The sequence below is a fragment of the Myotis daubentonii genome, chromosome 1 (genome assembly GCF_963259705.1).
Source record: "Myotis daubentonii chromosome 1, mMyoDau2.1, whole genome shotgun sequence".
In the NCBI taxonomy this organism is placed as follows: domain Eukaryota; kingdom Metazoa; phylum Chordata; class Mammalia; order Chiroptera; family Vespertilionidae; genus Myotis; species Myotis daubentonii.
Genome location: NC_081840.1, coordinates 10493302 through 11070017, shown reverse-complemented (window position 1 = coordinate 11070017; position 576716 = coordinate 10493302). Strand labels below are relative to the sequence as shown.

Genomic DNA, 576716 nt, shown 5'->3' with positions numbered 1-576716 from the left:
ATTTGAAAACCTGTACTTGGTCAATACAATGCCCCCCACAAGAATCTAAATGCCCTCTCAGAGTGAGCTTGAAAGAGAAACACTTGATAAAGAAAAGCAAGGAAGTGAAAGGCCACCTGAAAGAGAGAATATATTCTCAGGTAGGAAGAACATGAGCTACACTGATTAACTGTAAGAATATTATTGAAGAATGCTATCACCCAAGCTAGGTTTGGGCAGCCATGAGGGCCTTAAAAAACAAGAGCAAAGGGGCCAATGTTGTCCATGGGGTTCAGTCTCTGTCTAGGAGAGAAGCCTCTTAGCCACATGATTTTCAATCTCTACCACAAAACTACCACATGTGTGTGGTAACAGGTGGTCTTGATGCCATTAAATGTTTAGGGCAGTGGTTCTCAACCTTCTGGCCCTTTAAATACAGTTCCTCATGTTGTGACCCAACCATAAAATTATTTTCGTTGCTACTTCATCACTGTCATGTTGCTACTGTTATGAATCATAATGTAAATATCTGATATGTAGGATGGTCTTAGGCGACCCCTGTGAAAGGGTCGTTCGACCACCAAAGGGGTCGTGACCCACAGGTTGAGAACCGCTGGTTTAGGGTATCAATTAACATCTCCTAATTCCTTGTCTTCAAAGCAACCTTTGCATTTCCATGTAGATCTACCTATGAAATAAAGGGAACTGGTTGTTGGGGTTTTGAGTAATTCTCACCCAGGGGACAGAGATTTTTCATGACAGATCCCAAGTATGGCTTCCCCAGTCCCACCTTCAGTCGAGGGACAGAATGCACACGTGGTGCCAGCGAAGGCACTCTCGGTCCTTGTACCAATGATTTTCCTTGCTGTCGGACCTTGCCTCCACCTCCCATGCATCGCAGTTAGGCTGAGTCCGTCTCCCAGGTCCTGCCTGGCATTATTGAGGCTCAGCCTATAAAACAAAGGCCTGACATGGAGGACACCACTCTGGCATTTCTGGTTTATCCCTTCTACTGAGTCCCACAGAATCACTGGTCACACTCCTGGCAAAACTTATCAAGAACATTCAATTATGCCTGTCACTGTTTCCAGTACCCGTGGTGATCATGTTTTCCAGCACAGAAATTGGACATGCATGGGTGAGTCTGTGTACAGAGAACAATGGGATGGAATATTTAATAACGAGTGTCATTTAAAAATTCAGGACATGCGGCTCTTATACTTACATACGGTGCCAGTGAGAGAAACATAATAGAAGACAATTCTGGAATACGTTTTGCCTCTACTGAGGAATTGATAGATTACTTTTTTAGTAAAAATAATTATTTCCTTTTTGTCCTGGGTATTAAAAACTCAATGTTAAAGCTGTTCTTTAGTCATAGTAACTACATAATTTTTTCTTTTTTTACTTTTCTTGCTCCTAATTTTCTAGTTCTCCCCTTAAATTATACCACAGTTTTAGCTGCTCCAGAAGGATGGTTAATTAGTCTAGTATTCATGACAGGGACTGGTTCGTTCCACCCCATATCCACTTCCCAGTTTTTCCATATTAACGAAAGCTCCCTTCCATGTGGCCATGAGCTGTCAGTATAAATTCAGTGTGGGATTTCCAGAAAGGCTGCTTACAGGGTGCTGTCCACCCACTGGAGGGGGACTCTTTTGTCTTTCCTCTCTCCATCCTGTCTGTTGACTGGGTGGTTTCTCTGGCACACCAGGAGCCACCCTGGACCATGAGGTACCCCAAGGGATGGAAGCCGCACTAGGACAATGGAACAAAAAGATGGGTCCTGGGCCCAGCCGTTGTGGCTCAGTGGTTGAGTGTCAACTTATGAACTAGGAGGTCATGGTTCGATTCCTGGTCAGGGCATATGCCCAGGTTGCGGGCTCCATCCCCAGAATGGGGCATGCAGGAGGCAGCTGGTCAATGTTACTCTCTCATCATTGATGTTTCTATCTCTCTCTCCCTCTCCCGTCCTCCCTAAAATCAATAAAAATTTATATATACGGGTCCTGGGTCCCTGACCCCTAGAAAGTCCCCTTAGCAACATGGCCTGCCTGGCTATAGGTTTTTCTTAGGTGAGTCAGAAATAAACTTTCATTTTGTTGAAGTCACTCTTATTTTGGTTTTTCTAATAAAATTGTTACACTATCTTTCTTTGCAGCACTTCCCAGAATGCTTCAAAAATGAATCTCAAACTCTTTTTTAAGACAGACCATGCCAAAAATATCCTCCAAATTTAGTGAAAATCTGTCTCAACATTTTTGTCTGATGTGGTCATTAGACAAACATTTCCTCTCACCTGTATAATTATGCCATTTGTTGTAGGCAGGATAAAAATCTTCTGGGCAGGAGGTAGAGTTATAAATAAATAAGCAACAGCAATAAGCCAAAGTATGAAAGTATTGTCGAGTGGTAGCCTTCACCCATCTTCTTTAATGACAATGTTTTTAAAAACTGAAATTAGCATAGTACTTGTACTAGTATATAAAAGAAAGCATCTAATGAATATTCTATCAAGGATATAGAACATCCCCATAAGACTTATTGATATCATTTACCTGCAGAGAAAAATCACTTTTTCATAGATTAAACCAAGATAAATATCAGCCCACTCTCTGTCCAAAGTGTCATAAATTTTGTATTAGTGAACTAATGAGCTTTAATAAAATCCAAATTAAGCCTTATAGTACTTTGGGAAGAATCTTTCTTTCCTCTCAACCCTAGGTCTTTCCACTCATCTTCAAAGGAAGCATTAATGAGAAGCAATAAATCTCAGCATGGCTATGATTAAATTTCATGAATTAAACAGAGGCACTTTTGCAAAATGGTTAAGTTTAATCAGTAGAACAGATATTTTTCTTTCTCAGCCAAACTAAGGGCCAAATTAATATTCAAATCTTAGTATAAGTGATGACATTTTTATTCGTTCTATAAGTGAGTATGTTTTTAAATACCTTCAAGAGTACATTACAAAATTATAATTAGTGCCTTTAAAAATAGGGCCTCCCACTATCTTTCCTTCCCTCCTTTCCCCCCCCCCCCCACCTTCATTTCCAACCCCCAACATACCCATAAAGGTGGCGGCTACTTAGGCAACATGGAATGATAATCATGGTTCTGGGTATAGAATGCAGCGTTAATAGTCTGGATTCTCTGTTTTAAGTGAAAAGCAGCAGCTTGGAAGTAATTTCTACCAGTCACTCTAGGTTTTCCAGTGTCTTGGCAACAAACAGCAGTTTGCTGACAGCATTTTAAATGACCTACATTTGTGTGGAAAGCCATGTGGTCCAGCCCAGCAGGCTTAGAGAGGGGGGAAGATGCTCTGGCACCAATTGCTTATCAGGACAAGCCAACTCCAGGTTCTTCCTCCTTGGTTTCTCCCATCGTGCCATCTGCTGATTCATTAGGCAAGTGTCTCCTGCTGCTGGAAGGGACATTTGTTCCCTATAATTTGCCACTTTTCCAAATGGTTGAGGGAAATTGGACTCCCTGCTGGATACCAGAGGCGGGCAAGGCTGGGAATGACGTGGGTGAACTTATGCCAGCCCTTCTCCATATAAATGCTGTTTGTGAGGGTCAAGACTCAAATGGCGAATGTTTTCCCAGCTAACTTGGAGTGGACACCTGGAGCAACCAGCAACCATCTTGTTGTCCTCATATTTTGCCGGGGTCCAACCCCAGCGGGTCCAGGGGTCCCCAAAGGTGTGGACGGAGTCGGCGAAGAAGGAATGACATGGTGACAGCATTCAGTTGATCAGCAGCCTAGCCAGGATCTCTAGCCAGGATCTCCAGCCAAGTTCTGGTCTCGATCTCCAGAGAGGTTCTGCTTCAGATCTCCAGCGAGGTTCTGTAGCCATGTTCCCTTGCTAGGTTCTCCAGCCAGGTTCTGTCCAGGTTCTCCAGCCAGGTTCAGTCACCAGGTTCTAGTCAGGTTCTCTTGCCAATTTCTGTAGTCAGGTTCAGTCCAGGATCTTTTGCCATGTTCTCTCCAGCGAAGTTCTTCTGTCTGTAGGTTCTGTGTAGGTTCTGTCTTCTTGGCTCTCTTCTTAAGTTCTGTGTTCTAAATTCTGTGTCTTGCTGTCTAGTTACATCTGTATTTATACCAGTTGATTCAATCCTATCAATCTCTATTACAAAGGTTAGGGCGTTTCTTATCTCCATTCCAGGGAGTAAAGATTATGTAGCTTAAGCATGATTGTTCGTAGTTAAAGTGATTAATTACCCGCCTGGCACTTAGTTGAGGGGTTTTATTCCCTCCCTAACTTCAGGGGAAAATCCCTACTTGGGGATTCAACCTTTCTCGGAGAGGTGACCTTGGTTAAAACACAGCGCCAAGAAGGTGAGCAAACATATTAAGAACGGTATGCCATCTATGCCAGGTCCCTTGAAACAGCAAGGATGGACCGGCTCCCGGCAATATTTGTCAGACTGTGTATTTGAATTTGGGTTTGGAGAATATTGTCGCTGTATTCAAGGCTTAAATAGGTTGCTCAGAGCATGTCCAAATAGCTCTAACTCCAAAGCCAGGAGGTTCAAAGAGACAATCCCCATGCCTTTCTAAGGTGAATGCAGGACCAAGACAACCTTATATTAGATCCCTTTTGCCTTCAATGTTGGGCAGAGCTCTCCTCTCTGCTAATAGTTTATTTCTGTCCAATTTCTGGTCCTATATCCCCTCCCAATGCCCAGACACAGGGCATGACTCAAGATGAGCTCCAATCATAGTACCTCAAACTCTTGGACATACGAGTAATCATTGGACTTAGGATGGGAAAATGGAGACAGAGTCCTTGTCTATTTTATGAAAAAACCATTCATTTTTTCACAAACTTTTTTTTTTTTTTTTACAAACTCTCCACTTAGAGAGAGGCACTTTTCTGGGTGGTGCTGGGAAAGTAGCAATGAACAACACAGATGTACTAGTAATTCTTCTCTACGGAGTTTACATCATGGGGATGGGGGTGAGCAGTAGGGAGGCAAATGATAAACAAATAAATGAACAAGATGATTTATGTTAGTGATAGTGAATGGGGCCAACACCCCGTGAGAAGTGGAACTTGGAGGGAAAGGAGACCCTAGGGGAACTTGAGTTGCTGGTTGTGGCTGTCCCAGAAGACCAGTCCCAGCCTTGCTTTCCCTGCGTTTTTATATCATGAGCCAATAGGCTCCACTTTGTGGCCAAAGCCAGCTCCAAGTCTCCACTCCTACAATCCTTGGGTTTCAAGATGAGCAGGTTATGCTCATTCTCCTGGGGAGCTTTTCACTAGAGCTGGGGAGTTGGCACAGATGCATATAAACAATACCTAACAGTGTGTTGGCCACAGTATTGACTGGCCCAGCTGCTAAGAGACTGGCGTGGTCACATAGAATGGCTCTTTGGAGAAGATGCTGGAGCTGAAATTGCATTCAATTTAATCCTCATCAAATCTCCATTGCTGAATAAGAAAACACTGGAACACAGAGAAATGCAGATAAGATCTCAGATTTGAAACCATTCATTCAAAAATGTGTTCGGTTTATTGACTAATTAATTGATTGATTAAGGGTAATTATGGGGGAAGAGTGGCAGGAGATAGAGACTGGGCTAAAAATCTAAAGGAAATGGAAGAAAGCCACTTTTGTTGTTGTCATTGTTAATCTTCATCCAAGGATATTTTTCCATTGATTTTTTTTTGAGAGAGAGAGACAGAAGGAGAGGGAGAGACAGAGAGAAACAACAATATGAGAGAGACACATTGATTGAATGCCTCCTGCATGCCTGCCGACCAGGGCCGGGGAACCTGCAACCGAGGTATGTGCCCTTGACCAGAATCAAACCCGGGACCCTTCAGTCCAAAGGCCGACGCCCTATCCACTGAGCCAGAAAGGCTAGGGCCACTTTATTTTTTCTTAAATCTCTCCCTATGCTATTCCTCACTGGTTTATCCATCGAAGAGCTTTAATTACAACTTGTATGGTAATAATTCCCAAACTTATACGAGAGCTAGTTGTCTATTAAAGTCACTCTTCTTTCATGACAATAAAATCTTGTATTCAGTATATAGAAATCTGGAAGGGATGGGAACGCATCCAACTCATGCTCAAAAAAAGTCTGGTCACTGAGCGAGCTCCAGTCAAAGACAAGACTAAAGTTCATTATCAAAATAAGGCAGGACGTTTGCCATCAACTCAGCAATATGGGGTGACAACCTTGACGAGGACGCCACCCTTGCTTTTGGTGTCCTCCCAAGAAAAGGAAGGTAATAGATTAGTAAAGAGAGGTCTCTCCCTGCAGAGAGAGTTTTCCTAATTGAATTGGATATTGACCATAAGGTCGGTGAATTCAGAAACACAATTTGCGTTACCCGGATCGGCATTGGGAACAACAGGCTTGTCACCGGGGATTAGTCCTTGATGAGCAGGATGACAGGCACTAAGAACCAAGGGCTGGGAGGCACAGATGTGCGTCTCTTCCTTTGTACACCTGTTCCTTCTGTGCTCTTGTTTCCTGTGTGTGATGAATGGTGCTGCCAGCAAAGGTGCAAGGTCAAGGCCAAGATGACTGAGGTTTGGAAGACTCGTGAGTGTGTGGCTTATGAGGCAAATGAGATGTTTTGGGTTCACTTTTTACTTTCTTGATCAAGCAACTTGACATTTTAGCTTGCCATTAAATACTCTCATAGTGATACCGCACCTTTATTATCGAAAATCCTGCAGGAGAACTAACTCTGTTTTGCAAGCCTCAAACACCCTGACCTCAACCTCCTTTATTTCTCACTGATTCCATTGGTTTGGTAAATCAATTTTGAAAAAGTAAATTTTCTTAGGAACCCAGTGATCTTTTTGTAGTAGGCCAGGCTGCATAAAAATACAATGCAGGAACTGCTACAGCAGAAGAATGCATGAAAGAGATGGGAACCCTTCTGCCTTGGGGGTGTGGGAGGGGAGAGGGAGGCTATGGAAAGGAGGTGACATTTGTGTTAGAGACTTAAGAATAAGTACTAATTTCCCAAGTGGATGGAATGAGAAAGGCTGTTCCTGGCGAAGAGAATGGCCCGAATGTGCAAAGCATGGCGAGGAGTAAACAAACACATGTCAAATGCAAAAGATAGTGGCTGGTTAGCATTGGCTGGACAAACGTAAGGGATTGCATAGCAGGTGCAGTACCAGGCCATGGCCACTGGCTGCAAAGAACAGCGATGGCCTGGAAAGGCAGGCGGGAGCCAGGAGAAAGCTGGAAGACCTCGTGCATCGTTGCTTTAGAGTTTGCATTTATTTCTGAGTTTGCTGTGGTTTTTAAGCAGAGAAATGGTGTGATGAGAACCAAGTATAGAGGGAAAAGGCAAACAGAATGAAACGGGATGGATTAAAGAGAGGAGTGACGGGGAAGATACGTAGTCGTTCAGATGGATTGATGGCCGGCAGGAGTGATGTGTGGTTTCAGGGAGCACCGTGGACATAGCTGTCCCTATTTCCTGGCCCCCACAGGATGCATTTCCCCAGCTTCCCAAGTCTTTTCCTTAGCACCTGCTCTAATTTGCAAGGAATTAAAAAAAAACAAAACAAAACCATCCTCAACCTAGAAAGCTAAATTGGACTCTGTCTCACTCAGAGCTAAAATTACTTTAGCAAAGATAATGGCTTCTTTCAGTTTGCAGGGTCTCATCGTCTCTCCTACAGGTTAAAAATAGAAAACAGATTAAAATCCTGAGTACGTACCCTAAAAAGGATGTCTGCTCCCTCCCTGTGGGGTGATAGATTTAAAGGGCCAGGGGATCTAGAGACTGCCTGCGAGACACGCTTCTGCTGCCAGCGGTCTTTTTTTAGTTGAGCCAACAATCTGAGACATAGCCACGTGCTCTTCACAGAACCCGTCCTTGGTGTGAAGCAGGTTCATTCTGTTTTGCATAGCAGACCTGCTGCCAATCGCTTCTGTTAGGATTTCAGGTTAGGTGGGGGGTGGGGGAGGTGGAGATAGTGAGAAAGGAGGAAGGGGAAGCCTATTTTAGCCTTTGCTTCAAAAATTAACTTGGTTCCCAATGAAGATGTCTGTTCTATTAGCGTCCCTCCCTCGGGGCGTGCCCAGAACAGAGGCATCTCCTTTCGCTCCCTCAAATGTCCCTCTGCCCTGCAATCGCAGCCCACTTGGTGCGGCCGCCCACTCCGCAGGACCCCACTGATCACCACTAGGGAGCCCCTGGCTGGGAGCTGTAAGTGGGCCTTTAGGCTCTCATTGGGCGAGCCGACTAATCTGGCCTGGAAATAATGAAACGCATCCAAAAATCTCTCCTAAGCCTTCTTAGCCCTGGACCCAGGGATATTAACTGCGGAGTGAGGGCGGCGGAGAGGGGCATCCGAGGCTCTGGACTGTGTAGCCTCAGTGGTTATGTAAATCAGAAAGCCAATCCAGCGCACACCAATGTGGGGCGGGGGGAAGCGGGCTGGGGGGCAGAGGGTGGGTGGATGGCAGCCCTGGTTCCTCTGCCTCCTCATGAGAACTATTTCCTTCCGCTAGAGATGACAAGGCTCATGTCAGCCTGTTAAAGTCTCCCTCTTCACCCTTTCTGAGACAGCTGATAAAATCACAAGTTGTCATTCATTGCCTGTTATCTCGGAAAGGTGTAATTTTAAAAATAAGTTACCATGGACTTCACTTTCCAAAACTCTTCTGAGGTTATTATTATTATTTAAGCCCAGAGGCAATTTTTAAAAATGATGCCCTCAGGCCCAAAGATGTTTAGAGTCAGATATTTGGGGGTTTATATCAAAGCTGAATGGACTAAGACAAGGATTAAAGGTGGCCACACATTTCTTGATTTTCCTCCCAGTAAGAGGATGGTCTGTGTCCTTTTCCCTTGACCAATAGGATGAGCAGAATATGTGATGCTGTGCTGGTTTCGAGGCCTGAAGTGTTGGCATCTGTGCTTTTGGAGCCCTGAGCACTGATGTAAGATGTCTGACTATTTTGCTGGAGAGACTGTGTGGGAGGCCCAGAGATCACATGGGAAGAGAGGGTGATCCAGCTGTGTCCCCCAAGGTCCCAGACACATGAGCGAAGGCTTCTTGGACCCTGTAGGCCACCATACACCAGCTCAATACTACATTGAGCAGGAGATCCACAAAAATTCCTGCATCCATCATAAACATAATAAAATGATTGTTTTTTAAGTTTTGTATCAGAGCAATTGATAACTGGAACAGAACATCACCAGGCAACTAGGCTTTTACTGAGAAAGGAGCAGAGAGGGGCCCTCTGAGGAGTGTCTTATTTGAGAGTAGGACGTCAACACCATTCTCCTCCTCCCTGAAATAAGTCACAGAACCAAAAGGCTGCAAGGAAGGTGTAATTAGAGGCCCCTCCACTTCCCACCCTCCCACTGAGCAACGCAGAGTAATTGGGAGGAAGCCTGAGAGCAGGTGTCCCGGACGTGAGTGTGTCAGCACGTGGGCCGTGTGAACTTCTCTTGTCACTTTGAAAAGGCCTGCTCCCCAACCTGAGGCTTCTGTCCTCCTGTGAGCTCAGCTGCAGCCTCTGAAAAATAGGATGCCTCCCCTTCAACCCCCTCCCGCCTCCCACAACCTGCAGCAGGAATGCTTAGGGGTTGGCGAGAGAAGGCCTTGGGTGGGGCAGGCCTCTTCTTAGCATTCACAAGAAGAACGATCCTCTTCCCAGAGAGGAGGTGGATTTTGACATAGAGAGAGCTTTGGCATCTTGGGCAAAGATGAGAAAGCAATATGCTTCCTACAGGGCTGTCAAAATGCATAATTATTCATTCATTCCTTCCACAAGGATGTACTGGCTCAGTACAGGGGTTTATCAGCTCCCAGGCGATTATGGGAAGCAGACATGAGGGCAACGCAATGCTGGCTGAGATGGAAGAGGGTAATGAGCCGAGGTGGTGTGCTCACTGCGGAGTGCCCAGAGCGCAGCCCTTGCTCCATCAGGGAGGCCAGGGGCCGGCTGTGGCCACGCTCCCTGATGCGCCAGGTGAGCCCAAGACCCCAGTTCTGGCCATTGCGCTTTCACCCTGTCTCTCCGCGTTTGGGCTCATGTTCCTAACCCCTCCCAGACTGAAGTTGTGTCTGTCTCTCCTCTCCTCTAACCCCTGGGCTCTGCAAGGACACATCCTGCCCAACACCAAATTCATTCCCTCCTCCGGGCCTGTGAAATTACTGTTACTTCTGCCAGGTACAACTTTCCCTTAATATTTTCAAATAGTTTGCTCCTCCACTCAATTAAGTTCCTTAGAAAGGTCTTTTCTGACTGCTCTAGTAGCTTCTCAAACCCACCATAACTCTATCCCCTAATCTTGCTCTATTTTCTCCATAGCATTGATCACTCACTCCTGAGAGCTTAGTAAATCTTATATTAGTATAATAATATATAACAATAAAATATAAATACAATCAATCTATTGTAATGTATTATGGATAATAGCAATATCTTATGATATGATTATCATACTATATATCATATGATATATAATTATGTTATATATAAAACTATCTCAATAATATAGTAATTTCATCTTGTACTAATATTGTTATCAGCAGAAGTGGGGTATCCCCTTCCCCACTGGGTGCTAGAGGTGGAGTCCTTACAATATTTTGAGAAAAAGAATTGTCTGAGACTCCTCTGGGAGGATGAGTGGGTTTATTTCCGTGGAATTACATCCCTGGGTTTCCAAAGTCCCATTTCCCTTAATCCAGTCCTGGAAGCAGTGCAGCTGGGGACTCAGTGAGCTAAAAGCAACGCCAGTGTCCCGAGTTTCTGTTCCTTGTTGGAATTGCGTCCAACACTGGGTTCAGCATCAGGCTAGTTGCAGTCCATTAGTCCATTGTGAGGGGAGCCAAGAGAGTGAGAACCAATTGAGCCAGGAGCCAAGAGAGACAAGTACTTTATCTAGGGAATTAAATAGCTCAAATCTTCCTGTATTTGCAGTGGCCACACCTACTCTGACCAATGACCTGCTCCCAGGTGTGACAGGCAGACAAACACCCTCCCTATTTCACCCAGACTTGACTGGGCATGTGTCTGATCTCCCCATGTCCAGGCCCTTTCCCCAGCGATCTGCTCTGCAGGGAATGGACCGCTGGCTTCCCTGGGGAGTGTTACACTGCAGCTTCCTGGCAGAGCTGCCCAAATGGCATGCCTATACCACTGGGCCTTCCTTTTGCTCCTTTCCTGTTAATAACTAGATGAATTAGAATGGTATCATTATAAATCAATGTCTTATGTCTCTCACTAGTGGATGAGCCCCATGAGTGCAAGGACCTTGTGGCTCTTGTTCTCTGCTGTGCTGACTGATAACTGAGAGGAAAGATTGACATCTTAGACATGGAGCTCTCTAAGACTCCTTTCAAGAGTCTTTTCTTCCTTCTTCTCCTAGTTGTTGTTGTTCTTCTTCTGTTTTTTTTTGTTGTTGTTTTGGTTGTTTTTTTTGTTTTGTTTTGTTTTTTTTTCAGGATTCCCCCAGTGCCTTGTACCTGGGAATTCTTCATATATTTGTAAGGTTGACTGAAAGCTAAATTCTGGGTGCTAAATTTTTAAATAAAATTTATAAGTTTGCTTTGGCCCCCTGCATGGCTGTTGCCATTTCTTTTCCAAACTAGAGGCCTGGTGCACAAAAATTTGTGCACTGGGGGCGGGGGGGTGGCGTCCCTCAGCCCGGCCTGTGCCCTCTCACAGTCTGGGACCCCTTGAGAGATAATGCCCTGCTGGCTTAGGCCTGCTCCCGGGTGGCAGAGGGCAGGCCCAATCCCTAGGTGCAGCCCCTGGTTGGGCTCAGAGCAGGGCCGATTGGGGAGTTGGGGCATCGCCCCCTGTCATGCACAGAGCAGGGCCAATCAGGGAGTTGGGGAGCTTTCCCCTGTCACAAACAGAGCAGGGCCCATGGGGGGGGGGTTGGGGCTCTGTACCGTGTCACGCACAGAGCAGGGCCAATCTGGGGGGTTGGGGCTCCTTACCCTGTCACGCACAGAGCAGGGCCCATCATGGGGTTGGGGAGCTTTCCCCTGTCACAAACAGAGCAGGGCCCATCGGGGGGGTTGGGGCTCTGTACCCTGTCACGCACAGAGCAGAGCCGATCAGGGGGTTGAGGAGCTCCCCCCTGTCACTCACAGAGTAGGGCCGATAGGGGAGTTGGGGCACCGCCCCCTGTCACACACAGAGCAGGGCGGATCAGGGGGTTGGGGCGCCGCCCTCTATTACCCACAGAGCAGGGACGATCAGGGGGTTGGGGCGCCACCACTGTCACACTCAGGGCAGGGCCAATGGGGAGGTTATGGCTCTACCCCATCACACACAGAGCAGGGCCCGTGGGGTGGGGGTGGGGGCTCAGCCCTCTATCACCCACAGAGCAGGGCCGATCAGGGAGTTGGGGCGCCTTCCCCTGTCATGAACAGAGCAGGGCGGATAGGGAGATTGTGGCCCCACCCCCTGTCACACACAGAGCCGCAGGGCAATCAGGGGGTTTGGGTGCTGCCCCCTGTCACACTGATCCCGGTGCTGGGAGGCCTTGCGGCTCTGCTGATCCTGGTGCTGGGAGGCACATTACCCTTTTAGTATATAGGATAGAGGCCTGGTGCACGGGTGGGGCCGGCTGGTTTGCCCTGAAGGGTGTCCTGGATCAGGGAGGGGGTCCCCACTGGGGTGCCTGGCCAGTCTGGGTGAGGGGATGATGGCTGTTTGCAGCTGGTCACACACCCTTCAGGGTGGGGGTCCCCACTGGGGTGCCTGGCCAGTCTGGGTGAGGGGCTGAGGGCTGTTTTCAGGCTGGCGGGTGACTGAAGCTCCCAACCGCTCCTTGTTTTCTTTTTTTTTTTTTATTCTGGGCCAGCTTTAGCTTTGAGGCTTGGCTCCAGCTCTTAGGCCTCCGCTGCTTAAAGCAGGTTTCTGGCCTTTGTTTACCTTCTGTATTTGAAACAATGTTGCGATCCTGCCGGCTGAAGCCTGGCCGACTAAAGCAGGTTTCTGGGGTTTTGTTTAGCTTCTATATTTGTAACATAGTTGCTTAGAGTTGCAGCTCAGAGGCCGGCAGCGGCAGGCGGGGAATGTTGGAATCCTCCGTCACTGAAGCAAGCAAGCCTCATGTTTGTTTAAGCTGCCTGGCTGTCGGCTGTCATCTTGGCTGGCAGTTAATTTGCATATTGCCCTGATTAGCCAATGGGAAGGGTAGCGGTCGTACAATAATTATCATGTTTCTCTTTTATTAGATAGGATAGCACCTTTCTGCTTGACTCTGCATGAAGTGCCTTAAGAATTTATCAGAGAGAGCTCAGTTGAGCTTCCTTGCCTTTCCTGCCTGTGTGACCCATGGGAGCCACCACAGGGTGAGGAAAGGAATGGGGGTTGATGGTTGTCTTCCAGGGGGAGCAAAGCCCATGTCTCAAACAGCTGGAGTCTGGTGTCTGTCAACATAGCTACTGGTCCTTCTCAGAGTCTCATTACCATTTTCATTATCTTCCCTGTTTTACGTAAGCACTTGACCTTTTCTGCCCTATCTCGATCTGTAAATCCACCCTGGGTGCTTTAGACTGGTTCATCACTCCAGCTGATTCCAGATTTGGTCAATCTTTAGCAAGGGCTGGGCAGCAATTCCTTGCACAATTTCTCTATTAAACAGATCTTGTTTGGAGTATAGGCACTGAAAGATCATGATGTGAACTTTGGAATCAACCAGACTTGAGTGACTGGACTACTTTCTAACTGTGTGACTTTGGGCAAATACATTATTCTCTCTCATTTCAGTTCTTGTCAAAATGGAATTTTAAAAAATATGATTCGCATGCAAGTATACTGTGAACATATGTGAAAGATATTTAAACTCATTTTATAGTTAATTTTATGTGCCTGGTTGACTGGATCATGGGACATCCAGCTATCTGGCTAAGCATTTTTCTGGGTGTGTCTGTGAGGATGTCCCCAGGAGAGATTAGCATTTGAGTTGATGAGCTGAGTAAAGCAAATTTGCCCTCTCTTTTATGGGTGGGCATCATCCCATCCATTGAGGGCTGGAATGGAGCCAAGCCCTGGAGGAAGAGAGGACTCATTTTCTCCCTGGCTGCCTGACTGGTTGAATTGGGACATTGATCTTCTGCCCTTGGAGCCCCTGGTTCACAAGTGTTCCTACTCAGACTGGAATCCAACCATTGGCTTTCCAGCTCTCAGGCCTTCAGACCATACCACTGGCTGTCTTGGGTCTCCAGCTTGCAGATGACAGGCCATGTGACTTCTAAGCCTCCATAGTCACTCAAGCCAGTTCCTTATAATACACTTAGTTCTTCCATATATATATTCTACTAGAGGCCTGGTGCAAGAAAATTCATGCACTGGAGGGGAGTGTCCCTCAGCCTGGCCTGCCCCCTCTCACAGTCCAGGAGCCCTCGGGGGCAGAAGGCGACCCAGCGATCAGGAAAAGGCGATGCCCCATCACACCTCTGCGGTTGCCACTGCCAGCAGCACAAGCCTTGACCGGCCTTGGTTACTTGAGCTTCTGGTGGCCCTGGGTGGCTGGGCAGCTGAGATCTGAGGCTTGCCTGCACCTCAGGCTGGCCGTGGGCGGCTAGGGGGATGAGGGGACTGGGCGCCGCCATCTTGTGGCTGTGGGTGCTGCCATCTTTGAGGATGGGGCAGTCAATTAGCATATTCCCTCCTTATTGGCTGTGGGCGCCACCATCTTTGAGGATGGGGCTGTCAATTAGCATATTCCCTCCCTATTGGCTGTGGGTGCTGCCATTTTGCAACGGCGTGAGGGTCAATTAGCATATTCCCTCTTTATTAGATAGGATTGATTTTGTTTCCTTGGAGAACTCTAACACACTTATTAAGGAAGGAACCTACAGGAGGCTAATGCTGGGTCAAAGAGCATCCACAAACAGATATTTCTTCAAGATATTTAGGAACATATATGCAGCCTGTCAGGAAAGGAATGTTGAAATAAAACTGCTAAGTTATTGGCTGTGGGTGCTGCCATCTTTGAGTGTTTATTGAATGTTCTATAGGGCAATAAAGCTGTAATATTTGGGGCTATCTTTTATACCAAACAGAGACCATTTCCATCTCTACTGAACAAAATTATTTGCAACTTATCAATCTTTCTCAAGCTAACATTGAACTTTGCACTGGCTAGACCCTAATAAATAGTAAATAGCAAATAAAACAAAGGTGCATTTTCCTAGAGAATTAGGTAATCCTTGGGAGTATCTATTAGATATTGTCCCCAATATGACATAAAAGGGCATACGGCATTCTTTGCTTTTTTTCCAAGTTTTGAATAATTTTTCTTATGTAGCATTGAGTACTACAAGATACATTGCATAGTATAGAGGAGATAGTGTTTCAAGTCATATAAAGGCTCTGCTTTCTTGGTCAACTAAACTGATAATTTGCCAAGTTATTTCCAGTTATTAATTTTTATTATGTATCAATAGCATCATGTAGCATAGGGGTGTCCCTCTTCCAATCTTCCAGGCTCTGAAGGGCCCAACGTCTCTCCTTTGTTGCTTCAGCTCTTGGGGTTGGTAGCTGCTTCCTGCTATTACTATCTCTGTGTTACCTCAGTATTCCCTTTTATTTTTTTATTTTTATTTTTTATAAATATATTTTATTGATTTTTTACAGAGAGGAAGGGAGAGAGATAGAGAGTTAGAAACATCACTGAGAGAGAAGCATTGATCAGCTGCCTCTTGCACACCCCCTACTGGGGATATGCCCACAACCAAGGTACATGCCCTTGACCAGAATCGAACCTGGGACCCTTCAGTCCGCAGGCCAACACTCTACCCATTGAGCCAAACTGGTCAGGGCTCAGTATTCCCTTTTAGCTCTGTCCTTCCTTCAACATCTGTTCAATAAATTTATATTATCTTCTCTGTTAAAAGAATGAGTATGGTTTCTGTTTTCCTGACTCAGTACTGACTGTTACAGCTAGAGAAGGAGCATATACTTCTCCACTTCTGGGTGACAAGGAAATGTCCTATTGAAAACATGACATGACTTCTACAATTGCATTCATTATTACATTCAGAACGATTGCTTTGATTACTTCTGTAAAACATTTGTTGAATTTTTCCTACAAGCAACACATTCTCAAAACACTTTGGATACATTATCACATTTAATCCTCAAAGCAAACCTATTGGCTATTTGTTATTTTTAGAGACTGTAGTTCAGAAAAAGCTGACTAGCTCCCTCAAGCTCTCACTAGCAAATAGTGGGTGTGACATTCAAATCCAGACACCCAAATCCACTTTTCTTCATAAATTGCATCTCATAGTCATGGATCCTGTTTGTATTGTGACAAAGTAAAGAGGAAAATATGGTGGTTGTGTGGTGAATGGAGGGGGCAGGTGGAAGAGGGTATAGGAGGGATAAATGGTGATGGAATAAAATAAAATAAAATGGGAAAAGAAAAGATTGTTATTAAAAAGTTTTTAAAAAGGGGACAAATTTTTCATCAAGATGAAAAATAAATCCCAACCAGGTAGTTCAGTTGGTTAGAGCATCATCCCGATACACTAAGGTTGTGGGTTCAATCCCTGGTCAGGACACATATGAGAATCAACCAATGAACGCATAAATAAATGGAATGACAAACTGATGTTTCTTTCCCTACTTCCATCCTCCTTCCCTTCCTCTCTCTTAATAAACAAACAAACAAACAAACAAACAAACAAAAACAAACAAACAGACAAACAAATAAAATAAAATCTGGAAAACCTACAAGCAGTGGGAGCATTCTACAAGAATCATTGGGGCCCAGAGATAGAATGTCCTCTTAAGCAGTGCTTGTTCAGAACCATGGACAGCAGCTACAGTGCTCCTTAGAGTGCCACCACCTTCTGTCCCCATGGCAATGCAAAGTACATTTCAGACTGTGCAACTGCCCTGTATTGTCCTATGGGTTGTGTCTTGCATAGGGGTGCTTGGCTAAAGGGGTGAGAGCGAGCTGTAATGTTAAGCTTTGCAACCCAGAGCAGGACTGCGACTCCCCTGGGGAAGGAGCACCTTTTAAAAGTTCTCTCACAGAAACTCTATGGATGTCAGTGGCCCTGTTACTGTGCGTCATGGTCAAAAAGTCAGAAAATGATTCTAAAGTTGAGTAGCTGTGTGCCAACATAGCAGGAGTAAAACCCAGTCAGGCTGGGTTTGAGTGAGGAGAGGAGGGAGACCTACTACTGGGGAATTTGGGAGGCAGATTTGAGAGAGAGCCTTGGAAAGCATGAGGATGTTAGGTATTTGAAGAGAAAGGAAGTTTACAAAGGGAGCAGGCTGCTTAGTAGAAGCAAATTTCTCAAACCTGATGATTTTGCCTAAGAGTGAGTCCCAACCTTAGATCTGAGGCAGCAAAGAGAGATAAGGAGTTGCTATCAGAATATCTGAGTTTAGTTCCTAGCTCCACATTGGTTAGACCTTGAACTTAAAAGCAGAAGTTACATTTAATTCACCTTGGTATCCTTAACTCTGAGTACAATATGCAAGGTGATTGTGTATTCAACAAAACTACTTACAGATTCTGTGCAGTCCTGAGCCAGTCCTTCCAGACATGTCTGGGATGTTTCCTCACTCACATGCAAAACAGGGTCCTGTTTTCTTCAGAGGATTATTGTGAGAATCAAATGAGATCACTGAGTTGTTTGTTGTATAATAATGATGCAAACTGTCTAGTCTCTGCTTTTGTTTTTTTATGTGGAGCAGAATATACCGTGGAGCCCATAGAAATGTGTTTGGGGACATAGAAGCAGATTTAATAGGCTGCTACTACAAATGTTGTTAGAAGAACCGGGATTCTATGTTGAAAGAGAAGGATTCATGAGGTATATTTAAAATTAAATATTTTATCATTAAATGGTGTAAAGCATGCATAATTAAAATGGTATAAACAAGTGCCACTTCAACTGATTAAAAGCAACCGCTACACCTTCAGAAGGAAGGTTGTCGGCCCCTATCTTTTTTATCTGTTTGAAAAGCCACCAGTTGACACTTCTTTGAAATCCAGCATTCAGAACAAACCCACCAGGCAAACTCCACCAGGAGACGCAACAGTTTGATCTCCAAATCCAGGCCAAGATATTAACAAGATGCAGAAATCATTTCAAAGCTATGTAGAAATGGTGAGACCGTGGCAGGTGATTAGGAAATGAGAAGGGAGAAAGAGAAGGCCATGGAGACAAGACATCAAGAGAGTCTCCAACCCAAGTCGATTTAGAAGCTTTTCCATATCTGGACACCTGCTGCTTAAGACTAAAATATCCACTTTGAGGCTTTAAATAGGTGAGTGCCAAAGTGACACCGATGATGTCACTCTGGAAAACATTGATCCAGTGGGGTGATGTTTCATAAAATTCTTCTCAAAAATGTAAACGCTATTTGTTCCAAATGAGGAAAGGAAGGCCAGGCTAAGTCACGCTTCCCTGGCCATTCTTTTTACAGCATAAATGAATGATCTCACCGTTTGCACTGACAGACACTCAGAGGTGTTTAATCAGCTGTCTCTGACAAAACACAGCATTTTTTTTTAGGCTGGCACATTTACAAATAAAGAAAAACCAGCCTGTAATCCCTCCTAAAACGGAGCCATGGTTCAGCTCCATTTGACGAGATGACATTATCGCGTGCACCTCCGCATGAATGCATAAACAGAGCACAGCTTGGGACGTTCAGGGACGTGCAGAACATAAATATTGCATGGGATACATTAGCCAGGGCCAGCAAGGAAGGGGATCTCAACCTTCCTACCCCAGGTAAAAGGAGACAGGGGGAAGATGCTGTAGCCGAGGCAAGAGATTACCTGTTGGCTGCTGATGACAGTGGGTCATGCAGAGAGAAAGCCTTTGGCCCAGCAGAGGAGGCCAGGGTGGGAGAATGGAGGTAGTGGGGATAGACATTTCCTTGAGCAGGGGGACATCTGGGCATGCAAGACACAGAGAATTATTATCTTCCCTGATTCTCGCCTCCTTGGAAGCAAAAAGATGAAAATGCTAAAATGCATAAAGTCTGCTTGAGTTGGGCCTGGACATAATTGGCAGTCTATGCACAAGTGCAACAATGACTGAATGCCCACTGTGTGCTGGGACTGTGGATACAAAGGTAATGAAGATAGTCCTGACACTGAGAAGCTCACAGTATCGCTGGGGAGAACATAGTCAGGGCTCGTGGTGACAACAGAGCCGGATCTGGCCAAGTTAAGCAGGACCAGCATTGATGAAAAGGATATTAGAAGGCTTGCCAAGTGGGGACACAAAAGAGGACAAGAGCTTGAAGTCAGGTCCCAGCTTGCACCCCTGGTAGCACCGACACAGGACCCCAGACATGGCCACCGGAACAGCGGCCAGGATTGCAGGCACCCACTCTGTGCCACAACTTTCTGGGTCAAGCCTGGGGACGGGTATCTGACTGAAGGAGACCCGTCAGGAGCCCTCGCTTTAAGGAAAGGAGGACTAGGAGAAGGAGCAACTGGAATTTTGTTTCTGGAGTGGGAAGAAGGCATATAAGAAAGAGGGGGTGATCCACGCACAGGAAGGAGGTTCAGATGTTCGGTGGCCAAAAAGAAAGACATGTCCACTACTGGTGAATAAAATGGGCATTTCAGAATATGTAAGAAATGCCCAGCAGGGGCATGCAAGGGAGTTTGGGGAGCACTAAGTAGAGGAGGGGAGCTTGTCTGACGGGAGGAAGCTTTCCTGGAGGGAAAGATGCAGAGTCTGAATGAGGAGTAAGAGTGAGCCCAATGGGTACAGGAGGGCGGGCACTGTAGACAGTAGAGTGCACGGGGAGTTCAGTGTCCAGAGTAGAGAGGGTGGGGTGGGGGCTGATGAGCTGGAGTCTTGCCAACAACATGGACAGGAATCTCCCAAGTCCTGCAGCATCTTCTTCAGGGCAGGGGATCCTACGAGTCAGCATGGGACCTTGGTGGGTATGCAAATCCCTGCAAAGGGTGTCAGTTGCAAAGGACCATTTTGGCAGCAGCAGGGAGGGGGTTGAGGAAGACAAACTTGAAGCCCGGGAGACCAGCAGGAAGCTGCTGCACTTGCTAAATGTGAGATAAGAGCCTGAGATAGAGGGGGGGAGAACTGGATGGGTTCGGGAAATATTTGTGAAGCCACAGGAGCAAGAATATGTAGAGATGTCTACTAGGCAGTTGGCTCTTCTGGAGTTTAGGAGGCAGGTAATCTTGTGGTCTTCTGGTAAACCTGCTCTCTAAAGGAAAACACCCTGCTTTGTAGCATCTGCCAATTTCCATGGTGTAAATACGGCTGCGGTGGCTGATTTCAAGTTACCAATGGCTTAAGAGGCAGCTTGTAAATTTCCTAAATATTATTAATCCACCTTTGTGAGTACATCCAAGCCAGCTCCAGCACATCACTAGAGGTCAAGATTAGAGATAGAGATTCTGGAGGCAAAGACGGCAGACAAACCCGGAAGGTGTTTAAAACAGACAGTGCATGGCATAAAAGGGGAAGAGGGTCCAAGGCCCAATTCCTTAGCATCCAGCACCTCCCTTCACCTCCTTCCTCTGGCAAAGAACAGCCTCCACAACAAAAGGATGAGAATAATTGCATGCGGCTCTGTGTCCAGTACGCAGAGCTCTAGAGTCAGGAGCCCATAGAACTCAGGTTCCGAGGGAATAAAAAGTGAACTTGTGAGAATGAAAGTCCTAAAAGCCAACCTCAAACAGACGACCACAGCCACCTGCGGAAGACTCCACATCTCAAGGTGCAGTCTGCGAATGTACTGCCAGGAGGTCTGGAAGCAACCTGTCCACATGGGGTGGCCTGGGAGTATTCTGAGGACTGGATGTCATTGAAGCAGGCTGCCACTCATCAGCGAGGTGGCGGTGGGACAGACTGAAGGAAGGATGCTCCTGTGAAAGGGCAGGGTCTCCACAGGGTCCAGGATAAAACACAGTGAGAAAAGGGCCCTTGTCCGTCTGTCCAGCACTGGCTGCTCACACCCATGTCTTTCTCCCTGCAATGGAGATGTGGCTTTGGGCTATGAAATGGCTTGTTATTATCCCCTATAAAAAACAGCTGACATCCTTTGCAGGGATTTGCATACCCACCAAGCTCCCGTGCAGACATGTAGGATTTCCTGCCGTGGAAAAGATGCTGCAGGACTTGGGTATCCTAGACTATCTGGCAGATATATTTCTTATCTTCGGCACTACAGTTTGTCAGGTGGTCAGCATCTCGTGGGTTAAATGGAATCAGTTCTGCTTGAGTTTAGTAAACCCTAAACTCTCACTGCCATTGAGTTTGTCTGTCACGGGTAGAGTGCCAGGCGCGGGGCCAAGTGCTTGGCATACATGATCTCAATTTTTCCTCACGACAACCTTACCAGGTAGGGATTGCTGACTCCACCAGCAGATTAGAAAAGTAGGGCTCAGAGAGTGTAAGAGATTTAAACTGAGGATCATCAGACACCACCGGAGGCCTGGCCAGAGCAGGGGCAAAGCTAAGCTCCTGCCCCTTCACACCACTTCTTAATGCAGCAGATGCCCTTGCCCTGGGCCTGGGCAGATGGCTTCACTGCCTCCCTCAGGGAGAACACGCATGGGAGGCAGATGAGGGAGGAGCTATGGAACAAAGAGCCAGCGATGAGATTCTAACAAATAAGACAGACTCTTGATTACAAGGGTTGCTCTGTGACTCGGAGGAGCTGTCCGCTGTCTTTATTTAACTATGAGCAGTATAGGTTGTCTCCTCCAGGGGCTCTGTTTCCCAGATCACCTGAGCCTTGTTATTGCATCAGGCATCACGTGGGCATCCTGGCCATTCTGAAGGCACCTGGCTCTCTTTGGGGCTAAGATACACTGGCAGGAGGAGGGCGGGAGGGTAACAGGACCAGCCAAGACATCCAAACCTTCATGGCAGTAGGGAGGTAGGCCCGGTCCTAGAAAGTTTGATATTGATTAGTAATGGTAACAGGGGTAGTAATAGCAACAGTGATAAGAAGGAGAAGAGAAGATACAATGTGTGTAGAACACACTAAGCACCAGGTTCTGTGCAGGAGGCTCTGTGGACATTCACTGAGCTGGCAGCTTATCCAGGAGGTCGCCTAGCATGTCCCAAATGGGGCAGGAAAAATACTGCATTCAGGGGTTCTTGTTCCTTATGAGTTGGGAGCTCCTTTAACTGACGATCCTAGGAATTTTCCTCTGAAGCTGGAGAAGTGCCCAGGAAGAGAGCTGCGGACATCCAGGGCAGGTGCAGAGGGGTCACCTGGAGGGCATTGCAGCCAGTGAGTCAGAGCGGGGGTGGGTGGCTGGGCACCAGTTCGCTGCCCTAATTGCATTAGCACTTTGGCCAAGTTCATGCCCAGCCTCCGCAGTGGGGCAGGAATGCAAAGGCCTTATTTAATTTCAATCAAGATGGTGTCCTCCACCTCCTCGTGACAAGATCAGCAGCCAGCCCGAGCGCCAGTCTCCCCTCCTCCCATCTGAAGGTCATTGTTCTCAAGGATGCCCCACGCTGGCCCAGGAACACGCAGGAGTGCAGCGCACACACACACACACACACACACACACACACACACACACACACACACAGACTTGCTTTTCAACCTTGTAGGGCTTCTTGACCCCCGGCCAACAGTGACCTTGGCTTTGGGAAGTCCATTCCACTTACCCTGTGCCTTTCAGGGGCCCTCCCTTCCTACGACTCCAGCCAGTATGCTGTGAAATCTTCTACTTAGAATGGTTTTGTAGGAAGAAGGGGATTCTTACTCAGAGGCTAAGTAATTTGACTCCTTTTTCTTGGGTCCTTGAGGTCTCTACCCATCCCGAGAGTCACTCTTTCTCTGCTATATTTAGGGGGAGATGTTTGTCTCACGTCCATTCTGGGTCAAGCCATGTCTCCAACACTTCTCTCCAACACTGGCATCCCACTTCGGGCCTCTGCTCACTTGGCTGGAGCTCCCCTCTATCATTTCCCAGTGGCACAGGGACTCTAGGCTTGGTGAGCAGGAGCAAATGAGGGGCTTATGCAGACATGGCTGATACCTGAAAAATGATCCATTACAGCATGGCCTAAAACGGCCTCTCCTTTCTCAGCCAGTCCCTGCCATCTTCTTCAGTGCCATTTCCCCCTCAACTCATTCATCCTGAATTCTCTTCCCAAACCCTCAGTTTGTATTTTTTTAATTATGAAAAAGAATGTTAGTTCTCTTTATGTTATGACTTCGAGGTTATGTGCTGAAGACTATCTTTTTACCACCAAATGGCTCACAGAGAATTCTGCTAAATAAATTCCCTTCTAGTCTGGAGGGAAATCATGCCATTCCCTTAAGGAAGCAGATGTGGCTGCAGGCAATTGTGGTTGGAGTCTTCTCTACTAAATCACTCTCTCCTGATAGGTAGCAAAATGGGTACATGGAGACATGCCCATAAATACTCAGTCTTGCAAACCTCTTTGCTGTCATTGTTCAGTAGATCTATCTGGCTGAGTTACTAGGGTGGAGGTACCTGGGTTATTTGTTCATCTTAGTCAAGCCTCTCTGTAACACACAACTCCTCATATCTTAGTTACTCAGCACAGTAAGTTTATTTCTCCCTGACATACTCCAGTGTGGACCAGGTAGGGGGTGCTCTACTCCATGCAGCCATTTAGGGAACCAGGCTACTTCCATCTTGTGGCTCCATCCACCTGTAGGATCTCAGAGTCTTCTCCCTTCAGCAGGCAGATGGGGAAAGGGAGCAAGGATTTCTTGGGGGAGGGTTATATGGATTATGCCTAAAAGTGGTGGTCATCATTTTGGCTCACATACTATTATTGGCCAGAATTTGGTCACATGGCCACACCTAACGTCAAGGGTGGGATGCTGTCCACAAAATAGTTTAGAACATGGATGTTGGTGAGCTCTACCAGTCTCTGCCACATTCTTTTAGGGGTAGTTTCCCTCTACTCCAAGGTAGAGCTCCTTTTAGTGGTCCATTCAAGTTTAAAAAGAAACCCTGTCACCTTAATATGAGAATGGCCAGACAACTGAAGCCTCCTGAATCCTTTTTTGGATAACTTCGTTGGAGTCAGAGAGCACATCTTTTACTGTTAGGAGGAGGATCACTGAGTCAACAAAAACAAAAATTTAAAGAAAAAGACACCTTTGGGAAATCATAGCAACTTAGTGGGAGGAGAATGAAATGTTCTCAGCTATCTCTTGCTACTGAAGATGTGACGGGAATATAAATAAACAGAATGAAGCACAAAAATTATAGGGTTTCAATCTACAGAAAAAAACAGTGAAGTTTTTTGACACTAGTTAGTACATTATGTGCAGTGGGCTTCTGATTCTCCCAGAAATGAAACTCCCTGGACAGAAGGCTTGGTATCCAGAGAGAGAAGCGAGAGGAAAGGTAGCCATTCATTCTGGTGTGCCCAAGACAGCCATAGATTATGCCAGTTCTCCCCGTGGAATCACATGGCCCCTTTGATTTCAAAAGTGTCCCAGCGAGATGATTAATTATATGGTCATAGAGGGGCATTGAATGCAGAGCAGATGTGCTTACATCTAACCCTGCTATGCCAAAACCATGCTTAGAAACAATATCAGGAAAATGGCTTATCTCTAAGGAGAAAGCTGTCAAATTCATGATTATGTGCAACATTTGAAAACTCTGCACCTATAGTACTACCATTGCCTCCTAACTGGGTTCCTTGCCTCCAGTCTTGCCCCTGCGAGTGTGTTCAGAGCCACTATATAGACCTCACTCAACTTGATGAGGCGCTGTTGCCATAGAACAGAGTGGAAAGGTGCCTACACCTGAGTTGCATACTACCTAACCCGCCCATCTGTACAGAGCCATCCTAATGTGTTCCGCGCACTGCAGCCTCATCCTTATCTATAACAATAAAAGTGAAATATACTAATTAGACTGGACAGCTGAACAGCCTTCCGGATGTCCTTCTGGATGACCTTCCGGACGAAGCCGGGGCTGCGAGGGCCGAGCCCCTAGCACGAATTTCGTGCATCAGGCCTCTAGTTCTTTAAATGAACGCTCTGAACATAATACTTCTTGATTAAAACCATTCAGTGCCTCCCCTTTGATGTCAGAATCAAGTACAAATGCCTTATTTTGGCTAATTGGGAAGCTCACAATGACCTCCATCCCTTGCCATACTCCCTATCCTCTTCTCTTACTTTGCCACATCTTGGAGTCTGTGATGGTTAATGTTATTTGTCAAGTTTACTGAGCCCGGGGATGCCCATGCAGGTGGGCAAACATTATTCTGGGTGCATCCATAAGGGCGTTTTCGAATGAGGTTAACATTTAAATTGGACTGAGTGAAGCAGGTTGCCCTCCCTAACGTGGGTGGGTCTCATCCAATCAGTTGAAGGCTTGAATTAAACGAAAGACTGGTCCTCCCCAGAGTCAGAGAGAATTCTGCCCGACAACTTTCAAACGGGGACATCGGCTATGCAAATTTTGGGCTTACCAGCTTCTATAATCGTGTGAGCCAATTCCTTACAATACATCTCTTCCTTTCCTCCTTGCTTCCAGACTTACTGACATCATTTCACCTTAACTACCCCTTAAAGACCCTTTCACTACATATAGTCAGATTGGGGATTAGGCTTCAACATTCGAATTAGGAGCAGGGCGGAAGGACACAATGAAGCCCGTGAGTCCAAGCCCCCACCATCTGAACTACTCTCATAACATGTCTCCAAACACTATGTACTTCATCAACCCGGGCCTTACCCAAGCTGTGAAAACACTCTTCCCTCTGCAGGGCCTACTGCTCCCAGTTTCTCTTAACTAAGCTTCCTCCTCAGCAACCTTGGATCTCAGAGTACAGAGGACTTCCTCCAGGAAGCCTTCCTTGAGCACCACCTACAAGTCTGGTTTGAGGGTTTCTCTAGGGCAACGGTTCTCAACCTGTGGGTCACGACCCTTTCACAGGGGTCGCCTAAGACCATCCTGCCTATCAGATATTTACATTACAATTCATAACAGTAGCAACATTACAGTTATGAAGTAGCAACGAAAATAATTTTATGGTTGGGTCACAACATGAGGAACTGTATTTAAAGGGCCAGAAGGTTGAGAACCACTGCTCTAGGGTTCCCATAACTCCTGACATACACTTCATTTACTTATCAGATTGCATAGTCTTCGTTGCCTGTCATTGCCTCGCTTGTACTCCACTGAACACTTACCATCTAACCCTGAGCTTGGTGCCATAAGATACTCAGTGAATACTTCTTCAATTTAAGTTGAAAAAGTAGAATAAAAATAACATGCACACTATGATTATAACTATGTAAGAACACTTGTGCGAAAGAAACACATTGAGAAGGAATCGCACCAACATGGCAATAGTGGTTGTGCTTGTGTTGTTTGTGTGGTGAAATTATTGGTGGTTTTATGTATCTTTTCTCTATTTCCCAAAGTTTCTGTAATGTGACTCTATCATGTTGTAACTTTAACAAGTGTGGTTTGAAAGTCCACCCAGCATGACGTTTTAATTCTCAGCCTGCAGCTGGCTGGTTTCAGACTGTATTCTAAAAGGAAATGGTTTCCTTGTTAACAAAAGATTTTGACAGGTGCCCTGGAGTTGCCCTAATGGAACTTGACATAGATGTTGTTAATTTGGGGCCGTGACCTACCTGGGGAATGGTTCATTACTGCTCTGTGGGGTTTCCATTGTGAGCACAACAGTGACCTTGGCAGGTTGGAATTCTCCAGATGGCCAGCCTGCCCTGGGGAATGTGCATTATAAAAATGTACTGCAGCTCAGTGCTGGGGGAGCAGCCAGGTCTGGGACATTTTTTATTGATGTGAAGGTACTAGCATTATTCCCTAATTCTTAGTCTCACCCAAGGGGAGAGAGGAAGCCAAACACCTGCAGGTATTCACAGCCCAGTGTAAGGGCCCCGCCCCCTGGGTCTAAAGAAGACACCTTCCCCCAGAGCGTGGGGGGTGAGTATCTGCTCAGCCACGCTGTATCTTTAGTCTCGGGAGAGGAGCCGGTCCCTGGATGGAAGTTAGGACTACTGAAGGTACAGGGATGATGTGGGGGGTTGGTAATGGTGGGATGAGAGGATAAAAGGCAAAAGCCACTAACATGTGCTGAGCTCTGTGTGTGGCAAACCCATGATAGGGTCCCTTCATAGACCTCTCTGTGGCCTCCCCCAGAGCCCTGACCCAACCCGCCCCCCCTCCCTGCTTTTTGGCTGCACGGCTGCCTGCTATTGTAAAGGCTGAAAGTGCAAGAAACCTGCCTCCTGAGGCTCTCCTGCAGCTAGAACAGGTGATCCCCATGTTAGCCAATGAGACCCAAGGAGCAGACTGCTGGAGGCTTCTAGGGTTTTCCTCCCCCGTAAAATGTGAAGAAAGGAGAAAAAGTGTTTCTTTTGCCAGACATTGCCGTATCTACACGCCATGCCTGGAACTGTGGCCGCCCCCTGGCGAGCCCGAGGAAGCAAGCCTAAAGGCAAAGGCAGAAGACCCTGAGGATGTCTGAAAGAGCCTGAGCTATCGGTGATCTTGTGGAAGTGATGAATGCAGCTCACTTCCTTCTCTCCTGACCTGAATCCACCTTCTGGCCTGGCCTTGGCCTGACCGGCAGCCCTGGGAGGCCCGGTCAGCACCCTCCCTCTGCACATCTAATGACTCTGGGCTTCGGCCACCACATCTCAGCATTCTCGTCTCAAGACAGAACCAGGCTGCTGCCCTTTGCCCTGATGCTCCAAAGATATCACCCGTGACAAACACAATCTGTTCCGTGATTCATAGACGCTCCTGCTTGCCTGACCCCTGCTTGGCAAGACCTTAAAGGCTTTAAACCTCATTCATCCTCATTCCAGCCCTGGAGACGGGAGCTTATTTATAACCTTATATAGGCTCAAACTTACAGGCATGTGAGTCCCACCGGTGTCTTACTGGTTGGATGGGCAAGTCGCTTGTGTGAGAACCAGCCTCCAGGTCTGTGAACAGTTGGCTCCCACTTCCTCTGTCATCTCCCCTCCTGTCACCTCTGCCTGGCTCGGTCCTCCAGCCACACTGACCTTGTTTACAACTCTTGGAACCTACGGATTTCCCTCAGCCTGGAAAGCTCTTACTCTAGGCATCCTTCTGACTGGGTCCTTCTTGTCCTTTAGGTCTCAGCATAAGTACCACTGCCCCCACCCCATCAACCACTTACCCCAGTGCCAGAACCTAATACTATTAGATATGATCCGATTTATGTACTTGGGTTGAGTCATTTTTGTACTTGAAGGTTCATGGGACAAGGGTCCTTATCTGGTCAAATTCATCCCTTTGTCTCACACCTAAAACCACATCATAGTTATCAACAAATAGCTGTCGAATGAATGAATTATCTGGGGATTCAGTCCTATGTCAGGTTAAACTGTATTCTCCAAATTTCATACAGTAAAATTCTGGTGGAACCTATACTGTCAACAATGAGGACGATAACAATATATTTGGCAGAGACTCACTAAACATTCTACCTGCCCATGCCATTTCCAGGCTCCTAGGAACTCAGTAGACTGATTCTGAATAGTGAGACATGTTATAAATCATGTGTGTCTCTTCTGGGTGGGTTTCTACTGTCTGTCTTCTCCTACTTGGTGTAGTTATGGAGTGGTGGGTCCCTTAGTGGCTACGTACGACAAAGCTCTTTTCTCTCCCTTCCCGCCATGACCCATGGTGGGGACATAGCTTGAGTGAGCGATGATCTTCATTGAGTAAAGCCACTGGGATTCGGGGACTCGTGTGTTACTGCATCATACCTAGCCTACCCTGACTAATTCCACAGCTAAGACTGCATGCCAGGACCTTTGCATATATTATCTCACTTACTGTTTACAGTACCTTATAAGGTAGATATGATTATTATTATTGTCATTTTACAAATGAGGAAACCGAGAGACAGAGAAGGTGAACAACTTACCCGAAGTCACATAGTTAGAAATGATTTGGATCCAGGCCATCTGGTCCCAGTGCCCAGGCTTTTCATCACTGCAGTATATTTTTAAGAACCGTTCCATTTTACGGGTTAAATGCTTTCACTGGCAAAGATAAACTATAAACTCCTTTGCCATTAAGAAGTCTCTGCCTAATGGTCATCATCAGAACCTCTTTGAGATGAAACCAATTTAAGGCGATGCCGCTCCTGACATGCTTCTCTCTGTCTTCTAACGAGCACTTAATCGAATGATGCTACCAGCGGGCCTGCTTTATGGAGCCAGTCGGCTATTACGCCAACTAATTTTAAAATGTATGGATCTTGCTGCTTCAGACCTGAGGCCATATTGATTTTGGAATACGCACTAATTGCTGAGAGCCCAATGCTAAGAAGAAAAGAAAAGGGGAAAAAAAGCCCTCATGTCAATATTTGTTACTAACCTTGACAAATAAACATTTTAAGTGATGGTGACTTTTTCCTCTTTTAAAGCTTTAATTACTGGCTTGCACAAGCTGCAATCATGTTGTTCTTGTTTGTGTTTGGTAGTCTGTAATCCATTTTAATTATATTCTTTGCTTATCAAGATCAGACTCCTGAACAAGGATAGAACAGAATTTAACTCTCTCTCTCCCCCTCCCCCTTTTCCTTATCCAATGCCTGACAGTGTTCTGGGATTTAAAAAAAACATCTTAAAGGTAAAACTTGCTCTTTAAGCTGAAAGTCAACAAACAAAATCATTAAAAGGCAGTTTCTCTCTACCTTTGACTAAAGGGGTTGGACAAACCTGCTTCCTCTTTTAAACTTCGAATGTGAACCTTATCAAGAATGTTGAGAGGGGTTGTGTGGTGGGGGAGGCAGGGGACAGCTAAGAGGAGAGCATGTTTCTTCTTGGCCTGGATGGTGAGCACAGGGGTGTTTTGCTCTGTAATAATTCATTGATCTTGCGCACTTATGTTTGGTGCACCTTTCCATTTATGTGTCCCATTTCTATGAAAACATTATTTAAAACATTTGTTATTGGCAATCGCTCAGCTGCTGTAGACGGAATGTTTGTGTCCCCCCAACATTCATATGTTGAAACCTAATCTCCAGGTGGCGGTATTTGGAGGTGGGGCCTTTGGGAAGTGATTAGGTCATGGAGGTGGAGCCCTCCTGAGTGGGATTAGTGCCCTTATAAAAGGGGCTCCAAAGAGCGCCCTTCTCCCCTGGCGTATGGGAGGACCTCAGCGGGAGGTCTTCCACACAGTGATTCAGGGATCAAGCCTCAGACTGCAAAGCAGATCTGACAAAGTCACAGCCAGCTTGACAGGGAGATCCGGAACAAAGACTGCCCACTAGAGGAGTCCTACATGGGGCATGGCCAGCTCTAGTACCCCTCCCCCAGCTCATTGGCTGGGAGATGCCCTGGAGGAGCATCACTTTAGCTCCAGAACTAATTGCACTCCCTGTAGCTAACTGGCCATTTTTATTTAAAGATATGAGTAATACACCTCATGACCATCACAAACACTCTACAATGGAAAGGGAAAGATATATATATATATATATTTATATATTTGTGTGACCAGTAAGCCTCTCTGCACAGTAGTAGAGGCCAAATTGAATTTGACTCCAAGACCATGTTGGCCTGAGTCCCCTCATGTGTTGAGCTGCCTTCCGCCCCTGAAAGGTCCCATTGCCTCTGTCTCTGGGCTATTTATTTCATTGCCCAGCACTCATTCCTTTCTTTCAGATAAAAGTCCCCAGTTTTGGGGTGGAGATCCAAACCTCCCTAACTCTAAGTCCATGTAGTTTGGTTGGTCTCCCCACCTTTATGGTTGGGCTCATGATGCAGGCCTGAGCTGGTCAATCGGTCCTACCCCAGCCACAGGGATGGTTTCAGACTTGGGCACACAACTCAACCACAGACTTCTGCGTGGCATGCTGGGCTAGGGGAGGGTGACTCTGAGAGCATGAGGGGCTGGAGGTCATTTTCTTCTTTCCGATAAAAGAAGGCTTCAGAGCTGGTCAGCCATCTTGCCACTGGGAGGGAAGAGCTTGGAGAAGTTAGAACCATCTTGGGGAACATGAGGGTAAAGCCAACGTGCTAGATGGAGAAAAACCAAGTCTCCGTGAATGTGCCTGAACATGAAATCTACCTGGGTCTGCATCTAGAGCTGGACTGCTCAGTTACAACTCCCAATAAACTCCCTTTTTAGTCAAACCAATTGAGTGGTTTTCAGTCTCTTCAAAAGTATCTAACTAAAGAGCAATCATCACACTTAAAAGATACTCAATTTGAAAATATTTGTTTTCATTTCCTGTACCAAAGTCCCCAGAGTCAACTGTCAAATCAATCCCAGCTGGTTAATTAACATCAGCCAAGTGCTTTCAAAATAAAAGGCAGAACTTTTGTTTGAAATAAATCCATGCAGTCAGATTCCTTCTTCCTATGCCCTTCTCCCTTAGTGTTCCAGAACTTCCACCTGCATGTTAGCTGAGGTCTCCCTGAGAAGAAACACTGAGCAGTGACTGAACTCTGACTCCTTGAGGGCAGGGACTTAGAGCACCTCATAGTCCCAGAGCCGAGCGCAGGGCCTGACATGAAGTGGTGGTTCAATCAGTAAGACCGAACAATGCCAGCTGGCATCCCCAGTGCCAGCCTGAGGCGGGAAGGCAGACACTCTCCCACGCTCTGTCTGGCTGTGTGTCTGACTCATCAGTTCCCTGCAGAGAAAGGGTCATTCAGGACATCCCTGGAAGTGATTCAGCAAGACAACTGGGCAATCGGAGGCCAGCTGGTGTGGACCATCAGCCTCCTCAGCCATATGCCCCTCTCCTCTATTACCTGCCCCCTCTTCCTCTCTTTCTAGCTCCTTTCTCCTCCTCCATTTCTTCTCTTTCTCCTTTCCAAGACCCCCATCCACTCCATGCTTCTGCCGCAAACATGGGAGTGCTCCCACAGGCCTCATGTACCCTGTCATGGTCCTCAGGACTCTGCTAGAACTAGTCTTGCCTCACAAGTCAAGCCACGTGACACCAGAATTCCAGGGTGGGGTACTAACCTGTATGAAGACAGATTTCACAAGTGAGGACTCTTCCATCTGGAAAACAAAGGCTAAAACGGGACTAGGATGAAAATGTGATGGGTTAGTAGTTATGTGTTGCTGTGAAACTAATTACTGCAAAAATTAATGGTTTAAGACAACAACGTGTATTATCTCGCATTTGGGTGGAGTGGGGTGAGGTCAAGAATTCCAGCAGGGCACAATGGAACAGTTTGTCCCTAATCCACGATGTCTGAGGTCTCAGCTGGATGGTGGCTGGAATCATCTGAGTGTTTGTCTACTCACATGGCCAGAGGTTGGTGCTGGCTGTTGGCAGAGACCCCAGTATGAATGATTGGCTGGAACACCTAGACATGGCTTCTTCAAGTGGCCTGCACTTCCTCACAACATGGTGGCTGGGTTGCCAGGGCAACTATTGAGAAAGACAGAGACAGAGAGACAGACAAGACAAAAGTTGTATCCTTCTTATGACCTAGCTCAGAAGACATCCGCCATCATTTCTGCCATACTCCATTAGTCAGAACAAGTCCCTGCCCAGATTCAAAGAAAGGGACATAGACTCTATCACTCAGTGGGTAGAGTGGCATGATCTGAAAAGCATGGGCCCAGAAATACTGTGATGACCATTTTTCGAAAATACAACTTGCCACAGGTACTGGCAAATAGGTCTTGCAAAAATTTCTTCCAAATATATGAAACACTAATAAACGCTAACTTTAACTGAGCACTTACTATGTGTCAAGAACAGTCTTAAAGCACTTTACTGGTAGTAACTCATTTAATCCTCCCAACAATCCACTGGGCTAGGTGCTTTTGTGTGTCAAATTTACAGATGAGAAAATGTAAGTTACAGATGGGAAAATGGAAGCGCAGAGAAATTAAGTGATTTTCCCAAGGTCATGGAGCTGGTTAGCAGCAGAGCCGGCATTTGAATGCAGGCTGGGGGGTTGGGGGGGAAGGGGGGAGCACTGTCATATAGGTCAGAGTACCAGGGACAAGTTGAAGTAACTAAAGAGCCCCTGACTATCTTTCCATGAGGGTGTGTCAGACACCCTCTAGGCTCTCTGCCTCAGATCCTCCTGCTTACTGGTCTCATTCCAACACCACTAGGTGACTAGCTCTTCACAGACTCCAGCCAGCTCTGTACAGGGGCCACCTCACAACCTGTCACTCAAGCCTGTGCCTCCTACTTCCTGCCCTGTGGCTTTCCTGTTGGCCTTGGGTCCTTGCAAGCACAGCCTGGAAGCATAGGAGAGTTAAAGCCCACAGCCCAGCATTTGACCCATCGTGGGGGAGGCAAATGGACATAGGCATCCTCTTTCTCCTTCCAGCTAATCTCAGAGATGCATTTCCTGTGACTTCTCAGGCAGTCCGGTGGGATGGGGCAGCCAGTCACCTTTAACGCATCCTAGCTTTGCTTCTTCCTCCTCCCTGTTTTTCATCCTCCCATTCTTCACTTCTGCTCCCCGGACTCTCACTGCCTCAAAACACTCCTCACACAAATCTACTTTTGGGGGAACTCAAAAGGCAGTGACTTTAGGGAGCACCAATTTCCAAGAGTTGCTACAGACCAAAGTTTGATTCAGAATTATAGACGATTGGAAATGAACACCACGTTGGAGCTCATCTAAACCAGATGGGAAATGGCCAAGAAGCAATGATGTGCTGGAGCTGAAGAAAGCCGATCATGCCCATCTCTTCCCAAGGGTGTGCTCAGTGACTTCACCATGGAGGGCTGAAATCGGCCACAGGGGGAGTATTTACACCATAGAAATGGGCAAACGTGACACACATGGCTTTTTTCCACAGAGAGCCAGTTGTTACCAGCACACCATGTTGTTAATTCACATGCGGCTCTACACTGATCAATAATAGCTGCCTGGCACAGCGCGTCAAGGAGAAGTCCAAGGCTATTAAATGTCTACTGGCCATCTCTACTCCAAACCAAGGCTCTCATTTTTTATAATTGGGGTAATGGAGGTCCAGAAATTGGCTTAAGATTACCCAATATTGTCAGAATCAGCCTAGAAACCAGGGTTTTCCCACTCCATCACGCAAAGTATATTTGTAAACAATAGGTCTGTTACCTGGCCTCACACCTTGGGATTAAGAGCTTTAAACTCACCTCTCACCCTGAGTCAGAGGCATTGCTACACTGCGGGCCTTATTCTTGTCCGAGGCAGTATTTCTCCACCTTCTCTACCATCAGATGAAGAGGGGAACACTGGCTTAGGCCACGGTGGCCAGGTCACATGCAAAAAAAGAGAAAGGAAAGAAAAATGGAGGGCGGACGGGGAGGCTGTTATCTATAATAATAAAAGTGTAATATGCTCATTAGACCGGACAGCTGGACAACCTTCTGGACGAAGCCTGGCTGCGAGGGCTGAGCCCCTTGCACGTATTTCGTGCATCGGGCCTCTAGTCTTCTTTTAAAAGCATTAGCAGTAGCCACAGTCTGTCTCAGTTTTTGAACACTGAGCCTGAAATCGGTCCCCTGCCTCAGGGAGATTAGGAACATGAATCATGTACCTTTGCAAAGTACTGACATACACACACACACACACACACACACAATCACACAATCACAGCCACCAATGAGCTCCCACATTTTGTTAAATATTTTAGATGGCACCACAAACATCTATTCTGTGTTCAATGAAGTCAGCCATACCTGCTTTCCCTTCCTCAGTGTCCTGCAGCTGCCGAAAGCCCATGACTGTGACCGTAGCCTCCTGTCTGCTTGTGGCGGTTGACAAGGTGCTGCTCTCCTCTCATTCTCTGTTTTAAAAGGTAGGTTGTGCTTGTTGTGGAGGAGGGTGGTGGGGCTGGGGTTTGTTTCTTCTTCCTGGAGGAGCCCAGTAGCAGTGTCACTACAGTGAGGCAAGTGAGAGGTCAAGGGTGCAAAGTGTGAGGACCGTGCACTTGCACAATCCTGAACATGAGCAAGCACCTCCTTTAACTATGTGTCGTGGGCACCTCACCTGCCTCAGCCCCGTCCCAGCCCTGCAGCCCAGCCAGAAGGTGGACAGAACTCCCGGGCCCTCTGAGAAACAGAGCTTCTGAAGCCAGATCCAGTGGGAGAAGGGGGGACAATGAGGACCCTTGAGGGTGTCACAGAGGCTCTCAGAGCCATAAAACCCGGACTGGAATCACGGTTCTCTTTGTCAACTTCATGACTTGGGAAAGTTTGTTTCATTTTTCTGAACCCCAGTTTCCTCATCTGTAAAACCGGGGTGATAATTATCCTTTTCCTGTTGTGAGCATTAAAGGAGTTATGGATATAGAAGCACTTTGGAAATGACAAGGCACTATAAATGTTGGCTATTGTTATTCATTTTACATTAATAATATAAATAATGAATTGCACGATATATAAGTGGCAGGAAAAATTATTCAAGTGTGATCGTTCCCAGATCTCTTCTCCTCTACTGACGTATTAATCCCAGAATTTGCTCACTGCCTCCCTAGAACGGAAGTACTTTCCTTGTTGAAAGAGAGGCCAGATGAATTCCGTAATGAGATGCAAAGAGATGCTGGGGAGAGAGTGACAGAAAAGCCACATGGGAATATTGGGAGTAGGGAGAGAGCATACGAAGTATTGTGATAGATTATAATTGAGTTCAATCTTTGGTGCTCTGTTAAGAGATGCCAATAGAAGATTTTAGTTACATTTTAATTACTTTTGTTTTTTTTGGACAATGAATATACACTGTTGTTAGCCCTTGGACACCGCATGGATGTCCAAATATATTGGGAAATCATCATCATAATAGCAAGAGTGGTTGCTAAATTCTGCCTCCCAGCTCAGGATGCTCAAGGTCAAATCTACAAGATGAGATGAATTAGCCAGACTTAAGTGACAGTCCCTGTGAGTTTGGCAGGGTGAAATGATGCAGCCAATTACCATGGAGGGGCTGAGGAGGTATCTCCAGGCTCCACGTCCATCTGGGACCTTCCAATGTTCAGGAGAACTCTCAAGGTGATGTTTAAACAAAAACAGTTTGCACTTTTTTGCATAATCAATTGTATGGCAATGATGGAAAATTTTGAAAGGAAAGAAACCTCAAAATCTTGCTTCCCTGTTTACATTTTTGATCCACAATTCAGCTCAAGATGATGTTTTTAACCTGCCACTAGGAACAAGAATCAGAAAGGTTTTCTCACAGCCCGACTGAGGATCAAAGTCTGAATGTCTTCAGACCAAAGGAGGATGTTTGGGAGGAAAACAAATGTTTCCCCAGCCTCTGCTGAGATGCACTCGTAACCCTGCAGGGCTCGTCACTGTCCTCCACGTATCAAGCAAGGACACCGCCCAGCCTCACGTGGCCATAAAGAGTGAGGGACAAAAGCTCAGGCTGCAGAAGGGAAGGGAGTTACTCCCCGAGACTGAATTTTAATTGCGCTGCTTGAGCTGTCAGACATTAGATCATACTCTAAGAGGCAACAGTGTGGTTGATAAAGCATCTTTATCATTTTGGTAAATTCTTTAGTTCTTTGTCATCCCTTTTATTAGCAGATCTCAAATTCCCCATAGCTGGGAGGTGCTCAGACCAACACTGGACACCCCAAAATTACATTCCTCCTCCTGAATTTGCCCTTCTTTCTTGAGTCTCCCTTCTAGTCAACGGTACCCGGCAAAACTCCCCGTCAGTACCTACTCTTCTCTCTGTCTGATTTGCTGCTGAGCCTGGTGATTCTACCTGGGCAACAGTTCCTGAATCCATCCTTATCTTCCCGTTCTCACAGCTCCAGTTCAGGCCTTTGACCATCTTACTGAGACTCTCAGAAGAGCCTCCTCAATGGCCTCCAGGTTGCCAAGGCCATGTTCCTCCAGACCACAAGCACTGCTGTGGAGAAGATTATGTCCTTCCCCTACTCAGAGACTAACGCTGGCTTCCCACTTCCCATCTAACGCCAACTCCTGTGCATGCCTACTGTGGTCTAGCTTCCTCCTCTTGCCCTTGTACTTCCTCTGACTGTACCTCACATAGAGTCTCAAACATGCATGCAAATTCCCACCTTATTACCTTTGACCTCACTTCTCCTTCACTCGGAATACTTTCCATGCTCCCCCGGCTTTATTTCCCTCCTTAATAAATGCCAATCAATATTTCAGTGCTCAGCTTTAAAAACTACCTGATCCATAAACTCCTCTATCATTTCAGCTAAAATGAATCTCCCTTGTTCTATGATTCCAAAGGCCCTTTGTTGGCATTCTTTATTCACAATTAGTAACTTCTGTATAACTAGAACTTTGGAGCTTATGAGATACTTCCACATAACTCATCTCATTTGATTGTAACACAGTGAGGCACATGTTTTACAAAAGAGGAAACTGAACAGTGTTGAGGACTAGGAGTAGAGTGGTGGTGATATATATATATCTCAGAGATTGCTATTCATGCATTTCTCCCTTCTATAATGATAGAATGCCTTATGTGGGACCCAGCTAAAAACCAATTTACCAGACTCCTTTGCACTCAAGTGTGTCCATATGACTAAGTTATACCCAATGGAATATGAATAGGGGTGATGAGTGTAACTTCTGAGTCCAGCCCTTGAAGGAAGGGTCTGGCCCTCTTCTTCCTCATTCCTCCTCTTTGCTGTCTGAAATGTAGACATTAGAGGAAGCAGAGCACTTTTTGGGGGCCACAAGTTGGAAGCCCCGTTTAAAGATGGCAGAGCAACAAGATGGAAGGAGCCTGGGTCCCTCATGATTATGGAGCTATCACACCAGCCCCAGACCACCTTGGACTTCTAAGTAAGAATAACAAATGATTGTATTGTTTAAGTTGTTACTATTGTAGCCTTTTGTAGAACAGCTAAACTGATAATGTTACTTAATACAAATAACTTGCCCAAAGTTATAGGGTAGTGAATCAGTCTAGAGAACCTGCACATCTTTATCACTGTGAGTTTTGATGCACACCTTTTCTTTCTCTTCATTCCTTCCTCCTTGCCTCACCCTAAGCACCTTGCTTATTTATTAAAAGAATATATACTCAGTGCCTACAATGTACTAGGCACTGTTTTAGGAGCTGTGGATACAACATAAGACATTCTTGTGGACTGTATATTTTAGTGGGGTTATACTTTATCCTGCAGGTAAGAAACCACTGGAATACCAGGATGAAAGGAACGCCTGGGAAAGATTAATCTGTGTGCACCCTATTCTGAGTGGTGAGATTAAGGCAAGCTAAATTTGCCCAGTGGGAGGAGAGAGAACAAATAGAGTAATGAGCCTAGACATTAAGTGTTCCAGCCACATAGATTAAGTCACAAACTGTCCTCAAATTGACTGTCAGAGAATCCTCAAAGAAGCCATTAAGCGCAAGACGCATTTATTTACACAAATATAGAGAGAAGGGGGTGTTTTCATTAGACACAATGATCCTTCCCTTCAGCCCATCACCATCACTGCGTCATGGGAGAGGAGCAGCTTACAGTCTGCATCCTAAAATGGACTCATCATGCCACAGGTTTCTGGCTGGCTCCTTGCAGGTCTTGGGAGAAATTGATGCTGCCATCAGAAACTGGCCAGTGTGGACTCATTATCTAAAAGCAAAGTTGGATTTTTCTGTTACCACTTTTTCCCCCCAAGGGGTTCAAAACCCATCTTGTATTAGCTGATCCGTTTCTTATAACTTTTCTGGAATGTGAAAGGACAGGAAAGATATCTTCCTTTCTCAGATGGTGAAACCAAGGTGTGGTACTTTAGCATGGCCCAGATTAAAATCCAGGCCTCCTGAGCCTCCATGATCTTTGTATGACAATGACTTCTTCCTAGGCCAGTGATGGCGAACCTATGACACTCATTTTTTTGGGTTGATTTTTCTTTGTTAAATGGCATTTAAAGATATAGAATAAATATCAAAAATATAAGTCTTTATTTTACTATGGTTGCAAAGATCAAAAAATTTCTATATGTGACACGGCACCAGAGTTAAGTTAGGGTTTTTCAAAATGCTGACACACCGAGCTCAGAAGGTTCGCCATCACTGTCCTAGGCCCTTGCAATTCAGCTTCGCCCAAGCAGTAGAGTCCCGGGTGCCAGGAGGGCTCCAGCTGGGTTTTGCCTCCTTATCCCCTTGCCTCCCCTCTGCTCGTAAATAAAGTTTGTCCTCCTCCTCAAGGCCTGCTGGAGATTTAAAAAACCATCGTGAACGATAATAGGTTACTCAGCATATTGAATTGATGTCATTTATTTTGTTTTTAAAACATTGGGGAACACCTGAGATTATAATATGAGCTCTGGCATCAGGCCAGTCTGACAAGCCTGGCCTCAGTTTCCTGTGCCTCAGTTTCCTCACTTACAAAAGGGGCACAATAATGCTGCCTATGCCACAGGCTGTCTCAAGGGTGGACAGTGAGCAGCATATGCATATCAAGCAGTTAGCACAGCACTAGACAAAGTAAGTGTTCAATAAATATGAGCTAAGAGAGAGGAAAGGGAACCTCAAAGCAGTCTTCCAATGTTTAAATGGCTGTGGAAGAAGGTGAGACAAATCTGTTTGTCAGACTTCGGCAAGACGAGCCGAGGTGTCCTCCAAATAAAGAAGAAAGAGCATTGTAACTACCGGAGATGTTCAGCGACAGAACCAGCAGACCGAAGCATGAGCTCCCCATCCTGGAAGGGATTTAAGCTGAAATTTCAATGGCCTCTTGATGATCTGGCAGGGACTTCAGTCTGAAGTGGGGGAAATGGACCAGACAACTTCTAACAGTCTTTCTACCAGAAACCGTAAAACACAGATAAGAAGCTTTCAATGACCAAGGACTCGATGTTCTTTAAAGTCTATATCTGCAGCAGGCAGCGATAAATAAAGGCCAATTTCCCGTGAAAACAAGCTTCCAAAGGTTTTGTTCCTCCCTCCTCTAGTTTAGAGAGCCCATTAAATCCCCGGGCAGGGATAGGGGAGGAAACCCAGCGAGGAAAGGTTCTCTTTGGAACTCAGGAAAGGCCGATAGGAGAAAACCACCAGGATACCAGAGCCTTGGATTAGACATTCTCGCCGCGGCTGGGCCAGTGCAGCCAAATTGCCAAGGACCACAGGGCATGGGGGAGGCAGGCCTGGAAGCAGTGGCAGGTCAGTGAGGGGCCGGCCGGTGGGGCCGCTGCTCCCTCCTTGTGTTTATCAGCTCCTTTCCCAGGAGCCCCAGCCACTGCCATCCTCCCGTGAGGCAAGACTCTCTTCTGGCCCCTTTTGCCAGCACCAAACCCTGAAAATGCAGAGGCTGAACTAGCTTTCCACACTGGCTGCCATTACAGGCGAGGCTGTCAGAGGGAAGAGTGGAGACAGGGGACCTACCAGGACAACTCGATTTGAAATAGTTTCCATTCTAACGTCTGTGGAGGATTTTTGTTTGCTTGCTCTGGCCCAGACACCTCTGTCCATGGGAAAGCCAGTCCCCTATTTCATATGGTTCTGATGGGACTTCCAATCACAGGCCTGCCTCCTCCTGGTCACATGACCAGTTCCTGGCCAATTATAGAATGCCATTCTCCTGCTTCCAGTGATTGATCCAAGGCAAGGGGCATGACCCAGGCAGGACCAATCAGAGCCTTCCCTGAATGCTATGCTAATATGATCCTGAGAGAAAGGTGTGCTCTTCTCTGGGAGAGTGGACCATTAGGGTCTGGGAAGGCCGGCACTGGCAGGGCCATCCTTCCCACCCCATGAAGAGAAGAACCTCCCAGAAGGAAGGCAGAACTGACAGTTGGAAATAGAATGACAAAGTCCTGTCCAAATCCAGCCATGACTTCAATTAACTCAACTCCTTGGACTTCTGAATTACACAAACAACGAAATAACAATTAGATTTCTGTCCCTTGCAACCAAAGCATGAATCCTGAGAGGACACAGTCAGACCATCGCAGTCTTTTTCATAATGCTATTGCAAGGGGGTGTCAGGTCACCCCAGGGCTGAGGACACATTCGGTGACAGGGAAATAAACACAGGAAGTTGCTTGGTTTTCGCTCCCTGTCATTCTTGCTAGTTACCTGGAATCAGATTGACTGCAAATATCAGATTCTAGCCCATGTTGGGTGCAAACTAGGTCTCTGGCTTCAGATAACTGAGCTACTTTTGAAAGCATAGGCTCTCCTCAATTCTTAAAATAAAAGCCCCCCACACTCTGTCAATCACGCAGCCAATTAAAGGCCTGGAAGTGACAAACCACCAGATTGTCAAGGTGGATTAAAGGCACAGAGAAGGTTTCTGACGGTTGCGATAATTACACTGTCATCCGGGCCTGATCCACTTCCCTGTGAGGGGAAGCGGAGGAGCTCGGGGTTACCCTAACAGGTGGCGGCGGCAGCAAACTCCCCGAGTAACTCTCACCTGAGTGGCCTGGAGCAGGAATTGGTAAGTCAGGACCAAGAGACTGAGTAGGTGAAGGGGGGAATAGGGGAGGGAAATTCTTGACATCTAAAATGGCCAAGATAGCCCTAGCTGTTTGGCTCAGTGGATAGAGCATCAGCGTGTGGACTTGGGGTCACAGGTTCAATTCCGGTCAAGGGTACATGCCTGGATTGCGAGCTCGATCCCCAGTGAGGGGGGAGGGGATCGTACAGGAGGCAGCCAATCAATGACTCTCTCATCATTGATGTTTCTATGTCTCTTTCCCTGTCCCTTCCCCTCTGAAATCAATAAAAATATATGAAAAAAAATAAAATGGCCAAGATTAAAAATAAAGAAAAAGAAAAATGGCCAAGGTGGACTTTAATTGAGCAAACCATAGGCACCTTCCACAACTCATCTGCTCCAAAGGGCTTTGTTTGAGATGGAGTTTATTTGCTCAGCAATTTACTTCTTTCCCTTTCCTCAGGGAGCCCCCGCAGCCAGATCTGAGCCTTATGATAATATAGAGCCTCAAAGGAAATATAATTGACACCCTCGGGGAATGATTTAACTTGGCTAGATGAATTCATCTATGACATTTCGCTAAAAATTTTTTGTAAATAAAGTTTCACAAACCTAGCTCAAGAATGAATTGCACAGCCTGGCTGGCGTGGCTCATGGTTGAGCATTGACCTATGAACCAGGTTATGGTTTGATTCCCAGTCAGGGCACATGCCCAGGTTGCAGACTCGATCCCCAGTGTGGGACATGCAGAAGGCAGCCAATCAATGATTCTCTCTCATCATTGATATTTCTATCTCTCTCCCCCTCTCCCTTGCTCTCTGAAATCAATAAAACTATCTATGCTAATAAAAGGGTAAGATGCTAATTAGACCAGGTTGACCGGCCATCTTTCGGATGTCCGACTTCCTTCCGGACAAAGCCATGGTGGTGGGGCCGAGGCAGAGGCAGTTAGGGGTGATCAGGCTGGCAGGGGAGAGCAGTTAGGGGTGAGATCAGGCTGGCAGGGTGTTAGGGGGGTGATCAGGCTGGCAGGGGAGGGTAGTTGGGGACATTAGGAGGCAGGCAGCTGAATGGTTAGTAGCCAGTGGTCCTGGATTGCAAGAGGGTTGTCTCACTGCCGGACATCCGCCGAGGGGTCCTGGATTGGAGAGGGTGCAGGCCGGGCTGAGGGACAATCCCCCTCCCCATGCACGAATTTTGTGCACCGAGCCTCTAATATTTTAAAAAAGAGTTGCATTTCATGATAATCACATCAGAGTCTTCCTTTATTCTATAAAAGGGAACATGGAGTTAAAATGAGAAATTGCTTTTTTCTTTCATTTTGACCAAACCTTAATTTTTACTCATGGGCTTTTGAACATGGGCATAATACATACTCTGAACTCAACTGTTCTGTAAGTTTTGCATAGGTTTCTATTTTGCTTGTGCAGTACCCTCTTTGAGGGTGGAGACCAAGCCTTGAATTTTCCTTGAACGTTTCACAGAACCAGGTAAAATGGTAGTCATGGAGCACAGACTTGCTCAACACAGTTTACTAGTTAACCTCTGCCATCTAGCAACACTGTCCGGTGTGAACGTCAGCCTGTCTCCCATCACACTCCCTGGTGTGTGAGGATGCTGAGCAACTGAAAAGAGGGTGACACCACACTCAGATCTGAGGAGAGGCGGAGGCCCAGAGCCCCAGGGTCACTGAGCCACTGGTCTCAGCTGTTCTGTGGCTCTCCAGCTTCCTGTGCACATCACCACAGGAGGGCTTACGTGAAGGAAGTGAATGTGGTGTCGAAAGAGAAGACACAGTGCCATGCCAACATTCTTTCAAAACTTCCTGAGAAAAGCGAGGTCGATAACAGAGACTTTGTTGTTATCTAATGTCACAACGCAGATGATTCCACACAGGATTGCCTGTCACTCCCTGATGCAGTTTGAAAAGAGATATTGACAAGCATGGCATGATGGCATCACTAAATGGCACTGCCACACATGCCCCCGGGAGATGACAAATGCCACCTGAGCTGACAAATGCCACCCACGGCTCAGAGCAGCCGCCTGGCTGGGCATCTTCTCACCGGAGAAGATAATAAGGCACAGTTTTGAGTGAAGACATCCTCTCTTCTCCCTCAAACGTTCCCCTGCGAATTCCGATTTGGGCCGTCACTAACATAGAAAACAGAACACACCGCTTACAGAACAAGGAAAAGCCACAGTTCATTTTATTTCCAAAAGTTAGATCTGTGTCTGTGACCTAGCACAGAACCGGGGACATGCTAACTGTCCACTCTTGCTCTATTCTTCTTCTTGGGGAGTGTTCAGGGATCTATCTGTGAATTTCAGTTCCCCGGTTGGGCAGTCCTTTGGGCTGGGCTTCAGATGGGCAGGGATTTCTTTTTGTTTGTTTGTTTGTTTTAGAGAAATAACTAGGATGGCAGTGAGCTATTTTGCACAAACTGTGCCCTGTGCACACAGGTGAGATGAGATGCTCAGCAGAGTTAATGGGCATATGTGTAGCTCAGGGAAAGGGCAAGGCAGGTGCTAATCAATATTCATTTCTGGAAAGATGAGGTGCCCATAACGCATCAGGTGCCGCCCTAGGTGCTGAGAATACAGATGTGCATAGGCCAGCCTCTGCATTTGAGGAGCTCACCGACGAGCAGCAAGGAGAGGGCTGGATGGAAACAGCCTTCCAGGATGGACTGGGGTGGACGGCTCTAGGGAGGGACCAGCCAGAGGAGAGCTTCCCAACGGGTGATACTCCAGGGCATCCAGAGGCTGAATAATTCATCAGGCAGGCAGGGAGAGAAACACTCCCAGAACCTGTTTATCTGAGAATAAAAACAGCACCCTCACCGGAGGCCGGACTCTAATGGCCACGGTGTGAACTCTGAGCAGGTCGGGCCTTGGAATAACAACAATGGTAACGAAGGCTTAAAGGAAATTCTATTGTCTTCAAAAAAAGATAACAATAACCAAAGCTACTTTAAAAAGAAGACCCATGTAAAGCATTTGACACCATGCTTAGCATATAACGCCCCCAGGAATGGCACTGTTATTGCCTTCACAAAAGCTGGTGAGGGTTGAATGGGACATGAGGTGTTAGGATGATTCCTGAAACTACATCTCTGGGATTATTGTTCCAGGCATAGAGACTACCTAGGGTAAAGGCAGGGAAGCTAAAGGGGTGCTGGCTGTTTCTTAAAGTGAGAGCCCTGGATCATGGTCAGGATAAAGGGTGTGTGGTGGGAAGGGTGTGGTATCTCAATTGAATAATAAGCAAATCAAGGCCAAAGGTCTTGCTTTAATCAGTTTTGTGATCAAACATCCTATCTAATAAAAGAGTGATATGCAAATTGACCATCACTCCGTCACTCTGTCACAAAGATGGTGATGGTCATGGAGCTGGAGCCAGCAGGAAGCTTGGGTTGCACCCAGCGATGGAGGAAGCCAAGCTTTCTGTCTTCCCTGGCCGGAACTGGGCTCCACTCAAGGCTACAAAGTTTCAATTATAGAAGATAAATAAATCCCAGATACCTGCCTCCAGCCAGCAGTGGCCTCCGCTCAAGGAGGAACTGGGAACTGGGTTGCCAGGGGGCGTGGCCACACCCCCATGGGGTGAGGGTCCCTGCTGAGGGGCTTGGCCAGCCTGCAAACAGCCATCAGCCCCTCACCCAGGCTGGCCAGGCACCCCAGCGGGGACCCCCCTCCCTGAAGGGGGTGTGGCCATCCTGAAAACGGCCCTCAGCCCCTCACCCAGGCTGGCCAGGCACCCCAGCAGGACCCCCACCCTGATCTGGGACACCCTTCAGGGCAAACCAGCCGGCCCCCACCCATGCACCAGGCCTCTATCCTATATAATAAAAGGGTAATATGCAAACTGACCCTAACAGCAGAACAACTGGGAATGACTGGTCACTATGACACACACTGACCACCAGGGGGCAGATGCTCAATGCAAGAGCTGCCCCCTGGTGGTCAGTGCGCTCCCACCAGGGGAGCTCTGCTCAGCACAGGCCAGGTTGACGATTGCCAGTACAGCGGTGGTGGTGGGAGCCTCTCCCGCCTGCTCAGCAGCGCTAAGGATGTCCGACTGCAGCTTAGGCCTGCTCCCCGTGCTGCCAGAGGGATGTCTGACTGCCATCTTAGGCCTAATCCCCCAGGGAGCAGCCCTAATCCAGCAGGTTGTCATCCCCCGAGGGGTCCCAGACTGCGAGAGGGCACAGGCCTGGCTGAGAGACCTCCCCCCCCCCCCCCCCGAGTGCACAGATTTTTGGGACATGTTAGAATCATTCTAACACCTCATGTCCCATTCAACCCTCACCAGCTTTTGTGAAGGCAATAACAGTGTCATTCCTGGGGGCGTTATATGCTAAGCATGGTGTCAAATGCTTTACATGGGTCTTCTTTTTAAAGTAGCTTTGGTTATTGTTATCTCTTTTTGAAAAAAGATAATCATAAAAACAGAAAATCATAAGGGACAAAATCACTGTGATCATAATTTTATCTTGAACTGAGATTTTTTTTTACACATTTCAATTAATGAAAGAGTCACACAATTATAAATACCATAACATCAATACATAGCATATATAAGAAATGTAAAGGAAAATTTACAATAACAATTGTATATTGTTAGCCCCACATCCAGACTTAATAGATGTCAACATTGTAGCATTTGCTTCAGACCTTCAGCTGTTTTTTTAAGAAATAAAACATAGTACTAAAGCTCATTTATATGTATCACTCTCATATGTTTTCAAGTTTAGTACACATATAGTTTCACAAACAAAATATAGCATTGTTCTGTGTCCTTAGACATTTACATAAATGAAACCATCCGTATCATTTCACAACGTGCATGTTTCACTGGACATTGTTTTCAAGATGGCCGCAAGCTTAGACGTAGATACAGTTGGTTCATTTCACTGCTCCACAGTATTCGCTTTGAGGTGTATACTTTGGCCCAGGCATGCTGCTTCTAGATGTCTCCCTAGGGAAACCTTCTGGTATAGGTATAAGGTGATGGGCCTAAAGCAAGTATGTCAAACTCGCCGCCCACCAGCTGCATGTGGCCCACAAAGAATATCTTTGTGGCCCAGACAATGTAAGAAACGTTTTGATAAAAATTTTGTAACTTAATTTTTTAAAAATATATTTTTAATGATTTCAGAGAGGAAGGGAGAGGGAGAGAGAGAGAGAAACATCAATGATGAGAGAGAATCATTGATTGGCTGCCTCCTGCATGCCCCATGAGCCCGCAACCCAGGCATGTGCCCTTGGCCAGAATTGAACCCGGGAACCTTCAGTCTGCAGGCCGACACTCTACTCAATGAGCCTAACCGGCTAGGGCTCGTAACTTAATTTTTACAATATTCTGTTATACATAATTATTAATAACAAACTACAACATTTGCTAATAACTGATTACTATAATCGTGTTGCATTCATTTCTCTTATGTGCCTTACACGCAGGCGCACCATTTCTCTCCACTAATACCAGCAGCGAATATTTTAGCAGCCGAGTGCCACGTCATTAGTCTTGGACTGACTTGTTCAGTGTGCACAACAGGAAATATTTCACTTTGGAGAACAAGAAAAATAGGTTTATTGGTGTTCTGCTTATTAATTTGTGCAGTTATTCAGTGTCTGGTAAGTTAATGTTCAAGAAAAAAATATTAATTTTTGTTAAAATGCTCTATTATTTTATGTTAATGGTAACTCATTGTATTCAGCATGTCTCATTCGAAATAAACCTATGTTTCAATGAAAATTGAAGCTTTTGTTTATTTGCGGCCACATAAACTTAAACCTTGTTTATTTGGCCCGTGCTAGCCTTTGAGTTTGACATGCTTGGCCTAAAGCAGTGGTCAGCAAACTCATTTGTCAACAGAGCCAAATATCAACAGTACAACGATTGAAATTTCTTTTGAGAGCCAAATTTTTAAAACTTAAACTATATAGGTAGGTACATTGTTATTAACTTAATTAGGGTACTCCTAAGGCTTAGGAAGAGCCACACTCAAGGGGCCAAAGAGCCGCATGTGACTCGCGAGCCACAGTTTGCCGACCACTAAAGGATTTCTCTGCAGAACAGGTCACAGTAGGGAAGAGGTGTGGTCCTGTTATCTCTTGCTGTGTAACAAACCTCCCAAATTTAGTGGCTTAAAACAACAATGATCTCTTATTCTGTTCATGAATCTTCGATTTGGGCACAGCTTGGCAAGGTCAGTACATGTGGTATCAGCTGGGGTTGCTGGAAAGCTGGGAGCGAGACTCATCTGGAGACTCACTCGCTCACTCACACATCTGGGGCTCTCAGCTGGAGCTGTCAGCAGGGGCACTACATGTGGCCTCTCGCAGCATGGTGGCCAACTTCCAGGAGCAGGTGTCCCAAGAGAGCATAGCAATGTTATCATCCAGCCTGGGAAAACACAGACCATCACTTCTGCCACGAAGAGTCCACCCCAGTTCAAGGAGAGGGGACACAGAGGTCAGCTCAGGTCTGCCCAGGTTCAAGAGGAGTGTCACAGTTATATATTAAGAGCATATGGGATGGGATGTACTGGGGTGGCCACTTTTGGAAATTATAATCTGCCACCCACCCTAAATGTCCCTGGTATAGTGCGCATAAATACACAAACATTTAGTTTATTTGCTGTTGGTTTAATAGCTGTAAAAGAGTGGGAATTTTTTTTCTCAAGTCCCCAATATAACTCATGCAGAATAAAAAGAATGAAGTGGCCCTAGCTGGTTTGGCTCAGTGGATAGAGCGTGGGCCTGCAGACTGAAGGGTCCTGAGTTCAATTCTGGCCAAGGGTACATGCCTGGGTTGCAGGCTCGATCCCTAGTAGGGGGCATGCAGGAGGCAGCCGATCAATGATTCTTTCTCATCATTGATGTTTCTCTCTTTTTCTCTCCCTTTCCCTTCCTCTCTGAAATCAATAAAAAATAGAAAATTTTCCCTAGCCGGTTTGGCTCACTGGACGGAGCGTCTGCCTGTGGACTGAAGGGTCCCGGTTCAATTCCGGTCAGGGGCATGTGCCTTGGTTGCGGGCATATCCCCAAATGGGGGGTGTGCAGGAGGCAGCTGGTCAATGCTTCTCTCTCATCGATGTTTCTGACTCTCCCTCTCCCTTCCTCTCTGTAAAAAATCAATAAAATATATTTTTTTAAAAATAGAAAATTAAAAATAATTAAAGATGAAATGTTTGGGAGGTGTAGTAGGGATTTTGCTGTGGTCCCTGTGTAGGATAAGCACATATCACTTCAGGCACAAAGAGCTGTTGTCCTCCCATAGAGAATTCTCAGCAAAAGGCACAAGGGAGAACTCATTTTTAAGGCTCTTTTTCTCTTGAATGATGTGAACAAACTCTCCTGGTTGTTCACACGGAGGCCTTGGAGAGAACGCTGCACAGACTGCTTTCCTCGAAGGCAGGGCTTTGTTCTCCAGCGACAGAAAGCCCTGGAGAGGCTCTGGGGGCTGCTGCAGCCGAGAAGGTTGGGTTTGAATCCTGACTCTGTGACTCGCTCTCTTTGTGACTCCAGGCAAAATATTTAACTCCTCTGTGCCTCCATTTCTTTGTATGGACAGCGAAGCTGCTGATCCCACTTACAACTGAATGAACACTAATTGTTAATTCAGACTCAGCTTAGACCTGACAGGCGCTGTCAGGGAGATCGCTGTTCTTAGCCACGCGCACCAAGTCCGGGTTTAACCACGATCACTATCCCCAAGAGTGGCCCCCAGACCCCCCAACAGGCCAGATGATTAACCTCAGCTCTCAATGGACACCCGCCCCCCCCCCCCTTTGCCTTCGCGTGTGAGAGTTGAAAGAGTCCAGATGGGAAGCCGTGGGAAGGAAGGAGGTGTGGCAGGGCAGGTGGCGGCGCCCTCTGGGTGCCCATTTCACAGAGAAGGGAGCTGCCAGGGGGCTCCTCTGGGGGCCTGGGGCTCAGGGAGCCGAGGGGAGACCCATCCTCCTAACAGATGTGAGTTCTCTTCCCAAATCCCAGGTTTCCCTGGCCTGGCTCCATAACAGGCTCCTTGCCTCCCCCACCGACACTACACCCCCAAGGCTGGGGGTGGAAGAGCAAAAGGGGTCCCCTTCTCAGGGTGGTGGGCTTGGGAGACTGGCAGACCCACCTGAACCTTCCCCGCTGTTGTTTATTAACGGGGTGACCCTGGGCAAATTACTAGTATTTAGTCTTTCCTTGGCCTCATACTCCTTCCTTTCTTCGGGGAAGTTAGCACAATGACCAACCCAGGGGAGCCCCAGTAAATAAGAGCTTACAGTGGGGCTGGGGGGGGGGAGCGTTCCCATGGTGATGAGAGGTGCTACGGGCCGTGGAATCCTCCTCCTCTGGCACCATTCCTGAGCTCACAGGCAGAGCGCGGGAAACTCCCTGGTCGGGGTGCTGGGCTGGGGCGGAGCCCCCTGGATGATGCTCGGAATCACAGGCTGGGACTAGGTGCCACCTGGGACCCGGGAGGCTGCTGCTGCCTGTCTGCCCTTCCCCTCTAACCACGCCCACGGGCACCCTCCTTCCCTGCGGGATCCGAGAGTAAACCTAGAACCTGGACCGGGAGAGGGCGCTGTGCTCGCCAGGGACGGAGGAGAGCAAGTGTGGGCGGGCCCAGCGAGACTGGAACCCGCGAACCCGCTCTACGGGACCAGTGCGCTCCAACCCTGAGATACGGAGCGGGGCGCTGGCCCGCGATGCCGGGACCCCGTCCTTCTCCAGGTGCCCTCCGTCGGGCTCAGGGGTGAGGGGACCATGCCTGCCCGAGGTGCCCTCTGCACCAGCGCCCGCCCGCCCGCCCTACAAGCGCAGGGAGGGGGCACCGCCCCTGCTCCGTCCACTCTGTACCTGAGGGTGCAAACAGCTCCGCGAGGGAGGATGTGCAAGGGAGCTGGGGTGGGGGTGCTAAACGAGGTGCCCTCCTCCTCGCCCTCCCTCCCAGCCGGGCTCTGGCGGGGCTCGGCTGTGATGGACCCAGGAGCCCTCGAGTGGCGGCGCTTTGATGTCGCGCGGCCACACGGTGGCGCTGCCGCACCGCCCGCTGGCAGAGGTGCGAGATGAGGGGCGCCCGCCCGGGGCGCGGGGAGCCTGTCCTGGCAATGGGCACTACCCCTGACCTTGCCTGGTCCAAGACCTGAGTCTGCAGGGTCCGAGGCAAACTGAGGGCCACTTCACATCTCCTCGCCTCCTCCACCCCCCAGCCCCTCGTGCACGTGCCTTCTGGACACGGACCCCAAGGCTGAGCCCCTTACAGGCCTTCTAGGCAAACGTGCCTTCCTCATAGCGGGAAACTGAGGCCCAGGAATGAGGAATGCTGGCTTTTGTCTCAACTGTGAAGCCTCAGGCAAGCCACTTTCCTGCCCTAAAGGGCGAAGGGATACTGGTAAGAGGAGGAAATGACCCACAGGGATTTACTCCCTTCCCTGTCCTGGTGACGGTGCAATAACCCCATAGGTTGAAGTTAGCCCGTTTTGCATGTGAGAAAAGAGGCTCAGTATTGGCCAAAGCCACACCACTCAGAGGAGGTGTTCAGACCCAGGATGGGTTGCTGCCTGGCCTGCGAACTTCCTGCCACAGACTCCGCCTCCTACATCCTCGGGGCTCACACCTGTTTTGTTTTCTGACTGTGAACTATACCCACACACACATCTATAGCTGAAAACAACACTCACCCTTAGTGTGAGTCACTCTCTTTCTGTTTTTATCCGATACTATGTCTTTTCTCCTCTGCCTTTCTTTCTTTGCATGCTGGGCACGACCTGCTGAAAGGATGCCACTTCTCACTAGTGGGCCAATGGTCCCAATTTGAAAAACACTGTCGTTGTGCTGGCTGGGCTCTTCCAGTGATAAAATCAATGGAGAGCTGTCTGTCTGTGCACCAGGACAAAGTCAAGACCGAGCAGAGGTGCAGGAGGACGGTGCTTCTCCGTGAATCACCTGGAGAGGTTGTTACAGGGCAGGTCTGAGATGGGGCCCTGGTCCTGTGGGGTTGTCGCTGTCTACCCCTCCCTTGCCGGAAACAGGTCTCCTCCACGGCCTCACCATCAAGCAAGTTATAAGGAAAGCAAGCCTGAGACCAAATTCTGCCATTCACACACACACTTATTAATAAACTAGAGGCCCGATGCATGAAATTCGTGCCAGGGGCTCAGCCCTCGCAGCCTCAGCTGCCTCGCAGCCCTGCGGCCCCGCCCACGGGTCGTTCCAGAAGGTCGTTCCAGGAGGTCGTTCCGCCATCCAGTCTAATTACCATATTAGGTCTTTATTATATAGGATGGGCACACGAACTAGACTCAGCCTGTTCTCATGAGGGTCCAACTCTGTCTTTTTGAGCCCTTCACAAGAGTCTTCCGGAAGGGTTCAGGGGCCCAGTGGCCAAAATCCACCCTCGCTTTTTTCATGGTAACAGAATTGAAGGTGGGTGATGCTGTTGAGCCAGGGACCTCACTTCTTGTTCCTCCTCTTCTCCCACCAGCGTGCATCTGTGCGGAGGTCTGAGCCAATGGGGTGTGCACCTCCTGGGAGATGGCCCAACTTACCCAGCTTACAAGGCAACTTGAAACTCGTACTCCAGTTAAGAGTCAATGTATGCACCTGAGCTTCCTTCTTTTCCCTTCCGACAAGTAGGGAAATGGGAATCCCATAACTCAGCTCTGACCCTGCAAGGCAATACCTAAGGGAAACAGCACCGAGATGGAAAGAACCTGGATCCCTGATCATAGCATGGAGCAGAGCTGCCCGCCAACCCAGGTCTCTCACATAGAGATGGTTATTTGAGAGAGTGGTCAACTTCTTCAAGCCACTGCATTTGGGGCAAGGGCTCTTTGTTACAGAGTGTACCCTAATTAACCTTGAGGTTCCTCTGAGGAAAACGCAATAATGTTCGTAAGGCAGAACCAACTCACTTCTTCATCTGATTAGGTGACAGAATCCTCTAGTTATGGGGAGGAGGTGGCTGGGGAAGGATAAGACCAAAGTTCTAAACCAAAACTATTATATTCTAATGTTATTTTCTTGCAAACATGGACATATGCCTGTGTATATCTTTCTAGCCATCCATATACCATTGACACTGCTCATTTAGCCAACAAAAAATATATTTTAAATTTTTATTTATTATTGAGAGAGAGAAAGACAGAGACAAAGACAGAGGCAGAGAGAAACACTGCGTTTGTTGTTCCACTTATGTATGCGTTCATTGATCGATTCTTGCATGTGCCCTGATCGAGGTTCAAAACTGCAACCTTGGTGTATTGGGACCACGCTTTCCAAGCAAATCGGGGTGAAGGGGTGCTCTCCTGAACTACAGAAGGAATGGTCTGGTGCTTAAGATAGAACACAAGTCAAATCTATTAGCGTTGTCCACAGTCAGCAATGGTGATCTTCTTGCTGGTCTTGCCATTCCTGGACCTAAAGCGCTCCATGGCTGTCACAATATCCATGCCGTCTTTCACCTGACCGAAGGCCACATGCCTGCCCCCCAACCTCTCCGTCTTGACAGCGCAGATGAGAAACTGGGAACTGTTTGTGTTCGGTCCAGCGTTTGCCATGGACAAGATGCCAGGACCTGTATGTTTCAGGACGAAGTTCTCATCCTCAAATTTCTCCCCGTAGATGGACTTGCCGCCTGTGCCATGATGGCGTGTGAAGTGACCACCCTGGCACATAAATCCCGGAATAATTCTGTGAAAGCAGGAACCTTTGTAACCAAATCCTTTCTCCCCAGTGCTCAGAGCACGGACGTTTTCTGCCGTCTTTGGAACTTCGTCTGCAAACAGCTTGAAGGAGACACGGTCCCAGGGCTCGCCGTCGACGGTGAGGTTGAAGTACACGGTGGGGTTCCCCATGGCTGGTCACAGGCGGCTTCGGGGCGGCGGCGTCTGCAAAGCCTAGAAAGACAATTTTAAACTTGGGGTCCTTCACATATTTAGTAATTACTCCCCTCCAGCTTGGTCATCGTGTAAAGTTAACTGACATACACATATATCTCCTGTACTATACTGCGGGAACACAGACAATATCTTCTCTTTATATTCTTCTTCAGAGCAGTGTTAGAGCCTCCGTGGCTATGCAGCTCCCCCTGCATCATTTCCTTGACTGCATTTAAGAAATGTGGCTCCAGCCTTGTTTCCTGTCTGATGCAAATCCACCTCCCCCTGCCCAGTATCCCCAGTGATCCTCTGTGGGGGACCTGCTTTTATCCCTACCGCCTCACACCCCCATTTCTCCCTTCTCTCGACTGCTCCGATCCTCTTTAGACCTCATGCCCCATAGTTGTCTCCGCTCTGACCCACTTTTGGTCAGGATTGGCAAGTCACTTCTGGTGAGGATTGGCGAGTAATGGGGTTGGGGGACTCACCTTGAAGTGTGGTGCTGCTCATTATTTAAAATTTAATATTGGATATCGTATTTGCCGAAGCCCTTCGGCCATTCTCACTCCAGGATATTCCTAGCCACCATCTCTCTCCTCCTAGCCCCTTCTCTCACCTCCTAGCCCTTTCTCTCACCTCTTAGCCACCTTCTCTCTCCTCCTCGCTGCCTTCTCTGAGCTCGGCCTCCTCATATCCTGTGGTATCTCTCTCTTCACCATTCCACTCCTCCCATTCATTGCTCCATGGTCCCTCATCCAGAATAAAAACCAAGTGCCCCAAATCGTTAAAAAAAATTTCTATTATCCCACTGCCCTACTCCCTCCTTCTGTCCCCTGTCCCAGGGCCTGCCTTCATATCACCTGGGCTAGGGGGCAGTTTTGCTTAACACAAATAACCACAACACCACACAAATTAAACCCTCAAAAAAGGTCTCTTCCTGTCTGGCCAGCTCACAAAATCACTTCTTTGTCCTCCCAACCACCTACAAATCCGATCAAGGTCTTCCTTTGCTTGAATCTCTGCAGCGTCTCTTTGCTCGCCCGTGCTCATCCCCATCGCCATGGTTACCGGGCCCTTGGTGACTGGGTCCTGCCCTCTCCATGTCAGTCTGATAGCTCTCTGCTTGCCCACAGCCCCCCGTGCTGTTCCTGCCCAGCCACTTCGCCTTCCCGGGATGGGCCTGCTCCGCTCGCTCGCCTTCACTCCTCTGCTCCTCGTGCCTCAGCCTGGACTGCCTCTCCCTTAACGCTGCCTGGTGGCTGCTGTCTCACCACCCCTGGGAAGGCCTCCCTGACTTCTCAGGCTGAGGACAAGGCTCCTTCCCTGTGGTAATCACCTCTGGACTGTCCATCTTAGCTCTTAAAACCTCACAACTTTGAGCCTTACTTGTCTCTCTCCCCCACTGGATGGGACTCATAAGGGCAGACGTGCAGCCAGCGTGGGTTTAGATCCTTAAGATTCACACAGAGGAGCCCCCAGTAGCTGTTTGTTAGGTGACTGACGGAACGTGCGAGACCCACTGCTCACCCAGGGAGTGACATCTGACTGAAGGACAGTCTGCAAGGACAGCTTGGGAGGCAGGGCTGCGAGGAAGGGGTGCTCCGGGCAGCAGGTCCAGCGTCAACCAAGACACTCATTCACTCTGAGCCTGTAGTTTTCCTCCACACCAGGGGGCCAGACCCCGTCCTCTTCCCCTTTCTCCTTCTCCAGGGCCTACCATGGTGTCTCCCCCACCTCCACCGCTTCCACTGGCCGTGCCTGTCTTTATGGAGGGCGTGGACCATGGCGAGAACTGGAGGTGGGTGTGTCCTGCCTCTGAGGAGGCGCCTACATCTTAGGTGGCCATGGAGGGGGTTCCCCTCACAGAGGAGGCAGGGCATCCCAGGGGTTCTCCTGGCCCCTCTTTCAAACCCGCCCACCCCAAGAAGCCTGTGTCCCCTCTCCGTGGAGGGGCTGTGTCACTCGGAGAGGCTAGGCCACTCATGGCAACAGCATCTGTGGAATGGGACTTAAAGCCACGCGATGCACCTCTGTCTCCCGTGACGTGCTCGCTGTAAGTCGGCAGAAAGGCTCCAACGATGACAGGTACCCACGGGGCAGCCACCGTCTCAAGCCAGGTCTTCAGAGAGAGCCTGGAGCGTGGCCTGGGAGTGACCCACTGCCTCCACTCCCAGCTCCCAGCCAGGCTGGACACAGGGTCCCACCCGACCACAGGGGCCAGCGCCCCCCGACAGGGCACTAATGAGTAGTAAGGGCGGAGGGGGAAGTCAAAAAGGGGCAGAAGGGAAACGAAGGCTTTAGAGAAGGAGGCAGAGCTGATGGCCCCTGAATCACAGCAGCTCCACTTTTTGGTGGCAAGGCACCTGCGAGCTAGAATCTGGGCTACATGAGGGCGAAGAGGGGCAGGGGTTTGGGGGGTGGGGGGCGGGGAGGGTGTGCTCACGGGGCTGCACCATGCCTTCCCTCCCCCAGTGCCTTTCCTCTGGGCCTGCTGGAACCCAGCCGGAACCCAGCCAGCCCCGGGACCTTGCCAGTCCCTAAAATCATCCCGGGTAAATACAGCCAGCGGTGACCTCTCCTCCCAGCCACCTTGCACTCTGCCATTTGATCCGATTTAACCTGACACAAACCTCTACCCTGTTTGGTGGTGCTCACCCATCATTTTGTCCTGATACAGTCTCTTCTTCCCGATGGCAAATTCCTTGAGTTCAGATCCATTTCCATCCTTTTTTTGTACACTTCCCCCATCACACGTGGCTAGGCATTCGCTCAACATTGCCGGCTCCTCACAATGCGCTCTGCCCAGATGAATGGACACAAAAATGAGTGTGAAGGGGAGGTTTAAGGACGAGAGAGATGCGACCCTACTGCAGCCTAGCGAGGGGCCCAAGAACGGCTTCAACGGAAGCAGCTCATCCTTCGACACACAAAACAACATTGTCTCTTTTTTTATGACAGTGTCATCCCTTCTATACAGTGATGGCTTCACAGAGGTGAGTCTGTCGTGTCCCTACCTCTTTGCTGGTCAACACAGAGGCCTCGAGTCACGAGTAGCTACTGGGCATTTGATCTGTGGCTGGTGAGACTGAGAAGTGGAATTGAGATATGCTGTAAGTGTAAAAAAATACGTCAGATTTCGAAGACCGTATGAAGAGAAAATATAAGATATCCTATTAACATTTTGTCTATTGCTTATATTTTGAAATAATAGTATTGCAGATCGAGTGCATTAAGTATCATTTATTGTTAAAAATAACTTCATTGCCCTAGCGGGTTCGGCTCAGTGGATAGAGCATCGGCCTGCAGACTGGAGGGTCCCAGGTTCGATTCTGGTTGAGGGCATGTGACCGGATTGTGGGCTTGATCCCCAGTAGAGGGCGTGCAGGGGGCAGCCAATCAATGACTCTCTCTCACCACTGATGTTTCTATCTCTCCCCCTCTCCTTTCCTCTCTGAATTCAATAAAAATATATATATTTTAAAACTTCACTGCCTCTTACTTTTTAAAACTGTGGCTATTAGAACATTGAAGGTTACATATGTGGCTTCGGTGTATTTCTGCCGGGCAGTTGGGCCTTGGAAAGCCTGGGGCAAGATTTGGGTGCAAGGACCCGCTTTCAAGTTGCCAGTCCCCAAGCTGCAAATGGTGACGTGTGATCCAACCCCACTTTGGAAAAGTTCTCACAAGATTGGCGTGTGAGGTTTGGAGCATGTCATTTTTGTCTCTCTTTACTCACCTTGCTGTTTTTTCTCCCAAACCTATGGCTAAAAACCAAACTAAAAGCATCGTATTTATTCCACAAACTGATCTCCAAATCCTAACTAAATAGCAACTGTGCACACGCGCACACACACACACACACACACACACACACACGGAGGCGCGCGCACACACCCCTACAGGGACCAACATTTCCCATGTGTAAAGTGACATGCCTGATCACTGGATTAAGCAACGGAAATTAATTATTACAGCAATTACTCGGCCACTAATTATTGGAACGCCAGACCTGACATCGCCGTCCTGGGAGCCACCTTCTGCTTTCTGGATGCATCAGTATGGACAGGGCAGCGCAGGCTGACGCATTTTTAAAACGCTTTCTTCGGCTGCATGTTGCCGGGGTGAGCAAGGTGCATTAGCTTGCGGCGATCGATAGGGGGCGGTACACCTTCTGCCACAGAAAATAAAAATGCAGGTGGATTCTGGCACCCATCTCTGCAGGCCAGGCAAACATCAAGTGCCTGGAAATGAGAATGGCTGGTCTTCAGGTGGCCATTCAGTGCAGCGTGGAAACACCAGCTGGGCAGTGGTAGACACCACCGTGTCGCTGCTGGGACGGGATCACACCCAAGCCACCGTCCCTGCCCCCAGAGGAAGGGATCTGTCACCTGAGAATCCTAACCCTGTGTCTGTGGGTGGTCCCTTTGAATTCCTTCTCAACCACCTTGTTTGTTTTCTCTCTCCATTGCATCCCTGGCTGCCCAGGTGGCATCACTGGCTCTGCTTCCAGCGGCCGAGTCTGTGCAGAAAAGATTCCCTCGAGTCAACATATCCAGATCAAGACTGAAGATTTCAAAAGCAGCGCCACACAATGGGCCTTCTCTTGCACGCGCACAAGAGGTCCCTTCTGCCGGTCACTGGTCTCTCCATTTCTCTCTGCCCTGAGGCTCCGCTGTCATTCAGGAGGCATGTGAGGGTAGACGCAGCTGAAGCTGGGCCAGATGATGTTCAAAGGATGAAAAACATTCCAGTCCCTTGTTCTTTTTGCACTTCGGGGGACGGTTTGAGCTCAGTGGCACGGGGGTGTCAGCGCAACATTTTGCATTTTTTACCCCCCGTACGTCATCTAGTTAAAGCACCATTTTAGGACCTCTGGGGCCACCACGTAATTCTCCCTGACACAATCCTATTGTTCCTGCTTTAAAACTGGCCGTTGAACTCAGAAAATTATTAAGCCATGTGTCAGGGAGTGTTAGAGGCAGTGGCTTCACTAAAAGCCAGACGAGAAAGTCCAGTGTGCCCGGATACCTGTGAGGCTGGCCCAACTCATCCAGAATCTTCATTCTGGAGGTCAAGGCCAGACCTATTTTAATCTCCTCCAAAATCGCAAGTCCTCCAAGTACATACACAAGCCCCAAAGTGACAAGGTTACCCCAGATGATTTCTGTTTCTTTTAGAAAGTGTCACTGTCTATTAGTAAAAAGAAATTAATAATGATAATAGCAGCTGTCCACAGCACTTTATTTTTAGGCACTGTGTTAAACACTTTAGAATATTATTTTATTTAATCCTTGTAATATACTAGAGGCCCGGTGCATGAAATTCATGTACTGGAGGGGGGGGATCCCTCAACCTGGCCTGCCCCCTCTCACAGTCCGGGAGCCCTCAGGGGCAGGAGGCGACCCGGCAATCAGGGGAAGGCGACGCCCATCACACCTCTGCTGCTGCCACTGCCAGCAGCGCAAGCATCGGCCAGCCCTGGTTACCTGAGCCTTGAGCGGCCCTAAGCAGCTGGGCAACCTCCATCTGAGGCTTGCCTGAGCCTCAGGCTGGCGCTGGGAGGCTGGGGGACTCTGGAGGCAGGCGCGCGGAGTGGCCGGGCCTGCCTGCCGCCCTGGCAGGGCTGAGGGGACTGGGCACCGCCATCTTGTGGGTGCTGCCATCTTTGAGGGTGGGGCAGTCAATTAGCATATTCCCTTCTTATTGGCTGTGGGCACCACCATCTTTGTGACAGTGTGAGGGTCAATTAGCATATTCCCTCTTTATTAGATAGGATGTTCACTCAAAATATATTCATCAAATGACTGTGGTCTTGAAGAGTCCCTTCATCAGAAGGCCCCCGTTCCATAACCATGGGAATATTGGAGGCGGGCACACAACAGTGCCCTGTACCACACCCCCTCCGCCTTCTCTGACTGCAGCTGTGGTGGATGGACAGCTCCCCACCTCCAGTGGCCTCTGATCTGGGGAAGGAGGAAGGGAGGGCCCTCATCCCACGAGCAGGTGCAGCCTGGAAGAGCAGGGGAGTTTGCCTCAGAGGATGAGATGTGAGACAGTAGAGATGTCAGGCCTTTCATCCTTCAGAGAAATACTTTCCACAGAATTCCTCCAAGACTCCTCACTAGGAGTGAGCCCCCCTTCCTGGCGAGGCTTTTTCCTCCTTCTCTGTCCCCCTCTCCCTGCTGCTTCTCTCCTGCCTCCTGGACCCCCCACACACGTACACGACCTGCCTTTACATCCTAGTCTCAGGCTCTTCTTCAAAGAAACCGAAACTGATACCCCATCTTACAGATGCAGACATTGGGGCAGATCGTCTTGAAGTCTCACAACCATAAGTAGCAGAACCAGGACTCACGCTAGCTTTGTCTGACCCCGGAGCTCATGGACCCAACACCTATGTGCCACTGTCTCCCACCACCCACTCTAACCAGAATGTATACTGAGGAAATGCTGGCCTGGCTAGTCCTTTTCAAGGCAGCCCATTCCATCACTGGGCAGTTCTAATGATCAGGAAGTTCTGATTGATATTCCTCCCATATCTACATCCATGAAGCATCATTCTTGTATTTATTCCTCATCAGCAAACATAGACTCATTAGTATCCAGAGGCCAGTCACTGGGCATGGTCAAAGGAGGCAGACCTGTTCCCTTTGCCTGTAGAACTTCCTGCCTATGAATGATGAACACCGTGCAAGGAAAGGGGCCTTCAGGGGACTCGGGGAGCACAGAGTGACATCATTCACCCAAGCTGCCCTCTGCAGCTTCCTAGAAAAGTATGCTGTCCACGCAACAGTCCTGCAGGGACTGGCTGCAGAGATCACATCCCCCGAGACCTCTGTTGTTCCTGCCCATCAGCCCACCTTTGGATGAGCCACGATGGCAGAATGAAGCCCACACCAGATATAGACCAGTGAAACCCAATGCAACGTGCCCTGCCGCATCAGGAGGAGAGACCCAGTCCTGGGCAGGGAGGGCGGAAACCGTGGCTGAATCCTTGCACTTGTCCCCGAGTTTAGTGTCTAGCAGACCACTTGGGGTTTTTCCTGCTGCTGAGTCATTCAAACCCCGCTCCCTAACTCTCCTTCCACTAAAAACGTTAGCTGCACAGACCTAAGATGCCCAATTAGATCCTAGAGAGCCCCAAACAGTATTATACTCCGTTTCCCCTTGTGCTTCAACTGATAGGTGAGGTAGTAATAAGCAACATGGCCAATCTGTGGGTAGAAGTCTTTGGAATCTGCCTTCTAAGAAACACAAGTCCTGAAGCTGCTAGACCGGTTTGCTTTCTTAGATTTCAGAAGGCCCCAGGGCAAAGCAGCATCGCGTTTGGCAGTTAGGTTGCGGCGGAAGGCTGGGATGGCTCAAGAGCCACCACAGAAGTGACTTGTTTTCACCTGGCTCCCCTGCAACATAAATCAGTGCTCAAAGTTTGATCTCCTCCCCTCTGATCTACCAAGTTCTCCCGTGGATTCTTCCTTTATAAGTGCCATTTTGATCCATGGAATTCTAGACACTCCTCCCCTGGAAGTCTTGGAAAGGTAAAGCTCAGATTTCTGGGACATGAAGCTGCAATCTAGAAGCAGCCATCCATCCACCCACGCAGCCCATCCTCCTTCCCACCCTCTGCCTTTCCTGATGGTGCTACAGGCTTGATCTCCTCCACTGCGATTGCCAAGGGATAGCAATCAACTTCAACCTCAGGAAGTCCCATCCATCTGTCCATCTCGCTTGCGATTTATTAATGTAGTCAATAATTATCAAGCATGTACCACATGCCAGGAGCTATGTCAGTGGCTGTGTAAGCCCTTGAGACCTCTTCTCATGGGGCTTGAAGTCTAGCCAGGAATAGACATTATGCACACACTTTTACAAATAACTGGTTACCACTGCAATCGACATCCCTAAGGAGAGGATAAGGTGCTATGTGAGCCTATAACAGGAAGGACCTAATCTACCCGGTTCCCCCAGCAGATGACATTTAAGCCGAGAGGCGGAGGAGTAGGAAGTGGCTATTAGCAAAGTAAAAAAGGAAAGGAGAGAAAGGGCAAGCCATTTAGGCCAGAGGGGCCTACCTATGGGCAGAGGTATTGGTTCAAGGAGTCACATAAAGGCCGTGGCTAAAGGATAAGAGCAAAGGGCAGAGGGATGAAGGGAATGTGGGTTGGAGAAGAAGGCTGTGGCTCCATAGTGTAGTATTTAGGAAAAAAGAGGAAGCCCCAAGGGAGAGTTAAGCATGTGACGATAGAGTCAGACTGTGTTAGAATGTCACTCACTGTCGTTTGGAGGGTGGGCTGAGGGGAGGGGAGAGAAGCAGAGAGAGCTGTTAGGAGGCCAGTACATTGTCCAGGGAGGTGTGGCCAAGGCCAGGATGGGACTGGGAGCAGCAGGGGTGAAGAGAAGTGGAAAGTTCAAGACACATTTTGAAAGGAGCACACCAGGACTCCTCGGTGCCCTGTGGCAGCCTGTGGGGGCCTCTGGACACGGTGCACAGCTTCAGAGCTGAGCCAGGCCCTCAGCAGCTCTCCTTCTGATCCACGGCTGCATGAGGGTCTCTGGGGTTAGAGGGATGACTGGCCACCTTGCTTTCTGTCCACCCCTTCCTCTTCTGTTTCTTCTGAGATTGCAGTGTGCAGGCAACAAACTGGTCTCTAATTGCTTCTTGTGGATCAAGTGTATTTACATTCAGGAGAGTGTAAATTTAGGATTTCATGCCTCCTTTTTTTTCTTCTGGCCTAGTTGGCACATATACCACCTCTCTTTGTCCTGTGTTCATGGCAGACATCACTAATCAATCATGATGCTTTTGCTCAAACTGAACCTTCAGGAATACTCTCAATATAGTATTTCAGGCTCTTCAGTTGATGAAAGTTGGTATGTAATATTAGACCTATTTGCCATCCTTGTTCTTAAATTTTCAGTCAAAATAATCAAGAACCATGGGCATCTTTTAAAGAAGAATTGACGACCACCTACCAAGGATCACTAGGAGGCTTACCAACCCAAAAGCTTGGGACCTCCACCAAATGGTTAGCTTTTGGGTTGGTAAGCCTCCTAGTGATCCTTGGTCGGTGGTCGTCAATTCTTCTTTGAAAGATGCCCATGGTTCTTGATGCCCCACCTCATACTCTGGTACCCACCCTGCATTGGCTCACCCTGACAACAGTTTCCTTTTCATATTTATCTAAACTCTCTCCTGCCTTCTTTTCAGAGAAAGCTCTCCATGGAGTTCGAGGATACAAGGAACTTGCTGTTCTGATCTTCTCACCCTTCCCCAGCTTGTCAGTTGTTTGGAACTCATTGCCCGTGTGTGTCTCTGTACCCAACGGAAGTGAGCGCACATTTTAAGAAGAGCAAGAAAAATGATGTTGGACTTTCAGAGTTTTTCTGTTCAGAATGATTCGGCTTCTGCACCTATCAACCATACGACAGGGCTATTCTATAGTTCTCCATGACGTTAAAGTATTTGGATACTTGAGCCTCACTTCCCCTTTGTTGTAACAGGCCACAGGCAGCCTCCTGCATCATAGCCAGGGAGTCCGAAGAAAGCCTGGGAGAAAACACTCGAGAACAGTTTCCTGGGCCGTGAACTGAATCAGGAGTGTAAGCATGGTTCCCTCTTACGGCCCCTTGGAATCAGACCTTCCCGCCCCGATCACCATAATAAATATCTGCAATCCCGCTTGCCCTCCTGGCTTCACCCAGACACAACGATGAATGGTGCGGGGCTCCCTGTACACTAGGGGGTGCAAGCAGGCTTGTTATCTAGCTCGGCCCTAATAAATAAAATAAAATAAAATAAAATCTCACCAGCCCAGGAGAGAGAAGACGATGACCAGGTCTGGAAAGTGCTGAGAGTGGAAGGCTGTTTTGGAAGCGGGTCTAGGAAGGAAAACAACATCCTCAGTAATTGCTTTAAGCTGTTCTCTGGTGTGTGTTTTCAGAGCAGACCTAGCTCCCAAGAACCGGGGCTGAAGGGAAGGTTGTGCCAGGCGCCCGGCCTGCCCCTCAGCTGGGCCTGGCAGCCTTTCAGCCGCCTGCCCGGTGAGTCAACACCTGGGAAACGCCATCCAAGGGCGGCTCTTTCAAGCTGGCTGCACTTCCTGCTGTTACACTGAGGCCGCTGTTTGACCGTTCCCAGGCCAGGGAGGCGGGAGCTGATCCCGTCCCTGGGTAGTGCCTCCCTCTGGCCCTCAGTCCCTGTATAGAGGCTCCGAAGGCTCTTCTCCAACTTGGGCGCTGGCCTGCAGAGGGAGAGGGGCAGGGAGCACTCCCCTCCCCGGCTGGGCTCGCATAATAGACTTCTGCTCCACTGGCCTACTTTCAGCAAGGAATGGAAGGAGGCCAGCTCGGAGACGGCTGAGCCTCCCCTTGGCCCTGCTGTCCACCCGGCTCTTCCAGAACCTTCCACAGAGCCCTTGTTCTCCAGGGCGAGAGCCCTGCGGATGGTGACCCTGGCTTCCCCGCCCGTCGAGGGGAAATGAGTTGAGGAAATCAGCCCAGGGTTTTTATTGCCAAATAGTTCTTTCCCTGAGAGGACAACGCTTTCAAACCGCCGAGTGGAGACTGGAGTGGGTCCAGCCATAAACCAACTTAATGAACCTAATAGACAACCGCAATTACTGTTGACTTCAAAATGCAAACAAGAACTTTAGACACAGATCCCTATTGGCCCGACGGGCAGGGTGCAGATGCTGCGCGCTGTGTTCGCGTTGCTTAGCGATGGAAAAGGAACTGTCCCTGTCTCTTATTGCTGGAGGTAGAGGCAACGCAAGGAGCTTGATTGGACGGAATAGGGATGAAATTAGTTCATTCTCTCTCACGTGGAGGAGGCAATTGGCGGCCAAGAGGGTTCCTCGGGTGACAGGCGGGTTAGAGGTTCAGAGGTGACCTTCCGCCCCTGTTATCGCAGCAAATCCTAACCTTCGTGTGTTTCTTCGACAGATAAGACTTGAACTTTTGCTGGGAGTGTCCAGAACTACCTTAGAGAAAATGGCTACAAATACAGACCCACAGACCAGAGTGGGAACTAAGGTGAGGAGAGTGGAATCTCGGAAAAAAGTTAAGGGGGAGCCCCAAAATATCAGATTTTTCAGAATCTAAATGAATGCAACAAAGATTGATGGCAAATAAGATATCAAAAATGCAAGCAGCCCGGCCAGCGTGGCTCAGTGGTTGAGCATCGACCTATGAACCAGGAGGTCAGGGTTCGATCCCCAGTGTGGGGCGTGCAGGAGGCAGCCGATCAATGATTCTCTCTCATCATTGATGTTTCTGTCCCTCTCTCTGAAACACTGATGCAAGGTTTCTCTCCTTCCTCCCTGAAATAAATTTTAAGATATTTTTAAAAAATGTAAACAAAAATGGGGTTGGTACCGCTACTTCTTTCCCGTGGCCTCGCGTGCCACAGACTCTGTTCCTGCCTCACAAACTTACAACATGGAAGTCGTTTGCAGCTGCTTTGTCCTCAAAAGAACGCTTATGCTGTGGGGTAGAGGGACCAAGGGATCCCCTACTCTGTGGGCAGCAGGCCTCCTCCAAAATCACGAGGAGGCAGTGGCTTTGGGGAAGGAGACCTACTGTGCTTCTGGGGCAGTGGCCCAGGGAGGACTAAAGATCCGGGCTCCGCTGCAAGTTGCCCAGCTACTCCTGAGACAGCAGGGACAGGCCTGGAGCCGCTATTCAGGGTAAAATAATCCCCCCTTTTGTTTTTAGTCTTTACAGTAACTCCTATTTATTGAGAATCTTTAGGTTGAATTTCATAGAATTGCCAATATTCAGCCATTGTTAAAAATTAACAATGCCAAGATTGGTAAGCTGAATAATGGACCCCAAAGATGTGCTGATCCCCATCCCCAGAACCTGCGAGCATTACTGTATATGGCAAAGGGGTCTTTGCAGGTGTCATTCCATTAAGGATTTTGAGATGGGAGATTACCCGGGATTGTCAGGGTGGCCCAGACATTGACAAGGAGGATCCGTCTATAGAAGAAAGACAATGAAAGCAGAGAGAGATTTGAAGATGCTATGCCACTGGCTTGGAAGATGGAGGAAGGGGCCACAAGCCAAGGATGGCTGGCAGCCTCTGAAAACTGGAGAGGTAAGAAGCAGATTCTCCATGGAGCCTCCAGAAAGAACGCAGCCCTGCTGACACCATGACTTTAGGCAAGCGAAAGAGATTTCAGATTCTGAGCTCTAAGAGAATAAATGTGTGTTGTTTTATTATTGATTTTAGAGAGGGAAGCAGGGAGAGAAAGAGAAACACTGATGCAAGAGAGAAACATCTATCAGTTGCCTCCCCAATGCACCCCACCCAAGGGTAGAACTCACAACTCAGTCATGTGTCCTGATCCAGAAATCAAACCCACAACCTTCTAGTACATGGGACAACAACCCCAACCAACTGAGCCACACTGGCCGGGGCAAATGTGTGTTGTTTTAAGTCACCAATTTTGTGGTAATTTGTTGCAGCTGTAATAGGAAGCTAATAGACCAGACATTATATTAAGAACTTTATATACATAAAAATACATATATATGTATATATATAAATCCACCATCAGCCTTTCAAGAACTTCACTGTTCAGGATATCTCCTCTAAGTTTGCATCCTAAATTTGTTTCTCCTTAGTGGGCCTTTTCCATTGAATACACATGCATTCTGGTATCTGTTGCCTTAAAAAAAATAAAACCAGCCCTAGCTGGTTTGACCCAGTGGATAGAGTGTCAGCCCACAGACTGAAGGGTCCAAGGTTCAATTCCAGTCAAGGGCATGTACCTTGGTTGCAGGCTCAATCCCTGACCTCAGTTGGGGCCCATGTGGGAGGCATCCAATCGATGTGTCTCTCTCACATCAATGTTTCCCTCTCTCTGTCTCTCCCATCCCTTCCACTCTCTCTAAAAATCAAATATCCTCCAGTGAGGATTAACAAAAAATAAAACCAAACAAAACATCTACTTATGCTTTTAAAATAAAATTGAAGAATTATTTAAGAAAAAAGAGAAATTTCTCTAACTAAAGAACATCTACCAAAAGCCCATAGTAAACATCGCTCTTAAAGGTTAAAGTTAAGAAAAATCATTGCTTTTATTCAATACTGTACTGAAGATACTAGCAAATTTAATTTTAAAAAAAGAAAAAGAAATAAAATATATGAGGTTTGGAATCAAAGAAACAAAACAGACATTAATTGAAGGTGATATGATTATTTTCATAGAAAACTCAAAATACTATAAATTATTAAATTTAATAAGCAGGTTTAATACGGTGGGCTTAAAAGAGCAATATTCAAGAGCAATTGATTTTCAATGCCTCAGCAACAGAGAAAATGTAATTAAAAAACAACATTTTCAAAACGGTAACACCAGCACACAGAGAGAACGATTTAACAAAAGACGACCAAGTCTTTCATGGGAAAAATATTAAATGTTATTTAAAGGTCTGAATAAATGTTCTGTAGACTCAATGAAGATCTAATCAACATCCCAGTAATGGAATTTGTCAAGTTGTTTCTAAAATTTACATAGAAAAGTGAAGGACTGAGAGAAGCCAACACACACGTGGGGAAACTTGCCTCACTAATTTCAAACTTAGTTCAGGGTGATAGCAATTATGACAATGTAGTGTTTACATAGATCAATAACTAGATCAGTTGGACAGAACCAAGGACCTAGAAAAGATGGACCCATTATAAGGAAACTTGATTTAAGCCAGCATTGGCATTGTAGAACAAAGGGAAGGATAATCAATCAGTTAATTATATAATCACTAAATTAATAGATTAATCAATGAAAAAGGAAAAATTATGTACAATATTTATAAAATTCTAATTGATAAAAAAAACATGAAAGATAAAACTAATATTTTTAGAAAATACTGTACAGGGGTTCTTACCCAGGTCCAACAGACCCTCAGTGGGTTGGTGGGTAGAATCTAGCCGGTTCATGAACATGGATGGGAAAAAATTTGATGTTTATTTTCCCTAACCTCTAACTAAAATTTAGAGATTCAATTTTGAACATAAACAACAGATCATAGTAGTCTTGTAGTACATTTGACTCTGTCACTAATAAGAATATTATTTTAATATTATATTATAATTGTTGCAGGTATCTCAAAATATTATTTAGGCTCATCAGTACTTGGAAATTTAGAGCAGCTATTAGATTTTCTGCTAACTCTTCTTACTTAATGCATTAGAAAGAAGCACATTTATTATAAACTGGAGGCCCAATGCACAAAATTTGTGCAAGGGGCTCGGTCCTCGCAGCCCCGGCTTCATTCGGCTGTCTGGTCTAATTAGCATATTACACTTTTATTATTATAGATCATAATTTTAACTATTTTTATACCTGTATTTAAGCATACTTGTGGGGTTTTTTTTGTAATCTTCTAAGTTTTATTTGATACATTTGAAACAATGCAAAGGGCCGATGGTATAAAAATTGTTAAAAATCCATACTATGTACAGATATCTACATATCTGCATGACCTCAGTGTAGAGTAGGATTTCTTAAATAAGACAAAAGTAAACACCATAAAGGAAAGAATGATAAATTTGACTAGATTAGAATGATAAACTTTTCCAATAAAATATACTATAAAGAAACTAAAGGATATTCCACAAACTGGGGGAAGATATCTGCCACATCTATTTAACAAAGTATTAATATCCAGAGTATCTAAAATCTCCTACAAATCCTATCTAATAAAAGAGTAATATGCAAATTAACCATCACTCCATCACAAAGATGACGGCGCCCATAGCCACAAGATGGCGGCACCCAGTCCCCTCAGCCCCTCCGCTGGAGTGTTTGGGCCTATCGGCCTGGCCAGGGGTCACAGGGACCAAGCGGAGAGGCAGGATCCGCCCACTCTGGTAGTGGATCAAGCCTCACTGCTCTGCCGCCTCTGGAGTGTCTGCGGCCAGCAGGGCCTGCTTGGCCATTGCCGTGGCAACCCGTGAGCAGGCAAGTGTGCCCGCAGTCAGCACCCAGCTGGGCCAGCTTGGCCGTCGCCATGGTGTGGAGCAGGCAGGCCCCGCAGACAGCAGCGAACCATGGGGAGCGGGCCCAAGCCGTCAGTAGGACATCCCCTGAGGGCTCCTGGATTGGAGAGGGTGCAGGTTGGGCTGAGGGACCCCCCCCCGCCCCCCCGTGCATGAATTTTTGTGCACTGGGCCTCTAGTCAATATATAAAAGGCAAACAATTCAATTTTTTCATGGTCAAGAAAATAAAAGACATTTCACAGAAGACAATACAATGGTTCAAAAAACAACAACATGTGAAAAGAAGGTCAACCTCAGTAAATGGGAAAATGCTAAAACAAGGAGCTACCATGTAATGCCCACACTGACCCAAGTGAATAGAAAAATAACTGACAATACCAAGAGTGGGCAAAGATGTGAACCCCAGGGCACTTCCTGTGCCTCTAGTGAAAATATCAATTGTTTCAATGACTTTGGGAAAACGGTTTGGCAATATCTTTATAGTGGAAGATGCACAGACCTTACCATCCAGTCATTCTAGATAAATGTCCTGGGAAAACTCCCACACTCGTGCACCAAGAGTTAAATGCAACCCAAACTGCCACCAGTGGGAGAATAGGTATGTCAATTGCAGAATTGTCACTCAGGATAATACTAGTCACTGGGAGAATGAACTGCAGCCGCCTCCACAGCATGGATGCATCTCCTCAACTTGATGTTGAATGAAGGAAGCAAATTTCTAAAGAAAGCATGCGACGTGATTCCATTTATAGGAAGTTCAAAAATAAGCCAAAGTAGACAATCTATTACTCAGGTGTACATAGACACATGCAAACTTATAAATGAAGACAAAGGTATCATAAATACAGTTTTCAGGGAGTGAACCTCCCCAGCCCTCCCCGAAACAGGAGGGAAGAGGGGCCTGCAAGGGGTATCCATGGGTGGTACATGCTTATTTATCTTCAATGAATTAGTTCATCACTAAAAACAAAAATTAAAAAACGATAAACAAACAAAACTCGGAAAACAGAACTGTCCCTTAACATGAAAGAAGTCTGAATTAATAATAATAATAATAATAAAACTTGTCCTATTCTTGGCTAGAAAAAAACTAATTATTATAAAGATGTCAACTGTCTCTCCATTAACTTGCATATTTAATGGATTCCCATTAAAAGTGTCAAAAGTTGGCTCTTTCTCATCATTCAGTTCAGGACCCACAGGTGGGTAGTGACAAATATCCTCACACCCCCCATGGCAGCCTCCACCCCACTCAGACTCACCCAGCACATTCTCAGGTTCAAGCGGACATGGATTTAGGGAGGACACTACTCACCCCAATACAGACACTTAGGTCATGGAGTGACAGAGGGACTGGGATTCCAGCCCAGGTCTGCCCTGCTCTGAGCCAACCTCTCAATTACCACCCTCCCTGCCTCTCCGTTGTCTCCATTTGTGGAATTGAATCAGAGTCTTATTGCCTTCAAATTGCTGGGCACAAGCTTCCTAACAGCATTTCAGGGACCGGGCCCTGGAAATCTCATTTCTACGCGGCCAGCCCTCCAGGGATGAGTGTTTTACCGCACTCTCCTCCGGATCCTGAGCACTGGCCTTCCTGGGATCGCTGGCTCGGATGGAGTCTTTCCTGGTCACACTCCGCACTTCCCCAGTTAAACTTTCAGCGCCTGTGTCTGTCTTAAACCCCTAAATAGGAGTCATTCCTAACAATCAAATAGGGAAGCTGGGAACACGGTCCTGAGGCTCAGTTACAAAATACTGAAAGCAAACAAAATAAAAATCCAACAGAACATTAAACCAATCCCATCCCACTTCTGTTTTTTTCTTTATTTTATTTTTTCCTTATAACCATTTAGCCGAGTGGTTCTCAACCTTCCTAATGCCGCGACCCTTTAATACAATTCCTCATGTTGTGGTGACCCCCAACCATAAAATTATTTTCGTTGCTACTTCATAACTGTAATTTTGCTACTGTTATGAATAGTAATGTAAATATCTGATATGCAGGATGTATTTTCATTGTTACAAATTGAACATAATTAAAGCATAGTGATTAATCACAAAAACAATATGTAATTATATATGTGTTTTCTGATGGTCTTAGGCGACCCCTGTGAAAGGATCGTTCGACCCCCAAAGGGGTCGCAACCCATAGGTTGAGAACTGCTGATTTATCCCTTCCCATTCCCTCTTCCATCCCAGGACCTTCCTATCCCCGCAATCATCACACTGCTGTGTCCATGAGTTCTTTCTCTCTTTTTTCTTTCTTTTTTGCTCCACCCCACTTCTTTCATTGGGCCAATTTATTATTCCTTCACATTTGCCTAAAAACCAAGTCCCATTTGGTCTTCCGGATTGTTCATTGGTTTAGTTAGCACAGCCTATCAACGTTTGAGCATTTCTTCCTTCTTCAGAAAGAATTCTCAATAGCCCACAGAGCTCTCCTGTCTTCTGTTGGGGGCAAGTCACCCTTTACTGAGGTTGAGTCACTCAGAAAAAATCCTTCCTTTGAATGTTTTCCCTCTGTTTACTGCTAGACCGTTTACCAGCTAAACTTTCCAATGTAGTTTACTCAGTTTGCCTACTGGTTGTTCACCAAGCCAGCCGAACTCATGTCTCTCCAGGCCTTTGCACTGGCCTTTCCCTCTCCCAGAACTCCCTTCCCTGTAGATTTTTAAAAATATATATTTTATTCCCTGTGAGGTTGAGACGGCTCCTGTGAGGCTAAGATGGCCCCGGTGAGGCTGGGATGGCCCCAGTGAGGTCGAGGCAGCCCCGGTGAGGTCGTAACGGCCCCGGTGAGGTTGAAACAGCCCCAGTGAGGTTGAATCGGACCTGGTGAGGCTGAAACGGCCCCGGTGAGGTTGAATCAGCCCTGGTGAGGCTGAGACGGCCCCAGTGAGGTTGAGATGGCCCCGGTGAGCTTGCAACGGCCCCGGTGAGCTTGCAACGACCCCAGTGAAGTTGAAACAGCCCCGGTGAGGTTGAAACGGCCCCTGTGCAGCTGGGACGGCCCCTGTGAGGCTGAGACAGCCCCTGTGAGACTGAGACGGCCCCTGGGAAGCTGAGAAAAATACCACATGAACTCACTCATTTATGGATAATAAGGACTGCCGGGGTCCAACCCCAGCAGGTCCAGGGGTCCCCAAAGGTGTGGACGGAGTCGGCGAAGAAGGAATGACACGGAGACAGCGTTCAGTTGATCAGCAGCCTTGCCAGGATCTCTAGCCACAATCTCCAGCCAAGTTCTGTGTCCATGTTCTCTTGCTAGGTTCTCCAGCCAGGTTCTCCAGGTTCTCCAGCCAGGTTCTGTAGCCATGTTCCCTCGCTAGGTTCTCCAGCCAGGTTCTGTCTGAGATCTCCAGCCAGGTTCGGTGTACATGTTCCCTCGCTAGGTTCTCCAGCCAGGTTCTGTCCAGGTTCTCCAGCCAGGTTCAGTCACCAGGTTCTAGTCAGGTTCTCTTGCCAATTTCTGTAGTCAGGTTCAGTCCAGGATCTTTTGCCATGTTCTCTCCAGCGAAGTTCTTCTGTCTGTAGGTTCTGTGTAGGTTCTGTCTTCTTGGTTCTCTTCTAAGTTCTGTCTCTTGCTGTCTTGTTACATCTGTATTTATACCAGTTGATTCAATCCTATCAATCTCTATTACAAAGCTTAGGGCGTTTCTTATCTCCATTCCAGGGAGTAAAGATTATGTAGCTTAAGCATGATTGTTCATAGTTAAAGTGATTAATTACCCACCCGCCTGGCACTTAGTTGAGAGGTTTTATTCCCTCCCTAACTTCAGGGGAAAATCCCTACCTGGGGATTCAACCTTTCTCGGAGAGGTGACCTTGGTTAAAACACAGCGCCAAGAAGGTGAGCAAACATATTAAGAACCATATGCCATATATGCCAGGTCCCTTGAAACAGCAAGGATGGACCGGCTCCCGGCAAAGGACCATTATAGACTGATGAACAAAAATGGATACAGAGGCAGAGCAGCATTGAGCAGAATGTCAAACTACAGTGGGAACCCTGGGGAGGGTTGGGGGGTGGGTAGGAGATCAACCAAAGGACTTATATGCATGCATATGAGAATAACCAATGGACACAAGACACTGGGGGGTGGGGGAAGCCGGGGGAACGTCAAGGGGGGGATAAAAGGAGACATGTGTAATACTCTTTGTAATACTTTAAGAAGAAAAAAAAAAATATATATATATATATATATATATATATATATATATATATATATTATTGACTTTTCAGAGACAGAGGAAGGGAGAGGGATAGAGAGATAGAAACATTGATGAGAGAGAAACACCAACGACCAGCTGCCTCCTGCACACCCACAACAAGGGATCGAGCTCATAACCCAGGCATGTGCCCTGACCGGGAATTGAACCTGTGGCCTCTTGGTTCCTGGCTCAAAGCTCAACCACTGAGCTACACAGGCCAGGCCCCATAGATTTCTATGGCTCATCCCCTCACCTCCTTTAGGTCTCTGCTTCCATGTCACTATCACAGAATACCTCCCTGACTATCTCTAAATGCAGCCTGCCCCAACGCCCAACACCAGCCTCTATCCCTCAGCCTCCACTCACTGTCACCTGAGGCATTATATGCGGAGTGGATTTTCCTGTCTGTTCCCCTCAACCAGAATGCCAGCTCCATGAGACCAGGGCTGATTTGGTCTGATTTGCACCCCCACTGTATCCCCAGGGGCTTAGAAGAGCAGCTGGCACATAGCAGGCGCTCTGTAAATATTTGCACAAATAAATAATCTCTAAATGTTAATGGGAACAGTAAGATTCTATATTTCAATTCCAACTTTTTTCTCTATTCTTCCAAGGGAGGCAAAGAAGGCACCTTTGGTTTGTTTGTTTGTTTCTGGTTCTCAGGTTGGGGTTGTCAGGGGAGTCACTCAGCCAAGGAAGGAACATTGGCCATCAACCTTGACATCAAAGGTTTTTTACTTTGGGGGGAGCATGAACCCCCTTTCAGAGCCTAACACAACGGATAAAATGTCTCTTTTTTAAAAGGGCACCCATTTGGAGCATTCTGCATGATTGAGGGGGTGGGATGGAAACAGAAGCATCCCCCAGCCCTCTCCTGCCTGCCTCCTGGTCCATATGTGCCTGCACCACAGTAAATATTTGTTGAATGTGTGAATAATGAATATTTTTAGTTCTCAGCTATTCGTTTCCTAAGACTGTAACAAATTGCCTCAAATTTGGCGGCTCAAAACACAGAAATGTGTTCTCTTACAATTCTGCGGGGCGGAATCACTGGGCTGAAATCAAGGTATCGGATGTGGTCCCTCCTGGGGTCCCCGGAGAGCATCCACTCCTTGCCTCTTCCAGCTTCCGGGGGCTCCCAGCATTCCTTGGCTTGTGGCCGCATTGCTCCCATCTCTGCCTTCATGGTTACATGTCCTTCTCTTCTGTGGTTGCCAAATCTCCCTTGGCCTCCTCCTTCTTACAAGAATACAAGTTACTGCATTTAAGGTTCACCCTGAAAACGTGGGGTGGTAATCTCCCAACCTCAAGATCCTTAACTTAATCGCTTCTGCAAAGCTCTTTCTTATTTTTAACCGTACAAGGTAACATGGACAGGTTCCAGGGATTGCTACCTGATAGCCATTGTTATTAGCCATTAGGGTCTACTATTCAGTCTACTACACCAAATAGAGAGGAATAATGGCAAAAGTGAACACACGCACACACACACACACACACACAGACACACACACGAGTTATTTGGGGATTTTCCCTGTGTTTTGAATAGGGGTGTGACTAAGTTTCCAGCATTCACAGTATTTAAAATAAGGAAGCCAGACTCCATCCAAGCAGGTACCCAGCCCATGCTTCCTCCCCCTGTCCCCCGCCAGGGCCTGGTTTAAAAGTCCCAGGAGGATTTCAGGTTGCCTGGGGACCCAACATAAATAAGAGGCAGCATTCAGAGTGTTTCCATGGCTCTGTCACTGAGAGTGTCCACCACTGTCCATAGGAGGGTGAGAGCCTGTTGGCTTTAATGCACCGATGCCCATTCCATTGTGAGTTAACAGTACGCAGAGTGTCCCCACCTTCCCGGTGCCCCGAAGGCAGCACTGAAAATGACCCACCTGCAGTGAAGTGTGCGGTTAAGAGGAGAAATAGGATTTAAAGCCGTAGCTCTGAGGCAGTACCAGCAGCCCAGCAGCCTGATCAGGACCGTGTCCACAGCGTTTCTGCCAAGGGAGGCTAGCACACCATCGGTTCTCTCCCACACTGGCCTGCTAAGTAAATAACGACAGGGTCACCCACCCACAGGGTCACACGCCCCTTTCCATCTTGGCAAGTGTCTAAAGTCCACCTACTCATATTGTGTTTTTTTAAAAATATATTTTATTGATTTTTTACAGAGAGGAAGGGAGAGAGATAGAGAGTCAGAACCATCGATGAGAGAAAAACATTGATTCAGCTGCCTCCTGCACATTCCCTACTGGGGATGTGCCCACAACTAAGGTACATGCCCTTGACCAGAATCGAACCTGGGACCTTCAGTCCACAGACCCTTCTATCCACTGAGCCAAATCGGTCAGGGCCACCTACTCATTTTCGTTTCTTAATTAATCCTCACCCAAAGATATGCTTTCCATTGATTTTTAAAGAGAGAGAGAGAGAGAGAGAGAGAGAGAGAGAGAGAGAGAGAGAGAGAAATATCAATGTGAGAGAGACATAAATCAAACCAGCAACCCTTTGGTCCCATGCTCTAACCACTGCTTAGGGCTCCACCTACTCTTAAAAAATCACATTACACCATCTGTCCAGCAGAGTTTTGACGACTGTCATACACCCTTAACTCCTCTAAGCCATAAAGCAAATAACTCCCCGCCGCCCCCGCCCCAATTCTGTCGAATACACAACAAACTTTTCCAGAAGGCTCACTGGCTCCTGGCTCCTGTCTCTCTGGCTGTAGGTACTGTGCCTGGCACCAAGATTTGATGATAAAGGAGAAACAGGCCTGCCCTTGGGGGTCTCACAGCCTGGAGCAGGAGGGGACGATCACACAGCTGTTACTCATGTTGTGGCCCCACCCCATAACAAAGAGAATTTCCGGAGGGTGAGGCCCAGAAATCAGGATTTTAAAAAGATTCCCAGGTGATTCTAATGTGCAGCCAAGGCTGAGAACCACTGGGTTAGAAGGAGGAGGTGTAGCAGAATAATGCTCCCCCAGGATGTCCACGTCCTACCCCCCAGAACCCGTGCATAGGTGACCTGATCGGCAGACGTGATTCGGGTAAAAGACATTATTCTGGGTCATCCAGATGGGCCCAGTCTAATCACACACGGCCTGACCATCGGAGAACGTGGCCGGAGAGGGAGATGCGACTGTGGAAGAATGGCCGGAGAGACACTGGCCTCGGAGATACCAAGGGCTGGTGACCACAGCCAGGGAACGGTGTGGCCTCTAGCAGCTGGGAAAGGCCAGGAGATGGATTCTCCCCGGAGTCTCCAGAAAGGGAAGCGGCCCGGCCGACACCTTGACGTTAGCCCAGTGAGGCCCGTGTCAGACTCCACCCTTCAGAGCTGTACGGGGATAAGTCTGGGCCGGGAGGGGGCTCCGTGGAACTGGACGTGAGATTGAAGTGTTGATCTATACTGGACTGGCCTTTTCACTACCACCCCCTCCCCAAATAAAACTGTTCTCACTGCACGTGATGGAAAAGCTATGGATCGGCACGAGATGTAATTAAGGGCCAGGGAAGGGAGAAACCACAGAGCGTGTCGGAGGCAGTGAGGGGAGAAAGGAAAGCTGTTTCCTCTTGTACCCCATTGAGCTAAGCCTGCCGCTAGCCCGTTTTGCTGCAACCTAACACACTGAGCATCCTAACGGGCGGATCTTGACTTCTCCAGGTGAGAAAGGGCTTTCGGAGACACGGGGTCGGCCCTGCAAAGACGGGAGGTTGAAAGAGCCCGGCATGTGTGAGAGCAGTTGGCACATGGGCGGGGCTGTATGGAGCAGCAGGAGGTGAGAGTGAAGCGAGGAAGAACTAAATGACCCTGACTGTAAAGGGCCTGGACCGTAGCGCTCGGGACTTGGGCTTGATCCTGGGACCACAGGAAGCCAAGGGCGGCTTGGAAGCGGGGCAGACACAGCATCAGGTAGATCAGTGTTGGAAGGTAACCCTGAGACAGGGTTGGAGGGTGATGGAGGACAGGTGAAGCCGCCCCGGGAGAACGGTGGCAGCCTGGGGAGGAGCAGCCAGACAGGAAAGAGACATCTGAGGTGCAATCAGACTCTGCGTAGGGACAAAGAAGGGTCAAGTGCAACCATGAGCTTCCCTTTCGGAGCCTGAGAAACACCACTGACCAAGACCTAGACTGAAAATCAAGATGGGGTAGGCAATGACTTTGACTGTGAGTGTCTGAGATGTTTATATTCAGTGTGAGTTACCTGCGGGGAGATCCTTCGAGGCCCCCTGTGCTCTGGTTCCTCCTGTGCCTGGAAATTCCACAGCGCCAGGAGCTGGTGGGAGGTCAGTTGTTTCTTTTCCAGTTGGTCCTGGTGAAGGTCAGTTGGAGATGGAGAGGCAGGAGGAAAGAGAAAAAAGCTGGGGCTGCTTTTCTCCCAAAGCATCTAGAATAAATTTTTATTTTCAAAGGCCATTCAGTTGAATCTGTAAGAGAAAAACATTGTTCTGGGATATCATGCATAGCATGGCAACAAAAGTTAACAATACTCTATCACCCACTTGAAAGTTGCTAAGAGAGTAGATCAAAAAAGCTGTGACCACAAGAAAAATATTGGTGCCCTAGCACCAATGGATAAAGTGTCGGCCTGCAGACTGAAGGGTCCCGGGTTCGATTCCAGTCAAGGGCACATGCCCAGGTTGTGGGCTCGATCCCCAGTGTGAGGCGTGCAGGAGGCAGCCGATCAATGAGTCTCTCTCATCATTGATGTTTCTATCTCTCTCCTCCTCTCCCTTCTTCTCTGAAATCAATGGCAAATATTTTTTTAAAAAGAAAAAATATTTGTAACTATGTGAGGTGATGGATGTTCACTAAACTTACTGTGGTAGTGATGTATAATGATGCACAACTAAAACTAACTCAATGTTCTATGTCAATTATATCTCCAAGAAAAAGAAAAACACTGTGCATGCATATTTATTGTGCATGTATGTACGTATATATTTCTTCTGAAATGATTAAATTCTTAGTTCTCTACAAATAACAGTGATAAGCTTGGCACCAGGCTCAAGCCACCACAGTGGGTCAGGGGAAGAGGGTGGACAGGGAGGAGGAGATACTCAGTCCATCGTAATACCTGTGTGTTAGACCTGAGATAGTGGGACAATAACATGCTACGGATGATTATGATGGTAGAACTTCAGGCTTAACTTTCTCCATAATATTTCACATACAATTAGGATTTTTCAAATGAACACATTTTTCTTTAAAATAAAAGGAGGGGGTTGGGAAGGCAGCGAGGCCAGAGCAGCAAGCTCACTCCTCCTACAGTAGGCATCATAGTGGGCAGCTTAGCAGTACCAGAAGCTATGAGATAAAACACCCGTTGGAACCAACGATTTTAGTTCCAAGAATGCATCCTAAGGAAATCCTTTCCATCCAACACCATCACATTCCTGAGTCTGCAAATACTGCTTTATCACAGAACTTGTTTCAATGGTTTAAAAGAAAAAGGAGGTGGGTGGGTACTAAATTCACATTCACAGTAAAAAGTTGGTTTCCCCTGTAGGAATTTTGGTAATAACGTATGTTTTAACTCTACAGCGTGTGCATTTATATTATTGTAAAATGAAGCGGTTGATCTGAATTGACAAAAAAAAAAATCTGACATCACGGAGAAAATCTGAACAGAACACAGGTCATCAAAATAACCCCCTTTCAAGACCACATTGGAGTCAGCAAGGAGCCCTGCCCCAGAGGTTCTGATTTAGCGGATCTGGAGCCGGCCCGGACAGCAGTATTTTGAAAACACATCCCCAGACGATTCTAATGTGCAGCCAGAGTTCAAAATCACCAGACCATTGAAATAAATGGCCACACGGCAGATGATTTATAACTGTCTTTAAAAAATGCAATGCCAACAGAGCGGCAGTACTCAGAGTTAGTGTTCCTCTGCGGCCAGCTCATCAGGTTCTCCCTCTTTTCATCTTTATTGAAAAATACTATTAATGCAGAAAAATGCATGTATCTTAAGTGCATAGCTCAATGCATTTTCACCAACCAGCCAAAGCCAGGTCACCAGCACCAACATCAAGCACTCCCCAAATTCCCTTGTTCATTTTAGCGTCTTCCATGTTTCCTCTCCATGTTGGTGCTACTTCCCACAAGGTGTTTGAATTGTCCCCAACAGAGATCCCTATGATGCAAATATTTTTCCGGAATCCATCTACCACGTTCTATCAATTTTAAATTATGAAAACTTGCATAGGAGGAAATAATTATGATCATGTATTTAGCCACAAGAAATTGATCACTCAGACTGTTTGTAATAGAAAGAACTAGGGGGGAAGGGACAGCTACATATGTCATCACAGGATTCAATTAAACAAATTAGCTAACACCCATATGAGACTGTCTGGTTTGTCTGCTATGGCATAAATAGGATCGGATAAAAAGAGGCCTCCCTCAAAAAAGAGATTGTTTTCCCCAGCAGAAAACAGTAGCAGTGTTATGAGCTGAACTTCTCCCCACCCCCCACCCCCAACCACTACCAACTTCATAAGAAGACCTAACCCCCAGCTCCTCACAATGTGATGTTATTTGGGGATTGGGCCTTTAAAGAGGTGATAAGTTAAAATGGGGTTTTTAGGATGGTGTTCAAACACCCCACGACCAGCTGAGGCACCGCGGGGTGAGCAAACTTCCACATCACACAGGAAAGAAGGGAGACTTAGACCCAAACTTGAACCCAGGCCTACCTAGATCCAAAGTCACGATCTTAATGCTACCCTGCATGGCTTATAGCTTTTCTAAAGTCCTGGTTTCCGTGTTCTTTCTGATATGGAAGAGGAGGCAGTGGTAGGTGGGATGGGGACACCCCTGTTTTCATACCCATTGTCCTCTGCCCTAGACCAGATGGATGCATTCCATGGAGAAGAACAAACTTCTGATAAAGCCATGACTCATAAAGCTGAAATTTCCCACATTCACAGCCTTATTATTTCCACGTACCTTTTTTATCCTTTCACCTACGATTTAATTTTTCTGTCTAGCGACTCTACAGCAAGCTCCCATTAGCACTGAGAGCCATCTACCCACTCAGTTGAGCTTGACTCATGCACCATATGTGCCCCAGTTTACCCACGTGGCTCCAGGCGCTCACACTTTCTCAGGGTCTCCTCCGCAGGCCCCCAGGGCGAGGCAATGGCTTCCTGAACCTGCACCCCCATCAGCAGCGCCACCACCCCCTTCCCGGCTCACAGCACTCTGGATGCTATAATTAAACAAACAGGGTTATTTGTGACATCCTGGTTTACACATCAACAAGTTATTTTCTCTGATTTTGCTATGGATGCATTTGCTCTGCTTACATTAAACAAAAACGTCTCACCCAAAAACGCAGAATAAGCAAGGCGGAGGCAACGTGGCCCAGCAGCTGCCTCCATCCCCACGAGGCAGGACCGACTCCCTTTCCCAGACTCCCCGCCTCAAAGAGGCCAAGCCAGGCGGCTGGGGAGCAAGTGGCCATCGGGGGTCAGACTTCCGAATGGAGAGAGAGGGCTCCAGAGACATGGCAAGGTCAGGTGGGAGTTTATTTTGGAGGGCTCCAGGCTAAATGGCTTAGGAGATAAACAAATGTGGGATCCCCTAAGCAAATGCGTTTTGGGGGGGACCCTTTGGTCTTGGTTTCCAGCAAATGAATTGCCTTGTAGGCTGCTTTGTGGGGTCTGTGTCAGTGGCAGGATTGGAGGTGGGGCTCAGGTCCACCACCTCCTCCCTGGTCAAACACAATCCTGCTTGTCCACCAGCCTCCAGATGAGCCTCTTTTCATCCACCCTCATGGCAGCCAGGGGTGGGGGGGATAGGGGGGCTCCTCACAGGTGAAGCAGTTGACACCGCTTGTCTATTTAGTTGGAGCCTTTTCGTCCTCAAGAAATGTCCCAGCTCTTTACAATGGCTCACTCGGCCCTTCAGATCCAGCCCCAAAGTGACTACACTAAAACTTAAAGAATTGAATCTACTCTCCAATGGGAACTTGCTGTTTGGGGGGCATTGCTTTTGTTGTCCTGAAACCGTGACACATTTGTGACCGCCCCCCCCCCCCCCCCCAAAGCCCAGCCTCACCATGAAGACAGAGGATGTGACGGCTGCGTGGCAGGTGATCATTTTGCAGGCACCGCTCAGGACTGTCGGCAGGGTACAGTGTGAATATCTGCACCCTCTTTTCTCCCCCCTCTCCCCCTCTTGTTGGCCTCGATTAGCAGGCTGTGTAATTCAAGTCATTAATTTTTTCCATTCAGTGCACTGCCAATTTCTTCTCATTTTGTTCCTGGAAATCTCTTGTGTGCGTCTTCTAAATTTAAAATAAACACATTGTACATGATTGGACAACCAGACAACACTGAGCAGTCATACGTCCTCATTGATTCTGCGAACATGAGTGGGGAAAGGTCTCTGCATGTTCCGGATGAAATGCTAACTGGGACACGTTGCCCTCGTGTTCTCCCTATAAGTATCGGCCTTTAGAATGTTTCCCTTTAAGATCTCACTTGAACAATGAGAGGCTCTTGCACCAAAAATAGACATCCCAATTGTTCTAGTTACAACCATTTTCTGCTCGCAGGGTTGAGTGGAAAGAGCTTAAGTATAGGTCTCAAGAGACGAGAGATCTGGCCGCAAACCCACCTTTAAGAGGGTGTGTAATAGCAAAGAAATGCTCACATGGTGGGCTGCAGTTATGCAATTCAGAGGTTGGCCTAGATCTTTTTTTTTCCTCCAAATTATGGGATGCATCCTTGAGATATACTTGAGATGATTTTTTAAGGACAGAAATATGACATTAAATAACATCAGGTCTTGTGGAACGGACAGAAACACACCCTAAAGAATCTACTTGTTTGCTTACATTTCCTGGTTCTCTTGTTATTAGGTGGGGCCATGTGACTAGCCCTGGCCAATGACATGTGAGCAGAAATGACGTGTGTCACTTCCAATCTGAGACGTGGCAAGCCCGTTCACAAGTCTCCTTCCCACACATGATGACAGGGGGCGCCAGGTGATGCAGCTCCCAGGCAGGGGTGCCTTCATTAGCCTAGAGCCCTGAGTGGCTGGGTGGAGGAGAGCCTGGTCAACCCGTGTGGGACACAGCACGAGTGAGAAATGTGTTTTAAAACACGAGTGAGAAATGTGTTTTAAAACAGAGGTTACTTTTAATATAGCACATTTCAGCCTGACTGATAGAAATCACATAGTGAAAAAGTCATTTCCTTTTCTATTCGACTTAGTACTTCTGATTTTGTCAAGGAGAATGACTGTAGACGATAGTAGGTTTTTAACACTTCTCTTACTCTTATAATCCCAGAGTTCAACTACATGAGAGCAGACTTTGAGCTCAGTACCTTTAGCGGGCAATAATTCCCAGTGTATTAGTCTGCTAGCACTGCCATAACAAAATACCACAGACTAGGGGGTTTGAATATAGAAATTTATTTTCTCATAGTTCTGGAGTCTAGAAGTCCAAGATCAAAGTGTTGGTTGGCTTGGTTTCTTCTGAGCCCTCTCTCCTTGGCTTGTCTTCTTTCTATGGGTTCAATTGGCCATCTCTCTATGTGTGCATATTTCTGGTCTCTCTCTCTCTCTCTCTCCCTCTCTCTCTCTCTCTGCCTCCTAATATCTTCTTCAGATAAGGACATTAGTCATATCGGTTTAGGGTTCACCCTAAGAACCCGAATTTAACTTAATTACCTCTAAGGGCCTGTCTTAACATATAGTCACATTTTAAGGTCTGAAGGTTAAGACTTCAACATAGGAATTTGGGGAGTAGATCACAATTCAGCCAATAATACCGAGCTAGATTTTAAGGACATTATCTAGCTTTAAGGACATATGTGAGCTTTCACTAGTTGTTGGGGATTGCTTTCTACTTGTGGCAAGCTATGCCAGCTTTCCATCTATGATTATGATGCAAAATTTTCTTAGTATTTAGGTAGTAGAAAATGAACTTAGGTAGTAGAAAAATTGATTTGAAGAAATAAGTGAAAATGAATAGCATGCCAAAAATTGTGATGGGAGACGCAAATGACTGAATTTTGGGAAACACTGCCCAGGTGATTTCTAAAGCCTGCCCCAGGTCTTCGTTGTTGTTTTTTTCTTATATATTTTAATTTTATTCATTTATGCATCTATTTAATTGAGTGCCTATTAAGTATTTCCCTGGTGTTGGACACTAGGGTGATTATAGAGTCAAATGAATAGTGTTATGAGAGCAGAAAAACTTCAGTTCTACCTGGGAGATTCAGAAAAGGCTTCCCAGAGATGGGAACCCAAACCCACCGATTGCAAACACCAATTCTTCAGCCTTGACCCACTATTTTCTGACTTTTGAATGTGCGCACAGCCCTGTGATAGGCACTACCGAGAGGATGCTGCAACTTTAAGCAGAGGGACGAGGCTAATTAGTAGCGGAGAAGACCATGCATAAAATTCACGACTTGCATTTAGGGTTATACTTCCTCCAGAGAGAATTTTAAACATGCTTGGGTTTTCCCCCCGCTGATTAGAACCCTTATATTTTTCCTAGAGCCTAGTTGTCTGATATGAAATACAGATTGGAAAACTTTAGTCATAATTGGGAAGATATATTTCTTAACCACAGGGGTGGGGGGACCTTTCATTGAATAAGCTCCTCTGAGGACAGGGTTTATCTGAGGGGGTAACTTATGGGGTGTTTTCATTGTCGGTCCCTGGCTTGGGGATTCCGTGAAGAACAAATGTTTATTGAGCTCCTCGTACATGTGTGGGCTGTTCTAGATACTGTGTGGAAACAGGCTGGCCAGGGGCTTACATTCTAGCAGTAGAGACTGTCATCAAACAAACAAGGAGGTAAATGAGAGGACAGCAAGTAGAAATACAGGCTTGGGGAGAATTGGCATAAGGAGGCCTGATGTGGGTAGTGGCAGGGGGAGGTGGCTGCATTAGCTTGGGTAAGTTGGAAAGACTCTCCGAGGTGCTGTTTATGGTGAACTGTAGCAGCAATAAGAAGCCAGTGGGAAGAGTACTGCAGACATAGTGGAGAGCTGGGTGAGGACCCCGAGGTGCGGATGAGTTATGTGTTTGGGGAACAGAGAGCGGACCTGTTCCCGCCCCCCAGTGGGCAGGGGAGAGTGGTGAGAGCTGAGGTCAGGGAGGAGGGCAGAGCCAGGACTCAACCCTGGCAGTCGGACTTTCACTCCAGCAAAGCACACATAGAAGAAACTCTCCAATGCTTCAAAAAACAAAAACCAAACCAAAAACATGGTTCCGACATTCTCTTTCCTCTCATGCTAGTCTCTCTGAGCCTTTGGCTTATTTTGTTTTTCCAGAATAAAAACGTGTTTAAGGAATATGTCCCTCCAGCTAAGATGTGCAATCCTCTAATCTCTAGAGGGTAGTCAGCTACTAGAAATGATTTTGGAAAATAGTTCATTTGCCTCATTTCTAATTAGTGAAGCAATTACTCCTTTTTTTTCCCCTCTTACGAACATTCTTTTAAAGAAAACAATACCATCCCTTTAATAATCCTGTATGTGTTCTTATTTTTATAGGGAAGACGGTGCTGGTGGGGCCATAGAAGTCAACTGGTATAGGGGACGTTCGGCGTTTGGTAAGAGCAGCTGATGAGCTGGGGACAATTGCTCTTTCATTTTTGCAGCCTCCCCTAGTCACCTGCTTCTCTCCATCCCCACGGGCTCCATGCCAGACCAGGCCTCTTTAGGTCACAACTGGATTGTTGCAACAGTTGGCCCCTGGGCCTCTGAGCTATTTCCCTCTCATTTCTTCTGTGTGCTTCTCTCATATCCTTCTTCCCCCAAACACCTCTTCAGTCATAACATTCCCTGCGGGAGAACTTGCCACGGCTCCCCATTGCCTCCCAAGTCAGGCTGCTGGGTCTGGCATCCACTCCCGGAAATGCAGCCTTTTAGGTTCACGCGAGTAAAGACGGCATTTCTTCCAAGGCAGTGTGTTTCAGGCCCCAGCAGAGCCCCTCTGGTTTGTGGAAAACATTCTTCATGCTGAAAATGTCAGCACTGCCCGTAAGAATTCACGGAAGTGGAGAAGCAAATCCGATTAAGAGTCTCTAAAAGCAAGCAGCTCCACCAAACTCGCCAATCAGTTGTGACACGCAGGACCTACACAGCAAAGGTCCTACCAGCTGGAGGGGGGGGGGGGGGGCGAAAATTGAGCCGAAAGTTCATGTCTCACAAAACAAATATTCCACCCAGTTAAAAGGTTGGCTGTATGCGTGGGTGAATCAGGAAAACACAGAATCCGTTTCTAAAATATATGTTCTATTAATCAGTGTAACACAGCTGCTGTAACAAATAGCACCCCCCCACCCTGATTTCAGCAGCTTGACATATAGTTTATTTCTTGCTCACGTAACAGTGAGTGAGTGTTCCAAGGCCAGTGTTTCTGGTTGGAGGGCAGAAATGATCACTTCTTCTAAGTGATCATTCACACTGTTGTCCGCTTCATCCCCTGGGGGAAGGAAAAAGGGCCGATGTGGAGAAGGTACACTTGCTCCCTAACAGTCGTGGCCCAGAAATGAGGCCCATCACTGGGGCTCAATCCCACTGGCAAGAACAACGGCACCTGAACGCAAAGGGGAGTCTGGGGAGTGAGTCTCTGGCGGAGCAGTCACTTCCCAATAACAACCCTATACTACGGGAGGGGGATTGTGGGTTTTGATGGAGCTGGGTGCCTGCCCGTGCTACATACAGAGGCTATTAATAGTGAGATCAATGGTAATTTGGTCCTCAGGCGAAATATTACCTGTTAATATTATGGCAGCCAGGCAGAACCTGAATAAATAAAACTGAGTTATTTTCCTAAAAGCTATTTTTTTTAAATCACACCGCTTCATCTGGTTAATTCCTGGTCGTTCTTTACATCTCAGCTCAGTGGTCACATCCTCAGTGAAGCCCTTGCTAGTATTTCTGCCTAAGTCAATTTCTGTTCTCTACCTGCCTCCAGCCCCACACACACTTCCCATCTGGGGCACCTATCATGGTTGCCGTTGTACAACTCTGTGTGTGGTGATTAGACAAGCGCCTGGCTCCCCATGAGAATCCAAGTTCCATGAGGGCAGGTATATCAACTGTTTTTTTCACCACTTTATTCTCAATGTCTGGCGCAGGGGCAGGCATACCATTGGTGCTCCATATATAACTATTGACTGAATATATTAGATAACATTTGTAAACTGTAGAGAAATTAAAAATAGATTTAAAAATGAAATCAATTTTTAAAATCATCAGAGAACTCTGCCAATAGGCAAAATGGCTGAGTTAATGCTGTGTAACAAACAACCCCCAAAATCTTTCTAGTGAACTTCGAACAGCAAATATTTATTGCTCACTCAACGGTTTGTGAGTTGGCTGTCATGGCTTGACTTCAGGCTTCAGGTCAAATCCAAGTCTATGTCTCATATAACTTTTTCCAGGACCTAGACTACAAGATCAGCTGCTACCTGAGACATGTTCTTTTCAAAGAACTATGAAAAAAATAGGGCAGTCTACCATATCCATATCTGGACTTTTTCTAAATTTTGTCCAAAAATGTTATTCTGATTATTATTATCTCTAAGGATTGCAATGTGAGATGACTGTAATGAGGAATGAGTTCCAGATGACAAGGAAGTTACCTCATTCAGTCACCTGGCCAGGTATTCCAGGGCAGAAAGCATCCCCAAGGTCCTGGATTCTGGCCCCCTCTCTGCCTGAGGTCACCATCATGCCAGGGAGCACCCCACCTGCCCTGATCCTAGGTGAGGCTCTACTTACAATGTCCTCAGGGGCCACTGGGCCTCATCCCACCCTTGGTTACGATCCCTGACAGCATGAGCCTCAGAAATGGGGGCCTGTCCTGGGTGGGGGACACTTTCTCATCCTCATCAGGCCTCCCAAGGACAATCAGGAGCAGTCAGTAAATACATACATTTCATACCAACCATATTGGCTCCTAACGATAGATTATTTAAAGTTAGAGAGATCCTGAGCCGAGGGGCATTCTGATATATGGACTCCATTGAATATAAAATATTGTATTAATTGCCATAGTAATTTTTCCCTCCAAAATTGCAAATTAATTTTTCAATCTAAACAGTGCTGGGAGCACGCCCTGGCTTTATTTATAGCTTCTTCTAAAAATAAATGAATTGTGACTTATTAATAAGTGCAGCAGGAATAACAAAGCTGCAAGTGACTTCCTGCTTCAAACGTCGCCTTTCCCAAACCATTCTGGAAAACCTGTCATCACCCCTCGAGCTGGTTCTGGAGCTGAACAGTTCTCAGTGATGAGAAGTCCTTTCATCTCTCAGTAGCTCAGGTCTTTGTCAGTAGACACAGAAAACAACAGGTCATCCCTACTATGAACTCTTCCCTCGAATCACCTTTATGTATCTCGTGAGTGACAGGAGCCGATTACTTGTATAGATCAATAGCAACCAAGCACTTAAAAGTCACCCTCTCTCTCTGCAAGCTTTGGGTGTATTTAAATATCACTGATGCCTTAAATCCGACTTATTAAATGAGGAAGAAATGGTTTACGTTTAAACTGCCCAGATGTCAGGGTGAAATGTGAATCAGAAAATCAAGGGGAGAGGACATTTTAAAGGTCTCCCGGTGCATTTATATTTGAAGAGGGAAATGTACTGCTCAAACATTTATGTCGCTACCTTTCCACTTCGATCAAAGTAACAAATACTACAAGTGAATGTTTCTACTGTTTCCCCTGTATTACTTTTGCCATATTCTTTTGATCCCCGAATTAAAAAGGGACTAACTTAAAATAAACATAACATGAGACTCAAGGCTCCAGTTGATAACTATAAGTAGATATGAAGGCTTTTAGGAAACCTGGAGCCAGCCGGGGTGACCCAGTCCCTGGAGCATGGAGGAGACAGCGTATGGTAAAGTACCTGGCCCCAGCTTGGCATACAAGTCCCTGCCCCAAATGTTAGTCCAAACCATCCTCCTTTCCCTCCAAAGAGGAGCTGCGATTCTGCTCACATAATTCTGTTTGGAGACAGTCTAACAACCATCTGTCTTCCCAAACGCTCCGGGCCTGTTTGATCAGAATCTGCTCCTTCGTCTCCCCTGCCTGACAAAGACCCCCTCTCGCTTTTTTTTTTTTTATCAGGACTCATGTGTTTTGCCTACCTGCCCGCCACTGCATTTGACGGCCACCCATGCCGATGGCCTGCGGGCCGCCCTTCAGATGAACAGATGTGCCACCCGCTAATCTGAAGAGACGGCAATTTTGAAAAAGAGGCCTCTCCTCCTGGGCCCGACACCTGTCTCACTGCGGCTAATTCCATTAACTGAGAAGAGGGAGTGCCTAGAAAACCAAGGACAGGCGCGGCCGACATCAGAGCAGCAGTGGCTGGACCGTGGCTGGAAACCATCCCTTAGCACTGGGACCCTCTGCGTCGGCTTGGGCAGTGATGCGATGATCTCTTTCTACGTAATGAACCACGCCCATCATTAGCAGCTTAGAACAATAACCATCATTTTTTCTCTCTCAGTTCTGTGGGTTGACCAGGTGGCCCTTCTGCTGGTTGTGTGTGGTATGTGCATGTGTTTACAATCTGGGTCTGGAGTCATCGGGATGCTTAGCGGTGGAACCCTGGGCATCTCTCCCTCTCCGTGGAGTCTCAGAGCCTTTCCTTCCCATCTGGCCTCTCCAGCAAGGTGGTCAGACTTCTTACCTGGAAGTTCAAGGCTCCCAAAAAGCACAAAGGGGAATCTTCTGGACCAGCTGAGGACTCAGGCACAGAACAGAGATTCACTTGACTAAAGCAGCCCCAGGGCCAGCCAGCAGAGGGGAAATAAACTTCACCTCTCAATGGGAGGGTAGGAGGGAGACAGGGAATTCCTGGCTATCTTTTATCCCCTCCAGGTAGATTCAGACCGACTCACTTTTCAATCCATGTATGCACAGATTTCACCTGATCCTGGTCCTTTTGGCTTGGGCACAGTTCTCTTGGATTGCTATATATATATATATATATATATATATATATATATATATATATATATATACTAGGGGCCCAGTGCACGAAATTCGTGCACTGGGTGTGTGTGGGGAGGGGAGAGTCCCTCAGCCCAGCCTGCCCCCTCTCACATACTGGGAGCCCTCAGGCGTTGACCCCCATCACCCTCCAATCGCAGGATCGGCCCCTTGCTCAGGCCTGATGCCTCGGCCAGAGGCGTAGACCCCAATCACCCTCCGATCGCCTGATCGGCCCCTTGCCCAGGCCTGACGCCTCCGCCAGAGGTGTCAGGCTTGGACAGGGGACCCCCATCTCCCCCCGATCACTGGCTCTGGCCCCAGCCCAGGCCTGAGGCCTCTGGCCCAGGAATCATGCCTGGACAGGGGACCCCCATCTCCCTCTGATCGCTTGCTCCACCCCCCGCCCAAGCCTGACGCCTCTGACCCAGGCTTCAGGCCTGGGCAAGGGGACCATCATATCCCCCCAGTCCCCGGCTCCGACCCCGCCCAGGCCTGATGCCTCAGCCAGAGGAGTTGACCCTCATCACCCTCCGATCACCAATCACCGGATCGGCCCTTTGACCGGGCCTGAGGCCTCTGGCAGAGGTGTCAGGCCTGGGCAGGGGACCCCCAGCTCCCCGCGGTTGCAGGCTCCGCCCCTGCCCAGGCCTAACGCCTCTGGCTGAGGCGTCCAGCTCGGGCAGCGGGGACCCACAGCTGCAGCGGCCCCGCGATCGTGGGCTCCGCTTTAGGCCCAGGCAAGGGACCCCTAGCTCCCGGGACTGCCAGCTTCGACCGTGCCCAGCTTCCATCGCTGGCTCCACCCCTACTTCCTGCTATCACTGGCCAGGGCGGCACAGGCACCTGATTCTGCGATCATGGCTGGGGGGCAGGGCAAAGGCGGCCCCAGGGCCGCCTTTGCCCTGCCCCCCAGCTCTTAGCTGCCCCTGGGTTTCCGATCACTGTCAGTGGCAGGGGGCTTCTTCCTGCTTTCCCTTTCGCCTCCCTGCATTGTGCCTACATATGCAAATTAACCTCCATCTTGTTGGCAGTTAACTGCCAATCTTAGTTGGCAGTTAACTGCCAATCATAGTTGGCAGTTAACTGCCAATCATAGTTGGCAGTTAACTGCCAATCATAGTTGGCAGTTAATTTGCATATAGCCCTGATTAGCCAATGAAAAGGGTATTGTCGTACGCCAATTACCATTTTTCTCTTTTATTAGATAGGATATTAGAGGCCCAGTGCATGAAATTCATGCACTGGAGGCGGGGGGAGGGACCAAGGAAGCCAAGCCTCCCACCTGCTCCAGCCAGCTCCATGGCTCCGGCTGGCACCACCATCTTTGTGGCTATGGGCACCGTCATCTTTGTCGTGGAGTGATGGTTAATTTGCATATTATCTTTTTATGAATATGGATTTCAGAGAGGAAAGGAGAGGGAGAGATAGAAACATCAATGATGAGAGAGAATCATTGATTGTCTGCCTCCTGCATGCCCCACGATGGGGATCAAGCCCATAACTCAGGCATGTGCCCTGACTGGGAATCGAACCATGACCTCCTGGTTCATAGTTCAGCACGCAATCACTGAGCCATACTAACCGGGCTTGGGTTGCATTCTTATTCCAGGCTTGGTCTTCTTTAGCATGTGGACATCTTGAGCACTTGACCTTGCTAACTGTCTTTCCCGCCTCCATGCATTCAGGGTCATTAGCTGACATTTCTTTCCTTTGAAAATGGCAAATCATATTCGTGTGTGTGTGTGTGTGTGTGTGCACAAGTGTGTGCATAGTCCCAGGAAACAAAACAAATGATAAATAAATCAGGAAAGGAAAGGAGTTAGGTGACCTCTAGCCCTATTGATGCTGCAAATTCTGGGACTTCAAGCTGTTTTCAGAGGAAATTTTTGTTAGATCTATAAGAAAAGAAAAGAAAAAAAAGACAGCTTGAGAGATATTGGGGCATTCTAGTCAATAATTAACTTAGCCCAGTGGTTTCAGGGACTGTTCTGAGTGGAGAACATATTGCAAGAGGAAATTCCCATCTCGCCACCCTTTTCATCAAGCCTATTAAGCTAATGATTTTATTTTAACAATGGCTTTCCCACAGCCAGCCTGCCTTGGGTACAGACTGCCAGACATGGTTACTAAACACCCAGAGACTCAAGCAATTATAGAAGATGCTATTTTTAAGTTCTCTAGTATAGTCTCCTGGGCAATGAGCCTGCTCACATCAGGCCCACAGGTTCTGGAAGCTTCTGCTCTGGCCAGTGTGCGCCCTACTTGTTGCCCTCAAACTGCCCCCCTCACTCACCCCCCACTTTAGTACGAGGTTGCATGTCCCCCCGATGCTGCCTGATGCGTTTCATCACAGTCCCCACCACTCCCTGAGACTCAGCTCACGCGTCTGCTTCTCTGCTGCCCATCCTCCCCCTCAGCAGGCATTTGAATTTGCAACCGGAGTTCAAGGCAATAGCCAACCCTCCTGGCACCCTCTACACGGGCAATGGGTTGGTTAAAGACGACCAGGGGCAGACTTATAGGGTGAAAATTCAAATGGAGACAGTCAGGGTGGGAGGAGAGAATGGGCCCCCTCCTTCCCTCCTTCCCTAGCCCAGACTTGCCCCACCTGCCTCCCACCCCAGAAACAGAAACAGTGACTATAATTCCAACAGGAGATAATGATCCCAATCGGCTCCATTTTAGCAAATTGTGATGGGGAAATTCCCTGAGGGAGGAAGCTGGATCTGTCTTTAAAAAAAAAAAAAATTACGACCTAGCTGGTTTGGCTCAGTGGATAGAGTGTCGGCCTGTAGACTCAAGGGTCCCAGGTTCGATTCTGGTCAAGGGCATGTACCTTGGTTGCGGGCACATCCCCAGTAGGGGGCATGCAGGAGGCAGCTGATTAATGTTTCTCTCTCATCGATGTTTCTAACTCTCTATCCCTCTCCCTTCCTGTCTGTAAAAAAATCAATAAAATATATTTAAAAATACGTAAAATAAAATAAAAAAATATATATATATATTTGTATTGATTTCAGAGATGAAGGGAGAGGGAGAGAAATATAGAAACATCAATAATGAGAAAGAATCATTGATTGGCTGCCTCCTCCATGCCCCCCCACTGGGGTTCAAGCCTGCAACCTGGGCATGTGCCCTGACCGGGAATCCAACTATGACCTTCTGGTATATAGGTTGACACTCAACCATTGAGCCACATTGGCCGGGCTGGATGCGTCTTTTCTCCGCCCCCTGGGCCTACACGCAAGCTTTATTTAGCAAGTCACGTGCTCCTCAGATAACCAGGAAGAAGTATACGGGCATGCCCTAAAACCTCTTCTTACAGAATTCCAATTCTCCACACCAGCTCGCTGCCACTTACAGATAGGGTGTCTATCGGGGCAGCTGGTAGTCCAAAGGGCATTGTGGAGACAGGACCCCTGTTTAGGGCAGACTCAGCCCACACTCAGGAGCCTGATGGGATTGAGGACCCTTCATCCCTCGGGGGTCCCTCCTACAGAGGTTATTCTCCCAACGGAGATCGCACAGCGCGGGGCTGCTTGTCATGTGGCTTCAACACCAGTTAATCATTTTTGTCTGCATTTTATCTTGTTCCACAGAGGACTGGAGGCTATTTACAAAAATATACAAAATTAAATTGAAAAATTACACGGAAATAAAAATCAGATCCAGGGAAAACGTAAGTAAAGGAGAGCAACTTTTGTTTTCACAAGGGAAAGTCAGAATTCAGACACACAGACTGGAGTAGTGTCCTTAACCCCAGCCGCACATTCAGTTCACTCAGGGACCTTTACAGAGATTCTGATCAGGATTTATGAAAGCTACCCAAGTGATTCTAACCTGTAGCCGAGAGGTTGAGAACGACTGTTCCCAGGTGGAGCCTACCATTATTAAAATGAGAATACACATTTAAATCGGAGCTTCCCGGCAGCTGAAGCAAAAAGGGAAAGCTGATGAGTTTTGTGATACGCATTGTCTCAGAGATAAGAAAGCTTTTTCTGCCTCTGAAGTCTGAAGGAAAGTTGCTCACGTGTGTCTTCTTCCAACAATTCCTGTACAGTGGAGTGTGTGCCCATCTTCCTGTGTGGTTGACATGCATTTGTATATACCTTCCTTTTATGCCAATGGAACACACTTTATTTGCTGTGCTGCAACTTGCTTTTTACTAGCATGCCAGCAAACACAGATTTTAAGGCAACTTTTGGCAGACTTGACCTCAGAGGAACCCAGATGAGCATAGATGGCATCTATTCTCCCTTTGGGTGATTTTGAAGAATCATCAGGCCACTGTGTCTCTCTTTGTAGATGATAAACTGCATTGTCTGTGCCCTGCTGTCTTTTCTTGGCATTTCTGCCCCCCTCGGTAGCATTAGCAATCTTCAGAGCAGAGGGTTCCCAGAAAGCCAGGGCGGATGAGTGGATGGTGGCTCTGCAAAGTGCCTGTGGATCCGCTTTTATGGACAAGGGATGTCACCAGTGACCACGGTACAGCTCTTACTTTCCATGAGCCAAATGACTCCCAATCTGTGGCCATTGCTTCAAAGCAAGGAGCCCTGTGACTCTGTATCCAGTAGAGGAAGCCATCTCCTCTATGTGGCAAATGACATCAGAAGTGGTGGTTGACCCAGCTAGCGTAGCTCAGTGGTTGAGCATTGGCCTATGAACCAGGAGGTCACGGTTCGATTCCTGGTTCGGGACACATGCCTGGGTTGCGGGCTTGATCCCCGGTGGGGCGCGTGCAAGAGGCAGCCGATCAATGATCCTCTCTCCTCATTGATGTTTCCATCTCTCTCTCCCCATCTCTCTTCCTCTCTGAAATCATTAAAATCTTTAAAAAAAAAAAAAAAGAAGTGGTGGTTGAATGTCACCCTAGCCCATCATCTGGGTCCTAAGAGAGACAACAAGAGAAAACAGAACATGTCTTTCTTTTGAAGCAGTTGTCCTGTGTACGTAGATATGTGGGTCACTCCTCCCACTCACCTCTGTGGGGTGCAGACGGGCCTGGGGAGAGCTGTCTCGGGCCCCTCCAGCAGAAACAGCGAGGACACGCTTCACGGTCATTCAATCATGCCTGGAACAGAGACCAAAGCGTTCTGCTGAGCAACCCCTGGGCCCTGGTGGCCTGAAACTTCTGGGTCAGCATTTTAGAGAGCCAACATAGGCCCAGCACGGAAGATGGAATTGCCCACACTCCTTGGCAAGATTCTAAAACAACATCCTTACAACAAGCATGGGAAAGACAAGCTGACCGCAAGCAAGCAAACTCCATATGGGAGCAACTGTGTGTTTTCAGCGGGCACAGGCAGCAGGCAGGACTAGGGCAATGGGTAAGATCATGAAATGCGTCCAAAGCAGTGAACAGCCACTGTCCTGAGGCCCAATGTGCCCCAGCTCCTCTCACTGTCTCGTCTTCCCCAGGCTTCCCTGGCCTCCCCACGACCCGGCACCTTAAGGGTCAGTGCCGGGGCCCCGGGCTCCCCGTACCTGCTCTAGCCCCTGACTCACTTCTGTCCTAGTCGGTCATCACTGGGGCTGTGACAACTGCAGCTGCAGCATCTGGGGCCACCCCTGGAACCTGGTAGACCCTCCGTAAGTATTTGTTGAGTCAATGAATGAAAGCACAACCATCCCTTTTGGTAAATGGACTCCAGGTCGGAGCACAGGCCCTGACCAGGAGCCAGCTGCTGTGCGGAGTGAAGGCGCTGAGCAGAGAAGACTAATGAAGACTTGAGACAACATCTGTCTGGACCAGAGCTTACCGCTGAGCAGCCCAGGGATGCGCCATCCCAAAGAGAGCGGGGCTCTGCCTGGACTTCATCTCCCACATCTCCAGGCATCACCCACATCTCCATGCATCTCCCACATCTCCATGCATCTCCCGCATCTCCATGCATCTCCCGCATCTCCATGCATCTCCCGCATCTCCATGCATCGCCCACTTCTCCCGCATCTCCATGCATCTCCCGCATCTCCATGCATCTCCCACTTCTCCCGCATCTCCATGCATCTCCCGCATCTCCATGCATCTCCCACATCTCCATGCATCTCCCACTTCTCCCGCATCTCCATGCATCTCCCGCATCTCCATGCATCACCCACATCTCCCGCATCTCCATGCATCTCCCGCATCTCCATGCATCTCCATGCATCTCCCGCATCTCCCACTTCTCCCGCATCTCCATGCATTGCCCACATCTCCATGCATCTCCCACATCTCCATGCATCTCCCACTTCTCCCGCATCTCCATGCATCTCCCGCATCTCCATGCATCTCCCACATCACCCACATCTCCATGCATCTCCCACATCTCCATGCATCTCCCACTTCTCCCGCATCTCCATGCATCTCCCGCACCTCCATGCATCTCCCACTTCTCCCGCATCTCCATGCATCTCCCACATCTCCATGCATCTCCCACATCACCCACATCTCCATGCATCACCCACATCTCCATGCATCTCCCGCATCTCCATGCATCTCCCACTTCTCCCGCATCTCCATGCATCTCCCGCATCTCCAGGCATCTCCCGCATCTCCATGCATCTCCCGCGTCTCCAGGCATCACCCACATCTCCAGGCTGAACTGAGGATGAAAGGTTGACAATGAGCTAATAACCACAAACATGCTGATAGTAAAGCCCCACCCCATTAAAGTTCACTCTGTGAACACTGACATTGGCCAGCAAGAAGGAAGGACTCCTGTCCACTCCCCGCCCCCCAAACACACACTCTCTTTCCTCTCCTTTGTCTTTTTTAAAACGCACTCTGAAGTGTTTAATGGCTGTTGAAGGCAATGACTGCTGTGGCAATCACCGCTCTCTGTGTGAAACACCTTCAACAGTCCCAGCCTCCTCGTGCGGGTGGGGGTGACATCAGGATATTAAAATGCCACTGAGCTGCATCTGCCGACGAGCAGCCACTAATCACCTCCGAAGGCAGCGGGGGACGGACCCCAGGCCCTCAACCCACCAATCCCTCCCGTAGGCGGGCTGCGGCCAGATGGTGGCTTGCTAGGCAAGGACAGCAGCGAAGGAGGAATTAGGGGGTGGCAGAGGGTCTGGCAGGAGGCCAGCGGGAAAGAACCGCTTGCTCATCTTCTCTGCTCCAGGTGAGGCCAGACCTGCACGCTGGCGTCGCGAGGCCCACTTTTCGGTTAAGTGGCGCCTCGGAAGGAGCACGTGGCCTTCTCATTTGCAGTTTCATCCAGAAACTATCAATTCTGTTTTTTTTAAATGTGCTCCTGTAGTCGGGCAGTTTCCATCTGCAGTGTCAAGGAGGGGTGGCGGGGCATAGTCTTTGGACCCAGCTTCTCCTTGCTCCAATGAGCCTGGGGCAGTGGGGGACTTGCATTGAGGGCCCCCTTTGCCTGTGCTTTCCAGGGCAGTAGGCCAGTGGGAGGCAGAGGCAGGAGTTAGGAGTGCGGGAAGAGAAGACGGTCAGGGTGTCTATTTCCCGGCTCGTGCCCCCTAGAGACTCCACCACGCTGGGGCTGGTGGCCTGGGTCTTAGCAGGCCACCTTTCCTGGTGGATGGTGCTCTCTACCATGTCACCGGGTGTAGCATGGCTTCCGGCCTCTGCTCCTGCTCCCCCCTCTCCCTTTCAGGGCTACAGCTTGGCTAACCAGGTACTCACTCTCCCCATCCCTGCCACACGCCTGTAAATGGCCTCTTCTGACACTCTCTCCAGTCACCCAGCGGCACTGAGCCATCTGTCTCCTGCCGGGCCCTGGCTGGCTCACAGGTGCACTCGGAGTTTTAGGGACCGTCTCTCAGACTGCCCCACCCATCCTGCAATGGCATGAGAGCCATCCTTCCCCGACAGGATGCGCAGCCGGAACGCAAGGCTCTGGGCATCCCAAGCATCTGGGTCTCACCTCCCAGCCCAGGCCCTGCTCACCGTCCCGTAGGGCCTCTCTGACCTCCGGTGGCTCCCAAATCCTCACCTGGATCTTCTCGCATCTCCAGCTGCTTTATGAACTGAAAGTTGCCTCTCATCCTGTTTTCAAAGCACCTTCAACACCAGTGGTTTCATTCGAGCCTCAGCACACGATGCACTTGGGTCCCAGTTACTCCGCGGTGTAGCGAGGCCTTACGGGTTATACGGCATCTGGTACAGGGGCTGCCGGTGGAGACCCGTGACCCTTGCACCATCCTTCAGTCTATGGACACTGTGGGTGCTCAGGAGTGTCCTGGGGAGCGGGGCGCTGTCCCAACAAGTGGAGCCCACACAGCGACAGCACGGGCCGTCGCGGGGCCATCTTACCCGGTTTGGAAGCCCGCTCTTCCTCTTAGACTTAGTATGTGGCGTGACCTGTCTTTTTAGGGGGAGGCACGCCTCCCTGAGAAAGCAATCAGAAGATGCAGCGGCTGACGAGTATGGATCTTTTAATTGCCTCTCTGCTCCATGCCACCAGGAACCCCGTATCTTCCCTCTCGCCTCTGCATCCCAGGGCTGTGCTACTTTAAGTGTGGACCGCAGGCAGGCCCAGCCCATGACCCAAGCGGAAACAGTATTAGGAGCTGAGTCCTGACATTGAGAGTAAACTTGCAGAAGCTTTCACTGCAGTTTGGCGTTTCCATGACATCCCAGTGTATGAGCAGTGGACTCATCTCATAGAAGAGGCTGTAGAACAAAAGTTGGGTTGGTGATGGATTGGAGGGGTGGGGGCTAGAAATCCAGTCCTTCCGCACAGGCAGTTTAAGAAGGCAGTGGCCTCGTAGCCCATGGCTCTGTCTGGTCAGTTCTGTCGCCGGCAAAGAAAGAGGAAAGGGGCATGGAAGAGGCACACCCTTTGTCTTGTGGCGCCAGCCTGGAAGGAGATCACTTTCTTCTACTCACATGACCTTGGGGAGAACTTTTCTACATGGCGCCACCCCTGACCGCAGGGCAAGATGGGGAATGTAGTTCCTAACTGGGCAGTTGTGTCCGGCTACACTGATCACAGGGCAGAGGAAGAGGACGGATTCTGGTGGGCAACGAGCTGTTTTAATCATATCTCCCTTCCTTAACATCCATTCCTGAATAAAATCTACTCCATCCCAAATCAGTGCCTCCTTTCCCACAAACTTGCCTAACAGTCTGTCCTGCACTCTCAGCTCACAGGTAGGACGTACTGGGACCACTACCCAGCCAGCATCCAAAGACCTGCGTTCAGTTCTTGCCTCTGCCAAAAATGGCCCCGTGACATGGAGAAGGTCACTTCTGTGCTCCAATTTCCTCCCCTGTCTATGAGGGACAGTGATATTTATCAAGGAACATAATTGGCCATTTCCAAACACATCACCATACATTATGTCATAACAATAGCTAGCACTTATTGCTTGCTGTGTACCAGGCACTGTTCTAAATATATTGCATGGATTTATCCACTTAACCTTCTAAGTCCGTAAGCGAGGTACTAATACTATCTTGATTTTACAGCTGAAAAAGAAAGTGAGGTACAGAGCAAGTAAGTATCTTACAAGGGGTTCACGATTAACCTCACAATCACTGCTGTCCTGCTCCTTTAATAGACAGGTCAAGAGGCTTTTTGAGTATTTTATCCCGTTTTCCTTGAATTTTACCTTTAACGTGTGCCATCTGGCCTATCTCCCTGTGAGATGAAGAATTCCTATTGTGAGGGGAATTCTCATCCACCACAGCCTTCCCAGCCTGGCGCTTTCACATAGGAAACACTCCATGAATGTGTGTGGATGGATCTAGGGAGAGCTAACATGCAACTTTTATTGAATTCATGATGCTGTGGTGGAAATGGCATCAATCTGCCATGGTCACACCTGGATTCAAACCCCCTGTCTCCTGGGTAGTAGGCTGTGCAAGAATGAGCAAGTCACTTATCCACCTAACTTCACAGAGCACCCACTTTTTCATCGTTAAAATGGGTGTCATAAAGAGAATTCGTTCCTGAGGCTGGCTGCGGTAGCTTCTTCTGCCCTTTGCAGGTGATAGACTCATTCATAACTAACATTGGCAAATGGGTCGCTAATCCACACCTTCCCAGTGGGGATCACGGCCCCCCTCCAATGCCAGAATTGGGGTCCAGGAGAAGCAGTCCTCTGACTAAATTGGTGGGAAGGGGCATCACCTGGCAGGAGGGTGACGGGCAGCTTGGCCCCCAGAACAGTAGATGTCCAGTTTCCCTGCAACACACACACACACACACACACACACACACACACACACACACACACACATACACACCTTTGGCTTCCACTCAGAATCACAGTTGGAGCACCTGTTGCTGTAGTGCCTCTGCCCCTCCCCAACCCCATCCCCAACACTAGCCCTGGGGGACCGGGGCGGAGCCAGCAGGAGACAGTGATGCTTCAGTCTCACTCAATCAAACCCAATCCCTTTGTTCCCTCCTCCCCTGCACCCCACTCCCCTTTGTGTCTTTTCATATGACAATCAATAGAGGCCGGGCTGTGGGGACATTATCAGAGCCCCGATTGCAACCTCTAACATTCTAATCCACGGGGTTGCGGGGAGCATTAGTACATCCCGGAGAAATTAATTCGGTGTAAGTAAGCGCTTTGAAGCCGGGCACATCGCTGGCTTTGGAAGCTTAAGCCCTGTTTAGATGACTTGATTAAAGTGGGTCCAAAGCTTCGGCGATCAATATATTTTGCTTAAGAGCAGCGTTGCTACAGGAGCAGATTTAATTGCATCCGTGGTGCCCTGCCTCGCGGACGGCTCTTTAGAATATAATGAGATATCACAGAGCCAAAAACCAGGGCCAGAGGGAGCGGGAGGGACAGTCATTCACATCGCCTCCCTGGGAAGGCAGGGGACACGCATTTGCAGGATATGGGCATAAATAATCCCTGAAAATGAGAAGTTGGAGAAAATGAAGATGACAATCACTGCTGATAAAACCCTGGTGAACAAGACGGGAAATCTCAGTCACCTGGCTGTTCCGAGGGCGGTTTCCTGGATTGGGACTGGGAATTCTATTAGGTCCCAACAATGTGACATGTTTAGGGTGACAGGCTGGCACTTAGGCAAAGGTCCTGTGGCTAATGAGGGGGCTGGGCCGCCTGCCCCCACAAGGCAAGAGACTGGCAGCGTCTCTAATATCAGGGACAGTGATGCCGAGGCAGCAGCAGGAGCACTGGACAAAGAGTCCAGACGGGAGGGGAAGAGAGGAAGGAACGTGTGTTGCATGCCTACTGTGTGCTAGCCACTGCTCCAGTTTAACTGGTAAAGCAATGCTAAGCAATGTGACTGCCCCTTTCCCAGAGGTGGGGCTGGTTGGGAAGGAGGCAAAGGCAGGATCTGAACCCGGGATTGTTTGGTTCTCCAAGCCATACCCTGTGCCAGTTCTGCTCTCCATTCAGCCACTACCTGTGCGATCATTTGCCAAGTCATTTAATCAACCTGGGCCATAATTTTCTTGATTATAAAATGAGGGGGATCCCAACACTGCTTTCTACTCAAAATCTTCCACCTAGAATAACCCTGGTGTGGGAGTCAGGCCACCTGGGTTCTCGCCTTTGTGCTGCCAAAAACCAAAGAACCAGCCATGTGACAGGGGGCGTCATTTTGTTGTATCGCAAATCAGCGAGCTGGACAAGACGCCTAATGAGCCAATTCGTTAGGAGCCATCTTTATTGCGTGCAGGTTCAGAGCAGATTACCTCTGACAAATTCTGAACAAACACAGGAAGGAGTATTTCATTTTTTATATCCTTCTAGTTCTTTGTGTAAGTTATTTTTGCAGACAGCTTGTAACCTTGAATACATATCGTATCTAACAAACACCTGTCATATCTATACAGGCAACTTGTAACTTTGAGTACATATCATATCTATAGAGACACCTGTAACCTTGGATGAGCAAACACTGGGCAGAATATATGAATTAATATCAGTGTCAGTGTATCAGCCCCTTTAGATGGCTAACCTGCAAGGTCAGACAGTTAAGTTTATCTTTTCCTATTATTCAAGCTAAAAACAAAGTTATTTTTTATAGAATAAGAGACTATCTAAAAATAACAGTAGTTCAAACAGCAGTTTTCCAAAGGAGGGCCCAGCATGCTTCAATTTTCCCGCTCTGTCACTTTACCCATTCACAATGAGGACGATCACTTTGTGACAGCAGCAAATGGGATGCCAGGCGAGGGGGCCTCTGACGTGTCATAAATCCTCACAAAGGAATCTATTTAAAATGTGTAAATCAGATGGGCCAAAAGCTCGTGTCCTTTAAAGGCCCAGGAAACTCGCTAAGCTGTCACAGTTTGTCAGTCCTGGGCATGGGCCACGGCAGAGTCAAAAGACTGGCTGATGCGCCAGAAGAACCCTCGATCCTTGAACAGCGTGGCTTTCTCCATGCTAGGCCCTCTCTCCTCCCAGATTCCTAGCAAATACACGCCTCAGCCCCAGGGAGCCTCAGCCTTTTCCTTTAGAAGCCACGCCCAGTTGCCTTGGGGTCTGGGATGGGGAAGAGGAGAGCAAAGAGGCAAAAGACCTACACAAGCTTCCCACCAGGCGGTCTGGACACCAAACACCCTTCCCTTCACAGCTTGAGGCTGCTGGTAGGGTTTGGGGCTCCAGAGCTGCCATCCCTTAAGTTTCTATGTAAAATATTTTTATTTATGTTACAACAATGTGACTCAGCACCATATGCCCATGAATCAGACCCAGCAGAGAGGCTGCCATGCAGAGGCTGCAATTCGCCTGACAATTACAGGCTTCAGCAAACTCAGGGGAGGACACATGTCCCAACTCCCGGGAAGCAGGGAAAGGAACCAAAGGCATGAGAGTTTGGGGGCCAGACCAACATTTCTTGAGACCCCATTTGCTCTCATTCAGAGTTTCAAGAACACTGGTTTAGGCCATCAGATATCCAAATCTCCTTTTGAAGTCTGGGATGCTCACCACCTTTATGAGTATTGGTGGGTGGTACCGATGCATCTCACCCTAACAGCTAAAATGGCCAGACACTTGCTTTCCAGCCTCCCTTGCAGCTAGGTTCATGGGCACATGATATAGGCTCCACCCATCACATGTACCGTACTAGACTTTGAATCCCAGGTTAGCAAAATAAGAAAGCGAGAAGAGTAGAATATGCAGAAAGATGGCATTATAGGGAGGAGAGGGGCAAAGGGGTGACATGGGCCAGAGGCTAGGGGTGGTGTCCAGTGCTGGTAGTTTTGGTGCTACCAACTGCTATGTCTGATGCAGGGCAGTGGTGGAGGGGGTGTCCTGCTGGGCATTGCTCCTGCAGGCATGACACCAGCCTGGTTCTCCAATTTCTCCAGCCAAATTCTGTAAGCTCTTCCTCAATGTACTCCTTTGGTTTGCATTCTGTGGTTTCTTCTTAGAAGCTCTGCAGATGCAGAAGTGAGAAAGCTGGGGCTAAGTTCTGGCTCTACTGAGCCTCGATAAGATGGGGCACTGGGACCCTACATTCTCTGAGTCCCATCCAGCACTAACATGCATGTCAGGCAAGGAGACCCTCAAGAAGAGGTGTAACAGTCCCAGGTGTGACACATGCTGGATCCGCAGTCAGACCTGAGTCTTAGTCTTACGCCTCCACAACCTACTGTTGTGTTCCTTGGCAGACTTACTTGCAGGCATAAAGCCTCAGTTTCCCCATCTTTCAAACGGAACTAATAATCGCAGTGCCTACCACACAGAGTTGGGTGAGGATTAAATAAGCTAATCCACGTAAAGTACTCCATAAGTACTAGGTCAAAATCAGCGCAGAAATAGACTTACATACAGAGGTGTCCTGAACATACTTCCTAAAATGAATTCCGCAAAGGAAATTAGGCTTTCACGCTTACTTAAACCAACAATATACATGCCACCCATCTTGCATTTAAGTTACATCTTAAGACTGCTTTCAATCACTCCATGCAAAGCAAATATTGTTATCCCCTTTTTAGAGAGTCCAGGACTTAGGGGGAAAAAAAATGACTCACCCAAGGTCAAGTACCTTGGAAGGGGCAGGGTGGGATGAGAAATCCAGATGCTTTTGATACTGAAACTTCACCTCTTTTCACCCCTGCAGAAGTGTGGGCTCCAAACAAGTTCTTTTTCTTCTTCTTTTTTTGCTCCAATGGTTTGTGCTCTCATGGCTTCCTAGAGCTCTTGGAATCTAGTCATGGCTGAAACCAACTCTGGAGCAGACCTCCTGGTTACGTGAGATGGAAACTCTTTGTGTTTGCGTAAGCTAGTTTGAGTTGGTTTCAGTCATTTGCCACCAAGAATTCCAACTGGTAGGGAAATATCACCGCTAATGTTTTTTTTTTTCTTTTATCTACTCCATTTGAGAGCTAGTCACTGAATTTTTGTGATGGGACAGGGATCATATTGGGCTCTGGGGATGCAATGAATAGGGTACAAAATGCCACCACCCCATGAGCTAAGGTTTGTCAGATGCCCCTGCTTTTGTTTTCTAGAATGGGAAACCTGGACTCAGAGAGATTGAAGGGCTTTGCTCAGGGTCATAGCTGCTTAGAGGCAGAGCCAAGGAAAGACAATTCCTGCAGAACACATCACTTCGAGATGGCAGTTCACAGCTGATGGATGGGGCCAGGACTCAACCACAAGTCTCAGGGCTTGCCTCCATCATTTGGAATCCAATAAAGGCTGAAAGAATAAAGTTCCAGAAGGGCCTAGAGGAGCGCCCAGGAATGATAGAGCCGGAATGAGTTATTAAGGGGCAAGTCAAAAAGACTCACAGCCCTAACCTTTAGAAACTGACTTTACCGAAGGTGACCGCGGTGTCTCTTCCATAAAGCATCTCTTGCTACTACTGTCAGAGTCAGAGCCAAGGGACACACCAACTTCATTCTGTTCTTACTCAGTGGGTTTTGAGTTTAGATTCTTGTTCTCTGCCTCCCTCGAGAAGTAGGACCTAAGCACCTCAGAACTCCTAAGGAGTCTGAGCCAGTGGCTTGGAGGCTGGAAGCCGTGGCAGGAGAGGGAGAGATTTGCTCCTGGGGTGAGTGAAAAAGGCACAGAAATTCCACACTCAGGCCCCTTTTTGCAACCCCAGAGGCAGTACCTATAGCTGGGATGAGAGCAAAGAAAGGTGGTCACAGCATGAAGCCACACATTACACCACCTAGCCATCGCCTAGCCATCGCCATGGCGACAGAAAGTTCCCCAGATGCTGGGAAGAGAGAGCTGGGCCCACTGCCATTTTCTGCCTCACCCCTTGAGTGGCAGCCTCTAGGTCAGAGGGAAAACTGGGGACACAGATTCCCAAGCACCCAGGCTCACTTCAGTCCTGAGGGCCCCTTATTTCCTTAAGTGTCACCCGACCTCCTCTGTTCCTTCTCCAAACCCTCTGAACATTATTCCCTCAATAGATGTCTTCTTTCTCCTCCCTCCTAGCAGCCAGTCAGCGACCTACTTTTCAAACTTATGATCTCCCAGAATAAAGGTATCTGAACTGGATGGAGCCTCAGGGTCATCTACTTCAGACCCTCTCTCGTTTTTCAGAGGAGGACACGATATCCCAAGGTTCTACTGTCTTGGCCCCGGAGAGCATGACCAGAACACACTTCTGGCCTCTGCCACCCTGGGTTGGGGTGTGTAACCCACAGGCCTCTCATTTTTCTTATTCCTATTATATCCCTGTCTGCAGCGTTTACCTTTCCCTCCTTTTTTCCCCAGTAGGTCTCCCTAATGATCCTTGCCTTAGGGAAGTGGTTCTCAACCTTCTGGCCCTTTAAATACAGTTCCTCATGTTGTGACCCAACCATAAAATTATTTTCGTGGCTACTTCAAAACTGTAATGTTGCTACTGCAGGATGATCTTAGGCGACCCCTGTGAAAGGGTCGTTCAACCGCCAAAGGGGTCGCGACCCACAGGTTGAGAATCACTGCCTTAGGGGGAACTCCTTAGCCATCACTCAGCCATCACTGAGTCTCCTTTAAAATCCAAGAAAAACGTAGGTGAAATGGAGTTCTGGACTCCCTTCTCCATCATCCCCCAAAATGGGGTTCCCCCAGAACAGGGACCAAATCCTACTTACCTTTATATTTCCTAGAACAAAGATTTATTGAACCAAATTAAATTTCTGATTTTCTTTGAAAAGTGAGGAACTTAGAAAGTAATATGAAAAAAGGCAAGATGAGTGAGGAAGCAAAGAAAGTAGAATTTAAAACTGGGGAGGGATATTAGAGACACCTGGTCCACGCATGTCAACTGTGTTGTCCTAGATGGGAGGATTTCTGTTCTCATTTCCATGACAGACATCAGTAGTCAATCACAGCATTTCTTCCCATGGCAGACATTATTAGTCTATCACAGAAGTCTTTCCAACTTTCCAGATTCAGTTTTGAATTAAACTTCCAAAATTTTCTCAACACAAGTCCCACTCCAACAGAGTTGATACTCAAGTTGAAACCTAATGTTTCCTAATTTCTTCAAAAGATGAAGACATTGGTGAAAGGGCGAGGGCTACGCCCTCCATCTTACCCTAGCAGCCATATGCTCAGCAGCGCTTCTTCCCCGGAAGCCCAGGCCTCTGCTAGCCACGCCCAAGATTTCTTTGAACTAGCCAGTGATGGTCAAGGGAGGTGAGCGCCATGGATATGACCACATCCTGTGTGGCGGGACCTGACTTGCGCCTGGCCAATCAGCAGGGCCCACGGTCACCTCTCCTCCCCTTACTCCACCCCCCTATAAAACTCCTTCCCACCAGGCTAGCCCCCTCTCTGCCACTTGGTTTACCGTTGGGTCGGTGAGTGTGGTCAGGGAGCCGAACTAGTTCGAATAAAGACTCTCTGCTTTTGCATCGGACTCGGCTGGCTCCCTGGTGTGGTCTTTTGGGGATCCTGAAATCTGGGCATAACAATTGGGGCCCAGAGATTTGCTTCAGATGGTTAGTTGCAGGCTGGTCCTAGTACCAGGATCTTCTGATAACTGAGCTCCCAACTCCCAATGCTGGTTTCCAAACCTGAAGGCCAGGTGGGGTGGGAGGAAGGGATAAACAATAGCAGGGGAAAAGCTGTTGCCTAGAGCCCCAGGAAGAATTTTGTTTGCTTAGAAAAAAAATCACATTTATTGTTTGGGTCTATGTGTTTTCAAAAGTAATGGATGGTCGTTGTAATGGATGGTTGTTGTAGAAAATTTGAAAGCATTGGTAAGTAAAAGGAAGAAATAAAAACCATCTGTAATCCACCTCTTGAAGAAACTGCTGCTAACATTTTCATTTATAATTTTTGTCATGAGGAGTGTATGTTTTTGAGTATATATATATATATATATATATATATATATATATATACATATTTTAACAAAATTTGGATATGTTTATGTGTGTGTGTGTGTGTGTGTGTGTGTGTGTGGTGTGTGTGTGTGTGTACACAAACATGTCTAAATCTTTGTTATGTAAACACATTTGCGGTTTGCCCAGCATCCCTGCTGCTCGTCCAGTGGTCCAGTGAGACATAGGGTGGAGACCCAGCTTTAAGCATCAGGGAGTGAGACAGATGCACGCTCCTGCTTTGTACATGGATGGTGTTCTAATGTTGCGTTCTAGACTGTTGAAACAGAGTCATGTCTTAAGGTATCCATGCGAGCTTTAGCCCATTAACCAAATATATTTAAGAATACTGGCATAGCCAGTATTGATGGCGGTTCTGGGTGTGTCGGAGGGGATCCAATGGTCTCACGTTTGGCTTGAAGAAGTGGGCATTAGGACAACTTGCCCTGAGGGGTGTTTTTTTATATAAAATTTTAAAACTCTTTAAAATACACATTTCCTTTGCTTTATTTATAGGAAATAGTCAAGGAGCATACCACAAAAATGTACACTAAAGCAGTGATGATAGCAAAGAATTAGAAATAATTCAAATATCCAACAATGCAGCTGTTAAAAAGATGTTAACTAAGAGCCCTGGCCAGTGTGGCTCAGTTTTTTAGAGCATCATCTGGTATACCGAAGGGTCATGGGTTCAATTCCCAGTCAGGGTATGTGCCTAGGTTGTGGGTTCAATTCCTGGTGGGCACGAGTACGGGAGGCAACCTATCAATGTTTCTCTCTCACATCAATGTTTCTCTCTCTCCCTCTCCATTCCTCTCTCTCTCTCTCTTGAATCAATGAAAAAAAAAAAATATCCTCAGGTGAGGATTAAAAAAATGTTAACTAAGAATATCTAAAGATATGTTTATAACATACTGCTAAGGTACAACAAGCAGATTACAAAGTAGTGTGCTTAGGACAATCCTGTTATTGTATATATGTGTGCTTACATGTAGGTATGCCTGTATGTGTGTGTGTGTGTATGTGTGTGTGTGTGTGTTTGTATATATGTGTATGAGGTGGGAAGAAAATGCCACAAAATGAGCAGCTTTTTCATGAGCAGCACTGTGAGATTATGGGTGATTGTTTTTCTTTGAGGTCTTTATATTTATTATTTACTAGAGGCCCAGTGCAAGAAATTCGTGCACTGGGGCGGGGGGCGAGGTCCCTCAGCCCAGCCTGCACCCTCTTGCAGTCTGGGATCCCTCAGGGGATGTCTGACTGCCAGTTTAGGCCTGATCCGCTTCTGGCTGAGCGACACTCCCCCTGTGGGAGCGTACTGACCACCAGGGGGCAGCTCCTGCATCTAGCGTCTGCCCCCTGGTGGTCAGTGCACATTGTAGCAACCAGTCATTCAGCTGGTCATTTTGCCATTTGGTCGATTTGCATATTAGGGTTTCATTATATAGGATATATTTTCATCAATGAATATGTATAACTTTGGTAATTTGAAATAAAAAGGTGTTTTGAAAAGCACCAGCCCATTTGCCACCTGACAGATGGAAAACTGCTCAAGCACAGCGAAAAACAATTGCTTTAAAATTAATATATATATATATATATATATTTTAAAAATCAGATTTGAGTCCAAAAAGTGAGCTACTGACAAGATAATCAAGGTGCCCCTGTGGTTTTTAAGGCTCATTGTGTCATTTTAAGTAAAAATCACTAATTTCAACTCCCTCTCTGCTGAAATGAATGTTTTTAAAACAAACTCTTCCGATTCTGAATCACACTGATTTCAATGAACACCTTCATATTGGGCCTGCTCTTCCCCTGGGGCTCCTCTCTGTGGTCACACAGGCCCGTCTGCCCTAATGCATGAGGCCAGTGCACGGACCGTTGTCTCTCAAACTTGTCAAATACCTAATAAAATCTGAGTAGCTGAAAATGGTCATTCATCAGACAGGTGGGGCTTTGTTTTTTAGGAAAAAGAATCAAGGGAAGAGAAAATAAAGTAACAGAAACCTAAAAAACATAGCTTTGCCTGTGGGCTTTTGGCTCATCTTAAAATTCAAACAAAAAGAAATCCCCAAAACAAAAAGAAAATTAATATTACCCACCATCTTCTCACTTTGACTTACTAGTAGCCACCATTTGTGATTTAACAGCTACACAGAATACATGCGTGCACATTCACACCACACACATGCACACACATGCGCACACACCTGGTAGCTGGGTGACTGCTGGGGTTGCTCCCTTCCTCATGGACGTCTGTGACCTGAGTAAGAACATTTGAAATGTGTTGACAATTCTTTTGTTTCTGGGGGTGGAGACCTTATTTCTCCTTTGGAGCAAATTTCTAAAGTTTCTTAGAAAAAGTCCCAGTCTGGGCTCTTCAGTTACACACATGTGAACGGCTTCCCTGGGATATTGAACATGGCAGAGTCGCCATAAATATGACCGCGCTGTGCGGTGTGTCCTGGTTACTAAGGGAAACGAGGTGCTTCTCCAGCCTGACTCTGCCCTTGATGAGTTGGAGAAATGATGATCTAAATGAAAATTCGGGTTGGCTTGCCGGTGCTCCTTGTGCTGTGTCATTTACAGTTACATAACTGACTTTGGGAATGGCGCTGACAATTGTTTTTGCTTTTTCTAAGTCACAGAGGTCTGACAAACCCTGTGTGCCTGTAAGCACGCGGGGTGATGTGTCTGTGGGTGGGGTGTTTCCCCTGGAGATCCTGGGCGGGCGGGAGAGCCCGCTCTGGCACCAGGGAGGGGCCGCCTTAGCTCATTAGGGATGGAGGAGGGCTGGGTTGGTGGCTGCCCTCTGGGGGCCTCCCAGGCTCTAAGCCTCCCAGGCTCCCTGAGGGTGGCTTTGGGCCTGTGAGTCCCGAAGGGATGTAAAGTACTAGCTGCCAAGGCATTAGATCAGTGGTTCTCAACCTTCCTAATGCCGTGACCTTTCATACAGTTCCTCATGTTGTGGTGACCCCCAACCATAAAATTATTTTCGTTGCCACTTCATCACTGTAATTTTGCTACTGTTATGAATCGTCATGTAAATATCTGATATGCAGGATGTATTTTCATTGTTACAAATGGAACATAATTAAAGCATAGTGATTCATCACAAAAACAATATGTAATTATATATGTGTTTTCCGATGGTCTTAGGCGACCCCTGTGAAAGGGTCGTTCAACCCCCAAAGGGGTCGAGACCCACAGGTTGAGAACTGCTGTATTAGATGCTTTTGACTCTGGGTTATTCCCCCAGGCCTTTAGCAAAGACATGCTAAACACCTGAACTTGGACTTGGGCAGTTGGGGCAGCTAAGGAAGGGGCCCTGCTAGGAGCCAGCAGCCTGGGAAAGAGAGCTACTCCCCAAAACAGCTGCCGGAGGGACCTGCGAGCCTCTGAGCTGCAGGTGGGATTTGTGAAGCCAGCAAGCATTCCCCAGCCCTTCCCAGAATGACCTTGGACAGGAATGGGTTTCCTGTGATCTTCGGGGTGGGGAGTCAGAAAGCATTATAATTTGGATATAAAAGAAAATATAAACTTATTTTGTGCTCCAGCTGGGAAGTGGGATGCATGTACTAATAATATGCATATTGTTACATAAAAAAAAAAAGAGGGAAGTATCATACATTGTGCTTTATAAACTGATTGTTTCACTTAAGAATATGTTATGGAAAATTTCCCGTAACATTAAATCTTTTCAGGCAACAATTTTAAAATGGCTGCCACATATTCAAATGCATAGATGTGCTGTGATTTATTCAACCAATTTATTTCCAGTGTCATGATTATACCCAGGACTGCGATGAATACTTCTACTGCTAAATCTTTAAATACGCCAGTGATCTATTTAGACTAAAACCCTTGAAGCACAATTTCTAGGTCAAAGGACATTTTGCCATATTTTCCTGCCTCAAAATTGTGTTTCCACTGGCAGCCCTGAACCCTTGCTAATACTATTATTATAATTATTTTTTAAAATATATTTTATTGATTTTTTACAGAGAGGAAGGGAGAGGGATAGAGAGTTAGAAACATCAATGAGAGAGAAACATTGATCAGCTGCCTCCTGCACACCCCCTACCGGGGATGTGCCTGTGACCAAGGTACATGCCCTTGACCGGAATCGAACCCAGGACTCTTCAGTCCCCAGGCCGACGCTCTATCCAGTGAGCCAAACTGGCAAGGGCAATTACAATTATTTTTTAAAGTTTGTACCTGTTGATGGCAAAATAGGAATGGCCTCTCCCGGCAGCACGGCACACCTGCTCAGGTGTGACAGCCAGGAGGCACTCTGCAGAGAATTTAAACATCATCAGATGTACTCAGGCCGGGCTGCTTTTGGTCAGCACCATGTGTCAACAGTCCTAAGCATTACGGGTGATAAATACTCCTGAAAGACTGTCCTTTTTTGGTCTAATTTCTAAACAATTGCAGTTAATGTTGAGTTTCATAAACTATATGTGACCTTACCATTGGTGCATTTTTTTTAACTCACCCTTTAATAGAAATTGTATTCTGCATGGGAGTTAGTTAGAGAACTCTCAGTCGTGCAGGTGACCCCAGTTGGGAACACAGGTGGGGCAGCTCCTCAGATTCATTTCATGATTAAATTCATGATGGCTTGCCTGGCTGGCGTGGCTCAGTGGTTGAGCATCAACTTATGAACCAGGAGGTCACAGTTCGATTCCCGGTCAGGGCACAGGCCCGCGTTGTGGGTTTGATCCCCAGTGTGGGGCGTGCAGGAGGCAGCCAATCAATGATTCTCTCTCATCATTGATGTTTCTCTCTCTCTCTCCCTCTCCCTTTCTCTCTGAAACCAATAAAAATATATTTAAAACATTTAATCCAATGTCTACATTTCTCTTCTGGCCATTGTTCATTTCCTGTCATGCTTATTACTGAAAAGAATTTTGTCCTACAGAGAAAGAGGGCTTCAGCAATGATCTGCTCCAGGCAGGACTGACGATATAATTTCATGGGTCCCTTGTTCAAAAACGATTAAGAATTTCAAGGTGGTGGCAGTGGAGCATTAAGCCAAGGTTGGCTGGAGCCCTTCTGAATGGGGACCCTGTGTGACTGCACAGGTCACTTACCCATGAAGCTGGACTTGGTCTTGGGGTCCAGTGTGCTGGGAACGCCACTGTCTCCAGGGTGCTTCCCCTCCTTAACTGCAGGCGTGGTGGCCATATTTGCTGTCCCTTCAGCCTGACCGTCGGAGGAGAGATGCCCTCAGAGTGAGGCTCCCACACCCTCACGTTTCCCATCAGCTCCACAGGTGTCAGCAGCTCACCCTGCACCGCCAGCTGCAACCGATGTGCGGAGGGAAATGGGACCTCGTTTCGTCAGAGAAGTTGAGTTCCCAGAACTGCCCGCTCCTAGACCTGTTTGAAAAAATCATTATTTTACCAAATGAATAGCCCTCACTCCACTGGATCTATTGAGCTTGAGTTTTATGCCAGATCTGTACAGGGAAAGAAGAGGTAAAATTTGGCTAACTTACCTCCCTGCACACCATTGAGGAAAAATGCTAACAATGGTTTGGATGCCACAAAACTGACTGTTTAAAGATGAGGCGATGGTGATGAAGGTTGCAAGTTTTTATTTCTGAGCGTATTTGGTTCCAGGTCCTAGACAGGAGGGAAACAAAGACAGGTAAGCAATCTGGTCCTCAGGGGCCGAGGGGGCTCCTCACAGTGTGAGGGGCAGCCGCCTCAGGAGCGAGCCGAGGCTCATGGGACAACTTCTGGGGGAAGGTGCGTGGCCTCCGAAGTGGAGGCTGTGAAGGAAGAGGCTGTGAGAGCATGAACGTCCCGTGGCCTTGACGCTCCCATCGGTAAAAAACTCATCTATAAAATGCTCCAAGCATCATACGTTGCTAGTGAGAAATAACTAATAAAAACTGGCTTGTGATTCTTAAAGTGCATTTGACACAAATTGAAACCATACACAGGAATGCGCTTCCAGGGTTTTCTTGAGAAAGGCCGGGAGTAAATGACTCACAGCCTTTGCAAAGAGGCCACCAGAGTATTCCTGAGACGAGAGCCTTGTTTTCATTCACGTACATAAAGGAACGACCTCCTGGCAGACAAGAATCCCTGATGTGCCGGATCAATGGCTGCTGGCGCGCCCATTTGGAGCTGGTAAGACGTTAACTGGGGATTTCAGGAGATTTGTAATTGTGATTTAAGATAAGCCACTGATGTAAATGAAGCTGACATTGGACTCCAAGTGGCCGACTATGCACTGTGGTCTCGGGGTCCCACCAACGCCACACACACAGACTCCCAGTCCACCCCTGCCGTGCACAGCACCTCAAGGATGGACCCCTCAGTGGGTCTGTCCTGGCTCAGAGGTGACAGAGACTCTGTCTCTGAGGTATGGGTCTGGCCCCGAGCCCGTGGTCCTCTGGTATGTGGGTGAATCGGCTCCTGCAGTCATGGATTGGAGCTGATTTCTAAATGTCTGGCTCCAGGCCAAGAAATAGCCTTCCAACCGAAGTCCTTACAGACAGGTGAGAGCCATGTGATTTGGGGTCCTGTCTCAATGAAGCTCATCGCCTGGCTCTGAGACTTAATCCTGACCGTCACACCAATTACCCCGAGACCCTGGGCAACTTACATTCTAAACGTCACATTTCTTGTCTTTATAATGGTGTGATCATAATATCTACTTCAGCACCTAGCACTTAGGGTTTAATCATTATTAGGAGAAAAATAAAGCATTTTTTCCCACTTAAAACTAAGTTAGAGGGAATTTACTCAATGCCACTGAATTGAACACTTAAAAATGACAAAAATGGGAACTATTATGTATATGTTACCACAATAAACACATTTTAACTGACATTTTGTGGGAACGTATGCTTTCAGTTATGATAGACTAACAGGGATTGAATTTACCCTCCTGCCTTAAACAACTATAAAACGAGGTAAAACATAGCAAACAACATCTTTCCAAATGTTAAACAATAGTCAGTGCAGAAGGGGATCCCTGAGAAAAGAGAAGCAAATAAGGCGAAAGAATTTCCAGGCCACAGCACAGGGAGGGAAACCAGAGTCTAATGTTCTGAGTTGAGAAGACAGAGATGAGAATCAAGAAGGCACCTAGAATTCTCAGTGCAACATAAGCAAGCTAAGAGAGCTGCATGGAAAGGGGAGTGCCACAAAGAGGGATAGTGCTTACGATCTACAGGGGATTCTTGATTGACTATTGATCAGTGCATGCATGCCAGCAAACTACCTAAGGCTGGCAAAAGAACAAATAAAAAGAGTAGGCTGAGCAATCCAGGGGCTCACCCAGGGCTTGGAGCATGTTCCCACCAGCTAGAATGAAAAAAAATAAAAAATAAATAAAAGGCCATAACACAAAGGGCATAGACAGAGTCTTCAGAAGGGTATTGTTTCAGTAGTGGGTAAAAATTAGCCCTAAAGCCTGCTCTGGTACAAACCAACAAAGCTTAAAAGCAAGTCTCAAAAGGATTAAAACAGGCCCAGCTGGTGTGGCTCAGGGGTTGAGCATCAACCTATGAACCAGGAGGTCATGATTCAATTCCCAGTCAGAGCACATGCCCAGGTTGCAGGCTCAATCCCCAGTGGGAGGCAGGAGGCAGCCAATCAATGATTCTCTCTCATCATTGATGTTTCTATCTCTCTCTCCTTCCTTACTCTCTTAAATCAATAAAAATAATTTTTAAAAAGGTTAAAACAGTTTAACTACATCCCGGGACACAATTCAAGTGTATTTAAATGGATACAAAAATATCCAGCACCCAACAACAGAGCATCCAATAAGAAAAACTACTAGATATACAAAGATGAAGGAAAAAACAAACCCAAAGAAGGTGAAAAACCAGTCACTAGAAACAGACCAAGGCATGACACAAATGATATACTTAGTAAACAAGGATGATAAAACAGTCATTTAAACTGTATTCCATATTTTCAAGATGGTAGAGGAAAGCATGAACATGCTAAGAAGAGACATAGAAGATATACAAGCAGAGCCAAAGTGAACTACTAGAGATGAAAAATACAATGTCTGCAATAAAAAATACACGGGATGAGATTAACAGCAGATTAAACGTGCAGAGTAAAATATTAATCAACTTGAAGACATAGTAGTCCAAACCATCCAAAATGAAACAGAGAAATATGACTGGGGAAATAAGGGAGCAGAGCATCAGTGAGTTGTGGAACAACATCAAGCAGCCTAATTTAGGTATAATTAGAGTCCCTGAAGAGGCTAGGGAAGAACAGAAAAAAATATTAAAGAAATATTTCCAAATTAGAAGAAAACTATCAACTCACTGATCCAAGAAGCTCTATGAATCCCAAGCACAAGAAACATGAAAAACTACATCAAAACAAATGAAAATTGAATTATATAAAACCAGCGATAAAGAGAAAACCTCAAAAACAGCCAGAGAAAAACATACACATTATGCACAGATAAGCAAAAAGATGACAGCACATTTCTCATTAGAAATCATGTAAGTCAGGAGACAGTGGAGATGCATCTTTAAAAATAGTGAAAAAAACCCATCAATCTAGAAGTCTATACCCAGCTGAAAGATATTTTAATAAACAATAGCTGACATAATGAATCTGAAAGAATTCATCTGCAGAAGACCTGAACTATAAGAAATGTGAAAGGAAAACCTTTAGGCAGAATAAAAGTGATACTAGATGGAAAGATGTATTTATACAAAAGGAATGAAGAACACGGGAAATGGTATCTGTGTGAGTGACTATAAAGGACTTTTCTCCTTGCTTTTAAAATACCTCTAAAAATGAAAGCAGAAGCTCTCCTTCTGCCACTTAAATTGTCTATTTTCTGGAGTGGAGAAGTCACAGGCTGGGGCCCAAAATATAGGACTCCTCTGTTCCAGCCTCTAGCAAGTGACTGAAGTCAACCATTTGCCTTTCTGGACCTCAGTTTCCTGCACCTATCAAATAGGGGATATGATGTCCCAGGCTGTTTCACGGGCTGTGTTACAGGATAAGATAAGCTTATAAATAACGAACCTGTTGTAAAATGAAAGCAGCCTACCAACAAGACTGGTCTGGTTTAAATTTTGTAGCCCCGCCAAGAACACAGCTTCTCATGGGGAGTCTGAGGCCTGCCCAGCTGATGGTAAGGTTGAAGTCTCTTTCTGGGGCAGCCAGTCTGTGTCTGCCCTCGCTCCCAGTGGAAAATCTTCCTCTATGCTTTAGGGTGGGAGAAATCCATTGAGAGCACACCTTCATGTGCAATACAATCCCTCATTCTGGTCCACCCGATAGTTCTGCCCAGCCCCTCACAAAGAACAACAGTGCCCCAGGGTTCTTGCTGGCCTCGCCCAGTGAAGTGTTTGGGCTCATGGAATAGTACTGATTCCTGGCTGGGCATGAAATAAGGAGATGAGTCTCATTCAGAGTGGCAAAAGGCCAGTCGCCTTTCTGCCTGTTGACTCTTCCTGTTTGCTCAGACCTAGGTGGCCCTGGGGTGACCCCTGCAGGGGGTTATGCCATTGGGCCAGACTCAAGTTTGAGGTGTAATAGTGATGAGTCATGCTGGGGTCATGTCCGGGGCAGGGAGAGATGCCACAGCCCCAGCAGATTGTTCCAAACACTGTCCCTTCTGAATTGCTTCAACAAATATTTGCTGAGGTTCCTTGCCAGGTACTGTCTACAGATTAATTTCTTCTTTACGACAGCCATGTAGGACTGGTATTTACATTCCCATTTCACAGATAAGAAAACTAAGGTTCGGTGTCCTTAGTTGGTGGCAAAGCTGAATCCAAGCCCTTTTCTTTCACTTCAAATCCGGAGTCCATTCTGAAGCTTTATGGCACCATTCCTGCATGACCTAGGTGTCTGGAGACTCACAGGGCACAGGACTGAAGGGTATTCATAAGAAACAGAAGAGTAATAACAGCTAACATTTATGATAGGGCTGCTCTGTGCCAGCCACTGTGCAAACCTTCACAGAGTGAAGAGTTTCAGTCAACCTGGCAGCTCCATTTAATCCTCAAAGAAATTCTAAGAACTAAACTCTAGTTTTCTACCCATTTCAATGGCCCAGAATTGCATGGTGTGGATGGGTGGGCTGGACTTGCAGCAGATGCAAATCAAGTCACATTCTGAATCACTGGGGGTTAGGACTTTGGTGCATGAATTTTGGGGGAACGCCATTCAACCCACAACTGTGACCAAGGACATGGGTGAACCCTGAAATCAGGCTGTACTCTGAGGAGGAAAAACTGACATATCACTGAGCTGAAACCCATCAAATGTCTGTGTCCAGGACAGAGGGAACCCTTATCATCAGAACAGCAAGATGCCCCCTGGAGCCCGGAGAAGGAGGAAGCCAAAGAACAAGAATTTGTCATGTTTCTACAGCTGGCAAACCTGGGGACCCAGGCATTCTGGCCTCCGTATAGTTCCACTCCGCTTTTCCATCGCTTTGATGAACTCTCCCTGGAGACCTTCTTGGTCCTAATATCGAACTCACCAAACTGACTCATCCACTGTCTCAGGGTCCCTACTCCTACCAACCTCCAAGTTGCACATTTCACCTCATAATAGACTGTGTAAATGCTGTCCCCTTGTGTTGTTCAATACACACCCCACGTGTCCTACAATACGGACCCAGGGTCAGGATTCCCCGGCTGCAGAGGGAGCATAGAGTCCCTGAAAAGGACCGTCTCGATTATGAATGAGCCTGGTAACAATCTGGTTTATACATCAGTCTTTTGTGACCTGGGCTAATGGGAGTCTGTCTGCTGGCCCCACTGAAGTCTCTTTGGGACCAGCTGCCACATCCAGAGACAAGTTCCTTGGAGATGCTAATTGAGAGAACAGATAGGAGGAGACAAGGCCTGAGAGGGGGAGAGGGGAAGAATATAGAGAGCGTGGTGGTGGAGCTGGTGAAGCGGTGGACCGAGGAGAGGTCCTGCGGGCGGATGGGGAGACCGTTTGTCTGCACTTGGCTGTGGGGTGTGGAAGTGACACATTGAAGGCTTGAGAATAGCACACGGAGGAGAGAAAATTAGGAGAGGAAAGGCAATAGGAGAAGCATTAATGAGATTCATGTATGTTGTTTGTGTGTTTATTAAAGAGATACGCATTAAAAATTAGAATTCCTGGGGGTTTGTTTGTTGCTTGCTTTCTGTTGTTGTTACTGTTGACTTTTGTCTAGTTGATAGGAATTCTTCGGAAGCAACTCATATAAAACAGTGCTGTGCAAGAGAAAGAGAAATTGAGCCACGTATGTAATTGAGAATTTTCTAGGCGTAGGCACTTAAAAAAAAGTAAAAAGAAGCCGGTGCTATTAATTTTAATAATATATTTTGTTTAACCCAATATGTCTAGTATTATTATAACACTAGAGGCCCGATGCACAAAATTCGCAGCCCCGGCTTCATCGGGAAGGTCGTCTGGAAGGACGTCCGGAAGGTAGTTTGGCTGTCCGGTCTAATTAGCATATTATGCTTTTATTGTTATAGATGTGATCAATATTTTAAAGAATTTTTTAAAAAGGTATTAATGAGATACTTTACGCTTTCTTTTTCAAATTAAATCCTTGAAGTCCAGGTTACTTAGAGCACATCTTCATCTGGATTCTACATTTCAACTGCTCTACAGCGGCCACATATGGCGAGCGGCTCCTGGATTGGTCAGTGTCAGCACAGGTGGACGGACAGTCTGGACTATGCAGTTCTGGGACTCTGAAGGATGAAAGAATAACAATAGCAATAATGGTAATTTACTGAGTTTCTTAGATGTGCCACATGTTACATTAACCCCCTTTCTCATGCATCATCTCATTTATTCCTCTTACCAATCCTGCGGGTCAGTGCTACTATTGGCCCAGTTGATAAATGCCGAAACAGAGCCTCCGAGAGGGTGAGTGGTTTGCCCGAGGTCACACAGCTGGTAAGCAGCAGGGCGGGGACTGGAAATCTAGTCTGTCTGACACCAGCCCCTCTGCCTCATTTACTCAGGGCCAGCCCTCACCCCGGCCTTCCCCAGCCCGCCCCTTCGAGCCCGCGCCCGTGGGTGGACTCGCTTTTCTGATTAATGGAGCTGCCAGGTTGACTGGAAAAACAGACCGGAAAGAACATTAATTGTACAGCTGAGCACACGGCGTGACTGACCGGGAGCAGCAGTACCAAGATGCTCTGACTCTCATCAGCTGGAGGAAGCGGCAAATGCAAGGCTGGCCACCAGGTCCACAAAACGCGATTGTTCTCAGTGACACTTCCTTAGCAAAGAGCCGGAGAGAATTGATTGTCATTAGAAGCCGGACAAGAGCATCGATTGTCCCCAGCGATGATGTGAGGCTCTGACTGAGCCTTGCCGAGTGCGCCGAGGGCGACGGTGAGGAGTCGTCCTGATGTGATTTCTCACGTGGAAATGGGCTCTGGTGGGCTGCCAGCGCAGAGGAAGCCAGGAGCCCAGGCCTGGCCAAAGGGCGGGGCAGCGCGGGCTGTGCCCCCACTCCTCCTCTCTGTGCCCACCCCCCAGGCCGCAGGCGAGGAGGCTGAAGGTGGGAGAGGCCCTGGGGTCCGTGAGGGGGCGGCGGGGGCGTCTCCTCCCCACGGGTTCTGTTTGGCCAGATGCTCTAGGAGGCCTTGGAGCTGTGACATTTTGGTGTCTGGGGCTCTGTGGGGGGAGGGTGGTCCCTCGCCCGGCTGCAGCATCATCTGAAGATGGAGAGCCTGGCCATGGGTGTGGCCTGGACAAGCCAAGCCGAACACCCCCCACTCACCCTGCCACCCACACAGGGGGAGTGAGGCCTAGCCTGGGCCACCCTAGGTGGGAGGTGGCACTGTTCCCAAGGGCTCCTGGGTGCATCTGCAGCTCCGCCTTCATCCTGCTTCTGCCAGGCTGGATGGGAGTGTACAGGCCCTCCCGCAGGCATCCGGGCTGGGACCCAGGCAACAACTGTGCGCCTCCAGCGGTCCATCCATCTGTCCACCCATCCATCCATCCATCCATCCATCCATCCATCCATCCATCCATCCAAGAAACGCTACCCAAGTGACCAGGGCCCCAGGGAGAGGGAAGCGTACAGCACGAAGGCCTGCCCTTTAGGGGAACATGACACGGACAGCCGGGGAAATCAATAGCTACAAGAAAACACGGAAAGTGATGGAATACAGGAATTTTAACACGTTACCTTGGTGGCAGAGAGTCGGAAGTTGAGTACAGAGGGGAGACACCGGGACTGAGCTTTGCGGGATGAGAGGACATTCCAGAAAGGTGGTGAGGATGGTCTGCGCAGAGGGATAGGGGCCACAGGGGACGTCCCAGCTGCGGCTCACCACGCAGCTGGAGCTCAGGGTGGGCACGGGAGGGGGCAGGAGTTCAGGGAGAGGCTGGCAGGGGGAGGGACAGGTGAAGGCCTCATGTGTCATGGTGAGGATCCGGGACCTTAGCCAGAGCTCACGGAGCGTGGGAGGTTCTAGGCAGGGGGAAGTGTCAGGTGGATGATTGAAATGGTCACCCGTAGCGGAGGGAGGGGACAGACAAGAGAAGGGCAGGACCAGGGTGCTGGCCCAGGGCCTGCCGCTCTCGGCTCAGCTGGGCATTGCAGTAGGGATGGCCCCGGAGACTGTGTGCCCGGCTCTCATGCAGCGGGCTTCCCCTGGGTTTGTCCAGTGGGAAGCGAGGTGGATTGGAAGGTGGGAGGAGGAAAGGGCGCTTCTCTCCCACCTAGCCCGCCCCAGGCCGTGTCTGTCCATCTGCCAGTCCCTGCTGGGGAGGCCTGTGTGCTGCACTTTCTAACAACCCTGTCGCCTGTCGCCCCAGGGCTGGTGGGGCCTTCTGCCCTCGCTCCGCTCTGGGTGCCTCCTGTCCCTGTGCTTGGCTTCTCAGCTCCTCCACCCCCTGTGGAGCCAGGTCCCTGAGTGTCTCCTCTCCTTGGTTGAACTTGACTGTGACTCAAGTGGAGAAAGGGGAAGCAACTGGACAAGTTCTCTAACTGCCTGAACCTGAGGGGCAGGGGTAATGGTCTGAGCAGAGGTTGCTACTCCAGCAGGAATGGAAACTCAGACATCTAAGAGGGGATGAGGGACCAAAGAAATTGTGGCCCTAGCCAGTGTGGCTCAATGGATAGAGCCTAGACCCGTGGACTAAAGGGTCCCAGGTTCGATTCCAGTCAAGGTTAAGGATCCCCGATTCAATTCTGGTCAAGGGCACGTACCCCAGTTCAGACTCCATCCCTGGCCCTGGTGGGGGCTCATGGGGAAGGCAACTAATTGCTTTGCCTCTCACACATGGATTTTTTTTTTTTTTTGTCTCTCCCCATCCCTTCCAGTCTCTTTAATAATCAATAGAAAATATCCTTGGGTGAGGATTAACGAAAGAAAGAAAGAAAGAAAGAAAGAAAGAAAGAAAGAAAGAAAGAAAGGGAGAAAGAAAGGGAGAAAGAAAGGAACTGTGGTTGACTTTAGGGCAGGGGTGGGGCACTTCTTTTTTTCTGCAAAAGGCCATTTGGATATTTATAACCTCACTCTCGGACCATACAAAATTATCAACTTAAAAATTAGCCTGCTGTATGTGGTCAAATATTTCATTAACTCGCCCCTAATGCCTTGGCAGGGCCAGACGTTCCCCACCTCGGGTTTAGGGTAACGCGGGGGTCAGCAAACCTTTTCTGTGAAAGGCCGGATAGTAAACATTTTAGACTTTGTGAGTCATAGGGTCTCCGTCGCAAATACTCAACTCTGCTGCTATGGTTCCAAAGTAGGCCTAGACAACCTTATAAAGGAATGAGCATGGCTATGTCCCCAAAACATCAGTTACCAAAACGGAGGCTGGCATTGACCCGTGGGCTGACCCCTGAGAGCCTAGAAGGAATGTAGTGATGTGAACAAAATAGGAAATCCAGAAGGAAGTGGTTTGGGTTTAGCCTGGGTTGGGAGAAAGCAGGGAGGGGACGACGGGGCAGGGTGGGGGGAATAAAGGCTTGCTTATAAGTTGAGACCCTCAAACGTTACGCAGAAGAGAAAGAAACGAGGATTCATTCAGTAAGGAATCATTCACCTCTGGGAGGGAGGGCCGTGTCTGCAGGCGGCACGCGGGTTCTAGCTATCTTCTCACCAGCAGACAGAGGGGAGGGGAGGAGAGGAGAGGAGGGGGAGGGAGATCTTTGCCACCAGTGTTTCTATGACCGGGAAGGATTATTCACTGCTGCCATTCATACCAATTACCCATGAATCACCACAGCTGGATGTCAGAGGTGATCCAGATCTCTCATCTGCGTCCCCAGCACTTACCAGGTTTGGCGTGTGGCCGATGCTCAAAAACAAGTGCGGGTTGACCAGGAGTATGAAGGAGAGACTCTATTTGTAAACTTGTGAAATCCATTTCTTCTTTCATTTCTCCTCAATCCTTTCATGATTTGGGATAGCCTTTCACACTATGGAAGTTCTTGAAAATATATATGCCCTGTTGGGTAAGGTGTCAAATATTTCGAAGTACGTAACCAGACTCGACTTCTGAGGTGTTGGGTATTTTGTTTTGTTTTCAGGAATCCCATTATTTGACTATGTTTAGAGACTAACTTCGTACTGGATCTGGAGTTAGGCACGCACACAGAGTGAAGAAGTACCCCTAAGCATTATGCTGCATCTTCCTGGTTGCAAACAGAATGCTGTCTGCAAACTAGATCCAGCCCCAGGGCCGCCGTGGGTGAAGTTCCCGCCTGGATTGTTACAAGAATGGTTTGTGCCGAAACCAGTTTGGCTCAGTGGATAGAGCGTTGGCCTGCGGACTGAAAGGTCCCAGGTTCGATTCCGGTCAAGGGCATGTACCTGGGTTGCGGGCACATCCCCAGTAGGAGATGTGCAAGAGGCAGCTAATCGATGTTTCTCTCTCATCGATGTTTCTAACTATCTCTCTCCCTTCCTCTCTGTAAAAAATCAATAAAATATATTTTTTTTAAAAAAAGAATGGTTTGTAAGCTCCTGGCAAGGAAGCCAGAGTGGGCACACGAAGATATACTGAGTCAATGCACCTGAAACCTATACAATTTCATTAACCAAGGTTACCCCAATAATTCAATAAAGAAACAAAAGATACAGTAAATGAATGAAAGAATGGAATAGTTGAATAAATTGTGGTTGCTTTTGTACAGGAGGGATATGTTTCTTAAGACCTCCTTTCATTTAAAATATGCATAAGTCAAGATTAATTTCCCCACAGGAATAAAGTAGGATTTACATTATTTTACGTTTTGTACATTGAGTGAAACTTTATTCTTTTCCATTGCCTTATTTCAAATTTGCATAATTCATATTAGCTTCAAACATGTCTCTATTTCTTTCTTTCTTTTTTTATAAAGGAAGGCTATGGACTTACACTTGGAGATCACAGATGTATTTGATAAGCTTTGATTGGATGGAGAAATGCAGGCTCCATCTTCATAAAGCCAGGTGCACGTGCAACGAGTGGAGTGATTCCCCTCACAGGGTGAGGGGCCTACAAGAGGGTCTCCAGGCCATGCTGCCTGGCTCCAGCTTTGTCTTAATCAACGTACAAAAGACATTTTCAAATTGGTGATCCCACGATACCTGGAGGGAAAGAAAGTGTTTCGGGTGACAAAATCAGGGCCCTCATACCCTCACCCCTCTGCTAATCTCAGCTGGCCTTGAACAGTGGGCCACATCTAAGGAGGTGACTTCAATAGCGATAAGTACAATGTCCTGCGTTTTGATCCAAAATGAATATCTGGAGAAGTACACCAACAGCTGCGGCTTAGTCATTTTGGTTAGTAGCAAGTTCAATGTGAATCAGTGGTGCGATGAGACTTCTGGAAAAATGAATTTGGTCTTTGGTTGCGTGGGTAGAAGTAGAGGATCTAGAAAGGAGGACGTGATAGCTGCCCACTGTCAGACTGTACCTGTTTCCAGTTCCCAGCTCTGAGCACAAACTGGAACACGCCCAGACAAGGAACATGGCCGTAGACAGAGCTTGGGGATACGTGTTCTAGAAAAGACTTAGGGTGGACGTTATTCTTGGTTTTGAACATATCAATGGTTGCCACATGCAAGAGGCTTTAGTTTTGCGCGTTTGTGGCTTTCTGTGGATCTGCAGGTAAAAGCTTCAGGAACTGGGATTTTGTCTCCATATAAGGACAATTAGAGGGTCTGAAGAAGAAAGGACCGCCTGAGGCCAGGCGATGTGTTGGCTCATCCTGGCACCATTTAGCGGCTCCTCTGAACCTCAGAACCTCTTAGAGAGGAGAAGACAAATCTCATTTCCTTCTCTTTTGAACTCTTGGAGAGCGAGTTGCAGCTGATTCAGGAAAGCGAAAAGTAAATGGCCAGTGAATACATGGGAAAAATGTAACGTTGCTAGTCGTTAAATAAAAATTCAAACAGCAATACAGCACTAGTTTTTGCCTGTTAGCAAAAATTAAAGAGAAAAATGAGTTCCCACACTGGTAAGGGTGCCATGAGATGGGTGACTCCTTGCATCGCTGTTGGCACGGATGCCGTTTGGAAAGCCTGAGTGTGAAGAGCTGTAACATTGATAACACTCTCGATCCAACAGTCAAATAGGCTATTGAACCAGAGGAGGAGTTGAAAATATGCAAATGTCCACATGATTGATGCTCAGTGTGGAATTACTTATAACAGAGAGAGGCTGGAAACAATTTAAACAACGGAAGGGTAACTGCTGGAGAGGACGGGCCACCACTCAATGGAATGTTATGTGTCATCTTAAAAGATAGTCACTTTCACTGTAGCCATATAGACAATGCGCAGGACATGAGGCTACGTGTGTGTAAGTGAGGGATTGCCAACCACAAAAGTCTATAGCTGTGATGACTATAATCACATTCAGTAGAAGGAAATTTCCTCTTTTTACGTCCAGACCTGGGTCATGTTGGGAAGATCACTTTGACTTTGGGATTCAATGGTCCCTACTGTCCCTTCCAGTTTTAGGATGTGAATAGAATGGCCCATTTAATAAACTGTATCCCAGAGGGATTAGGAATCAGCCACTGTCTTATTTTCAGACTAGAGGCCCAGTGCATGAAATTCATGCACAGGAAGGGGGTGTTTCTCAGCCCGGCCTGCACCCTCTCCAATCTGGAACCTCTTGGGGGATGTCCAACTGCCAATTTAGGCCCAATGAACGGGCATAAGCCGGCAGTTGGACATCCCTCTCACAATTTGGGACTGCTGGCTGCTAACTGCTCGCCTGCCTGCCTGCCTGATTGCCCCTAACCGCTTCTGCTGCCAGCCTGATTGCCCCCTAACCGCTTCCCTTCCGGCCTGATTGACACCTAACTGCTCCCCTGCAGGCTCGATCGCCCCCAACTGCCCTCCCTTGTGGCCTGATCACCCCCAACTGCCCTGCCAGCCTGGTCGCCTCCAACTGCCCTCCCCTGCCGGCCTGGTTGCCCCCAACTGCCCTCCACTGCCAGCCATCTTGTGGCGGCCATCTTGTGACAATGTCGCACGAGGGCGTTGTGCGACGCCACCTAGGCTTTTATTATACAGGATTCCCTCATCACACTGTACTTCTTCTACATTATAGATGTTTAGAAACCAGTTTTGAAATGAGTAACAAATAAAAAGAAATAGAATTCCTCGATCCCTCTCAATACACGGCTGTATGTTGCAGCGGGTTTAGCCATATGCTCCTTAAGCACTTTGTTATGGAGTGACATAAAACAGTTCCCGAGTCATCCCCAAATGTCCAGGAATGACCTCAAATCAAGATACTCTTGCTAGTAGCATTATTGAAAGGCACTGTTCTGAGAAGGCTCATTCATTCACACAAAACAAAGGGAAGAGATGAATATTTAATAAATGGATTTATTCACTTAGATTTGAGTTAAAAACAACAACTTGTCTGTACCCCTGGTTTAGGATCCAATGGGAAGAAAGTGGTCAGAACACTTACGTTTGTGTATATGCAGGACCACTAATTCCCAGGGCATCTGAGAAGCAGGGTGAGACCTGAGCTTTCAGCTCATAAACAAAAGCCTCTAGTCATGCCAGACTACCTCTGAAATTGCGATCATTTGTTCAGAACTTTCCAGAAGAATGTCCTTTCATCAGGCAGAGCAGTCAAGAGGAGAAATTGGTCAGGGGTAGCGGCACCTTCAACTCCATCCATCCCACCAGCACAGCATCAACACGCACCTGAGGTACCTGGTGGGGGGCGGGGCTCACCGTCCTGAGAATTCATGCAACTTTTGAAGACAGGGTTGTCTGCTCCTTTCAGAAAGCAACCCATTCAGATCATCCAGGAAAAAAATTAAAAATACAGGGATAGCATACAGCTAGATTACCTAAACCTTAAAGAGCATGAAGATGATTTAAATATGCAAATGAGGCATCTCTCCAGCATATAATTACATCTTCAAGGCAGAATCCAGAGCGTGAGTTTGGCTGGAAGGAAACACAGAACTTCAGACACACAGTTCCCCACCTAATGCATCACACAGGATCCCACGTGCGGGAATTAAAACCATGGCAGCTGATGAGCACGAGCTTATTGGTACCGTTGATTTTTTCTTTCTTTCTTTGCATTTATACCTGTTTTTAATAAAATGAAGACACTGGTCATTGCTTTGTTTTCTTCTTTTCAGGGAAAGAATTGGAGTGTGAAGTGAGGGGAGAGGCAGCGGTTGGGGTGCCTTTGGATGAGGGCAGAGGACCTAGTAGGGGAGGTACGTGGATACAGTGATTGAACATACACAGAAACAGCTAGGGACACACCGAGTGCTGTCCTTTCCAGTCAGCCAGCTGGCCATACCCGGAACTTATTTCCACAAGATTGCCATTGCCAAGCCCCCAGGAAGCTCTGCTCCCGAAAGCCTGTCCCCACCCCTCTGGGCTGCCAGTTAGACACCTCAACACATGTCTCCCAGGGCAACTCCAGGCTCCTCTCCCATTAGCTTTCCAGGCCCTTGAGGACTGGTCCACGTGTCCCCGTCACCCAGCAGTCACTGGGAGGGCGTTGCTGCTAAATGAATGCTTCTTGAATTAAACAAGTGAACTGCCTTCAGATATCGGAATCATTCATGGAAATCGTGTGCAACAGCTAACACAATGAACTTGACTTTGGTGGTGGTGTTTTCTATGGTCAGGCAGTGTTATTTCAATCCTACCTCTTTCACTTGTCTCCTTCCCCACTTAAGCTGTATGCCCCTCCCTCAGGGCCTTCACTGCAGGTAACAAGCCAGGGCCAGATTTTTGCTCCGTTCGGTGGGATGGTCAATGTACCCAAGTGGTCAGATCAGAATTTTGGAGGTGTTTTATTTTGACTGAGTTCCCTTAGATGTATCTGAGGGTACTCTAACTGGTGTCTCCTGTCTGGCCACTTCGAGATTTTACAGGGGTGGGGAACGTCTGGCCCGCAGGCCACAGAAGGCCCACGAAATCATTGGGTCTGGCCTGCCAAAGCATTAGGGATGAGTTAATCAAATGTTTGACCAAATATAGCAGGCTCAATTTTAAGCTGATAATTTTATATGGCCTTCGAGTGATAGTATAAATACCCAAATGGCTCTTGGCAGGAAAAGGTTCCCCACCCCTGATCTAGGAGGACACACCACAGTTTTGAAGGTGATTCCAACAGTGGAAATGGAAATGGAATTGGCAGGATTGCTGGCAGACACGGGGTCCCCAGGTGACCATTGACCTCACGGTCACATCCCCACCACAGGAGCTCAGCCTGGCATCCTGGACACCAGTGAATGGGGCTGAGCAGATGGGCCGTGGCTGAGCCTGGCTCCCCTGGAGTTCCTGCAGATCTACCGAGCACTCGAGCACACCGAACTAGCACACCTGGAACCAGCGAAGCTCTGAGACATGTCTCCGTACTGCTCTAGCTGGGGACGGCGCCCTGTGACCTAGTACTTGTCCCAGCCACTCCCCTTCCCCTTCGGCTCCTTGCTGGCTCTTGGTGTGTGCATGGTGGGCGGGGAGGGCATTTCAGTGGTGCTGGGGAGGTCCTGGAAGGTGAGACTCTAGGGCTTAGAAAAGTCATCACAAGAAACCCTCAGCCCTGGGAAAGGCCGGCAGGCTCCAGTCCTAAAGTCTAGGTTATCATATGAAAGCTTCCAAATGGAGACTCGATCTGGCCCCGGTGGCTTGGTTAGTTGGAGGGTCATACTGTGCCGTAGGAGACTGTGGGTTTGATTTTGGTCAGGGCATGTACAGGAGCAGCGGATGTCTGTCTGTCTGCCTGTCTGTCTCTCAGTCTCAGGGGATGATTGAAGGGGGAAAAAAAAACACAGAGGTATGATCTGTCTTACCCACAAGCTCCCAGGCTCTCGATGGAAGGCTAGCGCTGGGATTCCCGGGACCCACAGGGGAGCCCAGTTTTGGGCTGCCCACTCGTCTATTTGCAGAAAGGTGTGTGATTTCCCACCAAAAGGAAAGCATGCGTGAAGATGGGCACAACTCGTGCAGCGGAGACCGGAACACCGGGCTCAGAAAACACAGCGCCCCACCCTCCCGGTGCAGGTAAGAAGCAGACATGCCCTCGCTACTCAGCACTTGCACGTGGAGATGCAGCGCACACAACACCACGAGGCCATTTCTCGCCAATTGATGCAACTCAGTAATTTTTATTGCAACTGGAAGACAATACATCACAGAAACTTTATGGTAGGTCTGGGGGAAAGTGTTATTTACAATAAATGATGAAATAGTTTGTCTTTGGCAATATGATTACATATGAAGAATGCGAAACGCAAGGATGGATACCTCCAAAGCAACACCATCAGGTCCCTCAAGTTCGGCCCATCGTGCCTGCCTCCTCCCTGCTGCGGACCGCGAACGCGACGGAACGCCACCTTCCTTCTCCTCTACGGTTCTCCCTTCCTAGTCATGATATTGGCAGTTTCATACAGAAAATACAGAAAAGAAAATTGGCTTCTGAACAAGTATGACTCTAATACATTAATTTGGCCATGTAGGTCGATTGGCCAGCCAAGGTCAGAAGGTCGACCCTAAGCCTTGAGAGTAAAACCTCTGGGTCTTCTGATTGCTTTATCACTGTTATTTTTCTGCAAAACAAAAACACACCTCAGAAGTGTCACAGAATCAAGAGTATATATTTTTTAAAAAAATGGTACAAGTGTAGGATGCGTCCCAGACACACACGGATACTGTTTCCTCCACATTGTCACCATGGCAGTGTAAGGAGTGAGTGTGAACGACACGGCGCGGAACTGGCTACTGAATCGGCTGAGCTTGGATGGCCTCCACGGACATTTGCAGGAGAAGCTGAATGTTTACAGAACTGAAATGGTGCTAAGTTTCATCTTAACATAAAAGGCGGGTGGGGGATGTCGGGGAACTCAGGCCACAGTCATGAAAGGATGGAATACAATTTCTAGGTTTGACAGGTTCGCCATATCGAAGTCGTCGAGAATCCAATATGGAATATTAATTATTTGCAAAAGCAGGGAAGGGTGTTCTCCGCCTTTGCAAATGAAACACAGTGGAAAACACTGTTGTATAGATCCCCAATAAATACTCTTGATTTCAACGGGAACGAGACGAACAGGACGGGGGCTTGAGAGCACAGCACAGGTAAGTCAGAAGTGATCTTTCGCCTAGGTCTGGTTTCAAAAGTACGACAGACAGCAGGATACAGCACCATAGACACATCGGTTTCGGCTGTTAAAAGATGTTGTTGTTTTTTTAAAAATCGGATTTTCCCTCCTTAATTTTTTTGGTCGGTGAAGCTAGCACTTGTTTGTAGAACTGTGGAAGAATGGCAACGTCACACGCATGTTCTCATGATAAAGCAACCGAGCTGATGAGTCTGTGCTTGATTCAAGGATGGCCAGTAGGAGAGAGGAAACAAGGAGGGAACCCCCCGGGCGGTGGGTGCTCTCTCGAAGGGAGCGGGGCTGACAGGTGAATTTCACAAAGGTGGGCGGGTCTATACAGAACACTGAATGCTGTGTGTAAATCCTCGTGAAACTCCAGAAACAGCAACACCACACAATGTATACACTTTGATTTACACATTCCGTTACAAAGGGGAAAAAGAGGACACCATTACGACGTCGTAACTGCGTTAACTGCAATAGAAACCAAAGTCCCGAGTTTGGCAGGTAACTAAGAGAGGGTTATCCACTTAGGTTATATAGCAAAAGTGTGGATGTATATTATATATAGTAGTATAAATAATAAAAAAGTATTATTTAAATTAGATCACAGTGCTGCATTATGTGCATAACAGTGTTTGATATAGTATTGGAGGGCCGGGACCTATGACACTAAGGATTTAACTGTCAACACTGGTTAAGTCACAATCGGGGGGGCGGGGGTGGGGTGGAGGGGGGACAACGACACAGAGTTCATATGTGTTCTTTTGGTGGCAAAAAAAACATCCTGAAGATGAAAGAAAAAACACTTCTCTACAGAAACACGAAAATAAATTGCAACATCTGGGCAGCTGTGATCCACCAGAAAGAAAGGACTCCCAACCTGAATCAAGTTTAAAGGGAAAGAGAAGTCACATTGAACCCATCCAGTCCCATAGGGAAGACCCTCCCGTTAGGTCACTCGTAGGCATGACTCCTTCTCCAAGATCCCTTCCGCCAGGGCCCGGGGCCTGCACGCGGTGTGGGCGCAGCACTTGGCGCTGAGCAGGCCTGGGCTGTGCCAGGGAGGAGCTGGCACAGGAGCCATCCAGGCGGTACTCACTCTGCAGAGCCCACAGCCAGACGCTGTCCCTCAGGCAGGAACAGCGCTCAGAGACATGGCCTCTTGCAGGCTGCCCCCTGGCAGTACCTGCTTCTCCAAGGAAAACCGGTTCTTGGGAAAGGCCGCCGACACTAGCCTTCGCACACACTCAGCCCCGCCCAGGACGGAAACTCGCCACCGGCAGTCTTGGCCAGGGCTGTCTCCAACCACCCTCTCCATGTGGGTTTGGGCCATTTCCAGGTAAGACAACTTGACCAAAGGACTCTCAAAAGTATACCGACTTGAGGAGGGAGGGGACATAGGAGCTATGGTAGATTATAAGGCTGGGAATGAAATCTATGATGCAGACAAACCCTTTCGACAGAGTACTAGTAGATAAAGATAGAAGACCACGGTAGTAGCATAAAAATAACTGTCTACGTGTAAGTCATTTAAGAAAAAAGAGCTATGGCCTCTTTCTCTTAAATGTGCCCAAGGGCCAACAGCAAGTAACGGCAGATGTCACGGTGCTCAAGTGTTCACGGCTGCTTTCCAACGCATCTGGAAATATTGCTATAGTTCCCCGACCCCCCCCCCCCCCCACGAGTAGGTGAGATACTGGAATGAATGACACGTGAAACGCCACTGCTCCCGCGGGAGACACAAAAGCCAAACCGCCGCACCCCGCGAATGGAGCCCGGGCGACCTGTCAGACTAATGAGTACACAGGCTGGTGTGGAAGCTACAGAACACCTGACGTTCAGGAAGGAATTCCAGGACTAAAGTGAATGACACGCGAGCAAAAAGACTCTCTCACAGATAGGCTTGTGCTTAAATTCTCTGCTGCTCCCGGAGGGGCTGGGGAGGGGGTGCGCCTGCCCCTGGCGTGGTGAGAGCGTGGACAGCCTCCTTCGGCAATGAACTCACTACAAACGGCCACATACACATCCCCCCCACCCCCACCCAAACAATCGAAATACAAAGTTTAAACACAATTGAGCCATTGTTTTGGTTATGCATAATGTGTATGCCCCCCAAAACAGAAGAAAAATAGAAAAAAGTACCCTCACTAAAGTTTTCCCTGGAAGTCCCCCCCCGCAGCCCCTGCGAAGGGGCCGAGGGAACTCAAGGAAAATAACACTTAGAAAGCTGCCCAATGAGGTATTTATGCAAAAAGAGTGGTTCTGGAGTTAAGAACACACTTTTATAAGATAGTTATCTATTTCTCAAGAGAGATCAGAAAAGTAAATCACACACATTGCATTTTATTATTTTCTAAAAGAGGCCTTTGCTCCTTTAGAAAAATGAAATGAGGGGAGACAGCCTACCGTGGGGGGTTTAAATTGGAAGAACCGCCCCCCCTCCCTTGCCAGAAACAGTCCTGAACCTGTATCTGCCTTTCTGGGGGGAAGTCTACATTTTACCTGGGGGGTGGGGCGGTGTTTCCTGGGCTTGATCAGGTGACAACACAAACCAGTGTCCCTCGGGTTTCAGAGCTGTGCATGGCTTTTGGGGTGTCGAATGTTGGGTGAGATGGAGGGAACGGAGTACTTCAAAACTATATCCTTACTCCCTTCTCCCCACTGACTGAATATGCGGGAAGAGTTCAGGTTCAGGTTCAGATAACGAAGTCGACCTGGTGTGCAGGTGACTTCTTCAGGGTCTCTCATCAGCAACCACAGGAAGCTGGGCACGAGGCACGCAGCAGTTTCCCTGCCCGTTTTTAAAGATCAACACGACCCACTTCTGTCCCTCTCCGTCGCATCCTGAGCCACAGTGGCGGGTTTTTGTTGGTGTCTTACAATTCCCCTCCACTTGGGCGGAAGATCACACTTTGGCTTCTCTTTGGGTCTCCCCCAATCACCTTTAGGGAAAGAGGACAGGAGTTTCTGGGCTGCGGGACATCGTCCTGTGGTCTGAGTTTTGCTCTCACAATCTAGATGGGCTTAAATCCAGGCTGGTTCGTGTGCGGAGGTGGTAGAGATGGCCGGCCCCGCCTTCCCACCGTGACAGGGAGTCACAGGAAAACTGTGGGCCGGTCCTTCCCACACCTGTGTCGCTTCCCCCTTCCCATGACCCCTAACTCACACCCTCATCTAATAAGGCCCATTAGCGTTGTTTCCCTTCTCCTGACTAATTTGCATAATCATCCACTGCCTTTTTCCTAGGACCAAATTGCGGTGATGGTTTCCCCAGTCAGCGTCCCCTAATTCTCTCGATTCTAACATACACACTCGCTACGAAGTTTGCCCTCACATTATTGCATCGTGAGAAACATGTCCAGACACTAGAGAAGGGACACACTTTCCACAGAGAATCGGAAGGGGGTTGGGGCTGAAGTGCAGACAAGGCAGGCCCTACCGGAACATGAAATAGTTTTATATTGCAGGGTTAGTTCCCCAACAGTCAGAATTTGTCCCTGAAGAAGGTTAAACCTTAAACACCTGCTTCAAAAAACCAAAACAAAATAATTGGGGGGAAAAAAAAACCAAAACAAAAGGAAAAACAAAACAAAAAAGAAAACCCAAAGAACCTCTAAGCCTAAGGGCTTAAACATTAGAGGCATAGCCTTTTCTCTATGTTCTATATTTATATGAAAATAATTCATGCTTCATGCTAAATACATTATTTACCTTACAAGAACTTTATTTTTTGAATAAAAAAAAGTTTGTGTTTTTATGATTTTTTTTTCCTTTTTCTCTTTAGAAGGAATCCATGCATTGTGGATCGGAAATTTCTGCTGGCTACAACGGGCTGACTGTGGAAATCACTGATTTTTGCAAAGATGAATCCTGACTGACATGATCTGCAAACTCCATTTTGAGGGCAGTATAGGAGTTTTCTTTTGCCTTTTTGCCACATTTTGTGTGTGTGTGTGTGTCCATCAATGTGCCTTTCATCTTTAAAAAATAGACCACAGTACTAATGGCAGGTTCCATAGCTTTTTGCTTGTTTCCCCCCCCCCCCCCCCCCCCCGCTTGGATCAAATAGTTTTGACAAAAAAAGGTTTGTACCATTTTTTCCTTCCTTGACAACTATTGTAATTTCTTGGACTTGATTTTCACTTGGGCAGTTAAGAAAACAGCCTGTCTGTGGCTTTTCTCTCACTCTCGTGTGTGTGTGTGTGTGTGTGTGTGTGTGTGTGTGTGTGTGTGCAGGGCCAACCCTTCAGGCTTATGGCTTGTGGAACATTCTCTTAATTTCAGATAGAACAGAATTCAATGATTAGGAACATCACTAAAAACTGACCCCATTTCCTTTCCTTAGTCATCGACACCAGTGTCCGTGAATGGTCCAGTGTCCACCGCCAGACATCAGGAGGCTTCAGGGCTAAGCAGCACTGAGGCCCGGGGACCCCGCCCCCACCCCGCACGCCGAGCGGCAGCGCCCAGGGTTTCCTGGCACGAGACGCTGCCTGGTGCCACAAGCCTGGGCCTGCTCCTGGGGGGCGAGGGGCTCTTCCTTCTCCCCAGTTGCCTCACGCACATTCACTCAGCGAACCCCACTGGGTGGACATCCTGACCTTGTACACCTAACGGTTAGGCCTGACCGATGATGACCTTGCCTTGCAGGTGCCAAACACGGGCGTTCCGCGGCATCCGCGACACCCCTGCGGGGCCAGCCACGGCCACGGGCCAGCGGGAGGAAGCAATGATCAATTTTGGCTTTTTCGGTTTTGTCTTCAGATAATGAGAAGCGTTTGTAAAACAGCTGAATGTCAATGAGTCTATGGCTTCAATCTCCTTTAAACGTAAAATTCTCAAGGGTCCAAAACAAAGGAGGGGGGGGGGCAAATTAGAGAAGAAAAGAAAACAAAAAAGGAAAGAAAACCAAACCCAAAACAAAGAAAAGAAAAAAAAAAAAGAAATTGCTGATATTGCCACAAATCATTAGAAATCTCCTGACATGCTGAAACCAAATGGCCGTTCAGTTCAAAACAAATCAGTGACTTGTTTTTTTCTTAATTTTTCGTGGTTTCCTTTTGCTCTTTCTGCCCCTTTGCCGTCCGATTGGTGATGTTGTTCAAACAGGACCGAATGCCTGCCAAGTGCAGGAGCGACCCCGCCGCCTCCTTCATCTCCTCGTCGTCGCTCTCGGGTGGCTTCTCCGTGCGTCTCTTTTTGAGGGGCAGCGAGTCGCTGGGGACCCGCCTGGCCTTGGCGAGGTGCTGGCGCTTCTTGTGCGGGGCCGCGCAGCCGCCGTCGCCCGGGGCCTCCCGCGGGCCGTGCTTGCGCTCGTCCTCCTCCGCCTCGCTGTGGCTCTCGCGGCTCGGCACGCTGCCCTCGCTGCCCTCCTGGCTCCCCTTGGTGGCAAACTCGTCGTGGTCCTCGGCCGAGGAGGAGGAGACCGAGTCGCTGGCGGGCGAGGCGCTCCTGGCGGCGGCGGCCTTGGCACTGCTGTAGTTGTGATCCTCCTTGGGGTCCCCGCTGACCACCGGGGAGCCGCACGACGGCTCGCTCTCTGTCCGTGTCCTGCCGCTGCCCAGGCCGTTCCTGCGGGCGGGGACGGAGGGGAGACAGAGGGGACACGGATGAGACCCTGTGATGAGGCCCCCACCGCCCCCCTGATGCGCTCACACGTCCAGCCCTTGGAGGCGCAAGCTGGCCACGTGCCAAGGCGGCCCGAAAGTCGGCGTCCTGCACCCCGTCCTCCCATCACTGGCCTTTTCACTCAGTGTGTGCGGCTGAGCCGCCAAAACACGCTTCAGAGGCCACAGCGGTGGCAACAGGGTCTCCATGGAAACCCTAAGGGTCGAGCGGTGCTGGGCTTCGCAGACCGTCCGCACGGAGGGACAGACACCGCGGAGGCGGCCGGGTACGGACTTCCGAGGAAAAACCCGCGTCCCGCTCACGCTGCTGCGGTAGGAAGACTGAACCGCGCCTGCAGCGAAGAGGTACCTGCCGGTGGGGACGGCTATCCACTCAGGCTTCCCTCCTTCCCCCATTCGTCCTACAGGTATTCACTGAACGCCCCCATGAACGCATGGCCTGGGGAGGGTCCCAGGTGGGACCAGGTACAGGCACCGCCACACAGACGCCGACAGGCCAGCAGGTCACGGTTAGACCCCAGGAGGGGGAGCACCCGCCAGGCGCCTGCGAACCTGCATAGATGACAGCGTTGAACTCCGGAGCGGCCATGAGCATCCTAACTGTACAGGTGCCAGGAGGAGGATCTGGAGAAGTTTAGGAATTTACTTAGAGCCGCCACAGCTCCTAAGCAGCAGAGCCACGATCGAGCTCTTAGCTACCCCATCAGATCCGCTCCACTCCTTTCTGATTTGCCCACAGCTCAGTTCCCCGCCTTCCGTTCCATTCCCATCAGAGCCCGACAGCACTCTCCATGCCTCTAGTCATTTTGTTGCTTCACGTCTAACAATGACCAGACCTCCTCTATGCTTCCTCAGGAGCCAAGTGGGAACAGAGGCTGCACCCGCTGCACAGGGTCATGGGCCCAGGACGTGAGGGAACGCCGGCAGGAGTCGGGACCAGCGCCTGCTGTCAGCGGGAGGGCTGTGGCGCCAAGTCCCGGTGAGGCTGCACGCTCCCTGGGGTGGGCACCGATCCCGTTTACATGGCCACTGTGATACGATGGTGTCTGGCACAGCAGGTATTCAGGAGGCTGGGTGAGCAGAGAGGTGAATCCTCGAGGGAGGGAAGGGCTACTTAGAGTGGAGGGGGCAGAGGAGGCCGCAAGCAAAAGGTCTGTGGCACAGATGGCTTCTGAAGCCGAAGGTGAGGGCTGAAGGCTTAGGGCAGGGAGGAGATCCTGTATGGCACTACCTGTGTTTCTTGTAAGCTCATCCACCTGATACGTTTCTGGGTGACATGAGCACACTTTCCTTCCTGCAGAGCCCCAAATCTAGGTCCTCCACAGAGAGGAGTCCCCATGTCATCACATGGTGACCTGTTCCAGGTCTGTGATTCCCATTACAGCGTCAGCTCCCTAAGGCAGGGCCCAGTCACTGGTACCTCTCCAGGGCCTAGCGCTGTGTCGGGTGCAGAGTGGGCACACAGCAGAGAGAAGGGCGGGAGCAGACGGAGGTGTGTGGCAGAGAGTGGGAAGTCTGGGAAGATGACTGCGGACCTCCACCAACACACCTTATCGGATACTCCCTAAGGATATGGCCCTGGAAAGGCGATGGGGTCAGGCCCACTGATGAGCTGCAGCTGTGAGCCCGCCCCTTCTTCTCCTGCCAACCCTGGGGCCTATGGGCTCAGCAAGACTCTGGTTGCTGCCGGGACAGCAGCTGAAAGGGAGGCGAGTCCCTGTGATAAATGGTGAAGCAGGGAGTGAGGTCAAGGGTCTTCCTCTCTTCGGTGCCCTACTACATTTAAGCTGGTGGGAACGTGCACCAGGCGGTGGCACGCACCAGCACAGTAATGCGCACCAGCAAAACGCTTGAGGGCCGGTGTTAGAACTCAACCTCTGCTAGATGTCTCAAGACCTCCACGATCAACCCCACAATCACAATGTGTGCATTTGCACAATGACGTCCTAGCAGGTCCAGAAGGGCCCCAGGTTGTCCCGTTCTCTAGGATCCCAGATCCATGCCACCCCTCCCCTCCAAGTCCTTATAGAAAGAACCTGGCTTGTAAGACAGACAGACATCCAGCAAGTTTATTTGTGACCTTCAGCGCACCTCTCTGCCTCCCAGGGCAGTGTGACCAAATGAAAAGTCCCACCACAGAGGGCAGCTCTCAGTGGGCACGGGCGAGTTCTGACTTGGTCTCCTCTCCTGTCAGATTGCTCGCTGCTGCACCGTGCTTACCCTGAGTGGTGCCATTTCTTTCTATTCTAGCTCAGGAGCCGCATGGGAATGCAGCATAAAGTAGGAGCAGAGAGGCCTGAGGGAAGAAATGCTTCAGGGGCTTGCTTGCCTGTCAACATGGCCCTGAGCTGTGTATCTATGTTCTGCAGACTTCCTGTTTCTTGGCTGCCTTGGGGAACATAAAAGTGGCCAGGAGAGGATGCCTGTGAGGTGCTACCAAATAGGAAACTTTGTTCATGTAATTAATTGCACAGGTAGCTATTAATAGTCATGACGGCAAATGAAAATGAAATCTCATAGAATGGCTCTCTCGATCTTTGTTGTTTCAGGTAACTACTGTTGAATCTAAAAATTAATTCAGTAATGAGTCCGCCAAACTAGCAAAAAACAGTTTCAAAGTGAACTCAACTACACTTGGGTGAGTAAACGCGCTTTTTTTCTAGGCTTTTAGAAAAGTCAATTCAATTCTGAATCCTTACTTTTTAATAACATGGGGCTTATGACTCACTTTATTACCTCAGTTAAGCAGACTACGATACCCCCCCTGAACATATGTGGAGAGGGAGGGAATTGTGAGTGCAAAAGAGTAGGAAATAAGGCAAGTGCTGCAAAAATCTAATTCTCAGAGAATCTAGGTGAGAGGCATATGGTGTTTATCATGCTTTTTCCCTCCTCTTTGCACAGGTTTAAAAAATAGGTTTTTTCAATGTTTTTATTGATTTTAGAGAGAGTGGAAGGGAGAAGGAAAGAGAAATATTGATGTGAGAAACATCAATCACCTGGCTCCTGCACGCCTCCTACTGGGGATCAAGCTCACAACCTGTGCATATGCCCTGACGGGGAATCGGACTGTGACCTCCTGGTTCATAGGTCGCTGCTCAACCACTGAGCCACAGCGGCCAGGCCCAGCCGAAGGTTTAAAAGCAAATCCTCTTTTGGAGAAAGGAACCTAAATTTAGGTCATGAAGCTTTCCACAGATTAAGTTCAAGCAGATATTGGAAAAGCAGCTCATAACCTAAAATCACCAAACATGTCAGCTAACAGGCCACCAGGAACATATAAATGTAAAAATACCTGTAACCAGCCAGGGCACGGGAATGACGACACCCTCGATGGGTTCGCGGGGAGAAGTAACTGCCTGCACAGGCAGCCAGTGCAGATAAAGTCAGCCCCAGCCCCAGCTCCAGATGGGGCCAGAGACAAGAAGAGCCTCCTCTGAGAATTTTAATCACAAGCCTGAAGTCTTGTGGGTATGAAGCCAGAATTCTACTGTGGGGACCAGAGACCACAAGCTAAATTTAGTTTAAAGTGCCCAACGGTGCCTACTGTTGAAAAAAACACACAAACCCTTTCTGGAAGAACCTAACTTAAAACCCAGGCCACAAAGAATTCCCACACAGAAGATTTTAAGAAACATAGGTTCATAACCCAAAACCCATTAAACATAAAAGAAGCCACAGTAAGCAAGAGACAACAGAAACACACACACAAAACTGTGAATCTGCAAATATTGAAATAACTAGGTACAGAATGTAAAGCATGCAAATGAAATAAAAAAGAAGGAACTGAAATACATTAGAAAGGAAGAATAGATAATTAAAGCCAGGCAGGCAGATTTTGGAAGGCATCAGGTAGAATTTCTAAAGCTGAAAAAATAGAATCCCTGAAATGAAAGAACTCAGTGGGAGCCAGAAGAGACAAATTAGTGAATCAGAAGATGGATCTGAAGATAATATATATAAAATGCAGCACAGAGAGACAAAGGGATAAAAAATATGAAAGAGAGATTGGGCAACATGGACTATAATAACCAGCTATCCCTCTAAGCTGGAGTTCCAGAGTGGAAAGGAAAAAATGGAGAGGATCCAATATCCAAATAAAAAATGGCTGAGCATTTTCTAGTTTTGATGAGGGTACCAATCCTCAGATTCAGAAAGCCAGCAAGTCCCGAGGAGAATAAATAAAAAGAAATCCATGTCTAGACACATCACAAACTGTACAGCATTAAAGTCACAGAAACAAAACATACACTAATGAGGTGTACAGTAAGATGAAGCAGTGAAACAGGTAAAAGTAGAACATTAATTCCAAAGTGCGAGACAGAAAAAAATAACCGTCAATCCAGAATGTATATCCGGTAACGCTATCTTCTAAGCATTAGGGCAAAATAAATACATTTTCAGGGTTTTAACTGAGTGTAGATACTCACTAGGGGGAAGTTTTAAAAAATATATTTCAGGAAAAAGGAAAATGATCCAAAAAAGGAGGTTTGAGATGCAGCAAGAGAAGATAAGCAAAGACAATGTAATTAAGTACTGACTGAACACCACAATAAACAAAAAGAAACTGAAACAGAACCAAAGTATTGGGCAAATGTAGCATTTCACCTGGGAGGTAGAGAACAGAAGTAAAAACATTCCAAGGGCCCTGTATTGATCAGGAGGTTAAAGATACTGATTAACTTTAAACATTTAAAAATATTCATGTTAAAAGGATCATCACGGAAAGAAGAGAAACAAAATGTACAACTTCCAAACCACTAGAAAGGGAAAGAAAAAGACAAAGGGAACGAGGAGTGAGAGAATTTTAATCAATTTCAAGTAATGCTAGAAAGGAAAAAGAATCTGGAAAAAGTGGGACAAACAGAAATGCAGAATAAATGGGAGAAATAAATCCAAATATGCCATTAAAAATTGGCTAAAAATATTTTTTTTTGAATTGGCAAGCTAGTCTTATTTTTAAACATTATTTATTTATTTATTTATTTAATTAATTTTGTTTTATTGCTTAAAATCTTTTTTAAAGGTAACGATCATTAACACAAATCCAAAAAACTCCCCCCAAAAAGCCATATGCTGTTTACAAGAGACAAACCTAACCCATACAAAGAAAGGTCAATGTAAAATAATGGAGAACACTGCATCATGCCATGTTCCTATAGCTATATTAACATAGCACAGGATTTTAAAGTAAAAAAAAATCTGTACTACATATAAACAGAGTCATTAAACATTCATAAAGGTTCGATTTACCAGGGCGATAAAGCAGTTCTAAACATGAATACCTCCAATAAGGCAGCTTGAAAATGTAAGCATCCCAAATTGAAAGAGTTACAAGGAGAAACAGTCAAATCCACAGCAGATTTTAATACATTATTCTCTCTTTCCAATTGATAAGCCCCCTCCACTCACACACACAATTAGTACTAGTATATAGAAGATTTGCTCTAATGAACGTACATAGAGCATGTGCTAATAATGGAGACGGCATATTAATTTTGAAGCACCCAGACCTTATCAAAACTGACCATAACTCCAAAAAATTTCAAAGCAGCAGTATCTTATAGATCAATTCTCTGACCACAGTGCACTGTAGTTAGTGATCAATGTTAAAGAGGTAACTAAAAACCAAAAATGACCACCTCTTTCTAGGTCTGAGAACTTAAAAACACACTTCTGATGGAAAGAGACTTGACTTGGGGCGGGACATGCACAATACAGTATAACAGATGATGTGTTGTGGAATTGTGCACCTGAAACCTGTATAATTTTGTTAACAAGTGTCACCTCAATAAATAGGAACAAACCCACACTTCTAAAAATACCTTTGGGTCAAAGAAATGAAAATATTTTGAGCTGTTAATAATAATAACATGAAAGGTATCCAAACTTATAGGATACCACTGAGCAGTAGTAGTTTGAAGTAAATTATAACTTCAAACTTTTATAGAAAAAAGAAAGGTTTAAAATAAAAGTTCAATCCAGACAAAGAAAAAAAAAAATCCAAAGAAAGAAAGGAAATTATAAAGAAAATAGCAGAGATGAGTGAAGCAGAGAACAGATACAAAATACAGGTAATTAGTAAAACACAAAAGTTGATTCTTTGAGAAAAAACTATGGCAAGATTAAGCAAAAAGAGAGATGATAAAATAAAAAGGCGTAACTAAAGGATATCTTTTAAGAGATGACAGCATTACGCATAACTTTATGGAAATATATTTGAAAACTTAGGTGAAATGGAAATTCTGTAGTGACCAAAAGGAATTAAAAAATAAGCCATACTATAATCATTAAATCAATAGTTACCAATCATCCCACAAAGAAAACATCAGCTCAGGCCATTTTGCAAGCAAGTTCCATCAAACATGTAAAGATAACTCCTATCTTACTCTTTCAAAGAATCTAAGAGTGAATACTCCCTCAACTCATTTCATGAAAATAATGTTATTTTGACACTAAAACTAGAAAAAGATAGCACCGGAGAAACATGAGGCATAAAGAAAAAAAAAGCAAAATTCATACATAAAATATTACCTGCTCTAGTAATATGTAAAAAATATAATGTATCATAAGCAGGCATATTAAAAAATGCAGGCTTATTCAAAATTGGAAAATTTATAATGTAATTCACCATAGTAAAACAACAAAAACAACAACTTTATAGTTATCTTAAGTGAGATAAATTTTTAAAAAATGAAATTCAACAATCATTCATAATAAAATGTCAGCTGCCTCAGTGCAGTAGGTAGCGCGTCAGTCTCATAATAAAATGTCATAGCAAACTATGAATAGAATTGTTATGATAAAGTATATTTCCTAAAAGACCTATAACACTGTATTAATTGTGAATGAATAACATAGCTCCCTTTACAATAAGAAACAATGTAAAGATATCTAAAATCATTACTTTACTCAGAAACCCTGAACTGTGCAATAGGACAGGAAAAGTAAAAGTAAGAATTAGAAAGAAAAAACCCACCATTTTTTACAGCAGAGAAATCATTAGAATTACTAAGGCAGTTTATTTTGCAAGGATGCTGGGAAAAAAATAAACAATTAACTATTGCCAGGTAAATTATAGACTTAAATGTGAAAGGAAAACCTTTTAAAATCTTTTTAAAAAGAACTATAGAAAACTAAATAATCTCAGAGAAGGGATATTTTTAAGACACCAAATTTCATAAAAAAATAAAGATTAATAAGCATGAAAATGAAGAATTTCTGTTCATCAAAAGATACTATTTTGGTGAAATGACCATCAACAAACTTAGAAAAGTTATTTGTTAACATATACAGTCAAATAAGGATTAATATTCAGAGTATACAAAGAACTAGAAAGATAAGAAAAAGAGAACCCAATAGAAAAATGAGCAAAATGATCAACAGGCAAGCCATCAAGAGCACATTCAAAAAGCCAACTAAATATATGGAAAACTGCAACATCTTTAGTAACAATGGAAAAGGAAACTGTAAAACGCAAGGAGATGCCATTACATATTCACTAAATTGGCTGCGATTAAAAAGTGCGACGGTTCCGAAAGTCTGTGAAGATGCAGAGGATGGGAGCCATCACACTCTGCGAGTAGGCGTAAAACTGAATGCTAACACTTTAGGAAACAATTTGGTGTCGTCTTGTGAAGTTGAGCATGCACAGACCCTACCAACCAACAATCCTGCACCTGGATGTGCGTCTTAAATGAAACTGAAGACAGGCGAAAGAATCTCCATAGCAGCATTGTTTGTAATTGCAAAGGGCTGTGAATGATTCAGATATCTAAGTGGGGTATTGTTGAAGAAGGGAATATTATACAGCTACGAAAATGATTCCATTACAACTACATACAGAACAAACTCAATAGTGAGTAAAAAAACAGCAAGTTAGAAAGGAAGTATGTTGTTCCAGTTATAAAACTCAAAAGCAAGCAAAACTAAACAATATACAGTCTATGAATATCATAAATGCTTTGAAACACATGGACACAGTATACAGAGTGGGGCAAATGCAGGTTTACTTCATGTTCCATGTTCTTATGGAAAATAATACAGTAATTAATAATAATACAAGAATAAACTCTTGTGTTTCACATACTAACATGTGTATACCTATGTTTGGCCCACCCTGTACAAAATTTGGAATTGTGGTTACCTTTCAGGGAAGACAAAGGTATCAGTACTGCTTTCATTTTTTCAGTTGGGTGGTGGGTTTATGAATGTCTTATAATTCCACGAATAATGTAATTAGAGCAGGTCCAGGGGCTATGATGCTGGTTAGCACTTCCAGAAGAAACACAAGTTCCACAATCCCAGTTCTACCTCAGTGGTCATCTCCAGATTGGGGTTCGGGGCACAGTTTTCTCCCATGAGCTGTGTATTGTCCCCCTAAACCACTGAGATAATTGTGACTCCCTCTCTGCATTAGATCACAGAACACAAAGAAAAATTACTCTAAAACTCCCCTCCATCCATTGTTTTGCATGTGGCACCACCCAGAATCACCAGGGGCTCTGAGCATTTTCAGATACAACAGAAAAAGCCAGCAGGACGCTTTAACCAATGCCATTGATTTAAAATACGAAAAGCAACGCTAGAATGATCAAATTTCACATGTTTAGATTTCTGGCCCAGAGGAGCCGAAAGCAGAGACAAGAAGCAGAGACAGGGGGTTCAGTGAGAACTCCCCTGCTCTGTCCTCCTGGTATTTCTTTTCCCGTTGCCTTTAATCTCGATCCCTTTAGTATTTCCTCCTCTCCCTCCCAGCACAGACTCAGCATAATCTAATACTGAGGCTCAGACTTGGCTTGAAAGACCATGATTTCAGAAGACAAAAGCTGACAGATGCTTGATCTGTAAAAATACAACACAGCACAGAAAAAGGACCAGTCCGCAAGCTGTGTCGTCAGACCACAGCCAATCTTATACCGAAGGTGGCAGGCTTTCTAAACCTGTGACAAATATCTTCTCAAGGGGAAAGACCAAGACAGTTGCCTGGGGGCAGATCTAAGGCTGACAGACGGGTTTTCCTGATGACTGTTTGGACAGGACCTTAAACATTAGTATTTTGTATTATAATAGGACCATTAATTCCTGACTTGCTTCATGTTCCATGGAAATTGAAGTTTCACCTGAGGTCCTAAGCAACTTAAACAGAATTAAGCACTTTAGATGGTGATTACACGGAACTTCCTTCTAATTTTATAACATGCTATGGTTTAGACTTGTAGTCCTGACTACTGCCATCATTCCTTAAAACCAATGGTTTCACCCTAAATGTGTGGTTCTGAAGGTAGCACATGCTTATCTGAGCCTTCTCCTGCAGTTTGGGGTACTCAGAAAAGTGACCTGGGAGGGACTATGGAGGGCAGGCTAGATAAATCCATGAACCTCTCCACATTAATTTTACTCCCCCGCCCCCAGCCAAACTTTAATACATTCATAATACTATGTTACCATCACCACCATCCATCTCTAGAACTTTCCATCTTGTAAGTTTCTAACTCTATACCCATTAAAACAATAACTCCCTATTTCTCTCTCCTCCCAGTCCCTGGAGCAACCACCATTCTACTTTCTATAATTTTGGCTACTCACTATTTGCCTTGTTGTGACTGGCTTCACTCACTATAATATCCTCAACGTACATCCATGCTGTAGCATATGTTACAATTTCCTTCCTAAAGGGTTGAATAATATTCTGTGTGTGTATATACCACATTTTACTTATTCATTCATCTGTTGATGGACGCGTGGGTCGCATGTACACTTTAGCTATTCTGAATGCTGCTGCTATGAACATGGAATTACAAGTATCTCCTTAAGACCCTGCTTTCAATTCTTTTGGGTATGTACCCAGAAGTGGAATTGCTGGATCGTGTGGCCATTCTGTTTGAAGGAACTTAAATGCTATGGGTCCACACCATTTTCCACAGTGGCTGCACCATTTTACCTCCCCACCACATCCCTGGCAACACTTGTTATTTTCTGTGTGTTTTTTGATAGTAACCACTTTAATGGGTGTGAAATGGTATCTCACTGGCGCTTTGATTTGCATTTCCCTAGTGAACAGAGATGTTGAGCATCTTTTCATGTGCATACTTACTGGCCCTTTGTGTATCTTCTTTGGAGAAATGTCTATTCAAGTTCTTTGCCCATTTCTGAATCGGGCTGTTTTCCACCTTATTTATCAAGCACCTGCATAATGCATACTCTGTGCCAGGCACATCAGTGTTAATCCCGAGGCAGGTGCTGATTCTTCCAGGTACACTCGCCCCAGGTCACAAAGCTACAGGGTACGAACCCAGGAAACTGGTTTCCCAAGCCCGCGTGTGCAATCTCTGGGCTTTGTTGTCCTATGAAGAACCCCACTCCCGTCAGTTGTCTCCGATTCCTCTGGAAAGCCCTGGACATTCAAGTCCTCTCTGCCACCTGAGTGGTTACTTGGGGCCAAAAAGAACCCTAATAGTTGAAAGCAAGGTGGCCCAGACCCAGGGCCCCTACCTGGAGGCAGCCCATAATGCTATTAATGGAAGAAATCTGGGGTTCCCGTCCCTCAAGGGGGCCAGAAACAGTGCTTCTAGGGCGGTAGCTGTTTCTGGCATTCAATGTATTCTCTGGAAGAAACCCCACTGGGAAAGCACCAGAAGACACAGGCATAAAACTTTAAGACGTGTGAGCAGTTATTTTGAGGATCATGTGTCTTGAGGACTCTCCGCCCAGGCAGATTTAAAAATAAGTAGGATTCCAACGTGTATGGATGGGCCAATCTCTGAGGTTATTGAGTAAAAAGTCAACACTGTAAAGTCAATTACACTATTGACAGATACTCTTACAAGGAGATTTCACATCATAATTATATGCAAGGGAACCCAGCAAATACAAGCTGTGTAATGATCAGCTAATAAAAGTAACACTTCATCTAAGTCAATAATGGTTTCAGAGTTAAGACAAACAAACATGGCCTTTGCCACTCAGTGGAGGAAAAAAAAATCCCTGAAAGACAAATATTTTCACTTAAGGAGAAGTCGCTTAGACTCACACAGAAGACCTGTCACACGAAGCAGAGGAGGAAATTGGTCTTTAGTGGGTGCTAATGACTCCCCGGCCCTCCCTCCAGCCGCAGCTGGACTGACAGGGACAGCGGCCCACAACCCCCACAAACATGTGCGCCCCCCGGGCACCCTTGGTCACCGCCACGTGGTGTGGCAGAGGACGTCTGCTGCTGTTTTACTCCCTCTTAGCTGTTTCCCTTTTAACCTCAGCCGCGTCTGGTTCTATGGAGACATGGCCAAACTAAAAAGAAATTGAAATTATAACGAAGGTGAAAGAACAAAACAAGATCTTCTCCCTCACACTTTTTCTTTTCTTCTTCTTTTTTTAAAGAATAGTTTACTGAGTTTTTGTAGAGAGAGAAGGGAGAGGGAGAGACACACATTGATGTGAGAAGGCATGGCTGCCTCCTGCACCCTCCTACTGGGGATCAAGCCCACAACACGGGCATCTTCCCTGACAGGAACTGAACCAGCAACTCCTGGTGGCACCAGGAGAGGACGATGCTGCCACCAGCTGAGCCACATGGGCCAGGACTCTCCCAAACACTTCTTACTGAGTTTTACCCGGACACTGATTCTGCAAATATCGATGTATATTTATGTGTGTGTTTTTCCCCCAAAAAGCAACTCAGTGTCTATTTGCCAGGCATTGGGGACATAAAGAGGGCACAGGTATAATTAGCAAGGGTCCTTGACCTTACAGAGCTTGCAACACATCTCTGCCCTATTTCTCTTAAAACTGGGGTGGGAGGTGCGGCATTGGATGGTGCGCTGGAAATGCATAATGGTTTTCTTTAACTGCTTATCTCCATGGCAATGGTAACTTGTCCAGTTTCTGCAAATTGTGGTTGGATACCGAAACAATTCTCCAAACTCCTATGAGTTCAGGAAGGGCACTCTTCGACAACGGTGCTTTGGTTGTGGGCAGGCTTTGAGCAAGCTGTGCCATTAGGAAGCTATTGTTACTCAGCCCAAAGCCACCCTTCCAGTGTTTCCTGCCAAAGGGCTAGGGCTGGGCTGTGCCAGCCACATTTCTGCTGTACCTCCTGGTCCATATGAGGCTTGGACAAGAGGGGGCACCACGGAGAGACTGGGGAGGGGTGGAGGAAGAAGGGACATGCCCTCCCTGTGCGTTTCCTGTTCCTCCATCACCCTAACGCCTCTTCATCTCTGCAGCGGCAATTCATTCCTATAGCGGATGCCGTGTTCAGAAAAGGTCTGTGAGGGGATCATGTTCGTGACGGGTCCTGAAGGACGTGCTGCCGTGTGTGTGGAGGCTGAGGGAAACCTACGGGGAGGACACGGCTTGAATAAGACGGGCAAATCCTGGACATATCTGGGGAACAAATATGGCTCCAGGAGACGGGGGGACGGGGATGGGTGCTGGGTGATGTGGTGGGAGACCTGGAAGGTTCTGCAGATGGCTGGTGGTGGCTGGGTGGGCGGAAGTGGGCAGGGAGGCAGCAGAGCCAGTCGGAGCAGACATCCACGCTGGCGCAGGACCCTACTTCTTCTGATTTGGCAAGTGACCTGATTCTTAGAAGCAGGGAAACGATGCCCCGTTATTTATAGACCAGGTACCTCGGCACTTCTCATGCACGCTTCGGCATTTGATTTGAGGAGCTTCATGGAGGAGGGAACTGGGGCCCAGAGAGGTCAGACATCCACCCAAAGGCAGGGCACTGGTAAGTGACAGGCCTGCGTCTACAGCCAGGATCTTGAACAAATTGCTCACCATCCCCTCTACCCACCTTACCCTGTTTTCTAACCCACTTAATTTGATCTGTCTTCATCTCACCTGCACGGAGACCAGGATCATCTGACAGGCTGAGAAGGAGAAGCTGGTGTTTGGACTGGGGTCGCTGGGAGTGACTTTGTAAACACCCAAACCGGGTTTATTGTCTTCACTCCTTAGAGGCCGTTTCCCTCCATCCCACCAAGTGGCCCCCGCAGGACCCACGATGCCTTTCCCACTCCCCAGGCAGGCTCTGCCCAGCCAGCGCCCCCCTTACCTCATGGCGGCCGTCATTCCGATGGGAGTGATTGGCAATGGCCGGACTCCGGGGAACAGGCCTCGGCTCAGCACCCGCGCTCCGTTCTGGATCACTCCCGGCGGAACTGCAAGGGCGACAAGAGGACACCACAGGTGAGTTCAACTGTGAAGATTTCATTCGGAGTCAGAAGTTTGGATGGAGAGAGAGAGGGAGAGAGAAAAAAAAAGCTGTTAGTTAAAAAGAATAGAGAGCAAGCAGAGGCCAAGAAAAAAAGCACAGAGTCAGACTCACGAAGATGCCAAGAGAGTGCGCGGCAGAAAGACAGAAAGACAGCGCGCCCCAAGAAAAGAGACTCGGTCAGCCAGGCGAGACCAACAGCTTACGACCAAATGACTGACGCCTTGTTAAGAAAGCCGAGTTGGGGAGGGTGGGCGTCAGACATTATTTGCTTGCATTTACTAAATCTAAGCTCTCACCTCTAGCCAGGCCCTTGCAAGGTCTCAGGAACGCTGGCCACGGAACGCAGGTGCCCAACAAGAGCAGCTCCACCCATCCTGTCAGAGGCTGAGCACACCTTCCTATCCTCAGCCCAACAAGCGAATAGACAGAAATAACAGCAAAGCAGATTCTACAAGGTCCTTGGCACCCAGGCCCTCACCACACAGTTCACGCCCGCTGCCCGGCGCTGTCATTGGAACGCAGGGTGGAGGGCCAGGCTCTGGCTTCTGCCTCAGTCGCCCGGAGCCCACTCTGAGGGCCCTGCCTGGTCCTTCCCGAGGCTTTCCCCAACCAAACCTCCTGGGTCCTCTTAACAGCCCACCTTCTCTGACCAACCCAGCCAACCCTAAGCCAACCTTCTCGCCCACAGCCATCGGATCCTGTCCATTTTCCATACACATTCACAGTGGCTTCCCACCGCCTGATTTTGTCTGAGGGCTTACCTAACAGGGTAACCACAGGAAATCCCTGACGCCTGACATTTTTCTGACCCCCAACAGCAGATTCACCTGGTCCAAGCTCATGTTCTCACTGCATCTGCCAGCACCCTTCCATGCGTCTACGGTGCCAGGTGTGCTTCACGAGGCGAGGACACTGGCATGCCTGGGATTTAATGTCAGCTCTTCCTGTGCACGTGGCCTTGTGCACGTCCCAGTATCCCTTTCCCTCTCTGAACAGTGCTCACTAGGACCCCCTTCTGCTGTCAGCGTCCGTGGAGTCCCTGGAGCCCCTGGTGCAATCTCACGCCGAGGCAAGGTGAGTGAATTGTGTTTTCTCAAAGACCACCCCCCCAAAAAAACCCCTGAAAAATTATACATTCCAAAATGGAAACCACTCTGGATATTAAGTTGTTAAAGCCGATGTCATTTGTGTAGAACAAACCCTTTTTACAAAACACGTACATACTTTTCACTTATTTAAGTTTTAGGTCTCTAAGAACATGCTTACATGAATATTCTAAACCTTTAACCATGTAGGATGAATTCCACTCTTGAATATGGGGTAACATTATAGACTGATTCCTTGGGCATTCCGGAGCTTGTGCTAGTAGTTCTGTCATTTGTCTCACAGGTGTGCATAAGGCTCTTTTTCTAAAATTTGCCTTTTTTTTTTTAATTTTTAGAGGGAGAGGAAGAGAGAGAGAAAAACATTGATGTGAGAGTAAAACATCGATCTGCTGCCTCCTGCATGCTCCCCATCGGGGATTGAGCCTGCAACCTGGGCATGTGCCCCAACCAGGAATCAAACTGGCGACCTGTTGGTGCACGGAATGACGCCCAACCAGCTGAGCCACACCTGCCTGCGTGCATAAGGCTCTGGCTACTAGGTTTTCCAAAAGGTGGGGCGGGAGATAAAATTAAAAGCAGTGCTGTCTCTTACCATATTTAATTGTGACATTAGGCTTAACCAGATCAAGAACTCCTACCTGCCCCTTTCTATCAGCCAGATTTCAGATAACAGATCAACTAAAACAGGAGATGCACCAAGTATTTTCAAAGCATGAAACCGGTTATAATGTGATGCTATAGCTAATTACTATAAATAGCTTAGTTGATAAGTTCTCTATAAGAAAGAGGGCTAAAATTGATATTACTTGATTTATATGATCTGATTTCAAGACTTCCTATAAAGCTACAAGGCAGTGTGGTATTGGCCTATGATGTATAGACATTGAGAACAATGCAACAAACTAGAATCCAGAACTAGACCCACATACATGTGGTGAACTGGTGTTGTTTTTTAAATATGATTTTATTGATTTCAGAGAGGAAGGGAGAGGAAGAGATAGATGGAAACATCAATGATGAGAGATAATCATCGACTGGCTGCCGCCTGCACACCCCACACTGGGGATTGAGCCCACAACCTGGGCATATGCCCTGACCGGGAATCGAACCATGACCTCCTGGTTCATAGGTTGACACTTAACCTCTGAGCCAGGCTGGTCAACTAGTTTTGGACGAAAGCATCAAGACAACACCATGGGGGAAAGGAGAATTAGAACAATTGAAGAGCCTTTTGGGGAAAAAGTTAACCTTGATCTTAAACTCTTACCCATACATGAAAGTTAATTAGAAACGGACCATAAACCTAAATGTAAGAACTACATCCTACAACTTCGAGAAGAAAATATAGGGGGAAATACTGAGAGTTCTCAAGGAAAGACATGCAAAACCAGCACAACTCTGGGATTTGCAGACAGAGGGAAAGGATTTCGTAATTATTTTGCTGTATGGTTCGGATATCCACCGACGCAGTCTAATTCTGATAACACTGCCTAATACCTCCGTCCCTAACCTCATCAAGAGCAGGAGTCTGATAGAACAGATCCCCCGATAAATATTTAAAGCCTGCACAGTTAGCATTCTTGACAGTAAAAATTATCCCAGTCCCATATACAGATCATAGCAATGAATACATTCCATCTTTTACAAGTACCTGAGTATGTATTAGGTGAAGGGGACAGAGCAGCACCACAGTTTAAGTGGGACGGAAAGAGAATTAGAGGCAATGAAAATACACTAAGACATGAAAGAAGGAGACACCTAGCCCAAAGTAAGGGGTATCTGGGAAGACTTCCTGTAGGCAGAGAAACAACACATACAAGGCTTGGAAGTGATAAAAAGCACACTGTGCGCAGGAATTAAAACGTCATTTTGCTAAAGCAGCCAGTTCTAGCAGGAATGTGATGCGTTTGGATTGTATCCCCCAGGTCCTGTGAAAACCATTACAGCGTCCTGAGGAGGAGGAGGTGGTCTTATACACCATGGCCACGAGGCAGATTCTGGTGTCGGACGACCTGGGTATGCACTCCATCTGTTGCCTGTGTCCCTGAAAAAGCTACTTAAGATGGGGCCAAAATTTGGTATTTATCTCACAGAGTATTTGGAGATTTGACTGAGTTAATGAAGGCACCGTTACTTAGAAAATCACACATTAGATGTCAGTATCGTCATCACCAACACAATCAACACCCACAGAGCAACCCTGAAGTGACCCGTGAGCCGAAAGCCCGTTAAGAACAAAACGAGCCCTGGACGATGGCTCAGTTGGTTGGAGCATCGCCCCGTACACCAAAAGGCTGTGGGTTCAATTCCTGGTCAGTGCACCTACCTGGGTTGCGGGTCCCATCTTTGGCTGGGGCATGTATGGAAGGCAATTAATCAATGTTTCTCTCTCACATGGATGTCCCTCCCTCTCAAATCAACAAAAACGGATCTTCGGAGGGGGATAAAAATACCCATCCACAACAACAACAAAAAACAAACCCTAAAATGAAAGAGCAACAACTGCTCTTATGTGGCTTCTGTTCCCCTGTCCATATCCTGTCACCGTGGGACAAGGCCTGGGGAGCTTGGAACCAAGAGAGACCAGATGGGATTCATGGAGCGCGTGCTCTCCAGGACTCGGGCGTAACCACTGAATCACCTGCCAGTCGAAGGAGAGAAAAGCAGCGCCGAGAACGGTGCCCGTGCCCAGAATCCCCTGCCTGAGTGCCCAGACCTTTAGGCATGGCCAACAGGGAGGGAAGCTGAGGAAGCGGGTCCTCCGTTCCTCATCTCATTGCTGCCTTCATGGATGAAGGATCCCGCATCGACAGGCGGACACTCGGGGCAGCAGGGCCGCCAACTGAAGTCTTGCCCCACCATGAGCTCTGTGGCCTTGGGCAAGTGCCTCAACCTTTCTGAGCCTCAGTTTCCTCACCTGTAAACTCGCACAAACAAGCCTCACGGGACTGTTTTGAGGATTAAATAAGACAAGTTACATAAATGGCTTAGCTGGGAGGCTGGCCCATCCTATAAGCGCACCGTCCCGCCATCCCACCTCACCTCTGTCGCATCCTCTTATCCATGATCTGTAAGGCACAGGGTCTGACCAGGTCAAGACAGGGGACATCTGTTTGGCTGCTCATGCTGTTTGTAGTCACCCCTACCTCTGCATTCACCCATTAAAACACCCTCCTGTTTAATGAACCTCATTCACTTCAAAGAGAATCTTAGGACACAGCTACCTCCCAGCATCAAAAGGCTTCCCCTCAGCTACTTCCTGAACCTCCCAAGACTCCAGGCTCCTCAGAATCCTGAGCTCGTTCTCAAATGAGCTGCAATGGATCGCTGCCTCTGCCAACCCGGCATCGCTCAGTCCTCATCCCTGGCAGGCTCCTGGCGGCGGGATGGCGCATGTGTTCCCATTTGCTCTCTGACTGCCAGCGACCAGCTGTGACTCGGAACTGTTCCCCATCTCTTCTCCTTTCTGTCCCCATCCCAGGTGTCAGGAACACGGCTTCGGAAGACGGATCACAAGCAGGTTAAGGTCAAGGTGTGAGAAAGGCGTCCTGAGGTCTGTTTTGATTCTGGGATCCTAAAGGAGCATGAGGCCCAATCCTCGGCCCTTTCTGGAGGAGCCCGTCTGGCTGGCTGCTCCTTTTACTCTGTGTTTCCCTCAAACTCTATCAAAACACATAAAGCACGTTACAGCCAGTGCACCCCGCCCAGTGAGCTGGGCGACACCGAGGCTGCAGCTAGAGAAGATGAAACAAGAAACTGGACATTTAAAATCAACGGGAATGGCTAGCTCGGGTCTGTGGTTCTTGCAGGAAAAGACAGGCTCCAGCACCATCCCTTTCGCTACATCGTGTGGCGTTTGCAGGTGAGAAGACACACACACCTGAGACTCTCAACCTGCTGGAACCAGGTGCCAAGGACATCAGCACCTGGGCTGATGCACCCCTTTCTCTTACAGTAACAGACTGACCCTAAACTTTCTTATTTCTAACCAGCAAGAAAGCAACAGTCACACCCAAAGAGAGGACATCAAGCAGCAGCATCGGCATGCGATCATCTTGATAAAAAAAAGTCTGTGGCACAAGACAAATTCCCCCCAAGCTGCCCCCCCCCCACTTCCTCATCCCCCTGATGCTTCCCTTCCTTGGTTTTCACAGCTTCTAAAATTAACCTGAGCTCCTGCTGCTGCCCTTGGAGGGCAGCCCTGGCAAACGCTGCCTGCGGCCACAAGCCGAGCAGCCAGGTGATCAACAGTCCTCCCTTTTCCTGAAGTTGGTGCCACCACCTGCTCACTTGGAAGGAAGGATGCTGGGAGGCGCCTGCAAGGGGAGCCGACTTCCTGGTTGTCTCTCTTCCCCGATGCCCGGTGGGTCTGGTATGTTCCCGGTTCCAGGCAGGGAGCGGGATGCACCAGCTTCGCTGTTGTGTTTATTCTCTGGACTTCCTCTCTGGGAACATTCCCACCAGGGATTAGATAAGTCTTTGAAGATGAGTAATGGTGATCTGACTCCTGGCTTCAAACAGTTCCCCGAGTGGGGTTCCAGATGACTCACAGGGCTTGTCAAGGGGACAGCCACGCTGGGGCTTAGCAGACTCTAGAACAGGGGTGGGCAATGGGTTCTTAAACTGGACCGGGGGGCCGGAACAAAAGCATGGATGGAGTGTTTGTGTGAACTAATATAAAGTCAAAGTAAACATCATTACATAAAAGGGTACGGTCATTTTTTTCAATAGTTTTATTCATTTCAAACGGGCCGGATCTGGCCCGCGGGCCATAGTTTGCCCACGGCTGCTCTAGAAGCTGGAATTAGTCCACAGGGCCATTTTGGGGTGGGGGTGGGGGTGGGGGTGGGGTTGGATGGGTTTGACTAGAAGCATAACTCAGAGTGGAGGAGATTATGCTGCAGCAATGTTCTGCCCTGATGTTTGGGGAAGGCGGGTCCTATTGAGTGTCCTACCCAGCATGGGTGGCATCCTTACAGAATGTTCCCCAGGCTGCAAACTGGCAACGTTTGAAAGAGACAATGTCCCTGCTGGTGCTGCTGGTGGGAATGGCCCACTACGCAATGTTGGAGCCTGAGGTTTTAACGAGAGGCATGGCTGTCTCTTTGTAAGTGAAGCACCCGCTGCACTGAGAGGCCGAGGGACCCACAGGGAGTCCAGCACACATGATGCCCGGTGCGCGGAGCTCCCCGGGGGCAGCGAGGGAATCCCCAAAGATCAAGGGTCTTGCTGACTGGGGCTCTCACCAGCTTCTTGAGTCATTTTCTTTCTCTGACCTACTCGGCTCAGATGCTGGACCGTGGCCAGTCTGCCAGCCCCGAGCTGGCTTTGCAGATGCCGAGCAAGGGCAGGATGAGAGGAAACGCTCTAAGTGGCTGCTGTCTGGTGACCCGAGGGCAGAGGCTACGGAGGGCAATGAGAAAGGGAAAGCCTTTCAGGCCGCCCAGGCCAGCCTCGTACGGCTGGAGGTGACAGCGGCGGACAGACCAGGTTGGTGGCCCCGTTCGCACAGGAGCATCGGACAGCTAGGAGGTGAAAACAAGAGGCTATAAATAGTGGCACATGAGGAGGCTCCATAAACAGAGCCGGGCCCAGCTGAGCCCGGGGAGACTACAGGCAGGCGTGCACTCCCTCACGTGGGCAGTGGCAGGACCCAAGGCTGGATGATGCACACATACATTCACATGGCAAAACACACACACATCCACACGGCGACACGCACACACACCATGAGGCGGGCTGCCCGCACTCCAGCAGGCTGGCCCGTTCTGCCTAGGAATCCCTTCTCGCTTTTTCTAGGCCTTGGGCACAGCTGGCTGGGCAGGGGATGGAGGCGTCATCATGTTGTGTCTCTAACGCTTCTCCCTCTGGGAGGCAGGGTACCGTCTCACGTCCCAGGTAAGAAACATTATGCGATGTAACATGAACATAAAGGGAGGCAAAGGAAGAGTGAGGTGGAGAAGAGCTACCTGAGCAGATGTGGAGACACGGACACCTGTGACTGTGGGTACAGGAGGCGCAGGAGCGGCCAGCCTGGCTCCCCAGTGCACGGAGCTGACACTCAAGGCTCCAATCTCTGGAGCTTCACAGCCCACTCACACTGCTCTACCCTGACCTCCAGGGGACGCTACAGGGCTTGGGGCCAGAGGGGAAGGTGAGCACACAGCTGGTGGCCCCACCCTCTGCCTTTATATTATTCCTCTGCTGCTCTTTCTTCGGCTCCTGTGGGCATCGTGGCTCCTCCTTCCGGGACATGGAGCCGCCGCGTGGTGTGAGGCCTTCATGACGGTGTGCTGGGCGTCTCACAGTGCTAACGGGCAGGAAAACCTTCTGAAAATGAGCTGACAGCCTCAACACATGGATGCCGAGCTTTGAAAACTCAAATTCAGCATTTCAAGGTAAACGAGGCTATGGATACCTTGAAAAAAAAAACAAAACTATTTACAGTTTGAGTGTTGTAGTGAAAGAGAGGGGACAAGTTCACTTAGTCATGAAAACATTAAAAGCCATTCACTTGTCAACTAATAAAAAAAGGAACCGTTTTCCTGCTCTTCCTGTGGTCAGGAACCCGGCGATGGTACCTGAGGGAAGACCCGCCAATGGCCAATCCGCGCCTTTTCCCTCTTAACTTCATTCCTCAAGTTCGTCAAACGTATTTACTTAAAACCAATGACCGGTGGCCGGATGCAAAGGAAGATGCCGGAATCTCACAGCTCCGAGGAAGTCAGTATGTGTCCCCCATGATGAGTTATGTGACTTGATTTTAGAAACCATTCCAGACTGTAACTTGGTTACAACGTGGTCTGTGCTCTTTCTGCAATGTCATCTGAGGATGGCGGTGTTTTGTGTTAATATTCTCCTGTAACTTCTCACGTTGTTGAAAAACCACACTACAGGTCAACTGCCAGGTACACGTTCCCTGGGCAGCGTGTCTGCTGCTCGGAGGAGTGGGCAGCCTGGCGTTTCCATCACTAACGATCCGAGCTGAGCCAAGAGAGACTGATAATTCTGTGCCTTTAGCAGCCGGGAAGGGCAGCCCCGGATGGAGGGACAAGTCCCTCCTGAGAAAGCTGGGCTATGTATTTTGGATCTTTTTAAAAAACAGGAACAAGTGAGAAAGGATGGAATCAAACTTCCTCAGGCTGGTGGCCGGCTGTGAACAGCGCAGGGCTGGGGAGGATGGCCGGGAACCTCACATCGGCGCGCTAGTAACAGAGGCAGCCTGCTGGAGTCCGAGGCTGGAGGCTTTTCTGTGGGAAGCATCACTGACTCCCAAAGTGGGGGAGTCCCTTTGCCCAGGAGGCCACGCAATCCTTTGAGAGCCAGAGCCCCAACGGAGGTGAGGGCCCAGCCACAAGAACGAGCCGGGTGGGCACCAGCTCCTGGTGTCCTGGCCAAGTCTATCACGCTGTCATCTCCACGCCTGCGCATCTCAACAGGAGGCTGCAGCGCAGCAACGTCCTGCCGACGAGCTGAGCAGACCCTGGCGGACGAGCTGGCTGTCCGCTCAGCAGGTTTCTGGCTGGGGGTGGAACGTGGGCAGAGGAACTCATCTCAAGCCAGAAGGAAGAGGGGGCAGACATCTCCATGCAAGGCCCTTTTCCATCCCTTGGTAAGAAGATCTTTCTAAAACCATGGCAGTCTAGCTCCAGACGTAGGGGGAAAAAAACACAAGGGGGTGGGTAGAAAAGAAGCTCAAAGAAGGAGGAGAGTTGTCTCAAGCCTAATATTGCTCAACGGCCAACAGAAGGTGAGGACAGGAGCTCTGCTGGGCTAATCAGCCCTGCCCTCCTGCCCTCCTGCCCTTGGCAGCCAGGAAGGCTGGTGCGGATGACCCTGGGGCGCCATGGGGTCCATTTCAAGGTTCGTCCAAGCTCCTGCATGACACCCACCTCAGCCAGACGACCCTCTCCTCTCTCCATCTATACGATGGCAGCCTGCTATTAATGAGATCCCAAAGGGAAGGAGTTTCTAAAAATGGCCACCGCTCAGTGGCAGGGCTGCTAAGCTGGCCCCACGTAGCGTCTCCAGCAGAAACCACAAACTCGCAGGAGCGATCCCTGCAGGCGCAGAGAAGGCCTCTCCGCTGGGACTCATTACAGGGCCTGCTTCCCTTCCCCCAAGCCCGAAGCTCTGAAATTAGACGAGAACTTTGCCATCGTGGAGACACACCTAAGCCTCCATTCACACATATGCACGGCCACGTGTTCGTATGCACATGTGTGTCATCGCGCACGAAGGTCGTCTTAAAGTGATTCTGCAAGGAGGTTCTACTTGAGCATTAGTTCTCCCTATGGCCTGGTATGTAAATGAGAAGGTTAAGTTCACAAACTATGTGCTGAAGGCTATAGAAATAGCTACTCACAACCTGCTTGTATCTCAGGGGGAGTATTCAAAAGCATCATGGCACTGGCAGCATCAATGTCAGGATCTGGAAAAGTCAACCAATAAATAACATTATTTACAACGGGGCTGGTGCGTGTGCGTGGTTCTTCCCCCTGCACGTTAGTTTATGAATGCAACAGAGAAAAAAAAAAAAGCCCCGAAACTTGATGAGCTAGATCCCCAAGGTGACTTTCTTCCCACTTGGATTTGAGAGGGAGAAAGGTATTCTAGAAAGAGATGTAAGGGGCAGGTTCTTATGTTTTTAAAACAGAGCATGGTCTCTCTTCTCATTTTGCTAGTTTCATGATTTGCACTGTAAGTTCCTGGTAACGGGGCTGATCCATGCACCCCGACAGCTTGTTCCCTGGGTGCAGGCGCAGGAGACTGGGGCGACAATAGGAAGTTCGGCCACAGGCATCTCGAATGAACTGGGGAAGCTCACAGCACCGGGAAGAGAAAGCATTACGTACACCTGCATCTAGTGCGGTACACACAAGACGGCTGGTCATTTCCATTTGTCAGCAGAACCTAAGTTGCATTTTATGAGATTGTGTGTGTATGTGTGTGTGTGTACAGCAGTGGTGAAGGCATTAAAAACACACATGCTTAAAACATATATAAAAAAAATCAAAGTTATGATGTTGAGAGCACAATGTTTGCTCCCACATCTATGATTGCTTTTAATATGGGACCAAAAAAAAAAAAATTCCTCATCACTTCATTGCTGTAATTCTTAATAGGTTTCTGAATCCTTACTGATCCACCGGTCGACAGATGGCAGGTTATACAGAGACAGAGAAAAATATTATCCTTTTATAACTAAATTCATTTTCCTCTGAGAAACAGCAGCGCGGCTGCTATGGAAATGAAAGTCACCATGGCAACAGTAAACAACCCCCAAGAATGGTCACTGAATAGGCTGAAAAGAACATCTGCCCTAGCCCAGCGTCCCAGCTGCCCCAGGGCGAGATTCGCTAATAAGTGCGGTGGCACCGAGTGACAGAAGCCGCCGCCGCCGCCGCCTGTGACCTGCCCAAGTAAATGAAGTGTGCAACTGAAGATGACATCAGAATGCCTGTCCTTGCAGATCGCTACCTCTGATTCTGCGAAACCCAATGACGAACGGTGGGGGGAGAGTGGGGATCGCACCTGTCAGTTTCTGTACAAATTACACACCAAAAAATTCAATTTACTACTAATGGCTCCACGGCACTTTATTTGGGGTATTATGCTAGAAAATGACTTTTTTACTGTTTAAAAAGTACATTTTTCATATTTTATAGGGGCAGTTTAATTCCAAGGGAGCAATGGGAAGCAGCAGAAAGCCCCACAAGTGATTAATAATATAGATGACGCTGGTTCCAGAAGACAATGTCTCAAAAGGAAAAAAACTACAGGAGCTTTTACTCTGCAAGCCCTTTTCTATTTTGCCTGCAGGAGACCCGTTACTTAAACTCCATAATGGAGTAAAAGTTTATTTTAATAGGTACATTGCATGAGAAACAGGTAAATTAACTTGTTTAGCAATTCCTGGGGTGAAATTCTTAAAACAGTCATGGCTCCCACTGATATTGAAATATATGTCAGTTGAAGGATGAACTGAAAAACTTAACAGTTCCACTCACGGCTCCCAGGGTTCCCGCTGCCCCGCCCTCTCGATTTCCCACAGGGCCTGTTGCCAAGATGCAGAATTTGCAGTTTCTGGGTATTGCTGGCACCTCGCAAACCTCAGGGGAGCAAGCAGCTCCCAGGAGGTGCCGTGGGGGCTGACGCTTCCCCTTCCTAACCCCTCTTTTTGGAAAGGGCCCTTCCTTATCTCAGGGCTGAGAAAACACACCTGTTTGTTTTCAGCAAGGTAGGCTCTTTGCCATCTTTGAGAATGCAAGTGCCGCCGCAACCCATGGCTGGCCTGGCCCCGTGTCCCCGTCTCCCAGGGGACTCTTACCCGGAGTTCTCCTGAACCACCAGGAGGTTCAGAGGGGGCAGAACAAGAGAAAGCACAGGTAAGGAGTCAGGATTTATATTCTCCCACCATCACAGTGGACCTCAGGAGGGAGGTGTAAAAGGCATAATGAAATAAATGAGAAAGAAGGAAGAGAAAGAGGCCTTAAACAAAAACAGTATGATGAACACACCCATGAATTTCGCAGAACCTAAGGGACACTTGAGGAGTATTGTAGACCCACGTAACATCCACCCACGACCCCACCCAAGCCAAATGAACACAAAGGACGCTAAGCAAAAACGACGCTTTAGGACAAGTCCCCCAATCCTTCCTTCCATCCAGATTTGCCACCCCCTTGGCCGCCACAGATAAAACCCCCGATGCTACCTCAGCACTCCTGCTGGTCTGCAGGCATGTGGGGGTAGGCCCATCACCCAGTCATCTCAGGAGCTCATTCATAATCAATTTCCACAGCCCCACTTCTCCATCCTGAGCGGGTCAATTCCAGGGGGGACATAAGCTTTAATATGAAATGCTATGCACAGAATGGAATGGCAGGCAAGGCACAGGATGCCCAGCCCCCCAACACGGATTGGCAAACATGAGAACTGCACGTGGTCTGAGAAAACATGCTTATGTATTTACACAAGTGTGTGTGTGGCAGCAGTGATGCCAGCCTTGGTGTATAGCTTATTGAGTTCTGACCAATTTCACTCCAGTGTTAGCACGACCATAATGAAGACACAGAGCACAACGAAGAGACAGATTTCCATCACCCCAAAGTTCCCTGAGCCCCTCTGCAGTCATCCCTACCCTTGCCCTGGACAACTGCTAGATTGGCGTTGTTATTCATCCATGATGTGGTATCGGGGGTTCATTCCTTATTACTGCTATTACTGAGTGGTATTCCATTGTGTGGCTATGCTCCAATTTGTTTATCTGTCCACCTGCAGGTGGACATTTGTATTGCTTCCAGTTTGGGATTTAAAAAAAAAAAAAGCTGCTATGAACTTTTGTACCAATCGTTTATGAACACATGTTTTCATTTCCCTTGCGTAATTGCTGGTAAGTCAATGTTTAACTTTCTAGGGCAGTGATTTTCAACCTGAGGGCCGCAGAATTTTTAAAACATGAAATACCGGACTATTTAGAAAAGGGCACTGACCTCTTTTCCCTTAGATTGTCAAATAAAAAACATGACAACAGCCAACACAACAAAAGCTGTCCGGTGTGAATGCCCTGTCTTGAACCATACATATATAGGTCACATAATAGAGTAGCATCTTATCGGGCACATTGGATAATAAAGTTGCATCTGATGGTTTAATTCTTGGAACCAGAAGTCCTTATATACAAGTACTAGAGGCCCGGTGCATGAAATTAAGGCATGGGTAGGGGGTCCCTACGCCTGGTTGGAGATCGGGTGGTGCCGCCCGCTCTCGGGCCCCCGTTTGGTCGATCTGCATATTAGGCTTTTATTTTATAGGATAGGCACCTGATTTTTAAAAAAGTCACTTAGGAGCAAAAAGAGTAGGTAACTATCATCTTTTTTTTTTTTTTAATATATTTTATTGATTTTTTACAGAGAGGAAGGGAGAGAGATATAGAGTTAGAAACATCGATGAGAGAGAAACATCGATCAGCCGCCTTCTGCACATCTCCTACTGGGGATGTGCCCACAACCAAGGTACATGCCCTTGACCGGAATCGAACCTGGGACCTTTCAGTCCGCAGGCCAACGCTCTATCTACTGAGCCAAACCGGTTTCGGCAACTATCATCTTTTTAAAAGTAAATCAATCAAAGTTATACCTAATTTTGTCTAATTGGCAAAAAATATATTTTTTGAGTGTGATGCAGAATTTTAGTAATTAGTTTATGTGAGCCCTGGGATGAAAAAGGTTGAAAATCACTGTTCTAGGGACTGACTGACTCTTTTTCCTAAGAGGCACCATGTGTGAGAGTTCCAATTGCTCCATATTTTTGTCATCAGATGAAATTGCCAATATTTTTAATTTTAGCCCTTCTCGTAGATGTGTAGTGGTATTTCATTGTGGTTTTAACTCATATCTCCCTAATGACAAAAAGGGGTTTTGAGCACCCTCTCATGTATTTAGTGGTCATTTGTGTATCTTCTTTTGAGAAAGGCCTGCTCAAGTTTGTGCCCATTCTTTAAACTGAACTGTTCAACATCTCACTATTAGAAGGCCTCTTTGAACCTTCCAGATAGAAGTCCTTTGTGAGGTAGTTTTTCTCAGTCCATGTCTTGTGTACTCAGTTTCTTATTAGTGCCTTTTAATAAGCAGAAGTTTTAAATTACTATGAAGTCCAATTTGTCAATTTTTTATGTGTCCCAACTAAGAAATCTTGGCTTACTCCCCAGTTACAGTATCTTTTATTCTCTGTTAGGATGTCAAACATAATGTCATCTGGGTTCAACACCCAGATTTATAGGCAAATGAAACAGGAAGTAACCCACCAGATTCCTGCCTTTACCCAGTGAAAACTGGCGAAGCACAGAACTGTCAGACTGTGCAGACCAACACCAGAGGATCCCTTCTGGCTGCAGGTATGGTGGGAGACACCAGGCAACCCAAGAGAAGCTAGTCAGGCCTGTTTCTACAGGGAAAAAAGTCTCAGACCACCTGACGCGTTTATGCTGGTCACACCCTCACATCCTGTGTGCGTGCTTCGGGCCAACAACCTCCCGTCTCTCCTCTCCAAAGACAGGCTACAAGGCTTAGTCTTATCTATTATTAAAATGCCTTAAGTTTTTTCCCTTTTTAAAAAGAGTCCTGAAAGTACTGTGTGCTCACTGTAAAACACACACACGGGGTGGAATTAACTGAAAAATAAATGCCTTCCTCACAGACCCACTCCCAGATTCATTCTCTTTATGTATGTCCAGAAACTGTCTATATAAATATAGGCGTTTACATATATCCATTGAAATACCAACTCACATATTCACATGCATGCTTGTGTCCATTCCTTAAAAGTGAGTTCATAGGGAAAATACTTTTCTAAAAAGAACTTTTTCCTCCTATTTTTCATGAACGACTATCTTGCACCTTTTCATATTAGCATACATGATGTGAAGTTCTCCCGTGGTGACTTTTTGTGCATGGAAACATAACGACCATTCTCTTTCTTTAAGACGGCAGACTACGGGAAGGTGGAAACGGCGCTTGTAACCTGTAACCTGCTTCTCCTCTCGGATCTCAAGCCCCTACCCACCTCCCCTACCTCCAAGGACCCAACAGGCCCCGCGCTCTCCCTCCGTGCCCTTTCTGAGGTCACGCCCACTGGCTGCCTTGGGTCACATGCTATTTTCTATGCGCACACTCTGAGTCTCCCTGAAAGCCTCTCAATCCTCTGCGGCCAGGACAGACGAGAGGTGGTTTGCACCTTAGACAACAGGGATGTTCCGACAAAGGCATATTCCCTTGGCAGGATGCTTTAGACCAGTGGTTCTCAACCTTCTGGCCCTTTAAATACAGTTCCTCATGTTGTGACCCAACCATAAAATTATTTTCGTGGCTACTTCATAACTGTAATGTTGCCACTGTTATGAATCGTCATGTAAATATCTGATAGGCAGGATGGTCTCAGGCGACCCCTGTGAAAGGGTCGTTCGACCGCCAAAGGGGTCGCGACCCACAGGTTGAGAACCGCTGCTTTAGACTGAGGACACCTGTTAGAGATCGGGGAGCTGCTGGGGGTAGAGAATACTTCTGCTTTGGAGGCACTACAGCTGCTGAAGGATAAGAGGTCCGGAACTAGATCTGGGGGAGGGGGACGACTGTCTAGTATTTCCCCTGGGTTTAAAGAGTCGTTCCCCCCAGATGGGTCAATCCAGTTTATCAGCAGAAGAGAAAGATTTTGGCCAGGAACTCTTTTAAGGAATAAAGATCCACTTGGCAGGAGTATCCTTCCTGTTGCATCTCTGGGGGATGGGGGTGAGGCAGAGGGGTGCAGGGGAATAAAGAAGCACAAATCTCTGTATCTGTGGAGTGGAGAAGGTATCTCCCAACAGGCCCTAATTCAGCGTCCTAATACAGGAGCCTCCGCCATCACCGCTGGGTGGTTCAGTACACCACCAGCACTCATTCCCTCGCGGACGCTTCACAAAGTCATGGCCACCCTCAAAGCACAGCCAGCCTCAAATCCCCCATTCAAACCATCCCTCCTTCCTCCTGCCTCAGTAACAAGTGTCACTTCTCCCCTGGGCCAGTTCCCAGTGGCCCATTTCAATTTTCATCTTTAATGAAAATTCATCTTTAACGCAGTTGTCTTACCGCATTGCCTCTTCCCCGCAGTGCGAGACCGACAGACTGTCACGTGTCTTACAGATGTTTTCAAATCCTTTTTTCTTGAAGGTACAGACACAATTATATTATGCTCCAGTGAGAGAAATGGGCAAGGGAGTTCCTAAAACCAATGGCTTAGCTTTGTGGATTTAAAATGCCATTGCTCTTCATGTCTCCAAAATGTGGAGAAGGTGTCTTCTGGGCACAGGAGGACACCTTTGCTCCGTGGGTTTGATGGGAAAATGCTAGGCCAGGCTTGAGGATTCTCGGGCTCAGGATCTGGGTCTGCTCCGATGTAACACATGATTTTCATTTGGGGTCTGAGTTCATTGTTTTTAAAATGGTTGTGGGTCAACATCCCTCACTCCAAATGAAGCAAAATAAAATGGCAGTGGGCGAATGCAGCCTTGGGAGGGGCCAGGTTGGTTTTTCATCTCATTCCGCACGGTTCCTGGCTTGTGGCTGCCAGAACTAGCGACACCAACGAGTACCCACCAAGTGGGGCATCTACTCCAACCCCTTGGGGGGCAGCTAACCCTCTTAGTAAGGTTGGAAGAATATCCTTGTATCCCTGGAAAGACTGCCCTGTCATTCCGGGCATCAGCGGGGTCCATGTCAGAGCGCTCCACCCAGCAGGCACGGCATCTAATGGGTAGAGCCCATAGGTGCTGCCCCACTTTCTAGAGCAGTGATGGCGAACCTATGACACGCGTGTCAGAGGTGACACGCGAACTCATTTTTTTTTTGGTTGATTTTTCTTTGTCAAATGGCATTTAAATATATAAAATAAATATCAAAAATATAAATCTTTGTTTTACTATGGTTGCAAAGGTCAAAATGGGGTTTTCAAAATGCTGACCTGCCGAGCTCAAAAGGTTCGCCATCACTGTTCTAGAGTCTTCAGGCTAGCCCCCCACAACAAAGAATTTCCCAAAATATGAACAGATCTGAAGGTAAAAACTCTTTACTGAGCTTACATATACATGTGCTGTGGTCAGGAAAAGCAGTTCTTCGAACCAAATGATCCCAAGAAGAATACACAGAAATGAACAAATAGGTACATTTTGTTGTTGACATTTTTCTTTTCCTTTTGGCAAACTCTCTAGGTGCAGGTTAAAAGAGAGGACACATTATGTTTGCGGCTTTGAAACAAGACCCCTAGACCGGCTGCCTGTGATGTGGAAGGCAGTGGGGCAGGCAAGCGCTGTCAGATCTTCCCAGGTCACTCGCCACTTCCCTTCTGGCCCAAGGTAGTTAAGATGGCATTCACCATCGCTATGAACATCTGAGGGGCTCTCTCAGCCAGACGGGGGACAGTGATACCGCTGAGCCCAGTGCACAATCTTCGAGATTGATGGGATTTTAGGGAATAAAAGCCTCACCCAAAGATTGACTCCAAGTTGTGACTTCCAAAATCATCTTTATGACGGGAGTTGGAGTTAGAGAAGAGCTGCCCTTCTCCTCCCCAAAACTGACTTTCAAGAAAAACTCCAAACTCCTGCTGCTCTGGAGAAATGAGGCGAGTTACAATGAACTATTAAGCAAGTTGTTTGTTGCAACCAAAGAGCATCTAAATCAACAGGGGGAGGAGGGGGGGAAACGGGGGCGTGGTGTGTGATCTATACATGCATTTTAGGACTTATTTGGCTCCCGTCCATTCGCCTTCAGAGACTTTCAAACAGTGACTGGCGAACCCTAAAAGAGGGATGTGTGCTGGTCTGAGGAGCAGGGTCACCATCAGCTCTGCAAATCAGAAGGCATTCATCCCAGTCAGCTCCACCATGGAGCAGCTCTCTCGCTCGTGTAAACTGCCCATTTATTACCCCCAACCCCATTTCCCCTTTCATGCAGAATGGGGCTGAGGAAAAGGTTCTGGAAGATAAATACACAGCTCGGAGTGCACCCTGGGCTGGGAGTCAGACGCTAAGGGGTTGCCTTTGCTCTATGTCTCAGTCACCCCATATCTCCAAGTGATGTTAGGGTGGCTGAGCTGGGGGTCCCCCCAAGGACTCCGACTCTATGAGTCCACCAGTCCCTGCTGCTTCCCTGCTGGAGAAATAAAAGAAAGCTGACCCTGGCCAGTGGCTCAGCTGGTTGGAGCACTGTCCCCTACACCAAAAGGCTGAGGGTTCAATTCCTGGTCAGGGCACATAGCTAGCTTGCGGGTTGGATCCCCAGTTGAGGTGTGTGTGGGGGGGCACCTGATCATGTTTCTCTCTCATCAATAAAAAGCACAGCCTCGGGTGAGGATTATAAAAGAAAGAAAGCCCACGGACACTCTCCAAGCAGATGCTCCCAACTTCTGTCTCCTTCGGGCAACAAGGAACGCTTTAACTTCGCTATCTTCAGAGTTCCTTCATTCTGTCTCATTTGCTTCGGCAAAGGGGTCTGTATTTCATCACCTACTTTTTCAAATCTGTGCTCCCAAGGAACCCAACCCCTCGAGTCCCTTCCCAAGCTACATTAGGGCCCATCCCCCTCCTCTCAGCCAAGGCACGCTCACCTGCCCACACCTCTGTTACCTGGCTCTCGCCATTTTCCTAATGACAATGACCTGTCCAACCGCCTGGGCGCCATCGGGAAGGAGCCGTGTAGACTGACACTGAGAATGCAAAAGGGTCTCAAATCCTAGAACTTGGAGACTAGGGCTAAGGTGACAGGAGACCCAGATCAGGTAAATGGTTTGCAGCCATTGCTTAGGAAGGGAAGGCATTCTGAGTTGGCTCTGTCTGGCTCGTTAAGCTGTGCTTGCAGCTGCTGCCTGTAGTGGCTAAAAAATAATTCTTTTTAACTTCTTGCAGGTGCCTGAGAAACTGTACATTCCTCAGAATGTTTCCCCCTTTGCACCTCATTCAGCTGTAAATTTACTTACTGCATTCTCCATTTTTGTCTCTTTGGGGCACTTGGGAGATTCTGTAAAGGGGATTCCGACACTGGGAGGAAGGAGCGGAGGGAATAAACGCTGGAGGCTTCTAGACTCTGCTTGCTCCTGGCTTCTTCAACCATTGATGATGCATCAACCAAGGCCACCACCCACCCAGCTGGGAGCAGGAAGCTGGCCCTGGGTGCGAGGTGTTCTCCTGGGGCAGGAACAGGAATGGGGATGCCCAGGGGAGCCCTGAGGGCTGGAGGGCCTGGCCACACCGCTGTCTCGAAGGAAGGATGTGCCAAGTCCAGAAGCCAGAGACGTCGGATAGAGGAGCTCAAGGCCACTGGGCCAGAGCACCAGACGGCTGGGCCCATAGCTGGTGGGACGTGTTGGGGGACCTCCAGGACACCTACCAGTATCTTCAGTCTATCCTTTCCCTGTCCACACTGTTAGCACCTTCCCCAACGATCACTTCTCCCCTCCACTGGGAGACCAGCTCCTCTGGCCTAGTCCCCACCCGGGAAGCCGCTCCCTCCTCTAGCAAAGAGGCCAGGGCAGCTGGCCACCCCTGCAGACTCCCCCGCTCCAGCTGTCCTCAGGGTGGCCCGGCCCCACCAGGCAATGCAATCCCTGTGGGGGCTGACAATTGAATATTTCCATTTGCTCGGCATCTTCAATTAGCCCTGTCTTCAGCTGGGTAGACGTGCAAAGCCTCTTTTCCAGAAGCGAAGATTCCATCCCGGAGTGACACTGGCAGGTGTGTCAGGGAGGGAGCGTCAACATCGCTCAGAGCCTTGACACCAGCGCTCCCAGGAACCAATCGGCTGCCTGCCGGCTCCCAAGGGTCTTCCCTCCGCGCACTCAGGTGACGAAGAACCAAATACTCAGGAACGGAGGCATTACCTACGGACTCACGAGAATTTCCAAAGGGACCACAGAACCACCGACTTCCCAGATCTGACAGCCAAGTGTCATCAGACGGACGCCTTAGAACTAGGCCCACTCTGTGCTTTCTGCATCTCCAACGAGCTCTGCCTAATTCAGCTGGCGTCCGCCACACCGAGTCCCTCGTGCTGCCCCGCTGTCCGCGCCAGCCTCTCTATGGTCCTGTCCCAGGACGATGATTCCGTTGAAATGATCTCTTCCCTGAAAAGGAGTTTCCTGCACTGAAATCAACTTCCTTACCAAAGAGCTGCTCCTCAAACACCCGGAAGGGGCGACCACTGCAACCAGGAGCCCGAACCTCGATCTCCCGGGGTGAATGCCACAGCGGTGAGATGCCGCAGCGTGGGTATCATGCTCTCTAACTGGAGTGGCGCCGGCATTTTCCTTTGGTTACTTCAAGACATGTCAGAGGGTATTTTAAGAACCTATCTCAAGTCAGAGGGTGTGGGTGGAGTGAGGACAAATTAAAGTAATTCCATCTGTGGACAGACCACCAGGGGACCCGTTACAGCATCTCCGCACCCAGAGAGGCTGGGCCGGGAGAATCCAGTAGGTAGGGACTGCCACCAGACAAGGTGTGGAGGGGAAGGGACATCAGAGGAACGAGACCTTGAGCCCTGGTGCCTGCTCCTCTGGGATTCGAGGTCAGGTACATGCCAATGAATCCCCTTTGCCACCACCGACTTCTGAATGAAAGTGAAGTGCGTTCTCTGGGGCGCTGCCTGCCTGTCTACCAAGGCCCAGATCGGCTCTCCCTCCCCTGTGCCTGTGTCTGCGGCAACTGAGGCGGCCAGCCTGTGGGCCCAGGTGTGCAGGAGCACCTCCCCTCCTCTAGGGGAGGACGGAGGGCAGGAGGACCAGCACCAGCTCACAGCTGTGTGTGTGTGTGTGTGTGTGTGTGTGTGTGTGTGTGTGTGTGTGTGTGTAAGCTGGGACGACAAAGCAGACCCCCCCAGGGGCAATGCACAGAGGGTGAGTGTGATTGGGAAGGGCTACTGTGGGATCCCCATGTTCAGTTTATACCATGGGGCAGGCAGGCACACTGACAGCGCCAGGGCTGGGCTGTGGGGGCAGGACAGGTAGGTGCAGGGCAAGGCAGAATCACCGAAGGCCCGCGTGATCTCCGGTTTTCCTGGGGCTGGTCGCAGGTCCCCGCCCACTCAGGGAAGCCGACTGGTAGTCGCCAGCGAAGGGACATCTGATGGCTTTAGCTCCAAGAAAGCAAAGGCCTGACGAAACACAGAACAACCCCCGTCTGCTCTCACACAGGCACAGCCACGGCACACAGAGATACCACACCGTCCGGTGACACGATCGTGCTTCTGTCGGCACGCAGGCCCTTGGAAAGCCCACCTCTTCCCCAGAGAGACACCTGAGCTGAGATACAAAGAGGAACCGAAGCAGGCAGAACACATTTCCCCCCAGAGACCTGGAGAGCTATCCAATTCCCACTTCAGTCCACAGGCCCCACACTGCTCTTGGGCGCCTGGGACCAGTTCTTCATAGGAAACCAGGGCAGCGACTCCTGCAACAGGACTGCTGGCCATTGAGGTCTGGCTGGGCCTTTCGTTTTAATGTGTAGCTTTTCATGTTTTCTGGGCTAATCCTTCCCCCACAGAAATACATTAGGAAAAAAAAAAAAGATAAACGCAAACCTGTCGCTTGATACATTGTTAACCTTTGCACAGTTCCCTGCAACAACATATACCATGACATACTCCATTGAAAAATAAAAACAATGCGCCCACAAAGCACTCGTTTTCCTTGATCAGACACAGGCACTTCCCCTCGTGTTGGTCTGCATCCTGCCTCTGGGACGCCCCGCACCACGCTGGGGCTGCAGCCCTTCGCGATACAAGGAGGCGGCTAGCACAGTGCACACTCACTGGAGAGCGCACACTCAGTTTCATACAGAGACGCTGGCACCCTCCACCCATCGTTGAGCATAAAAAATATCGTTAACTGCTCATGAGTAATTCATTTTAGACACAAATATGGAAATATGTGGAAACAGAGATTAAAGATTAAGACTATAAATAAAGATATCATGGAAATAATAGGATTAAGTTTTCCACCCAACAGGAGTTAAGTGGAACACTGCTACAGGGAGGGAAATGAGAAGGTGCCCGCACCACCCCGATTATGAAGGAGATCCCCGCCTTCGGCATCTCTGAGGGCAGGAGACCCCTGCATGCAAGAGCCCACGTAGGGAGGTGGGAAGGACTGGTTTGGGTTTAAAGCTCGGTCTGATCATAATGCAACGAGCTGATCTCCTGGTGGACAAACAGGAAATTGGTTCTGAAGACATTTCCAGACAGCTGGTGGGAATGGCAGCATCCCTAACAACAAATCTTTTGGTTGTAAGGAGTCTACTTTGAAGGTTCCCTCTTTTTTTACATGTGCTTGATTTAAAAATAAAAAACCGAGCTCTCTACTCTGCAGCCATGTAGCACACGGGTAAAACACCCAGCACATAAAATAATAAATGCACTGTGGAACAGAGCAGCCCCTGTGCAGGGAAACCTGCTTTCAAAGAAGGTGACTTGCTGGTGCAGACGCTATGAGTTCGTGCCAGAACTCTAAGTGCTGAGCCCAACAGAAGTTTCCAGTTTGTGCCTGGCATACCTGGTTTTGGAAAAAACCACAAGGGATGACAATAACCAGGTAAGATGATCAACAGACCCAGGCAGACTCTAAAGGTGAAGTCGACAAAAGGTGATGGTGTGGCAGGCAGGTCTGTCCCTGCTAGACCTCAGTGAGGGCACAGCAATCTGGAGCCGGCTTTGCAGGCCAGCCCGGCACACTGGGGGCCCGGGTACTCTGACAGCAAGGGTTCGCTCTCTTACCATGAAAGACAGAGTTCAGCGTTCAGTAGGAAAAAAAATGACAGCGAGTTATTACACAAGCAAAACCAAACAAAGGACATTGGAAGACAGAGAAGGAAAACCCACCAGGCCACCGCCACCATGCTGGCCTCTGTGGTTTCCTCTCACCCTTTCACGATTCTTCCAGGAAGGGTTTCAGCCTGTTTTCCACTAAACGTGAGCCCTGCCTGGGGGCCTGCAGACTCCGGCCCTGCCAGACGTCAGTGTGGCCACTGTACTTTAGGGTACAGGGAGGGGAGGGGGAAATCAAAATAAATACCTTTTTTTAAAAAATATATTTTATTGATTTTTTACAGAGAGGAAGGGAGAGAGACAGAGAGTTAGAAACATCGATGAGAGAGAAACATCGATCAGCTGCCTCCTGCACATCTCCTACTGGGGATGTGCCCGCAACCCAGGTACATGCCCTTGACCGGAATCGAACCTGGGACCCTTCAGTCCGCAGGCTGACGCTCTATCCACTGAGCCAAACCGGTTTCGGCTAAATACCTTTTTTTTAAAGCGGATCCAGTGTTTCCCAGTGCGTAATTTGAAGAAACCCCAAATGCCAGTTTCCGTAAGCTCTGACCATACACAGGGCAGGCAGAGGGTGACCCTACTGTTACCAGCCTGCTGCTCCCCCAAATGATTATGGCTCCAGAGAATGTGAGGGTGGGGTGCAAGAGAGAGATAAGAACTAAACATGGACTCTACAGATCTGGGCTCTGGCTTGAATTATGATGGAGAGAAGATGCCGAGAGGCCTCGCACATCACCCCCCGCCCCGTTCTGCAACTTGGTATTTATTTCTCACCGTTTCTCTGAGGTAAGAAAAGAGGTTCTTGCTTTTTTTTTTTTAATTTCAATTTTTCTTCACAGAGCCGGCCTCACCTAAAATTGAACCCACAACCAACACAGCATTCCCTGAAAGTTACTTTTCCTGCATTCTGTTGTACTCTGCCATGTAGACTGATGGAATTGATGGCGAAAATACGAATGAACCCTGATCGTGGCGGCTCCCCCCTTCTGAGCATTGGTCCTCTAGGCACCCCTACCTGTTACCTCCAAATCATGTTTAGACTCTGTCATCTGGTGCTGTAACCCCAGGGGAGGGCTCACGGAGGTGAGTGGTACATGGAGTTGCCCAATGCAACCCCACCAGGAAGCTTCCCCTGGGAAAACCTCCATCCATGATGGTCTCTCACTTCCCAGACCCCCCGAGCCCTTCCTACCATTATCTGCAATCTGCCTGGAGTTACCGTCTAATCGTTTCTGGTGCATGCATAGGGTCTTCCCAAAGAGATGACCTCCCCTGGCCGTAGGGACGCTCTCCACAGGCCCCGTGGAAGCCAGTGAGCATTCATCTGCTGGAACAGTAGTTCGTGTCTAACGAGCCTGCCTTATTTGTATGCTGGGAAAAGGAAGGAATCCTTTGCCACTGCATTCCTGGTTGGGAAGGATGCTCAGAAGCAGCAGCAGCACTAAGAGCCACAGGTGGGCACACCTGACAGAGTGAGTCACAACTTCAGGTACCTGAGTGAATGAAGAGGAACCAGAAAGAACCTCTTTTGGTTTGTTGAATTGCCACTGAGGGTGGGCAAATAACAAAGACAGTGGCCCTACTTGGTTGCCAAGATCTGATCAAGAGCTTGCTTTCATCGAGGGTCTTCTGGTCCTCAGAAGACCTCAGAAATGGACTTTTAAGGATGTCCCATCCATTCCTAGGTAACTCTGATCTGTTTCTAGGCTCTGCTACTTCTGGAACCTATCACATGACTCACCCACAAGGGCTTCCTTGGGGTTAGGTCAGGCCAGGCTTGACATTTCCATGGACTGTGGTCTAGCCTGTAACACTGACTTCGAAGGCAAAGAAACACTGATCTTATCAGTTCCCAGAGGGGCTTAGGACGTCACACACAGGACATACCTGTGAGCAGTTTATAAACTCCTCTAAAATACGAATACCAACGTGCTAAGAACTTATTTAGCTGACAGTCTGAGATCCATAACAAAGAGAAGAACCATGTGGTTAAAATTACTGGTGGCAAGTAACTGTAGTTTCTACCACCTCCCACGAAAAGAAAAGACGGTTTCTTAGAGAAATGACTGACACTTGGTCTGCAGAGGAAATATACACACTGAGCCCAGAGCACCTTTTCATACCAGAGGAAGAGGAGCCTACCAAAGCCTACCAGCTTCATGTCAAAAGGACTCACTCCTGCTGGCCAAAGATGGGACGTGTGGAGCTCCTAGGATTACATTAAGTTGAAACATCTCACATGTGCTTGAACCCAACAGTTCTAGTGATATTTTTTAAAATATTGAAACTCATTGATCAACTCTGGGAAGTGCTACGGAACTCATTCTTTGAAAACGGACAAAAGAAAAAGGCAAGTGTTTGCTCTGCCTTTTCTACAGGATATAGCCAAGTGACTGATGAGATGTTTCTCTTTACTCGAGCCCCTAATGAATGAATTTATCTGAACAGTGATTATCAATAGGTCTGGTATCAGAAAAAGGAACAACCAGATACCTGATGGTAGTGGTACAACACTCCACTTGGTAACCATACCTCCCAAACCAGTTCGAATCCTGTCAAGCCTCCACAGTAGTGGTTCTCAACCAGGGAGCAATTGTGGTCCCCTGGGGACACCTGGCAACATCTGGAGACATTTTTGATGGTGACTGGGTGGTGTGTGTGCACGTGTGTGTACGTGTGCATAAGTGCATACACTACGCCATCTGATGTGTAGAGCCCAGGGATACTGCTAAGTGTCCTGCAATGCACAGAACAGCCCCACAGCAAAGAATTTTCTGGCCCAAAACATTAAGTGCCAAGGGCGAAAAACCCTGCTGTTGATCTAACCACCAGTTTACAGAAAATCCAGGGGGACAGAGGAACATGTTAAATGATAGCACAAGATGAACCAGAATTCAGACTGTGGGAAAAATTGCAGAACAAACAACTCAACCTCAACAGCAGCAGCAAGAAAAAAAGACAGAGGTGGCTAAGTAATTATGGAAGGAAACCTACAGATTAAGGGATATATCAATTTCAATGTAAAAAGCTTGCGTCCTGGTTCAAAAAACAAATCGTTAAAAAAAACAACAACACAAAAAGCAATTGGGGAAAAGTAAACACTGACAAATTACTAAGAAATTATGTTTCTTAAGATGTGTTATTGGCTGCACTTAAAAAAAAAGTCTCTATATTTTTGAGCTACAGAAGAAATTCTATGAAATCTGGGGATTTGTTCCAAAATCCTCATTACTGGAGGGTGAAATGTGGTGGGAAGTGAGAGGGCTACGGATGAAACAGACTGGCCAGCATTGGATGAAGTTTGGAGGAAAGGTAATAGGAATTTATTATTCTACTAAAGACCCGGTGCACAAAATTTGTGCACAGGTAGGGTCCCTAGGCCTGGCTGGAGATCAGGGCCGATCAGGTTCCCTGCCTCCTCTTCCCTCGTTGCCACTGTGTGGTTCCCCCCACCTCCCCGCCTCCCCACCTCCTCCTTCCCTTGCTCCCTCAGCACCCCGCCGCCACCACCACTGGTCACCCGTCATATTCTGTGCTGCCCCCTGGTGGTCAGTGCACATCATAGTGAGCGATTGAACTCCCCGTCTCCCAGTCGAACTCCCAAGGGGACACTCTGCATATTACCCTTTTATATATATAGAAGATTCTTTGCAGTGTACTGAAATGTTCTATAATAAAAAGTTTTACTAATTAGAAAAAATGGTAGCAAAACATACCAGACTAACTGTACCAGATGCAGAGTATGCTCTTTATCCATAAAAACAGGGCTCATGTCCTAGAACTCCAAGTGATACTGGTGCAGGGAAGGCCACCTGGGGCCACTCGCTAGACCTGGGCTCACTGAAGCAGCATTTCCCTCTTGAACACGAGTTACGTTTGGCTTTCCACGGAGTAAGGGTTAAACAAGGGTTAAACCTGAGGCTTACACAACATGACAAAGCACGCAGGGCCAGTTTAGTTTGTCTTATGGGGCCTATCTGGTTTGGGTTGGGGGAGTGTATGCGGGGAGCCGAGAGGGGTCACCACCCTCCTGACCCTTGTAGGCAATTAACTTATACTTCCAGGCAGGAGGCGCCATTATCTTTAACTCAGCAGGCATAACTGTACACAATTAGAGGTCATAATTACGGTTCTCTTTTTAAAACGTGACCACACTAGCCAAATTGACCTCTTGTGGCCATGTTGCCTACACGCTGGGAAGGACATGAAAGGTGGGGCCAGGCCCTGCCCGTCAACGTCATGGTGGTGGGCAGCCCGAGTCTCCTCGCAGTTTCTGAGGTCAGGAGTCCATGCTTATTCCCCGAAGAACTTCGATCTGTTTGGGGTGGAGTAATTACCATTCTTCACTGAGAAACATCTCACTTCTTTAACTAGGCACAGCTTACCAGTCTTGTTGACTGTGGTAAAGGGCAAAAGCAACCCTTCACATTAATATGCCAGTAGTTGTGTGAACCTACTGCCCGAGTATCCATGTAGTAACAACGCTGAAAAGATAAATTCCTGATCACTGTTCCACTTTAGTGTTTTGTAAAGTTGCTACAGAGCCTCTACATCATTTTAAAAATTCTCATTTATTGTTATTTTATGACACCCCATTTACAACTGGCCTCACCTAGCAATATTTCTTTTAAATTCAATTCTTTATTGTTTAAAGTATTACATATGTCTCCTTTTCCCCCCATTGACCTCTCTCCGCAATATTTCTTTTTAAAAAATGTTTTTATTGATTTCTAGAGAGAGAGAGAGAGAGAGAGAGAGAGAGAGAGAGAGAGAGAGAAACATCATTCAGCTGCCTTCTGCATGCCCCTAGAGGGGATTGATCCTGTAACCTGGGCATGTGCCTCACTGGGAACTGAACCAGTGACCTCTTGGTGCATGGGACAATGGTCAACCACTGAGCCACACCGGCTGGGCGGTATTTCTATCTTATATAGTCTAAATCATTATACGGGATGAATGAATCTGCCGGGAAATAAAGCCCACCTGGATTTTCATATAGCCAGACTGCTTTCAGGTCTAAGCATAGAATAATAGAATGTTCGAGCTGAGACCCTCTGAAATCACCTAACAGAGGAAATGCCTGAGGCAGGCCCAGACAGAAGGGACACAGAGGCGACGGCAGAAAATGACGGGCTGAGGCACTCACAGAAGCAGTGTATGATCAACTGTGGTTAGCACCTGACTTGGTGGCCACGTCAATTCTAGCTCCGATTCCAACAGAAAGCCCAGCAGCTCATCTGTCTCTCATGTTCCTTCACTTCGGAGCATCTGCCTCCGCACCTTTCACCAGCAGCCAGTAAACAACCCTGACAAATGGCCAACTTCTTTCCAACGGTGTTTGAGACCCTCAGCCAATGCCTGAAACGCCAGGAAGAGAGATGTTTGCAGCACCAGCTAATCTCCTCCTGGCTGAAAAAAGGAACTGAAAACTCCAAAGTTTGACATCAGTAGTTTTAAGCGGATAAGACAATGTCAAGTCCCAACATTTACATTCCGCTGGAGGCTCGAATAAAATGGCCCTGAGAAATACACCACCGTTTCTTCCTTAACCAGGATACTCTTCTTGAAGAGAACAGCCTGGGAGTGAACGGTTCTCTAGATTTGTAAAAGCTCCTCTATTCAGAAAAGAAAAACTTAACTACTATTCAGGGGTGTCCAAAACTAGAGTTTAAATGAAAGAATAATTGCCTTCCTGCTTTCATAGACATGTCACTACTAAGAAATACTACTTTACTACCACTTCCTTTTGGTTCAGTAAAAGATGTCAAAGGAGCAAGTCCAAATACATCCCAGCAAAGGTATTTAATTGAGACCAGGCCATTTGCATCTCAAAGGAAAGCCCCGGCATGATACGCGAAGGCATTTGATACAGAAAGCAAATGCCTTCATACAGTCACTGGGCCACGGTCAGGAACACGGAGCACGTTTCAGTGGTAAATTCTTCAAGATTACATTATTTACTGGAACACTTCATGTACTCGCTCGGCCTAGAATTCCGATTCCATGTGTCACCAGGGTTTTGCAAAATGCACGCCTGTAGGTTCCAGTTCCAGAACGGAAGCCTGACACAGCACCTCGCTAGGGTACGCTGTCAGACATCCTCTGAAAGTAAAAGGCGTGGTCCCCTAGAGCTCTGCTTGACTGCTTAGTAAACCCGGGTCTACCATGTTTATCCCTAAGTGCTGCTGCCTTCATTTACACAAACAAGCCACAAATTAAATACCATCACTTCCCATCTCATTTAAATTTTTCTTCTGGACTGCACATATCATTTAGCTATTTGCTGGCCATGGTAGCAGGGCAGCCTGGACGCCTGGTGAATGCAAGGGTTAAAATCGGGGTGTGGGGGAGCTACTAGGTCAGCCCCTTCCTGCGGGGGGGTCCATCAGACTGAACAGGTTTAAAAGTAAAACATGCCTTCCCCAGCGTAAAATCCTGGCATCTCTTCAACAGCAAATCCGCTCACTCCATTTTGCTTCATTTTATTCTCAAAAGAAACTCCACAGTTTGGATGACAGAACACAATTTTTACATTTCTTCACATTCTCTAGCTGCCTATCTTCTCCATCTAAGCATTTTGAAGGAAAAACCCACACTCCCACACCCACACACAAAAACCCAAATAGAGAGCTAATGAATCCAAAGTGGACTGTATTTACTGATCCCATTTCACACAAAATTGTTAATTTATCCAGTTCTTTCTTTGATTACATTTAACCAGGACTAGACACGTCCCACCCGGCCGGCTGAGGTCACTCCACATGCCTCTCTCTCTGCTGTTTTCAGAACTGCAGAGATGAGCGCCCAAACTTGAAGCAATTTTGGAGATTAAGCTTCCCAAGTAAATTCATTTTTTATCACAATCTTCATTTTCCAAAGTAGCCAAGCCATCTTGGTCATGTTTATTAACTAAAGGTAATAGGAAAGATCCAAATCAGAGCCCCCGTGGATGCAGCTGCACAAACCAATTCTCTGAACGTGGATGGACAGTGCTCACCTCCAGCGACTGAATCTCATTAGTGCCCGGGGACCTGATCAACTGCACCTTCGTTGCCTGATGACCACCCAACAAAAGCAGTTAGTGAGGAAGGAAAGAGCTGCTCACTCCGAAGACAGAGCAGGAAACCAGCCTGAAAGAGGGGTGGGTGTGGGTGGTCAGTCCGTAGGGTGACTTACACGGAGCCTGCAGAAAGCACCTGCCCACAAGCACTGGGATCTTGTGCACATTTCTGGAGAAAGCCCATCACTTTGATTACCAGCCCTCTCAGGGGTGTATTGTATAAAAAAGGGTGAGAATCACTGGCTTTAGCCTCACTTATCAGAGACTGAGTCTCCCCTGACACTGCATCATCAGAAGAGGACTACATGCCCTCCCTGTTGCTGAAACAAAGCTCTATGCTTCTTTGGTCTGGAATGAGCTGGAAATCTTTGCAATGCCAAGAAAGCTGATTTCTGTTAAGAACTGAATATTTGCATGCCTCCATGATTCATATGTTGAAGCCCTAACCCCCCAATGTGAAGGTACTGGAGATAGAATTAGACTGTGACATGTGGGTGGGGTCCTCATGAGGGAATTAGTGGCTTCATAAGAATTGGAAGAGAGAGAGAAATCTCCTTCCCTCCCTCTCTCTCTCACCCACTGAGCGTAAAGGCCATGGAAGGACACAGGGAAAAGGTAGCCAGGAAGCAAGCTCTCCTAGAAACCAAACACTACTGAACCTTGATCTTTAACTTTCCAGCCTCTGGACTGAGAAAATGTATTTCTGTTGAAGCCACCCAGTCTGTGGTATTGTGTTATGGCAGTCAGAGCAGACTAAGATACATTATTGGGGGATGCTGTTATCAGAATTTAATAATTCACAAAGATTGTGTGTGGACACTGTAGATCAAGCATGTCAAACTCAAAGGCTAACACGGGCCAAATAAATGAGGCATGTGGCCCATAATGAATATTTCTGTGGCCCAGCCAATATAACAGTGTAAGCAGTTATTTACAATTATGAAAGGAACTAAGTCTGTCAGATCCACAATTACTGACATTCACCTTGGGTCAGTTTTGAAAGTAATCACTGTGAACAAGATTTCCCCTGAAGTAGGAAAGATAGTAGCAGAGAAGAGATGCCAAGTGTCAGGAAGAAAACATTAATTTTATCATTGCTCTTGTTCTTTTGTTTATACTATACTTTTTAAAATAAACCCACACTTCTATGAAAATTGAAGCTTTTGTGTGTGTGTGTGTTTTTTTTTGCGGCCCACATAAACTTAAACCTTGTTTATTTGGCCCATGTTAGCCTTTGAATGTGACATGCTTGCTGTAGATCAAGCAAGCATGTCAAGTGGACCGCATGCCTCGTTTATTGGCCCGTGTTAGCCTTTGAGTTTGACATGCTTGCTGTGGATGCTCAGCCTCTACTCCATTAGCCTCCTAGTTGGAGAGGTTGGGATGCCCAAAATTCTTCATTTCCCAGCCTCTCTTGCAGCTAGGGTTCTGTGTGTGAATTCATTCTGCCAATAAGATGCATGCAGGTTGATTAAAGGTACAGGTGAGGTGACGCCCCCTTTGGCTGTTTGAGTGAGCACATCGGGATTCAGAGATGGTGGGTTTTCCTGCCGGTGGTAGTCCCGTGTCCATTCTCCAGTGCCCTCCGGTGAGAGAGGCAGTTGCAGAAGAGCAACAGCCTCCAGGTCACAGGTATGAAGCATGTTCCGGACCTTACAGTTCCAATAATGGTGGCCTCTCTGGTAGTTGGTTCTATAGAATTTTGGAAATCATTCCTGAAGCACCAAACTGGATTTCCCTCCTCTGGACCGTCCAATACTTTTGTAAGCACTTACTTCCCTGGATGACCTCTCTTTCTACTTCAACCGCCTTCGAACACTTGCCATTCCCTGCTATGTATCCCAGGCCATAGAACCAGGACATCGCTGACGAGGCAATGGGGGAACAGCTCAGTTGGTCAAATCAGGACCCGTTTGAAGCAGTTAAGGAGCAGTTATGTTCTATAAGCTCTCTGTTTTTAAATTGATAAACCAAGAAGCTCAGACATTTTTAACTAATACATTTTCAAGAAGATGCTCAGGTGGACCAAACTTCTAAAGTTTTATGAGTCTGGCAGAGGGAGGGAAGATCGCCTAACTTTTTTCCTGGGCACCTAAGTGCCTCCTGGCCACTGAGCTAATTCACTCAGCATCCTCCACATACTGAGTTGCTTCAGAGGCACAGAAAAGTGTCAGAGCAGATCAATGGAATATGACCACACACCCGTTACTCCATCTCTCCCCTCCTGCCACATGCACGGCCTGGAGGGAGCCTCCGCCAGCACCAAATCCCTGCTCTTCACCTTATAAGAAAAGGGCAAGCATGGAACCTTTGCATCTGTCATTAAAATTCCATTAAAGGCATTCTTTCGTACCCCTCTCCTCTAAGGCCCTGTTCTCAAGCGTCAGGTATGTGTGCATGCCCTAGAAATGAGAGCGGTGAGCGCCAGCGCATTTCTCTCTTTGCCTTCGCTGCTAGGAAACTCAGCACCGGGTCTCGAATTAGTCGCTGCCATTTTTCTCAGCCTGCAATCTTGAAGTACAGCCCCTTTCCTTCTCACATGGCTGCTATTTGAAAATTCCCACACAAGGAGGAAGACTGTCAATATTGTTGCTTTTGGGGATTTTATCATCGTAAGTCACCTCCCTTCTTCTTTCTTTTTTTGGAGAGAGGGAGGTATATAGAAAAGTAAAATAAACCCTTTGCCTATGAGAGGTTTGAGGATATGACCCTGCCAGCTCACCTACTAGTAAGTGGAGACAACTGAAGAGGAATAATAGCTAAGACCCTTCCAGAGGAAATCTGACCACTGTGTTTCTAGAAAAAAGCATGCGATACCAAAATTGTGGTGCAGTCGCTCAAGGGCGTAACTAATAATTTGTTAGGCTCCTGCTTCCTAAATGTTACCCTCACTTTGTCGGTATCAAAGAGGAGGTACTCTCACGGCACTTCGTTAACTTACGGGTCTTGACTCAATAAGCCGTCTCCTGGAACCTTGAAGACTGAAACACCCAAAGTCCCTCGACGCTGCTCGCAAGCACAAAAGGAGCAAGACATTGGCTACGAATTCAGAAAGTTCCCCGAGATGAACAAATAAGTCAGGGCACACTCTCAACCTCCATGCTCTATCTTCGTTTTGGCCACCAACTAGTCTCAGGCAGGTTACTTAGCACAAAGGGCTTCTGTCTCCGTATCTATTAAACGAGGGCGTTTCTAAGGGTATTACTGGACCCGGTTGCTAAAAATCCATTCTATCCCCTATGAAGCAAGCTCAATCCTAGGCGCCCATCCAGGGTTGCAACAGGAGGCGGTTTGTCGGTGGAAGTCCCTGCCCAAGCCCAGGGCCCCGCCTGCTCCACCCTGCAGCCGGCTGGCTGGCTGGCTGGCTGGCTGGCTGGGCAGAAAGGGCCGCTCGGGCCGGGCCTTCTTGTTTGGTTAATCTCTTCACATCTATTTGCTTTGCTGCCCTGGACAACTCAACAGCAAACAAAGGCCCGGGCGTCATGCCCTCGGCTCCAAATTGGGAACCTGCCCATTTTGTTTGCTTTGGGGCACAAGCAGGGAGCAAACAGCAGCTTTTGTAAGTCACGTTGGTGATATTCTTCACTCACTTATGGCTGTGAAAAGATGGAGCAAGGCCAAGGACCCCTCTCCAGGGCAGGCACTTGGCGCCGACCCACCTGCCACGGCCCCTTTCACGGAATCCCCCCCTCCCTACCCCCGACCAGGCGCTTCAACTTTGAGGGGATCGAACCATATTTCCGCATTTCATCAGATTTCTGTTTTTGGTTTTTTTTCTCAGCCCGGCGGGGACCTGGTAATGTGGACACCCTCTATCTGAGCAGAGGACTTTTAAAGAAAAAAACCGCAGGCTACTACCAGCACATTGGGAGTACAGAATTCCATTTTCTGATGGGATCAGAGGGCCAGACGCTGCCTCTGACTATAAAACTGTTTACCGGGGGAGGTGAGGCAAGACAAGCCCTTTAACAAAGCGAGAGAATTAAAAGAATTTACCTCCAGATGTTTTACCAAGAAACAAGGGAGGATGTGAGCGAGGCAAGGGCAGTGTCTCCTACGGAGTGTTTTGCAAGTTATCGTAAGCCAGATAAAAACAGGATTGGTGGGTTAATTACGTAATTAAACTGCAGTCAGCAACGGGCCAGGGCTTCTATCTTTCAAAATCCAAACTAGTTATTCAGGCTCTCACTGGGTACCCTGCACAGATCCTGCTTAGGGAAGGCGCCCAATTTTTCTTGTCTGGATTAGAGTTAAAAAAAAAAAAAAAGTGCTGCTTTGCAAATCTGGCTTCACGTCTGGGGGATAAAATAATCACAGCCCCCTCTTTCTGCCTCAAATACCTTTTTGCTTCATTTCTTAAGAGTTAGAAGGATAAATAATTTTATTTTATTTTTTTGGCAGAGAGCCAAAGTCATACCGCAGCACGCTCTCTGACTCCTTTTCAGAGACGTGTACTGTTTCGTGTTGGATTCTGATTTTCAAAAGCAGAACAATTTTCACATCATTATATAAAAGGCTCCCTTATTTAAAATGCTGTTTCTAAATTAATATTATACCCCCGAGGCAGCAGGCATCTGACCACACTGAATTCTATCCATTTCATAAGGTGGAAAAAGTTCTTGCTCAAGCACTTACTGAAAGCGACAGCAGAACCGTCCGGGCCAGACGGAGACGGTACAGCCAGCTGTGTCTGGGAGCTCGGTTTTGTTTCTTCGTAGGACATGCCCCCAGCTGCTTATCCCCACGGGCCCCAACGCAGAAGCAAAGTGGCCTCTCTGTGCCACTTCTGTCCTACGGCGGTCAAGAGAATCTGCTGGACCACGACACCTATAGCGACATTCAATCCGTGTGTCTGGTGGCGGCGGCGGCGAGACGGCTGAAAAATCTGTCGACTTTGCTCTCTCAGAACTTTAACAGCTGGGCAGATGCTGATGGAGTAAGAACAGGGCTTCCTGTACCTAAAACTCTTCATTTCCCCTTAAAACACAGACCAGGATCTTCTTACTAAAGTAACCCGAGTACCCTTGACAGAATGTATGACCTTGCTGAGAGCCATGCCTACCTCTTCCCCTCAAACGTCAGAAGTGAGACATGGGACATTTTTGCCAACGAGCAAGGAGGTGAGTGAGCAGCGCAAACGCCTGGCTGGGCCAGGGCCACAGGCAGCAAGTCTAGTTCAAATCACACAGGCACCGGGGCTGACAAAGTCAGGTTTTTTTTTTGTTTGTTTTTGTTTTAATTTTCTTTATTGATTTTTAGAGAGAGAGAGGAAGAGAGAGAAAAATTGGTGTGGGAGAGAAACATGGATGGAGTCTGCAACCCTGGCATGTGCCCTGACCGGGAATTGAACCAGCAACCCTTTTGGTGCATGGGATGATGCCCAACCAACTGAGCCACACTGGCCAGGGAGACAAAAATCTGTTGATTGAGAGTAGGTTCATGGGCAGTTATAGGACTCAGTGTGAACAGACATTAGAGTTTGTGTGGGTGGGGGGTGGTAGGGTAGGGGGGTGACACACTGGAGTAAAAGATATTTGTACTCATCAGATATGAACTTTCTGACATCACTGATGAATTAAAAACCAAAAACATCTTTAAGCCTCCCTCCCCCCACACCCCATTTTACCTAAGGCAGAATATTGTACAGGGAGAGGTCAAGGGGAAAAATGTCTTGGCAGATAAGGAGTTTCGAACAATCACACCACAAATGCGTTAGAATCCACGCAGGCCACCAGCCACCCTCCTAACCTCCGAGCTCACGCCTGGAGCCAGAGCCCCTGGAACCACAGGTAGCCCTTGCTTAACATTGTCAATAGGTTCTGTGACTTTAAGTCAAACGATGTTTAACAAACCCATATGGTATAATCTTTCCATAGGCCAAATGGCATGAGCAAGGGTTAAGTTCCTACGGCATTTCATCAGTGCTACCACAAAATGTTATCGGACGACCAACTGTCCCTTCAAACAGATCTCCTCGCTAAACCAGTATCCGTGGGACCAGTCTCGAGAACCCCTTTTCCTCTAAGCCTCTGCCAGCCCTTCTCCACCCCACAAGCCACGTTCCAACCTCCCCATCTGGCATTCCAATCTCTGGAGCCATCCTGCCTCTCCAGCCAGCCTCTCACTCATCGTGGCCAGCCCTGACTCTCCTGGGGACATTTTCCTCCACATCACGGGCAACCTGGAACTCCTTCCCCACCCCTTCCTCCTAAGGAAACTGTACCCATCCCTAAGGAAAATCCAGCGTCTGCACATGGCCCCCATTGTGTGGCACTGTCATCAAAACCTTTCACAATCGCCCAGCCAGTGTGCCTCGGTGGTTGAGCATTGACCCAGGAGTCAGGAGGTCACGGTTCGATTCCAGGTCAGGGCACATGCCAGGGTTGCAGGCTCCATTTCCAGGAGGGGGAATGTAGGAGGCAGCTAATCGATGATTCATTCTCTCTCATCATTGATGTTTCTATCCCTCTCTCTGAAATCTTGAGGATGAGGAATGCTGAATTGGCATCTTACAAGTCTCTGTATCCACCATATCCCAGGCCGGACCTGTGGTTTTATGAGAACACCTTAACTTACCCTCCATGAGGGTCCTGAGCAAATGGTATGTGTAAGTCCTGAAAACTGCCAACGAAGGAGCAGGTGACTCAGTAAAGGATGACAGAGTGAACTCTCAAAATGCTCTGAGGCGTTGTCTGCCTCCCTAACCCGCATTCCTCTTGAGAAGGGCACCAGACAGTCTGGATTCAAATTCATCATCCAGTTGCTGTGCAACTTTGGGCAAGTCACTTCACCTTTCTGAGCCTCAGGTTCCTTTCCAAAGAGAACCAGGCACTCTAGTTCATAGGGTGGTTGTTAAATAATTGTAAAATAAAAACTACATTTAAAGAAAAAATTTTAGTTAGTTGCTTTAGAAACACTAATTTCTCACTCCCACCAATCAGTTCCAACAAACTAGCAGAGGCAATGGACAAAGTCTAGTCATGTAAGCTTGGGGGGGGGGGGGAAATGGGGCCCGGGCTGTGTCCCCTTCCCCTTTGCAGAGCCCACCCCTGTGCAGAGCCCGCAGCCTAGCTGCTGGGCCTGGCTCACTCTGCCGGCGGCTCCCCACGGTGCCGATGCACTCACGCAAAATGAAGCTAACATCTGTATTCTATTTGCTAACGAGCAATCATCATTTGTACCTTTCTCCAGCCTGGGATTCAGCTGCTTGGAATACTAATGCCATTAGAAGCTGGAGTCTTTTTTTGAAAAACACACACTCATTTAGCGAAACCCTATTTAACTCATTGACATTTGTATGGTTCCTGGGACTCCTTGGCCATAAAAGCAAGGCTGGTTACGTCTCGAGTCCCCTCTACCCCACCCTCTGTGCTTGAATATGTGGGAGCTTGAGCGGGGATCGGGAGCCAGGGACTCGAGTGGCCTAGACTTGCCTTTTCAACGGACTCAAGGTGCACAATTGGACAAGTCAATGGATCTTTCTTCTTTCACTTAATTTTTAACCATCTGACCAGTACAAGGCTACAGGAGCTCATTTTAAAATTTAGGCCATTACAGAAAGGTCACCAGATCTGACTGCCCTGCCCCTTCTCTGAAGGTAACCTTCCCTACAAGTTTGATGTGTATCTGTCCAGAGCCTTTCTCTGCAGACAAGCAGACAAGAATCCGTACCTTTCAAAATTAGATGGTGCTGCCGTCTCCCATAGATGAGGACAGACTTAGCTCTGCAACTTGTTTCTTTTCTTTCTTTCTTTTTTTTCTCATTCAACATTAAGTCCTGGCCTCTCTACCTTTTTCCACTGATGCACATTTCAACATTTCCCTGGCCACAGAGATACATTTAGGTCGTTCCCAATTTTGGCTTTTATTAGGAAAGCTAAAGCAAATACACGCGGGGCTGCTCTTCCAGCAAATCTGTCTCAAAGAAACTTCCTGGGCTTCGCTTTCCACAGAACGAGAGGGCTGAACTGAACAATGCATTGTACTGGCGGGGGCTGTATCTCAACACACAAGCCTAGTCCCAGTCCAGCCCACAGCTCGTCCCCTCCTTTTGCTCCCAAGGTCTTCCTCAATCTGAGCTCCTGTATCTGTACTTCCTGCTTTTACCTAACACATCATTACTCCAGATCCTGTATCTTTGTAAACGTCCTTCTTCTTCCTTTAATATTTGACAGGCATCATCAGAGATGCTCAGGGCATGTGCACCTTCATGTGAATGTCAGCCTCATGGAGAAAGGTCTTGTGTGCTTGCTCAGCACCAAGTCCCAGGAGCCGGAAGCAGTGTCCCACACACAGTGGGTCCTCAGCAAACACCTGGTGAATGGATGACTGCTACCCTGGCCAAGCACTGGGAGTGCAGCCTGGGGCAAGGTGACTTTTTTTTTTTTAATATATTTTATTGATTTTTTACAGAGAGGAAGGGAGAGAGATAGAGAGTTAGAAACATTGATCAGCTGCCTCCTGCACATCTCCTACTGGAGATGTGCCCACAACCCAGGTACATGCCCTTGACCGGAATTGAACCTGGGACCTTTCAGTCCGCAGGCCAACGCTCTATCCACTGAGCCAAACCGGTTTTAGCAAGGCGACTTTGTTAACCTCTCTGTGCCTGTTTCCTCAACTGGAAAAGCAGTAATAGCACCTCCCTCCCTTGCAGGGTTGCTGTGGGGATCAAACAAGTTATGCATGCAGTGCCCTTAGGACAATGCCTCGTACATAGAAATGGGCAGCTACGGTTAGTTGCTATTAGTTACCATGATAACTTGTGTAAGTCTGCTATTCCTTTTGATCAATGGGATAATGTACTCGGGGGCACCCCTCACAGTGCTGGGGTGCAGTGCTGGGATCACATGGAACTAGATATGCTAGAAGCTGTAAGACAGAAAAATGGCAGGTCCTTGCCACTCTCAGCACTGATAATCGCTTGAGGTTTACTGTCCTTTTTATTTTAAGGAGGTACAATTCCATGTTGATAACGTATGAGCGGGATATTTTGTTTCTCTCAGTCTGCTTTACTTTGCTTTTTGCAAGTAACACTTTTCTTGTTTAGTTTCAAAGTCCCTTCCTCCTTTCTTTCCACCACATTTCTCTTCTTCCCTTTGCACACGGACCCCAGTGGTTCTCCCAGGATCCAAGTTCTCGGATGCACCCGGAACTCCCTTGGTTCCGATTCAGATCTCAGGATGTGGCCACGCAGTTGGAACAGAGGCTCTGGAGACAGCTCCAGCCCTTACCAGTGTGATCTTAATCCAGACACTCACCCCGTGTGCATCAGTTTCCTTATCTGTAAAATGGGCTGTGGGGAGGATCACACAAGCTCATGTGTATAAAACACGTAGGGAAGTACCTGACACTCGGTAAGTGCTCTACCATCATCAGACCAAAATGGTGCAATCGGTGTCGTGAGGACCTGAGGTGTGAGCTATGTTTTCAGATGCTGCGATGGACATACTGACCCTTTTCACACCACCTGCCCCCCACTGCGTAGGGTCCAGAATGTATATTCATGAGTTGGAGGACCAGGAGGAGGGCTGCTGCCATGAGTGTGGCAGAGGCAACTGATCTGGACCCAAATGGTACGTCTGACCTGAGCCCCCTAGCAACCCTCTGGAGTTAACCCGCCATGACAACTGAACATCAGGAGTCCTGACAGAGGAATTTCCATCCACTGTATGCGAGCCCAGGTGTGGGTTTGTGTGTGTTTTTTTAAAATATGTTTACTGATTTCAGAGAGGAAGGGGGAGAGGGGGAGGGAGAGGGAGTGGGAGAGGGAGTGGGAGAGGGAGAGGGAGAGGGAGAGGGAGAGGGAGAGGGAGAGGGAGAGGGAGAGGGAGAGGGAGAGGGAGAGGGAGGGAGAAAGAGAGAAAGAGAGAGAGAGAGAGAGACATCAATGAGGAGAGAGAATCATTGATCGGCTGCCTCTTGCACAGCCCCCACTGGGGATCAAGCCTGCAACCCAGGCATGTGCCCTGACTGGGAATGGAACCATGACCTCCTGGTTCATAGGTCAATGCTCACCCACTGAGCCATGCGGGCTGGGCAGGTTTTTAAGACTGGACCAACACATTGGAGACTCCCCCAGAAGAAGACTGCCCTGAGAACCCTCAGTAGAGATGAGCTTCAGTGTAGATGGTTCTACGGGAAGAGCTGTTCCCTTAGGGTCTAACCCAGCCGTGGGCAAACTATGGCCCGTTTGAAATGAATAAAACTAAAAAAAAAAAAAAAAAAGACCGTACCCTTTTATGTAATGATGTTTACTTTGAATTTATATTAGTTCACACAAACACTCCATCCATGCTTTTGTTCCGGCCCTCCAGTCCAGTTTAAGAACCCATTGCGGCCCTCGAGTCAAAAAGTTTGCCCACCCCTGGCTCTAACCTGATAACGCAATGACTGAAAAGGGACCGAGGGGAGGCGATCCTGATGGCCAGGAGAAACACAGACATGACTTGCAGAGATCTAAGGGGAAGGTATTCTAACTCTGAAGCTTAGGCCAGTGGCTGAAAGTGAGTTCATGGAGGCATTAAAATCATAACCTGTTTTTATACCGACATGTAGCAGAAGCAATAGGTACAAAATCCTCACACAGCGGCAGACGACTGTATGTGCGACACACGCCCTAGGATGGTGTCGGGGCCACTCAGAAGGATCACTAAGAGGAAAAAAATGTAGCGTGGATTTTACTCTTTGACAATAAAGACGGTGCTAACGATGATCACTTTCTTGTAACTGTGGTTCCATTCTAGCGAAGCGAAGCGTGTATGCTAGCCTTTCCTCCTTTCTTGGGGATGGTGTTCCAATGCTATGACAACCAGTAACATTTTGCACACCACGAAGCACTGTATCATGTATCACCATGGCAGGGAGGAAATGTCATACAGTACTTAAAAGCCACCTTCCTTCTCTCTCTTTTAAAGTCTGTGATCACTCCCCATGCATTATTCACCACACCATATTATATATACAACCTTTGGTTACAGTCAGATTCATAATGTGTAGCAAAAGCCAGGAAGCCTTGCAAATGCCATAACATTTTATAACAAATAAATGATAACCAAACTATAGTATTGTTTTTTTTCTTCAACACTGTTACAGAGAACTTGCTTTGAGCCGACTTTCTTGACTTTCCTCGTTGGATCAAGACTTTCACAAACGTCTGTCACATGCAGTGAGAACTCAGCCACATAGCTGGGAACTAAAGCATTCCCTGCAACGGAAGTTTCCAGTACACGAAGCACTACCTCTTGAAGTATCTTTTGTTTTCATTTTTAATATTTTAAGGAAACTTAAAAATCATATCCTTTATGTCCCTGTTACACAATCTCTTCCTGAGGACTTAGCCGTCACCATGGAAACCCATTACTGGGCATTACGGTAATGCATGATCCTCTCCGGAGCTGATGACACTTGCAGAGGAGCTGGCTGGGGGTTGGGAGCCCTGGCCAGTCAAAGGGGAGGCTCCACGGGCCCCTTTCAGCATTTAGCGTTAGATGAAGACCATGCACAATCCACAGAGTTTCAAGGTCTGTGAAAGACATCTACACATATTAAATCCAGAATATACAAAAAGCCATTCTAGGGGCAGCCAGAGGGTAGGGGATACATGAGCAGACAGGATCTCTTGGGAGATATCCAGGCGCTGGTAGCTGATGCTCCCCAGCAATGTGTGTGTGTTGTGGGGGTGGGGGGGGGGCAGTCTGTCCCTCTTGTGAACTTCTTTAGGGTAAGAGAAATTCAGAAAGCCTGGCCACTGAGCTGTGCTTCTGGTAGCTTCCAGAGGCCTCAAAGCTGCCAGAAATCTGCCAGTGTCTTCAAAGAGCACGTGGTGGGGGTGTTTGGCAGCTATCCTAATGGACAGCCCTGGGTAGGATGGAGACGGGCACTGCTGGATGCAGGTGAAAGTAGGAGTTTCCAAAGACTCCTGACGACTAGAAGGCAAAGGGACGACTTGTGCGAGCACCTTTTAACCCGAAGATTTGGAATAAAGCGCAGAAATGTTTAGCAAAATCAAATCTGTACCAATATTTTTTAAAAATAAGAAATCAATGCAGGTCTAATATTTTAAATATTTGTTACAATTGAGAAAATCAGCCTCTAAGAATAATGACCAGCTTTTAAAACACCAACTGAAAATGTGGAACTAAGTAACTAATTTAGACAGACTTAAAGCCAAAATGTCACTAAAATCATATACAGTAGAAGAAAACTTAAGAGACCGGAGGGTGTAATATACTTATAAGCTTAATTAGATTTATAAGAATTGCTTAAGTGCTCAGGGAGGCTTGTTTGTTGAGTCAGGCAATTGAGTACTTATAAATTTAATATGTTCGATTTCCTTTACAAATGCAGTTAAAAAATGTTTAAGGGAGTTTAATCAAATAAGTTTGCAAATCAGACCAACCATTAATAAAAGGCCCCCTTAAAAGTAATTGTTAAAAATCGTTTGGGCTTATAAATAAAATAATGAGCTCTCGGAATAGGTCTTAAAAGCCTAAAGGCGGGCACGGTTTTAAGATGTTTTAACTTTAATAAAAATTAATTTTGAACAGTTAATATCAGGACAATCTTTTCTACTCAAAATATTTTGAAACTCCACCCTGGACTATATGGAATTATCTTTTTTAGTTATTCCGTCTTCAATAACATTTTACAAAGGCACCTACCACGTGTCAGGTATTGTGCAAGGCACAGAGGAGTATGTCCTGGCTCTTATAATGATCTGGCGGGGGAGGTTAGAATATGCTTATCAATAAATATTACATTAGAAAACAGGAGCTCCAGTGGCGCAATTGGTTAGCGCGCGGTACTTATAAGAAAACAGGCGACAACTGACTAATGAAGGTGTAACGTGATGCTAGCATGCAGGGAAAGACAGCAACGAAGGCATCAAAATAGAAGTCGTATTAGAGCTGGATGGAGTCTGCAATTTTCTTTTTAAGGTTTGTAAGAGTCCCTTTGAACACCCTGCTGCCCTGAGTTTGCCCGATACACATATTCATGCTTCTACTGCCCCGTGAAGTGGAAACTCAAAGGTTTTAAAAGTCTGTGTAAGGGTTAATAGGATAGGAGTAAAAGTTCCTAGCGCTCTTCTAGAAAAGGGTTTATTTTATTTTATGAAGGTTGCGACATCTTTGCTCAGAGTTCTTCCCATTTTCTTTGTAAAGTTGATTCTTCATTCTCCACCCAACTGGTGGGTGAAGTTGCCCAGATAACTGACCTCTCCTACGACCAGAAACAGGTTTATGACTAAGCAATTTTAGGTGCATACCGAGAGCGGCTTTACTTCCAAAACGAAGTCCAAAGGCAAGGATGCCATTCTAATGAGAAGGTAGCAAATTCCCGAGTGGGGAGGAGGAGGAGGCAGTCTCGTTAAATCTGATTGTCAATCTACCCAGTGACGTTTATTTACTTGCTAGGATAGTAGGACTACCAGGAAAATTTTAAGTTATTCCTCATTAAGTGTTACGGGTTGAATTGTGTCCACTCCCCACCCCCAAATTCGTATGTTGCAATCCTACCAGGGATTGGAAATAGCGTCATGACAGATAAAAATCAGCTAAGATGAGGTCATACTAGAATAAGGTGGGCCCCTCATCCAAAATGCGGATGTCCTCATAAACAAACAAAGGACAGACAGAGGCATGCGCACAGGGGCAATGCCCTAGGAAGCCAGGAGTGATGCTGCTACAAGCCAACAGCAACCAGAGGCTGGGGGGAGCCAGGCCTGGGACACATCCTCCCTGGAGCCTTCCCAGGGAGCATGGCCCTGCGGGCACCTGGACCTCAGCTTCCCGCCCCGGAACTGCGGGAGCATCAGCGCCTGCTGTTTAAGCCGCCTAGTGTGTGGTTCTTTTAAGGCAGCCCTAGAAAACTAATATATTGAAGTCAACAGAGCCAGAAGAAAAAGCAACTTTGGGAATAACCCATTAAATCCTACCACAGACCAACTCACCTTCAATGTCCAACGTTTTTTTGGGGGTTTTTTTTGGTTTTTTTTATTAAACCTGACTTAGACGCCAAGTAAAACAGGAAGGATCTCAGTCAACAGGTTGCTACCCCTCCGCACCCAGGAACAAGGAGTTTTAAGCTGTTCTGGGGTCTGGCCGCCTCCCATTGGTCCCAGCCATGAATTTCTGTCTCAAAGAAACAGAGCTAATGCGGCCGCAATATTGACATAAACCGTAAAACGGTGTTTGCCGTGGCTCCTCCTCATTGTCCAGAATAAGCTCTCGTCTCTTATTTAATACTTCACCAGCTGCGCTCCCTTCCTGGCACGCACTCCCTCTAGGGCAGGCGTGGGGAACGTGTAAGGCCCGCACAATCATCTGGTCTGGCCCCACCAAGGCAGGAGGGGTGAGTTAATTAAATGTCTGACCAAATGCAGCAGGCTAATTTTTCAGCTGGTAATTTTGTATGGCCCACAAATGATGTTACAAACATCCGAACGGCCCTTGGCAGGGAAAAGGTTCCCCATCCCTGGTCTAGATAAATAAGACTGATGGATTCTTCCCATTCAGTCTCATCAGGTTTCTGCCTATGGAGGTAATATAACCAGTCAATGAACTAACAAAATGTTTGTAGGGTGTCAGTCACGTACTTAGTTGCTCAAAGGTCCCAGAACGGTGGCTCTCCTGAGCTCTCAGGAGGTGACCGTGGCAGACAAACACCAAGGCCCCCCCTCCGCCCCCCGTGGGTCATGACCTTGTATAATCTCCCTTCCTCTGAGCACAGACAGAATCTGCTACTTGCTTCTAGTAATGAAATAAGGCAAAGGGGACGGGCAGTCACTCCCGGGGCGACGTCACATCATATAAGACTGGCGTAGCAGACCAGAACAAGAGATGCCCTAGCTGGCCTTGAAGTCAGCTGCCATGATTGCGAGGGCCTGGGAGGGGGCCATGTGGCAGGGACTGTGGGGGTCTTCAGCAGCTGAGCATGGACCCCACCTGACAGCCGCAATAAAATGGGACCTCCATCCTTTAACCACAGGGATCTGAATTCTGGCAACAACCACATGAGCCATTTGAATGAGGACCCGAGCTCCAGAAGGACCGCAGCCCACCCACGTCTTGTCTTCTGCCAGGTCGAGACCCTGGGCAGGGGACCCAGCTGAGCAGTGAATGCCTGACCCAGGGCAACTGTGAGATAGTAAGTAGGTGCTGTTTTACGCCGCTGTTTGTGGTAATTTGTTATGCAACAGAGGAAATGAATGCAGTGATGATGATGTCCTTTGAGGGTCTGAGGAAAAAGGAGGAATCTCTAATTAGGAAAGCTCAGCAAGGCACATGTTTTGAATATAATTTCAGGGGTTTGTCTGGGCCTCTACAACTCATCAGTGAGCCCCCACGGTGTTCTTGGACAGCAGGTTATGAACCTTCTTTTCGTCTAGTCAATAAAATCTACTGCCAAGCTTGGTAACGTCTGGGAAACTAACAGGGTCACAGTACATAAGGATCGCCTGCTAGCCCATTTCTGCAGTCTGAAATGTGAGTTTAAATAATTTGTTTCATTCTTCATCTGCATGAGTCGTTATTTTAACATTATATCCTCTTCAACTTGCTTAGAGAAACAGAAAAACTTAGACTTGAAGAAAAGACAATTTCTTATTTTATTAGGAGAAAGTCCTCAATCTTGCCTTTTTGAGATTAAATTATAGGGATGGCCCCTCCCGCCTCCCAAATACCCACACACAATGGCTTTAGGAACCTGCGATGTTTTAAAAAAATATATATTTTTCTTGATTTCAAAGAGGAAGGGAGAGGGAGAGATAGAAACATCAATGATGACAGAGAATCACTGATCCGCTGCAACCGGAGCATGTGCCCTGACCGGGAATCGAACCATGACCTCCTGGTTCATAGATCAACACTAATCACTGAGCCACACCAGCCAGGGGTTTTAAGTGTTTTTAAAAGGACATGTTGATGAGGACCAGCTCAGTTCATTTCCCCACAAAAGAGAACTTGTTCCGAATTAATATAGTAACACCTGAAAGGAACTTATTTTGTAATACAAACGGTCCTTTGGGATGATCTATGGGAAAGAAAACAAACTGAAATTTTAAAACCTCGATTTAGTTTCTTGTTGAACTACTTGCTAGCTGTGTGCCTGGGAGGAAGTTACTTTATTTCTGAACCTGGGTTTTCTCAACCATAAAATGGGTTATTTTGGGAACTGGATGAAGTAATCGTCACGGAAAGACCCCTGCACCGACCGTGCCAGGCCTTATAATAAGCTATCGAAACACAACCACGGGCCTAACGAAGGGATCTCTCTCACCTGCCCCGAAGAGGGGACCGGAGTCCTGAGCTGTGATGGATGTTAAACCTGACCGTCACCTGCACAAATGTCTATGGGAAAAGAGGTACGAATGGTCACCCTGAGGGACGAGGAGATAAGGGGGTGACATGTGTGTGTGTGTGGGGGGGGGGGGGGCACGAGGAGAGATAAACCAAAGAACTTAATATACTTATATGCATATCTCATGGACGAACACAGACAGAGTGGTGGTAAAGGCCTGGGGGAGGGAGGCAGTAGGGACTGGGTGGAGAGGGGGAATGGTGGACATCTATAACGCTATCAACAATAAAATATATAGATTGAAAAAAAGAGAGACAGAAGGGGGAACTTAGCCTCTGACAATGCTAACCTCAGGAATCCTGAGCCACAGCAAAGACAATTCAGACTCAGTCCAGGACTTTGTCAGACAAAAGCAGTAGAGAAATAAACAAAATCCCCAAACAAACAAAAAACCCCTACAGCACACGAGTATTTATTAAGCTCCGAGCACAGGATTATGGTAGCTCAGCAGGCAGGAGACCCTGGTGGCTGTGGGATCACAGAAGTGGGAGAGAAGTGGGCCCACCCCTGCCCAGGCACTGTGATGCCACCCTCGCTGCAGAAGGAAGACGGGCCCAGGGAGCAAACATGCTGCTGTCTGGCCAGGAACCAGACTTGACCACTGACGGCTCAGCAGCAGAAAATGAACTTCCAGGGCTCTCTTCAGTCAGCACGCGCTCTCCCCCGCGGATCCTCTGCCAGTCTTGGGAAGGAGGACCATGTGCAGGGCTGGGTACAAGCAGGAGGATGCCTACGGTTGTCCCTCCGTGTGACACTCACCGAGGCCAATGAGATGAAAGGAGGCAGTTGGACCAAAGGAGCGAACAGCAGCCCCCAGCACAGGTACAGAACGGAAGGATGTCAAAGGGAACTGAACCGGCCCTACGGGTGCAGATGGGAGATCGGCCCCTGGCTTTGTGGCCCGGAGTCTAATCAGAGTAGCTATTGACTTGATCAGCCTCCTGCCCCTAGAGCAGCGGTTCTCAACCTGTGCGTCGCGACCCCTTTGGGGGTCGAATGACCCTTTCACAGGGGTCGCCTAAGACCATTGGGAAACACATATATAATTACATATTGTTTTTGTGGTTAATCACTATGCTTTAATTATGTTCAATTTGTAACAATGAAATTGGGGGTCACCACAACATGAGGAACTGTATTAAAGGCCTTAGGAAGGTTGAGAACCACTGCCCTAGAAGCACCACAGAGAGGGAAGACCGCCACCAATCAGTGGGAAAAGGTGAGGCAGCCGAAGCCAAGAATTCACTAGTCCAAAACAAAAGTGTCACGAAAACCAATGATTTCCAACGTGGAATCTCTGCTGTCCTAGGAAACCAAGGTGCACCCTACCATGCGATTACGCGGTTTGCTAACATGTCTGTGTACCCCTCCGTCTCCTCCAGGGGACCATGAACCCCTCCGCGATAATGCCCCCTGCATTCTGTATCCCAGGCACCCGACACCATGCCAGGCCCAGAGCACTCAGGGAATCTGCCGAATGGATGGGTGATGCCCCTCTGCTCTGCTTCTCTGCCACCTGCTCATCGCCCGCTGGCATCCTCTGCGATGGAGGCTGGGCTGTCGAGACTGAATTCCAGCTCCAGCACCTCGACTCTGTGACCCTGCGTGTGGGTGTCCTTCCCCCCAATGGGGTAATTAATGCAGATGGTCTCTGACTGATGTTTTCAACTTATGATTTCTTGGCTTTATAATGATGAGAAAGTGATATGTACTCAGTAGAAACCAGACTTCCAAATTTTAAATTTGATCTTTTCCCGAGCTAGTGATATGAGGTCCAGTATTCTCTTGTGATGCTGGCAGTGGAAGTAGGATGGTTTTGCCCAACGGTAGGCTAACGTAAATGTTCTGAGCACTCTTAAGGTAGTCTAAAATGGAAAACTGTTATGTTCAGTAGGTTAGGTGCATCAAATGCATTTCTAACTTACCATAGTTTCAACTTATGATGGATTTATTGGGAAGTCACCGAATCGTAAGGTGAGGATCTACTTTACAGGGTGTTTGAAACTAAATATATGTAAAGGGCTTTAGAACCACGCCTGGCACAAGTATGCACTCTTCAAGTGTTAGCTATTGTTATTATTTTGATGACTACTTCTTTTTTATTTATTGGAGTTATTGTTTCTCATCTGCCCCCTTCACAAGGCTCCCTCCACAAGGACAAGGATTTATTTATGCCTGTTTTCTTCACTGATAAATCCCAGGTACCTGGTTGACCCCAATATGTTTTAAATGAACAGATAAACTTGGGTTCTTAGATGGCCACATCTTTCTCTGTCTTAAGATGCATAAACATCCTCACAATGTTCTGTCTTGTCTCCCAATGCAGATGCATGTTCTCCAGTTTGGGTTGAAAATAATAGCTTCCATTTATAAAGTGCTTTCACATCAAATTTTCTCATTTGAGCCTCCCAACCACCCTGCCCTAAGTCCCCAGGGTGTCTGTATCTCAGAGCAGCACATACCCGGCAGCTCTGCAAAAATGCCAGGACTTGAGGCCGATGGTAATGATGCTAATGTCCCACCCCACCTCACCTGGGAAAGGCCATTTATTACCTGATGAGGAGGAGCGAGCCCACCTCACATGTTTGCATCAATTTACCTTGGGTGTTTTTGTTGCTGTCATTTCTCCACTAAACAAAAAAGATGATTTGTTTTTATTTTCTGTCTCCCAAACTGGTATTCTAAAGTAATTTTTTTCTTTCTAGTTAAAAAAGTAGTGCATGTTCATTCTAGAAAATCTGATAAAAAGACAAGAAGAGTATAGAGAAGAAAACTGAAATTACCCATAGCCCCATTTCGTATTAGAACTGGCTTTATTTGCAGCAAAATAGTGCTGTTTTGCAGAAAGATGTTTGCATGATGATTTTGTAGAAAGATTTTTGCATGATGACTTCTTGGCCTCACCGGCCAAGATAATTTTGGGAGGGAGGAGGTGGCTGGCAGGAGCTAAGGGAGCCAGGGGCCTGAGAGGGAGGGCAGCTGGGGATGAAGAGGAGGGCAGTTGGCCAGTTGTAAAGGGGCAGAGGGAAAAGGGTGGCCCCTGCCGGTCTGCTGACTAGAGTTTTGTCAGAGCAGGAGGTGGACACCAGTTGCCTTCAGGTCACAGCCACACAGGTGGGTACCACGGCCCTGGAAGAGACAGACAGAACCCTTGCATCTGGAGACAGAAGGCCAAGGAATAGCATGGCCGCCCTGCATGATGCTGTTTTTCTGGACCCGCCTTGCCTATCTACAATCCTTCCAGACTAGGTAGATGGGGGGTAGAGGGACAAATGAAGAATGGATTTCTAGGTCTGCTCCGACTGACTGGCTGAGGAAACAGTGAGCTATAGCTACCGGGTTTACACCCGAAAGAGCTGGGAGGGGCCAGGATACAAGCAGGAGCTACAAGCTGCTTCAGAGGAAGGTAAGCTCACCAATGCAGGAAGGTGTAGGTCTGAGTCTCAAGAATCCCACCTGCCCTTAGGTGGTAATGTTTCCTAACTGGACAAAGTCATAGGAGCCAGCTCATGGTGGCCGCAACGGTCGCCACTTCAAGTTTCTTACCAGCTAGAGACACGAGCAAACACCGGGAGGTTCCTATAAACCAGAGTATGGAGGTCAGTTCTTTCCAGCTGCTCATCTGTAGGATGATGTATGCGTCTGCAGCTCATTTCCTATTCCTCAAACACAAACTTCCCCTAGACATAGTGCACCTGCTATGGCATCACCGACAACCAAGAGACCGTGCGCTTTACCGATAGAATCGCTGCCGCGGCAATTACAGGGGACTACGGACCGATGCTAGCTTCTATCCCCGTGTCAAGGGATGCAAACCGGGGCAAGAAAATACAGGACCTTTCATTATATAAGCGGGAAGGATTACATAACAAAGGTCCTGATGCAACTTGTGTCTGTGCCAGGGAGGGCCCAACGCGCACATCTCAGAAATGAGCCGCCCAGAGTTGTGCAAACCGTTTTTCAATATTGGTTTAACTAATCCCACTTACTCACCCGCCGACAAAAGTCTCTGCTCTTCTGACCTTGGTTTTCCATGCCACTTGGATGAGGCAACCCCCTTGAAGGGCGATAGTTTGTTAAAGTGACGGCGCACCAGTAATGACAAGCACACGGGAGGGAAGAAAACAAGGGCGTCGATTTCTCCGAGAGGCACGGCAAGGATAATTGTGTAAGGGCCGCTAAAACCACTTCTTCTGTCGTGTCAACTGGCAGGACACTGATCGCTTGTGACGGGAAGCATTTTCACGGAGAGACTTTTGAAAGCCACCCAGCATCTCTTTGCTGGAGGAACCCAAGAAACCATATCAGTAACAACAAAAAATAACATCCCCACCACCCATTCCTTTGACTGTGTGCTGCCAAGCAAAAGAACCCCTCTCGTCTCCTTTATGTGGTACGGATAGAAATTCCATTCGAGGGCACCCAAAACAAAGGGTGCTCGGGCAAGCCAGGCATCCCGGCTATGCCATTCCCCGGCACCTTCTGGAGGTACTGATTTACGGCTACCGAGATGCGTGTGTGCACTGCTGCCGCCACTGGGAATCCACCTGCACTCCACCCTCCGGAGTTAAAGCAAGCCTGGAACGCGGAAATCTACCGAAACCACATTCGTGGCTCTACGTCACCTGCAGAAGGACAGGAACGTCGGAACAAGGCCAAACGGGCTACTTGGGAGTGTCTGGGGTCATAGAATAGCTGCTGACTTTATCAATCCCACACCGTGCAGTGCCTGGTGGGGGCAGGGGTGGGGGTTAACGAGTGCAGCTGTGAGCTGGACTTTCCCAGCCCCTGGAGGCTGGGGCAGGAGGGTGGATTTTTTTATTTCATTTTATTTTGTAATGTAATGACAGATAATAAAACTAAACACTCATGGGACTTTTTTTTGGAAGCCACATAAGCATACTCTTTCGAATCTCTTTCCTGAGGTCAACATGTTCCTCTTTTTTGCTTTTTCTCTTTTAAAATCCCTCTGCTCCGTACCCCTGCCCCCAACCCCAGTAAATACAGGAGAGTCGAAAGGCAGAAATTAAAATTGTGTTCCACACAGAAAACTTTCCAAAATCAAAACCACAGACTTTAAATATCTTTTCATTGATTTCAGAGAGGAAGGGAGAGGGAGAGAGACAGAGGGAGAAACATCGATGACGACAGAGAATCACTGACCGGCTGCCTCCAGCACGCCCCACACCAGGCTTTGAGCCTACAACTTGGGCATGCACCCTGACCAGGAATCCAACCAGCGACCACTTGGTGCACGGGATGATGCTCAACCAACTGAGCTACACGGGCCAGGGCAATCCTACTCCCTCTTGAAGCTCCAGCTCCAACACCAGAAGTGCAAGCCACCTGCCTCTGACCTTTGGCGGCACTGGGTCCGCTCCTTGGTAACACCTGAACTCTGGTCTCTTTACTCTCTCTGCCTACCACACCTGGACAGCATGGGTTATTTCCTCCTCTATCACTGCCCCCACAGTACATGCTTACACACATTTGCTATAATAACCCAGCAGGAAGATATGAGGAAAAGAAGGAAAGAAATATCTGTTGTTTTGAAAACTTCACCATGGAGAGAGAGAGAGACCTTTGAAACCAGGGGCTGTTGGAACCTGTGGCCTATTGATTCTCTCACCAAATCCCTGTGATCTCTACTCTCATGATAGATTTCTTGGAAATCATAAGCAAGCCCGAAAGATAAGCTAACCATTTAAAGAAAGAGAGCGTGCGTGGTCACGCAAGGGGCTTGTGACGATGCCACTGGCACTGGCTGCTCTTGGGCCCGTCAGCCGCCACGACCTTGGAAGTTTCCGGAAGGAGCCAACACTTGGAACTGCAGCATGCTGAGCTGGAAGGGGGCTTGGAGAGCACCGTAGGCAGAATAATGCCTCCCCCACCCTCCCCCAAGGTGGTCACATCCTCAGCTCAGAACCTCGAGCATGTTCCCTTTATCACACAAGGAACGGAGGGTGCAGGGTGCAGATTGAAGGTCCTGGAGCTGGGGAAGCTTCTGGATCTCCTGTGTGGGCCCAAGGGCCTTAGAAGGGGAAGAGGCAGGGCAGAGGGACCTCACATGAGAAGAGCTGGACCTGCTGCTGCTGGCTTGGCAGGTGGAGGAATGTGGGTGACCCCTAGGCGCTGGGAAAGGTGACGAACACAGACTCCCCTGGAGGCTCCAAAGGAGCACCCAGGAAACCCCTTGGTTTTGCCCCACGTGACCCCTTGTGGACTCTGACCTTCAGAATGTAAGCTAAGAAACGTGCAGGGTTGAAGCCACCAAGTGTGTGGTTCTTGGTTGCAGCAGCCACAGGAACGATACAGAGGTCACCTACTCCCTCCGATGGGGACACTGGAGCCCCCTGCAGGGGAGGAAGTCCTTTGTCTGAGGGTCCTCAATCTCAATGCAGAACTCAGTCTCCTTGGCAAGAAAATGAAGAGGCTCGAGATTGACAAATGGTCGCACGGCCTGTAGCCGTGGACAGATATGATCGAGGGTGTTACACTGGGTTTCCGTTACAAGGTGGGGTGGGTGTATGCTCACTTCCCCTGTCAATGTGATTATTCAGGAGAACGGGTCTCTTGTTGAAATCCAAAGTTTCTTGGGCAAAAAATACAACCACAGGGTTCAGATAAGGCCAGATGTTACTTGCTCAGTAACTCAAGTCCAGAAAGATGCATTAAGCCTTGAACTTGCATCAAACTCAGCTGCTTTATAGTACCCTGCTCTATAATTATTTGTTATAATTAACTGTACATTACATTGTATTACATCCCATCTGTCCATCGGTCTGTCCTGTCTGTCTTGCTCGCCCACTGAAATGTAAGCTCCACGATGGGCAGGATCTCCAGCACACTATACAGACACTAAGAAAAACTGCTAAATGAATATAGGAACTCAATCATATGGCTTGTTAGATAGAGCATTTCCAACTGCCTAACTTCCCTGAAATCCTTTCTCCTTCAGGAGCTGCTCTCCAGCAGGCTCCACCCACAAAACCTCTCTGACTCCATTTCTGCCGAACCTTTCGTCCTCGGCACGTCTCAGGCTCCTAGCACCAGAACGGCCCAGCCCTGGGAATTATTCCCAGGGATCGATTTCAAGCGAGGGTGCTGGAACCCTCCTTTGAGGGCTGAGGCCTCAGGCGGTATCACCAGTTGTTTACCTGGTCCACAGGGCAAAAGCACGCCTCCTAATTCCCAGCCCTGTTACTTCTCTGAAACAACTCGATGTGCCTCTAAATTAATTTGCACACAGATCCCGGGGATGTCTGGAACTAATCTGATAATCTTTAAATTACTGTGTTTCCCAAGTAGGTCTCAGCTGCCAGTATCATATAGGGGGACTTTAATGTGAAATAATAACTTTAATGAGGTCAGTGGCTTCTAATTTCTTACCGATTCCTCATTATTACAGTGCTGGAAATGGACACGTGTTCAGCAGCTGAGAGGACACACGCTCAGTGCCACCAGCGGGACAGTGGCATCGGGGTCGCCTGGGCAGTTCCGTCGGTTACACACAGAAAGCAGAATTATTTTACTTTTGTCTGCTCTATTCAGAGATATCCCAGGCACCTGGTACACGGCAGATGCTCAGTAAGTGATTGTGGGATAAATGAATAAATCAAAATCTTTAAGTTAGGGTATTCCGAGCTTAAAACCTGATAATGAATATTAATAACCCAAAATGTATCCATTTCTAAATGGTTTGGGGGAGATTTATAAATTAAAATTCTGGCTACTGGAAGACTTCTAGCTTACTACCCTGGCGGCCCCAGAAATGACGGATAGACAACATAATTACAGACTGCCAGTAATTAACATACACCAGCTCCAGCAAACACGAACATTTAAAATGAACAATTATATACTAAAAAAGAGACGGCAAATGATCAACGGGGGAAAGGGGCAGAAATCTATGAATGAGATGGTGATAAACAGTCAGATGTAACTCCCTCGGCTTCCCTCCTCCCCGAGAGCGTTTCCAGCCGGGCGGGCGCAGTCAGGGTTTCCCCATCAACCCCGCGGAACCAGAGAGCTGAACTGGTATCTCGGGGCAGGCGGCGCTCCTGGTTGTCAATAACCTGCAGCTTCGTGGGAACAGCTGGGAGACGCCCATCTCTTCTTGGGGAGACTTATTCCAGCCCACCCAGCTTGCTTTGTTAGTTTCATAAATTGGGTTTAAGCGATGCAGAGAGAGAAAGATCTACCTTTTTTTTCCCTGTCCTTCAACTTCTTGGGGTTGGGGGGGAGGTGGGGATGAGGAGAAGAGTTTTAACATCTTTCCCACTTAGAATGCAAGTACAATACTTGCAAGTCACTCTCCCTTTTCAGGGCCAGAAAACCAGATGGGCATTTATTTATGTACTATTTCTAGCAACAGAAGCACAAGGCCTGTAGGTGAGTGATAGAGTCACAAGACAAGTGAAACCGACGTCGGTGCAAATCAAGTTTTACTGCTTAGGAGCGGACCAAACTTCACTGTCTGGAGCAGGTGCATGAGGTCGAAGACTAATATGACATGGCTGCCTCATACACACATTGTTAGCCTTAGCCCAGGCCGCTCCTGTCACTCGTTTGGCTTACGGTGATGACAATAACAGTGATGATGATGATACTAATACTAGAAGCCATCAGTTACTGAAAACTTACCATGTGCCAGGTACTTCAATATGTTCCTCCTATCGCTCAAACCAACTTTACAACGACAGTATTATTATTGTTATTCTTCTTGTTCTCATTTTAGAGGTGAGGGAACTGAAGTCCAAAGAAGGTCCCAGGGGCTCATAATTCTAGAGCTAAGAGAATTTGAACCCGGGTCAAAGTCTAGAGAACTAGTTGACCCCCAGACAACCTTGTCCTATAATGCCACGTTCTTCCTCTGTTGTTCAACCAGGAAAAACTGGTCTGTGTGATCTGGACGTCCTCCTTTGCTTAAGTATTCAAAGGCCAAGTCCAGGCTTGCTGAGGAACTCGGCATGACCGCCCGCCCCTCAGCCGGGGATGAGGAGAGAACCGGGTAAACCGAGCTGGAGCGGGGTGTTGCCTACGTACCCCAACTTCTCAGCAAATACCACCAATCAGACCACTCTCCCTAAACAAAAATATTCCCAATTGCAGAACTGATTAGGCACTTGGATCATTATCTCTTTGGAAAATGAGGTGAAGTAAAAAAAAGAACAATTCAATAGGGAGGGGAAAGGAGCAGTGGGCCTGAGCAGGAAATACACAGAAAAAGCAATCCAAATGGCCTTGGCGCTCACTCAATTAAGGAATAACAAATGTCACTTTGCAACCCTGTAGAATGCCAACTACCTGGGGCTGCGTCCACAGTGACATACTCTGGAGCCCACAGAAAGGAGGGCAGGCCTATATGCACCAGCACAGAATACCTTCACGATCAGAATAGTGTACATGGAACCCGGCCGGTGTGGCTCCATGGTAGAGCATCGACCTTGAACCAGGAGGTCATGGTTTGATTCCTGGTCAGGGCACATGCCCGGTTGTGGGCTCGATCCTCTCACTGTGGGGTGTGCAGAAGGCAGCTGATCAATGATTCTCTCTCATCAATGATGTTTCTCTCTCTCTCTCTCTCTCTCTGGAAAAAAAAATGTACTTGGAATGTGTCCCTTTGCACAAATATGCACACACACTCAGGCATGCAAAGGCATCAGCTCTCAGACGGCACATCAGAGACTGGTCGTGCTGGGGACTTCTGTGGGGAGGACGAGGGGGCTTCTTTGGCAGGAGGGTGACTTTCTTTTCATTATATGTTTATGTGCTTTTTTATTTTTTCCACGACATAATAAAAAGAAAAGGAGAAAGGAACCCGAGTGGTGCAGTGGCAGTGACCTGCCTGGGGCCCGCGGGTGGCCAGTGCAGGGCTGGCCTGGCTCTCGGGACCCCAGCCCCAGCCCCCGTGCTCCCACAGTAGCGCATCTGCACCGACAGCTTGATTCTCGTATCGTGCCTCACTCAATACTTGCTTCCAATAATCCCTCCTGGAGAAACTGCACCGACCTTCCTGGCTCTGTGACTTCATTTGTTAGCTCTGACTCTGATAAGCCTCAATTTTCCAATTAGTGCCACCCCTGTACCACCGACAGTGGGGTCCTTTGAGTGACAAGTAGGGAAGGACAGTGGCTGGGCCAGCCAGAACTCTATCCCTGTGCCACTCCACACCGAGTGAAACAATCACATTACTCCTCGATGCCCGGCCAAAACAGGTGGGTGGACATTAGGTCTCTGTGTGGAGAGTTCGTGCCAAGGTCAATCCTCATCATGTGCACAAGTACTACTCAATATGTGGACTGTCCCCAGGAAATTTTCTACTTTGGGCCAAACATCTACCTATCCATGTCCTGATCAACCACCTGCTGCTCTCCTGACACACCCTGGAGGTGGCCACTGTGAGCCCGTGGAAATGCAAGACTAGCCCTCCCACTGTGGCTGGAGCAGACAGCCAGGGGTCTGCACTGTTCAGGAGTCAACCAGAACAGGTGGGCTGGCTTTCTGCCTGCAGGACATCAGGTAATAAAGACATTTACCTCCCAAACTCAGTTTCCTCACCTGTAATGTGGAGACTTCAGTACCTACGGAAAGAACCAGAAAGTCTGCTGGGCCTGTGGACACAGTAACGGGAGCTATTCAAGTGCTGCTCCCTTCACCCAGCTAAGCAGCAGGCAGCTGACCATCATCATATCTCGGGATCCAGGCTCTTGCCTCAGAATGGGTGTCCTGGAATCGGACATTTAGGCTCCTAGAGAAGAGTGGGGCCATCGCTGACGGCTGGATGGGGCTGGGGACGCTGTCCTTCTCACAAGAGAACACAGGCAGAGCGCTGACGGGGGTGCTGGGCCTTTCGCAATACGCTTCTTTCCCTAGGAGCTGCCTCTTTGCTCGGTCACCAGGTTTGCACTTCCTGACACTGGGCTCCCGGACCAGCCGGCTGGACCAGAGAGGACACACGAGTTCCGTTACACCAGTGGGGATTCCAGCTGCTCCTGGGAACGGGGCACTTGGGGCTGACAGATGGCCTGTCCACCTGGCCACTCTTGCCCACAGAGGACACTTAGCTTGAAAGCTACAGCTGACCGCAGACCATGTGCAGCGTTCGAGAAGACACAGAGGACACAGAGAAAGGAGCAGAGAAGGCATGGGTGCTGCCCGCATCCCGGCAGCCTTCCGTTTCCCAGTCCGGATGACCCCCGGCTGCACGCCTGGCCTTGGGTCCTGGGAGACCCTCAGCTGTGACTCTAACAGGTCTCTCCCTGTCTCTATTTCTTCTTCTTTTTAAAAATTTATCTTTATTGTTGAAAGTATTACGGCTGTCCTTCCCCCCTCCCTCCGCCCCCCCCCTCCTCTACCCTGCAACCACCCTCCCCTAGACCTACAGAACTATTGTCTGTGTCCATGGGTGATGCATATATGCATAGAAGTTCTTTGGTGAATCTCTTCCCACCCCCCTTCCCTCTGAGATTTGTTGTGTGTTCCATGCTTAAGCTAGCTGCTTTCTGATACTTGCAACCAAAGAAGTCTAAAATATTCCTGATCCCGTCGTCACCGATCCCAATCAGCATCTGAGAATGGCCCGTAGATGGCACTTTCCATTCTGAGACAAAGAATTACTCTAAAAAACACTGAATTTGTGGCATTACCTTTATTTTGCCTGATTGCATTACTCAAACAGAAAGAGCTATGAATAATAATAATAAAGATACCATCAAAGCAAAATATTTGACACTCACAAGATTAAAAGCTGAATACAGTAATCTTCTCATAATCATCACGGGATGTGCAACGCTTCATCAACAATTACACTGGGAAATGCGGGAAACTCGTGCTTCAGCACCAGGGAGAAGCCAAGGAGAACGCCAGGAAATCAGCGCGAGGGGAGGAGGGAGGGCGCCCCATCTAAACGCTGCATGGATTATTGTAGGAGTTTCTGCATTTTCCTATCAATGCTATGCGTAAAAATTATAAAAACAATCCAAGAGTACACCCCCCCCAAACCAAAACAGTCTAGCAAAGAGCTATTTTTAAAAACCACTTAGCGTATTCACACAACGGTGGCACAGTCCATTAATCAGGGTGTGTGTGTTTTTTTTGCAATCAGCATTATTGAGGAGTAATTTATACTTTCTTCGCATGAGTTTCTTCTACCGGCCTTGCCTCCTGATGGGGAGAGAGTACTAGAATGGCCGGAGCTGGGAGCCAGAACCCGAGGGGGCCACAGGTGGGGGCCAGGTCGGCCGGGAAAGGGAAGAAGACAAACCCCTCCTAGGAGCCTGGGGCGCACATCCCCCGAGAGCCTGCCAAGTGGCGGTTCGGCAGTACGCACGCATTTTCAAGTCCAGAACATTAAACAAAAAACCAGTAAAAATAAAGCCCAGGTGCCAGGCCGACATATCTCACAACCAAGAGGAAGCAGCTGAGCAGCCTTAGGAAACGAGCAGCACTTACAACTCCTCTGGCCGCCAAGTCAGATCCCCACCACATGGGTTTTATTTTCAACGCTCTTTCTCGGGGGCCGATTCTTCATTCAGGCTGCATACAAGGGAGCAGCACAAATACCCGCACTGTGTTATAAACAGCCTCTTTCAAGGAGGGCTGGGAGTACAGCTACATGTTCTAACCTAGATATCGCTTCTGACAACCCACCTGCGCTCTCTTTTATAACCTAAGCATCCGCCTGGCTGCGTTATTTTACGAGGGTGCATCGTGATGGCTGCGACGATGGACGACGAGGCCACAGGGTGACTTCATGAACACACAGAAAAACGCCCTTTCTTTGCCGAAAGGGTTTGCTTCCCTCCTTCTGCAGGTAAATGTTAGGAAATCTGACATCATGGCATACAGTGGGAGTAGCAAATGATCAATGTCAGCCACAATAATGGTGTCTGGAAGTTAGCTCCGCAATCCCATTTTTGCCGTTTTTCCGTGACTATGGAGGTGCGGGAGCGCCAGGAATGAGCACCTGGCAACTCCGAGGCAAGACTCTGAGCGTAGCCCCGTCTGCAGGGTGTCCACCAGTGGAACCACGTGAGCGTTCTCTCCGGGGCACATCAGTTCACATAAGGGCTTCCCTAAGCTCCATCTCGCAGGAGAGTGAAAACAGTAAAAACCTATATTCAGCCCTGACTACGCAAGACATTCTCTCTGCACGGATGCCGACAGCGACAGTCCGAGGAAAGAGTTGCCACAAACCAACCCACAAAACCCAGCTCACAGTCACCTAGTAGAGACATGCAGTTCATCGTAACCCTAGGTGACTAGAAATCCTTTTTGGACAGAATTGAGGCAAAATCACCCTGAGAAACCAAGCCAATATGGAATCAAGTTTCTGCAAAAGACAAACTATTTTCTTAGGCACAAATATAGTCTGCTGCCAATGGCCTTTCCTAACCTTAAGCTTGACCTTATAATATAAATGCAACCCAAGGCAAGCTTCCAAAATAATCCAGGAGCCTTCAAGTATTTTCCCTTGTCTAAACTTCACCTACACGTGTCATCTGCAAGTCCTTCTCTTACGTCTTCTGCCAGCAAAGAGACACAGGTATCTGCCTATGGCCAAATGTGTCCACCTACGAACTATCGAGAAGGGTATGAAAAGGCAAAGCTGTCAGACTTCTTTTAGGTCCACTTTCTGACTTCCCATGGGCTCTGGACATGTGTTAATATGTAAGCTGATGTGTGTGTGTGTGTGTATTTGCCCTTCAGGGTAAGATGTGAATAAGAATTTCACTTCAAAGAAAACAATAAAAAAACAACCACACACGCAACACAAACCCTCTTACCTTGTCTTCTTATAGCTACAAGAATGAAGATGCTCAGATTTAATTTTCTTCTAAAGATTATAGAGAAAGGAAACACACCAAAAGGTAAGATCGGGGCACATGAAAACCCAGTTATCCTTTATTCGCACACAAGAATGCGCCAGAGCGGTCTCCAGAGACAGCTTTCGGAGCGATGATCATATGTTAAAGCGAGAGGGGTCCTTCCGAATCTCCCAAAGCCCCACTTCCCGACTTCACTGAGCACCTTCGTATGTTCATTTCCTTCAGGTCATGTGAACCAAGCCGCTACCACATGCCAAGCACGGCTGCAAACGCCGGGCATGCGGCGATGCAGGGAGAGGAGAGCCCCCTCCTTTAGGAGCTGACACTCCGGGGCGGGATGAGGAGACAGAAACGAGCAGAGACCTGTGTTGTCAGGTGGATGGACGTGCGATGGGATGCAGGGCAGGTGCTGCTCACTCACTCTTACAGACGCGCAAACAGGCTTCCCGGCGCACAGCTCGCTGGAAGGCAGTAGCAGAAATGGGTAGTTTCGGGCTTTCTAAGTTTTTGTGAAGCAAAGGACTACTAAAGCGCTAATAAAGGCAAGAAAACCTGAGTATAATGAGCACACATCCTATTTCCGGAAGCACAGGCAACAGATACAAAGGTGGGCACTGATCAGGGTTCTTCCCATCTCAACGACCTGCACTCGTCTACCGACCACGGGCTGGGAAGCCTCATCCTGGAACCCGAAACATCGAAACAGTGCTTCTGGGCACAACACCCGCCGGCAAGAAATGTTCTCAAAGAGAGAAGCAACGTTCACAGTAGTTTTCTCATTTCAAAACTTCCTGGCCTTACAGCCCTTCAAAACGGCATGTGTAGGAGAATAAGACAGACCAAAACAGCGTTTGGTTTCTCACTGTCCTGTGTAAGTGCGTGTGTGTGTGTGTGTGTGTGTGTGTGTGTGTGTGTGTGTGTGTGTTTAATGTGGAGCCCCTTGGCCTCAGGGTTATAAACTCCAGTGTGAAATAAAGTTGAAGGTTGTTCCATCCCCCAGGGCCCTCATTTGAGAAAGAAGAAACTTCCAGGTAAAAGGGAGATAACAGAATGCTTCAATATCTGCGTTTTTTGTGTGTTCTCTAAATGGCCTGATCAAACAAACAAACTCTTGAGGACACCAGCAGAGATGGCAACCCCCATGGGACACACTGCAAGCATCAAGGGGACCAGGCCCCACTGCCCTACCCCTCATAACCTGTCCTATCCCTCCCTCACCTGCCCTACCCCCCTTTCACCTGCCCTACCCCCCCCATCACCTGCCCTATCCCCTATCCCACTTGCTCATAAGGTACTTTCTCTCAAGGTTCAGAATCAGAGCTCAAATGCCAGCGGTGATGAGAAAATTCTGAAACTGATTATGGTGCTGGTTGCACAACTCTGACTGCACTAAACAAGAATGAGCTGTATGCTTTACGAGGATATGTGATTTATAAACCGTTACTCTTCCCCACCCCCCAGGTCACCATTTCCATCAATCCCAAAATGTCAATGGTCTTTCTCAATACGTACCCTCACAGTAACAGGCTAAGGCTGAGAATTACTGCTCACATTTTAATTGACCCAATCTTTCAGTTAAAAGATATGCTTTCCCAGGGCATGGTCTTCCCCAGGCCTGGTGTCTGCCCTGCAGCAGATCAGGGGCTGATGAGGGGACACACTCTAGGGTTGAGTCCCTTCACCCTCAACAAGGTTTCATATATTCACACGCTCAGTATCCCAGTCCCTCATGTCCTTTCTCATGCCCTCTGGGAACGGAGCTGTAGAACTGAAGAAAAGGGAAGGCATGGAGGACTTGGTTGGAAAAGCTCAAATCTGGATTACTAAGAAAAATTAAATTAAATGAATAATCCCAGTTTCAGGGGGTAGAAGAAGGGAACAGACTACATCTCTTTCCTTCCACTTATCAAAATATACATCAACTCAATGGTGTGCCCGTCCATCCGTCATCCATCCATCCACCATCTTTTAAGAGGTAATCTCCTGTGCAAAACTCAGTGATACAAATAAAATAATTTCTGTAAGTTGCAAAGTGTGACACAGAACTTCAGTATGGTCTTTTAAATCTTTATTGTTGAAAGTTAAGTATGATTACTGTAATAAAATCTTAAAGTCATCCTTTTTTTTTACTTCTTTACCCAATCCCTACTTGAACACTAATCAAAGTTCTAACATATTCATGCCTGGGAACTAAGTAAACTTTGATGAATAAAACAAACAAACAGACAAACAAAAAAATTGAGTTGGTACATGAGCTTTCTGGAAGCCAGAAGAGCTAAGAACAGCTAGAAAGGAATTACTAGAAGGTGTCAAATTAGATCTTAACTTCTAGGCTCAATGAGACAGACAATTCAATATAGGCCTGAATTGTGTCAGGGAAGGGGGGGGGCAGGGGGAGGGGGAGGGAGAGAGGTTAGGTATATGCAAAGCCTCTACTCTCTAAGAGTTTATGGTCAACAACCACATGTGACCACCTCTGCCACCAGTAGCCTGGTCAAAAGGCCTTCATCCTAAAACCCAGTCTTGATGTGAGAGTTTCTAACGGTCTGGCCTCTGCTTGCCAATGCCAGCTCCTTCCTTGGTCTTGCCCATTCCTCTGCAGCCACACTGATTGCTGTCCTCTCACCAAATCGGGTTTGCTCCTGCTGTAGGGCCTCTGCCCTTGCACTCTGCCTAGAAAGCTCTTCCCTGATGGTAATGTGACTGATACCATCTCGTCGTCCTGGTCCTGACATCAGTTCTTCAGAAAGGCCTCTTCTGGCCGCATTACCTAAAACAGGACGCTCCGACCACCACTCTGCCCTCACCTGGTTTTATTCTTCTTATGGCACTTACCCAACTCAGGTCACATTTCATATTTGTTCCGCTGCCTGTTTGCTCTGTCTTCCCACTAAGATATAAATGCCACAGGGCAGAGATCTCATTACTTATCCATTGCTGTTTGTAACTTATGCACTGCTGTTTCCTCAGGGCCCCATGTAGGGACTGATGGATACAGCCATTTTATGCAAATAGATGATTTTGATTTTGGTTCCACCCTCCACACTTTGCATTTTAGTGCTATTTTACTTTCCATCAACAGAAGCAAATGCTCTATAACGAATGCCTGGCAGGACAACTTTGTAACTTCGTTGTAATATTTTCGCAACCCCATCTTCTCTCTTGCCTGATGCCTGGTTTAGGCAAAGACAGTTTCGAGCTGATATGGGCCTGAAACCCTGAAAATATGGCAATGTTGTATCTACAGATAGGGTGGCGGGGGGAGGGGGGATGCGGGTGGGGGTGTGTGTATGTGTCTGAGTTGAGATCCTAAGTCCGTGTGTAGGCATGGCGCACTATGCCAGGTTTGTGCAAAACTGCCCGATGTCACCTGTTGGGAAGAGCCTGAAATAAGAAATCTACACGCCTACCCATAGGAATAAAATGAAAACTTTCTTAACTATAGAAATCATTTTCATTTGAAGGGAAATGAAAAGGCAACAACTTCAATTAAGTAACTCTCAAGAGCACATGATCCAAGGAGCGGGCGAATTTTTTAAAAAGCCATTCTAATGGTTTAAGCAGCTTATTCAAGTGGTCTACTTTCAAATGCCAGGAATTCAGCCTCTTGATTTAAGAGCTCTGGAATTCAAGTGCTTCAAATTGAGAAAATAACATACAGGTAAATGGCCGTAATTTCTTCTTTGTGCATCCTGGCATCATATCGCCCAGTATACAGCCCGCACACAGCTATCTTCCCTGAGTGTCCGCATCTCTCTCATGGGAGCAGGGACGCCAGCACACACACACACACCGATACCCGAATACCGACTATCATTCCTTAGCTGAAACGATAAAGCTCTTACCTTAAAATGACAAACAAGGGATAAGATAAATATTTCAGGGGCTCATTTAAATAAGCCTCTTGAGAGACTGGGGTCCACAGACAGCCTGTACTCTTTACAAGCCTGCCAATAGGAGAGGAAGAATTCTAGACATTCCCATGGACCACGTGGTATATTCACAGAACATCTGTGGCAGTCAAGGCGGCTGTCTCCCCTGTCTCTTCTCCATCCTCCTCTCCCAAGCCCTTCCCCCTTCCATCTGACAGCATGGCCACTTACTCTGAGTCACACACGCAGAGCTCCTCAGTTGAGTAACTCTTCGAAAGGAAGGTGACAGATAAGGAGAGGCTATTTACAAGCATGGCAGCCTTAGAAATGCTGGGAGAGCAACTCAACTATGCAGGCAGCACTGGGAAAGCGCTACATATATTTCAGTATGGATCTAGCCAAACAGATGTTCCATTCTAGAAACAAAACTATAGTTTCCCAATGTTCATGCAGACACACACTCATCCTGCAAGTGGCAGAATGACCACACCATTTACTCAGGAAGCATTCTGCAAGCACCTACTATGCGCCAGGGACTGCGGCTGTGGCGGAAGGTCTCAGTCCCTGCTCATAAGATGCTTGGAAGAGAAATAGACACAATCCAATGATGGTACAGCGCCACGAAAGACACAGGACCGCAATGGGAACGTGGATAAAATCTTACGGCCACAGAGGAGGAACAGCCTAATTCAAAAGTCAGCAAACTACAGCCCAATGGGCCAGATTTGCCTGTTTGGGCATGGAAGGCTCGTCCGCCAACAATCTTTTGTATATTTTCTAATTATTTTTTAAAAAGTAATGTTTTGTGACACATGAATATGATGTGAAATTCCAATTTCAGTGTCCATAAGTAACAACACTGCATTGCACAGTCACAGGGGAGGTGGGAAGCCGTAGCTGAGCGGTGTCACCTGTAAAGCCCACGGAATTTACTATCCGCCCTGTGCGGACAGAGTGGGCCGGCCCCTGGACTCATGCAACTGAGCAGGACTGGGGGTGCCTGGCGTTGTTTTTTAAAGTAAGACCTGTAAGTAACCCTCTCCCTCCAGTTCGCTGGGTGACAGTTAGCAACGGGACAATTTTGAAGGAATCCATACCAATACCTGTCAGTTTTAATGGAAACAGACTCTGGGGTCTCCTCAGCCAACTCTCACATTTTACAGATGAGGAGCTGGACCCCGAGAAATCAAGTTTCTCTGTGAAACCACGGGGACGGCACCATCAAGAAAAAATGCCTCTGCTGCCCCCAAACTCATTTATGTTCCATCCAGTGGCTGGGGGTGGGGGGGGGGAGGGTTGAGGGGGGAGGGTTTATGGGGGGAATCTTTACTGAGAACTATCTGAAGGAAAAAAAAGGATCTGAAAGTGCTAGATTTACAGTTTTCCCCCAACAAAACAACCCTAATCAGGAACCATGCTGGTGCCTGAGAACTCACCATTTCCTCCTTATCGGCCCTCAGTCCCTCTACCTGACATTTCTCCTAGGCACCTCGGGTCCGGCACACATCCTGGGCTACCTGAGTTCATTCACCACGCCACCCCTCTGCCCTCGACCCACCAGGCCCTCATTCCAGTGCTCTAGGGTCTCCAAGCTTCTGGAGGCCTATGCAATCACGAGACCTGAAAAACAAACACGCTCCAGGAGCACCTTGCAAATCTGAAATAAACGCTCATTAAATGTCGATAGAAACACCATCGTTAACCAGTCAAGAACTCAACTCCAACCTAACTTACACACCACGATGCCCGTTGGCTACACAGGGTGGGGCCTCCAGATATTGCAAGTGCTCAGAGCTAACAAGTACCTAAGATTCCTGTTTTCCTTGTTTGTAAAGATCCCACTCAGTGGCTATGCTCTGTAGGAAATACTTCTTTATTTTTTTAAGTTATTTTCTTCGTACTCTGGTAGAACATGCTGCTTTATGCTTTAGGTCCATGAGATTGTTTCTATACACAAATGACGTGACATACAGAATACCAGCGATGTGCTATGAGAAATGCAAACCAGTCTTAGTACCTGGCCCTTGACTTCGAAGCATTTACAAACACGGGGACAAAAGTAAACTGAAAATGCAAAGTTAAACAATTCAAAGGCATAAAGTAGTTGTGCTAAAAATTCAGGCTGTATGGTTTGGCTGAAACGATCTTAGTCATTTAAATAACCACCTTTAATCCTTATAACAACCCTACAAAGTAGTGATTCTTATACCCATTTAACAGACGAGAAAAGAGAGGTTAAGTACAAACCAAAGCCAGGCTATAGAGCTTGGGATCACACTTTTATTACATGAACTTCTACAGAAGGGTGTGATGATATTTGGGAAGCAGAAATGGACAAGATACATTGTATCTGTGCCTGGATGTTATATGACAATTTGGTGATAGTTAAAAGTAAGTTATCACATTATCATATAAACAGATACTTTGATATAGTATAAAATAGAACATAAAACCGGCAGAGGCTTTCCCATTAATGTTATGGGAAACACAGCAGAGAAGGTGCTGTTCCAAAGCGTAGGTGGGTGTAGGACTGTGGGAACCACCCAATTTACCTGGAGAGACAGGCGACAAGTTCAGGCAGAGCTTGGAAGGGGGTTGACAAGGGCACTGGGTGTCTGGTGTCTGGTCTCCATGTAAACTGTGCCATGGAGAAGCGTGTGCCAAGCTGCACTGGTCAGCCTGCGGCCATGGCCACCACAGCTCAGCTATAAATGGCACCCTGCTGCCCCAGGTTGTCAGTGCTCATCAAGGCACAGTGTGAGACGGTCTGGCCTGAGGGGGACCAAAAGCAGAGGGAACATGCATCTGGAGGCATCCCCTTGCCTCAGTCACAGGAGGGTGGAAAGGGGCCTCTACAGGAGCCTGGAATTCGAGCTGGGACCTGAAGGCTCTGGAAGCAGGAATTCCAGGAGTTCCCCAGGGAAAACTTTCCCGGCAGGCGTCTCTGCACAGCTTTGAAGTGGGGATTCCATTCAAGTTTTCATGGCTCCATTAGGCGTGGTCCCTCCAGTTTGCCCTGAAATGCTGTCCACGAGGGAGATCAAAGGCTTTTTCCCATGAAAGAGACTGGACTGCAGAGCACAGACAAGATCAGACCTTACTTCATCCCCAGAGCCATTACTTAAGGCAAAAGTTTGGCTGGTGGGAGCAAATTCCTCTGGGCTGGAGCAGCAAGAAACATAAGCCAAGTACGCAGAAGAGAACCACAACCCGACGCTGTTTCAAAAGCAGGGAATGTGACAGGCGTGTTTGCCTGGGTCCTTTTAATAACTGTTTTGCCCCCTCCCTCCTTCCAGTCTCTCTGTACCCCTGTCTCTTGCCATCACTGTGCTTTCTGAGCCCCTGATTTCCTTCTTGAAATCCCCCAGGATTTCCTGGTTCTGCGCCCTCATTCAGGATTCCAGCCGTGTCCCTGAGGACATCCCATCCTTTCCAGGTCCCCATCCATGTCCTCATTCGCACAGAGCAGGTGCCCCAACGGCGCACACACACAGCACGAAGAGCCAGCTCTAGTCCACACCAGTGCTCAGTGACGGCTCTTATTCATCACTGGTCAAGTGCACAGACCCTGGAGCCAGTGGCTTGGCCAAAAATCCTCGCTTCTCCACTTACAAGCGGCACGCCCTCAGGCAGGGCAGTTACTTCTAATGATGAAACCTGTGCCCTGGTTTCCCAGTGTGTACACGACACAGGGGTCACAGAGCACCTGCCTGCACAGGGGGCCGTGGGGATGAATGAATCAAAGCAAGCAGAGCATTCAGAACAGGGGCTGCACACAGCGAGCCGTTCTGTGCTTTAGCTGCCAGCATCCCCCCATCCCCATGCCCACACCCATGCCCACCATCTTATGCACCTTCTGCAGGGCTACTGTAACTGGCCAAACCTGGAGTACCTCCCAATAGAAGCAGGAAGCTGGCTCTCTAATCAGTGGCTCGAAGTCAAGTGCCTGATGAAGTGTGTGTGTGTGTGTGGGGGGGGGGGATTGGTGGTGGGGGGTGGTGGTGTGTGGTGGTCAGAACCGTGCACCTGCACAGCGCGGAGTGAGGCCGCTCGGGTCCAACCAGCTGCTGCCCCTGCACGGCGAGGCAGGCCCATCTCCCAGTCGTCTAGAGAAGCCAGAAACCTGGGTATTGGTGTCAAATGTCCTGATTTGAAGCATTGGCAATGGATGCAAATTTTCACAATCACCCTGCCTGACAATAAAACCCATGTGTGCCAGTGTTCCAGGCCTGCCTCCCTCCACCTCCCGTCATCCGCGTGGGCCTCCGCTAGGCGGGGTGGGGTCATTTACAAACCGTGCTTCCACAGGGCCTTCCCAGGGGCCCCACATGAGCTGCTTGCCCTTCTCATCTCCTGAGACCCAGAGCCCTCCAGGCCTCCTTCTCGGACCACACCCTCCTGGCTGCGGCCCAAACCCCTGGCCTTCTGTTGACTCCTCCCCCCTCCTCTCCCTGCCCCAAGGATGCATTAGAGGCACTTAGTGATGATCCACAGGAGAGCTAAGTGCTCTAATGACACCCCGGTATCGATTGAGAGCTTTTCTTATTCCTCCACTTGCATTTCCTGAACACAGCACATCTGCGGCAGCGCCAAGTATCTTAGAGCCTAAGTTCCCCGAGGCCAGGGGCTGCTCCGTGAATTCTCCTGGCCCACAGGGAGTGTGGAGCTGGGCACTGGCGGCTCCTTCTGATGGTGGCACACAGCACACCGTGCAATGTCTTTCCGGAGAAATTCACAGTCATGCCAACACTTCTAGTTCCACCAGCCATGAGCCCGTGCTGCCCCATCTCCAGCTCTGTAGACTCGAGTCAAACACAAGGAATCCAAGCTCTCCATGCTTAACTCAGGCACAGGCCGCCTACTAAGACAAGTTACTGTTGGTCTGTATTCCCTTCCTCCCTCCCTTTGGCCTCATTCCCATGCACTGACCGGTTCACTTCACGTCAGACATAGTCCTAGGCTCGGGGAATTGCAAGAACCAGTATGAGCGACATGGAGAAAGTCTATTCCTGCAAGCACAGCATGCCAAAGGCTCAACCGGTCCTCAAGCAATGACCCCACCCAACCCGTCCATCCCAATGATGACAGACAAGAGTTGAGCACAACCTTGCCCATCTGGCTATGACACAGTGGGACAAAGGCTGAACCAGAAGTCCCTGTGCACATTCTAAACAGGATTCCAATCAAACCATCAACAAGGCCTGACATCAGGCTCAGACGTCAGCACACTGTGGCCTACAGGGAAACCTGATACTCATCAAGGTCCTCAAGGAAAAAGCGCTCGTGAGAATCCACCAGAAACCTCTGCAGTGACCCCTCCCACCACCCTTCCAGAACCGTTCTCAATCGGTTCTCATGCTTTTCCTCGGTCATGCCCCACTGCCCCTCAGGGACGAGACCCCTTCTCCTGGGTGATGGAGATTCACAAGGAGTCTGGAGGGCAGGGTGGAGGTGGGTCTGAACACTCACCCAAGGGACGCGTGTATAGGCCCCTAATACAAGGACTAAGAATCAGTGTGTGGCACAGCCCTGCCCTTCCTGTCTCCCACTCCACACTGCTCTGCCTTCCTAAGGATGCCTGTTGTCGTTAACAAAGGGAGATGAGTAGTTTGGCGTTAAAAAACTCTCCACACGAAGTGTTTCAATCTTCCTCAAACTAAAAAAAAACAATCAATCAATCAGTTATATTTTTTCTCCAGTGATCAATGCCAAGGGTTGGGGGGTGGGAGGGATGTTAGACCTGAGCAGATGGTTGCTGGGAAGCTTAGCGCTGAGGGACGCAGGGGCGGGTTGCCTCTCGGACCTCCTGGTCCTGCCACGTTCCACGAAGCCAGGACAGACAGGCCGTGTGTGCATCTCTTTCTGCCACACAGCTGCAGACACAGGGTTTATGGAGGTGTCTGGGACCTGGCCAAAGGCAATTTGTGCATCAAGCGGCTGCTCTTCCGCCTGGAAGAGGCTGAACATGGACTGTCTACCCATCCCTCCTCATTCCCACCAAGTGAGGCAGATCCTCAACTTCCCATCGCTTACGACTCCTCCCAAGTCACAGATTTTCTTCTCTTCTTTCCCGAGTGCGCAAGAGTTTAAGCATATGCGTTACTGTGTTTGGAATCCACCGGCCTCCACGCTCTCAATCATCCCACTGCTTCTTGCGGGTGGAATTTAGCTTTATTGATTTCTATTTCTGACTTCCGTGACACTGGCTCATCCATTATTCAGGGAAAACCTGGTGATGAGACCAGGTTTGATATCCTGCCAACAGGCGCCTGAGCAGGTGGGACCTCTGTGAGTTCTTTTCAAAGAATCGGAACCTATGAAGAGCGGCGTAATTAAGACTCCTCGTGTTATTCATTTAAGACCTGCTCATTCCGTAAACAGATGATTTTCTGTGTGAGCGGCAGGTGAGCTCAGTCAAAAAGCACATGGAGATAATGACTTCGAGGCCACAGATTGGATCTCTGTGTACATCAGTTAGTTCTCTTGGCTCAGAGAACAACTCCATGGTTGAGTTGGAAAATGAAACATCCATCCTGCAGGAACCTGGCGAGGGTCTCCGGGGCAGGCAGGAGAAGGTGGCCTCCAATCACCACCACTGCCCATGCCTCTGCTGACCGACGTGGGCACAGATCTATTCCACTGCTAGAGGCTGAGTCCCACCATCGTTCCGTGTGCCCGTGGGTGTGTGTGTTTGATGGTGAGTGTGGCATTTTCAAGGTGTTTGTTTTTCCTTCGCACAGCATGGAAGTAAGGAAATTATACTGAAACCATACGAAAAGAGGTTCACATGAAAGTGGGGGAAGAAGTTCCTTCCAGAAAGGCAGGCTGAAACCTACTATTGAAGCAAGTGGTAAAATTATCCTCTAGAGAAATCTTTTAAGAACAGAACTAATTACCACCTGTGAGTACCAATTTGTGCATAATCCGTTCCTGGGGGAGGAGGCTAGATGAGAAAATCTCTCAAAATCCCTCTGGCTTCCCCACCAGGTTGAATTTTCATCATGAAACGTTTGAAACACTTTGGGTGATTTCTGGCTGAGGCTCTGGTGTGAGGTGCCACCTGGTCACAGATCTCTGGCTGATCTTCAACCTCAGCATTAGGCACAATAAACAACCAGGGTGCGTGTGGGTGCTTTCGAGGGGAGGATTTCTTCAGAATATACAGATGAAAAGACAACAGTGTGGGTATTTTTGCCCAAAATTGGGCATCGTATCCTAGAGACTTCCTATTTGTTTTTCTAATTTGTAAAAGTAAATGAGATATCCTAGACAATGAAATAGGAGACAACCATCACTGTTAGAAATAACGTCAGTGGAGGTCCATTTTCAAGGCAAAATTACTGGTAGTTTGCTTGCATAGCAGCCTGCAGGTGTCACAAAGTTCATACAGTCCCTGGGCAAACAGGATGTTTGGGAGGAGCCAACTGACCAGGGGACTTAAACTGGGAATGGGAAAGAAAGACTACCCTAAGGAAATAATGAAACTTCTGTGACGTCTGGGAAGATAGTACATACCATATACTCAGCCAATGAGGAACCGCGGGAGGGACCTGTGCACTAGGGAATAAAACGCTGGTTGAAACTGCTTTGGGTGTGCCTGCCCCCCAGACACCCAATCTTGCAAGACTGACATTGAAGTCCTGGCTTTCACTGTACATTGTCTCTCCATGTCCATTTTTTAAAAAAATTTGGACTGGTGAGTGTGTTTCTTACAATTTTGGGGGCTTGTCCGGGATCTCTGTGCCCGTGTGGAGAGGAGTCCCAGTCGAGGGGGAGACACGTCCCACCCAATTTCGGGTGGCCTGCTCTGCCTGGATGCCCCATCTCTCTGCGGAAGCCATAGACAAGCCCAAGGCTTATTCGGAAGACAGCGCGGGCGATGCAGGGGAGAAAAAGCAGGCACCGCAGCAACCAGGCAACCTCTTGCACTAGCCAAGGTAGGAAAATTGGACTCTAAGTACTGCCTTGGTTTTTGGGTATTTTCAGAGGTTGAGTGTGTGGGATTGGGATGTGTCCTAGACACGAAGCGAGTGGGGAGAACCGACCCACAGTCTCGCTCTCTTGTGAGGGAAATGGCCAGAGATGGATGAAGTGAGTCTTGGAAGGTGCAAGAAACCTCCAGTACAGGCGGCTGAGTGCATGGGATAGTCACAGGGACCTGCCACAAATGGGGAACAAGGATTCTAGGCCCAGGGAAACCAAGGGAAGTGAAGCCAAGGAGGCTTCCTTAGACGTTCCCCCAGATAGTCACTGGGGAGAATGCTGAGGTTCTGGGGATACGGCCCCCAAACCAAAGACAAGCAGAAACAAAAGATGATCAAATGCTGTTGTTTTACGTGGCCTAAAAACCCAATTTGTAGACCTTCTGTCTTTTGGTCCAAGTTTGGCTCAGATGAAGACTGGGTGTGCCAAACTCTAGTTATTTATGTAAATGAAAAGACCTCATCCACAGGAGGAGAAAGACTATGCCCTTTGCTGCTTACAGGGACAGGCCCATGTGTTTCCTCTTAAAGAAGAAGGAGGGCTTCAAAAAAAAACCCCTGGGACCCCTTATCATGCTGACCTCCGCGTTATATTACACAGACTGGGGAGCAGGAGGAGCAGAGGGCGACCAAGGATCCAGAAGAGACAGGGACTAAAGATTGTGGGGGAGCTCAGCCAAGTGCTCCTTACCCGAATCTAAGAAAAGAATTAGAGCAATGTAGGAAAGACATCGAAAACTTCCCAATTCCTTCTAAGCAACCTATGTTTCCTCTCCCAGAGCTCCCCAGGGGACAAGGGGAAACTGGATTTGTGAATGCTCCCTTGACAATCACTAGAGGTTAGGAATTTTAAGAAAGAGATGAAACCCCTTTTAGAAGATCCCCTGGATTTAGCAGAACAGATGGACCAGTTCTTAGGGCCCAGTTTCTATATCTGGGCTGAGAGGATGCCATTATGAAAACCTTATTCACAGGAGAAGAGAGAGGAATGATCAGAAGGGCAGCCATGACCATTTGGGAGAGACAACATCCTCCTGGGCAGGGGGTCTTGCCCACGGAACAGAAGTTCCCAAATGTGGACCCCAACTGGGATAACAATGACCCCAGGGGTCAAGTGCAAATGCAGGACCTCGGGGGACTTACAATGAAGGGAGTAAGAGTCTGCTCCTAGATCTCAAAATGTGTTTAAGCATCTGAGGCCCAAGAAGGGAAAGAGGAAACCCCTTCGGCCTTCTTAAAGACTCAGAGATCAGAGATCAGATGAGAAAATACCCCAGCCTGGACCCCGGAAGACCCAATAGGACAGGGCCTTTTGAGGGTCACTTTTGTGACCAAGAGTTGGCCGGACATTACCAAAAACGTTGCAAAAGATGGAGGGTTGAAATGAAAAACCAAGAGAAGAATTACTAAGAGAAGCTCAGAAAGTCTTTGTAAGAAGGGATGCTCACTCAGACCTGGGGAGGAAAAAGACAACCTGTGGCCTTTGTTTCCAAACTCCCTGACCCTGTTTCCAGAGGATGGTCCCAATGTGTGCGGGCCGTGGCGGCTACTGCCTTACTGGTAGAGTAGAACAGGAAATTAACTTTTGGAGGAGCCTTAATAGTAAGCACTCCAGTCCTAGCCAGTTTGGCTCAGTGGATAGAGCGCCGGACTGCAGACTGAAGGGTCCTGGGTTCGATTCCTGTCAAGGGCATGTACCTCGGTTGCAGGTTCCTCCCTGGCCGGGCCCTGGTCGGGGCATGGCACATGCAGGAGGCAACCAATTGATGTGTCTCTCTCACATCAATGTTTCTCTCTGTCTTTCCCTCTCTCTTCGACTCTCCCTAAAAATCAATGAAAAAAATATCCTTGAGTGAAGATTTAAAAAAAAAGCAAAAAAAAGCAAGCACTCCACATCAGGTCTGGAGCACACTAAATCAAAGAGCCGGGAGATGGCTGACAGACTCCTGAATTCTGAAGTATGAAGCCATATTATTAGAAAGGCATGATTTGGTTTTGACCACCGATACCTGCCTGAACCCCGCCAGTTTTCTATGGAAGGGAGAGGAAAACCAGGAAGTATCCGAACACAACTGCCTGGACATCATAGAATATCAAACTGAGGTCAGGCTAAACCTGTGTGAGGTCCCACTGCATGATGGGGCCAACCTGTTGGCTGATCCTGGTAATATTAGGAGACATAATGGCTTCGATAGCACTGATGGAACCAAACATTCCTTGTGTGAGGGAGGTAGGCCACATAGTAGTTGATCAGCCCAAACATGTGAATTATATGCTCTTAACCCAGCCTTAACACTGCTCGAAGGCCAAGAAGGCACCACATACACTGACTCTACATACGCTTATGGAGTAGTAGATACTTTTGGAAAAATTTGGACAGAACAGAGACTCATAAACAGCACGGGAAAGGAATTGGTCCAGAAAGAACTAATCAGGCCAGTCTTAGAAAGTCTTGTACTCCCGACAGAGGTGACTGTTGTCCATGTAAATGGATGCCAAAGGGGAGGCTCTATGCTGTAGGTAACAGACTCGCAGATGAGGCTGCCAAATGAGCCCCTCTGGTGGAAGGAATCAGACTCTTCAGCTCGATCCCAAGTATCTCAGAGTATAACATTTCGTCCAGTTTACTAAAGAGGACGAAAAGGACTTAGATAAAATAGAAGCAGTTAAAACAGGAGATGGAAGATGGGTGCTCCCTGATGGGAGAGAAATGATAAGCAAGCCCATGATGAGGGAGCTGACGTCCATACTGCATAGGGGGAGTCGCTGGGGTCCCCAAGCCATGTCTGATGCAATACTTAGGAATTATGGGTGTGTGTGTATCTATAACATTGCTAAACAGGTGTGTGGGGGATGTGTGACTTGCAAAAGAATAAATAAAAAGGTGGTAGGATACAGATGAGAGGGAGAAGACCACCCAGGTTAAGACCATTTCAGAGCATTCAGGTAGACTTCACAGAGATGCCTAAGGTGGGATGACAAAGATGCCTAATGGTAATACAATAGTGTACCACTTCTCTGGGTGGGTGGAAGCCTTCCCCTTGTGGCTGCCACCACAGGGCGTGTCATTAACATAATCCTGGAGCAAATCAGACCCAGGGTGTTGAGGGGAATAATGGGAGGATTAGACATTAATTGGGACTATCACACCCCCTGGCATCCCCCATCTTTGGGAAGGGTGGAAAGAATGAACCAGACCCTTAAGAGACAAATTACCAAAATACTCTTAGAAACCAAATTATTATGGACAAAATGTCTTCCTACATACAGCATTCCTCAGGGTTAGGACAGCTACAAGGAAAGATGTGGGACTGTCCCCTTATGAGATGGTATATGGGCTCCCCTACACCTGAGCAGGGTACAGATCTCCTTACTATGGAAACCAAAGATCAATTTTTGAGAAACGACATACTGGCCATATCCTCCACCCTGTCATCCCTCAGGTTGACAGACCCTGCCGCACTGTTCATCATTTCCAGCCTGGTGACCTGGTCCTGATCGAGACTTGGAAAGAAGACAAGCTCCAGCCGAGTTGGGAGGGTCCGTATCTGGTGCTCCTGACTATCAAACGGCCATACGAACAGCTGAAAAGGGGTGGACTCATTACACTAAAGTCCAGGGACTGGTAACAGAGACAAAAAACCCTTTCAAGGTGGTCCTAAAAGAAAGACACATTAATCCTGCTCCCAATCATGGCCTGGCTTACTCTCTCCAGATTACTTTGGCTTGGATGTGTTGTTCTGCAAAGCGAAAACACTAGGTACCCAAACTAGTGATCAATGTAACGAAGTCTTCGGTACCCCAAACTATTAAGTTTGACGCCTGCCAAATTATATCTTGTGGAAATTTAAGAAACCAGAGAGCCTTAAGCAGGTCTGAAAAATATTTATGCCCTGAACAGCAAACCTCTTCCCGTCCTCGATACACGGAGCCCCCATGCCCAGACTGGAGCAATGTCTGGTGGACTACGCAATATCAAGGCTGGACTGCCCCCAATTCGAAGAGACAACCTCTAACGTCAAAATTGCGTATGTTTAAAGGGGCCTCAGACCCAAACTGTCAAAACCTAGGATGTAACCCTATCCTTCTGACTATAAAGGTTCCAGATAGGGAGGTTAATAGAACTTATGGGTTTGGGGTAGATCTTACTGGGAGAGATCCAACTGGTAGGTTTAGGATAGAAATTAAAAAACCCTCCTAAAGGAGAAAAGAATATACTTTCTGAACTGGAACTAACATCTAGTAACGACCCCAACAGGGTGGAGGTAGTTGAGGTGAAAGAGTTAAGGCAGACTCTGGAAATAGAAACTGGGTATGGTGATACGAATGCATGGGTCGAATGGGTCAAATTTACGGTACATGCTCTTAACAAGAGCGACTGCTTCGCATGTGCCGCTGGACGGCCACAAGCACAGCTGGTTCCCTTTCCCCTCGGATGGGACACTGATCCCCGTGGAATGTACTGCATGTTGGCCCTGTACCAAGACAAGGATGCATGGGGAAACGAGACCTGTAAGAGTCTGTCTTTGCTCTTTCCCGCTTTGCAAACATCAGACCCTAAGGCAATCCCCTCTTTCTCTGTAGGGAACATGAACTATTCCTCTTGCCTCTCGAGGCAGGGGGCAGAATTCAATAGGCCTGTGGGAGAACTGACGACCTGCACCAAGGTCTTAAACGTCACCAGTGGGCCAAGTGTTGGCAATTACTCAGCTCTCCGCATACCCCGGGCTGATGTCTGGTGGTATTGTGGGAAAAGGAGCCTTCATAACTCATTACCATCCAACTGGACCGGGACCTGTGCCCTAGTTCAATTGGTCATTCCATTCACCCTGGCCTTCCACAAGGGACCCAAAAAGGATGAAAGTAATCACCGGGCACGAAGAGCAATAGCAGGATCTCTTGACTCCAATATATATCTTGACGCATTAGGGGTCCCCAGGGGGGTCCCCGATGAATTTAAGGCCCGCAACCAGGTAGCTGCTGGATTTGAGTCTGTATTTTTCCATTGGGTCACTGTCAATAAAGATGTGGCCTGGATTAACTACATCTATTATAATCAGCAGAGGTTTATCAATTATACCCGGGATGCTCTTCAGGGGGTAGCTAGTCAGTTGGATGCCACTAGCCGAATGACTTGGGAAAATAGGATAGCGCTAGACATGATACTGGCAGAGAAAGGGGGGGGTTTGTGTTATGTTGGGGAAAAAGTGTTGTACCTTTATTCCCAATAACACAGCTCCCGATGGCACAATCACAAAGGCACTCCAAGGACTGACGACGTTGGCTCATGAACTTGCCGAAAATGCCGGCACTGATGATGACCCCTTCACTGGATGGGTGGGAGGATGGTTTGGAAAATGGAAAGGCTTACTGGGCTCGATTCTTTCATCTCTCATGATTATAGCAGGAGTCCTGAGAGCGGTAGGGTGTTGTATTATCCCCTGTGTAAGAGGATTAGCACAGAGACTAACTGAGGCAGGTTTTAAGTAGCAGATGCCCATGACCTATCAGCAAAATAATTTGCTATTATTAGAAACCAAATTAGACTCACTTCCCCCCCATGATGAGGAAAGTCAACAGGTTCTAGAGCAATTTGAAAAGCAGAAGACGCAAGAGTGAAAATAAGACCAGTAAAAGTAAAAAGAAAAGAGGAGCCAATTTGTTAGAAATAAAGTTAGTGGTGGTCCATTTTCAAGGCAAGGCATTTAACCCTGAATGGAAAACTACCACTGGTAGTCTGCTTGCATAGCAGCCTGCGGATGTGACCAAGTTCATACACCCGGAGAATCTGTGAGCACACAAGATATTGGGGAGGGGCCAACTGACAAAAGAACTTAAACTGGGAAGGGGAAAGAAAGAATACCCTAATAATGAAGCCTAGGCGACGTCCGGGAAGACTGTACACCCCACAGTACTCAGCCAATGAGGAACCGGGGGAGGGACCCGCGCACTAGGGAATAAAATGCTGATTGTAACTGCTTTGGGTGTGCCTGCCCACCAGACACCCCATCTTGCAAGACTGACATTAAAGGCCTCGCTTTCACTGTACTTTGTGTCTGAATCCATTTTTTTAAAAAAATTTTGGACCGGTGAATGTGTTTCTTACACAACCATCCGCCTCTTGATTGAAAACTGGAACATACACACAGACACAAAGACACACACATATACACACACGGACTGGAGCCATGAGGCATGGAGCCTAGGGAGGCAGTGACATCTTGGTGCAGTGGTATTTCCATGACCCTTCTGTGGGGGTGACAATGGGGTCGGCGGTGGGGGGTGGGGAGGATTGAGCCAGAGGACTCTTGGTCCCCACACCCCTTCATTCAACCAGGAGAGTTCTGATTTCATATTTTACCTTAGGTGGGAGGTTTGGGTGAAGAAGAACAAGGAGGAGGAAGAAGGGAAAGAAAAGGTCAGGGAAGAGACAAAAAGGAACCCTGAGCAACCACAAATGGAAAGCCAAGTGTATGGATTCTCCCAGAACAGACAAACCTGAAGTAAATTACAGGTCCTCCATTTCCCCTCTAGTTGCTGGCCAGTGATGCCTTGACCCACGGGGCTATGCTGAGGCTCTAGTGAGGTGTGCGGGTAGGTGCCACGCTGAACGGCTGGCACACAATAGGCAAGGTGAGTAAGCGGTACCCTCTGTGATATGGCCAGCGTCACTACAGTCCCGTTTACAGGTAAACATTCACTAAACCTTGTATTTTCTCATTTAAAGGGACCTGATGTAAAGATGTATTTATTTAATGTGCTTCACCTTCTAGCACAGCCGTGGGAAAACTACAGCCCGTTTGAAATGAATAAAACTAAAAAAAAAAAACAAAAAAAAACCGTACCCTTTTATGTAATGATGTTTACTTTGAATTTATATTAGTTCACACAAACACTCCATCCATGCTTTTGTTCCGGCCCTCCGGTCCAGTTTAAGAACCCATCGTGGCCCTCGAGTCAAAAAGTTTGCCCACCCCTGTTCTAGCATCTCTATTATACCTTTCCAACCGGTATCGCTTCCTCTCCTAAACTGTACTTCAGAAAGGGGTTAAGAAGACATGAAGAGGCCTGCGCGGGGAATGCACCCAGTTCTCTTCGGGTGTCCTTTCAGGCTCACTCATACCCCCACCCCCTTTTCTCTCTAGGCCAGTGGTTCTCAACCTTCTGGCCCTTTAAATACAGTTCCTCATGTTGTGACCCAATCATAAAATTATTTTCGTTGCTACTTCATAACTGTAATGTTGCTACTGTTATGAACCGTCATGTAAACATCTGATAGGCAGGATGGTCTTAGGCGACCCCTGTGAAAGGGTCGTTCGACCGCCAAAGGGTCGCGATCCACAGGTTGAGAAGCGCTGCTCTAGGCTTAGTAAGTGGGCTTCGCCTCTTGCAAGCTTGGTTACCCCCCTTTGACCATGAAGTCACCAATTCAGTGTTTCTAGCTCTGGCCACTCACCTGGTTTTAGTTCCACATTGCCCACGACAGAAAACAACGATTATCAAACCTTGTCTGTACATCAGAGTCCCCTGGGGGCTTTTAAAACTACAGACTCCATGGCCCCAGCCAAGATACAGCTATTCAGACGAAAGAAGGCATCATCCCTCAGCTTTCGCGGAAGAACTGACTTCTGAATGTCTTGCCACCATTCCCCTTCCTGCTTAAAGACATGTTACAGAAAACTGCCCATGAAAGGAGGCATAATCTTAAGGATGAATCTTGCTACACGTAACTAACTGGCACGAGGCCTCTTTTGTTGGGGCGGTTATATAAGGTGTCACTGACCTGCTAGTTGCAGGTTGCTTTGTTCATAATAAAGCACATCCCACTTACCTGCTGTTACCCATGTGTCCCTCCTGAACCCTGAGGAGTCAAGCCCCTATAACACGCGTGTCAGAGGTGACACGCGAACTCATTTTTTTGGTTGGTTTTTCTTTGTTAAATGGCATTTAAATATATAAAATAAATATCAAAATATAAGTCTTTGTTTTAGTATGGTTGCAAATATCAAAAAATTTCTATATGTGACACGGCACCAGTTAAGTTAGGGTTTTTCAAAATGCTGACACGCCGAGCTCAAAAGGTTCACCATCACTGCCTTAGGCTGAGGGACTTGCCCCCAACACTATAAGGATTTGTGTCTGTCTCTAGCTCTCTAAAGCAGCGGTCGCCAACCTGCAAGTGCCCTGACCAGGGAGGAGCCATGTCCTTGACTGGAATCGAACCAGAAATCCTCCGGTCAGCAAGCCGATGCTCTATCCACTGAGCCAAACCAGCAAGGGCACAAGTACTTTATTTTATTAGACACTAGAGGCCCGGTGCACGACATTCGTGCACTGTGGGAGAGGAGGGGTGTCCCTCTCCTCAACCCGGCCTGCGTCCTGGAGCAGTTTGGGACCCCTCGGGGGATGTCCGACTGCTGGCTTAGGCCCGATGGGTAGCGGGCCTAGGCCAGTAGTCCGACATCCCCTGATGGGTCCTTAGCGCTGCTGCACTCACCAGCCTTGAGCCCGGCTTCTGACTGAGCAGCGCTTGCCCTGTGGGAGCGCACTGACCACCAGGAGGCAGCTCCTGCACTCAGCGTCTGCCCCTGGTGGTCACCAGGAGGCAGCTCCTGCACTCAGCGTCTGCCCCTGGTGGTCAGTGCATGTCATAGCAACCAGTCGTTCTGCCGTTCAGTTGATTTGCATGTTAGCCTTTTATTATATAGGACGGGGGAATGAGGGCACATTAGAAGAGGGGAAATATGCTAAGCAGGTAGGAAACACAAGCAGGAAAAACCTCCCACAACTTAATTTTTACCACAATGTAACCCCCCAAAGCCACAGATGTGTGTGTCACTATCTTGTACTACCCCTGAGATGAAACACTGAACACCCGCTGTAGAGTATAAATACAGACCTCACTACTGACCCCGCAGAGCCGGGGGTACATGACCATGGGGGTGACGAAGGCCCTTCAGAAACATTCATTGTGCAGGCTCACATGTGCGATCAACAACTAAACTAGTCAAAACCAGAACACGCAGCACCTAATCTTAACTAAAAGAGGAAAATGCATCATAACACTGTCTCAACTCTGTTGGGAAAACAGATGCAGACATAACTGGAATTCCCACTGTCCTTGAAACACAGAGTACCACAGCTCCAAACCACTCAAGACAATACCTACGTCTGAGTATGAATATAATAATGATGCTAAGTGTTTTGTTTTGTTTTTATTACAACACAATCGTAGGAGATTTGAAAACTTCAGAGGTAGCATTAACCACTTAGAATTACAAAGGACTGATACAGAGAAACTAAGACAACCAATGCTTCGGGGTTCCGACAGGCTTTCCTGAACACCTTAACCATTTCGACAAAAGCTGCAGAGGACGGGTACTCTTTTTAAAGCCAACCTTCCAGGTACATCCCCGATTAGTTGTGCTTCAGTTACAAACCACCTTGGTTATTCCATATTCCATTGGAAGTTACAAATCTCAGTGAACGGGTGTGTTTTTATTTAACTTTTCATTTTTGTTTCTATGAGATATCACTAACATGTAACATTATACTAATTTCAGGTGTTTAACATAATGATTTGACATTTATATATATTTGGAGATGATCACCACAGTAAGTCTAACCTTATATAGTTACAACTAGAGGCCCGGTGCACAAATTCATGCACTGGTGGGGTCTGGCCTGCCCCCGATGGGGGTGATCAGGCCCAGAAGCCAGGGGGAGGGACCATAGGCAGTTGGCTGGCCAGTCCCGCCCCCTGATTGAACTCCTGGTCAAACTCCCAGTCAAGGGGACAATTTGCATATTAGCCTTTTATTATATAGGATTTTTATGTGTGATGAGAATTTTAGGATCCACTCTCTTCGCAACTTTTAAATATGCTACCTGGTATTGTGAACTACAGTCACCATGATGTACTTTATATCCACAGGCCTATTTATTTGATACCCTCAAGTCTACCTCTTGACCTCCCCCTTTTGCCTTTTTCCCCAGACCCCGCCCTGGCCTGCTTTTTTTGAAATCACAAAAATTTTCAAACACACTGTTTACACTAACAAAATGCTTGCTACAAAGTTTCAAGGTTTAAATAATGATTTCCAAATCAATTACTTTACCACCACATCTATTCATCAAGATATGATAATGGAATAAAAAAAACATTTTTATTTAGGTAAAATTTTAAAGTCTGTACAAGTTTTCTATGTATTTTGGCAAAAAATGAGACCTTCTCATAGTTTTATTAAAGAGGCTTCATTTCCTCCCCCACTAATTGCACTTACAGTCACATAAATTCATCTGAACCTACTAGTACATCTGTGAACCTAACTCCCTGGTTAGGAATGTTAAAAACAACGACAACAACAAACCCACTCTCAGGAGAGACTGACGTTTCAGCCACCTTTGCCAGTGGCATGTTCCAAACGGAATCCAAGTGCTGTACTAACAATACCAGTAACAAGCGTGTCCCGCGGGCCTTCACAAAGCACCCTGGAATTGTGAGAGCAACTCCTGCTATTTGGTGTTTCCCCCAGCACTGACTTAATAAAATCGATGACAATCTCTTTTTCAATCATGTAAGAATTCTGAGGTTCAGAACATGTGCATAATGGAAATGTGAAATCAAGTAGGTGTAATGAAATTTGTTGCCCAATCATTTCTGAAACTTTTGACTGAAGTGACATACACCGAGGAAAGCCCACATACATGTACAGTCAGCCAGTTTTCACAATTTAGCCAGCTCCTCAGGAGCCCCCTGTCCCTCCTCACTATCTGACACCCCAAGGGTAACCACAACCTTGATTTCTCTTTGGACACTGTCCCTCTGCACTCCGGCTGGGGGCAACACAGAGCCACGGTGACCGCCCGTCAGAGCCACGGAGCCCTGGCCTGCATGTGATTTCATTTACTTCTCGAGAGGCAGGTGGCATCCTGGTCTTACAGATGAAGAAACAGAAGGTCAGGGTCTAGCATCTGACCAAGCCATGAGGCATAAATGTGCAAATGAATGGGGGGAGAGAGAGAGAGAGAGAGAGAGAGAGAGAGAGAGAGAGAATATGCATGTTAGAGCCAGGATTCAAAGCCAGGTCCCTGTAATGCCAACCTCATTTCTATAGCACAAAAGCTATTTTTGGCAATGCCATTTCCTCCAAGTTCATTGACTCACATGTCTTCAACAAACTCCATTTATAGTTAAATAGCCTTATACAGGAAAGAACTACCCCACCTCCTGACCTCCCCAACACACACACACACACACACACACACACACACACACACACACACACTCATTGTTTTTGAAATAGAACCCATTTTCTCATCTAGCATCTTATCTCCCCCCACTACATTTTGGATTGTGAACAATTTTGAATCTTGTTAGAGGTGTCTTAATTTTAAAAATTAAGTTGGGAACTAGCAAGTGAGATTGAAGAGGCTGCATCTTTGGTTCTGAACAGGATTTTCATTACTTTTTAAATTATACTGATTTAAGATGTGTTTTTCCCCCCCTAAATAGACAGGGTAATGGAGAAATGCAAAGGCATCCTGAACTAATGGTATCTGAGGCTCTAACACCTCCCCCCACCTGCCCTGTCGCCCCTGCCAACCTCACCTCCAACCCAAAGTGACGCCCTGGTCTGCCACTCTTGGCCCACTTGGTCAGTTCAGCTGTTCACATCTCCTTCCAGGGTCAGCCCGGCTATGACAACTACCGTTCAAGTCACCGTGAGCACCACGCACTGGGCCCACATGAGACAAGGCCCTCCATTTGTAGCAGTTACCCATGTTCATGACCGTCAGCTCTTCATTCTTCGCCCTTCCTTATATGCCAACTTCAACATAAGACTTTAAAAAAAAGTTTTGATTTCAGAGATGAAGGGAGAGGGAGAAGAAGGCGGGGGTGGGGGAGAGAGAGAGAGAGAGAGAGAGAGAGAGAGAGAGAGAGAGAGAGAGAGAGAAACATCAATGATGAGAGAGAATCACTAATCGGCTGCCTCTTGCACGCCCCACACTGAGACTCAAGCCCACAACCTGGGCATGTGCCCTGTCCAAGAATCAAACCGTGACCTCTTGGTTCATAGGTCGATGCTCAACCACTGAGCCATGCTGGCCACGTTCAACGTAAGATTTCAATTGTGCCACCTACCCCCAAGTCCCCATTATCTAGCCATCCTGGTCTTCTCAGAGTCAACCTTTATTAGAATCTCCCCACAATTCTGGCTGGGACATTTTTCTTTCATCTTCTCGTCTTTGTAAATGGGAGGGATAAGGTAAGCTACCCAAAAGGGAGATGGTGACTAGTCCCCTCTCCACCCTGCCATAGCACATTCCTCCTTTGCTTTTGAATACACACACATCACACAACCAGCAACACTGCGTGCGCTTGTTCGTGGCCCATGCCTCTGGCGTGGGCTTCATTGTTTTGTGAGCGTGGCTGAATGAGTGTTTTTGCCATTGCTGCAAACATAATGGCTCCTCTTTTGTATCAAGTGCCTGGAGCAACGCTGTGACTGAGGATCACACAGCTACCATGCTGAACAGTTCAGGGGGGAGGGGGCAGGTTTAGGAGCCACAGGGCCAGCAACAAGCAACAACTTCCTCCCTCACTCCTAAGCCCTTCTGAGATGGCGAGAACCATCAAGGCTCTTTAGTGATTCTGACTCCCGGCTGGACCGCCGACTCCTTGAGGCTGGAGGTCTTCTGGCCTCCATCCCAGCACCTGAAGGGGTACCTAGCATGCTGCAGGAAAGCAAGGGCTGTTTGTGAAACATATGCATGTAATTCACTGCTATGGACAGAACTGTGTCCGTTCCAAATTGCACATGTTGAAACACTAACCCCCACTTTGACTGGAGTTGGATATAGAGCATTTAAAGAGGTAGTTCGGGCTGAATGAGGGCTCTCGCCCAATAGGACTGGTGTCCTCTAAGGAGAGACCAGAGGAAGCGCACTCACACAGGAAAAGCCACGTGTGAACGTGGTGAGAAGGCGGCCACCTGCAAACCAAGAAGAGAGGCCCAGGAAAACCCAAACTGCCAATTCCTTGAACTTGGACTTCCAGCCTCCGGAGAAATAACTGTCTGTGGCATTGTCATATGCAGCCCCCGCTGATTCATGCATTCACCCGCTATCCTAGATGTGAGGCTTTGGAGATGGACTCTGGCTGCTAAGAAGTCCACTGAGACCCCAAGGTTGGTTGCTCAAAGCTAATCCTCAGTAAAGGGAGGTTGCATCTCATTTTCCCTCTCTTCTTTATCACCAATGAGGCCAGTCTAGTTAAGGCAATCATTTCAGGAATCCCCGCCCCGTCATCATGAACTCAACTCCCGGGCCTCTGGGAAATTACACCGACTGACGCCACCATGTGCCCCGAAACCTCCAAGGTCTCGTACATCCATGGATGATGGTTATAGTCTCAAATGGGAAGATCCGCATTCTGGCCCTCGACCTTCCACTTACTAGTTACATATATTTGCACATGGAACCTAACGTGTTTGCAGCTATTGTTTGTGTTTTTCAAATGACTGGGCTGTTGTAATACACATTTCCTTTTCCCTTCTTTGAAAATGACCTTGTCTTGCATCTGGAGAACATTCCATCTCCCAACCCCTCCCCACGCTTCCAAGTGATGGCCCCACCCCTCCTATCCCTCTGGTCACAGCCATGGCTCCGGGTGGTCACATGGTCCGGGCGGTCATGCTAGTGATGCTCGGGTTGCTTTCTGGGAACACAGGGGAAACGCCCGGTTCAAGGCTGCTGTCTGTGGCGTAAGAGGTTACAGCCACTTTGTAAAGTCAATGTGAGCCTCTCGGAGCCTATTTCCACAGGAGGCACAGCTGAGCTGGGGGACAGGCGAGCGGGGACTGTCATTACCGTGATCCCACTCTGTTTGCCTAAGTCAAGCCACCATCTCTGAAAAGCTCTGCCAGCTCATCTTACATTCTTGCAAGTGGCAGCCAGACCACGAAGTGGGCCTCTCAGACAAGCGAGGTTGGAATTCGCTGACACACAGAAATCATCAGTGATATGTATTTAGTTTAACTGATGCTATTCATTTAGAGAGTCCTTATTAGTCAGGATACTTGGATATACATCCCCTCAAAATACAAACACAAATCAAGTTGAGTTCAGTAAAAGGTGGGGCTTATGAGCTCATCTAGTCCAACCATGGGAGGGCGGCGGTGGCTCCTCGTGCTGCCTCTTTGCCTTGGTGCCGCTTCTTGGGCACTGGCTGATTATACACCGCAGGCCCTTGGATGCCAGCGCATTCTCTAGCTCAGGGGTGGGGAATGTCTGGCCGTGAGGCCACATAAGGGCCCGCAAAATTATTTGGTCTGGCCCTGCCAAGGCATTATGGGTGAGTTAATTAAATGTTTGACCAAATACAGCAGGCTAATTTTTAAGTTGATAGTTTTGTATGGCCTGCAAATAATGTTACAAATATTCAAATGGCTGTTGGCAGGAAAAGGTTCCCACCCCTGGGCTAGAGCCTCCAGACCCGTGATAAGAAGCACCAGGTGGCACTCTGCCTGGATGGGTCCTGTAACCAATCCCGGAGGCCAAGGAGCTCCTGTCTGAAGCTGCACTTCCCATTGGAATATATGTTGTAAGTTGAGGGTGAGGACTGGAGAAAGATGCCCTGATATAGCTATTGGCACCCATCTCTCATCCCTGTAAGCACCCCAACTTGGACCTATGCAGCTGCAAAAGTTTAAAAGTGAAAACTTCCTATTTCAATTCCCACCGATGACAAACTTAAAGAAGGAAGTCTCCCGGAGTCTGAGAAGCACTACACACAAAGGACAAACTCAGAATTGGCCTTTCTACATGGCACCAGCTTCTTGTCAGGATGCCCTCCCTGTCCTCTTGGAGCTTAGGAAATGACACGGTCACAGCAGCTCTGCTGGCAGATGTCATCAGGCTCAGACCTGGGTTCTAACCCCTCACCGCCACGTGTGTCAAATAAACAGAATGAGCTCATCCTGAAAATGCACGTGCGCGCGCGCGCGCGCACACACACACACACACACACACACACGCATAAAATCACAGCCCACAGAGGGAACAACCCAGTGTGCTATGGTGACCATGAGCTGGGGCCAAGTTCAGCACGATCCTTTTCACGATTCTCTGAAGTCCTTTCTCACTGCAAGTAGGTCTGTCCTTCTCACTCCCCTCCCTCCCCTCTCGGTCTAGAATCTTTGCAAATAGTTCGTATTCTGGCTCAGAGACACTAAGCGGATGAAAAAACAGGGAATCGGATCAAAAGCCATTCCACCCCGCCCCTGTTCCCGTGTCACGTTTCTGCCAGATCTTAGTCAAAGTGTCAGCGAGAACAGCTGGCGAGGACTCGGCTTCCCCTCCTCTGCTGCGTATCTCGTGGGCATTTGCCTTAATGCAGCCAGAGCTTCGGAGACTGAAAACAGTCTTAAACACTCCTGAAGGCATAACTTCAGTTCAACTGGGGAAGGATTGTTACCTTATTGCTGCGTGGGGATGGAAGGTATTAAAAACTTTAGGAAAGTGCAGAAATGCTATCATAAATGTAATGAATTGTGTTTATCGAACACTCAGCAATCACCAGGCACTGTGCCAGCCCCGGTACATACGCTATCTCCGTTCTCACAGAAGCCCATGAAGTACGACTATCTGATTGGCTGGAAAGGAGCGGCTCAAACACATCAGATTTGCTGGAGGCAGAGGTTGGCCTCTGCACCCAAGACTGGCCAGCTCCAAGGGCTATCTGTACTCCTCTCTCCCGGTCACATGACGACACCTGCACGTGGGACACCTACCAAGTGTCATGGACGCCAAACAGATTATCATCTAATCCTCACAATGATTACACAATTCTTGCAAGACTGGCATTTTGGAATTTAAAGTAGTTCACAATATTTTGCATAACTTTCCCCAAGTCGACAGCAATTAGGTAGCAAGGCAGGGAACGGATCCAGGTATGTCTGATTTGAAAAACTGGGGTCTTTCATCTTCATGCCATCATTCGAAAAGGCCAACCGGACAGGTGGGTATGGAAAGAGAAGCAGGAGGGTGGAAGGGAGAGGTTTATTCTTGCAGACTCACAACAAGCAGTGATAAATGCCTGAGTGCACGAGCTGTGCGCGCGCGCACACACACACACACACACACACACACACATACACGCAAGCATGCATACACTCCTAACCTATCACACACTGTGGCACATACTACCCAGGAGTTCTCAGCCACACCTTTCAGTCGTCAAGGGAACCAAACAAGAACACAAACTTGACCTCTTGCTGTTTACAGGTGGAGCCTTTTAAGTTCACTTCTGAAACTGTAAGGTGAAAAGCTCGATCAGAGTAGATTCTAAAAAATTCTTCTTCATCGTAACCTCTTGGCTATTGTATAAAAGTATCCCTAGGCTTCCTTCCATGTAAGCACGGTTAGCCAGGACTCCAGGGGAATGGCTTTCCAGTTGTATCTGAAGATGGAGCACTTTGATAAAAGCAGGCTCTACAGTACATGATCCAAGGTTGCATAATCTTTACATTATAATCTAACTTACACAACTTCATAGACAATGACACATTTTACATGCTCAAGAATTAACCTATAAGGAAATATTCCTATTGATGAATGATAATGGGTATAAAATATCTACATCTATGTCTATCTAATAGTATAAAATTCAGTTAGACCCAAATAAAATATCCGTTCTGTTAAGGGGTGGTTCCTCCCATGGTATTAATCTCTGAATGAATTTCAGGATTTCCCTTTTTCTCTATCTAGTCTCTAATGCACCTTACAGTTAGCTGTTTACAAAAGTCTGAGTGGAGACAAAAAGGGAAATGAAGCACCTTAAATACTGAATGAAAGAAGACAACGTAATATCCATTCCCATCTTTTTGCCTTGTCATTTCATTACAAAGTGCTTTTAAGCACTATCACAGGATTCTCTTCAAACCGCTGTAGAGTATCTAAGCATCTAAAGTGGAAAACTGTTTAGAACTATTTATGCCATTTTGACCAACAATCAGTCCAGGTTTTGGACCTCGAGCAGGAAAATTCTTCAGGCCTTATTTTCCCCATCTACAAAATGGGAGTCATAATACCTAATGCATAAGGCTCATAAAAGAGCAATGTAAAGAATACATACAGCCGGACACACTGGGTCACAGTCTGTATGGTTCCTCTTACATGACATGTCCACAGAGACAGAGAGATTGGCGGTTGCACACTGAAGGCCCTGGTGCCACTTTAATCATCAGAGTCTGGTGTTGGCTTTTCAGGGGTCCCACCCCCCTGGCTTCTCTGCACAGCAGGGGTTCCTGCCCTTCCCGCCTGAAAGTCTGTGCCCTCCCCATGCAGTGACCTCATTTCTGACTAAGCAGCTTCTTTGTTGTTCTGACTAAGCTCTTTCTATCATAACTCTGGGTCTTCAATGTGGATCTTTCCCCTCTTTTCATTCTATATCCCCCGAGAGCCTCATCCATACACATAATTTCAATGGTCATTTCTGGATTCACACCTTCCAAAGCTCCCTCTCCCTCCCTGACTTCCCTCTCCTGAACTCAGGCCTCAGTGTCCACCTCCCACTGAACATCACCCCGAAATAGCAGGGGTCAGGTCACGCATACCTGCCCGGCAGGTGCGCGGCTTTATAGTGCAGGAGCAGGGAGGACTTCTTGGACAATCCAGTATGGAATCCTGTCCGCCACGACAGTTACGTCAAATGCTGTGTCAAGCCTGAGGTGATGGGGTGTGACGGGAATACCCTTAGAAGGAGCCTGGGACACCCCAAACCACAAGTGTGGCCACTGGGATAAGGACTCCACCTGGACATGAATCTGAGGGGGACCTCCACCCCTCGGGCTGTAAGAACTCGGAGCTCTGACCACCCAACGCTCGAGCTGGGCTGTCCCTCGGGTTATGCTCGGAGCCCTGCCAACTTCCTCTCCACCCGACACCTGCCGCCACTGCAGGCGCCTGGCTAGAGACCGAAGCCCGTGTCTCCACCTACGGACTCGGCCAGGGACCAGGGCTCACACCAGACACTCGCCCTGCTTGCTCCTATTGCATAAGCTGCCCTCTCTGTGTGCAACCTGCGCGGGCTCTACGGCTTATTGGGAAGTCTCCCCTGACAAACCTGGCACTGTGGACAGGCTCACGTGAGTGACGCCTTTCGGGGATGCTCCCTAGCTCGGGACGCTGGCCCAGAGGAAGCTCTCAGAGCCATGTCCCCAGTGGAACCAGCAACTCCCTGACTTCCACCTCTGTTCACCAGACTGCCGCTGTCTCAGGGGCAACGCTGGCTTTTCATGGAAACGGTTACTACAGACAGAGATAGAGATAGAGGTAGAGGTAGAGGGAGAGAGAGAGAGAGGCACCAGCTGAAATTAAGGCAAACATGGGCTACTGGGTGGCCCCTGCCAGGCTGCAGACTCAGGCAGCCGGGTACCTGCAGATCGGGCAGACCTGGATTCCCAAGGGACGGCAAAGGTCAGAACTGACCAGCTTCTTTCAAAATTGCATTTCCTTAAATTTTTTTAAACAAACGTACAAACTTGCTCTCAGTGACCGCCTAAAGCTTGGGTGATGAGAAGAGCTGAGCAGCACCCCTTTAGATTCACCTGATGGCAGACAACACCAGCCAGCTGACTTCACCATTGTAGTTACATAAATATATGTACCAATGACTCAGTGCAGAACAATAGGACGAATGATGCCAAGAGAAAGGGCGCCTCCTAAAATCCAAAGGGCTTCTAGGCCGAGGAGGACAGAAGGCAATTAGGAGGGGAAAACGTAGAGAGGGTTCTTTGCCCCTTTCTATTATTAGTTTTGTTTGCTGTTGTGTGTGTTTTTTTTTAAACTGGTGTGCCCGAGGGAAAGAATCCGGAGACTTATGCATTAGGTAGATGCCCTCATTTTCAAAATGCACAAAAGAGTCAGCCTGTGGAGCAGATTCGATGAAAGAAGCCAAAGAGCCTGGGGCTGCGACCAAATGTGAAGGGAAGAAGAATGGGGGAGGGCGGGCAGTCTGACAGAAGCTGGGATCCATGGGTCCTCATGGAGAAAATGCCTGCGACCAGAGGCCCGAGACCTTGGCAGACCCCGAGGTCCGCAGCGCCATCCTGGTTCAACTGGAAAAGACACGCGGGTGGAGCTGGCAGAGAGAATGGCAACCGTGTGAAGAGGAGTTTGGTAGAACCCTTCCTTTGAGAGGCTTTGGAATTTCCACTTTGAATCGACCAGCCAGAATTCGTGACCAGAAACCTTAGGCAAGAAACAGTGTCAAGGCTGCTAAAACCTTCACTCTTACCAAGCATTTTGGAGGTGCCAGGCAGTGGGCTGCATGGATGTTTCTACACTCACATTCTCCTTTAATCTCCACAACAATCCAGGAGACGTGTCTCAAAGCCCCATTTTACAATGTTCAAACCTGAGGCCCCAGGTCAAACAGCTGGGGCCCAGAGATGCAGGCATTCAAATTGAGGTTGATGCCGTGGGAAAATCTCTGCTCTTCTGCCCGCTATCCACACATACGCTTTGACCTCTCAAAGAAGCAGTCCTATTTATAAGAAATCCTATATAATAATCCTAGAGAAATATGCAAATTAGCCGGGAAGCCGTAACATCATGACCGAACAGCAGGGACCTGAGGCTGCATGGCGCTTGGCCCGGGGAAGGGACCTCAGGCCATGCCCCTGGTCTGAGATAAAGAGATGCACAAACGGTTTTTCAGATCTATGTTTAAATCCCACAGAGTTCGGGGCAAATCCAGACTTCTGGCCCGCCAACTGGACCAGAAGGGTAAGTTTTGCCGGACACAGGGAAATCATGGCCAGAGGACTTTAGCCCTGTTTTATTTTCCCAAGGCTCACAGTTTTGGCAAATGTTACAGTAACGAACTCTGGTTGGGAATCTGGCATGCTCTGAATGGTTTACTAATGCGATTGTACCAAATCCCCACAAAACCCTTCAGACAGACCAGCGTTGTTATTATTATTATCCCCACAGAGGCTAAGCCGGTTGCCCGAGAAGCCAAGGCAGGGTTCGCTTCCAGGTTGCCCACGTGGATAATTCACTGCCTCCCGAGGACCCAGGAGACCTCTGAGAAGCGCCCTGTTGGAGGATGGGGACCTCCGGCCGGCCGGCCTGCCACCCCCTCCTCCCTCTCCTTGGCTGCAATGCAGACGCAGCTGCTGGAGGGAGCACTCTTTCTCCTCTAAGCTAGCGCTAAGCCTCAAAATCATTTGACCTACTTTTAGGGAAATTGCTAGAATGGGATAGAGCTGGTACTCCGCAGAAAATCCCTGCCACCCCGTCGTCCCTGAGGCCCACTCCCCATGCCCAGGGCAGACAGTGAAGACTCCTGATGTCACGTGGCTCGCCCAAGGTCACGTTTGCCACGTGGCAGTGTTGGAACCAGAACCATGGTCCCTTCCTGGACTTGTAACCAGTGCACTCTCTCCACTCCAGGGTGTTTCTGCTTTACTAGTACTTGCTCTGGAGACTGTCATGGCACAGAATACAGCCGAAGTGAGGCACGGCATACATTTCAGCAGTAAAGATGCCTGGCATAGGGCTGGCAGGGAGTAAGGGCTGTGCCGAGTGGCAGTATGCAACCAGATGATCTCCCAAGACAGTAAGTACACGAAACTACCTAGAACTTGGGAAACGGCGTTCCCCAGAGGAAGTCACCTCAGTCATCATCACCCCGAGCACGGTTCCCCAGCAGCGAGCACTGGGCGTACTCTCAGGACAACGTTCATCTCCCAGCGGAAGAACGTGTCTCCTTCCTGCTGGCGGGCCGCGGCAGCGCCGTCCTGCTCTGGGCGCCGGGCACGCCTCGAAGGTCCTCTTTCCGTCTCATTAGCTCATCCAGTGGGTTGTCAGAAACGAATGGAAATAAAAATCTGTGGTGTGTGTGATGGAATTTAATTCCACTACCGGACCCTATAGAAATGGAGTTAATACCAATGAGGGGCCGATGCTGGGGTGACCGGGCAAAGGAAGTGGGGGGGAGCCAGGAAGGCCGCAGGGTGCTGGTGGCTGCGCCAGCCCTTCACGGTGTGTGGTCTGACCCCAGCACAGGCCGTAAGTGGTGCAGGAGGCGGGCCCTGGGCTTCCCTGGAACTCCAGCCTCATCCAGTGCCTGACACACAGAGATGGGCAGTAAAGAAGTGCTTGTGGGTGGGGTAGTGTGGGCGAGCAGGGAACACCTGCTCAGAGGAAGAGCTGGAACTAGGACAGGTGGGTCCAAGCGGTCAGCTGGCACAGAGCTGCAAGGGCAGCAGCTTGTCTGGGAACAAAACTCCGTAGGGGGCTGAGGCTGACAGGAAAGAAGTGGACGATCAAACCGGGTAGTGTATAGCCCAGTGGTTCTCAACCTTCCTAATGCCGCGACCCTTTAATACAGTTCCTCATGTTGTGGTGACCCCCAATTTCATTGTTACAAATTGAACATAATTAAAGCATAGTGATTAATCACAAAAACAATATGAAATTATATATGTGTTTTCCGATGGTCTTAGGCGACCCCTGTGAAAGGGTTGTTCAACCCCCAAAAGGGTCGCGACCCACAGGTTGAGAACCGCTGGTATAGCCACTTCCAGCAGAAGCACGAATTGAACACCGACAGCGATGCCATCTGCAGCTCTGGGACGAAACCTCCAGGGACCAGATGAAGGTCAGACCAGGGGTTAGAAATGTCTTTAATGAGGAATCACTGATCATTAAAATAATTCACCTGAGGGTGATGTTTAACGTCGCCTAATTTTAAGTTTGATGGGTGAATGAATTATGGGGGGTGGGAGGGTAGCTAGGGAGTTTGGAAAAAAAATACAAAACACGTTACTCTTTTAATGAGGAAAATAAGAAACAGCATTAGTAGAATTAATAAACATGTATTTCAAACACACAGAAACCAAAATCGAGACACATGGAGACACACAGAGGGGACACCTGTCAGCTAGCCACCCTGCGGGGCTCCCATGAGCCACACTCCCCTCTGGTGAGCCCCGTCCTGGGTCTGCCTGAAACAATGGGTGTCCCCTCTGGCACTCCGCTCTGTCTCCATTGTACAAGAACTGAAGTGCTCTCTAGTCGAGGGGAACTGCTCACATTTACAATTGTCTCTAGCAGCCTAAATGGCATTTAAAATAAGTGCTGTGAATTGATGAAATGACCAATTATGTTAACTACCCATGCCTGGTGTAATCCAAACCAAATCTTACCCCATTATCCTCAAAACGGCGAGGTGACTCAGCAGGCCCTCCTGCCAGCGATTCTGCAAGAACCAAAACACACAGGCCGCCCTCGAGTAGGACCTCGAGTACTTCAGTTAATTCTTGCAATTGGTTTTTGTGCTGGAAAATAAAATAACCGTACTACATTTCTCCTCAACAGCGTACACACCACGCAACTGCCAGACAACACTGCCACCATTATGTCATTTTGTCCCACTCATTCCATTATCCCCTCTTCTCTGTATCCCATTATTCTCTTTAAACACCTCTCGGTGGGTGTGATGTCATCCCAAAGTGCCCAAGTCCCTCGCTGCCCGCACCTGACCCGTGACAACCCCGTGGCTATGTTGCTCTCAGGATCCTCTCGTGCCTGCGTACTCTCGCTGTGGCCCCTTCTTCCAATGCTTTTTTTCCCCATTTCCAAGGCCCCCATCCATCCATTTTTTAAGACTTCACTCAAGTGTCAACTCTCCCAAGAAGTGACAGACCCTCTGCTCCCATCCCCCTGACAAAAGCAAGTGGGTCCTCTACACAATGTGACTTGTCCGCTTCCTTAGCTGCTCTGCATTCTAGTAGCTCAGCCCCAGGACCACCCCGTGCAGCTGGCTCAGCCAGCTCTGCTCCAATGCGGTCCACAGCCAGGCCGGGCTTCTGCTGGCTGGTCCCTGGGCCTGTGTCACCTGATAGAACAGTGGTTCTCAACCTTCCTAATGCTGCAACCCTTTACTATAGTTCCTCATGTTGTGGTGACCCCCAATTTCATTGTTACAAATTGAACATAATTAACGCACAGTGATTAATCACAAAAACAATATGTAATTACATGTGTGTTTTCCGATGGTTTTAGGCGACCCCTGTGAAAGGGTCGTTCGACCCCCAAAGGGGTCGCGACAAACAGGCTGAGAACCGCTGCGATAGAAGCTTCGTCTTCTACCCCACTTCCCAAAACTGGGCTCTTTGGGGAGCCCTGCTCATCTGCAACCCACTCCCTGTGGCTGGAACCTGTGAACAGAGTTCTTGCCTATAATCTGATGTCTAGAAAAACGTGCTCCTGCTTGTTCCAGGGAAAAAGAAGGTACGTGCGCATATTTTTAAAATGCAAAGTACAAAGATGAGAAAGCAAGCGTCAGTCAGGGCGATTTCGTCTACCTGAGCCTAACCTGACCCTTCCGCTGGTAGGACAGGGCAGCCCCCTTCTTCATACAGCGTTACCTTTTTGCAAAGCTTTTGCTTGTGGGCGACAGCGAGTTCTTGATGAGCCCGTACCACCCACCAAAGAAACACAGAAATATTAATTAGGATAGTTCGAAAAAACTTGTCACAATAAGTGTCTGGAGAACTCTATAGACAGAGCTAGCAAATGAAGAAGAAATAGCACAGAAAACCAAAGTTGACAAATCCCGGCCCACACTCCCAAAGTCTCTCCAAGATCCTTCTGATTTTCACATGTACAAAGAAATAAATGGGCTGCACCGGATTGGATGTGGCTTCAATGAGCATCTGACGTACGTCATAATTTCATTCTCAATGCCTCGAGTAATTAGGACTGTTAACCCTATCAGGACGAGAAAAAAGGTCTCCCACCCACGAGACAGACTCTCAGCCAAACCACTCAACTTCAGAAACCCTATCAATGTTTATCCTCAGGCTTTTGCCTGAAACAACCCAAAAATAAGGTGCTTAGAGCAAATCTTACCTAATGTGAAACTCAATGACTAAAAATCCTATAAGAAAATGCTCTAAGTAAATTAAACCCCTTTTCTGAAAATAATTCAAACACCAGTGATATTCATTGCTATAGATCTAGAGGGAAAGCGAGGATACACAGCCATTTGAAATTCCCTGGAAGAAAGCCAAAGGCTCATCAAGGTCGATTTCCATATATACCATCTAAAGGGGGAACAGAGGAGATTTTATAAAAATTATGTATTAATTTCTGAAAGCAGAGGGAGTTCCCCTTTTTTCTTAATTAGGATGTCTATGGTGGTCATTAAAATTAGCATTACTCAAACCTGCCTGCCTAAATTTCACCCTGTACCAAGCAAAAATGCAAAGACATTCTTAAGTTCCCAATTTCACAGGCTATTAGAACGACAATATGCAATTGCATGGCCTATAAAACAACGACAAACATGTGACATCATTCAAAACTGTTTGAACTACTCCAGAAACCTAAAGATAAATGTCACTTTTCTTAGCCACGTTTATATTCACCCACATGGCCAGCCCTCAGTGTGTACATTTAAGGAAAAGAGGCTTAAACCAACCAAACAGGTCTAAACCAACCAAAATGCACTGGAATGCCTCACCTTAAGCCCAGTACAGTTCTAAACCTCTTGGTCCAACCAAATCCACCTGATTTGGGCCCATTGTGCCACTCTGACACCTGGCCAGTCAACAGAGAGAGGCTGGTGGCCCGAGGAGCCAGCCAATTCCAGCTGATCTATAGAGCAGATATCCAAAACGGCAATCACCCAAAAGTACTTTCTAGAAGTATTTAGCATGCATCTTATTGCTATTTTAAACCATCTATTCCTCTTTAACTTTGGCTATTTCCAAAGAAATTTAATTGCAAAAGTCGAGATGAAAGTTTGAATTCCTCGAGCACACCGCATGGAACTTGGCACAGCAGCTGATCGTGGGCTGGTCAGCAGGAGGGCTGTCCCCCTGCAAATGATGCTTGCAGGGACAAGGGGTGTCTGAACTCTGAGCCTCAGAACTAACCACAGTCACCCATCCAGGTACGTGTGGATGTTAGGGGTCAGCCAGGAATACGTGGCCCTCCATGGTGAACAAATTGCCAACAGACACCCAAAACATCCGGAGCACTAAAAATACGCAACAGGGTTTGATTTTACCAGCCTGGTTGATGCTATTGTCACATCCGAACTGCTGCGTGATTCCAAGTTCACCAAAGCAAGCCAAGCATGTCTAGAATAGGACCAGTAACGACAGACCAAAAGGAGCAGTCTTGGTTTCAGACTAGCAATTCACAGCAACCAGAAGATGTGAGTAGGAAGAAATGACAGACCCGACCCACAGCAGTCACACTTCTCCAGTGCCCACTCCTCAACAGGACAGAACTCTGCTGGTTGGCACCAGAAGAGATGGTGGGGAAGGGGGAAGGGACCGGGTGCTTGCAGAGACCTACCTTGTAGAAGGGCTCCATTTCTCTTGAAGAAGGTACTGCCCGGCCAGATGGGTGGACCTGATGTGCTGAAACAGAAAAGAAAGCAGCGTAAGGATGGGCTCATTTACACCCACTCACCTATACTCTGAGCAACCCATGCTCTGAACATGTCACTCAAAATGACCTCAAAATGCTTTCCCAATTATGTATTACTAGAGGCCTGGTACACGAATTCATGCACGGGTGGGGTCCCTTGGCCTGGCTGGCGATCGAGGCCTATGGGGTGGGGTGGGGGGGCGGGACGGACAGCTGGCCAGGGGGAGAGACCTGGGGAGGTTTGCTGGGCTGGGAGGAAGGGAGGGAGGCAGCGGGAGATTGGCTGTGGGAGTGCACTGAGCACCAGGGGGCAGCTCCTGCGTTGAGTGTCTGCCCCCTGGAGGTCAGTGCACATCACAGCAACTGGTCAACTAGTCGTTCCAGTCATTTGGTCTTAACGGTCGCTTAGGCTTTTATATAGATTTATAACCTCTGAAAATGCAACTTTAAAAACCATTACTTTTATTTTATGATGAATGGGCTTCATCTTTCACAGTGCAGAAACAGTCCATGTGGAATTGGGGTTACCATCTGGACCCCGCTACCTTCTGGGCATTAGAATTGTTTGCGGATAAACAAAATGGCAAATTCATACAGTTCAACGCCATTGCTTATAACTTTTGCTAACTTGTTCTTGGTTTTATGATTTTATGTGGCAAAGAACTTCTATCCCTGCCTGAGACCAGGTGGGTTTTCCAACACTTCCTGGTGCCACCTGCCTATTTATAAATGCAAACCTGCCTCTCTTGGCTTTCCCACCATCAAATCCTTAATATACAGACATGACCTTGATCGACTCTCTCCCTCCCCTACCTTCTTGTTTCGCATCCTGTTTTCAATTTCTTGGCTTAAAATGTTGCACTCCATCCCCTATAATACATTTTTCAAATGTCACCACCCACAGTCTGGTAACAAGAGAGGCAAGAAAATAAGGAAGATCAATATATCACAAAGACTCTTTACTGCATTTATAGACAAGCATTTTCACTGTTTTAAAATACCCAGTGAAAAACTTTATAACCGAGCCTGCCTGAATGAAATATCCTTGGAGTGGAAAGCAGGTTATTCTAAATCAAGCAATGAATGTTAGAAAGCACTTAGTAAAAAAAAAAAAATAAAAAAAAATTACTACATCCAGCCCAAGAGGCAGCATAAGCTACTTTCAGCAAAATAGTTCATGGCAGCTGAACTGGTTTGGCTCAGTGGATAGAGTGTTGGCCTGCGGACTGAGGGGTCCCAGGTTCAATTCCAGTCAGGGACTTGTATCTTGGTTGTGGGCACATCCCCACTGGGGAGCGTGCAGGAGGCAGCTGATTGATCTCTCTCATCGATGTTTCTAACTCTCTATCCCTCTCCCTTCTTCTCTGTAAAAAATTCAATAAAATATATTTAAAAAAATAGTTCATGGCAAACGATACTGGTTAACGCATCATCAATCACTTTCAATATTAAAAAAATAAAAAGCTGGTCTGAATAACACATGTGTAAATTGGGCAGATGGACACACGCAGGGAGAATAAGAAATCTGAAGGGCTACACGACTGATGACTGCTTCACTGATGCCCAGAGTCCCTAGTAATGCAATACTGTTAACGAAAGAGAAATGCAGGGACACGGGCTGCTGATGGACACTTCGTTACCAGAGGTACAAACAGTATCGCGGGTCCATGGACACATTCCATAATTGGGAAGTAGAGGAATAAAAGAGCGACAGCGCAAAAATACTATTCAACAGCAGATGATGTCAAGTGTGCTAGAAAACACATTGTAACCCACGATGTACATGAACCTTTTTGTTCTACTGTGTTTAGATCCACTGTACTCAAACTGAACGGGAATAACCCAAATCCGTGATGGCTTTTCCTGCAACCCTGATCCCCCCAGCTCTGGCCATGGTGGCCTCTGGGTGGCCAGGAGTTGCTCAGGGCAACAGCAGACCTGGCTGGGGTCGCAGGGCTGTGGGATGATGGCAGCAAGCTGATTTCTCTTCTGTCTCATTCCTGGCCTATTTCGTTCTGAGGCTTTGCAGCTCAAAGTTGAATGAAGAATAATATGCACTAAAAGGCTTAAGATTATCTTTTAACAACCCCAGCCAGCTCCTGGGATTTCACCATAAGAAAGCAGGAAGCAGCAAGCTGGCTGTTGCCAATACTCAATCACCTGATTTCTAAAGATATTTAAAAACCGAGGACTTCATTATAGAGGAGTTGGTGCTTCAAGAGAATTCAATAATTGAGTATTACTGCAGGAGCCTGAATATCTAGCTTACTGCCACCCAAATCTCCTCTTTATCCTGACCTGGATTTGGCTGAGAACCGAGTAGATGCCAGCGATGGGGTAAATGGGGAAGTGAGGGCGGGTAAATCCAGTGGTTTAGATAAGGAAAATTCTCTATACCATAGAAATCTACTTAAAGGTTTCTACAACATCCTTTAACGTAGCTAAGTCTCCAATCACTATTCCCGCTGCCCTGCTATGTGGTCTGTGTAATCTGTAGCCGAGTAATGGAGAGAGATTTGACGGGCCACCCACCTGCTCTGGCCTGGCCCCCCATTGGGACTGATGAATTCACCTGTGGTCTTCCTGGCTCAAGGTAAACTGGTTCACATCACACTCATTACAAAGCTTTTGAGCTCAATGGCCCCATATTCTACATTCTTTTTTTTTTTGGATGGTCCCTCAAATGACATCTTCTAACTATTAGCACATTCAAGGATGTATTAAGTGCTGAGAACTGTGCTGGATGTTAAGAAGGCCACAGGAAGTGAGGGAGGGGGATTAAAAGGCACCTTTTATGGCCTCCAGGAGTTTTACTGACATACTTACCTAGCTCCAACCTCCTAGGATTCTATCTAAAGGGACAGGAAATGCCCATAGAAAGGTCAATGTTACAGTCCTTGTGGCTGCAGGTTGGAGAAGCTGCAAACTGATTTTTTCCCTCGATGTGGAGTTGTTTCTGGTTCAATGGACTTTAAAGCTCAAAGTGAGCTTAAAAACATTATATGAAATTACTTAAAAGTGTGTGTCAAGCCCAGTAATTCAGAGAAGGCGCTGTGGTCAAGGTCTTTGTGGGAGAACCTGAGTCACCCTGGAAACCACCCATTCATTCGGCAAACCAAGAGAGGAGGGTGGGGGACTCTCCACTCAGTGCTAGGTGCTGGCGACTTGTATATGGTCCCTGCCACCACTTCTCTAGGACCTCTTCAATCTACCAAGGCGGGTTTTCATTACCACACCATGGTGCTCATGTTGCTTGACGGGGGACAGCAAATTCCTGTTTACAGAGTAAGCCACCAACACGTTTCCAGGGAACCCTCCAATCCTGTGGGAGGGTAGGCAGGCAGGACTCACCTTCCTCCTTCTATGGACAAGGAGATAGAGGCCCTGAGCCGGGAGGGAATCACCCAAGTCATCTAGTGAGCAGCCCAAGACCACACCAGGGCTTGCGGGGCCAGCCCACTGTTCCCACACAAACACATCAACGGGCCGCTTCATTCCTCACCTCCGGCTTTCCTCTTCCTGTCTCCCCGCACTGAACTCCTAGCTATCGCTCTGCATGGAAGAAGGCTGTGGATGGGATTTCACCAAGACTCTCTCCAAGGCTGCCCAGCCAGTGTGGTCCAGTGGTTGAGCATCGACCCACGAACCAGGAGGTCAGGGTGCGATTCCCAGTCAAGGCACATGCCCGGGTTGTGGGCTTGACCCCCAGTAGGGAGCATGCAGGAGGCAGTGAGTGGATCAACGATTCTCTACCATCATTGAATCATTGATGTCTCTCTCTCTCTCTCTCTCTCTCTCTCTCTCTCTCTCTCTCTCTCTCTCCTCCCTCTCTGAAATCAATAAAAACATTTTTAAAAAATCTCTCTGAGGCAAAATCCCACGCTAGAAAAAGCAATCAGGCTAACCATATGTGAAACATGGCACTGGGCTCCTATTAGCAGAAACAATACAACACGGGCCACAAATGTCTCATTTCAATGAGGTGCTAACACAATTCCATGAACTTCAGCAACCATAAGCCAAACCTGCTTTGTGACAAAGGAAGCCAACCAACAGGACCAGAAAGGCAGTTGTGAACTGGCATTTGAGAACATTGATCCATCCGATCGTTAAGACCAGAGCTGAGTCAGCAAATCCCAAGAGAGGAGTGGTATCGTCCTGAACAGCACACCCAGTGTCTGCCTGCGACTCACAGCCCACCATAGCTCCCTGGGCCGCACACTCTCGGCTGCATGGCTTCCAACTCCCAACGGGACACCGTGACTCAACAGGTCATGGACCCCTAAGGTGGCTCTTGGCACAATGATGTGATCTGTCACGTGTTTTCTCTACACCCGTGACCGTCACCACTGTGAGAATCGGCTGGACTGTAACCAAGACGCTGAGAGGCTCTGGCACCACCCACACCTGTACACTCACCAGCCTGGAGTTTCTCTAAGTCTAATGAAAAGCAAATTAAGGCCCTAGCCAGTTTGGCTCAGTGCATAGAGCATCGGCCTGCAGACTAAAGGGTCCTGGGTTTGATTCCGGTCAAAGGCACATGTGTGGGTTGTGGACTCAAACCCCAGTAGGGGGTGTGCAAGAGGCAGCCGGCCAATGATTCTTTCTTCACTGACATTTCTCACTCTCTCTCCCTCTTCCTTCCTCTCTGAAATCAATAAAAAAAATTTTTCAAAAAAAAAAGCAAATTAAGAAAAGTACTTATTTTCTAAGCTGCCAAATGTGAATAGGTGTATCTAAAAGAACAGGATACAACATGATGACCCTCAAGGACACTGCGCTAAGTAAAATAAGCCAGACACAAAAGAACGAATCCTACATATATATGGTTCTATTTCTATGAGGTCCCTGGAGGAGTCAGGTTCACAGATAGAAAGTAAAATGGTGGTTTCCAGAGGCCGGAGGGAGCGGGGAAGTCATTGTTTAGTGGGTTCAAAGCTTCAGTTTTGCAAGGAACTGGCTGCACAGCTATGTGCACGTGCTTAATACTACTGATCCATACAATGGTTAAGATGGTTAACTGTAAAATGGTTAAGATGCTGTATTTTTTATGTTGCATGTATTTTACCACAACAAAACATTTCTTTATATTGATTTCAGAGAGAGGAAGGGAGAGGGGGAGAGAGAGAGAAAATAAAAATCAATGAATACACCTTGTACTGAGGATGGAGTGCCCAGACCGGGAATCAAACCCTGACATCCTGGTTCATAGGATGCCGCTCAACCACTGAGCCACACCGGCTAGGCTAAACACTTTTTAAGATATAAAATATGAAAAAGAATTAATACAAGACAGACTCTGAAAAAGTGAATCAAAGTCTAAAGAGTTAGGGGCACTGAAAGACCAACTTCTGTGCCGTAGTTCTGAATGGCCCCTGCAGTCAGCATTGCTGCTAGAATGGTCCAGAGCACACACACTACAACACAGAAAGCCCAACCTAACCGGGGAAGGGGACACAGCGAGACCAGCCTGCACTGATCTGGTACATACAGAGGCCAGAGCTTGCTCGCTCTGCTTCAGGCAACTGAGCAGATTCCTGTCACGTACACTGAAAACTGTGCGAAGGCAATCCCTTTGGATAGTGAGACGTCTACCACCAGACGGTGTTTCCCCAAAGCAGTTGTAACGAAGGGGAAATTCCTAAGAAAATATTTGGAATTCTATTGCTCTAATTTTAACTGTGGATTAATCACCAGGAAATAAGAGGAAAACAAACATGACCTATGCCACCACACACTGACCCAGCCTCCTGGGGGCAGCAGGATGTGAGTCCTAGAAGTTTGGAATTTAGAAATCAGAGCAGTCTGACAGAGAGACATGTGTGAGATGGTCTCCAGTTTCACAAAATATCATAATTTGAGAAGCATCGCTAAAGAGTTCAGGAGCTGAGAGTTCAGAATTCTCAGGGACATTTTATAAAACTTCTGAAGTATAAACCCGGAGTGTGTGGATGGTGGTGCTGGAGGCAGTGAGACAGACATGAGCAGAGCAGGGATGATGGGCAGGTACGGAAGGTCACCAGGTAGAAAGCCCCAGGTGCCCAGCAACGGACAATCCGTTGCAGGGGGGACCTCATCCCCAGGGTGACCATCCTCCCCTAGCATGTCGCTGGTCCTGAGGCTTGGACCCCTGACCTTTCCTCCCTAGAGGCAACATCTAGGCCGCAGTTTATTTCAGCTCCAGGCCCAGATAAGCAACAAAACCAGCCACGGCTGACATCAGGACCAGCTGCATGGATAATGACCCCCAGCCTGAGACCACAACCCTGAAAGGACACACCTGGAAGGCTACTGAATATTCTATTAAGCTCTTTCCCTGGGACAAACCCTAAAATCTCCACCCTCAAAAGCCTTAGGATGGAGGGCCCAGTGGGCTCCCCCCACCCCCTCCCCCTGGCAGATAACCATTGGCTTCTTCACCCCCAAGCTCCAAGGCCCTTCCTTTGTCTCCATAAATTGTTGCCTAAGCCCATTTCTCCCAGGAATTCCTAGAATACCCAATACCTGTTCTCTTACAGTTTGGGTCTGGACTCTGAATTCTTTCCTGACCAGAACCCAAGTACTGGGGTCATTCCTGCCGCCTGCAACAGCCCTACGGTCCCCTCCCCCGCCCCCACCCCCCCCAAACACCCTCCCACATGCTTTTATTTTCTGATTACATAAAGTCTCTGTAACTTATGACATTATCTCTTTAAAATCCTTCCAAATTTTAGCCTCCGAATACCCTTCTAGCCTGGTTCTCCCACTCCCTCTCTCTGTTCTAAACATTCTGCCGGCTCTTTGTCCAGCCTTGACTCCACAATGGGAGGCATTCCCAGAGTGTTAGCCTCTCTTCTTTTCTACTCAATATTCCTTTCCTAGGAGAGTTCGTGGGCCCATGGAAAACCTAGCTTCCCGAATGTTGTGTCTCTGGCTGACCTTGTCTCCAGACCCCGGAAGGTATCTGGCTGCATCCTGACCTACCACACGGCGGTCACCCCCCACATCCCCCTCACCCTGCTCTGAACTTGGCTGAGAGTTCACAGCACACAGAAGAGGGCTGACATTATTCTACTACGTGATTTTATAAAGTAGCTATCTGTGTATCATAAGACAGAATTTTTTCAAACACTAAGGGTTAAAAAAATATATCTTATAGACATACACCTCTTAGAATGGAACTAGGCTATAGAGTAACATTTCTTCTTCACTATCATCAGCTCGGATAAAAACTGGAAAATCTTTAAAAAAGGAAACAAAATTATAAATCTCATCATTGATGGTAAGTAAGAGCGTAGGTAATTTGGATTACTCTCTTCTGTGATTTCTTGATTACTTAGGAATATATAAATAACTAGATAAGTACATGTATATTTTTGATAGTATGGGATGCATGTTTGGGTGTGCTGAAAAAATCCTGCTGGAAGCCTCTGCTACAATTTTAGATGCATCCAGCACACGCTACATCTTAAGAACAGATGCAAAGGTGTTTATCATTATCTTTGTGCCACAGTTTCTAATTTTACATATGAAAACCAAGGCATCATTCAGCATAAAGTACATTATTTGCATGATATATTTGCATTTGTAAAACACCCACATTTACTTTTACTGCCTAATGGGCCCGATTAAAATGGGCCACTCTATATAAATGGAGCACACTGGTTCCCAACTCAATGGTGCTGATAAGAAAACGGCTCCTTTTAGATGCAAATGAACCTACTAATCACAATTAAAATGGTGGAATGGAGGAAAGCTGAGCAGCTGTTCCAGGAGCCACGCGTCCAGGGCCAATCTGGTTCCTAGGGGAATCTTCGGAGCAGCCTGGGACTTCCCAGAGGCCATCTGCCCAGGGGCCAAGGGGATTGAGTGAACTTTCCCAAAATATCATAAAACAGAATGATGGCTGGGAGAGAGCAGGAGAAAGCCGGAATCTACGCTGACTGTGCAAGTGTGGCCATCAGCCTCCTCAAGGCCACAGGGTCCGGTTCAAAAGACACAACTGGAAGGGAGGATTGTGCTTGTAAAGCTCACAGAGGAAAGACATATATATATGAGGAGTTAAGCAACTGAGACATCCCCTTAAAACAGTGCCATCGCTATGGAAAACAGTAGGGTGCTTCCTCAAAAAATTACACATAGGGTTACCATATGATCCAGTGGTTCCTGTTCTGGGTGTATACCCAAAAGAACTGAAATCAAGAACTTAGAGATAGCCTGGCCCGTGTGGCTCAGTTGGTTGAGCATCATCCAGGAGGTCAAGGTTGGATTCCCAGTCAGGGCACATGCTCAGGGTTAAGGGCATGATCCTCAGTAGGGGGCTTGCAGGAGGCAGCTGATATTCTCTCTCTCTCTCTCTCTCTCTCTCTCTCTCTCTCTCTCTCTTCCCTTCCTCTCTGAAATCAATCTGAAATCAATATATATATCTCGACACCTCTTGAGTGAAACTATCATTTCGCCTTGATGTCAATGGCAGGTTTCATAAATCCTGGGGCCATCCCCCATCACCAAGAGGCAGGGAGGGCCGCCAACGTGCACACCACGGATCCCAAGTTGGAAACAACCACACACCACCTGATACAGACAATGCAAAAACCGTCACCTCCTCGACTTCACTGAACTAATAGGACTTTCAGAGAAAAACCTCAGCAATGCAGACAAAGGCTTCTACGTAGGACCTTGATCCTTCAGGCTGGCAGAGACCAGGAGATGCAAACATGTAGGCCAAGTTTTGACAAGTCGGTTTCCTGGTACTTCCTGTAAGCTAACAACCAGTCAGACAGGAAAAGGACCTATAGGTGGGGCAACTGCGAATTCCCTGGGTGATTCATTTCCTCTTTCTGAGAGTCAGTCCCATCCCACACCCCAGCACTACGAGGAGGGAAATAAATGCTGATTCTGAAAAGCTGACACTTTAGAGCTGGACACCTCTGTCTAAACTTTACATCAAGGGCAGCAAATCTAGGCTCAAGTTGTATGTAACAGCACAGAAGTTGTTTGTTTGTTTTTAATGATCACTCGGGATATGTTTTATTGATTTTAGAGAGAAAGGAAGGGAGAAGAAGGGAGAGAGAGAGAGAGCACGAGACACAGACAACAATATAAGAGAGAAACTTGATTGGTTGCCTCCCGTACACATCCCGACCAAGATCAAATCCAAAACCTAGGTATGTGCTCTGACTAGTGTAGGGGATGATGCTCTAACCACGTGTGCCTCCCAGCCAAGGTCAAAAGTTTATTTTTTTGTGAGGCATGTTTCCTATGGTTTACTGGATCTATTTATGGTTGGTTTTAAAGTGACAAAAAAGCAAATTTTCCATTTCCAAAAAGTAATCTCTCATGTCTGCCAAAGCAACGAATATTGTGACTGGCAGCAGCACCTACATTATCCTGATACTTCTGACTGAGCATCAAGAGCTGGCCCTACCCCCAAAGATGCTCCCTCCACCCCGTCCTCTCCCCGCCACCTCCCCCCATCACCTGTACCAAGGATCACTGCCTGCCTGTGACTTGCTCCTAGCCTCAAAATGCCCGGTATGTACCCCGAGCCTGCTCAGGAAAAGCAAGGAGGAAATGGGTGGGAAATCCAAGTGTGCAGTAAAATGGTTAACTGTAACACACCTAAACCTTACAGCCACTGGATTCTTCTAGAAAACTTACAGAAACAATCACTCCTCTCCTGGAAAGAAAACAAAGCAATAATGTTGCTAAACTTCCTGGACAGGATTAAATTCAAAGAGAAACATCAGGGCAATCAAGTAACATTACTTCTGGGCAGTCATTTTTGACATGAGGTGCGCAAAAATTACTTGGTACTAGAAGAGACTTTGTAGAACACTCTTCCCGGGTATAAACAGTCAGGGTGCCTGTGTGTGAGGCGTTTTATTCTGCTTCGTTCCGTTCTGCACGTCCCTCTTCTGTGAATTTCTGGGGCATAGAAGATTTACCACATAATTGAAGCTTTAGGCCTATCCAGGAAAACCTTAGCTTCCTGAAACCTCTGGGGAAACCTGACTCCCACAGACAGAGGTGCCTCCTGGTGCCTGGTTATTTCACTCACGGAGGGGCTCACACCCTCCGGGGCAGGGCTGGCCAGCTAAGGGCTCCTAAAGGACACAGTCCCCCTCCCACTCGCCTGCAGAGCCCAGTACTCAATGGGGCTTGAGAAGGTCTTCCCAGCCCGCTGGCTCTGCCCCGTCCACCCGCCCCGCCCCACCCCTCCCCAAAGGCAACGCCCAACACAGCAGCTCCGCCCAACACAGCAGCTCTGTGCCATCCAGGGCTGGGACTGCTGTTCAGGCCTTGGGCTTTACAGGGGAGACTGAGGTTTAGGGCTTTGCTTACAACGCTTGCATTAAACCTCAACCATTTCGTATCTGGCTATGCCCCGCCTTTCCCGAGCTCCTCTGTGATCTTTGTTCAAAACCACCCCCTGGCTCCCTGGGGCCTGTGCCATTTCCAAGTTCCTTCGCTCTAAGCAACAGCTCACCTGGCGCCAGCTTCATCCTGGGCCACCCCTAGCCTTGTCTGGCCATCCCAGGTTGTTCATGGGCCCCTAGACACAGCCTCTTCCCTCTGTCTTCACTCACTGGGCTGCCCCAGTGGGAACCCTCCCTCCCTCTCTTCTCTTTGCAAACTCAAGCATTTTTTACAAGCCTGCTCTTTCTTCCCATCCCCCTCAGTGCCCAGAGCAGATCCAGCCTTTCCTAGGCTGTGGCCTTTATATGCATCACTCTGTACATGCTGACATGGGACACACTGACTGTGTGGCTAGACTGTGAGCTCTCAGGGAACCACAGTTTAGTCCTATTGAAGTTCTCAGTGGCTGGCACGGAGTGCCAATAAATATCCACAGAAAACCACACTGGCCTTACAAAGAACCGTATCAGGATCCTCACTTGGCAGCTAAGAACACCCATTCTGAAAGGGAAGTCCCGGGGGTCCTGCACTAGCAATGACTCAGCCCCTCCCACTGCACCAGGAAGTTTATACAACCCACCTCTCATGTCCTGTTGTCTCTGGAGTTCTGTGATCTACAGGAAAGAGAAGTTTCCTGGATGCTTCTGTGCATCTAAACATTCCCTTCTTTTCGCAATGGACACCCAAAGGGCAGTCCTATCACTCGCTATTATCAGTGCATCAAGTGGAACCGGAGTGGGCAGCCAAGCGCTAAATTAGCATTGCTCTTCCCTGAGAGCTGCCGGGCTCTGAGCGGGCACGAGATGCCTGCGTAACTTTGAAGAAGAGATTTACACGCCCCTTTGTCTCCCACATAAATGGACTCGAGAGCGGCAGCCGTGCATAAATGATCCTTTCTTTCCACTGTTTATAGTTGAAAGCGGCCGTTTTCAGCTTCTCGCCGGTGATCACTCCACTAAAAATAGCTTTGATGCTGTCACATGCAAACTTGAGCAGAACCTGAAAGCGGTTCCCCTTTCAGTGCTGAGCCTGTTCAACTTTCAGAGAGAGGCAGCTGTTAACACACTCCAGCGTGTTTACATGATGCCAAAGGAGCTCGGCTCGTCGTTTTAAAGAAAGGCACTGAAAGGGACAGAACGGGTTTGCTGCCTCTGGTGACAATGCTTGCTGCTGAGCTGGAGCCCAGGGAGGAACAGTGAGCCTGGCAGGGAAAACCCAAAGGGGAAAGTGCCAGTGAGCACAACTGTGAGGAAGGGGGGAGAGAGAGAGGGGGGGGGGGGGGAGAGGGGACCTCTCTTGTGGTGTAAGACTTCCCACTATGCGAGTCAGGGGCAAGGGAGGTGGCAAAGAAAATGGTAATATAGAAAAGGGGATTTAGCAACATGGAGTACTGTTTTTCAACTTGTTCAAAACTATCTAGAGCTGTTTTTAGAAATCAAGGAAATGAAGAATGAAATAGATTCAGCATCTTGGCCACTCCCTTGGTGCCTTCTATGGGTTCACTGGGCAGATGGAACCCTCGGGGTGTCTTCTAAAACCCAGACCTAATCCACACAAATTGCAGAGCATGGGGCGTGGAAGACACAGGAAACTGCGACTTTCATCCCAGCTCCTTCTGGCCCAAGGGGCCCACCGTGTCTGTCTTGTGCACAAGGGATGAGGTTTCAGTGACAAAATGTATGCCCCAGTGCCTGACGGAGTGTGTGACCCCTTCCCGATCAACAACGCCCTTCAGAAACATGCAGCCAGGAGGGAGAGTGCTGACAATGGTCTGGGCTCCGGTCTGGGATACAGTGTAGTTTCATTTAAAAAAAAAAAGGCCAACCAAATAAACAGTGTTTTTCTTCTTTCTTAACTCTGTGTGTCCAAAGGATGACTCACACCACGTTTGCTGATGAGGTGAGAATGAGTTTTATGAGGTTCTGTCCTAGAAAACTTGCATGGAGCCTGGCTGAGCAGGAGGTGGAGAGAGACAGGAGGTGCTGTGACCGCATGGGGACGCGCCACATGGCCTGGGAGCACTGGGCCTCAGAGAGACGGACACTGAGGTCAGGATGGTGCATCGGTGGCCCCAGCTCAGGAACCAGCATCCTCGCTCGGGACAGTTCTGAGAGGTTCGCAACCCGCAACTCAAAACCCTCTGTTTCTTTTTTGCAGACCTTGAGAAAAACAGTGCCTCAATGACATCACCGTCCCATTCCATGGGCCGCGCTGCCGCAAACAGACGGCATGTGACTCACGCACAGGAACGCACGGGCTCTCTACAGCCCCTGTAAGTCTTAGCGGCACAGCGAGGTCATATTAGTGCAGGAATGTACCGCCTAAGTTCTATCTATTTGAACAACAGAACAGATTTTATACACTGCGACATCTTTAACACTCATTTTTTTGTTAACAAGACAAAAGAATTTACAGTTACTGCCAAGGGCTTGCTGGCAGCTAATGCCGTGATTAGCCGTTGCCTGGCAACAGTCAAGCATGCTTCCTCCCAAATCAGGAAGAGCCACCGCTAAATCTAGACCAATTACAAAACGGGACAAATATTTAAAGCTTCATATTTATTAAGGATTTGGGGAGGCCATCCTAATAAAAATGACTCCTATTCAACCAATTTAGCTGAATACATAGCGTTACCTGCTGTTGTTTCATCGTCACACATTATGCAGATCATTTAAGGAACACTGGATGCTTGTGCAACTTTTGTCATTCCCTAAATAGTGTACCAAACAAAACCAGGCACTTACATTTTGTAGAAGTATGTCTTTTGCCTGCTTCTCTGGAATAAGGATGAAAAGGAGCACCAGAGGTACCTAAGCCTTTTAAAAGTTAGATATTTGCAAAGAAATCCTGAGATCATTGCGACCATTTTCACAACTTCTACAGAAAAGCTCAATCGCTAGACTCTCAAGCTTCTACCTTGCCTGCATTCCCTGTTGCCTCTATTTCAAGAGTCACTCAGAATCCACTCGGTGGAGAATGAGTCCAGAATTTTTCCAGCACCCATGAGGCTGACCTCCCTGCTACCAGGTGCTGGTGACAGTCCTGAGCACTGGAAGTTCTAAAAGTCTGAGGCCCAGAGGGGAGGCTGAAGGAGCAGGGGACAACAGGAACACACACACACACATACACACACACACACCCCTCCCACACACACAGTTTGGCCCCTTTTCATATGCAAAGGTAGGAATATGCTCTCCCAAAAGACACTAACTACAAAGGTAGAGTAAGAACCTGGCCAAACTATACTGACCCAGTCAGAGATAAGAACTTTTACATTTTTAAGTGGTTGAAATGAAAAAGTCAAAAGAAAGAGAATATTTCATGACATGTGAAAATTATAGAAAATCCAATCCCAGGATACATAAATACAATCTTATTAGGATCCAAAAATGCTCCTTTGTATATGGATATGTCTATTTTATGCTAAATATTTAGTACTAGTGGCCCGGTGCACGGATTCGTGCACATTGAAAGGAAACTAATTAGAAGAAATATTTTAATGTCGCTATTCCCCATTTCTCTATAACGTGTCAGAGATGAAAGAAAATTAGTAAAATGTATATGAAAATAATATATAAATTGATTAATAAATAACATGATATAACAATAAAGACATGATATGAAAAACATGATATAAAAACAAAAACATGATATAAAAACAACAAAAACATGATATAAAAACAATACTGATAAAAACAATGACTGATAAATTGATTAAACTTATTCTAATATCTCCCTGTATACCACATTAAGAGTAAAAATACGGCCGAAACCGGTTTGGCTCAGTGGATAGAGTGTCGGCCTGTGGACTGAAAGGTCCCAGGTTCGATTCCGGTCAAGGGCATGTACCTGGGTTGCGGGTACATCCCCAGTGGGAGATGTGCAGGAGGCAGCTGATTGATGTTTCTCTCTCATCGATGTTTCTAACTCTCTGTCTCTCTCCCTTCCTCTCTGTAAAAAAATCAATAAAATATATTTAAAAAAAAAAAAGTAAAAATACGTTCAGGGTGCTTGACTAATTTCCCTTGTGATGAAGTATTAACAACTTTAACTTTAATGTCACACACTCTTAGAACTTGAAAGCAACGTATAACTGACCATGTCCGAAAATGGGTTCAGGTAGTGCTGGCCAGCTGGACAGTTGGTTACTTAGCTTTTTATATATATACAGATGTTGGCCCTTTACAACAAAAGTCTACAGATCTCCGGAGTGGAATAATGACCAGTGATGTTTTCGTTCTTGAAAAAGCAATTGATTTGGGATTAGCTTTAAACATGGCCAAAACAAAAGGAGCCATTTCCCACCAAATGGCCTTGAGTCTGGGCTGCTTGGCGAACGCACTAGCAAAATTTCCAGAAAACAGTCCCCATGGGATGCTAATTTAATTGGTATTCAATTTAATAATCAGTACTTGGAATCTTCCGGATTTCAGCTAAACAATCCCCCCCTACCCCCTGCACGCTCTCGTTCTCTCGTTCTCTCTCTCTCTCTCTCTCTCTCTCCTGGAAATGTTTCTCTTAGGTTGTTTCTCCTCTATCCTGTCATTAGCAGAACAATCTGAGAAACCTATCTGACAACTCTGTAAACCTGAACCATTTTCTAAGCGGAAGTAACTTTACGATTAAAAGCAAACATGAGTTTTGTTTTTAGGTCCGATAGCAACATGGAATAATGACACTGTGTGTGTAAATAAGCCCGCCCACCAGACATGCTGCCCATCCAGGGGCTTTCTTAGGAAAGGGCTGATCCAGAGGAACATCTGGACGTGCTCCCGCTGAAGGCTGCACCAGCCTAGCATCTCTGCCTTGCTCCCCTCTCCCCAGGGTTGGTTCTCCATTTACCAAGCCTGGGTACTTCCTTGAAGCTCCCTGGCAGCCTGCCCGTCTGCTTATGCCTTGGAGACATGTTTGCGTTGTTTTACAGCCCACCTTTTTGGCATAACCATGGTCCTCACCACCCTTCCCGGCTCCACTGACAAGTGCCATTTTTCAAGCCTTCCAGGACCCCTTACAATAAGCCCTAACGCCATCTCCATTCATCAGACCTCAGGTGTGGCGGCTACAAGTACTAGTAACTTTTAGGCACTCTGCACCTGCCACAAGACAGAGAACAGATCTTCGAGTCTCTTCAGTATTTAAGACTGTGGCAATTTTGGAAGAAGAGCAGTAAGAGTAATTGACATTACAGTTTTTAATAAATGTATTCATTGCCTGGAACCTGCTGGCTAGAATTACCGCTCCAAAAAGGACCTGAAATCTTCTGGAACTACCTCCTGTTGTCCTGCATCGTTCTCCCCCGTAGGCCCACAGTCTTCTCTGGAAACGACCCGAGCATTTCAGGCTGAAGTGGGAAAAGCAGTACCTGGTGATCCAGGACACCTGATGAACTCAACACCTGATGATCGGCTGGTCTGCTGGTCCACAGGCTCCTCAAAAAAGTGCCCCCACAGCACGCTGAGGCACAGTGGTCATGCTTAACACCACACGAGCCCACACCAGTGGCCACCACTGAATGGGCCAGAGCAGAACAGTGAACAAGAGTGGACCACAAGTCACCAGCGCAGGGACTACTTGGTCTTGCTAAAGTGAGGAGCGGAGCCCTTCCGAGTCCTCAAGACTGGAATTATACGAACAAACTGCGAGGAAGTGGTCATGGAAGCAGGTGGTCACTGGGGCCTAAGCGGACTTCAAGGGCAGCAGAGCCTGGCTTGCAGAGAGGGATTCAGAGGCACCGGCAGTAGAGGGCTGAGGAGCAGGTACCTGAAACCCCTGAGAGCTCATCAGAGCCTGGGATAGTCCCTGTTCCAGGCACCAGTACCCTTAAAGCCTGCCACACTGGGGTCCCACGCATGAGGATGGGGTTTCCCTGATTGCTACAGAAACTTCGTATTTCTTATGATAGTCTAGATGTGTGTGTGTGTACGTACACATCCATTGTTTTCCTTAAGCCTGTTGATGAGATGTATCACATTGATTTTCAAATGTTGAAAAAGCCTTGCACACCTGGGATAATTTCCACTTGGTCACGGTGTATTATTTTTTATACATTTGTTAGATTCGGTGTGCTAATCTTTTGTTGAGGATTTTTGCATCTATGCTGATAAGTAATACTGGTCTGTAATTTTCTTGTAAAGTCTAGCCCCCAAAAAGAATAGGCAAAAACTCTTTAATTAGCAGCTAATAGTGGTAAATATGATGTTCGAGTGCTGGTAGCTACTTGTCTTGAGCGAAGTCACCACTTCTCTTTCCAGCCCTGTCTGTAATACTTAAAGGTAGTGGGAGAGGTAACCTTGAGCTTATTAGTCTTTATATGAATTATCAGTCTATCAGTTAGTACTACATCTGCAATCGCGAGAAAATTAGACTCAGAGTGGCTAGATATGAACAAACTCTGTTTCGCTTTAATCTAAATAGAACAAGAGTAGGTCTAACAAAGCAAAACTTGTTCCATGACTCAAACAAAGTCATTAGTTTCTACCTCCCCATCTATCGGGCATCTCTCTTCTTGGTTGGCTCCGTTCTTAGGCAAGCTTTTGCCTCATGGAGGCACAGTGGCAGCTCATTCCAGCATGTGAGTCATTGAAGGTCAAGTCTAGTGGTAAAAGAGAGGATCTCTTACCCGCAAATGTGAGCCTGACTTCCACTGGCATAAAGACTAGTAACTAACAGAACGGTGTATACTTTGGGACCTAGGCCAACCTTGCACTTGGGGAGAGCAGCACCCAAAGGAATATGTGGGAAGCTGTTACCAGAAGAGGGAACGGATGCCGGCTGGCCAGGAACAGCGGTGAATGCGCACTGCACTCACTTTGGAGGAATGGGCCTCAATGATGTTTAATTTTCACGATGGGAAGCTGAAAGGACGAACTGATTTTAGAGGATAGGGCTTGCCCTGAGGCTGGTGACTTGAGGACAAGGGAATCCCTCTGTGTCAAGTAACTCTGTGACTGTGGGCCTTTTGGACGTTGAGGCCGCCAGTGACCTTTGGCAGAGGTTAGCGGGCTTCTCATTGATTGAATGAGTGAGGCGAGGTTTCAGCTGCCCTTTCAGTATTAAACCAAATGATTCCTCAGCATCACTATAGGACTCACTCTCCAGAGGGTGGAAAATGCCAAAACATGCGGAGATTAAACAGCACACGCAAGGGGTGGGAAGAGACACTTGGGTCTATATGAATATTTAAAATGTCTACCTCTTTGCCCAGCTGTTTTGCTTCTAGGAGTTCATCATTAGGTTCTGGGATCCAGCACAGGACCAGCCTGAGTCTGCCTTCCAGCTTCACCCACCGCATACTAGCTGTGAAACACCAGGAAAGCTACTTACCTCCTCTCAACGCCAGTTCTTCGCCTGTTAACTGGAGATGTACGAGCACCTAGACTGTTAACTGCATTAAGGTACTAAGCCTCGTTGCAGGCAGAGAGAAGGCACCACAGAGGTTACTATCACTAGTGATGTCCCACCCACAGCCTCAGTACCAGAGGCTGCACCGCCAGCTCACTCCCAGCACATTCTCCAAAACTGCCCTTGACTGAGGCCCCTGGGAGGCTGACAGGCCCCCTTGACCCAAGGGGACCACCCTGCCAGTGTGATTTGCTCCAATAAGGCCAAGGCTAGACTTCAGAACCTCTCTGCTCAGCCTCTTCCCCATCCTGCCTCTCTCACACCTCTTCTCCTGAGAACACCCCCTCAATAAATCACTCACACCCAAATCCCTAGCTCAGGCTCAGCTTCTGCAGAATCCAACCTAAGACCCAAATATTATGGTTTTTAGTACCAGGCAAGGGGACAAAGGTATGAGCCTCAGCATGTTGATTGTGGCCCAGTTACAAAACCCAGAAATGAAAAACAACCTAAATGTCCAACCACAAACAGATAAATCCATTCAAGGGCACATACATTAGGAACATAATAAGAAAGAGGGCTGATGTCAATATTGACAAGAGGAGGTGTACCTGGCAGAGTGTTAAGTGAAAATGCACATTACAAAGCAGGACAGAATATGATGCCATCTACACTAATAAAAGAGAAAGATGCAAATTGACCGTACCTTCGCTACACCCACCAGCCAATCAGACGTGAGCATGCAAATTAACCCAACAAAGATGGCAGGTTAATTTGCATACCCAGGCGCAGAGTGGCAGGGCAGGACGCTTGTGACATCACCATGGCGAGGACACAGGCTGTCTGCACTGCCCCAGACTCCCTGGGCCTCTGGCAGCATGGGAAGGTGGAAAGGCGGCTGTGGGCCGGAACAAAGGCAGAAAGGCAGCTCTGGGCTGGAGTGAAGGCGGTGCCGGCAGCCAGGGGAAGGAAGGCCCATTCTTGCATGAATCTTTTTTTTTTTTTTTAAATATATTTTATTGATTTTTTACAGAGAGGAAGGGAGAGAGATAGAGAGCTAGAAACATCGATGAGAGAGAAACATCGATCAGCTGCCTCCTGCACATCTCCTACTGGGGATATGCCCGCAACCCAGGTACATGCCCTTGACCGGAATCGAACCTGGGACCTCTCAGTCCGCAGGCCAACGCTCTATCCACTGAGCCAAACCGGTTTTGGCCTTGCATGAATCTTCATGCATTGGGCCTCTAGTTTATAAATAATGATGGTGTGAGTAAAGGGACGTGTTCAAAGATGTTCAACACCCACATCTACAGCAGCATTATTCACAATAGCCAAGAAGTGGAAGCAACGTTGGTGGTTCACAGAAGAATAATCCTATATAATAATCCTAATATATAAAAGGCCAGGGTTATAACGACCTATCACAACCAAAGGCTGACCAACCCGGAAGTCCTTCAGTCAGCGCTGGGTTGCCGTGTTGACCCAGCACTGACTGCCCAGGGGGCTGAGACCCAGGGAGAGAGACAGGGTCTGATCCACAGCCTCAGTGGCAGCTGTTGATCAGTACTTGCCTCTCTCTTTCTCTTCGTCTTCCTTTCTGAGCTTCGCCAGCAGCCGGACTTTTCTTTCTCTCCCAGCCTCCATGGGGGCTGCTGTTCAGCCCCACCTCTCTGATCAGGCCCAGAGATGCTGACTGGCATAGGAACCAACCAATCAGAACCAAATGCCAGTGCTGTGAAGAATCGATGGCTGTCTAGGAGGTGGAGCTTTTGACGCTGAGTGGCATAGGAACTGACCAATCAGAACTAAATGTGGGTGCTGTGAAGAACCAATGGCTGCCTAGGAGGCAGAGCTTTTGACATTGATTGGCATAAGAACCAACCAATCAGAACCAAATGTGGGTGCTGTGAAGAACCAATGGCTTCCTAGGAGGCAGAGTTTCTGACGCTGACTGGCATAGAAACCAACCAATCAGAACCAAATCTGGGTGCTGTGGGGAGCCAATGGCTGCCTAGGAGGCGGAGCTTTTGATGCTGACTGGCATAGAAACCGATCAATCAGAACCAAATTGGCCAGCAGGGGAGAGCAGTTGGGGCAACCAGGCCAGCAGGAGAGGGCAGTTAGGGGTGATCAGGCTGGCAGGCAGAGGCAGTTAGGGACAATCAGGCAGGCAGGCGAGCAATTAGGAGTCAGTGGTCCCAGATTGCGAGAGGGATGTCCGACTGCCGGTTTAGGCCCGATCCCACAAGGATAGGGCCTAAACCGGCAGTCGGACATCCCCCAATGGGTCCCCAATTGGAGAGGGTGCAGGCTGGGCTGAGGGAACATCCCCCACCCCGCATGAATTTCGTGCACCGGGCCTCTAGTCTTATATAAGAAAAGGGTAATGAGCAAATCGATTGAATGGCAGAACCGGTTGCTATGACATGCACTGACCACCGAGGGTCAGATGCTCAACGCGGTAGCTGCTCCCTGGTGGTCAGTGCACTTTCACAGGGGGAGTGCCGCTCAGCCACAAGCCGGGCTGACGGCTGGCGAGCATAGCGGTGGTGGCAGGAGCCTCTCCCGCCTCCGTTGCAGCACTAAGGATGTCCTACTGCAGCTTAGGCATGGGGAGAGGGCCTAAGCCATCAGTCAGACATCCCCTGAGGGCTCCCAGACTGCTAAAGGGCACAGGCCGGGCTGAGGGAGACCCACCCTCGCCCTCCAATGCACGAATGTTGTGAACCAGGCCTCTAGTAGATAAATAATAGGTATATATAATGGTGTATCATTTAGAAGAAAACTCTGACACGTGCTACAACATGGGTAAAACTCGAAGGCATTATCACACACACACACACAGACACACACATACACACACACACACAGTATGATTCTACTTCTATGAGGCACCTAGAGGAGTCCAATTCATAGAAACAGAAAGTAGACGGAGGTTGTCAGGACCCGAGGGAGGATGAAACAGGTGCTGTTTAATGTGTCTACAGTGTCAATTTCGCAAGATGAAAAAGTTCTGAGGACTGACTGTACAACAATGTGAATGACTTATTGGCACTGAACTCTATACCTTAAAAACTGCTAAGACAGTAAATTCTACATTATAGGTATTTTACCACAATATAAATTTTTTTTCATAAATGTTAACAGCCTGGAAATAAGGGTATTTTTATGGAATTCTTTATATTGACTTGTTCTTTGCCCATTTTATATAAGTTATGTATTTACTCAATAATCAGGAAATACAATAAAGCTATTTTAATCCTAGAAACACAGAAATACACTGCAAAAAAATAGTGTGCTTCCTCCTACATTAAGCTGGTAATCTAAATAAGGTTTTGGGGTTTTCAGCAGCTCGTGTGTTTGTTTTTAATGGTGTCTGAATTTAACTCTGGTCACTTGTTTTGTCAGCTTCCTTTCATTTCTTATCTCACTGCTACCAAAAGCACTGAAAAGACATCAACAGGCATTGTTCTGGGACTGATTAAAACATCCAGGGTTAATTCTGTAAAAATTACCAGGGAAAGATGCTTTTAAAAAAAATCCCCTTCCAGCTTTTCTTGATTCGTTTATTCAAAAAAGCCTTGGAGACACAATGCTGGCCAGGGTGAGCTCAGTTCCTGGCTCCCCAGCTGAGACCATAAGTGGGAAGACAGATGTGAGGACACAGGTTGGTATGGCGCTCCACTTGTGTTTCCACACTAGGCTACATGTGCACACACACAGTCACTCAAGACCTCTCTCACATTCCAAGATATTGAAATTAGCCAACCTAGAACCTTCACAGTTCCCACCAGTGAGGGCAATGTCAATACAGTTGAATTTGTTCTGTCTGAGATACCATCACAATCTCAGACTAAAAGAACAGAAAATTCACTCTTGCTCCAATGAATTCTTTTTCCCGGTTTGCAGCAGAAGCCATCTGCCCAGTAGTCATGCCTTAGAAGCCTCCTCATGTCCTTGGTAGAAGTTCTCTGATGCCTGACCAGCCCTACACCGGCCTCAGCTGGCTCAGCCAAGCTCGGAGAGAGGTGACGATGTGTTTCGTTCCAGGACCCAGGCTCATTCTAGAACCTGAAGACCATCCATCCTTCATATCCCTCTCCCCCTCGTTCCAGCTCTCCATGAAAACACTGATCGCAAAATCCTTCCCTCGATTCTTGCCTCTGGGTGCATCACGAAGCAGTATTTCGATTATATTTACTTAATACAACCCCTAACATATCAGCATAACCCTAAAAAGATTACACATCTTAAAATCAGATGATTAGGCCAGGCCAGGGTTGCTCAGTGACTGAATGTTAACCTATGAACCAGGACATCATGGTTTGATTCCCAGTCAGGGCATGTGTCCAGGTTGTGAGATCGATCCCCAGTGTGGGGCATGCAGGTGGCAGCCGATCAATGATTCCCATCATTGATGTTTCTATCTCTCCCTTCCTCTCTGAAATCAATAAAAATTTATTTTAAAAATCAGATTAGAACTGAGATGAAAGCAGACGCCATCTAGTCCCTCAAGCGCACCCCTCCACGCACCCAAGAGCAGTCACCTAGCAGCAAACGCAAGTAAAGAATCCGTGCGTCCAGTGTCCCAGCCAAGTCTCTCCTTCTCCTGGGCCCAGGCTCTCCCTCATAGCTCTGCTGTCCTCAGTGCCGTCCACGCACTGCCTGGCGCACAGACAGCGGCTGGCATTTCCCCAGAGATGCTCAAGAATGGAGGGAGGGCACAGCCCAGGTCAGGGCAGGCTGCGAACGCTGCAGGGGATTTCAGATGTCGTTTTGTCAGAACTATCGGCGTGGGCTGTATCTGCTATCAGCTTGGAGTTCCTTTTGTAGCATTAACACCAGATTTGTGCTGATCCAGCCACGTGCTCCTGGTGGGTCCTCTGGGATGGGGAGTGCCCATCAATCTGTGAGCCAGATGGTGTAAGCCTTTGTAGAGTCGCTGGTCACAGAGAGAAGCAGAGCGAAGGAGGCCCACGTGGACCGGGGAGCAGAGGGTCTAATCCACTGACTGTACCCGTCCCGGGCGGCTGTCTGAAGGAGAAAGGCAGAGAGAGCCAGCAACACCGCTGCTTTCATTTCTGGCAAGATCAACTCCTTGACGAAGACGACTGTAGCTTACAGCCTCCAACAGTCATGCACCCCTGCATCCACACCCTCAGCGGGGCCCAGCCAACAATGACTCTGGCTTGGCCTCCTCGCTTGCTGGGGCCAATGGGACATTAGGAAATATGACACAAGCAGAAACTGGAAAAGGGCTTGCATAATGAGGCTTGTTTTCTCTTGCTGCTGGAAGCCTTCTGCCACCATGTGAATCAGCTTGGATTGGTTTCCCAGAGGATGTAAGACCCTCAAAGAGAGAGCTGTCCCAGCCCTCCCAGCTGAGACCCCCAGATACAGTGAACGCAGACACCACCACGAGCAACACAGGTGGCCACCACGCTGAGCCCAACCCAAACTGCCAACACACAGAATGTTGAGCAAAGAAATGATTATTCTTTTAGGCCACTGAGTTTGGGGCATCTGTTATGCAGCAGAAGCTAAACGATATGAAGCGCTACACAATAGAACCTGCTCAACAAACCGTGATTCCAAGACTGCGGCGTAGCTTCAAGACGTAGCTTCCTATGGTGACATTAGTGGTGCCTCCTGCACAAACGTAAAGCAGGAACAGCAATTTTTTTTTAATTTTTACCCGAGGGTATTTTCCCCATTGATTTTTTAGAGAGAGTGGAAGGGAGGGGGAGACAGTGATTGAGAAAGAAACATCGATGTGAAAGAGACACATGGATTGGTTGCCTCCCACTTGTGCCCAGACAGGGGCTGGGGCCCAGAAATCGAACCCGTGACCTTTCAGTCCTCGGGTCAACATCCCAACCACTGAGCCTAACTGGCCAGGGTAGGAGCAGCAATGTCAGTATCACTTTCTGCGGTCTGGCCGCCAGCAGTTCCTGAGCAAGCTCTCGGGACATTGGCTCCACATGGCACAGCTGTGGGACACTGCACAGCAACTGATGCACACCCCTCTTTCTCCCAGCTCAGGGATGCAGGGCCCCATGGCAGCCAGCCGTGTCCTCAGACAGGCTCTGGGGGCCAGGGGCCTGGGGCAGAGCTGGCAGGGACATATTTCCCTGTCTCCTCCACCTCAGAGAGCCCGGAGGAACCAGACACCCTGGAGAGAAGTGCTGGAGGATATGATGCAGCGATTGCGCTCTTGGAAGTGAGCACACCCTGTAAGTAGCTCAAAATGTCACCCCAGAGAAAGACCAGCTTCAGCAGGGGTAGCGTCTAAGGGTCCCGCAGGAAGGGTGCGCTTTTATGAGTGTTTCTTCGAAGCGCACCAAATCCCGGCATTTCTCTCTCTCTGTGGGACCCTAAATGGTGCCAAAGCATGAGTTTGGTAACTTGGCTTAAACAATTTGGTTGCCTCCTTTCCCACCCCAGACAGACCCTTCCCTTCTCTGAATCCTTTATAAGGAGCAACACAAATTGACCCCTATTCCTCTAGTACCATTAGCTTAATCTTTGAGTGCACCTTATATCCCCCAGCTAACTAATCAGCTTTTTGAGAGCACAGACCATGTCTTGGTTGTTGTTGTTAATCCTCACCTCAGGATATATATTTTTTTCCATTTAAAGAGAGTGCAAGGGAGGCAGAGAGACACAGAGAGAAAAACATCAATGTGAGAGAGACACATCGATCGCTTGCCTCTTGCACCCGCCCCAACAGGGGCCAGGGATCTACTGCAACTGAGGTACATGCCCTAGACCAGAATCAAACCTGGGACCCTTCAGTCCATGGTTAGGACAAACAGGACGCAACCTATGTCTTAACCAACTTTTCCTTCCGCCTCCCTTTCTCATTCATTCATTCATTCATTCATCCACTCAGCAACTGATTATTAAAGAGCCATATTCATTCATTCATTCATTCATTCATCAATTGATTATTAAAGAGCCACAGCCAGGCACAATGTCAGTGGGCAGCTCACAGCCCGGAGGGGAGAATAAAATACCAAGAGATAATTATACAAAATAAGCACAGCTAATAGTTATTGAACAAACACCTTTTTTTGTGTGTCCGGCACTGTCCTAAGAATTTTAACCATGAACTCTTTTACTCCTTGATCCAATCCTATGAGATGGGATTGTTTTTATCCTCATGAACAGATGAGGATTGCTGTACACAGAGGCTACACCCGCCTGTGCAGAGCAGGTGAGTGTCGAGCTGACACTCCGGCAGCCACAGCCAGGTGAAGGGACCCAGGGCCCTGAAGGCCGACCTGAGGCATTTGTGTTTCATTTCCTGGGTAACAGCAGCGCAGCCTAGGTTTTGTGTTAAGTGACGTAAAGACAGGCTGGTGTGGAGAATGAGGCAGAAAAGCAGGACGGGGAAGCTGCTGCGTGAAGTCCAGGCCAGGTGGTGAGCCCCAGGACCAGGACCGTGGCAAGAGCCACAGGAAGGCTGGGATTAAGGCACTTCCGTGGCAAAAACAGGATCTGGTGGCGGAATCGAGGGACGAATCAAGATGATTCCGAGGTTTCTGACTATTGTGCTCGCTTCGGCAGCACATATTCTGAGGTTTCTGACTGTGGATACGGTGTTGAAAGACCTGCCGAGAGAGGAAAGTCCAAGAGGCACAGCAGGTTGGAGGGTGCGCCGGGGTCCCTGAGACAAGCCCCCGATGGGTGATTCTCTCGAATTCACAGGTCTGAGCACAGAGCACAGACGTGTTCACAGCTACAATCGATTTCTGCCAGGACACGGTGCCCTCGGCAAACGTGGGGCGAACCCGGGAGGAAAGCAGGCCTGGGCTTCCAGGAGTCCTCCCCGGGGGACGCACAGGGCGTGCCTCATTCCTCCAGCAGTGAGTCCTGATGCTACTCGAAGTGTCGACAAGACTGCCACATAGCACCCTCCTCCTGGCGCATTCCCAAATTCCCGAATTCTCCCACAGATTGCCTCGTTTCTACAAGCGGTTCAGGCCCAGTGAGCCATTCCTGTCATCTGCTCTGAGAGGGGTGGGAACCCTCTCAAAACCCAAGTCTCCAGATCCGACTAGCCAAGGGCCACGCTTGCAAACAGGACTCTCTAAGGCAGCGGTCGCCAACCGGTGGTCCGCGGGGTCCAAAAGGTTGGCGCCCGCTGCTCTCAGGAGAACAGTCTCACACCTGCTCTGCTGACCCTTCTCTGCACAGAAGGACAAGGACAGGCGATGTTTTGTTTTGTTTTTAAATCCTCACCTGAGTATATTTGAAAGGGAGGGAGGAGGAGAAAGAGAGGGGGAGAAAAGAGAGAAACATATCAATTGGTTGCCTCCTGCACATGCCCTGACCGGGGCCTGGGCTCGAACCTGCAACCCAGGTCCATGCCCTGGAAAATGAACCTGAGACCCTTGGGTGTGCAGGCCAATACTCTAACCATTGTACCACACTGGCCAAAGAGGCAGTATTTTATATCTAACACACAAGGGCTCACATGTTAGACAGCAGCACGGTGCGTCAGTAAAGTTCAGATGACAACGTCTAAATCAGCACTTTTCTCAGCTATGAATATAACACCCAAAACAGACAGCAAATGCCAACTACCAGGCGAGGCTAGTGGGTTTTGAGCCGTTTCTGCTCTGCCTGCTGCCCGGGAAGGCAGTGAGCTCCAGAGGGTGGCACTTGCATTTCATCATTTAGGTAAATAAACATTAGGTCTGCTGTAGATTCAAACACAATTAAAACTTTAATTAACTGAAACCCAACTAGCCCTCGTCTTCTAATAAAATACATTGGCAGGCGTCGGGGAACCGGGGATGGAGGTGATTTCCCTGATAAGGGGGCGAGTCAGCAGCTCCTACCCGGGATTTATGCAAAACCATCCCATCCTGTGGCCTCTTCAGAGTAGATGCACATTTCACGCCAACACAATTACAAGGGCAAGACATCGCGTATTCACTCAGAACGTCCTAACGGAAACAGCAGAAAGGGGTCCCACAGATTCAGAATACATCCTTAACCAATTCCAACACAAGGTTTGGCAGTACATTCTGTAACCGGGGTACCAGGGTTCCCAAAGTGTGTGTCACCCAGGTTCCGAAGAACCCCGCCAATGTTTTCTTCGGAATCACCCACCCATGGCTCCCCTAGGCCTCAGGGGTGCGTGTCAGACAACCTGGCATTCGTTCGCATACCTCATACCTCAGTGAGTTAGCTAATCCCCTACCGCCACGCCAGACAGATCCCCCGTAGGCCTCCCTCATGGTACTCAGAGGACTAGGCAAGCTCACTCTCCTATTGGCAGAAAGCCACGTCCCATCCATAAAAACCTCAGATAAGGCAGGGAGGCCACCCGTGCCAGGAAGAGGACAAGAGGACGCTAACGAAGATTTAGGGTTCTAAGAGGCACCTGGGCCAGGAGCCAAACAAAACACACCTCCAGGAAGCAACAGGACTTGAAAGCATTAGGAGACTGATGACGGCTATAACCCTGCCACCAGTGGCTGAGAGGACACCGGCTGGATTCTACTCAGCCCCAAGCAAGCCTGCAGGGTGCTGATGAAGGGTTTCACGTGGAGGCAGCCTGGGCCCATGGGAAAAGGGGCCCTTCTGCTCTGGGGTCAAAATAAAGGAACTGCATTCTGAGCACACTACCCATTCATTCACTTTCTAGACTTGGGCTGGAAGGTGCACTGACTAAGGGAGGCCGTGTTTGTACGCTCTTAATAGATCAGATCAAGGGTTCAATTTTATGTGTATAGAGAGCTTTCATGAGCTCTTCTTGTTTCTTTCCACTCCTGTCTTTCCTCTTCCATTTTTTTAAGCCCAATAAGTACAACTACAGATCAACTTATTTTTATTTATTTATTTTTATTTTTTTTAATATATATTTTATTTTTTTTTTTTACAGAGAGAAAGGGAGAGGGACAGAGAGCTAGAAACACCGATGAGAGAGAAACATCGATCAGCTGCCTCCTGCACACTCCCCACTGGGCACGTGCCCGGAACCAAGGTACATGCTCTTGACCAGAATCGAACCCGGGACCCTTGAGTCTGCAGGCCAACGCTCTATCCACTGAACCAAATCGGCCAGGACTATTTTTATTTTTTTAAAGTGTTTTTACTGATTTCAGAGAAGGGAGAGATAGGAACATCAATGATGAGAGAGAATCATTGACCAGCTGCCTTCTGCACATCCCCCACTGGCGATGGAGCCCCAACAGGGAATTGAACCAGGACCCCCTGGTTCATAGGTTTATGCTCAACCACTGAGCCATACCGGCTGGGCTCAACTGAACTTTTTAAGTGTCTGAAGAGCCTCAGGATACTGATCCACCCACCACTCCCAGCTCGAAACTGGATTGTCGCTTTGAAGAAAAGTGGCACATTATTTCCTGGAAAAAAAGCAAGGAGCTTGTAGGTCCTATAATCTCATTTCAAAGCCTTTTATCTACTCCCTACTCTTTTGGCCCCAAGACTGCAATCCTCTTTGGGTAATCTGAGGGCTACTGGGTGCCAGGGCCGCGGTTGCCTCTGCGGTCGCTCCCCGCTCCAAGGCACTGCTCGCGGCTGGACCGGGGGCAGCCTGCCAGGGTTCAGGGCCCCATAGTGGCTCTGTTCTTACAGGGCAATGGCTAATAATTAGCAGGAAGTATTTTGTCTTTAAATCTCACAGTTTGAACAGTAAGACCTCACAGTGCCAAAGAAACACTTAATTCTGGAGAAGTGAGACTTCCTTCCAACTAATTCAGGGTAGATCTACCCACGTAATTCCGTGGCCTCATGCACCCTCCAACACATAGCTCTTAAGTGCCTATTCTGTTTTGCCTGAAGGGGGAGGGAGGAGGGGAGTGAAGGGAGCAAGATAGAGACGGTTCCTGCCCTCACTAAACTCACAGTCGACTGAGGAAGAGATGGCTATGAAGTGTGAAAGCCAGGCAGAGGAGGCGAGGGCTACATGAGGATTGCAGTCTTGGGGCCAAATGAGTAGGGAGTAGATAAAAGGCTTTGAAATGAGATTATAGGACCTACAAGCTCCTTGCTTTTACATGAGGGGTCCCGGAGCCTGGAAGGACAGAGAGAAGAGGTGTGGTGCAGCTGAGTCAGAAAGTGGAGGAGATTCGGGAAGGCTGAGGAGAAGGGACTAAGAGGCAGTCAGGAGCCATAAAAACAGGAAGCTTCTGGAAGGAATGTCAGGGACAGGAAGGAGGTGCAGAGGGATCCCTCAGGCCTCCGTGGGGAGCACCCCAGGCAAGAGGCAAGAAAGAGACCAAATGGGAGGTGACAGCAGCTATCCAGGTTAGACTCATTCATTCATTCACTCACTCATTCATTCATTCATTGGTTCAGTCAAAAACATGTATCTAGTGCTTTTATGAGCTGGGCAGTGCTCTGGACCTGGCGGAGAGCAGTGAACAATACAGTCCCTCCTCTCAAGGGACATACAGACAGATACACATGTAAGATGCAGGTGATAATAAGGCTAAAGAGAAAGAAAGAAGGGCAATGGGAACAGACAATGACACCCGTGTGTGTGTGTGTGTGTGTGTGTGTGTGTGTGTGTGTGCGCGCGCGCGCGCGCGCTATTCTTGATGGAGCAGCTGGGGACGGCGACATCTGTGAAAAGTCCTGAAGGACAAGAGGTCCTGAAGCAGTGGCAGTGACAGCCGGAAGGAGCGAGCACAGTGACTATCGAGCCTGCTCCTGGCAGAGAGCAGAGGCAGGTGCTGGTGTCGAAACACACAGACTTGTGCACACCTGGAACTGAACTGCCAGGGGTCAGACCTCGGCTCCACCAGGCACTGGCCCTGTGACCTTGGGTTTGTTTGAGGGACGCACCAGAGGGCCCAGAACCTCAGTGCAGTGTCCCTTTTAGCATGCTGCCCCCGCCCCCCCGGTTCCTCACGGTGCCCTAGGCAGATCCCCGGATGTAGACCAAGAAGGTCTGCAACCCACTATAGCAACATCTGGTACAGAGACATCATCACAGGATGTCTGTGAGCCATGCAAGACTTAAAAGAGGACAAGATGAAAAGTCTCCATGAAAATAAACAGAGTCAAACCCCAGCTCTGGCTAACTAACATCAGCAAGAACCACTCTGCATGAGCCAAGAGATCGGGCCAACGAGGTCAGAGAGATCGGTGAAGGTCTGTTGTTTCAATTGGTTAGAGATTTCTCATCACAGAAGAGAAATTATGAATACGTTCAGAGTGGTGGAAGAGATTTCTCTAATTTCACTTGCAGAGCAAATGCTATCTACCCTGTTGAAATATTTATCATTGGCCAGAGTGAGAGCATTAAGATAACCACAACCTGAGCTACCAACGTGGTTAGAAACCTCTAAAAAGTGTGTGTGTGTGTGTGTGTGTGTGTGTGTGTTTGTTTGTGCATGCGCACATACCCACATCTTTACCAGTTTCAGGCAAAGGAGTAGGAAAGGAAAAACAAAGCTACAGTGGAAGGAATGGGACGAGAAAAGGAGAGCAACCTTTTGGGGAGAAAACCTGGGAATAAAGACATGAAGAAATTTCTGAGGAGGAATAAGCAAAATAGCATTAAATCCTGAGCCCAAAGCTACCTAACTTGTTCTTTTTTATTCCTTTTGTTTGTTTTTTATTTTCTTTTTTTTTTTACATAATTTGTTCTTTGCTGTCTTGTCCACAGGGATGCACAGAGACCCACACACGTGGTCCCTGGAAACCACAGCAGGAAGTGTGAGCAGCTGGACGCCAGAGGCCTGCGCTCCCAGGTCCACGCCGCCAACACCCCCTCTACACGAGGTCCACGGAGAGAGCTGACTTGCACGGACGCCCACCCAGCGTTTCTCAATCCCCGTGTGCACACCAACCACCTGGGGGTCTTGTTCAAAGGCAGGTCCCGAGCCAGCAGTTGGGGTGATGCCGGGATCCTGCACATCTCACAGCTCCTGGGGAACGCAGGCCGCCACCGCCCTGGAGCCAGCCTCGCTGTCCACAGCGCTAGTCGCTTACATTCAAAGGAAAAGTAAATGGAATTCAACTTCGGCTCCTCGGTCACACTGGCCACATCGCAAGTGCTCCATAGCCACAGGTGGGGAGTGGCCCTGGCTGGACAGCACAGGTAGGGAGCATGACCCACTGTCACAGACAGTCCCACTGGACAGCACTGTCCCTGGAGCTCCGGTTCCCTATTCACCCCAGCACACGTGCGCCGCGCGCACGCACACACACACACACACACACACACACACCCAACACACACCCCCCAGCACACACCCCCCCAACACACACACCCCAGCACACACACACCCCAACACACACACCCCAGCACACACACACACACACACACACACACCCAACACACACCCCCCAGCACACACACCCCCAACACACACACCCCAGCACACACACACCCCAACACACACACCCCAGCACACACACACCCCAACACACACACCCCAACACACACACCCCAGCACACACACACCCCAACACACACACACACCGGCACAAACACACCCCAACACACACACCCCAGCACACACACACCCCAACACACACACCCCAGCACACACACACACACACACACCCCCAACACACACACCCCAGCACACACACACACACACCCCAACACACACACCCCCAACACACACACCCCAGCACACACACACCAGCACACACACACCCCAACACACACACCCCAGCACACACACCCCCAACACACACACCCCAGCACACACACACACACACACCCCAACACGCACACCCCCAACACACACACCCCAGCACACACACACACACACCCCAACACACACACCCCAGCACACACACACACACCCCAGCACACACACCCCAGCACACACACACACACCCCAGCACACACACCCCAGCACACACACACACACACCCCAACACACACACCTCCAACACACACACACACACACACCCCAGCACACACACATCCCAACACACACACCTCAGCACACACACACACACACACACACACACACCCCAGCACACACACACACCCCAGCACACACACACACCCCAGCACACACATCCCAACACACACACACCAGCACACACACACACCCCAGCACACACACACACCCCAGCACACACACCCCAGCACACACACACCCCCCAACACACACACCCCCAACACACACACACACCCCAGCACACACACATCCCAACACACACACCTCAGCACACACACACACACACACACACCCCAGCGCACACACACACACCCCAGCACACACACATCCCAACACACACACCCCAGCACACACACACACATACCCCAGCACACACACACACATACCCCAGCACACACACACACCAACACACACACCCCAACACACACCCCAGCACAAACACCCCCAACACACACACCCCAGCACACACACACACACACCAACACACACACCCCAATACACACACACCAGCACACACACCCCCAACACACACACCCCAACACACACACACCAGCACAAACACCCCCAACACACACACCCCAGCACACATACATCCCAACACACACACACCAGCACACACACCCCCAACACACACACCCCAGCACACACACATCCCAGCACACACACACCCCAACACACACACCCCCAACACACACACCCCAGCACACACACACCCCAACACACACACACCCCAACACACACACCCCAACACACACACCCCAGCACACACACCCCAGCACACACACCCCAGCACACACACCCCAGCACACACACACCCCAACACACACACCCCAGCACACACACACCAGCACACACAAGGAGTCCTTCCTGCGCTCATGCTTTAGCCGCCAAATCAGCACCACGTCAAAGATTCCTAAAAGCTTAAAGCACCAAGGAACCGAAGCCACTGGGCCCTTTCTCCCATCTGCCCCATCTCACCCAAGAGTAAGAGGCAAACCATCCTGTATGGATGAGAGTGCAGAACCCCCACAGCCATAAAAGCGACACCACTAGAGGTAAAGGGACTGTAGGTGGACACACTTACTGCACACCTCAGCACACAGGACACCACCTGCCACTACATCTAATTCATCCCACCCACTCTGGACAGCAGGTGTGACCTGCCCAGATTGATATGATCAGTGCCCCAGTGCCCCAGAGCTGGTGGCAGGTGGCTCTGCGCCAGGTGTGTGACCCCCCCCCACCCCCCCTCACGCTGTCCTTGGGGCTGCATGAACAGCACTGGCATTACCTGTGCTGTGCCTCTTGGGAACCTGGCCCAGCCCCAGCCCTGCCCAGTTGATATCGTGGCCGCAGCTCTTGAGGACAGGTGTGGTATCACCTCCCAGTACTGAAAAGCAACCGCACCCAGGCATTATTTGTGGAGACTTAGAGACATGGTCACAGAGAGCCTTTAATCCAGGAAACACTGTAATCGGTGATAAAACGCAAAACAGGCTATTCACCTCATGGATTCTCACTCAACAGATACCCATGGGACACCTACCAGGTGCCAGGCGCTGAGTGGGCGCTGGATGTAAAGAAAGACAAAACTACAGGCCCTGCCCTCCTGGATCGCACACCTCCTTTTATAGGTGCTGCCAAAGAAAGCACCTTTCCTAAGCTAGAACCCCAAGCACAGTCTATTTCTAGTTTCAACTCTCCAGACACTGATAAAAAATGCAACAAGGAGGAATGAGTAAGACAGGTGTACATTTCTAACCTCCAGAGCTGTACAGAATTGTATCTTTGCTGCCTGTGTTGCTCTGAGGAGGACAAGGAGCAGATCAAACCTCCTCCTGCCTCAGCAGGGTCCTCTCTCTATGCCAACACTCGCCCGTTTCACAACCCACCATCCTCCGACCGCCCAGACGTCACCAGGAGCGGTACGCACACTCACCGACACACTGGGCTTTAGTCAAAAGTAATGAATTCTGTGATAAAAAATTGATCTCTCTTGTTCTCATAATGTCGGCTCTGTCGAGAGAGCAAACAAACAGGGCTGTAGTAATTAATTAAAAAGAAAGGGTCTAATTAAATTTTTATGTTAGTGTACATAATGGGCAGAAATAGCAAACACTGCTTTAAGAACACAGGCTCAGAGCTATCACACCGCTAAGAGCTCCATGGCACTCGAGTAACCAGCAAGCCCTTACGCTCCTTAGTGCACGCACACAATTCCATCTCGTTTTCTAACTCGCAGTAAATGGCACCGAGTAGGAAGCAGAGAATTGTGAAATATTAAACACAATTTGGTCCGATTCTACAACTATTTATGGAGTGCTTCCCAGCGTCTGACACTGCGACCCAGCCATTCATTGCACCAGAATTTACTGGGTACCTAACACGCAAGCACAGCCTGACACGGGCCCCGGGGTCCTTCCAGGTGATTACATGCAATCACAGCTCCTGGGTGATTACAAAAAGCACGTGCTCACACAGGACCCACCCCACTGTCAGGCAACAGCTGCCAAGTTTCATCCAGGTGATTCAGGAAATTCATTCTAAGGCACAGGGAGAGATCACGTGATGTCGTCCCAGAGGTGAGATTTACATGCAAGACTACAGCTGAAATGCTAACAAACAGGCTAAGTTTCTTGCAGAGAGAGAGGGGAATGCTCTGAATATTTCTCGCCTGTTACTCTATGGCATCCCAGACTGGGCACCCCTCGCCATGGGTGTGGCCACAGCCGTATCTGAGGGTTACCAGCCCTGGAACACTGCGGCGGAGTGCACAGGATCCAGAAGGGACAGGTGTCACAAGGTTTAAACTGGATGGCAAACTTCCCTTCAGCTTCAGGTGGAAGTTAATGGGTAACCCTGACCTAATCATGACTTTATATGATTCTGTAAATGGATGGAGAGACACTGGTAAAAGACCTGTGGAAAGAAGCCCCCTGAGGCTGATGGGCCTGTTTAGAGGTGGTGACTTTCTTACAGAGATTCCAGGCAAGACATCTGGTTCAATCTTTCAGACTCCTGGTTTACCCCTAAAACGGGAACTCGAGATCCTCTGACCTTACCAAAGCTAGCGAAGACTCCCCACCAGGCACCAGTGAGCAGGGAACCCATTTAAAAACATACAATAAGCCCATCCACTGTGGCTCACTGGTTGAATGTCGGCCTATGCACCAGGAGGTCACAGTTTGATTCCTGGTCAGGACACATGTCTGGTATGTGTCCCCAGTAGGGGGCGTGCAGGAGGCAATCTATGATTCTCATCACTGATATTTCTATCTCTCCCTTCTCTGAAATCAATAAAATTATGTTTTTAAAGAGATGTATAATAAATCTTGTGTACAAAGACTGGCTAGCCCTGGGGTTTCTAGCTCCACCCATATTATAACAGTCTTCGATAATTACAATATAATCTATACTAATAAAAGGGTAATATGCTAATTAGACCAGGTGGACCAGACATCTTCCAGATGTCCGACTTCCTTTCGGACAGTTAGGGAGTGACCAGGCCAGTGGGGGTGGGGTGGGGGGGGAGTTAGGGGGCGATCAGGCCGGCAGGGGACCAGTTAGCAGGCAATCAGGCTGGCAAGCAGAGGCAGTTAGGGGCGATCAGGCAGGCAGGCAGGGGAGCATCTAGGGGGCAGCCAGGCCAGCAGGGGGCCAGTTAGGGGGCGACCAGGCCAGCAGTTAGGGTGTGGCAAGGCCAGTAGGGGGGCAGTTAAGGGGCAACCAGGCCGGCAGGGGACCAGTTAGCAGGCGATCAGGCAGGCAGGTAGAGTGACTAGGAGCTATCAGGCAGGCAAGCAGGCGAGTGGTTAGAAGCCAGTGGTCCTGGATTGTGAGAGGGATGTCCAACTGCCAGTTTAGGCCCCATCCCCATGCCGCAGTCGGACATCCTCCGAGGGGTCCCAGATTGGAGAGGTGCAGGCCAGGCTGAGAGACCCTCCCCCCGCTCCCCCGGGCATGAATTTCATTCACCAGGCCTCTAGTTATTATAAAAAGACTGCAGAGGGATTCAGAGATGATCTAGCCCACACACATCTTTTTACAAACCTAGGAATGTGACCCAGGACGATGCAGTGACTTAGGCACACAGCTAGCTCATCAGGGCCAACGTCAACTTAAGAGCCCAGGCTTGCAGACTCCCAGGACAGCATGCCAATATGCCTTCCAAACAGGCCATCGCCATCTCCCAGTGCTTCCGCATTTAAGGAGAGCTTCTAAATAGGCAGGAAGGTTAAACCGCAGCACTTTGTGAAGGTGACAGAAAACAATTCTGAGAGTATAACGTATAAAGCCATCTTTCCAACTAGAGTGTGACAGGAAGCCGGGCTTGGTCATCTAAACGTCCCAAGTGGCCTACATGAGGCCTGGCACACAGGAGTTCCAGCAACAGTGGAGGAACGAAGAAAGACACCTTCTGGTTAACCCAGGCCAGGGGGAGAATACAGGTATTTTGCTTTTTAGAAACTGGAACTTGGGAATCCATGGGGAGCTCTAGAACAGGCAATCAAACCACAAGAATTCCATGGTCTCAAACCTCTGGCACCATTCCACGAGGTAAGCTCACCAGATGAACTGGCCACATTGTGGCCATCACCTCCTCCCCGCCCACACCCCACCCCCGCCCTGTGTCCATGAGTTCTTTCTTTTTCCCCCCCATTTGTTGTACAGTTGCTCCATGCGCCCCATCCTCCCCACACTGAGCTGTCAGCCTGCTCTCCATGAGTCTGTCTCTGTTTTGCTTGGTGGTTCAGTTTGTTCATTAGATTCCACACATGAGTGAAATCATACGGTACTTGTCTGTCTCTGACGGGCTTATTTCACTTAGGATAATGCTCTCCAGGTCCATCCATGTTGTCGCAAAGGGTAAAATTTTCTCCTTTTTTATGGCCAAGTAGTATTCCATTGTGTAAATGTACCACAGTTGTTTTATCCACTTATGTACTGACAGATAATAAAGATGAAGAACAGCTCTCATCTTCCACTTATTTTATTTTTAAGATCTATTTGTATTGACTTCAGAGAGAGGAAGGGAGAGGGAATGGAGCCTGCAACCTGGACAGGTGCCCTGACGCGGAACTGAACCCTGGCCTCCTGGTTCATAGGTTGACGCTCAACCACTGAGCCGCACTGGCTGGGCCCATCCTCCATTTAGATGTGGATGAGAAAGATACAAGGAGAGGAATTAAATAACTTGCTCCCATCATTCTGCCATGTGACTGGCATTGACTGTGCGCAGGTGCTGCTGATGCAGGCTCCAAACGTTCAGCTTGCTGGCTCCTGTTCTCTCAAGAACCACACAGAACCCCAAGGTGGCATCTGGGAGAAGCAGCAGGGCAGAAGAAATGAAGAAGCCCGAGACCTTCACCATAACGCAGACCTCCAGCAGACACACTGCGCCCAAATCCTACTCCAACACCAATCACAGAACCAGCCTATTACATTTGTAAAAAGTCATCGGACACCAGCGCTTGCATATTCATCTTTCCCAGCCGATGACACTTTACACACACTTTAAAGATTTGAGTTTGTGCTAATAAAGCAGGACTCAACACAAACAAACCAACTAAAAGTAAAACCCAAGCCTCTTCCCATTATTTCCAGAATAACAATTGAAAGGTCCTCAATGCCTAAAATTCAGAACACAGCAGAAAGTATTTGGAGCTTGCCCATTGTTCTCAGCCAGGGGTGATTTTGCCCCTTCATGAAACATCTGACAACATCTGAAGACATTTTTGGTCATCACTGGTTTGGGGGTGCTGTTGGCATGTGGTGGGTACAAGCCAGGGATGTTGCTAAGCATCTTACAGGACAGTCCCCCACCCCGCCCCTGACATCGAAGAATTATCTGGTCTCAAATGTCAACAGTGCCTGACAAATTCACAAGGTTACACTAAAAATGTTGAGGGCCATGTTATGAGACGTTGCCCCAGTTTAGGAAGATTCTACCAGCTAACCTACCTCCCCTCATTCATGGCAAATTTCAATGTAACCTAAATATAAACTATTTCTGAAGCACTCCCTTAGCTCCCAGTATAAACCCAGTTAAATGTCTTTCCTGGTTGAGCTAGAGGCATTTTCTCCTAGTTTCCTTTCTTGCCAACTTGGAGCCCGCAGAGATGCCAACAGGGAAGCTGCAGGCACAGACCTGCTGGGTGTCGGTACTTGTGGAGAGATGGGAAGCAAAAGGGTGCCCGCCTGCCAGCGAGAAACCTCCAGTCCTCAAACAGGGCCCTTGGGCCACTCCCATCGGCTGCAACTTTTATGGGCAGAAACTGCCTTGCACTGGGGGTTTAAAAAACCTCCCTTCAGCTCCAAACACACCCCCATTTTCCGCCACCCAGCCACCCCTGCCCTCATTTCTGGTCACCAGATTCCTGACTCTCAGACCCAAACATGTGAATCCAGGGCAGAGAATGGAGACAGAGGGAGCCACGCTAACCACCTTGTGGGTGGTAGCATTTCACTTAAATTGCTATTTACATCCAGCCGGCTGCCTGGTGAAGAAAGAGAGAGAGTCGAGCGAGAAAAGGCTATTTGTCTTCAGGTCAGGGCTAAGGACCAACTGATGAAAGGGCGAAACCAAGAGAAAAACCATGAAATATGTTTCTGCTTGGCCTTTCAAAAAAGCAAGTTGTTAGTTTATCCAAATGCTGCAAATGTTGGAAAATCGGAGCTATTAGCACAGAAAAGGTCATATGCTGAGTGTGACTCGCGGCGGTAAAACGCATCACCTGTGGCAATGCCAGCAGTCGGCGCCTGCCAGGGAGTCTGGAATTAAGGCCACACCATGGCCACGCTCTGCTCCAAGGATCCCTAACAGCAATGTTAGCCTCCGAATTCTCAATGCCTGGGCCCAGCCCACACAGGGGTAGGTCCAAAGAAATGAATGATGGTAGAATGTAAAACAAGGTCTAAAAGAAACAGTGTTATAAACACACACATACACACACACACACACACACATTTACAAAAATACATATGAAGAAAACAATGTGTTATAAATAAATAGAAAAGAAACACTGTTGCTTTTATTAAAAATTATTTCTATTCTTCTGTGGCTGGATTTTTAAAAAAATTGTGTGATAAAATACACATAACCTAAATTTGCCATTTTGGCCTTTTGATGATGTTGTTAATCCTCACCTGAGGCTGTTTTTTCCATTGGTTTTTAGAGAGGGTGGGAGGAGGGGGGGGAGGGAGGGAGGGAGGGAGGAAGAGAGAGGAAGAAACATCAATGTTAGAGAGACACACTGACTGGTTGCCTAGACCAGGGCTGGAAATGGAGCCTTCAACTGAAGTATGTGACCTTGACCAGAATTGAACCTGGGACCCTTCAGTCCACAGGCTGATGCTCTATCCACTGAGCTAAACTGCTTAGGGCTTGGCCATTTTTTAAAGTGCACAGTTCAGTGGCACTGAGTGCATTCATATGTTGAACAACCCATCACCATTATCTATTTCCAGAACTTTTCCATCACTCCAAACAGAAACTCTGTACCCATTAAATAAACATGAACTTCCAGTTCTCATCTCTTCTCAGCCCCTGGTAAACTTTAGCCTACTTTCCTTCACTATGGGTTTGTCTAGTCAAGGAACCTCATCTTATGTGGACTCACAGAATGCCTGTCCCTTTTGGATCTGGCTTATGTCACTTGGCATAATGTCTTCAAGGCTTATCCATATTGCAACCTGTATCAGAATTTATTATTCCACTAGATGCCCAGTGCACAAATTCGTGCACCAGTGGGGTCCCTCGGCCTGGCCTGGGGGGAATCGGGCCGAAACCAGCTCTCTGACATACCCCAAGGGGTCCTGGACTGCAAGAGGGCACAGGCCAGGGGAGGCACGATCAGGGCCAGGGAGGGACACAGGAGGTTGGCCAGCTAGAGAGGGACTGAGGGAGGGCTCCAGGGCATGTTCAGCCTGTCTAGCACAGTCCCGATCGGCCAGAACCCAGCAGCAAGCTAACCTACTGTTCAGAGCGACTGCCCCCTGGTAGTCAGTGCACATCATAGCAAGCAGTTGACCAGCTTTAGCATATCATTAGCATACTAGAAGCCCGCTGCACAAAGATTCGAGCAATAGGCCTTCCTTCCCCTGGCTGCCAGCACCAGTTTTTCTCCGGCACCAGGGACCCAAGCCTTTGGTCCGGCCGCAGCACAGAAGCCAAGCCTCTTCAGTCTTCACTCTGGCCAGAGCCTTCAGTCTTTGCTCTGTGCCTGTGTATGCAAATTAACTGTCATCTTTGTTGGGTTAATTTGCATACTCATCCTGATTGGCTGGTGGGCATAGTAGAGTGACACCAATTTGCATGTTTCTCTTTTATTAGTGTAGATTACATTTTGATGGGTTGAATGGATGGCCGGACACTTAGCACATTAGGCTTTTATTATATAGGATTGCACACATAAACCAGATTGTGTTTATCCAATCATTGGTTTATTCATTGATTTTGTTTATCCATTCATTGTTTCCACCGGTGCTGCTTTTTAACTACTAGGAAGATTTATGAATTGGGCGGAGCAATTGCAGAGGTGAAAAACAGTGTAGACTCAGATTCTAAAACTAACTCCCCATGTGATCCTGCGAACCATTTCAGTGTTCTTACTTATAAAACTGAGGGACGGAATTAGACAGACCAGAGTACTCTTAACATTTGGGGGGGCCACCATCTATAGTAAGAAATAGATTTTTCATTAGGACAGAGTTCACACAAGAGAAAAAAAATGGCTGCAACCCCTAAGTTGATTTTACATCCCATTAGTGAGTACAACTGAAGCTTTGAAATACCCTTATTTTAGATTACTTTCTCCCAAATTGGTCTTACTTTGAATACATTAAGTGCCCCCCCCGCATCACCTCCCCCCCAAAAAAGGTGTCTTTCATAAAGTGTGGGAAACATCTGAATTAGCTCACTACAAAGAAGTTAATGAGCTGCATATTCCAAAAGTTACTGACCATGGAAAACTTCACGCATAGTCACAAGCAATCTTAACATCTCTGGAAACTGCTCACTGTGGTACCCGTTTGGGGAACACTACACAGGGCGATTGTAGGCTCTTTTCGGCTCCAACATTCTATGCTACAAGACAGTAATTCTCAACACTACAGAGAGGAGCAAATACCCCCGCCACCCCCACCACAATGGCTGTGGCTCAACTGAGGCAGTGATTTAAAAACTATATCTGACTGTATCTATGATAAATACATATATATAAATTTAAAACTAATAAAAGTTTAAAAGAAAAACAAGAGACTCTATTTTTAAGAATTGTTAAGTTCACAGCAACTTGAATGGGAAGTATCCCCAATAGACACAGCCTCTTCCCCCATCAACATCCTTTATAATTGTTAAAAGCTCCTCCAAGTGATTCTGATACCCCACTCATTGTCCCCTTAATGCTGATCTAGAGACGGTTAAAAGCAAATTTTCCAAGACTAATTGCAAAATAGTTCAATGGTCCAGCATATCAATTTCAGTTGATTCTCTCAAAGTTAGTAATTATTCCTACACCTTTTTAGATGACAGCAAACATCCTCACGAGTTGCATTTTGCCACCCAAGTAGTCCATCCAACCAGGCACATACAGGCACATACACACCATTTCCTCTGACCTAAGTGTCACCAGAGCAAATATGCAATGTCAGAGCACCATTTTGATAGTGATTAAGAGCTGAATTTATACACTCAGGTCAACCAGAATTGGGCATTTTCTGGACTCTTCACGGCTTACTCCTCAACAAACACTTGTGTCTTTAATCCATTTTGTGACTTCAATGACAAATAAAGGATGCTAATTACATTTATTCATTTCTAAGTCACAAATACTTACTGAGTGTGTACATGTTGGAGGTTTCAGCCCATGGCTAGAAGGTGTTTTTTTTAAGAATGTAAACAAAATATGTTACTTTAACAATGACCACAAAGCACACTCAAGCTTCAAAAGTTGGTAAAGCCCTTGTCAGTTTTCCCTGAAGACATATTAACAAATAAAAACTACGCATAGAAATGATTAGAAAGTATGTTGAAATATGACCACAGATTCCCAAGAATGACAGAGTGTTCAAGCAGGCCGAAAAAAAACACCACCACCAACAAAACCACCAAAATCCTAATTAACTTTAAGAGTGAAATTCATGGACAAAGCAAGCTCTTTAATAGTACAAACTTTGAATTTGTTTTTCTTATTAAACAGTCAGTATAAATAACCTCCAAAATCATAAAACTCAAATTGAAAATTTGAGAAAATATGATGTGATTCTCGCCACTCCATATTTACTTTTCTATTTTGTCTAAAATAGAAGTGGGCCTTCTTTGTGCGTACACACGCGCGCGCGCACACGCACACACACACACACACACACACACACACACACACACACACGGCGTACTCCGCAGTCATTTCCCTCACAGTGCCTTCCTCTATCCACACAAGTCAGACCCTCTCAGCTTCCTCTGCACCACGCCCCACCGAGTCCCAAGCCCGCCCTCCAATTGTCTTGGTTCCCTCCGCTCCATCCCCAGTTTCACCTCCACGGGCTTGTCTATTGTGGAGCCCTCCTAAATGGTCTCACCTCCATTAGTCCCATCCTCATTACGCTACAAAACCTGCCTTTTAGAAAGTGATGTGCCTTTCTTCCTTTTCCATGCTCACCTCTTCAGCTATTAGATACCCGAGAATAAATATTTCCATAGAAGACAGTGACCACAAGGTGCCAAATTACGGTGGGAAGAGCTCAGTTTCTGGAGTCAGAATAGTGAGACCATCTGGCTCAGGTCCTAGCTTAGCCATTTTCGAGCCACATGACCTGCCATTGCAGGCACATGACAACCTCTCTTAGCCTCAGTTCTCTCAGATGTAAAACAGCGCTAAAATCAGTCTCATCAGACTCCTGTAAGTATTAAATCACTGCCTATACAATGTCTGTTAAACCAAGCCTAGCACAAAGTAGGTGTTCAATAAATGCTTGGCTTTCTGCCTTCACCCCATAGCCAACCAGCATGGTTTAGGGTCCAAAGCAGGGGAAACTAAATTTAAAATTCTTTACAATCCTACAGTGCTAAAGAGCTTACACTCGTAGTTTATTTCTCAGAAGTCTAGAATATTGGGTAAAAATGGATTTTTGTTTGACTCTGCATCAAAGAGTTATTTCACAGAAATACCGGTTGGTTTTCCTGTAACCATGACTTCAAAATCCCGATGACAGAATATGCCACACCTAAGAGGTGAGGGTAGGAGGGGGTGGTGTCAGAAAGAGGGAACTTCAAAGGGCTTTAATCAGAATAAAATTCCACGGGAGTCACCCTATGTCCAATCCTTCCTTTCTCAACACAGCCCCTTAAAGAGCTGGGAGGAGGAGCCGCTGAGCTCGGGGTCCTCAGCTGGCCGGGCCTTGGCATTACCGCCAGAATACGTGCTGCAGAGCCCGGGGCCTGGGCACCGCCTGCTTGTGAGCTCTGCGCACAGATTTTAACGTACAAAGAACCGAGATCTTCTTCTTTTAGCAGGTAGGGAAGGGTAACACTGGGTGACTTCCTTCTTCAGGGATGAAAGTGAGACGGTGGGATCTGGAACAGGGAGAGAGAGAAAGCAGCAAGCTATAGAGCAGGGAGGAGATGGGCTTTGTTCTCCTCAAAGGAAAGAATAGGGGGTGCGGGGGGGCTAATGAGTGACTGCCAAGAGATTTAAACACGGATTATGTATCTGCCGGAGAAGCAGCACAATCGGCTGTGTGGCCAGCCCGCGGTGAGAACTTTTCCCATTACCATCGGGGCAGGGAGAGCGGGCCTTACCTTTCAAGTGCTCCGCGGTGCAGGGAGTGTATAGAGGACGCTTCTTTTCAAAGGAAGAGCAGTGAGACAAAGAGGAGCGGTCGGGCCAGCACCACCTTAAGCACATTAGCATCTCCTATGGCAGCTGCAAAATGTTTAGTCCTCTGACAGTATCTGGTGCCTTGGAATCAACAGCCTGGAATTTATAACTTTTCCATCCAGAGGAGCGTGATGGGTCTCTGGGGCTTCAGGGATGACCCGGTCCAAACGTGTGGTGCCCAGAGGTACCGCAGGGCCTTGGCAGGCGGATGGGGAAGGAGCCCCAAGGCCAGAAGCACCAACACTGCAAAATCACTCAGGTACCTTCAGAGAGCAGAGCGTCTCCCTCCCCTCCCTCGCCCCTTGACTTGGGACAGCGAAGGGAGGAGGGTAGCCAATTACTCTGGCATTCCTGAGCAAGTAGAAGGAAAAGTTTTTGCACTATTTTCATAACCTGTGATCTAAGAGGAATCATTGATAAATATCACCTGTACGCAGATTCTGTTTAATCAAAATCATTGATAAATATCACCTGTATGCAGGTTCTGTTTAAAGCAGCAGTCAGCAACCTTTTAGACCTCACAGACAACAGATTGGGGACTGCTGGTTTAAAACACAGGGGCCGAGACCTCAGTCCTGGCTTTCACCAATCTTAAATCTCATAGAAACTACACAATATAAACAGATACCTTATAATGCAAACCCATATACACAAAGGTCAACCAAGTCCCTCGGAGACAGTACAGGATAGAGCCCCTGTGCGGCTGCAGGGCCACAGAAGGGCAGGACCTGACCGACAGGGAGGCTGGGGAGAGCTGGGGAAGCCAGGGCCACACTCTGAGAGCTTGGAGCTCAGATCTTGTTTATTTTTCTGCATCCTTACCCCTTCCTCCTGAGGACTTCACAGCTGCTGTACGAACGTATCCATCTGCCCAGCTGGGTCCACTCCACAGAGAGTGCAGGTGGACATAAGGCTGGACAGGGGCCGGGGGGCCTGAGGAACTCACCACAGGGCCGGAACACCCACCTCCAGGGGGGCGCCTGTGCAGGCAAGTTTAAAGGGGGAAGGGCGGTAACTCTATGTGCCTCCATTTCTCTATAAGCAAAAAAGGGGTGTGCTCATTTTTAACTCAGAAGAATCCTAAGAAACTCTGCTCTCCTTATTGTTTTAAAATAAATTATTTCACTCAGAAGCCCCAGTTGCAGAGGGAAGAGGGAGAGAAGAGAAGGAGGTAGTGGGAGAGAAGGAGGAGGAGGAAGAGGAAGGGGAGGGGGAAAAGGAAGGGGATAGAGAAAGCTATAAAAGTTCTTTCTTCAGTCTTTTCCTCTGAATGTGTTTTTTTTTCCCCATTCACTTTTATTTCTGTCAAACCAGATGGGGAGTGTGCGCGCGCTGTGTGTGTGTGTGTGTGTGTGTGTGTGTGTGTGTGTGTGTGTTGGGTGAGGGGTACTAAGTCTCTTAGAGATATGGGTGGATTAAGCAAGCTGCTGAACAGACTTTGACCGAAACTTTCCATTTAAAAGTAGATAAACACACAGTGAACATGTCTCAACTTGGACTCTATTGTGATTAAGCAACTCAAACTAAAAAAAATAAAATAAAATAAAGATTAAAAAAATGTGTCTCGATGGCTTATGGATGTTTTCCCCAGATGACTTAAGACTCAGAAGTTTGCAATTAATGTGGAATTTGAAGATTCTCACATGCTTTCTGCAAGTTTCACATATACGGCAGGTTCTCAAAGATGGTTTAAACAAATAATGCGACACGGACCTCATGGAAAAACAACAAAAGGTTAAGAATGTGATCAAAGACTCTGGCCAGAAACACGTGATCCCACAGAGCAAGGACACCAGTTTGGCTCTCCCACGGAGATTTACACAAAGGAGGGGGTGTTGCTCTCGCTAATTCAGTGGGTAAACAATAGGGGGAAGGTCTATGGTTTGATGGACAGCTTTTGGAAATGATCTTCTGCTTGGCAAACCACTGCAGTGATAATTTTACTCACTCGGAGGAAATGCAAAGAAGTGTCACTAAAACAAGGGAGGTAATTACAGGGCATGAATCAAAAAGCTGGATGACACAGAGCGGAGAGTAACTACCATCTCAGTCTTGAAATCTGGAGTTAGCAATTTCAAGAGAAGAACCTGACCTTTCATTTCTGAGTAACGGAGCCATGCATATTTCCCTTAATGTTTGTCTCCAGCCTACACAGTGTGTGCTGAGAGAATGACAAACACTGTGTGCGGAGCGATATCCCATCATTCTACTGTCCTTGCAACTCGACAGACTTAAAACACTCAAGAGTTCGGAAGGCATTAACTTGAAATTCTCCCTGCAAAAATGAAATCTCTTTGAAGGATCTTGGCAGCTGGTTGTCCAGCTTTGACCGGCAGCCCCATGGGTACCCAGCTCCTGGTAGGTGCCTGGCACAGTTCTTGATGCTATTCTCTTAGATCTTTCTTGAAGACCCAACCTTTCGCCCGGCCGATGTGGCTCAGTGGTTGAGCACTGACCCAGGAACCAAGAGGTCAGGGTTCGATTCCTGGTCAGGGCACATGCCTGGTTTGGGGCTCCATCACAAGTAGGGGGCCTGAAGGAGGCAGCCGATTGATGTTTCTCTCTCATCAATGTTTCTATTTCTCTATCCTTCTCCCTTCCTCTCTCTCTAAAATCAATTTTTAAAAACTTAAAAAAAAGACATCTTTCTTTCAATAATGTCTACCCATTAGACCTAAACCCCTCCTAGCTGATGGCACCAACCCCCTAGCCCGCTGACCACTTCCTTCATTATGTCAAAGTGCTCCTTCTATCTGGACAGAAGCTTCCTGGTGGGGTCTGATCCTCACTGAAGTGTGAACTACTGGCCACCATATCAGCTTGTTCAAATACATCTCATTTATTAATATTACCTAAGACTGCCTTTTGACCAATCGTATTCACTGCTGAGGAAACTAATCCTTCCCCTATTCTATCTCCCTCAAATCTTTTATGAAGAATGGATTCCACTGTCCAATCTTATTATATTACACCTCGATTTCTTACACCCCTCCCCCCAAGCTATAAATCCAGACCCAGTTAGTGTAATGAGAAGCTTACACACAGCAGTGATAGGTTTTTATGTTCTGTTGAGATGAAAAATTTGCCTCTTTTATACCACTGCAAAACCATACACTGTCCGGCTGTGTTCACACTGCACATCGTTGGTTTCGTGCATTTTTGACAGTTCTTCCACATTTCTAACATGGAGATCAATCCCCCTCCCACCACCTACCCCCCACCTCTGGGAAGAATGCACGTCAGCCCCACCTAGCAGACCTTTCCTGCCTCTAACAATATCTAAGAGGCTCGGATCAGGAATCTGCCAGGTCCTTTGCTGGCTATTTGGAGAACCAACTAAACAGGAAACAAACTGGCAAAGACCCCAGACTCCTCCTGATCCTGGTCGACACTTTAACTTTCTAACCAGGAAAATCAGGGACACAGAACCTCTATGTTATCCATCATCTCAGTAGCCAGCAACAGAAACTCACAGGTAGTAAATCTGAAGAGAACCTAACATATCTGCTATTAGAGTACAAACCAGGAGCCCCTAGAGTCCAGAGGATGAGGTCACTCCACGTGGCTCTCTCAGCCATGAGTTTTACCCAGCACCTGAGCAAAATAGATAAAATCAGCCCAGCTGTTTACACATTCAACTTCCAAAGTGAGTATGAAAACAGAATAAACTTGGATGACTGGGCACAATATTCCTATGATATGCCTAGTACGTAAGTGCTCAAAGATAGCAGGGACAGTTTTCCATTTAAATAAAATAGGATTAAATGAGAATGAAATATACAATGGACAGCACATTGAAGGCAAGATGCTGAGATCAAAACTACTCTGAAACCAAATCAGAAAATATAATGGAAGTCAAGTGCCCTTGACTGGAACCTATAAATAATAATAAAAAAGGTAATATGCTAATTAGACCGGATGTCATTCCGGAAGTCCTTCCTGATAAAGCTGGGGCAGGAGGGAAGCCAGCCTGGGTCCCAGGTGCCTGTGGGCGGCCTGGGGAAGCCAGCCCGAGTCCTGGGTGCTGGAGGGAAGCCAGTGCCAGCAGCTAGGGGAAGAAAGGCCTACTCTTGCACAAATTTTCTTGCATTGGGCCTCTAGTATAATTTAAAATGCAAATAAAATTATAGCCAACAAATGGGCTTTTAAAGCTCACACTGTAAATGAGCATGGTTTGTTATATGAGTGACACCCCTCTAACAATTTTAAGCCTTTTCTATTATTTGTCTCCTCCATTTTTTAACAAAATTAAATTTATATTTCCAAGTACTTATTAGAAAATCTCGGCATTCAATCCCACATCCATTTTACCACATTAACTTGGTGCTTCCCTCTCCATATTGAGTGTAATGCAGCTTCATATGTTTTTTTACCATTCTTTTTAAAAAATATATATTTTATTGATTTTTTACAGAGAGGAAGGGAGAGGGATAGAGAGTTAGAAACATTGATCAGCTGCCTCCTGCACACCCCCTACTAGGGATGTGCCCACAACCAAGGTACATGCCCTTGACTGGAACTGAACCCAGGACCTTTCAGTTGCAGGCTGACGCTCTATCCACTGAGCCAAACCAGTTAGGGCAAAAAGTTAACATTCTTTAAAAAATTATTTGAAGCAAAATTATTCTAGCAGCTTAAGCATACTCATTCAAAATATGTACTACCTCACCATTTAAATTTATTTATTTATTTATTTATTTATTTATTTATTTATTTATTTATTTTAAATACTTACCTGAGGATATGTTTTATTGATTTTTGAGAAAGAGGAAGGGAAAGAGAAACATTGATCGGTTGCCTCCCATACCTTCCCTGACAGAGGATAGAGCCCCTCAACCTAGGTATGTGCTCTGACTGGGAATCAAACCTGCAACTTTTTGGTGTACAGGATGACACTCCAACCACTGAGCGTCCTGCCAGGGCTGCCTCACCCTTTTTAATTAAACTTACACAAGTAAGTGTATTGAACATGAGATTCATTTAAAAAACTATTTATAGTTTCCATCACATCTGTTGCTTACAAGTAGATAGACTAGTAAGTGGTGTAATAATGATGCAACTAGCCTAAGTCCTCACAGTCCTTTATGCTTGACTGAATGAAAACTTGCAATGACACAACAATCTAACAAACTCCTTCAATGCACGTGAACGCCGACTTTCTTGTGGCGCTGCAGTTTTTCTGGCAACTATTAAATGCATGCCACTTTGAATAACTGAAATGACAGATGTCTTAAAAGGTAAAAAAAAAATACTGGATGTTACCCAAGCAAGGGATTACTTGCTGTGTGCAAATTCAGCATTTTAGTGGGGGGATTAACAAGCTTAACATTCTGAGGACTTTCTAATCGTCTAATTGTCTAAAAGGATGAGCTCCCCACACATCTCACCTTCCCTACCCCCTCCCATCCCCCGCCCCCCATCGCCATTATCAGTTCACTCCTTGGGCCAAAGCTTAGTTACCTGCTGAGGAATCTGAAGGTGTCATTAATGCAACTGTATGCTGACCACTCTACAATTTCTACCTTCTTAGTGGTATCACTCTGCTACACAGGCATTGAAAGAGTTTTAAAGAATAAACTCACAGCACATGAACAGAAAGGCAAGCAGGATAAACTAGAATCTTTTGCTGAGTCAGCACTAAAATCAGCCCTTTTCACAAAGGCCCTCAATATCTGAAAGGCTAAATCTTTGGAGAGGTGGTATTTACTTACTTCTTTATTTTTGCGGCCCATTAAATTGCTCAGAAGAAGCAAAGAGAGGCATACAGAGCTAAATGATAAGTTTAAATGTCCAAAATTGCTTTACCAAAAAATAAATAAATAAAAGTGAGAGCAACAGAAACTTTCTTGAAATGTTTTGATTCGGCAAACCTTGAAGTCATCCAAGAAATCAATTTTTAGATCTAGATGATCAAACAACAGTCTTATGGATTTCTCTAACTTCGTACATGTTAGGCCACTATACTTTACACAAACTATAAAATCGTCTGTCATTATTAGGGGGAAGATATTGAAACAACAAATGGAAGGTTCAATGGGGTGAGGGGGGAAGTCTCCTCAATCAGGGCTTATGTTCATCTAGAGCCCAATCATGGCTGACCCATCACACAGAGGCTTCTGAGATGCTGAGCTGTCTCCCGATGTAGATGGATTTCATTAAATTTCCCTTCTCTGAAAACTGACCATCCAGGAAACTACAAACCATGCTGTTTGATTAATTTGTAAAACCTGTTACCACCTGTGCTGAGAGATGATTAAAGTGCTTTTTCAATAAACTGATTTTGGATCGGTGCCTATACCAGTGAAGGTATCACATACGATGCACATACGTACGTGCCTTTTTAAAGCAATCTGTTGTCATGAAGATTGGTATGGGATATCTGCTATTTACAGGGCTTTGATCTAATACTGTAAAGGTTAAGCTCTAACTCCTGGAATGGAGGAGTGCCTACCTAACTTATCTGAATTTTTCTGTAGGGGAAATTTGTCTCTACAGCCAATCAGTCAGTCATTTGTTTATAGTAGTGTGGACGCAGAGATATTTATTTCATACTAGTGGCCCGGTGCATGGAGTCATGCACATTAAAAGGAAATTAATTAGAAGAAATATTTTTAAATTGCCAGTGCACGTCGGACATACAACCGGTTACTTAGCCTATTATATATATATAGACTAGAGGCTCAGTGCACAAAATTCATGCATGGGTAGGGTCCCTAAGGCCTGGCTGGGGCCAATTGGGGCCTATCTTCGTTCTGCGCCGCCTCCTGTGATCAGCGCACGTCATAGAGGGTGATCGAACTCCCAGTCTCCCGGTCAAACTCCCGAGTGGACACTTTGCATATTAGCCTTTTACTATATAGGAGGATTTTGGGTTACAACCCAATGCTATGTTGTTTTCTTGTCCCAGTTTTGGCCATTGGGAGCAATTTCAGGTTGGCTCTGGTATCCCTCCGACATGCCCCATCTTTTTGTTTTTGAACATTTCATTACTTTCTTCTCCTCCATGTTTTTTATCAGCAAAATGCCTTACTTTAAAAAAAGGGCTTTTATGGGTTGAATTGTGTCCATCTCCCCCAATTCATGTTCAAGTTCTGGCTACCAGCACCTGAGAATATGACCTGATTTGAAATAGAGTCACTGGAGATGTAATTACTAAAATGAGGTCATACTGGGGTAGGGGTGGGCCCCTCGTTCAATATGAACAGTGTCCTTACAAAAGGTGGGAATTTGGGCACCGGCAGCACACCAGCAGGGCACCACGTGAATATCCGGGTGATGCTTTTTCAGGCCAACGAACGTCAAAAAATGCCAGCAAAACAGCAGATGTGCCCTCAGAAGGAGTCAACCTTGCTGACACCTTGATCTTGACCTTCTAGCCTCCAGAAGGGAAAGAAAATGAATGCCTGTTGTTACTCAGCTGTTGCTTTGCCATGGCAGCCTCTGCAACCTAATAAGGAGCTAATGTCATTGAACTCTGCATTCCCATGAAAAACAATGCATAAATGTGGTATCAAAAGCAGCAGGAACGTCCTAACAACCATCTAAGAGTACACTGGCAATGAGAGCACGCACTTCGGACATGAACAGAGTGTGGGGGCAGCGTTTTCAGATCCCTCCTTTCCCCTGCAGAATGTTTGGCCACCTGCAGCTCGGCTCAGAGCGCTCCCTGCCAAGCACACCTGCGAGTACAAGCAATAACCACCCATCTAGCGTAATCACCATCTTCAACATGCTAAGTACCAGATCCGTGAAAGCTGAGCATTTCCCAGGTGCCCCGCACAGCAAGCCTGCACGGAGCTGACACAGGAGACCCAGCCATGTCATGTCAGGTTGGCATTTCTGGTCGCTGTTTAATGACTCACTTTGCTCCATTTCCATCTTCCCTAAGTCACGTCAACAAGTGGCCAGAGGCTTAGAACGGAGCTGAATACCACCTCATTAGAAGTCATACAACTAGGGCGGGGGGATAAAATGGACACATATGTAATACCCTTTGTAATACTTTAAGCAATAAAAAAAAAAAGAAGTCATACAAATATCGTATAGTCATCCAGTATTTAGTACCCTAAGCTCTCCCACGAACGGCTTTCAGTCCTCAGGAAAGAGAAGTGACTTGCTCTTACAGAGTTAAGACATGGAAGAGGCCGGTTAGAATCTGATCTGTCACCTCACACCACATCCAGTGACCTTCATGGAGGTGAAATCCAAGTACCGGGGTGGGTAAATATGGGAACTTTTTTCTTTCTTCAGTCAACTAGGGGACAAGGCACTGGCGGTGACAGTACAGAATCTGGAGTTATTGTTTGGAAATCATTTTCATTAACAAAGCTCTGGTCCGTCTGCATTTTTATGCCTACGTTAAAAATCTAATTAGGCTCGGGCCAGCTCGGGAAGCCTCGCCTGAGTGTGCATCCCTCCTGCAACCCCCAGAGCTCTGCTATAATCCTTCAAATTATTAAATAATTACCATGTTTCCCTTGGGTCACGCTTGGCAACAAAACACTGGTCTAAATGAACCAACGATATGACCCAGTGAATAACACTAAATGTTCTTAACTTCCCCCAGCAGCCGAAGGATATGAAATACTTCCGAGGTCCAAGGTGGGGAATAGAGGAAGGAGTATTCTGTGAGGTCTGGAGGGTAGGGAGAGTAGAATGACAAAGGAACAAGAGAATCTGGGAAATATTCCAATACCTGGTGTCATCTCCTCCCCCACCAACCCTGTATGTCGGCGATTCTCCACTCTGATCCTAGTTCCCTTCCAGATTTCAGGAGTGGCTACAGCCACCAGAAGAGAACCAGGCATATGGCTCTGTCCTTCTGGATGTTTCTACAACGTTGGCTGGGTTGCTCTGGAAAATCCCATTCTATCTCCGACAGCTCTGTGACCTCAAGTTGTCATTTCCAATCAAGTATGCTTCCGCTGATTTTTATGAACATAGACAGAAGCTGCTACAACCATTTCTTCCCCTCCCAAATCTTTCAAACCTACTGTAGTTGCTATGTTAGGTTATTTGTTTCTAAGGCAACAGCGTATATCTAAGTACTAATGGCCTGTCCTTTTGCCAGGCAACAAACAGCCTTGTGATGCAACTGCACCTGTCTCGGCTACGCGTTACTATGGAGACGCTCTGGTTGCTATGGATACCATCACGCTAATCGCCTAGCAAAAGCAGACATACAGCAGTCTTCTCAGAGAGCCCAGCTGTTCCTCCCCGTCTCTTGCTGAAGACTGATTGTCTACCCCTGTGATGGAATGCTCTCAACTGAGATGCGCAGGAACTTCATTAACGCCGTTTCCGAGCATCCCCCTGGCTCCTTTCTGCAGGGCACAAGGCTAGAGAAAGGATCTGCAGAGCCATGGACCACAAAACTGCGGAAATCTATGAAGTCACGCCATTTCTCACTGACATAAACCCGCAGTCCAAGGATAATTTCTCTTTGCTGGATGGTCACAACAGAAACATTACTAGACATTAAAAATTATTCTTTTACCCTAGCTCAGTGGTCGGCAAAGTGTGGCTCGCGAGCCACATGCGGCTCTTTGGCGCCTTGAGTGTGGCCACGAAGTTTCAATCGCACTGTACGTGCACGCCCGCACGTGGTATTTTGTGGAAGAGCCACACTCAAGGGGCCGCAGTTTGCCGACCACTGCCCTAGCTGGTTTGGCTCAGTGGATAGAGCATCAGCCTGTGGACTGAAGGGTCCCGGGTTCAATTCCGGTCAAGGGCTCATACCTCGGTCAGCCTGGTTGGGGCTCATGTGGAAGGCAACCAATTGGTGTGTTTCTCTCACATCGATGTTTCTCCCTGTCTTTCCCTCTCTCTTCCACTGTCTCTAAGTATCAATGGAAAAATGTCCTCGGGTGAGGATAAAAATAAATAAATTATTCTTTCTGTGGGATTGAGGGCTCTATTTCAAAGCCAAGCACTATGTAAGATAAAATCAATTTTAAAAGTTGGTTCTGTTCTATGTGGCTTTAAAAAAACACACCATCTAACACTAATCACACTTCTTTGAAAAGTAACAAGCTACACATCTCCCCTCCACTTTATCTTTGTAGAAGCGGCACCGGGGACCTCCTTGCCGCAACACAAATGGGCATGTGAAGGGGAACAGATGTATCCATGGTTCTCTGTGCTTGGCTTTGAAGAGGCAAACACCAAGTAACCACAACAGAACCGTCACTCGGGAGCCCATCCACATGGCGACCAGAACGACAATAGTGGGGTGAGTCCTGCAGTGGACACTGTAGGCACTCCGGTCAGAGGACAGGAAGACAGACTCCCCTACGCAGCTCATTCTGTACTTTTATTCCAACAAACTGTGGCACGCTGAGAAGTCAGAGCTGTCAACTTTTCCTGGTATATGTTTCTACCCCGGAAGGCAGTCTCTCACCCGCCCTGCAGCCTTCGGAAAACCCATTCCTCCAAAGCAGCAAAAGCGGTAAGGTTTGCAAGAAACACAACAGCAGAGGTACCTCCGATAAGACTTTCTCTCTTTCTCATTTGCCTAATTTTAAAAGCATGCAGTCTATTAAATTAGTTTCAGCGCCGGTCTCTGCCAATATAAGGCAACTTCAGTAGACAAAAAAAAAAAAAAGTAAGTCTGAATTGCTTACCTTTGATATGCCTGAGGAGAGGCGGGAGGTGTATTGAACACATGAGGGTGCGGGTGATAAGGTGTCTTTTTCAAAGCCTGAATTAGATTTTGTCTATACTCCGGGTCTATGCACCACAATGACCCTTTCCCAATACTCTGCAAAGAAAATGAAAATACAACAGTGATTAGTACAGAAAGTATTATTTTGCATGAAGTAGATGTGTAGCTATTATCATCGTTACTTATTTAAGAAAAATAATATACAAAAGTGAGTAGTACAGAAAATATTACTTTGCATGAAGTAGATATATAGCTACTATTATTCACTTATTTTTTGAGAGCCTCTCTCACTTATTTGTCAACTGTTTGCCAGCCGTAAATACCGTAGTATTATAATTATACTCGGACAACAGAAACCAGAACCTGCGCTTCAGTTTAACTCAGGTGAAGTCTCGCAGACAAAATGAACATGATATTACCAGGTGAGGCTGAGACAGTAATATTGTCGTGTTCATATCTTAACGGCCAAAACACTTAGATTCCTTTACTATTTTTCAGTGTCAACTTTGAAGAACTCGTATTCACTCTCTTCTAAAAATGAATTTTAAATGTCAGATTTGAAACACTGAAAGAAAACGTGGGCTAAGGATGCCTCTCCATCTCCGCTTTAGAAAAACAAGAATTGTTGTTGTTTTTCAACCCTGTTACACGGTACTACTTTGCAAGCCAGAAAAGTAATCTGCTCCTTTTTTCCTACTAACTCGCAAAAGTATGACATTTAAGCTTGAAGTGGAATTCTGTAATTCTCCCCCGAGAAACAGAAGAACCGGGCCTGCGGTAAACCTAAGCCAGCCTGCATTTATCTCCCGATTCCTCTGTTCCCAGCGCTCTGCTGCAGGCCTAACGGGGTTGTCTTTAGAAGTCCAACTTTAAAATGCAAATTTTATAAAACTGGTTACATGGAATGAGAAAGACTTGCTGAGGCCCACTTTCTGTGGGAGGCTTTTGGTCTGTGGACGGCGTTTTATTTAAAAAAAAAAAAAAAAAAAAAGTCTCTCCCGCGAGGCCCATGGGACTGGCAGCTGGCCGATGGGCAGTCCTGCTCCGACTGCTTTCAAGTGACCGAATGTACCCGGGCTGTTTGATAAGGTCATTTGTAAATATTTACTGATTTGGAGAGAAAAGAAGTCAAATTACATAAACCCATGCCCACCCCATGTTTCCAGCCAACGGACTCTCTTATTTTCAGAACTATTGTACTCCAGGAAGATTTAGAGAGCAAACAAGAAAATTGCTTAACTATTACTGGGGAGCGGGTGGGGGAGCCCAAGAAAATCTCTGAGGAAAATAAGTGAGTCTGAAAATCTTTAAAGAAGCTTAAAAATATGTGTATTTCAGTCAGTTCACCAAATCATTTCCTTATAAACTTATTCACAGAATGCATTAGAATTCTTTAATAGCAGCACCATCAGCAAGCAGGGGAGCCGCAATTAACTCTTGCCGGTGGGCTGAGGGCAGGGAGCTGCTCAAGGCCAAGGTCAGAAGCGGGAGCCCGTCACCCCAGTCACCCGCTCCCAGGCGCAGCCCGGACCCCAAACACAGGTCCGTCAGACCCACGTCCCCAGTTTAATCACCCCGCTGTGTAAAGATGCCAAAGATTTCAACTTGGGAAAATCCAGCATCCCTTTGTGGCCTTTTCTTTCATGTGTCCATTTCCAAGCCCAGAGCATGCAGGTCAAACTCAGGGCTGGCGGGCCACAAACGAGGTATGTGGCCTGCCGGCCACGGGTCTGACATGCCAGAGTGCAGGGAACTGAGGAGACTCTATGGTTACAGCAGTTAGGCCACCAAATGATCTACTGTGGACCCTCTGTTCTTTTCTTTGGAAAAGACGTACTCAACTCGCTTTTTAGAAGAAAGGGAAAAGCTAAGGGATGTGGAGGGAGAGAGGGGGCAGGGTAGACCATAACTACCGAACGTAGATAATGTCAAGCAAAGCACAAAAGCCCCCAAGAGCCAGCAGCTCCTGAGCAGTGGGGTCCTGCCCTGACCGCATCCAAGGCCCATGGGGGGCCCAGTGGGACCGGCCTTTCTGATCCACTTGAACACAAGGCCCCAAACCAGCTACCCGGAGGGCCCGGGCTCACATGCAGCCCAACCATTTCTGCAGAGAGGTGATCTGAGCCCTGGGAACCCAGTGGCTTCTGTTTTCATCAAAGCGGCTTTCAGAGTTAGGCCCTTCATCTTACAGGGAAAAAACATGACCCAGCAAGGAAGGACAATGGACCCTCCCAGGGAAATAACAATAGGCCAAGAATGTGGTTTCTCCTAATCCTGACCTAAGTAGCTTGTTGATTATACTACCACACTATTTACAAACCAAATGGGAAGACCACAGGATGGGGGTGGGCTGGGGTGGGGATAACGTTTCACAAGGTAACTGACCTAGGTGCAAGAAGCGGGCGGAGTTACAATAAAAACTGAAATTCTGGAGCCCGACATCTCCTGTGCGGCCCTGAGCAAGCCATGGTCCCACAGAAAGCCTTGGCTTCCTCGTTGGCAAAATAAAGGCCCGAGAGACTGGTGGAGGCCAGCGATGGCTTGTGAAACACCTAGAACAGGGGCAGCACCTGCAGGTCCCAATAAATGGTGACGACGTCATGAACATCTCTTTTCTGACAGAAGGAAGAGAGCAGAGCTGGCTGTGCAATGCCTTTCAGTAAATCACATCCGATTCCCCCAAACCCGTCCATCATGAAAGCAGCACCAAATACTGCCAGTGGCAGTGGGCGGGGCCTCCAGCAAGCTGGTGGCAGGAGAAGGTAACAGTCTACTTATGGGTGTAGTTTAAGAAATTCATTTGGAGGAGCTTTCCTACTCTCTCAGATCCTCTCTCCGCCCCCCACCCCCCCGCGCCCCCCCTATTATTACATCAGCCTTCTATGCGCCTCTCACTCCATGTCTCCTCTACTGCACCTCTCCCTTGCCCAGGAAGCCAATTCTGGCTCACAGTAACCTAGCTGCTGGAAGTTTTCTTTGGCCCAATCTTTGTACAGTGATCATCAAGCTGAGGTTTAATTGCAGACTTGGTCAGCGCATAGTCATAGTTCATTCATTCAATGCAGCCATCTGCCTGGGCTTTGGATCATAACGGTGTCTACCTTGGTCAAGTCCTGCATTTTATAGTGAGAAGGGCCAGAAAACCTGATAGGTGTTTACAGACCAGTCACTAATTTCAGGATCTCAGAATTTCCAAAGAGCCAAAACTAAACAAAAGCAGCACCTCTTCAGGATACACCCACGGCATCACTGTCAATCTCGTCAATCCTGCCAATGACCTGACAACGGAGAGCGAACAGCAGAAAGCAGGAATGACTGGGTCTTATTTACAAGCCTTCTCCTTGGTTTCATGCTAGGGTTCAAAATTGTAGGAAGGTTGACTTGAAAACATTTCAGATGGAAACATGCAGGAGAAAATGCTCATTTCTTAGGTCAGGAAAAATTACATTTAATGGAGGGGAAAAGGCTATAATTTTATTACAGTTGTGCAGTATGTTTGAGAGTAAGAGCTTTCAGAGGTATCTGCATCTTATCTAAATAATATGGGTGGTTGTGTTGGGTTGTTTTTTTTTTTTACCATAACTGTGTGGGTCATGTTTCATTGAATGTTAAGGAATTCAAAATCATAAGGGAAGAAAGATCTTCATTCATAAATACACTTTCACATTATATATATATATATATGTGTGTGTGTGTATAAATATTATATAAATATATTATATGAATACGTATTATATTATATAATATATAAACATTATATAAATATATATTTTACACACAGTTTGAAAAAAACTAATGTAAAAAGTAAAAGGGGTAAATGAGTAATAAGATATGAAGGAGCCAACCTTTTTTGTTTTTTAACTAAAAAACACCTGGGGAATAGCAGACAACTCCCTGTTAGCAATAAAAACATCAGTACATAAGAGGGAAAACACACACACACACACACACACACACACACACACACACACACGAAGAGTCGATATTGTAGAACTGATTAGTGAGAAATGGTTTAAAAAAGAGAGAGATAAGAACAACAACTAAGTCAAATCCTCAATCTAACCTCTATAGTGACTTTCATTTTTCCTGAGCGCGCTAGACCCAGGGCCGTCTCTGGCAGCTCATGGACCTGCACGGCAGCATCTGGCGGTTTGCCTGGCATCGTCTTCGTAGGGGTCTCCTCCAGGTGGTGAGTTCTGACCGTAACTTAAACAATGTTCACAAACTGAGGACTATGACACACGAACAGGTCATGAAATCCATGTAATGGGTTAATAGCCGGCACTGTTTTAATGGAACAGAACAGAACCAAATAGACTAGACTAGAAAATGCCTGGAGCAAGTAGTATTTTGTGAAACGTGTAAGTACACATGTACAAAGGTGCACAGAGATCACAAGGTAACAGAGACTTCTAGGAATCTAGGTTCCAAAAGTGTGGTAAACACTGGCCGAGGACAACGGTTCCCATGTTTTTCTTCTTGTCACTTGTTAGGGGATAAGGCCCACGTCCAGCAATAATGAAGGGCTCTCTCAACGTGACACCCCATGCAGGGCGGGGCTGTGCTTGGGAAAGGGGGAGAGGGGGCAGGACCCACATCAGAATGGAGCAGGGAGCTGGATACATGTTCTTGGCACATTTGAAACCATCCCTTTTGATGTTTCTGATGTCATTTCTGAGGGTGTTTCCCACACCAACCACCTCATCCATCCCCTCATCCATAAGGCACCCAGGGTGTGCCAGGCAACGTGGGGACACGTTAGTGAATGCAGAACAAGCAAACAGGGTCCGCTCTCCTGAAGCCTGGATTCTAGAGGGGGGAGGGGAGAGTGAAGAGAAAAAACTATGCAAGGCCATGACAGACCGTAATGGCTTCTGTGAAGAAAATAAAGAGGGTGACGAGTTGAAAGACAAGAGCTGCAGGGAGCCGAGGCCTCCATCCAGCCATGGCGGCCGGTCAGAGCAGTGGAGATGGAGAAGAGAGGACAGCTTCAGGGTGGGCTCTGGAGAACCAACGGGAGCTGGTGATGGATTAGAAGTTAAAGAAAATGTGGCAGGTAAAGAAAAAGAAAAAGAAAAGAGTAAGTCTTTGGTTTGAGCAACGCAGTGGATCAAAGATTGGGAAAGGGGAAAATTCAGGGCTCATTGGAACATACAAGCTTTGAGACGCTGATGTATTAAGAATGACTGATGGCCCTGGCCGGTTTGGCTCAGTGGATAGAGTGTCAGCGCATAGACTGAAGGGTCTCAAGTTCAATTCTGGTCAAGGGCATGTACCTCCATTGCAGGTTAGATCCCCCTGCCCCATCGGGGCATGTGGTGGAGGCAACCAATCGATGTCTCTCTCTCTCACATCGATGTTTCTCTCCGTCTCTCCCTCTCCCTTCCACTCTCTCTTAAAAAAAAAAAATCAATGGAGAAATATCCTCAAGGGAGGATTAACAACAACAAAAAAGCATGATCCAGGAAATCGAAAGAACTTGCTGGACATCCGCCACCTCTTCCCCTTCTGCTGTGCCCTTGGCGATCCCAATCTTTACACAGGAAAGGCTCCTGAACCTACAGAGGGAGGTCTGAGGCGGTCTGGCTTTAGAGGTTCAACATCAGCTGGTTGCTCTACAGTGGGAGTTGGTAAACTTTTTCTTAAAGGGTCAGAGTAAATACTTTGGATTTTGTGGGCCATATGGTCTCTGTCGCAACTACTCAGCTCTGCCCTGGAGCACAAAAGCAGCCACAACCGTAAACTAATAGACAAGGCTGTGCTTCCAGACACTGTATTTTCAAAACCACAGTCCAGCCTTCACTGCCCCTGCGCTCAGCTTCCACACGCAAACCCAGAGTTCAGACTCAGAGCTCCTGCAGTGCTGGGGCCCTAAAACCAGGTAAGGGGTCTGCAGGGGCTGGGAGAGCTGGGAGGGTCCTGTGGGATTCGCAAGAGGGTGCCAATGAAGATCTAAGTCAAGAGCTCCAAGCAGGAAAGGGGGACCACTGGGGGTTTGGAGGTACACAGGAGGTATAGACACAGAATGGAATGAGGGAGCCCATTGGTAATCTGAGCGGATGATGAGTTGAGCTACACCTCATGTCACTGCCTTCTGAAATCACGGTGTATGTGCAGTTTATCGACCTCGCTGGGTTGGCTTCATCTATGTATTAGATTAAATCATCCCATAGGCTCTTAACTCTATGCGCTGAGCATATTTCAATAGGTTAATTGGTATTCATGAGCCTGCATTTCTCCAGCGCCCTCCGAGCTGCCCCACACTGCCGTTTTCCTGTTCTTGGCCAGCTCCATGCATCTGTAAGGGCAGTGAAGCAAATTACTGAGCTTTCCAGGGATAGCCCTTACTTGGTTGACATGGACACTGGAGTCAGGGAGGCCTGGGACCAAGCTTTGTTTCAATTTCCCAGCTGTGCGACCTTGGGCGAGTTACTTACCTGCTCTGAGCCCCAGTTTCCGCATCTGTAAAAGGGCAGGGATATAGTGATACCTGCCTCGTAGGACTGTTGTGAGGATTAAATCAGATGATACTGTCTTCAGCACACACACGTCAGAAGCTCAACAAATACTGCTCTCTTTATGGTGAGGATAAAGATATGGCACAGCCAGCTTTCCTTGACACTGGGCTCCAGCCAGGCCGCCCTGCCCCGTAGCAGCAGAACTTGTCAAACTGTGAAATGATGCAGATTTCATCGGGGGGGAAAAAAAAAAGAACCACGCACAACTTTTGTTTTCCATTGTCTGACGCTACTTTCCTTGGTCCAAAGGCAGCGTTCTGTTATCGGATACACTACGATGGAGGTGAAAATGGAAGGATGAAAATAAAACAAAGCCACACCTGGTCCCTGAGAAGCCAGGAGGGATGAGACTTTGAGGAAGCCATGCTTGGAGTCACTTCTGGCATCAAGGCCTCCTGGGTGCCCAGGGCCCTGTGGTCCCTGCCACCCCCTCCCTAAGTGGAGAGGCTCGGCCTCCACACTGCCCTGGGGCAGGGCGGGAGAAGAGCAAATTTAGAGCTTTCGCTGGGCAGAGTTGGGGCAGGCAGAAGGAGCAGCCTTAGAGAAAAGGGGTCCTGGAGCGGGGAGGGCTGCCCTCTGAGGCCGCTCTTCTGTTCCCTCTGGGTTCCGTGGGCTCACGTGGAAACCGGAATAACGTCCAGTCACTCGCACCAGGACACTTGTAGCTGTGTAGGCAGGAGGCCCCGAGCTGCTGATTCTGCAGTTGCCTTTCTAGCCAAGACACAGGTTTTCCCAGGATCTGGAAGGCAGGCTAAGTCTCCTGGAAATAGCCGAGGTTTGTTCCGCTGTGGATGCCTAGCTAGTCCCCGAGAGGCGCCCTGCTTCACCCCGACACCCAGTCCTGCCTAGTTCAGCTCCCGAGACTGCCCCCCGCCCCTGCAGCTGGCTCCTCCTCTGCTGGGAACTGGCTCCTCAGGCCCAAGCTGGCAAACAGGAGAAAGAGAGGAAGAGGAGGAGGAATGGGGGAATGGAGGAGGGGTGGGCAAGAACCCAGACTTCAATGGGTCAAAAACCCATTCACACTTCCTTGGGCCCCACTCTGAAGCCAGTCATTTAACAACGCTTGTAGTAACACTTGTAGGGAGCTAAGGGAGTATGGGGTGCTGGGCAGGCCATCAGGACACAAAGGATGGGAGGGGGCAGAGCCTCCAGAGGAAGATAAGCAACAAACAACTGCAGTGACTGCACGAGCTGGCCAAAAGTCCACAGGGAAACAAGAGGGAAGAGACGAGCCCTGCGGGACAGACAGCAAGGTGTTAAGGCTATGCACGCATGCGCTCCCACACGCACCTCCTGTGGGCGCACGCAATGCCCACACTCCCGTTCAGGGCACCCGCCAGCTCCCACCTGGGCATGCCCCACTGGAATACACAGCCTGCCAGAGATGTCCCCACTGCACCTCCTCTTACCTTCCTACCAAACCCCATCTAGCGAGAGTCGTTCCTGTAGGCTCCTGTTCCCCAGGCCTCTCTAGATGGTGAGAGGCAAAGGTGCCCACAACAGGGGCCAGAAGCAGTGCCAGGGCTTTCCCAAGAATTCCAGAATGCCTCCCCGAATTCCAGAATGCATCCCCAAGCAACAAAGGGGCCAACCTGAATGGCCCTTGTCAACACAGCTGCCCGGCAGTTCCTTCACCTGTATGCTAGAGGTCACACTACCTTGTCCACGTCACGTTGGGCTTAAGTGTGATCATGTACAGAATGCATCTAGCACCATACCCAGCATCTGAAAGGCAGGTCAACAATTTAATTCTCCTCTCTGTCAAAATAAGTCACATGAGAAGTTGGGTGACACTGAGGAGGGGGGGATGTGAGGGGGGGAGGAGCCAACCTAGAACAATAAAAATTTATTCTAATGGATGACCATGGCATCATATAACAACAACACACTTGGCAGGTGAGTGATTCCTAAAGGCCGTTTTTGTCCTAACATCCTGAAATTTATAGTCTATAAAGATATCAGGGGGAATTTTTAAATTTTAAAAATATTAAGAAAATGACCTGAAGAATAGCCAAGTACATGAAAGAGAAGGAGAAAAAAATAAACTGATCACAAAGAATTTTTTTCTAGATACATCAATGTTCTTTTTCCAGAACAAAATAGACAGTTACTCCAAAAGGAAAGATTTCAAAAGAAGTCACTCCATACGGTTGGAAGTTCCTAACAACCATTTGCAGTGTTTTAAATAAATGTCCCACTCTGCTCCTATAGACACCCACCCCCCTCACCCAAAAGTAGCAAGAGGGATGGAAAAGAGAAATCCTACCCCTGGTCCAGGCAGGAACGTCTCTCGGACCCTGGCCCAGTGTTCTCAGTCTACCACCAGCTGTGTGTGTGTGTGTGTGTGTGTGTGTGTGTGTGGCGGGGTGGGGGGGCAGCAAGCAGGAGGACAGGCCACAGCTCACTGGGTACAGGGCCCCTGATAACCAGTCGCTGAGGGTTTCTAGCTCACTCCCAACGGGTCCTCTGAACATCAGATACAGAAATCGCCTTCTCCTGAAACGGCCTTGCTATTATTCTACAGCTGTGTTCTAACAGCGATAAAGACATGATGAGCATGTCACTGGTACAATATTCAGGCACGTGAGCTCCGTGAAGACGTTACAGCACCATAGCGCTTTCAGAAGGAACACCCCTCCCTCCACTGAGGTCTGTGAATACGGACGGGGCAAGGGAACGCAGGTGGGACAGTGGGGAAGGCACAGGAGTGTGGTAGCTGGACAGCTGTGTGTGGGGGGGAAGGGGGGGTTAATCAACGTGTGAAGAATCAATAATTTCCTTACATTAATACCTAAATAAAACCAAAGTAGCCCCAAGAGTTGCCTAAAACCAACTTGACCTCCGGGAGGAACCTGGCCTGGTGAGGTTGGAGGAGGGGAATGCGAGGGAAAACCAGTTCATTAGTGACTATCCTTCCCCCACTATTTGCCGCAGTCTTGTTCTGTCTCTGCCCTCGGGCACCCAGGGATGTGATTTCCACGGGATTGGGGGTAGGGCCCCAAGTCTGAAGCATGTCAACTGGGGAGCTAGTAGGTGTGTGTTTGGGTTGAAACGAGTTCTCTTATGTACTCTCTAGACCAGTGGCCGCCAACCTTTTGGACCTCACAGGCCGGACCACCAGTGTCCGCGGACCACCACTTGGCCACCGCTGCTCTAGACTGCTGTTCTCCAACTGCCAGAGGCGGTCAAGGGCTAGTGCGCTACCAACGATCAGTAATAAAATAATCAAACAACTAAAATATATTTACTTATGAATCTTGTCAAGCTCTACACTCGTTAAGTGCTAATAAAGCAACGGAACTCACACAGAGACGCACAGGTGCCCTCATACTCCAAGTCTGAAGGCCAAAGAGTTGTCATCTTTAAAATCACTGCACTTATCCAACCTGGATTCTCCCAATTTAGGTTCGCAAACCTGTCCTTTGGGGACCTTTGGCAAGGAAGGGTCACTATTCTCCTCTGTCTGAAACCTCACCAGTATTACTGTGCAGGCCGAGAAAGAGTATAGATACAAAGACGTTTAAATTTTTCCCAGGCACTCAGAGCACACAGGAAGTGTAAGAAACTGGGTGCTTTTATACACCTCTCCTACCAGCCATGGTCTGAGACTTGCATTTCTCAGATGAATTCAAGCTATGGCATGGCACTCCCCCCACACACACACTCCCACAGGGTATATGGATAGAAAAATAAATCCTCCGTGACCATTTAAACTGCCAATAACTTTATTACAGAAACAAAGATATGCAAATTGAAGGTTTATTTATCATCCATGAAAGAGGAATGTACAATGATGTGATAAAGTTGTCTGAAATGTGGATATAATCCTTTTTTGAAATGTTTTAGTAACAGTCTTAAAGTTAAAATTGCATTAAGCAAATTTCAAGGACACACGGTAGAATTAAAGACATTATTAAATCGCCTCTTACGTGCTTTTTCTTTTTTTCTTCAAAAGCAAACTGACTTAAAGCTCCTAGACATGAGAGGAGATAAAATTCAACATTCATTACATTGTCAGAAACAAAAACTCAGTTATTTTAGAAGTTCAAGACCCAGGAAAGGACTTTTATAAACACAGTAAAGGAAGCGAAGAGGGGAAGGGGGCAGGCAGCTCAGGCTCTGGACTGAACCTGCCCTCTCCCAGCCCCTCCGCTTCCTTTAGGTTCAGATGCCTCAGTGATAATTAGCGCAATAACGTTTTATGGAGGGTAATAAGCGCATGTGGTCTGAAGGCAGAGGCGGCCTTGGTTGGATTACCACTGGCCCACCTACTGCCACTTTATCTGCTGGTTGTCCGTAGTTACTCATCTATTTTTAAATGTCCCAATAGGATCTTATCTAAGTGGCACATATAATGTGATCACCTTATTTCCACAACTCAAAGTTGTTGGCCAGGCAAAAGTTACAGTTACAGGGTGTGAGCATACTGAGCCAGAGTTATGGCCATTTACTTAAAAAAAAAAAAATCACAAAGACCCTCTCTCCCAGTACAACATGCACACTGGGTGTCAATTTGCTTACTCTGTAAGGAGGGACCACCGGCCATGGGACCAACCGTCAGCCACTCCCCCTGCAGGCCCTGGTGTGGGACTCCCCCAGCCTCTGGCTGTAACCAGCGGGAGCCCCTCGCAGGGAGAGATTGCCTTGATAGCACCCCCAAAGTCAGCACAAGTGTTCCAGCAGCAAAGGAGACCTTTCTACAAATGGGGTTTGAGCACCGCCTGGACCCCCGACGCTGTGGCTTCTGCTACGAAGACAACCCTGAAACCATCCCTGATCCGAGTGGGGGAAGCGACATGCCCACATGGCATTGTAAGTGTGATGGATTCCTCTTCAGTTCTGGCAGATGCTGGCCAAGCTATGGACGGAGCCCATGAAAGCAGAGGGTGGGGCCGAATTTGTTGGGGGAGGGAGATGAGTAAAGAAAAAAATCCAGAACTCACCACAGGCTTCATCATGCTCCAGGCAAACAAAGAGAGAGAGAGGGTGAGAGGAAAGGGAGGTGGAGTCCGAGGATGAACTAATCCTGTGACTAATGCTCAGGGGACCGAGGGAAAGTTCAAGTGAACAGTCTCCCCAAAAAGACTAGCTGACCTGAACCTGAGGACACGTGAGAGCACAGGAAAACCTGGGTGGAAGCCTGAGGGACTCCAGCAGCTGCCTGCAGCCGTGGCACCATGGCGACTAAGCCCTCCCCTCCTGGCCCCACACCGATTCTCCTGGAGGCCCTTAAATACTCCTTTCAGCCCGGGTTGTGGGCTTGATCCCTGGTAGGGGGCATGCAGGAGGCAGCCAATTGATATTTCACTCTCACATCAATGTTTCTCTCCCTCTCCCTTTCTCTCTAAAAAAAATCAATAACAATTTTTTAAAAAGCAATTTAGATTATTCCTCAATCTCATCATCACAAGTGGTTTCTGTGTGGTCCTGCAAAAGGGGGGAGCTGCCACCCTCAGTAACTGCACATCTATCCAGCAGACTGCTGAGTGTGAGTGACAAGGTGATGTGCGTCACCCGGGAAGGCCAGTGCCACAACGGAGCACTGGTCACTATGGGGATTCGCCAGGGCCACAAGCCCAGTGACCTAGAAGATTGTTAGTGGGCCACGGGGCACCTGAGACAACGCATCTGTGACCGGACACTTCTCAGCTCACCTGAGAACTCCCTGCAACCGGAGGCGCAGAGCACAAAGAGCACCCCTCCAGGGAGTCAACCAGAAACTCATCAGGTTGATTAATAACTGACAATTACACACGGCGACACGACGGCAAACAAGAGGACTGCCAGAGCGAGAGTCCGCCAGGGGTTACGAGTTACCTGATTACACGGCGTAGGGGGAAGTCTCCAGCTTAACAACACTTTACACTGCACGTTTCGGCGAACGTGTAAAAGCACCCTGATCGGCATTTCATTAGCCCTGAACCAGATCTCGGTAAGAACTGCTGTAGCCGGTATTCCGATCTCCCCTAGGGGAGGGACAGACAGGAAATTCGGGTGTGTTGTCCAGGAACACACGGGGATACCTACCAACCACACTCGCAGACCCTGCCCCTATGATTAATTCAGGTTTCCAAACACAGCCAGCCTTAATTACCCATGGAAATCTCACACACAAGACATCTCAACTCAGTACAGTGCTGAGTCACCTGGCCTAAAAGTCAGTCCAACTTGAACTCAAGGTGCACACAGACATAGTAGTAGAGACGGTAACAGAAGCAACAGCAATAATCATTAACATTAACTGAGGCCTGAGCCTGTGTCGGGCACTAGCCTAGCCATCCTCTGTGCACTAATTCGTTTCATTCTCCCCACAAACCCACCAGGTAGGTAGTATTCTGACCCTACAGATAAGGCAGTTAACGTTCAGACAGGTTAAGGAACTTGCCTAAGATCAAATGCAACCAGTCTTGGCTCAGGAACCTCTAATCCTCACCATCAAAACAAGAGTCTGTGACAAACACCATTATCAGCTAGGCAGCCAACTGCATGAAACTGCACCACGCAGCTCTCCAAGTCAAAGCACCACTGATTCCTGGATCACCTATACCAGTGGTCAGCAAACTCATTAGTCAACAGAGCCAAATATCAACAGTACGACGATTGAAATTTCTTTTGAGAGCCAAATTTTTTAAACTTAAACTATATAGGTAGGTACATTATTATTAACTTAATTTGGGTACTCCTAAGGCTTAGGAAGAGCCACACTCAAGGGGCCAAAGAGCCGCATGTGGCTCACGAGCCGCAGTTTACCGACCACGGACCAATACTAAGTAACATACATCCTTACATGGGAGTACGCATACAAATGCTTTCACACACACACACACACACACACACACACACTTTCTTTAACCATTCATGTCCAATGAAAAACAAAGTCAAAAGTTACTATGATTATTATGAGTCTGTATTTGTGTTGCTGGCACGTGACCAACTGCAGACAAAGTGTCACTTTTCCGTTTGCATAGCAAATTTCAAAGGGCGATCAAATACCTCAGGTGGCCCTGAACAACTCAGTGAAGGAATCTGAGAAGATTAAGTCCATTTATAGCCAAGAAAACAAGCTCCAAAATGATAGGGGCTTGCCCTAGATCATTATCAGCCAGAAGCCGAGTCCAGATTCGAACCTCAGTCTTCTGAGCTGCCTCCACCTTCCCACCAAACCACGCTGCTTCTGCAAGAAAGCCCAGCCTGCTGGAAATGTTTTTCACCCAAGTACATAATAAGGATTTAAAGTGCATATAAGACAAGGTTATCCACCATTTAAAACAGGGGTCCTCAAACTTTTTAAACAGGGGGCCAGTTCACTGTCCCTCAGACTGTTGGAGGGCCGGACTATAGTTTAAAAAAAAACTATGAACAAATTCCTGTGCACACTGCACATATCTTATTTTGAAGTAAAAAAACAAAACGGGAACAAATACAATATTTGTATTTGCATGTGGCCCGCGGGCCGTAGTTTGAGGACCCCTGATTTAAAACAACAGAAAGAAGTGTTGGACTTTGGGGTGTTTCGACTGTGCAGCTGTTCCTCAAAACAACAACGCAACAGTGCACGCATCTCAGTGGCGCGTACTTCCCCCGTGTGGCCGCCCCAAGGACAGCGTCCAGCCTGCGGGCACTCAGGAATGGTAGCTCACGCTGCCCATTGAAGCCGAGGTGAATCTGCGTGCACCCAGGTCACCCACACGTGCAGAAGGGCCTGCGGAGCGGCGTACTCCGTGCCCCCAGAGAGGCCGGCCCACCTTCCGCACTCCCATTCTGCGGGGGAAGGAAGGCCCTTTGGGAGAAAGGCCCCAGACTCTGTGCCATCTCCCGGGGCGGGAACGTAACTGTCAAGTGCTTGAAAATGAAGACCATTAGAACCTAACTGAAGAGTGTGGGGTTAGGGTTAGGCCCTTTAAATTAAGGAAAGATCCTTAGATATTAAAAACCAAAACCTCCCATCATGACCCACCTGACCACCAGGAGCCCCACCCTCTCCCACTTGTACATGTGAGATGTTGGGGGGGGAGGGGCGCGGCGCGGTGCACCATCCTTGCTGGTTTCTTGTGTCCCTGCTCACTGCTGGGAGCCAACCCTTTATGACGTGTTTCTCGGGTTTGAGTGTGCCATCTATCCTGCCACGACAGTGACTGGCAAAATAAACACCAAAGTGATCACCCTAGAATTTCACTGTTGGACTCTACACACCACAATATGCACATCGTAATTCCCTTGCAATTTCTCCAAGTCACAGAGGACAGCCAACAGGTAGATAGGGGGTGGAGGGATATACCAGCAATACTTCCAAAACAATGTACTCTGCTGTACACTTTGTAAGAGAATTTGTCTTCTTAAAAGGAGAAGCAAGCTTTCAAACATGAATACTCAATTACAGTATTAGAAAGGTATAGTTACTAAAAATGTTCTCTGTAGAAGTCCTTTGTAAGTGAACAATGATTACTATTATGTTTCAGACTCACAGTAACTGCACAGAAATCACAAATAGGACAAGTGTCAGTGAAGTTTCCAGTTTTAGAAGAGCTGACTCAAACAGCCTCTTATCTCAAACACTTTATAGAGCAGATAATAGCAACATGGCATGAATGCAATTACTCTAACAACACTGAATCAAATAAAGTTTCTAAGCATTTAAGACGTTAACAGTCAACCTCCTCATGAAGACAGGCCATTGGTGTTTTGTACCAAGTCACACTGACCTCCAGGAAATGAAAACATACACCAGTTTCAAACCTAAATAAAAACGATGAGCTGTCTCATGGGTGGATGGGCGGTGGGAAATCTCCCAACAAATTCACAAGATGTAATTTTCAAAAAAACAAACACTGGTAACACAACATGCATCGACATTCTTTAATCACTGAGTAATGGTTCAAATCTAGTGTATCCACAATGTTAAAAACAAAATTTTCAAAAGGCAGTTAACACCATTACGTGCAAACCACGTGTTGCCGATATAGTTTTAAAGACACTGAAAGTATGTTTCAACCAGGGCTGTGTGAGGAACAAGTCGATATCCAACTTCCTCTGAAGCCACATGGTCATGGGAAGGCTGATCATGGCGTTTCCACAGACGGGGTTCCAACTGCAGGCTGCTGGTTACTCTCCCGGGCTCGAACCTGTCACTACCGGCCCCAGAGTAACAGCATTTTAGGAATTTTGCAATAAGTATTAAGAAAGGGAGCACGTAAGATGATTTACTTTTCTGGAGAACCCATGATGAAATACAGATACAACAGCCTTTGCACGCTCTTTACACAGCACATGGCAAAGTCATGATTTTACATTTATGTATGAGGTTGCTGGATTAATGTCTGTCTCCTCTCTCTCTAATATGTAAGCTCCATGAAGGTAGGGACTATTTCCATTTTGGTTCATGACCCAGTGACAACACGGAGCTCAATAGACTGGGCAGTCCTTGAAACCACACCTTTGATAGTGGGATTGAGAAAAGTATGTTTAAAACCTCACTGACTATCCTTTTCCATAGAATGTTGATTTGGGAACTAAGAAATCGTGCGATCAAAAGGAGAACAACACAATTAAAATCATGAGATGTGACCACATGCCCACTAATGGCTAACACTGAAACCACCGACAATACTAAATGCTGGTCAGGACAGGAAGCTACTGAAACACTCGCCCACAAATCCTTGGGAGGGATGGGAGCTACCACGACCGATTTGGAAAGCAGCTTGGCATTTTCTTATAAGATGAAACATACATTTGTCATGGGGCCCAGCAATCCCACTCCTAGAAGTCTACCTGAGAGAAAAGAACTCAGATCTGCACAAAGACTTGTGAGAGACTATTCAGAGCAGCTTTATTCATCCCTAAAAAACAGCAAACAACTCACACTCTATCAGCTGGTGACAGGATAAACAAATTATGATTTCTCCACAAAATGGAATATTGCTCTGCAATAAAAGGGAATGCATTATTGATACACACAATATTTATGATCCTCAGAAACATTACCCTGAGTAAAAGAAGCCAGAAATAAAAGTATGCTATTCTATGATTTCAGTCACATGAAATTTTAGGAAAGGTAAAACGACTCTACTGAGAGAGAAAATACATCAGTAGTTGCCTGAGGGTTTGGGTGGAGAGAGAGAGGAGACCCACTCAAAGGATCGCAGAGCAACTCGTGGTGCTGAAATCATTCTGTTCTCCACTGTAGCTGTCGATTACATAGGAATAGGCACATTAATCAAAGCACTTTCAATGGTGCATCTATATATATAAAACCCTAAGCGACCGGTCGACCATTTGACCAGTCACTATGATGCACACTGGGGGCAGACACTCAACGCAGGGGCTGCCCCCTGGTGGTCAGTGCGCTTCCATAGGGGGAGCACCGCTCAGATGACCCAAGGGTGCCAGACTCCAGGCTCATGGCTGGTGAGCGCAGCTGTGGCCACGCGAGCCTCTCCTGCCTCCCCGGCAGTGCTACTCAGCAGCGGCGGCGGCAGCAGGCACAGCAGGGCCAGGATGAGCAGGAGCGGCACGGTGCCCAGCCGGGGCTCCTCCCTGGCCGCCTGCCACTTCCCTCGCTACTACATCCCTTGGGGGATGTCGGACTGCTGGTTTCGGCCCGATCCCCGCAGTCCGACATCCCCCAAGGGGTCCCAGATTGCAAGAGGATGCAGGCCAGGCTGAGGGACCCCACCAGTGCTCGAATCCGTGCACTGGGCCTCTAGTTTATTATAAATGTACTAGAGGCCCAGTGCACAAAAATTTGTGCACTCAGGGGGAAGGGGGGGTTCCTCAGCCCGGCCTGTGCCCTCTCGCAGTCTGGGACCCCTCGGGAGATAACGACCGGCTGGCTTAGGCCTGCTCCCGGGTGGCAGAGGGCAGGCCCAATCCCTAGGTGCAGCCCCTGGTCACGCACAGAGCAGGGCCAATCCGGGGGTTGGGGCACTGCCCCCTGTCACACACAGAGCAGGGCCCATCAGGGGGTTGGGGAGCTCCCCCGTCACTCACAGAGTAGGTCCGATAGGGGAGTTGGGGCACCGTCCCCTGTCACACACAGAGCAGGGCAGATCAGTGGGTTGGGGCACCGCCCTCTATCACCCACAGAGCAGGGCCAATCAGGGGATTGGGGCGCCGCCACTGTCACACTCAGGGCAGGGCCGATGGGGAGGTTATGGCTCTACCCCGTCACACACAGAGCAGGGCCCGTGGGGGGGGGGGGGGGTTGGGGCGCCGCACCCTGTCACACACAGAGCAGGGCCGATCAGGGTGTTCGGGCGCTGCCCCCTGTCATGCTGATCCCGGTGCCGGGAGGCCTCTCAGCTCTGCTGATCCCGGTGCCGGGAGGCCTCTCAGCTCTGCTGATCCCGGTGCCGGGAGGCCTCTCAGCTCTGCTGATCCCGGTGCCGGGAGGCATATTACCCTTTTACTATATAGAATAGACGCCTGGTGCATGGGTGGGGGCTGGCTGGTTTGCCCTAAAGGGTGTCCTGGATCAGGGTGGGGGTCCCCACTGGGGTGCCTGGCCAGCCTGGGTGAGGGAATGATGGCTGTTTGCAGCTGGTCACACACCCTTCAGGGTGGGGGTCCCCACTGGGGTGCCTGGCAAGTCTGGGTGAGGGGCTGAGGGCTGTTTTCAGGCTGGGGGTGACTGAACTCTCAAACGCTCCTTTTTTCCTTTTTTTTTTTTTTATTCTGGGCCAGCTTTAGCTTGAGGCTTGGCTCCAGCTCTTAGGCTGCCTCTGCTGCTAAAAGTAGGTTTCTGGCCTTTGCATACAATGTTGCGAATCTGCTGGCTGAAGTCCGGTAGTATTTGTTAAAATGTTTCAAACTGCCTGCTCAGAGGCCTGCAGCCGCAGGCGGGGGAACGTTGGTTTCCTCCGTCACTGAGGCAACCAAGCCTCATGTTAGTTTCAAGCTGCCTGGCTGCCGGCCGCCATCTTGGCTGAGTTAATTTGCATATCTCGCTGATTAGCCAATGAAAAGAGTAGCGGTCGTACGCCAATTACCATGTTTCTCTTTTATTAGTGTAGATTAAACTATGTCTCAATAAGGTTGATTTTTTTTTAAGTCTTTTTTTTTTAATATATTTTATTGATTTTTTACAGAGAAGAAGGGAGAGAGATAGAGAGTTAGAAACATCGATGAGAGAGAAACATCGATCAGCTGCCTCCTGCACATCTCCTACTGGGGATGTGCCCGCAATCCAGGTACATGCCCTTGGCCGGAATCGAACCTGGGACCTTTCAGTCCGCAGGCCGACGCTCTATCCACTGAGCCAAACCGGTTTCGGCAAGGTTGATTTAAAAAAAAAAAAAAAAAAGAGCAAGCCATATAATTTAAAAAAAAAAAAAATGTAAGGCAAACAAAATAACCTAGCTAGAGGGTCAAGTTGGCAGCCTAACCTCACAAAGAATCCTTTCACATAGCTTTTGAACTCAATACTGACTCAACCTAGCGGGATGTATATACAAAGGACAAAATGAACTACAAAAGAACGCTATGTTTTAATCTGAATTATTGTTAACAGTAACAGACAACAGAACTTTGAAACAATTTTACGCATCTTGCAGAGTAAAAGCGAAAAGGGAATGTGTTGAGAGCATCCACATAATCAGGATCCAAGCAAAGAAGCTCTGAGAACGAAATCAAAGATGTAAAGGAACGCCCAGAGATGTTAAATGTGACGTGGAGAGATCAATTAACTCCTGAGTCTCCTTGTCCTTAGTTTTGTTGACTGCAAGCTCTGAAAACGTTAGCACCCCCGCCACAACGAACACTCCGTGCACCCAGATTTGGTCTCTACATACCATTTTCCACTAAAAGGATTCGGGGATTTAAGGAGAAACAGATGCCTCCCGCTCTGCAAATGGGAAGGCTAAGAGGAGCCTAGGAGATTTCTGTGCAAAAAAAAAAGCAAGAAAGTACTCAGAGACTAAAAGGGCCATGTTCCAAGAACATGAAAAAACAGCTGAAAAGGGACATCCAAACAATGGCTACAACTGATTACAAAGCACTGACTAAATAAAATCCTAGGAGTCCACAGTGATACTCACAGAAACTTAGTTGCCGCCATTAGAGATGATGATTAATTATACCAATCATTTTCTCTACAATACAGCCATTATAGCTGCAACTGTAACCCAGAACTAATGATAAAATTTGAAGGAAAAAAAAATCACCATTTTGGAACCCTCCAGTGAAACAATTCAGGCAAGAATCATCAATGAATATGCAGGCAGTGCCAAAAGATCCCCCATAGATTATGGGCTAGCGGCAACAGGGAAAAAAACGTATCATCCATTGGAGAGAAGTGGCATCGCCACCTGAGGCCAGTGCCCGAACTTAGCATCACTGGCAGCGAGACACCCTGCACAGTATCACCCAGCATCACCTGGCAACTGCTGAAACAAGCTTGAATCTGGGGTGACTTCCAGGGGACACAGAGACAAGTTGAACACCATCACTAGGAAATATTCAGCCAAACCCAGGATGTGAGGCATCCATCCCTAAACAACTGGCCTTGATCGTCTCAAAAAAATAAAAAGGATGGATGGGGGTTGGTATGATCATTCCAGACTGAAGAAACTAAAGAGATAAAAATCCAGTTGCAATGCCTGTACCTTCATTAGGTCCTAGTTTTAACGAAACACAAAACAGTTATAGAAGATTTGGAGGGACAACTGTAGAAATCGGAATAGAAACTACATATCTGATGCAGTAGGAATTATTTTAAATTTTCTTGGTGCGATAATGGTGTTGAGGTTACACAGGAGAATGTCTTCATTCCTAAGGGACTCGTGCTGACATTTTAAAGGGTGAAAGCCTACAACTTTCTTTTAATTGGTTCATATCTCTACATAAAGATGAAGCACATATAACATGTTAACAATTACTGACTCTAGGGAGTAGGGTAGGTAAGTGGTTACTATACTCTTCTTGCACTTTTTGTATCGGTTTGAATGTTTTAATAACAAGAATATGAAAAGGAGGGAAAAGGAAGCAGCAGTGACCTTCTCACCATGGGTAAAGTCTTATCCCAGAGAGAATCAGTACTCTACACATCCCTGTGGTGTACGGAGCTGAAGTGTGCCCCCCTCACCCCAAAAATTCACATACGGACGCCCTAACCCCTCGCAGAAGGTGACTGCTATCTGGAGACGGGATCTTTACAGAAGTAATTAAGCTAAATGAGGTCGTCGGGGTGGGCTCTGGTCTAATCTATGGCGGGTGTCCTTGTGAGAAGAGGAAATCCGGACAGGCACACACACAAGAAGACGGCCGTCTACAAGCCAAGAACAGAGGCCTCAGAAGAAACCAACCCTGCCAACACCTCCATCTCAGACCTCCGCCTCCAGCGCGGTGAGACAGTGCCTGTCTGTAGTGTAAGCCCCCAGGCTGTGCTCCTTGTTCCGGCAGCCCCAGCTGACTAACACAACAGGGAAGGTTTCCCGAGGACAAAGCTCTTGCTACATGTGCACATTATCCAGTCACGGATACAGAAATCAGGTGCTCCCAGGATACTGCGAGCATGTGCGTGCGTGTGTGTCTGCGTGCATGCGTGTGTAGAGAGGTGGGAGCTGCGAGAGCTCTTCAGGATGACCTCACGTCTGCCGCATAGGCTGGGGAATACCCAGACACGCTGGAATGGCGGTGCCTGCCCATTCCCAGGACACCTTCTCGCAGAGCCAGAGACGTCTAGGGAGGTCCCTGCCGCCTGGGTGTATCCTGGGAGAGACTCTTAAACTGCACATGTCTGTCTGTTATCGAAGGTTCATCACTGAGCAGAGGTGTGTCACACAGAGTCAAGCCCCATCTTTTTTAGATAAAAGGAACATTCTCGCCCTGGCTGATGTGGCTCAGGTGTTTGGAGTGTCATCCCATGTACCAAAAGGTGGCTGGTTCAATTCCCTGTCAGGGCACATGTGGGGTGCCAGTTACGGTGTTTTGGCCAGGTTCAAGCCTCGGACTAATGAAAGGACAGGGTCCTCTCATTGCCACGTGCAAGTCCCAGCTGGAAGGGCAGGGCCCTCCCAGCACAATCATAGCCAACGGCTGTGGTTGTAAGCTTGAACCTGTGGTCCGAACACGTAGCCCCACGTGCCTTGTTCGGGTGCATGTAGTAATGTGAGGTTGAAACTCACGAGAATGCTGTAAACAACCTGATCACGCCCCTACTTTGCCTCGTGGCATCTGCTATAAAATAAAGACACGGCTTGTGGGCGCTGGCGCTGTCTCCTCATCAGGGAGGCAGCGTCCCACCGAGCCCCAGCTATTATTCTCTTGTCTGTCTTTTCTCAATCCTTTCACCCCCCCCCCCAACTCAGGGTCACTGAACCAGGCTGAGCTGGCATGGCACATAAGGCGCCCTGGGGCTGAGTATGCCAAGGCCGTGCCGGCTCCCCACAGGCACATACCCAGGATGCAGGGTCAATCCCTGGTCAGGGTACGTTTGGGAGGCAACCAACTGATGTTTCTCTCTCACATCAATATTTCCCTCTCTCTGTCTACCTTCTTCTCTCTAAAAAAATCAATTTTAAAAAAAAAGAAAAAAATGTTCAAAAAGAAACATTCTCATGTTTAAAATGGTTCTTAAGTATTAAAATAAGAGGACATTTAAAATATGTATTTAATATTATGCAACTTTTACCTTTTTGGAAACAAAGGAACGCAAATAAAAACTATTAAGAAAGGCAAAGAATCGAATCTCTTTTCCCACGTTATGGGAATCATGCCTGGGTTTTGAGGACGGAGGACCAGTTCTGGAATCTGGCCACAACATCGGGGGGCATGATCCTAACAGCCCTCCCTAACGAACTCCACACCCGAGTCCCGGCCCTGCAGAGCGTCTGCCAAGTCTGGTGCCCAGCCAACATTTGCATAAATGAACGTAAAGCTGACCGCAGGCCTTTTGCTTGGTCCTCTCAACTACCTCCAGAGCTTCACATGGCCCGTGCACGGTCCACACATCTGGCTGGAGGCAGCCAATCCATGTGTTGCTCTCTCTCCCTCTAAAGGTCAATAAAAATATTTTTTTTAAAAGAAAGCAAGGGTAGTATCCGAGGCAGGGAAAACAGGGGACAAAAGCTTACAGTGAAACATCTCCCCCTCCTAGAGGGAAGGGTCCAGCTGGGTAGAAGTGGGGGGCAGGCCCAGCCCAACACCATTCCCTCGACACCCTACCGCTCAAAGCACTCGAGCAGTTTTGTGTTTTGAACACGAGGGCTTGTTTCCCCCCCCCCCCCCGTCTTTTTCTTTTTTGGCTACAGCCAGTACCATCTGTGAATTACACTGCAGAGGCCAGGTTTTCGGTAATCTGAATAAGACCTCCGGGAGTCTGAACTGAGCATATGTCCCACAAAAATATAAAGCAATTCATATGCTTTCACCTATTAACTGGGAAATGGGACTTTTATCAATGTCTAAATCGTTATGAATAGTCAGAGCATGTCTGGTTCTTCCCACCACACACAACATAACAAAAGACATCTCCCGACACACCAGCCTTCTCCAGACAGAGGTGAGGAGGGACGTACGAGTGTTGAAGGGAGCAAACACAGGGATGGTCCTTACATAGACCCACACACCTACCACAATACCAGGAATGAGTCCTGGGAACACCTGGTCTAGCTGTAAGAGACAACATAAAAGCAGTAGGGAGGCAGAGAGATAAAAATATACCGACAGTATTATGGTTCCACTGAGGAGAGGGACTCAGCCGGCCTGGACAGAGAGCAGCATGGAAGACTTCTTGGAGGAGGTGACCCCTTTCAAAGTCTGAAGGATTTACAGGAAGTATCCAGGGGCAAAGAAGAGTAGGGTCATAACTAATAGCATGAGCCAAAAAAAAAAAAAAAAAAAGCCCTGATCACTTCTTACACTACAGTGAGAGTTCCTGTACCTGTTGTAAATTATGTGGTTTTATATCCCTGGGAGAAAGAGCCCCACAATGTATTCTTTTTAGAAACGAACACCTGAGAATTAGGACTCCCTCTGGAATTGGCATTTTACCAGAGAAGCAGAATTATGTAATCTGCTCAGTTTCCATTTTCACCTTGGCTATCAGGTCACTCAACCACAGCAAATATATCAGCCTAAGAATTTGAAATTCTGGCTTTCTCTTTCTCTCTCTTTACAGCAGGGGTGGGGAACGTCTGGCCCTGCCAAGGCATTAGGGGTGAGTCAATTAAATGTCTGACCAAACATAGGAGGCTAATTTTTAAGTTGATAATTTTGTATGGCCCGCAAATGATGCCATAAATATTCCAAATGGCCTGACAGGAGAAAGCTTCCCACCCCTGCTCTAAGGGGTTTGTCTATATTCGCATTTTACTTTAACAGCCTTCTTGTAACATGTCCTATGTCTATGTAATCCTTACTAAAGCGAAGTGGGGTATAAATTAGAAATGTGCTGATAAGGAATATATGTCATTGTCTGCGCACAGGGTCCTGGTACAGCTATAACCCCAAGACTCTGAACCTGTTAGACTTCATGTGGCTCATTTTTTCAGAAGCCCAAACTCATCAACTTTTGAGAAGAGAGGGATTCATTAATTACTAGCAAAGCCATCTGGATCCTGAGGAATGAAGCACATTTATTTCTGAATAATAAAGACTAAGGCAAAAAAAAGAAGAGAGAGAGAGAGTTGGTTGACCTTCCTTCCGATCTCTTAAGCTCATACAAGAGGGAGAAGAAAACAGAGGAGAAAGAAAACAAGACGAGAACCACTTATAGAACCAATGTGCAAAGCCGCATCCATGAGGGCCATTCTCACACTCTCATCTTCTCACAGAAAGAATAAAGGAACAGAAGGTTCGGACTTAACAAAGGTTTACTAGCACCCACTGCAGACTTGACCCTCCCTTCCTCTCCTTGGCTCAGAAGTTCACGGTGGGCTCGCCACCTCAGCACTCGAATGCCCGAGCTGACAGCACACTGCTCAGGGCACGCACGGGGGACCTAGGGTAGGAGGAAAATCTCTCTTTAAAAAAAAAATATATATATATATTTTTTTATTGATTTTACAAAGAGGAAGGGAGAGGGATAGAGTTAGAAACATCAATGAGAGAGAAACATCGATCAGCTGTCTCCTACAGGCCCTCTACTGGGGATCAAGCCACAACCGAGATACATGCCCTTGACCAGAATCAAACCTGGGACCCCCAACCCTTCAGTCCGAGGTCCGATGCTCTATGCACTGAGCCAAATTGGTTAAGGTAAAAATCTCACTCTTTTTCCCAGAAGTAGGAGATCTGTTGGGGAAAAATTAGCCTATTGAAAATTATTTTTTAATTGCTTCCTGTGCACGTAGCATTTCCTAAGTGCCCCTGGAGATATAATATAAGGCACTGCCCGACGTCAAGGGACTCATCATCTGGAGTCAGAGACATGGCCTCCTGTCAGGGTCACCATGAAGGGTCACAGGGCACACACTGCACACCTCCAGGAGGCACCACCTCACAAAGGCCACAGGCGCAGCAGCTGGTCTAACCCTGGTGCTGGTAGGCCATGGGGCCCTCAGCCAGCTACTTAACCCATCTGCCTAGGTGGTTATGAGCGCTGAGAGATTAGACCTGTGAGGTTAAATGAGAAACTGCCTGATGCATAATAAGCGCTCAATTAACGTCAGCTCAACAAATCGTTATCTCATTAGAGGGAAAGCCAACTGTATTAGTCAGCTCAAGCTGTTTTCTCAAAATACCATAGCCTGGGTGGCTTAAATAGCAGACATTTATTTCTCACGGGTCCAGATTAAAATGCTGCCTGGTCAGGTCTGTTCCAGGTGAGGCCTCTCTTCCTGGCTTAGAGATGGCCACCATCGCGCTGCATCCTCGCAGGGCCTGTCCACAGTGGGCCAGTGTGAAGAGAGAGAGAGAGAGAGAGAGAGAGAGAGAGAGAGAGAGAGAGAGAGAGAGAGATCTTGGTCTCTTCCTCCTCTTATAAAGCAACCAATCCTACTGGTTAGAACTACACACTTATGACCTCATTTAACCCGAATTACCTCCTAAAAACTGTATCTCCAAATACAGTTAGATATCACACTGGAGTTGGAACTTCAACATACAAGTTTTAGGGGGACACAACTCAGACCACAGCACCAGAGGGAAAACGACCATCAGTATAGTATTTACTGAGTGTTCTCGATATCCCAGGAGTTGTACCATCATCCTATCACTTGGTCTTTAAAAATCCATGAGAGGAACAGATTATTCTTCTCACATCACAGACGAGAACATGAAGCTTAGTAATAGCAATGATCTTGCTGAAGGACACAGAGCTAGCCAATGGTGGGACAAGAATTCAGACCTAGGTCTCTGCGCTTCCAGCCTCCTTGCTCCAGAAATCCCCTGTGCTGCTCTGCATTTCACGAGATGGCAGACTGTTATCAACTCCAGACAGACTACATGCCAAGGGTCAGAGAAGAACAGATTCCACTAAGGAGATGGGCTTTCCAAACGGAGCCCTTAGGAAAAAACTGGGTTGGGGCAGGCGGAAGAGAGAAGGAAGAGGGGTCGAAGTGAAGATAGCACGAGCAGAGGCCCATGCCTGTGGGTTTTTGTAAAACAGACAAGGACCTGCCTGTCTCTGGATGGGCATGTGGGGAGAACAATATAAAATTGAGAGTTAAATGGGTGAAGACTCTGAAGGGTCCAGAAAGTCAGGGAGAAGACGGGCACTTACTTCCATGGGTGGCAGGAAGGAACCAAGAAGGACACCTGAGCCAAGGATGCGGTGGTGACGACACTTGGGCCACAGGGTACAGAACTTGGACACAGGAAAAGCTGCACCATCAACTCACCGATGGAGGGGTAGGGCCTCAGGCAAGGTGTGGAACCTGCTGGGCAAGGGCCAGAGGGCCGGGTGCTGGGCTCTGCTCTTTCTGGGTTCTCCGCAGACTGATGACCAAGGACAGAAAGAACCAAAGACAAGTGCCAGGTTCAGCACCAAGGGAACCGGAGGATGGGGGTGCCACTCACCCATTCAGCCGAACTTTGGGAGCTTCCTGTGCAAGGGACGGTCCTCCATTTGGAGGACACAGATGGTAAACAAGGAACAAATGAATGTCTAGATGCACCTGGCTAAGTGCTGGGGTGGGAAGGCCCTGTGGAGCCAGGCGGGAGGGCTTACGGAAGCCCTCTTGGAAGAGGCATCATTAGAGGGAAGGTGGCAGGTCAGGTGAGAAGCAGAATAACCAACATTGAGATGCCTAAGAGGCTACGGCAAAGCCTTGGAGGGGGAAGACAGGATGAAGCAGGATGGATTTCAGACATCAGCAACAGGGCTCTCAGGGTGGCTCCGGGGCCACAGCGTGCTGGCCCGGGACTGCCCTGCGATGCCAGGGGGCATCCACAAAGGATGCCGGGAGCCGGTCCATCCTTGCTGTTTCAAAGGACCTGGCATATATGGCATACTGTTCTTAATATGTTTGCTCACCTTCTTGGCACCATGTGTTTTAACCAAGGTCTCCTCTCTGAGAAAGGTTGTTTCCCCAGGTAGGGATTTTCCCCTGAAGTTAGGGAGGGAATAAAACCCCTCAACTAAGTGCCAGGCGGGTAATTAATCACTTTAACTACGAACAATCATGCTTAAGCTACATAATCTGTACTCCCTGGATTGGAGATAAGAAACGCCCTAACCTTTGTAATAGAGATTGATAGGATTGAATCAACTGGTATAAATATAGTTGTAACAAGACAGCAACAGACAGAACTTAGGACACAGAACTTAGAAGTCAGAACTCAGAAGACAGAACCTACACAGAACCTACAGACCGAAGAACTTCGCTGGAGAGAACATGGCAAAAGATCCTGGACTGAACCTGCCTACTGAAATTGGCAAGAGAACCTGACTAGAACCTGGTGACCGAACCTGGCTGGAGATCTCAGACAGAACCTGGCTGGAGAACCTAGCGAGGGAACATGGCTACAGAACCTGGCTGGAGAACCTGGAGAACCTAGCAAGAGAACATGGACACAGAACCTGGCTGGAGATCCAAAGCAGAACCTCTCTGGAGATCCAGACCAGAACTTGGCTGGAGATCCTGGCTAGGCTGCTGATCAACTGAACGCTGTCTCCGTGTCCTTCCTTCTTCGCCGACTCCGTCTACGCCTTTGGGGACCCCTGGACCTGCTGGGGTTGGACCCCGGCAAAAGGAGAGTCCAAAGTCAGGTGACCCAGAACAAGAAAATCCAGGGAAGCTGGACGTCAGAGGCACTGGGATGGGGATCAGGGTGACTTGGGGCTGACCGACCTCAAGCATGTTGAGAAACTTTATCAGGGAAGTTCCAGTGGGCAGGACAGCAGCAGAGGGGAAACTTACAGATCTGCTGGGTTCCCATAACAACCCTTTTCCCCATCTGTGGTGCTTTCCTCAAAATGGGTTTGCAAGTAAAATGCAGAAAAGTAAAAAACGTGTATGTTACAACATACACCTCACAAGCATAAAGGCGTGTTCCTTTGCAGAGGGCTTAAAATAAAAATAAAAATTAAAAAAACAAGGTCAGGATGATTATGAAATCCCTAAAGAGACCTACCCTTTCTGATTCCACAGCTCCTCCGAGGCATTTGACACACCCCCTTTAATTTTCCTTTTTCCCTCCAGGACCCTGGACTCCCCAGTTACCCAATCAAGGCCCACGAGATACGCCCAAAGATTCCCAGCTTTCTCAATGGGTGTGTTTAGGAGATTATGCTCTTCCTAACTCTTACTGTTAACCTTTTCAATTTTAGATTTTTATAAAACAAGGGTGAAGTACACAAACAATCCAAATGATTATACACACACACACACACACACACACACACACACGTACAGAGACAAAGATGACAAGCTGTTGAAACTGATATGTTGGCTGGTAGGCTGGGTGGGATGGCTGGGAGCATTCACTTGATGCACAGGAAGGGAAATTCGCATTCTGCCATAACCGGTTTGACTCAGTGGATAGAGCATTTGCCTGCGGACTGCAGGGTCCCAGGTTTGATTCCGGTCAAGGGCATGTACCTGGTTGCAGGCACATCCCCAGTAGGGGCTGTGCAGGAGGCAGCTGATCAATGTTTCTCTCTCATTGATGTTTACAACTCTCTATTTCTCTCCCTTCCTCTTTTTAAAAAATAAAAATCAATAAAATGTATTTTTTTAAAAAATTCGCATTCAGAGGGTGGTCTGCAGGTGTCAGCACGTGATGTCAGCAAGCCCATCATGCAGGTCTCACAGAAATGACGGGGCTGGTCGTGGCGACACAGGGACCCCTGCCCTTTGACCCTTGGCACAGGGTGAGACCTAAGAAATAATATGGTTCTTTCCAACTAGACAATTTTATGAAATACTTTTTTCAGTTTTGTAAACCATAACAAATTTTGCACTGGGAATGTTTCCAGCCATATGTTTCAACAGCAAATATATATACACACACAATGTTTTAAAAGTATTAAAAAAAAAAAATCCCTGTTACTTTAAGAAAATGATAAAGCCGTGAATCCACTAATATATTTTTCAATCAGGAGACTATGTTCAGGGATTTTCTCTAAGCTGCTTTTTTTTTTTTTAAAGAGGAAATCCCAACCCACACAGCAGACAATTTGCTTTTTCTTCAAACTGACAACACTATCATTTTGTATTGGATACTGGAGAATTCTTATTACTGAATGTGCCTTTATTCTAGGGCGGAAAAGCCTAGCAAAATAATATACACGGTATTACAGAAAATAAAAATGGCGCAAGGAAGTTCCAAAGTAATTGAATCCACGCGGATGACCCCAATCTCCAGAAACGCCCTGAAGTCCCCGCCATTCCCAGCGGTGCCCTGAGCATCACCGTCCCCAAAGTCCCCCGAAGTCCTTGCAGACGGAGGGATGAGCGGCTCAAAGGCACGGCCCAGCCTTACATTTAGTCCAGTTCCTCGCCCTGAGCAGTGTTTAGGACAGGGGTTCCCTGACAAAAGAAAAGCTCAAAGCTTCAGAATGGGCGAGATGACAGTGTCCCTCGGCAGTACCTGCAGAAAGTTCTCTCCGCGGCTGCTAAGCTTAACAGCAATCCATCCCTCCACAATCCAGAGGACTGGCGTGCAGGGAACTGCATTTACTTATTTATGTTTGGTCTCCTGGGGCCAATTAAGGAGGGTGAGGCCTCTGGGGGCGAGAATCACCTTGAACCCAGGGAGCAGCCTGGCCGCCCACGGCCAGCCCAGACTGACCTTGGCTTTCAAGGGCGGCCTGCGAGTCCTCCACCTCGAACGGCAGCCCAGCGAAAGGGCACGGCCGCTGCTCAGACATAAAATGCTGTCATAACAGACAAATGGAAGACACTCGACAAAAGTGCCCTCAGATGCTTAGAAAAACTGAGGTCATACAAACACCGAGTCCCTGGGAACGAAATAGCCGACGCATTAATAATTCTAAAGGGATCCAGCCAGCCCGTCCGCTTCTGTACCAAGAACACATCTGACGTGAGCACTCGCAGTTGTACAGACGGAGTCTCAGGATTTCAGGTTTCCATCAAAAGCTTAAGCACACGTTATTCCAAACAAGAGTCCCTCCAGGGCCAGGGTTTAGATCAGCTCAGAGCAGCCATGTTGGGCAGGTAGGGCACCTATTGTGCCAATTCAAGCTGATCTCTAGGCGGTAAGAACCACCTGCAGGTTCAATGCATCTAAGACCCTGCTGTGGGTACGAATGGCAAGTTTGTGGGCCCCTGAGACAGAGGCCTGGGGGACGACGCAGCCCCGGATGGTGAAGGACTAGGGCAGGGGTGGGCAAACTTTTTGACTCGAGGGCCACAATGGGTTCTTAAACTGGACCGGAGGGCCGGAACAAAAGCATGGATGGAGTGTTTGTGTGAACTAATATAAATTCAAAGTAAACATCATTACATAAAAGGGTACGGTCTTTTTTTTCAATAGTTTTATTCATTTCAAACGGGCCCGGCCGTAGTTTGCCCACGGCTGGACTAGGGAGATGACTGAGACAAGCCCGTAAACACCTCACACTCTTAGCAGGGAGCGTGAGCCAAGAAAGGCAATTCTTCCAGGAAGGGTTTTGAGAAGGTGAGATAAATGTCCTGAGTTTAAAACAGGATTTTCAAATAAACCTAAGAAGCTACACCTTCCTCCTGCTCCATCACCTATACACCTTCTCGAGATGCAATGAGAAGATCCTTTTATAAAATGCCTTCATTTAGAGAAAAGAGGGGAGGGGAGAGAAAGGAAGAAAAAGAGCACCCTGGGACTTATTACACATCATTTCCAATAAAGAAAAGAAAGTTCAAGTGCATGACAAGTTAGCTACGGTCCCAGAATAACGACCCCCATGGGTTTGTGGTACTGTGCTCCCCGCCTGGAATTTGTATAGCAAATACACAACCAAAACCCTATAAAATCTCCCCATTTTGTCATCAAGATCCATGGTCTCGTTCACCATCAACAACTAAAGAGGAGCCTGGCCAGTGTGGCTCAGCGGTTGAGCATCAACCTATGAGCCAGGAGGTCACAGTTCGATTCCAGGTCAGGGCACATGCCCAGGTTGTGGGCTCGATCGTCAGTAGGGGGTGTGCAAGAGGCAGCCGATCAATGATTCTCTCTCATCATTGATGTTTCTATCTCCCTCTCCCTTCCTCTCTGAAATCAATCAATATATATATGTACAATATATATATATATACACACACACACACACACACACATACACTAGGGGCCCGGTGCACGAAATTCGTGCACTGGGGGGGGGGGGAGTGTCCCTCAGCCCAGCCTGCCCCCTCTCACATACTGGGAGCCCTCAGGCGTTGACCCCCATCACCCTCCAATCGCAGGATCGGCCCCTTGCCCAGGCCTGACACCTCTGGCTGAGGCGTCCGGCCCGGGCAGCGGGGACCCGCAGCTGCAGCAGCCCCACGATTGTGGGCTTTGCTTTAGGCCCAGGCAAGGGACCCCTAGCTCCTGGGACTGCCAGCTTCGACCGTGCCCAGCTCCCATCGCTGGCTCCACCCCTACTTCCTGCTATCACTGGCCAGGGCGGCAAAGGCGCCTGATTCTCCCATCATGGCTGGGGGGCAGGGCAAAGGCGGCCCCAGGGCCGCCTTTGCCCTGCCCCCCAGCTCTTAGCTCCCCCCTGGGTTTTCGATCACTGTCAGTGGCAGGGGCTTCTTCCTGCTTTCCCTTTCGCCTCCCTGCATTGTGCCTACATATGCAAATTAACCGCCATCTTGTTGGCAGTTAACTGCCAATCTTAGTTGTCAGTTAACTGCCAATCTTAGTTGGCAGTTAATTTGCATATAGCCTTGATTAGCCAATGAAAAGGGTAGCTCGTACGCCAATTACCATTTTTCTCTTTTATTAGTGTTGAGATATATATATATATATAACTGAAGAGGAAAACCAGCCATTTGCCCCCTAACTTGGTCAGGCTTCTCATGGACTGGAACAGGGGTGCTAGGAGTGGGGAAGGTCTAACCCCGGGAGGCGAGGGTGCTGGATCCTTGTCCATCACCAGCCCCCCGTGTGGCCACAGCGCCTGTCCAGGCAGAGCTCAGGCCCCTCCTCGGCAGGACACAGTCCCCCTGCACATCCCAAGTCCTTTTGGTCAGACTTGATCCTAAAGTCTTTTGTGGAGGCAGAAACTCATTGCTACTCCTTTCTGTGGCTATAACAGGGTCCTAGGGTTCCGGTAAAACAGTGCCCAAAACCGGGTGGCTTCAAACAACAGACATTGATTCTCTCACAGTTCTGGCTGCAAGTCCAAATTCCAGATGTCCGCAGGGTCGGCTCCCTCTGGAAGTTCTGAAAGAGCAGGTGTTCCACGCCCTCTCCCAGCTCCGCGCTGCCAGCAGTCCTGGAGCTTCTTGGCTTGTCGACCATCCCAGGAACCTCTGCCTCCACCTTCCCACAGCGTTCTTCCTGTAAGTGTGTTTGTGTCTCTTCGGTGAGGACACTGACTATGCCGGATTTAAGCGCCCGATCCAGTATACCTTCATCACAGCTTGATCACATCTACAAAGACCCTAACATCCACGGGACTTCCACATCTTTTGGGGAGACACAATTCAACCTGCAGCGCGCACTTGGGCGAACACAGGGCGCCATGAGGAATCCAACACTGACTCCGCGTGAATAAACTGCCATCGCTGAACAGATTTATCTGAAAACCTCCCTGGCTGTCTCTGACTCACCGAGGTAACCATGATACCTCGAGCAGCCATGGCCAGGTGACAGGCGTGAACACCCACCTAAGCTGCGCACCTCCGCACCGGGGTAAACAGTGCCAAGTGTGCCAAGAACAGGAAAAAAAAAACACAAAAAAAACCCAGACTAACTAAGATTACATGTCATAAAACTCAACCACTGCTAAGAAAATAACCATCTGGCAATAAATCAAGTCTGCACAGACGGCAGGCTTGTCTAGAACGGTGGGTACAAGGGAGCAATAGTGAAGAGAAAGCCCAGGTGTGGCCTGTCTGTGGGAGGAACTTGGGGAGGAAATATGAGGAATATTGCACATGCCCTTCGTAGCCCCCACTTTGCTGGAAATGTTTTAAGTGCTTTCTGGTAAAGGAACAACATCGTTAAGAGAAATGTACAGAGAGAAAGAAACCAATAGCCTACTGTGGACAGGCCTTGCCTAAGCAATCCGGCCAGGTACACCTGTGTGCCAACAATGCCCGCACGGCCACGCACACACCTACAATCCCATTTCCACAGGGATAGGACACTTGGCGCTGCTGTTCTCTAAACCCGGGGTCCTGTGAGCACTGAGAGAGTGCTCAGAAGAGCTGGGTCCCAACTGCTGACTACAGGACACAGGTGAGAACGAGACACCCAGGGGGTCCCCGGGAGCCCCAAGATCCAATGTAGGCACAGCTAGTGAGTCCCTAGCTATGCGACTTCATAGTTTGAGTTTTTTAAAAATACGTTTTCATTGATTTTTTTTTTCTTTTTTGTTGCTGTTTTCATTGGCTTTTAAAGAGAGAGGGAGGGAGGGGGATAGAGAGATCGAAACATCCATGAGAGAGAAACATAATTGATAAGCTGCCTCCTGGCCTGCCTCCTCCTACTGGGGATTAAGCCCACAACCTGGGCATGTGCCCTGACCGGGAATCAAACCCGTGACCTGTTGGTTCCTAGGTTGCTGCTCAACCACGGAGCCACACCAGCCTGGTTCATAGTTTTAATCACAGAGCAGGTCATTCCCAACACAGACGGAAAGGGTCTTCTGTAGAGTTAGCATTGAGAGGATGGGGCTTCCTTCCCACTCCTGCCCAAAGCCTTTCACGAATCACATTTATGCACAACACTGCTGTGTAAGCTGCCACATCCAGTCCTGTGCTTCGGGAAGAAATGTTCTTGGCACACCGGTTGTCTCACGCTGATCTGGACCCTGACCTGAGGTCATCCTATGTTTCTGACAAAAGCACGGAGTGAGGAGGACAATATCTCTGTGGTCAGGAGTTTGGGGACCGTGAATCTAGGCCAGTGATGGCGAACCTATGACACGCGTGTGAGAAGTGACACGCAAACTCATTTTTTTGGTTGATTTTTCTTTGTTAAATGGCATTTAAATATATAAAATAAATATCAAAAATGTAAGTCTTTGATTTACTATGGTTGCAAATATCAAAAATTTTCTATATGTGACAGGGCACCAGAGTTAAGTTAGGGTTTTTCAAAATGCTGACACGCCGAGCTCAAAAGGTTCGCCATCACTGATCTAGGCTAACTCTAGGCTAACTCAGCGTACAGATTAACGACTGAATAAACTCAGTGAATAAACAGAATGGGCCCACACAGAAAGTTTACTGAACTGAGTGAAGAAATCTAAGGCTCAGAGAGATCCAGGAACTTGCCCAAGGTCACAGAGTTGGTTGGTGACCAGGTTAGCTCTAGAACCCAGATTCCCTAACATCAACTTCAGCCCGCTGTGCACCACCCCAGCTTTCTCTATTAACCTCTGTGCGACAGATACCCTGTCAAATCAACTCATACGAAAACCAAGAGCCAGTCACTTCTCCCCTCCCACAGCACCTTGCGTAGATATTCTAAGTCAAGTTGTCTGTGTATTTAAGCCTCTCTCTCCTACTAGACTGGAATCATCCTTGTTTTCCTGTTGCCTAGCACAAAGTCTGCTTATAAGCATGAGATTAACCTGCTGGGTGAATGAATGAGTTATGAGAAAGCTTCAGGCACTGCACAGGAATGTATTGTTCCTTTATTACCTACTAATACTATGTCAGAGAAACAACCCCCCGCGATATAAACTGATCTCGAAGGACGGGGAGAAAAACCTTTCAAACAAGTCGAAGAACCAGAAGTAATGAATGTAGGCTTAATCAAGACAGATACGTAAGCAAGGGATCTCACAACGGTCCTGCGATTATATTTGTCACCCCTTCTGGGCAATCTGCATTCGCTACACATAATATCCACATCAACGAACAGAATCGGGGCCTTCGCTCGCCGGGGAGGGGCTGTGTGGAGGAGCCTCAACGGCTACAGCCCTAATGAGCAGGTAACTCAAAATAGCGTCCGCAGACTCATTCGAAGACTAAAATTCAAGAACGTCGTGAGTACTTAATAAAACAAATATTTGATAGAGTTGAGCGTATTTTCAAAGGTCACAAACAGAAATGATACATCGCTTATAAAAAAAAAAAATGTACTACATTCAGTGACTCACAATAAGACCCATGAAGGAAAATAGATCCCATGTCAATGGCCGCAGTCCACGTCTGCCTCCGATCGATCAGAGTCCTCGAGGAGTACGGGAAGCAGTGAGATGATGCAGGGAAAAAGCAGCAGACAGGAGGCAGCAGAGTGGGCTCTCCGACCGGATACACGGGATTTTATCAAGTCACATGCACTATCTGGACCTCAGACGCCTCATCTATAAAGCCACAACATCTCCTAGGACCCCAGTCAAGAGATTTCTATACCCTCTCCACAAATGAACATCTGCTGAGCTCAAGTTCCCGTTAACGAAGTGACAGAACTCTGGGTATTATCTACAATGAAGTATATTCCACAGGGCAGGGGTCCACTCTCCTGTTTCGCTTGAGCCACCTTTTTCTCCAGCAACTGTAAGACATTCTTTGGTCAGCACACTGGGTACGAAGACTTGGGTTTCCTGTCTTCCTTTTGTACTTCTTGACAAGAGGGTGGTGGTAATGGCAACACGGGAAGGAAGGAGGCAGCTGCTGGCCAGGGAAGGTGGGCAGAGGCAGGTACCTTGGCAAACCCACAGTATTACTAGTACAGTGGACTGAAAACAATTAGAGACCCGTGTCATCCTAACAAGAGAAAGCTACTCAAAGAGGATAGGCAAACCTTATTAACAGTAAACACTCAAGTGTTCCCAAAAAGCTGGCCAAAGTTTACTATAAGATACTCGAACTGGTGGCTTATGGCCTATCCATTCTCTCATAAGGTATTTCAAGGGTACCTACTAAATGCCGGGCAACATGTTCATGCAAAAATGGACAAGATGTGCCCTGGCCAGTGTGGCTCAGTTTGTTGGAGCATCGTTCCATGCATTGAAGGATGGCGGGTTTGATTCCCAGTCAGAGCACATACTCAGGTTGCAGGTTCGGTCCCCAGTCAGGCAGTGTGTGGGAGGCAACCGATCGATATTTCTCTCTCACATCAATTTCTCTCTCTCCCTTACACATACTCTCTCTCTCTATCTCTCTCTGTCTCTCTCTCCCTTCCTCCCTCCCTTTCGGTCTCTCTGAAAAGCAATGGAAAAAATATCTTCAGGTGAGGATTAACCAAAAAAAAAAAAAAAAAGCAAGAGAGAGATACATTAATCGAATATGGACCTTCTGTGGACTCTCATTTGAACAAACCACTGCTAGATTTCTTTTTACCAGACAATCAGATAAAACAGACTAGATTTGGGGTGATAGTAAAGAATCATGGGGAATTTGATTTTAGAAGTGATAACGGTTCTATGATTGTGTGTGCATGTGTTCTTATGCAGTGGGGGTACATTAGGAAATATTTGTAGCTACAACCATAAAATCCCTGGGATTTGCTTTAAAATAATCCAGCAGAGGGGGCAACGAGGGGCATGAGGAGATGGCATGAAACAAGAGGGCCAGTGCTGATGTGGGCGCCTAGGATGGCTGCCTTGTCCATGATGGCCCATGATGCCGCAGAACTGAAATCTCCCACAATCAAACATCTAAGAACAGCAAGCGTCATAAGTCCAGCGGAAGGGTTTGGACTTGATCCCTCTATCCTCACATCTCAAATTTCACTGTTAAGAAGAATCATTTGGGGAACCTGCTTAAATGCAGATTCCCAGGCGGCACTACCAGAAATTCTCCTTTGGTAAGGCTGGGGTGAGGCCCAGAAGCCTGCGCTTCTAACAAAGACTCAGCCACTGTTCGAGGCAAACCACTCCAGGTGAAAGGAATGGCTGTTGGCTGTGACCAGGCAGCACTGCGTTCGAAGGCGTGGAGGGCAGGCGGCCAGCGGAGGGAGGAAAGGGCAGAGGAGGCCCCTGCAGCAGGCGACAAACAATGGAGACCAGCGCAGGGGGTTAGGGAGGAAGGGACAGCCAGAGACATTCAGGAGGCAGAATCAGGGGCCTTGGCACCTGACTGGTTACGGGGTTAAAGAAGAAGGAGGCATCAGGGATGACAAAAGTGCTCCCCAAGGACCAGGTCTTACACCTCTTTGTGCCCACAAAGCACCTAGCCCAACGCCCTCCACACCCAAGAACTCAATGTGGCTGAATGAACGAAGGGATGAAATCACCTACCTGACCCTGTTTCCTACACAACTACAGGGTAATTATTACTGTGCTTAACTACGATGCCAAAGGGGGAGAGATGGCACCATCTGAAACAAGAAGGAAAATTCTCCCCAACACCAAAATAATGAGCAAAATCCACAGGGCAGAGCCGAGGGGGCGAGTCACTCATTCCATTCCTATGAATTCCAGAATGGTGGAGACATTAACAGGAAGTAGTGATATCAACAAATAAAAGCAATGGTCTGTGAAAACAGGATCATTTAAATAAAAACAACTAACTTTCCAAATTTCTTTCTCCCTCAGGAACACTCTACTTCAACCAACAGGGTAAAGGTAAAACAAAGACATCTCAGATCTTGATTCAACATCTGGCTGTGTCACCCTAGCAAGCCACGGAGTTTCTCTGAGCCTCAGTTTCCCCACCTGCAAAAAGAACACACTATCTGCTTTACAGTGGTTGGGAAGGGGTAAGATCACAGGTATAAACGTCTCACACAATTTCAAACGGTTCCCATTTTCACACTCAGTCTTCCCCCATATGCATCCCCACCCATGTCCAACCTAACCCCGATGACTCCGGTGACCTCCTCTCTCCTGTCACCAGCCCCCCGCCCTGGCCACAGCTAATGAAATTCTGTCTCCTCTCCAGGGTTCCCAATTTCTGCTAACCTTTAGGGGTCTTCTCCTTTGGAGTCCCACACCAGGTAACGGAGCCAGGGGTCAATCCCCTGACAATCGACAAATGCCACTTGTAACCTGCCTGGTCTCTTTTTATCTTTGCCCCAACTACTCCAACCAGAGTTCTGTAATCTCTTTATATCTCCAGTTCCCGGCATAGAGTAATTACATTTTTCCCATGTTGACAATCACAATGCAGTGACCCGGGCTGGTATACCGTGGTTAACTAGAACCATTACCCAATGCCTCGATCTTGAAAACCAGGACAGCTTGTATTGGATAGCTGGCATCTATGCCTGTCTACAACAGGGGGCTAGAGTTCATAATTTTTGATAATCACTCAACCCTATGATTACAGGCAATTTGAGGGCAGCTTGCAGGAAGAAGTAGCCACCGAAGAAAAACTTTGCTAGTTTGGGAGCCACCAGTCCCAAATTTATGGACACGGAATGCAAGGAAGATGAAGTCATCACAGAGACGATAAAGAAGCAGGAAAGGGGCTCAGGACAGTCCCAGAGTCCTCGGGTATATCATCTGCCACCTGTGAGAGATGTCCTGCGGGGACACAGAGAGAAAACACTCAGAAGTTCCTTCTCATTTTTATTTTCATCATGAAAAAATGTGTTTGAAAGACCAAAGGCTTTCCAGGAAACATTTCAGCGCAGGCATGTTTCAAGCCCAAGCCCCATCCCAGACGAAGGGACAGTCCTAGGAGCTGTCTTGATCCCGGGGACCCTGGCCCCAGGGTGACCAGGCCTGAACACCCAACCCAGAAGTCGGTGTGTCTGTAACTATGGCAAATGGTGAGGTCAACGTCGCTGGGCACTGGAGTCATCGCATGGCAGGGGGTGGCACCAACACTCCATCACAGCAAGCCGAGGGTGTGAGGTAGCAGAAATGAAGAGCCACACAGGGGAAGCCAGGCTGCCAAGAGGAGACTGGACCAGGTCCCCAGAGAAGGGCAGGGATGAGCATCCAGGTGGCCGCAGAGGGTGGAGGGAACAGCTGCAATCACTGTGGACCCGAGACGCGCTTTGCTCCTCCTCACCACTGGCCCTGGGACTGTTTATTATGTGCTTGGGACAAGCACTCTTTTCCTTAAGCCCACGTGGGGGGCTTTCTTTTCCTCGCAACCAAATATGTCCTGAAACTAAATAAATTCCACCAGGAGATCCGTCTTCTAATCTATTTCAACTGACAGCAGCTGCTTTTGTCTGATTTATTACCTCTGTAAGCCCTGCCTCCGGGAAAAGGGAGGGACTGCGATCTCCTTGAAAGCGGGGCTGATTTTACACAGGCAGGGCCAGGGTGTGCGGCCCTACATCACGGCGCCCTACGTGATGCATCTAAACTAGTTTGGTCAGCTTATCCATTCCCTGAAAGCAGGGAAGCCACCACATCAGCAACTCCGTTGCTAAGGCAACTGCTTACTTACCACATCAACTGCAAGCTCGTTGCCATGGAGACGCATATACAAGAAAAATTCCTCTCTCCAGCCAGGGACCAGATGGCAGGGAACTCGCAGAAGTCATGGGTTAGGTAGGGGGCTTTGCTAAACGGGATGTTTCCTGGAGTGCATTTCTCTCATCATATCGGAGATGCTGCTGGCACTGGGCACTTTTAGAAGTTACACCCTCATTACCAAAAGCAAAGGTTTGTTCTCTTCTGTTTGCAAAACACTACGTATGGGCAGTAACTACAATAACTACAGGTAAGTTATTTTTTCAATGATTCTGAATTTCTTCCTCTAAACATTAACCTCTTGTGTTTTTATTTGCCATGTTAAACATACCCCAAAATAATTCTCTAGTCAAACACTAATGGAGATACAAAAGAACTGAAATAGAAGTTTGATTTCGTCTCTTTTCTGATGGAGGCTTAATCCAGAAATACTTTTTAGTTTTCACCCACTGAGCACCAATGCATTCCAGATTTAAACCTCTACTCTGACTTGTCTATTGAGCTTGAAACTCACATATCAAACTTCCAACTTGAACATTTAAGATGTTCAAAAGCCACCTCAAATTTAACACGGTCAAAAGGGAACATTTGCTCTAACCTCTAACCCACTTCCCAATCCACTTCTACCCATACACCTTCATCTGCGAACCCCAATCCTGGTCAAAGCCAATGTCATTTCCATCACCTCTAGCCTACCACTGAAACTAGCCCCCAAACAGATGTTTTCCCCTTTCAGTGGTTCTCAACCTTCTGGCCCTTTAAATACAGTTCCTCATGTTGTGACCCAACCATAAAATTATTTTCGTTGCTACTTCATAACTGTAATGTTGCTACTGTTATGAATCGTAATGTAAATATCTGATGTGCAGGATGGTCTGAGGTGAACCCTGTGAAAGGGTCGTTTGACCGCCAAAGGGGTCGCGACCCACAGGTTGAGAACCGCTGCCTTATGTCCCTTTAAAGGTCTCACTGTCCTGTCTGTAATTCACTTCCTATAAGCCTCCTTTCTGGTTCTTGGCCATTTCAAGCTATTGCCACCTCAGGGCCTTTGCATGTTTTCTCTGCCCAAGGTCGTTGCATGGCTTCATCCTTTCATCATTAAAGACACAGCCAGTCACCTCCTCTGGGAAACCTCCCCCCACCCCCAGCCCCACTCCTCTCTAGTACACTACCTTGTTTTACTGTCTTCATTCATGTATCACTATCTGATACATATATGAATCTACTGTTCTAGATGTGCCTCCCCTCACCCACCCTGTGCCCCCAAGGATAGGAGAGCAGCCAGGGAACTGTCACAGGTCAAAACTGCATCCCCAGCCCAGCATTCCGCAAATGTGTGTGGCGAGAATGAACCACTGCTGAAAACGACGGCAGCGGCTTCGTACTGTACATGCAGAGTCTAGTTTTTACTTTGCAAAACTAAGGCTTCTGCAGGGTCTCTCAGAATCATGGCTATGAACAGAGGTTCTTCGTTTACATAACTGCATCTATGGAAGGTTCTGGAAGGAACTCAGCATTCCGTGGTGTATTCCAGGAGCACTGAGTGTGACTCTGCACCCTAGCTCTGCCACACTGCCTGTGCTGGGTGTTGCTCCCCTCCACAACAGCCATGACCGCAGTCAGCGCGCACGTGACCTGGCCTAACCTATCCTTCTAAAAACAAAGTACGTACGTGCTGCTAGCCGACGTACTGTCTAATGACATTAATTTTCTGTCTAATGACATTAGTTAAATCACCTGTCGGCCCTGCCCCTAGAGGAGGACCTTCCGTTACAGCCTTCTGGGAGGCACTTCACAGAGCTCCAATAAACGGAAGGCAACACTGAACTCAACTCGACCCCACCAGGCCCCGAGGGGAACCCTACACACCAAGTTGGAGAAAAAAATACAGAAGGTGGGTAACTGGAGAGGCCCTCCCCTGAGAACAGCACAGCCACTCTGCCCCATTTACTGGTCTCCTGCTGGGATCACAAGCAAAGGTACTCAAACAAGCGTGCCAGGCGCACTCCCCCCCACCCGCCCCCGCCGCCCCTCACTCCCCTGCCCCAAACTTCATTTTGTTCTTGGAACCGTGTAATCTCATACAGCAAACCACCAAGTTCTTATTAAAAGAACAACTTTACACCACTCTCTATCTTCAACCATATATTTCCTTGCTTTCCTTCTTATCATACTTGGCACAGAATACATCATCACCTCTATCAACCTATTGCTTTTGAAGATTTTTAAATGCAATTTAACCAAAATATCTTGAAGCAAACCTTAACTGAAATGTGTTGTTTTTTTTTAAATGGGTCTGCTTTAGTTAAGTTACTAGAGCAATTTAAAGTTCTCCCCTTCCTATCTTAGTTCCCCTACCAACTCTGCATACTCATTGTTTACATAACATCCCAGGCCACATATTTCTCACCTTCCCTTTTCTCTGATACTGTTCCAGCACATCCCTTGGGTCCAGCGACATTCATCTCCGAAGTACCTAATCCTCCGTGGCAGAAAATCCCATGCTTGCTTAGTAACAGAACCAACATTGTATCTGGGATTGTTATGGGCCCAGTTAGAAGACTACCTTTCCCAGACTTCCTTGCAGCTAGAGTCATGTGACCAAACTCTAGGCCAGTGATGGCGAACCTATGACACGCGTGTCATAGGTGACACGCAAACTCATTTTTTTGGTTGACTTTTCTTTGATAAATGGCATGTAAATACAAGAATATCAAAAATATAAACCTTTGTTTTACTATGGTTGCAAATATCAAAAAATTTCTATATGTGACACGGCACCAGAGTTAAGTTAGGGTTTTCAAAATGCTGACACACCGAGCTCAAAAGGTTCGCTATCACTGCTCTAGGCCAATGAGATAAGAGCAGACTGTGGGGTTTCTGGAAAAACTTACAACTCAAAAATAAACAAACAAACAAACAAATAAATAAATAAGACTTTTTTGTGTGTGTCTTTTCCTGCATTCTCTTTCTTGCTTCCTATAATGGGAACAAACTAGCTGATGCCATGCTGGACCATGAGAAGGCCTGAGAATGGAAACCAGCAATGAAGGAAGAACGGTTGGGCAGAATGACAGATGGTGGGTCTCCGTTGACCAAGACCTCCTTTATGTGACAAGCAATGCTCTTCTATGTTTACTCACTATTATGTAGATTTTTCTACAACAACAGTCAAATTTCATCCTAACTAATCCATTCTTGATCTCGAGCTCATTCCCACAGCAGAAGAAATCTTTGTTAACAATTTACTCACGTGCTCCCCCAAAAGGAATATTCAAAACCTGCTCCTTGCTGTCTTTCATCTCAGCTGCAAATGGCCCTCTTTGGGGAAGGGAAGCTCCCCTGACTAACCTCAAATGACACCCATCACTTACTGATCTGCTTCCTGTACTTGCGGTGATTTGTGCTTTTTATTTTGTATCACGTCTCCTGTTTCCCTGGAATGTAAGTTCCTAAAAGGCAAGAACCAGATCTCATGTTTTATTTTAACCTTGGACATCACTGACTAATTCTACTGAATAAGAAGCAGAGGGTGCTCGAAGTCCCGGAAATGTAAGTAATGAGATCCTGAAGGTCTACTAACATGGAAGCATTCCACAGGAACAACCTAAGTAGACCCCTACATCAGGAAACTTCGGGAAACTTCAAGCTGGTGCGGAAACAAATGTAGGCAAGGGATAAACTGTTACAGGGACAGTGAGGTGTACTCATTGGCAAGCAGCAAGTTAAGTGAAAAATGACAAGGGTGGGAATAAGAATAAAACACGTTAAGGGTGCCTGAAGCCAAAATCTGTAAAAACAAAAGGCCTGCCTGCCTAATAAGCACAGTATCATCAAAACAAATATTGTATTAGGCTTTAAAATATACATAGCCATCGTCTGTGTCAGGTACCAAAAAATGTCCATTGGGAAGGCCGTGGAATTTTCTATAAAATCTAAAACCTGCCATCACCTTGCCAAGGTTTAAGGAGAACACTAAGATGACCAAGGGCTCCGTGAGAGAGTATGGAATAATCCAAATAACCCATCACTATTTGTGAAAGAAGCAAAACTCATGACTTTCAAATAGGAGGTCAGTGTGCCAACTTCCTATGTTATTTACTGCAGAGAATTATCCTGCAGCTGAAGTGACTTCAAAGGGAAATCCCAAAGCCTCTTCAGCTCAACAGGGGAGGTGCTGAGAACAGTTTCTTGCTGGTCAGATAGGCAGGCAGTACATCCACGAAGAAGAACCTCATAGACTCACCCAGGTACCACAAAGCCCTGCCCAAGAGAATGCAACATTTTCTGAACCATTAATGTGGGGAGAGACTGGGTAGATACATCCATGAGGCCCGTGGACCCAGAAGAACCAGCTCAGGGAGGAAATAGGGTCATCACCTGCCCCAGAGACCACTCTTACACACCTCATCCCGTTTTTGCATGTCTCACCATCCAACAGTACCCTGAGTTTTAGGAACTTGCTCATCAACATTAGACTAGTCTTTCTCTTTTAAAAGAAAAAAATATTTTTATTGATTTCAGGAAGAAAGGGAGAGAGAGAGAAAAATATCAATGATGAGAGAGAATCATTGATCGGCTGCCTCCTGCATGCCCCACACTGGGGATGGAGCCTGCAACCTGGGGATGTGCCTTGACAGGGAATTGAACCGTGACTTCCTGGTTCAAACATGTCAAACTTGCAGCCTGCAGACTGCAAGTCTGACATGCTTGTCCTGGTTCATAGGTCAACGCTCAACCACGGAGCCACACTGGCAGGGCAGGCTGAACAGTCTTTCAAAGAGCAATATATGTGTATGTTTGTTAAAGTATCAAGAGAGAAGTTGAGAAAAAGCACAGATAAAAACACACATACCTGAACCATTTATTATTCAGGTGATAAAAATAAATAAATAACTGCCCTTTACTCTCATTTATAAGTAGTCAGAGAGTGTAGTACTTGATAATCTTATAGTCCTAACTAAGGTCTTTTTTTTTAGGAGGTATAAGACTTAATCTCCAACTCTGAAACTCTACCTTGATTGATTCAGGCAAAGGTCCTCAATTCCATGGTTAAAAAATAAAAATAAAACTCTCAAGTTCCTTCAAGAGGTAAAACCAAAAAAAGGGAGAGACAGAGATAAAACGGAAGCAAAACCATTTATTCTCCCTGACTTGCTCATTCATGAGAATATGTTCTTGATGAAATCTCAGCACTGGAAAGAACCCAAAAGCTTCTAGTTGAGGGATTCTCAAATCTGGCTACACGTCAGAAACACCCGTGAAAACAGCTTACTAGGACCCCGAATTTCCCCAACCCACCTCACCCCCACTGAATCGGACTCTCCAGGGAGGGGCCGAGAGACGGCCCTGGATTTTAAGAGCCACAGGTGATTCTGATGCAGTCGTACGTTCCTGCGTGCCAACGTCCCAGCGACACACTTGTCCAGAAGGGTACATGTTCCACCCCTCCGGACAAGGATCATACGGCATCCTGTGTTCTCACAGTTATGGCAAGTTTAAAACCGTGTTCTACACTTTTAAATTTTTGAAAAAGCGCAATGCCTAAGTCTGTGAATACAACGTGCAAGGCTTCCATGCTCCCCTTCGGCTACCCTATTTCCCACCAATATTCGGGTGCACTTAGTCACTGTCAGGTGCTGCAGCTGAACCTCAGTGTGGGAGCTGCCGCCAAGTAAAATCCCCTGGGGAAAAAACAAGTTTACCTGGAAAGGTGAAGGAGGTTTCACTGGGCAAAGTGTCAGGGGGAATGCCTCCCGCTTTGCTCAGCTCGCCAGGGGACAGGAAGTCCCTGGCAGGCTAGGCGTCCCAGCGTGGCCCCCAGCTACCCCCAGGGCAGCCCCAGGAAAGAGGAGAAAAAGGGAAAGAAAACACATACTTCTTGTTTTGTTCTCAGAGCACCACAAACCCTGTGAACAAACTCTCAAGGCAAAACTGATGGCATCTGATCAGAAACATGTCAGTGCAGGTCAGCAGCGAGGCTAGGAAGCCAGAACTCAACATTTCGTAAGATTCACAATCTGAGGTCCTTCAAACCATTCCCTCTTAGCAGGTGATATCTGCATTTATTCAGAACTGTCACCCCTGGAGGGTGCATCGGGGAGAGGGTTCTCCAGGACAGACCATCCTACACCCATGTGCCACCCTCACGGCCAGAGAGGGACCCAAGCAGGCTCTGCCCGCTCTGGAGCAGCTCGCTGAACATTTCAGTGTGTTTGCTGAATTGCGAGCACCAGCAGGACTGCAAACAGCGAGACCCGGGCACGTGGCGACTTGCACAATCGTTTCTCACCAAACTAAAAGCCCTGTGCCCGACCTAACCAGTGACATGCGGCTTTGGGGGACCTGAATACCACTTTCTCCTGCACATTCTACCCTGAAATTTTTCCTAGGACTTTCCCTTTCTCATCACCAGGACCCACCTACGCGGGAGCTTTTAATACCAGACTTGGTCCTTTACATGAAAGCAGCGAATTTTCTCTAAGTTCAAAGAATGGTCTCAAAACACTCAACAGAATGCCCTACCTGGTTTGGGTCAGTGGATAGAGTGTCGGCCTGCGGCCTGAAGGGTCCCAGATTAGATTCCAGGCATATGCCCAGGTTGCAGGCTCAATCCCCAGTAGGGGGAGTGCAGAGGCAGCCAATCAATGATCCTCTCTCAATCATTGATGTTTCTCTCTCCCTCTCCCTTGCTCTCTGAAATTAATAAAAAACCAAGAACAAAAAAACCACTCAACAGAGCCAAGTTTAGAGGTTGGTCTCCAAATGCCAACTCTGAGATGGGGAGGGGAGGGGAGGGGAGGGGAGGGGAGGGGAGGGGAGGGGAGGGGAGGGGAGGGGAGGGGAGGGGGAAGAAAAGTGGACACCTGGGGACAACAGCAGCACCCTACAATTGTTACAGGTAGTTACAGGTGTGTAAAAATAAGGCCCTGGCAAAGGACGGGCCCAGAACACAGGAAGGCTCACATAAGAACACCGCACTGAGGCATCCCCTGTACCAGGGACCAAAGGCAAAGCTCCCAGGGTCCACATCTGCCCCTCCCAGGCATCGCCCCTCCTCACACCCTGCACGCTGCCCACTCCCCACCTTGAACATAAACTCTAGGTGAATAGCCTTCGCAGACAAACGTGTCCAGCAGCATCGAGGGGAAAAATGGCTCCACCACCTCCTTATTCGAAATCATCCATGCCACTGACAAATAGAATTTTCTCCGGCTCAAGATTCTAATGGAAACAGCAACATGTTTCTGGAGAGAAAGAGACGGTCCCAGCCCTGCACAGCAGCGGCTGACCCCACACAATAGCGGCCCTGTGTCTGAACCTGAACTTCAAAAAGAGGGAATGCAGACCATCAGCACTATTAATGAAAAACAAAGCTGGAAAACACAGCCGCATGGTCACTGCGGAGAGAGCGCTTTCTGGCCACTTATTGTAACCGTGGCAGCATTATCTTTCAGAACGCCAAGGTAGATCACCATTTTCTGTTCCACTCTCACAGTTGGCCTGCTTTCTATTGTACCTGCTATATCGTTATGAGAAAGGCAAAGCAGATTATTAAAGCTGTTTCCTTCTAGTGGACCATGGAGCTCAAAAGCTTTAAAACCAAACTTCAACCTTTCTTTAAGTCAGTCTCTGGTGGGAACTTTACCCTGCGCTAATCTTTCCTATTCAGGGAGTTCCAAAGTTGCCAAACACTTCGGTAAACACCGGATTTCAAAACTCACCTGGGCCCTAGCTGGTTTGGCTCAGCGGATAGAGCATCAGTGCTTGGTGCTGGGGTTCAATTCCGGTCAAGGACACACACCTTGATTGCAGGCTCGATCCCCGGCCCCACGTGCAGGAGGCAGCCAATCGATTTGAGAGACACATAGATGTTTCTCTCTGTGTGTCTCCTCCTCCCTTCCACTCTCTCTAAAAATATCCTCTGGTGAGAATTAACAAAACAAAACAAAACGTCACCTGGGCAATTCCTGTCTGCCTTTGTTTAGTGCATAATATGCTCAAGTATGACGCCTCCCAATGTCTGTTGCTGTCCATGTGCTCCAGGGTCCCAGAGAGACTGCCCTTCTCCAAGTTCAAATTCAGAAAGAAAATGGATGCCTTTTCCCCCTATCCCTTTCTGGCAATTTTCCTCAAAAATGTATTCATACACCTCATGGTTAATGGCTGCCCCTTTGTGCTGTAAACCCAAACTGACCCATCCACACTGAGGGAAGAAGCAGGCAGTGTGCACACCACGGTTTTGTGATTATGTTCAGATGCCACAGTGTTCGGAACACCTCAAGTCAGCACAAACACGAAAAACAGTATTTAATTAATATGCTTAAGGAAGAGGAGGTTTACAAGTAAATGAATGAAATCAAAGTACCCATTTATAAATGCCCCTTCAGTGTGGGGACTTTACAGTCCTTAACAATTTGTTAATGGCGAGAAAACTAAAAATTTTAGAAAGAAAAAGGAAACGCTCGAGTTCCAGACACGGAGACTTACCTGACTCCTCTCTTTGTCCACCTTCTTAAAACACTTATTCAACGACAAATTGTGTCTCACGGAGTTTTTCCACCCAGTAGGTGCATTTGCAAAATACGGGAAATGTTCCAAGATCCAGTTGTAGATATCCTTTACTGGCAGGCGCTTGGTCGGAGAGTCCTCGATGGCCATAAATATGAGGCAGCTAAAGGAGTAGGGGGGCTTGCAGTTGGGGTTCTGCCTGGCATCATAGGGCATGTCAGAGTGGGCGGGCGACGGGGGCGTGTCATCGTCCAGGTCCTGGACGGGGCTGACGCTCCGGAGCACCGACTCCCCGAAGCTCTTCAGCAAGTTCTTGCTCTCGTGCAGCCAGTTCAGGTTGGTCAGCTCCTCATCTTCCATGGCCCCCTCTTCTAATCGGATGTCGGGCAGAGAAAAGTCGAGGTCATCGTCTTCCTGAAGGGCCTTGGAGAAGCCGCTGCCCCGGTAACACTGACTCAGCCCACGGGAGACGCTAATTCCTGAGCTTTCTGGCTTCTTACTGGGAGGCATGACTGGACCCATTTAGGTGAAGGCTCCTGGGAAACACATTCCACAGAGAAGAAGAGTCAGTGAAACCCAAACCGGAAAGGCAGCTGAGTCCTCCTACTGCTTTGGTCCCCACCCCCACCCCCACCGCGGCCCCCTCTATGAACCCCCTTCCACACAGGAACACATCTCATGGCTCCTACCCCAAGGAATGCAAACCCACAATTCTACCACACAGAGATGCACAGGAAGTAAAATCGGTCTATCGTGCATACAGCGCAGTGACTGTCACCCCTCAACACATCAATACTGGAAACATCTCCAGCACCTTTAATGTGCAAACGCACCATAACAAGAATGGGAAAGTCCACAATGCCTTCTCCCTGGATCTACGAACACTCTCACTAGGACCCTGGGAAAATCAGTTATTTCTTGCTGCCTCAGTTCATCTATTACACAGGAACACATATACACAAGTAAAAATATTTCAAGCCTCGTGATTAAACTCTACCTAATAAGCTCAATGCACAACCCCTCTCTGTGGCTTGGGGTCATAGGGCTCACTGTTAACCATTCTCGAAAAAAGAAAATGCCTCTAAGTTTAAGGCCAGTGTTTTCAGAGTTTCCATACAAGGACCATCCATCACAACGACCCCCGAATTAAAACTGTGGCCACAATATGCATCAGTTTAATAAGTTTTATTTGATTTCCCCCCTCCCCTCCACAAGTCATGATCAAACACTTAATTACATTTAACTTTAATTACATTTGAATTCTGGATTCGAACTAGAGCAATAAATGCATTTAATTTAATTGGGACACTACATTCTGAATGAAAAAGTGAGGAGTGCAGGCACCACACATACAAATGGGAATATGAAAGACAAGCCATTAACTGAAATTAGGATTGGTGAAAAAAAGTAGGAGAGCAAAAGGGCAGCTTTAAGAAAGAAAGGCAAATTCAACAAAAATTGCTACAGAATTCTCATCTGCTGCCGCCCCCATTTTTGTCAATAACCTAGAACAGGGAGTAAAATATCTGATGAGAAAAGAAACTGAAGAGGTGGCGAGTCCACAAATAGAATGACCCCGGCAGATACAAAGCTGTCCGACCCCCTGGCACTCAATGTAAGATAGAAAGAACAGCGAAGATAATGAAGAGAGGTCTCCCACTCTCCGTCTGGAGCGCTCAAACAATGTATCTGTTCTATGTTTTCCCCCCACAAGTGAGAAGATCAAGCAATCTATCCAGAAAGAAAAGAAAAGAATGAATACATCAAAAGCAAAGAATATGATTACTCTACGGCTCGAAAAGTCCACTGACACTACGCCTAAAACAACTGCCAGTTCAGCTGGGGAAAATGGGATTCTAGAAAGCACAGTGTGGGAGCACTACACAGCCAACCCCAGGTGCCCCAGAACCAACCCCGGGTGCACCCTCCCTCTTCCAAAAGGTGGACAAACAGAGCCTGCTGATTGAAGGCCTGCAGGGAACTCTCTAGAACTGCTGTGAGATGACCAATTCCAAAGAAACTTCTATGGGCATCGAAGACCCATGGAACAGGGCAGTTTGCATACCTCAGGTTCATCCATGTTATTATTTCTGTCATGTACTAGTACTAACCTGAGTAGCACATGACACATTTTAAAGAGGAAGCTAGTATCTTGAGGCTTGGGGGTTTACAGAGACCAGACTAATAATGCTTTTACCTTCTTTATAAAACAATCAAAACTAGGTTTGTCTCTCCCAAAGTTTCCTCAGATCCCAATAAAAAAACGAATTTTTGGATAACTAGGATTATCCACACAGTAGAGTACATACGAGAACTACTACCCAGCCACTGAAGTCAACTTTAGCTCTAGACGAAAGTTTTTCGTCTCCTGAGCTTTCAAACAGGAAAATTATATCATGGCTGACAGTAATTTAATTGCATTGTTGCTATGACAACATGCTGCTCTCTTTCTTTTTAGTTTGTCAGTCGCTTCCCAAAGGATCTAACATGCTATTCTCCATGTTTCCTTTTGTTTTAAACAAACATTGCCAGCAATATGGTTTTCTTAGAAGAATGGTTAAGAAAACAGGGTTACGGGGTTCAGTTCCCTTGGATCATTTGCCTGTTTTTGTCTCTCCCCCGCCCATGCCCTCCAACTGTTAAGGCATCCCTATAAACCCGAATTCTATAGCCACAATATCAAGAGCTGCTGATCACTCCAGTTCCATTTTTAAAAAGTTTCCAGAAACCACAGCTGAGTTTTCCATTATTATACTCAAACTACATAATTCGCCAAATCTTTTTTCCCCCCAATTTGGGGGTGGGGGTGGGGGTGGGGAGGGAATCTAGGATCATGTGAATCTGCAGTTAGACAAACATTTTGAATCTGCTGCCAAAAAGGTTGCTACATCATATACTCTGTTATTCACTAGTGACCTCCTTACAACTTCTCAGTTTGCTATTGGTTGCATTCCCACAACACACACACACACACACACACACACACTCTCTCTCTCTCTCTCTCTCTCTCTCTCTCTCTCTCTCTCTCTCTCTTTCTCTCTCTCTCTGTTTTTCTTTAATGACTTGTTTTTCGTTATCTTTTTTGCTTTTCAACGGAGAGAAGGTAGCAGGAAAGCTAGTTTCTTGCTCTCTCTCAGAATGTCTCCAAATAACTGACAAAACCATTACTGGCCCAGCTCTGAACAGATGTTCGAAGTGAACTTTAAAAAGTTGAGAAATCCTCCCCAAACCTAACAGGGCAGCGAGTTGGGAGGGGGCTAAACAACCCCCCCCCCCCTTTCTCCGACGCGCACGCGCGCACACGCACGCGCTCCACTAGCATCTACTGTACTTGTCAAAAACATTTCAAGGGGACCTGCGGGAGCGGCGATTGGCTGCGTCCTGTGTCAATCAGCGGCGTTGCCAAGCAACGGGGAAACTGCTCTTCTCCCTGCATACAGGGCAATTGGGAGCTCGCATACCTTCACTGCTGGTCAGATGTCATAAACCTTTTATTGGCTGCACCGCTGCGAACCTTAAGAACACATCAATAAAAGCCCGCCGTCCCCCAACTTCTCCAGGACCCAAGGAGGGTTTCAAAGAGGGCCGGGGTGAGGAGGAGTCGGGCCTCGGGGGGTCTCGGGAGACGCTCACTGCCAGTGCCAAGCCTGCACAGTTTGTGGGGGAGGGTATCTTTGTTAGGAGCCTGTTTCTCATCTTGGGGTGTCCCTTGGATCAGCACCCTCTCCCCCCCGCCCGGAACGGCGGGGGTTCCTGTCCTCCGTGGACAATACGAACTCTGTTCCTTTTGGGCGTCTTTTTGGAAACCGAGGCAGCGGGAAAGAGCCCACACGTCGGGGCAGGAAACTCTTCGGACCGGCAACTTCCCCGCTCGGGGGCTCCCGTCTCCCCACCCGGCCTGGCTCCCGCCCCGCGCTCTCCCCCAGGAACTGCGGAGTCCCTCGCCCGCCGAGAGCGGTGCGGGCGCCTCCAGGACCGCCTTGGACAAGCGTCTCCACCCCGAGTCACCCAATCCCGCTTTGGCGCCGGCCCGAGCGCGGAGCTAACTCACCTGGCCGGAGCGGGGCGCAGGGGCTCGGGGGCGCCGCTGCCCTTTAGCGGGAGCCGACAAACTTTCGCGGGCGCCCAGCGGGCATCGCTTGGTGGCCCGGCTAAGGACGCGCGGGCGCGGCGCGGCGAGCCCGGGGCAGCGGGCGGCGGGGGGCGGCCGCGGGTGCGGGCGGCAGGGGCGCGGGGGTCGCGGCGCGGCATGGGACCTGCGGCGTCCAGCCGGCGCGCAGCGCGTCCTCCCGCCGGCCCCGCCGCTCTCTCCGCCCCGTCCCGCCTCCCGCTCGCCTCCGCCGCGACGCGTCGGGCCGGGGCGCGTCGAGCGGCGAGAAATTGTTTCCACTGCAAACAAAAAAAGGCGACACATGACCAGGCAGGAGGAGGGGAAGCGCGGGGAGGGAGGGGAGCGAAGGGGAGGGACGGAGCGCAGGGGGCGGAGGGAGCGGGAGAGAGGGAAAACGTGGGCCGGGCCGCGGGCGGCCTGGGGCGCAGGGTGCGGACCCGCTGGGACCAGCTCTGCCTGCTCCCCCCACACAGCGATCGGCCCCTCGCCTAGGCGCTCCCAGGTCGCAGCCGGGAACGAGGCCGGACTGGGCCGCATGGATTCGTCTCCCGCGGCACCGCGGGGCATGGGTGGCCGGCTCAGGGTTCCACGACCTGGGGCAGCCCCGGCCGTGGGCGGCGTGGCTGGTGGGGCCAAAGGCGTAGGGCCCGTCTCTACCCCGGGCTCAGGCCACGCGGGCGGGCCGGCTTTGCGCCGCTGGCTACGTGTCTCCGGAACGCTACTACCCCATCCGCATACCTTACATGGCTCGAAAGTAAAAATAAAAAGAATTACGATGCGGGCGAGGCTGGCAAGGGGGAGAAGAGATTCCACTTCTCCCCAACTAAGGCGTCCTGGCGGGACTCCCAGGGCCTTCCCCAGAGCTCCCCCAGCGCCCACCTCGTGCCCCGAGAAAAAAGGCACAAAGGCACCGCAGTCTCAGGCCCAGGTGGCCGCTCCCCTGGTCGAGTGCAGACGCCTGTCTGCCAAGGGAGGGAGGGTGGCCATTACGGATTACAGCGCAAGAGCCCCATCCCAAAGGCCGCGCTAGTAGAGCCTCTCCAGTGGGTTGTGCTCAACGCCCGACCCACTTCTAAACCTCCAGCAAAAAGCTTCCTTTCCTTCATATTTTGAGCTCTCAAGAGCCCAACAATTCACAGGAGCACCCAGCAAATGGCTCAGCAACCACTCCAAGTCTTTAGGTTCCTCCCTAAAGCATGGCCACCGGCTGCTAAAGTCACACCTAGTAGCAGCCTTGGAGAGGAGAGTCCTACAGGACACCCTGCTGGTGACATAAATAAAAATATGTTTGCACAACTCTCCCACGCAGCCAAATCAGCAGGTTGCAACACATAAGAGAAGTCCAGGTCACTCCTGCCACCCTGACCTGAACCCGACCGGAGGGGGAGGGAGCGATCTTAAAACTGCAGAACCACCAGTAAGAAGGCCCCAGTCACCTCCCTCAGAAACCTCTCCAGCTTGCAGTGCTTTATAACCTAGCCAAAGGGGGAGATAAGTCCCACAGGGTGTCGGAAGGTTTTTATTGTCCTTTTCTTATTTCAAAAAAGAAAGAACCCCCAGTCAATCTAAGAGTCATTCCCCTTAAGATGGTGGGTGGCAAGTCTTCAGCCAGGACTCTCACCACAGGCCTCCTTACTTACCAGTGAGTGCCATGGCACATCTCAACCACAAGATGATTCAGAGGTGGAGGCCGAAGGGCAGCCAGAGTTCATCAGCCCCAGCCCGTTCATTACTGAGCGCTGGATGTGACCTACCCTGAGCCACGAAGCAAAGGTATGAGGTCAGAGAAACAAACTAGATCATCTCTGAAGTCAGAACTGGTAACAAAGCCAGGACAGGAGCTCAGCCTCCTGCAGGTCCCACCCCTCATCAGCATATCAGTGGAGAGCTGAATCTCCCATCAAAGGAGCCAAGGGGAGAGACCTTTGTCCTCACACCTTACAGGCCAGGACAGACCCCCCCAACCCCCAGCCACACTCACACCATAGCTAGAAACCTCTTTGCATTAAGTAGAGGTGGCATGTTATTTCCACCCCAGCACGTTCCTTCTTTCTCAGAGTTCAAACTGAGAGGATGTGATCTGAAGGTTACTGCACGTGTCATTCTTTCCGTGCAAGCTCTTAGCCTCCAGTGACTGAACCAGCCATCCCAGGTGAACAAAAACTTAAAAGATGAGCAAGCCTTGGGCCAGGAGAAGCCATAAGCAGAGGGTGGAGTGTGGTGAGGTAAGCTGCCTTTTATTAGCTCGCCTTCTTCTTCTGGGTGGTGTTTGTTTTTTTGTTTTTTGTTTGTTTCTCCCATTCTCGAGCATATTTAAGTTCTCTCTCTGCTATTACAAATGTGGCCTGAAGTGTGGACCAGCCAGGCCTGATTTGGAGGGCAGAGTACACATGTCTGCCTGCCTGCCGGTCTGTCTTAAATGGGGCATCAGCCCTTTACTGAAGGCGTAGTGTGACTTTTTTACCTTGTAACTCCATAGCATCCTGGCTCGGGGACATGCTCCCTGACAAAAGGGTGCAGGGGCCAAATTCATTTAGGAACAACCTCCTTAATTCCCCACTTGAACTTTCAAAAAGTACCCTTGTGCCTTAGACCCTTAGAAACCTCAAAGAAACAAGTGGGACTGTTTAAAAACACCCTTGACAGCAGAATTATATGTGTGCCCCAGAACTCGTTGTGGGCAACACTTATTTCCTGACTGAGGACTGGATGGGACCATTCTGCAGCCCCATCTGGGAATGGGATGAAGAGTGAGCACCCAGACTCCAGCCCGGAGAGGAATTCCTCTCGCCCTCATGTTGTGTGCCTTCTTTTCCAACATGCTTCTCTGCCCTGGAACATTAAAGCCCCTCCCCCATCGCTGATTATGTGGCCAATATGATTATTTATGGAATGGTTCAGTGTAAAGCCCGGTCATCCTGCTCCAGGCAGTAACAACTGAATAGATGAGCGGTGAGAGCACTTGCTGCTGGTGGGAAGGCCTGAGGGACTTTCAAATATGAGGAGGAATCTGAGGCAGGCCTGGGAAGACAGGTACGTAAGAGGAGACTTGGGTCAGCCCAGGGCAAGCAGCCCAGCTGGGCTGCACAGGACTGAAAAGTCATCATCAGGTAATTTTTGTCTCCATCTCTCTCTTTCCATAGTATCTTTACTACTTCCCTCTGCGGAGCTGCTCCACACTCCTCCCTGCAGGCTGGCTTCCTCTGCTCGCTTACCAAGTCCTGAGGACCTTCTAACTTTAGAATCCACCACCTTCAGACTGCCTCAGTCTTCCACAAGAGCTCAAATTCTCAGAGAAATCATCTGATTGGCTTAGCCTGAGTCAGGTGACTAATCCCTTCCGCCCACCCCCTCCAAATAGCTGAGGCAGGGGGCATGGTGGAACCATCTGGTACAACAGGACTAGGGAGGGGAGGGAGATGACTTTGGAAAGAGGATATCTAGCTCTTAACTGTTCCGAACACTAGAAAAAATTATGTGACATGATAAAGGAGTTAGCTAAGCTATGATGGCAATCATATTGCAATATAAACATACCAAATCAATAGGCTATGCACCTTAAACTTACACAGTGTCCTGTGTCAAGTATATGTCAATTTGATGGAGGGGGATGGGAAAGAAAAAGGAAGGGACCATGGGCCCGGGATGAATTTTGGAGGAGGAAAGGAGAAAACAAAGACCCAAAACAGGCAGAACCACTCAGAAAGCACTGCAGAACCCATACAAAAGGGAATAAAGATTATTTGTTTTTAACGTTTTTTTTTAATTCGAGAAAATGCTAAAATATTAAAACAGTGGTTCCCTCTAAGTGGTAGAATTATGGGGTAAGATGTTTGCCTGCTTTGTTCATCCTTGTCCTGTTTCCAACTTTTTCTACCATGAGCACCCATTACATTTATAATGTTTTAATAAAGAAAGGAGGGTGCATTCGAGAGCAGAGATTCTCAGATTTGAGTGTGCATCAGAATTATCTGTAGGGCAATTAAAACACAGCTTTGCTGGTCCCTAACCCCAGCGTTTCTGATTCAGTAAATCTGGGCTGGGCCCTGAGAATTCACATCCCTAACAAGCTCCCAGAAGATGGCTGCCTCTGCTGGTCCAGGGACTATACCAGTGATGGCGAATCTATGACACACGTGTCAGAGGTGACACGCGAACTCATTTTTTTTTGGTTGATTTTTCTTTGTTAAATGGCATTTAAATACATAAAGTAAATATCAAAAATATAAGTCTTTGTTTTACTATGGTTGCAAATATCAAAAAATTTCTATATGTGACACGGCACCAGAGTTAAGTTAGGGTTTTTCAAAATGCTGACACGCCGAGCTCAAAAGGTTCGCCATCACTGGCCTATACTCTGAGACCCAGTGAATTAGAGACTAGCCAGGGAGACTGGAAAAACTGAATGCACAAGAACATTCAAAGGAAGAACCAAGAGGATCTGTCCAAAGACTGAACATGAGAAGAAAGGGAGGGAGAGATGATGGTCAAAGATAACTCCATCATGGGCTGACGAAGATTCTCTGAGATAACATGAGAATGCACTTTGTGATGATTAAAAAGCTCCTGACTTCCTTCTCTTCAGTGCAGGAGAGACCCAGCACCGCAGCTGGGAGCCCCTCCGCCTCGTCTCGGCCAAGCCTCACTTGGAGTTTCTGGTCCTCCTCTCTCGGGGTTTTCCTCTCGTGCATTCCTGGTGTTTGCGTGACAGGTCCTGAAGGGTGGCGCCTGGGAAAAGGCTTATTAGATTTCTCCAGCAGGGAATAGAGCCAGGAAGTTTATTTGAAGAGCGAAGGAGGGGTGTGTGGGAAGGGAAAGTACAGCTGAACCAGTGGAGTGAAGTGCACGAGCTCAGGTGCCCAGCCAAACCTGTGCTTATCAAGTCGCCTGCCGGAGGCAAAAGGGAAATATAGAACCTGTCAACTCCTCTTTGAGCATAAACACAGTGCGAGCTGATGATCCAGAATCCAGATTAAGTCAATTCATTCAATCAACATGTATTTATGAAGTATCTAGGTACTCCCTGCCCAGTTAGTGCGTGGAGGGGACGTGGCACTTGCCCTGAAGGATTGGGGAGACTCAGTGAGCATTTACGAAGCAACTACAAACATACACACAGAGCCTAACGCCAACGGCCAGAGACGGCGTAGCATAGTGGCTAGCATCAGGACCTGGACTAGGTTCATATTCTCTGCCACTTACTAGCTGGGTAACATTAGTACTTAACTAGTTAAGGTACTTAACTTCTTTCTAACTAGTTTCTTCATCTTAAAAAAAGGGGGGCAGGGGAGGGAGATTAAGAGCCATACCCATTTCATAGGGTTGTGATGAAGTTTAAATAATATTGATAAAATACATACCAAAATGCCCTGGCACTTAGCACTATTTTTGTTAAATAAGTAAATCAAAGGAAAAATTATTGACATATTTGGCTGCCCAACAATTTAAAATTTGTCTGTAGAACCAGCAGTCCTAAGCCAGGTTAACCAAAAGTGAGGAAACAGTTGCCATACCTAGGAAAAGGGTGAATATTTTAAATTTATAACCTTTACAGCTCAACCGAGGGGAAAAAAATGATCACCCTAACGATAAAAAGGCAAATCCACAAAAGGAGAAACAAAAATGGCAAGACACCCGTGAAAAGATGCTCAATTTAAGTAAAAACAAAAAGATGCAAATTGCAATTATGATCGCTCATTTCGTCTATCAGATGGGCACAGACTTAAAAAGAAGAACCAAACTTTGGTGTGGGTTGTCGGGAGCTCTGGGACTCGGTACCACTCTTCAACAGGGTCCTCTGACAAAATGAATCAAAACGTAAATGAGCATAGCCATTGACACTACACTTCCAACTTCTAGGAATTCATTCCAGTTAACTTCCCCACCAGACTGCCTGCCCCCACGAGGCAGCAAGCTCCACAAAAGCAGGACACACGCCTGTTCTATTCAGCGATGCACACAGCGCTTACCCCAGAGCCTGTGCTCAACGTGAGCTGAATGAATGCACTGAAAGGCGCAACAATGTATTTAGGAGGCTGTTGGCTGGGACATTGTTTAAAAGGGTGAAAACCTGGAAATCGCAGAAATAAGAGGCTAGAGGCATATTATTACATGGCCACCGTGCCCTAGCGTCCCGTGTCCCCTTCTGTCGCATTTTCCAGCCGTTTTAAGTGACGCTTTCCCTTTTTTGGATCACTTTCACATTCTCAAAGACTGTGCCTGTGACACAATTTGCAAACATTTCACAAAGTAAGAGTTTGGGGGGAAATAAATATGTTATCAAAGCCTTTTCACCAAATGGAAGCATTTTGTGATCTTTTCAATCTGAAGGGACAAAATGACCCCTTTCTGAAAAGGCTGGTGCTCCGAGCACACGGGAATTGCTAAGTATGGCCAATATTATACCCTGCGCGTGGGGTCTGTTGTCTGGTTGCAGGAAGGCTTTCGATTTATAGGTTCTGAGTATCAAACGTTCTCTACAAACTCGTCTATAGGTACAAGGGTGAGAGGAGATGCTCCTGAATTAAGAATTGGGGGGGAGGGGAGGGGACATTTACTCTCTATCTCCAGATTGCTCTTCTGTAACAACGTATGCTTATACGAGGTCAGGTATGGTTCCATCTTACCTTTCTCCAAATCTGATAGGAAAGTCTGTGCCCAGCTTGAGGCACTCCACGTGGCCAGAATGGTTTCTTTTTTGTTGTTAATCCTCACCCGAGACTATTTTTCCATTGATTTTTAGGGAGAGTGGAAGAGAGAGGAAAAGACAGAGAGAAAATTCGATGTGAGAGAAACACATCGATTGGTTGTCTCCTGCACAGGCCCTGGGCCCAAGCCAGGGAAGAGTATGCAACCAAGGTAAGTGCCCTTGACCGGAATCGAACCTGGGACCCTTTGGTCCACAGGCTGACGTTCTATCCATTGAGCCAAACCAGCTAGGGCTGGCCAGAACTATTTGTGCTCCTCCTGCCTTCCCGGGGATACTCCCTGTCGTCAGGAGCTTACCCCGCAAGAGGCTACCACTCTGAGCTCTTGGACTCCATCATCTCCAGCCAAGTCTTGTTATTCGTGGTAGCTGTGTTCTAGGGCCTCCGTAAACAATGAATTAGCAAGGACTGAGCCATGGCTCCTAGAGGAAATACAGGGTTCGGTTCCCGAGCAGCGGTCACATTCCTGTGAACTGATCAATACACAGCTGTATTTTCTCTGTTTCCATTTAAAGACACTTTATTTAACATAAAATGTGGAGGCTTTAACACTGAACTTGCAGCCAGCAGCACTATTAACTCACACCCAAACAAAGCTCACCTAACTCATGTATTTCCCACAAGGCAGTCCACCTGGGCATGCTTAGAACCCTGAACAACACTTTAGCGCTACGACGGGGGGCCATTGTAAACAGTAACACCACCAACAAAAGCACAAAACACGGACTAAACAGGCCACAGAAAGGACACCTGTTCCTGAAGGGGGGAGAGCAGGGTGGAGGGAGGGGGTCACGGGGGGGGGGGACATCTGTAATACTTTTAACAATCAAGATAAATAAAATTAAAAAAAAGGACACCTATTTACAATGTGAGAGCTGAAACAAGAAGCCAGGTCATCGCTTTGCTCAGCTTCAGCCGGGAATGTGTATGAATTGGGCAACTCAATTTCTGTAACTCTCCACATGTCCACATGACCACGAAAGCCGCGAGCACTGATTTGGGGGTTGAAATAAATTTCAGCAAGTTTGCAAATATGCAAACAGGGGATCTGTGACGAATGAGATCAACAGTTTTTAACGACACTTAAAGAGCAGTGCCAGTCAGTAGTCTAAGGCTTCATTCGTTTCAGCCTTGTGTTAACCGTGTGATGTAAGTATTATTATGCCCATGTTTCAAGTGAGGAACCTGAGGGATTTAGCCACCTGTCCATGGGCACACAGTTGGTAAGTGATGGGGCTGGGATCTGAATGCACACTGTCTGGATTTGGAGCCGCATTCCAGGCAGCAACCAAGGGAAGTTCAGGTCAATCCAGAGCATCTGGCCTCTCAGAGAACTTCCTGGGGCTCAAGGACATGAAGGACAGGAGCAGTGGAGCTCCAGGGAGGAAAAACTGTGACCAGGAAATAAAGAAGGAGGACGGAAAAGAGGACTTTTAAACTGAATGAAAGGGTACTGCTTGCAAAAACAAACCAAAACACAAAGTTCAGCTTCTATGTCATAATCAATATGGTACAGTGTATCTTTCTAATAAAAAATAAATCATCCAGAGACTGGGTGTCAAACAGGCTGTAAGTGCCTCGAGAGGCAAGGACCCTGTCTTATATTTCTCTCTTACTCATGGCAAATGACACAGTAGTAATAAAAAACATGGATTTTGCCCTGGCTGGTGTGGCTCAGTCGATTGGGCATCGTCCTGCGCACCAAAAGGTTGCCAGCTCAATTCCCGGTCAGGGCATATGCCCAGATTGTGAGCCCAATCCCTAGCACGGGGCTTGTAGGAGGCAGCCTATGCATGTTTCCTTATCACATTGATGTTTCTCTCTCTCTCTCCTTCTCCCTTCCTCTCTCTAAAAATCAATTTTTAAAAATATGGATCACTTAATGGGAAAATAAAATGCTTCCCTTCATCCCTCTCCCAATCTGGTCTCTAATAACTGTTCAGATTAGTCAAAAGAAAAGTGGCATCATCAACCTTTCCCTCCTCTGGAGTTTGTAAGAGCTTTTATTGTTGTCCTCCCTTCAGTGAGTACACCAAGTACCACGGTCACATGGGTCTCAGCGGCCAGAGTCTTAACCAGGCCAAGGAATGACTTCCCTGCTCGTTCTTTTTCAGAGGGATCTGAAAGAAAAACAATCAGTTCTTCTCTTTAAGTCTGACTCTTTAAAAGAAGGTGAAAGCCCCCAATTTGCTGAACTCTCTGGGAAACAGTACATAGATTAAAATATCACCCACCTATTTCCCTGCCATACCAAATTCTTTTGGGGACATTAGCCACTTATTCACCTGCTTACAGCAGCCAAACCTGAAGGGTTTTTCCTTTGTTGGGTAGTGACGTTCACCAACACTTGGTCTTGAAACCCCACTCCTCCCAAAACCAGCATCTCTTGTGCCTAAATTTAATGCTGTGACTCAGGTGCAGGCATGAGTGCACGTGAGCCCCCTGCCTCAGAGTGTGGGGGCTGGAAAGGAAGTAGCCGGGTGGACTGCTGTCTTTCTGTAGGTGCAAACCACCACCTTTCTCTGTACCCAGACATGTGACTCTGACTGGCTTCAACGTTTTGGCCCCCAAACAACCAGGCGTCCTTTTTAAGTTGGCATGTTTTCCACGGAGGAATATTGAGCATCTTTTCTACATGCCTCACACAGTGCTAGGCCAGCTGTCTAACAATATGGATCCCGGAAGGGGGTGCTGCCCACGTTGGGGACAGCAGGCAGCCGCTAGTGCCTGTTGCTCACAGCAAACGTCAAAAAGCCCTCAGAACAGGGGTCCAGGCAGTTGGCTGAGATGCCCCCGGCAAGCATCCATGCACTAGGAGCGCCAGCAGAGGCTGCCCGAAGGCCAAGGTGGGCATGCCTGCGTCCTGGAGAGCGGATGTGTGAGAGCTCTCAGAGGCTGCCCAGGCCCCGTTAAAAGGGAAGGATGAACCTCATGACATCAGTTCCAAAGATATGCCACCTGCTAGTGTCATGCCCAGGCTCGTCTTCCCACCTACCAGCCTCCCAGGCAAGTCTCCAAGGGCCTGGTGAGCAGGCAGCTGCAACATTTTGTTGCCTCTGATTGATTTGGACTGGGAAGACCTAGAGGGGGGAAAGAATGGCCATTCTCAATGATCTGGACCCCTGAGCCGCCTGGGGTCCTGAAAAATCATCTTGTCAACCCCTCTGTAGGTTTTCTTTGGCCAGGAAATCTAGCCGGGCAGATTGGCTGGAGTAAATTTCTTCATCCACACACACTCACATTACATGGATGTTCAGGACAGTAACAATGCAAGTCCACTCCGACACAGACTTCTCCCTCCAAACCCCAATGCCATCCCCTTGTCTGAAATGCCTGCCACCATGTGAGAGCCTGGTTCAGCCTGCTCAGCCACACTCCCCAGCTCGCTGCTTCTGAATAAGTTGAATATCAAACAAAGGGCATAATACCCAGCAGTTGCTGAAAAAGCTCACTCCATCCACTTTATTCTCTCCGGCAGACGCAACTGAAAGATTTTTTTTAAGCCCCGGAAAACTTCTCATTTAAACATGGGGTGCAAAAGGCTTGTGCAATGTGAGCATCCCTGGACCCGCAGGGGGACAGAAAAGGGGGAGGGGGGGGCCTTCAATGAAATACAAAAGCCACGCAGACCTGGAGCGGAGCAGGCTGCCCACAACAAGGCAGCCAACTGCCAAACTGTCATTTTGCTCGGCGGCTGAACAGAAGGCTCGAGTAATGACAACCACAAAACTCATTTAAAGTCTGAAAAGGTGACTAATGAGCTCATTCATGCTGGCTATAAATTATTCACTACAACACTGATCCCACTCAAGACAAACAGTAAAGTAAACTTTAAACACAGACAACGGCGGCCTCCTCCAAAGAGGAGCGAGTTATGTCTGTAAAACTTTTCACAATGAGAGGGATCCTTGTCTCTCCCCGGTCTATTGTCACACTCACTCTTCTGTTTACTTTTTTTTACTGCCTTTAATCAAGTTTAAGCAGACACAGCTGTTACACATTTATTTCTCTGTGGAGGGTTTTTTTTTTTTCCTTTTCCATTAGTTATGACGAGCAATCATGATGCTCTAAAAATAGCAGCAAATTATATTCTCTAGAAATTGAAGGCTGACCTTAACAGGAAGCCCAGGTCTTCGGAAAGAATATTCAGACACACGTGTCGGCTGAGTGGCGGCGCCGGACAAAGGCGAAACAAAAGTGCAAGGCATTTTCCTCTCTCGGAGAGGTTTTCAATTTGCTTCCAAATTTCCTTTCGGTTCCAGTGGAAAACGTGTTGCTTCCAAACCTTGCAATACAGAACCTGCTGCCCATGCTTATGTTTTCATTAAGATTTTCGTGAGCACGCACGAGCGTTAACGGAATAAAAAGAGAAGCGTCTCCGTTGGGCTTGTCGGCACAGACGAGCCCAGCAGCAGGTTTGTTGAAAACCCACCACCATTTGCTGCCGACACTTGCAGTTTCCTGTTTAATATTAAATAAAGAAGCTTAGCGCTTCTGTTTCTATACACTGTGCTATTTGCTACGGCTGCCACTCCTAAAAGCATTGGGACTGTAGGGAACAAGTCCCCTGTTTTTCAAACCTTTATTTTATCTGTTTCCAAGATAGAGTGAGAATTAAGACTTTCAAATCTGATAGATTTTTTTTTTTCTTCTTAAAAATAGTCCCCGAGTAAGTACTTACATTCGCTCTTGGTCAGATCGCTGAACATTATGTCTTTTTAAACTGCTTTGAATACTTTGAGAAGGAGCCACAGAAAAGCCGCAGAAAACACTCACGTTCAAAAACCGCCAGATGGAGGTTCTGAGTAACCAAAAGTGAAAGCAGAAAGGTCTCAGGCTGAGTTGTGCCCAGTACACACCTCGAGATTAGGGGGGTGGGGGTAGGGGTGGGAGGAGTTGGGGGGGTGAGTGGTCTTGAGCCTGGGAATCTTGCCTAACATGAGAAATAAAGCATGGCGGGCTTTAACTTCAACATGAGACGGGCCCAGCGCCGGCTCCATTTAAGGAAAACCTTCCACGTTGCTCTCAGTGTCTCACACACGAGGGAAAGACTTGTCCAGCTCTCTCTGTGTCTGAAATGCAAAGCAATTTTTCCTCTGAGCGGAGAAAGAGGAGTCCTGCAATATTTATAGCACAGTGCTTTGCCACCTACCAACAGCAATCTGGTTGGTCTTCACCTGTTTAGCATGGTTTTTTGTATTGTTGTTTTTTTAAAAATATATTTTTGTTGATTTCAGAGAGAGGAAGGGATGGGGAGAGATAGAAACATCAATGATGAGAAAGAATCATTGAGCGGCTGCCACCTGCACGCCCCCTAGTGGAGATTGAGCCTACAACCTGGGCATGTGCCCTTGACCGGAATCGAACCCCGGATCCTTCATTCGCAGGCTGATGCTCTATCCATTGAGCAAACTAGCGAGGGCTAGCATGTTTTTTTAATACACATTTCTGTACCTAGTAAATAGCCATTCTTTCGGTTCTCTGTGCAAGAGTCCTTGTAGAGGTGTGTGTGTGTGTGTGTGTGTGTGTGTGTGTGTGTGTGTGTGAGAGAGATCAATCAACATGTAAAAACCAACACCAACCAAAGGAAGGGTCAAGTCTAAAATGACATCCCATGTAAGTCTCAGCTGCTCAGCAGTCCCACCAACCAGATCCCTGTCCCCTCTCTGTGGACGGTGTGGACAAAATACTGCTTTGAGACTGAGCCACAAGGGGGTCCTTCCTTGTGGTAACATGCCTGACAGATGACAGACAGAGTCCGCCTCTCCCTTCATGGGAGGGGCACCTGGCTTGTCTTGAGATGGTCCTAATCCCATCCTTCTCCTTATTTTCTTGAGGAGATGATCAAAGGTAATGTCAGTTTGGCCTGAAGAGGTTCAGCCCAAACAGTGATCACGGAGTACCCCATTTACTTCAATCCAAAGAATCACAAGGCATTCATAACAAAAGCTCTCAAGGCTTCCTCCGTGCCGGGCACCATGCCAAGGGCTTTCCCTGCATTATTCATGTTATCCTCCAGGACACAGGTGCTGTCATCCTCTTTTACAGATGAGGACACTAAGGCTTAAGGAGATGAAGTCATTGCCAGCGGGTTGACAATTGGTGCTCGCCATGGTGAAATGAAAAGTTAAGACCCCACATCTTACAGCCTGCAGAGCCCACCCTCTTAATCACTACACTCTCCTATCTATTTACTAGAGGCTCAGTGCACGAATTCATGCTCAGGTGGGGTCCCTCGGCCTGGCCGGTGATCAGGGCGATCGGGCCGTCTCGCCCAGTCCCGATCGGAACTATGGGGGCCGGCCGGCCAGAAAGGGACCACGGGAGGGCTCCAGAGCGTGTCCAGCCCTCTGGCCCAGTCCCGGTCAGCCAGACCCCAGCAGCAAGCTAACCTACCAGTCGGAGCATCTGCCCCCGATGGTCAGTGCACGTCATAGCCACTGGTTGAGCAGTCACTGAACAGTTGACAGATGGGTCAAACACTTAGCATATTACACTTTTATTATATAGGATGCTCCCCAAGACTCATTTCCAAAATCGCAGATGAAACTTGCTGCTTACAATCTACCTCTTGGGCATCTTTGTCAGTTTTTTGGGTTTATTTGTGTATTGTTGTTTTTTACTTGATTTGAGAGGGAGAAATTTGTTGTTCCACTTATATAGGCATTCATTAGTTTATTCCATGCATGTGCCCTGACTGGGAATCAAACCTGCAACCATGGTGTATCAGGACAACACTCTAACCAACTGAGCTACCCAGCCAGGACTATGTTTGGTTTTTACTTAGCATGTTTCAAATGGGCCAATAACTGTAGACACCCTCTCTACTCCCACAGGCTCAGCTCCAGATGCTCACACAGAAATGGACACCATTCACCGAAGGGACAAACATATCTACAAAATACCCAAACACCCAGGGCAATGGGCACACACCAGCACTCTGCACCTGTCTGAAATGTAAAACACAAAGATTTGGGGGGTGAGGGGAACTCATGACAGTTGGCAACTCCAGAGGCCAGGCCTGAACTCCAAGCCTGTCCCCACCACCTCCCATCTGGACAGACCCTCTGGAGGAACAGGCAGCTATGAAGGTGCCCACAGAACAATCTACTCTGTCTCCAATCCTCACCCCACTCTCCCCCAACCCAACAAAGAAACCCTTTCTCAATCCTACAGCCACAGGGACAAAGATCTATGGTTTCATTTCAAGTTAATGCCTCCAAAGTGCAAACATCGGACTAGAAAACAATTTCAAACTATTTCTTTCACACTTTGCCCACAGAGTTAGCTGGTTGTCTGCCAGTTCGGAAACACCATTGACCACCACACTAGAACTGTTTTCCAAAAACTTTTATAGAGAATTAGGTCAGGGCCCAGATCAACCTTGGCCAACTCAATAAATATGTTAAAAATTTTGCCACAGTGAAATATACCAACTGCACTACTAGTGTGATTAACTTTTTCCCTAAATATAGTGGACAGGAGGAGAAAACTCCCCTACGAAGGCAGCCCAGTGCCCCAGGAGTGCTCCAGAGTCTTCCCACAACCTATGCGCTGGCCATGGAGAGAAGACAGGCTCCCCCAGCTCACTGCCACCTCCAGCACCCATGTCATCTTCACACCCATGGCACAACCAAACCCATGTGGGTACCAAAGCCAAGGAGTCCGTTCCCTCGTGACCCACCCCCCAGATGCTTCCTTGAAAGATTTCCTCGTCTCAAGACTAGCCAAAGGCTCCGTAAAAAGTGGACGAAGCAGAAAGCTGAGGTCTCTGGTTTCATTCCCGAGAAACCCTCAGCTGTCCACAGGGATCGGATCCCGCTGCCTTTCCGAGTCCCCCTCTGGCTTCTGCCCACACCAGCTCCCTGAGACACCACATCAAAGCTCTCTCGGCGTCTTGGCGACACCAGCAGCACAGCAGAACCTCTAATGGTCATAAGAAAAATAAGCCCAGCTCAGACCTTCCAGCGACATGCGCTGTCCCAGCGGGTTTTATTCGCCTGTCCGTGGCTCCCCCCTCACAACCTCCATTGCTCATTTTTCTAGATCAAAATCTACAACTCACGGGCAGGCAGAAAGGCACGCAGGCTGACTGCCCTGACATCATCTGATCTCAACAGAGCTATCTGTTCACTAATTCCATTCTGAGCTTGACAACACTGGCCGGCAAAGGCTTGTTTCTTCACTACAAAAACCAAATACTATGAAAAGGAAAAGAAAATCTGAAAGGTTACCTGTAGGAAGGACTTGACTGATGGTGTCGGACAAAGCCCTAATTTAATGAGGCGGTTGAGGCCCAGGGAAGTGATTTAGGGCCCCCTATCAGAATGTGTTGGTAGTTTCTTCTCCAGTGTCTACTCTTCTCCTCTCCCTTCCCAACATCCCCCACACACACACACTCAGCATTTCTCAGCCTTGTGGTGTGGGTGGAAGTGACCCCATCACCAGCACCAGAGGCCCTGGACTGGTGTTGGTCCAGCTAGGACTTCGTGCACCAGCCGACACATTTCCTCTGTTGTTTAGACACTGGATTGGCTTTTCTGTCACTTGCAACCCGAAGCATCCCAACAGATGCCCACATAGAGTTACTGGCAGATCCAACTTCTTAACTGCCTACCCGGGGTGTCTGCCAGAGTAGTCTTTAACAGTCCAAAACTGAGAAAACCATGTTCCAACAAATTTAGTGGCTGGACTTGATAAGAATAAAAAGATTTGGGTGAAAAATATGAAATTAAATATTATCACTGTGCACTTTAAAAGTGTGGCTTAATGTGTCAAGGTGGCTAGAGTAGCAGAGTATTCTTGCCCTGGAAGGTGTGGTTCAGTTGGTTGGCGCACCATCCTGTACACCAAAAGGTGGCAGGTTCAATCCCCTGTCAGGGCACATACCCAGGTTGCGGGTTTGATCCCTGTTTGGGGTGCACGTGGGATGCAATTGATCAGTGTTTCTCTCTCACATTGATGTATCTATCTCTCTCTCCCACAAATCAATAAAAAAAAAATTTTGAGAGTATTACTGATGAATGGGATTGAACTATAGCATTCAATGCTAATGCGTCTGTTCAGAACATGACTCACACTTCGGTCTCAGAGCTTGACCAGCAACTGGAGGAACAAAGTCCCAGCTTCATGTCCCCAGGTGCTTCAGCCCCAGACTGGGTGGTGATAGGGGGTGAAGATGGTCATAATGGCCAGGCTACTGCAGCCTGCACTGCCCCTGATAGAGAGTGATAAAGAAACAGGCCCCAGGAGGAGGCACGTTGGCCCCAGGACAGCCCACCGGGACTGAATGGGAATCCAGCCCCTCCCAGGAATGTGACTAAACCAACCTGGACTTTCCTTATCACCACAAGTGAGGTAATCTGCCTGAGAAGACCCCTGCCTGCTCCCAAAGGCGGCCTGGCCTAAAACAATCCTTCCTTTTCTTTTGCTAGGAACTTTCTGCCTGTAAAAAAGCTTCCACTTTGTACAGCTTCTGGGAGCTCCCTTCTGTTGCTAGATGCGGTGTGGCCCGATTCATGAATCGTTTAATACAGCCAATGAGACCTTCAAATGTACTCCACTGAACTTTGTGTGTTTGTTTAGCAGCAGCTATTTCATGAAGACGCGGAGCTGTGTTTTATCTGCTTTATGTCCTCAAGTGCTTCCAAAGAGCCATGCGGGCTAGGTTTGACCGAAGTAGTTAACAAAGGATACTGAATGACCAACTTGCACAAATTTAACTAATTTAAGATGGTATCTAGTGTCAATGAGAATACATTCTTTAGCAATTCTAAAAGTATAAAATTAAAAAGACGAGTGTCAATACATACAATAAAATATGGCCCAGTTAATGTTTATTGAGTACTCACAGGAAAACTTGCCATGAAATACTGAAGCGTAAGCCTCAGCCCCCTCCCTCACACAGGCCCTTTCCACGGCCTTGGGAAGGACCCCAGAAATGTGTTGAATGAGCACCTTCAATACTTAGACACTGAACACACACAAAATACACCTTAACATGCCCTGAACCCTTATATGAAAGAAACTTGAGAAAGGCTTCCCGAAATTTGACAATCCTAAAAATGCACATGACATTATCAATAACCAGTTATGAAGCTAAAGAATTTTTTCCTAAACTGTCAGAAATAAAAAACAAATCCCAACCAATCATACTAGAAGAATAAGTGCATTATCTTGCTATTCTCTTGAGAGAAAATGGCATTCCACAATCACTGTCACATTCAGAAATGAGCAGAGTACACAGCCCAAAAAATGTAGGGGAAAAGTAATGCAGACATACATGAAACAGCTGATTAATAATAATATTCGGTTATTTTGTGGGGGATTTTGTGATGCTTGGGATGCCGGCTTTTTAATGACACACTGTTTTCCTTCATCATTTGAAACAAATGCTTACTGCTACACTTCATTTTCTATTTGCAATTTCTTTTCTTAAAGACTCCCTCCCCCAAACTAAATCAGCTTCAGGCCACACAAAGCTGGCACCCACCGCTGGTGTGCCAGACTCCTCGCTCTTCGAGGACAACAGCAGTGTGAGGCGGTACTACTGTCCCCACTGTACAGGTGAGGGATCTGGGCCTCAAGTGTTCTGAGACAACCTGCCAGAGGTGACCCAGCTAACAAGTGCAGAGCTGGCCCTGAGCTCAGCAGCTTGATCCAAAGGGCTCCCAGCCAGGGTCCCATCCTGCCTTACCAGCCCTGCTTCTGGGCCTGCCCACAGCAGTAAAGGAAGGGCCACCCGCTCCCCGAGTGTGCCTTCCTGGTCTCCGGCTGCTGCATCAGCTTCGGGGAAGGGCTGCGAGAAGGAGCATCTCAAACTCACCCACAGGGGAAGGGACGGGGGCGAGCCCTGTCTCAGTTCCTGCAGGGCTGAGGGTTCCACCCCTCAGTGGGCAGGTGGGACTCTGCCCAGGCTCACCTTTCAGGTCCACATGTCCAAGCCTCGGTGAGGAATGAACACTGGCTGCTTTAGGGAGGAACTCGGGGAGAGAGGACTGGGCACCAGTCTGACAGCAGAACAGGACGCCTTGAATTCAGTGTGAGAGCACAGCTCTCTTCCCTCCGCAATCCAGTCCCACCCCAGGCTCAGCCATGCCTCCCCTCAATTCAGAACTACTGTGTCGTCCACTTGATGGCAGAAGGCTCCGTGTGAGGGAACTCTGTGGACTCAATTTTGTGTCTGAGGAAGTGGGCCCCTCCTCCGGGGCCCTCCTGAGCCCTCTTCCATCCATCCTCCCGGCACACAGGACTGGACCTGCTCTGTTCTGGTGCCACTCATTTTATGTTGTAAACGATGAAATTGCAAGGTGATATGTGACTTACCTTCTTGGAGCAGTGAGCAGCCCAGCCAAGAGGAGCCTAGGGAACCAGTGGGACCAAAGGCCTCTGACTTTACGGTGAAAACAGTCCCGGGAGATTACCAGTGCTGCATGCTCTGAATCAACCCGCAGCCTCCCTCTGCCCTAGGCGTCCCTCAGCCAAAGCAGAAAAGGCCTCCCATCCAGATGGGAGTATAGATATGCAAAGTTCCAGAGACAGGCCGCCCAGTTCCCACTGAGCTGTAGACGGCGTTAACATATGTAAAGAACTAAAGCTTCCCCTTGAAGCAGGGGTGGGGGGTGGAGGTGGGCAGGGGCCAGGATGCTGGAGGCTCCTACAAATTCCACAAAGGTGAAACCTCTTCCAAGTGCTCTGGCAGCATTGACCTTGGCCTTGAGGTTGGGGTCTCGGCGACAATGGCATGTGTTACACAGGGGGCTATGACCCGTTGGCTTTTCCAATGCCATTCAACAGTCAAACCATCCAACTTTCCCTCCCCCACTCCCAAGCTCACCAAACCACTTCCGGGCAGTAATATTCCTCACTGTAAATTAATGCCTGTGCTTTCTGATTTGCCACACCTGTCCTGTGAGATTAGTTAACAAACAGGTGGACCCCAGGGAAACAGGGCTGCTCCTCTGAGCGGAAAGTGAAGTCCCCCGGGAAGTTCTTCATCTCACCCAATACTGCTCTTGGCTATCAAGACCCTCTGGGACACCCCTATCTTCTGAGCAAACTAAACAGCAGAGTCCTGCCCAGCAGACGGTTAAGTGCTAGAAATATTTGCCAAAAAAGTAGATGAATGAGGGACCCATCGGTCTGCTATTAAAAAACAATAAATGCATTAGAAAGAATACACTCACACTTTTGACTGCCACACCATCCATTGAAAAGATGAGAGGCTGGACGTCAGCATTGTTAGCCCCACAGGCTGTGTGCAGCCCTGGTCAAGCTGTGAGGGTATGGGCAAGTCATGTGACCTGTTGGTGCCTTGCTGTCCTCATCTGTAAAATGGGTGTGTAATCTACTTATTTCATAGGGCTGCTAGGAGGATTAATAATAAATTGGCACATGTAGAGTACCACAGGTTAAATGTTTACTATCCTGTATAATATGCAAGTTAGCACTCCCGCAGTCACAAGATGGCTGCACCCACAGCGGAGGTGGGGTTCCCGTAATAAGCCGTAATGAGCGGTCAGCAGCGACCTGAGGCTGCGTGGCTCCGGGGCCGGGGGACCTCAGGCCACACTCCCAGCCCCAGCGCCAGGCTGGGGGACCTCAAGCCACACCCCCTGCCTGATGGGGCTTGACGGGGGACCTCAAAGCGCGCCCTCCCGCCCCAGCCCAGGCCGGAGGACCTCAGGCCGTGCCCCCCCTCCCCCCGCCTGGCAGGGCTTGACAGGGGACCTCAGGCTGTGCCACCTCCCCCCCCCCCCCCCGTGCCAGGTCAGGGGACCTGAGGCCGCACCCCCAAACCACATCACCGGGCTGGGGGACCTGAGGCTGCGCCCCTGCCCAGTGGGGCTTGACCAAGGACCTGAGGCTGTGCCCCCCGCCTGGCGCCAGGCCAGGGGACCTGAGGCTGCGCCCCCCCACACCCAGCAGGGCTTGACAGAGGTGTGGCCAGCTGGGTCTGGGTCTCATGCGATTTCAAGGCACATGTGGATGGGTGGGGACTTGACTCTGGGTCCCACAGTGCACCCCTGACTCTGACAAGAGGAAGATTTTCATATACATTTTACTAATTTTCTTTCATCCCTGACATTTCTATTATAGAGAAAGGGCAAATAGCAATATTAAAATATTTCCTCTACTTAATTCCCTTTGATGTGCATGAATTTCGTGCACTGGGCCACTAGTTATTATATAAAATCTAAAGAGATTTATAATAGAACAAGAGTTGAGAGCCAATTGAAAGAATTATGTACTCATTATTTACATTAATTTTGCCTATAACTGGTCTAATTTCTCCTAAGCAGAACAATTAAAGCTTTCCTTCCTTCTTTCTTTATATAGTTTAAACTATAATAAAACAAACAAAAACAAACAAACAAAAAACACTGAAATTCTTTCCTGGAATTAATTAGGATTTCTTGATAGTTTCCACAACTCCTTGAAGACCCTGAAAAATTCTTCTGGTCTTGATCCAGATCCCGACCCTGAGCTGTCTCTGTTGAAAGAGTAAACAGCTCTGGCTCTGGGAACGGGGAACTGGAATCAACTTGCCTGACCTTAACGACAAGACACTCAGATTCCAGCCCCGTTCTAGGAAATGGCCCTGAAAGAATGTGAACATTCCTGGCAGGAGTGGGGGTTAGGGGTCAAACACATGGATAATTTGTTTTTCGAGACGTTTTGGTTTTCAAACCTACCTGTTCCCTGGGGGACAGGTATCGCCTCTCTTGTAACACATCCCTAGGAAGCACCTCCATGCAGAGGAACCCCATCACTCCCAGCCCTCTGCACCCATGGAAATGCTCAGTGCTGCGGACAAGGACACATCAGGGAACTCGATGTAACGCTTTTGTCACAATTCTGACTTTTCTGGAGGTCCACATTCAGATGTGAGAAATGGGACAGCCTGCGGATTGCAGGCAGACTTTGGCCGTGATGGAACATTCTAGCTGTGCGGGGGTGATGTTGCAACTCTGCCTCTCAAGGTGGGGGAGACACCAGGCTGGTTACTGCCCGAGTGCTCCGCAGCCTCCTTGGAGACCAATGCCCACATCCATGGGACGACTGCTGTCTACTGCAGATTCCGTACACAATTGTTTAAACATCCACAACCTCCCACATTCATCTTGAATAGCCACTCTTCCCAGACATGGATGTAATTGATGCATTAGCCTATATCCAACAGCAGGGTCTGCTCAAAGTGAAAATTCCTATGGCTAACATGGCTTTGCAACCCAACATCAGGAACAGAGAGAAAGAAACCTTCTAACATAGGGGATCAGCCAATTACAGCCTGCAGGCCAAGTCCAGCCTGCTGCCTGCCTGTTTTTATAAGTAAAGTTTTATTGGCACATAGCCACACCCATTAGTTTATGGACTGCTCCTGGCTGCTTTCCCACTATAAAGGTAGAGATGAGCAGTTGCAAAGAAACCATCAAAGCCCGAAAAGTTTAAAATATCTACTATCTGGCTCTTCAGAGAAAAGAAGAGGATGAGAAAAGGCACCAGAATATTTACAGAAGTTCCTGATGGCCTCTGACTCCTCGTTTAATAGCAGAAGGAAATGGGTTCAAGGGCTGTTTCTACCAGTGGCTCAGCTCTGCAAAGTCGGGCCAGTATTGTCACCTCTCTGCTTCCATTTCATTCATAAAACAGGATTAGTCATGGCTGGCGAATGCATGACAAATAATTAGCTAATACCCCATATGCATTTTGAACACAAGACAGGAAGAATTGGCTGTTTGTTTTCTGAGGGTGAGAGGTCCTCTCTCTGGTAGAGCAGTATTTTAGGGCTGGAACAAGAAGCACTCCTCTATAAGACAGCTGTACAGTAAATACTGTTTTCATTTGGTGCTTACCGAGGAGCCCCTATGATAAGCAATGCACTGATCTTGTCATAGCCCCACATGACATGGGACTGTGATAGTATGTGGCCAGGGAAATCCCAAACTGCCCTTTTCCAAGTGGACACGCTCCTACGAGAAGGCCTGTAGGCAGCCGCCATGGCGTCCAGCTGGAATGGCATGATCTTGAAGCCCCACTTCCTCAAGGACTGGCAGTGGTACATTGTCACATGGTTTAACCAGCTGGCACGAAGGATCGGCAGACACAAGGACTGGCAAACCAAAGTGCCACATCACCACACACCCTGCATCTGGACCCATCTTGGAGGAGTTAAGCATGGCCAGCATCCAAAACGGTGGCCCAAGCCATTGGGACCCCTGTAGATGTGTTGGTAGTGATGTTAGACCTCGGTCCTTGAGTTCAGCTAAGAAAGAATTCAGAGCCAGGAACTCTAGTGAAAGAGGTTTATATAGCCCTTTTAGAAATAAAGTCACAGAGGCAGAGACATGAGCCAGCTGGGCGGCGTGGACTCAGGAAACAAGTTACTGAGGCCAAAGGAGGGCCCTTGGAACTTGGGAGAAAGAAAGGAACATGCACTTCAGGAAAGGAGGGGTGAAAGGTCCAAGTGTGATCTAGAGAGAGAGCACGCTGGGTCCCTTGCCTTAAAGGTGGGAATTTTAGGGGAGGTCTCGGGAGAGGATCTCAATAGAATATCCATCAGATGTGTCCTTTCAGGGTCGTGGTCTCCACTGACTGGTCAGGTCAGCACTAGGACAGTGGGTCATTAGTCATTGCATCTGGTCCTGATGTCAGCCATAGCATCACTTCCTCTGGTTTTGCTGCTTTTCTGGGCCTGGACCTGAGACACAACTGAGGCCTAGATGTTATCTCTAGTTTGACCAAAAGTCTGTCTCTGTGGTCAGCAGACCCAAGGCTTTATTCCTAAGATTATTTGATGCTGACCAGAACCTCATTGTCCTGAAGGCTTAATGCTTAAGGGAGTGGGGAGTGGTGGTGCAAGGGCTTGTCTGAGTCCTATGAGGCTATTCTCCAGCCCCTTGTTCCTCCTCTCAGGGTGTCTAAACTGCATGACTAAGGACATGCTAGGGGGAGGGAAGGTCGCCTGGGGGTGAAAGCCTGTCCTATAATAGTTGTTTTCTCTAGTTTTTGCCCATTGCCAGTCACTCAAGACTTTCTGCCCTGATGACATTCCATACCTGGCCTACCGTCCCTGCTCTGCTCATACCTGCCTAACTGCCTATTCTATCAGATCCGAGGAGGAGGAGCAAGTCCACCAAGTCCCTGAAGGCCAACATGCCGCGGCCTAGGAGTGATGCTCTCCCCAGGAAGCCCTCCGGTGCCCAAGAAGGGAGAGAGCTCTGCTGAAGAACTCACGCTGGCCACCCCACTGACAGGACCAGTCACGCCCATACAGAATGTCTACAAGAAGGAGAAGGCCGGGTCACGGCAGAGGAGGAGGAGAACTTTGAGGCGTTCGCTACTCTTCGCATGGCCTTGGCCAATGCTCGGCTCTTTGGCACCCAAGCAAAAACAGCCAATGAAGCTTCAGAACAGGATGTTGAGAAGAAAAAAATAAAGTGCTATTGGCGATTTGTGATCTTAAAAAAGGAGAAGAAAAGAAATCCCAAACTGGGGTATGCCTGAATGAATGGGCAGGAGTCAGAAAAGGGAAAACATTCCCATTTGTTCTTTATTTCACACAACAAATGCCCAGAGTGAGAAAAGTCAAGGACATATTCAAAGAGCCATGGTATAGACCAGTTCATTGGACGGAAGATGGAAAGGTAAAGCTGAAGCCAGATTAAGAAGGAATCTGAAATCCAAACCCACACGTTTAGATTTTATCCTAGACCAGTGGTCAGCAAACTCATTAGTCAACAGAGCCAATAATCAACAGTACTTCTTCAAAATAGACTCACCCAGGCCAAAAACCGGCTTCTGCGCATGGGCCACGAAGTTTCAATCGCACTGTACGCGTGCCCACACGTGGTATTTTGTGGAAGAACCACACTCAAGGGACCAAAGAGCCGCATGTGGCTCTCGAGCTGCAGTTTGTGACCACGATCCTAGACAATGGGGAGCCATTGGATATTCTAGGGAAGGTAGGTAGAAAGATTAATCTGGCCATGGTAAATAAGATAAATCAGAATAAACTGAACTATAGAGGAAATGATCTTGAAACCCAGGAACCAGTATTTATCATATTGAGACAGTCTTTGGGTGGAGAAAAGAAACAATTCCTTGTCTCCATTTTAACTTCAATTTTCCTGTCCATGTGTCCCCGGTATCTCCTCTATGTTTTGTCATCTTTCAATACCGGCTAAATAAGAAAAGCTGGAACCCAGCAAGGAAAGTATTTCAAGGAAAAAAAGTCAAGTCTTGGTGTAAGCTATCACTCTTTGGGGAGCTATAGGTATGTAAGGTATAATAGTGGCCTTTGATTTGAAACCACCAGTAGGAGATAAGGTTATTATAGTGAGCAAGAGGGTGGCTGCTCCCCACCCCCCACCACCAATTTCATCATTTAAACCTCCCAGGAAAGGTAGCTAAGAGTAGCTTTCTCTGCATCGGGTTTCATCAGAGATAAGATTCTGCCCATTCTAAGCTTCTGCATTCCTCAGGTTCTCAATGATCAGCCACTTGAGGCATTACTACACCCTCACACACACCCCTGGCTTGAGACATCTGTTTTATGGCTACAGTAGAGCTTGCCTTTTGAAGTGGGAGGCAGTACTGAGCAGAGGTGAAAACGTTGCTTCAGAGCAGACCCACTGGGGTGTGAATCCCAGCTTCCTCTACCCAGGGGGCCTGCTCAGGGTACCTGCCTTTGAGCTCAAGGTCTCCACCTGTAAAATGAGGTTGAAGAGTACCAACTTCCGGGGTGTCCTGAGCGTGACTAAGAGAATGTCTACAAAATGCTCTTTACACTGTACCTGGAGCCCAAAGAAGGCTCAATCAATGGAGCTGCCATCATTTGTTTTCTTGGGGTGCAGTGACACTGGGCTGTGTTAGTCCAACTTCTTTTTTTAGCCAGGTGAGAGGCACTCCCTTAATTTAATTTTCATATGCCTAACACAGAAACTCCTCTCCCCATCTGAGTACATCACCAGATTCCTAGAGGACCTGAGCCCCAGAGATCCAAAGTGCCCAGGGGTTGGGGCTTCAGCAGCCTGGCTGCCGTCCTGTCTCTGGAGACAGCTCGCAGCCTGCCAGCCCTGCAGCACACACCCCCGCCCCCACCTCCCCACCCCGGCGCCACACACACACACCTGTGTCTTCAGAGGAGACAAGAAGTGGTGATCCCGACCCCAGAGCTAGAGGCCTCCGATGCCTTGCCCTGCCATTTCGAGGAGATTCAGAATGGTTCTCTGACTCACTCAAGATCTCACCACCTGTTTAAAGAAGAGTTGGATCTAGAACCCAGATCTGCTCATTTCATTTTCTCTCTTTCCTCAAAGTCACATTTTTAAAAATTCTAAAAATCATATGGTCTCCTGTGGGAAACTTGGAAACGAGGGAAAAGTAAAAAGGGGGTAAAGGCATGTATCTAACCCCCTTGCCCAAGGCTTCTACAAACGAGGTCTCACACTGTAAACACGCTTTGTACTTCCCAATGTAGGAGATCTGTTTCTACAACAAATTTTGACCTTCAGGGGGACTGAGACCATGTCAGCCTTGATATCACACCTACTATGTGCCAGGCACACAGTAGGCACTCAAAAATAGTTGTGGAGTGAGTGAATGCCTGGATGACATTATGTGATATAGCCAATGACTTTGCCATCCTCATTCTGTTGGATATTTAAGTTGTCCTCAGCATTCTGCTAATACAAAAACAATGTTAGACAAACAGCCTTATTCATATATCTTGAATGTAGCTCTATGTCCTTATGATGAACTCTTAAGAGAGTAATAACTGGGTCAGAGTACTCACACTGTAAGGCCTTGAATTCCTGCTACCAAATTGCTCTCCAGAAAGGTAATTCTAGCTTACATCCTCCACCAGTGATGCAGGAGAGTGAAAAGCACAGGTTTTCTCCATGGAGTGAGTATGTGAGTTAAGGGGAAATTGTAGAATCTCTCAGTGGGTGTTGTAATGAAGAACTGAGGGCTGGACTTGAAGGGCACTCAGTATCTAGCAACCCCACAGCACAGAGTGTCTCTGCACATTCACCAGTGTCATCTGACGGCCTCTCGATTGAACTCTAACGCAGGGTACCTCACATTGCTACAAGAATTATCGATTGCCTACCATCCAAACAAATATGTGCCATCCTAGGAAACATGCCCACTCCCCTAGGACGCAGCACAAAAAAGCCAACCTTTCCAAATACACAGTGGCCCACACTGAATGTGGGTCCCGGGCACCGAGTCTGGTTTGCTTGAACTTGTCTATAAATATCTGCAGTTCAAAGTAAATGTCCACAGTGGTTTCTAAATGTCCTCTTGCGTGCACGCATGCGTGAAAGACACCCTGTGAACCTCAAAAATGCATTTTTAATATTAGTTTCTTAGAAAAAGTTTAGTTCTTCCTCATGTAAAATCAGCAAAATAAATTCCAAGTGAATACATCTATCAATGGATTGTTCTCCCTCAAGGTCAAGGAGGTCGTCTGTGGAAATGGAAAGAGCTGTGTAGGTCCTGATCCAGAAAGCCCCAAGCCCACACTCCCTGGGGCCAGCAGTCACTCAAAAGCATCTCATCGAGGAAGAGGCTCCAACATCCACCTGTGCCTTCGCTCCTTTCGCCCCGCCCCCCATACTGTGTACCAAGAAAGACACTCCCAATAGGACATGATGCTGACCTTGATTCTCCAGCCCCACTGACCCTCCCAGTCCTTCTCCTCTCTCTTCCCACAGTGCTGAGTTTTCTGCTCAGGGTAAGCTCTAGCTTACCTCCCAAACCTTTCTGCGACAGAGCAAAAGATGAATAATTATCTGTTTTCTACATAAGAAAGCCTGGATTCAAATCCCAACCCTGTCCCAGAATCGCTGCATCCACATTACCTTCTGTGTCTCCACTTCTCCACCTTCAAATGGGGTGATTTCTACCTCTCTCTTGGGTGTTTTGCAAGAAATTTACAAGAAACTGCAGCATAGAAATCTTTCATGCGTTCTGAGAGGCAAAGCATCTCTCTAAATTCAACGTATACCTTTGTTAGGCCTCCTGCTTTCTTGACTAATAGAAAGCACTGCTCTTCCACCCAAAACGTCAGCACACCATAATCTCCGATGGCAATGTTATCAGGGTATCTCCTTGAAAAAAATCCACATAACTCTTCACAACCAATTAACATTAGCTACTTTCCCCTTATGGCCTTTTCCTATAAGCACACGCATACACACTCACACAATATGGACTCCAAAGTCTTTCCTTTGACTCAAACTACAAGACTCCGGTCCTCACCAGATAAAAATCTCAGAGCCCGTGTTCACATTTATCCACGAAGTAACTCTAATCGTTCAGCATGCCACACGCCACGTCAACCAGAGGACTGAGAGGTAAACACCGGGTTCCGAATCCATGTTTCCAGTTTGCTTGTGATATGAACAAGGATGAATTTATTTGAGAAGAAAATGCCGAGGTGACATTTGGAACTGCCACGTTGGTGGGGGCAGGAGACCAACAGAGGACATTTTGCATTCTCTTCTGCAGCAGTGGCCTTGCCAGGTCCGCAACCCCATAGGCACACGATTCAGCCAACTCACCCTTGGGGTCTGACATCCATGCCCATGGATATCTGCTTCCTTCAGCAACTACAAGGGACTTTGCCATCAGGAGGCCTCTCAGGGAGGTGGGCTCATGGGGCGAGCCAGAAAGCCTGCCTCTAAAGCAGTGGTTCTCAACCTTCTGGCCCTTTAAACACAGTTCCTCATGTTGTGACCCAATCATAAAATTGTTTTCGTTGCTACTTCATAACTATAATGTTGTTACTGTTATGAATCGTCATGTAAATATCTGATATGCGGGATGGTCTTAGGCGACCCCTGTGAAAGGGTCGTTCGACCGCCAAAGGGGTCGCGACCCACAGGTTGAGAACCACTGCAAAGAAACCCATTTGACTATAGAGCAAGATTTCTTGAGTTAAAGGGAAATAGACCAAGGGGGTCAGGTGTGAAAGTGGGGGGATGGGGGGAGCAGAAGACCAACACTAGGGCACGCCTGCCACTAGAGCCGTGGTTCTCAACCTTCCTAATGCCGCGACCCTTTCATACAGCTCCTCATGTTGTGGTGACCCCCAACCATAAAATTATTTTCGTTGCTACTTCATAACTGTAATGTTGCTACTGTTATGAATCGTCATGTAAATATCTGATATGCAGGATGTATTGTCATTGTTACAAATGGAACATAATTAAAGCATAGTGATTAATCACAAAAACAATATGTAATTATGCCTGTGTTTTCCGATGGTCTTAGGCGACCCCTGTGAAAGGGTCGTTCGACCCCGAAGGGGTCGCGACCCACAGGTTGAGAACCGCTGCTCTAGAGGCACATGGACTACATCCCCTTGTTCCCAAGCCACTGAAGTGCTACCTTCACAGGAGGGTCTGCTTGTGGCATGGGGCAAAGCCAACGGCTCCTGTCCACCCCATTTTTAAAAAAATTTTTTTTTCATTGATTTCAGAGAGGAAGGGAGAGGGAGAGAGACAGGAACATCAATGAAGAGAGAGAATCATTGATCGGCTGCCTCCTACATACCCCCTAATAGGGATTTAGCCTGCAACCCAGGCATGTGCACCTGACCGGGAATCAAACCGTGACCTCCTGGTTCATAGGTCAATGCTCAACCATGGAGCCACACCAGCCAGGCTGTCCACCCCATTGTCTACCCTTTAAGGGCAATTGCTCTGGACCCAGAGTGGGGCAGAGGTGATATCAGATAACCTGCAGCTCCTGACACTCCCCACTCCTGCGTTACTGAGCCAGGGGATGGCGGGAAAGGGACCCTGTGCCTAGAAAGCTGCCTTAGACCGCGCCCACCTATGGGAGCTCCCTGACAGACCAAACTCCCAGAAGTGTGTCCAGACCAGGACTTAATGAAACGTGTGCAGCAGGATGCAGTATCTGACTGAGCTCCTAACACCACTGCTTCATGAGAGGCAGGCCAGGCTGAAAGCCTTATAGGTACTTATTGCTTCAGCATCCACCCGCTGAGCTGCACACCTGTAAAGGCCTCCTGTGGCCCACAGCTGCCACATACACCTCTCCCAGCTGCGTCAGAGCCCAGGGCCCCAATGAAAGGGTCCCTTCTCTTCTCCTCTTTCCTCCAGGTCTTGGTCATGACCCTTTGCTCAAACTTTCACAATTCCCTGGAGCCTGACCCGCCCCACCGTAAGTGGTCCTTGGAGCTCTGCCCCCTCGAATGAGTCCTGGAACCACTCGGACCTCAGGGTCTTTATCCCATAACGAGGGACAAGACCAGCTCTTTTCCAAAGTTTCTTACAGCTGAGAAAATGAATATTCTCTACGTATCTTCTTAAACCTCTGTTCCAGTGCCTTTGACAGAAATAACTCTGCAGGCTCGCCTGTTAAATGAATCTGGAACGGGGAGCGTGCCAGGGAAGTCCCCCAGGGGCAGCCTTTCCTCCCTGGCATCCCTGGGGCATCGTGTGGCGTGCAGGCAACATCCTCCCACCACTGGCTTAAAGGCTGTGTCTCCGCTTTCCCATTTGTAGTTGGTGGGGCAGACCCATGAATCCTAAGGCCTCGTTCAGAGTGAAGAGCCCAGGAATCTGTAAATAGAAATCTCAAGCAAACCAGCCCAGGCCAGGGCAGCAAGAGAGAAGATAAAGGGTTGACCAAACACCCCAAAGCAGGCTCAGACATCAGCTTCCTCTCATTTTGCTCCTGATGCCAGGATGTTGATGATGTCCATACAGGTAAAAGGTGAGCCAGCCAGTCCTCTGCCTTCCACCCAGCCCTGTAGGCATCTAACGGTGACCAGTTATAATCAGGGGAGGCGAAGATCACCCAGTCACAGGATGCTCTCCATGCCACACCTGGTTGCCAGGATACATAATTCTTCAAACCAGGGCCTGAGCCCTGAAAATGGACACACACATACTACCCCTCCGCCAACAGTCCAGACATAGGGCTCTGGCCCTTGTTATCACTTAACAAGGCTTTCCTTGGCTGGCCTTCAGATTGATATGTTTTCCGTTCTTCGTGTTACCTGTCAGTAACTTGTCACTATGTAGATGTCAGCCCCAGAACCGGCCAGGATGTATGGGACGCTGGCTGCCACGTCTCTGTTCGTTCTGCAGGACTCACCGTAGCCTGAGCATGACAGTCCCACAGGTTAAATCTTCATCACTCCCGGCCTGCCTGTCTTAACACTTTCCATTCGCTTTTTTTTTTTTTTTTATCGTTGAGTGTATTCACTCACTACCTGTTTGAAAAAAAAAAAAGTGACACCTCGTGTGTGTATATTATTATACAGTTTAAATGAAAAGAGCTTTTAAAAGACACAAAGGGTATTTCTGTGAATCGTCACTCAAGCGTGGGTGGCTGGGGACTGCGTAGCTTCCAGAATAGTTCAGACTCCAGAGGAGGACACTATTCCCCTGCCTCCGCCTCGTCTAAACATCTCCGCTCACTGAACCTGCTTCACACTCGGGAGAGGATCATCCCGTTGGAGTCGTTTCAGAGAATAAGGAGCCACACACACCTTACAAAGCCCCTACAGGGAGCTCATGCCTCACCTCCTATTACCTAGTGTCTGAGATCCAGTACCCTTCATTCATACTAGTGTATAAATGACTGATACCAGGGTCACTTCCTAAGGCAGACTGGAGAGAAAGAGCGGGTCCCTGAACCCCAGGAAATGTAGAGGTATATTGTCAAGGTGTGTCCTAAGAGGCAGGGAGGACAAAAGACAGAAAGAACAGGCTGTGACACCCAGAAAACGAGCCCACAGCACTGTACTCCCGAGGAGAGGATCCTACCTCTTCCCAGTCTGGTTTTAAAAAGAGGAGCATGTCATTTTCCAAGGAAGGGTCATCTGTCCACTCTTGGCTTACCTGGTGCCTGAGCGGAGCTAGGGAAAGGCTCCCTGGCCACGCTCACCTCCATCTCCCCAGCATTCCTGGGGGAGGGCGGAAAGGAACGCAGCTGAGACCATCAGCTCCGTCACGGGGCAGCACTAATGCGGACACAGGAGGTGCCAGCTCACTGCCCCAGCCAGGTGTCCAGGCTGGCCAGGCCATCTGGGGTGGGAAGTGTGTGCTCTAGAGCCTGCTGGGGAAGCCGTTTCGAAGGGGAGCTTAGCTTAAAAATCAGCCAGCTTCAAGAAGTTTCCTCAGCCCTGGTCCCCATGGCAATGTGGGGCCTCAGAACTTGGCTGTTCCCCTCATGCAGCTAGGGGAAGACCGATGCGTCCATATCCAACAGCCTGTGGGCCGGGGTCCAGGAAACAAGTCAGCGCCAACAGGAAACGCTGGGGAAAATGCCGGGAAGGGACTAGACTACAGTTTCAGGTTTCCAAAACTCTGGCATGGAAACTTTTTTTATTTTTTAAATGTATTTTTATTGATTTCAGAGAGGGAGGGAGAGATAGGAACATCAATGATGACAGAGAATCATGGATCAGCTGCTTCCTGCACGCCCCGCACTGGGGATCGAGCCTGCAACCCAGGTATGTGCGCTGGCTGGGAATCGAACCATGACCTCCTGGTAAATAAGTCAATGCTTAACCAGTGACCCAACAATTCTCCTTCTAGGCACTCACTGCCCAGAAATACACAACTGTGCAAAAAAAACATACATGCATGAGGATTATTTCAGCATCATTTAGAACAGTGGAAACCTGGAAAGAACGCCATGTCTATCCAGAAGGGATCAGTTCGCTAAATCCTGGTTCATCCATGTAATGGAAATTGGCAGCTTTTAAAAGAAAAAGGTAGGATGAGGCACCGGAGGAAAAAGGTGGTCAGAGAGAGGAGCACGCTTCGGAACGCATGTCAAGTCTACTGTCTGCAGAATAGTATCGGATCTGTTAATACACGTACAGAAAGTCTTTGGCGGGTGGGTCATTAGGGACTTTAAACTTTCCATGATTAAGCACTTCTACATTGGTTAGGATTTTAATGTCTTATTTTTCACACTCAACAATAACTTGCAATCATAAAAGGGGAAAAAATGAATTCCTCCAGCTTTAGGCTGTTAAACCGTCCTTGCCCCATATCATGTCCTGGCGGGGAGTGAGGGCTGTGCTTGTACACTGGCCATGGGCTATGTATTTAATCCCAGCAACTCCACTGGCTAAGTGGCTCCGAACTCCAGCTCTTCCAACACCTTCCCACTAAAGACATTTTGTGCTTGAGAAGTGGCCGGGGTGATGGACGGACGGCAGGACTGTGACTCGGGAGGGTCCGCTTGGCAAGTTTCCTTCCCGTGTTCCAGTTTTCTCATCAGCAAGACTCTGGGCTTGCAGGACTCATCTGATATTCTCTCATCTGAGGACCTGCACTTCCCTGACCACACCCTCACGGATGGGGTGGCCAGGCGGCCTTTGCTGAGGTGCTGGAGGACAGAGGCGGGGCCTGAAGTCAGGAAACCCTGGGGAAAGGACCAATTGAGACAAGTCTCCCCCTCTCCCGTGTCAGCAGCTTTGGTGCAGTGTGAGCCCAGGGAAGAGGGCAGAAGGGTTTTAATGCAGGAAAAACACAAGCACATCTTTGAGGTTCTCAAATGGAGAACTGAATGCTTAGAGATGGTTTGGGTTGTCACAAAACTAGGAGAAAGAAGGCAGATGCTACCAGCATTTCGTGGGTGGGGCAGAGGTGCTAACATTGCCACAAGGGGGCCAGGTCCACATCAGTTCCATCCGTGCAGCCCACGGAGTAACACTAAAGGGCCCTGGCAAGACTAGCAGACATCAGCTTCCTTACCTGACAAAGGGCTGGGCAGGGGCTGGGTGCTGGTCGGGTGGGAAGGAAAACAAGGAGGCAAAATTGCAAACTGCCTAACCCCGAAATGCCCATTCTGGATCTTCCATGATAATTATCGCACTTTCCCTTTAACAAACACTGATAAATAATTAAACCTCATTAAAGGCCCCACATCGCTAACGTTACTGATCAAGTCCTAACCACAAAAGGGGCTTTGGACCCTGCAGACTCAAGGCCTTCCTATGAGGTCCTGGGCCCTGTTCTCCCACTTGCCTAGTTTGAGTGGGGGTCCCAGGCCCTGACAGGCCACCGTTGTCTGGTGTGAACTCCCAGAAACAGAGACCCATCTACCGTATCCCACACGGAACCCCCAGCACTGGGAACAATGGCTGGCGCATAGTAGGTGTCAGTAAATATCTTTATGAATGAATCAGGTAGCATAAAGGGCATAATCTATGTAGGCAGTCAGAGCTGGGTTAACTGTAAGTTGTGTGAACCTGGCAGGTCACTTAACCTCTGAGCCTTTGGTTTTTTATCCGAGAAGCAGAATCACAACAACCCCTTTCCAGGGCTCCGGGGAAGACGGGACCAACGTGTGGAAGATCGAGGATGAGCTGCCCAGTCCACAGCAGGTTCTCAGAAAACGGGGACTAGTACACCTGAAACCAGTACAAAATAAAAATGAAAGAAAAAAATAGGAGGTAATATCGTATCACCTTTATTAATAACTCCAACTCACACCGCGGCCCAGGCATCGCCTGCAATCACAAGTATCACATAAAGTTACACAATTCGGTCATGCCCTTTGGGAGCTACTAGTTAATAACCAACACAGCAGCAGCTCTTCGGCAAGCACGGTGCTCCTCCTTTCTCCTGCAAAGCAGCTTACTCAGAACCCTTCCAGGTGCTCCGCGGCCTCCAGAACCTTCCCGAAGCGCCCAGAAAGGTGCGTGCGGCAGAGGCCACGCAGCTCAGCAAGGAGAACCAGCAGGTCAGTGGGCAGGTCAGTGGGCAGTTCTAGTTCAGCCGAGGCCCGAACTGTTGAGGTTTCATTCTGAACTGGCATCCTGATACCTGAGCCTGTTCGTGTAGGAAAACCCAGTGCAGCAAGCGTAGAATCAGGAGCCAGGTACCCAGGTTCAAATCCTGGCTCCGCCACTCTTAACTGTATGACCTTGGGCAAGTTATTAACCACTTGAAACCTCAGTTTTCTCATCGGAAAAATGGGGAACAACAACAGTGCCTACAAGGAGGAAGGGGTAAAGGAGGCAGAAGATTGTCTTTTTCTTGGCTTTGTGGAAAATCATGGAAATCAATCAGCCCATCAGCAGAAACACTCCCAGAAGCAATCCCCTCCAGGGAGACTATCTCTCCTGTGTCTCTCACTTATGTTAATTCTACAGTCATCCCGAGTCCTCTCTGAGGGGTGGGGGCAAGAATTTGCTGGTGAAGCAGTGGCTGCCTCTACAGGAACATAAGCGGAGTGATTGACACATTGAGGTCTTCAATAGATACTTGTTGAGTAACCGACTGATTCCTAAGTCGAAAGATTCTGAGTCCATCACACCCATTGGACCCAACTAAGTGCAAACCAAGGCGAGTGAAGTTCTTAGCATTTCTGAAACCAGGGCCTTGAATCTATATTAATAGAAATCTCTGTTATGACTACCTTTGTTTTTTTGTTTTATTGTTTCTTCAGTTGGGACACTTCCCAACCGAAGAGTCTGGGCATTTAACTATGATTAGGTAACCCAGAGAAGGTATGAGCCATTTATCCAGCTTGCAAATATACAGTGAGATCTCTTAGTTATAAGAATAAACAAGTCCATTGACTGCCATGAGGGCCGGAGCTCATTTGTCATGCTCACAGCCAGGTCTTCAAGGCCTATAGTGCCCAGAATATAGTAAGTGCTCAGTAAAAGCATGTTGAATAAAAGCATGCACAAACAAATGAATGGAGACATGGAGGGAATATTCAAAAGGTGGAGATGGTTGTTGCAGAGTCCAGACCTGGACCGAAATTTTCTGAAGCCCCATTCGGTGGCCTTCACTACTTCTCCAAACAACTTTTAAAGAAGTGGGAGATGGCGAATACAAAGAACCCTGGGCGAGAAAGATTTGCAGAAACAAGAAGTGGATGCAGGTGAGTCCGTAAGAAAATGGGACGGTCATTTCAGGACATCTGTCTTGTCTGCACGAGCATCACTCTTGATGTCAGAGTGCCTAGGAGATTGGAGGAAGGGGGTGGCATGGTGAAACAGCAGGTCAGAGATGACTACGGCTCCTACTGCTTCTGCAACCCGGGCTCTCACGGCTTCTTCCCTTTAAGAAATGTCCATCATTCCCCGGCCAGTGTAGCTCTGTGGTTGAGCATCAACACAGGAGCCAAGAGGTCACTGGTTGGATTCCCGGTCAGGGCACGTGCCTGGGTAGCCGGCTCGATCCCCAGTGGGGGATGTGCAGAAGGCAGCCAATTGATGGTGTTCCTCTCTCACTGATGTTTCCATCCCTTCCCCTTCCTCTCTAAAAAATCAATAAAAACCTATTTTAAAAAAATGTCCGTCATTTCCTATGTCCCTTACCCTCTGCATCTTTTCCCTTTGCTCTCTGGGCCTTGCAGACTCAGCTCTACTTGTCCCTATCAGAAACACGCAAGGTGCATTTTTGGAGACAGCCACTAGGGCTCTGTTGAGGGACTTCCTTTCCTCCTGGGATCAGTGTATTGCTCTCCCCAAGAACTCAGTATGCAGGTCAACCACGCACACCAACGGCCTCTGTGATGCCCTTTTACAAAGTGTTTTCCCATGCACTTCTCAGAAAATTACCCTATTTTTTCTGTACTCAGCAGGGAGATACAACATAACTGAGAGCTTGGCTATTATGTTCGTGAATAATTTGAGGTTCAAGTGCAGCCTTGGCATGCCTGAAAGCAAATAATTAGCAAAAAGTTTTCCAGTTGCCCCCCCACAATCTGCCTGCTACTTAGTCTCCGGGGGGGGGAACCCCTTCATGGGCTCTGTCTGAGCCTCAGAGCACAGAGCCATCCAGACCCCCTCTGGCTCCCAGTCAACAAGTACAGCACCAAGTTTTGGCCGATGCAGCCCTGGAGGAGATAAAGTTCTTAACTGGAGATTAGCCACGCTCATGCCAGCCCCCTCAAAGCCAAGAGTCAAAGTCGGTATTTGCCGAGTGGAAATGGACAAAAGGAAACCGTCTGCAAGCTCTCCAAACGGGCCGGAAAAAGTGATGATTCTCTACCTCTAAGCCCATCCGTCTCCTCTCATAAGAAGGCTAAGGGAATAGGTGCTGACTTGGAGGGAATCTCAACATTTTGGTCCCTGAATCACAAACTCTCTGTATCGAGTTGTGCACGATGTGTCCTTTACAAAAGCAATAAAGCCATTTTTTTAAAAACCTATGGTCACTTACAGAGACAATGACGCCGTGGCCACTTTAGATCAGCAAAGGCTTGGGAAACCTTAGAAAGGGAACTCCTAAAAGGTCGCACTATTTCTTGACAATTACTGAGGAGCTGGGTTAAAAAACGAAACCAAAAAAAAAGCGTTCTTTTAACAAGAACGAATTGAAATCTGTCCAGCCTTTGGTGGACAATGACAGCATATTCATTTTGGAAGACATCTTAGGATTCTCTGGTGTGTAGCCGTCAATTTACAGATATGGAAAACGGGGGGGTGGGGGGGGGGGCGGGGGCGAGTCCAGCAAGGTTAAATGGCTTGACCTAGAACTCGCAGTGGTGGGGCTGTGCGGAGCCTGGACCACGAGTCACCCCGTGCTCATGCCCCTCGCACCTGCTACGCCCGCGCTGTACACCACACCGTCCTGCCAGGCAGCAGCGGCCAGGGAGTGCTTTTGCTGATGGAAGTCACTTCTCACTCAACTCCTTATCAGGGCAGAGTGGAAGGTCCTGTGCCAGAGGGCAGCAGCAGCATGCCCATCCTCACCCATGTCACACGGCTCCCGCTGCCACGCCTGTCCCCGCAAGTGCCGGCTGGATTTGGAAGGCGGGTCCATCACCTGCATCGTGAAACCCAGAGCCCTTGCTAGCAAGGTAAATGCCCGCATGGTGTCAGATTCCTACTCAGGGCTGCACTCCACCACCTGTGGCTGAGGGAACAGGGTGATGAGCAAGGGAGGCACACGTGTGCATGGGATGACGTCCGGCTCAAGGACGGTCAGCCCGGCAGCTGGAGGGGAAGACGCTGTAAACTCCGCACCAGCTGCTAAGGAACACAGAGACCACCGGGCAGCCCGGTCCCAGCTGAAATTCTCCCGGGAGCCCACGCACACTTATCTGGGATCCACGACTCACCTTCCTTTCCTGGACAACCAGGCTACTTCCCGATGGGGCAATGGGGCGAGGGAGGGGGCTTCGTTTTCTTGCACTTTGCTCGAAAAGACAGGGACATCCTCCTTACATCGTTTCGCTCCGCGTTCCAGTACAGCCCTGCAGGCCATCTAACAGGCTGCCGCCCCGAAATGACACATTCAAAAGGTCAGCTAAATGCCAAGTGTTTCGATTAAACGGGAACACTCCTTGTTTTGGTGGATGTAGTCATTGTATATAGAGGATTTGTGTAATCTGCGTGGATCCAGTAGTTGACAGGTGTCTCTCTCCCTCCTCAGAAACATCTACCTGGCATCCGACACCTAGTTTCCTCGTGTACAACACACGTCAATGATATGCACACACGGGCGCTGCGCTGGGGAACACTGGTGTGTCGGAGTGGATGGTGAACCCACGCTCGGCCTGGAGGAGGGACCTTGTCAGGCTGCATCCAGGCGTCCCTCCCAGATCGGATCTGCACACAGTAGGCACTGCCTTTATTGCTCAAACGGATGGATCAGCGAGAACATATATTCAGTAGTTTTCGGGCGATCCCAGTCATGCTCTGAGTCCCTACCTTGGCTAGGTAATGAGGAATCTGCAAAGAAGCACCGAGTCCCGAACCCCCAGCCTGGCACTCAGCCCCTCGCATGCAAAACCTGCTCATCTGTCCTGGCCGACCCCACCCCCCTCTCTCCTTGACATTTCCAGGATGGGCCCGCTTTCCTCACACCCAGACCAGGCTGCCCCAACAGCGGTCCTGCACAGCTTTCTCGGACCACACCCAGCCCCCGACACCCTCTGCCTGCATCTCAAGTACCCGACACACACTGATACGTAGTAAGTGCTCATTTGATGTTTATTAAATAAATAAATCAGACATTTCTGAAACACTGAGCAAATATGTTTACAAGAGCTGAAAATGTACGCGTTAAAAATGTACCACACACACAGACACAAATCCTCTATATACAATGAATACGTAAAAACACTATTGAAGCCCTGGCCGGTTTGGCTCAGTGGATAGAGCGTCGGCCTGGGCTTCATTCCCGTAGGGAGCAAGTACCTCGGTTGCAGGCTCCTCCCCCACCTGGGCCCTGGTCAGGGCTCCTGCAGGAGGCAACCAATCGATGTGTTTCTCTCATATCGATATTTCTGTCTGTCTTTCCCTCTCTCTTCCATTCTCCCTAAAAAAATCAATGGAAGAATATCCTCAGGTGAGGTTTAAAAATAAATAAGTAAATTAAACAAACAAACAACTATTGAAGTCTTCTAATAAGGTCTGGCGTCTAGTTAACAGTATTGCACCAATGGCAATGTCCTGGTAAGATACCATTGTGGGGGGAGCTGGAGGAAGAACGAGTGGGGTCTATTCTACACTCTTTGTTTTTTGTTCGTTTTTGCGATTTCTGAGTGTATGATTATTTCAAAATAAAGAGTCGCCAACAAATACACCACACACAAAAGGCACCAAATCAGTAGCTGAGGAGGGACCAGGGACAGCCCAGTTCCCCCTGCAGGGCCCCATCATGTGGGCACACCTGCCACCCTCCCAGGTGAGGAACGTGTCCCACCCTTTCTCTCCTGCTCCCTCCTTTCCCTCAGGTCTCGTCCCCAGACACCAGCACCCCAAGCCCTTCCCCACACGGCTTATCTACTTCCTGCAGGAGGCCATGAGAACAGTGAGTTGCCCCACTGTTGCCCCGGGGCCAGGCCACCTCCTGGCCCACAATACTTAAGGAATAGCTTGTGAATGAATAATAAATATATTAATGACAAAAATGTATCAGAAACAGATGCTGAGAGTGGTATTGTTGGCCTTAAAGCCTTACTAATTAAATATAACAATAAAAACCAAACACTTTACAAAACACAGCCCTTTCACCAGGATTCACAGGAAAGAACTTGGGAGCACACTCTTGATGTCTGGAGTGCCAGGAGAAAGCAGATGCCTGAGGGCCAGTGCCACCAGCATAGAGAAGGAGAGACAGGCCCTGCCCACAGGGACCTCTGCTCTGGATCATCAGCCTTCTGGCTAGTGAGATAACCCTGTCAACATCGAAGTTTCCATTCATGAACCCTTCCTGACACATCAGGGAGCTTGGGGCCTGCGCCTCCATACTTCTGAGTTCTCGCTGGCTGGAGGAATGCCAGGGGCTACTTAACTTGGGGAAGCAGCAACCCTTGGCCCTTCCGGGCAAACCTCTCCACTGCAGGTGGGCCACTTTGGTGAGCTCTCCTGACATGCAGACAGTTCCTCCTCTTCTCCCTTACGGGGACCCCAATACTGGAAAAAGCATCCAAGGTAGAATGCATTAGACTGGGATGTTAAGGAATACGGCTAATGCCGCCAAAAGCTATCTCAAGGTCCTGGCCAGCGTGGTCCACCACCTGTGAACCAGGAGGTCACGGTTAGATTCCCGGTCAGGGCACGTGCCCAGGTTTCAGGCTAGATCCCCAGCAGGGGGTGTGCATGAGGCAGCCAATCAACGATTCTCTGTCATCACTGATGTTTCTGTCTCTCCCTTCCTCTCTCTGAAATCAGTAAAAACATTTTTAAATGCCATCTCACGAGGCACCCTTGCTCCCGGGCCAGAAGAAGTGGGGGCTCCCCTGATGGTTTGCCGGTGGACCCTGTAGTGAAGATGAAGCAGATCCCAGTCTTCTCCAGGTTCCATCAGCGGAGTGGACACGGGGCCACCAACACATGAGGAAGTGCCATGGATGGGAGGCACAGAGACGCCTGTCTTCCTCCTGCTTCCCAGCCTGCCCCCCGCCCCACACCTGGTGTTCCTGCACTACCTGCAGCGGAGAGGCAGCTCAGGTGTCTGTTCACACAGCCTTCCTCAGAACTCTGGCCCAGAGGTGCCATCCTCCCCGCCGACAAGGAAGCAATCCCGGCGTCATAAGCACAGGGCCAGAGTGTCTAGCACAGAGTTACGCGTGATCCCTGTTCCCAGAAACCTTCGCTGAGAAAGCTCCAGGAACAGACTCCGAAGTGGCTCCACCCCTCTGGCTCACCTCTTCAGCAGCACCTGGCAGGAAGTTTTCAGAGGCCACACAAGCTGGGTTCACACCACTGGCCATATGCAAAGGGGTTCCCCGGGACTCACAGATCCAAGTGTTCCCAGGAATGTGAAGAGGGATCCGACACCTCCAACCCGAGTCGTTCATCACCTCAGGGACTGCAAGGCCACTTCCGTCCCCTCTGGCAGAGGAAGGCTGGCTGGTTGGTGCCCTCACCTGGGGAACTTTTCCCATTGAAATCTCTGGAGCTGCCCACATGCCGTAGGCTTAGGAAGCCATGCTGGGTCGTATCGGAAAAAATGCTTATTCCAGGTTTTAGGTTTTCGTGTTCTTTTTACCAGGCTGATTATTCGGGAGGACACTGGCCTGGTCCCCATTGCATTAGCTTTATTTCTTTTTATAAGCTATGTGTCCCCCCACCCCACAACCACCACCACACACAGAGTTTCTACCAACTGCCTCCAAATGAGTCCCAGTGTGAACACGGCTGAGCACAGGCGCAGGGAGAAGTCAGCCACAAACGCCCGGCCCGTCTCTCCAGGAGCCCCTGGCGCTCCAGCCTCCAGGGGCTCCCCAGTGCCTCTGGTCCACCACTTCCCCTTATTTTCCCTCCTTCTCACCTCTTTTCCTCTCACGCCTGTCCCTTCCTAAATCACAACTCCGCCACCGAGGCACACAAGGTACTCTGCTGAAAGCCAACTGAGATGGAAGTGCATTCACTGCCCCTCACGCCTGCCACATCGGCAGCTATTTTGCTACCAAATATGACTTTGCCAAACTAAAACAAAAACAACTCCACTTACTTCTCCTCTTTTCCACCTCTCTTCCGATTGACAGCCAGCGTAGGGGACACCTGTTTTGTATCACTTGCTAGTACCCCCTGACTGTGCAGACAACTGTTTTGCCCACAAGCACGAACCCTGCCTGTGTTGGAAAGGTTCTTGGAGTCCTAATTAAGAGCCATTTCCAGGCACAGCGAGATGTGGCTCAGCGAGACGAATCAAGACCTTGCCCACCAGGACTCCACAGCCCAGTAAAGGACACACCCATGCAGCGGTTTCTACACAGTGTGGTAAGTGCTGTAATGAAGGTAGGAACCAACTATCATGACAGCTTGCAAGGCACATGGCCTCTGTAGTTAAAGCAAACCCTTTAACATGAGCAAGAAAATTCAGGGGCTTGGGCAGCTGAGCAAGAACCTGGACCAGTCTGAGTTTTTCCCTTCTCTGGGGCTTCCCCAGTTCAATGGCTGTTCCAATCACCACTCGGATCCCCTGCATACAGCCTAGAAGGGAGCACAGTGTTTCATGATGGGAAAAGGGAAGGCAGCAGCAAGGGGCACGCCTGAATCTTCATCTAGAGAACGTGGAGAAAACCAGGAATGACAACGCTCGCTCAGAAAGAGATGGCCACAGCCCCTGGCACCGAACATGCGCTAGTTCTTGCTGCTGGTACCCTGCCACGGGTGGTGCTGATAATCAGGAATTCAGCCTAGGCTGGGACCTGCCCGGGGCCCCTAAGTACAGACACTGCACAACACTGGCCCCTTCTCTCCATGGCTCTTTCCTTCCCAGACTCAGACACAACCCTCTGCTGGGGAAGGAAATGAGTCCTGGCCCAGCAGGACCAGCCAGCCTCTAATAGAGAAGGGTGTGATCCGGGCACTTTACGTACCTGCTCAGGTGTGTTTACTGCCGTCCACCATCACCTGCTCCTGCCCTAAGTGCCTTGTGGGCAGAGAGCGTGGTTTCATTACATGCTACAGAGAGAAAGGGCTGGGCACATGCTTAACAAATAGTCAGGAAATGTCTCATCTGGAAGGGGCTCTCAAAGAGGGTTATATCCCAGCTTTTCATTCAAAAAATACAATCATTCACTAAATAATTTGAAATACAGAAAAAACTATTTAATCTAAATGGTCAATAGTCTCACCACCTAAACATATTAGTCCTATGTAAACATTAAAAAAACATAACAACAATGATAGATGCACCCTTGTTGGTCGTGGGGTTTTTTTTGTGTGTGTGTGCTTTTTAAGAGAAAATGTAATGTGCAAAAAGTTGCCTTCCCTCCTACCTGGAACCCTCTGTCCTCCCTACTTTTTTTCTTGTGTGTCCTGCCAAAAATAGTTATGAAAATCTGAGCACATGAATGCATGTGTGTGTATACATACACACACACACATTATATATGATTAAATTTTTTTACATACATAGGACCCTACTTTCCTGCAACTTGTTTTTTTTTTTTTTCACTTCAGGAGGTGTATGGTCTGCATGCTTGTGTCCCCCCCAAATTCACATACTGACGTCCTACCCCCCAATGTGACGGTATGGGGAGGTGGGGCTGTGGGAGGGAATTAGGTCTTAGGGGCAGAGCCCTCACGCATGGGATTAGTGCCCTTATCAACGAGATCCCACAGAGCTCCCGGCCCCTTCCTCCATGTGAGGACATGGGAGGTCCATGACCTGCAAGAGATTCCCTCCGGGAGCCCCACTGGCACCTTGCCCTTGGACTTCCAGCCTCCAGAGCTGTGACAAATATATTTCTGCTCCTGCTAAGCCGCCCAGCTTGGGGCATTTTGCTATAGCTGCCCAAACGGACTAAGACAGAAGGCAACAAAATCCCAAAACCAGAATGCTTGCTCTGTACCCCTGCGCCATTACACACAACAGTCACCATTTTCTGCTGCTTCGATGAGAAGTTCCACAGCAGGCACTTCTAAGGGTGAACTTGTGGAGTCATATCACTTTTTTAAAAAAAAATACTTTTATTGATTTCAGAAAGGAAGGGAGAGAGAGACAGAAACATGAATGATGAGAGAGAATCATTGATTGGCTGCCTCCTGCACACCCCACACTGAGGGTCGAGCCCACAACCTGAACAGCATGTGCCCTGACCAGGAATCAAACCATGACCTCCAGGTTCATAGGTCGATGTTCAACCACTGAGCCACACTGGCCGGGCATATAACTTTTGACAGATACTGCCAATGCCCTCCCAGACGCTCCATCAGTGCACCCTGCCATGAAAACTGAGAGGGGGTATTTGTCTCACAACCTCTTTCCAGAACTGGATATTCTCAAATTCCTTCAGATTTGCCATGCAGACAAGTGACAAATGGTATCTTCTTGTTTTGATTTGAGCCTTTTGAAAATTATGAGTGAGGAGGTTTAAGTTACAGATGACAAAAAGAAAGACCTAGTAGCCCCTAACTGGCTAAAAGTCTACCCTGAGCTATTTCTAGAGATGTCGGATCTAGAACCGCCCGGAGGATGCCCTGACCCCCAGCACAAGGAGAGTCTGATGGCCAGCAGCCAATCTGCTTCCTGCTTCCCGTTCAGGGCACACCTGGGCCAGGGAGGCCCGGGGGAGGTGAGCGCCCCTCGGACCGGCCATCCCGAGGCCTGTTTCCTCTGCCAGACGGGGGAGTCTAGGCCCTGTCCCTGGCCCAGGAAGGCTGCTGCGTGCAGCTAGCAGATAAAGGAAGCATGGCCTCCACACTGCCCGAGGTGCCAGGGTTTTGCCTCCTGCTCACGTCCTCGCAAACCTCTCTTGTGCCTGAGAGCGAAGTGGTTCGTGCTGTGACTGGCCCTTCGCATTCCTCTCTCCCTGTGGCACTGGGCCTCTCTGCCCTGGGAAAGAAAGCTGGTCGGAGCAGGGAAGGGATCTCCTTCGATTCCCTTCCTGGGACCTCCCCAGGCAGGAACAGAGCAGGTGTCCCCCACGTGCCATGGGGGTGCGGGCACCTGATCTGGGGGGGTGGCTCGAAACCTGCTTCTCGCTGGCCCTGTGGCCTGGGGTGCCCTCCTCTAAGCCTGGCTGTCCTCACCTGAAGGGTGGAAATGACACCGACGTCTGCTTTGCCAAGCACACGGGACTGTGTTGGGCAGAGGACACCGTGTGCGTGCCGGGGCTTTGAAACCAAAGCGCCCACAGATGGAGGCTCTCAGGGAAGGTCCAGAGCCGGTGGCCGCTGCTCCGAAGGGAAGGCTCAGGGAGCAGCAGTCCCCAGACGGCCCTGCCCCTGCTCCGAGGTCCTCCTGCAGCCTCCACCGCCCACCCGAGCGGGCCAGGGCCACGCTGCTCCTCATGACACAGGCTGCGTCAAGGCTTCATCTCGATTGTGCAAAGATCTCTTTCATAAGCGTCTATTTATAACCAGCCAAACGAGATGTTCAGCGACGAGAACTCCAGGAACTTCATATTCGCTGGCAGGACCAGGGAGCACAGCTCTGCTTACTGGATTTTCTCAGCCAACAAATACTCCTCACACCTTAGAATGAAAAAGTAAAGTGGCCATTTCAAAGGGAATCATCCTACAATTGTTACATATTTCTCTACTACGTTCTTTAAAAAAAAAGAGAGAGTTAAATACAGTTCCACCTTTTCCCTTATCTCTCTGCCACTGTCACAGACATCGGACTAAGTCTGGCATCATAAGAACCTGTTCTGCCACTTACCACACTGAGACTTTAGGCAAATCATTTAACCTCTCTGTACCTATGTTTTGTCATCTACAAAAGTAAAGAGAATCAGAACTAACAAACAAAACAGGGACAGACTCATAGATAGAGAGCAGGCAAGCAGCTCTGGTGGGGGTGGGGCTGGGGGGATTGAGCAAAAAAGAGACTGGAACTCACAGACATGGACCACAGTGTGCTGATTGTGTGGACGAGGGGCGTGGGTGGAGGTGGAAGAGGATATGAGGAGATGGAAAAGATAAAATAAAACAAAGGGGAGAAAATAATTTTTTTTTAAAAAAAAAGCAAAGAGAATCAGAAAACCAAGTTTATCAGGAGTGTGGCTGCTTTGAGACTACCACACCCACAAGGCCCTATCTGCTTCAAGGTTAGTGCCTGGATTTGGAGAAAGCCGTCTTGTCCTCTGAGATATTTTTGGCTTCTTCCTAAATCTTGGCGAAATGCCAGGTGGCCGAATTTGCTGGCTACATGAGGCTCCCTGCTGTGGGCCTTATATAAATCCCTTGTGGGGTCCTTAAAGAACATAATTAAGGCCCCAGTGGAACTCATTACACCAACCACCCAAGCCCAGACCCAAGGGCTCTGTTCCAAGCAGGAAGCAAGCACCCCGCCACTGGGCTGAGGCTAAAAGCAGAGCAGAGAGAATGGAGGTGAAGACAACGAGCACCCCTGAGCCACCTGGCCAGTGAGGGCAACTTCCCTGCAGCCAGCTGGACACTCAGACCAACACCCCAACCAACCGGGCTTTGTCTCTCTAGACAGAAACCTTCAGGTGCTCACTTAAGAAAATGAAATCTAGCCCGGCTGGCATGGCTCAGTGGTTGAGAGCTGACCTATCAACCAGGAAGTCACGGTTCCATTCCCAGTCAGGACACATGCCCAAGTTGCGGGCTCGATCCCCAGTGTGGGGCATGCAGGAGGCAGCCAATCAATGATTCTCTTTCATGATGTTGCTATTTCTCTCTCTCTCTCTCTCTCTCTCTCTCTCTCTCTCTCTCTCTTCTCTCTCTCTTTCTCTCCCTCCCTCCCTCCCTCTCTGAAATCAATAAAAAAATCCTATATAATAACAAGGTGATATGCAAATTGACCCTAACAGCAGAACAACCAGAATGAATGCTCAACCAGTCACTATAAGGTGCACTGACCACCTCTTGGTCTCTTCCCCTGGCTGACAGGTTCTGATCGCCCAATGGCGAACGGGGAACCAGGGGTGGGTGGCGGGGGATGTGGGCAGTGCCAGGCCAAGGAACTCCACTGCTAATTACAGATGTAACCAGAATTTTAAAATTTTTAAAAAATTGATCTTAAAGATAAGAAGGGAGGAAGGGAGAGGGGAGAGAGGGAAGGGGAGGGTGAAAGATAAGAAGGGAGGGAGGGAGGGAGAGAGAGAAAGTGATATGAGAGAGAAACATCAACTGGTTGCCTCCCACATGAGCCTGAATGGAGGAGGAACCTGCAACCTGAGTATGTGCCCTGATCAGGAATCAAACCCGCCACCTTTTGGTGTACAGGATGATGCTCCAAACAGCCAGAGCCAGACACAATTTTTAATTACAAGAAGCCACATTCCTTTCCAAAAGGTAAATTTTAAAACGATGCTCTCGAACAGCCCCCACCACCCCCAGTTCCTGACCTGAGCCCATTGAACTGGTTTCCAGGTAAGGGCCTGACATTAACACCTGCTCCAAATATCCATCCACCGGTGGAGGAGGAGGCATTCATTTTAATAAACTACAATTCCTGACGTGGGAGATTTCCTCCCGGACACTCCTGTTCAACACAGGCTCATCCTCCAGATGTCAGGCTGGTCTGCTCCAATGGGAGTCCTCTATTGCCTTTATTTTCCCTGTTGAATCCAGAGTTTTAACGTGCAGTGGCTTGAACGTCACTATGGGCTGATGCCGAGTCAGGCTCAACCCCATTTGTTATGCCTCCAGAGGCATATTTCAATGCATCATTTTATTGACCATATAAAATGTGAATGAGGACAAGAAGGCACTCTCCCACACTAAAAAAATCCACAAACTAAGTTCTTCGGTAACAAGATGTATCAGAATGGATGTCATCCACAGTTGCAATGCAGTCTAGGAACGTTGCTAGGCTGTGACCGAGAAAATCTGCCTTTTTCTTTTCTTTTAAATGTTTTTAGTGATTTTTAGAGAAAGAGGAAGGGAGAAGAACAGAGAGACAGAAACACCGATGAGAGAGAAACATCATCGATGGGCTGCCTCCTGCATCCCCCCACTGGGGATCGAGCCTGAAACCTGGGCAGGTGCCCCAACTGGGAAATCAAACCAGCAACTTCTTGGTTCATGGTTCGATGAGCCACACCAGCCAGGCTAAATCCTCCCATTTCTAAAGAACAGACACAGACACAGACTGGGTTTCCATGTAGCCACTGATGCAGCCCTCCTGGGTCAGATGTATTGTTTTAGCCATCGTTATCTTTTAACTCACACATTAGTTTCAACCTAGTCATCTTAGGGACCCAAATAACTAGACCATGACTGAGTTTCTTAGGTTGTTAAAGTGACTAGATCAGAGTTCCTGCTGATGAATCAACAAAATGTTTGGAAATAAATATGAGGGGAAATGGACAGCCAACCAATTGGATGTCAAGGCCACAGCACCTGCCTGCCACCCAGATCCTCGACCCAAGCCTTACAATTTATACCTAAATTCTGGCTTCCCCAGGTGCCCAGGGCCAATCTCTAAGTACTTGGAGATGTGTGTCACAGAACCACTTGAATGTAATCGTCAATTAAATTATTAATGAGAGAACTATACAAATAAAAGCATCATGCTCTTTTATGTGGTAATAATTATTATAATAAGCAATGCAAATTGAATAATAAGAATTATCAGGACAGTTCAGTGATAAGCTAACAATTTCCGGCAATCAGACCAAACATCCCTGCTGAAGCTGTTTAATAAAGTAAATAGCAGCTTGTTTACACTTTTGTTGAGTTCAGCACACATACATCCAGAGGCTATTTATGTGTCCTGGGTAGAAGAGCTAAAAAAAGAAGTGGAAAATGGGCAAAGGACCTGAATAGACACTTCTCCAAAAAGGACATGCAGATGGCCAATAGACAAATGAAAAGATGTTCATGTCACTGATCACCAGAGAGATGCAAATTAAAACTGCAATGAGGTATCACCTCACATCTGCCAGAATGGCTACCATCAATAAATCAACAAACAGCAAGCCCTGGGGAGGATGTGGAGAAAAGGGAGCCCTAGTACACAACCGGTGGGAACTGACGGAGCCATTGTGGAAAACAGCATGGAGTTTCCTCAAAAAATTAAATACGGAACTGCCTTTTGTCCCAGCAATCCCACTTCTGGGAATATATCCTAAGAATCCCAAAACACCAAACAGAAAGAATGTATGGACCCTACGTTCATAGCAGTGTTATTTATTTACAATAGTCAAGATCTGGAAACAGCCCAAGTGCCCCTCTGTAGATGAGTGGATAAAAAAACCTGTGGTGCATTTACTCAACAGAATACTACGTGGCTGTAAAAAAGAAGGAACTCTTACCCTTTGATACAGCACGGATGGACCTGGAGAGCATTACACTAAGTGAAATAAGCCAGTCAGAGAAAGACAAATATCACATGATCTCACTAATATGTGAAATCTGAAGAACAAAATAAACTGACAAAATAGAACCAGAGGCATGGAACAGACTGAGAGATCTTAGAAGGGCGGGGGGACCGGATGAAAGAAGATGAGGAGATTAGCCAAGGAAAATATACACATAGCCCGTGAACAGACAACAGTGTGGTGAAAGCCATGGGTGGGGGTGGCAGGTGGCAGGGCTGGGTGGAGGTGGGCAAAGGAGGGAAAAATAGGGGACATCTATAATAGTGTCAACAATAAAAATATTAAAAAATATTTAAAGAAGTGAAAGCCAAGTAATAAAAAAGTGGAACTAGTTACACTGGGGGTAATTTAGATATTTCCCCATCTTAAGAAAACAATAAACCCTATCAATTGTCCTAGAATCAAATAACATAACTTATCCACACATACATATACACAGACATATATACCAACCTACACATATCATCTATAATAATAAAAGCGTAATATGCTAACTAGACCGGACAGCCGAACGGCCTTCCGGACATCCTTCTGGATGACCTTCCAAACGAAGCCAGGGCTGTGAGGGCTGAGCCCCTTGCACGAATTTGTGCATCAGGCCTCCAGTATATAGAGGTCTGATGCATGAAATATGTGCACTGGGGTGGGGGGTGGGGGCTCAGCCCAGCCCGTGCCCTCTCACAGTCCGGGAGCCCTCGGGGGATATCCGACTTCTGTGGAGGCAAGAGAGGTTCCTGCCACTGCTGCCACCGCCACTGCGCTTGCCAGCTGTGAGCCTAACTTCTGGCTGAGTGGTGCTCCCCCTGTGGGAGCGCACTGACCAGCAGGGGGCAGCTCCTGCTTTGAGCATCTGCCCTCCGGTGGTCAGTGTGTCCCAGTGGTTTCGCCGTGTTGATTTGCATATTAGCCTTTTGTTATATAGGGTAACACTGTAGATTCTTGTAACTACGGATAATGTTCCATTTGCATTCATGTGAGGGATAAAGTTAAATGCCATAGTAATAATGGGCCGTCACTATTTAGAAGCACTCATCCAGCACCTACCTACCTATCACTTAGCCACACAGGGCTCTGTAAACGAGGAGGCCATTTCCTTGTTTATCTGCGAGGGCCCTGCTGGAACTCTCCAGAAATCACTGTCCTTAGAGCTCAGCACTGCCCACTTCTCTACCCGTTCACCCAAGACTGATTCAGGAGAGGTATCCTTCACCGATCAAACTAATCCCAGGGACAGTCTGTTAACTCTCACTGCGCAATCGGGACCTTCCAGGAAAACCATTTCCTGCCTCCTTTTGTTCACCTGGAAAGATATGCATTATGTGTGAGGGCATGACATCCTCTGGTACACAAGAAAAAAACGTCGACGGTGGTGAGGCCTCCTCAGCTTCCAGCAAGAATAAAGGAATGGGGAAGAGCAGGTGTAACGTACTTGCTGTCAGATGTGCTCACCTCCCAAACAAACACACCTTCTATGCGGGTCTGAGTGTCAGGTACGAGCCCAGCTGTTCAGAGGCCACTGGACTGGGCTGGGGTGATACCATGCCTTTTACGTATTGACCAGGCCAGGGTGGATGCCATTCTCTCAAGGGGTACCAACTTCAACACAGCTCTTCCTCTCCCGTCCTGGGAGGTGCCCTGCTCCGAGTTCCAGTTGTTCCCTTGAGCCTAAACCTATGCCATTAAACAGAAAGTTCTTGTTTGTGCTGCGCGTGGTTGCCACCTCTCGCGGAGCTGCGAGCTTTGAGCACAGTCAAGACTCAGTCCCTGGTTAACGCCAAAATATCCATTTAAGAATTCCTGTGCCCACACCACATGCGAGAGTGAGAGTGATAGAAAGGGGGACACATAAGTAGATGCACTCCAGGGAGAGCACGGGCACAGGACAGCATCTTCCGTGGGGATGAGCCGCTCCCTCGCTACCTTGCGGGGGCCGGGCCTGCCAGGTTTTTGCCCGGAGACCCATGTGTGACTGTGAATTCTTACCCAGAATGCTGTGCACAGATGCCTGCTCATCTTTTCAAATGCTATTTCCCTTCTCCTTCAATCAGGAAAAAAAGTCTTTAAAACATTTTTTATATGTTTTGGTTGATTTTTTTTTTTAGAGAGAGAGGAAGGGGGAGGGATAGAGAGATAGAAACACCAATTGGTTGCCTCCTGCATGCTCCCTACTGGGGACTGAGCCCACAACCAGGGAATCCAACCGTGACCTCTTGGTCTATGGGCCCTCAACCGCTGAGCCACAAAGGCTGGGCAGGGAAAAAAGGCTTAATTGCTGGTAGGTCTTAACACTTGCTAATCTCCTTTCTAATAAGGAGGATAAGCCACAGGCTGCGGACCTCCAGCAAACAGTAGTAGGAGCCAGTGAGGAAGACAGAGAGGGAGGCGAGACTAACCCAGGAGAAAGGGTAAGGGAACCCACTCCAGCAAGTGCCCAGATGATTTTGCACGGCAATAAAATTTCAAAAATAGTTTCGGGGACAAGCATCGGTTGCCAACTTCTTGTTTTGCCAAGTAAGGATACTGAACTCACTATCGCGTGCTGATTTTCCTCTTTGCCTTGGACTCGGGGAAAGGTCATGTTTGACCACTTGCTTGTGCGTATATGTCTGTTCCCCCACCCGCACCCTCACCCCAACCTCAGCGTTACACTGTAAGCTCCAGCAGCCCACGTCAGAACTCCCTCTGCCCTCCACGCAGGAGGCCCCTTGAAATAGACAGGACTGAATCCAGAATCTGAGAATTATTACTTATTTCCTCATTTCACTTGAGAACTTTTTGCATTTCCTTATCTTCCTTCAGAGAATTTCTGTGAAACAGCCTTTCTAAGATGACTTAACTACAAAGCCATCTCAAAAAATAAAACACCGAAAAACAAACACACATCTTATACACTGGATTCATTTCAACCCTTGATAAGAAAGTAGTATAAATATATATGCTTCTTATGGAAATGAATTCTAATGAAAGGGTGTATTCGCACTTTCAGCCTCGGGGCCTGACCTACAATGGCCAAGAATGCATGTGCAAAGAATGTGAATGCCTTCTTCTGCAGAAGCAAATGACCAAAGACTTCCCATCCGTTCATCTTGACATAACCTATCCACAGCCAGCCAAGACGGCTGCTCTGAAGGAAACCAATTTGCAGACCCTGGACCAGAACCAGGACGTGCAGCAACAACTAAGGATTTAGATGGGTTTAGTTTCTGAATTCTTGGGAGACAATGGCCATATCTATTAATGTGTCCTGCACAATGCCTATTTGCCATGAACAGAAATCTCCCTTATCCCTTCACACCAGCACTCTGGATCCGGCCTCCTCATCCCTCACAAACAGCTTGCAAAGGGCCTTCTGGACAAACGAAGGAATTCACAGTCACCGTGTTATCTTTCAGGACACAGAGACTGACTCAGAAAGGTTTCAGATGAATTCTCAATTAAATAAAAATGGGTTTTAATTTCACTTCCCATTATCGGACAGGACCATACACTCTTAAGTAAGGACAATTATAGTCATTTTAAGAGCTACTCTAAACAGAGTGTTTCCTATCTGCCAAACACTCTGCCAAGTATTTTATGTGAATTATTTTATTTCGGCCAGGCCGGCATGGCTCAGTGGTTGAGCATCGACCTATGAACCTGGAGATCATGGTTCGATTCCCAGTTGGGGCACATGCCCAGGTTTGGGGCTCCATCCCCAGTAGGGGGCATGTGGGAGGCTGCCAATCAGTGATTCTCTCTCATCATGGATGTTTCTATCTCTTCCTCTCCCTTCCTTGCTGAAATCAATAAAAATATATATTTTTTTAAAAGAATAATTTTATTTAATTATCACACTGCCTCTGTAAGGTAAACATCATTCTCCCCATTTTACAGATGGGGAAATGGAGGCACAGGCGCTTACCTTATTGCCTAGGAATCCACAGCTCAGAAATCACACCCAAAGTCACTCAGCTAAAAAGAAGGACTGGAACCTGAAAGCAGGGCTTATATTCTCCCCCTAATATCCACGGCCTCCCCCAGGGACCCTGGGCCACTTCACGAAAACCGGTCCTGCCACAGGCCACAGCTTCTATGGTGCGTGCCCTGTGCATGGCTGTGCTTTGAAAACCTGGGTCACCCCCTCTTTCCTTGAAGCCAGTGTTGTTCCCTTGTTTTACAGTCCTGTTCAGGCTTTCTGCCCTCTCTCTCTCAGGGGCTCTAACTTTGGCCCTGGGGTCTTGACGCGCCCTGCAGCTAACCACCCAAAGTTATTCCATCCAATTAGACAAACCCCTTTCTCTCAGGATAGTGGTTGCCATTCCAAAATGGCTCATGATGGACCAAAACTCTGTACTTGTTTTACATAAACCGAGCTCTTCAGTGCTCACACGTTTCTTTTACCTGCTTCAGTTTGTGAGGACAATGGGACTAATGTCAACATGGGAGCTGCTCCCCGATTCTGTCGATGTCTCCCTTTGTCACTTCTGTGGCCCCCGGTCTCCCTGTATGTAGAATACCAACTCTCAGCCTACCATGTGAACATGACTGCAGTGACCAAGTGAGGTAGTAAAAATACTTTGAGAAAAAATTGATGCCGTCCGCAACGCAGGTGTGAACACCACACCTTTTCCAAACAGCACAGGTTACGGCAAATACTGGGCACCGACAAGGCCCAGCTTGGTTGGGTCCAGAAACTCTGTTACATATATGGGGATTTCCACTGAATTCAAATGCTTCCCAGAAACACCTAGAGCCCTTAGCTAAGGTTCTAACCGGGCAGCCAATCGGAAAAACCCCCGTGGGCCTATGAATTAGTCTTTGGGAGACTTTTTTGTTTTGTGTTTAACATTTGGGTCCCATGGCTGACTCAAGCATAACTTCCTTGGCGTTGAAGGAACTGGGAACTGAGATGAACTGCCCAGTTTTTAATTGCATTTGGCCTCTGTGTACCCCATGTTGTAAGTTCCCCGTCTGTCGGGGCACCGTGAGAACGATGATCTGTCACTGGCTAGTCTGAAAGCCTGGCTGGCGTGGCTCAGTGGTTGAGTGTCGATCTATGAAGCAGTAGGTCAAGGTTGGATTCCCAGTCAGGTCACATGCCCCGGTTGTGGGCTCAATGTTTCTCTCTCCCTCTCCCATCCTCTCTGAAATGAAATTATATATATATATATATATATATATATATATATATATATATATATATATATATTTTTTTTTTTTTTTTTTTTTTTTAAAGAGCTTTGGTGTCTGAGTTTAGGATTCCTAAGATAAAGGGTTCTAGCCTTCTAAGAATCTCAAATTCTCTCTCTCTCTCTCTCTCTCTCTCTCTCTCTCTCTCTCTCTCTCTGTGGCTTTTAAAATGGCTTAAATAATGAGAGCATCACAGGAAAATATATGGAATTGTGTTTGTAGACTACTTACATACCCTCTACCCTGTCCAGCTGCCTCTGCCTCTGGATGCATCAGACTCCATATTGAACATGGATTCCCTGCCCCCCCGCCCCTTCCTGGAGTCTCTCATTTTCTCCATTGCATTCATTCAGAGGACAAAAAAGACCTCGTAAATGTCATTTCATATTCCAAGCAATTTGCTATAGGCAACTACACCATTACATTGTACAAATAAATTTACATAAATCATTATTAGAATGCTTTATCTTAGCAACATTATTTGGTTCCCAGAGCACAAATTAAATGCATGCTTAAAGCAGAATATTTTAAAGTTATTCCTATATTGTTTATGAGATAGAATTAGAAATTTCCTTTTTCTTTCATAGTGGAATTTTTTTGTTGTTGTTTTCTTTGTACATTTAGAAACCACATCTATAATTTTCTAGGGAGGGGATGAGTTCTTGAAGCAAGCAATGCAATCGATGAGTCTGCCACATTTGGTTCATTTTCAGAGACTGTTCCCTTTGATTCCATGGGTTTGGTTTTGAACACTGATTAGGAAGGTCAGGAACCAGGGAAATTAATACCAGCTTGTGAGTCGATGGGTTTTTGTTTGATATTATTCTGCAAGCAAAAACTGGTCTTTGGTTGTGGTGCGGCTTTTTTTTTAAAAAAAATAAACAAATCTGTACATAAACTTCCTGAAAACAGAGCCTGGTTTTTCCTAGCTGTTTGTGTTGGGAGGGTGCCTGTTTGGACCAACTGCATAGCACATGGCAAGTCTTCACTGGCTAGAGTTTGACTCCACCCTAGATTTCTAAATGCGGTCTTTTCTCCCTATGCAAAACGCATGCCGGTTTAAAGCCAGCTGCACCGTCAACAGCAGGGGAGTGGGGACAGAAAGGGACTGGCGGGAATTCAGGAGACACACTACAGCCCCGGTCCTGCTCCTTTCCAGTTCTGGAGATGCATGGGGGGATCTGGTATCTTCGCTGCTTGTCTGGGTCCTAAGAGGCTGAACTCACCGCTCAGGGCTGCAACCTTCCCCCAGCTTGTGGTCTGGGAACAGAGTCCCAAGCCTGTGTCAGGAAAGTGCGGCCCCAAGGGGCCAAGGGCTCAACCTCGTGCCTACGAGCACAGCGTCAGGCCTGGAATCAGAACCGAGTGCTGTCCCTTGAGAGCCGTGTGATCATGAACAACTCAACTCTTTCTGCCTCCATTACCTCATTATCCGTAGTTACAAGAATCTATAGTGTTACCCTATATAATAAAAGGCTAATATGCAAAGTGTCCCCTCGAGAGTTTGACAGAGAGACCGGTAGTTCGATCGCTTGCTATGACATGTGCTGACGACGAGGGGGCGGCGTGGAACATGGCGGCGACCAGTGGTGGTGGTGGCGGCAGGGTGCTGAGGGAGCCAGAGAAGGAGGAGGCGGGGAGGTGGGGAACCTGATCAGCCCTGATTGCAGGGCAGGCCTAGGGACCCTACCCATGCAGGAATTTTGTGCACTGGGCCTCTAGTCTGAAAATACAGAGATTACTCGTACCTACCTCACAAGTTTGGAGATTGAATGAAGCAACGGAGGCAAAAGCTTAGAACAGTGTCTGACACTTAGAAAAAGCTTAGTAAACAGGAAGTAATAATCTCAAAAGATGACCAGTGGGGTCAAACTGGGGTGATCACATAATCTACAGTCTACACCCAGATGTTTCTGGGTGTGAAAGGGAGGACTGTATAATTATGTTGGGTTAACTGGCAAATGCTAGGACAGTCCCGGGCGTGTGTGACTACCCAGACGCCAGCCCACTGCCATTCAAGATGTGATAAAGAAATTAAGTAACAATTGTATCTTAAGATATTTTACAACTCATGATACCTTTCAAAGCGCCTTCATACATCTTACTTGCACCTTTAATAAACTATGTAGCCCAGCCGGTATGGCTCAATGGTTGAGCATTGACCTAGGAATCAGAAGGTCATGGTTCCATTCCCAATCAGGGCACATGCCTGGGTTGTGGGCTCGATCCCTAGTCGGGAGCGTGCAGGAGGCAGGCGAACAATGATTCTCTCTCATCATTGATGTTTCTATCTCTCCCTCTCCCTTCCTCTCTGAAATAAAAAAATCTTTTTTAATATAATAAACTATGTGAAAAAATTATAGGGCTGGGTTCCTGACCCTTTAATAATGACCAAACATGTGGCAAGCATAGAAAAAGTATGGGGTTTCCCCCAGTGACACAGTATTACAGGGACTGTGGGGGCCCCTAGAAATCCTCTGCTCTGCCCTACTTCCCAGCCTCGGGGAAGCGAGACAGGGTCATGTGACTAATTCTGGCCAATGGGCTGTGGCTGTAAAGCTGGTTTGGGTCATTTCCAGGCTAAGGCAGTTAAGAATGAGTGTGTGTTCTCAACTTTTCCCCCACACATTGCAGCAGCCAGGAAGCCGTGTTTGAAGACGTAGGTGTCACAAGAGGGAGGAAGCTTGGAACCTCATAACACTGGCTACAGGCAGGCACACTCGTGGCTGCCGATCCAGGCTCTGCCTCCAGGAAGGCCCAAGCTCCGGGGTCAGCGGGACTCAGCTGCAGGAGCACCTGAGCGTGCGGGACAGTGGACTGTGGCCTGACAGGAAGAGCAGGTGCCTCAGAAGACAGCTCTCAGCACTATCTTCAAGACCCAGGCCAGCGAAAGCCACCACTGCTTTATCCAAGAGCACCCTTGGAAAAGAGCCAGGCGTGGGCAGCATGTACTTGGCCATCTCGGGGCTAATCAGAGCATGTGCTCCCCATCCCTGACTGTGGTCCCTCATGCAGCCCTGAGACTCCCCTGACTTCCGGCTTTCGGAACTCTCTAGATACGCTCTCAGCATCAACTTATAAACACGTGTCCTTGGCTTATGCTCCCTACCTGTCAATTCCACTCCTCAGCCCAGAATAGCACCTTGTGAATCACCAGGTACTGGCCTCACACGATCCCTGGTTCATCCCAAGGCCTTTTCAAGCCACACCTGCCAGGCAGAGCTTGGAGGGAAGGGGTGCAGGTGTGTAAGAGAAGAGTCAATAATCAGGTATACAGGCAGAGGCCGGTGTGGACAAACCCAAAGAAGCAGAAAAGGCCAGCAAAGTGGCAGCCAAAGCCAGGGCTGCGGTGACAATGACTGCTGTCCCTGAAGGAAGCTGCCAGCCAAGGCCCCACCATAACAGGGCAGGTGAGAATCAGGGTCCTAGTCCAGGCAGCCAGGGCCCCCGTTACCTGGGCTCACTGCGGGCTCATTCTCATCTTCCCACCCAGGCGCCAAGCTGCTCCTCTCCCCGCCTCCTGGCCTAATGATCCACAGTGATAAAGCCCAGCCCACGCCCTCCCTCTTCCATGGATTCTTCCCTAGTTATTTCAGTTCCAGTCCTAAAAGTCTCTCAATTCCCTGAACCAGAGAGCTACCTTCACTGCCCAGCCCCAGCCCCACATGGCAACACCATGTGCCACCCTCTCATGAGTGGGTGGGCCCTGGGTTTGTGGCTAAGCTGTGAGCCCCAGGTCTGTCCCAGGAACACATATTTTAGCCCCATCTGACCTGAGAACACATAAGCCATACTCAATAATACTTATGACCTCCATTAAAAGGTATAACATAAGAAGGATTAATTCGAGTAATACTGGTATGTGGTCAGATGAGAAAGAAAATGATTTAGAGGAACTACGGTAGAATCCAGTTTCCACACGAAAAATTCCCAGCGAGATTCCCTTTGCTTTGTGTGCCTATGAAATGCACCCAAACTTCAAATGAAGATGTGATTCGATGTTTTCATTATCTTAATGCCTAAATTGGATTGACCACATTGCCAGTCTGATCAGCTGCATAAATTGATCATTAAGAAGATTGGGAGGGAGAGGGGCGGATACCAGTTGATGGAGACGATCAATTTGGCATCTGCATTTACATGTGGAATAGCGTTGGTATTTCATTTATTCAGTGCAGTCGCTGTGAGGTGTAAGCGAGCTGGTGAAGACCGACCGTGGTTACCTGAGTCAGAATGGGTCCAGGAAACCGAGGTCAGCATTGCTCCAGTCACGGGAAGGACAGAGAAGCCTCCATTGTCACCGGAACCGCCGTCTTCTGGGAGATGATGCTTCTAGTGGCTGGTGGAGAGGAGCAGAAGGAAGATGGGGTTAGAGCCGAGGAGGAGAGAGGACCCTCTCAGCCACAGTGAATGCCATCTCTGGCCGGGCTCTAAAAGATGCCACACTTCAGTGACAGCGCCGACTGCAACAGCACCTCTTTGTTGCTTGGAAAGTTTATTGAAGCGCCGGGTCTTTCACGATGGAGTGTTCTTGAAACTGCCTCACGGGGCACAAAAGGACCCAGAGATGTGAAAACGCATGCCATAGACACTGTGAGATTATCTTCTGTTACTACAACTGCTATTGAGACATTTGTGAGATCGCTTTATTTTACTATGGTTGCCGCTGAAACACTTGTGTGGATGAAGGAGAGACCTCAGAGCACCAACAAGCACTGTAAGCCAGTGCTGAACCACGTGGACCGGCCTTCATCCACCGGGTAGGCCAGGTCCACAGGCGCAAACTCAAGGACTCTCTATCCTGCTGCTGGAAAAGAAAATGACTCCGGCTCTACTCCTGGGGGAAACGGTCCCCTCTAGCTAAAGCTCACTAAATGGGCTGCAAGCTTTTGAGCCACAGTTTAACCCATAATCTTGCAAAATAGGAAAGTTGGTACATGGGGTGGATTGCATCATAATTGGATGGAAGGTATTTTTATTTATTTATTTTTTGGGGCCTTCACCTCAAGGAAGACAGATCAATAGACGGTCTACTAAAAGCAGTGGTATTACCCGATGAGGTTAGTGTGAGAATCCTAGGAAATAAATCCACTGAATCAGAGGTTCCCAAATGATAGTCCCTGGAATAGCAGCATGAGCATCCCCATGAGTTTGTTGGAAATGCAAATTCTCGGCCCCCACCCAAGACCACCTGAATCTGAATATTTGGAGGTGGGCTCCAGCGATCTGTTTTAAGAAGCCCTTCAAGTGATTCTGATCTTTCATTTATCCACCCATCCAAAGACATCCAGTCTGTTGTTGTAAACCAAAATTCTCCTACCCTGATGCATGTTACACTTCAATTAAGGGCAAAGTACTGAGCTGGGGATTGGAAGGAAGATGGAAGGGTCACAGAGAGAAGATGATGGGATGGCCACCTTGGAGAAATGTATTGTCCACTGTGGGAGATAAGACATGTATGTAGGTAACTCAAATACAGACAGACTGTGTTATTTTCTGTAACAAACAGAAGGTTTCAGAAGAGACATTTGTTTCTGGTGGAGGTGAGGAGGGGGGCAGATAGGAGACAGCATCAAGACAATAACAATACTAATGGGCCTTGAGTTTTGACCAGGAGGACCAAGCAATAACTTAAGCAAAGACCCAGAGAGGAGCAAGCATGAAGGCTATTCAGGGTGCATGGAGTAGCCAGGTCTGGCTGATACTGGAGACACGTGGAAGGTGATCCAGGTGAGACAAAAACACTTTCAAGTACAAACAGGTAAATGCTAGGCGCCTGTGGCATCTGTTGTTTATGTTTAGAAATTGGCATCTAATAAATCAGGGGACGCAAAGGTTTCTGAACCCAGCTTGCTTTTCTGTCCTTTCTGTACTGCATTTTCTTGAAGGGAGCTTAAAGGAGCAACTGTGGAAGGTTTGCCCAGGAGGAAGACACGAAAGAACATTTTAAAGTAGGCACAGGACTCTGGATGTCACTGTAGCCTCAGGCCATTCTGCAAAGGGGCAGAATCTTACCAGACCTAAGAAGCCCCTGAGGACATCTATGGGTTTAGCTTTATAAAACAACTCAAGGGAATAGTGGTGTGCCTTAGTCACAGGGAAAAGTTAAAGGATTGGAGAGGAGAAATGGATGAGGGTAGTCCAAAGGTACAGATTTCCAGTTATAAATAAGTCAAGGGAATGTAATGTACAGCACGATGACAACAATTAATAATATTCTGTCGCATATTTGAAAGTTTCTAAGAGGGTAGATCTTAAAAGTTCTCAGCACATACAAAAATGTTGTAACTATGTAAGGTAATGAATGTTAACTAGACTTATTATGATCATCTCGCAATATATACAAATAGCAGATCATTATGTCGTACACCAGAAACTAATATTTGTCATATGTCAATTATACCTCAATTTAAAAATATTGAAATCATGTTAAAAATGTTAAACCGATACTCAAGATCTCCAAGTAGAGAAAAATAATTTTCATGATCCAGAAGGTATGGCTTGCCCAGCCAGCATGACTCAGTGGTTGAGCATTGACCTATGAACCAGGAGGTCAGGGTTGCGGGCTCCATCCCCAGTGTGGGGCATGCAGGAGGCAGCCAATCAATGATTCTATCTCATCCTTGATGTTTCTATCCCTCTCTCCCTCTCACTTCCTCTCTGAAATCAATAAAAAAAAATTTTTTTAAAAAGAAGGTATGGTATTTGCTTCTAGAAAACTAATATAAATAGAATGCTTTCTTTCCTGATGCTGCCAAATGAATGATGGGATACTGAAAATGTGTGTGATGTCACACAAGGATCTGATGGAAACAAAGCTGGATTCAGTATTGGTGATATCTGGTTGCTCATCCCAGCTCTGCCATTTGGCCATTGAGTCATCATGGGCAAGGCATTCAACCCTCTACACCTCAGTGTTTCCTCAATCAAGAAACAGAGGCACTGGCCCTAACCGGTTTGGCTCAGTGGATAGAGCGTTGGCCTGTGGACTAAAGGGTCCCAGGTTTGATTCTGGTCAAGGGCATGTACCTTGGTTGTGGACACATTCCCAGTGGGGGTGTCCAGGAGGCAGCTGATCGATGTTTCTAACTCTCTATCCCTCTCCCTTCCTGTCTGTAAAAAAAAAAATCAATAAAATATATTTTAAAAAAGAAACAGAGGCACTGGCTTGCCCCAACTCCTTTGAAATTTAAATAAGAAAATACACATGAAGTTGCTGTGAAAATGATAAAGTTGCCATACGACACAGAAGTATAGAATTATCCTACTCCTTGAGACATTTGGGTACTAATTAACACTTGTTACTGTGTTTGGCCTTTGAAAATATAGAAATAAAATGTTTCTTATGCCCTTGAGACTCCTTTTAAATATTTGCAGATATAGCACTTCTAAGGAGCAAACTTGGCATCAACCAAAGCACTCTCCCATGAAACACTTCACGGCGATTTTTTTACTTGTGATTTTGTTTTTAATTTCATTCCTCTGACCACGATGGGGGATCCAGTTATCTCTCAGCCGCGCCTGGGGAGCACAGCTCAGTCTTCAGCGACACAGACATATACGATGGCGATAATTTATCATCTCTGCAGTAGTGTCGTCCCAGATGGACCATTTACTGATTTATTTCCATATGTAACTGGCAGAGAGATTAATCAGGCTTCCAACTTGGAAACCCGAATTGCGCTTTATTTCCTGAACTGGCTAACTCTAGACAAGAGGAAGTACACAATCATACAGAAAACCAAGAGTTCCCCTTCCAAAGCCTGCTGACCTCCAATGCCTTCACACACACACACACACACACACACACACACACACACACACACAGCTTGTTCCTCCTGTCAACTCGGAGGGCTGGTTCTTTCCTTAGATACTCATGGGCTTCCCATAGGAGCTGAGTCTAATAGAACTGCGGGCACCATGAGCCCAGAAACCTTAATGCCAATCAGGTCCAGTTGCAGCCACACTCCCCTCCCCGTGTGCAAGCTCAGGCTCATATTTCTGAGACTGAAGAGATCCCTTTGCCACGGCACTGCACCCAGCTGGCCCCGCTGTGCGGTGCCCGGGCCCTGGAAAGTATGCGCTTTCTTTTTTCCACTCTTTTTAAGGGTCTGAACTTGGCTGAATTCAGCAGCTGCCATAACGTCAGCCAGGCGATGGCTAATGACCTGCTAGCATTGCTCCCAGTCCACCCCCACCCCCAGGTCAGCTCCCAGTCCACTTTTGTTAACTCTACCCCCGTGATATTACCTTTTAGCAAAGAGTATTAATGGGACTGTTGTCACCGGACAGTGTTTACATACGGAAAACCAGCCAATCGCAACACAGGGCGGAAAGCACCAGCTGACTGTGACATCTCACGTGGAACCCAAGGCTTTGGGCAGGAAGGCTCAGTACACAGGGCCATGGGGATATTTTTTTTTAATCCTCACCCAAGGAGATGTTTTTATTGAATTATTTTTTCTTTATAGACAGAGCTAGGGAGAGAAACACCGATCGACTGCCTCCCACACTGACCGGGAATCAAACCTGAAATCTTTTGTTGTATGGGATGATGCACCAACCAACTGAGCCATCAGCCAGGGCAGAACCATGTAGAGCTATAACTGGCTCCCCGCACACCTGGGTCACTCACCCCCGAGTGGCTTTGGCACAGGCACTTAGTTTGGGTTCACAGTTCTCTTCTCTGTAGTTTGAGTTTACTCTATCAGGTTCCTCCTGGCTCTAAAATCTCGTGATACTATGAATATGGGGGGGGGGTGGATCAGCCATCCCCTTGGTTTCTGTGTTGAGATGATGCCACACAGCCAGAAGTTTGGAAGCCTCTGAAAGTGGCTGAATCGGTCCAGATGCTGGGGGCTGAGACAGACAGAGCCACGGGAAGCTCAGTACCCAACAGACTCTCCTCCAGCAGAGAGCATGAGCGCTGGAAGGTTGCACAGCTTTACAAGTTTTTAAGAACGCGATGCAATACAACAGTTCGGAGGACTGTTCTAGGGATGGCAAAAGCTACAAGGTGCCGAAGTCATGGACCTTTCTCCTTCGTACACTGACATCTCAGTTAAGAAGAGACACAACTGATCTGAATACAGTGAAAGAAGTGCTATCATTGAAGACGAAGAAACTGTGATGGGAACATGGAAGTTGGAAAAACGCTCCTGACGAGGGAAGAGGGGAAGAGCTGTAAGGTTGTATGGAGGACGTGGAATCTAAGCTGGGTCTTACAAAGCAAAGATGGGGGGGAAGGCGTTGGACGGATACACCAGCGAGAGCAAAGGCCGAGGGCTTCCTGGCCAGCCCAGGACAGGGTACCTGGTGCCTAGGGCAGCCACGGGATGCTCCAGGGGAAGAGGGCTAGTGGGAGGGAAGGCTGGGCTGGCGCCAGTGTGGAAAGCCCTGGACGCCAACCTGCAGGCTCGCTCATGCCCCATGCCCCGTGCCCACCGAGAACCATCAGAAGTTCCGGAGCAGTCGAGACTCCGAGTGAGCTACACCTCAGGAAGTTGATTCTGGCAATTCCGTTACCATTTAAGACTGGTAATAAGATCTGTCTGTACCTTCATTTTTCTCTTATTCATTCCATGCTGCCACTATTTGGGAATCCCTCACATTTATTTTTTTTCCAAATCAATTTCCTGGCCCTTCAAATGGAAGCAATTGAATTTCCTACGAGCACTGCCAGGATTTAAATTTGAATGACTGATTCGGCCTGGGGCTTGGCATTTAGGTGTATGTGGTTTTTCTATTCTTACAAAAGAGTTAAGTAACACGGCACAGACTGGTGGACTTTTGTTTTGTTTTTTTACACTGGAAAATATTTCCGGGTGGTGAAAAAATATATACCAACGTCCCAACTGTTGGAAGGGCCTGCCTGCTCTAATACTCCCAAACAGACAAACGTTGACCTAGTCATCAAAGTAGCTCATCGAAGCCCTGGCCAGGTTGCTCAGTTGGTTAGAGCGTCATCCCCATGTGCCAAGGTTGTGGGTTCGACCCCTGGTTAGGGCACATACAAGAATCAACCAATGAATGCATAAATAAGTGGAACAACAATCAATGTTTTTTTCTCTCTCATCAATAAATTTTAAAAAAATTTAAGTAGTTCATTGAAACTTTGCTGATTTCCGGTTTCGAAGCCCAAGGTTTCCAGGGCCGCTCCAAGTACTAATAGCAGAATGTGATGTAAGCCCTCACACCAATGGCATCTGGCTCCTCTGCCCTGGGGGGCCAAGCACAGGTGGTTTCCTGCAGCTGTCACAGCGAGAAGCTGACCACCACCACACACAGGGCCCGAGCCAGGCGAGCCAGGGCACGGGGGAGCGGTCTGCAAGCCTGTCCTCCCCTGGCTCCCAAAGATGGGCTGGAGCCTCAAAACTCCACAGGGATGCGTGTGGGAGTAGGCAGGCGAGACTCCGAGAAAGGGGCTGCTCTTTGGTATGAGCCACCATTGAAAAAAATCCCCCTTAGAAGACACACACTTCACTTCCCATCTCTGGGTGGCTCAGACTACAGATGGGCATAAATGGGAAGCTTCAACATTAGTTTCACTTTGGGTCACCTTATTTAGAAAGGCAAATCGTGTCTATCCACTGGGGCGTCAGCTATTCTAGGGTTCAGGTCCCTGATTTATAATGAAAAATCTGTTCCATCCCTCCATATTACCAGGGAATGCGGGAAGCTCCAGACAATACCCAACCCCCATGTTCTCTTAAAATCTAATCAAACAGTTAATGTGAGGGACATGTAGTAGATGCTGTAGGCAGCTCCCCGTGCACAGAGAAAACAGTCTCACACACTACAAAAGAGTTGCGTGTCTCAGGCGCCACTTTTTGTAAAAGTCCACCTATGGTCAGAAAACGAATCCTCCTCACAAGAACAGGTTAGCTTAAATTACCATGCCATTTCACATTCTCTTCACTGATACATGACCAACGAAACTATAAGGTAAGTGCAGGCTTAAACTGAATAATGGGCATATAAGAATATTTTGACATTAAAAACTCAGTCTAAATTGAACTACAACATACTTGAAAGCTCCTGCAATCATACCACGCGCATTGAAATCTATTAACCTAATACCCTGCTATTCAAAAGCAGAGGTCTGGCATGTAAATAAATACCCATTTGAACACTTCTCCTAAATTACTTAACTGTACGATTTGATTGCAAAGTCACCCATTTACAAAGTCTATCATCTTTACTTGGTTGCTCTCAGCACTCAAGTCTTATCAGGTTACAATGTGGCAGCATAACATAAACACAGAGACCAGCATATGGTACCAAAAAGTAGCAGCCAATGTCAAAGACAAACCAGGGTCATCCCGGGAAAGATATTTACATAAGCATTCCGAAAAGACAATGGAGCCCCAATTCCCCTCTAGCTGCTCACCCAATCAACCTCTCTGCGTCTCACCTGACCATTTTTACAGAAAAGCAATTTCTACAATGATACATTCAAAGACCTTAGTTGCCATAAACTCAGAAGCAAAGATTCTGTTGCACATTAGAATTGCTTTAAGACTCGGCTGTCTTCAACCTGAGCTTTCATTCCTTACCCATTACTGATGCCCCCCACTCCTCTACAAAATTAGCTTCCCTGGCAATATCCTTCTTAAAGATGTCACCGGCCACGGCCGTTTTCTTACCTTTGTAACTCACATTGGTTTCCGTTGATGCTATTTACCCAAGCAAGGGCAATTGCTTGCCTGGAATCTTGCAACTTTCAACTTTGTCCCGATTTTGCTGTCGTGGTGAGGAGGGGGGAATGCCAAAGCCCCCAGTGCATCTCTCAGCTGAATCTGAGCTGTATTTTAAATTCTTTTACACTTACTTAATATAGTGTGTGCTGCCTGTCCACTGATGCGATATCAGAAACCTGCAAGCTACTATTTCTGCAACTGTGTCACTGTAGATAGTCTGAAACATGTACGTCGCTGTTGCCATGGAAACAAACACAGCTAGGGTAGAGTGCCACGCTGTGTTAATTCCTTCACCCATGAACCCCAGGGGAAGGCTAACATTCATCTTCTTTCTCCTTTAGTCTCACACTGCTTTAATATATTTTTTTTAGCATTATCAAATGATGTACTAAATGCACAGGGTACACCTGAAAATCCGGACGGCTGAAATGAGCCGTGTCCAACCTAGCGGGCTGGGGATCTGCTTCAGGTGGGGCCGCTAGGCAATAGATCCTTTCACCAACTTCTCCTGGGAGAGATGGAGAAGTTTCCTGCTTTTAAAACAGTGCGGGCAGGACAAAAAAAAAAAAAAAAAAGGGTGCGTATCTTGTCTCATCTAAGAACAGTTATTGCGGAATCGCACCAGAATAAAGATGCCATCAGCATTGTGCCTTATTGGTTCTGTGAAAGGCAGAGGGAGGTTTTGCAAACTTTCTGAAGTGGATCCCAGCTAAGAGTTCTTTGCCCTTTCACCGAGAGCTGCACACGCAGGCTGCAAACCCAGTAGTTTTAATTAGCCAAAAGCATGCACCCTCACCAGGGCTTCGCCTGTCCCCACCGGGTCTGTTTCTAAACTTACTGAAGAAGGTATTAGAATGAGTGACAAGATGGACATCTGACATCATTCAGAAAGAAATGTGATTTCTCCCGGAATCTGAAAATTCTCTCATTTGCTGCAAGCTCAACTCTTTGACCTTATCCAATGTTTGGATGGGTGCAGGGAAGTCAGGCTCTCTCAGTACACCTAAAAGCCACCATGTGTAGATGCTGGTGCACTGGGCTGTCTTCTGATTATTCAAACCGGTACGCCACTTTAAATAATGGGGTTATTCAACACGGTAGACACAAGTAAGCTGTTCAAAATCTTAATTACATCCTATCCCTTGGGCTAGTTAATAATATTCAATCCAGATGAAAATGGCCACACTTTAGATTTGCATGCTGATGTGCTTCAACTTGAATATAATTTTCGCACTAAACCATCAATTGTAGGCTTTGAAAGTGCAGATCTGCGACTCTCAACTGGCATTTAAAAAAAAAGAAGAAAGAAACCACTACTTTATTTGTGGGAATTATGGCTAAATTATCCCACCAAAGCTAAGCCAAAATTTCCCATTATTTTCTAAACTGGGCCATGCTTGGATATATACTATGACAATAATAATGAACTCATCCCTAAAGAGAAAGCAAAACAGAAAAGAGATACACAAACCTTGCTGGTAAGAGAGATTACTTATTTTTTTATAGCAATCTCAAATGATGTGAGGGTCCAGGAGCAAGCTGGTCGTGGAGCAGTAGCAGGGCAGACACAGATGACTCTGTAGCTAATCATGACCAGTACTTACAAACTCAAGGAGCAGAACCACAGCCAGAGAAGCGATTGCGCCTTACACGCACTTTACATGTCTGCACCAGGCATTTTCACGTGGGCCATCCCATTTGACTATCACAGGTTATACTGTGAATTCGCGTGGCGAGTATCAACAGTCTCATCTCACGGTAGAGAGCACCGAGGTTCCGAGGACCAGTGACTGGCCCACGGTCACACATTAAGCAGCAGAACCCTGTCCCTGTGGCCTGATCTAGTGCTCGGGCCGTGTGCCACGCTGTCTCTAGGTTCCTCACACATGCAGATGGTTGTAAAGGACTTAAAATAACTTAAAAAATAACTTAAAAAAAACGGGACAGATATGCGTATCAGATAAATTAGTGCAGATGTTAACTATGGCTGGTGGTTAAGCTCATGCTCCTCTCTGATCTCGTCCGCCCAACTTTCTTCTCCCAAGGGTGGGAGGAGAGGAACCAGCCTACAGACTGAGTTCAGCACCGGCCCCAAAGCAGGTCATCTCAGCTCACAAAGCCCTGAACCCCTCCCTTCCTTCCCAGACACCCCAGGCCTGAGTGCCACTCCTCGAAGAGAGGAAAGATGGTTGGAAGTCCCTTGGGAGAAAGGAGGTGAAAGCAGGGCTGGGAGCAACAAGCAGCAGCAATAAAGTGTTATCCTCCTGTGATAGTTAATTTCATGTGTATATATGCATTTATACATATGTGTGTGTATTTTGTCTGTCTGTATGCATGCATGTGTGTACATATGCACATGGGTATGTGTGTGTGTGTATGCATGTATGTACATATATCGTACTAGTCATGCCTCTCCAGGAAATTCTCACACACTTCCCTGAGGAAGCGAGTAATCGGAAGTGGATTCCGTCGTGATCTGGGTTATGCATGACCCCTTCTTCAGGTTGAACATCAGACTCATTTCGTTACCCTCGACAGCAAGGGTGAAACGGATTTGGTCATGCTGCATTTTGGGGAATGAGGACTTCCTAGAAGTAAATTTTTCCGGACTACTGACTTCATTCCAGGTGCTCCTGAGGCAGCAGGAGGCTTCCTGAGTGGCAGTGTTCTGGGGAGACCTCCCAGAGGGAGGGGGGAAACAGGGTGCCTTCCCGCAAATGCTCCAACTCAAGTCAGTGACTTGGTCCCTTTTGATAAAAACTTTCCAAAATGGACTGTGTAAGAAAACAACGAATCGGGCAAAGTACACAGCACGTGCTTTAGCCTGTTCTAGTTTTCCTGGCTGGCCTCACACACATTATGATACCGAGTTCTCAGAAGCCATGCAAGCGTAGGCGGGAGGGGAGGAGGTCACCCACACAGGAGCAGGCCCCACACACTTGTGGTTTCCTAAGCCTCGTATTTACATTTTCATTTTCTCTGGCCTCCGCTTGCCCCTCCCTGGCTGTCGGGGTACCAGCTGGCCTTCCCACCACGCAAAGTGGCCTGGCTCTCGCTGTTCCCTCCCTATTTTGATTCACATCTAATATGCCAGGGGCTGGGAAACCAAATAAGAGAGTTGATTAGAATTTTGTCTGAAATAAGATGAAATAGGCCTCAGAAAGTGTCCCTGAGCACAAAAGTGTCAACTTTCAGATGTCATTGACTCCAGGTCAATTAGCCTAAAGCCAGGCACCTAATGAGCAATTTGCCTATAATTTAAAACATTTTTTGAAGGTTTTTACATGGCAATGTCCTTTCCTCTTTTTTTCTTTTTTTCATCTCTTTGGCATCATAAGGTTCATAAATCAAGTCTTCTAAGGGCACATGCAGCTTGTTTTTAAATTTTAGTTTATGTTTCATTTTTTTAATTCAATAATTTTTTGAGATACAGACAACGAATGCCAAAACACTCGAAATGGAAATGAATTTCCGGTGAGCTGGTTACTCGGCAAACCGATATGGGCACTGGCTTTACGGACACGCTTACTTCTACTTTTCCTTTTTCAGGAGGCAAAGCCTGTCCGAGGCAGCTGATGTTCTGTCAGACAGGAATGCACAGTCTGACCTGCACGCTGCCTGCACCGCTCTGTCTTCTTGCTGCACGGGACTCGGCGCAGCTGCGTTTCTGGCCTCAGTGGAGGGAAGGAATCCGTATGGCTTGGCTTCGTTCCTTTCCACCGTGCATTTAATGTATGGGCACTATTGAGCAAGCTCAGCTTGTTGAGTCTCACCCAAAGCAGTGCTCACCCTCCCCTTCATTCCAGGAGCCCCCGTCGTGTGTTCTGGATGCTTGTATGTTGGCACAGGGAGCACACAAGGCACCCCTGATTTTCTGCATCAAGGCGATGCACAGGCAGCAGAAGCCTGAGAAGGACTCGCCTGACAACCCAATTCTTAATGTGAAGGGGGGGAAAGCTCAAGGTCATGATGTGTCCAGCATGACTGGAACGGACAGCACCAGCCCTATTCCAAAGGAGAGGCCAGGTGCCTGGGAGCCCTGCTCCCAGGGCCCCTTAGAGGGAAAGTGGACACCAGACCTGCCAGTAGGACCAGAAGCCAAGCTGAGCTGTGAGATTAGGGACAAGCTCAGGGTGTGCTCCTAAGCAGGCAGGAGTGGGCTGCAATGTGGGACAGGGAAGAGCTGAGGATGGTCCCTGTGCACCTCGTGTCCCAATCATCCACCCTGGGCTCTGGCACAGACACTGCCCCTCTGGGTAGAGCCCTGAGCCATTAAGCACTCTGCAGAAAGCAAGCCTTCCAGCCAGCCTGGTCCCCTGGCATGGAGCCGCGAGGACGCCCGCCAGTCACCAGGGCAGCCTTTTCCCTGGAGCTGCCGTGCTGCTGCTTGTCTGGCAGGAGTGAGGGCCATGGGGCCAGCTGTTGGAGAAGAGAAAGGAACCAGGGAGGCCTCACGCTTGTGGCACTCACAGGGATGCTCAGTCAGGGCTGGAGAAGAAACTTCTCCTGGGAATGGAAGCTTTACAGGCTGAAAAGACCACTGTGAGGTCTGCTTTAAATGTCTCCAGGAGGGGGCTGTCCTTGGCGTGTATGTACTTCCTGTATCTGTATATGGACTATAACCAATGAGTTCAACTCATGTACCCTCAAAGGGTTCACTCCAGGGCTGGACACGAATACCTTAGCCATTGGGGCAGTTGTAAAAAAATTTTTGTTTGCTTTTCAATCCAAGCCTACAGCGAATTGCATTAATGTGTTTTGCCCTAACCTCCCCTACTTAATAAAAACGAAAGTTGTTAATAGAGTAAGTCACTAGTAATGTACATAATCAGACTGTATACTACATGTATTAGAACATTTGGGGGGCTGTAATACTGACTTAAATGAAGAGTTGGTTGTTAGTTTACTTCTCACATAACAGCCCACGACAGTAGACAGTCAGTGGCGGAGCAGGGGTGGGTGGTGGCTGGGCAGCTGGTACCCTGAAGGCGGGCACCCAGGACCTCTCTCTCTAGTTGCACTGCTGTTTCCTAGCATCCGTCCCACATCTGCATGGTTTTCAGTATCATGTGAACACCTTGTCCCCGCCCTCGTCAGAAACACGGAAGAGAGAGCACATGAGGGCTCGCTCATTCGTTTTACAGGTGAAATCCACACATCATACCCATCCCTTCCACGGTCCTCCATCAGCCAGAAGGTAGTCATTTTGCCCCTGGAGAAGAAGGTGTCCAGTTAAAGCCCCAGGGATCTACTACTGAGAGTTACTAAAGTTTACAAACATGCATGGGAATGATAAGCACCAAATTCAAGGTGGTTACATGGGGCACAAGGAGGAGATGAGGTCTTGGGCCTGGGGAAGGGATACACCGGGGCCTGCAATTGTATCTTCCATGCCTTATTTTTTTCAAAATATAAGAGTGGCCAAAAGTAGGTTTACTGTGCCATTTTTTTGCATTAATAAAGCTTTTTTTTAAATCCTCACCTAAGGACATTTTTTTAGAAAGTGGAATGAAAGGGAAGGGAGAAAGAGAGAGAGAGAGAGAGAGAGAGAGAGAGAGAGAGAGAGAGAGAGAGAGAGAGAGAAACATCGATGTGAGAGAGACACATCAATTGGCTGCCTCACATGCCCCAAAACCGAGGTACGTGCCCTAACCGAAATCGAACCGGACACCTTTCAGTCTGTGGGCCAATGCTCTATCCACCGAGCCAAACTGGCCAGGGCCAACATAGCTATTGTAATAATCATAATCTGCATGTCTTTTTCCATATAAATAACTGTAAACCTACTTTTGCCCACCCCTGTATTTGAAGAAAATATGGCAGAATGCTGAGATCTGCCAAAGTTGGGTAATGGGCAAAAGTGTTTGAGCTTTTCCTATGTTAGAAATAAATCATCATAAGACCTACACAATTTAGCATTATCTCAGTGACCCAAATGCAACTCAACTCATAATTAAAGTGCATTTCACCAATTCTAAAGTGCACATTTTTCTACATTTGAACACTCTGAAATGAGTGCATCAAATCATATTAGGCAGCATTTTTCTTAGTGATACACAAAATAATGTTCCATTTTACAATAAATGAAAATTTGAGTGCGAAGATGTACGATGTATAAATTGTATTTCAAGTGGAACGTGGTGCATTTGACTATGTTGGTGAGTGGGGGGAGGCCTCCACGGGTGGACATCCCAAACTTATGAAGCCCTTAGAGCCCCAGACCTGGGCCCCTCTGTCGGGCAGTTTTCTGACCATCAGGGGGACGTTCTTTTCACTGATAGTCTCTGATTGAGGTCATGCCAAAAAAAACAAACAAAAAAAACACGTTGGGACTAATTTTCTCTGTGCCTAAGGAAAACCTAGCAGATAAAAGCCCTTCTTTATTGGTTCTAAGGTGCTTGAGAACTCTCACCTGGTAGGAGATGAAAGCAGAAATGGCACCTACAAACTAAACCAGTGGTTCTCAACCTTGGCTGCACATGAGAATCACCTGGGAATCTTTTTAAAATCCTGATTTCTGGGCCTCATCCTCCGGAAATTCTGTTTCTTTGTTATGGGGTGGGGCCACAACATTAGTAACAAAGAAACAGAATTTCTGGAGGATGAGGCCCAGAAATCAGGATTTTAAAAAGATTCCCAGGTGATTCTCATGTGCAGCCAAGGTTGAGAGCCACTGAACTAAACTCAACCGGAGGGGGAAGAAAATAGTCAGATAATCCCTGGGCCACACTGTGTGCAGGCTGAGCAAACAGGGCAGACACAGATGTGTGAGGACCAGGAAGGCTGTTCCACCTGCCCACCCCTGAGCCACGTTCCTGGCCAGCAGAGCGGACAGAGAGACTGTGTAGTCCACTCTCCTTTGCTGTCTGATACGTGCTATGATGGAACGATCTTACAGGAAATTAACTAAGGCCCAGCGGTGTGTCTCAGTGGTTGAACACTAACCTAGGAGGTCGAAGTTTGAATTCTGTTCGGGGCACGTACCTGGGTTGTGGGCTTGATCCCCAGTGGGGCGCATGCAGGAGGCAGCCAATCAGTGATTCTCTCTCATCACTGATGTTTCTATCTCTCTCTCCTTCTCCCTTCCTCTCTGAAATCAATAAAAAAAAAAATTTTTTTTAAAAAAGAAAGTTAACTAAGAACACTAGTAACATAGTTCCCTCATTATTATCAAGATGTACATGAACCTAAGTGTGTGTGTGGAGGAGGGGTTGGGGGGGAATCCATACAGCTGGTTTATATGAATGCAGAAAAATTAATCACTACTATTTTTTAAGACCATTTATGAAAGTGTTCTTCATTTCTCACATTCAGTGAGCATACAGTTGGCATTTTCAAAATTCAAACCTGATGTGGATTTGGAATTCAATGAAGCACATTGGAAGACATCTGAGCGAAAAAGTAAAAGTTCTAGCCATATGCTCCTAGTGCATGGATTTGAATATTTGAAAGGTAATCTAGAAATGAGAATGTTCCCAGTTCTCCTTACCAACAACAGTCCCTCCTAGCAACCACACGTTTTATGGATCGAGCCACTTCACCATCTGAGAGACAATAGTGGAACAGACAGAGTCGGGGCTGGGGGGCTGGTGCAGCCTGGCTAGTGACGGGCACGTGATTGTCACTGGGTCAGGACCACTTTGAAGCTCTGCTTGGCCACTAGCGAGGGCATAAGAGTGAGTCCTGCTCCACGGGGCATATTAACACGTAAAGAAGTTCCTAAATCTTTCGATTTGATTAACAATTGGATGAAAACCAGGAGACGACTCACAATGGCTGCTCCCAAAAGACATATGCGACACCATGAAATAAGCTCTAGCATCCAGCCCATCGGATTTTCTCCCTTCCTTTTATTTACCTACACGGCCAGAAAGAAAAAGACCCAGAGCCAAACCAACAGCAGGGACTCTCCCCTCGCTCTCACACTTGTTTGCAGCCCTGGCTAGGATGGCAGGAGCCCCCGTGCCCAGCTGGGAGGGCTCCCTGACAGTGCCCAGCTAGCCTGCCTCATCCTGTCCCGGGGCCAGGCCTCTAACTGGGTCATTCAAGAAGGGAACATGCAAGCCAAGTGCATCACTAATCCACTCAGGCGCATTCAGTGGATACCAACCCACAGAACACTGAGCTAGTGGCGTCACTAGCTCACTCCCCAAAGCAAGTGTTGGGAATGCAACCCATGTGTTAGCAGCACGGCGACAATGCCATGAGGTGGCCCAAGCAATGAGTTTTGATTCCGATGCATTTGGAAATGGGAAGTGGATGGCAAGGCTTGTGACAGAAGTGAGCGCTCTTCTACCGACTTGTTGATATGCTGGGAGAACAAAAGGATAGCATTCCTTCTGGGTCTGACCTGGAATAATCCCCAGTGGGCTGACCCTTCCATCTGCCCAGGTTATGAAGGCTGGTGCTCTTCTCAGGGGACTAGAGAAGGCAAGAGCGTGGAGAAGAGCCACGTGTCTGTGTGAGGGGAGCGTTGGGGTGTCCACAACAACCTGGCCCAGCACCAATGTCTCTACCCGGCTCCCCCACTGCCCCAAACCTTAACCCTAACCCAAGTCCCAGGTCTGGGGGAACCCTGAGGAGTGGCTTCACATTGCTTTGGAGAGACCTTCTTGGTATAAAGCTCTGTAAGATGACCCGTTACAATATTACCTGACTAACTCCCTCCAGAAGCTGCCACGGCCCCCAGGATCGGTTGTTACACTTCCTCAATCCCAGTGAGCGCTTCAGACACTCGGCGCCCCGGGCGCTTAGCTCCAGTCCCCACTCGTGCCAGGAGCTTCTGGACCAGACAGGAACTTGTCGTGAAGCACTTTCTCGTTCTCTCTCTCTCTCTCTCTCTCTCTCTCTCTCTCTCTCTCTTTTAACCCTCACCCGACGATCTGTTTTTATTGATTTTTATTCAGGAAGGAAGACAGAGACAGAGAGAGAGAGAGAGAGAGAGAAACATTGATGTGAGAGAGAAACATCAATAGGTTGCCTCCTGCACACTCCCTGACAAAGAACTGAACCCACAACCTAGGTATGTGTCCTGACTGGGAATCGAACCCACAACCTAGGTATGTGTCCTGACTGGGAATCGAACCCACAACCTTTTGGTGCACAGGATGACGCTCTAACCAACTGAGCAATCCAGTCAGCCAGGGCAGGAAGCCCTTTCTTCCTCACAGGCCTCTATGCATCCTGCAGGTCTAGGACAACCCTCATCTGTGCAGCGACACAGAAAGTCAGAAGGCACAGCAAAAGGCAGGAAAGCATGTGTGATCCGTGACTTAGCCCCTATGCGGTTTCCGCCTGGCTAAGTTGCAATGGTTGAATCTTATCTCTGCAGCCTGAACTTGATCGGAGACACAGACGTGACCAGAGGCGTTTTGGTGGCGACTGTTAATGTTGTGTAGCTAGTTGCTTGCTTTAATCCGGTAGGTGGCCTAAACTCACACACTAATGGAACACCACCTTACAGCAGCTGATTAAGTAGCTGGTCAGTGAGCCCAGAAGACCATCTCTCGGCACCTGGGCAGAAATCTGAACACACCCGACCCCAGCTAGCATTGGGCAGATCTGGACCAGGTGGTAAGGTAAGACCCAGGGCAATTGCCCTATCGAGTTGCCCCGCCAATGGAAAATGGCAGTGAAAAATGAAGACTGCTTTCAACTAGAGGCCTCAGCAGGACAAGAAACACTTGAGAAATTTGAGAATTCCACCACATCCAGAAATCAACGTTCAATAAAAACCGCCCTAGCCGAGCAGTGCTTTGCGGAAAAGGCCGTTCTAGTTAATGGCAAGCCCTACATCAGACTGCCTTCACTTATGGTAAGGAGGAATCCAAAACACATTCTGAAAGATTTCCACCCGAACTTTATTTTAGGTCATCCTGCTGACACCCACAAATGATGGGAAGTGTGACTAATTCAGAAACAGCCAAGAAAGGTCAATGCCTAATTTGTTTCTTAACCCATAATAATCTGTGAGTAACATTAATAGGCATTCGCCACTATCTGCCGTCAACGCTGCAGTCATTAAATGATCAGAGGTAGGGGAAGGATTTCACACTCATTTTTAAAAAAAGGCTTGCTAGCGTGCGGTGACTCAAGCCTGGAAATCGCACGTTTAAGAACAGCTCTCAGCAGCATTTATAGAATGAAGCCTTCCATAACCTGCCTGTGAAGTCAAAATGATTATAACCTCGTTTTATCAATAAGCAGCCTGATGCCCAGATAGGGAAAGTGATTTGCCCAAAGTTCCTCAGACGTTCATAACAGTCGAACCAAAATGAGATCTCCACGATTCTAGGCCGTGGGCTCTATCTCAGGCGGGTGGGGCGAGTACCCGAGGCCTGATGCGAGGGTGGACCCGCCCACACAATGAGCACTATGAGCGCTCGCCATGAGAAGCAACATTCCCAGGGACCCTCCAAGGCAACCAGCCTTCCTGCATCTGGGACAGTTGGGACCAGCAAGGGACCTGGCAGAAGATGATGGGAACCTGGTCTACAGGTGAGCCACCATACTCCCTGCTGTTCATCCCGGCACAGACTGTGTACCTTCGGGACACTCTGCAAAGAGGAAAGAACATCTCTCAGCACATCGAAGAGACGCCCCAGTAGACATGCGCTTAGCAGACTCGCAGGCTCCTGACGCCCAGGGCCGCAGGCACCTTTAGCTCAGTGCTTCTCCAACAGGAAGGTGCCCACGGATCACTCGCAGGCCCTGTCAGGTGCAGGGTCTGACGTCCGGGGCTGGGAGGGGTAGAGGTTCTGCATTTCAAAGCGCTCAGGGGTTGCCCACACTGCTGGCCCGTGGACCACACATTGAGTAGCAGAATCTGGAACACCACACAGGCTGTGATATTATGATTTTAGGCTTTTCCTCTGACCCAAACAAGAGGCTTTGCACAAGGCAAATAAATAAAAAACTGCTATCAACTAACCCTTTTAAAGCGCAGTGACCCTCGAACAACATGGTTTTGGATTGCGCAGGTCCACGTATATGCAGATTTCTTTCAGTAAATGTGGTAAAGGTATTTCCTCTTCCTAACATTTTCTTTCCTCTAGCTTACTTTATGGTAAGAATACAGTAGATAAAACATATAACATGGAAAATACTGTTGGTGTTACCAGTAAGACTTCCAGTCAACAGTAGGCTCTTAGTAGTTAAGCTCTGGGAGAGTCAAAAGTTAAACTCAGGTTGTCGAATGCAAGGTAGGTCGGCTCCCCTAATGCCTGCCTCCCTCAAAACCTTCCCACCAGCTTTTACCATCTGACATCCACACCCACCACCAACTGTCCAACTGAGCTCACCTCCTATGTAATCTCCCTCAGTCTGTTGCACCCACCCTTGGCCTCTTGCTATTCCTGGACCAGACCAGACTCCCTTTAGGACCTCACCTGCAGAATTCCTCCTCCAGACATCCACCTGCCATGATCTCTCACCTCCTTCAGCGAGGAAACCTACCCTGGCCACCTGGTTTAAAGTGACAGCCCCTACCCATGTTTCATCCTCCTCCACAGCATTTATTACTATTTGCAAATTATACATATTATTTATTTTGATCCTTTTCCATCTCCCCACTAGCATATCAGTCTCAAGAGATTAGGGTATTTTTTTGTTTTTGTTTTTTGGTCTGTTTTGCTCACTGCTGCAGGACTCCAGCCTGTGGCATACAATAAATAGGCCCTTAAATATTTGGGGAATGAAGAAAGACTTTAATTTTTAACGAAAATTTTAAAGTGCCAACAATCATCCTCAAGGACTTCGCTGATCGTGTGCTTAGGTCTAATACAAATGGTATTTTTCAATCTGGAAAAAAAACTACTTCGCAATTTCAAAAGGACCAGTTGTTACAGATTGTAGTAGCTATTTTTATCTTGTCATGCAAATAGGAGCTTAGGATTTGCATTCCCCGTTTTCCAGCTCCCATTCACCACTGAGCGTGATCCCTCCTCCTTCCCCCTCACAGGACCCACACAGACAAGCAGCAGAACAAAACTGGCAGGCAGACCTCCCTACACGAGGGGACTCCCGCTCCTGCACACACATGGGGGCCTGTGAGAAAAGCTAGAAGACAGGGTGGGGGATTCCTCATTTTGCACGTGAAGACCCTGAGGCTCACCGAAGCGGCTTGCACAGGTCTCACCGCCGTCTGGGACTCGAACCCATGCCTCCTAAGTCCCAACACGCTTTGCACTCGGCTTCTCTTGATAAATAGAATCCGGGATCCAGTTGGAGAATGGCTTCAGCTCCACGACCCAGGACAGGGATCCTGAATAAGCCTCAAGGCATCCTCAAGCCAGAAAAAGTCAAACGGTCCTGGGAGCTGGTCCTGCAGATGCACCGATGGCTGCCGCTGCTAAGCAGGTAGAGCTGTGTCCCCAGAGTAAGTCCGGGACACACGCTGTCCTCTGACTGGCTGAGCATCCCACCAAGGCACATCTCCAACCATGTCAGAGACCTGTGTGTGGGGGGGGTGGGGGGGTGGGGGGGGAGGCAGCTGCACCTCACCTCCCAGACAACCCATGATCACAGTTACCGTCACATTCAGAATGGCAGGGTATTCCTGGAGATTGGGGACGGCAACTGTGAAGTCACAGATTTAAATGAATTGCCAAGTTCGCCACCATGCCTCTCCCAAAGGCTCCTTCTGCTCCTGGTCCACCACCCCTAATGTGCACACATGGTCAGGGCGGGCGTGGGGGCCATCGAGAGCGTCCAGCGGGTTCTTCAACTCACATTCAAATCATCCCGGGGGCAGGTTTTCAGAAGACCTACTTGGTTTATATTTCACATTGTAACTCACATTTTCTGAGTCTATGTGACCTGAATCCCAGAGGTCATCCCTCACGGCACGGGACCTAAGCGGACCCAGGCTGCATGAGGTTTTGCAGGCTTGACATGAACAGCAGACTCTCCGGAGGAACAGTATGCCCATTCTCGGCCATTCGCCTACAACACTGAACAAACAACTGTATCTGCATCCCTCCAGGGCCGGGCAGGAAGCCATACAGGGGGTCAGGGGGCTTGGGCAGCAGGACCCGCTGCTTGGGAACTCCAGGGAAGGAAAGACTTGTCCTCTGTCCTCTTAGGTTCTGTACCTGGGGCCTGTGACTTGAACTGACAAAAGACGGTGTAACAGGAGAAAACACACACGAATCTTATTTGATACCGATATTTTCACATGGCACAGGGGGCTTCAGAGAAAGAAGTGAAACCCCTGCCCCCCAAAGTGGTTAGACCTGAGTTTCATATACCAGCCTAACGAAGAGTGATAAACTGTGGAGACGTGACAAGACCAAGGAGGAGAGGGCTTGCTGGAAAGTGACTAGGAATATGTGAAGGAAACCGACGGAAGACAGGGTTACTCTAGTGAGGTCTCTGTACTCGACTCTTCTCTGCTTCACCTCCCTGTCTCCGTGAAAGAATGACTTCCTGGTAGAGGGAAGGCATCTTTGTCGTAGGAAATGTATGCACCGCCTTTAGGCGGAGAGCGGGAAGGCAGACAGCTCTTCCTACATCTGCTCTTTCTCAAGTGCCTTCAGCTCAAAATGACCAATATGCCGAAGTGGCAGGCCTGGGGGCGGCATGTTCTGATCCCCTTCGGGACTGATGCAAGCGCTGTCAGGCCGGGCGGGGGGTGGGGGCGCCGCAGAAGGAAGGCACAGCGGACTCTCACATCTTGAGTAATAAGTGAAATGTAAGACAGAAACTAAGCAGCCACCGCTTCCCCAAACCCCACTTCCCAAGTGCAGCTTCCACGGTGTCCAATGCTGTTCCCAACACAACTATTTCTGAGTTTGTTTTTCTGTTCATGTCAAAACCCTAACCACGGCTTCACCAAATGGAACAGTCTCTTTCTCTCTCTGTCTCTCTTACACACATGCACACACCCTCGCCTCCATCAGAGAACAGGTGGCAGCGCTTCCAGATGAGCTAGAAGGAAGGGGACATTGCCCTGTCTGTTTCTTCCAGGATGTAAGCTGCAGGCGGGGAAGGGCCGCTGGAGAACCAGTGCATGATGCTGATCACAGGAGACACCATAATAACCAGACAATCCAGAATAGGGGAGAAGATGCTAGAAAAAGAGGAAAGCAGTGAGTGAAGAAGAAGAGGGTGGAGAAGGGAAAGAAACTGTCCTAACAGCCGGTAAGAGAGCTCCCAGGCGGATGGGCGCTGGCTGAACTATGGAGCAACATTCTGCTCTCCCTGGGCCTCCGCTGGGCAGGTCTCCCAGGGAGCAGGCTATTGTAAATGAACTTGCCCTGGGCCTCAGCATCAATCAGGCTTGAGACCTCAGCGTCTGTGATTATAAGCTCAGGGCTGTCCTCACCTCCTCCCTGAGGCCAAGCTGCGTAAATCACATGCCAAGGCCACAGCAATGCTGCCTCAGTTAAGTACAATTAAACTGCCAAGGAATGTTCCTTATCACACGATCTTAGAGCCAGGCGCTTAGAGATGGACATCATCGACTAAAACCAGACTTTATCAACAGAGGAACCGAGGCCCAAAGAGGTTGGTCAAGGTCACGAAAGTTAAGAGCAAGCTTACGCCGTCAGGACAGCCCTCTTTCCACTGCTCACGCTGCCTAGCACAACCAGATTTAATTTTAGTTCATCACACATTCCGCGTGCGCTTTCGAGGAATTTTATAGTCCCCACTCCATCTGTGCATCTTGCCATGCTACTAGCTTCACTTTATTCGGTGCTTCCCGTGGCTCTCTCTGCCACACTCGCCTTAAAAGAAGAGTTTACATTGATCATCATCTGTTTGTCGTGTCCACAGCATAGAGATGGCGAAACATTCACACCAAGCGTGTCCCACGTTCGCCCGAAGGGCCAGTGCTAGATTGACAATCCACTTTGGGCAAGGGCAGAAAAAAATTTCTTCCGAGGTGTACAGCCACTAGGAATACAATTGCTATTGTCCGCTTATGGCGCGCACACTGTCATTTGGAAAGGTTTTCGGTTTTGTTTTTCAGAAATGCTTCAAATACAGTGAAGACCACTTAGGATGAAACCCACCAGTCAGTATGTATTCATGTGCATAACGGTGGATCTAGAGGGTATTATGCTCAGTAAAAGAAACCAGACAGAGAAAGACAAATACCACAAGATATCACTCATATGTGGTAGAGAACAAAATAAATGAACAAACAAAATAGGAACAGACTTATGGACACAGAGAGCAAACTGATGGAGGCCAGAGGGGAGTGGTGTTGGGGGAAGGGCTAAAAAATGGTGATGGGATTAAGAAGTGCCAGTCGGTAGTTTGCACTTCAAAACAAGCACAGGTAAAGCTCAGGGAACACAGTCAACAATACTACACTGGCTACGGTCCCAGGTGCGCACCTGAATCATCGGAGGGGACATTTTGCAGCCGACATAAACGTCTATCCGCTGTGCTGTACATCTGAAACGAACACAAGATCGTGTTGAATGCAAACGGTAATGGAAAAAAAAACCCTGGAATGTGTGATGAGAGTCCAAGTGCACTGTTTAGACTGCCCAGTCATGAACATCAAGGGTCCTGAGCTGCAGCAGGACCCCAAGGAGCCTTTCAGGAGCCATCACTGTGCCGGCGCGATTGCCCCAGGGACCCTGGAGCCGGTGTGCCCCTCATCTCCACCAGAGCCTCAGGCCACAGCCACCCCACTTGAAATGGCTGCATTTAAGGTGTGAGAGGAGCCCCCAGCGTTCAAGTTGTCCAAATAAAGCACCCAAATTGTTACAGAATCAAAGTTTTGTTCCACAACCGGGACATTTTCCCTCTGCAGGTTGTGCATCGTGGAGGAGCAGAGCTGTCAATACTACCGTCGGTGAGGCACACAGAGGGCATTTCATTTGTGCGCAGACTCTGGACGTAAGGAGATGGCTCTCTGTGCAGATAATGCTGCAGGGTCTTGAGAAAAATGGGATCCGGCTAAAGCGTCTTCTCTCCTCTCTGTGCATCTGTGTTGTTTCACTCTTTCATATCCTTACACAGACCAGGTGGAAATGGACGCTTCCACTCTTCTAAGGTGCAGAAGTAAACAAGCAAACGAAATTTCAAGGATGAGGACACACTCAGTGTCCTACATGCAATAACGTATCCTTCTGCAGCCTAAGTTCTGACTTCTGGGATTAAAGTGCCACTTAGGATGTAGGAAAATACTATAAGGATACCTCATGGCCTCCCAGTGCAAAGAAGCTCTGTGCTAGGCACCAAGCAAGTGTCAGGCGTCCAGTAGCTTCGTAACACAGACGGCTTGTAGAAAAGACAGTCTTGGCCACGTGTCACTGTTCTCAGCCTCAGTCCTGAGTTGCTGCCCTTGACCTGTCCACTGAGCTGGGCCTGCCCTCCTCCACACTCTCCCCAGCATGACTATCAACTGACTTGCTATTTGTGCTGCTTCTCCAGGATCAGTCACACTTGTCTTCTTGGCCACCACCAAGGCTTTCCTGAAACCTGGCTCCAGTTCCAGACTCTGCTCAGCCTTCTTACCCGAGGACCAGGTCCTCCCCGTGACATGCACCCCAACCAAGTGGGTCAGTGTTCCCCATGCCCCAGGCAGGGCATGACTCCAACAACATGAAAGATTAAAGAAATAGATGCCGTACCCCAGGCCTTCCAGAGGTCTACATTCCTTTTTTTTTTTTTTTAAGATATTTTATTGATTTTTTACAGAGAGGAAGGGAGAGGGATAGAGGGTTAGAAACATCAATGAGAGAGAAACATCGATCAGCTGCCTCCAGCACACGCCCTACTGGGCACGTGCCCGCAACCAAGGTACATGCCCTTGGCCGGAATCGAACCTGGGACCCTTGCATCCGCAGGCCGACGCTCTGAATCCACTGAGCCAAACCCGTTAGGGCCAGAGGTTTACATTCTTGGTAGGAATGCGAATGTAACCACATCAGATGCCATGTGGAATGATATCGAAGAGCCAGAAGAGAAAATACTAAGACCAGCCCGGAAAGCACCGGAAGGAGATTTTAGACATAGGCCAGGCTTTTCAGAGAGAAGAAGAGCATTCATTTCATTCATTCATTCATTCATTCATTCTTTCATCCAGCCATTCATTCATTCAACAAACATGGTTTCACAGTTATGATGTGTAATAAGGTAAAGGGTACTTTAGTTAATACAGAGACAATACGCCAATGAGCTTACAGGAGCTGGCATGTACACCAACATCTAGAGGCCCCTACTTTCTTTAGAAACTGTCTCCTTTTCCTTTCAAACCCCCTCCCCACTACCAGAATCAACAGGGATAAGTCAGGGTGTTATATGAATGAGCCAAAGATGGCCCATGTATACTAGCCCCTACATTGTTTATTTTTCCACTTCAGTCCAAGAACTGTTAGCTCAAGGGCCTGCTTGGTACCGAACTCAAATTTTTACACATCCAATTGTTTTTAAAATAGCCCAAACAAGCAGATTTTTAGCCACTTAGAGCCTGCCTATTCTACATACCCCACAAAACTACACTCAGCATCTGCTAGCCATTGATAAGATAGAGCCTGTGGCCTTTCGAGGAGCTCTTTGACCTAGAGACTCCTCAACATGATGCTGGATGACATCACCTAGACCAGTGGTTCTCAACCTTCTGGCCCTTTAAATACAGTTCCTCATGTTGTGACCCAACCATAAAATTATTTTCGTTGCTACTTCATAACTGTAATGTTGCTGTTATGAATCGTAATGTAAATATCTGGTAGGCAGGATGGTCTTAGGCGACCTCTGTGAAAGGGTCATTCGACCACCAAAGGGGTCACAACCCACAGGTTGAGAACCGCTGACCTAGACCCATATAAGCCTCCTCTTCAATGACCCACTTCCCCGGAGTTCCCTTACCCTCCTCCCTTCTTTGGTACCTACCCTCAACTCTCCCCCTATAGTCTCTGGACAGACTCCTATCCTGACTGGCTTCCCCTCAGTTCCGCTGGATGCAAACCTACCAAAGTATTGCCCAATAAAGCTGGTGTGTGCTACTGCCACCTTGTGGTCATATCTTTTCCTCTGACCAACCCAAAACCACTAGAACCACCTACATCAGTCTGCCATGTTTATCATGATAAACATGTGACCTTGCTTTCCTGCCTTAGACTGATTGGAGGAGAGGAACATACCTGACCCAAGCCAGGCCAATCAGATCATCTTTCTCAGGAATATTAGGTTCCCTGGTGGTCTAGTGGTTAGGATTCGGTGCTCTCAGGAATATAAAATCAGGATTTAGAGACCGTGAAACAGCATGTTAGATACCCAAGTGTCCTTATAAAATATTCTCCTACACTCCAAGAAAAATTAAGTTTGCCTGAAGAGGTCTCTGTTACTTGTAATGAAATCATGTTAAATAATTTGAAAACAAATAAAAGAGCTCAGCATAGGGAGAGATGACTTTCAGTCACTGGCAATCAGGGAAGACTTCATGTAAGAAAAAAAAATAGGAATTGGAATTTGGCTTTAAAGAACGAGTTCGTCACAAGCAGTCATCCACAGACAAGTGAATGAGCACGGTGTGCCTGCTGAAAAGCAGGGTGGGCCAAGGCAGAGGAAATGGTGAACTGGGAGAGGTCGGGGGACACTGAGGTCAGACAGGAAGGCTGAGCCCAACTATGGAGACGTGCAGATGCTCAGGCTTACAAGCCAGAGAATGCCAATACAGCTGCAGGAAAACCATGTTTGTTTGTTTTTTCACTTCTCTGAGGTTATAAGGTGTGACATACCGAGAGTAAAGTCTTAAGAGTGGAGCTGAGATTACATGCTTTCATTCTTTCTGCCTCCCTTACTTTCAGGGAAGCTAGAAAGCTATGGAGAAAGGGCTGTAAAAAGAAATTCCAGCCGAAACTGGTTTGGCTCAGTGGATAGAGCGTCGGCCTGCGGACTGAAAGGTCCCAGGTTCGATTCCGGTCAAGGGCATGTGCGTTGGTTGCGGGCACATCCCCAGTAGGAGATGTGCAGGAGGCAGCTGATCGATGTTTCTCTCTCATCGATGTTTCTAACTCTCTATCTCTCTCCCTTCCTCTCTGTAAAAAATCAATAAGATATATAGAAAAAAAGAAAAAAAAGAAATTCCAGGGCAGCTGGCTTCCAGAACTACTGATATATCATCATTTTTCAGTGAGGATAACAGGATTTGCCCAGCTGGCGTGGCTCAGTGGTAGAGTGTCAACCTATGAACCAAGAGGTCATGGTTGATTCCTAGTCAGTGCACATGCCGGGTTGTGGAATCAATCCCCAGTAAGGGGACATGCAAGAGGCAGCTAATCAATTATGTTTCTACTTCTCTCTCCCTCTTCCCTTCCTCTCTGAAATCACTAAAAAACATTAAAAAAAAGAATAACAGGATTCTTTACAAAACCCAGGTTATAATTCAAAATGTCTGGACATGTGAAGAAACAAGAAAATATAAGCTGTACTCGACAGAAAGTTCAAAAGCAATAAAAAGGATTGACCTCATGATGACCCAGATGTTAAAATTAACAGAGCCTATTAAATTTTACGAGCCTATTAAAACTATGTTCAAAATGAATTAAGAACCAAATGAAGAAAAAATCTGATATTTAAAAAAATCTCTTAAATGGGTACAAGAGCAGACTAGAGAGAAGAGAATTTATGAAGACAAAACAGACTTACGCAGTCTATAAAACAGAAATAAAGACTTAAAAATTAGAACTGTGGGGGCCTATGAAACTGATCATCTATCTATCTATCACAATTAAAGTCTGAGAAGGAGAGGGGAGGACAGGAGAGAAAGACTGAGGCATAAATATTATTTGAAAATATAATGCCCCAAATTTTCCAAATTTGATTAAGGACATAAATTTTCATTTTTAAAAAGATCCGTAAACACCAAGCAAACTACAAAGAAAATCATGCCTGAGCATATCATAGTCAAATTGGGGGGGGGGAGGATGATTTAAAAACCAAAATCAGAAGACATCATGAGTGCACCCAGAATGGGTGGGAAGTATATTAGGTACAGAAGACCAAAGATAGAGATGACAGTAGACTTCTCATCAGAAACAATGCAAGTCAGAAGACAGTGGAGCCTCACTGTTAAAATGCTACAAGGGGGGAAAAACACCTGTCAAATTAGAATTTTATACCCAGCGAAAATAACTTCTAAAAACAAAGAGAAATACTGTTGCAGACATACAAAAGCTAAAAGAATTCATCATAAGCAGACCTGTACTATAAAAAATGTTGAAGAAGTCATTCAGGTAGAGGGTAAATGACAGCAGATAGAAATCTGGATATACACCAAAAAAATGAAAACCACCAGAAATGATAACTAGGTAGGTTAATATAAAATACATTTTTCTTATTATTTAATCTCTTTAAAAGACAATTGACTGTTTAAAGTAAAAATAATAATAATGAATGGTAGGGTTTATAACAAACATAAATAAAACATATAACAATAGAACAAAGGCCAGGAGAAAACAAATAACAGTGTACTCTTTTATGGATCTTACACCATATGTTAATTAGTATAATATCACTTGAAGGTAGTTAAAGGTGTATGCTACACATACTAAAGCAACGACTAAAATAATAAGGAAATGTAGCAATTAAGTAAACAAAGGAGATAAAAAAAGAATGTTCAATCCAAAAGAAGACAGAAAAGAAAAGGGTAATGAAGAACAGATGACTGGATATTCGAAAAACAAATGACAAAGTGGTCAGTTTAAACAAACACAAGTCAATAATTACATTATATGTAAATAGTCTAAATATCCCAATTAAAAGACAGATTTTCAGATGAGAAAAAATAAGACCCAATCACATGTTATTTATAAGATATCCACTTTAAATATACAGTCACAAAGTAAAAGGATGGAAAAACATATACCACATTAACATTAATCTGAAGAGAGCTGCAATGGCTCTATTAATATCAGATAAAGTAGATTTTCAATCAAAGAGTACTACCAAGGGAGTAATTTCATAATGATGGAGAAATAAAAACAGACGATCACACATAGATGTGTACACACATGTGCACAGCAGTTTTATTTCTGATAGCCACAAACTAGAAACAACTCAGATGTCCATCAAAAGGTGAATGGAAAAACAAATTGTGATATATTCATGCAATGGAATATTACTCAGCAGTAAAAAGGTTAACAGATTCTGTATGTATGTATCTATCTTGCATACATGAATGAGTCTTAAAAAATAATAATGCTGAATGACAGAACTTGCTTTGTTTTATGACAATTTATACTTTTATGACGCTTTTTACATTAGTAGGGTATGTTTTTTTAATCCTCACCCAAAGATACGATTTTTTATTGATTGGAGAGAGGGAGAGATTGAACCCACACCTGGGTATGTGCCCTGACTGGGAATTGAACCTGTGACCGGTCAGTGCACGGGACAATGCTCCAAACAAACGAGCCACACTGGCGAGGGCTACATAAGTAGTTTTTAACAAATGCATGTCATCGTCTCTAAAATTATCAAAATAATTAAAAATTACTTTTTAGAATGGTATGGAATTGAACGCATCTAAGCAAGTTCAACTGTGGCCAGATTGCCCTTAGCTTGCCAGGGAAGATGATGTCACAGAGATTAAGTATCCAAGAGTTCTAATCTCTTGAGGACTTTCTCTTTCCCCCGCCTCCGTGCTTCTGAAATCTGTGCTACCATCAGAGCACATGTGATGTTGCAAGGAGCGTAAAGGAGGGCTCCTCGAACTTGGATGTGCACACACATCCCATGGACTCTTGTTAAAATGCAGATTTGGATTCGGGAGGTCTGGTCTGGAGTCTAAGATTCTATCGGTCTGACAAGCTGCCAGGGGATGCCTCAGCAAGGTACAGCACAAGGTGGGACAAAAGTAGGTTTACAGTTGTTCATATAGAAAATACAACAACGATTAATAAATAATAATACAAGAATGAACTCTGTGTTTCACATACTCACAACTGTAAACCTATTATTGCCCCACACTGTATAGACTGCTGGCTCTGGACTACACAAGGGCTTAAAATGCAATGGTTATGACCTGGCCCATGTAGCTCAGTGATTCAGCGTGGACCCATGAATCAAGACGACAACAGTTTGATTCCCAGTTGGGGCACCTGCCTGGGTTGCTGGCTTGATTCCCCAGTAGGAGGTGTGCAGGAGGCAGCCAATCGATGACGTTTCCCTCATTGATGTTTCTATGTCTCCATCCCTCTTCCTTCCTCTCTCTCCAAAAATTAGTAAGAAAAAAACATATTTTTTTAAATGCAGTGGTTCTGAAGCTGTGGTACCTGAACCAGCAGCGTCAGCATCACCCAGGAATATGGGAGAAATGCAAGTCCTCAGGCCCCGCCCTGGACCTCCTAAATCAGAAACCCTGGCGGAGGAGGCCAGCAGGCTGAGCGCTAATAAGCCTCCCCGGTGATTCTGATGCAGGCTGATATTTGAGAACCACTGGCGCAGAGAATGAGGAATAACTGACTGCAGATCGTAAAAAACAGCTCAATTTCAGAAGGTCTGCAGTTCTAAGAGAAAGCCATGGAAACTTCAAGAAGAAGCCTGGTTATAAAGGACTATTTTAAGCCACAAAATGTTTAAGTCTTCCCGGAGACATCATCAGTTCTAATTTTTTTTTAAAGAAGAAAATATCACGTTAAATATACAAACATAAAAGCTTTCTTGTTGACAAGGTAATATATATATATATATATAATCTCACCAGCATAATCATGGGCTCTGTTTCCACATGTTTATAATAAACATGTCACAACCATATTTTTCAAAACCCTCTTCCCTTTCCAAACTCTATGTTTAAATCAGAACACATGAAACTACCTCTATTCTTAAACTTTACAAACCTTAAATAATATGTGAGAACATTACAAAACGATCAGGAAAGCACAACACAGCTATTTTACGGTGGCAAAACAAAAACCTATCCGTTGGGCAAACAATACAATGAGGTCTTATCTATGATTATGTGGGCAGGTTGATTTTTACCCCCAGGTCTCCACTGATAGCCCACTGAGGATGAGGTCAACCAGATGCTTATTTTGCCACTCACCTAGAGATTTTTTTAAACATTCATTATTGCAGGCACCGTATCAAAGAGAGCTACCTATCCATGTAAGTAACAAAGACTGGAGAGCTATATAAGAAGGAATCACAGAGAAAGGTAGGAGGCTGACATGCCAGAATTCAATAAAAATGGGAAAATATTAATGGAGGAAAACTAAATTGTTATACTCAGGCTCCCCTGAAGTAGAGAATGGAAATGGAAAATGTGGAGAATGGAAAGTATATAAAAATGCGTATCTATAAAAAGGGCAGTAGAGAACATAAATAGGCATTGATCGCACCAAGTGGCTTGGGGCCACAGGAACTCAAAGCCAAAACATTACTGTTGTGTTTGTGCTTCATTCATCTCATGCACGGAGGGCAGCTGCACACACACCAGCCTTCTCGGGCCACGGCTCACTCCCTTCCAGCTGCCCTAAGAAAGCATTCACACCAGCAGACTCTGAACTGCCCTGCCCCTCAGCGTGTGACCAGGGATTCAGTGAAATGCCGCTGAATCAGAGTCTATAATTTTTAAAATGTTTTTCTTGATGTTTTAGAGAGGGAGGGAGGGAGGGAGGGAGGAAGAGAGAGAGAGGGAGGGAGAGAGGGAGAGAGAGAGAGAAACATCAATGATGAGATAAATGTCACTGATCGGCTGCCTCCTACACACCCCCTACTGAGGATCAAGCCTGCGACCTGAGCATGTGCCCAGACCAGGAATCCAACCGGTGACGTCTTGGTTCATGGGTCAACACTCAACCGAGCTACACCAGCTGGGCGAGAGCCTGTATTTTACCATCTCTAGGAGATTGTGGGCATGTTCTGTTTGAAGCCCTCCTTGAGCTTGCTTCCGGTCTCCTGGATCCACCTGGACACCACCTGTGACTCCCTGACTTTCCGATAGGTGTTGAGGTAAACAGACCTATTCTCATTACCCCAAGATAACGAATCGTCGAGGGAGAGCATTCCTTGTAAGGAATTGCAGGTCCTTCATCAAACTGGGTCGAATTTTGGAATGGAAGATAGAAGAGACCATATTACTCCTGTTTTATAGACTGAGAACACCTAGGCTCACAAAAGTTAAGTGAGTCACTGAAGGTCAATGCTGATCATTAGCAAAGTACTCCGAAGAGCCGCGTGTGTCCTTACTTATGTCACACCATGCTGAGAGTCCCTGGAAATCCCACAAAGGAAAGAGAAAAGCTCCCACTTATGTTGGGATATGTGGTTCTGACCATCTGACCCATATTCAGGAATGTAGCTCTACTCCTTTGCTTTTTAACAGCAGCAAATTAGGGTCAAGACGCACTTCCACGGTCACCCTGGTCCCTGTCGCCTTGCTTACCCTCCTGTGACTTGGAGTTCCACCTGCACGTGCATGTGGTTCTCTTCCCCCTTTGTTCCTATCACAGGGATCAGAGAGAATATACTTATGCTTTCTCTGTGACGGGGAAAAAAATCTCAGGACTCGTTTTCAAAGGCACACTAGAATTTTACATTTTAGCCCTTAAAGAGAGGCATCTATCACACTGAAGACTTGACCCAGTGCTCTCTGCGTCTGGCTGTGAAGATTTCCGCCCCAGAGTGACGAAGGAGGCTTCTAAGCTAAGTCCCTACCGCAAACTGCTCTAGCACAGGAAGGGAAAACAACCAGTCATCTTCCAGGCCAGTGGCTCTCAAACTCTGCTGTCCATAGAATCTTCTGGGAGCTTCAGACCAATGAAGTCAGAAGCCCTGGGCGTGGAACCAGGCATCACAGTTCAGACTCCCCAGGTGATTCCAATGCACATCCAAGTTTGAGAACCAAGAAGTGAGGGGACACCCACTCCCTCACACTGACCTCACCGTGAGGTCAGTTCCATCGATGGCTCTGTACAGCCTCCGGTTACTCCAGTCTTCCTCCAGGCCAGGCTGCAGAGTCTTAAGGTCTTAGGGAGTATACTTTTACCCACATCCAGAGTCTGCTGTCCTAAAACAGCTGCTTCGACGGGGGCTCTCTATATATTCGGAATGCTCTTCTATTTAATAAAGAGATTCCATCTCATTCCCTCAATAGCCCTTCCCATTAGAGCATAACCGACAAACAGCAGATGAATTACACGTACGCAGTTAGTATAAAGGACAGCTATGTTATCTCGATAGAGCATTTCCTTTTTATGACTCCATTGTTTCACGCTGGCAAGACATGCCTGATGTTTAAAGTAAGGCACAGCCTTTTCTCTTTTTTTTTAAGTTGAGGTGAAATTTCAGCTGGAAAATCTACTCTAAAAGATCTTCAAGAATACGGCAGTATTTATTTTTTTATGAGCAGCTGAAGGCTGATCAAAATGTTCCTCCTAAGCTACAAAATGTGTAATCCTGGCATTTTTCGGGGCTATTTTGGGGCACACTGAACACAGGTCACGACATGGAGCAACATTTTGTTTGAATTCTTCTTGAACCTCCTGAATCTTCAAGCAGCAATTCCTAGACACTCATTCATGATCAGCAGTAATGCAGTCTTTCACCCCCAGTGACCTAGTGCAGAGGAAATACAGTAAATAAACTTTATACCAAAGAGGTGCTGTTAGCTTGTCCTTGGATTTGCAGCTACTTGTGTGTGAACTTCTAGAATATCATCTAGACCAGCGGTTCTCAACCTGTGGGTCGAGACCCTTTTGGAGGTCGAACGACCCTTTCACAGGGGTCGCCTAAGACCATCCTGCATATCAGACATTTACATTACGATTCATAACAGTAGCAACATTACAGTTATGAAGTAACAACAAAAATAATTTTATGATGAGTGGATTAGGAACTGTGGTACATCTACACAATGGAATACTACACTGCGGTAAAAAAGAAGGAACTCTTGCCTTTTGCAACAGCATGGATGGAACTGGAGAGAATTATGCTACGTGAAATAAGCCAGCCAGAGAAAGATAAATACCTCATGATTTCACTCATTTGTGGAATATGGAGAACAACATAGAATGATGAACAGGGATAGATCCAAAGACAGAGAAACAGCGATCAGACTATTAATCCCCAGAGGGAAAGCAGGGGAGGGAGGGGGCAAGGGGAAGAGATCAACCAAAGGACTTGTATGCATGCATATGAGCCAAACCAATGGACATGGACAACAGGGGGATGAGAGCATGAGTGGGGGGTGGGGGGAGGGTGGGGATTTAATGGGGACGATGAGGACACATTTGTAATACCTTAACTAATAAAGAATTTTAAAAAAAGATTACATTAAAAAAAGAAAAGAAAAGAATTTTATGGTTGGGTCACAACATGAGGAACTGTATTTAAAGGGCCAGAAGGTTGAGAACCACTGATCTAGACCATCTTTTCAACGAGCAGAGCTCGCTGAGTTTGCCAAACCTTAGCTTTGTCTATTCTGCTCTTTGACAACTCCTCTTGACAGGCCTACCCTATTCAAGTTCTTTTCCTTGCTCTAATCTATCTCATTACATTCTCTTCAATTTTGCTTTTACTAGTACCTATTCATAATATGGATCTTCAAAGGAACTCCCCAAAAGGATAGAGTCAGAGTCACAATTGATTTTCTGTTAACATTGGAAGGAAGATTTATGTGTGTGCCCAAAGAAACATACACTGTTTGTATTATCCAGTTAGTACAAAAGAATTACTAAGAATAGTCACATATTCTACTCCATAAATTTGGTTCTATTTATAATAAAAGACAAAGATTAAATAGTTGTAAGTAAAGGCACATTTGCTCGGTGTTGATATTGAGTCTTTCCAATACATCAATACTTTTGCTAAGGTCAACGGAGACAAAATATAGCCACCAGCCAAGATGTTTCAGGTGAGAAATGAGGGGCAGAGGAAAGACTTGCCAGCGACTCAACAGCATTGCACAGTGACGAGGGGAATGGAGCTCCAGAACCTGGCAGATCGGGGTTCAAATCCTGGCTGTGCCTACTACTAGCGTGTGTTCCTGGGTCAGGTAGTCGGCCTGTGACCATCCATCACCATCTCTAAAATAATAGCAACAATGACCTTCAAAGGGTTGTTGTGGAAATTATCCTGTTTAGAAAGTAGTGAAATGCAATCCTAACAAACTCATGAGGTAAGAAGAGTAAGTATTATTTGTGTCCATCTTACAGATGAGAAAAGTGAGGCTCATGGAGAGTAAGTAAATTCATTCTCTAAAACACAAAAGTGGCTATGCCAACTCCCTGGTTAAAGCTCTTCAGTAAAATATGATATATATTCCCCGCCCCACCCCCCAAAGTATAGATATATTCCCTGCAAATGCAAACCAAAATCATTTCTGTCGCAAAGCCTTTCTGTGAGCCACAGCTATTACTGCCCCTCGCTCCCCTGGGCTCTACCTGGACACATTTCTAGTGAAGCACCTATGGCACTTTTCTGAGCACACTGGCTTAGGTGGCTGAGTTCCCACGCTAAACAGGAAGTTCCTTAAGAACAAAGACAATGTCTTATTCCTCTTTGTAATCCTAGCCTCTAGCCTGGCACCGGATACCTGGTAGACAGTCCATAAAGTGTCTGATGATAAATGAATGAATGAGTGAATGAACTGTCCAAAGCCATCTATCTAGCAGGGAAATGGCAGAGCCAAAGCAGACCCCATATCGTCCGACTTCCCGGTGCCTCGCCGCCTTTGCCGATGTGTGGTGACATCTCGGAAAAGACTTGCAGCTCAACCTCTGTACTCAGAACGGACTTGCCATATAACTTTAGGGCATGTTTTTTAAAAATTACAACAAAATTATGTGCATCGATTTACATACCTGTAAAAGAGGGGCTCATACCTAATCCCGAACTTTAGCGTACATGGGGGGTGGGGGATGAACAGAGAAAAACCAACTAGATAACATGGACAAGTTCTTTCTTAAAAAGTGCCTTAATCTGAAACTGTCACAATAGCAAATGGAGTCAGGTAACAATAATAATACCAAATACCACAGATTCTTGCAGTCCTTTCTTCTGAGGCTTTCATTGGAACTGAAAACACAATTACTAATTAAATTAGACAACAGGGGGTATCATTTTCCAAATGGAATCCTAGTGATATAAATGAATTACTGCAGCTTCTCAAATTTCTCGCTGTCACCCAAAGAGTCAACGCAGGGGAACGGGTCCATGTCCTGCCCTGGCTCTTTTATTCCAAATGCAGATGCTCTGTGTGCTCCCTCAGCAGTGACTGAGCCACGAAGAGACCGAAGGTGTTACAGCTGAGTTCCTCCCCTCAAGGAGCTTAGCATCCAGGGTGCGAGAAGCCTCGCCATGACTCCGCAGACAGAGTCTGAGGGCAGGAGGTAAAGATCGAGCGGCTCTCGTGTCCTGTCTTTCAGGAATCCGGGTGAAAAATAAAGGCACACTTTTAAAGTGGAACTCGGTGAAGCAGGAGCCTCGATCTTTAGGGGGCCTGACAACACTCTTGTTTTCTTTTCTTTTCTGTTAAATTCAATCGTACAGTGGAATGTACCAACCTCCAGGCTTGTCTTTTAATTGAAGGCTTTTCCAAATTGTGCTTTTAAAGGCATTGGGGAGTGAGGGGTGGGTGGGAGGTTCTGTGGTCAAGTGGCAATTTGGGAAAATTCAATAAAATAAAAAATTTTAATTTCAAAATAAAAATACTTTTTTTCCTTTTGGCTGAAGGACACCTCAGACCTTTAAATATGCAAAGGTGAATTCAGACTCTCCTGGAAGAGTATATAATGTGCAGTTTTGACCACATTAATTTAACCCAAGACTCTTTTTTATTTGTTTTTTAGAAGCATCTTGCTGGCTAATATTGTGAAAAACACATAGAAAATACTGGTCTAGTGAACATGATACGTACATCATCTCCCCTTCTTATTATAAGGACTCTGGCACAGTTAAAAAATAATTAAAAAAAGAAGAAGGTGGTGCATATAACAGAGAAATAAAGGGGACATTATAGCAAGTGCTCATAGCAGTAGATGGACTTTAAAATTATATAAATGCAACTCGGGGTCCTGCTCACCGCTTACACGGTGTGACCTTGGCCTAAATTTTCTCAGCCTCAGTTTCCACATCAGTCAAATGGGATCATGACATCACCTGCACCCTGGGGTGAGTGCGAGTATTTGAGTCAAACCATCCAGTGTGGCTAGCACAGAGCAAACCTTCATGGTTGGAAACCATCCCGAGATACCCAGGGGTGCCGGAGAGAGGCCCCAGAGAGCATGGTCAGCCCACTGTGCTGTGTTTTTATGCTAAAATGAAAAGCCACTCAAGGTAAATATGAGTGGAAGGCTCCACAGGCCACATGGAAACAGAAAAAGAAACACGCCAACATGGAAGAAAACCCTCTGGAGCCAAATCTTCAAGGAAATGAATTTAATATGAAATTACAAAAACAGTGCCCTCAGCTGTTTCTCCTTTTCAATGAAATCTGATGTCCAGATAGCACAATGTTTCAGGAGAACAAAGGAAACGCAAAGAACAGCAAGATAAATACCTTTCATTGTTTCCTCTCTCCATTCCTTCCCATGGGTGCCTGCAGCATGGTGGAGGAAGGAAATGCCACAACCATCCATGGCAAATTGCATCAGTTTTCAGGATCCAGGATATTCCTGAGCGAATACCCAGAGCAACCATCCATGGCAAATTGCATCAGTTTTCAGGATCCAGGATATTCCTGAGCGAATACACAGAGGTAGGGGCAAAGCCAGCACCAAGCCACCATATGGAACATGATAAGATCAAGACTTGGAAAACAGACGCTTCACTTGGCCAAGTCAATTAGCGTTTCCCACTGCCCTCGAAGGGACCTGCCTACTACAGGCCTAAAACTGAAGCAATCCTCACACTAGAGTTTCATAGTATATATTTAAAAAAAAGAATCTTGCATGTAGAGTTGCCTGGGGCACTAACGCAACCAGTGAGAAAGTAAAACAACGAGCTGTATGACTTCAAAACTCAAATTTCATTACGATAACATGCCCACAGACTGCTGCGAACAGAAGTTTGTGTAGACAACTCCCCAATATACGTGTGTCAAACTGAGTCTTGGAAACATGTCTGCTGAGCAGAGATTTCAACAGTGAGCTGCAAATGTCTAATAAGAATTTGCAGCATGAAGGAATTGGATGAATGGGTGAACAAATGAACATACGAAGTGGCTGAGGCACAGGATCTATGGGTTGGAAGAGTTCCAAGGTACGCACCGATTTAGATTTTTGGTTTGTGCACCGTGTCATGGGAAGCTCAGTACCTAACCAGGCAGATCTCTCCATGTGACACAACATAATGTGTGACAGTGAGTCACTTTCAGAAGCTCCCATTTATCCAATGTATTTTCTGTTAGCAGGTATTCCCAAAGAGTTCAATACTTTAGTAGACAACACTTTGTTATCTCATTGTCACCAACACTCCTGCGTTCACTTTATATCATAGCTAAGTGCTTATCACAACCTGTCATTTTCTTACTTGTTCTATTGCTAACGATGGGGTTCTCCCACCTCTAAACATAATTTCAGGAAGGAGAGACCTTGCCTTTCCCCAGCACCTAAGCCCAGTCCCTACACACCCAGGGTGGGTGTGCATTACACATTTGCTGGGTATCTGGCTGGAATCGGAGCCGTGCTTTTCCTTCCTCGTCGCATTTCAAACACATCATCTGGGTGGTACTGTCATTGAATCAACTGGCCAGGATCATGGTCCCTGCTTTGCCACTCTCTGCATAGCTTTGCATGTCTGAGTCAACGTTTATGCCTCTCTGGTTTCCTTCTTTGTACAACTGGGTGCTTGAACCATGCTCTTGAAGGTCCCTTGCGTCAGTAATAACCTAAGATTACTTGGGAAAACATAAGCCCAAATACCTGAGTTATCGTATAGAGCTTAGAATAATCAGAACAAAGCAATGCCGTCTGATATTGTTTTATTGAGTTCATCCTGGTTCTTTTCAAGATGGCTCACTTCACTGCCCTTGGAAGGAGTGGAACTGATGAGGTGGCTGATGTCCACTCCCTGAAAAAGGAGCCACCCTTCCTCTCCTCCCCAGAGCATTCCTGCAGCCTCGCTGCCTGATTTCTAATTTGAGATGCAAGTGCCACTTAATTAAGTGGTTCTTGGCCATTTGGATTTTTCCTGACACCAATGGACTCATGCAAGGAGATCTTCCTTTGTTTTACAAAGGGGCCAGAAAACACATGGAGCTGATACAGCCCATTATTAAAATTATACTTCAGCAGAGGCAAGTAACTCCAGCCACCTGATCTGGGCTTAGCCATCGTCTTCCCGTGCAACAACCCAACGCTATTACATTAAAAGCATAAGCAAAACAATGGAGCTGACAGTAACGCACGCTCCCTGGTGGACGGGAACCATCAATCCTGTTGGTGAAGTATTTAGCTACAAAAGGAGGAAAGACATTTTTTTGATTGAAGAATAAGAGGGAGGAATACATGGGCGCTTTTCAGTCAGAGCCAGACCTTCTATACTTGAAGAAATAACAGCTTCGACCGCCAGATTTACATTTGCCTCCAGAAAGCATGAGCCTACAAGTGCCCCTGGTGAGGAGTTAGAAAAGTTTGAAGGCAAATGAAGTCATTCAATGTGGATGCTCGTGGTCCCCACCCATTCCCTGGGTGGTCATTTCTACAGAAATTAAACAATGAGCTTCCTTAGGAGCCAGGCAGCCACAAAACCGACCTCCTTAGCACCTGCAGTGTCAAGTAATATTCATAAGCTCTAAGTCTTTATGTAGAAGTCAATGAAATTAGCAGTCGCATTTAGAAGCCAGAAACACGGTGCTGGGTTAGTCAAAAACAAAAAACTCTGACCATTCTTTTCAGCTAAATTCTGGCTCCGGTTGTCTGGGCTCAAATGGTAGTAGTAATAGATTCCACCTCAACGAAGAAGGGAGCCAGTGGCAGAAAATCTATTCTTCCCGCAAGGTTGCTGGGCAACCAGCAAGCTTTTGGCATGTGGCTGACGTCTCCAGGCAGCCTGGACTACACAAAGTAAGCTCTTCCATCACTTATAACTAACTTGATTTTGATGGATTAAACCCGAATCAAAATGTACTGTAACATGGTGGCTTCCAAATTCAGGAATCAGGGAGAGAGAAAATATCCCCACACACACCAAAAGACTAACTTGCCAGGAAAAGTAGAACTTGCCAAAGTTCATTCTACTGGTTGACCAATCTCTTGAGCCTTCTAGTATCCACATGATTTTGTTTTAACGAGAATACTCCAACGCAATGGGGAAAAAATAGCACTCAAAAATATTTGAGAAAAATATCAGTGTTATAAAACGGAGCCTCAAGATAATGAGGAGTTCTAGATTCAAATCCATCTTTATGTCTGGAGTTGGTGAAGGTGTTTGTAGCTTCTCTTGCAAACATCTGAGCACTTTAGCCAATAATCACCAAGGACCCTGGCTGGTGTGGCTCAGTTGGTTGGGTGCCATCCAGTCACCAAAAGGTTGCCAGTTCGATTCCAGGCCAGGGCATATGCTCAGGTTGCAGGCTCCATCCCCAGTAAGGGGCATGCAGGAGGCAGCCAATCGATGCTTCTCACATATATGTTTCTCTCTCTCCATCTTCCTTCCTCCCACTCAAAAAAAAAATGCTACTGGAATAGAAACAGATCTTAGTTAAAAAACTAATACCAACCAGCAAGGGCACACTAAGGGCTCCGAGGTCCCATTCCTGTGCTGTAGGTGTGATAAAGAAATGAAGTCTTTGTCCAGGCCTTATTTCAAATACATTTACTATTAGGACAGGGGTCCTCAAACTATGGCCTGCGGGCCACATGCAAATACAAATATTGTATTTGTTCCCATTTTGTTTTTTTACTTCGAAATAAGATATGTGCAGTGTGCATAGGAAGTTGTTCATAGTTTTTTTTTAAAAAACTATAATCCGGCCCTCCAACGGTCTGAGGGACGGTGAACTGGCCCCCTGTTTAAAAAGTTTGAGGACCCCTGCTATTAGGACATGAGGTAAAATGGTTTCATTTATGAAACCACCTCTAAGATATACTGACGGAGGTGACTGGGCTCCCCAGATGGTTGAGGCCATGCCTGTCTGTTCCCAGGGTTCTGGTGTGAAGCAGGCCCACCCGTCAGGGCTCTCAATGCCATAAAATACACTCACACTTGATCGCCAACTTTTCCTTAGGAAAAGATCCTCCACAGCATTCGTAATGTATCAGCTCCTCCGATAACAGCCTCTTCAGAAAGCTGCGCACCCTGGCACCGACAGAGTGCTTCCCTACTCATGCAATCCCCAACCTGTGATCGTTAGCGGGCGCGGGCCGCCACAGGACACACGGAAGGCAGCTGCGCCCAGGCACGCAGGCCAGCAATGCTGCCCACACATCTCCTAGGGGTCTCGGGTGAAATCAAACGTGCCTGTCTGCTCCTTCTGACGCAGAGAATGCGTATGACTTCAAGCAATGCGCTTTCCTGCAGCAGCCACGGACAGCACTGCCCTTTTGTGGCCTCGCCAGCTCCTCGTCCATTATGGGTCCATTATGCCTTTAGTCAGTTTCCATGTTTCTTGCAACACATTAAAATGCACTGCAGGAGCTAAGAGCAGCCTCCTCCATAACCATTATGATGATAAAATGCAACTTGATGGAAATTGGTATATTAGTATTACTCCCTAACGAGACATATGCCCTCAGGAAACAAAGAGTTGTTAGTTTTAATATGAAAAAGAGGCTTAATGGCTATACCCGTGAGCTGGTAGAGGCGGCTACGCAGGTGCATGGCACTGCCACTCTCCACAAGTCCAACGTTTGCCCACACTTTAAGATCTAGTCTCAATGCCACCCCAGGAATCCTCTGCTGAGTCCCCCTTCCCCAGCTAATCTCTCCCTCTGTCACCTGTAGCTTTGTCCCTGCGCCCCATCTTTTCTACATTATATCCACCCTCTGCATGTAACTATCCTCTCTCCTCCCAGGTGTACGTTCCCCAAGTGCAAGCTGGGGGCCTTATTCAGAGTAGATGTTCAGTTAATGTGAGATGATTGTCGTTTTCGTTGGAAGAAGACAAAATGACGTGTCAATACAACCCCCCAAATTTAACAATTACATTGTTTAGTTTATGGCTAATCTGGGCTACCTGGACAAACCACCAGAGCTGTGTCATGAAGAGTCTGCTATGCGGTCAGTCAGCCAACTGGCTCTCCCCTTCCTATCGCATGCACTTTGCTCCCTATAAGCAATCCAGCGAGTGGTGGCTTTGCAGAGGAATCACTCAGGAAGTAAAGGCCATGAGAAATCTAGGAGTTAATGATTTTTTCCCCTAATGGTTTTCTTTCTTAAAATATTTTTTTGTTAATCCTCACCCACGGATATCTTTTAAAAATGTAGTTTCATTGATTTCAGAGAGAAAGGGGGAGAGAAAGGGAACGAGAGAGAGAAACATCAATGATGAGAGAGAATCATCGATTGTCTGCCTCCTGCACACCCCACACTGGGGATCGAGCCCACAACTTGGGCATGTGCCCTGACCAGGAATTGAACTGTGACCTCCAGGTTCCTACGTCGACGCTCAACAACTGAGCCATGTTGGGAGGGCCCAACGATACTTCTTCCATTGATTTTTACAAAGAGTAGAAGGGAGGGAGGAAAAGAAGAGAGAGAAACATCAAAGTGAGAGAGGCACATCAATTGGTTGGCTCCTGCACATGCCCCCACCAGAGCCAGGGATTGAACCTGCAACCCAGGTAGGTGCCCTTGACCGGGAATTGAACTTTCCGTGTGAGGGCCAGCGCTCTAGCCATTTAGCAACACCAGCCAGGGCTAAATTAATTCTTTGATGTTATAAAAGCAATACAAATGTATTTTTGTCTTTTTCATATGTACACACACACATTATCAATTGTCAAATTTCTCTTTACCTGATGAGTTTGCAAGTTTGTTTCTTTCAAGTTTATTGATAATAGTACCCCATTTGCTCCCTATCCAGAACTCATCACCACTTGTACCTAATTTTCTGTTTCCTACTTTGTCTCTCTCCGCAATGGTCTGTGAGCTCTCCAAGGTTAGAAACTATCTTATCGTGAGCCAGCTCCATTAGTATGTATCCCCACTGCCCAGCCCCAACCTAAGCCTGACTAGAGGAGGGACCCAGTAAATGTGTGCTGAATGACCAAAGCCCGATTTAATGAATCTACTGATTAATTAAAGCCTGGCTGAAGTTCTAGCTTGGTTGAGGGTCTTCAAAATAAGACTTGCCGCTTTAGCAACGAGGCTGCTGGTCTGGCAACAGATTTTGCTTCAGAGGAACTCTTGCAGAGAGAAGAGCGAAGCTCACTCCCTCCCTTAGGACACCTTGGGGAGCCTGTGATCCTGGGAGAGCGAGCAGGGGCAGGAAAGAGAAGTGGCAACGGGAAGGCACTGTGTTGCCCTGCTCAAAGACAACGTTCAGAGCCAGACACACCCACACTCAGATGCTCCGTGAGACACCAGTTGAAGTCAAAACACGTATCTGTTTTTAAATATAAGTTTGGGATGAGAAACACCCCTATTCACTTAGAGCAAAAACCCCTTCTTTCACTTGCAGCTGTTTTCTTCAGTTCTCTTTCTCTTCTCTTCCCCTCCCCTCCCCTCCTCTTCTCTTATCTCTCTCTCTTCTCTCTCTTCTCTCCCCCCTCCCCATCCTTAATCCCTGCCCCACATATTCCTCAGATTCCCTCACACTGTATTTCAGGTAATCACAGTATTCCCCACATGTATATTTTTGCTTGTCAGAATATGTATTTTAATCTTTATTCAGAAAAAGCCATCATAAATATATGCATGTGCACAAGTAGGCCGTACATATGGCTGTAAAGATGTGTGCATATCATCGCAGTATTATGTTTATTTGCTTTTCCTAATATAGCAGGGTAAGAGAGGCGTGGAAAAATCAAAGCAGTAGATGACTGAAAAAATTATTCATACTTGACTCTAGGACACTAACAGTTTAAACACTAGACTTCCCTTCTATTCTTAATTCTATTTAGCTTAAGCTATTAAGACTAATTTATGTTGCAAAGGCATACGCTAACTGAGCATATGGGATAATATATGTGAAAGTACTCTGTAATTAAAAGCCTAAAGTAAATGTAAGTTATTACCATAATCATTAGGATTTTTCTTTCCAATTTATGTATCTGTGTCTAATATACTACAGAATGCATGTGGCTAACACAACAGTTTCCAAATACCTTTTCACACATCAGCACTGGTCAGTGACAAAGTTTTCACTGGCCAGAGGCACAATGACAAAAATCATTGCAATGGATTAAGGTGGTCTTTTTCAAAATAATGCTAAATGCATTATACTTAAAATACTGCTCTTACTCTGAAATTAAATTCTTACTGATTTGGGGGGTTTCTTCAACGGTCCATTGTCCCATGAAATTATCGGGGTAAGAAATGATTTTTAAAGCCCTTACTTGCAGGAAAAAAAAAATCAGAAAATTTTCTTGTGAAATTGTATTAATCCATGGAATCTAAAAGTTTGGGGGGGGGGGGGGAGAGCTGATCCAAGCAACAAAAACACCAGCATTTCTGTAGTCTGTTTGAGGAAATAAAGTAGGTTTCGTTTTACTATAGCTTTAGTTCCTCCAAGTCGTCCCCATCACAGTAACTTCTGGAACAGCCCCAGAGATCCAGCCTGTGAGCCGAGTGCGCCCCACTCCTGCCCCTCTCCTGCCCCACTCCCTGCACTCCAGTCCTATCTGGCGTGTGGGGCGCACTCATGTTTCCCAGATGCCCCGACAAGAGGCACCACTTTAGAAGAAAGCACCAGCTTCAACTAGTCAAGGCTGGGGGGTAAGGGGCACTGAATCCCACTTATAATAGGCAAAGAGACTTCAAAGTCTCCATCTGATGGCTCAAACATCCATAACAGAATTGGTATTTCTTCTCGGACTCAAGGGGTGGCCAAGCCACACAGGCTGTCTTCCAGGGTCCATTTCCCTCCTGGCGGCCTCAACCCAGGAAGGCTCTCCCCCCTTTGATCTGGTTGGAACCAGAGTGTTACAAATATGCTTGTATTAAGCTATCTCCAGTCTGCCTGAGGGCATCAGTCTGGAATGCGAGAAAGAGGGCTTGGGCCTGTGAGGTTCCCAAGTCTCATTTATGTTACATTTTTCTGGCAGGCTGGCGAACGCTCCCTCCATGGAAGGCAGCAGGTGGTGCCCATGATGGACAGCACTGCACGATGGTGTGATAGGGCAGGGCTAGGGAGTTTTGTCTTTATCCTCAGAGCCAGGAATTCAGGTAAAGGAAGCACCAAAACCCTAAATTATACTTCCATTGCGCCCCCCACAGGCATTTACTGAGCACCTGGGGGCTCTAAAGACACAAAGGGAGGCCTGGGTGGCGAGGCGCAGTGGCTGAGTGTCGACGTATGAATGATTCCCAGTCAGGGCACATGCCCAGGTTGTGGGCTTGATCCCCAGTATGGTGTGTGTAGGAGGTAGCCAATCAGTGATTCTCTCTCATCATTGATACCTCTCTCTCTCTCTCTCTCCCCTTTCCTCTGGAAAATCAATAAAAATATTTTTTAAAAATAAAATGAAATAGAGACGCAAAGGAGGCGCCACCCTCTCTGGCCAGTAAAGCACCATGCTCCAATGCCCACGTCTGGGGTAATGAATCATTCCAAGGACTCCATTCCCTCCATCCCGAAGCTTGTCCTCCTAGACCCGATAGCACAGGAAGCAGGCCTTCGTTTTCACACTCAGACTGTATTAAAAACTCGTTATAGCTGGGAGACATTCTGTGTGAAAGAAGGTGCAGGCAACAGTAAACATTTCCAGCAGCCAGCCAGTACTTCCCTGCTTCCTAGACAATTTACTGCAAATCCTCCGTCCCTTCTTCCGCAGGTTAAGGGTGTCTGCTGTGCCAAATTGTCTGCTCGTGACAGAGAGAAACCAATATATTCTGCATCGCCCCGGGATAAAATGGAAAAAAGAGACAGAGAGCAGTAGCAGTGTCCTTGACAAACAGTAGACTCTGAACTAAACCTGTGGGACTGCCACCAAGAGACTTCACATGGTGGATGATCAGAGACGGTGAGAAAGCAGCTTGCTTGTTTTTCACCAGCTTGTACCACACCAGTCATTATCCAAAAAATCAAAACCAAAAACAAGACCCCCTTCCTGGCCGGATGGCTCAGTTGGCTGGAGCAGCCTCATGTGCACCAAAAAGGTTGCAGGTTCGATTCCCGGCCAGGGAACATACCTAGGTTTTGGGTTTGATTCCCATTTGGGAAGGTATGGGAGGCAAGCGATGGATGTCTCTCTCACATGGATGTTTTTCTCTCACATTGATGTTTCTCTCTTCTCTCTCTCTCTCTCTCTCTCTCTCTCTCTCTCTCTCTCTCTCTCTCTAAAGGCAATAAAAACATATCCTTGGGTGAGGATTAAAAAGAAAACAAAAACACGATTCCCCAAGTCCGTGGGCGGCTGCTTCATGCAAACATGGAAATGGTGCAACAGAGACCACTGTTTCTCTGACTCCTCCAGACAGAGAAGGTCCTGCTTTTAATATCATGCTCTCTGGGCATCCATCATCCAAAGCACAAAGCAATCATTGTGGGGCAGACAGAGAGAGAATATATTCTGTGGGGCAGAGGCATGCAAGCGAGAGCCTCCACAGACCAGCAGGAGAGAAACATTCTGCTTCTCGCTGGAATAATGGGGGGACGTGCCCACGAACGTTTCTGGCTGGACTTGAAAGAAAGAAACTCTTTCAGAGAGCAGCGACCTTAAGCATCTTATCAGCCTTTGAAGTTATGCACAATGACATCCTTGGTTCCTTGCCTGGGGCAGAAGTTTAAGCTTCAAGTCTCCATTTACTTACCAAGAATGGTGGAAATATTTTCACTGCAGCACAAGGCAAAAGAGCCAATTTTTTAAGCAGCAAATGAAAGGATGGTGAGGTGGGGGAAAACATCCTTTTCCTGGGCACTCCCCTGCGCTAAGGGGATCAAGAGCTGCAGGTCTAACTGTCTGGGGTTCAGCTCCTTTAGTTTTAGTCTTCTGCAACTACTCAGATCAGCTCTGTGGGATTCAAGTGAAAGTCACAAAGCAGAAATAGGCCCCGATGCTTCCACCTTCCCCGGTCCTACCAACACCACTGTATCTCATCTTACCCCCCTCCAAAGAGGGCACCCCAGCTCCCTCCAGTGTGACCTCTCAAGTGAGAATCCAAGGTGTTAATATTGAGGATCTTGTTCCCACTCCTTCCTCCCACAGTTCTCTGGGGCATCTAGACTGGTGTCTATTCCTTACGATGGGTCCTGTCTATCTAATCAACCACTCCGTCCCTGCCCATTGTGTGCCCAGATGGCACAGTACTGAGTAGACAAGGTGGGGGAAAAGCAGGTTGACGGTTGAGTACTCAAAGCACAGTTTATTCTCGTATTATTTTTTATTAATTATTATATTATTTTCCATACCAACAACTGTCAACCTACCTTTGTCCCGCCCTGTAGAGTGAGTACTCATGACATGCTTATAAAACAAAGACCTGGTTACCCCCACTTCCGGCGTTTTCCTTCCTTTCTGCCGGATAACTGCCTATCTGGGGGTACACTCTGCTTTTATGGCCTCACCCAGGATTCAGACTTGGACATCAGAACCCCCTCTTGCCAGAGCAGTTTCATTTACTTGTTTCTGTTGTTATCTCATGGCGTGACCAAAGTTCTTAGGCGAGACCCCAAAAAGCTGGGAACCCAGAGATTCTGGGAACCTAGTAAGAGTCACCTTGGAAAAAGGAATACATAATATAATATGCCATCATCTTCATGATGAGGTGATCTCTGTAAAATTAATTACTGATCTGGAGCCAAACACTTGAAGGGCGACAGGACATCTGTTGCCTTGAGATTTATCTTCCTCCTTCCAAGAACTTCAGAGTGGCTGCTCCAGGGCACGAGGTTAGGACCGGCTGCGGGCCAATCGTTGCCAAGGCTGTCTGAAAAATCGCTCGAGCTGCGAGCGCTGTGTTTAGTGAGGGACACAACTATTTGTTTGCTCAAGCAAGGCTTAAGGATGGCTGGAAAACATCAGCTACACTCAAGTCCCTCCCTGCAAATCTGAGCCTGCAGTTCACCACCACACCCTTTACCTCTGACTACAGGTATGAGGGGCGTACAAACAAGCCAAACCCCATCAAACAAACAAGTGGCTTTCGTTCACATCAGAAGAGTAAGCACAGCCTTGGTAGAAGTTGGCCTTCACCTCCACAGTGTCTCTGTCCACAAGGAAACAGCTCTGTACCGAGGCCCGAGGTTGTCTCCACGTGGGCTGTGGTGCATCCTCCCGATGGAAGGTGACGGAAGGCCAACGCGGAGGGGCTGTTTCAAACGCCCCATGCGGCTCCCGTGCATGGAGGGCCTCTCCTTTGGGAATCTTTAAGAGACCCTCTCTGATGAGGGGCAGGGCTCCATGTGGATTTCATAGCTCAAGAGGCCATGTGGTTCCCATAATTACACAAAGAGGACAATTCGGTACAGAAGAACTATAAAGTAGTAACAAGACAAACCTAACTCAAGGAGCACTCTGCTTAAACAATAGGAAAGCTTAAAAAGAGTAAAATTAAAGAATGCAAATCTTGGGAAGCATTATCCCCACATACACAACTTGTAATTTCTTTTCTTTTTAAAATGTATTTTTATTGATTTCAGAGAGAAAAGGAGAGGTTTAGAGATAGAGACATCATCAACGATGAGAGAGAATCATTGATTGGCTGCCACCTGCACGCCCCACACTGGGGATCAAGCCCACAACCCGGGCATGTGCCCTGACGGGGAACAGAACCGTGACCTCCTGGTTCATAGGTTGATGCTCAACCACTGAGCCACACTGGCCAGGCTACACCTGTAATTTCTAATAAAGCAGGAAGGCAGAACTTAAGTCACTTAACAAAATGTCCAATACCAGTCAGAATCCACAGCCCCAGACAGCTACCTAATTACTGCGGAGATGAATTCCCAGGGCGGGTACAGGCCCCCGGGGTCCTCTCCAACCAACTCCACCGCTCCCTGGGGAGTCGGGGAGAGGGTCTCTAGGTTAGGTGTGATGCTCACAGCTGTTCCAGGGTTACTGGGACCTCAGAAGTAAAGATTGGCAGACCAAGGGAAAAGCACAGACATGACTATTTGGCTCATTAGAACGGTGAAAATAAAATCACTTTTTGTAGTTGTAAGGCGTGACTTCGTTTCCCAAACAGGAAAAGGAAAATATTCTAACTTTAACAAAGAAAAAGGCATATGAAAATCAAGCATGCTAAAGGGCAGAAAGAAAAAAACACTGAATAATTCACCGTACGTGACTTTCTTCCTTATTTCATTTTATTTTGTTTTAGCAAGAGGAAAGTAGGAGAGGGGGAGCTTTCTCCATATTTTCGTTACTGTTCACTTTTTGGTTTCCTTTTGTTTTGTTTCAATTTTTTTTTTAATTGGCAATATCTGCATATGGTACAAAATCCAAAAGGATCAGAAGGACATGCAGTGAGAAGTAATCTTATCACCCCTGACACCAGCCACCCAATTCCACTCCTCAGCTGGAAAAATTTTAAAAAAGCAAATAGGAAAAAGGAAATAAACAAAATAATACAACAAAAGAAAGAAAAAAAACTAAAACAATTATCTAAATCCGGCCATATCCTTTCAGATATAATCTATGCAAATGCTAGCATTTCTTTCTTTTGTGGGAAAAACACACAAACACAATGGTTTGCATGAACTGTTCCGCACTTTGCACTTTCACTTCACATATCTCTGAGAGCATCCTGTATCAGCACATCCGTGGGATACATTTTAAGAAATACCATGGCCTTCCCAGAGATATATGCATTTTCTACTTCAATTACTATTACCAATGTGCTTTTCCTAGAAACTGTATCAGTTTAAACTCCCATCAGTCTCTGCTTCTCCTCACCTGGGCTAACGCAGAGTATTATCAACTATTTTGAACATCACTAATCTGACAGGTAAAAATGATCTCTTAAAGTTTTAGTTTATATTTTTCTTATTAGCACTGAGAATAAGCATTTTTTCATACATTTAAGAGCCACTTATTTCTTTGTCTGTCAACTGCAACTTCATATCCCAGGTGACATTCTACCAATTCCTTTTCTTCGTTAAAAGCAATCTTTCTAACAAATAATATCCAAACTGGTCTTTTGTATAGTGCATTACAGTTTTTTAAGCCGATTCACATATTATTCAACTTAATAATTACAATAAGATAGCCAGGAGACATAAAAATACTCCTCTTTTATAACGCCGAAAACCAAGGTTTAGCAAGAGGAAAGCAGATTTGACCAAAGAGCTCACTGAATGTTTGTGGTCAGGACTGAAACTCATGTAATTTACCTCCTAGTCTAATGGTGTGTGTGTGTGTGTGTGTGTGTGTGTGTGTTTACTCTATCACCATTCAATTCATGGTCAGGGCATATTCCTGGGTCTTAGGCTCAATCCCCAGTGTGGGACATGCAGGAGGCAGCCGATCAATGATTCTCTCTCATCACTGATGTTTCTATCTCTCTCCCTCTCCCTTCCTCTCTGAAATCAATAAAACTGTATATTTTTTCAAAAATAATTAAAAAAAGAAAAATCAGTGAGTGTTAACCTTACACTATATGGTAGGGGGTGGATTTTTAAAAAACAAGAAAGAAACTAAAGACAGAACAGAAGGTAATAAACAAGCGTGGACAAAATTACTTTGAAATTAAAAACTGCTTTAAAATGGAATGATCTTATAGACACAAGAATCCACAATGTGCACTGTATTGAAGATGTGCTTTTGCTTCGCCAGACGATATCTCTCTGTCTATCATCTATCTATCTATCCATCTATCTTTGCCCGGAGCATGTGGTTAAAATCGGCATGAAGTATCTCCACTGAATACAAAGGGCAGGGCAGTAAAGAAACAAGTGTTAGTGCAGGGAAAAGGTTGTATGAAGTCAGAACACAGAATGTCATGGCAGTAAGACCAGGAAAGTAGCAGGGCAAACCTCAGAGCGGATGAGCAGGCAGTCCGTGGGGACATGTGTTGGGCTGGTGTTGAGAGGCAGGCTCTATTGCGTGGACAGGGCAAAGCTGAGCACAGGCTTTCATTCCTGGGTTCTCAACCAGCAAAACAAGACAGGAAGTTTGGGCTCAGAAACAGGGTAGGGACCTGGGGACCAGTCTGGGGAACCAATGAAAAGAACCAAAACTGAAGGTCAAGGTTGGACAAGGCAAGAAGAATTCCAGGATCAAGCTCCCTAAACACTGCCTCAGGTCAAGATTTATCCTAGGTCTTGGGCAAGCCCCATCATTCAAGGAAGGCTGAGCTGGCCTTGGCTGTGCAGTGAGGAAAGATGGCCAGGTCTGGAGCCCAGATGGCCAGGTCTAGAGCCCAGATGGCCAGGTCTGGAGCCCAGATGGCCAGGTCTGGAGCCCAGGGCAGGGCGAGAGAGAAAGCAGACAGGTGCAATGGTTCCAGCAGTTCCTGGAAAACCAGCTGTGAAGCAGGGGCAACCATGGGTCAACGTGCACTGCAGCTTGGTTTTCACTATCTGACTGAGACTCAAAGGATCTCGTGCAATCTATTCACATTAGAACAGGATCAGGCCTCTCTTAGCACCAACCTTATCACTTCAGATTCTCACTCGCCCTCTCCAGAAGACACTGTGCTACAGAAGTAATAAGGAAAGTGTCACAACTCCTTTTTTCTTTTCTTTTTTTAAAACACAATGCATCAAAACTTCTACTGGACAGAGGGGAAGGTGTTGGGACCTGGTAAAGTTATTCTCTTCAGCTCTGTGACCCGGCAGCAACAGCTGAGGACAGAGGCCATTGAACTAGCTCAGAAACATCCTTTGGGGGAGGAGGGTCCTTTCAAAAACAGCGAAGGTCGGTCAGGCTAGTCTTCCCGGAACAAACAGATGAGTACAGGCAAGGGGCTGGCCAGGCTGTGGTGCCATGGAGCCCCTGGATCACCAGTGACGGGATGGGGAGAGAAAATGGGGACCACCCCCTCCTCACGCAGCCTGTCCTGGCTGGTTGCATGGATAGGGAAAACCATACCCTGTCCCTGAGTTACCTGTACAACTCACTTGTGGTACAGAGCTTTGGACAATGAAAATCTAGCCCTGGAATATGCCGGCTTTATGGACAGTAGTGTATCTTGTCACTGATTGTAGAAGTCACTCCAGAGCCCATTTACAAGCCTAAGTCTCATTATTTCATAATGACCTATCGTTATGAACCCAAAATTACATTACCCAGCAAGTATTACCTGCTTTCAAGGGATTTACTTGTTGGTATCTAAGGAGATTCAGAAGGACAATAAAACCAGCCATCCCACTATGCGTGCTGTGTGCCAGCGACCAAGACAAGCATGTGACGTACACCCTTTCGGCTCTCAGAGGACACACAGCCCGCCGGTGGACAAGCTGACATTGGAAGCTGGGTCTCCCCCTGGACTCTGCTCTGCAGCCTCCAGACATACCCTCGGTTCAGAAACTTCCAGCAGAAAAGCTTGAGATTTAAGACACGGCACCACGCCTCGGCCAATGGGAAGGATGCTGGCAGGCCATGACAGGTAAAGGAGTCCAGTAAGTGCCTTTCCCACTGAAATCAGCCCCGAGGATAACTTCCAGAGCACAGGAGGCCCAGTCTCAACAGAGAGGAGTGGGGTGTAGAATGGCCCCCTGGGTTTGAGCAGAAGGTGGGACCCATGAGGAAGAGGAAGGAAGAGAAGATGTCATGGTGGGTGGGCATCGCCAAGAGGTGGCTTCCATGATGAGGGGTGAGGCTTCACAGTGGCCTGGAGTAACCTCGATGGCTTTGCGATACCTTCAAAGGCAATGCCTCGTTTCACAGGCATCGGGGAAACATGGTAGCAAAGGAGGGGGTGCTCCAAAAATATCGGAAGGAGAGAGTTGTCCATGTAATTGTGAACAGTGGTAAATATGAGCAAGGCTCTGGTGTGAGGTGTGTGTGTGTGTGTGTGTGTGTGTGTGTGTGTACAGGGTTTGCGTGTGATTGCTATATTAATCCACGATCACATCAAACGACAAGGCCCTCTTTTGCTCCTCTGCCTCCTCCCGGGGCCCTCTCAGTAGCAGCATCTACTTCTGTTTCTCGACCTGCATCTATGAAGTAGGTTTGGAACATTTTCTCACTCAACTTCTTACAGGAAAACGACACCTAAATAAAATCACCCATTTTGCTGTCACACCATCAATTCTTGGTAAAATTACCCAAATCGTACGTCCTAAGAAGAGAGTCAATTGTCCAGATTTTGAGTATTAGTGCCATTCAGGGCATCCTACTGGAGTATGGACAGAAAAGAAATACACTTGCATTAGCCCCCAAAGGGATCTCTATCTTTCTTTTTTCTTTTTAATATATTTTATTGATTTTTTACAGAGAGGAAGGGAGAGGGATAGAGAGTTAGAAACATCGATGAGGGAGAAACATCGATCAGCTGCCTCCTGTACACCCGCTACTGGGGATGTACCCGCAACCAGGGTACATGCCCTTGACCGGAATCGAACCTGGGACCTTTCAGTCCACAGGCCGACGCTCTATCCACTGAGCCAAACCGGTTATGACGGGATCTCTATCTTTCTACCCATGCAAAAAATAGGGGTGAGTGCACTTGGACTTGGTGAGGAAAGAGTATTGGTAAGACAAGGCAAGGGTTGGGGGTGTGAAAGGAATGTGAAATCTGTATCAATAGCTAAAAGCATGTCATTAACAAGCTTTTGTATGTGGTAAGCAGATTGTGACAGGTATTTTTAAGCAACATATTAAAATTTTACTTCCAGGTAGTCATCTGGAAGGTTTTCCTGCTTCTTCTCATTCCGTCACTTAACCAGCTACCATACACACAGGTGGAACAGAAATTCTCTGTCCCCCCCCCCCGCCCCCTGTTTGTAAAACAGTTCTGCTCACACACACACCTTCAAAGGGTTACTACGAGGACATCACACACACCTTGACGCTGTCAAAACTACGCTCAATTACACTAATAGAGGATGCTCCATTTCAAAACATGCCCGTGCTACATCCTGATGAGGAGGCATCAAAAGAAAATGAATCGGGACCACTTTCAGAGGATGACTCCAGCACCACCCAGCCATTTACCTATCAAACTAATTTGGGTTTAGAGCCAAAATCAACATTGCTGTCAGAGAGTTGATTTCTATTCATTTGAAAATTTCCAGGCCAAAGAGTGATCAGTGGGAATTTTAATGTCTAAGGAGATGGGGGTGGAAATGGAGAATGTAAGTACTGCACGCAGCAAAGGAATGGAACTCTCAATTTAGCCAATCAGTGTTTACCGAGCAGTCAGTATAAGGTTTTCCTACGCATGGAGGAGATCCCACAGTCTCTTTCCTAAAAGCATATACAACCTATCTGCCCAGATATGAGGAGGCGGAGGATAATGATGACAGCAGCTCATTGTTATGAAATGACTCACAATACGCCAGGTACTATCCTCTGTGCTTTATAAATTAATCCTCACCAGGCACCATTAAAATAGGTCCATTTCACAGGTGAGTAAATTGAGGCACATTCAGTGAGAAATCTTTGAATAGTACCTCTCATAGATGAGTTTAAAATAATTTTAATGTTCCACCTCACTTGATCCTCACAGCACCCCGGTGAGGCAGCAGTATGGGAAGTGTCCCACAGTCACACGAGAGGGAGGTCCTGTGATTGCTAATCCACCTCCATAAAGAGGTGGCACGGGAAGGCAGTCCTGTGGGGGCCAAAGGAGGAACTGACAAGGCCTTCCCTCGGGGTAAGATCACTTCCTGTTTGGGCAGCATCCATGAAGGACGGATGATGGATGCCAGCCCCTGGGGACACGTTGTATTCAGAGAGGCAGGGAGGGGACACTAGGAGACAGAGCAAAGTCAGGCACACAGTATATTTGGAGATCAGACAGTAAGTCCGTTTGGTTACAGGGAGGCTCCATGGGGCAACTGCAAGGAGATAAGGAAGGCAGGAAATGGGCCACTGTGGATTACGTGCCGAGTGTGAGAGGCTCAAAGACATGAAAAGGGCCACACTTTCCGGAAGGTGAACTGAGAGTGAGGGAGAGTGACACAATAATAGCTAAGGGGAAAGGGTAACTGTGATTGCTGAGTAATTTCAGAATATATATTATAGAAGAAATTATTGCACATTCTAAATTATAAAGAAACATGGAACAAAAATACAAATAAGCAGAACCAGCTCTCCAAATGGAAGGGCTTTCCCGTGGACTGAAAACGAACCGGGAGAAATCTCTGAAAAAAAGTCTACAACTCCAATCCAGTCTCTGAATTGTTTCTAACTGTATCCTTTTTTTATGGCTAATCCTCGGTTGCCTCACATGCTCTCACTCCCTGCTGAAAAGTGAAAGCTACACAGCATCGCCATGAATAATAAATGGCGAGGACTCAGGTTGCCGCACTCGACAGGAAAAGCACACGACAGAGCACGCTCTCAAGGTGCCTCGGAAGGTGATACTGACTCATCGCAGGGAAACGTCTCCCAGGCCCACGTGAACACCTTCCCCGACCTCACCTGCTACAGGGTGAACTCTGCCCCCTAGAAGGAGATACTGCACACCTGAAACTAACCCAACATAATAACGAATGTGGACTGTTACACAATGAGACACTCTAGATGTAGCAAAAAGAAAAAATTAAAGTGAAAAGTAAAACTATTGGAGGGAAAAGATATGTTGATGTCCTAACACCTGGAACCTCAGAAGCTGACTTTATTTGGAAACAGGATCTTACAGATGAGATTAGTTGAGATGAGGTTGTACTGGAGTAAGGTGGGCCCTCGATCCAATCCTCATAAGAAAAGAAGAGATGCTGATAGAGACACGGGCAGAGAAGGTACCATGAGATGCTGGAGCCGAGACTGGAGCTATGGCAACCACAGCCAAGGAATGCCAAGGACTGCCAGCAGCAGCAGATGCTGGGAGAAAGGTGGCACAGGGCAGATTCTCCCGCTGAGCACAAAGTCGGTGTGGCCCTGCCAATGCCTCGAGTTTGGGGTTTTTTTCTCCTCCTTCTTTTTTTTTTTTTTTTTTTTTTGGTTAATCCTCACCTGATGATTTTTTTTTTCCCCCATTGACTTTTAGAGAGAGTGGAAGGCAGGGGGAGAAACAGAGAGAAAGAAACAACGATGTGAGAGAGACACATAGACTAGACTCCCGCACGCACCCCAACCAGGGCAGGGAGCAAACCCGCAATTGAGGTACATGCCCTTGTCCGGAATCGAACCTGGGACTCTTCAGTACGAGGGCTGACACTCTATCCACTGAGCCAAACCAGCTAGGGCTCGATTCTGGATTTCTAACCTCCAGAACATATGAGAGGATACATTTATGTTGCTTTACAGCCACCCAGTCGGTAGTGTTCTGCTCCAGCAGCCCCAGGACACTCACTTCACTTCGGCTTTGGGAGGTGGGACAGCGAAGGAAAGCCACAGGCTCCTCTGAAGCTTGGGAGACCTGGGTTCCAGGCTCTGCTCTGCAAATCCTCTGGGTGAAGTATTTGAGCTGGAGGAGCCCTAGTCCTCTTAGGTTAAAAACTCTGATTCTTTCACCTCATAGCCAAGAAAGTCACTTGCTCTCCTATCTACTGAAGGTGAGGGTAAGATGGGGTTGAAAAACAGAAAACACTTGCAAATTCACGAAACCCTCGAAGACCCGCAGAAGTCAAGGAGAAAGGGGAAAGCAAGAGTAATTAGCGGCGGTTGCTGCATTTACCATATGCCACCCAATCACTCCATCTTCACGTCAAATCTGGCCTGCAGCCCTCATGCCAGGGCGAGTTAATACAAAGAGACGCCAGGAGCTGCCAGACGCAGAAAATTAATACGTGGGATGCGAGGAGGATCCCTGCAACCTACCCTTCACTTCCCAGACCTGCTTGTGTCAAGGTCGTTTAACCCCAGAAACACGAAACCGACTGCATGGAGAAGAAGAAGCAAAAAAGAAAGAAAAGAAAGGCTGGCATTGAAATTGTCCCCCAACCCTCACTCCAAGGAGACCGCGTACCTTCCATCCCACACGCTTCCTGGCTGGTGCGCCCCTCGGGATGGTTAGAAACTAATGATTAGTAAAACAAGCCCCACTAGTAAAGACCAGCAAGGAATTCCTGTAAAAACCTCACGCGTCCACTCTCTTCTATTTTACCTTTTTTCCGAGAGTAAATTGCGGCTGTCAGATTGCACCCTTTCATTACTGTCACGGACGCTTTTAGGAAGGGCTAATCAGAAAAGCCTACAGAGGCATTTAATCAGATTTTTCCCTTCAAATGACCTACTGTTTCGGTATGAAACTGCTGCCAGCTCATGCTGGGTAGAAACTTAGCACTGTCAGCATTTAATTATTATTTTTACCACGGATTTCTCTACCTTCCTACGGGGAAGAAATAACTTAAATTTCTTTTTTTCAAATGCAACAAATGCTTCATTTTTCAAATCACAAGACATTGCCCTCATTATTTGGCTTTGTCAGAAATGACGAGTTCGGGACACGGGACATGGGACATATTCCAGAGATGCACCTTTCCGTGAATAAGTGGCACCACTCTAACCGGCTTCCATCTTCCCAAACACGGAGACCATGGAGTGAAAACGGTGCCCACTGTGCTGGTTTTTGGGAGATGAAATTATTCACGATGCACCCATGTTTGTGTGTGACAGCAGCTACTATGTATTTCAAACAATGTCCCCTGCCCCTGTGACATCCCATGTGGCTTTGCGCTCCTACTCCACCCTATTACCTTGCTTTTCCCCCCCTCTAAGGTGGGAATAAGAGAACAGGGCAGTCTAGCTGGTGCGGTTCAGTGGTTGAGTGTCGACCTATGAACCAGGAGGTCACGGTTCGATTCCCAGTCAGGGCACATGCCCGGGTTGCGAGCTCAATCCCCAGTGTGGGGTGTGTAGGAGGCAGCTGATTGATGATTCTCTTTCATCACTGATGTTTCTATCTCTCTCCCTCTCCCTTCCTCTCTGAAATCAATAAAAAATAACATATATATATATACTAGAGGCCCAGTGCACAAAAATTTGTGCACTCGGGGGGTCCCTCAGCCCAGCCTGTGTCGTCTCGCAGTCTGGGATCCCTCAGGGGAGGACCACCTGCTGGCTTAGGCCCACTCCCCGGGGGTTTGGGTCTAAGCTGGCAGTCAGACATCCCTCTGGCAGCCCGGGAGCTGTTGGGGGATGTCCAATTGCCAGCGGGAAGCAGGCCTAAGCTGCAGTCGGACATCCATAGCACTGCTGAGGAGGCGGGAGAGGCTCCCACCACCACCGCAGTACTGGCAGCCATCAGCCTGGCTTGTGGCTGAGCAGAGTCCCTCTGTGGGAGTGCTCAGACCACCAGGGGGCAGCTCCTGCATTGTGCGTCCGCCCCCTGGTGGTCAGTGTGTGTCATAGTGACCAGTACTTCCCAGTCGTTCTGCTGTTAGGGTCAATTTGCATATTACCGTTTTATTATATAGGATATATATATATATACACACACACACATATATATACATATATACACACACATATATACACACACGTATATATACATATACACACACATATATACACACACATATATACACACACGTATATGTATATGTATATGTATATGTATATGTATATGTATATGTATATGTATATGTATATGTATATATATGAAGAGAGCAGGGCAGAGAGAGGATAAATGGAAAGGCAAAAAGAAGACAGGTGTGTTTATGTGACCCTAACTCCACTTGATATTGGACCAAAGGTTACAAGTACAGAGGTCAAGAAAGGTGGCACAAGGGCCAGACATCTAGGTGTGTTCCCTAAAACTATCCTCTCTTTCATTTCTTCCTCTCAGTCATCGAGAGCAGGAGTGGGGAACCTTTTTCCTGCCAAATATGGATATTGATAACGTCATTCACTTACTATAATTCACTTAATATAAATTAATGTTGCTATGAAAAAAGCCCCTAGATTTATGGACGTTCGAGTCCCACCTGCGGTTGCCTTGGGAGGGCCAGACCAAGTGATTTCTCGGGCTTTATTTGGCCTGCGGGCCAGACATGCGCCACCCCTGATCTAAAGTTTCTTTTTAGAAATGTAGCCATTTCACCCTCAACACCACACAAACAAAATAAACCCTCTGCATTTGCCTCTCTCCCCTCTTAACCACAGTTCCTTTTTGCTGCTTTGGAGTTGAGCTCTTCAAACAAGTTGGGGATGCTCAGTGCTCAACAATGATTTATGGAGCATCTACTGTAAGCAAGTGGTTAACGGTACAAACCTAGGTAACGAAGTGATACCCGGGGAACGTGCACTTATAAGAACAAGCCCTGTTGCCCTACCCAGTTTGGCTCAGTGGATAGAGCATGGGCCTGTGGACCAAAGGGTCCTGGGTTCGATTTCGGTCAAGGCAAATATCTTGGTTGCAGACTCCTCCCTGCTGCAGGCCACGGTCAGGGTTCATGCAGGAGGCAACCAATAGATGTGTTTCTCTCACATCGATGTTTCTCTCTGTCTTTCCCTCTCTCTTCCACTCTCCCTAAAAATCACTGGGGAAAAAAAAGATTAAAAAAAAAAAAAAAGAACAAAACCTGTTGTTTATCAGAGTGAGAATTCTTGAGTGGCAAGGAAAGGAAGGGGTACCAGCTCCAAAGGATGCCTTGGACTTTCTACTTTCCCCTAAAACCTGTACTCCCACCAGCCCCCACCCCAATTTCTCCTATTTCAATAAATGCCACCTCTTAGATCCAAGGACCTCCTTGTCCCTCCCCACTTCCATTCTAATGAATCAGAAAGTTCTCTTCCTGACTTTATCTGCACCAGGGACTTCTCTCTCCTGGTCGCCAGGACTGCACTCATGGTCCCCTCAGAACCATTCTATAACAACACCAAAAGGGATGCTCGAAATAGAAACCTCTCCACGCCATTCTCATGCCTGAAACTTCCCACCGCAGCTAGAATAAACCCAACCTCTTCCACCAACCTTCCCCTTACTGCCTCCTGGGCCTCCACCCCGGCCACACTCTCCCAAGTGTTCACACTGCTCCAATCCCACAAACAAGCACGTTCCCTACATCAGCCCCAGGGCCTTTGCACATGCTGTTCCCTCAGCCAGGAAGCTCTCTTTCCAACATCTGCATGAGGAGCTCCTAGAGGTTTTTTTTAAATGTGTGCGGTTTTTTTGTTTTGTTTTGTGTTTTTAGAGAGGGAGATAGGAGGGATAGAGAGATAGAAATATCAATGAGAGAGAAACATCATTGATTGGCTGCCTCCTACATACCCCCAACTGGGGATTGCGCGCACAACCCAGGCATGTGCCCTAACTGGGAATGAAACCAGGGACCTCTTGGTTTATGGGTTAACCAACACGCAACCACTGAGCCACATCAGCCGGGCAGGAGCTCCCAGATTTTTAAGATTCTGCACATGTCACCTCCTCAGAGCCGGCCCCTAACGTTTATGTCCTTCATTGCTTCTCATCACAAGTTTCAATGGTTCACTTGTTCGTTTACTTGTTAATTACATATCAATTCCTTGCTGGTAAGGGCCTCCTCTGTCCTTTTTACTACTGTTACAACAACTAACATACTGCCTGACACAAATCAGATTCAATATCTTTTAAAAAGAATGAATCTGGTGTTTGTCATTCATGTCCCAAGAACGTGTATGTCTTTATATGTGGTTTGGATAAAAAAATGATTTGGCCCTTTCTTATTTTAATTGAGGAATAGTTGACATATAACATTATATTAGTTTCATGCGCACAACATAATGATGTGATATTTGTACATATTGCTACATGATCACCACAGTAAGTCTAGTTAATATCCATCAACATACATAGTTACAAAAGTTGTTTTTGATGAAAACTTTTAAGATATATTCCCTTAGTAACTTTCAGTGCAATGCAGTCCTGTCACCTGTAGTCGCCATGCTGTACAGTTGGGCCCTTTCTTAGATAAGCTTCAAGTGGAGTTGTATGTTAGCCTGGTTGTCGGTTCCCACCATCTGACCCACATGACCCGCCGACAGCAGGGGAGCAAAAGAAATGAGGTGAGAAGTGGGGGCCAGCCTCGGGGTCACAGAGGGGAAGGAGGTGGTGGAAAGCCGCGGTGACCATGGGTGAGCAGCAGGCTCAGGCGAGATTTCCCACTAAGATTTTAGCCCCGCTCCACTGTAGCCGCAGCTGTTGCCTGCCTTCTATTTCTATATCCTAAAGGAAGGGCCACTCCCCCTCCATGAGGTGGCTGTGTTTCCCCACTGAGCACTGGACAGGGAACAAATTTAAAATAGATGGCTACTACAGAGGTCTACCTAGACCAGCCGTGGGCAAACTACGGCCCGCGGGCCGGAATCGGCCCGTTTGAAATGAATAAAACTAAAAAAAAAAAAAAAAAAAGACCGTACCCTTTTATGTAATGGTGTTTACTTTGAATTTATATTAGTTCACACAAACACTCCATCCATGCTTTTGTTCCGGCCCTCCGGTCCAGTTTAAGAACCCATTGTGGCCCTCGAGTCAAAAAGTTTGCCCACCCCTGACCTAGACACACAGTTAACAGAGAAACCTCGAAAAACCTGTATGCCGCCAGAAAGCATTGGTCCTGACAAATCAATTCAACATGTATTTGTTGAAGCCAGACGTTGTTCTAGTCGATGGAGATTTGGAACTAAAATTAAAAAACAGTTCCTGCCTTGAAGGAACTTATAGACCAGAGAGGGAGGCAGTCATCTACACCACATCTAGACATAACTCGCGTCTCAGATCCATGCGCACGAAACAGCACCATCATCTGTAACAGATAGGAACTGGGGGTGATGCTGTTAAGACGGGGGTCCCATGGATGTCTGCAACTTGCCCCTCACCCTAACTCCTCCCCTTACCTCCTGGGAGCTGAACACAGGCACAGGGCCTAACAGGAATCCAAGTCTGACTTTACCACAAGCTGAGCCAATGCAGGGTTCTGGCAAGACTTACTTACCTGGCCACGCAGAGGAGAGGAAATGGTGGAGTCACCTGATAAATGTGAAGGCACCGTGATCTTGCCCACCATGGCTTGTGGCCCATTTTATTTTCTTCAATTTGGCATAGCAGTTTCACATCTGCTGCATCCAGGTGATGGGAAGGGCAGCTGAAGCGCGGGTCTGAAACCTGATATCCCTTGCAGCACACTCTATGATGACTTCAGTGTCCTTCCCATTTTACAGAAGAAACAGGCTAGGGGGAGTAAGGGGACCACCTCGGGTCATACAGACCTGGGCAGCTGAGAGGATCTAAATCTCAAGGTCAGTGTGCTCCGGTGCATCGAGCCCAACCCGAGAGCCACACCACAGGTATGAAGTGGCAGGAAGCAGATTTTATGGCAAATCCGTAACCACAGTCGGCAAAATAAAAGCGACCATTTCTAGAAACTTCACATAGTGGTGAGGCTTCAACTACATAGAATAACTACTCAGAAACCCAAATGAGAAAGAAGGACCTCGAGGCAGCTAAAAAAGCCCCTGCACTCGGCACTGTGGTCAGAGACTGTCCCCTCCAACTTCTACTCAGGACCTACTGACCCTCCCTTTGAACTTCATTCTAATGAGCTGTGTCGTCTGGTTCTTTAGCGCCTAGTCAGGTAGATGTGGTACATTAAAACGGATTCCTGGAAAAGTGACAGACTGAGAGTGAAGAAAATAAACAAATGAAAATAAAGCAGAGTTGGTAAACTTTTCCTGTAAAGATAAAGAGGCCAGATGGTGAATATCTTAGGCATTCTGACTCGCGCCTTCTCTAAGGAACTGACTACTCCATTCGGCCACCTTCGCTCTAAAGCAGCCAGCAACATTATGCAAATGATGAGTGGGCCTGCATTTCAATAAAACTTTACTCACAAAAACAGGTGGTGAGTTGAATTTGGCCCAGAGATCATAGTGTGTAACCCATGATATAGAGAAAAACTTCAATGCCAACACAATATCTAGAAAATCTGAACAACCTGGGGACATATCATAAAGAAACAAATAATCCTAGCCTTCAAAGCCTTCAGGACAACTGGCATTGCAGAGCAGCATGGCCCTTCATCCTATATAATAAATCCTATATAGTAAATAGATAATATGCAAATTGACCATCACTCCAACACACAATATGGCCACATCCATGTAGTCACAAGATGGCTGGCAGGAGAGGGCAGTTAGGGGTGACCGGGCAAGCAGAGGAGGGCAGTTGGGGGCAACCAGGCCTGCAGGGGAGGGCAATTAGGGGTGACCAGGCCTGCAGGGTAGGACAGTTAGGGGTGACCAGGCCTGCAGGGGAGGACAGTTAGGGGTGACCAGGCCTGCAGGGGAGGGCAGTTGAGGGCAACCAGGCCTGCAGGGGAGGGCAGTTAGGGGTGACCAGGCCGGCAGGGGAGGGCAGTTAGGGGCAATCAGGCCGGCAGGGGAGCAGTTAGGCGTCAATCAGGCTGGCAGGAGAGTGGTTAGGGGGTAATCAGGCTGGCAGGCAGAAGCAGTTACAGTGGTTCTCAACCTCCCTAATGTCGCTTCCCTTTAATACAGTTCCTCATGTTGTGGTGACCCCCAACCATAAAATTATTTTCGTTGCTACTTCATAACTGTAATTTTGCTACTGTTATGAATTATAATGTAAATATCTGATATGCTGTGTTTTCCGATGGTCGCAACCCACAGGTTGAGAACCGCTGGTTAGGGGCAATCAGGCAGGCAGGCAGGCGAGCAGTTGGTAGCCAGCAGTCCTGGATTGTGAGAGGGATCCCAGATTGGAGAGGGTGCACATGGGGCTGAGGGACCACCACCGCCCCTCTGTGCACGAATTTCGTGCAGCAAGCCTCTAATAAAATGTAAGCCATCTAAACAACCTGGGGAACATTAGAGTCTGATCCCCCAGTTTTATAGACAAAGAAATAAATTCTCAGAGAGGTTAAGAGACTTGCTGAAGGGCAAACAGCTAATTAACGATGAAACTGAAATGAGAACCAGAGTTTTTACTCCAAATTTAGAACTCTTTCCATTATTTCATGCCTATTATTTTAGCCTTCTCGGTAACAATGGGATGGAGGAAATGCTCATTTAATTAAAACACTACACCCTTGAGTCTGTTAAGATTCTGCAATCATGAAAGTGCACAGCTCCAGATATTTATAAAGATGATTTTGAATCATCAAGACAAAGGTTAAATTAGGTTTAATGTACTCAGAGAATCTAATTTAAGTAGTGCTAAAAAGAATACATTTTAAATAATTTAAAAAAATAATAACATATGTGGAAATTCTTATTCTCCTTGGTGGGTGGGAAAATGAGGTATCACTGTCCATTAGTATAAGAAGAAAAGCTTGCCTTCACATTTGATCAATGGAGCCTTGTTCATAAATTCTGACCAGTTCCAGGACAGCCCAAGAATCACCAAGGGATTGGCAGGTCCCGGGTAATTTCTCAACGTGTGGGCACCCGTATTCATTCAATTACCTCATGTAACTGAACAACAAGGGCCATCCTCAGTCCTACCTGTGCCCCTCCTCTCTTTTCTATCATTAGCAGTGTCTTCTCCTTTTCTGAATTAATTAGGAAACAAAAATAGAAACCTGGATGTGTTTATAAAGATTCGGAGCGCTGGTTAAACATGAAAGAACGAAGGTTGAGAACGCAGAGGTGACAAATTTTATTTCTGCGATGACACGTTAGAGTGGTCCTGCCAGCTGGCCCTGGCAGCAGCTGGAAGCACACACCTGTCTGCTTTGAAGTCTAAGAGGAAGGGGGAGCCGAAAAGGGCTCCAGGGCCAAGCGGCCTTCCATGCCCTGCAATTGGCTCAGGGTCACAGAGCCCTGCTCTTCCAGGAAAGGTGCCTGACATAGGGAAAGGCAGGAGGCCAATTCCGTTCTTCTGATCCTAAAGCCCAGCCCGGCTCCGGTTTGGGGAGTTCCTATCTTCCAACCATCAGCTCTACAGGGAAAGGGCAAAGGGGGCGGGTCCCTATGGCTCCAGACTGCACACTTCCCAGTTTGACAGACCTGCCAAAGGAAATGAGAAGCGATAAGTGATTGGGCCCTGATTAGATCAGCCACCTTGGGAAAGGTGCTGAGACAGAGATATTTCACTGAAATAAGGAGAAACCTGGGAATAGATTTCTGGCAAGCAATCCCCACAGTAGATATGGTCTGAATTGGAAATGGATTTCATGGGCAGATAAAGTCTAATAAATGGCAGGTCACTCGAAGATCATATATCATCAAGTCTCAGACAGTGTCTGTAAAATTCGTTATCAATAATTGAACACCAGGAGAACCTAGCCCTTAGCAAATATTTAATTTCAAAACATACCTGCTGATTTACTCAGAGACAGCATCCATAGTATATTAAAAGTATATTACAAGGAGCCAGATGCCAATAAAGCTGCATTTAGGGAAAACCAGCCGCACTTGTTGCTCTCCGAATATTTCGTTAAAGAAGCGACGGGGCCCTCCAGCCAGTCCACTGGCAGTTTCTAAATTGCACCGGAGAAGAAAGGGAGGGAGCTCCCCCTCACACAGCACGGATATGTCCACACACCATTCCTGGGCCAAGCAATGAGCCAGATGCCACGTGGACAGGTACTGGGGGGCAAGAACTACGGGCCCGTCCGACACACTCTCCATGCTGGGGCGAAGGCTACAGGAAGAGGGGGCATCTGTATAAAGCAAGGTCTTAAGTAGCAAAGAGGAGTTGTTCTTAAGGGGACAGGAGGCAGAGGGAAGTATCTCCATGGTTACTCATCGCAACTGCTGTTGATCTGAGCCACTCTCCCTGCAGCCCCCACCCAATCATTCACTCTCCTCCAGAGAAGACCCTCTTCCTGACTGAAAAGTGTCACCCCTTACTGTGGTCTGAGTGTTTGTGTCCCCTTCAAAATTCGCACATTGGAATCCTAACCCCCAATGTGATGGTGTTAGGAGGTGCAGCCTCTGCAAGGTGATTAGGTCACAAGGGTGGAGCCCTCATGAATGGGATTAGTGCTCTTATGAAGGAGACCCCTTTCCGCCAGGTGAGGATTCAACAAGAGGTCTGTGGCCTGGAAGAGGGCCCTCAGCCCACCATGCTGGCACCTTGATCTCAGACTTCCGCCTCCACGCGGTGAGAAATAAACTCCTGCTGTTTCTAGGCCACCCAGTCTGTGGTATCATTACAGCAGCCCCATGGGCAGCTGGAGGCAGCAGCAAAAATCCCAGAAAAATGGGATGTTTCTAAGGGAATGGTCATTCATTTAACCAAGTTTAAAATGGAGGCATGGCCTCAACAAGGACAGATTAGTCCCACGGGGAGCTCCAGTTGCGCAATCGGTTAGCGCGCGGTACTTATAAGACAGATTAGTCCCACGGCAAACACCTCCCTAGTAAGGTTTTAGGTCTTCTTTGGGGTTGATAAAGACCTGGAATGGATATGTTTAGTGGCTGGCAGGGAGAGATGAGAGAAATGAGAGAGATGAGAGAGATGAGATAGAGATAGGAAGGAAGGAAGGGAGGAAGGGAGGAAGGGAGGAAGGGAGGAAGGGAGGAAGGGAGGAAGGGAGGAAAGGGAGGGAAGGAGGAGGGAGGGAAGGAGGGAGGGAAGGAGGGAGGGAGGGAGGGAACCAACCATAAGTGCCTATAATCACCTTCTACCCAGAAAGCCTTGAGGGGATAATGAACTCAGGGCTGGAGGGACCTAGCTGCCAGTCCCAGCTCTGCCATCCTGGGCCTATGGCCCCGGGTGTGACTCCACAGTCCTGAAGATCCCTTCCATTCTAGGGTGCTGGAACATGACTCTTATCAGCTCTCAGCAAAGGCACTCCTACCCCCTCGCACGGGTGTTACAATGGGAAGCCTCTCCGATCATCCCAGGGGCAGAGCTAAAAGGAGAAAAGAAGGCTGGGCAACTGTCGGGAAACCTGGCTCCCAGAACCTCGCTGGGCTTATCTATATGTGCAAAGGCGGCCCAGACCTTCAGGGCCTCTCCCACTCTCAAAATCTCTTCCCTCTGAAATCCAGAATTGCCCTGACAGCCAGAAAACTATGAATTTCTTAGTTCTACCTGTAGTGCCTTTAAAGGGGCTGAAAGGATACACCAGCACTCTGATATAAAACACCCCCTCCCACACATACACCACCACCACCACCACCACCACCACCACCACCACCACCACCAGAGATTACTCTGTGCACAAATGCACCTTGCAGGCCCAGAGCTTACACAGAGGAGACAAGTAAGGAATTCACAACATCCTCAAAGCCAAACTGAGGTGCGGAGAGGAAAGTTGTCTAAGCTGATGCTGACGATGAGGCCAAACCAGACGCAAAGTTTCTCCTTCGTAAACTACGCGCGTCCTCCGCCTCATCTTCCTTGGTAACACTCCTAACTCTCAGAGACATGCAGTGGCCAGCCCACCCAGGGGACCCCAGGAGATCGAGACTCCAGAGGGTCCCAGTTAAAATCCCTCTAGTGGGGACCGTGGAGGGACCTTGCCACTCTGGACAGGCTCGCAGGCCTGCTGGTCACCAACCATTTGACCCTTCAGAGTCACCATGAAGACAGCATGGAGGGGACTGGAATGTTTGTTTGGGATCACGCCCTGGCAGAGCTGGGAGGTCATGGTGGGGAAGGGTGAATGCTGGAAGGCCAAAGGCCGGTCTTCTCTAAAGCTCATGAGCTCTCTGGGGAAAGAAAAAAAATCCCAGTCTGCAATTCATCCTTATAGCAAAGCACAGCTCAAGAACACACAAACCACAAAATATGTGACAGTCAGCATTCCGGAACCAAAACTGCCACGTGCAGGCCCTTGGAGCCTGCTTCGGGGCAGCTCCTTTTCTCTCTGGTGGCGTCCACCGATTCAAAATTCAACCTAGACACGCAGCTCAGAGGACAGCAATGTTCTCTCACAGTTGTTCCCTGCTCAGGGCTAATGGCCCCAGACGGCGCTCTGTCTCCTTTTGGAAACGCTAAGCAGTGCCTTGGCCACGTGATCAACCGGTCAGAGAAGTAATGCAGTTCACGATGCTCAGAAGGGGCTCCCAACTGCCCTCCCACTACCAAGGCAGCCTCGTGAAACTCTTCACTCAGCACAACTGGGAACCAACCAATCAACTCCCGGCTCTGAAGTCAGTGCAAGCGGGAGAGGGATCAGGGCTGACTTCTGCACCAGGTCTCACATTAGTGACTGCCACTCCTGACACCACAGCGGCCCATCCTTGGTCCCTTTCGTTCGCCTCCGATGGCTCCCAAGTTAAATTTCCAGACACCATTTTAAGTCAACTCTGGGAGCCCTGGAGGAAAAAAAAAATGTTACAAATATCAAAACGGCCATGTGTGCCAGCATTCAGCACTTTGTAGTACAATTTGGATTTCGTGCTTTAAGACCACTTTCTATCAACTAATTTAGAAAATTTCGCTTTAGCAGACTTAGCTGGCTGCCTTTCACTGCCAAGCTAAATACTCCACTCTAAAATACACCCCTGCGTACACATGTGATTTCTCCTTTTAGGCTAGGAATGTAATGTTGATATAAATGTCAAATAAAATTAATGAGAGAATGGGCTCTCAAACGGTACTCCTGTGAAGGGAATTTGTTAAGACTGGGACCTTTGAGCCTACATATATATATATATATATATATATAATTACATAACACTCAAATGAGGAAAGAGTCTGAATGTTAAGCTTTAGCGAATTTATCACCTTTGTCAGAAATGCTGTTACCTACCAAAAAAAAAAGCAGGTTGCAAGTACATTAAGATGAAAATACCATCAGATTAGAAGTGCATAGTCTGCCACAGCAAGCTTCCCTAGCATTAGCGGGGCGGCCCATCTGCTGGGTATCAAATCCTCCCTTTATCTATACAGAACGCAGATCCGATGTCTGCTGCTCTGCCTGAACACTTCCGCGATTGACTTTGCAAATGGACTTCCTCCCGCCCAACCCAGCTCCTTCCCCGACCCCTCATCCCCAGCTGGCCACTTAGGAAGAGTAAAAATGGCAGTGAGAGCAATAACAGGTATTTCCACTCAACAGGCAAGGCACTGCATATTAGCAGAGCGGCTGCCTCCATCCATACACTGATATAACCACTTTGTCTTTTATTTGTAGTCTCCAAAATCTTCCCCAAGTATGGGCAGAATCATGGAAAATCACTCTAATCATCGCAAAGAGCCCTGCTCCCAGTAAAGCAGCAAGTCTCTTGTCAAAGTAAAAGGCATGGAGTAAAAGGTCCTATAATACAGCGGAAATCTACATTTCCCCCCAGGCCAGGGGAAGTGGCAAGCAGGACCCACCTGCAGGTACAACAGTCACAATTATGCAGAGAACCTGCCAGTGTCGGGGGTGAGCCGATGCCTTAACGGGAGGAGTTTCACAGAAAACAGTCAGTGTTTTAGTTTTCACACTTGAGATTGAATTTTAAGGACTAGATACCACCCATCCCATTCCTCCTTCCTATACTGATCTCAAAATTTTGAAAATCCATGATGGTTTCCCTAAATAAAATTAGAAGGAACAGCCCGGCCTGTGTGGCTCAGTGGCTGAGCATCGACCTATGAACCAGGAGATAAAGGTTCGATTCCCGGTCAGGGCATGTGCCTGGGTTTGAGAGCTCGATCCCCAGTGCGGGGTGTGCAGGAGGCAGCCGAGCCATGATTCTCTCTCATCATTGATGTTTCTGTCTCTTTCTCCCTCTCCCTTACTCTCTGAAATCAATAAAAAATTTATTTTAAAAATTTAGAAGAAATTATTTCTTCCCAGTTACTTGGATACCTCCGTCTCCTGGAAAACTCCCAAAACAACAGCACACCAACCACGAAGGTCCTAGGAGGGATTCCTCCGGTGGCAGGAATCACAGACAACCTACAAATGCCTTCTGATGCTCGCACCTCTTCAAACAGTTCGCAAAATCCACATATTCGGGGCAGAGCTAGCTCTTCACCATCAGCCTGGAGCAGCTCACCCTTCTGTTTACTATGAGCTAAGCCTCCCCCTGGGTCATTTGAAATGTCTGCAGAGGACCCACGGAACAGTCTCCATTTTCATTCTTCTCAGGGCAATCAGTTCACAACGAACAAATATGGAAATTTTTCTGAGGAGGAAATCCAACTACCAAAAATAACTCCTTCATAATTCATACGTGCAATCACAATGGTGATTAATAAAAACCTGAAACAGGTCCTAAAAGCCTAAAGCATTAATTACTCTGTTAGATGTCAGGACTCTACGAAAACCTATGACAGCAGCAGGTTACTCAGACAAATTAAATCATGTAAACTTAGGGCAGAAAAAGAGAAATCTTTACTTGGCGGATCTGCAGGCTGGTGGAGTGACCAGCCCAGGACTCTCAGGGCCTCGCATTTCAGCCTTGAAAGACATTATGAAACAGGCAAAAAAAAAAAAAATGCCATTGCAATTAAATCTATGCTGGAACAAAAAGTAAAATTATATCCCTTAAAAGACCTACAATCAAGGAATGACACTGTTTACATTAAGGGAAAACTGACCCTCCCTGAGTGTGTACTGTGGGGCCATAGTTAGCTGATCAATGAGATTCTTTTGGCTTCTGTGACACCACATGCCCAAATCTCCTTTAACTTCAATGAAATCTCCTTCTCAGTGACTTTTCCCAGGCATGTTTTCTTGGTCCAGCCTCTATATTTTAGTACTCAGTGCTCTCACTTGGGCCCTCTTCTCCTCTCTGCCCTCTCTGTCTGAATAATCTTACCCACTGACACTTGTAGACACCACCTTCGTGCCAATGACTCCTCACTCACCCCCAACTCCAGATGTGAATAACCCAGCTGCCTCCTGACATCCCAAGAGGCATTTCAACCAGGCTCTCCGAACACAGCTCCTGATGGCCACCTCCCCGCTCCACGTCTTTCCAATCTCAGGAAATGACACTGCCTTCTGAAATCCTAAAATAATTCTCCGTTGCTCCTTTCCCCCTCACCCTCCACTTTCTATACATCAGCTTTACTTCCAAAATACATCCTAAACCCTTCCATTCCCACCACTCCACTTTACCGCTCTAGCCAAGCCCCTTCTCTCCCACACTGTCATACCGTTCAACTGGTCTGTCTGCTTCCGTTCTCCACATGTAGCCAGAATGCTCTTTTTAAAAAGTATATCACAAACAAAACAAAACAGAAACAAACAAAACATAGATACATAGAACAAACTGATGGTTGCCAGAGGGATGGGCAGAAAAGCGAAAGGATTAAGAAGTACAAACTTCCAGTTGTTTGTTTTTAAATGTTTTTTTAATTCATTTCAGAGAGAGGAAGAGGGATAGAAACAGCAATGATGAGAGAGAATCCTTGATCAGCTGCCTCCCACAAACCCCACACTCGGACTAAGGGCATGTGCGCCCTGACCGGGAATCGAACTGTTTACCTTCTGGTTCATAGATGGGACGCTCAACCACGGAACCACACAGGCTTGGCTAGAAATGAGTTCCTTAATCTCTCTTTCTCTCTCTCTCCCTCTCTCCCTCCTCTCTCTAAATGAATGAAGAACATAGCCTCTGGTGAGGATTAAAAAACTATATATATATATATATATATATATATATATATATATATATATATATATATATATATATTCCAGAGTTTAAAACATGCATCACTGACTTATTAATAGCTAATACAAATTAGTTTATTAGTTCCTAGACAATTTAAGGACTTTAGAACAATTTAACTTCATTAATCTCTCCAGATTAAGTTCCAGTTTGAACATATACTTTATTCCATATATATTTTAAACTCCATAGGAGATATTTTATACAGTCAATATTTATTTATATTTAACTATATAATTATTATTTCTATTGATCTTCATGCCTTCCTACATCTCTGAGTTTTGATCTGGAATACTTTTCCTTCTGTCCAAATGATGCCCTTAAGTATTTCCTTTAGTACAAATCTGCTCATGATAATAAAAAGTGTTTACCTTTCTTCATTTTTGAGGAATCTTATAGAATTCATAGTTAACAGTTGTTTTCTTTTAGCAATTTGAAGATATTGTTCCATCTCCTTCGGACGTCTGTTATTTGAGTTGAAGAGTAAGTTGTCAATCTTATTGTTGCTCCTTTGAAGGCCAAACTACCCACTCCTCCAGGCTTGACTGCTTTTGCTTTTCTCTGTTTTTGCTTTCAGAAAACTTACTATCCTGTTTACAGGTGAAGTTTCTTTGTATTGACCTGCTTGGTGTCCTAGGACTTCTTAATTCTGTGGCTTTGGTCATTTGTTAGTTTTTGAAAATTCTCAGCCATTTTTCCCAATTATTTTTTCTGTTCCATTTTTCTTCTCTCCTACTGAAACTCATGACATTTATATTAAGACTTCCCACCATATTTTACATGTCTTTCAAAATCCTGTACTCATTTTCTATTATTTTGCCTCTTCATGCTTTATTTTGGGTATTTTCTTCTGTCCTATGTTCTAGTTCATTAACTCTTCAACTGCGTGTACTCCATTTAACTCATAGCTTTATTAAAGTATAATTTCCACACCATAAAATTCACCTACTATAAATACACGCAATGGTTTCAGTATTTAATTCAACTGTGCAGTCTTAGATAATTTCCATCACCCTAAAAAGTTAATCTGTATTTTTCCAACCTAGTTCTTACTTATAATTTTCAGTTCTATGGCAAATTTTTAAATCTTATCTTTTAATTCTTTGAATATATTTATCACAGTTATTTTAGAGACCATATATGATTAAATCCACCATCTGAATCCTTATAAGGTGTATCTCATTTGTCAATATTTTTCTCTGTTTTTACTCATCTCTCATCATTTTCATTGGGTGACAGATATAGTACGTGAAAACCTCTAGTGATAACAAGATGTGCGTTTCTCCCAAGAGGCTTTTTACTTTGGCTTTTGGCAGGCACTTCAGCTGGGGACACTAATCTGAAAATATTTGATTTTTGGCTTCGGTCCCTCTGAGAATTTTTCTATTTCTGGTTCATCTTGACTTAGGGTTCCAAATTGAAGTCACAGTTGTTTATTAGGGCTTCTGCTTTTTGGCAGGTCCTGAATACAATTACCATGCTGCCAATACCATGAGTTTGTTGAAACTTCTGCTAAGTTCCTTAGCCACCACTTTCAGAATTGACAGTTATCTCAAGAATAAGATCCAGAAGCCAGGCTCTCCAGTTAGGGCTTTCCTCCTCTCAAATCTTGATGCCTCTCCAATGCTTCCAAACTTTCATTTTCATTGTATGCAGCTTTTCTCAGCAATAGTTGGTCTGAACAAAGCTGATCTGCTCTTGACAGACACACTGACTACCATTGTGAGCGCAGTGATGACAATCACACATACCAGGACACTTTTGAAAAATGAAAGGAGGCACTCACCGTGAATAACAACAGTGGAGCAGTGGGCATAAACCAAGACTATCACAAGTCAGGATAATGGTCTCCCCAATAATAATGCAGGGAATACTTTGCTTAAAAACTACAAATTAACTTCAAAATCACATTGGCCATCAAGAACATGGAAGTCTTGTCTCTTCCCCTTGTGGTGACTGAATATTTGGCATTTAGGGTAGAATGAGCCCTGGCTCAATGGGGGAAGAAACCATTCAGTAGCTCAGTGTATCAATAGAGGGAGTTAACTCTTCCACACAACCTGCTAGTTCCTGGACTCTGTATCTCATTAAAGTCCTTGGCTGAGACTTGGTACCTCCAAAAGAGTAGCTTTTGGAAACGTTTCTAAACAAGAGAGAAATGTTTCTAAAAAGATAAGAGAGATGCCTTCGTGTTGAGAAGAAAGTGAACATAATTTCCAAACAGAGCACTGTGTACTGTCCCTCCTGAACTTGATCTATTTTATTGAAATGCTGTACCCCGCTCTCATCTGTCAGAAATCCTATGCCCTGTTCCATGAAGGAAACAACACAACAAGTGGAGAGCTTGTCTGTCTTGGCTCTTGAGGAGCTAGACTGGCCACCTGAGTCGTCATCTGGAGTGGCAATTTTCAACCAGCACAAGAATTCCCAAAACATGCAATTCCTGACTATTCAGGCAGGGGCACTGACCTCTTTTCCCTTAGATGGTCAAATTGAAAAATGACAGCCCGAGCTAGTTTGGCTCAGTAGATAGAGCATCAGTCTGTTGACCAAAGGGTCCCAGGTTCGATTCTGGTCAAGGGCACATACCTCAGTTGCAGGCTCCTTCCCGGCCCCGGCCCTGGTTGGGGCTCATGCAGGAGGCAACCAATCGATGTCTTTCTCTCACATCGATGTTTCTCTGTCTTTCCCTCTCTCTCAAAATCAATGGAAAAATGTTCCCGGGTGAGGATTAAAAATAAAAAATGACAACAGCCAACACACAGTAGCTGTCCCCTGTGAATGAATCAAAATTATACCTATTTTTGTTAGATCAGCAAAAAGCATGTTTTGGTGTGCCACAGAATTTTAGTAATTAGTCTATGTGTGCCCTGAGATGAAAGAGGTTGGAAATTGCTGAACTAGAGTGAAAGCCTCGGGCTGGAGAGCTATTCTCTGACCAATGCCAGAGCTAGGCCCAAGGAGATGCGCAAACAAAACATGGTCGATACCTAAATATAGACTCACATCTTGTACTTTGTAGCCTGACCATTTCTGGAATTTTGATGATCCTATCCAAGATACAACTCCCTGTGATTCATCTGCATATTTTAGATGGCTTGATTCAAAACAATGTTTTGTATATAAACAGCACAACATTTTTCCAAAACACGGGCTTTATCGGCGTACAAAGTAATTTTCCACATGTACTGTGTTTGCATCCGAGCAGGTGGATAATAGATTAGCTACTAAGACGTTAGTAATCTATTATGGGATTTTCCCATCCACAACACAGTGTAGTCGAGAAAGAAAACCACTCAATGAAAAGAAAACAAACCATGATTCCAACAATTTAACTCAGTTCCATATGTCATTCTCATTTACTAAGACCAATAGCAACATAAATTAAAAATGAAACATTGTGCCCTGGCTGGTGTGGTTCCGTTGGTTGGATGGAGCATTGTTCTATACACCGAAAGGTGGCAGTTTCAATTTCTAGTCAGGGCACATACCCAGGTTGCAGGTTCAATCCCCAGTCAGGGTACGTATCAATCCCCAGTCAGGGTACGTACAGGAGGCAACTAATCAATCTCAAACATCAATGTTTCTCTTTCTCTGTCTCTCTCTCTGTCTACCTCTCTCTATCTGCACCTTCCCTCCCTCCCTCCCTTCTACTCTCTCTAAAAGTCAATGGAAAAAATATCCTCGGGTGAGGATTAACAATAAATAAATAGATAAATTGCAAACAGGATTAAACAGAGTAGATACAGGAAATGAAGAAGACAAAAAAATTACCTAGGCTATAGTACACAAAGATATGGAGACAGAAAACATGAAAATGAGATTAAAACATAAAAAAAAGAACTAAAATCTAGCATATACCTCATCTGAAATTCAAAAGTAAAAAAGAAGTGTACAGAGCAGGGACAAATTCTGAGAATCTTCCAAAAGTAGTGAAAAAAGCAATCCACAAAATCACACACACACACACACACACACACACACACACACACATATCCCAAGGCAAAAAGAAATAAAGAAATTCATGCCCTGGCTGTGTGGCTTGGTGGGAGCACTGCCCTGTACACAAAAAGGTCACATTGATGTGAGAGAGTCACACTGATGGGTCGCCTCCCACACACACCCTGACCTAGGCCGAGACATCAAACTTACAACTAAGGTACATGCCCATGACTGGGAAGCGAACCCACGACCCTTGGGTCCATCGGCCCACACTCTAACCACTGAGCAAAACCGGGCCAGGGTGAGATCACAGGTTTGATTCCCAGTCAGAGCACATACCTAAGTTGCTGGTTCTATCCCCAGTTGGGGGCGTAGAGGAGGCAAGCTGTTGATGTTTCACTCTCACATCAATGTTTCTCTAGCTATCTATCTCTATTTCTCTTCTTCCTCTCTACAAAAATCAATAAAAACATATCCTTGCTGAGAATTAAAAAATAAAAAAGAAATTCATATTTAGACAATTTACAATATACCAAAGACAAAAAGCAGCCATGAAGAATCTTGAAAAAAGAATACCTTCAGTGTCAAGTAACAATTAGACTTAACATTGGTTTCTCAGCAGCAGGAGCCAGAAAACAGTGGAACATCTTTAATGTGCCAAGAGAAAGTAAGTAGAATTTTATACCTAGCAAAAATATTTTTATACCTAGCAAAACTATATTTTAAGAAAATAGAAAAAATAAAAATTTCCACCAAACAATAACCAAAATCATTTTCCCTCAATCGATACTCACTAAATGAAATCTAAGAAGAAAAGTACTCTGAGGAGTAGGGATGTGGGAAGGTATTTTAAGGAAAGAAAGTAGTAAATATGTGGGTAAATCTGAATAAACATTTCTATTTTACAATGAGAATGTCTAACATGTGGGGCCTTAATTGTGGAGTGGGGGTCTCAGCTGGTTGGAGCATCGTCCCATACACAGGGACAATGATTCGACAGGTCAAAGATTCCATTCCCAGTCAGGGCACATACCTAGATTGTGGGTTTAATCCCTGGTCAGGGCACTTATGGGAGACAACCAACTGATGTTTCTCTCTCGCATAGATATTTCTCTCCCTCTTTATCTCTCCCTCTCTCTCTCAAATCAATAAACATATCCTTGGGTAGGGATTAAAAAATAATAGAAGAGATCAAAGTGCTTCCCAGTGTAGCAATAATAATAATATATTGTGAAAGCTATGTTTCCGTTTTTACATGTTACTTAGTAAAAGCTTTGTATGGCCTGTCCGTGTCTACATATATCCTATGTGCTTACTAGAATCTCATGACAACGTATGTGTATCTTACTGTGGGTCTTTGAAAACCACGAGACTAGACTATGTGATATAGGAGCCACAGCCTTCAACTGCTGGTACAGTAAGTCTTCAATATCATCAATAGGTTCTCAGACTTTAAGGGGAAAATGTTATAACAAAACCCTGTTTACCATAGGCTAATCGATATAAACAAGAGTTAAGTTCCTAGGGCATCTCATCAACATTAAATATGTTATCCTGTTACAACAAAATGACTTTGAACAAAATGGTGTTATCCAAGAACCTGCTGTATAGAATAAGCAGTCCCAATGGGCCAGAGACCTACTAGTAGCTCCTGAGAGCAGAGGCTAGCCGACCTGAGGAGCCTGAGTTTGCTCATCCTCCATAAGGAATAAAAGGAAGATGTGTGCTCGCCACCCCTTCCCACACACGCCACCACAGGCAAATAAGAGGACACCATGAAGGAAGGAATGGACATCGTTTTCCTAAGACACAATTATCTTAAGCAACTGTTTGGATTATCAAACTAAGTTTTAAAATGGGTGGGATCAAAAGTGATGATTCTTTTCCCTGATAAGCAATGGGTGTTTGCTGGAGAAGAAGATTTGCTGGAGACAAAATGAACAAATTGCATATTCCCTGCACAGGGAGTTGCAGAGCGGCTGAAACAGGTGACTCCACAATGCGTGAAGAGAGGAAGACGAAGGCTGTGGTCAGGGGATGAGATGAACAAAGGCAGGAGCTGGAAGGAGCGAGGCCAGTTCAGAGACTCAGAAACAAATAAACTCTGACCAGCTCTGGGGGCATTCCCTGAGCACTAATGGGTAGGGCCAGATTAGGGAAGGTCTTGAATGTTAGACGGAGGAGGACAGACTTGGTAAGGTGAGCAACAGAGAGCTACCGTAAGTCCCAAATAGAGGCATGACAACAACATAATACAAAAGTAGCTGAAAACAATATAAGCTGTAACTACGTGCCAGGCTCTGTGCCAAGGGCCTTTCAGGGGCTTTCTGATTAGCCTTCGCAATAATCCCTTCAGGATTTCCACATTACTGAGTCTTAGGTTATGGTGAAACGCAAAACAAGTGGGTGCCCAAGTTTTCCAACCTGGGAAACAAGGACAATGGTTGAAACAAAGGAAAACAAACAGAACGAAATGAATGCCCTCATCGAAAACTTCCTACTGAATGTTTAGACTCTGAACTTACATCAATTTCTCTTATTCCCATTTTTCAGACTGAAAAACCACTGTCCCAGGATCTTCCTTCATTGTGAAGTTTGGAGGACCAGCAAAAACAATTTTTCTCCTAACATGTCTACAGTTCTGAGACTGTGGGGGGAGCTGAAGAGCAGAGACTGATGGTAGGAGATGCTGAGGCCCTGACGTGCCTATGAGGCCTTCCTGTCTTCGTGCACACCCGCCCGGCCTTCAACGGCAACCCACAGCATCAACAAGCCCCTGAGAACCTTCTCGGCCAAAGCCCCCTCTGCCAACTCGCCCACCACCCTGAGTGCTGGGAATGCAGGCCCCCTGAGAGCAGCCATCAACCGGTGACTGAAAGCAGCATGTGGTCTGTTGGACACAAGCTCTCGGCCAGCTGCAGGACGCCCGAGCTCCCCTGCACAGTGGTAACTGGCGAGTCACAGCACTAGTGGATGCCTCTTTCTCATCTCCCACAGATGCCCCCTACTGGTGTCTTCCTGGGATGGTCTCCCAAGTAAATTACCTGCCCTGGAGACCTCACAAGGTCAGCTTATAAACAAAAACAAGAGGCGCACACTCAGGGAGGAGCTCAGGGAAGGAGTGACTTCCCTCCCTCTACGTCAGCTTAGAATGTGAACTTCAAAAGAAGGATATTTAGGGGGGAAATGAGGAAATCTGTAATAGTGTCAACAATAAAAATAAAAATAGTTTTAAAAGAACGATATATACAGTCTAAGAAGCCAATCAGAGCTACGGAGCAGATAGGATGTCTGGGAGTGATCTCTTCACCCTTATGTCCCGTTCACAGAGCACAGCTCCTACTATGCCACAGGTGCTCAATAACTGTTCATGGAATGAGTTCACAGAGCACAGCTCCTAGTATGCCACAGGTGCTCAGTAACTGTTCACTGAATGAGTGGCTGGATGGTTTGTCTCCCCTAATGTGAAGATGTATCTTTGGCACGACCCTAGATCAACTCTTTAAAATGATTGCATGCATGTGAAATCTGTGACAGCATGTATGTGAAATATGAATTAGTTCCATCAGATTCTGACCATTCTCACCTGAAGTCTTTAAGAGAATGAGAAAGTGCTAGCACCGGCTTCACCAAAAATGTCTACCCTGTTCCCACTGCAGTTCCAACTGAACACAGGTATTCTAGGCACCGTGGGTCCCCCACTCGAGCACAAAAGCAGAGCTCCCTGCTTAGATGAGGAAGTCCAACTGACCTGCTCCACTGGGACTGTATAAATCCATTTGGGGAACCATTTTTCTGCCAAGGGCCGTTTGGATATTTATAACATCATTCACGGGCCATACAAAAGTATCAGCTTAAAAATTAGTCTGTTCTATTTGGCCAAACATTTGATTAGCTCATCCCTAATGCCTTGGCAGGGCCAGACCCCATGACATGAGGCCCGTGGGCTGAACGTTCCCACCACTGATTTAGGAGTAAGGGAGACCCCAGAAGGGGATACTGGGTATCCTGCTAATCTGACAAACTAAGCCCATTTTTTTATTCAGAAAGAAATCAAAGAGATGTCATTGTATCTGCACCCCTGAGTTTGTTGGGCAGTTCATACGAAGTATAAAACTGAATGTGGTGGAGGAGACCCGTTTCTGTGGATGCCACCAACAGAAAAACTACAAGTAATATCTGGGCAACTCAGGAAAGTCAGATCCCGATGTGGTAAGGGCCTTTCATTGACCAAACAGGTGAATGTGCTCAGAGGTAGAGGAAGGGAAATGCAGAAGATGAAGATGATTTAAGGGAGATAATCACTAATGAGGGAACTAAAAAGTCCCTTTCATCACTAATGGTCAGATGGGAACACATAATGATGAGAAGCATAATCCTATTTCTTACCAGAATCACAACAAATTTTCCCCACCCAACACTGCCATTTTTCCCAGGAGGAGACTCCATTTTTAGCTTGGAAGGGGGAGTCATGGACCCTGGAACAGAAACAGAGGAATGGCTATGGGAGTTAGTAGGGTGGAAAATGCCTAGGATTTGGAGTCAGGGTGAGAACTACTTGGAACCAAAGAGTGTGGCTCTGAGAACATAGTTGCCTCCGTTTTTCATCTGTAAAATGGGATACTAATGTATATTATCATTACTTAGTAGTGGTGGTATATTAATACTAGGTTATTATAAGAATCAATTGAAATAATGTAGGAGCAGCACCAGACATAGGAAAGCCCCTTCCGGTGTGATGTGACTTTTCTAGATCACCCAACATTGCCAAACGTACCCAGAGTAATTTATTTCTGTTTCAAGAGACCATTCTAAATACTCAATCTAGTCCTAATATGACTGTCCTAATTTGGGCATGTATTCACTAGTCATTAAGCGGTCATTGTTTTCATTTGAAAGGCTGCAAAAAAAGTTAAGTTCACCTAATCAGAAAATCTCAGAGTGCGGAGAAATATCTGAGGTTATCTAACATCTAACCTTGTATAATATACTAAAATCCCTTCTCCAAGTAGGACTTGCTACTATCGGAATCTTAAGAAAATAACATCTGTGAAGGTACCAGAAAATAACTCCATAAAACATCTGGAATCCTGCAAGAATCGGCAACTTCAGCAATGTCCCAGTAACTGGAATGCATGAGTTCCAAAACAAAAGTCCCTAAGAACATCAGAGTATAAACGCTCACTCAAGAAGAACCATGGGTCTATTATCATGAATATACCTTGGGACAGCTCTGTTGGTTTTCTATTTCAGGTGGGAGGAGGAATAAGATAGCTTTCAACAGCCTAAACAGGAAAACCTTATTCAACACGATTCAACAAATAAAAGTTAATCACAATCATTTTCATCCACTACCACAAGCAACTATTTTGTGCTTGTATTAGTTTCATCTTTGCAGAGGAAGGATTTCCTTTAAAAAAAAAAGAAAAAGTCCCCACACAAGTTGTTGGAAGACCTCCTGGGACATTATTTTAATCACCATCTCTAAGCCCACGCAGGTAACAGAAACAAGGCAAAGGCAGTGGAAATAACAGGAGAATGGAGTGAGGGGTCTGTATTTTCTCCTTCTACAAACGCCCCAACTGCACAGATTCCAGGAAATAACGCAGGGAGGTTGGCACGAGAAGCACAATGCTACTCCAGTTTGCCTGCCATCTCTGCAGACTTCTCCTCACCTCCGTAACGGTGCGTGGCTCAATGGTTGAGCATCCCACCCATGAACCAGGAGGTCATGGTTCAATTCCCGGGTCCAGGCACATGCCTGGGTTGTGGGCTGGATCCCTAGAGTGGTGCGTGCAGGAGGCAGTCAATCAATGATTCTCTTTCATCGTTGATGTTTCTATCTCTCTCCCTCTCCTTTCCCCTCTGAAATCAATAAAAATATATTTTTTTTAAATCAAGAGTGGAAGTAGAGGGGATTCCTCTGTCTGCCACCCCTAGAAATCTTAATACTTGTAGTTTCTGGGATGTAAAATAGGAAGACCAAGCCCAATCCCAATACTGCCATTTTAGTCAATCTCATAATACTAGTAGAGGAGATAATTTGAATATCTGTATATATAAAAGCCTAAGCAATCATCTGACTGTTCGACCGTTTGCCTGGTAGCTATGGCGTGCAATGACCACCAGGGGGCAGATGCTCTGACCAGGAGAGGAGGGAGTCCAATTCCTTGTTGAATCGGCTGTGGGTTAGATTGCTGCTGGGGCACTATCAGCTCCAAATCTGCTTCATCCACACCCCGGACCCAGAGAGGAGGGAGGAGGGAGCCCGATTCCTCGCAGAATTGGCCGTGGGTTAGGTTGCCGCTGGGGCACTGTCGGCCCCAAATCTGCTTCACCCGCACCCCAGACCCAGAGAGAAGGGAGCCCAATTCTGGGGTGCATCACCCGAGAACTGCCCTCTTGCAACCCGGGACCCTCGGGAGATGTCGGAGTGCCAGTTTCGGCCTGATCCCTGCAGGCCAGGCCGAGGGACCCCACCAGTGCACGAATCCATGCACCGGGCCTCTAGTATTTGACAATATGCAAATAACAACTGTGTGTTATCATTTTACTCAATACTCAAAACACCAGTGATTCTGCCAGGCAGATTATATGGTTTGGCAAACTTTCATGAATGACATTTAATATGAAATAACTTTCACTGACAGATAGGATAACAGGGATATAACATATCCTGAGGTGGTAAGAGAATAGATCCGTGCATTTGAGTACAATCATAATCAACGGATCTCAAACACCTCCGTGCTATGTTTCTGCGACTTGTAAGGAAAGGAGGCCCTGGTTTGTACGTAACCTCATAAGACATTCTTTGTCCTTCCCTACTTATAGACTAGGCCAGGGCTTTTTTCATGCTTATGTCCGGGCCAATCTTTCACTATCTACCTGCTAGCTTATTTTAACACATTGTGTTGCATACCATTTTCCTGCTCACTCTGAAAACAAGCACCCTCTTAAATTGTCAAGACAGAAGTTCTCTCTGCAGCTAAGATGTTCCAGGACTCTGCAAGCCACTCCCTCCGGCCTTCTTTAGAGGATATTTTGGGCACTTTAAAAGCTTTTTGACTTGTGTCCAAAGCAGTCTTAGGGTATGTCCCAGGCACAGGAGGTGAAAGCAGGCTCTTGGTTCCCTCAAAGAAACTGTTTTCATTCCACTCATATATTAGAGTCTCACATCAGATTTCATTTGGTGCTAAATATCAATAAAAAAAATGATGCCTTCAAAAGGGCGTAAACACCATAGCAACGACAAATGGTTCTCTCTCTCAGGTGCTCCTAACCCCTCCCCAGGCTGCCCCTTCGGATGGAGGTTAAGTCCTTTTTCCTTTAGAGAAGCTCACCCTACTTCTAAAATTTGAAACATATATGAATTAAAACAAATATATTTATATTTACAATATCCAGAAATAAGCCAGACTGTGGCACAATAAATCTTTTCAAAGTTAAGATTTGTTTCCTTATATGGACGCAAAACCCCACCCCATCCCCAATTTCCAACCCTCCCCCAACATCAAGTTTTTGTCATCAGAAAAGAAGGCATATACCTGACAGGTAGTCTTTATGCATTTTTTCCCCTTACGCTCAAAGAGAATGAAGCTGCCTCTCTCCCTTCACCTCTCCAGGTTAACCCAAAATCAAGACTGGCAATGTGGTTGGTATTCCAGACTAATTATTAGAAATTGGGCATCGCTCTCAAAAAATGCCTGCTACCATGTGTATGTGTGCGTCTGACAACTGAAAATGAGTTGGAACTTGAGTATCTTGTTAACTTGTATTGGTAAAAGACGTTGTACAGGGTAGCATAATGATCAGTTTTTCTGGTCCCAAAGTAAATAAATAAGTAAACAGACATGCCAAAGGTTTGAAGGGACTTAATGGAGCTCCGCAAAGTCCCTTTAGAAATGAAGTGTTCTGAGCAAACTGTCTGACAGACCATGGAGAATGAAGGGAGATTCTAGAAACCAACAAATCCCATTCATTTCCTTCTGTTTGTAAAAACAAGCAACTGACAAGTTTCCTGCCAATGAACACAGTCACAGATAAGAAAGCTCCCTACAGGAAATCCTTTGCTCAAAGAGAACAGTTGTGCCATGAAACTTAACCTTTTCACCAAATCCATTAACTAGAGGACAACATGGGATCATGAAATATACCTAAATCACCCCAGCAATGTTAGGGTCCTCTCCACCTTCTCTCTCCCCCAATGCAATTAGTTGATGAAAACAAAGCAAATTTGCTGCTTTTTAAAAAGATCAGTGTTAATGAAATGCGATTTAAAACAGGCCATTTTCAATTAAGATAAAGCAATACAAGGCTCTAAATCATCATGATTGGAAGCTATTACTGAATGAAGACACAGAACTTAACATGTGAAGGCTACCACTGGAAAGATGAAAGGAATACAGGAAACGGGTTGGCTCTATATTTAGAAGGTTCAGTGTTCATCCCCAAAGTCAACATTTAGGAGAGGGCCTCTTTGGTATCTGTCACTCAGCAAAGTGAAATGGGGGGGAAGGGGTGTCTCCAAACTTTTCTTTACTCCCCTCACTGCAACCAGTACCAACCAAGACACTGAAAATATTTACAACCTTGATTTGGGAGCACCTTTCAATTATCCTAAGAACTAAAGCATTCTTCTCTAGTCACAAAAGAACAGGAAACTTTTCTAAGTTCACCAAATAATCATAGTTTCAGTTTTGAAACCATTCTTATTTCAATTTCGGTTTCCCCTTCCTGCATTGAGAACACCTCCCTTATCCTTCCCAAAGCCCCAGGCATGGTCTCCATTTACCCCTGCAGTAGGCAGCCTTGGGGCCCGGTTCGAAAATGCCCCGGTTCTTGGAATTCAATTGTGAGAGTTCAACTCCGAACCCTCTTGCAAACGGAAGGTCTTCATTACACGTCCCCCAGGCGACTCTTCCTCCACAGGTATGTTACTAGTCTTCACAGCTCTAAAAAGAGTTTGGTTCTAGCAGGAGACAGACAAATCAATTTGATGCCACAATTAAGCGCTCCAATACCTTCCTGGCCTTTCCTTGCATAACTCAGAAGCAGCAAAATACCAAGTAAGCACGTGTGTTCATCCTTGCTTTCTGGTCCCCCCCCTTCACATATTTTCAATAAAATAGTTATGAAATCTAGGAGACTGCATTTTTGATTGTTGTTGTAAAATGACCTTGATTTGACAGGCACAGTCTCAGGTTTCAACAAATGCTGTGGGAAAGCTTACAGAGGCCAACATGTTCTCCAGGCATCTGTGATGACATGCACGATTTTTTTTTTAAGTGGTGGTTATGGGAGTCTGTGTGTATGTATGGAGGGGGGGTACTCTTCTCAGTTTCCATGACAACCATGTCTCCACTCACGGTTATTAGATACCATCCACTTCCTGTGTCTAAATTTTTAAGCCAATCAGAAAAGTGTTTATACATTTAACAACTTATGGGACGCTGCTCCTTTAATTGAGGTGGTTTAAGGCTCAAATGGAGATATCCGCACCGGCCTCATATTTTTCCTCTTGTGGATATAATATTCCACGGTATTTACTAACCCATATTCTTAGAGGGTAAAGAGTGACCTTTTTTCTTGGACTTGAAATGCATTCTCCTTAAACCAGATGTCACAATTCCTTATAATAGCGTGCAAGCCGATTTTGCCTGTTTGCTCTTCATTGCCTTTATGTTTCACTGTTGCAGACGGAAACTTAGTGCCTGCTCCATGCCAGTGCACAGACACATTACCAAAGTCAAGATACAGTTAAGCATCCATCCGCGGATGGTGCTACTTCAATATTCAGATTAAAAAAAAAAAGCGTAGGAAAAATTATCCTAAGTTGAATAACTTAGCATTCTACAACTCCTGAGAAGAAAAAACCATCTAGAAGGGACTGTAAAGTGATACGTCTCTACATGTAGGCTAGTTGCTGACATCTGCAAAGAAATTTGCCACCAAAATGGCCTACTTTAATCTGCATAGAAATAAAGGCAAAAAAAAAAATAAACTTAAAGGCACCTCGAGCAAACGGCACCCGACTTCACAATCAATCTGGCAGAAATCTGTGCACAAGGAGGCTCATCTGAATTTACAGGGTGGTTGTAAAAGAAGGTTTGGGGGTGGCTGTTTTCCCAAGTCTGGGTCTCCCGCAACCAATCAGTGTGAGAGTTCAAGTGAGCCCTAGTCACCGGTGCAGGCTCCCCAGCTCTGCACTCTCCGGGCTGCACTCCCCTCTGGAAGGCAGAGCTGGCGATCAATGAAAAGCAGGGAACAAAAGGCACAACACAGGCTCTCTTCCTCCGCTCGGGAAACGATGCCCTCTTACCTCAAGGAGCCAGTCGCACCCTGCCCACCACAGCTCCACGCGGGAGCTCCCGGCAGCCCCGTCCTTGCAGAGGAGGCACATTTTACACTGGCAATCATGTGTCCCAACTGCTGGGGAACTCGTCACCTTAAGCACATCCTGTGACAGAGGGGCTCCGCGTTCCCAACCAGGGAAACTAATCCATGAAATCAATGAACAATCCTCACCATTAGAAGCTGCCCAGGAAGAAGGTGTGCACCCTTCCCCAAATGTCATCCCGGGAGAATACACAAAGCCTGAGACACAGTCTCTCCAGCCTCCCCGCCAGGCATCATGGTTTTCTCCTCAAAGCAATGTTTCTCCAAAAGGAGAAACAGTCTGACTGCCCCCCAAGGAAACTCTCCATCCGGAGGTGTCACAGCAGCATAACCAGTTAGTGTCTCGGAGAAGAGCTGGGACTGCCCACAGATTGGAGACTGTGTATAATTGATGGCAACACAGTTGCGACAGCAATGCTGGAAACTGCCCGAGCCCAACTCCACATTCACCTCGGCGGTTCCTTGAAAATAAAAGTAGCGCCCGGGGAGCCCACAAAAGTAAAGCCCGAGGAAGTAATTAACAGAATTACACCAATTACTTGAATTTTTAAAACGATCCATTTGTCTATTTTTTTAAAAAAAAAATCTTTAAAAAACGACTAGCCACAAATTCCTGAGAAACTTTTTTTTTTTTTAAATGAACTTACTTTTGAGACAAAACTAATGAAAATATGCAACTTGCCATCCCTGGATCGCTCCCCCATGGGCTGCGTGCTATCCATCAAACCAAGCCAGGTGGAAATACGGGGCGGACACCTTAAAAAAATCAAAGGGTGCCCCCAAATGCAGCAGCCTGAGCAGCGAGGGCTGCTCGTGACAATGCTGAACCCGAGCAGAAGAGCAGGCGGCAGGAAATGAGCCCCATTGTCGTTACCTTCGATCGCCGGCCCCCCCGCGGCTTCTCGCGGCTGCATTGGGGGGCTGCGGCGGATGGACTCGCGGGTGGCCCACTGCCGGGTCGTGCCGTCTCCCGGCGGAGCTGCAGCCCAACGCGGCCGGAACCCCGGCTCCAGCCCCGGCGCCCGCCCGGGGTCGGCGGCGGCTCCTACCCGGCCCGGAGCCCCGCTGGGTCCTAGTGCGCGCCGGCCGGGGGCCGGGTCTGTGCCCGCATGTCAGGCAAACAGGCTGCTCAGGAGAGCCGTGAATCCCCGCGAAAACCGAAAACACCCGCCTGTCTGCCCCTTTCAAAACCAAACTCCGTCTGTGCGGGTGAGCCGGAGCTCACTGTCAAACCCTGGTGTGAGACGGGAAAGAAAAGCCTTGGCTGCAGCTGGACTCAGGGAAGGCGGCTGTGCATATCTGCGGCCCCAGTGTAAACCTAGGGTTTCCATATGTTTGCCCGGTGCACGTGTGATCGTATACTAGTATATTCACAGACGGTAAGAGGCAGTGCGGGTTCAACAAAGACAGGTTTCAAAAACACCACGCTGAAAAAGAAAAAAGGCTAACGATGTTGACAATCGTTCCAATTATTTTTTTTTTTTTCTAACAGGTCCCTTTGCATTTTTGCTTCCTCTTGTTTATATCCTATGCTATTTTAAATAACAAAGGCCCATATGGCTAAACACGTAGTCATCTGATTTTCCAAAGACCTCAAAAATTGCATCAAAGCATGCACTCCTGTGTCTCCTAAGAAATCAACAAGAAAGAATTAATGGTGGCATATGGTGTGCCTCGTAGAGAAAACTTAATTACAAGTTAAAACAACTGCAAAAATTGACAAATTCCGTAAACTGAACGTAAATTATGATCCTAGATGTATACCCAAAGCAGCATGTGTGCCATGAGGAAAAGTGCAAGTTCTAAATTTCTTTTAACTCTGGGAAGGGTGTTACCTGAAACCCCTAGAACAGATTACCACCCTGCTCCCCAAAAGGGCTTTCAGTGACCTCTCAGCACGTTCATGCACTGCAGCCCACCTGGAAAGGCAACTTTTAAACTCGCAAGTGCTCATTTAAGAGAACAATTCTATTAGCCCTTAATTCAAAACAAAAGCGCTTTCGTTTCAAAAGCCTGTTTGGAAGGCTTTAAGACTGGGCAGGCTTTCTTGTCTATCTTTGATATTTCCAAGGGTGAAGGTCACAATTCTGTAAAACTGCTAATAACAATGGTACGTGGTTTGACACCAAAAGGAAAATCAAATATGTGTTTTCTGAGTCCTATTTTTGGAGCAGAAAAAGTCCCTTTGAAATTACTCTTGCCTTCCTCCTTCCCAATTATAGCTAAATAAATGTAATGGAAGATTTTTAGTATTAATTAAACATCAAAAGCATCTTTTCTGCTGCCTTATGTCCATGCAAAGGACTAGTCGTACTATGTTACACTTGTCGATCTTCAAAGTACGGTACTTGCACATACATCTCATGTGACCTTTATCACATTCCCTGTGATAAGAGAGACTTGTAATTCCCAGTTTGTAAGTGAGAAAGTGGAGGTATCGAAGGGTAAAGTGACTTGTCCAAAAATCACATTTCCAACAGATCCCTGCTTTTTCAAGTGCACTGCTAGCTTCCAAACTATCATTTCTCCATAACGACTGTGGAAAATGAAGTTTCCAAAACAAAAAACGCAAGGAGGTTTCTGTAGTCATCCTTTTTTTACCTGTATTCGGGCTGCAATTGACCTGGCTGAAAATATCTTAGTCTCCGCTCACCAAGATGGCAGGTGAGGCCCAGGCTGGTCAGGTTTCTATCCTGCGGCCGGTCACAGGGCGCCCCGGCAGACTGAAACCTTCAGACTCCAGGGCTGAGCAAGGCGCCCGTCGCCTAGGCACCTTTCTGCTCTTTGTCAGACACTCATCATGGACTCCACTCTACATGCAGAGGAGTGAGGTTTTCTCACGTGGAACTTGGTTTTCTAGGTGCCATTCCTAGAAAGGCCCTGGAAAACCCTAGAACCTCAGACGTTTCAGAGACCTGGTGGCCTATTCGTGATGTCCGGGGTGTCCCTGCTTAGACCCGGTAACTACCGGGGTGTCCCCTCCCAGCTCTCCTGCACCCATGGGAAAGTCACCAGCCGTTTCTGCTTGTGGCAGTCCACCTTCTCCTCCCCTCTGCCAAAAGGAAATGTAACTTCTCTGATGATGTGTCCCAACCTAAATGCCAGCCAGGTGAGGGATGGGTGACATTTAGCTGTAAAGACAGAAACATTTTTATTCTTAAAAAGGAGTCATCCCATTGTTTGGTGCAGCTCATAAGGAAGAAGCTAGGCATGGCAGCATCGCTGGAAGATATGGGTGACCTTCCTAGGAATCACTTGGAGGATTGATGCACGACTTCATCCCTTTGTTGAAAACTGGCCTAGCCCTGGCCGGTGTGCCGGTGTGGCATGGTTGGCTGGGCATCATCCTGCGCACCAGAAGGTTGACTGTTCGATTCCCGGTGGGGGGGGAAGGGGAGGCAGGGGGCGGGGAATGGAGCATGCAGGAGGCAGCCTAGCAATGTGCACTCTCACATCTCTCTCTCTCTCTCTCTCTCTCTCTCTCTCTCTCTCTCTCTCTCTCTCTCCCCCCCCTCTAAAATTCAATTTTAAAATCTTTAAAAAAAAACCTGTCTACTTACTTTACAGTGACACCACCCATGTGGCTTTCAAATGCCAGGCTCAGAGTAACCCTGGCACCAATACGAGGTGATGAAGCTGAAAAGAAATGCTGGTGTTGAGCATTACTCAAAGCCAGAGCTAGTCAAAATAAACCACTCATTCATTCATTTGATTGTGTATATTTCTTTTTTTTTTTTAAATATATTTTATTGATTTTTTACAGAGAGGAAGGGAGAGAGATAGAGAGTTAGAAACATCGATGAGAGAGAAACATCGATCAGCTGCCTCCTGCACATCTCCTACTGGGGATATGCCCGCAACCCAGGTACATGCCCTTGACCGGAATCGAACCTGGGACCTTTCAGTCCGCAGGCCGACGCTCTATCCACTGAGCCAAACCGGTTTTGGCGATTGTGTATATTTCTAACATTGAAAACCTACTATGAGCAAGAGCTATGGCTATAAAAAAAAAAAAAAATACCGCCCTCAAAGCACTAGTCATCATTTGGGGCCTATGAATTGCAGAGCAGTGGGGTAAGTGCTGCCATAAAACCATGTCACAGGTGCTGTGTGTTCGATGCCAACGATCCCAGTGCTGGGCCAGTTCATCTTTACAGCCATTCTCAGCCAGGCCCCCTGCTCTGTATTGCTAGGAGCAGCCTCTTAACAGACCGACTGGAGGTGAGAGGAAAGTAAAAGCTAAAGAAATTCTCCCCTGCCCTCTTGACTTTGATGGCATTTCCAGCACTGGCTGCAAGTAGCTGAGTGACCCCAGCCCCCGGCTTAGGTAACACTGCCACTTCCTGTTAATACTCCAGCTTAGGATGTTAAAGGCTTCCTGCTGAAAAGCTTTCTGGGTAACTTCACCTTCTCCCGTTTGCATTTCAGATCCTCCATCACCCATATGAGCAATCCCCTGCATTAAATCCCTTCTGTGCATATCAGTCAATTCCAGTGGAAGAGCATCTTACAAAATACCTCAGCAGTACTCCTCAAAACTATCAAAGTCACCAAAAACAAGGATATGCTGAGAAACTGTGACAGCAAAGAGGAGCTTTAAAAGAAGACATGCCAATTAAATGTGTTGGGGTATGCAGGGTGGGATCCTAGCACAGGAAAAGGATATCAGGTTAAAAACTAAGGAACTCAGAATTAGGATGAGCTAACGTAGTAATAATGTATCAATATGGGTTTATTGAGTGTAACAAAAGATCACACAGTAACAAGTAAGATGTTAATAATAGGGGAAACTATGAGAGATGTGGGAATCCTTGTACTATCTTCTTGGTTTTTCTGTAAATATAAAACTTACAAAAAAATAAAGTCTATTTTTAAAAATTCCTTCTACGGTAAACATTTGAAGTGGTTTTGTTTCCCGCCTGCAAAAACCCTCTTGCCTCCCTTCCCAAGCAGGGGCAGGCCTGACCCAGCTTTTTTACAGGGAGATAAGCAGGAAGTTTAACAGTCAGGATATCAAGAAACATCCCAGCAAGGAATCAGGCTGCTCTGGGAAACCAGGAAAAAGCCTGGATCTGAAGCCAGAATGTGGTCCGGGACAAGGATGATGGGACAGGGGAGAGGGATGTGAGTGAGGAAGCCACGGCAGCTGGCCAGGGCCTAGGGCCCATGCCTGAGAAGGGAGACTTGAGCCTGCTTTCAACCGGAAGTCAGAATGACCTGGGGTGAGGGAGGGGCTGGCCCTGGGCTCTCTGGGAGCATAGACAGAAGAGGAAGAGGGGAGAAAGGGCATGGGGTGAAAGAGGGGAAGAGGAAGAACAAGAATCATAGCAGCTAACAGTCACTGAGTCATTTTACCTGCATTTTCCCATTTCTAGTTCCTCATAAGCAAGGCACTATTTTTATTCCCATTTGACAACTGAACTTACCCAAATTTCATCGATATTTAGGGGTAGAATTACAGCTCAAATCCAAGTCTGTTGGACGCCAAAAGAGGCTCAAGAAAACACCTGCAGGGCAGTCTTGGTAGAAGCTATGAAACTGATCTTCAAGGACAAGTAGGAGTAGGATGTAAACAAGAGTGGGGAGAAGAAGGTCCCCATGGAGGGGACATCCCAGGATAGGGAAAGGCATGGAGGGATGAAAATGGGAGGCAGGAGGGAGAGCAGTGTGGCCAAAACGGAGGTTTCAAATGAGGAAGTGCCTGTGAATCCCGCTGGAGTTGAGGCTGGGACAGTGTCCACCAGGTTTGAACTTTATCTTGCTTTCCACATGGGAAACCCCTTTATCTCCCTTAAACCTTTGCTCAAATGTCCCCTGCTCGGTTTCTCTTGATCCTCCCAATCCTGCTCTATTTATTTTTTCCTTTTTCTCTTGCACTTATCACCTTTAATACATTAATAATTATTCATTGTTTCTCTCCCTCTCCCCCTCTCCCCCACTTCACACACCACACACATGAATAAAAGTTCCACAGGCTAGGAATCCTTGTTTTGTTCAGTGATCATTTCCAAACACAGTTTCTGGCCTGTTAAATTAGTAGGTGCTCACTTTTTTTTTTTAAAACTGAATGAATGAAGTTAGTAAATAAGAAGGTGTTTGTATCAATTGGAGTTCTCCAGAGAAATAGAACCGATTGATTACGGAAGCTGCCAAGTTCTAAGATCGGCAGTCAGCAAGATGAGGACCCAGAGCCGATGCTGGGGTTCCAGTTCAGACGCCAGCAGAAAGAAGACCCAGGAAGCAGGAGAGAACTGATGTCCCAGCTCAAGGCAGTCAGGTAGGATGATTCTCCCTCACTCAACCTTTTCGTCCTATCAGGCCCTCAACTGATTAGATGAGGCCCACCCACACTAGAAAGGGCAATCTGCTTTATTCAGTCCACAGATTCAAATGTTTATCTCATCCGAAACACCACCACAGACATACCAGCATAATGTTTGACCAAATATCTGGGCACCCCATGGCCCAGTCATGTTAACACATAAAATATTCACCATCTGAGGATTGAAAGGGCTCTGTGTTTTACAAGGATCCTCCTAGGACCTATGTGGAAGATAATTAGAGGCAGCAGGCTTAGTTCAGGCAAGAACGGATGCAAACCTGAAGGAAGCCATCACCTGCAGTTTCAGATAACCCCTCAGTGACCTCTGGGTGCCACATGACGTTAAATGCGCCAAAGGTATATGTGCAGACACAGCTCCAAGAGGGATCATCAGAGTGCAGCGTCCAGAAGAGAACAGACTGGAGGATGTGTCCTCTGGCCTCTCTGTTCAGTTGGAGCAGACACAAGTGGGGGTGTCTGTCTGCCTGGCTCTCCTTGGGGGATTTTTCCATTTCACATGATGGCCCTGGTGTTGAACGGGAGCAGGCTTATGGGAAGACCCTCTCTCGCTGACCATAGGATTGGCTCTGAGTGGGCCCTTGGCCCCAGGCCAGGCCTCTCCAAGTCCTCTGGAATTCTCTAACTGAAGCCGGGGAAGGGGGCCCTTTTCCGGCCTGGTTGCCAAGCTGTAGGGGGCTTCCAGCAGCCACATCCTCGGTTTGTGGGCTCAGGAGAGGGCTAACAATCCACCGATTAGGCCAAGCAGGATATAAAACCAGGATGAAAGCCTAATATAAACGCTGGATTACCCAAATAAACCTTTTCCCCTCCATTGTCGTAAACAGTTTAGATTAGGCTGTATACATAGCCACCGGGTATACACAGAGGCACAGAAATCCTCCTTCTGTTGGAGAGAACCCGGCAATGCTAACTTTCTAGATCCAGGCAGTATCAGATTAGATGAAAAGAGAGATTTTTCCACTTGCTTCCTTGTAGGCTTTCCATCGCAATATTATGCCGCCCGCCTTCAACCTATGGAGTCGCAAGCTTTCACCTTCTCCGTGAAACCCATAGGCCTGCCCTTTCGGGAACACACACTCAGGAGACGGTGAAACAGCACGTGACCCAGACTTCATTGCTTTCACCCCCCACTTTACACGGGATTTATTGCCCTCCCCCAGGTGACAGTCCTCAGTCACTGCTATGACTCCATGCTTGTCAAAAGGCATGAACAAAGCTGGCTTAGCTTCGTTCCTCTCTTTGATATTTATCACATTGGCTCCTTCATTGACCAACCCAGTACTTTGGGGACGGTGGTGCGTGGGCAATGCTGGGAGACGGGCGAGCTCCCGGGGCCTTCTCCACACAGCCAGTTAGAGGACTGGCTGCCACGTGTGTCCTCAGACCCGTTTTCCTCGGCTCCGGCTCAGCCCTTGAGGAATTATTTATCCTGAGGTCTGACTCCCGAGCAGAGCTGCAATGTAGGCCCTGGGAGGGAAGCGTGGGGCAGAAGCTGCCAGAAGCAGTCTGCTCTGGCTCAGGGCCAACCAGCTGGCTGCTGAGCCGAAGGCCCCTGTGTCTCCCCAGACCCCCTTTGTCTCCCTGGGCCTCCCTTTCTCAGCTGCCTCGCCCCAGGTAATCATCGCTGGCACTGTGCAGTTCCCCAGCTCCTTTTATTTCTGCATTTCAGATCACTTTACACACGTTAATTAAGCCTCGAAACACTCAGGAAAGAAAAGCAAAAGGCACGTGGGGCCATTCGGGCCCTGCTCCTCTCAGCTGCTCTGGCAGGCAGCACGAACTCACCCGCCCGAGGAAGGGGCCAGGGAGGGTTTCCGGTGCCTGCCTGCAAGGTCAGGGCGTCAGGGATTAAAACGATTCCACACATCACACTTTTCACTTCGAGTCACATGTCATCAGTACAGGTCAACCTCCCACCTGGGGTCACAGTGCATCCAGACTGGGCAACACCGCTGACCGACAGGGGGTACCTGTACCACACCTGTGATAGGGCCTCAGTCTGCACTGCAGTGCTGACGGGCACAGGTGTGGGCTTGGGGATCAGAGAGGTTTCAGTCCACATCCTGGCTCTGCGCCTTCCTGGCCGAGCTGTCTTGCAAACATGGCTTGGAATCTGAAATCCTGCCGTCTTAGCTGTGAAGTGGATCTGACAGTATCCGCCCTCACCCCGTTGGCTTCTGGGAGGAGGATGAAGTCAGCTCACGCATGCAAAATATTTGGGGCCAAAATTTAAAACATATTTATGTTTGGCACATAAGATGATTTTATAGTCTTTCTGAGCCATCTCTCCAGCAAATCCCAGTCCTTCTGAATTAATATTGTTCTACTATAGCAAGCTGGACCCTCCAGCTCACCTTAGGACTGAAGACATTGACAAGAAATGGAGGGGGGGATCCAAATGAGGTCTGCAGTTTAGTTGACAGCTGTCTCCATGTCAATTTCTTGCTTTTGAGAAATGGATCAGTTATTTGCCATATTAGTGTTATGGCAAATAACTGTGAGTGAGTGGTGTGCAGGAAGTATTCTATTCTATCTTGGCAACAAATGCTCATCTAACAATAGCAATAATCTTAATAAAATGCATCCAAATCAGTAAGGCCTCCACAGTAGGTCTAACAGTTCACCTGTACTCTTAGTATACTATATTAAAATACCCCCTCAGGGTCCAAAAAGGTAGCAAGTTTTTGTTACCAAATAAGAGGCAATTTATGTTATCTCTAGTTGTTATCGCCTCCAAGAAAAAAAAAGTCATTGAGTTTCCAGTGTCTGCAAGGCACCATATTGTACATGAAAACAGCAAACATTACTGTCAGGGGAAAAAAATGTTGCCCGTGTGGAAGTCATTTTCAGGTAGCCGTTTGGATGTAGAGATTTGATAACCTTACCATTTAAGCCCCCGGTGCTTTCCCTGTTTCACAGGAAATGGATGGCTGGCCAGTCCATCAGCTCCTCACTTTCCATTTTGGTGGGCAGTAACTAGCAAGAACAATCTTGTCAAATAACACCGTGGATTATACCGCTCGCCGCCCTGAGTACAGGTTTTGAGATGTTCATCTGGAAATGCCACGGGTATCTTTTCTCTCTCCAACTTAATAGAGACCAGAGGATTTAAATACTTGTATTTCCTTATTTCTTACTAGTGGCCCAGTGCACGAAATTTGTGCATGGGGTGGGGGGGGGTGGTTCCCTCAGCCCAGCCTGCACCCTCTCCAATCGGGGACCCCTTGAGGGATGTCTGACTGCTGGTTTAGGTCCAATCCCTATAAACCAGCAGTCGGACATCCCTCTCGTAATCTGGGACCGCTGGCTCCTAACCACTCACCTGCCTGCCTGCCTGCCTGCCTGATTGGCCGTGACCCCTCTGCCTGCCTGCCTAATCGCCCCTAACCCCTCGGCCTGCCTGCCTAATCGCCAGTAACCTCTCTGCCTGCCTGCCTGATCGCCCCCAACTGCCCTCCCCTGCTGGCCTGATCTCACCCCCAACAGCTCTCCCCTGCTGGCCTGATCTCACCCCTAACTGCTCTCCCCTGCCAGCCTGATTATCCCTAATTGCCTCTGCCTGCCTGATTGCCCCTAACTGCCCTCCCCTGCCGGCCTGATCTCACCCCCAACTGCCCTCCCCTGTCAGCCCGATCTGGCCCCCAACTGCTCTCCTCTGCCAGCCTGGTTGCCTCCAACTGTCCTCCCTGCCAGCCTGATTGCCCCTAACTGCCTCTGCCTCAGCCCCCTCCACCATGGCTTTGTCCAGAAGGAAGTCAGACGTCTGGAAGCTGGCCGGTCAACCCGGTCTACTTAGCATGTTACCCTTTTATTAGTATAGATATCATGCAAACTGTGATGTACTGGGGGAGGGGCAGAAGGAGATTTTCACTGAGCGGAGGTTGAGTATTGTTAATGGCTTCGGCACAGATCCCATCAAAGAACGTGAGTATAAAATGGCCACATTACAACAGGTTCAGCAACAGGTTCAGCAAAACAGCTATAACTTTAAAAAGTAAAGACAGCCCTGGCCTGTGTTGGTCAGTGGTTAGAACACTGGCCTGCACACCAAAGGGTTGCGAGTTCAATTCCTGGTCAAGGGCAAATATCTAGGTTGCAGGTTTGATCCCAGGGGCAGGTTGGGGTACATGTGGGGGGCAACCAATTGATGTGTCTCTTTCACATCGATGTCTCTCTCTCTCTCTCTCTCTCTCTCTCTCTCTCTCTCTCTCTCCCTCCCTCTCTGTCTCTTTCTCTCTCTCCTCCTCCCTCCCTTTCTCTAAAAATCAATGGGAAAAACATCCTCGGATAAGGATTAACAACAACAACAATAACCAAACAAAAAGCAAAGACTACCGATGTCTTCAAATTGCTGGCTCTCTAGTCTATTAGCAATCTGTGAGATGTAACTCAGTCCTGAACGTCTGTACCCAGAGCATTCATAACTGAAAGTTTTGCTGGCACCTGCTATGTTCCGGGCCTTGCGCTGGGTTCTGGGTCTGTCAGGAAGGTGAAGATATAGTCCTAGTTCTCAAACACAAGAATGACATTTGTCACTCTTTTTGGTTGCCAAGGGTGTGACCTCCTTCCTGTGCCTGGGGAATCCCCAACCTGAGGAGGCAAAGCCACTTCCCCATAAAAGACTGGAAGAGAGAGCCTGAGACTATCTTCCCAGCCTTCCTAGCATCGGTGGGGGAGGGGCATAACCAAGGCTCCCCTGCAGCAGGTGGCAGGAAGGAGGGGGACAGCGCCAGATTCAGCAGCCACAGGGGCAGCCTCGCTCCCAGGGCAGGGCGCAGCAGTGTAGGGAGCATTGCAGGGTCATCACCAGATCGGTCTGTGGCATTGGTTTGGGACTTGATCCAGGCTGTATCACCTCGTGGCTGGTGCTCCAGCCCCCCTGAGAGTCCTTGTGGGCCACCCCCATGCTGTACGTAAGTGCCCTTTCTACTCAGATCAACCAGAGTCAGCCTCTGCCAGCTGACATCAGGGTCCTGCCCCTGAGGCTCCCTCTCGGATACCAACCGGCCATTGCTTTCTGAGCAGTAGACCTGAATCTGCATGGATCCCCTCGTCTCTCCGGACTTCTCTTGTCATCACCACACACACTTAGGTGTAGGGCTGCCTGTGGTCACAGAATTAGCCAGTAGCTCTCATGGGGGATTTAACGAGTTACCCTTGGCTGCTGGTACTCAGTGGATCAATCAGAAATGTAAGCAAATGTAATCGCAGGTACACGGTTGCATGGGTAGAATGGGGAATGTGCTATGCACAGTAGTTCCCTCCTTATCCATGGTCTTGCTTTCCACAGTCTCATGTACCCATGGTTACTTGCAGTCAACTGTGGTCCAAATAGATTAAATAGAAAAATTCTAGAAATAAATAATTCATAGATTTTAAATTGCATACTGCTCTGAGTGAAATCTTGAGCCATCCTGCTCCAACCCACTCAGATGTGAATCATCCCTTTGACCAAAGTATCCACCCTGTACACGAAACCCACCCATTAGACACTTAGGAGCCATCTCAGTTATCAGACTGACAGGAGTGGTACGTTCAAATAACCCTCATTTTACTTAATAATGGCCCCAAAGCACAAGAGTGATCTGGCAATTCAAATATGTCCAAGAGAAGCCATAGTGAAAAGGTATGTTTGCATAGGGGAAAACGTAGCATATATAGGGCTCGGTACTACCTGTGGTTTCAGGTACCCACTGCGGGCTTTAGGTATCCATGAAGGTCTTAGAATGCATCCCCATAGAAAAGGAGGGGTTCCCTGTACATGTTTCTGATACCACAGGCAAGGTAGAGTCTTTTTATGACACTAAAGAATGTAATACATGACAGTTTTGGCCAAAAAGTAAAACAAACCAAAACAAACCTCCATAGTGGTAGAGAAAACACAATTTTTGCTGGTTTGGTTTTTTCTTTAATAGAGAAGAAACAGTTTTGATATTCAGTTCTTTATTCAGGCTTCCCTCTTTGTTCTACAGAATCACCCTGTGGTGAATACTTATAATCCATCTACTAACTCTTCTTGATGACATTGGAGTTGATGATCAGAAACTTTCAACATGAGACGGACCATTTTGTCTCAAGGAGCCAAGAACTGATTCTTTAAGACAGGGGTCCTCAAACTTTTTAAACAGGGGGCCAGTTCGCTGTCCCTCAGACAGTTGGAGGGCCGGACTATAGTTTAAAAAAAAAGACTATGAACAAATTCCTGTGCACACTGCACATATCTTATTTTGAAGTAAAAAACCAAAACAGAAACAAATACAATATTTGTATTTGCATGTGGCCCGCGGGCCATAGTTTGAGGACCCCTGCTTTAAGAGATTCAGAAGATATGACCTTTCATTGATGAAAACCAGGAAGGCAAGTTTTCATATTATTCTCCCAGCATGTTAAAAGCGGAAGTGGAATAATTTCTTGCAAAAATATCATTAAGGCTTTCACTTACACTACTGCTAGCAGCCACGAACAAGACCAGACACCAATGCTCAGGGTCTTAAATGAAAGCAGGGTAGATGGGAGAGAATCAAGGAGAAGGTCGCAAGGAAAGTCATCGCCCTCTGCCTCATGTTGAATTCCTTTGCGTTCAGTGGTCCAGAGACTGATACTCAGCGAGGAAGGTGAGCATCCTCCACGTGCTGCAAAGATGGGGCCAGGGTTTCCACCTCTGTTCTCCTACACCTCCCTCAAACTGGCTCCCACTGAAACCACTCTCACTAAGACACTAATGAATCCCCTACGGCTTACTCCACCTGGCTGCGCTGTGTCAGGCTGCTCCTTTCATTTTCTGAAACTCTTGCCGGCCTTGAGCTCTGCTTCCTTCTACCTTTCTGGCCGGTCCTTCCCAGATGCTGTCACTGGCTCCTCCTCCCACCCCTCTTCTTCTAAGGCTGGAGTTCTATCATTGCCTCTTTTTCTTTTTTAAAAAATATTTTTATTGATTTTATTGACTTCAGAGAGGAAGGGGGAGGTAGAGAGAGATAGAAGCATCAATGATGAGAGAGCATCAGTGATCAGCTGCCTCCTGCATGCCCCACACTGGGGATCGAGCCCACAACTCAGGCATATGCCCTGACTGGGAAATGGAACCACGACCTCCTGGTTCATAGGTCAACGCTCAACCACTAAGCCACACCGGCCGGGCTCACTGCCTCTTTTTCTTTCCACATGCTCTCTCTGGGTGATCGCATCCATTTCTGTGCCTTTGAATGATCCACTAACCATTAACCAGCACCCACCTCCCTTCTGAATTTCAAATCTCTGTCTCCAATGAACTTCTGGACTCCTCCACCTGGAAATGTTGCTGTCGCTCCAAATTTAATATGTCTGAAATGGAATTATTTATCCCCTTGCTCTAAACTTCTTTTCTGTGTCCCTAGGTTCAGTGCCCAGAAACCTCAAAATGATCTGGAACATTTGCCCTTCCCTCTGCATCCATACATTCTGCCTTGGAAACTGTTCTTAAACCAGGCCCCGCCTCTCCATCCCGTAGCCTCAGCCTTGGTTCAGCCCCCATCCATCTCTTGACCTCTGCCACTGCCTCCCCCCCCCCCCCCGCCCCCCGTGAACTCCACACTGCTTCCCAGTTATTCTCAGACCAAATGACATGTGCTGCTTGGGTAGCCAAGGGAGAAAAGCCCATCAGACCTGGGCCTCCAAGCAGATGGGAGCTAGAAAAAGAACAGAGCCTTCTCAGAGGGTCAGGACCCTGGACAATTCTGATGCTTGATAGAGTTATGAGATCTCAGCAAGTCGTGCCTCTACTCGCAACTAAGCCAATCCCTTGCTACTCCCAGGGTCTGTACACGACCACCTGCCTCCACTCACTTCCTGCCTCCACTAGCCTCCTACTTAGTTGTGGCCATATGCTTAGTGGCCCTAAACACCACGTTAGTTCCAGCACTTTCTGGCCCCCGAGCTTTGGTGACTCCCCATCATCCACAGAGTACACAGCAGACAGTTTACATCCCCTCCGAGCAACCCAGGACCCCCATAATCTCTCACAGCTTTTCTCTCCCATGTATCTCCACTCACTCGCCTAAATTAATCTTTCTCCTCTGCCACTCTTCACTACTGACCTTGGTTTTCCAGTCACTGAAATTGTGCCTATGCCTTTTCTCCTCCTGAAATCCTGTCCTGTAATTCCTCAAACCAGTTTGTTTAGATCACACAGGATTATTCATTTGTTGAACCAACACTGATTGAGAGCCAACCACGGACCAACTCAGCTCCAGCGAAGAAGACAAATATGTCCCCTCAAGGAGTTCCTAATCCACTGGGGAAGATGGATGGAGAAGGAAAAGGAAGTTACATTACAGTGCAATCCAGCCTACAATGGTGCTACCAAATGATGTCCTGACAGCGTCCTTCAGGGAATCTAAGAAAAGGTCCTCAACCTCAGCCCAGACGCTAGGGAGCCTTTGTCGCCCAATGGGGTATCTTCATACTGCTGGGTCTCTATTGGCTGGGTGAGCCAAGGAAGAGGCCTCAAGGAAGCTGGGCCACATGTGGTCTGAGTTTGAGGGAGGGGATGGAAGGAGGACAGGAAGGTCTGTCTAGTTTCCTCCACGGAGCATGATGAGTGCTCTGCTTCCCTGGATAATGTAGATAGATAGATAGATAGATAGATAGATAGATAGATAGATAGATAGATAGATGATAGATAGATAGATAGATAGATAGATAGATAGATAGATAGATAGATAGATGATAGACAGATAGATCAGCCCTGTTTCTGATCCTCATTATGAGATTCAGAGATACAGTATTCCCTGGATACCCTCCCGGGTCCAAGGGCCAAACACTGCTGAAACATATAACGTGTCTTTACTATGAAAATGGCACCCTTTCTTATGTTGCATGCCCTGGTTCATGCTATCTGAAAATTGGAATCGATCACCATGGGTGTCTCTTCGGAAGGGGGAAATGAGGTTAGAAACACAGTGAGTAACACAAAAAGAGCCCTAAATTCATTCTCTCAGTTAATGTTTCCTTTTCATGGGAACTTGGTGGAGATGAGGACCTTTAGAAGCACCGATTAAAGCACTGATATTAGCTATAGAGCCTAGTATTTTAACTTCTAGGATGGAATTCCAAGGGCAGGTCTACTGGTGTTGCCAAGAAAAATTAAAAAAATAAAAGCTCATCATTTCTGGCAGTTATGAGTCTAAACCCCAGGATGTGCTTATATTTTTTATTGGCAGAACACCATATAGCCTAGATCACGTGGTGGGATTTGCTTTTGTTAATGTCAAAAAAAGAGACGTTAACGCCCTTGAGTGGATATGCTTGAACATTGCTCCAAAAATTATTGCTGGGCCGCCACACCAGAATGTATGTCACTAGAAAGTCCCAGTCTCAACTCTTATTGGTGGATTACTCTATTGTCACACGGCTCATGGATTTAGGAACATGTGCCCCCCTACCTTCCCACTTTCCAATTCAGCTCACCCTACTTTATATAAGCTGCTTACTTCCCCCATCCCTCCCCTTCTCAATGCCAATGGAGGGTTTCTGGTCACTCCTTCTCCTGCTGGAGCTTTGAAATGATGTCAACGTGGTTTTTCATTCACATTTCCTTTAAGATGTTTGTTTGTGTTCAAGAACTCATACAGAGATAGTTTTGCCTCCCAGGGGATTAGCATTTTAGTAAGAGCAGAATAATAAAACCGGATTGTAAAAGCCTGTCAGAAATGTAGTGGTGCGTGTCTTCCCATAATTGGTGCAGAATGATTAGGATTGAACTTTGTTGTTGTTGTTGCCCACAGTGAAAGCAGGCACTTTTTCTCTGCTTGGATGCAAGCATGGGCATCAGGGGGGAATGACCTGTGATGCCTTATAAAATGTAAATGATAATTTTCTCAATAAAAAGGAAGATGTGGAGCAAAGTAAGATGGGACATTCATGAGTGGGCCACCAGGTCCATTCTGAATCTCTTAAAGGTTTGCAGATTTCACACTTTTTTGAGAATTTGAGGTAACCATATACATACACAAAGACATACTAGAATCCCAAATGCACAACTATAAAACGCAGCAACTATTTCAGGGGAACTGTGGAGTTCAAAGCCCTCAGGTTAAAAAGATCCTGTGAAATCATTCAACTGTTCTCCCCTTCCTCCGGTTTCAACCTGAATCCAGAAGTTAGAATTAGTGGATGAAACTGGTGGCTACTCTACATTGGATGGCTAGGGAAGGATTCTTCGGGGGAAGGTGACTCTCAAGGTGATCACTGACTGACGAGAGGGAATCAGCCATGTGATGATGGGGAAAGCAGTTGAGGAAGTAGAGAGGACTAGCATAAGGATCCCAGGTAAGGAATTAGGATGGCATGTGTGATGGTTAAATTTCTCTGTCAAGCTGACTGGGTCATGGTATATTGGTTGCCCAGCTATTTGGTTAAGACATTATTTCTGGGTGGTGTGTATGTGAGGGTGTTAGCATTTGAGTCAGTAGATTGAATAATGCACATTGCCTTCTCCAGTGTAGGTGGGCATCGCCCAATCCATTGAGGGCCTCGCCTATTGAGCTGGGACATTCTTCTCTTGCCCTCAGACTGGGATTTATACCATCAGCTCTGCTGGTTCTCAGGCCTGCAGATTCAGACAGCAATCCCCACATTGGCTCTCCTCGTCTCCAGCTTATGGATGGCAGTCTGTGGGACTTCTCCCGCTCCATAAGCATGTGAGCCAATTCCTTATACTAAATCTCTTTATGGATACACATATAAATATACTATTGATCCTCTCTGGAGAACCCTGCTGAATACAGGCATGTTAAAGGGAAGGGAAGAAGGTCAGCGTCGCTGGAGTGAAATGGGGGAATGTGAAGGAAGTGAGGCAGTGAACATGACAGCAACCAGATCATCTGGAGCGTTCAGGTCAGGGTGAGGAGCTCGGCGGTATCCCTAGTGTGATAAGATGCCACTGAAGAGTTTCAGCAGGGGAGGAGCAGGGTCTGATTCGTACTTTTAAAAGCTCACTTTAGCTTTTGTGTGGAAAGTAGCTTGCAGAGAGGCAAGATGAGAAGGTAAAGAATAAGTTGGGCTGTAATTGTAGTGGTCCAGGAGAGGGACGATGAGGGCTTGGATGAGGGTAATGAAAGTAGAAAGGCTGAGGATAGCTTCTGAAGTTATAGCTGGATGTTAGTGGGGAAAGAGAGAAATTGAGGACAACCCCTAGATTTATGGCTTAAGCGAGTAGGTGGACAGTAAAACCACCCCACTGATTTGGGAACATTAAAGCAAAGCTACGTTGGAGGCCAGTAGGGTGAACTGAAAATTCTGCTTGGCCACGTTAAATGCCTACCGTCCCAGTGGAGATCACAATACATACTTTGGTGCACGCATCCAGCATTCCAGAGAGAGATGAGGCTTCAGGCAGAGATTTGGAAATCGCTAACGTGTGGATGCCATTTGAAACCTTTGGACTAGACAGGATTGGCCTTCATAGTCATATGGTTCATCAAAATCTTCAATTTCCCACTTGGTTCAGCCCATTTTTGTTTACCTTCTGCTTCTAAAATAGCACCACTTAACTCCAAAGTCATGGCAAATATTTATTGAACAAGATAATTACATTCTGTGCAATATTGGATTTTAAATGATCAAACAAGTTAAAAAGAGAAAAGAAGTCACCAATATATCGCTTTAAAATATTTCACAACCAATATGAATTCAAATAAAGAAGCAGCTTGTTGGCAGCCTGGTTGGCTCAGTGAAAAATGAATTTAACAGAAACATTTTTATCCAGAATTTATTGTGGCTGATGCAACCTCCTTTGTAAGGGAAGGCTGTAAATTAAAAGACCAATCATTTCTTCCTCATATAGAAGAAGAAAGAAAAGCTTGTAATGTAAAATCCTCTTTGCTGAGTTGTTAAACGGGGCAGTAAAATTCCTTAGACCACTGGGCTTTCCATGCGCACACATGCGCGCACATGCATGTACAGTTCTATTAGCCAAGCAGCGAGTGCGTGTCTTGCTGCTAAAGGAAAGTGGTCTAGAAGGAAGCTGTGAGATTCGAAGGAACAACTCTGTGCATTTCGTGGTGGCCCACCTCCAGTGAAGTGAAGGAGGCTAAGGTTGAAATGGATGTTAACCCCTAGAAAATTTAGCAGGAAAATAAAGCTAATCTAGGTACTGCAGATAAAACGAGGTGGCAACGACGGATCAACCATCCCTGCAAGGAAAATACCTCTGTCTCGTTTACAAAACTCTCAATAGCTACTATGATGGCCCAGATATCGTGCTCTAGCTGTTCTGCCCGAAAGTCTTTTCTGAGAAAGACACAACAGCTGTGCCTTCCACAGAGCCTGTCTGTGGCCAGTAAACCCTCCGCTAGCAACACAAGAGACAGCCAGAGCATCAGGTAATGTAAATGATGGAATTATTATTTTTTTGCATTATTGAGATTATTAAGGTATGGTAGAAGACTGGCTCTAATGTTAGGTTGCTAAACAAGAGACCACTTGTCAAAACCAGGGGTTGTATCCTTTCAGTAAAAAGGATTTCTCTCCTGCAGATGGAACACCAATCTGTGAGGTCTTTGCAGGGGTTAATGCCACACCAGTAGAACCCTATAGCAGATGAGTGGAAGAGAATTATTTTGCTTGCTGATTGCCTACTCAAGACCAAGTCCTCTCTTCCCATATCCTCCTAAGTTCAACTAATGATTTATATCTGGGAAACATTCAACTCAGCATCAACCCCGATTTCCTCTGTCACGACCCAATTTAACGTCAACTCAAATTTGACACATGCCAAGTATTACAGTGGGGAGTTTCCATATTTGTCAGGATTTTGGTAGTGATAAAGTAGGAAACACTCCTTATGTTGTTTTTGTTGTTGTTATTATTATTTAAACAACTATAGTTACTCTACTATTGCATACCAAGAAAATAGCACAGTACCTGGTATGTAGTAGGCACATTAAACTTATTAAACACTGAGTGAATACATGTATGAAAAGACATCCTTATAGTGTGGTGAAGAAATTTATGTGATTTGAGGGTGGAGAAAGGAACTGCATTCCACTTAAAAATTCCACAAACTGGCTCACATCATATCACATCAAAACACCAACAAGATAACACTACACACCTATTAGAATGGCCAAAGTCTAGAACACTGACAGCGGCAAATGCTGGTGAGGCTGTGTAACCACAGGAATTCTCATTCACTGTTGGTGAGAATACAAAACGGTTCAGACACTTGGGAAGATAGCTTGGCAGTTTCTTACAAAACTAAACATGCTCTTACCATCCGATCCAGCAATTGCGCTCCTTGGTATTTACCTAACGGAGTTAAAAACTTATGTCCACACAAAAGAAAAAAAAACTGCACATGGATATCTGTAGCAGCTTTATTCATAATTACCCAAGATTGGAAATAACCAAGATGTCCTTCAGTGGGTAAATGGAAAAATAAACTGTGGTACATGCAGACAAAGGATATTCAGTGCTCAAAAGAAGTGAGCTATGGAGCCACTAAAAGACATGAAGAAACTTAAATGTGTATTACTAAGTGAAAGAAGCCAGTCTGAAGAGGCCACATACTGTGTGAGTCTAAGTATATGACATTCTGGAAAAGGCAGTAAAAAGATCAGTGGTTGCCAGGGGATGGGGAGGAGGAGGGAAGACTGGGTGGCACACAGAGGATTTTGGGGGCAGTGAAACTACCCTGTAGGATACATGATGATGGACGCCTGTCATTCATTTTACACTTGTCCAAACGGAAGGATGTACAGCACCGAGAACGAAGCCTAAGGTAAAGTATGGACTGTGAGTGATAATGATGTGTTGACGTAGGTCCGTCCACTGCAGCAAGTGGACAGCTCTGGTAGGGATGTTGCTAATGGGGGAGGCTGTGCAGGTGTGGAGGCAGAGGGTAGATGGGAAATCTCTGCACCTTCCTCTCCATTTTGCTGTGAACTTTAAATTGCTCTCAAAAAAAGAAAATGTAAAAACATATATATTTTAAAATAATACTCAGGAAAGCGAAATGAGGTGAAATGCTTCCTGAACTCCCTTTTCCCAACTTAAATACAGAGTCCAATGCAGGCACCCAGTGTCTCCACGCCATGTACAGACCTCAATTAAACTATTGTTTTAAAAAATTTCCCAGGCTAGCTAGTGTCCTTAGTAGTTCCCTCCCCATCCACAGGTAGGTTGGAGGAGCCCCTCTTCCTTCTCTTGTGTACTGTGGCCTTTAAAAATCTTGCTCTAACCAGTTTGGCTCAGTGGATAGAGCATCGGCCTGAGGACTGAAGGGTCCCAGGGTTGATTCCAGTCAAGGAGATGTACCTTGGTTGCGGGCATATCCCTAGTAGGGGGTGTGCAGGAGGCAGCTGATCGATGTTTCTCTCTCATCAATGTTTCTAACTCTCTATCCTTCTCCCTTCCTCTCTGTAAAAAAACAATAAAATATATTTTTAAAAATCTTCCCATAGCTTAACTCACCCGCCACCCCCCCACCATTTGATCTTACCTTTCCTTCGTCACACCCTTTCCATTTGATTCTGTTATTTTCTCTCTACTTCTGCCTTTAGACTTGAGACTTTAGATGGGGGGATTCCAGAACCCACCTTTATTCAGGTAGGTACTTTATCAGTATTATCTCCTTGATTATTTCCTCTATTTTATAGACAAAGAAAATGAGACTAAGAGATGTCGGGTTCCACAGGAAGTAGAAAAGGGCAGGAAGCCAAGGCATCTTTTTTGTTCCAGTCTGTCCTCTTTCCTTTTTATCACATTACCTCCACCATCCAGGAGTCTCCTGAAGTAAATCACACACCCACCTCTTCTTAAACAGAAAGTATTGATCACGAAACAGACTCAACAACTCAAGGATAGCGTTAGGAACGTGATTTCCAGTGTCGTGGAGATGACTACAGAATGGAGGGCTGCCTGACAAACGTATAAGGGCTCCTGGTTGCTGTAAGTTTTGAATCCTTGAGCCTGGTTCCTTTTCTATCTTCTCCTTTGTCACCAGCCATCACGTTGATTTCTAGATGCCCCTGATCTCCTTCTAACTAGTTGTTTCTCATCTTCTATGGGCCAGGAAACTGGGGAACCAGGTTTGTGACGACTGTGTGTAAAACGGGAAAAGACAGTTGCTGAATGACAGAGTAAGAAGGTGAAAATAAAATGAATGAGATCTGTGGCATTCATTTCAACTTCTCAGAGGCCTTTTTCTCTGAGCTGTGTTCTCTATGACTGACGTTATTGGAAAAATGACCTCTGGGTAGATGAGTTACTGCTGTAAAAAGGCATTGTTTCCTTTAAAAGGAATAAGAATGGCAGCTAATACTGTATTCTGTCTTCTTTGTAGAATGGATTCTTTGTTTAAAAATAAGAGAACAAAAAGGCCCAACAATAAAAGATTTTTTAAAAGGTGGAGCAATATACTCTAGGAAAGAAGACCTAAAGTGAATCACATTATATGAATAGCTCAGTTGATAGGAAAATAAATGTTGTTTTGCTCATAACACTGAAAAGTCAATAAACAGTAAATGAACTTCATAGTAGCAGGGCCAATATTAATTTAGATGTCCTTTGTAATTAAAAAACAAGAACCAAGCAAAACAAAGCAATAGCAATAAGTACAATGCCTAGAAGGGTTACATATACAGAGAACAAACTGGTGTATAAATAGATTTGTCAAACTTATTCATGAGACATCAAGTGCTCTTGAATGGAGAGGATGGGGGAAGAGATGACTTTATTCAGAATAGATTCCATTATTTAAAAATTCTGTAGTTTCAAGTATAGTAAGAAATTTGGAAATCTGGTAAAATATTTAGAACAGGAAAATGGGAAGAAAACTCCTAAAAGCTCAGATGTTTATCTTCTTGCAAATTGTTCAATAAATATTTAATGTAAAAAACTGTGTGCCCTGGTTGGTGTTGCTCTGTCATTAGAGTGTCGGCCGCACATCGAAGGGTTATGGTTCGATTCCAGGCGAAGGATATGTGCCTGGGTTGCAGGTTCAATCCCTGGCCCTGGTCAGGGCATGTGCCGGAGGCAACTAATCAATGTGTCTCTCTTACATGGATATTTCTCTCTCTCTTTCTCTCTCCCTCCCTCCCGTCCACTGTCTCCAAAAATCAATGGAAAAAATATCCTCGGGTGAGGATTAGCAAAACAAAAACAAACAAAAAAAAATTTGTAAATGATTTAATGGCCTTTATTTGGTTTTAATGCTGCCCATTGTTTACCTGCCCCAGAACAAAACATCTTCTTTACCACCCCCTCCCCACCCCCACACCCTGCAGAACTTCTTAATGCTATCTTTAGGTGGCCATAAGGGATATTTTATGGTAGAATATGAGCAGCTTCTTATCTTTTAATAACTGTCTCCAATGCTAAACCCCACTTTGTGTACCAGCGATGGTAAGCAGGTCGTCTCTTTATGCCAACTCCTATCATTCGACAGTGCCTTCCTGGAGTGTTACATTTAGAAAGTTTCTGAGCTCACATGTGTGCTCAGCAGGAAGGAATGTAGTCGTTGATTAATGATATCCTTCATGGGCAAGAGAGAGGTAATGGAAATATGCATGCCAGAAAAATCACCATCCGACTCCTGCTTTTTGCCTGCAGTAAGCCAAGAGAGGCCTGGTTCATGCTCAACTTCTCTCTCTGGCCCTGGGCTCGCTGTCTATTAGAAAGACCAGCCACCTCTATCCAATGCCTGCCTGGATATGCAAGTATTTTGTGTCTTTATTTGAAGAGGATGGTGTTTCTTGGCCACTTGGCGGGTGGATTATATAAAATATGGACATAACTTAAGATGACTAAGGAATTTAACACAAATATACTTTTAATGCCACACACAAATACAAAAAACAAAATGTATGTTTCAATGAAAGCTTTCTCCATTTCTTAACCCAGCTCCTGATAGAGCCAGAGTCTCTCTTTTCTGAACAGTTTTTAAAAACGTAAATCAAAGAGGGCCATTTTTCAATCAGACTATAAGAAAGGGGAAAGACTGACAAAACTGATCAACAGAACACATCATGATTCAAAGCATAGTCACTAATTATCTACATAACTCCATATATTTGAAGGTACATTTGACTGAAATGAAATGGAAGGGAGATAGCTCTTTAGAAGAAATCAGAGGAGGAAAGAAAGAGAAGAAGAAATGTTATACAGTCATCTGCTGCTTAGTGATAGGGGTATGTTCTGAGAAATGCATCATTAGGAGATTTTGTCGTTACGAGAACATCATAGAGTGTATTTCCAGAAACCAAATGGTATAGCCTGTTACACAGCTAGGCTCTATGGTATACCACTGTCATATACGCGGTCACTTGTTGACGAAAACGTCTTTATGTGGCCCACAACTATATTTAAATATCCAGGAACTAGTGGCCCGGTGCACGAAATTCGTGCACGGGAGGAGAGTGTCCCTCAGCCCAGCCTGCACCCTCTCCAATCTCAGACCCTTTGGGGGATGCCGACTACTGGTTTAGGCCTAATCTCAGGATGTCCAACTGCCGGGATCGGGTCTAAACTGGCAGTTGGACATCCCTTTCACAATCCTGGACCCCTGCCTCCTAACCACTCACCTGTGTGCCTGCCTGATTGCCCCTAATTCGTGCACGGGAGCGGGGAGTTCCTCAGCCTGGCCTGCACCCTCTCCAATCCGGGACCCCTCAGGGCTGCTGGCACCTAACTGCTCACCTGCCTGCTGGCCTGATCCCTCTAACTGCTCTCCCCTGATGGTCTGATACCCTTAACTGCTCTCCCCTGCCGTCCTGATCCTCCTAACTGCTCTCCCCTGCCTGCCTGATCACCTCTAACCGCCTCTGCCTCAGCCCTGTCACCATGGCTTTGTCCGGAAGGACGTCCGGAACCTCGGAACCTCGTCTGGAAGATGTTCAGTCTAATTAGCATATTACCTTTTTATTAGTATAGATGCCACCTTGCCTAAAAATGCAGGTTGTTAGCAGGTTTTCCCATCATGGAAGGAGAGCCCGCAGTAGCATCCTGGGTTCTGACCAGGGCTTATGCACTCGTGCTTTATCTCAGCAGATGAGATTCCTAGAAGAAGACTCTTGGATGTACCTTGAACATTTCTATCGATTTTGCCAAATCATCCTCCAAAAATGTTGAATCACTTTAAACTCCCACCAGCAATCATGCATGTGCCCTCTATCCTACTTTGATGCCAGTATCATTGATTTCCCCCTAGAAGCTTCCCTCCCCTCAGCCGGGACTGCTTGGCACTTGAGCCAAACTCACTGTTCAGCCCAGGACTTGATTTCCCGAGATAGAATTATGGAAGAGGAAAAATAGTTTTCCTCTACCCTTCTGAGTTCTTAGCAGAGGCCCTTGTAATGAAAGACCGATTACCAAGAGAAAAACTAAAGTTCATTAACTTGTGTACCTCGTGTATATGTGGGAGATCCCAGGGAAAAATGAATAACTTCCCAAAGTGGCTTAGAATCCAGATTTAAATACCTTCTTTCTAGGGAAAGGGGACAGGATACGTAGGCCTCTTAGAGGAGAGTACATGATTTTTAGGGAAGATGAATGGGGGTGTGGGAGATAGTTTGTAACAAAGTTTGGATGTGATGTCAACTTCTAGTCTCCTGTCCTGTGACAGGAGTCAGTCTTCACTGGCTGATGGCACTTTTCCCATCAAGGGAACCTTTTGGGGGGTCCGATTTTAGGCAGAGAAGGAGACTTCAGTGCATTTGCTGTTTTTTAAGCATCTGCAGGTCAAGATCGTCAATATAACAACATGGCATATGTTGGGGTGGCCTGTTCTCTGACCTTTAGAATAAACCCAACAAAAGCTTGTTTCTTCTCTTAGATAATTTGCCACAGTAGCGTTATTCCCTGGAAACAGTATTCTGACCAGTATTCTGATCACTTCCTGGGAGTGATCATAAGTACCCTGTGCTTGTAGAAAGGTGTGGGCTATATCACTAAATAATCAGGGTCAGTTTTCTCATCTTGTGGAAAGGGAGATAAAGTTATGATAGTTTATCTCCCTTTCCACAGGTTTCCTGCCGGTTTGTGTCTCTGCTGCAGCCCCAGTGGCCCCAGCGCCTCTGCGGCCTTGGGGTTAGGGGCTGCTAGGTGCCGGCCCCCCTGCAGGCTGTGTCTGTGCTTCTCTGACCCCAGCACTGAGGTGGGGCTTGAGGCTGCTGGGTGCAGGTCACCCTGAGGGCTGTGTCTCTGCTCCTCCAACCCCAGCGCCAAGGCGGGGCTTGGGGCTGCTGGGTGCAGCCCCCACTCTAGGATGTGTCTCTGCTCCTCTGACCCCAGCGCTGAGGCGGGGCTTGGGTTTCTGGGTGCGGGCCCCCCTGCGGCCTGTGCCTCTGCTCCCCCAACCCCAGCGCTGAGGCGGGGCTTGGGTTTCTGGGTGCGGGCCCCCTGCGGCCTGTGCCTCTGCTCCCCCAACCCCAGCGCTGAGGCGGGGCTTGGGTTTCTGGGTGCGGGCCCCCCTGCGGCCTGTGCCTCTGCTCCCCCAACCCCAGCGCTGAGGCGGGGCTTGGGTTTCTGGGTGCGGGCCCCCCTGCGGCCTGTGCCTCTGCTCCCCCAACCCCAGCGCTGAGGCGGGGCTTGGGTTTCTGGGTGCGGGCCCCCTGCGGCCTGTGCCTCTGCTCCCCCAACCCCAGCGCTGAGGCGGGGCTTGGGGCGGCTGGGTGCGGCCCCCCTGCAGGCTGTGTCTCTGCTCCTTCACCCCCAGCAGCGCTGACCAAGCAGGCCCAGAGGCCCTCCACCAGCCGGTTGAGGCAGAATGCCTGAGTCCTCACCAGGCTTCGCTCTGACACTTGGAGCCTACGTATGCAAATTAGCCGCCATCTTGGCTGACAGTTAATTTGCATATCTCGCTGATTAGCCAATGAAAAGGGTAGCGGTTGTACGCCAATTACCATGTTTCTGTTTTATTAGTGTAGATGTGGGGCTCCTGAGTTTAGATTGGAGCATCCATGTACTTGGGCCAGCCTAGGAGAACTATCAGCTAGTGGCTGCTGCCTTTTTTTCTGGTTTAAAAGAAAAAAATAAGCATGTACAAGGTGTTTTGAGATAGAAATCTCTTCCTGTCCTCTTCTTTAATAGTCCTGGTCATGCTCCTGTTATGCTCCGGTAGGTGACAGTCCCTCCAGAAATCTAGCAGGGTTTTCCTAATGGCCACCATCATTGCAACTTTTGATACTCAGAAAAGTGAAAAATAACTACATAAGCATACACATATTTAAGTAAGAATTAAAGTCTTTCAGAACAGGATCTGTCTTCACCTTTGTAAGGTTTAAGTAGTTTTTAAAGTTGAAGGAAAGCTGAAAAACAAATGAAAATGAAAAGAACGTAACGGCCATCTGCTTTTCCTTGCTTATAGGCCTGCACTGTCCTACAGTAGCCACTACCGCTGCGCGGCTAACAGCACTTGAAATGCGGCGGACACAGGTGTGCTGAAAGTATAAAACGTATACTGGATTATGAAGGCTAAGAACAACGTGAAATGAAAAATAGGCCATCACTAATGTTTGTTTATTACATGTTGAAATGACACAACTTTGAATATATTGGGTAAGATAAAATTATATTCCTAAAATTAATTTTACCTGTTTCTTTTTACCTTTTTAGTGTGGCTACTAGAAAATTTAAAATTGCCTAAGTGGGAGCATAAGGATAGAGAACAGCATTGCTCTGGGCAATTCTTTCCTTGGCACATTCAATATGGATGATGGGATAGTTTCTTTTTGAAGATTCACAGAAAGAGAGGGAAGTAGTCTATACCAGACGTCGCCAACCTTTCGGACCTCACGGACCACCAGTGGTCCATGGACCACTGGTTAGAGACCACTGGTCTATATTATTTCATCCTTGGAGTCCATAAAATCCCCTCTCTCTGTCAAAGGGACAAAAATGTTAGTGCCTACAGCAGGGGGTCACAAACTTTTCTCTACAAACATACATAGTCCATATTAGAGGTTTTGAGAGTGAAATGTTCTCACAACTGTTCTATTCTGTTTTTATATCACAGAAACAGCCAAGACCAAAAAGAATGCGTGTGCTATGTTACGATAAAACTTTATTTATAGAAGCAGGTGGCCATGCCATGAGTCACTAGGAATTACTAAGTATACAATAACAGCATGACAAACATACCCCCGTAAAATGAGAAAATTCAACACAAGTGGTCAAGTTGTTCTTGTTCAAAAACAAGCATTGCCTAATTTTATAATTATTGGCCAAATTTGGCACAGGGAGCACCGTAGGTCTAAAATCATAAAAAGTTTGCATTAAAGATGTTATATTTTAACTTAAAATAATTTTTCAAATACATGTATGCTACATTTAGTACTGCCCCACACAACACGAATTTGTTATAAAGCTGCTTATCTCTGAAATTTCATATTCATAATTTTAAAGAGAAGATATGTATTTCCATATGCAATCCATCAGAGCCTATTGCAGTGTCTGTTTTCTTCATGCTCCAAGGAGAGGACGTGATAGGCTGTGCTGTGTGCTCCTGTCCAATGAGCATGACTGGACTATAAAGCATATACACAGTTGACCTTTGAACTATATGGGTTTCAACTCCAGGGTCCACTTATGTGCAGATTTTTTTCAATAAATATTTAAATGTATTTTTTTTCAATAAATATTTAAATGTATTTTCTCTTCCTTACGATTTTCTTACTAACATTTTGTTTTCTCTAATTTACTTCATTGTAAGAATACAGTATATAATATATACCCAAAATATGTGTTAATCAACTATGTTATCAGTAAGGCTTCTAGTCAACAGTTGGCTATTAGTTAAGTTTGGGGGGAGTCAAAAGTTATATGCAGATTTCTGACTGCACCAGGGTTGGTGCCCCAATGTCTCTTGTTCATGGGGCTACTCTCCTCTCAACCAATCAGCTTTTAGCTGTGCTACTTAAATGGGTTTTGTAAAGTGGAGTTTGGTTTGTGATGACCTCTCTTTCCACCCTTATTTTTGGTTCTGGTTAATAGTTTTGACCCATTAAAGATTGGCAGATGTGTACATGTAGTAAGACTGGACCTGATTTCAAAGGAACAGTATCATGAGGGATCTTAAATGTCAGTTTTATAATAACCTGAGGCACCTTCCTGGAAATAGTCGAGGAAACATAGGAAGATCAGAAGGTGACTGGATTTGGTGGGAAACCTCTGATGCTATGGAGGGCATCATGAACATCACTACAGCCCGGGGTGGGGAGAAACCACAGAAGGGGACTTGTCCCTTCCAGGGGATTTGGAAAGAACACACATAGGGTTGGCCGCAGGGCAATGGGCAATGCTGGGCACACACTGCATAGGGTCGGAGCTTCAACAGTCTCCTCCAGTACTGGTTTGAGTAGCAGTCCCATTTCTAGAAAAGCAACCCCCATGATAAATGAGTTTGTGAGCAATATACTAATTCAGAGTAGATTTACAAAGTCTTTTTCCAGTTTGTTTTGAAAAATAAGACATCTTTGGACCTGCTTTAATATATCTGTTTTTAAGTATAGTGTAACTTACATAATTCATTAATTAAATAATCACTTTGAAAACGGTGTTTTTTCTAAAGTGGGTTTAATGTTTCCTTCAGAAATATTTTTAAACCATTCATTTCTATGCCAAACCCTATGATACAAGAATAATCTCTGAGCCGATCTCTGACCAAATCATGACATTTTAAATCAGAAGCATCTAAATTAGTACACCCACCAGCTAAACAATGGTGTCAGTCATTAATCTCTTGTTAAAGACAGTTATTTTTCTGTTTAAAAGAGATAGCAAAATTGTGTTCTTATAAGTTAGGGTTTAAAATTGGAAAGGGATATATGATCCCTTTAAAGAAGATAGTCTGCTTCTGAAAGCACTTTGTATTCCATTCGGGTTAGAGATGGTTACCAAGGAGACAGCTCAACTTCATCAGTAGGCTTCTAGGATTGGGAATCTAGAGGGCTCTCAGGAAATATTTGTGGAAAGAAAAAGAAGGAGTGAAAGAAGGAAGATAAGGAGGGGGCGGAAGGAAGGACAGGTTTTTTTCCCTAGTAGGAAAGAACATTATGATGGTTAATAGTATGTGTCAACTTGGCTAGGCCACCATAACCAGATGTTTGGTGAAACATTATTTTAGCTATTTCTGTGAAGATATTTTGCAGGCAAGATTAATATTTAAATCAGTAGACTTTGAGTAAAGCAGATTACTCTTCGTAATGTGGATGGGTCTCGTCAAATCAGCTGAAGGCATTAATTGAAAAGACTGTCCCATAACGAGAGAGAATTCTGCCAGAAGACTGCCTTTGGAGTCAAACTTCAGCATCAACTCTTCCCTGGGCTCCCACGTCTGCCATGCCATCTTCCCTCTCCCAGCCTGCACCTCAGGCCTCCTGGGGGGGTTCCTCAGGGTCACTTGGAGGAAGAGAAAACCCGGGCCTTGTTTATAAAGGTTCGGCATCCAAGCAGATTGCACCCTAGTAATTCTGAGAGTCAGGAACTTTGGAAAAAGCTACCGAGCAGCCAGAGGCTTTGCTTTTTAAATATATTTTTTAATTTATTGATTTTTAAGGAAGAGAGAGAGAGAGGGAGGGAGGGAGGGGAAGAGGGAGGGAGGGAGGGAGGAAGAGAGAGAGTGAGAGAGAGAGACTTGTTCCACTTATTTATGCATTCATTGGTTGCTTCTTGTATGTGGCTTGGCTAGAGATCGAACCCGCAACCTTGGAACAATGGAGCTACCCAGCCAGGGCCAGCCAGAGGCTTCGACTGGAAGCATAAAGACTCCCATGACTAAAAGAGAATTGTTGTATAAAGCTTTCAGAATAAAACAAAGATTAGCAATGACTGAGAGGAGTTAAGAATGGGTGAGAAATGTAGCAAATATAGTTAGTTATATATTTTTTAGTAATTGACTCTGTGGGGCTATCTTTGTTGCTCTTTAATGTTTGCTATCTGTTTTAATAAAGAGATTTCTTCTTTGTAAAAAGAAGTTACAATTAGATCATAAAACAAATTAATCTCTCCGCTAATCATACCTTTGGGAGACGTGGGTTTTCAGACTGTGAAGTTCGAATGTAAGAATCATCACTTAGGTTGCAGTAGGTACCCTAATCATCTACAAAGCAGTAAGAGGAATGAAGCAATCTTTTGAGTGCCGAACTTCAAACTCAACCCCACAAAGAAAAAGAAATATCAGAGAACCAACACATTAAAATGTCCATCTCTGTGTGAACATCAAATGCTGTATCAGGTCTTTATTACCGATACTTATAACCAAGTGGCATTCAGGACCCATATCTAGGGTTGGGAACTCTTATGAGTATGGGGACTCCCTATAATATTTCTAAAATCCCCAGATCCCTTATAGAATGGTAGCCATATTTTAGTATAAAACATGGATGTAAAACATACATAATGACAAAGTTACTAAGAATTTGGAATTTATTTTAAATGAAGGTGCATACTATTACTCATAAACAACTGTATTCTTGGGAACAGTAGCAGCCCTGTGTGTGCACGCCATGACTGATTTAGTGTAGGTGGGTACCTGGGTTTACAAGCTCCTTGGAATAATTCTTCCGTGGCCGCAAGGCTCCTCTGCTACTTTTCATTAATGGAGTGTGAGGCCTCTCAATGACCTGGTCTTTAAGGTCTCTGCCTTAAAGGTCTCTGCATTTTAATCTGAGCAAATGCAAGGTCCTCTCTCTGGATCCCCAATTACGTATCACGGCCGCCACTGATGCTCTCCACAGCTTCCTAACTGGTCTCACGGTCTCCACTCACCTTTACTTCCTGTCCCAGTTCTAACGTACCCTCTCCATCCTGGCCAGGGATACCTTTTGGGAAGTCTAGAGTTGATCCAGCCACTAACATATTCTTGGCCCCTTATCGCCAAGAGCAGTGGTTCTCACACGGGAGCATGGGTCAGGTTCACTTGAAGGTCTCATTAAAGCACGAATGATGGAGCTCCAATTCCAGAGTTTCTGTCTCAGGAAGTCTGAGGTGGGGGCCAAGGATCTGCATTTCTAACAAGTTTCCAGGTAAGGGCACTGGTGCTGGTCTGGGGACCACACTTGGAGAACCTCTGTCCTAGAGTGGAGAGCCCAGACTTCTTGTAACGACCCCTGACATCTCTCAGATTTTGATGTGCTCTGACCAGAGATGGTTTGGACCCTGACATCTCTCAGATTTTTGTCTCCCGCCTTGTTTGCCTTTTACCCACTTGTCAAATTCCCACTCATCCTAAGCCTAAGCATCACCTCCCTCTGAGTGCTCTCCAGGTAAAGTGAATCAGTTCATCTTGCACGTGCCCATCGACTTTGTACACATTCTTTGGAGTCATTTGTTTACACACATATGCCTCACACACTAGATTATGCACCCTATGAAGAGGGGGTCGGGTCATCCATCTTAGTGTTTCCAGCACAAGATAGTAGGTGCTCAATAAGTATTTCTGCATGCTTTCACATGTTATAAATAGCAAATCCGAACCAGGAAGGAAGAAGTAAAACTGTCATTATTTGCAGTTGACATGATAATATATAGAGAGAATCCTGAAGATTCTACCAAAATAGCACTATTAGAACTAATAAATGAATTTAGTAAAGTAGAAGAAATATTCAGAAATCAGTTGCATTTTGCATTTTTATACACCTACTAACATCATTAAATGGCCATATTACCTAAAGTAATCCCTACCAAAATACCAATGGCATTTTTCACAGAACTAGAACAAATAATCCTAAAATTTATATGGAACCAGAAAAGACTCTGAATAGCCAAGGCAATCTTGAGAAAGAAGAACAAAGTTGGAGGTATCACGCTACCTGATATCAAACTATACTGCAAGACGATACTAATCAAAACAGCATGGCACTGGCATAAAAACAGACATACAGATGAACGGAACAGAATAGAGAGCCCAGAAATAAACTCATGCCTATAGGATCAATTAATCTATGATGACGGAGGCAAGAATATATAGTGGGGTAAAGACAGTCTCTTCAAATAATGGTGTTGGGAAAACTGGACAGCTCCATGGGAACGAATGAAACCAGATCACTTTCTTACACCATATGCAAATGTACAACTTTCAAAAGACACTGTCTTTAAGGCAGTTAGAAACCCTGCACCCTACTGGCTCGCATCACTATGATTAGATTGTTGGCCGTGATTCAGAGTTCAAGATGCTGCTTGCAGCAAAGAAGGCAATGTCATTAACACCCTGTAGCTATTTGTGATTCTGATGAAAAAAGAACATATTTACACTATGCATGCAAGTAAAATGAAGAAATATATGAAATCTTTACTGGAACCTAAGACTGTCTAGATGAACTTCAAACAAAATTTGTGTTGTGTTTGAAATTCTGTATGGTTCAGTGAAAATCAGAGATGGTTCCATATTCATCCCAGCAACGCAGTATCGAAGCAAGGGCAGCTATATTTCAGTGATCCTTTCCATATGCCTTTTATGAATTTCCCCCCAAAAAACAGAATAACTCTCAAGTAACACTGCTGAGAACATTGCTGAGTATTCCCAAATAACCAAATAACTGCCCTGCCTGGTGTGGCTCCGTTTGTTCGAGTGTCGTCCTGTACACTGAAAGGTGGTGGGTTCGTTCCTCAGTCGGGACGCACATAAGAGGCAGCCGGTTGATGTTTCTTTGTCACATCAATGTTTCTCTCTCTCCCTTCCTCTCTCTAAAATCAATTAAAAAATAATTGAGTATGGTAATAAGGGATGGAGGGATTTTATAAATTTTAGTGATTCTGCCTGGACCAGGGGGTGAAGAGGAAAAAGAGATTCTATTAGAACATCTGATATGGTTGTAAGTACAAAGTAGAATTTATGGGTCTTAGAACTATTTGTCCTAAGTTGCCTCTGGAGAGACACCTGCACAATTGAAAAGCAGCATCTTCACATGCAAACCAGACAATATATACAGCCTCTATCATTCTATTATTGGTTCCTAGGTGAGGCATATTTTGGTTGATTGATTACTCATTGACTATTGTAGGATTTTTGTATTATAGTTCCAAGGATAGCTATACCTGGTCTGTGATTGCTAATACCTGTCAATTCTTCCTTCCTCCCTCCTTCCCTCCCTCCCTCCCTCCCTCCCTCCCTCTCTTCCTTTCTTCCGACTTTCTTGCCTTTATATATACAGACATACACACACACTCTGTCCTATTTTTCAATTACTTCCCTTGACATTCATAAATCAGCTTGTTAAATGATGTCTCCTCATGCTCTGATAATAGCTACCAAATTTTGCTCAAACTTTAATTATCTATTCTCAGATCCTGCTTATCAGAACATATTTACCTTTTAAAATGTTCTTTAGATATTTTGTTTATTCATTTATTCAATAAATAATTGAGTGTCATAGTTTCTGGTGACACAGAAGTGAATAAAATAAATGTGATTTTCTGAACTCATTGAGCTTACTCAGCATTATGGAGGAGATTGTCAGTAAACAAATACTCTCATAAATAAATGTACAATTACCAAATACAAGTGCCTTGAAAGAAAAATCTTTCCTATGAGATATTAAGAATGAAGGATCCAGTTTAAATGAAAAAAAATATGAAAGATTCCCATCACTGACCCCAGTTCTTCACCCTTCCTGTATCTAAGCCCTTTGCCATAGGACTGTTGCAGTTCCTCCCAAAAAAGGAGCAGAATACACTTCTCACCCTTAAACTCTGGCTTTGGCCTGGTGACAGTTTGACCGATAGAACGAGGCAAAGTGATGTCGTATCAGTCTTGAGCCTACGCCTCCAGTCCCTGTGACGTATACTTGCCTGTTTTACTTCTGCCAGTGCCATGAGATGAATGTGCCCAGCCTAGCCTCCTGGCCCCAGGAGGAAGAGTGACCTGATCCTGCTGATGTGCTCTAGTCCAGCGGTCACCAACCGTGTGGTCCGCGGACCACTGGTGGTCCGCGAAGTCCAAATGGTTGGCGACCGCTGACCTAGTCAATACCAGTTTAAAGCAGAGCCTCCAGCTCACAAGTGTGAGACCAGTTTATATCAGACGACTCAGATGACCCATCGGTGCATGAACTACAGTAAAATATGATTTCTGGAGCCATTGAATTTTGGCATAGTTTGTTACACAGCAATAGCTGACGAATGCAGGGCATCAGGGAATTCTCTAAGATAGTGACATCTGGACTGAGACCCAAATATTAAGTCAGTGTTACACAGATGAAGAACGAAGGGAAGAGTGTCTGGATAGAGGGAAGCCCTCCGCGGAGAAGGAACTTGATACAAGAAGCCCTGCGGTTTGGAGAAGGGAATGAGCTGGTGCTAGGTCATGCATGGCTTCTCATATGGTCTTCATAGAGAATCTGTTGAAGATTAAATTTCAAAAATGAAACTCAGAGGAAGAGCTATTTGTAATAAAGAACACTAAAATCAAAGAATTGTTGTCTTCCTTATTATTAATCTAGAAATGCACTGTTCAATAGGGTAGCCATTAGCCACATACGGCAATTCAAGTTTAAATTCGTTAACATAACATAAATAAATAAAATAAAATAAAATAAAATAAAATAAAATAAAATAAAATAAAATAAAATAAAAATTCAGTTCCTCAGTTGCACGAGCCTCATGTGGCTAGTGCTCAACTGCCCCGTGTGGTTAGTGGCTACCATATTGGCCACTTGAATATAGGACGTTTCCATTGTGATGGGAAGTTGCACAGTGTATTTGTTTCTTATTACTACAGAAGAAGTTACCACAAACTTAGTGGTTAACACAAGACAAACGTTATTTCATAGCTTCGTTGATCAGGAGCCCACGCACACTTAGTTGGGTCGCCCGCTCAGGGTCTCCCCAGGCTGACATCAAGACCAGGCTGGGGTCTCTGCTGAAGCTTGGGGTATTTGTTCAAGCTCACATGATTGGTAGCAGAATTTTGTTGTATCTGTATGGCCAAGGGAGTGTTCACAGCTCCTAGAAGCCACCTTGAGGTCCTTACCACGTGTCCCCTTCCTCTCACAACATGGCTCGCTGCTGTTGTTTTTTTCCTGGAATTCCTCAGGTTATAATCTCTCTGATGCTTCGCCTTCTTTCAAAGGGTTGCCTGATTAGGTCAGGCCCACCCAGGATAATTACCCTTTTGACTAACTCAGTACACTGATGCCTAACCTAATAGGTCAGCGGTTCTCAACCTGTGGGTCACGACCCCTTTGGGGGTCGAACGACCCTTTCACAAGGGTCACCTAAGATCATCGGAAAACATATGTAATTACATATTGTTTTTGTGATTAATCACTATGCTTTAATTATGTTCAACTTGTAACAATGAAAATACATCCTGCATATCAGATATTTACATGACAATTCATAACAGTAGCAGAATTACTGTTACGAAGAAGCAATGAAAATAATTTAATGGTTGGGGGTCACCACACCATGAGGAACTGTATTAAAGGATCGTGGCATTAGGAAAGGTTGAGAACCACTGTAATAGAAGGAGTGGTACCCTATTCTACTCACCAGTCCGTCCATACTCAAGGGGAGGGGATTTTAGGAAACTTGGGGGCCATCTTAAAATTCTGTCTACCACAGACAGAACTCATCTAGAATGTAGAAAAAGGTTAAATTAATAAATAGAGAAGGCAAGTGGTGGGAGAATTTGGACCGATTAGCACAGGCTTACAGCACAGGCGTCACTGCTATTTAAAAAATCTCGACAGCACGAGGTCTACAAGAGCTTCCTTGTAATTACAGGCCGGGTGTAGCCAGGATCCAGGTTTATCCATCGTAGTTTCACTCCAAGGTAGCGGTAACCACTACTCTGCATGCAACCGTGGAGGAATATAAACAAGACTCGTGAAAGCAAACACAAAGAGACGGTAGCTTAAGGGCTGACATTCCTATTCTATTTCCTCGCTGTTACTAACCTCCCAGAGTTTCTGACCTTCTGCTCGTCTTGATCTCCAAAACCCAATTGCTCCTTCTCAGATGAACTGATTTACTGGCTCGACACACTCTGGCTTTGGCTTGAACTCCCTGGCTTCCAGACCCTTGGCTCTCCCGCCTGCAAACAACTGTGGATCCTCCGTCCTTGTCTCCCGAACCTGAAAATGACCAGATGTCTTTGGCACAGACCCAGTCTCTCACAGTCCCTGTCTGGCCGCCGCTTGACCTCTAAGGAGACTTGGGTTCAGGGGGTGAGAGGACTTTAAATACTGATTTCCAGGGAGAGGTGAGCTGACAGAGAAAAGCATTTACACCATGTAACTTGGGTGCCCTGAACCCAACCACTATGTGAGGCTAATTATTCATTTTCAAGAAGTTCTCATTAAAAATCATGTCAGGAATATATTTATCATTTTGATAAAATTATAGCTACATGACTTTAAATTTCTAAAAGTAACGGCTGTTTAAATATTGCACTTCGTTATTTTAAGAAATTCTATTTCAAAGCTATACCTGATTCTGAAATGGCCTCTACGGTAGCACTTGCTTTAAAAAAAATTTTTTTTCTCACAAGTGAAGAATAAGTGTTTGCATTCTAACTCCAATCAGTGTTTCAACAGAGTGGAGATATTTTAGTGCCTTCGGTGGCCATTTATCTTCTTGCCATCAGCACAATAGAACAAAAATGTACCCATATTAGCATTAATAATAAAACCAAGTCCATTATGCAGACTTTCTTGTCAGTTAAATTTGTTGCAGGCTCAGATTTGGATTCAATTTCATACATTTGGAAGTACTTTTGCTGTCAAGCAAATTTTTGTTTTATCATTTTAATTTCCAAGGGTTCTTTTTTCCCCCTCCTGTGCCTGAATTACCTTTTTTAGAGGTTGGGAAATGGCTCTTCCCCACTGATATAGGAAAGATTTGATTTGGCAAACTTGGATATCTTTTCTCTGTGATGTGAATAGAGTTAATTTTAACGGAGCTGTTTCATTTTAACAACCTCAACTCACACAGTGTATGGCCTGCCAAACAGCTTTGTGTATGATCGTCGACTGATGTCAGCACAGTTCTAGAAATAGTATTTGATAGTTAACAGCTGCCACAGAGAGTCAGGAGGGGAACACGAGACATTGTGTTTCAGGGGGGTTTAAAAAACTAGTAGCTATTGTGTCAATTAATTAATTTAATTTTTGACAGCAGAAGAGTTTAAAATGCCAAGTCTAGGCTTTTGAAGAAGACACGTTCCTAAGTAGGTCCAAGGCAACCTAGGACCTTTTCGCTGTAGATAATGTAAATACTGTGCTCTGAAATAACAGTTGATTAATTTAATGTAGGTTTTACTCACTTTGCAATTCTGTGTATGGTCAACAGGTATAGAACAAAGGTTTTTCTTTACGTCGGGAGTTGGTAAACCTTTTCTTTAAAGAGCCAGATAGTAAATATTTTAGGCTTTTTGGACCATCCAATTTCTGCTGCAACTACTCAGCTCTGCTCTTACAGGGTTCAGGTAGCCATAGACAATATATAAATGAATAGGTGTGACTGTGCTCCAGTAAAACTTTTTACAAAATCAGCTATGGGGTGGATTTGGCCATGGGCTATACAGTGTTCAGACCCTTGCTTTGCATAGTACGTGGGGACTTGCCACACAGTTTCATGCAGCATTCCATAAAGGTTAAAGATACCCACTCTCTCACACAAGCTTATGAATCAAGTTCCACATGTACTCCTTGCGGAAGCACATGCAGCCCTTTTATAGCCACAGAGGGGTACTTAATTATAAACATATATGTGCTCTACAACCACTCTCATAATGGACTGAGAGTAACTGAGCTACAGATAAGCTTTTATGAACTGAGAGGATAAAGATCGTGATCTCTGGTGTACAATGAACCTGATTTTTCTTCCCTCTCTTATTTCGTTTAAGTTAATATCACCCTTAAAGTTTGAATTATCCTGCAAGAATGTAGGTTCATTAACTCCAGTTCAGCTTGTGCATCATCTTAATGGGAAATAGTTTGTAATGATTTGAATCACAAAATAGTTTTGTGCTCCAAATGACCTAAATGTTTCATTGAAGTCATTATAAGCCGTGCATACTAGTCAGAAAAGGGGTTTTATTACTTAAAGATAACGTGTGTGTGTGGGGGGGGGGGGGGACAGATTCCTAGGAAGAAAAGATTAAAGCCTGGTCTAAAAAAAAGTCAAAGAATATGCTGGTTGTAAAAGGTTATTGCAAAAGGCTTTATATGTCATCCCTGTGTCCACTCTCAACCATGAACTTATTACCATAAAAATGACCCATTTGACTGTACACAAAAACAGGGGGGAAATGTCACAATGACTTACACTTTATACTTTTCTGTATCCATGAGGCACATTTGTCAGGTTAGCCCTTGGCTTCTCCAAAGCAAAATGATGGTCTCAAGCCTGAGTATGTCCACATGAGTAGGATTCCATGCACTAGCAACTTCCTAACAAGTGATCGCTTTTTCCAGACGTGCCTCTTGCTCTAAGACTGTATTTTCTTTTAACAACAGCTTTTCAAAACCTTTCCTCTCAATGTCCTCATAGTCTCTTTGTTGTCTTGTCCTTTCTTGGTTTTCCTATTTGTTCCTTTCTAAAGATGGAAATGTCACCCATGTGTCCAGTAGAATTCAGAATGATTTTAATACTGTTGCTCCTCTTTTTAGCTTGGTCTGTTACTTGCCTTCAATACACAGAGGTGGGGTAAAAGTAGGTTTACAGTTGTGAGTACACAAAATGCAGAGTTCATTCTTATATTATTATGCATTAATTATTGTATTTATTATTATTATTATTATTATTAGCCTACTTTTGCTCTCCCCTTTATATGTCATGTAATACCATAGCGGCACACTATATAAAGTCAAATGCTAATATACATCTTTTTCTTTAAGGGGTTATTTTTATAGCAATTTAAGTCAAACTAGTAAATCATTATACTCCAAGTTATTCTTATCCATGTACATAACTTATAAAACCTATGCCTTGTTATGATGTTACTCATTTCCTAATTTGGTTAGAGCCATCTGTAGATCTCTTTGGCACTAAGTTATCTGAAGGATGCCGTGTTGTCAGCAACCATTTTTCAATTTACTCTCACACTGTCATGAATAAACATCACTGGCCTCAATATTGATTGCTGGAATATCTCAGCCGTAACTTCATCATCACACTCTTCAAATGGCACAGGAGTGTTTTTTTTGGGCACTCGTCTCTCTCCCAAGCCCTCCATGTCATCCTTTGGAACCTCTGCTAAATGCTAAGCAAATTTTCTAACATAATCCATCATGTCACAAAATATTCCCTCCACTTCCTAATTATCACTAAAATCTGCTCTCTTTTGAGGACATGGGTGTTCTTTATAGGAATCTCGAGCAGAAGTTGTTTATTTTCACAAGACAGATGTGTGGTGGGGCAGGGAGGTGGAGGTGGAGGTGGAGGTGGAGGTGGGTGAGGGCCAGAAGGGCTTGGCATTCTCTAAGCTTTTCAAGTCATCACTTCTCTACCTTCACGTGGTCTTCTCTTCCTCTTTGCCATCCAACTATGTGGCCTCTTACCACTCCTCATGTCTGTCATTTACTGGTACAGAGACTAGCATAGTAGAGGCACTTCATAAATAGAGAAGTTTATGACATAATCAATATAATTCCTATTGATCTCCATATTCATAAAATAAAATTCAGTCTCCCTCTCCATCCCAGGTCCTAGAGTCATTTCAGGGGTTCTCGATTTCCAAGTGGGTAACCTGTCTAAATCCTAACCTCACTCTTTTTACCCCACACAAGCTCCCATGGCTTCTACCTGCACACTCATGATTGTATTACACTTTATAACCATCTAGAGCATTATACTAACTTAAAAAAAATAAAATTCTTAAAGTTTGTTTCAAATCAGTTCATGATGGTCTTTACTTTTCTCCCTAGCAGGCCATCTACTATGTGTTTCTCTGAAGCTGGAAAACTGCAAACAAGTTTGTGGTCATTTAGAACACATGTGGATATTCAATTGTAGGTAAAATTTTTAAATAGATTAATCAAAACTTCTAGCAGTGACTAATGAGGTGTTTTATACTAATGTTCCTTATGAGAAAAATTAGAAAACCTAGAGAGAATATTAAAACACACATATTTCAAAAACTCTGAAGATACTATCCTATCTAATAAAAGAGTAATATGCAAATTGACCATAACTCCAACACACAAGATGGCTGCCCCCATGTGGTCAAAGATGGCCAGCAGGGGAGGGTAGTTGGGAGGGACCGGGCCTGCAAGGGAGGACAGTTGGGGGTGATCAGGCCTGTAGGGGAAGGCAGTTAGGGATGACCAAACTGGGAGAGGAGGGCAGTTGGGGGCAACCAGGCCTACAGGGGAGACCAGTTGGGGGGAACCAGCCCTGCAGGGGAGGGCAGTTAGGGGTGACCAGGATGGCAGGGGAGGGCAGTTAGGGGCAATCGGGCTTGCAGGGGAGCAGTTAGGCATCTATCAGGCTGGCAGGGTAGTGGTTAGGGGCAATCAGGCAGGGAGGCAGGCGAGTGGTTGGGAGCCAGCTGTCCTGGATTTTGAGAGGAATGTCTGACTGCCCAGTGGGATCAGGTCTAAACGGGCAGTCGGACATCCCTCGAGGGTTCCCAGATTGGAGAGGGTGCAGGCTGGGCTGAGGGACACACACACACACACACACACACACACACACACACACACCAACACTAATTTCGTACACTGGGCCTCTAGTATAAATATAAAAGCAGAGATAATCTGAATGATCAGTATATGAATAAGAGAAAATCCAAGAGACGTAAGCCTGGTATTTGGAGTAGGGTGTGGCTGTGAGAATGAGAAGGTAAGCAGATATGTTAGTGGTCTCATAGGTTCAAAAAGTGCTACAAACACCCAAGCATAATGCATATATATGCATATGCTTAATAGTAAAGCAACTAAAAATCAAAGACAAAGATGTAGCCCTGGTCATGTTGTTCAGTGGTTAGAGAATTGTCCCAGTGTGCCAAGGTTGTGGGTTTAATACTCGGTCAGGGCACATAAAAGAATCAACCTATGAATGCATGAGTAAGTGTGAAGCAGCAAATTAATGTTTTTCTCTGTTTCTCTCTCTCTTTTTAAAATCCTCACCTGAGGATATTTTCCATTGAATTTTTTAGAGTGGAAGAGAGAGGGAAACACAGAGAGAAATATCAATGTGAGAGAAACACATCGATTGGTTGCTTCTTGCACGCACCCTGACCAGGGCCCGGGAGCCTGCAACTGAGGTACATGCTCTTGACCAGAATTGAACCCTTCGGTCCACAGGTCGATGCTCTATCCACTGAGACAAACCAGCTATGGTGCTCGTTCTCTCTCTCTCTCTCTCTCTCTCTCTCTCTCTCTCTCTCTCTCTCTCTCTTCAATAAAGGTAAGTAAGAAAAAAGTCAAAGTTTTAATCTTAAAGCATCCAGAATAAAAATAGCATATTAGCTTCAAAGAAGCAATACTCTATAAGATTTACATCTGACTTTTCAACAAAAACAAACAATGGAATCCACAAGATGGTGGACTTATGTCTTCCAAGTGCTTAAAGAGCTGCCAATCTAGAATTCTATGCCCAGAAAAAGTATTCCTCCAAAATGAAAACACTTTCAGACAAACAAAAACTGAGATTTTATTTTATTTTTTAGTACCATATGTTCTACTGAGAATATGAAAGAAAGATTTTTAGGAAAAAGAAATATGATCCTTGCCCTTGCCCAGTGTGGCTCAGTTGGCTGGAGCATCATCTCTTGCAGCAAAGGGTTGCAGGTTTGATTCCAGGTCTCTGACCACCGGCTAGGGCAAGGCCACTATCTTCCTATCTATGATAAAAGGGAGTTTGGCCAGGCAACCTCCATGGTGTTTTCCGACTCTCAATTTCAGAAGCTCTACGTGAAGGGCTGCATAACCTTCCCAAGGTCAGCATCCATGCCTTACTCATCGCGAGTGCCCAGCACTCAGCCCGGGGTTGGCACCCAGCAGGAACTCAAAGCACCACACCACTGTGGAGTGTCTATGTACAAGCCCTGCTCTGCCACATGCTGGCTGGGCAAACCTAGACAATGCCCTTAGCCCCTCAGAGTCTCCGTCTCCTTTGAAAAGTGGGGATAATGATGGGATTCAACCCGCGGTAAGCTGTCACGGAATGCGGGTGAATGTAGGAGCCAGTGAATCTGAGATTCTAGACAAATTGCCCAGGTTAAATAGCAAGCTATGCATTATGTTTTCAGTATTATGTTCTCTAAAATACTGAGTGATTAACAACTGCTTCTACTCTCTAGTTTAAAATTAGTTCCTTGTATTTATGCTAAAACATAGAATATTGCTAAAATGCATGGTTAGTAATTACATAGGTATTGCTAATACATTTACAATAGAGGGTCTACATTACATTTGTTTATGTTATGTTTTAGTGTAAGCATATACATAAACTGATTATTGTACATTTAAATGAACAGTTGAATAAACATTTCCTAAAAATTTTTTTGTGGCCAAGAATTTTCTATTTTTAATAAAAGAACTACTTGATTGTCATACTGTTACCTAATAATTCACATGTGAAATAGAGTCTGAACTTTTATTGGGTTAAATCATAACCCAATACAAACCAACTTTCTATCTCAAATAAGAGAATGTGTAAAAACAAATGTAATAATCAAATGTGGCTTTTTCTGCCAATTTTTTTCTTGAACTGTTTGTGCTGTCAGTTTGGCCCATCTGGTTTTCATTTGAGAATAGAAATCACTAATCCCACAAACCATCCACTGATTCTTAATCCTAAAAAAGACTGGTATTACGTTAGCAGCATAGTATGTTTTTCTTTCCTCCTGTGGAAATAAATGTGCAGCTTCGTGGTGGATTCAAAAAGACAATTGAGAAATTCCTATTACAAACATGTATGGTATCTTAATTTCCTAGTATAACAGCAGGCAGACTAACATAATTAATTATATTTTAAATGCAAATTGTTGACAACGGTTCATCTGGTTGAAATTATTTAAGCTACATCAACTCTAAAGGAAGTCCTGCTTTCTAATTCCTATTGTTTTAATAAAAATAATTTCATAGTTCTCTCATGCCCAGCAATCACTTAACATTTCACATGATATTTACTGCACCATCACTGCAACCCCCACAGAGACAACTAGGCAAATATAAGTGATTTATATGCAGATTTCAACCTATTTACGGAGCTTAATAATAAGAGACAAAATATTATATGCAAAATGCGTTCATTTAAATTTTTGATCGGATTTTTCTGCTGCTTAATGGAGCAAGAAAGTTATATTGGTATAGGAGCAAATACATTTAAGCACAGAAGTCTCAAACCATGTCTATCTGTAATGAGAGACCTGGACAGCAGTATGGCTTGATGATCCACTAGTTTCACTCATCTCCTTGATTGACAAGTGTCACTGCAATGTGAATCAATCCTGAATTTCCACAGTAAGCACCAAACTGGCTGACATTATGTATGACAGCTTTCAAAACAATAACTCTGTGGACCCAGAGAGATCACCTCATCTGTAGGATGCTAGCCCCATGCAGTAAACAATTTTAGGAAGTACACACACATTGGTTAAATTTATGTTTATGTTTTTATATCACTGTGTATCTAAAAAAACACAACTAGCATATTAGAGCTTGATTTCATAAATGTCTTACTTAAGAAAAGGCACAGTACTTAAGTAAAAGGAGATGAGTTGATTAAAGAAAAATATTGAGAAAATAATAGTGCAGGTGGCATATAAAAATGACAAAGATAGCCCTGGCTGGGTTGCTCAGTGGTTGGAGCATTGTCCTTCGCACCAAAAGGATGCAGGTTTGATTCCCGGTCACGGCACATAATTAGGTTGTAGATTCAATCCCTGAAGGCAACCAATCAATGTTTCTTTCTTGGATAGAAGTCTCTCTCTCCTTCCCTTCCTCTCTCTAAAATCAATAAAAGGTATCCTCAGGTGAGGATTTTAAAAAATGAGTAAAATGTTAAGAGTTATATATGAGTAAATTTTGGAAAACATTGAGTTAGTTGAACCCCTAATTTATAGATGAGGAAAATGAGGCCCTACGTAGTTTTAAAGGTTTACCCATGATCTCATGGCTTGTCAGAGGTAGTCAGGACTCTGATTTATAGTCTCACATTTAAGACTAACTATCTTGCCTTCACATCATTTATTTCAGCCCCACAAAGCTCACACTTTTTTTTTTCTGGAAGAATGGATCAGTGAGAAATTCAGATGAATTCTCAAGCTATTTATGTATTTAATGTTTCTTTTTATGGAACAACGGATAGTAGAGTTGTCATCTGACCAGAATAAAAAAGTGCTAATGAAAGCTGATCTTACTTTCAACTATCTTTTTTAAAATTGAACAAATCTGACAATGTGTTAGTGTTAGGTACAGTTATCTACTGTGAAATGATTGCTGATGTGGTGGCATTTATTATATTACAGAACTATAGTACAGTATTACTATCTCTTCATTGTACTGTACAGTAGATCTCTATGGCTTAGTTACTCCTCATTCCAACTTATCCTTGACCCACCCCACCCCCTGGTAGCCACCACTTCATTCTCTCTTTTTTTAGATTCCGCGTATAAATGGTATCATACAGTAGTTGTCCTTCTCTGTCTGATTTCTCTCATTTTTCACAGCCACACTTAAACAGAGTAAATTGATTAGATCTGTACTGTTAAGAGTACTAGTATAGACATGGAATATAAGCATGATAAATATATACTGTGCTATATATTTTGTTAAGCTAACTTGTGAGCCTCCTTACTAAATTCAACTATGCTTAAAATCCCTTTTACCCAATACACGGAGCCCTTGGGACATTTTTGCTTTGTATGTGAAGGATGTTCTATAGGTGCCTAAAGATGGAGAGGGGCGCATATACTTCCCTATTCTCTAGTGATGTGTTGGCAACATATCCTACTATATTGTGGGCATCTCTGCCCACCTCAGTGCTCAGGGACGTCACCTTGGTAGCTTGAAAGCATTGACCATAGTGGGAGTATTTACACCACAGAAGCTGGCAAATGCTACAAGTCAGGACTTCATTCTCAGAGTGAAGTATAAAACACTTATAAGCACACTGCTTCTTTGAGCACTTTTGAAGGTGGATGAAAGATGGACCTCTTTAAAATGAGACTTGGAAGCTTTCAGGAATGACCTGTAAATTCACTTTTACACCAATGAGAAGTTTCCTGAGGGAGTAACATTGAGGCTGCATCAGGCAGGCGAGAGTATTTGACTGCTTTTCTTTGCTTTTAGGGGACGATAGTATAGATAGTATAGTTTGAGCCCTGAGGAAAAGCAGGTCCAAATAGTCAGAAATGGGCTTTCTTGTTATTCTGCTGACTAGAAAGATACTGCCTACGGCTCTTTAGAAAGTGAAGATGACAGGTGATGCCTTCTTCAGAGAGCAAATTTCTAGATAAAAATCCTCATGAATGGGCTAGATATGCCCTGTCAAATAGAACCTCTGCAAGGATGGAAATATTCTATATCTATGCTGTGCAATAAGGTACCACTAGCCACCCGCAGCTGTCCCACCCCTGAAATGTCTGAATCGAGATGTGCCATAACGGTAAAATACACATTGGATTTCCAAAACTTGTGTAAAAAAGAGAATGGAAAATTCATTCAAATGTATATGTTGATTACACATTGAAATGATAATCTTTTGGATATATTATTATTAAATGTTATATATTATTAAAATTAATTTCACCTGTTTCCTATTACTGTTTTTAAGATGGTTACTAGAAAATGTCAAATGACCTATGTGGCACACATTTGACAAAAGATAAATTCTGAGACGTCGTCAATTAGGTTACAGTGGGCCAGAGAGTAGGAGAGAGACAAGCGAGGTTAATCAGTTAACAGAGCCAAGGGCTCTAACAAGACCGCTCACATTCTTGACTGTATGTGGAAACTGTGAATCAATATCCAAGTGGCTATTTCAGCTCTTATCTAGAGAGAATATGGTTGACAGACGCCGCCATATCTTGCTTATGCATGAACTTTGGGGACCACTGGCTACAACCAATCCCAAAGCAGTAAATACTTCTTCTTTATGAACTACACACCTATTCCAGAGCTCACCCGACCTCACCTTCTCCCATCTCCTTTATCTATAGCCAACGCAAATTCTTTCCAAATAACTTACATCTTTCTTCTCCAAACACATTACCTAAATGAGGCCCCTCAGCCCCAGCACGGCCTTGGCCATCTAGCCTGCGGTTGGTGGTTTAGATGGCATGCCCCGGGACCTGGTCACTTTTCTGGCTAGCATAAGGCTCTTTAGACATTTCCTTTCAGAAAACCTATCAGTCTTGAAGGTTTTTAACATATTATATTTTTATTAGTATCCTGGTGCACGGATTCGTGCACATTGAAAGGAAATTAATTAAAAGAAATGTTTTAATATCACTATTTGCCATTTCTCTATAATAGAAGTGTCAAGCAAATTCACGATCGACAATGACAGATCGAAACACACGTGTGCAATTGGTGCCAGCAAGAGCTTTATATGTATCGCACATGTGCGAGTCAACTTAGCCTTTTATATATATAGAATAAACTTGCTTAATTAGACCTGCTTTCTGATTTAGCTAAACTTTTTCAAGCCCAGTGAAGCACCCCAACTTCTCTTTCAGGTAATTGTCAGCAACACAGCAGTAAATATCAATATGAAGCAGATTATTATTGTATTAGATCACGCAGGGAGACCAAAGGGTAAAATATTTAACTGCATCAGTGTTTTACTATATATATTCTGTGCAGTGAGAAAACCTGAAATCATTTTCAAGGTCCACGATTTCTTTCTTCTTTTCAGTCGGGTCAAGTTTCTAAACTTTCTAAATCTGTTTTCCGGCTAATGAAAAGAAAATAGGATTCTACTGAGTCTCCTATGTACCTATTCCAGGACTTTTGTGAGGATCAAATGAGATGAGGCATGGGAAAACACAGACATTTGGTTCAACTGTAAATGGGCACTGCTAGATGACGTCATTACCTGGCGCCACAGAAACCGTTTCTGGGCTGGGCTGGGCTGTAGGCCACATTTTGCGCCATGGGGTCTTGGCAGCATTGGCTGTGATTTGGTGCGGTGTTGCAGGGCCTTTGTCCCACTTGGGGGAAGCCGAGTGTTGGTTTGTCAGCGCCAGGTCCGTGGTACTGTTTATTTTTAAATGGCCAGTGAGCGTCATGGCTGCTCCTACATTGAGCATCTGCCCCCTGGTGGTCAGTGTGCATCATAGCAACCCGATCGGACAGACACTTAGCTTTTTTTTATATATATACTAGAGGCCCGGTGCACAAAAACTTGTGCACTCCGGGTTGGGAGAGGAGGTCCCTCAGCCTGGCCTGTGCCCTCTCACAGTCTGGAACCCATCAGGAGATAAGGACCTGCTGGTTTATGCCTGCTCCCGGGTGGCAGAGGGCAGGCCTAATCCTAGGTGTAACCCCTGGTCGGGCTCAGAGCAGGGCCCATTGGGGAGTTGGGGCCCCGCCTCCTGTCATGCACAGAGCAGGGCGGATTGGGAGGTTGCGATGCCACCCTCAGTCATGCTCAGGGTAGGGCCGATTGGGGGGTTGGGGCACCACCCCCTGTCACACTCAAGGCAGGGTCCATAGGGAGGTTGCAGCGCCACTCCTGTCATGCACAGAGCAGGGCCGATCAGAGGGTTGGGGCTCCGCACCCTGTCACACTGATCCCGGTGCTGGGAAGCCTCGCTGCTCCGCTGATCCCAGGGCCAGGACGCCTCTCGGCTCCCCTGATCCCTGGCCCGGAGGCCTCTTGGCTCCGCTGATCACCGGCCGGGAGGCCTCTTGGCTCCCCTGAACGCGGGGCCGGAGGCCTCTCGGCTCCGCTGATCACCGGGGCAGGAGGCCTCTCTGCTCTGCTGATCGCGGGGCCTCCGTCTCCGCTGATCACGGGGCCGGGAGGCCTCTGGACTACGCTGATCACCGGGGCCGGGAGGCCTCTCGGCTCCGCTGATCACCGGGGCCGGGAGGCCTCTCGGCTCTGCTGATCACCGGGGCCGGGAGGCCTCTCGGCTCCGCTGATCACCGGGGCCGGGAGGCCTCTCGGCTCCGCTGATCGCGGGGCCTCTGGACTCCGCTGATCACCAGGCCGGGAGGCCTCTGGACTCCGCTGAACACCGGGGCTGGGAGGCCTCTCGGCTGATCACGGGCCAGGAGGCCTCTGGACTCCGCTGATCGCAGGGGCCGGGAGGCCTCTCGGATCCGCTGATCACCGGGGCCGGGAGGCCTCTCGGCTCCGCTGATCACCGGGGCCGGGAGGCCTCTCGGATCCGCTGATCACCGGGGCGGGAGGCCTCTCGGCTCCGCTGATCACCGGGGCCGGGAGGCCTCTCGGATCCGCTGATCACCGGGGCCGGGAGGCCTCTCGGATCCGCTGATCACCAGGGCCGGGAGGCCTCTCGGCTCCGCTGATCTCGGGGCCGGGAGGCCTCTCGGCTCCGCTGATCGCGAGGCCGGGAGGCCTCTGGACTCCGCTGATCACCGGGGCCGGGAGGCCTCTCGGATCCGCTGATCACCGGGGCCGGGAGGCCTCTCGGCTCCGCTGATCACCGGGGCTGGGAGGCTTCTCGACTCTGCTGATCCCAGGCCCTGAGGCCTCTCTGCCCTGCTGCTTCAGGGCTGTTTGGCTTCGCTCTGCTTGGAGCCTGAGTATGCAAATTAACCGCCATCTTTTAGCTTCTATAATTGAAACATTGTATCTTTTGGAGTTGTTGCTTCAGGAGCTCAGAGCCCCGCAGCTGCGGGGATCCTTGACTTTCTCCATCGCTGGGGCAACCAAGCCTCCTATTCTCAGCTGCCTGGCTGCCAGCCGCCATCTTGGCTGACAGTTAATTTGCATATCTCGCTGATTAGCCAATGAAAAAGGTATCGGTTGTATGCCAATTACCATTTTTCTCTTTTATTAGTATAGGATTTCCATTGACTTCAGAGAGGAAGAGAGAGGGAGAGAGAGAGATAAAGATCAATGATGAAAGAGAATCATTGATTGGCTGCCTCCTGCATGGCCCCCACCAGGGATCGAGCCCGCAACCCGAGCATATGCCCTTGACCAGAATAGAACTCTTCAGTCCACAGGCCAATGCTCTATCCACTGAGCCAAACCAGCTAGGGCTTAGCCTTTTATATATATACTAGGGGCCCGGTGCACGAAATTCGTGCACTGGGTGTGTGTGGGGGGGGGAGTGTCCCTCAGCCCAGCCTGCCCCCTCTCACATACTGGGAGCCCTCAGGCGTTGACCCCCATCACCCTCCAATCGCAGGATCGGCCCCTTGCCCAGGCCTGACACCTCTGGCCTAGGCGTCCGGCCCGGGCAGCGGGGACCTGCAGCTGCAGCGGCCCCATGATCGTGGGCTTCACTTTAGGCCCAGGCAAGGGACCCCTAGCTCCTGGGACTGCCAGCTTCAACCGTGCCCAGCTCCCATCGCTGGCTCCACCCCTACTTCCTGCTATCACTGGCCAGGGTGGAAAAGGCACCTGTTTCTCTGATCATGGCTGCGGGGCAGGGCAAAGGCGGCCCAGCTCTTAGCTCCCCACTGGGTTTCCAATCACTGTCAGTGGCAGGGGGCTTCTTCCTGCTTTCCCTTTCACCTCCCTGCATTGTGCCTACATATGCAAATTAACCGCCATCTTGTTGGCAGTTAACTGCCAATCTTAGTTGGCAGTTAATTTGCATATAGCCCTGATTAGCCAATGAAAAGGGTAGCTCGTACGCCAATTACCGTTTTTCTCTTTTATTAGTGTTGATGATAGATTAGTCACCACTGGGCTAGATCATGAAATTCTGAGAAAGAAAAAGAGTACAGAGGCTTAAAAGGGAGGGGCAAGTGCAAAGTGAGCCCAGCTGTGTAGACCTCATAAGACAAATTCTGTAATGCAACCTCCTCTTCCACACCGAGGGTTAGAGGGTCAGGAAAAGGCACAACGAATTGCCAGCATGTTGCATAAGTGGAAACGGCGACACACCCAAATAGTTGAAACCACGAGCAATAAACCTGAATCTCAAGGATAATCTATATTTCCTCTAACCCTCTTCCTTTGGTGGATTGGCTCATGACACTGAGAAGGTACTATGGGGTCCTGTGAAAAACGAAGGCCTTGCTTCCAATACATATGTCCTATTTCCAACCCAGCAGGAGAAAGAACTTTACTGTGCTGGAGACTATATGTCAGATCACACCTACCTTGGAATCCAGCATTTTTCTTTCATAGAGGAACCATAAGGCACAGACCAAAGTGTAAGCACCCTCAGTCAATCAGGAGCCAGATTTCATTAAAAATAGTGACATTTTAAAATTTCAGGTCTTCCATTTCTCAAGGTTTAAGAAACACAGCACAGTAATTCAAAAACACTTGATGTCAAAGACTTACTGTTTGTCCATTTTTCAGAAGAAGGCTTGCTTCTGAATCTGGCATTAAAAGTATTTCAATCGAGGGCAAATGCTTCAGCCAGTGGGGGGAGTTTAATTTCAACATTCAAAAGAAAATGAGGGGTGGAGAGGATACATTTATTTTGTATATACTGTACAGAAATCCAAGCCTTCAGCATAAACAATGCCCACGTTAATGAGCCAAAGATGTTGTTCTAATGAGGAAACTTAGATTAAGTTAAATAAGTTCCCACCACCCACGTCACCTGCAAAACTCTGAAGAGGGAAGCAAACCATGAAGCCCTGAGTGGGAGCGTGGCTGGTACATAAATCGGTACTTTCTCTGCACGCTTCTCCTGGGACTTTAACGTTCACCACAGAGAGGGGAAACTGTAAAAATAGACTGTGTGTTTCTGAAGAAGTGAAAGACTCATTGCATAATGGTGGTAAACTGTCTACTAGAACAGAACAACTGTGCACGCAAACGTAGAACTCTGAAAAATAGCTACCGGGCTAGACAAATGTATTTTTTAAAAATATTCGACCTAAAGGGAAATGGATGGGTACATTAGTAGAGTAAAAGCCTTGTTACCTGATGTTGGGAAAATGGACGGATGTCAGCTCGTCCAGAAATCTGGCCAACGGGTCTGGTTAATTCACGTCGACCTCTCCCCAGCCATACATCTCAGGTTATCTGTCTTCTCTTTACTTCCTTTTCTCTTTGCAAGACCTATACATAAATGGAACGAAAATAATTTGTAAACAGAAAGTATTGATTTTCCCGGAGCCCTGTAAGGCACAGATCTATAGCTTCCTTCCTCCCGTTTCATCGTGGGGAACAAGAGGAAGGAGGGAAACATTCCGACATAGACCCGACTGCCAGGGCCAGGCCGGACAGGCATCTCATCTCCGCGAGTGCCCCTTTGCTCGCCACCCTCACCTTCTCCTCCGAGATTTCATGCGGACTCTGCTGAGCCTGTTCTAACCTTGATCACTGCTCAGGTGTTGACTCACCAATCCATGCAACAAATATTTACTAAGCAACTAATATGTGCAAGACCTGGGCTAGGTGCTGGGGGAGAAGATTGTGGCAAAGGAGAGAGAGAAGAAAGAAGAGACAAGAGAAAAGAGAGAAGAGAGAAGAGAGGAGAGAGAAGAGAAAGAGAGAGAGAGAGAGAGAGAGAGAGAGAGAGAGAGAGAGAGAGAGATGCAAAGACAAATAAGATACAATAAGTTTCTTAAAGGAACTTAAAATTTAGGGAAGATGGATGTGATGTTGCAGTAAAATACTAAGAGGATCCAGGGCTATGGTTGTGTGGCAGTGAATTGGAAAATGCCCTCAGAGAGGGTTTGTCACAGAGTGTCTAGAAGTCCCATGGGATACACCTGTGGAAATCTGTATGTCCAATGGATCGAGAGACCTTTCGGGAAGAAATAGTCATCTGGGGAGATAGAGTAGGGATGCAGTAGGTGGCTGCAAATTCAGCCCTTCCAAGTCAGAGCAATGAGACAGGTTGGGCACAAGATGGCCTTCAGCCACTCCTCTGAGTCTTAACGGTGAGGCCTGAGGGGACAAAATCTTTCCATCGATAGCATGTCTGGGGGGAATCCAGTGCCCAAGGTCACACTGTTTCCTTGGTGGGGACGTTTCATCTCCCACTGGGGTTATCGTTGGAACCCATACAGACTTGGCACAGGCCATGGTTTTAAGAAGCTGGACAGTCCAGCCAGAAGTTGGATCAAAAAAAGATGCATGGAAGGACCACATGAGTCTGCTCTTGTGGACATCAATGGCATCCTCGCGGCTTCAGAAGACAGAAGCTCCCTTGAAAGGCTTGTCTTTGGCAAGGGCAGGGGTCAGCAATATTGCCCTCACAGTGACAGTTAATATAAAAGGTAGCAGAACAGGGAGGGGAGAGAGGTGGGTAGGAGTGGGGGGGAATGAGAGGGTGGGGCAGGGCTAACTGCAGGTGAATAACCTGAGGCAACCCAGGGAGCCTGTGTTCATTTACGACCCACCATTTACTGGGCATCACCCATGTGGGGCACTGGACTAGACCCTGGAGATACATTGACCAACCAGTCAGACATTGGCCCCTGTCCCAAATGGCTTATGGTCTGCTGGAGGCAAACAGATATATTAACTCCTTGCATAAATGATTATTTCAGTGAGTAAGCACTCTGAAGGAAAAGTACAGGATTGGGAAAGTACAAAGAGGTTAGGATCAAGGTTATAAAATTGCTTTCCTGAGGCAAAGGGAGTTTGGTGGAGAAGTTCCTGCAAGTGCAGGTAGGGAGGACTGGAGAAAAGCTGGTTGTGATTGCTCTGTTATTATACTAAGTCTACGTACCTGGAAAGCCCAGGTTACAAACTATGTAAATAGGGAGCTATGGGAACCCATGGGAAATAGATTTGTAAGATCTGGGAAGGCTTCTTTGAAAAGGAGGCATTTTTACTGGGCTTTGAAATATGAGCAGAGTTTTGACAGGTGGAGGAGAGAGGCAAATAGCATTCCAGGAGGAAGGAACAGTAAAAGCAAAGACACTAAACATAAAGGAATGAGATGAACAATTTTATAAACATGTAACATACACATATATACACATATAGGTGTCCCAAAAAATGTCTACACACTTTAGCAACTGATAACTCACTTAATTTTCACTCCATTTCAGGTTTAATTGACTTGAAATAATGGTGAAGCCAGACTAAGCTTTGAACAAAGAAAATTTACACTAAAGTGCCACTTAGAATTTTTAAAATGGGGATACATAAAAGATAAAGTATAAGGTATAAAATTGGTAACAGTGGACAAATTGAGGGTGCACAAATACTGAAATGATTCTTGATATTTGCAATTCCATTGCTTCAAATTATCAGCAGTGCCTGGACCAGAATGGTCATTAGTTTGAAAATAGGCATTAACAAAAAAATTATTCATTTTTGTAGATTCTTTTAAATTTTGAAAATGAACTGTATGTTAATAAACACTGACTTTATAATCATTCAAAACATTTTTGGGGGACACCCTGTATATTCCAAGACCACGAGGTAGTTTTTATTGCCATTTTTCAGATAAGGAAATGGAAGCTCTGAAAAGTGAACCTGAGAGCTCTGGAAAACGTGCCCAAGATAACAGGTAACAGAACCCCAATTTAAACCTCGGTCTTAATCCACAGCATGTGGACTCCTGCAAGCACATGGCACACAATGAGCCCTTAGCAATAGCTGTCATTCTAGATACACATGTAGAACAGCACAAATGCTCATGCTGATGTGCCTGGAGGCAGGTGGACGAAGAAGGAGGTAACAGGAGACGGAATAGAACAGCAGGAAGAGTCAAGTACTGAAGGGCTTTGTAGGCGTGTTAACATCACCCACATGCAGTGGGCATGAAATGTTCAAACTGCAAAGACTCCACCAAATCTGTTCTCCCAGGACCCAGTAAGGCAGAATCCCCTGTTTCACTGCCTCGTAGGATTTGTCAGGCATCAAGAACAATACAAAATAGGAGGGGATTAGAGAGATCTATTAATGGTAGTTGATTAATCTCCTATAATGGAGGCAGAAAGACTGAATTTAAAGACACAGGTCTGAGAAACTGCAAAGAGAGTTTGAACGCTCTCAACGAATTGGTGCATCATAGCACCAATACAAAGGGGGTGACGAATCTCATGTGGACATGGGGAGGTTTCCAGAAGTAAACTTCAGACAATGATGAGAGCTAACACACTGGCCTTGTAAATAGAGGGTGCTGACTGAGGAGAGGCGGGCAGTTAACACCACAGTTGTACATAGAACACGGTAGATCATGTCAGTAATATGCTTTGTTTCAGAGGATGCTTGTTAACATGCTGTTCAATCATTATGTATTGATATCAACCATAGTTTTTCTTTAGAAATTTTGCAATAATTCCTTTTGCTTGTTGCTCCAATTTTATGAATTCTTTCAAATTAAAAAAAATTGTTTTTCACTGATTTTTAGAGAGAAAGGAAGCGGGGGGGGGGGGGGGGAGAGAGAAACATCAATGTGAGAGCAGAAACATTGATCAGCTGCCTCCTGCAGCCTGAAACTTGGGCATGTGCCCTGCCCAGGAATACAACTGGCAACTTTTTGGTGCATGGTACAACACCCAAGCAACTGAGCCACACTAGCCAGGGCTCTTTCAGGTTTTAAAAGAAGGGATATCTAATCAACCAGAATGGTCTCTATGTTCTTGTCCTGGTAAACATTCTTGAGATAATTTGCTTCTAAGTTGGGGGAGAGTGGGGTATTGGGGCAAGTTGGGGTAGGACTGGGGCATTTCTGTTTGGATAAGCCAGATGAACATCCTTTACATTAGGGAATCTGATATTTATTCTGTAGGAGACAAAGTCATCGAAGACATTTGAGTAGTGAGGGGGTGACCTAATCAGCTCTATATTCTAGGAGGAAAATTCCAGTAGCAATGTGAAGAATGCATCATGCGATTCATACATCTTATTTTATCAAAACTTACCTGCTCCCTTCTAATCAGTACAAGGGAGTACATGGTGTATTACAATGGCTGCCTTAGTGCCTTATTCAACTTCAGCTGAATTGAATAGTTCCTAGAAATGTAATGACAGACCTCAAAAAAAAAAAAAAAAACAACACAAAAAAACCCCAAACTGGCTTCCTTAGGAAGGGTATTTCAAATACTTGGAAAGGGGAAAGTAAACATTTTGGAAGGGAAAACATTTGGTGCCAAAAGCACTACCAAGCAAATAAGTCAACCTTTGTTTTTGTCATCCAAGTGTCAACCAACAATTGTTAGCACCAATTCAACCCCAACAAGAAAACAGCTCAACTGTGAAAACAGAGGGCCCTGGCCCTCTCCAGACCGCTAGTTCTGCTCTGCACCATGCTTTGTACTGTGCTGACCTGCTCTGCTGTGGTGAGACATCATTGGCGGTTCAGCTCAGCCGGGGAGACTTCTGTGGAAGGGGAAAGTGCACTCTCAGGGCTAGAGAGAAGCTGGCTTATACAGACAGAAATCCCCACCCTGGTCCCTGATTGGTCCATCCTCATGCAAATGAGGGCTCCGAATCTTGAAGTTTGACCCAAAAGGCACGGTCAGAACAGAGCCACTCTGATTGGTCAGAGCTGCACAGCTCTGATTGGATAGAAAAAGCCTCAGTCATATTGGTTGAAGTAGGATTCCAGGAAACCTTTATAAGGCCTGGCTCAGATGGCAGAAACATAGTGCAGGCAGACAGTTCAGTGCAAAGGCAGGCAGTTCAGTGCAGGCTTTCCCCCTGAAGCACACTTTGCGTGAGAAATGGCTGCTAGGCTCTGCTTTTTTATTTGAGCCCAGTTAGCCACCAGGAACCCCTCTTAGTAGATGTGTTGTTTTTCGCCCCTCGGGGTTCACAGTTTTTCCACTGCTATAGATCACTCAGATGTATTTGCTTCAGTGGGGGTTAATGCACTCTTTTGAATATTTACATTTTAAAATAACAGAAATAGATTTTTCCTAGAACTCTTTTTCTGGAATAAATTTCTGGAAATGCAGCTTTTACTCTAACTCAAACTGCTATAACTGTATGCTTGAATACGACTCTCAGCTCTTCTGCATTTCACAGTTTTAACTGGGACTGTGGTTTACTCAGAACTGACTAATACTTTGGGCAAGAATCTGTATAACAGATCTCTCAGTGGAAGCTGAACACCGGGTTTTATTTCAGAACTTCTTCACATTTAAATTGTTTGAAAGAGAGTTCACACTCCTGTTTCTTACTTTCTGAAGACTGTTTACCACTTGCCACCTTTTTCCTTTTTCTTCCTTGAGTATCAATTCATTCATTCATTCAATTGTTCATTTAACAAATACTGGCTAACGTGTAGCATGTGGCAGGATGTGCACTGTGGATAGAGATAGGAAAGATCCAGTACTTGCTATCCAGAACTGTGTGGTTTACTAGGGGAGATGATGTGATGGGGGTAGGGAGGGGGTTCCAGCACCTCAGAGGAGCCATGTCTAGCAGAGATTGTTGAGCCGAGGAGCAATTCTCAGAGAAACTGGTGCCTCACCTGTGTCTTCAAGACAAGTCGATGCTAGTGACATCAAGAGTATGGAAGTTCCTCAAAAAAAATAAAAACGGAACAACCATATAAACCAGCAATTCCACTTTGCGCATTTATCCAAATTAACCAAAAACGCAAACTGAAAAAGATACATGCACCCCTATATTTAGTGCAGCATTATTTATAATAGTTAAGATATAGAAGTAACCTACGTATCCATCAATGGATGAATGGATCAAGAAGATGTGTCACATATATACAATGGAATATTACTCAGCCATAAAAAGGAATGCAATCTTGTAATTTGTGACAACATGGATGGACCTAGAGGGCATTATTCTAAATGAAATAAGTCAGACAGAGAAAGACAATACTGTACGATTTCACTTTTATGTGGAATAAAACAAAATAAAACAAATGAACTAACAAAACAGAATCATAGAGAACAACAAACTGATGATTGCCACAGAAGAGGGAGTAAAAATGGTAAAGGGTAATAAAAGGCAAAAACTTCTAGTTATAAAATAAATTTAAAAAGCATGGAAATATAATGTACAGCATAGGGAATATAGTCAATGACATATCATAATAACTTTGGATGGTTACTACATTTATCCTGATCCCACGTAAGGTATATAAATGTCAAATCACTATGTTGTACACCTGAAACTAAAATAATATTGTGTGTCAACTATACTTTAATAAAAATAAATAGCCGAAACCGGTTTGGCTCAGTGGATAGAGCGTCAGCCTGTGGACTGAAAGGTCCCAGGTTCGATTCCGGTCAAGGGCATGTACCTGGGTTGCGGGCACATCCCCAGTAGGAGATGTGCAGGAGGCAGCTGATCGGTGTTTCTCTCTCATCGATGTTTCTAACTCTCTCCCTTCCTCTCTGTAAAAAATCAATAAAATATATTTTTAAAAAAATAAAAATTAATAAATAAGAAGAGGGAATTCTAGGCAGAGGCAAAGAGGAGCATTTCCTCTTGTCCCTTTCACACTCTTAATCCCACACCAATTCTCTTTTCCTTTTTAAAAATTAATGATACAACATGGGGGGAAATGGAGGGGAAAACATTAGAAAGTAGCAAAAGAAAAATATTTTGAAAATGCTTTTAACAAATGTCAAAGGAGTATGTAACTCTACGTGCATTCCTAAAGACTGTAAGTATGTGGACGGAAGGCTGAGCTGTATCTTTCTGTATCATGAGTAATTCCTGGACTCGCCATGAGTTTTAATTTCTCAAGCCAGAAGGAGAGTACTGTGTCCTCAGTGGATGACCCGCCTCTACCACCGCACTCTCTTTGTTGTTCCTCTTATGTGAGTGCCTCAAGTTACCATTCAGGGCATTAATAACGTGTAGTCTTGGAGAGTCATTGACCGTGAAGACCTAATGAAAACCACAAGGGAGATGGGAAGGCAACAACTCAGTGAAAAGCACTACATTTCTAGGGCAAAATCCCACAAAATATATTCAACGCTCTAACGGTATTAGGAAGGTTGGATTTATGGGAAGTGTGAAGGGACTTGGAGGGAAGGTAGATGTTATTTTTGTAAAACCGACTAGGCATTTGCTGTGAGTGCCAGAGCGGATCCTAATGAGAACCCTGTGTCTGAGGCTCTCAGAACTGATGATAAACCTGTGTAGCACTTTAGGGAGGAGCCAGGCATTGATCTGTGCATGGAAGGTAATTTTGCTATTTTAAAATCTTTTTGAAATACAGTGCTTGTGAGGTTTTCTTATTCTTCTTCCTTAGAGAAACACCAGCTAATGTGCATGGATAATTATTTTTAAATCCTTAAAAAAAACTGTTGTGAGGCTTTTCACCATCAGGCTATACTAAAAGATTCATAGCCCATATTGATTTTTCTTCCCCTAAAGACATCTCAATTTTCAATAAGCCTCTAGGCCTCTCTCTTCCCATATACACTTACCCTCGCTTTCTCTGCTATCTCTAGCCTCTGGCCACCATCCCAGGCAGTCCATTTTCCAAACATGTATGCTATTTTTTTTTAACTTTTAGTGACAATATGTAGTTTGATTTTATTGCTCATTTGCTCTATGAGGTGGTGCTGAGGGACAAACAGGTAACATTAAGTATGTCTAAGTATGGATGGACTTGAACTTGCCCATGATGATGAACTAACACAGCCAAAGGTTCTGCCAGAATTAGGGAGAAACACAGGGTCATTAGGGAAACTTCTAATGAAAGCACAGGGTGAAAGCACAGAGATGCAAACTTTTGTCTCCAACGTATTGTTACCTCCCTATTTGGTGCTATTCTGTCTCTCTGGGTTGGGCATCCTTGTTCCCCAACCATCTAAGCATTTCAGGAAATTAATTTTGTTGGAAAGCAATTCCTGATTGGGTGTTAGTAAGACAAATCATATAAACAAAACAGAGTAACAATAAAAAAATTAAAAAACCACCACATAAAAAAGTCTCCTAAAGGTATTTGCAATGTGATTCATTTATTTCTTCAATAATCAGCCACAGAGTGCCTATGGTGTACCAGACGCAGTGCTAATGCATGGAGATAAAGACGAATATTCAGAATGTAGTATGTTAAGTGCTTTGATAGATGTGCACATGAGGTGCTTATGAAAGCTCAAAAAAATTCAGCATCATCTGCAAGGCTTTGCCTGGATTATCTCATGTCCTTATCATAATAATCTTAAGAGGTAGATACTTTCATTCTACACATGAGGAAATGGAGGTTAGGAAGGATACACAATGTACCCAAGGCCACATGTTTAGTACATGGTAGATCCAGGTGACACTTTTTAGCAAGGCTGCTTTCCAGAAGACCCACGGGGACTCACTTTAGCAAAGAAAGGGAAAAACAGCCTTCCAGGCAGAGGAAACAGCACGTGAAGGGTTCAGAGGCGAGAGACTCAGGGCATGTTCAGAGAGCCCCATCTGGATCACTGTGGCTCAGAGTGATCTTATGAAAAGAGGAGTGGGCCAAGGGCAAACCTGGGGAATCCCAACATTTTAGGGGAAAGGGAGAGGAACCTGAGAAGGCATCTGGGCAGGAGCAAACCGTAAGAAAGGGAGACCAAAGAACAAGAAACCTTCAAGCAGAGAGCAATTCAGCAGACTCCCAGGGCCTGGGAGAGATGATTTGTAGTAAAGGCCCTTCCTTAAATATATAAATGAAGATATACTACGTAGGTGACCTAATTCCTCCCACATTGCCCAGTGACAAGGACCGATGGTGGGTGGACTTGGGATGGATAGAATCACAAAACTTTAGAGATGGCCAATGAGATTATTTAATTTAACCATCTAATTTTCCACAAGAGGAAATGGAGACTCAGAACTCTACAGTGATTTTTTCCCCCTGACATTGCATAGCTAATCAGGGACAGAACTGTGATTAGAATTCAGGTCATCGGATTGTCTATCTCAAAAGCAAAGATTTCAGACATGTATTCTATGCAAAGGACATGACAATCCATAATTGGCTAACAAACATGAAAAAAATCTGTTCAGCCTCACTCATAATCAAAGTATCCTCAACAGTATAGGGAAACAGGCACACTGATACATTGCTGGTGGAAATCTAAATTGTAATAATGTGTGTTTTTTTAGGGGGGAGATATTTTGACAATATGGAAGTGGCAATTTAGTGCAGTGGTTAACAATAAGCCTTGAAGTCAGACAGACTGGGGCAGGGTCTGCCAACCACTGTCATGTATTAACCATTTTCTGGGCACAAGCCTCAGTTTCCTCTGGAAAAAAAATGTGGATGTTAATAGCGCTTATATTATATATTTATTATGAGGATTAAATGAGATTATTTTTATCACATAGTGCCCAGTATAGAGAGTCCAAAAAAGGGTATTATAGTGATCATTACATACTGAGTTTTACAAATACTCATATTCCTTGGGCCAGCAATTTTATGCCTAGGGATTTATCTTATAAAAATGATCATAACTGGGCACAAAGATTTATGTACATGGATATTCATCACAACATTATTTATAAGAGTGAAAAATTGGAAACACAAATGTCCAACAATAGAGTGTGTAAATTAATGATGGTTCATCTTGCTAATGAAATACTAGGTGGCCGTTAAATACCACGCTGCAAAAGAACACTTAATCATCAGAGAAAACATCCATATTAAGTGACAAAAGCAGGTTGCACAACAATATATAAGCGTAATGCCAATTTTATGCCAGACCATTTATACATAAAAGTATTCTGTGCATATAGAAGATTCTGAATAGCAATTTGGTGAGAGGGAAAGGTCTCCTCACTTTCGCTGGTCATCCATGCTGGCCCTACAAGTGCATGTATGTCTATGTGAGACCTTTGTCCCCCAAACTGAGGAAAACCCAGTTGAATAGATTGTGTTATAAACTCTGTAACAAGACAAAGGCAAAAGAAAGAACGGAAATAAGTGCCTTTTTCTGATACTATCAAAACTACATAAATATTTGAGTTTAACAAGCCATCCTCAACCTTCTCGATTTAAAAAGACTTAGACGGAAATGGTATTTTACTGCTATAAACTTATCTCAGCATGCTGGGATTTCCACATTTAACTTCTATTAATGCTTTTCAATGCCAGCATAAAAACATATACCTTTAGACAATCTTCCTCAGTGGCATTTCTTACAGGGACCCGATTAGACCAAGTAAAATAAAGTGGTAAACTAAACAGGCAAACCCTCCATGGACAAACACTGGAAAAGAATGTGAGAATTGATTTGTTTACTATTTTCTCCTATCAATATGCCCTAGGAAACCTACAGAGGAATTATAGCACAAATGAGAAAAATAAAAAACCCAAAGGAATGAGTGATCATTTTTTTCCCTGCAGATGTGATTCCAAATATTTCACTTTAATAGACTTTGAAAGCACTGTAGTATGCATTCTTAGCTGCCTATCACTTATCTGCTCTTTCTGGTTGTACCTTATTTGTGTAAGGTTCAGATCTTACATAGCAAACAGGCCCTATGAATACAAAGGGTACATCATTATTGCTTTTGTACTTTAATTCATAGCATCATTAAGTTATAAATGTGCTCCTATTAATGTGCTCTTGGGCAGCTCACTTAGCCCATCAAATCCTCAGGATTGTAATCTGTAAACAGTTGTAGGATTGCATGGAATGATTTTTAAGATTCTTTCTAGCTCTAAAATTAATGTAGCAAACTATGGTACAAAAATATGAATTAAATTTAAATACTTGGCACTACCCTATTGCCCATAGTGAAGACCTGGGGGGTGGACAGAGGCTGGGAGGAGGAGGAATGGGGGATATCTGTAATACTATCAACAATAAAAAAATACATTTAAAAATAAAAAAAATACTGGGCACAAGTTGGTATCAGGAAACAATCCATGTTGACTCTGTAGAAATTATACAGTGCCTATGTTAATATTTTTTATGTTAAAGAGACAAATTTCTGAGTATTAAATTAATTCAAATTCTAATTAGAGAAACATCATAGCTTAGTTACAGCCAAGATGAAAAAATTTCAAGTGATAAATACGATAAATTATTTTAAATACCTATTATATTTTGTGGACTATAATTTGTGCAAATGCATTTATACTTTGTGATAATAATACTCTATTTCTGAAAGATTTTTTTTTTGTTTCAATGTACACTTGCTTGTAATATGCTTATTTGACTATCACCACAAACCTATGAGCGTAGGTCTAGTGGAGATTATATTATTTTCTTTACAAACATCAGAGGATAAATGATTTTCTCCAAATAGTGTAGTTACTTGAGTCGAAGAGCTGTAACTGGAAACCAGGTCTCAAACTCCAAAATTCACCTTCTTTCTGCCTCAACACTTGTTTCCCAATGCCATCTAGCTCATTACAGTCTGAGTTTTTAGATGCTTTTAAAGGTGGCATTGGTGCACAGGAAAGATTATTCAGCAGTTATGTTTGTTCTTATAATTAACATTTGATTTATTGAAATTATACATTTAAAAACTTGCATTTGAACATCTTCAATCTCTTAGGTGAGAGGTTGGCAGAATACAGTCTGTGGGTCAAATCTGGCTGGATGCTCATTTTTGTAAATAAAATTTTATTGGAACATAGCCATACCTATTTATTTACATACTAGAGACCCGATGCACGAAATTCATGCATGGGTAGGGTTCTAGGCATGGCCAGCGATCAGGGCCAATCTTTGGGGTGACTGGCAGGGCGACCAGGGGAGGTGGGGGGGGGGGCAGGCACTGGCACCCGCCTTGGCTGGCCTTGGGCCAGTGGGCTGGGGGCAGCTCCTGCATTGAGCATCTGCCCCCTGGTGGTCAGTGCATGTCATAGTGACTGGTCATTCCACCATTCGGTTGATTTGCATATTAGGCTTTTATTATATAGGATGTCTACGTGCTACATTGGCATATTTTAGTAGCTGCAGCAGGTACAATAGGGCTCATAAATCCTAAGATATTTACTATCTGGCCCTTTACAGAGAGTTGCCAACCCTTGTCTTGGATTCAACACACAGATCTTTACTTTTAATATGTCAAGTATATATCTTACATAACAAACAAAAAATTCCCAAGGTTTTATATTAGTCTTGTAAATTTAATATGTTGAATCTTATAAATATATATTTATAAATAACATATATAATTATATTGAGGTATTATATAATTATGTCATATATAATACTTATATATTGATTATAAATTATTTATAACTTACAATTATTATAATCTTATAACTATGTTGAGTCTTAAGATCTCTTAAATGTTCCAGAACTTTATATAAATATAGAAAGATTTAAATTTAGAAATAACAAACCTAAATTAATGTTAATTTTTATTTAGAATAACAAGACTGACCTGTTTTACCAAGAGGCTAAGTTCTATTGTTTTTAAATATATATATTTTTATTGATTTCAGAGAGGAAAGGAGAGGGAGAGGGAGAGATAGAAACATCAATGATGAGAAAGAATCATTGATCAGCTACCTCCTGCATACTCCCTACTGGGGATTGAGCCCACAACCCGGGCATGTATCCTAACCAAGAATCAAACTGTGATCTCATGGTTCATAGGTCAATGCTCAACCACTGAGCCACACCAGCAGGGTGAGGCTAAATTCTCTTAAACAACTATTAACAAACTAGTGGCCCGGTGAACAAATTCATGCACATTGAAAGGAAATTAATTAGGAGAAATATTTTAATATCGCTATTCGCCCTTTCTCTATAATAGAAGTGTCAAGTGAATTCACGATCGACAATGACAGACCGAAACACGTGTGCAATTGGCGCCAGCAAGAGCTTTATATGTATCACACATGTGCGAGTCAACTTAGCCTTTTATATATATAGAATAAACTTGCTTAATTAGACCTGCTTTCTGATTTAGCTAAACTTTTTCAAGCCCAGTGAAGCACCCCAACTTCTCTTTCAGGTAATTGTCAGCAACACAGCAGTAAATATCAATATGAAGCAGATTATTATTGTATTAGTAGATCACGCAAGGGGAACAACGGGTAAAATATTTAACTGCAGCAGTGTTTGACTATATTCTGCACAGTGAGAAAACCTGAAGTCATTTTCAAGGTCCACCATTTCTTACTTCTTTCGGTCAGGTCAAGTTTCTAAGCTTTCTAAATCTCCATTTTCCGGCTAATGAAAAGAAAACAGGATTCCACCTTGTCTCCTATCTACCTACTCCAGGAATTCTGTGAGGATCAAATAAGATGAGGCACAGGAAAATGCTTCACAGACACTTGGTTAAAGTGTGAAATGTTTGCACCTGGCTATAAAGCAAGTTGTGTTCCTGGGCTGAAGAAATTACAAGAAGGCTAGTTGTCATTAGGGAGAGGAAGCTGGGCATTGCTACGTGACGTCATTACCCGGGTGGACACTTAGCATATTAGCCTTTGATATATATAGATATGAACAGAATCCTTCTTGACACAAAATATAAACATTATAGGTTGAATCCTCTGAAATGTTTATAAGCTTAATTCTAAATCATCTATCTCAGAGTTAAAATACTGCTACTTACTAAAGAAATAATTATGTCATCCCAAATGGTTTTGGGAACTTCTTTGCAGAATTATCAGTTATAGAGAAGACACTGACTTGACTATTTTAGCAATCCTGATGAGACATGCTGAACCTCACAATAAATTACAGGTACGGGTGGTCACATAATCTGTATTAGTCTGCTAGGGTTGCTATAAAAAAGTGCCATAATCTGGGTGACTGAAACAACATAAATTAATTGTCTTACAGTTCTGGAGACTAGAAGAAATCAAAGGGTAGAAATGAGAAAGACACCTCTCCTTACTAAGCCTGATGACATGCAAGATTTTTATTTTACATAACTGTGACTTTGAGTTTTTGTTGATTTAGAGGTTTGTGGACTCCATCAGGGAACAGATGGTTCTACTACAGTGGAAGTTGAGACTTCCACTTGGTCATTGGTTTCCTCAAGATCATTGGGTTCCTGACTATCAGGGAAAATTAAGGTTGCAGTTATGCAGTGAGGGCCAGTAGATTCTCTTAGGTGCCTCCTAGGACTGCCATGTTCAGTGGCAAAAATTAGAAAACAGTCCAGCCAGCAACTCTAGAACTCAGACACCTCAGGAATAAAGATTTAGGTCATGCCAACAAGCAGAGAAGTCTGGTCCACTGATCAACCTGCTGGAAGCAAAGACTACATGGAATGGGTAGTGACTGGTGGTTCCGCCATTCGATCGATTGGAGGAAGGAAGCTGCAAATACCAACTATAGACTTGTGACAGATAGCAAGAAGTATAGTAGCTAGTCATGCTTTTTTCTTGCTCTCTTAATGTAATATATATATATATATATATATATATATATATATATATATATATATATATATATATATATAAATACACAAACCACTTTCCTTTTTATTCCCTTTTTTGCCCCTAATATTTTATAAAGGATTTTACGGGCATGATTAAACTGATCACTGTCGTGGCAGGGTGCTGCCCAAGCCAGCAGCTGGAGGGGCAGGGTCACAATTGGCAGGCAGTTTCCTGTTGCATAAAAGAGAGCAGTTCCTGCCATGGTCCCGTTCTGTGTGGGAGTTTGGAGAATCAGTCCTAAAGCTCAACCTAGAGTGTTTCCTCAATCCTAAATACAAATCTGGAGGCAGTTTATCGCCTGTAATAAATTTCTTTCTGTTTATACTCCCTACAATAGATCTGATTTCTGCCAGGGAATCCTGATCTATCTCTATCTCTATCTCTATCTCTATCTCTATCTCTATCTCTACCGCTATCTCTATCTCTATATCATCTATCTATTCATTCTTCCCATCTAGGTCTTATGTCTTTGTCATGCATCAGAATCCTCCATTTTTTCATGTTTGTTTGTTTTCTACATGGTAAGTCTCACAATCTTACATATATTTAAAAGTCATGGCTAATTTTATGAACATCATTCCACTTTGGGCTCTGACTATTTCGAATTCCACTTTCTCACCTTAGGTGCCTGGTGAGCCCATGCTGTGCTTTAACTTTTCAGGATATCTCTGTGCACTCCCCCTCAAGAACTGGCTCATGCTCTGGACTTTCCCTTCTCCTTGTCCTCCTCCCCTCCTTAACTAAAATGTCTATTTTATGCCCTGTCAGAATCCTGTCTATTTGTGGATAGTCTAATCAAATAAATGATTTCAGGCTATGTTAATTGATATCAGTGGAGACAATGTTTTAATGTTGATAATAATGATAGCCACTGCTGACATTTATTGAGTGTTGACTACATGCCAAGAACTTTACAAGAAATACGTCATTTAATCTTTAAAAACCCCCAATCCTTGCCTGGCTGGTGTGGCTCAGTGGTTGAGTGTCAACACATGAACTAGAAGCTCACAGTTCAATTCCCAGTCAGGGCACATATCCGGGTTGTAGGCTCCATCCCTAGCTGGAGGTGTATAGGAGGCAGCCGATCAATGATTCTCTGTCATCATTGATGTTTCTTTCTCTCTCCCTCTCTCTGAAATCAATAAAAACATATTTAAAAATCCCCAAACCTAATGAGTTAAGTGCTATTATCTCCATTTTATAGATGAGAAACCTGAGGCCTAGAGAAGTTTAAAAAAGAAAAAACACACCTTGATTAAAGTTACACAGCAAGTAAGTGTTAGTTAGAATCAGAACTCGAATCTTGGTCTGAGTCCCAAATCTGGTCTCTTAACAACTATACTCTATTACCTCTTCAAATCCAAAGGCATGATATGAGAATATTAGGTGGCCTTATAGCTTGATAGGGAAAGTATGTTAAGATTTCAGGATGGGGGAGTCTTCTAGCAACAAAAGTATTTATAATTTACTGAGCTAAGGAGAGTTAAGTCATTAAGAGTTCAACAACAGCATTCCACATATTGAGGTAACACAATCATTCTGTAGTAACAAGATAAGCATTTTGGTTTATTTCACTATATACGAAATAAAACTGGGAAACTTATGAATAGTTAAAGAAGGATAAAGGTATATAAGTAAATGAGCAAAACTAAAGGAATCTGGAAAAATGAAGAAAGGTTAATTTATTCTTATGATAAAATATTTCATTAAAAAGTGCATATTAGCCGAAACCGGTTTGGCTCAGTGGATAGAGCGTCGGCCTGCGGACTGAAAGGTCCCAGGTTCAATTCCGGTCAAGGGCATGTACCTGGGTTGCGGGCATATCCCCAGTGGGAGATGTGCAGGAGGCAGCTGATCGATGTTTCTCTCTCATCGATGTTTCTAACTCTCTATCTCTCTCCCTTCCTCTCTGTAAAAAATCAATAAAATATATTTTTTAAAAAAAGTGCATATTAGAATAAGCTTCTAAAAGATTAAAATAGTATAGATAAAGCAGTAAATCGAGTTTAATGCAGGATTAGCTAAGCGGCTGGTAGTCAATAATAACGATAAGGTGCTCAAAGTTTAAGGTCACTGATTATTTGAGAGAGGAAAAGGTGAGCATGCAAGGTAGGGACCTGGTTCTGATAAATATTAGGTTCCTGAGGAAACAACAACCGTAAGTGATAAAGCAGAAACCTTGTAAAACTGGAAACTCAATGGACCAGCTGTATGGAGATCATTCCCACGTTAGAGAATTATGATGAAAATCTAGTGAGGTTCTCAACACTCACATATTATTCAAAAAGCGGGACATGCAATAAATTTTATGACTCCTCTGGTGTGGACTGAACTCTCCAAAGTGGACAATGAAGGTTGGGCTAACTTATGTGTGTAACTAAACCTCTATCTACAGAGAACAACCAATCAAGTAGCTGATCAGGTCAGTTGTATTGGCTGCGCCAGGCATAGGTGGGCCCTCACCAATCTTGCAATCAAGTTGGTCTAGGCTTATACTGATTAATAACGTCTATGAAAAAAACAACAACACACTTTTAGAATAACGAATTATCAGACACTATGAAAATTACCAAATAAAAATTAATACAAAATATTGTTATTATGTCTGCTACTGTAACATTTAAACTGCCAAATCTGAAGCAGAATAGTTGAGAGATTTGCCTTATGCACAAAAATGTCATTAGTTACAAATCAGTTTTTAAGTTCTTTTTTTTCCCCTATAGTGCTAAACATGAAACTGTTATTTTCAGGTCCTTGAATTAACTTTCAGAATTTATCCTCTATTCTCCAGCTTGCAAATTAAAAGGTTCTGTTTTGATACTGGGGGGTTGGGAGGGAGGGGTGGAGAGAATGATCTAGGAGAGAGAGAATAATATATATTTATATTCATTATAGTTTATCATTTTATAAATTAAATGATTACCTGTCCAACCACAGTCACATTTTCAAACTAAAAAGTATGTGAAAGTGGTTTTCTAAGAGATTAAATACTCTGACAAAATGAAGAATAAAAAAAGTTCCCAGTGAATGATCCTTTGGAGTGGAAAACGGTTAGCTGTGAATATGCTTGTGAAATAATGCTGTGGAGGGTTCCTATTCTAAGATTATGGTCTTTCTTGCCTCCAGGTTCAAGTGTTGCTCAATCAGCAAGGTGCTCAATTCACAGTGATTGCTGAGCATTTTCTTGTTGATCAAGAAAATGCATAATCTCAGCTTAGACACGTTTACCATAAAAATGAATATAAGAAATAGGATTTTGATTTAAATTTTCCAGTTGCAGCAGATTGAGAAAAATATATGCAAGAGAAGATTCTATTTGAAAAGCTCTGATTCAAATAAGTCCGAAGGGAATGCATCTCCACGTACCTAATGCTGTCTTCGCAGTAGATAGCAAGCTTTTCTCGCTCAGAGCCCTTGTCAATTTGATTAAACTCAAACACGTGACTGACTCCGCCTCTGTTAAAAATACTCTCAAGCCAGAGAATGACTGTGATCCTTGATGCTTTGTCTTTGACAGTGGGCCCTTTAGCGGAGTAATCGTAACACTAACTAGAGAGGTATATGTTTAAATTTAATACTCTTATAGCTGGATTCTCCAAAGGCGGCTCATTGCAGAGAGGGATTTCGAGAATGCAAATTTAAGTCCGGAATCCAGAAAACCCTTCCAGGCTTGGACGTTTTCAATTGAAAATGGCCCTAGAGAAATATACTTATTTCAGTGTTGTTTCGAAAGGCTGATTTTGGAAACGGCTCCTTTTTCTGCATATCCTCTTCCCAAGATTAAAGATCCTTCGGCGAAACACATTGAGAAAAATGGTCAGGAGGTTAGGCCAAGCGTTGTGTTGTGTGGGTGGGTTTGGGTGTGGGTGTGGGTGGGTGTGTGTACGTCTCTTGTGTAGGTAAGGGAAAAGGTCCGACGAAATGCCCAAACCAAAACAATCCACTCAGCCTACACCAGGCCCTGAAGGACCAACTCCTTCGCACAAGACAAGATGTAAAGTCTCCAGGCCTTTGAAATAGGAAGTGAGTGGGGCCAGCTCTGTCCCCTGCGGCTCCAAGCGAGCTTGTCCTTTGGTCCCGGCTGGAGCCCGAGGAAGGCGGGGACGCCACCCCACCGCCCACGCGCTGCCCGGAGCCCATGCTCCCGCAGGCGCCGCTGGCGTCAGGCGCGGCGGCCCCGCTGCCATGGCAACGGTGCCCCTCCCCCCTCGCTTCCTGGCGCCGTAGCGTCACGCCAGGCAGGACGGGGTGGGGCGGGTGTTGCTAGGAAACTGGCGAGGGCGTCCGCCTCCGGGGCGCGTTGTCTGGGCTTCCACCCTTCACCTACTTCAGCCCTGCTGAGAGGCAGGTGGGGGAGGGTCGGAAGAGCGGTCGAGAAGCCACGTGGGGGCCGTGGTCTCAGGCTCTTTCTACATTGAGGCCGGCCCTTCCGGCCTAGATGACGGCCTCTTTCCCTTTGGCTTACAAGGATTGTGCGCTGTGCTCTGGAAGGAAAAATGAACGAACACCCTATGGCACTGCCTTTCCCCGCTCTGGCTCTATAAGGACAGTAAACGTCCCCAGACTCCTCACTTGAAAGAACCATTTCTCCAGTTACTATATCAAGGAGTAACGCTACGTATGTTGCATACATGAACTCATTTTCAATTCTGTAAAGTAAGAGCTAGTATAACTTCATCTGGACATGAATAAAATGTGGCCAGGGTATTAACAGCTGGTTGGAGTGGAGCAAGGATTTGAGGTCCAGTCTTGCTTAACTTCAAAGTCTCTGATTGGTTATAATGCTTCACGCAGTGCCCTTCCTCAGCTGCCTCTTGGCTAGCACGTGACCCCATTTGCTGTCCAAACATCCACACCAACTGGGATGCACTGTCTGAAAATGGTCTGACTTGGGGATTGAAAAACTGAAATCAGGATTGCCCCCCAAACCTGGGACATACGGTTTATAATGCTGGATCACTGATAATTTACAGATGTCCCAGTCTGTAACGTCCTACTGCAGCGGTTCTCAACCTGTGGGTCGCGACCCCTTTGGGGGTCGAACGACCCTTTCACAGGGGTCACCTAAGACCATCGGAAAACACATATATAACTACATATTGTTTTTGTGATTAATCACTAAGCTTTAATTATGTTCAACTTGTAACAATGAAATTGGGGGTCATCACAACATGAGGAACTGTATTAAAGGGTCGCAGCATTAGGAAGGTTGAGAACCACTGTCTACTGCAATCACCAGTTAGGATCCTCAGATTCTAACCAAAGAAAGAGAATCTAAATCAAAGATCTTGCCAAAACCCATATTGACTCCCTAGGTATCGACCCCATGCTGGGCTAGATACTGAGATTAAAATAAAAGATAAAACAAAACAACAACAAAAAAACGGTGTCTGTTCACCAAGAGTGTGTATTCTACTAGGGAACATCTTGCGTTGTCAAGGATTCGTGTGCAAGCAGTTTATTAAGAAAGTGCTTCCAGGAGAAACTAGCAAAGATGTAAAGGAAACAAAATAGGGCAGGAGAAGAAGGCAAGCAAGGGAACAATTTAAGGTCAAGCTTGATCCAAAGGCAGCTCAGGAACACAAATTGCACAGTGAGTTGATCCCACCTTGAGGCAAGGAAGCTGTTTTTATACCCCCGGCACCAGTCAGTCATTGGCTACAGGCCTTCCTGGAGTGGGTGGGAGCCATAAATACCCAGCACTTCTAGTTCTGGGGTGAGTCTGAGTGGAGAAGCTTCTGTAGATTAAGGGAAGGTAGCTCTCTGGAGGAGGTTAGAGGTGTGAGCCATTAGGAGAGAAGCACCCAGAAGCCAGGGAATACATACAATGAACCAGTAAAGGGGATCTGAAGGGATCTGGGAGGAGCACAAAAAGCATCCACTATAGTCCACTCCTTGCACCCCTCAGACCCACACGCTTCTCTTGTTATTCTCATCTTGTCACAGCTTATACGAGATTCTAATCGGTCACAGATCTAGTGGGACCAACCACAGCCCCATGCTGCTGCAGTTGGTCCTAAGGTTATAACTAATGCCTATTATCTCTCTTCTCTACCCTCCATTCTAATTTCCCTCATTCTCAGCTAGCTCTTTTGCAAGTCTAGGTTCGCTTGCCTGGTGGAGTAATCCAAGTCTTCATTGGTGAGGGGTCTGAGCGTCTTACTACCATGTCTTTATCAGGCAGTGGTTGCTGCAATTGCCTATTTTTCAGTTAAAACAGAGAGGCTCCAGTGGATTAGTTGAGTGCCAAACACATTTCTCCCTGGCCCCATTATGTAGAGCAGCCTTATCTCCCCATGAAGATCAGGGTCAGTTATCCCTGCCATTGTGGCAACTGCTTGCTTTGACTACATGGAGTCCAACATGATAAAAAAAACTACAGCTGCAGCTGGAAGTTTGGTGGGACTCTTCACATGTCCGCTGCTGTGAAGCATTCTCACTCTGGGAACTAGAACCTCTAGACCCAATGCCTGGAATTGTGAAGATGGGAAGGATGCATTTCCCAAGAAAGTCACTGAGAGTGATGGTGAGCCAGGCCATCCCTCTCCCCACCCCTCTTCCCAGACCTATGTATTCAACTTGCTGGAGAAACAACATTAATACAATGAATATTGGTTTAATGCACATGCTGCATCCTGAAAGATGGTGCTCCAATCTCACAGGGTATCATTTCTAAGCTAGTGCTTATCTATACCTTCAAAAGATGGTTATAATGTATCATGATAGAAGCTTCTGAATGGGGGTGGGGGTATGTTGTGGGATCATGTGCCCATTACCATAATTCCTTTTCCAAAAAATAAGCAGAAAGTGTTTTTGTGGGACCCCATGTCAGTAAATCAGACATTCTGTGTCCTCAAATAGTGGACCTTGGTAAGGTACTGCAGGCAGGCAAGGCAAATTCATACACTGAATTTGTATCAATTCCAGTCAAAGCAAAATGCTGCCATATCCAGGGTAAGCGAGTCCAGCCACCATGTCTCTGGTCTCCTCAAGGAATGGCACTATATTGGGACTCAGAGTCCGTCTCTGTTGTTGATAGAGTCGCTCAGCAGTGCCAACAGCTATCAACTCTGGTGAGAGGGAGCTTATGCTTTTGGACGCCTGCATAGTCTCCATGTCTGTCACTGTAGCGCCTACATTCATAGGCCTACACCTATTGGACAAGGATTATGGCACTAAAGACAAAGGATGGCTGACATCATCCTGTCCCTCTGGTTGCTTAGTGCCTCCTCTGCCGTGATTGCTCTCAGGTAGGCATTAACGTGCAATACAAAGATCTTCACTCCCATCGGTCCTCTTCCCCAAACCCCCTTCCAACTGTGCTCTTTCCAGTCCCATGACCAACCAGTGGAGCCATTTCCTACTGTCCATAGTTTATATCCTTATATTGGGCCACCTCTCTCTCCATACAAAGTGGATGACCACATGTAATGCCCAAAGCTCTACTGTTACAACAATGTGTCCTTATTAGTCTCTTCAGAGCCATCTCTGGAAGGGGCTACAGTGCACAGTTGTTCATTCTTAGTTGAATAATATACTGAGTCAATCCATTTGTGAACCAAACTTGGGATATTTCTTCTGTCAGCTGGTCATAGGGGATACCCTGCAAGGCCACAGGTGTGAGCTGATGTAGATGCATTGGTTAGGGACTAACATAGAGGTTTGCCCCCCACCCCATTTGATGCAGTTTACTCATATTCTAGGCCTGCTCAAGTCCAATTTCACCTAATTACATAGCCCTTATAATTGTTATTTCCTCTGTATTTCTCAAAAGCTAGAGATATTGCACAAGCTGTTGCATCTCCTACCATTTGTATCCCATCACAGTTCACCAAAAGTGAAAGTCCTAATAACTGCATTGATACACAGATACAGATGCCACAGGAACACCCGGTACATAGAAACATCTGCCTCCTTGATGCTTTATCATACAGCACTAACTACAGGTTTACTTGTATATATGCTCTTAAGTCTAAGTAAATTAGGTATTATTCTATGCAATTTTTCCTTATATAAAATAGAGATATGCTGAATTTCTAACACATACAATGCCACCTACCACCAGGGATGGGATTCCCATTCTCGCCTTGCTGGTGAATGAGCTGCACCCAGAATCCCATCTTTAAAGTCAGCATCCTGGGACTACTTGTGGCACCAACTGTCTCAGGCAGGTTCCTCAGATGAAGACCCTGAGGAGAGGATTTGTATTTAAGTAATTCATTAAGCAAATTACCCCAGGAGAAATTGGTAAGGGAGTGGGAAAGCCAGAATAGAGAACAAAAATTAGCCAGACAAGGTTGTGATACACGTAAAGTTCCAGACTCAATCTGAACGCCTGAGGAGCTTTCGAGAATAAATTACCCAGCAGAGTTTATCCTGCCTGAAAGTAAGGGAGTTAGGTTCTCACACCTCTGCACCAGTTGGCCATTAGCTTCAGGCCACCATGGGTGTTTGTAAGTTCCCAGGCTCTTTTGGTTCTGGGGCATCTGAGTGAAGTGGTTCTAGGGTACCAAGGGTAACTCCCTGAAGGAAGTTATAGAGATGAGCTCTCTGGAGCAAAGGCTGTGGGAACTGGGGGATGGGTACACTGAACCAAAAAGGGGGACTTTCAGGGATCTAGACAGAGTACCATAACTGCTAAAGGACCTAAGATTAACATGTGAACAACTGACATGGAGCTTCTGGTTGCTGACAAGATGGTAAATTTAGCTGAGCTTCTGCCTCCTTCCAGAATCTAACTCTGAATAAACCACTAGGGAGACATAGATAGATTGACCCACATGGAGACCCAACATGGGGGGACCCTCATGGGGGGCGGGGGGAGAAGTTGGGCACAGTGCATGGAAACTCAAAGCATCAGAGAGATGGGTACTGTGGAGCATTGTGCATCCCTCGCTGCCCTGAGCAGATCATTACCTGCTGTGACCAGGTTATATAAGATTGTGACTTCCATCTTGCTGGTAGACTAGCTATTGTGGTTTTGGGTTGCATGCTTTGATAAAGCAAGCTGCTGTGTTGGAAAGGCTCACATGGCAGGCCTCCAGCCAACAGCCAGCAAGGATCTGAGGCCCTGATTCCAAAAGTCCTCAAGGAACTCAATTCTGCCAGCATGACTTTGGAAGAGGATCCTTTCCCAGCGGAGCCTTTAGACAAGAACCCAGCCCTGGCCAAGACCTTAATATCAGCCTGTGAGAGACCCTTAAGCCCAGATCCCTGGCCTAAATGACCTCCGAGATAATGAATGCATGTTGTTTTGAGCCATTAAGTTTGTAGCAATAGATAACTAATACTAGCATTCTACGGCTGGCCTGTAGGCTTGAGGACATCTCCCTTATACATAAATGGCTTACCTATGTACAGGTTATATCTACCTGATAGAATGCAATGCCCACCGTTGGGTCTCCATGCAGCAGCTGGAGTGGCCCTGCACATAGTAGTCACACTGTAAATTATTCCTAGGCAGGAACTCCAGGCATTTATAATAACAGAAATTGATTGAGTCCTTACTATGTGCCAGGCCCTGTTCTAGGCACTCTACAAATTTTAATTTATTTATCCTCACAACGATCATATCAAATAGGGTCTATTAGGATTTTCATTTCAGATGAGAAAAATGAGGCTCACAGAGGGCGGATAACTTGCCAGGGTCCGAAACTTGTGAGTGCAGTGCTGGGATTCATCCCCTGGAGAGCCTGGCCCAAGAACGTGTGCTGCTTCTTAGAGAAGAGATGGGATCATGCCACACAGACATATCCTTTTCTGATGCATTATTAACAATTCCAACTCCTCAGTTGCAGTTGTTAACTGTTGGGGGTCAGGAATATACCTTATCAGACATGGAATCTCACCTTTAATGTTCAAAACATGGCTATAGTAGGACCCTTAAAAAGCTGGGTGAATGAGTGAATGAGTGAATGAATGAGATACCTTGAGTAGGATGGGAAGAAAAGAAAAGGAAGCAATAGATATTATACCAGCACATGCACACATCTCACTCAAACACATTCTGAACAGTTGCCATCAATATTAGATCCTATGGCGCTTATCTGAGAGTGTTAGGAAACATGATGTGTCTTTCTTGATATGGAATTGAGAGGAGAAATAATTCATAAGAGATAAGTGAAGTAGAAGGCAGCTATTGTCCCTTACAGTGTTTATTTTTTATTGGTCTGACTACACATGCATGCACAGAGAACCCTGGGTTATAACTAATTTTGCATTTATAGCAGTTTATTACCTGCAGGGATAAGTGAGGTTATATAATGGGCTGGTTCAAAGAACATGCTTGCTTGTATATGCAAATATCTGTCCAAATTGCTTAAAATAACAAGTTGCTTAACAACCTCAACTGAGAGAACTTGGTTTGAAATGTTCAAACATCACCCCTCATTAGGCCTGCCCTACGAAAGTATATGAAATGAAAGCTGGTTCCTGTATGTGCCAAGAGCCTTAGCCATACCATGTTTTCAGAGTCAGAAAAAGGTCTGAAGTCTTTTCTCAGTTTTTATTCATTTCAGTTACTAGATTCAAAATTAATAGTTATTTATTTAGATATTTTATGATTAAGTGGCTTTGCTTTCTTAACACAGACAAAATGTGTATGGGAGAATTCCACTAGCAACGTGGTCATTCTTTACTTAATAAAAGTGGACTAGCCCTAGCTAGTCTGGCTCCATGAATAGAGCTTTGGCCTATGGACTGAAGGGTCCCAGGTTCAATTCCAGTCAAGGGCACGGACCTCGATTGCAAGCTCTATCCCCGGCCCTGGTTGGGGCACATGCGGGAGGCAACCAATTGATGTGTCTCTCTCACATCGATGTTTCTCTGTCTCTCCTCCTCCCTTCCACTCTCTCTAAAACTTGATAGAAAAATATCCTTAGGTGAGGATTAACAAAACAAAACTAAACAAATAAAAGTGGACTCTACCTTTCGAAGGAGTACACTTTTGCTCCCTAATAAGTGTGGTGCCTCTGAGCTTTCTTTCCTTAGCCTTTCTCTTCTGTTTTACTGCCATCCGGCTGTGCCACACAAATCTAGTCACATCCCACTCTGCTGAGAATGTTTTACTGACTCTCCCGGTCCCCTCAAGACAAAGAGCTCACTTCTTGGTCTCAAGGCTTTTGCCATCAGACTCTCAAAGGTTTTCCCCACTCCCCAGCCTCCATATTTCTGTCCTTTCACTTTATTCTTGATTTCTCACATTTTTTCTATGACCTCCAAAGCCCTAGGCCTTTGCATATGCCATTCCCTCTGTCTTGTCCCTTCCTTTCCGACTCCCTGGCCTTGATATAGTCTTCAGATTCCCACTAAAATGTTGCAGCCTCTGAAGTCAGGGCAGCCCTGAGGCTGGGTGTCACCCCACCAAAGTTCCACTTCTTTAGAATCGTCACCCTCTCCTCCTGGCCTGTGAGCTCCTGGGGGGTCAGACTTTAAGCACCCAGCACAGGGGCCTAGCTCACGGGAGAAACTAAACAACAACACCAACAACAACAAAAGCCTAGCCCTGCCAGTGTGGCTCAGTGGTTGAGCATCGACCTATGAACCAGGAGGTCATGGTTCTATTCCCGGTCACGGCACATGCCCGAGTTGCAGGCTCAATTCCCAGAGTAGGGTGTGCAGGAGGCAGCCAATCAGTGATTCTCTCTCATCAATGATGTTCCTATCTCTCTTTCTCTCCCTCACCCTCTCTGAAATCAATTTAAAAAATCTCTTGAATGAATATTCTCATTACTTTCTTGTAACCTTCATGTCTCTGCTTTGGATCTACATTGCAATTAGTACAGTGTGTAAATTTCATTCAAAATGAATGACATTTTAAGTAAAATCAAAGCTATTAGCACAATAGAAAATTTTCTGAAAACAAAATTAAATTAACTTTGGAAATTTAAACCGCATGGAATCCATTTCTGTAATTTAAAGCACACATTTTAAAATAAGTTTCTCAAATGCCTCCACTACTGCCTCCAAATCAATCTATTTTCAATTTGTACAGACCTCCCCCCCCCCCTCGTATGGGAACAAGCCCACACAGAGGATGTGCCTCTCACTCTCCCTCACAAATTTTCCTAGAAAGTGTAACATGCATTTTTCTCCTACTGGCGTAATAATGAAAAGAAGGGAAAATACTGCAAGATTTGCTTCATCTGGTGCTAGTTCAGGAGAGAAAAATAGCTAAGAAGATCTAAAGAACTCTTCTAAAATATAGTGCTATGAGCAAAATTGATTTTTATTTAGAACAGAATTCTCTCCCTGCAGTGCACACTGTTGCCTGTGGTATCTCCTCGGCTATTAACAGCAGCAACAACAGTTTGACCAGAGAGAAAAGATGAGACCGTAATTTAGATGTGTTCCTATTCCGGTCCAGTGACTTTAAAACTGGTACCGGAGCTGATGAAGTCGTGGCTCTATTTTCATTTTGAAGATTCTGATGAACTTTGGTCTCAATACTTTATAAAACTATCCTGGGGTTCCATAAAGTCCTCAACTGCTTTCATCAGTTGGAAGTTTGAGAGCCAGGGGACCCAATTTGTACACCATGTAGTTCTTACTCAGGGAAAAACTCCAATGACATTCATGTTCAGGAAACGGAAGTAGTCCTGACCCCACTTACCAGAACTGACTTCCCAGGTTTGCTGAAAAGGCCTTCAATAGCTCACCAGGCAAGCCAAGAAACAAGAACGAAATGAAAGAGAGCCTAAGATACAGAGGTTGTATTGGCTTCCTAGGGCTGCCATAGGAAATTAACTCAACCTTGATGACTTACAGCAACCGAATCCTATTCTTTCACAGCTCTGGAGGCCAGAAGTCCAACATCAAGGTGGCCGCAGGATGGGTTCCTTTCAGAGGCTCTGAGGGAGAAGCTGTTCCACACCTCTCTCCTAGCTTCTGCTGGTTGTCCACATTCTTTGGAGTTTTTTTGGTTTGTAGACACATCTCTCTGATCTCTGCTCAACTGTCACATGGCCTTTCCCTCTCTGTGTGTCTGTCTGCGTCTCAAATATGCCTCTCCTTTCTCTTCGAAGGATACCAGTCACTGGATTTAGGGCCCACCCTTCTGGAAATATGCTAATATCTTACCCAGGACGACCTCAAGATCCTTCATTACATCTGCAAGGACACTATTTCCAAAGAAGGACACATTCACAGGGCCCCAGGGCTAGGATTTAGATCTTTTTTGGGAAGGGGGGGGGCACAATTCAACCTACTACCAAGAAGGAGTTCACCTGGATAAAATTCCTCCCTGCTGCCCCCTTCCCAAGAGCTCTCTATATTTTGATCCTCTGAACCTTCTCCTCCAGCCACTGAGGCAAACACTGGCCTCTTGTCCACAATGTTTACAATCAAACCAGAATCTGAGATTCCATTGTGAGGAGTGGAAACTGAACTGGAGAAATATAACCAAGAAACAAACCTGGAATAAAGACATCTAAAACATCAAAATATAGCACTAGTCCCCCGAGCCAGGCAGACTAAAGCTGAAGGCTGTGGAGTCTAACAAGGTCTCATTTTCTGACAAAAAAAATAAATAAATAAAAGCATGTAAATTCATAGGAAACATCTGGAACGATATTTTTCAAAAAAGTAACAGGTAATCACTGGCTTTTAAGATTATTAGACCTTAAATTTTTTCATATATATTAATCTTTATTGCTGAAAATATTACACATGTCCCCTTTTTTTCAATTTTGTAAGCTATAAGTTTAGGTAATTTTAAAACATCTCTAAACATTAGAACAAATCGCTTATTAAGAGACTAGAAGCCCCGTGTACAAAAATTTGTGCACTGGCGGGGGTGGGTGGTCCCTCAACCCAACCTGTGCCCTCTCACAGTCTGGGACCCCTCGGGAGATAACCACCTGCTGGCTTAGGCCCGCTCCCCTGGTGGCAGATGGCACGCCCGATCCCACGGTGTCTGCCCCGTCTCCCCTGGTCGCAGATGGCAGGCCCAGATCCCGCGCTGGGGCAGGCGGCAGCTCAGATCGTGCTGCTGCCCGCCCTGCCCACCCCGCCCCACACACGGCAGGCCCGATCCCGCGCTGGGATGGGCGGCGGCTGGGTATCGGGCTGCTGCCAGTCCCAGGCGGGGCGGCGCAGCAGGATGCACCTGCAGTATGCAAATTAGACGCCATCTTTGTTGGCGGTTAATTTGCATATCACGCTGATTAGCCAATGGAAGGCATAGTGAAGGTACGGTCAATTACCATGTTTGTCTATTATTAGATAGGATAATGAGATCCCAGGATGGCAAAGAATTGTTCATCTGGTCTCATCTCTCTGAGAGGCAACTGTTCTGAAATCAAGTAGAGAAGGAATGGCCGTCAAGCTGCATCTTTCCCTGGGTTCTCCTTTTATCACTATGAATTCTACACTCCATATCCTGGTGTTTGGTCACTATCTGGGTGGTATTACTGAATTGTAGATGTGAGAGCTGGAAGATACAACACAGATCATCTGGTCTAAACTCCTAATTTTACAGACCATGAAAGAGAACTCTAGAGAGGGTGATAGGCTCTCCTAACACCCTGTGGACAGATGGCTTCTGTCAAGGTCTTGGGCATGGACCTCTGGACTAACACAAGTCCTAGTGTCTATTTCCAGCTCAACTGCTAATGAATAAGTCAGTTATCTCTGCCACTATCATGTATACAACGTTCGTGAGGGCTTATTCACTGAACAATGATTGAATACCTGTACCCTATCCCAGCACAGACAGTGACTATTATCATCCTTACTTCCTAGAAGAAGAGAGTGAGGCATAGGAGGGTTCCCTAACTCACTCAGTCCCCAAAGCCTGCAGTGGACGAACTCCACTAAGCAGTTGGGAGCCACAGCCAGTTCTGAACAGCAGAAGGATGGGTTTGAAGCTGTGCTTTTGGGAAATTAATCTCACAGCAGTGTAGAAGATAGCCTGTCTTTTCTCAGCTCTGCAGCACCAGCTGGAAACCTGACCACGGAGCCGGCGAGTGGCAGAGCTGATTCCAGTGCCCCTGCTCAAATCCCCCGAGCCAGGCCGACTATAGCTGAAGGCTGTGGGCTCCATAAGCCCCCTTTCCTCATTGTGGGGGCTTTGGCGGCTCACTTCCTTGCCGCTCTTTCTCTCGCCTTGAACCCTTCTGCTGGCCCATCTCAGCAGCAGGCAGTTTCTCTGAGTAGAGTACCCTCTAAAAGCCCAAACCTACCACCAGCTGGAGCTGGCAAGGCTGCCATACTACCTGTTGAACTGTGTCTTGGGGACAGAAACCTCATTGTTATTTATACCTGAAGCAGGGCTACTGTGCATTATTTAATATATTGATTACTCTTCTAATCAAATATTTATCAAACACTTACGCGGTGTCAGGTACTACTTCAAAGCATCGGAAATACAGCACTGAACAAAAAGTTCCCACTTTCGAGGAGTTTTCCTTGTATGGGGGGGAGATAGACAATAAATGTGTAAGTAAATAGTTCACATTAACGTGTTTTGAAGAGATGTAAAGCAGGATATGGGGTAGAGTCGGGAAGAACTCTTAGATTGGAGGGTGTATTCGTCAGTTCAGGTTGCCATAACAAAATACCACAGACAAGGTCACTTGAACAACAGAAATTAATATTCTCTCAGTTCCAGAGACTTGAAGTCTAAGTTCAAGGTCAGTAGGTGCAATTTCTTCTGAGGTCTCTGTCCCTCACTTGCAGGTGGCCACATGCTCGCTATGTGTTCACGTGGTTGTCTCTCTGTATATGCATATGTCTGGTGTCTCTTTCTATGCTCATCTATTCTTATAAGGACATCAGTAATATTGGACTAGGGCCACCCTAACAAGCCCATTTTAACAATCACCTCTTTAAAGACCCTATCTCCAAATACAGTCATATTCTGAGATACTGAGGGTGAGAGCTTCAACATATGAATTGGCAGAGATGTGGGGCACAATTCAGCCACAACAGGGGGCAGGAAGGGCTGTTGATAACACAGAGACCTGAAGGCGGGAACAGGTCATGGCCCAAGGCTGAGTCATCTGGAGGAAGAGGACTTACTGTAGGGGAAACCCTGAGTGCACAGGCCCCAGGTGGGAGTACCAGCGAGGCCACGGCCCAGCAGGGAGGGCATGGATGCCACAGGCGGAGGCAGAGGCCGGCTCACGAGGAACCCTGGAAGCATGGCCAGGACTGAACTTTCTTCTGAATGTCATAGGAATTCATAGGAGTGTCTTGGGCAAAGCAGGGACATAAATCTCACATAAGCTTTTAACAGATAACTATAAAATTTACAACAGATATTCTGTAGACTCCCAAGAACTCAATGCGAAAGATCATACTGATCATAAAACCTAGGAAGTTTTTTGGGACACTTAAGATGCAGACTTCAGAGGTTACTCTCACTGACTTTCAAGGATTCCTTCCCTCGTAGGTTAAGATGTCAGCTAAGAATTATTTGGAATACTGGGTTACTGCTGAGGTTTCTCCTACCACATTCCACGATGCTGAGTTTGAGACAAGAGAAACACCTACTTCAATTTGCATATATGGAAGAACACCCTTTTCTTGAAGATGATTTGGTCTGTAGTAATTAATTGCTACTGATGGCTGCCTTCCAGTATCTGTACAGAGTTTCCTCATTCAAAGAATAGTATAACAACAGCACACACACACACACACACACACACACACAGAAACTTTCAACTCTAATGTCCTGATTACAGTTAGTAAAATTTTATGAGATCAGTTATATTTCAAATATAACACAGACTTTTTCAGTCTGTCTTCTTTTGGAAACACAATACACGTTTTGTGAATGGGGGAAATGGTAAATAGATAACAAATTTAACTAGTATATGCTATGGAAATCATCTAGAGGTAACTAGAAACAACTTTAAGAAGAATACAAAAGCTTCCCTCACTCTCACACCCAGGGAGAGAAAATGGACTAACCTATTCTGGTCAAATAATTAGAATTCTATATGTGGGACTCAAGTCCTTAGTAAAAGAAATGATCTAATACAGATTTCTGTACCCAAACTGTACTTAGAACATTCCTCTAAAGACTGTCTTCAGGCACCGGAAGAAACCCAATGCCCTAGGACCACAACACATTTTTCAGTGAGTCTTGGCTCTGAAGGATAGAATACAAAGCATAAGCCAGAATGTCACCGTCCTTGAGGCTGAATTAAAAGGATTGCACGGCAGTAGAGTAATGTTGCTTCATTTGCTCTAATAAAAGCAAAGTTAGAAATTACTTATGATAACACAGTCATCAGTAGAATGAGTTCCGGTGCATTCTGAAACCATGAAGCCTCACTTTGAGTCTTACTATTAAGTCCTTGCTGTGAAGGGGTGGCAAGTGTTATTAAGTTGTTAGATTAGCAAGGTTCTACTGCGTTTTCGCTTTAAGCCAGAGTGCTTTCACAGCTGAGCAGTAATGCTCTGAAAATGCCTACATAACAAGATCCAGACATGGAGCTGAATCCCAAATGGTAAACGGCCAACGGCATTTATACACCATTACCTTGCTGAAGCCATAAAAAGTCAGCACGTCTGAAAAGATACTATGCCTAAATCCAAACGCATAGAGGAAGCCAACACAGGAAATGGGTGGCTCTTTCAATAATAACATACCTCTGTGGGGCAGGAAGGTCGTTCTCTTTTTCAGAGAATACCAGCGTGAGCCCCAATCCCTTCTTAAGAAGGTAAGTAGGAAGAATGAACCTAAATTATCCTATTGATGACTAAATGTTAACTTTAGCTCCCCAGAGTTCATGCTTGGAACAGAATTTCAAGGAATCACATTTAGCCTGCTGGCCAAGTGGGATTTGCTGTATGCTTGAGTAAACACAAGGTTTCCTAATAAACTGTCTGTCTTAGAAATCTAAAGTACTAAAACCCTTAAATTCAGGAAAATTTGAATTTCTTGGAGGGGCAGGAAAAGGGATCAAGTTGTAGAACAATAGAGCTAGAAACAAACCCAAGTGCACTGTAGGGGATATAGCTAAAGAGTTTGAGAAATTACATTGAAATGAACCTAATAACAAGAGAGGTACTAAGCAGAAGCTGTGAATATGAAATCAAATTCAAGAATATAAAATTCTTTTTTTCTGTTTTCACGCTCCTTATACAATATTTGGAATAATTAGGAAAAAACACACCACAAAGAAGCTGATATCCAAAAAAGTCAGAGATACTTGAAAGTCTTTGAACACCTCATCAGAAATAACTTAACCCAATACAATTAA

General features: G+C 46.8%; 2 protein-coding genes and 1 pseudogene across 8 annotated transcripts; 1 reads left to right on the top strand and 2 right to left on the bottom strand.

Annotated features, from left to right (window-relative positions):
- Positions 1-52426: 52426 nt before the first annotated feature.
- On the bottom strand, positions 52427-63183 carry LOC132215348 (peptidyl-prolyl cis-trans isomerase A-like). Of its 2 annotated transcripts, XM_059663451.1 has the most exons (3): positions 62972-63183; positions 55820-55962; positions 52427-53182 (listed from the first exon to the last, which is right to left on the bottom strand). In XM_059663451.1, the coding sequence occupies exon 3, from the start codon at positions 53138-53140 to the stop codon at positions 52646-52648; it is 495 nt and encodes a 164-aa protein (XP_059519434.1). In that variant the 5' UTR covers positions 53141-53182; positions 55820-55962; positions 62972-63183; the 3' UTR covers positions 52427-52645. The 2 variants fall into 2 exon arrangements, with proteins under 2 accessions (XP_059519434.1, XP_059519529.1); XM_059663546.1 differs by lacking the exon at positions 55820-55962.
- A 69036-nt stretch (positions 63184-132219) lies between these two features.
- On the bottom strand, positions 132220-493941 carry FOXN3 (forkhead box N3). 6 transcript variants are annotated; one of them, XM_059688361.1, is made up of 8 exons: positions 493785-493941; positions 407535-407650; positions 346084-346640; positions 298181-298317; positions 243962-244026; positions 156489-156554; positions 146856-146961; positions 132220-133742 (listed from the first exon to the last, which is right to left on the bottom strand). In XM_059688361.1, exons 3-8 carry the CDS (start codon positions 346624-346626, stop codon positions 133211-133213), a joined length of 1449 nt encoding a protein of 482 aa, XP_059544344.1. In that variant the 5' UTR covers positions 346627-346640; positions 407535-407650; positions 493785-493941; the 3' UTR covers positions 132220-133210. The 6 variants fall into 6 exon arrangements, with proteins under 6 accessions (XP_059544344.1, XP_059544353.1, XP_059544335.1 ...); XM_059688370.1 differs by lacking the exons at positions 407535-407650; positions 493785-493941 and adding an exon at positions 361604-361627; XM_059688352.1 differs by lacking the exons at positions 407535-407650; positions 493785-493941 and adding an exon at positions 350156-350515.
- On the top strand, positions 371922-373428 carry LOC132222886 (large ribosomal subunit protein eL13-like; annotated as a pseudogene).
- Positions 493942-576716: the final 82775 nt, after the last annotated feature.

Bases quoted from the DNA above. Each gene is read 5' to 3' on its own strand.
- LOC132215348 (XM_059663451.1), bottom strand. From the start codon at position 53,140: ATGGGGAACCCCACCGTGTACTTCAACCTCACCGTCGACGGCGAGCCC.
- FOXN3 (XM_059688361.1), bottom strand. From the start codon at position 346,626: ATGGGTCCAGTCATGCCTCCCAGTAAGAAGCCAGAAAGCTCAGGAATT. The intron at 298,318-346,083 runs GTAAGTCTCCGT...TTTTCTTTGCAG, and splicing joins TGGACAAAGAGAGGAGTCAG to AGTATTGGGAAAGGGTCATT. The intron at 146,962-156,488 runs GTGAGTAGCTAT...TCGCCCTTGCAG, and splicing joins CCCTGAGATACAAGCAGGTT to TTCCGCCGGGAGTGATCCAG.